Here is a 557,216-nt window from a genome sequence, read left to right as displayed (position 1 = left end):
AAGGGGTCTTAGAAGCTGGAGAGCAGTAAGGTCCATAGCGCCTGTGTGCTGGGCAGGGGAGGATGTGCCCTGGGAACCCTGCCACTAAGTGAGAAGGGGTAAAGTCTATAGGAAGTACCATGGCCAAAGCAAGTCAGTTCTGGGAGTACCTTGCACTCAGTGTGGCTGCAGGGAAAGCAGAGTCAGTGACCCCTACTTGTATCCAGCAAAGACTGGAGGAGGAGGCAAAGGATGGCAGCTTTGATTTCTCCAGGAGGCTATTATGTCTCTAGGGGTCTGGTGTGTGGCCACATAGTTATGCCTAAGCTGGGACAGGGGGAGACTGCCCTGGCCACAGCCTATGCTGGGCTACCCCTCCCTATGGAGGTGAGCAGACGAGGAGCTGCTGGGTGACATGGACCTTGAGGTCATCCTGACCCTGGGGTGCTTTGTTGTAGTTTTCTGAGCTTTTCTTTGACTATCGTGTGAGTATCCTCTAACACCAGGACAGTTGCGGGGGGTGGCAGTGGGGTAGACAGCAGTCATCCTATGTCACCAAAAGAGAAGCTGAGGCTTAGGTGGGGCTAAGACAACAGAGGCCAGATTCAAAAGGCTACTCTGAACCCTCATCCCTGGGAGAGTTGAGACCCCTGAAGGAGGGCCAAAGGTTGCAGGGGCAACACAGGAGTCCACACCAGGGCCACACACCAGATTTTAGCAGCACTTTTACTTTCATGTCTGAACTTCCTGGGTCCTCACAACAGCCCTGTGAGGTAGGTAGGGCAGGAAGGTTTCAGAGATCCCCATTTACGGATGAGGATGCTGAGGCACAGAGAGGTGAAATGACTTGCTCAAGATCACACAGTCAACAGTGTAAAGGGCCCAAAGCCTATATTCTTCCGGTCCTCTAAACGTTCCTGTATCCACTCCTCCATCCCCTCTGTGTCCCCTGCCCTCTCTGAACCCTCCTGGGGCCACAGAGGCCTTCAAGGCAGGCTGGCAGCTAGGATTTTTCAGGAACAGCCATTGGGGTGAGACTGGTCAACTCTAGGTAGGCACTAATCCTGTGGGACATGAGGCCAGCTCTCCCAGCCTCCCACTTCCCAGTTAGACAGAGGGCCCAGTAGTTCCAGAGCAAGTGTGGAGCTAGGCGTGGTCCATGAATGAATGGGGATAAAAGTGGGTATAAGCATATATGTCCTGCACTAAAGACAAAGCCCCCCCCACCCTTTGAGACATTCGTCTCAATTGCCTGCCCCTGTGCCTCCCTCATCCCACAGAGCCACAGTGAGCTTCTTCAGCAGCAAAAGGAGCCACAGACATTTGTCTCTGGCACTGTGCTGCTCCAGTGGACCTGTCCCATCAGGCATTCAGACCCCATCACGCAGACACAGTGCCTCCACAGCTTGGCTAGGACCCTGGGCCACACCCCCAATGACAAACAGCCGGGGCCCAGCCTGCAGACTAGAACAGGAGCAGCGGGCTGTGGGCATGGCAGGCAGGGCCTCCCAGCGCCGCCGTGCAAGGCTGAAGCCCTCCACGGAGCCCAGAGGGCATGGCTGGTTTCCTGCAGGAAAGAGACAGAAGTTGTAAATGGCACAGACTGCAAGGACTCCAGCTCTTTTGCTTGGGTTACTAGGGCCTTGCTACTCATCGCTCCCATTCATCATTCGTTCATTTCTTCGTATTTCTATTTGTCCGTTCATTCAGTGGTCACTTGACCTGTTTCTGTCTCCTAAACCTCTGCTGGTACAAAGCCCTCAGTCAGGTGCTGAGGGACACCCCAAGAGTTAGGCCGTGCAGACCACACCCTGCCTGCCTCACAGATTGGGAAAGGCAAGCTCACAAAGCCCTGATCCCTGGAGTACCTGGAGAAGGGCAGGAGGGAGTGCTCATGCTTGGGGTTACTCCCGCCTGTCTTGGACTCGCCTCCTATCCCTAGCCCCACAGATACTCACCAAGGCCCCCAATGGCCATGATGTGGCCCCCAAGGGAGCCAACCACAAAGTCGGCCCTCTTATCCCTCATGCGTAGGCTGCGGGGCAGCTTGGTCCAGGACCCTGCAGGAAAGGGGAGGTCAGATCAAGTCCCCCAACACACACTGTGCCCCTCCATCCCACGGAAAGTGGGAGGCCAGCCCAGGCCAGCCACTGCTCACCATGTTCCAGGTCGAACATCTCCACAGTGTTGACAAAATGTGGGCGGGAGTAGAAATTGTGGGGCCCAGGCTGCTGCAGGCCACCCAGGCTAAAGACGTTGCCTTCTGCCATGGCACAGCCGGCAAAGGCTCGGCGGCTGGGCAGGCTTGGGTGCCGGGTCCAGGTACAGGCCTCCAGATCAAAAGCCTCAAAAGCAGTCACTGGGAGCTTTCCCTGGCGGCCCCCTGCCAATGGAATTGGAGCACCTTGGAAGGAGCCTAGGAGGCCTGGCAGGCTCCTCCTTCACCAGGTTGCTAAGCTTTTACTGCTGCCCACCTTAGCTACCCATACCCAGCTGTGTGCACAACAGAGCATGAATCACCCACCCTGAAGATCCTCAGGCATTGGGGTTTGGTTTTCCAGCCTTAGTAGGGCCACCAGAGGTCAGAGCCTCCAAGCAAGCCTGGTTCACCCAAAACTTCTCTTGTTCTGCCATCCCAGACTAAGCCTGATCCCAGCCAACCTATGAAGATAGGTGCTTCTGCACTTCGAGCCCCTTTCCCACATCCTTCCCCCGCCCCCACCCCCAGGCCCTTACCCAGGACATAGATCTTGTTCCCGTGCAGGAAGGTGGAAGCCCCGTAGCAGGGTGTGGGCATGGAGGGTAGTGAAAGCCAGCAGTCCCGCCTGGGCTCATACACCCGAACTTGGGCCTGGGGGGCCGTGTCAGGACCCATTCCCCCCAGAGCATACACCATACCATCTGCATAGAAAAGAGCGATTCAGAGTGCACCTCAGCCTGGCCAGGGCACTCTACCCTGACAGCTGCACTGGTCAGGTCTGGGGGTGGGTGGGGACCCACTTCTGTGTAGTACGTCTCCCAAGCAGCAGAAACCCTCCTTACTTCCCAGAGTGGGGGCTGGGAGAGCTAGGATTCCTGCTCTGGCCAGGGCCCCTCCAAGTGAAGAGCAGGAGGCAGATGATCTAATTATAATCCATCTCTGTCTCCCTGGAGATGCTATGGCAACCAAATCTGGCATCTAAGCAGGACCGGTGGTCAGACCTGGAGGCCACAAGGTGGGGACTTCCCTAGGGGAAGGAAGGTGGAGGATGATTTAAGTCGGGGAGGGGCATATGGGGATCTGCTCAGCATAGAGCTCAGACTGGGGAGGGAACTCTGGAGATCAGCTGGGGGCTGGGAGAGGAGCTTAGGCTTGTAGGATGGAGGTGCTGGCTGCAAGCCTTCTGCCAAAGAGCCCTGCCAGCACCTCTATATCCTGCCCTTTTAGAGTAGGTTCTTGCCCTGTTACACCCTCAGGGTCAGCTGGGAGCATGTCTGGGGGGCCTTGGGGAACCGGGTCAGTCAGCTGAGGGCTTCCATGGCAACCATCCCCAGGCTAGCTTGGCCTTCCCATCTCAGGCTCCCTGGTAAGTGTGTATATGGGAGGAAGGTGGGGGGAATCTAAGCACTTACTGGGCTCTGAGCCAAGGCCCTGTTCCCATCCCCCTCCCCCAGACTATTTATAACCCTGAGAGTCATTGAACTACTCCTCCTTGTGTCTTAGGAGGAATGGTCAGGGAGGTGGTTGGTGCCTCCCATCATTCTGAGGGCCAGCCTGGGCTCGTTCTCCCACTTCACAGCTGGAAAAGGCAGTTAAGGCTGCTGTTAGCTCAGCTCAGAGCTAGGTAGGAGAGGGTCTTTACAAGAATCAAATCTATGTCCAGGGTACTCAGACAAAATTTACATCTTTTTTCCAATCTCTAAGAGTAAGGGACCAAGGAAAGGATGGAGGGTGTTGGAGCACCTCAGGGACCTCCTTAAGGCCACTCACCTCTCTCCACAGTTGCAACCCCCATGGCTGCCTGAGGGAGGGTGGCCCGACGCTCCCAGCGGCCCTCATCAGCCAAGAAGGCCTCCACAGCAGCTACAGGGCTCTGGCCCTCATCCACACCGCCCACCACTAGCACCTGCTTGCCCAGCACCACAGCAGCCGCACCAGCCCGGGCAGTGGGCAGGGGTGCCAGTGTGAGCCATGTATGCGAGGCCATGTCCAGTGTCTCAGCAGTGTCCAGGGGCAGTCCAGCCTGGCCACAGCCCCCCAACACTAGCAGGTGCCCATCCTGGTATGCCACTGTGCCATACACCCGGCAGGTGGGCATGGGTGGGAACACCTGCCAAGCAAAGGCCCGGCCACCTCCTGTAGCCATGGTGTTCACCTCCAGTGGTAGGCCATACTATCTGCTCAGGCTGTAGGCCTCACTGAGGGGCATGATGCGGCCTCATCTTGACTCTATCAGGACTACAGGGAGTGTCTGACCAATCCAGGGACCTTGCCTTCACCTGGAGGAGAGAGGGAAAACAAAGGGTCAGGGCCATTGACCAGTCCCTCGGGGTACAGTTGAGCAGTCTGTAGGTAAGGGCAGGACTGGCTCAGAATCACTGGTGGGAAGGCATGGGGGAGGACATACCCCTGTTGGCTAGCACACCACTGCTGAGGTGCCTCTGGGGTGGGAAAGAAGGCAGATTACCAGATACTCAGGCAAATTCCCCTCTTCCTATGGGGCATGAAGGATTCTCCTCCCACCCCCTGCCTTCACCTAACACCTCCACCCCAGCCAAATCTAGGTCTAGGTGGTAGGTAAGTAATCTAGGTCTAGGTGGTAGGTAAGTTGACTAGGATAAGACACTCCACCCTGGCCCCCTTCCCTTCCTTTCAACAATCCTCATTCTGGTGCTTTGCATGAATGGAGTCCTACTGTACCCTCCCCTTATTGGCTTCCAGTGGGTCTCCCACATGCTGCCAGGGATCAGACTCCAGGGTATACTTACAACCCTTTTGGGGGCCATTCCATAGAGATCATCCATTCCCACCAGCAAAAGGCCAAGATCAGGGCGTTTGGGACTAGGAGAGGAGGAGATGGACGCCAGGGCCCCACATTCCCCCTTCAGGTCTACTATCAGGGGGTTGTTCGTGCCAGGTTCCCAGAGGCCAGTCTCCTTGGTGTCCAGAAGTAGGGGAGGGAGGTTGATTTGGGGATCCCATGATCATAGGACTCTAGACTCCCATAGTCCAGGGCGTTTCCAGTAGGAATGAGCAGCTGGACTTCCACAGCAGATCCCCAAGTTCCTCAGCCTTTCCTTTCCCGTGGGGGCCACGCTCCTGGGACCCTTGGCGTGATGGCCTCCTGGCCCCAAACTTCCAGCTCGCGGGAGGCGGGGGGCGGGTCCAGGCGAGCGCGCTTGGGGCTCTGCGCCCAGCGCCCCAAACTTCCCCTGAGCGCGGCTCCTGCGGGACTCACCGGCCGGGGCTCCGGCGCCGCCGGGACGCGGGGTCCGCCGTTCCGGCTCCGTGCCGGCTCTGGCTGGGGCTGAGGCCAGCCTCCGCGGGGCTCCGGCGGGGCTCCGGCTCGGCTCGGCGCGGGGCGGGGCTGGACCGGGTCCGCCCCTCGTCCCCCCTCCCGACTGGGGAAAATCTCCCCCCGCCTTAACCCTGCACCTGCCGTGGCCAGAGCAGGGCGCGTCGACCCACAGTCACACGCAAACCGGTAAACAGACAAATGGACATGTGGACGCTGGGCCTGTCCAGGATTTAGAGTCCGACCTCGGGCGGGAGGAGAAATGAAGCAGCAGTGAGCAGCACAACACGTGTGTGGTGGGGAATCGTTCTGAGTGGGACCCAGCCTGGGGAACACCCGCGGGGGAAGGGGCGGAGGGCGGGCTAGCAGAACCAGCAGGCTTGGGGGACCGGCGCCCGCCCACCGGCACTAAGCTCAAAGAGCCCAAAGACCGGCTTCGCGGCGGCGCCCCCTGGAGGACGTTTGGGGCGTGGCCTGGGCCTTTGGTGGGGTCGGTGGCTGGGTCGCACTTCCCCAGGCACACAGCAGGGCGCTGAATAGGTCCTATGGTGGACAGTGAGGCTAGCAGGGGATGGAGGAGCACACAGTGCCGGCCTCAGTGCTTGACAGGCCCTTCCACAGGCCTGGGTGGGGAAAGTTCTTGTGGGGAGGGTAGCTCTGAGTAAGGGATGAACTTCAAGAATCAGAGGCCAGGCAGGTCTCTCTCTAGGGCCTGAGGCCTGGACTACTCTGGGGCCCAAGACATTTTGTGACTGTTCATAGCAAGTTGGTATGACAGAGGCCTATTTATTTCAGACCCAGACCCTGGCCCAGCCTATCTTCTGAGCATGCAGAGTATTGGCTAAATCTGTGAGCTGGGAGCCCATTCGTGCAGGTTGGTGGTCACCCAGAAGAAATCCTGTGGGTTTCTGGGCTTGCTACTATCTTGTCCCTCTTTCATGGACAGTGTGTGTCTCACTTTCCCCAGAAGCACATCTGGAGGTAAAGATAGCAGTATATATAGTTAATGTGGGAGATGAGGCCAAGAAGCACCAGCAGAGGAGTGGCAAAAAGAGAAAGCAGCCAATAAAGGGTGTGTCATCAAGCAAGTTACCACTGTTGGCAACTGGGACCAAATCTTGCTGGGTTCTCTCCCAGAGCAAAGGTTGCTTGAGGAATTCATTCTCAAATCTCCATCAGTCACGGGTTGAGAGCTGCTTGGGGGGGCGGGGGGGGGAGGCACTGAGTCCTTGGTTTGCCAGACTTCTGAAGCCTGCCCTGAATGTGGGCAGTGCCTTCTCCATGACTAGAGAGAGAGTCCAGCTCCTTTCACAGGCTGGCAGTTGGAGTTGGAAGGACTACATGGAAATGGTGGTATCAAGGCAGGTTTCAGAACCTGACTAGGTGGCTTCCATCCTCTCACTTCACTCTGCCTTTCACTTGCTCTTCACTTAGTGCACTTGTACCTTCCTCCACGGGGTGTTCACACTGCTCTGCAGAACCCTCACATTTCCCACTATTCCCTTTCCAGGCCCTTTCCCCTCTCCATTCCAGCAATTAAGTACTTAAAAGCCTCCTACTTTAAGACACATCCCAGTACCCCCAAGTCCCTCCAGCCTCCCCTTCCTCCCCTCCAATCACCTGCTACCTGCTACTTCATGTCCACTGCTCCCCCCAAATTGCTCTTGTCAAAGTCTCTATGGAACACCATATAGCTAAAACTACAGGTCCCTATGGTCTTCATCTCAACTGAAATCTTGCTGATGTCTTCAGAGTTTCATTCCTTGTGACCTTGGCACCTCTGCTCCTGCTTGTGCTGCTTCTCAGAGTCTTTTACAGGCTCTGGTTCCTCTTCTCCCTTGGAAGTGGCTCCTGAAGATCCAGCCCTGGCTTTTCTCTTTGTCACATAGACTCCCTCCTTGAGTGATCCCTCCCAGGCCCACCGGCCTCGCCCACAACTAGATATTCACCAGATCTCTGATCAGGTGGAAATGGGTCTAGGTCCCATCACTCAGGGCTGTAAAAGATGCCAAATGGAGAGCAAGAGCTGGATCCTGGGACAACCTTGTGGTCTCTGCCAACCTCATCCTGTCTGATCCCAGTTATGCCTACAGGGTCAGCATCCACCAAATTCCAGGTCAGGTCACACTTTTCTCTGATGAATGCTCCCAGAGTTCCATCTGGAACATACTGAGCACCAAGAGGCAGAAGGGTCAGCCTCCCCTCAGAGTGCTAGGTACCCATAACCCTGACCCCTAACCCCTACTATCCCTTCAGTTCTAATGTCTGCAAGGGATACAGCCTGGGGATGGATCTACCCTGCTAAGTCCTCCATTTTTCACTGAACTCTGGGATGGACATCACCAGAGAGGGATTCCCCTTTCCAGGACACACCTAAGTCCATGCCATCCCTGATGGCTGAGCTCTACCTCTTCATGGGACTTGTTTTTTTTTTTTTTTTTTTTACACAGTCCTGGAACCACCTACATACAGGGGGCCAACACTGCTGACTTTGGAGAAGCTGTGGAAGACAACTGGGGTAGAAGATGAGGCTGGATTGGTCCTGAGAGTAGCAGCTAATTCTCAACCATGGATGGGGCAGAGACGGGACTCACCCACAGTTGGAGACTGGGCATACCAAGGTGGGACTTCCTGATTGTACCAGGAGATCCTGGCCCTTGGGACCCCACCATTCTCCTCTTTCTAACAGAATGAAGAGTTAGAAGCACTGACCCCAAAGGAGCAGGAGTTTGCATTTACTGTTGCACACTTTGGCTATGCTTGAAGGCACTGAGGGCCTTACCATGAGTGCTGAGGCCTTAGGAAGCTCAGAGGTGCCAGCTGAGGCCTAGGGAGGGCGGGGGTGAGTGTTTCCCTTTAGGGGTGCCTAGACCCTTCTATGCCTAAGGATCCTGGGGTCATATGAGGAGGGAGAAAAGCTATTAACCAGTCCCTAAATGAAGCATCTTGTGACTGCCCACAGGCTTCCACCTACCCTCAGCTACTAAATTTGGCACCATTGTACATGTCAGGGTCCAAGAGTTGTGGCAGTATTTCTGCCTCATAGCTCAGGCTCTAACTGAAGTACGAATGTCCCCACTATCTCATCCATGAAACCAGAGTTTCCGTGCTGGCTCCCATCCTGGACTTGGGGGACCCCTGACTAAGATAGGCCTTTGGTCAGAGACTGACCTCTTAGACTCCTAGAGTTAATTTTGACCTGTGTCCTCTCATCTGGTGCTGCTTGGGCAATGGGCCCTGTAACCACCATGCCTCTGCTGGCCCCAGCAGTACAGGTAGAGAGACTGAGGTCCCAGTCTCCTAGGCAAAGGACAGGAATTCTGGGAGGCAGGACTTCCTGCCATTGACAGGGCTGGGGTTGGGCAAGGGTTCTCCCACCACACCCATGTACATGCTCTTAGGCAAGTACCCTCAGGCCCACATTGGTATGCTAGGACTCTCAGATTGTACATGCCCAGTTTTGGGCTGTGTGCATGCCAGCACCATCCTTTCACGTGGGCCTCATTGTCAGGAAGAGAGGCAGGGCTGCTGCCCTCAGAGGAGATACCCCTGCAACACTCCCAGCGAGGCAGGGGACATTCCTCTTTCCCTCAAGTCAGGAGCTTGGGACTAAGGCAGGGCTTGTCCACAGCCTCTGAGAGCACCTCTGCTCCTCAGACTACTGCACAGGACTGGATGGATTTAGAGCGGTCCCCGCAGCCACCTCCTCCAGGAAGCCTTCCTAGGTACCCACCTACCCCGTTCCCAGACTTTGGGGGAAACGGGGTCTCGGGGGGTCAAGGGTCACTAGGGCGGGCCAGGTCCCGGAAGCGGAAGCGCGGCGCGCTTCCGGTGCGCAGCGGGCGGCCATGTTGGAGCAGCGGAGGCGGCGCAGAGGCGCGTCCTGGGTCCCCGCGGCGGCGCCGGTAGGTTGGGGCCATGGGCCTAGCCGCGCCGCGGAGGGGCCGTCCGCGAGGCGACAGGGCGGATGGGCCGGGCGGTCGGCCCTTTCGGGACCCGCGCCCTCCACTAGCCCGGCCAAGATCCTCCCCCACCCCCACCCCCTGCTCAGCGACCCCACCCTGGGGCTGCGCGACCGGGTCGGGCTCGCCCCGCCCGCCCCGCGCGTTTCGCTGCCTTCAAGATCCCCGCTCCTACCCGCGGCTCAGGCCCCAGGGACGCGGACTCCCAGGCCAGTGGCCCTGATCTGCCCCCCAACCTGGTCCCCTTTGGATGAGGCCTCTCCTGTCTCCCATCTTTCATCAACTTCCCTGTCGGCCCCGGGGGCACGTGTGAAGGGAAGTCGGGGACCAGACTGCAGCCTCTGTTTCCGGAGCCTCTTGGAAAACCCAGAAGACCCCTCCCAAGAGTCTAGACCGACCTGGGCGGAAGAGCCCTCGGTTCACCCCTAATATCTGTGCCTGCGGGGAAACAGGCTCCTCCCTATTCTACAGTTCACAGCCCTGAAAACTACATCCCCTGGAAAGAAAAAAATAAAAGAAGTAAAGTCATGTGCAAGGATTGTGTTTGGAGAATGGCCTCTGGAGAGAGGAAGTGCCAGAGACACCTGAGGATCCAAGAATGTTTCCAAACAAAGAGCCCCAGGGCACTTCCTCCAGGGGATTCTGAAAACTTCCTCTGCACCATTAGGGCGGTGGGAAGAAGCTGCACAGACGCGCCTCCTGGCCCCAGGGACCTGCCTGATCCCAGCTGATCTTTTAATGCTGTGGTACAGCTGGGATCAGGCTCCCTCTGGGAGCCCTCAGTACCAGGTTAGGCATTAGACATTAGGCATTAGACATGACTGATGGCCTGTGGCTTCTTCAGAGAAGCCTGGGACAACTTGAGTGTTCCCAGACAGCTCCATCTGGGCTGTACTGAGGTCTGCAGCCCTCCAGACCCTAGTTAGGACAGCTCAGATTTCTAGTGTCCACCTTATTAGCCATCCTGTTGGAGCCTTTGGCTGTCAGACCTTGAGCTCTTGGTCTGGCTGCTTGACCCACAGGCAGCCTGGTTGCCCAGACATGTGTCATGAGTATCTGCTACTTATCTTTTTAGTTTCTGTTGAAGGAGAGTCTGACTCTTGCTTTGAGGTTAGTCTCCATGATTTGAGTCCTGGGAGTCAGGCTTCTGAGCCTGTCTGGGGACTCCAAAAGCAGAACTTCTGGTGGACAGGGAGGTTTACCCCTGAGCACCTGGATAACAGCAGCTGGAGGAACAGAGGTGGGCATTGACATTGAGTGTAGGTCTGGGCTCTTTGACTAGACTTAAAGGCTCATGTTGCCCTGCTCTCAGCTGGTTTCACAGCTAGACCGCCCAGCCCTGACCACAGACTCCAGTCACACACATTAAATGTGCCTTACTGTTTCTCATTTCTAAGACATTGTATTGGTTGTTCCCCTTTTTGCTCCATTTCCATCTGGTCCTTCCTATTCATCACTCATGTCCCACCTAGGTGTTGCCTCTCCTAGGAATCCTTCCCTGACCCACTGGAAGGCTGAGCTGGGTGTCAGTGTGCACTCCCAAGAACTTTCATGGTCTCTGTCTTGCTTTCTGTACAGGACTCCTTGAAGACGGACATTCACCTCTATTCCCAGGGTTGAGTCTAATACCAGGTTTCTGACCTCAGAAAATAGAGAATTGAGTTAAAATGGGCCAACCAAGCCCAAATCTTCCTAGGGACCCAATAGCATGTTAGATGGCTCTGATGAGCTTCTGGACATTTATCTCAAAACTGCCTTTGACCCATGTGAGTCCCTCCTGCCACCCTGATCCTCACCCTGCCACTATAGTAAGTCAGGAAACCAGGGCTTTGCCCCAAGCAGTGGCTCACTATGGCAAGAGCCCTGTGTATCCATAGTTGTTATTAAGGAGAGCACAGGCCCTGATGGACTTATCTACATGCCTTGTCCCTTATCCCAGTGCTCATCTTTTTTTTTTTTAAGTTTAGTTAATTATTTTAAGAGAGGAAACCAGCGGGGGAGGGGCAGAGAGAGGAAGACAGAAGATCCAAGCTGACTCTACGCTGACAATAGCCCAATGTAGGGCTTAAACTCATGAACCATGAGATCATGACTTGAGCCAAAGTCAGATGCTCAACTTACTGAGCCACAGGTGCCCCAATCTTTTTTTTTTAATTAATTAAATGATATATTTTCTTTTTTTTTTAATTTTTTTTTTTAACGTTTACTTATTTTTGAGACAGAGAGAGACAGAGCATGAATGGGGGAGGGTCAGAGAGAGAGGGAGACACAGAATCTGAAACAGGCTCCAGGTTCTGAGCGGTCAGCACAGAGCCCGATGCGGGGCTCGAACTCACGGACCTCGAGATCGTGACCTGAGCCGAAGTTGGCCGCTTAACTGACTGAGCCACCCGGGTGCCCCTAATGATATATCTTCTTTAAGTAATCTCTACACTCAACATGGGGCTTGAACTCACAACCCCGAAATCAAGAGTAACATGCTGTACCATCCCAAACGCCCTTCAGTGCCATTCTTACTGATTCTTTTCTTCTTGTCTTGGAGGTGCCAAGCGCTGATTTGCGGATACCCAGGCAGATCTGCAGTGCCTAATGCCATGAGCGTGGTGGTGCAGCATGTGGAGGAGAAAGCTGTGCACTCCTGGTCGCGGATCTCCACGGCAGGGAAGAAGGCCCTGGAGGAGGCGCTGCTTGTCTTTAACCCCATGAGTCAGGATCTCAGTGCCACAGAGGCCCAGCTTGTAGCCTTCCTGCAGGGCCTGCGGGATGATGGCTTCCAACCTACCATCCTGCGCAGCGGTGATGTCTATGGCTATAGTTCATGCACAGCTAACCCCCCAAGCCAGACGAAGCTGCAAGCTCGTGCCCCCACCCCAGCTGCCACATCACCTCCAGCCAGTGCTCCCCGAACTGCCATGCGACTGCCTGCAGGCCGGGCCACGCTGCTCCCTATGCCACTATCTGGAAGGCTGGCCAAAGCATCCACACCAGCCCTTGCCAAGCACGCTACCACCAACCTGCTGCTGAGCTCCCTGAAGCAGTCAAGTGCCAGCCGTGCCCGGGGTGCAGCAGTGGGCTTCCCTGCCCACCTCTATCCAGGTGTCTACCCTGCCATGCGGCTCTCTGTTGTCCTTGAGGCCCTGGTTCCACTAAAGACTCCCATGCCCTGCTTGGGTGCCAAGCACAAGGCACAGTCACTGCAGCTCTCACTTGCAGACTCTCCCCTGAAGCTGCGCAAAGGTCCAGGGAAGAGACCAGGGAACTCTCGGCCCAAAGCTCCCAAAAAAGGCACAAGCAAGGGCCCCAAATGTCTGACTCATAGAGGCCCCAGGGCCAGACCCCAACAAGGCACTATGCCCCGGAAAAAGACCTGCAAAGCTACTGGGTCCCTCAGTGGCCTACAAATGAAAAGTGGCTCTGCCCTGGGCACCAAAACATCCCAGGCCAAGGCAGCTCGAACACTGGCCAAAGCTGCCCAGGCCAAGGTGGCTCGAACACAGGCCAGAGCTGCCAAGGCCCGGGCAAAAGCCAAGGCAGCACAGATGAGGGCCAAGGCCAAGGCAGCACGGATCAGGGCCAAGGCCAAAGCAGCACGAATCAAGGCCAAAGCCAAGGCTATGCGGGCCAAGGCCAAGGCAGTGCGGGCTAAGGTCAAGGCAGTGGGATCTAAGGCCAAGGTAACTCAGACCCAGTCCAGGAGCAGAGGCAGGCCAAAAGGGTCTGTTCAGACCAGGACTGCAAGAAGGGGCCAGAAAAGCCACCCTGAGACTGTGGGGCAGAAGAGGAAAAGGGCTGAGGAGGCAAAGGATCTTCCTCCCCGGAAAAGAACACGACTTGGGTCCCGATCCCCTAAGGCATGGCTAGGGCCTGGAACAGCAAAGCTGCTGAAATTCCGGGCCATCAAGGTGGACAGGCGGTCCTCAGATGATGAGGTTCGGCAGCGGGCTCAGCGGATCCTCCGTGTGAACCTGTCCCCTGTAATACAGCTCCAGCCATTGCTGCCATACTCAGCACTCTGATTCCTTCATGTAGCAATGTTTGGGGAAACTGAGCCCAGTTGTCTGTGTGACCAGTGGCACAGTGTGCAATGCCCATGGATTCTACAACCCCAAGGACTCCGGGTGCCTCTCCAGGGCCCTGAGAGCCACCATTCTCCTTTCAGAAACTGGAGGATATGGGGTGGTATGGGCGGGTGGGAGGGGTGTTCTCATGGCGCGATGCACTGTGATTTGTTACTCTTCAAGTTGTACCTCCACTGTTCCATCTATCACGTTTTATACCTTTCCACCTTCCAGTCTCCCTGCCCACCCTTCATGGTCTTTTTTGTGTTTATAGCTGCTGGTAGGCCAGCTTGAGCATATAGGAGGAGTGGCCCCAGGAACAGGGCTGCCAAAGTGGGTCCTGGTAGCCCCGGACAAGTCCTGGATGTGAGTGAAAAGAGTAGCTCCCAGGCTTCTCTAGAGGTGCTAGCCTTTGTAGATGGGTGAGAAGCTGCCCCTGAGGGCAGGGGCAGAGCCACTCTATGCCTCCCTTAGGTCTGCACTGACCAGGTAGGCCCCCTGCAGGAGGACAGTAGGTGGCTCTGTGGGGAACTTTGCAACCAGCAGGTTTTTAGGCCAGGGAAAGGGGGTTTTGTGGTACTACTCCCCAGGGGCCATTGTCTCCTACCCTGCTCTGGCTGAAACTTTGGGGCTTTGCCTGAGCTTGTCTGGGGCGGGGCCAGGCCTAAATTAGCTATAGTATTTCTGCCTCTCCTTGTTCCAGCCTCATCTTCCCCAGTTGATAGCAAGGGGTTGGGAGTTGAGTCAGAGGCCAGGGCTCTGGGTCGTAGAGCCACAGAGTCTGTCCACTGACTGCAGAATTTTCGCCTTGGATGAGTTGGGTACTCTTTTAACTGAACCAGGAGAGTTTCCACACTGCTTCACCCCATCAGCAGTGCTTTCTGCCTGGGTCCCAAGCACTCTGTTTCCAGGTCCAGCCTTATGCCTCCCAACAGGGGCCTGTGTATTTCAGACATTTCCGCTCTTCATGCTTTGGAGAGGGGGCTGGGCCCCAAGCAAAACTAGGTCTCTGCCCATTTGCCACTCCTTTCCTGATTGCCCAGCCCAAAGGCAGTGCCTGGGGCTGGCAGGGACAGGGACACATTCCCCAGAGGCTCCTAGAGACCTACAGCCTTTCAGGGATAGAGGTGGGAGCCTCATTTGAATGAGAATTGGATCTTTTCTGTCTCTATGGGTTAGTCTGAATCCTGGCCCCACTAGTGCTAGCCATATTGGATGGCAGACCTGTAGAGAAATTCTGTTTGCTTCTTGGTACGCCCTCCCCACCTTTATTCTGCATCTGGTGGCTGCAATTAATAGGGTGTGACCTCCATTGGCTCCCAGGCTCTGGGGACCCCCTTTGCTCCCAGCCTCACCATGGCTTCACAGCCCTGCATGCTCCTTGTCTCTGGCAATCCTGCTTTTATCTACCATGTGAGTATGGGGCCACACCTAGCTCCTCAAGGGCAGCCCGCTGTTCATCCTCTCTCTCAGGTCTGATTTCAGCTCCCATGGCCCAGGACCCCCAGCCTGGCTAGGCCTCCTCTCCAGTCTGCAGCTCCTTTCAGTTCTGCTTCTGCCACCAGCGGGTGAGAGGTTGGCTTTCCCTGAGAGCCATCCAGAGCAGGAGAAAAAGTCTCCAGGCCTCTTACGGGGCAGAATGAGGTGGGGGGACCCTTAGGATCTCTGTTCAGATGCTGTCCTTCCCAGTCCAGGCTTCCAGAACAATTGAGGAGGTGTCAGACACACTTCCCCTACCTGAATGCTCAAGTGGCAGCTGCTACCCACCTACTGGCAATTTGATTGTTGGCCATGGCCAGAACTTTGTCCTCCTGTGGTCTCTGAGCCCTACTGCATTGTCAGTCACCTCCAGGTGGGGAGGAGGGTGAGGGCTCTGGAGATGGTATCTCTGAGTTTTCCTGGGCAGGTTTGGCTTTGTGGGGGTTCAGATCATTGCTGGGAGGGGGAGGCCTGTGCTGTGAAATTTGGGGCTTGGGGGCCAACCACGTACCTCTTGCAGGAATCTGAGAATTCCTTCTTTTGTGACATTTGGGATCAGGGAGGCCATGGCACTGAGAATGTGATTTGGAGTGGTCGTGGAAGAAACAAGACCTGATGGCCAGCAGAGAGAGGTGATGGTACCCGTGTGCCCATGTGTGCAGGTCTAAGGTCAGGGCTCAGTCACTCTGATTGGCCTTTGTGGTTACAGGTGTTGAGAACGTCACCATCCAGCTGGACCTAGAGAGTGCCTTCTACATTACCCACCTCATCATGACGTTTATCATGCCCCAGCCTAAAGGCTTGCTCTGTGCCTCCTGACCTCACAGCCACCAATGATGCTTCCCTCTGGTGACCCAAGGACCCCCTCTTGTCCTCAGACATTCTGCCTGGCAACTCTGCTTCTGGAGCATTCAGTGGACCATGGCCACTCGGCATGTATGCTGATACTTTGCCTACAGCTGCTCAGGCCTCTTTCCTGTGATCCCTCCCACCCCTGGCCACAGAAACAGGGCTGGTTTGTGACCAGCATTACTCCAACATTGAGCCTTCCGCTGAGGGCAAGGTCAACCTAGAGGAAGGGAGGTTGGGCCCTGGGGTGAAGCCAGAGGCTCAGGTTTGCTTCTTCCAGGTTATTTTCAAAGTTCTGCACCCAGCCATTTTAATGGAGAACCCAAACAATCCCAGGATTCAGGGTAATCCTGTCCACAGCCAATCCTGTGTTCCTTGCATGTCAGGACAGCCAGATAATGCAGGGAGGTGAGGTCCTGCTTGGGTGTGTACACCAGTGAGGTATGGTGGGAGGCAAGCCAGCTCCGTCCCCCAGCATTATTCCCTGGCTCTATCCCATCATGGTCCTCTATTATGGACCTAATATGGCCCCCCTTTCCTGTCCCATCATTGTTCCCCATACCTATGCCCAGTGTATAGGGACTGGCAGTTTCTATCTCTGCCCCATCACAAATTCTTTGTGGGACCCCTTTGTGGTTCCCATCACTACTTTCTATGCCAGCTATCAACAATGTACCCCATTTCTGCACCTGTCGCTGTACCTTATAACTGTCCCTTTTATGAGCCTCCATCACAGCCCCTATCCTGGTCCCCCTGACTCATCACCCTGATGAGTCCTCATCCTGATTCATCACCCTGGCCTTACTTGGTGTCTGGCGTCTCTGCAGCTGCCTCTAGGTGGCACCAGGGCGTCTCTGGGTTGTGACCTCTTTCTTGTAAAACAAGTCTTGAAAGACAAGACACATAACCATAACCCAGCAGGGCAACCCAGAGTCAGGCCAGGTGAGTACTAAAGCATGACATACCCCAACCTGGCTTTTTCTCTACTCTCCACCCACCTTGACTGGTTATTACCAACTACTTGCCCTGAGCCCCCATGCTAGGTTCCCAAGCAGGTCTTGCTTGCTCTTCTGATCAGGAGAGAGACACTCAGCAAAGGGAGGTATAAGAGGAAGCTTGGTTCAGTAACTGACTTAAGCTGTGGAGCAGAAAAGAGCCATGGACCCATCTGTCCCATGTGTACATTGAACAAGTGCCCATTGAGCTCCACTGTGTGCCAGACATCTGTCTTCTGAGCAGTGTTCAGTGGGGAGCAGATAAAGTGTCTTGGATCTGACATGAAAATGAGAAAAACTTGATAAATAAGCAAACTAATACCATATATGGTTTGGCTGGATGGTAAACTGATTTCTAGTTTTGATGATAGACTGGGGAATGGGATGGTTTACTGCAATGGGGAAGCAGTTTTCAACTAGTAATGCCAGGATGGGGTATCCAGGAAGAGGTGGGACTGTGCAGGTCTCACCTCAGGAGTGATGTCATGGTTGGAGCAGTGCAGAGGTAGAATTATCACCATTAGGCTGTGGTCATCCTAAGATGGTATGCCTAGAGGAGCAGGTATGTGGGAGTCCCACAGCATGAATGCTGGGGGAAGTGGCTGCAATGATGCAGAGAGAGAAGAAACCCTACCCCTATTCCATCCCAGCCATAGAGGGATAATGATCAGTGCACCTGAGGTCCCCAGTCCGTGTCTCCAGAACTCTTTCATGTGACAAATCTCCATGTGAACTCCAAATTGCACATGCTGGGTGATAGGCTGCTGGAGGAGCCTAAAGAGACACCCCTTCTACTACTATGTCCTTTAGGAGCTTGTGGCCAGAGGCAGCTGCCTATGCCATGGCCATGCCTCTGAGTGCAGGCCTACAGCTAAGGCCCCAGCCAACATGAAAGGCATGGTGAGCGCCATGAAAGAGGCATCCTGTGGCTGCTGGGGTGGGCAAGCTGGGGGACTGGGGCAGACTCATCTTGCTCTCCTCCCTGCCAGGTGCATGGCCTTTGCATCTGCCATCACCACACAGTTGGTACCCACTGTGAGCATTGGTAGGACCTATGCTAGTACCACCTATGGCATGCAGCAGAGCCTGGGCACCCCCACACCTGGCAGGATACGTGCCGTGTCCTCTGTGCCTGGCCATAATTGCCTAAGTCAGCCCGCTCCATATCCATCTTCCTTGTTCTGCCCCAGAATGCAAGTGTAATGGGCATGCCCACAGTTGTCATTTTGACATAGCCCTGTATCTGGCATCTGGCAATATGACTGGAGGCGTGTGTGATACATGTCAGCACAACACAGCTGGGTGCCACTGTGAACTCTGCCAGCCCTTCCACTGAGATCCCCAGGAAGAACCCCATTCTCTTCACTCTTGCAAACGTGAGCCTTCCAATCCCCAATCCCACCTCTGACCCTGATCCTTCAGCTCCATGGTGACCTCTGACCTAACTCTGTCCTCACTTCTGACCCATGATTCAGCCTGTGACTGTGACTCTATGGCTACTTTGGAAGGGGGGTTGTGTGATGCCCACACAGAAAGACCCGCAGCCTCCTCTCTGGGCAGTGTCACTGCAGAGTTCATGTCGGGCCAGTGCTGTGACTTCTGCCGGCCTGGTCACTGTGGCTTAAGCCCCACTCAGGCAGAAGGTTGTCAGTGTGAGTTATCCTGAGAGTAGACCCAACCCTCATGTCCTTGCTCTGCCCCCAATCACTGCTCTAATGACACATGCATGCACCTATCCCTGCAGGAATCCCAATAGCACCCTGCGAGCCCTGTGCCCTAGCCCGTAGACACTACCCCTGAGGCCAGGTCCCTGGCACTCATGCCTGTGATACCTCCAGCAGTGCCTGTCACTACAAACGCTTTGTCTCTGGATGGGACTGCAGACTTTATCTGGTAAGCCTTGCCCCACCTTCTGATTTGACCGTGATTTGGGGCACTAGGCTTCTAGCAGCTGACAAGTATAAGGCTGTATAATCAGTGTGACTCTAGACTGAGCCTTGCACATGGGTTGGTTCTACTCCTTGATCTGGTTACCAAGGTCAACACCACCTCAGCTAGCTGAACCAGCATATGCCCTCAGGTGGGAGATTTGGGAACATAAAAGGAAAAGCAATGAAGCAAGTTACAACATATTGTGCACTGGGTTTAAAGATGTTTCGCAACAAACATATTTGGAGGAAGACTCGGTCCAAGAAAGAATTCCATCCACTTCTTGCCTCTCCTTGAACATAAATCCTTTAACTTTTACTTTAGCCTCTGCAGTATCCTCATCTTACCTCTTATGAAGCTGTGCAGGAGTATACTGAGGTCTCCTCACCCCCTCTCAGCTATAGCCAGAGGAGCATTGAAGCCCTGTGCTCACTCCCCTTCCTCTTGCAACAGGCAGTCCCAGCATATGACCTCCTAGGCCCCAGATCTTCCTGTCCTTTCTCCACCTACTTGCTCTCTCTTACAGTCCGAGTTCTGGAGTCTGAGTGGTGACTCTTTGGGCTACGGGCCTTGTGACTATGCCTACAGCAATGGGTACAAGGTAGGGCCTGGGAGTTGGGATCAAGTGATAAGAGTCAGGAGTTGACTCTCCTTCCCTGCCCCCACGTTACTTCAGGTGTTCTGCTGGGGAGGGCCTCTGCCTGTGCCACCCCCACCTCCATGGCTGCCATGAATTCCCATCTGGGCACTTCTGTGTTGCCCTTGACCAAACCACTGCTGAAGCTGAACTTGGCCAGGGCTTCCAGCCAGCTGACCCCCTGTTGCCTATGAGTGTCCAGGAGGAGCAGGGGCAAGAGAAAACCAAAGCTTAGACTTGGTTTTCAGGGGAGGGAGGGAGTGTGTGGAGACGACTGGTTTGAACAAGAGGCTGGGCTGGGTTAGGAAGGTGAGGAAGTCTAGGTGGGAGCATCAGCATGGTCAGAGGTTTGGTGTCTTAGAGCCCATATTTTCAGGGCAGTGTGGGAGAGGAGAGAGCCAGAATGTTAGAGGACACTGACACTCAACTTGTCCCCAGAGAGCCCCCTTGCCTGCTCCTCCCCACTGTACAGTCTTGGGGGCCTCTCCTAGTTGGCTCTGGCCCCAACTTTGTAGACAGCATGACCCTCCGTGTGCCCACCATCCTGATGGCAAACCTATTACAGTAGCCAATTGCCCCAGGTGAGGAGTCTGAGAAATAGGTTGGGGTCATAGGACACTAGAGCCTTAGTAGGGATGGGATCCCTGGGATCTTCGGTTAATGGGAACCTAAGTCCTGGGGGTCCAGGTCTTGGGGTGGTCTGGGCCTGTGAGTTTGTGTCTTGTATCCAGGCCCTACCTGTTTCACCTCCTGGGACCAACGTCTAGCTCTGCTCCAGCTGCAGCTAGAAACTGTGGCCCAAGAGGTGGCCCCCCTACACAAGGGGATGCCTGGCTGGGTTGCCCAGGGCTAGGGTGGACACCTACAGGCCCTGGAGGCGGTACTCCACCAGGCACAGACTCTCCTGGAATCTTCTTCACCCATTCTGGGGACTCTGGAGCAACTAACAGAGTGGATAGCTGGATTCAGGCCAGGGGTCTTGGGTCAGTAAGGGGGAGGTCTCCAGCTAGCTTCTCAGGGTTGGGGATTCAGGGGGTCTCAGGTTGGCCTGTCTTGCGTCCTGGGTCTGGGAGTCAGGTGGGTTTTCCTGAGTGAGGAGTCATAAAGGAGAGTACATCTTCCTGCAGGAAGAAAGTGACTGCTTTGGCTCAGACACTGTGGGCCACAGGACACGTTGTGGCAGAAAGAGAGCCATGAGTTATGAGGCAGTGTGAACGTCTGGAAGAATTATCCTGGGAGCTAAACTGTGTCAAGGGCTTGCCTGGCCCAAGAGGGCAACAGGAGCCCAAGATGAGGCCTAATGAGCAGGTGAATGGGCAGCAGGTGAGGGTAGGGGCTAGGCTGGGGCAGAAGGAAGGGGCCAGGTGCTTTTGCTTATGTACCTGGGGAAACCCAGAAGGCTAATTGACCCTGCCTCAACTAGTGGAGTCCTGAGCCACCCCTCTACCCATCCCTGCCATCCCCTGCAGATGCTGAGGCCCAAGCCTCCTCAGCTGCCTGCTTTCCCAAGAGGCCCTGCTTGGAGCCCAGGTTGTGACCACATTTGGAGAATGAGACAGCATCCTAGGACAGGCCCAAGAGACCGGTGGTGGACAGAGCAGCTACTGTGGGGGATGGGCCATCCAGGGACAGGAGCAACTATGTGGGAGCTGAAACTGATGAAGCTGGTTGACAGGATCCAGATGTTGTGTCCATAGCTTCTGAGACTCCTAGTCAAAGTTGAAGTGGTGGGTGGAGATATGGATCACTATAGGGGGTTTCGCCAAGGCGAGGACTTTCTTCTAGCCAAAACCTGGGTGTAGGGCAATAGGGGATATCTGGGACATACAATTCTCACTGGATCATCTAGCTTGTTTACAGGAATGCAGGGGTTAGGGACCTGGACTGGCCTATGTTCCTGATACCCTGTGGTGTTGCCTCTTGCCCTGGGACCCTGCCACTACCCAGTGGGCTCTGGTTGCTTCCCATAACTCTTCCAATAGCCTTGATATAGCTGCCACAATCCTAGGGCAGCATTAACCAACTAGTACAGAGCCATTGGGGCCATGCATGGGAGCCAAGCGGGGAGTCATAGGGGTGCAGGAGATACATTCCACATCTGACTCACCCCTACGAGCTGCAGCAAATTCAGGCCACAGCAAGCTCCACAGGAATCCAGGCCTGGGAGACATCGTGTAAGGGGGTCCTGGGGTGTGGCCACCATAGTCCCTCTACAAGCAACTGTGCAGATCCTCCAGTGTTTCCTCTTGGGTACATGTCTGCTTGTTGTGTGTCTGTTCACAGCTGAGGGGAGGGGCAGGTGGGCATCTAGAACACTGTTGTGATACTCCTTCCAGAATGAGAAATATTCATAAGGGCTAACCAGGGGTCAGATGGGAGCACTAGTATGCTCCTAAATGTTTAACAGCTGGTTGGAGGTCAGAGGGAACTGATTTGTAGTGTTTATCAATTTGCATGGTGTGAGCAAAGCCACCATGGCTGATTTTAGTCTACCTACCACTTATCAGCTAATTCACAAAATTCCTGAAAATTTAATACTTCGCTCTTATTAGCCCCCAGCACATGTAGTCATGTCAGAGGCAGAGTCAGTGAGAGGTTAGAGTCAGGGTTTGTTGGGTCAGGAATCGAGTTCATATCCAAGATTCCTACTCCAGTTCCTACATATGAAGGTGCAGATGCTGTGAGTGTGCAGCTGGTGCATGGCATGGGCTGGCAGTGTCCCTCCCCTAAGGTGGGACAGTGAGCATTGCCCTCTTGCTGAGTCAGATCCAGAGTGCCCTCCCTGCACCAGACACCATAGGCCAGGAACTGCCCAGAGCTGAAGGTGTCCTCCATCAGGCACAGCAGACCTGGTGAAGGGCCAGGAGACTGGAGGCAGAGGTCAGAGGATGGGGAGGACAGGGATGTCCAACTGATCATCTGTCCCCTTCAGGGGTTGGGGTGGGGGACAGCTAGGGCCCAGGACCAAGCACTGGATGTTCAGCTGGCTGAGGTGGGAAGTCATACAAGGGCTGCAGAACAAGGACTGCAGTCAGCAAAACAGACACTCCAAGGCCTGGAGGCCTCATTACCCCCAGCTCCTTCACACCTCTTGTTCAGTGGCTGCTGTTTTCTCCATTCTCCCCCTGAGATGCTTGAACCACTATGATACCCTGGCATTACTAAATACACAGACCATGTGAGCACCCTACTTAGTTGCTACCCTGCTGTGACCTCCCTGTGATCTTTGACCTTTGCCCCAGGTGGCAGGGCACCTGGCCTGGATGATACTGGCAGTGGCAGTGGATGTGACCCCAGTCCTGGGGCCTCTGTCCAGTGCAGCTGTGGCTTTCAAGACCTACTGCCTTGTCAGCAGCAGGCTGAGAGGGCAGAAGAGCAAGCAGTACATGCCATGGGCATGGCTGGGGGCCTGGGCAAGGTGATATGGGTACACTGGACATTGAGGTGTCAGAGGTGGGATTTAGGCTGGGACTGGGCTATACTGGGCTGAGGCAGAGTCTCAGCCCCCTTCCGCCCCCGGGAACCTTGGGCAGCAATCTGTCTGAAATAGTAGGATCTAGGTGGGGTGGGTTTTCGGTTCAAGTCCTGCTCTAGGAGTTGCAGATGGCCCAGTTAGGCGTGGTAGAGTTGCAGAAGGGCACACATAGCCTGGTGGCCACAGGGCAAGATGCAGGAGAGTGGGTACAGCAGGTACAAGCTGAGCCCAAGAGCTGCTGAAGTGGGTGCCTAACAGCTAGAGTTGGCTAAAAGGTGCATGGCTGGTCCATGGTGGGGTGGGGGTATGGAGTGGGATCAGGGTCAGATGGACAGGTCAGAGTCAGAACAGGGATGGTGTAGGAGGGTCAGGGCTGGGTCCAGGTCAGGTCCAGATTCTTGTAGGGATCAGGGCTGGGGTCAAAGTTCACAACAGGGCTCAAATGTTGATTAGGGTTAGAGCTCACTTAGGGCTGGGGTCAGAGTTAAGGTCATGACAGAATTGAGGACCAGGGTCAGAGATTAGGGCCAAAGGTCAGAACCTGGTTCAGATAACCTGATCCTCAAGGTTGGAGCACCACCTGGTGCAGAATGAGCAGATACTGAGCAAGCAGGTGTCATCCTTGGGGCCCTGGAACAGAGTGCAGCAAAGCTGCTTGAACACATGTGGCTATGGGCAAACGCATGTGCCACCTGCTGACTGTGGTGTATGGAGCTAGTAAGACAGACTCCTGAATGATCCCAGCTAGTAACTCAGACTACCTGAATGATCCAGTTTGACCCAAGAATCTCCTGACCTTGAGGGACCAGGGACCCCACTGAGTGCCTACTGACCTCGAGTAACCCCCATGTGACTCCATGATATCCTCCAGTGATCTGTCCTTGAGAAACCAGAGATCACGTAAAACTCACAGAGGCCATCCAGTGCCTTTGACACTGATAGATCCTTTTCTGAGTGATCTAAAATTGAGTCACCTCTAATACCCCTAGCCCCTCAGGTTGATTACATGACCCTCAGGGTAACTGGAGACCACTACTTCAGAAAACTGGAGTAACCTCCTGAGACCCTGTAAGTCCATCAGATTGACTGCCCCCCTGCTCAGACTCTCCTTGAGAAGCCTGGTGATGCCCGTGAAGAACCTGCAGCTTTCCCCCCCAGTTCCACAGCTCTGGGTACTCTCCACTTGGCCCCAGACAGAGTGGGCACAGTTGTGGCAGCTCAGAGCCACAGGGGCCTGGCCGTATAGACCTGCGGAGTCCACGGTCCGCCTGTGGTCCCAGGGGCCTGGGTGGGGCACTCGCCGGCAGCTCGCATTCCAAGCCCGGGCTCTGGCCTCCTGGCAGGCCAGAAAGTGCGGAACGGATGAATAGCCATAAGAACTGGATTCACTCCCTGCCTCTGTTGTCAGCTGCCCAGCACCCATTTTCACACCGGGAAACTGAGACACCACTTCTTGTACATACTTGCAGTAGTGACTAAGGGAGGTGGAGCTTCCTGGAACAGTGACTTGGGCAAGGGGATGGCTTTTCTCCATCTCTCGTCCTACCTCCATCTTGTCCTGTGGCTCTGGCCAGGCCAGCCTAAAGCTTCCCACATCCCTAGAGAGAGGAGCTTGATGCCTCTGTGTGTGCTCTCTCACTTACCTGCTGATACTGGAACCCTGGAACTGAACAGCCTAGTTGATGGTGACTTCCACAGCACTCACAATGCTGGGGAGAAAGGCTGGGTTTTGTGGGCTGTTTGAAGTCTCAGAAGATCAGACTCCTTTTCTTTGCTCATGCCATGCCCCCTACTTGGTGCGCTCCCTAACTGTGGTGGCCTAAAACCAAACCCCCTGCCCCTTGGTCTGAACCAGACCAAGGGAGCACAATAAAGTTTTGCAGGTGAGCTGGACTATGTCTGGTTTCTAGAATGAGGATCATTACTGGAGAGGTGGGAGAGGAAATTCTGCACAGTGTTGTACTCCTGCCCAAGATCCGTTCCACGCTTTCTTTCTTGCCGTACTTCTCAACTTTGCTCAAAGTCGCAGGACTGTGCTAGTGGAGGGACTGCCGGAGGGAGGATTGAGTGGGGAATCAGCCAGGGATTTACGAGGGCAGGGTCTGCACGGGACCCCAAGGGAGGGGTAGGGTGGGCCTGGGCTACGGACCTCTCATCCCCCCTCATCTGGATTCCCCTCTTCTTCAGGATGGAGCGGGCCTCAGGGGTATCAGGGAGGGACCTGCGGGGACTGCCTGGGCCCTGGGAGCTTCGACTGGGCCTGCTGCTGAGTGGTGAGAGGGCCTAGTGAAGGCCTGGGGTTTGTGGGATGAGATGGTGGGTCCGGGGGGAGCTAGCCCTGGGGCTGCGGGGTGGGAGCGCAGCAGAACTGGCTGACCCACTGTTCCCAGCGCTGGCCACCGCCCTGGCCCAGGCCCTGGCCCCAGATGTGCCAGGCTGTTCGAGGGGAAGCTGCTACCCCGCCACAGGTGACCTGCTAGTGGGCCGTGCTGACAGACTGACTGCCTCATCCACCTGTGGCTTGCATGGCCCCCAGCCCTACTGCATCGTTAGTCACCTTCAGGTGAGGCTGGGGGTGGCTAGGCCAGGGGAGGGGATGCTGGCACTGGCTGAAGCACTGACCCTGACCTTGACTCTGACCCAAACCAGGATGAGAAGAAGTGCTTCCTGTGTGATTCTCGGCGCCCCTTCTCTGCTAGAGACAACCCAAACAGTCATCGCATCCAGAATGTAGTTACCAGCTTTGCACCACAGCGCCGGACAGCCTGGTGGCAGTCAGAGAATGGTGAGGCCGTGGGTAGGTCATGGGGTGAGTGGGGTTGCCCACTAGTAGTCTCAAGTCCCTGACTTCCGACTCCTGCCTCAGGTGTCCCCGTGGTCACCATCCAGCTGGACTTGGAGGCTGAGTTTCATTTCACACACCTCATTATGACCTTCAAGGTGCCCGCATGTCTGGGAGCCTGCTTGAATCACCCTGCTTGGCTCCCCATTACCCCTGAACAGATTCCCAGCAACTTAGCCCAGCCTCCCTGAGGTCACATGCTGTACTCTGGCTGCATGGGAGGCTCCTTCATGGCCCACACCTTCTGTTGCCTTCTGCCTCCAGGCCTTTGCACGCGCTGCCTCCCTGGGCCCCATGACCCCTGAGCCTCCCCATTAGAAGGGGCTACCCTCCCTGACTATTGCTTGGCTTCCAGCAGTCACCCCCCACCTGTCCATGAACTGCTTGAGGGCAAGCCCCAGCTGGGCAGGGCTCTTGATAGGCCTGGGCCTGAGGCCCACTGATCAGCCATGCCCCCCCACCCAGACATTTCGTCCTGCTGCCATGCTGGTGGAGCGCTCAGCAGACTTTGGACGCACCTGGCATGTGTACCGATATTTTTCCTATGACTGTGGGGCTGACTTTCCAGGAGTCCCACTGGCCCCCCCACGGCACTGGGATGACGTAGTCTGTGAGTCCCGCTACTCAGAGATTGAGCCATCCACTGAAGGCGAGGTGAGGGGTGGGATCTGACTTGGGGCAGGAAGAGGGGAGATGATGGGCCTGAGGCAGGGTCCAGTGCCTCTAATGACCCCATGTTCCTCCAGGTCATCTATCGTGTGCTGGATCCTGCCATCCCTATCCCAGACCCCTACAGCCCACGGATCCAGAGTGAGTGTTCTTCCCTTTGAGCCTGGCACAGTCCCAGCGTCCGGCCGGTGACTATTTGGGGCCTCAGTAGCTATTTTGGGTGCTTCTTAGGGCAGGTGCCAAGTCCAGTTTAGCTCACATAGCAATAGACAGGAGGTCTCCCAAGGTGACCTTAGCAGCTGCAGCCCCTGAGTGGGCATGGAGTAACAAGAGCCTGCCTGGCCAGCTGGCTCCCAATTCTTTCACCCAACTTAGACCTGCTGAAGATCACTAACCTACGGGTGAACCTGACACGGCTGCATACACTGGGGGACAACCTGCTTGACCCACGGCGGGAGATCCGTGAGAAATACTATTATGCCCTCTACGAGCTGGTTGTGCGTGGCAACTGCTTCTGTTACGGACACGCCTCACAGTGTGCACCCGCCCCAGGGGCACCAGTGCATGCTGAGGGCATGGTGAGGGGCTTTAACTGGTTGGAATAGGGCTGGGGGCAGGGGCGGGCATGGCTGGACAGTGCTGACCACCTGCTTGCCCACCTTCTAGGTTCATGGGGCCTGCATCTGCAAACATAACACTCGTGGCCTCAACTGTGAGCGGTGTCAAGATTTCTATCATGACCTGCCCTGGCGTCCGGCTGAAGATGGCCACAGTCATGCCTGCAGGAGTGAGTGAGATCCTGGCCCACATAGCCCCAGAACTCTGTTGTCTGGCTGTGCCATGAGTAAAACCTAGAGCTGGTTGGTCAAGCCCCTAACACCCAGACTGTATCCAAAGAGTATGCAGGCCTTCATGCCCTTAGGGATTCCCTTAACTCTCCTTCACAATCTGCTCTGGGCAGGGGGTCAGTATAATGCTGAGACCTTAAAGTACCTGAGCCCACAGCCACAAATTCTGGCCTGTGGCAGGGACCTGCTGTGTCACTGGGACCCTTACACCCCTTATCTTCAGGACATCGGCCCTCAAGTGACCTTTGTCCTGCCTTCCCCTCCCCCAAGAGTGTGAGTGCCATGGGCATGCCCACAGCTGCCACTTCGACATGGCCATATATCTGGCATCTGGCAACGTAAGTGGAGGTGTGTGTGATGGATGTCAGCACAACACAGCTGGGCGCCACTGTGAGCTCTGCCGACCCTTCTTCTACCGTGACCCAACCAAGGACCTGCGGGACCCTGCTGTGTGCCGCTGTGAGGCTGGGATTGGGCATGGGAGAGGGAAGGCTGAGTCTGGGGTAGGAACTGGGAAGCCAGACTGCTGTCCAGGTTGCAGGGGTTTGGGGGTGGGTGGGAGGGGGCGTGGGGTGAAACCAGGCTGGGAATCCAGGGTAAAGAGGCTTGGGAGATAAGTGGTGCTGGGCTAGTTGGAATAGGGTGACCCTGCACCTCTTTTTGCCCTCAGCCTGTGATTGTGACCCCATGGGTTCTCAAGATGGTGGTCGCTGTGATCCCCATGATGATCCTGCTCTGGGGCTGGTCTCGGGCCAGTGTCGCTGCAAAGAACATGTGGTGGGCTCTCGCTGCCAGCAATGCCGTGATGGCTTCTTTGGGCTCAGTGCCAGCGACCCTGCAGGCTGTCGGCGTATGTGCTTCCTGCCCTACCTCCTGTGCTAACCTTAACCCTTGATTTCTTACTTTTTACCCAATGAACACCAGCACTACCATGTTCCCCAGAGTGCTGATGGGTCTCCTTCCCCACAGGATGTCAGTGTGATGCACGGGGCACAGTGCCTGGGATCACCTCTTGTGACCCCAACAGTGGAACCTGTTTCTGCAAGCGTCTAGTGACTGGACGTGGCTGCAACCGCTGCTTGGTGCGACTGCAGGGGGCTGGGGTTCTGGGGTCCTGCACTTATTCTCAGAGCACAGGGTGAGGGGGTGGTGTCTATACTCCACTGGGGAGAGCTTAGGGTCTATTCCTAGCTGGGAGGCCAAGGGTGGGAGCCATGGTCTAGGGACCATGTTTTCTCCAAGGGGTGGTAGAGGCTGAGAGCTGTCATTGGATTCCCTGACGGGTGGGGGGGGGTCTGTTTCTGGCCCCCAGCAACTTCCTCTCCCCTAGCCTGGCCATTGGGGCCTGAGCCACGACCTGCTTGGCTGCCGTCCATGTGATTGCGACGTGGGTGGTGCCTCGGATCCCCAGTGAGTGCCATATAAGGGGTCTGGTGGGTGGGGGGGAGATCCTGGGCAGGGTAAGGGATCCTTCTTGAGTAAACATGGGCTTCCCAGGTGCAATGAGGCCACAGGTCAGTGCCGCTGTCGCCAGCACATGGTGGGGCGACGCTGTGAGCAGGTGCAGCCTGGCTACTTCCGGCCTTTCCTTGACCACCTAACTTGGGAGGCTGAGGACACCCGAGGACAGGTAGGGAGAAATGTTGGAGGGCAGGGCTTGTGCAGAGTTATGGGTGGTACTTTGTCTGGGGAGGGTGTCCAGCCTTGGACAGGGCCTCAGCTGAAGAGCTGGGGTTTGGGGACAGGTTGTGGTAGAAGAAATGGTGCCTTACCTAGGCACCCACCCCCCTGAGCTGCATCCCTCACAGGTGCTGAATGTGGTGGAGCGCCTGGTGACCCCTGGTGGGACTGTATCCTGGACAGGCCAGGGCTTTGTTAGACTGCAGGAAGGTCAGGCACTGGAGTTCCTGGTGACATCTGTGCCAAGAGCCATGGATTATGATCTGCTGCTGCGCTTGGAGCCCCAGGTCAGACTCTGTGAAACCTGACCCAGAGCTGAACCTCCAGGTGTGGTAGCATTTCCTTCATCATCCCGTTCCACCAGGTCCCTGAGCAATGGGCAGAGATGGAAGTGGCCGTGCAGCGCCCAGGGCCTGTGTCTGCCCATGGCCCGTGTGGGCACATGCTGCCCAAGGATGACCACATTCCAGGGACTCTGCAACCAGAAACTAGGTGAGGGCACTAATGTAGCATCTATAACAGTGGAGGGGTGCAGGCCAGCCCTAATTCTCTGAAGGGTACTTGGAAGCCCACGCTGCTCATTCATCTGTCCCTTGCTTCAAGTGCCTCCTCCTGAGAGCTGTTTGCCAGGTGCTGTTAGGCGTGGCAGAGGTCAGAGGAAGGAAGTAGAATAGGCCTGCTCTCTTAGGGGTCTAAATTCCAGAGGTCTGTGGCAAGAATTAATGGGAACTCATTTAGTGTCACTATAAGGAATGCCCACAGTGGGAAGGGATGGCATCAGAGCATTCTGAGCAGGGATGTGCCTGGTCTGATTATTGTTTTATTACATTCTGGGTAATATTTGTTTCATGTATCTGTTTTGTCACCTTCTTTTTTGATGCTTTTATTATGTAAATATTCAAACATACACAGAAGTAGAGAGAGCAGCATAAAAGGGGTCATACCCATTATAGACATTTTTACCAACTGCGACTTGTGTTTAACAAAGATCCCTCTACTTTCTGAGTGGAGAACAGACTGAAAGGGACCAAAGGGGAAGCTGGAAGATCTGCTGGAGACTATTGAGTTAGCTGAGTGACAGTGGTTTGGACAGAGGTTTAGCAGTTGATGTGGTGAGATGATGAAGGTTCCAGAGGGTTCTAGTGGCAGAGATGATGGGTTAGAAGTGTAGGAAAGGGAAAGTGGAAAGATGAGTCTAGAGTTTGGAGTTTGTTCATCTGGGTGGGTGTTGGGCTCTTTACTGAGATAGAGACATAGGGAGGAGCTGTTCTGAGTTGCTTAGACATGTGAGAGAAGGCCAGTGGATGGTTGGATTTCTATGTCTGCAATTACTCAAGTTGGAAATATAAGTTTGGGACTTGTCACTAAAGAGATAGGTCTAGATGAAATCACCAGAGAAAGGAAGGAGGACCAGAAGAAAGCTCTGGGTGTTAGAGGCCAGTAGAGAAGGAAGAGTTGGCAGTGGGGGGAAATCAGGAGTGTGGACAGGGTTCCAGAAGTGGAGAGAAGAGTGTCTTAGGAAGGAGGGTGCACTGCTCTCATCGCATGCTGCTGAATGCTGGAGCAGATGGGAACAGAGAAGAGGCTGCTGGGTTTGGCTACATGGAGGTTTATGGTGAGCTTGATACAGGCCATCTTGATGGCACGTTGGCATAAAAACTCCATTGGAGTGCGAGGCTGGAGTAGAGGCAGTGACCACAGTTCAATTTATTGGGGAGGAGAGCAAAGATAAAGCAACAGCTACGGGAGACTCAGGGATTAAGAGAAGATGTTTTCAAGGGGGAATAAAAGATGTTTGTAGGCTGATGGGAATGACCTAGGAAAGGCAGAGCCAGGTTGGAGGGAATGACATAGTCTTGGTGAAGAGAAGCAGAGGTTGGAGGTCAAGGTTGGAGGAAATGTGAGGAGGCCATTGAAGAAAAATTGGCAAGTATTTGTGCCAGGGAAATGCCATGGGGTTGCAAGACTGTAGGGAGCATTTTCAGAGATTGGTCTGCACAGGTATAGGAGTCCAGTGAGGCATGCTTGTGGAAATCTGTATACCAGCCCTAGCATCTTTCTTGGCCGATGGTTGGGTTGCTGTGTCCGGGGTGAGGAGGCCTAGGACGGTGGGTACAGGGACCCTGGGTGAACCCCATACCTGTCCTTGTCTCCCTCCAGGTATATGGTATTTCCAAGACCTGTCTGCCTTGAGCCTGGCATCTCCTATAAGCTGCATCTGAAGCTGGTGCGGACAGGGGGGAGTGCCCAGCCTGAGGCCCCCTACTCTAGACCCAGCCTGCTCATTGACTCGGTGAATAGTCCTCTCTCCCCACACTGACTAGGAAGGCAAGGTCTATGGGATGGGACCTGTAGTGGTGGTGGCTGGATAGGCGGGGCCTATGACAGAAGAGGCAGGCCCATGGTGGTGCTAAGTGCTCTGGCAGTGTCAGTATGGTCTTGGGTCTGGACCTCATTCTTCCTTGCTCATCTTTTCAGTTGGTGCTGCTTCCCCGTGTCCTCGTGCTGGAGATGTTTAGTGGGGGTGATGCTGCTGCCCTGGAGCGCCGTGCCACCTTTGAACACTACCGTTGTCACGAGGAGGGTCTGGTGCCCAGTAAGACCCTTCCCTCTGAGGCCTGTGTCCCCCTCCTCATCAGTCTGTCTGCCCTACTCTACAATGGTGCCTTGCGTAAGTGTCTGTGATGTGGGTCGGTGGGGCAGAGGTGTGGGGCCCCAGCCTGACTTGGCCCTATCCACCTCCCCCACAGCCTGTCAGTGTGACCCCCAGGGCTCACTGAGTTCTGAGTGTAATCCCCATGGTGGTCAGTGCCTGTGTAAACCTGCAGTGGTTGGGCGCCGCTGTGATCGCTGTGCCCCTGGTTTCTACGGCTTTGGCCCCACAGGTTGTCAAGGTACTTGCCTGCCTTTCTTTCCTCCTTTCCTTCTCTCTCCTCCCCACTACTATTCTCCCTCCTCCCTCCGACTCTGCTTCTTCCTTCCTCTAACTCTGCATTGGACCCCATGCTCTCAGCACCAGGACACTGGAAGTTCTCTTCCATTCCCTGACTTTCCCACCCTGACCCCACCTAGATTCCCTCAAATCCCCTCCGTGGCTCAGCCTCTGCCTTGCCCCCAGCCTGCCAGTGCAGCCCCGAGGGGGCACTCAGTGGCCTATGTGAAGGGACCAGTGGGCAATGCCCCTGCCGAACTGGTGCCTTTGGGCTTCGCTGCGATCGCTGCCAGCGTGGCCAGTGGGGATTCCCTAACTGCCAGCCATGTGTCTGCAATGGGCATGCAGATGAATGCGACACCCACACAGGCACTTGCCTGGGCTGCCGTGATCACACAGGGGGTGAGCACTGTGAAAGGTGAGCCTGGAGCAGCTGGGAGTGGGTTGGTGGGTGGGAATGCTGCTCAGGGATCACATATCTCTTCCTGCCCCTCCCTGAAGGTGCATTGCTGGCTTCTACGGGGACCCACGGCTACCACATGGGGGCCAGTGCCGGCCCTGTCCCTGCCCTGAAGGCCCTGGGAGCCGGCGGCACTTTGCTACTTCTTGCCATCGGGATGGGTACTCCCAGCAGATCATGTGCCACTGTAAGGCAGGCTACACAGGTAAGTAAGGTGCAGGCATGGGATCAGGGTGGGGCAGCTGAACTGAACACTCATGCCTTTCCGAACCGTGGGCAGGGCTGCGGTGCGAAGCTTGTGCCCCTGGGCACTTTGGGGACCCATCAAGGCCAGGTGGCCAGTGCCAGCCCTGTGAGTGCAGTGGGAACATTGACCCCACGGACCCTGATGCCTGTGACCCCCGCACGGGGCAATGCCTGCGCTGCTTATACCACACGGAGGGGCCACACTGTGCCCACTGCAAGCCTGGCTTCCATGGACAGGCCACCCGACAGAGCTGTCACCGTGAGTGTGGGATTGGGATGGCTGGGGCAGGGCTCTGCTGCTCAGGCTCTCCTTGATTATTGTGTTTGACTGGCACAGGCTGCACCTGCAACTTGCTGGGCACAGATCCCCAGCAGTGCCCGTCCACTGACCGGTGCCACTGTGACCCAAGCAGTGGGCAGTGCCCATGCCTCCCCAATGTCCAGGGCCCTAGCTGTGACCGCTGTGCCCCCAACTTCTGGAACCTTACCAGTGGCCATGGATGTCAGCCCTGTGCCTGCCACCCAAGCCGAGCCAGAGGCCCTACCTGCAATGAGGTATGGGATTCTCCTGTGGATCCCTGGGTGGATGGTGCCAGCTGTCTGTCTTAACTCTCCAGGGCTTAGCCTCTGATTGAGGCTCTGACCTCTGCCCTGTTCCCACTCTAGTTCACAGGGCAGTGCCACTGCCGTGCTGGCTTTGGTGGGCGAACCTGTTCTGAGTGCCAAGAGCTCCACTGGGGAGACCCTGGTTTGCAGTGCCGCGGTGAGAGCTGGCAGGGCTAGGGTAGATGGGGGACTTCTCAGGATGTCCCACTGCCACCCTAACTTCATGGTCTGCCCTTTTCTGCAGCCTGTGATTGTGACCCTCGTGGAATAGACACGCCTCAGTGTCACCGCTCCACGGGCCACTGTAGCTGCCGCCCAGGCGTGTCTGGCGTGCGCTGTGACCAGTGTGCCCGTGGCTTCTCAGGGGTCTTTCCTGCTTGCCACCCATGCCACACATGCTTCGGGGACTGGGACCGTGTGGTACAGGACTTGGCTGCCCGTACGCGGCGCCTGGAGCAGCGGGCACAGGAGCTGCAGCAGACGGGTGTGCTGGGTGCCTTTGAGAGCCGCTTCTGGCACATGCAGGAGAAGCTGGGGACTGTGCAGGGGATTGTGGGTACCCGCAACACCTCAGCTGCCTCCACTGCGCAACTTGTGGAGGCCACAGAGGAGCTACGGTGCGGATGGGTCTGAGGATATGTGGTGGGATGGGGCAGAGGCCCAGTGGCCTGAAGCTTCTCTAAACACCACTACCTACTGGCACAGGCGTGAAATTGGGGAGGCCACTGAGCACCTGACCCAGCTGGAGGCAGAACTGACTGATGTGCAGGATGAGAACTTCAATGCCAACCATGCACTGAGCAGTCTGGAGCGAGATGGGCTTGCACTGAATCTCACACTGCGGCAGCTGGACCAGCATTTGGACCTGCTCAAGCATTCAAACTTCCTGGGTGGGTTGTTGGCCAACTAGGCAGGTGGACCAGGGTTGAGTGATCTTTAGCTGACTGCCAGCCTTTGCCCAATATAGGTGCCTATGACAGCATCCGCCACGCCTACAGTCTGTCTGCAGAGGCGGAACGTCGTGCCAACACATCAGCCCTGACAGTGCCCAGTCCTGTGAGCAACTCAGCAGATACCCGGCACAGGACAGAGGTGCTAATAGGTGCCAAGAAGGAGGACTTCAACCGCAAGCACATGGCCAACCAGCAGGCACTAGGCGAGCTCTCAGCCCGTACCCAGTCCCTGAGCCTGACAGGCATCAATGAACTGGTGAGGCACAAGTGTGGGGTGGGACATGTGGGTGTGGCTGTTCCTTCCACAGGTCCCTGACTTGTTCTGTGCCTGGCAGGTGTGTGGGCCCCCAGGGGATGCACCCTGTGCAACAAGCCCTTGCGGGGGTGCTGGCTGCCTGGACGAGGATGGGCAACCCCGCTGTGGGGGCCTCAGCTGCAATGGGGCAGTAGCCATGGCGGACCTGGCACTGGGTCGGGCCCGGCACACGCAGGCAGAGCTGCAGCGGGCACTGGCAGAAGGTGGCGGCATCCTCAGCCAGGTGGCTGAGACCCGTCGGCAGGCAGGAGAGGCACAGCAGCGGGCCCAGGCAGCCCTGGACAAGGCTAATGCTTCCAGGGGACAGGTGGAGAAGGCCAACCAAGAACTTCGGGAACTTATCCAGAGTGTGAAGGACTTCCTCAGCCGTGAGCCTCCCGTGTGGCCCAGGCCATGTGGTTGTGTCACCTGTGTCTATGTTCATACTTGTGTCCCTGGGTCCATACTTGGGTCAGAGCCTGCACTGGACCTGTGCTTATGACCCCATGTCTAGCCCCTCAACCCTTGCCTATATGTGGTCCCCAAGTCCACGACCCCAAGTCTGTGCCCACTTACAGTTCCTGTCCTTGTAGTTAATCACTATGCCTAGTAGCAAACCCATATTCTGTGTGGGGTCCCTGAGTCCATACCCCAAAATTGTGTTCGATGCCAATACTGGAGAATCTGTGTCCCTAAGCCCTTGCCTGTGTCCCCATAGAGGAGGGGGCTGATCCTGATAGCATTGAGATGGTGGCCACACGAGTGCTAGAGCTCTCCATCCCAGCATCACCTGAGCAAATCCAGCACCTGGCAGGCGCAATTGCAGAGAGGGTCCAGAGCCTGGCGGATGTGGACACAATCCTGGCACGCACCGTGGGAGATGTACGTCGGGCAGAACAGCTATTGCAAGATGCACGGCGGGCAAGGTCTGACTGTGACCCTGGCCCCAATCCTTGACACCTGGTCCTGATATTTGCAGGCTCTGATTCCCTCTCTTCTTCAGGAGCCGGGCTGAGGGTGAGAAACAGAAGGCAGAAACAGTACAAGCAGCACTGGAGGAAGCCCAGAGGGCACAGGGAGCTGCTCAGGGTGCCATCCAAGGGGCGGTAGTTGACACACAGGACACTGAGCGGACACTGCATCAGGTGTGGTTTCTCTGGGACATCAGTGGGGCAAGATTATGGGCATGCACCATAGACCTGTTTAACCCTGGGTCCACCCATGACAGGTTCAGGAGAAGATGGCAGGTGCAGAGCAGGCACTGAGCTCTGCAGGCGAGCGGGCTCAGCAATTGGATGGTCTTCTGGAGGCTCTGAAATTGAAACGAGCAGGGAATAGCCTGGCAGCCTCTAGTGCGGAAGAAACAGCGGGCAGTGCCCAGGGTCGTGCCCGAGAGGCTGAGCAGGTGGGTTGAGGCAGAGCCAGCTGGTGGGGGTTGAAGTAGAGTCTGGGCGTCCACTGAGACACCCAGCTGACTTTGCCTTCTATATCCCCAGCTGCTGCAGGGCCCACTAGGCGACCAGTACCAAACAGTGAAGGCCTTGGCTGAGCGCAAGGCCCAGGGTGTGTTGGCTGCACAGGCACGGGCAGAGCAACTTCGGGATGAAGCTCGAGGCTTGTTGCAGGCTGCTCAGGACAAGCTGCAACGGCTACAAGGTGATGATTGGGGTGGGTGGGCGCCAGAGGTGTGGGACTTTGGGAGTAGGACCCTTCAGCTGAGACCTTCCCCTCCTAGAGCTGGAGGGCACCTATGAAGAGAACGAGCGGGCACTGGAAGGCAAAGCAGCCCAGCTGGATGGGCTGGAGGCCAGGATGCGTAGCGTGCTTCAAGCCATCAACTTGCAGGTTCAGATCTACAACACCTGCCAGTGACCCCTGCGCGACGCCTACTCCAGTCCCCAACCCCGCCCGTTACTGCATCTGCTTGAAACAGTTCCCAGCCCGACCAGGCCCCCAATAAACCGCTGTGATTACCCACTGTGTAGTCTGGACTCTGATTTGGGGAGGGCGGGGTCTCTGGGCGGAACCTCAGGATGGCACCAGCAGGGCCAGGGCGAGGCCAAAGCACCGGAGCCCCGCCTCCTCCGTTCGGGCCCGCCCCGGAGCTGCCCGTCGCCGCATGCCCACTCCCACCGGAAGTGCGTCACCAGCTAGGCTCTCAGCCACCCGCGGCCGTAACTAGAAGTCGAAACAAAACAAGCGGCTGAGGCGGCGGCGACGGGACGGGGGAGGGGCGCGCCGGAACCGGAACCGACCAGACGCCGGAACCGGAACCGAGAGCGGGTTGCCAGGGCCCTAAGAGGGCTGGCGGCGGCGGCCTCGCTCGGTGAGTGGGACGGGCCGCAACTCGCCTGTCTGGCAGGAGCCAGGGAGGCCGCGACGCGAGCCCCGGGCTGCCTGTTCAAGGTCATGTGCCGTGCCAGTCTCGACTCCTCGAACCCCGCGGCGTACCGGGCCCACCGATGCGGGCGGGGCCGTTACTCTACGCCCATGGTCGGCTTCCTGCCTCCAAGAGGGCTGGCGGCGAGCGAGGGTGGCTTCCTGGAGGAGGTGGTGGAGGGCGCAGGATTTGGAGGCTGGAGCTGAGTCGCAGCCCGGCCAGGGCGCTGGTCTGTAGTCTTTAACCCCGCGCAGCCGTGTAGGCCGACATGGTCTCTAGACACTCTTGTCTCGGTGTCGCCGCGAGAATGGGGAGGGACGGGACCTTAAGCTGGGGCCTGGTGCAAAGAGGTGGAGGGTGTCCACCCCTCGGCTCTGGATCTGTCGTCATTGAAGATCCAGCCCACCAGCCCCCCATAGAAGAACGTTCCTCTACCCCCGCCACACATACACGCTGGGGAACACAGAGTAGTCACTGCTCTGCTCCCGTCTCAGGCCAGGCTTGAAGCTGCCAGGGGTCCTGGATTCATTGTTCATCCCTACCCTTATCTCAATTTCGAGAACTTTATTTTGGATGGAAAAACCGCTCAGAATCTACTGGCGGGTTTGTGGGAAACTGGGTAGGAGGTCGCTAGCCCACTTCTCATGAGTGAGTGGATCTAGGAAGGAAGGGGATGCTGTCTGTTTCAGTCTCAAACTGGATACCCAGCCGGCTTTGGCTCTGGGGCAGGATTGCTGCTGAAAGGGTAGTGTGACAGCTGGATACCCTTTTCACCCCAGCTTTTGCAGTCCCCTCTCTGCTTGGGACAGCAGCTGGAGAGAAAAATCTCTTGGGATGTAGGAAGAAAACCTAAACAGCACATGGAAATAGTTTCAGAGGAAGGTGGGAGTTGGCAGGCAGCAGGTGGAGCCCCTTAACCCCAGGACCTTGCCTGTGCAGTGGTAGCACCTGAGTTGGGCCTGTCGTTAGCCACAGAGCCTGGTCCCCTTGCTGCTTGGTTGTCTTCTTTCTGCCTTCCTCCTTCACCTCCTACTTCTCGGGTGGTGACTAAGCAGCCAGCGAGAGTGAGGAAAAGTGAGCACCCTGCTCAGAGTGCCAGCCCTGTGGGCTGGAGCCATGGCTCCTTTCCAGATTGGTGGAGGAGCCTGGTTCCAGGCCATGGCTGCCTTGACCTGGCACCTTCTCAGTGAGGCTCCCATCTTTGTGGGTCTGTATGGCAGTCAACTAGGAGTCTCTGCCAGAAGTTGTTGTTGCCACTTGTATTGTTTATTTCCTTTTCAGAATAGTCCAAGAGTGTCCAGGGCCACATTAGGTGGTGAGATATTGCTCTGTAGGGTTAGTTGTATCCTGGGTTGCTGAGCTCTGGTTGTAACCAAGGAGCAAATTGTTGGGCCTTGGTAGTGATCACTGCTTCCTTCTCATTAGGCTGTCAGTTCCTTGTTGGAGAATTTGGCCACAAAGAGTTGCCAAGATAGCTGGGCCAGGAAGAAAGCGCCGTAGCCCTGACCCAGACGCCGTTGCCGACCCCGGGGCACTCTGGCTGTCGACCAAGCGGCTCAAGATGTCTGGTGGGGCCAGCACCACGGGCCCAAGGAGAGGTCCCCCAGGACTGGAGGAGGCCACCAGTAAGAAGAAGCAGAAGGATCGAGCAAACCAGGAGAGCAAGGATGGAGATCCTAGGAGAGGTGAAAGTGGCATTCCCAGAATGTTTGTGGTCTCCTCCTCCTGCCTTTTGAGCATACAGATTGGGGGTTGGGAGATGACAGTTCTTTCTGTGTTGGTCTGATACCAAGAGAAGAACCCACAGCAGGCTGGGTAGAGCCTCAGCTTTGAGGTCTGCATACTTGGCTGAGATACTGAAGATGGTGCTTGGTGGAGTGGTGGGGTCTTGAAGGCTGCCTCCCCATCATCATTTCCCTGTTCTTTTCTTTGTTGTCAGGGTCAGTGTCCTCTCGGGAGGAGCAGGCCAAAGAGGGTGAGTAATGAATTGGCCTTTTGGATGCTAGAGTGCTATGGGTGAGGAGGGCGCACTGGGGCTATAGCCTTCATCTGGAGCAGTCCTGTTAGGGCTGGGTCTGTGGCACCTGCTTGTCCCCATTGGGAGTTTATGGAGACCCTCACAGTCTTGTTGGTACTCCTCCTACAGAGTTGTTGCTTGATTGGAGGCAGAGTGCAGATGAGGTGATTGTCAAGCTGCGTGTGGGAGCGGGTCCCCTGCGGCTGGAGGAGGTGGATGCTGCTTTCACAGACACAGACTGCGTGGTGCGGCTTCCAGGTGTGCCCATCTGCCCTGAGCCCAGCAGTGTATTTGAATCCTCTGATATTCCCCACCACAGTTCACTGCCCTTATTCTATTTCCAGGTGGTCGGCAGTGGGGTGGTGTTTTCTATGCTGAGATAGAAAGTTCTTGCACCAAAGTACAAGCCCGCAAGGGTGGCCTCCTGCAGCTGGCACTGCCCAAGAAGGTGCCTCTGCTCACATGGCCCTCTCTTCTGGTAAGTTCCACAGCAGAGTAGGGTAGGGATACCCAGTGTGGTTGACAGGGTCTGACTGCTGTATCTTTGGTAGAAGAAACCTCTAGGGACCCAGGAGGCGTTGCCAGGGCTGCGGTGTCAGGAGAATGGGCAGGAGCCATCTCCCATTGCCCTGGAGCCAGGCCCTGAGCCCCGGCGGGGTAAACAGGAGGCCCGGAACCAGAAGAGGGCCCAGGGCCGTGGTGAGGTAGGCGCAGGGGCTGGCCCCGGGGCCCAGGCAGGGCCCAGCGCCAAGAGGGCTGTGCATCTCCGCAGAGGGCCAGATGGGGAAGGGTCCAGAGATGGGCCTGGACCCCGGGGCGATGCCCCCCCCTTCTTGGCTGAGACAGCCACCCAGGTGAGAGTGGGGTACCTGTGGGAGATGGGAGGGTAGGGAGATGGACTGCAGTGGGGGGCCACCTGCCAGACCTAGGGCTGATCCTGCCCACAATCTTGCCACAAATAGGCTGAGGCTGAGGAACAGCTCCGGGTACCACCGCTGAACCCCCAGACCTGCCTTTTGGGTTCAGAGGAGAATCTAGCACTCTTGGCAGGAGAGAAGACCGTGTCCCCCAGGAATGATCCAGTCTCCCCAGCCATGGCTCGGAGCAGAGATCCTGAGAAAGGTGACCGTTCCAAAGAGGAGATGGCAGAGGCAGCAGATGCTCTAACCTTGGTGGATGGTAAAGGTGGGGCTGGGGGTGGTAAGCAGAGCCCTAGGTTGGGTTGCAAGGTTGGTGGATGGATAGGGAATAGAACAGCCACGGGCTGGAACCTGTCCTGGGCGGTGCTGAGCTGTGGTTTCAATGTAGAGCCGGAGTCCATGGTGAACCTGGCATTTGTCAAGAATGACTCATATGAGAAGGGCCCGGATTCAGTGGTGGTGCATGTGTACGTGAAAGAAATCTGCAGGGACACTTCTCGAGTGCTTTTCCGCGAGCAAGATTTCACACTTATCTTCCAGACCAGGTGGGTGGGGTGGCAGGAGACTGGGCAGACAGTGCACTTCAGGCAGGACATTGTATCTCATGCTTTTCTTCCCACCCTTCCTCCTGCCCTGCCCCTGCTCTGCTTCTGCAGGGATGGAAACTTCCTGAGACTACACCCAGGCTGTGGGCCCCATACCATCTTCCGTTGGCAGGTGAAGCTCAGGTGGGTGGTTCCTGGCCCCAGCACTATGCCTGTCCCACCCTGGGCTCCGTCTCCCTGGCCCATTTAGCCCAATATCCACTCCACCTAAGTCCCTGAGCTCAGCCTTTCCCCACAGGAACCTGATTGAGCCTGAGCAGTGCACCTTTTGCTTCACGGCCTCTCGAATTGACATCTGCCTCCGAAAGCGGCAAAGTCAGCGCTGGGGGGGCCTGGAGGCCCCAGCTGCACGAGGTCTGCACACGAGCTCCCTTCATCGTCCAGCCCACATAACTCAGACCCTCATCCCCACCACATGCTGCTAACCACCAGCCCCCTCATTCCCCCTTTTTAAGGTGCAGTGGGTGGTGCAAAGGTTGCCGTGCCGACAGGTCCAACCCCTCTGGATTCAACCCCACCGGGAGGTGCCCCCCACCCTCTCACAGGCCAGGAGGAAGCTCGGGCTGTGGAGAAGGAAAAACCCAAGGCTCGATCTGAGGACACGGGGCTGGATGGTGTGGTGGCCCGCACCCCCATGGAGCATGTAGCCCCAAAGCCAGAGCCACACCTAGCCTCGGTGAGAATCCTGGGTGGGGAGGGCCAAGGTTAGAGGCTGCAGAACCTCAGGGCTGCTCGCTCATGCCCCTCCTTGCTTCCACAGCCCAAGCCCACATGTATGGTGCCTCCAATGCCCCACAGCCCTGTGAGTGGAGATAGTGTGGAGGAAGAGGAGGAGGAAGAGAAGAAGGTGTGTTTGCCTGGCTTCACTGGCCTTGTCAACCTAGGCAACACCTGCTTCATGAACAGTGTCATTCAATCTCTGTCCAATACTCGGGAGCTCCGGGACTTCTTCCACGGTGAGAGCAGGGCCTGGAGCCCAGGGCTGTGGCAGAGGGGAATCTTTTCCCTGCTCACACCTGTACTTGGCTGCTGTCCCTAGACCGCTCCTTTGAGGCCGAGATCAACTACAACAACCCACTGGGGACTGGTGGGCGTCTGGCCATTGGCTTTGCTGTGTTGCTCCGGGCACTGTGGAAGGGCACCCACCATGCCTTCCAGCCTTCCAAGTTGAAGGTGATCTGTGGCCATTCCTACCCCTGGCTAGAGTGGGTGGGGAAGGCTGACCAGCTGGGTACGGGGTGGGTGCTGGGTCTCCGTGCTCACACTTGGCCCCTGCATCCAGGCCATTGTGGCGAGCAAGGCCAGCCAGTTCACAGGCTATGCGCAGCATGATGCCCAGGAGTTCATGGCTTTCTTGCTGGATGGGCTGCATGAAGACTTGAATCGCATTCAGAACAAGCCCTACACAGAAACTGTGGATTCAGATGGGCGGCCCGATGAGGTCAGTCAGGGTTGGGGGCAGAGGTGGGCATATCTCATGCACATCCCAGTCCCCAGGGCTCCTTGATCCTCACCACTCTGCTCCTCAGGTGGTGGCTGAAGAAGCATGGCAGCGGCATAAGATGAGGAATGACTCTTTCATCGTAGACCTGTTTCAGGGCCAGTATAAGTCGAAGCTGGTGTGCCCTGTGTGTGCCAAGGTGTGAAGGGCTCCCCTGGAAAGAGGCTCCTAGCTTGGTCTAGCTAGCTTGGTCAAACTGGGGTTGGAGGCATGTGCATCTTTAGATGCTATTTGGGCAAGGAAGCTGACGGAGGCCTTCGGCTGCTTTGTGGGCTGCAGAAATCAGGCTGGGTAGGTTTCCTGACTGAGGTTAAAGGGGTGTTTGGGCGCCAAGACAGCGATAAGGTGGGGCAGGGGTATGGGTAGTATTGGGAAGATGTGGGGTACAAGTGAGGGGCAAATTGATAAGTGGTGAGGCTGGGCAGGGCCTCAATTGCCAGAAAGACCCTTCTAGTCTGTCTGGTGTTCTCAAACCTGAGAGTTTGCTGGTTGGCTCTGAGGCCCTGAGAGCCATCCGAGTGCCTGGATTGGGCTCCCTGGGTGTGAGCATCCTGTTCCCGACTCCCTGTGCAGCCACCTAGTGCCACTTGTGCATCCACAGGTCTCCATCACTTTTGACCCATTCCTCTACCTGCCAGTACCCTTGCCACAGAAGCAGAAGGTTCTCCCCGTCTTCTATTTTGCCCGGGAGCCGCACAGCAAACCCATCAAGGTGAGAAGTAAGCTCCTATTTCTGGGCAATCCCGAAGACCCCGGTCCACCTCCCCCAGGGTCTCTACTCTTGTCACCACAGTTTCTGGTGAGCATCAGCAAGGAGAACTCCAGTGCAAGTGAAGTGTTGGAATCCCTCTCTCAGAGTGTCCACGTGAAGCCTGAGAACCTGCGTCTAGCTGAGGTATATCTGTCTTTCCTCAAGCTCTTACACACATGGATCTGTGTATGTACTTAGGGTGTGCAGTCACATGTGGATGGTTGTTGGCATCCCTGTACATACACACAAATGTGCGTGTGGCTGCACAGTGGTGCGCTAGGGGGTGAGGCATGGGTGAAACCAGGCTTTTGGGCTGTGTAACAGAAGTCTGTAAGTTCCTAAGGTTCCCATCATCAGTGTTTACTCCCCCTTTGGGTGAGGGCCCTCAACTGCTTTTCTGTCTTCCAACAAGAAGCTGGAGCTGGAGGGCTGCCTTTCCCCCCAGCTGTTGTTCTCCCTCCATCCTGCTACTCCCTCGTATTATCCAAGATTTGTGTGCTAGTCTTCCCCTAAGTTTCCTAGCTTCCAGCCTGGAAGTGCTCTTTTCTTTGGGGATAGAAGTGGGAAGGAGCCTCCTCAAATGTGACCCCTCCACTGTAACAGCCATGTTGCAGTCTCAGCAGGACCCCACTAATTGATAGCAGGGTAGAGGCCTTCAGTGTGGTGAAGTGCTGGTTTCACCAGAGTACTGGTTGGGTTGATACTTTCCCTAGTCCTGACTTTCAGGCTCTCTGAAGCACCCGACTGCTTATTTTCTTAGGCACTGAGGCTGGTATCAGCAGAGGCATATGCTGCTTTGGGGCCACAATCCCCACTCTGCTGCCTAGACCCAGGTTCAGGTCCAAGCTTTCTTGTGCCCTGGGGCAGGGCTATAGAAAGGGCTTGTCCTCATATAGGATCTGTGTGTCCTCTGTCCCCAGGTGATTAAGAATCGTTTCCACCGTGTATTCCTGCCCTCCCACTCATTGGACACTGTGTCCCCATCTGACACGCTCCTCTGCTTTGAGCTGCTATCCCCAGAGTTGGCTAAGGAGCGGGTGGTGGTGCTAGAGGTGCAGCAGGTGAGTGAGGACCAACCCGATGGCACAAGGCCCTGTGGGAGGGGGCATTCTCAACCAGGCTGGCCTTGCTGAGCCAGACAACCCACCCTAGCGCCCCCAGGTGCCCAGCATCCCCATCTCCAAGTGTGCAGCCTGCCAGCGGAAGCAGCAGTCAGAGGACGAGAAGCTGAAGCGCTGTACCCGGTGCTACCGCGTGGGCTACTGCAACCAGTGAGGACCCCCGCGGTCCCCCCCCCCTTTCCCTCCTCTTCACATTTCATTTGCCACCCTATCTCCTCTCCTCTCATAGAGGCACATGTTTTAAGCCCTCCACCGATCACTCTACTCTGCCAGACTCTGGGGGAGGCGGGCCTGGCATACCCAGTTCCCAAGGCCAGAGGCTAGCCCCCTGTGGAGAGTTAAAAGAGGTGGGGCTAAGGCCCTATTCTTACTTCCTCCTTCTCTCCAGGCTCTGCCAGAAAACCCACTGGCCTGACCACAAGGGTCTCTGCCGCCCTGAGAACATTGGCTACCCATTTCTGGTCAGTGTACCTGCCTCACGTCTCACTTATGCTCGTCTTGCTCAGCTGCTAGAGGGCTATGCCCGGTAAGTGTCTAGTGGTTGGATGAGGGTGTGGTAGTTGGGGGAATAGAGATGCCAGGTAGGCTTGTCAGGATTCTTACTTGCCTTGCTGCCTGTTGCCAGGTATTCTGTGAGTGTATTCCAACCACCCTTCCAGCCTGGCCGCATGGCCTTGGAATCCCAGGGCACTGGCTGTACTACGTTGCTCTCTACTAGCTCCCTGGAGGCTGGGGACAGTGAGAGGGACCCGATTCAGCCGCCTGAGCTCCAGTTGGTGACCCCCGTGGCTGAGGGGGACACAGGGGTCCCTAGGACATGGGCGGCTCCTGATCGGGGCTCTGTGCCCAGCACCAGTGGAGTTTCTTCTGAGGTGCTGGCCAGTGGGCCTGTTGAAGTTGGCTCCTTGCCTGCTGGTGAGAGGATGTCTCGGCCCGAAGGTAAGAGTCTGGTGAAAGGCTCCGCAGCTGGGTAGGGGAGTTTAGTGGGAGCTTATTTAGGTCCTGGTAGGTAGGGGAGCTCTGATTATATGTTTTTTCACAGCTGCTGTGCCTGGATATCAGCACCCAAGTGAAGCCATAAATGCCCACACCCCTCAGTTCTTCATCTATAAAATTGACGCATCTAACCGAGAGCAGCGGCTGGAGGACAAAGGTGTCTGAGGCTATGGGTGGAAGCCATGGGTAGGCTGGGCTGGCCGTTCTCTACAGCTACATGACGCCTCTCCCTGCCCATCTCTAGGAGACACCCCCCTGGAGCTGGGTGAGGACTGCAGCCTGGCTCTAGTGTGGCGGAACAATGAGCGCCTGCAGGAATTTGTGTTGGTAGCCTCCAAAGAGCTGGAGTGTGCTGAGGATCCAGGCTCTGCTGGTGAGGCTGCCCGTGCTGGGCACTTTACTCTGGACCAGTGCCTGAACCTCTTCACTCGGCCTGAGGTGCTGGCGCCTGAGGAGGCTTGGTGAGGATGGGGTGGCAGGCAGGTGGTTGGGCAGGGTGGGGTGGAGATCTGCTGGTCTTAACCTCACCTGTGTCTGCTGTCAGGTACTGCCCACAGTGTAAACAACACAGAGAGGCCTCCAAGCAGCTGCTGCTGTGGCGCTTGCCCAACGTACTCATTGTGCAGCTCAAGCGCTTCTCCTTTCGGAGTTTCATTTGGCGTGACAAGATCAACGACCTGGTGGAGTTCCCTGTTCGGTAAGTGATGAGCCCTGGTGATGGTAGTCAGGTTATAGGGGGTACCATCCTGGGCACCTGTTGACTCTTTGACCTTTCTCTGGCTGGGACCACAGGAACCTGGACCTGAGCAAGTTTTGCATTGGTCAGAAAGAGGAACAGCTGCCTAGCTACGACCTGTACGCTGTCATCAACCACTACGGAGGCATGATTGGCGGCCACTACACTGCCTGTGCCCGCCTACCCAATGACCGCAGCAGCCAGCGCAGCGACGTGGGTGAGGGCACATGCAGCCAGCAGGATAGGTGGTAGGCGTGGGGGTGCAGGTTATGTTCACACTCTTCCCACTTCACTGTAGGGTGGCGCTTATTTGATGACAGCACGGTGACAACGGTAGACGAGAGCCAGGTCGTGACGCGTTATGCCTATGTACTCTTCTACCGCCGGCGGAACTCTCCTGTGGAGAGGCCCCCCAGGGCAGGTCACTCTGAGCACCACCCAGACCTAGGCCCTGCAGCCGAGGCTGCTGCCAGCCAGGTGAGGCGCTGGGGAGGCTTCATAGGCTAGTGAGCCCAATTCATAGACGGGAGGGGGTGGGGCACAGCCTCCTCTCTTCCAGCCATAGGCCCCTGGAGCTTTGGGATTTGTGATCTTCTTACATCAGAGTCCTAGTTAGAGGAATCCCCATGCTGTAGTGACACTTGTAAAAGGTGCATGCACAGCAGCACGTTGCTGTTGGCATGCATACAGGCACCCTCTTGGCACAGGCCTACGTAGCTGCTCTGAACCTCACTGGGTAGGATGCCATAAACAGACTGTACCCGACACTCACCCAGCTTTCCTCTGCACCCTCCTCACATGCCAGCCAGCCCACAGACTCTCATTTGTCATCACTCCCTTGTTCTGATGTGCACTCAGGACAGGGCCTGTCCAGACTGGCCATGGGCTAGGGTGGCCGCCACCCTCTGAGGTGAGCGTCAGTTCCTACTGAACCCTAGGGGTCTTCCGTCCCTTATTGACATGGGATGCCATAGGTCTGGTTGGTGGGCACTGCTGCATCTCTCTTTGGACTTGTTTCCTCCTTGCTTCCCTCTTCTCCCTTGAGCCCTCTCTGCTCAGATGCAGAGGAATCCCAGTAGAGGACAGTGGTCACAGTCTATCGGGACATGGGTGGGAGGGAGCCAGATTACTCAGGTTGACAGCTCTATCCTCCATGAGCTCCTCTGTGGGAACCCTGGGCTGAAAAACTGACTAGCTAACCATCCCCCTCCAATCTCCAGCTGCATGTCAATTGGGAAGCTTTTTGAGGGAGCCAAAATGTTGTCAAGATTCGCCTGCCCTGGTGCTCTGTCTAGACAACTCTGCAAATGGCCCATTTGGCTCCCACCTGCCCACCTCCCTGCTGCTTGACTTGGGATGTGTAAGGAGTTAGTGCCAGTAGTCTTGGGTGGGAGCATCATGGCCAGGGGACACTGGGTCCCTCCCTACCCTCCTGCCCCAGGTGCTGATGGCCATTTCCACACACTGTAGGCTTCCCGGATTTGGCAGGAGCTGGAGGCCGAGGAGGAACCGGTACCTGAGGGGCCTGTGCCCCTGGGTCCCTGGGGGCCCCAAGACTGGGTGGGCCCCCCACCACGTGGCCCTACCACACCAGATGAGGGCTGCCTCCGGTACTTTGTTCTGGGTACCGTGGCAGCTTTGGTGGCCCTCGTGCTCAACGTGTTCTATCCTCTGGTATCCCAGAGTCGCTGGAGATGAGCTCGACTGCAGGCAGCAGCTGTGAGCTGGCCCACCTGCCTGCCCATCAGGCAATGCCTGCCTCTGTGGTGGGGACCAACTCTGGGCTTGGGCCTCAGTGTGTGCGTCTGGTGGGTGAGGGTGGGGACTGTGGCTCCTGCCGGGACAGAGCATCTAGGGTGGGTATCCGTCCAGCTGTTTGTCCATTCATCCTGCTGCTCTGACCTGTGGCATGGGGCTTAGTCCTGCCCAAGCAGCTTCCTGTATTTCAAGTGTTAATAAAGCGAGACTGTTCAGGCCCGATCTCGTCTCTCTGTCTCAACGCCGCTGCTGTCTGCGCCTGCCTTGGGGCCCTCCCTTGGGTGCCGGGGCTCTGAGCCAGCACCCCCGGGATGCCAGGCAGCATACTGGGCAGCCCCCAACCCCTGTCCTCATATTCTGTTGCAGGGACTAGGCCCTGGCCAGGCCCCCGAGGTGGCCCCCACGCGGACAGCCCCTGAACGCTTCGCCCCCCCTGTGGACCGCCCAGCCCCCACCTACAGCAACATGGAGGAGGTCGATTAGCAGGTCCCTGGCTGGTGGGGGAGGTGGGGACTGGGTTTGGGGAATCTCCCACAGAGGGCCAGCTCTTTGCCGCTTCTCCTTCGATAACCCAGAGGACACTGGCTTCATCAGTGGGGGTTGGGGGTGTGATTGAGGTGGGAGCCTCACAGGTTGGGCCCTTTTGTCAGTTTGACCCTCCCAACCAGTGGACCTTGGCTTCTCCAGCCACTCCCAGTGCCGCGTGATTTGATTCTCAGTTGTACCTTCAATTCTTTCTGACTCGCACCATAAACGTTATATAATTTTATTCTAAAAATTGTAATTTTTTTTTTTTTGCATTTTGGAAGTGATTGCTGCTGTTTAAATATATTTTAAAAATAAATGATAAATAAGCAGACTTAGTGACTATGCACCAGGTGCTGTGGCCACCTCTCCCCATCGAGAGGGGAGGTGTGTGTGTGTGTGTGTGTGTGTGTGTGTGTGTGTGTGTGTGTGTGTGTACATACACATGTATGTATATAGGTAGGTGTATTAAAGACCCTGAAAGTGCTCTGGTCTGAGTAGAGATGGTGGGGTCCCACTGTAGCCCCTATGGGTCATGAAGCCCCGAGTGCCATCAGCTTTCTGGGGCCTACCTGCTGCCCTTTGATCCCACCAGTTCTGGGTCTCATATGGAGGCAGCTATAGTGGACATCACTGTCAATATCTTCTACCTAAAGGATGGGTGAATACCCCATGAGGCTCCAGAAGTTGAGGCAAAAGGTGCAGGCACTGGAGTAGCCTGGAGCTAACTGCCAGACACGTCAGGGAGGACTTGTTAGGGAACAGGAAGCACTGGGAGTATTGCCTTCCTCCTTTCCTAGTATCAGGTTTTTCTTTGCTGTAGCCTGAGCACCATCTGGATCTCTTAGTGGAAAACAGAGCAGGGGAAAAATGCTGTGGTGAGAGAGACCCTGCTCCACAAGGAGGATAGGCAGAGAGACCAGAGCTCATCTTGGCTGCTTTCATATGGAGGGAGGTTGCAGGGTCCTGGCGGGCCATTTCTTCCCTGGAGTCCCTGAGACCTTGGCTCCTGGCCATTGCCCCAGGCTGTTCACCCATAGTGGGTCTGCAGTCTTGTCCTAGTTTCAGAGCCCCTGTGACCTTGTGAGAAGCTTCCTTGACTCTCTTCATGGATAATGTTGCTTCTTCCTGTGTCCAATCGCTTGGAGGTAAGGATGGGTGTCTCCAGCTGGAGGAGATGGGGACCAGAGGTACTCATGAGGCGAGTGTTAAGATAAAGCCAGAAAGAGTATAAGGCAGGCAGCGGTGGTACAGCATCCTGGCAGCCCTGTAAGTCCATCCCTGTCCCAAGCCTCTGGGGCCAGTCATACAAGAAGGTTAGCATGTGGGCCTTGCTACTACCCTTTAGCCTTGGCTGGAGTTAGGGGGGGCAGTGAGCAGAGGGAGCTCTTGGAGAAAGCTACCCCCGTGACCAGTGTTGGCTTTTCTCTATGGGAACAACAGCACAAGGACCGTAGTGGGGTTGCTGGCTGGGGGGGTGGGGCTGGGGTTGGGAGCCTGGAGAGCTGGGTGTGAGAACCTGCGAAATGGTGGAATTGCAAGATGACTGCCATTGGCTGGCATACTGTGGGAGGGCCTGCTAGGTATGGGGTACAACAGGATTGTGCTGGGTCTTTACTGTGTGCAGCTCCAAGTGTCTAGCCACTGGGGGTCTGCCTGTACCGGATGCACTGATCAAGGGGCTCCGTCCATCCCTGACCTGCTGCTGTTGTGTCTGCCATATAACCTTTCTGTGGCATCTGCACTGTGGCTCTACTGCCTGTGTGCTGTCAGTTTATGCCCCGGGACCCTGCTTCTTCCCATGCCACAGCTGGGCCTTGCAGACTGTTGCCTGGCTTTTCTCCTTGTGATCATCTTTTTCTTGATTTTCTTTGAAGTGGTGCCAAGGGCTCATGCAAACTAGCCAGCCCCTGGGCTGGGCCATAAAATTTCATGATTCTGTCCTAAGTCCTAGGGCTCCAGAGGACTGGCTAGCCTGCCACTGCCTCTGGTGGCATTCTCGGTAGCACTGGTGGGGCTACCACTTCATCCTGTGACATGGAGCCACAAGGTCCACAGGGTACGCACCATGAGAGAACCAGAAAAGGGGTTAGTCCCTGACTCCATTGAGGGGGCCATCACCAGACCTGCAGGACTCAGTGATGGTGGTGATGGTGCTGTAATAAATCCTTTGGTGGCATCAAGTACAGAGGGGACAGTGGATGTGGCAGGCACTCTTCAGCATAGGCACCTTTGTAGTGGGCTAGGCACCTGTAGCTGTAGACTCAGCATAGGGCTGGTGTGGCTGAGGCTCCCCTTCTTGGTGCCTGTCTATGGCACCACTGTACTGCATCCCCTGCTCAATCCCCTACACCTAGTTGGCCTTGCCTGGGCTGAACATCAAGCTGGTGTCATGGGGAGCCAAGACACAGGACGAGACTTAGATATTGATAGAGTGTGTGGCACTGGGAAGAACCTGGATGTGGTCATCATGTGGGACCCAGATGTAGGCCCAGAAATGAAACTTGGTCATTAGTGGGATATAGCCACAAAGCAGGACACAGAATATGGATAGACTGCAGTCAGGATCCTGCCCAGTTCTTGAAGGTACACGAGTATTAGTGACACCAAAGCCTCAAAGAGCCTGAGTTCCAATCCCAAATTTGGGGATCTCTTCACCATGCTAGCAGCTCCAGTTCCACAAAGAAAACAGACTGTTCTGTTTTAGCCCCATTCTCAGCAGGTCCTAGAAGTCCAGTGAGAGACGGTGGCGAGACCCTCCCAAGCACAATAGGTATCCTCAAGACAGTATTTCATCTGCCCCACCCTATCCCAACTTCAGTAAAAGCCTTGTCAAACACTTGCAGATGGTTTTCAAGGTCTAACTTGCTGGTGGTTTTCGTGACATTTGCATGCTTTGATAAGGGGAGGGTAATTGTGACAGAAGATTTTAAAACCAAATCATTACAGAACATCTACGAGGTGCTTCCTGGCCCAAACCCCTCTCTCTCCTGACCAGGTGTGTCTAGGTGGGCGCCTGAAAAGTGCCAGACTTACAGAGCCCGCGCTTCATCTTGACTGGATTTCCCGGGCTTCATTTAGCTCAACTGTTTCCATGACAACTCCAAAGCTGTTAAGTCAGAAATGTGATAGGGACTCGCAGTTGCTCCCAACAACGGAACTAGGATGGTCCCAAGGTTCCCAGGGCTGAAGGAAAAAAATGGAAAAGCAAAGGGCCATGCCTGCTTCTACCTCCTGCTTCTGTGCTGAGCACCTTCCCTCCAGGTCGGCGGCAAATCTCCCTTAAAGTCCTATCGCCCTCTACCCCTTAACCTCCGCAAGAGACCGCGAGCGCAAAGACGGAAGTGAAGCGCCCGGAAAGGCGGGTTTGGGCCGGCTCTGCCTTTTAAAGGGCGCTGAAGACCCTGGCGAGCCCGCCCCCTCCCTTCAGGAAGGCTACCATTGGCTTTCCCTGGCGGCTTCGCTCTCTTATTGGTCAGTGGGCTAATGCCAACGTGCAGATTGGCCCCAAAGTTTTCTTTCGGTTTCCGGTGTGCCAGCGATGGCGGCCCTGGACTCCCTGTCGCTCTTCACCGGCCTTGGCCTGAGCGAGCACAAGGCCCGGGAGACGCTCAAGAACACGGCTCTGAGCGCGCAGCTGCGCGAGGCGGCGACCCAGGTGCGAGTCCCTCTGTCCTTGGCCCGGGCTGCCGACTGTGCCCCAAAGCTGGGCTGGGTCCCGATCCCGATCCTGACCTACCAAACTTGTCTAACTCAGGCTTTTCTTACTGGGCGTGGGGCTTCTCTCCTGAATCTCCTCGGACTCCCAGGCGCAGCAGACTCTGGGCTCCACCATCGACAAAGCCACCGGGACCCTGCTCTATGGCTTGGCATCCCGACTCAGGGATCCCCGGCGTCTCTCGTTTCTTGTGAGCTATGTAGCCAATAAGAAGATCCACACCGAGCTCCAGCTGAGCGGTGAGACCCCTGCCTGTCCTCCCACTTCCACCTCCAACTCCTCCCTTTAGCCAAGACCGCTGTCTGCCCTTTCTGTCAAGTGCCCCAGCATTCTCTAGATGCTTCATACTGCACTCCTCTCTAAACCCAGGCCCTGGCACTGAAGGATGGAGAGGGCCACCCCTGGTGAGACTGACTGGGGAATAGTGTAGGTCTGAGGGAAAGCCTCTTAACTGTGGTCTCAGGGCTTCTCTAGGGTGGTGGTGCAAGGCTTAACCTCTGAGGAGGCAAAATTGTGATTGGGGTTTCATTGGGGTAGGTAAGGCCTTGTCTACCTACTTCTTGGAGCTGTGATGTCACTCACTGATTCTTCTTTCTCAGCTGCCCTTGAGTATGTGCGAAGTCATCCCCTGGACCCCATCAACACCCAGGACTTTGAGCAGGAATGCGGTGTGGGTGTCATGGTGACCCCAGAGCAGATTGAGGAGGCTGTGAGTCTTTCCTTAGGCATTGGGTACCTCCTTAGTGCTGATCCTGGAAAGGAGTGGCTCATCTTCTTCACCCAGGCAGACCCAGGGTGAGACTGTGGGTGCCTAGTGCATTTCTGAAGAACGCTTTTCTGAACCACATTGGTTTGGCTTTCTTGCAGGTGGAGGCCGCCATAAATCGCCACCGGCCCCAACTCTTGGAGGAACGTTATCGTTTCAACATGGGACTGCTGATGGGTGAGTAGGGCCTGTGTCAGGGGACTATATTGTTCTCTCTGGTCATGCCTTCTTTTCTGGGTGTAAGTGAGAGAGAAGAGGGAGGAATAGAGCATCTTAAAAGTGGTCTGGTTGGGGGGTGGTGGTGTGCCTGGGTGGCTTAGTCAGTTGAGTGTCTGACTCTTGATTCCGGCTCTGGTCATGATGTCACAGTTTGTGAGCACAGAGCCTGCTTGGGATTCTCTCTCTCCTCTCTCTCTGCCCCTCTCCCCTCTCAAATAAACAAACATTAAAAACAAAACAAAAAACAGTGGTCTGGCTGGTCCCAGGCTCTGGTTCTTGAGGTCAACCAGGACCTTTTCAAGGAAGGAGGGTGGGAAGTGTCCTTCTTGGCCTTTCTGCAGCTCTTTGTGCCCATGTTTCTAGGAGAGGCTCGAGCTGTGCTCAAGTGGGCAGATGGCAAAATGATCAAGCACGAAGTAGACATGCAGGTGGGCAACTCCTTGAGCTGCAGCAGGCAAAGACCCTGCCATGGACAGTGCCTAAAGTCCACTGAGGGGTAATTGGGAGTGGGAGGGGAAGAGACACTGTCCATATTCTGATGGTGGATAGTAGAGCCTGGTGTGGAGGGGCAGCACCTTGGTGGGCAGTGAGAGTCTTGGGCCTCTGGATTGTGCCTAATTTGGGGTGAGTTTCTTTTCTCTGGACTTAAGTTGCCTTATATTGTAAATAGGGGTGATAAATTGCCTTATATTGTAATAGGGGTGCCTTCATCTCAGGATGATGGCATAGAATCACAAGAGGCTGATGGCTGAGGTAGATTGTTATCTTGATGCTGAGCCCACAGTTACTCTCTGTAAATGGCAGTTTTTGTTACCTGTTTTGCTACCAGTTTTTGGACTCTCAGGGGGGACGGAGCATTTGAGGCCAGCAAAACCATGTGAGGAGCAGAAGTGGGATGGGCTAGGTAGGTTTTTCAAGGCAGTGCTTGTAGGCAGGCCAGGAAGCCCTTAGGTGGGTGGGCAGGTTCCATCAGGTGCTTCTTGAAAGAGAACACTCCTGTTTCAGCCCTGACTCTGGTTTTTGCTCAGGTCCTTCACCTTCTGGGGCCCAAGACGGAGAATGATCTAGAGAAGAAGCCCAAGGTGGGGCTGAGTATGGTCCTGGGTCCCTGGGGATGAGGTGGGGTGGGCTGAGACTTTAGGCTGGGGAAGGGAGTATGTGACTCCAGTGATCCCAAGACCAGGAGAGACCCTGACCCAATTTCTGGGCTTCTTTCAGGTGTCAAAAGCTCGGCCAGAAGAAAAAGACCGGAGGACAGCAAAGGATGTGGTAGAGAATGGTGAGAGGCTTGAGGTTCCTGTCTGATTCAGCTCCCTGGACTTCTGGGCTTTCACCTGATGGGTCCTTACAGCCCAGTCTCCTCAGGCCATTAGCATACTCATCACCCTGCCTTCTGCTGCCAGACTGGAATTCCTGGTGTTTCCTTTGTTCCCATTACCCAGAGACTAGTATGAGGAGAACTGAGAAGTCTGGCTCTGTATCTCTTATCTCTGTGGTTAGGGAAAGAGGGGCCCGCTTGGTTCTATTCTGGTTGCAGGATGTAGGTAGCACTGAGAGGCAACTCCCTGAGCTGAATGGGATAGTTAGCTGTGTTTAGAGGATCAGAGGATTAAGTTTTCCTTGTTCTATTCTTCACAGGTGAGGCTGCTGGTCAGACCCTGTCTCTGATGGAGCAGCTCCGAGGGGAGGCACTTAAGTTCCACAAGCCTGGTGAGCAGGCAAATCAAAACCCTGGGGAGGGTGAGCAACTCTTACATCCAGAGTATGGAGCATTGGGCTGCAGCCCAGTCCTCAGGCTTATTCTGGCCCTGGCAGGTGAGAACTACAAAACCCCAGGCTATGTGACCACTCCACATACGATGGATCTACTGAAGCAGCACCTGGAGATCACTGGAGGACAGGTGTGTGGAAGTACTGCAGGAAAGTTAGTGCCATCAACACTTGCCAGAGGGCCTGGGCTGCTTTCATGCTGCCCCATCCAACCTATCACCAGAGCCTCCCTGGCAAGGGGCATCTGTTGCTTTATAGTAGTCTTGAGTTCTGGTTTAATTTCTCTGTTCCCATTTTCTTTATCTCAGGTACGTACCCGGTTCCCACCAGAACCTAATGGAATCCTGCACATAGGACATGCCAAAGCCATCAATTTCAACTTTGGCTATGCCAAGGTGAGTGTGTGGGAATCTGGCAATCAGGGTGACCACCTGCTGCTCCCTTGATTGGATACCAGAAAAGTGTCCTTGCCTTTCCTTCTGCTCCTATAATGTTCCCAGAGCAGACAAAGGCCATGGAGGAGAATCACATATGTGATAGGTACCTAGGAATCCATTGGGCTTATTGGGAAAAAGTTCTGGGTGAGACAGTGAGTTCAGCTTTGGGGAAATGCCCAGTGCAACCCCTCAGGCTAAGAAAGAGGCTGTTTGGTGTTGATGTAAGATTCCTTGTTTAAGGTATTTCGATACAGAGGATGAATGAAACTCCTGAAGGCATTTCAATTCTGACCTGGGAGAGCTCAGTTCAACGAGTTGGATTTTGGGAGCTGATGATGTGAGAATTCACATATTCTGTGACTCTCCTAGGCCAACAATGGGATCTGTTTTCTGCGCTTTGATGACACCAATCCTGAGAAGGAGGAAGCAAAGTTCTTCACTGCCATCTGCGACATGGTGGCCTGGCTGGGTATGGGCTGGGCAAGGCCTGGGAAGAAAGACCTGGTGGTCTTTCTTGGGCTATGGCTTGCCATTGGGTATCCCTGGTTGGATGTTCACATTGTGTCTTTTTCTGCCCCAGGTTATACACCTTACAAGGTGACATATGCCTCTGACTATTTTGACCAGCTGTATGCCTGGGCTGTGGAGCTCATCCATAGGTGAGGCCAGGTCCATGATGTAGAGCCAGGCAGGCTGCCCAGGACATAGCTATCTTGGGTGCTCACACCTTTTCCCCATAGGGGCCAGGCGTATGTGTGCCACCAGAGAGGAGAGGAGCTCAAAGGCCACAACTCCCTGCCCTCACCCTGGAGGGACCGTCCTATAGAGGAGTCACTGCTGCTCTTTGAGGTGGGATTTGGGGGGTGGGGGAAGCAGCTGGATCTTTGTGGGTCAGGATGCTGAGAAAGAGATGCCTCTGTGCTGAGAGGCAGCCTGAGGCCTTGCTCCTGTCAGGCAATGCGCAAGGGCAAGTTTGCAGAGGGTGAGGCCACACTGCGGATGAAGCTGGTGATGGAGGATGGCAAGATGGACCCTGTGGCCTATCGAGTCAAGTACACACCACACCATCGCACGGGGGATACCTGGTGGGTGTGAGCATGGGGTGGGGCTGTGGAGTTGTAGAGTGGGGTGGTGGGCCATGGGTAGGGCAGAGTGGGGTTGGATGGTGGGGCCCATTGCCTATGCCCTGCAGGTGCATCTATCCCACCTATGACTACACACACTGCCTCTGTGACTCCATCGAGCACATCACCCACTCACTCTGCACCAAGGAATTCCAGGCCCGGTGAGGGAGCTGGGCCCATGGGTGGGTAGGGCCAGTGGGATTCTAGTAGCCCTTCCTGTGGTCTCTGTCTGGTCTGAGGTGGCCAGACCTGACTCTACCTTCCCACCCCAGACGCTCTTCCTACTTCTGGCTGTGCAATGCATTGGATGTGTATTGCCCTGTTCAGTGGGAGTATGGCCGTCTCAACCTTCACTATGCTATTGTGTCTAAGAGGAAGATTCTCCAGCTTGTGGCAGCTGGTGCTGTGCGGTAGGTGTAATCGTTTGCCTCATTATACGTTGGCGGTACTAGTGGCATGTACTGCCAAAGGGCTTTTCACCACCTCCTTGCCCACAGGGATTGGGACGACCCACGGCTCTTCACACTCACAGCTTTACGTCGGCGGGGCTTCCCGCCTGAGGCCATCAACAACTTTTGTGCTCGGGTATAGCCCAGTGGGTTTGGTGGGCAGGTAGGGATTGAGGACAGCATTTGCGGTGTTGCTGACTGATGCTGATCTTTCCTGCTAGGTGGGGGTGACAGTGGCACAGACCACAATGGAACCCCATCTGCTAGAAGCCTGCGTGCGTGATGTGTTGAATGACACAGCCCCACGGGCCATGGCTGTGCTGGAACCATTACAGGTCATCATTACCAACTTTCCTGCTGCCAAGGTAGGTATGCCTCAATGTGTGCATGCGTGCGTGCGTGCGTGTGTGCGTGTATGTGTATTGGGGGTGGCGCACCTGGGTCTGGGCATGGGGGGGTCTCAGTGCCTAGTGTGACTCAGACACCTATCTCCTGCTATAGTCCTTAGACATCCAGGTGCCCAACTTCCCGGCTGATGAGACCAAGGGCTTCCATCAGGTTCCCTTTGGACCCATAGTCTTCATTGAAAGGACTGACTTCAAGGAGGTAAGTGGGTGTGGAGGGTACTGTTTGCTGCTAAGCCCCGTCCTGAGGTCCCTTTATCCTCTTCTGTCAGCCCACCTACTTCTTACTTCAGATGAGTCAGTCCCTGCCAGACATAGAGATGGGGGAGAAGCCTCTTGTACCTATTTGACCCATTCAGTCTCTTGTGTCTGCATCACTTCCTACCTCTAGGAGCCAGAACCAGGCTATAAGCGCCTGGCGTGGGGCCAACCTGTGGGCCTGAGGCATACAGGCTACGTCATCGAGCTGCAGCATGTTGTCAAGGTGAGAGCTGGCTGCAGTCTTCCTACCTCAGTGCTTGCTGCAGGGAGGATCTGGGTACGTGCAGCTTCCAGTCCTTTTAGTGGTTCCCAGGTCTAATTGCAGGCCCCTTGACTTCCAGGGTCCCAGTGGCTGTGTAGAGAGCCTGGAGGTAACCTGTAGACGGGCAGATGCTGGAGAAAAGCCCAAGGCCTTTATTCACTGGGTGTCACAGCCTCTGACATGTGAAATTCGCCTCTATGAGCGACTGTGAGTGAACAGAGCTGGGGTGCGGGCAGATACAAGATGGGCATTGCCTGCTGTGGCTACCCAGCTGGAGTCTGACCTTCATTCTGGCTGCAGATTTCAGCACAAGAACCCTGAAGATCCTGCTGAAGTGCCTGGTGGATTCTTAAGTGACCTGAACCCGGTAGGCTCCTGGGGTGTAAGGTGAGGGTGGTGGGTCTCCCTGGCTGGATGGCCACCTGAGTTCCCTGCCCACAGGCATCGCTACAAGTGGTGGAGGCAGCGTTAGTGGACTACTCTGTGGCCCTGGCAAAGCCCTTTGACAAGTTCCAGTTTGAGCGGCTTGGCTACTTCTCCGTGGATCCAGACAGCTGCCAGGGACAGGTGCTTTTTACCTGCTTGCCCTTTCTACAACAATGCACTTGTGGCAGCCATTTACTGTGGCATTTACTTTGCCAACATTCCCTTAGTTAACTGAGTTGGGGTTCATGTTTTACTGATGAGGAAATGGGTTCAGAGGTCCATGCACAAAATTTTGTATGGACTCTGGCTTTCTTACTCCTCAAGGTGTAGGGGTCAGCCATAGTGGTGGTTATAATCCTTATAAAATGGAGGCCCAGAGCCATCAGTCCCCTACTCACAATCATAAAGTTATTGAGAACCTGAGTGTTCTGACCCTCAGCTCCTCAGGGACGAGGTGAGGGTAGGGTCCAGTGAGGTCTGGGCCTTCTAGTCTGGTTCTGGCTCGGTTGTCATTCTTCCCCCTCTGCCATCCAGCTTGTCTTCAACCGGACTGTCACACTGAAGGAGGACCCAGGAAAGGTGTGAGCTGTAAGGAAGCCTCATGGACCTACCTCATCCTTCTGGAAGCTAGGGGTACCCAGACTCCATGTCAATAAAGAACAGCTAAATTCCCTGGAGTCTGTGTGTTATCTGTCTGCACTTCCAATCTCTAAGGACCTTAGAGATTTGCTGGGGGTAGGGAGGAGGTGCAATGCACACTGAGCAATACGGACAGCTCTGAAACCACTGTTGCATTTCTGGCGCTCAAGAGCAGGCGCCTGGGCCTGCCTGATTTGAAATCCTCTGCATCTGGTCTGAGGCACTGGCAGGATCTGGGTGTTGTTCCACTGTTAGGAACCTTGTGCTAGAGGGATCTGGAAGGTTTGTGTCTGCCTGTGTGCCTAGGCAGATGAAAACAGACTTGGTTCTCCATCCAGTCATTCAGCAAATAATTATCGAGTACCTACTATGTGCCAGGCACAATGAGACGAGGAAGACTTCTGTGGTTTGCCTTCTAAGATGACCACCTAGTTGGGGAGACAGAGGGTGGCTAGGCACTGCAAGAGAGATCTCCCTGGGGACTGCAAGGCTGGAGGAAATTCCTGACCCAAGTCTGTGCCTCAGACTACTCTCAAGAAGTGACTCCTTAGGGAACCCCTAAGGACCAAGATGTTTGCCAGGGCAGGAGAAACAAGTGCAAGGGCCCTGAGGCCCTTTAAAGGAACTCTACAGGAGAATGGTTGCCCTCTGGGGCAGTGTGGGCTACAAGTGAGGCCCACGTGTGCCTGCAGCTTTAACACCCTCCACATTTTCCCTGTATACAAACACAAGCCTACCCAAGGCCTGCTTTAAGGTGGACTGGGTTGCGGAAGGCTGGATTAGGATGACAGCAGATTGAAGAGGGGGTTCCCAAATGTTAAGGACTCCTGCTGGAGAGTGACTAAGGCCTTACCAGGTAGCATTACGGTATGGGGGCGCAGGGCCTAGATCTGGGGCTATGGGCGCTACCTTAAGCAAGAGACCGGGCCCCGCCCCACGTGGGGCTGCGCAACTGAAGGAGGCCTGGGATGGCTGCTGAAGGTTGGTCCAGAGAGCAAGCTTCTAGCCCCAACCAGCCCAGGCTCCAACTCCAGGCCAATCTCCGGCCCTGGCTCCGCCCAGCACGGAGGGGCGTCCGAGGGCGGGGCGCTCCGCCCTACACTCCAGGCTCTTCTTGCGGTTTCTGGGGCCCGAGGCCAGGCCTCTAGCTTCGGCAGAAGCGTTCCCTTTAAGTTTGGCCAGGAGGCAGCCTCAACTCTCGCGGGATCCGACGCTTCGGTTATCGCGAGAGGGGCATTCGGCACCCATTGGCTGTGAGGGTTGAATGTAAGATGGCGCCCAGGGAGCTGTGAGGGGAAAATCCTGTCGATCTTGGAGCGGCGACGGCGGAACCGGGGCCCCCAGTGGTGCGGTGGGGCCGGCGGGTAGAGCGGCGGCGGCGGCGGCGGCGACGACGACGTCGCCGGGTGAGGGCTGCAGTGGGGGCAGGGATGCGGCGAACCTGCGGGCCTGAGACAGCGGGCCCACCCCACACAACGGCGGGCGGGGGCGGGCGGGCCGCTGCCTCTGGGCCCAAGAGACCTCGGGGCGGCTCCGGAGTGGAGAATGTCCCTGGGCTCGCGCGCCCCCGCCCCTTGTGGGGTGTAAGAGAGGCAGGTCGGGGACTCGGGTGGGCGCGGCGCGCGAACGCGCACTGGTGCTCGGGCGCGCTCGGCCCTGTTTATACACGGGCGCGCGCGCGCTGTGCGGCCCTCCCGGTGCGCGTGGCCGCCGACGTGCGCGTTCCCGGTCCGGATATCTCGGCTCCTGGAGCTGCGGCCCTTAGGCAAGAGCGGCTTTCTGTGGCGCGCGCCCGCCCGCGACCCCCGGCTTCGGGACGCGCGCCCCGCTGTTGGGTGGCGGCTGCGCCGCCGCCGCGAGGACGCGCGGGACACCTCTGCTGTGTGGAGCGGCGGCGAGCTGGCGGGCGGCTCGCAGTGTGAGGAAGGTTGTGGGTTGGGCCCTTCCTGCTCTGGTGACGTCCCCGGACCGCCATGGCCTAGGCCTGGGGAGAAACCAACCGGCTTTGCAGTCTTGCGGTTCCGCTCCTCTAAGAGGCGGGCGAGATTGCTCGTTCTTCTGGAAGAATGCAGTGACTTGAGGCCAATGTGCGGGAAAGGTGCTGCCCTGTTTCTGAAACAGAGCCCTGTAGGTTTGTGAGGGCAGCGAGCCCCTTCGAGTTTCCTCACCTTGTTCTGGTGCTTTGTGCTGGAGAGGGAAGGTTAATCCTTTAAGGCCTTTCGGCGGTACTTGCTTTCTTGTCATTGGAAAGTAATTCTTCCATAAGCGCAATTCCTACACGTCACCTCTGTGCGCTCCGGAAGGGGATCCTCTTCTGTGGACGTGAAACTACCCGAGCTCTAAATGCCACTTTAAATCCTTAAATGCAACCTTTTCTTCTGTGTAGGTGGGAGGGGCTTACTTGTACTCTGTTAGACTAAGGGAGGGCCCCGCATTCGCGCAGCCAAAAAGTTGCCCAGGACAAAATTGGAACGACCTGAGAATCTGCTTTGCCTTCTTTTGTTATTACACAGTTCCCCAACAGAAATTTCTAAAATCTGTTCATGTATTACTACAAAAGTCACTTTTGATGTAGAATTTCGATCCTTTTCAGCTTTTTGTTTTGTTTTAGTTCCAGTGCTAGGGGAGTTCTAGGTTTGTTCTAGAGAAAAATGCACTTCTTTTTTCTAAAACAAGACATCAGTTTTACAGTCTTGCCTAATGAAGTTTAAGGAAAACGGAGCTAAGGGCAAGTAAAATTAGGAAATCTGATAATGATGGGGGTAGTTCTTTTTAATATACTGTATTTTAAGAACAAAGTTAAAATTTAAAAAGAGGCTGAGGATGGAAAGAACTTCTTTGTTCTATCTTCTTCAGAATGTTACAAGTCTTAAGAACTCAGGACAAGCAGCAGAAATACATGCAACATGGTGACTGGTGAGTTAAAATCATTCATATGCTGAAAATATGTGTGCAGTCTTTTTCCTAGTAATATTGAAACATTACAAGTCCTGCCAATCATTCTGGGTGCTGTCTGACAGAAACTGCTAAGTGCTGGAAAATTGAAGATGGGGGAGAACTGCATCTTTGAATCCAGTAACAGTTTACTCCTTGAACAGTTTACTCTCTTGAAGTGTAAGCCAGCGCAACTTTCAGGTTTTAGCATGAGGACACACCAGCTTTTCTAAGGAACTTAATTGATTGAAATAAAAGCAGTGAAGTTTAAGATGCACTTAAAATTTAACTATACCTTTTAGGCCTGCTTGTTCCGGAACATGTTTGTTTTTAACTATTAAATTTGAGATGTGTCTTTTAAGTTGGTATTTGTAGATAATATTTTTTTGTAAGCTCATTAACTTCAATTTGCCTATTAGGAGATGTCCTACTTCCAGCCTTCTGTGATGAATAGTTTGTGTACCTCTCAGGAACCTTTTGCCTTTCCACCTCCCCTTTCCAATTTTATGTTGCCATTTCACAGAAAAGATCAAATAATGGTTCATGTTTTTTGTGGATTTGAATTGCTCCAAAAAGGTAACCAAATGTCAGGGGCTCTAGGTGTCGTCTATCATGACAGCTTCAGAATCAAGGATCTCTTCCCTCAAGCTTGCATGGTTTTAATTTAATCAATTGTGTTTTGTCCTCCGTGTGCCATGCTTGCTTGTCTACTTTTTAAATGGCGACCCTTTATTGGCAGAGGTCTTTTATTTCTCAACCTTAGAATGAGATGTTACACAAACACCTGTTTTTTTGTGTTACTTTGTACTTAGTTGCCCTGATTTTGTTACAGATGTTTTAAGTCTTCTCCAGGCTTTGCTTAAATGCTTCATTTGTCACACTGGATTGTGATTTCTGGTTGTGGCTGCATGAAGAAATGATAGATTAACTTCTTGCTTTGCTGAAAAGGGGAAAAGAATGAACCTTTGATGTCACACTTGAGGCTAGAGCAAAATTGTAGGTAGAGCTTGTGGGCTGTATCAGAAAGCTTTTTTTGCTTTTTGAAATATCTATCAGTAAATTCAGATGATCTGTATAAAATTTAATGAAAAGTTATAAGGTGAACCACTGTGTAACTATCACCTCTTCAAGAAATAGAACAGTGCCAGCCCCCTGCACCCTTCATGGGTCCCTTCCTGGTCATAGCTTCTCAACCACTAGAGATAATTACAATTCTGACTTCTGTGATAATCACATTCTTTATTTTTCTTTTTATTTACCACCTTCATAGCCCTCAATGTAGTTTTATTTGCTTTTGAATTTTTGTAAGTGGAATCATGCTGTATTTTATGGTTTCCTTCTTTTAGCATTGTGAAATTTATCCATGTTGTGTGCAGCTGTAGTTCATTTATTCCTGTTTCTTTATAGTATTCAGCTGTGTGACTATACCATAATTTATTTATCTATCGATTCTACTATTGATAGACCTCTAGATTCCTTCCAGTTTGCAGCTGTTATAAACAATGAACATTCTTGTATAAGTACCTTTGTATATGTGTGTATCATATACCTAGGGGTAGATTGCTGAGTTATGTGGAAAGGATATTGTCAGCTTTATTAGTTAATGCAAATGGTTGTGCCAGTTTACAGCCCATTGATCTTTGGTGGGAATGTAAATTTATGTTTCTGGTTGAAAGTGTGTTGTCCAAAAATAGAACCATGGCAAAAATGCCCCTAAATCAGGGTCTCCTCTGGTAAAAGTATGGAACAGGTGAATGGCCCAATGAGGTAATAGCTATCACAAACCCTGTATTGGGTTAGTATCTTTAAGAATAGAGGTGTATCTCCCAATTGCTTCTTTGAAATGACTCTTTATGTTAATTAGAACAAATGTGACTGTAATTCCTTAAAGTAGAAATTGATTTCTTTTTTAATGTGAATGTGTTCTTCAAACCAGATTTAAAAAGCTATGAGGAGCTATTGCTAGAGTAGATGCGAACGAACCTTAAGAGGGGCCCGAGAACCTGACTGGGTAAACAGGAAGAGGCAGGGCTCTGAGGCAGCTCAGAGTTTCTTCTCTTAGTCCATCTCATATTCAAGACCCACTTTGTGGAGCTGCATGGGGAGCTGGGAAGAGGTATCAGAAATTTGAGGAGACCCAAGAAAGGATGATTCTGGTGAGTACTTAGGCCTTCCCTTAGAACATAAATTGAAAAAAATTCGCGAAGAGACCTATGAAAATGTAATAGATTGTTGCTTTGGAATAACCTTTGTTCATCATATCTTCTTGTGTTCTAGTGATAAAATAATAAAAGTAATGATCACTTTGATACATTGAGGGCCTAAATCTGTGTCAGGCACTGTACTAAGCTCCTACTAGAAGGTGGTGTAGGGGAACTACTAGTGATTAATGGGTGCAAACAAGTGAAAATTTCCTAGGCCTGTTGGTAAGGGATTTGCATATTGTTTTGCAAAGCAGCTATTCTTAAAAGTATTCAGAAGCAAATGCTTGTTTACAGACTCCCCTACACCAATGAGGTCCCAAGTGTTTTCCTCTCTTCCCTTTTCTAATGCCCAGAAATTGGGAGTACTCAACTCTCCCTCCAGCTTCGTGTTTTTCTGAAGTATTTTAATTATTCTGTTTATTTACTGCTCCCACCAAGCCTTTGACTTGGAGCTAATTAAGAATCTTGCTTCTTTGAAAGGAGTTTCATTAAGTTTATCCATTTCTGTATTACCAAGGCTCACCCTTGTGTTTCTTGTGAGCAGCATCTTGAAGAAGTTAACATTTTTCATTATTATGCAAACTTATGGTGCTTGATGATTTTGTTTTTTAAGAGTTTCAGATTTTGAGGGGAAAAGCACGCTATGATCAGCCAGAATTGTTGTGTTACTGTTATTGTGGTAAATCACTGTGTAAAAGTATTACTTTTTAATTTTCTTTTGGTTTAATATAAATTGTGGAAAATACAGGAGAGTATTCAACAGGAAGAAATTTAAGTCCTCTGATTCTACCACCAAGGCATAACTACTGTTAGCATTTAGATGCAGTTTTTTTGTTTCTTTTTCTCTCATATGGGTAAATAATACTGGTATATGTAAATAAAATTGTGTTGGTTCCTTTTTCACACATAATGTGCTTCTGTGTTGTTAAATTTAAACAAGCAAACATTATGTTCAGGGGGCAAGGAATCTTCCAGGTATTAACATCTTTTTTTTTTTTTTTTTTTTTTTTTTTTAAGCTACCATGTTAAAGATCTGTAGAATTACACTAAATCCTTAGGAGACTTTATATGAAATTTGGCATATAATAACAGTGGCATAGCAAGTCAGTGGGCAAAGGAATTTCAATAATTCAATAAATGATACAGGAAGGACAAGTTGTTTTTGGAAAAAATATAGTTAGACTTTTACCTATACAAAATAAATTCTAAATGGATCAAAGCATTTTATTAAAAAATTACACTGGAAATTAAAAAATTGTAGGTGAATAATGACCTGATTTTAATGGTAGGGAAGACTTTTTTGGAGCATAAAAAAAGAAGAAACCATCACCACTATTGAAAATGTGTTTAATTTCTCTCTCTCTCTCTCTCTCTCTTTTTTTTTTAACTCACTGATTAACCTAAAATATTTAAATATATTTCTGAAGCTTTCCCTCCACCGCGCCTTGTAAGCATCACTTTTGTGTCTGGTCAAATGCTGACTAAGTGTACTTTCATTATTGGGGTGTGTCAGTCTGGTGGATAGTGCCAAGTGAGCAGGTTAAAAGGACAAGAAATGAAGCCATGTGTGTTGTAGTCTGTATGAATGGGCAGATTGGAATGTTCTTCCAAATTGACCTTTTCTATTAAATTTTTAAGTTCTCCAGGGTGTTCCTGGATGGCTCAAGTCAGTAAATCATGCAACTCTTGATCTCTGGGTTGTTTGTTGAGTTCAAGCCCCACATTGGGTGTAGAGATTACTGAAAATAAAATCTTAAAAAAATTTTTTTTAAGTTCTCCATTGAATCCGTTATTGGTTAATATTTTTTAGCTACCTCTGATTTCAGTGGCTCTCAAGTGATTATGTGGATTTGTACAGAGTTGGTGAAGAACCTTCTAGGGGCTTAGTGAAAGAAAAAAGCAATGGGAATTGGGAAGCAATGGCTGCTTCTGCTTGAAGCTCCACTGACAGGCTCTAAGCTTGGAATGCTGCAGAGTGTGTTATACTTTGTAGTTTAAACTGCTTAAAATACAGAAGGTGTTTTTATCATAAATTATTTCAAATATTTTCACAAGGATACAGAATAGAATGAATACCTGTTAATGAGCTTTTATCAACAGTTTCTAAGTTTTATAGAATTTTACCTACTTCAGGCTGTTGGTGTTCTGTGTGTGTGTGTGTGTGTGTGTGTGTGTGTGTGTTTAATGAAAGCTTAAAGAATGAACTTTGAGGCTTTATAGAAGATACATTTCCAAGCTTTTATTCCAATTCTGGGAGCTGACTATTCATCTATTCATCTATCTTACTTGTCGTTACTGGAATAAATTTATAGCTGGATTAGATTTTCTTATAGTGACTTTTTTTTAAGGTAGTATTCTGGAAATACGGGATTTGTTTGGAGGAGAATGGTTTTATCATCTTTGGAACCTGGATTTTTTAAACAAATATGTCCTGAGTTTAATTTGGTATGAAATGCTGTGTTCTAAAAGATTGATTAATTACAAGCTGTATTCAACTTTGCTAAATGTTTGTCGAAAATAGAGGATGTGGTATGGGGGCGCCTGGGTGGCTCAGTCCGTTGAGCATTTGACTCTTGATTTTGGCTCAGGTTATGATCCCGGGGTTATGGAATCAAGCCCCGGGTCTGGCTGAGCATGAAGCCTGCTTTGGAGTCTCTCTCCCTTGCCCCTCTCCCCCGCTCGTGCTTGCTCTCTCAAATAAAAAAAATTTTCTTTAATTAAAAAATAGAGGACATGGCACTTTAATTTCTTAATCTTAGTGGGAGGTCTAGAGATACTCTAAAATTAGTAAGTCTACATATAAATAAAGGTTTAAAGGTATGAAAGTGAACATTGGCAAAAATAACAATGAGATTGGCAGGGGTTGGTGAGAGGAGGGTGATTTAAAAGCCCTAAACTTACCTTTCCTGAAGGACAGGTCAGTGTTTCAAATTGGTAGATCAACAAAGCATACTTAGGTGTTTTGTTTTTGGGTTTTTTTTCTATACTGTTTGATGAATATTTTTTCCTTAGAAAATGGATGTGTTACTTTTACTGCCCGCCCCCCCCCCCAAAGAAACAAAAATAAAAAAACTAGTTGTAATTCTACCCTGGAAACTGAAGAAAATTTGTTTCTAGGAAAAGAGTTAGTGTAGTCCTCCTTTATATTTAATATTAGACTTCAGATAAAGCTTAAGCATCCTCATTAGTGAAACTTGAAAGAGTGAAGGAAAATAAGTCACTAGGAAGTTTCTAGGGACTGCCTTTACCAAGCAATATTTGTGTGAAGGTTTTCTGATTCTATTAACTTATTTTGCAGTTTTTTTGGTTCTTAATTGTGTGTATTTCTTTTCTCCCAGATTTGAGACAAAATGTTTTGCCCCATGGTTACCCATATTTTTTTAAAAAATTGCTTTGACACAGTAGCGATCATTCCAGTGCAGACAGTCTTCAGAATTCGGTGTCAGTATTTTATGGGAATGTAATTGTTGAAAATAAATTTAGGGAAGTGTAAATTTCAATTGACCTCTGCCATTCTTCTGTAATGGAGGTAGAAAATTGAAATATGTACCAGCATGGTACAGAATCAGTTAATTGCTATTCATATAGCTCTTCTTTGTCCCTTTTTGAGCAGAAGGGTAGATGTGATGAGGTATTTAGAGTCACATGTGAATTTTGTGATGTTATTGGGTCTATACTATGAGAGATGCCTTCTTCAGAAGGAAATTCTAGTCATGATGCTCTTATCAGAAGGGAGATTTGACACATTCTGTGCCAGTGTGGTGAGTGATTGTGGGTCACCTACAGTGGAATGGCCTGCTCTGAATAGGTAACAGAAGGATGGGGTGTTTGGCCTTGGTGATGTTCTTATTCACTTGTATCATGGCCATTGTTGAGAGCTTAATTTTGAAGTCTTACAGCAGACCTCCTAATTTTCAACTCCCCTGCAGCAGAGAGAAAGAAGGGAGAACTGAGCAAGGCAAGTGGTCAAGAAGAGAAGTGGGAAAGGGACAAACGAGTTGTATTTCAGGAGATTAGAGGTCTTCAACAAAGATTTTAACTTTGCAGTCAGCTGGCCTGTGCTTGCTTTTCTTTGCACTCTATTGCCTTTGGGGTGTCCTGAGATGTAGAGGCTCTCCTCAGAGTAGTGGGTTAAGGTTTGATTTTAGGCAGGATAAGGTATATGTGCTGTTCTTTATTTATGGAGAAATATATTTGCAATGTATTATATGCATCGTTATAAAAGATTTACTGTTGTGTCAATGATGTAGGGAAAGCACCCAAATATAACTTGTATACTATATACTTAGAGTGTCCCACAGAAATGTTGCCAGTGTTAGTAACTTAATAGCAGTAAGGATCATATGTTTTCTCTGGTCTCACGCTTGTCTTGGGTATATAGGCCGTTTTCCCAGGGTGTATACTGACCATTTACCAGGAGAAGGCTTAACATTTATAATTGTAACTTACAGATGTTACAGGAACAGCTTAACATTTATAATCGTAAGTTATAGATGTTACAGGAACAAAGAGCCATAATCCTTCTTGTTCTACATTGAATTGCAAATGTAACATATACATATAAACGTACATATACATATGAAGCACCTACCATGTGTCAGCCATCTGAGAGGATCAGGACACAGTCTTGTGTGCCAGGAGTTTAGAGCCAGGTGGAAGAGATAAGATGATTACCCATATGCCTTATATCTGTAACATAAGGCAGAACATCTGGGCAGTGAAAGACTGATATTTCTAGTGTTGATGCCTTTCTAGTCTTCTAGCCTTTCTTTGATGGTTCAGGGAAACAAATAACTTTTCCATTTGCGATTGATAAGAGTCCTTTCTGGCAAAAACGTTCACTTGGTTTGTGTGACACTCATATCCTGCTGCTGCTTTTGTTCTGGAGGTGGTTCTGATCCAGAGGGGAGGGAATAATATGAAATCAGCAGTGGCAGGCAACTAATAGTCCGTAGATAGATTGCATGGTTGTCCCCCAGGTAGTTGAGAATTACTATCCACCCCTGCAGATTAATCCTTAGGGTAAATACCCTGATGAAAAATTTGCAGAATTGACTTCTGAGTTTTAGGAGTGACCTAGTTATTTAAAGCACTATTCAACTTTGCCCACTAATTTTAATATTAGTTAGCACTTATATAGTACTGTCTGTGTCAGGTACTTTTCTCAGAGTTTTATATTTAATCTTCATGTCAACTCTGTAAGGTAAATACTATTTTATTTATCCCCATTTTATACACAAAACCAAGGTTAACTAACTTGTCTAGTGTTTCAAAGCTAAAGAGAGATTGAGCTGAGATTTGAACCCAGGCAAGCTAGCTCCAAAATCCATGCTTCTGACAAGTAAGCTATGCTACAAAACAATGTGAGCAGTACATGGCAAGCTGGGATTTTTGGTGTTTCTGGTGGGAGATGAAGTATATATCCCCTTTTTCTCAGGTCTTGCTGTGGCTAAGTGGCATACATGTTTTTACTATAGGACATAGTTGGCGGTGGAAATTGAACATGTCACTAGGAATCCCTGCTCCTGGCTTCCTTGGTCGTCCTCTCTGTGATGATCACAATAGTTTTGCATGTGACTTTTATTGTCCAGTGCTTGGCTCTGCAGAGAAGATGGCATTGGCCTAGTGCTGGGTGGAGAGTGTGTTTTCAGCCTGTTTCATCCAGTACTGTGACGCATGCCTTTGTTTTTTGTTTTCAGTGTGATAGTTTAAGAAATGTTTATAGAAGCAATTTTTAAACATGGGTAACTTAAAAAAAATAATAAGGTGGTATAATAAATTACTGTATTTTGGATTCCTGTATACAGCTGCCCTGAATATTCTACTCTGATGCAAAAGTGATTGATTGCTGTGTGCATTTCAAAATACGAAAACAATAGCATAATTTTGACTTCTGACCCTTTATTTTTATTTCTAGGAACCCTAAGGACTCTGCAATATGAATAATTCTCTGGAGAACACCATTTCCTTTGAAGAGTACATCCGAGTAAAGGCGCGGTCTGTCCCGCAGCACAGGATGAAGGAATTTCTGGACTCACTAGCCTCTAAGGGGCCAGAAGCCCTTCAGGAGTTCCAGCAGACAGCTACCACTACCATGGTGTACCAACAGGGTGGGAACTGCATTTATACAGACAGCACCGAAGTGGCTGGGTCTTTACTTGAACTTGCCTGTCCAGTCACCACCAGTGTTCAGCCACAAACTCAACAAGAACAGCAGATTCAGGTTCAACAGCCACAGCAGGTTCAGGTAAAAGGGAGATGTTGAGGTGCATCCTATTTAGTAGATTTTATTTGCCATCAGGGTTTTGGTTAGTAGGAACATCACATCTATATACAGATATCTGAGGTTATTTTCACTAAGGGAATATTCTGTGTTTTTTTGAAACATTTTATTTAACACAATGGCTTTCATATATAGTACAGACTAAAAATATTTGCAGCTACCATAAACTGAAACGATCACAGATACTTGCCATTTGCTTTGGAGAATTAAACAGTACAGAAATTAGAGGTCTTCTGGGACTGGACTCGGATGTGACATAGCTGTGTGTAACTGAAGCTTCCCTTTTGTCTGTGTCACCCTGGGTAGATCAAGAACATAGGAGGGGCTTATCTTTTCTCATTACTTACAAGCATGACATTTGGAACTTATTTTAAAATGGGTGTGATCTGTTTTAGTGATCTTCCTTTAGTTGTATGGTTCCATGACTCAGGTCACTTGTAGATTTCCAGGTCTTCATTTACTGTTTATAATCCTCAGGAAATAATGCTAATTGATAATGAGCTTACAGAAAGAGGAGGAACTAATAAATTTGCCAAGATTTTAAAAGTGCCTCTTTAGGGGTTCCTCATATGAAACTAACAGTATGCTCCATTTACAAATGCTCCTTTCTTGCTATTGTCTCTTGTGGTTCTATTTCATTTTGCCCTCGATGCTTTTTCCACTAAGAATTGGAAAGGGAGTAGAATGTGACTGAGGGGCAAGAGGGTGGAGAGGTATATCTGGTGAGATAGAAGGCGCCTTTACTCCTTAGGGATGCAGACAGGTATATTGGAAGAACATGGGTCTGGAGTTGTATTCTTGGGTTTAGATCTGGCTTGACATGATGTAAATTTTTTCAGCCCTAGGTTTTTCATCTGTTAAATAGGGATAATACTGTTTAGTGAGACTGAATGAGATAATAGACCAGAAAACATCTGGCACACAGAGGAATGCAGTCATTGTTTATTCCATTCTTTGTAAGGAAGGAGGGCAGGGTACAGGAAAGGTAGATAAGAGAAGGCTGGCTTTTTGGTTTAAGAAATTATTCTGCTGTTATTTACAGCTTGGACTTCTTTTTTCATAAGATTAAATGGTTTGGGATGGGGCATCTGGCGGGTTCAGTTGGTAGAGCATGCGGAGCATGTGACTCTTGATCTTGGGATCATGAGTTCAAGCCCCACATGGATGTAGAACTTACTTTAAGAAAAAAAAAAAAAAAAAAAAGGAAGGGGGTACCTGGATGGCTCAGTTGGTTTAGTGTCTAACTCGATTTCAGCTCAAGTCACAATCTCACAGTTTGTGGGATCGAGCCCCAAATCAGGCTCTACACTTACATCATGGAGCCTGCTTGGGATTCTCCCTTGCCTTCACTTTCTCTGCCCCTCCCCTGCTCGCCCTCACTCTTCTCTCTCTCTCTCTCTCTCTCTCTCTCTCTCTCTCTCTCTCTCTCTGTCTCTCTCACTCTCTCACTCACTCACTCTCAAAATAAGTAAACATTTAAATAAAAAAAGGAGGGGGATAAAAATGGTTTGGGATTTGAGTTTAAAGTGTTTGAGACTTTGTTTTCAAGACGGCTGATTGAAGTCACCTGTTAACTTCATTGTCGTTCTCCAAAACCCCTGTAAATAAAAGAAGTGTAAATAATAATAAATCCATGAGATAGGTTCAATATGTTGGATTCATAAGAACACATATTTTCTTCATTCTAAGTAACTTAAAAAATACTTTCAAAAAAGTAGTGCTGGAAAAAACAAGTGCCATCAAAAAACCACTAAATCCGGGGTACCCGGGTGGCTCAGTTGGTTGAACATCCAGCTCTTTTTTTTTTTTTAATATGAAATTTATTGTCAAATTGATTTCCATACAACACCCAGTGCTCATCCCAACAGGTGCCCTCCTCCCATCCAAGTACTAACCAGGCCCGACCCTGCTTAGCTTCCGAGATCAGACGAGATCGGGCGTGTTCAGGGTGGTATGGCCGTAGACCCAACAGGTGCCCTCCTCAATGCCCATCACCCACTTTCCCCTCCCTCCCACCCCCCAGCGTCCGACTCTTGATTTCAGCTCATAATCCCAGGGTTGTGGGATCAAGCCCTGTGTCAGCATAGAGTCTGCTTAAGATTATCTCTCTCCTCCGCCTGTCTCCCCCGCTCGCACAAGTGCTGGCTCTCTCTCAAAAAAAAAAAATCACTAAATCTGAGAAATTGCTAAGAGAGAAAGCAAACAGAATCAGGCAACAGAAGAATTAATGTAAAAGAGAACTTTTAGGGAAGGTGGAATAGTTCTCAGGGTGCTCTAAGCCAAGAAGTTAAGGATACAAAGCAAAATTCTCCCCTGGGGCAACCTCAGTCTCCCACCAGTTGGGACTGACCAAGGGTGTAGAACACACATTTACATATGTATGTCTGCATATATTATGCGTATAGTTGACCCTTGAACAACATAGGTTTGAACTACACAGGTCCCCTTCTATACAAATTTTTTTTGAGAAATACAGTACAGTACTGAAAATTTATCTTATGATATTCTTAATGACATCTTTTTGTGTACTTTATTATAAGAATATATAATAGAAACAACATACAAAATATATGTTGACAGTTTTAGTTATCAGTAAGGTTTCTAATCAACAGGTTTTTAATAGTTAAGTTTCACAGGAGTCAAAAGTTTTATATGTTGATTTCTGATTGCAAAGGAGTTGGTGCCCCTAGCCCCTGCCATGTTCTTCAAGGGTCAGCTGTGATAGATACCAGGTATAGGATGAAGGTGGCTCTTCTAATAGGTGGGGAAAGGATATATTCCATTAGTGGAGTAAGGCAGTCTACTACTCTTCTTGGAAATAAAGTCAGATACCTCTCCTAATACAGACCAGATAGGTGAAAGAGTCAGATAAAAACAAAACAGTAAGACCATTAAAAGACAGTATAGAAAGTCTTTGGAATTCTAGATTGTGGAAAGCCTTCCTAAGGAAGAAAGTAAACTCTGAGATAGCTTTACCCAATCTTTTTTACCCTGAAGGAGTACTTGAAATAATTTTCAGGTCTCAGGGAACCCCTGCATAAATATAACTGTATTTGTGGGCACCTGGGTGGCTGAGTCATTAAGCATCTGATTTTGGCTCAAGTCGTGAGCTTATTGGTGAGTTTGAGTCCCCCATGGAGTGAGCTCACCCCCCCCCCCGTATCTGTCTCCGCCCGCCCCCCCCCCGCCCCTCACTCACTCTCCTCAAAAAAAAATTGCTGTATTTGTATATCTCACAGAATATTAGCTTGATCAGCAAGTTAGAGGCATAATAATTTTAATAATAACTATCAATGTTCTTTTGATATATTTTTTTGTGGATTTACATTTTGGCCAACTTATTAGGCTGTCTTTTCTTGGTGTGGTTCTCTTCCCCACATAGGTTATCAGATTTTTATTATTATTATTATTATTATTATTATTTTAATTTTATTTTTTATTTTTTAAAATTTACATCCAAAATAGCATATAGTGAAACAATGATTTCAGGAGTAGATTCCTTAATGTCCCTTATCCATTTAGCCCATCCCCCCTCCCATTAAAAAAATTTTTTTTAATGTTTATTTATCTTTGAGAGAGAGACAGAGTGTGCGTGGGGTAGGGGCAGAGAGAGAGGGAGACACAGAATCTGAAACAGGCTGCAAGCTGTCAGCACAGAGCCCAACGTGGGGCTCAAACTCACAAACTGTGTGTGAGATCATGACTAAGCCGAAGTTGGACACCCAACCAACTGAGCCACTCAGGTGCCCCTAGGTTATCAGATTTAATTCAAGTTATTAGCGTGTATGTCTTTTTAAAAAAGTTTCCTCCTTGAACATTTTTTGCCTTTTTCAAGTAGTCCATTTCTACCATCTAAATTGCTGAGATAAGGATTGTGGTATATGGTATGTATGTGCAAGAGTAGTTTTTTTCCCCTCTTTAAAATTAAAAATGACCTTTGAGCCAAGCATTCTTGGACCAAAGGGTAGTTAATCCTAGCTTACCTTTCTTGAGACTGATCTTTCTTTCCTTTTCATAAGTTTTAAATTAAAAACTCTTAAGGCAGTGGCATCTGGGTGGCTCAGTCGGTTAAGCAACCGACTTAGGCTCAGGTCATGATCTCACGGTTGGAGTTCAGGCCCCGCATAGGGCTCCATGCTGACAGCTCAGAGCCTGGAGCCTGCTTCAGATTCTGTGTCTCCCTCTCTCTGTCCCTCCCCCACCTCTCCAAAATAAATAAACGTGAAAAAAAATTGTTTAAAAATAATATATTTTCATTAATAACTGGTTTAAGCCAAATGGGGTTTAGTTTTTCTAAAAGTTGGCTTTGTAGATTAAATAAAATTAAATTGTATTACCTAATGTTACTTACATGAAAATTGACATTGTTATTCTAAAGCTGCCAAAATCATAAGCCAGATAATATTAATAAAAATATGAATGGGGCGCCTGGGTGGCTCGGTTGGTTAAGCATTCGACTTCGGTTCAGGTCATGATCTCATGGTCCATGAGTTCGAGCCCCACGTCGGGCTCTGTGCTGACCGCTCAGAGCCTGGAGCCTGTTTCAGATTCTGTGTCTCTCTCTCTCTCTGCCCCTCCCCTGTTGATGCTCTGTCTCTCTCTGTCTCAAAAATAAATAAACGTTAAAATTAAAAAAAAATATATGACTGACAATACAACTTTATATAAAATTTTGTAAAAACATTTTTTTCTGAGTGATATCAGAATCAAATATACCTTGCAGTTACAAAATTATTATACACACGTTGGTTTTTTGATATCTTATAGGTCTGTACTTAGTTTAAAAGCATAATTTTTGAAACTAAAAATAGCACATGAGGCATAAGGAGGTTAAGTCCTATTTCAGTAGCTAGTATTTGCACCCAAGCTGTTTTAACTTGAGACTGTGCTTCTTTCTAGTGTTTCTAACACACAAAGAACTCTTAGAAAGTAGAAAAAAATAATTAGTAAAAAAAATGAACAAAGGATATAAGACAATTCATAGAAGAAGAATACAAGTAGTGCTAATAAGCATATCAGAAGATGTTTCTTTAACATTTATTTTTTTGAGAGAGAAGGAGTGTGAGCCAGGGAGGGGCAGAGAGAGGGAGACACAGAATCCAAAGCAGGCTTCGGGCTCTGAACTGTCAGCACAGAACCCGATGTGGGGCCTAAACTCCTGAACCAAGAGATCATGACCTGAGCTAAAGTCAGCCACTCAACCGACTGAGCCACCCAGGTGCTCCAGGAAGTACAAATTTTAAAAGTGAAATACCAGGGGTGCCTGGGTGGCTCAGTCAGTTGAGTGTCCAACTCTTGATTTCGATGTAGGTCATGACCTCGTGGTTCATGAGATGGAGCCCTGCCTTGGGCTCTGTGCTGACAGTGCAGAGCCTGCTTGGGATTCTCTGCTCCTTCCCTGCTCATGGTCTCTCTCAAAGTAAAGCAGTAAACATTTTAAATAAATAATAAATGTGAAATGCCATATTTCATTTATTAGGTAGGGTAACATTTATAAAGATTTCACCCAGGGTGGCAAGGGTATGAGAGGATAAATTAGTGTAATTTTCTTGAAAGTGATTTTGGCAATACTTATAAAATTTTTTTTTTAAGTATGCATACCATTGGCTTTGCATTTGTGTTCACAGATACATGTGTATACAAGGATATTCACTGCTGCACTGCTTATAATAGTAGTAACACTAGAAACAAGTCACTAGATAAGGGAAATGGTGAATAATGGTACAATTGTAGTGTGTCCTGTGCAGTCAGAAGAATGAGGTAGATCTTTGCCTATTGACAGGGTAGGATGTGTAACAGATTGCTGAGTGTCAAAACCGGTTTAGTATCACTGATTTTTAACATGTAGAATGTCATGGTCCTTGAATAATAGTAGTAAAGTTCAAAACAGTAACTGGGCTGGGGAGTGGGTTGCTAAGGAGGATAACTTGAATTTTTTATTTTTTAGTTTATTTTTGAGAGAGAGAATGTGCTCATGTGTGCAGCTGAGGGGCAGAGAGAGAGAGAGAGAATCCCAAGCCGCCCTGCACTGTCCGCACATAGCCCAATGTAGGGCTCGAACCTGCGAACTGTGAGATCATTACCTGGGCCGAAATCAAGAATCGGATGCTTAACTGACTAAGCCACCCAGATGCCCTGAGAGCTTGAATTTTTCATTAAACATGAACTGCTTTTCTAATGAAAGAAAAGTGTTGTTTGAGAATATTTTGCTTTGAACTTGTATGTACAGAGCAATAGTTCTTAACCTTTTCTTCCCTATCCCAAACATCTTAATGTCTTTTTATTTGTAAAGCCCTTTACTCTAGATGCTTGGGTACAGTAGTGAGCCGACAGAAAGCTCCCTGTATACAGGAGCATACATTATAGCTGGAAGGAGATAGATGGTACGTAAGATAAGAAAAATCTTCTTATATAGTGATAATGCAGGGGAGTGAAAAAAAAGCAGATGGAGGTAACCAGGGTAAGCCCCAATGTGCTCTTGACATTTGAGTTAAGACCAAGGAGAGTTGGCAGATGAGCCACGTGATTATCTGAGGAAAGAGCATTCCAAATCCGAAAGCCCGAAGCCTGCTTATTTAAAAAATGGCAAAAAAAGCTGGTGTAACTAGAGTGCACTGAAAGAATGGATGAGGCTAGAGAGGTGACATGTGTATGTACTGAACAGACCTGCCTTTCTCAATTCACGGGTGAAAAGGCTCTTTGCCTCATAGTACAGTTGACTCATGAACAACATGGGGTTAGGGACGTTGATCCCTTGCACAGTTGAAAATCTTCTTATAATTTTTGACTCCCCCAAAACTTAATTGTTTACTGTGGACCCAGAAGCCTTACCGATAACCTTAGTAGTCAATTAATATGTATTTTATATGGTGTATGTATTATATACTGTATTCTTAAAATAAGCTAGAGAAAGTGTTATAAAGAAAACCATAAGGAAGAAAAAATACATTTTCAGTACTATAGTGCATTTATTGAAAAAAATCTGCATATAAGTGGACCCATGCTGTTCAAACCCAAGTTGTTCAAGGGTCAACTATATTGTGTCTCAACCTAATCCTTTTGATAATAAAAAATTATGTCAGGTGCCTGGGTGGTTCAGTCAGTTAAGTATCCAACTCTTGATTTCGGCTCAGGTCATGATCTCACAGTTGTGAGATCGAGCCTCACCGACAGGCTCCATGCTTGGCATTCTTACTTGAGATTCTCTCTCCCTCTCTGTCCCTGCTCCACTCTCTCAAAATAAACAGTAAGAAAAATTAAGTATATATTAATGATATTTAAAACAATTTACTGTCTTGAGAGCTCAGGCTGTTTTCTAGATTGCTTTTTTTTAAATTATGGCAAAATTAGATTGCCTTTTAAAAAACATATGTCATCACCTCAGAGAGTTGCCTTTATCCTCTGACTTAATCTGTGCAACACATACCTTGTTGTATGTATACAAAGTAATTACATTCTTAAAACAGTTTTAGTGGATTGGTGGGAGACAGAGGTACATGTTAATTAGAAGAGTAGCTATCTGAGTAAGTCTCACTGTGTTCCCTTACTACTAACACATTCACACTTCAGACTACCAAAAGTGTGGTTTTTCCCACATTTACCAATTCTCTGACACCAGCTGGCTGTCCTGTAATTCAGTCTGACGCTGTCTACTTGGAATTAGCATCAGGTCCCACAAGTTAAGGGATCAATTCCACAAGACTTCCCCCCAGCTCAGACACCAATCACATGTCCCAGGTTACTGTACTTCTCATTGATCATCTATCAGTTGGGGTTCTCCCTACCCCTCCTTAGGTTTCATAATTTGTTAGAACAACTGGCAGAACTCAGGGAAACATGTTTCCTGGAATATTATATAATAAATGATACAATAGAGGATACAAATGAACAGAATAAAGACATAGAGGGGCCTCTGTCCCTTTGGAGTTTGGGTGTACCACCCTCCTGGCATGTGAGTGTATTCATTGACACACAGTTCCCTGAACCCCCCATACTTTTGGGATTTTTCAACGTTTTTATTTTTTTTTTATTTTTGGGACAGAGAGAGACAGAGCATGAATGGGGGAGGGGCAGAGAGAGAGGGAGACACAGAACCGGAAACAGGCTCCAGGCTCTGAGCCATCAGCCCAGAGCCCGACGCGGGGCTCGAACTCACGGACCGCGAGATCGTGACCTGGCTGAAGTCGGACGCTCAACCGACTGCGCCACCCAGGCGCCCCAGGATTTTTATGGAGCCTACAGCACATGGGTATGATCCATTAGTAAATCAATTTCTAGCCCCTCTTCTTTACAGAGTGGAGCATGGGCTGAAATACCAAGCTCTGTTTTTATTTATTTAAAAAAGTTTTTTGGGGGGGGCACCTGGGTGGCTCAGGTCAAGATCTTACGGTCTGTGAGTTCGAGCCCTGCATCGGGCTCTGTGCTGACAAGCTCAGAGCCTGGAGCCTGTTTCAGATTCTGTGTCTCCCTCTCTCTCTGCCCCTCCCTAGCTATTGCTCTGTCTCTCTGTCAAAAATAAACATAAAAAATAATTAAAAAAAATTTTTTTTTCTTTAATGTTTTTATTTATTTTTGAGACAGAGGGAGACACAGAATCCAAAGCAGGCTCCAGGCTCTGAGCTGTCACCACAGCTCTGAGCTGAAGTTGGACGCTTAACCGACTGAGCCACCCAGGCGCCCCAACCAAACTTTGTTTTGTTTTATTTTTATTTTTTTTAACGTTTTATTTATTTTTGAGAGAGAGACAGACCATGAGTGGGCGAGGGGCAGAGAGAGGGAGACACAGAATCGAAAGTAGGCTCCAGGCTTTGAGCTGTCAGCACAGAGCCCAACATGGGGCTAGAACCGTGAACCGCGGTATCATGACCTGAGCTGAAGTCCGCCACTTAACCAACTGAGCCACCCAGGCGCCCCTGAAGGTATCAAACTTTAATCATGGTTTGGTCTTACCAGTGACCAGCCTCCATCCAGGAGCCCTCTAAGAGTTGAATGCATGAATACATCATTAGAATACATGATGCTCCTGGCACTTTTATTATCACTTAGGAAATTAACGAAGGTTTTAGGAGCTCCAGCCAGGAACCAGAGAGACCAAAATATGTATTTCTTATTACATAACAGTACCCTACATCTATTTAAGTTAAGGAAGTACCTTCTGAAGGCAAAAACAAGAGCTCCCATGTAAGAGCCTTGACAGTGTGTACAATACTAGAAAAGACCCCAATTTTCCTGTTCCTGGTAGGTTGGCCTGAGCTAGGTGACGGGGATTCATTTGGATCTTCCCTTTCAAGAGCCCTCTTGAGTTGGGTGCTTCCTAAAGCATCCACTTGAAGTTAAATGCATGTGCCAGAGAGAAGGCCTTCTGATGGTGAATCGCAGGTGTTGGGTTTCACTTAGCACCCATAGAATTGCTTGTTTCTTCTCTGCCCTTCTCAGTTCCTACAGGGCAGGAACTGAGGCTTCGTACAAGTCTGGTTGGTCAAACTGGCCTCACAAGTGAAGGATACTCTGGGGAAAGAGACCTCTCATCACTTGCTTCTTCTGGTGCTAGAAGTCAAGATCTCAAGGCTTCAGTGGCTCAAAGTGTAACTCTTCCCCGTTTGTCATTTCAACTTTTGTCCCTCTTCCTCTTTTTCTTCTTGTTGCACATTTCCTCCATGCTGGATGGTCCCTAACCCCTCATCGTAGTGTGAGCTACTGAGAATGAGGAAAGTTAATTAAGAGCCAGACTTAGACAGACGAATCTGGTCTGCCTCTGCTACTTTAGATGTGTGTCATCTTAGGCAAGTGATTTAACCACATAGAGTCCATTTCCTTATCTATATCATGAAAATAAAAAGAATTCATATTGTAGTTACTTTGAGGATTACATAAAATACTAGGTTATAAGCACATTGGCACATAGTAATCCTCGATAAATAAATAATAGTTGCTTTTGTTTTCTTCTTCCACTTCTCATTAATGCCATTCCTACCTGTGGCCCCCGTTGCCTTTTAGAGTTTTTAAAAGTATCCAAACATTTATAAATAAGATTCCCATGCTGTTGGTAATATGTCATTTTTATCCCTTTTTTCTTTTAATACATAAACTGTTACAAATGCAGTTCAAATCTCTGATACCCTTCTAAACAACCCCCTTTCCCAAGGTAAAAATACTATTTTAAAGTTTTCAACTTGATGTGATATTTTCTGTATCCATCTGGGTATTGGTTTTTAGTTACAAATATCAGACAGCATTCCCCCTCATCCCCCTCATTTATTCAGAAAAAATTGATTAAAGGATAGCTGTTAACTCAGGGAATTTACGGGAGGGCCAGAGAATGGGTCTTGGAGGCTGTGCATCCAGGAATAGGACTCAGGTCACATTGCAGGCCTATTCTGGCAGAGACCTTCTGCCATACCCCTGGGCCCAGGTCCTTGCCCTACCACAGTCTCTTATTGGGATCTATGCCATCCTGCTCCATTTCTGCCATATTCCTCCACTCTTACCAGAAAATGGAGGTTGTGGTTCCTGCTTCCTCATGTTGTTCCCCTCTGAGTCCAAATTGCATACAGTGTGTCTAATTTGGGAAGCTTTGGTCATATGCCTGCATTCTAGCTGCAGAAGAGGATGTTGGGACAGTGATTCTGGCTTCTGCCTTGAGAGGCAGTGCTCATAATATGATGTGTTCTCCAAACATGGTTTTGCAGCCAAAAACAAGACTACCGTCAGCTATTCTCTCACAGGCACTTTGTGGGCTGATTGGGATCCTGATTGGATTGGTGACCCATTTATTGCTGCCTTTTCTGCCCCTTCATATCCAGCCTTTTGCCCACAGTTAAATCTCTTCCCTACCATATTTCTAAGTTCATTTATATCATAAGAGTGTGGCAGGAGCACCTGGGTGGCCCAGTTGGTTAAGTGTCCGACTTCGGCTCGGGTCCTGATCTCACAGTTTGTGAGTTCAAGCCCCGCATCAGCCTCTGTGCTGACAGCTCAGAGCCTGGAGCCTGCCTCGGATTCTGTGTCTCCCTCTCTCTGCCCCTCCCCTGCTCATACTCTGTCTGTCTCTGTCTCTCTCTCCCTCTCTCTCAAAAATAAACATTAAAAACTTTAAAACATTAAAAAACATTTAAAAAAACAGAGTTTAGCAAATGTTTAATACTTGGGTAAAGACTACTAGTTTTCAGAAGAGTGTTATTTGAACAGTGAAATTCTATCAAGGTCCCTAAAGTTTTGCTAGACTAGTTGTTAAAAGGTTTGGTCCTAGGTGTACGATTCCTCACCTAGTCTGGTCTTCTGCCAGCACACTGAGCACTGTCCTTAACCATCCCTCCTCAGTAAGACTCAGAACATGAAATGGAATGTGAGCCACATACGTTGTTGTAAGTTTTCTAGTAGCCTCTCTCTTGTTTTTTTTGTTTTTTTTTTTTAAGTAATCCCTACACCCAGTGTGGGGTTTGAACTCGTAACCCTGAGATCAAGAGTAGCATGGTCTTCTGACTGCCAGGCACCCCTAGTAGCCTCTTTTCTAAAGGGAATACAAGAGGTGAAATTGATTTTTTTAATCACATTTTATTTAATCTAATATAGTTTTTCAACATGTGATCAGTATAATATTACTGATAAACTGTTTTGCCCTTCTTTGATACAAATCCTTGAAATCTGGTTATGTTTTGTACTTGTAGCACCTGATTTGTAGCACATCATAGTTTGAATATCTCAAGTGATTGGCAACTACATGTAACTAATGGGTATTGGACCAGTGGAGCTTCAGAGAAATGTACGAGAAGAATTATTCTTTCTTGTGGAAATAAAATTGTTCATGAGGGGACACCTGGGGGGCTCAGTCAGTTAAGCGACGGGCTCTGTGCTGCCAATCTGCTGACAGTGCAGAGCCTCCTTGGGTTTGTCTTCCTCTCTCTCTGCCCCTTCCCTGCTTGCTCTCTCAAAAATAAGTAAACTTAAAAAAAAAAAAAGTTTAAAATCGTTTATAAGGTGGAATTTGGAAATTGACCTGACACACTCACTGAGTTTATTCTCCTTTAAATATTTTTTTAATGTTTATTTTTTAGAGAGCAAGAGCATGTGCATGTGAGTGGGGTAGGGGCAAAGGGGGGGGCGTCGGGCAGAGGACCTGAAGTGTGCTCTGTGCTGACAGCAGAGAGCCCCAGGTGGGGCTGGAACTCATGAACTGCAAGATCATGACCTGAGCTGAAGTTGGATGCTTAACTGACTGAGCTACACAGGTGCCCCAGTTTATTCTTCTTTTTTTTTTTTCTTTTTCAAAGTATTTATTTTGAGAGAGCAAGCATGAGTGGGGGAGGAGCAGACAGAGAGGAAGAGAGAGAGAATCCTAAATATGTTCTGTGTTGTTAGCACAGAGCCTGATGCAGGGCTTGAACTCACAAACCGTGAGATCATGACCTGACCTGAAACCAAGACATGGACACTCAACCAATTTAGCCACCCAGGACCCCGATTCTCCTTTAAATGAAATCTTGGTTTTACATTTTAGCTGGAAAGAAAACAAAAAAAATCAAGAAATGGTATTAGATGTTTGTTTGTTTAGTTTCAGTGATTGGAAGAAAAGATTCCTAATTGAGGTAATACATGCATTACTTCATGGTTTCTCATTGTTTCTTGGTTGGAATACTTAGTCTTAATGTTGGGTTGAGCTCTGGATTACTTAGGTTCTAAACACTGAGGAAAAGGAAGATTAACCATCTACAAACTAATAACATTGACAAATGAGGTCCAATAAAATTTCTAGACTAGTGGTTATCAAACTTCAGGGTGCATTAGAATCACCTGAAAAGTTTCTTAAAATGGAAATGGCTGTTTCCCCCACCCCTCCCAACCCCTGAATTCTGCTTGAGTGTAGGACTGGAGTCAGTTCTGGGAATTTGCACTTTCCCCCCAATTTTATTGAGATATACTTGACATATAGCACTATATAAGTTTAAGTCTACAGCTTAATGATTTGACTTAAGTATATCACGAAATAAGTTTAGTTAACATCCATCATCTGATATAGATGAAAAGATAAATTTTTTTCTTTGTGATGAGAACTCTTAGGATTTACTCTACTAACTTTCCTCTGTATCATACAGCATTGTTAGCCACAGTCATCCATCCAATTGTTTATTATATCCCTAGCATATCTTATAACTTGGAGTTTGTACCTTTTGACCACATTCATCCTGTTCTTCCTGCTTTCTCCACTCACTGCTTTTGGTAACCACAAATCTGATCTCTTTTTTTTCCCCCATGGGTTTGTTCCTTTTTTGTTTGGATTTTGAGATTGTGTAGTATTTGCCTTTCTCTGACTTATTTCACTTAGCATAAAGCCCTAGAAAGTCCATCTATGTTGTCACAAATGGCAGAATTTCCTCCTTTCTTATGGCTGAGTAAAATCCCATTTTTTATATATTCCATAACTTTTTCATCCATCTGTTCAGACACTTCATTCATTGTCATGTCTTTGTTTATTGTAAATAATGCTCTAAACATGGGAGTGCAGATATCTCTTTGGCATAATGTTTTCATTTCCAGAGAATTTTCATTTCTAACAAATTTCCAGGTTGATGTTGAATGTGCTGCTCTGCAGACCACATTTAGACATACTTTCTGAAAAACTTAATTGATAGTATACTCAATGAAATAAAGAATCTAAGAAAAGTCACGAAAATAAAAGAAATGGTAGAACCAACTCAGAATTGAGATCTGATTGCAGTGTGGTAGCCATACAGAAGAGCCAGAAAGCAGTCTGTCCAGGTTGAAATAGAAAGTCAGAATGCTCAAGAAGAAAGTAGTAGTGCGGTACATATTATGTGGTCAAGAGCTCAGAAGTATAGTTATTTTAAGTGTCTCTTCTGATCAACTGGAAAAAAAAAAAGGCAATTAGAAACTCTGGAGAAGGTAGGGAGCCAAATGAGAAGGTTGAATAATTTAAAAAAAATTTTAGATTTGTTTATTTTTGAGAGAGAGAGAAAGAGAGAAGGAACATGAGAGGGGGAGGGCCAGAAAGAGGGGAGGCAGAGGATCTGAAGCAGGCTCCATACTGACACCAGAGAGCCCAATGTGGGGCTTGAACTCATACACCTTGAGTTTGTGACCTGAGCAGAGGATGGATGCTTAACCAACTGAGCCACCTAGGTGCCCCAATAAGGTTGAATAATTTAAATGTGAAGGGAACTAAAACATGGTGTGATTCATGAGGGATTGAGAGGTGAGAAACAGTGGTTTTTGAAACAATAAAACCAAATTCATGCCCCTAGTAATGTCCCCCCTCTCCTATTTGATATGTAACTTTTCTAAGATATGCTAGGCTTAGAGATGATAGTTTTCCTTTTTGTACCTCTTGAGAATCATCTTAAATCTAGGCTTAAGTTTAAAAATGCCTTTTTATTATATATATATATTTTTTTCTGTAGTTATCTGTAATTTTTTCGAGACAATTGATCTAAATATAATCTTGAAAATTACAGGTAAACCTGTTAAGAAACATAGAACAACTAGTGAATCACAATACCAACTTCTGAATGTCTTCCTTAGGTTTTTTTTCTTTTTCTCCTCCTCCTTCACTTCAGTTCTGTTTCCTCTTCTTTGAGTAAAATTTCATTTTTTTATTAAAAAAATAAAGTTATGTTTTTATATGAATAAAAATTGGAAGGGATGTAATAAAAATAACATTTAATTCTTATTGACCTTTGATAGTTATGATTGAAGGTTATAAACAAAATGTATGATTTCTTACTCAATATGTTGACATTGGTAAAGAAATGTCACAAAGTGCTATAACTCTTAGCTCTTACTCCTCTAATTTTAAATTCTAGCTACTTTGTATCTAAAATGGCATCAGATTACTTGCGCTGGTTTATTCTGGAGTGAGGAGTAGATCCTCCCCCCACCCCAGTTCTGATTCCATAGTATTTCCATAGTAATTGTGATAACTTGTTTCTGATTCTGTTGGAAGTTTGAATGTTGATAAATGGTTTCTTTAAAAAATCCATTAAAAGAGATACCGTAAAATTATGAAGCATATGAGCTATAATTTAGTGATAACCAGATTAAAATTTTTTCATTTTTAAGGAGGTAATAACAATTATAAAGTGTACTATGTAATTAACTCTATAGTAGTGGGGTTTTTTTTGTTTGTTTTTGAGAGAGAGGGTGCAAGTGAGTGAGAGGCAGAGAGAATCAGAAGCAGGGCTCACCCACCAAAGTGGGCTCGAGCTCACCCGATGTGAGACTCGAACTCACAAACCATGAGATCATGACTTGAGTGAAAGTCAGATGCTTAACATCTGAATCATGCAGGCGCCCTTATAGTAGTTTTTTTTGTTTTTGTTTTTTAATGTTCATTTTTGAAAGAGCACTAGCAGGGAGGGGCGGGGGGGGTGGAGACACAGAATCTGAAGCAGGCTCCAGGCTCTGAGCTGTCCACACAGAGCCCAACAATGGGGCTCAAACCCACAAACAGTGAGATCATGACCTGAGCTGAAGTCAGACACTTAACCCACTGAGCCTCCCAGGCACCCCTGTAGTAGTGGTTCTTAAAGGGTGGTTCAAGATTGGTCATCCCCAGTACCCTTGCAGGACTTCTTAAAATCAAAGCTGTTTTTATTAGAATACTGAGATATTACTTGCCTTTTTCATTCTCATTTTCTTATGAATGTACAGTGGAGTTTTTTAGATGCCACATGTGATGTATACACAACAGATGGAATGCAGAAGCAAATAGAATCCAGCTGTCTTCAATTAAGTCAGCCATTAAAGCAAGTTGCAAAAAATGTAAAAAATGCAACTCATAAAAAATTTTTTTGGCAAATACGTGCATACTTCAAAGATACTGCAAATTCAGTTCTAGACTACTGCAATAGAGTGAATATCACACTAAAGTGAGTCAAATGACTTGGTTTCTCAGTGCATATAGAAGTTGTTCAGACTAAACTGTAGTCTGTTAAGTATGTAACAGCATTATGTCTTAAAAAAAAGAGTATACATATCTTAATTTAAAAATACTTTATTGCTGGGGCACCTGAATGGCTCAGTCAGTAAGCATCCAACTCTTGGTTTCGACTCAGCTCGTGATCTCATGGTCTTGAGTTTGAGCCCTGTGTCGGGCTCTGTGCTGACAGCTAGGAGCCTGGAGCCTGCTTTGGATTCTGTGTCTCCCTCTCTCTCTGCCCCTCCCCTGCTCATGCTCATGCTCATGCTCTGTCTCTCTCTCTCTCTCTCTCTCTGTCAAAAATAATAAACATCTTTTTTAAAAAATTTAAGAACTATTGAATGACCACATGCATTGTCAGTGAGCAGTAATATTTTGAAAAGAACCTTTTTTTTGTGAGCAGTAGGTCTCAACACTGGGCTTAGAATTATTCAGTAAACCACGTTAAACAGATGTGCTATCATCCAGGCTTTGTTTTTCTATGTATAGAGTACAAACAAAGTAAACTTAGCATAAATCCTAAGGGCCTTAGCCCTAGGACCTTTGGAATAATAAGTGAACTTCAGTTTCACCATAAAGTTACCCAGCTGCATAAGCCCCTAACACAATGTCAGCCTATTCTTTGAGGCTTTGAAGCCAGGCATTGATTTCTCCTCTGCAGCTATGAAAGTCCTAGATGGCATCTTCAAATATAAGACTGTTTTATCTACATTGAAAATCTGTTGTTTCGTATAGCCACTTTCATTAATTACCTTAACTAGATCTTCTATATAATTTGCTGTAGCTTCTACATCAGCACTTGCTGTTTCACCTTACACTTTTACATTATGGAGACAGCTTAAACCTCATGAGCCAACCTCCGCTAGCTTCAGACTTATCTTCTGCAGGTTCCTCCCCTCTCTCTCAGCCTTTGTAGAATTGAAGAGAGTTGGGGTCTTGCTCTGAATTAGTCTTTGGCTGACTTAAACTTTCTCCTTTTAGGGGCGCCTGGGTGGCGCAGTCGGTTAAGCGTCCGACTTCAGCCAGGTCACGATCTCGCGGTCCGTGAGTTCGAGCCCCGCGTCGGGCTCTGGGCTGATGGCTCAGAGCCTGGAGCCTGTTTCCGATTCTGTGTCTCCCTCTCTCTCTGCCCCTCGCCCGTTCATGCCCTGTCTCTCTCTGTCCCAAAAATAAATAAACGTTGAAAAAAAAAAATTAAACTTTCTCCTTTTAGCAATAAAGTTGGTGTTCTCATCATTCATGTGTTCACTGGAGTAACACTTAATTTCCTTCAAGAAGTTTTCCTTTGCATTCACAGCTTCACTAACTGTTTGGCACAAGAGGCCTAGCTTTTGGCCTGCCTTGGCTTTTGACATACCTTTCTCACTAAGTTTAGTCATTTCTAGCTTTTGGAAATGACTCTTATTTTCACTTAAATACTTAGAAGCTGTTGTTTTTAATTGGCCTAATTTCAATATTATTTTGTCTCTGGAAATAAGGAGGCCTGTTGGTGGAGCTGTTAGAACATGCACATTTATCAATTAAGTTTGCGGTGGTCTTATATGGGCAAGGTTCATTGGTCCCCAATTATAACAAGTAACTTAGTAACATCAAAGATCTCAACAGATCACTATAAAAAATATAATGATAAAAGGGGCACCTGGGTGGCTCAGTTGGTTAAGTATCCAACTCTTGATTTCAGTCTGGGTCATGATCTCATAGTTTGAGTTCAAACCCCAGGTCAGGGCTTCGATTCTTTCCCTCTCTGCCCCTTCCCTGCTGGTGCTCTCTCTGTCTCAAATAAATAAACATTAAAAAAATAAAAACCTATATTGTGTGGGAGGAGCACAATAAACCTAGGTATGCCTTTTCATAGGCATGTGTTATTTATGTTAACAAGATTGGTTTGTGTGATATCCTAGTTGTTTTTTTTTTTTTTTTTAGTTTTTGGTTTTTTTTTTAAATGAGGTTTGCTACATCAAGGGACTTTTTTTTTTTTTAAGGTTTACTTATTAATTTTTGAGAGAGTGAGCCAGAGAGAGACAGACAGAATTCCAGGCAGGCACTGCACTGTCAGCACAGAGCCCAATGTGGCACTCAAACCCATGAACCACAAGATCATGACCTCAGCCAAAACCAAGAGCCAGATGCTTAAGCACCTAAGCCACCCAGGTGCCCTAGTTTTAATTTCTAATACAGTAGATATCAACATCTATATCCATGTAATCAAAAGCTAGTGGGGGTCCTCAATAATTTTTTGAGAGGATCCCAGGACCAAAAAAGCTTCTATAGTAATTGGTTTCATAGTTTCCTTTATGTCCTTGATGTAAAGCACTGGTTCTAAACATGGGCCTTCATCAGTCAACTGGAAAACTTGTTAAGATAGATTGCTAGGCTTGTTCCCCAGAGTTTCTGATTCAGTAGTTCTGAGGTGGGACCTGAGAATTTGTATTTCTAAAAGTGCCTGGGTACTGATGCTGTTGGCCTGGAAGCTATATTTTGAGACTCACTGGTGTAAAGAAATAATGCTTATCAGACTCTTGATTTCACGGTTGTGGGATCAAGCCCCACATTGGGCTCCATGCTGATAGCATGGAGCCTGCTTGGGATTCTAACTCTGCCTCTCCTCTGCTCACACCCTCTCTCTCGAAACAAAGTCTACAAAGAAGAAATAATGCTTATAAGGAAGGAAACCTCCTTTTTGAGCACCTACTGTATATTGGTAAATATTGTTTTATGCTCATTACAATTCTAGGGAGTTAGGTGTTCTCCCCCTTTATATTACATCTAAGGAGAATCACAGCTAGGAAAGTATACCAGCAATTCAAGTTCAAGTCTGACTTCAAGGTCTCTTATGCCCTTTACATAACCTCCTTGCTTATCTTTTTAATTAGTAATGGCTTTACTGAGATCTAATTCTCATATAATTCACCTATTTAAAGTATAAAATTCAGGGGCGTCTGGGTGGCTCAGTCAGTTGACCTTCCGACTTTGGCTCAGGTCATGATCTCACGGTTCGTGAGTTCGAGCCCCGCGTCAGGCTCTGTGCTGACAGCTCAGAGCCTGGGGCCTGCTTCAGATTGTGTGTCCCCCTCTGTCTCTGCCCCACCCCTGCTTGTGCTCTGTCTCTCTCTGTCTTTCAAAAATGAATAAACATAAAAATAATTAATTAAAAAAAATAAAGTATATAATTCAGCAGTTTTTAAATCTACCCACAGAGTTCTGCAACCAATTTTAGAACATTTTTATCAACCCAAAAAAGAAACCCTGTACCCATTACCCCTTTATATTTTCCCCAATCCTGTGCTCTTAGATAATCATTAGTCTTTGTGACTGACTTCCCTTAACATAATTTTTTTTTAATGTTTATTTGAGAGAGAGCAGGGGAGGGGCAGAGAGAGAGGGGGGTTGGGGAATCCCAAGCAGGCTTCACACTGTCAGCACAGAGCCTTACTCGGGTCTTGATTTCATGAACCATGAGATCATGACCTGAGCCAAAATCAAGAGTCGAATGCCTAACTGAGCCACCCAGGTGCCGCTAGCATAGTGTTTTCACTAGGTTTATCTAAGTTGTACCAAAGTTTCATTCATTCCTTTTTGTTGCTAAATAATACCCTGTTCTATGGAAATACCAAATATATTTTTAATTGATCAATTTATGAACATTTGGGTTGTTTCTGCTTTTTAGCTATTAGGAATAAGGCTACTCTAAACATTTGTATCTACATTTTTATGTGGACATAGTTTTCATTCCTCTTAGGTATATACCTAGGAGTGGAATTGCTGGGTCCTGTGGGTTTTTCATATCTTTGTCATAGGTATGTTTAACTTTTTGAGAAACTGCTAGACTGTTTTCCAAAGCAGCTGAACCAATTTTACACTCCTCCTGTCAGTATATGAGGATTCCAATTTTTTTACATCCCTGTCAACCCTTGTTATTGTCAGTCTTTTTTTTTTTAATCAAATATTTATTTATTGAGAATAAAAACTCTGTATGTATTATTTTCTTTTTTTATTATTTTTTAACTTTATCTTTTATTTTTTAAAATTTACATCCAAATTAGCATATAGTGCAACAATGATTGCAGGAGTAGATTCCTTAGTGCCCCTTACCCATTTAGCCCATTCCCCCTCCCACAACCCTTCCCATAACCCTCAGTTCTCCATATTTATGAGTCTCTTCTGTTTTGTCCCCTCCCTGTTTTTATATTATTTTTGTTTCCCTTCCCTTATGTTCATCTGTTTTGTCTCTTAAAGTCCTCATATGAGTGAAGTCATGATTTTTGTCTTTCTGTGACTAATTTCACTCAGCACAGTACCCTCCAGTTCCATCCACGTAGTTGCAAATGGCAAGATTTCATTCTTTTTGATTGCTGAGTAATACTCCATTGTATATATATACCACATCTTCTTTATCCATTCATCCATCGATGGCCATTTGGGCTCCATACTTTGGCTGTTGTTGATTGTGCTGCTATAAACATGAGGGTGCATGTGTCCCTTCAGAACAGCACACCTGTATCCCTTGGATAAAAACCTAGTAGTGCAATTGCTGGGTCGTAGGGTAGTTCTGTTTTTAGTTTTTTGAGGAACCTCCATACTGTTTTCCAGAGTGGCTGCGCCAGCTTGCATTCCCACCAACAATGCAAAAGAGATCCTCTTTCTCCACATCCTCGCCAACATCTGTTGTTGCCTGAGCTGTTAATGTTAGCTGTTCTGACAGGTGTAGGTGGTATCTCATTGTGGTTTTGATTTGTATTTCCCTGATGATAAATGATGTTGAGCATTTTTTCATGTGCCATTTCCATGGCCATCTGGATGTCGTCTTTGGAGAAGTGTCTATTCATGTTTTTTGCCCATTTCTTCACTGGATTATTTGTTTTTTGGGTGTTGAGTTTGAGAAGTTCTTTATAGATTTTAGATACTAACCCTTTATCTGATATGTCATTTGCAAATATCTTCTCCCATTCTGTCGGTTGCCTTTTAGTTTTGCTGATTGTTTCCTAAGCTGTGCAGAAGCTTTTTATTTTGATGAGGTCCCAGTAGTTCGGTCTTTTTTTAATTATAGCCATCTTAATGGCTTTCAAGTGGCATCTTATTGTGGTTCTGATTTGCATTTCCTTATAACTAATGATGTTGACCAACTTTTCATTGGCTTATTGTCCATTTGCATTTCTCTGGAGAAATGTTTGTTCAGATCCTTTTTAAATTTTTTGTGTATGAAATAATTAAGAGATGCAACTTCATTGTTTTCATATGGATAGCCAGTTGTCCTAGCACCATGCTTGATTATTTTTGTGATGTGTCTCCTTCTTTAAAAAAAAATTTTTTTAACGTTTTATTTATTTTTGAGACAGGGAGGGACAGAGCATGAACAGGGGAGGGTCAGAGAGAGGGGGAGACACAGAATCTGAAACAGGCTCCAGGCTCTGAGCTGTCAGCACAGAGCCTGACGCGGGGCTTGAACTCACGAACCGCGAGATCATGACCTGAGCCGAAGTCTGGCGCTTAACCGACTGAGCCACCCAGGCACCCCGATGTGTCTGCTTCTTTTATTAGATAGATAAAATCTCTCATCTGCCTTCCTTTCTACCTTCCTAGCAGTGTTTAGAGTTTAGATATGTGTGTCTGAAGGAAATATCTTTTTCTTTCTTTCTTTCTTTCTTTTTTTTAACTACAGGCTATACAAGGCATCTTTTCATGCTGCTTTGTATGCTGAGGTAACAGCAATAAGAAATGAACTGCATTATCGTCAGAAATCAGAAGGAGGACGTAGTAACCTTCCTTAGATTAAATTGTCAGGAATCTTGTGGGTTTGTTTAATGCTTCTTTTTTTTTTTTTTAATTTTTTTTTTTAACGTTTATTTATTTTTGAGACAGAGAGAGACAGAGCATGAATGGGGGAGGGTCACAGAGAGAGGGAGACACAGAATCTGAAACAGGCTCCAGGCTCTGAGCTGTCAGCACAGAGCCCGACGCGGGGCTCGAACCCACGGACCGTGAGATCATGACCTGAGCTGAAGTCGGACGCTTAACCGACAGAGCCACCCAGGCGCCCCATAATGCTTCTTTTTTGAAGATACCTTACTTAACGGGTGCCTGGTTGGCTCAGCCGCTTAAGCGTCCAACTTAGGCTCAGGTCATGATCTCGCAGTTCGTGAGTTCAAACTCTGCATCAGGCTCTATGTGGACAGCTCAGAGCCTGGAGCCTACTTCGGATTCTGTGTCTCCCTCTCTCTCTGCCCCTTCACCACTTGCACTCTCTCTCTCTCTCTCTTTCTCAGAAGTAAATAAACATTAAAAAAAAAGATATCTTAAGAAATTATTTATCAGTGCCTACATTTTAATAGCAATATTGGGAGATCTCTCCAAATTCAAGAGTTTTGTCTCTACTGTGTTTTCCACTAGTCTGTGGTGGGAGTAGTTTTGATCCTGGGTTGAGAATTGCATGCCTGTAAAATGTACTTGTCTTGCTGACCCTTTAGAACATTGGTCCCCACCAGACTGTTTTTTTAGTATATATTTTTTTGTTGTTTACTTATTTTTGAGAGAGTGCTAGTGAGGGAAGGGCAGAGAGAGAAGGAGACACAGAATCCGAAGCAGGCTCCAGGCTCTGAGCTGTCAGCAAAGACTCCAATGCAGGGCTTGAACCCATGAACCACGAGGTCATGATCTGAGCCAAAGCCCAATGCTTAACTGACTGAGCCACCCAGGTGCCCCTGTCCACACACTTTTTATTACTCACTCCATGGATAAACTGTTTTTGATCATACACCAAAATATATTTTTATAAACTATCTACTTGTACTATACCAATCTGCAAAAACAAAGGGGTGGGGTCACACCTTAAAACAATAATTAAAACATAAGCAGAAGTTCTGATATTTTCTTCAGAGATCCAAGTTGATAGTCTTACTTGCTCTGGTAGCTAATTGTTGCTCTGAATGCTGTGTGATGCTGGAGAATTATGCACATGGTTTTGGGGGTTATGGTCTCCAAAGAAGCCTTGGGTCTTCCAAAGAAGCCCCTTCTCCTCACATTACCTAGGGCCTCTCCCTGAGATCTCTTCCTTTTGGGGCTGAATTCTTAATGTTGCCTGGTTCACTCACTGGTGAATCTTGTCGCTGCAGGTACAGGTGCAGGTACAGCAGTCTCCGCAGCAGGTCTCGGCTCAGCAGCTCTCCCCGCAGCTCACCGTTCACCAGCCTGCTGAGCAGCCCATCCAGGTCCAGGTGCAGATCCAAGGCCAAGCACCACAGCCGGCAGCCCCCTCCATCCAGACCCCGTCTCTGCAGAGCCCCAGCCCCTCACAGCTGCAGGCAGCCCAGATCCAGGTGCAGCACGTGCAGGCGGCCCAGCAGATCCAGGCTGCAGAGATCCCAGAGGAGCACATCCCACATCAGCAGATCCAGGCTCAGCTGGTGGCCGGCCAGTCTCTTGCTGGGGGTCAGCAGATCCAAATCCAGACCGTGGGTGCCCTTTCCCCACCACCGTCTCAGCAGGGCTCACCCCGGGAAGGGGAGCGACGGGTTGGCACAGCCAGTGTCCTCCAGCCAGTGAAGAAACGCAAAGTGGACATGCCCATCACTGTGTCCTATGCCATCTCAGGGCAGCCGGTGGCTACTGTGCTGGCCATTCCACAGGGCCAGCAGCAGAGTTATGTGTCTTTGAGGCCAGACTTACTGACAGTAGACAGTGCCCACCTGTATAGTGCCACTGGGACCATTACTAGCCCTACAGGAGAAACCTGGACCATCCCTGTTTACTCTGCCCAGCCCCGTGGGGATCCTCAACAGCAGAGCATTACCCACATTGCCATTCCCCAGGAAGCCTACAATGCAGTTCATGTCAGTGGCTCACCCACGGCCCTGGCAGCTGTAAAGCTGGAGGATGACAAGGAGAAGATGGTGGGCACCACGTCTGTAGTGAAAAACTCACATGAAGAGGTAGTGCAGACCCTTGCAAACTCTCTCTTTCCAGCACAGTTCATGAATGGCAACATCCACATTCCAGTGGCTGTGCAGGCTGTGGCAGGCACATACCAGAATACAGCTCAGACTGTCCACATATGGGACCCCCAGCAGCAGCCACAACAACAAACCCCCCAGGAACAGACACCACCGCCACCACCGCAGCAGCAGCAGCAGCAGCAGCTCCAGGTTACTTGTTCAGTAAGTGAGACTTCTCTGTAGGGCAGCCTGCTGCCCTGGGGCCCAGGGCAACACAGAACTTTCCTGGTAACCTCCAGCACCTCTGGCTTATTTACTGCAACGATGTTGGTCTTGCAGTAATATATAATATTTATATTTTGGTTGAGGTTGGGGAGGGGGAATAGAAGCAGCAGGTGAAGCTATGCAATGAGCAGGAGTTCTGTCCTGGTAACTGGAGGTAGATGAAACGATCAATAACTGCTTTGGGGGGGTAGATGCTTCAGGTGCTTCTTTATAATCTCTTAAGAGTAAAGTTCAAGGTAAAGACTAACGGGACACACTAAGTGTTAATCTGCATTTAATAAGCTACTTTCTGCATTACAAACGAATGGATCTAGACTTTCATCCACTAGATGAAAACTAGTTTTCACTAGACTGTATGCACTAGACTGTAAACTCATCACAGCAGAGAGGCTGTGAAATTATTCCTTTTTAGTTATCATCTGTGGACACAATGTAGGTAAATTAGATGATCAAAAACACTTTCCAGAGGGCCTGTTAAAAGTGATAACCTTTGGGAGTGTCAGATGAGCCACCACTGCAATGTGATTTCCCAAAGGTATTTAACAATAGTCAAGCTTTGGTTAATTTTGTTATGGAAACTATATTGAAAAAAATTTTTAACTTTTATTTTGAAATAATTTTAGACTTACAGAAAAGTTACAATAATAGAACCCTGTTGAAATTTCAACTTTAAAATTGCTTGATTCTTTTATGTTTTCTAATTGTTAAATTTTTTTAAGGATACCACAGAGGTATGGATAAATTTATTCCTTAAGACTGTTAGTAAACTTTAGGGACTCTCGTCTCATGGGACTGCTGAAGGCAGTGTGTCTCAGGGACTCCTGGGAATGTATGCAAGGGAGCTGGAACAAACAGCGCCCATACTCAGAAACTCAGGCCATATGTAATTGGTTAAGCAAAGGCTGACCAAGTGGTTTCATAGATAATATATTAGGTGACTTTGCTAAGGACCTATTAAATATCCAGCTGTCAGGCCTAGAAGTTGAGCAAGACAGAGTCATTGCTTCAGGTAGCTTCCAGTCCAGTTTTGGAGTAAGAATGTATGATTTCTATTTTTTGAATATAACGCAGCATAATCAAGTGTGCTGTGTGCTCGACACACAAAAATAAACTTGGTATTCAGAAACTATCCTAGGTTAAAAAGTCAGCAGAGGCATCTTTGTGGAAAAAAGTGGTATTTGATCTCTAGTTTATAGGTTCAACTGACCAGAGTGAAGCAGCATGAATACAGAACCAGGGATGGACAGAAGGGACATGGCCTAGTGCAACATGAGAGGGGAACTATGGGAGAGGAGTTGGCATGGGAGGCAAAGGATTTATCTTCCCAAAGTGAAGAGTTGAGTTTGATCTGATCTTTGGTAGGAAATTTTTCCAGAATCCTAAAAGTTGTGATAACAAGAAGAGTCAAGTACAGATGTGTAGAATTAATTGCACGTAGAAGAGACCAGCCTGGAGTATTGTGATGTAGCTCTGCACTCAGCTATTGCTCACCAGTATGGAGGACATCAGGGCTCTCAGCTTTCTTGGGCCTCATGGTCCAGTTCGCAAGCCAATCCTCTTTAATTTAAAAGTCCTCTTACTTTGTACTTCTGGACCCTGTATCGGAAGATCTTTTCTGGAGTTCATTTTAGTAGGCCTGTATTCTTCAGGGGCAATGTTTCCTTTGGGAAAGTCTTAACAGGAATGTATATCAGGTATTAACCGGAAAAGGAAAAATTGAGAAGAATACCCATCATGCAGGAAAGATGAGTTCATCCATTTATACCACAGACATCCCTCTGCCTTCCTTATTAGGCTTAGTGCTATGTGCTGGGGAACAAATATGAATAGAGAGTCTCTGCCCTTGGAGTACTCACAGCCTGTGGGGAAGATAATTGTGATGTGAGTTGAACCCTAAGGAGAGCTGATGACAAAGTGTTGTGGTCCTTCACCTGCCATACCCTTTATGTAAGTTCTCTTATCACCCACTTTAAAACCAGGTTGATGGTGAAACTGCCCTCCCTTGAGCTCATATGCACCTCCATCTATTGCCCTGTTTCTCCACTGTGCTTTATTCCCAGAGTTCTCAAAAGCATTATCTGCGCAAGCCGACTCTCCCTTCTAAAAGGTTTTCTCTTCAGTTTTTGAGTCTGTTCTTGTTAAGGTTATTAGTGACCTCTTTTTGGCCAGATTTAAGAGGCATGTCTGTTTTTATCTCACAGCAACATATTAAACAACAGATCATACCTGTCTTCCTGGAATTCTCTTCTGGTGTGGTTTTTCCTCCTACCCCTACTGGTTCTTTTTCCTTCTCAGAAGAGTTTGCTGGTGGCTCTGTCTAAACCATACATGTAGATGTTCCTCAGAGCTCAGTACTGGCCTTCTTTTCTCCCTAAGGGATTTCTGTCCATGGCCATGGTTTTCAGCACCCTCTAGATGGCTGGTGCCATGAAGAGGATAGTCACTGACCCTGTCTGCCAGGCACTATTTCATTGTTACACATATTAACTCATTTAATTCTCCCATCAACTTCATGAGGTGTGTACCACTATTTTACAGAGGACGAAACTGAGACACAGATTAAACCAGTAAGATCAGAGCCAGGATTAGTATTTAGCAGAGTTGGGCTTTAGCCCTGGAATGACTGGCTCTGGAGCCCAGAGCCTGTGCTGCATTGACGCAGATCTTTATCCCTAGACCATGCCTTTCCCCTTAGAACCTTTTGCACACATCCAGCAGCCTATTTTTCATTTCCTTGGATTTACTGAGGATATCTCAGCTTTTCATTAGCATCACCTCTGCCACTGTCAAAACTTCTCTGGGCACCTGGCTGGCTCAGTCCGTAGAGCATGCAACTCTTGATCTTGGGGTTGAGTTTGAGCCCCACATTGGGTGTAGAGTTTACTTAAAGATACATACATACATACATACATACATACATACATGTACTGTTTAAAAAAAAAAAAAACTTTCCCTCTCAGAAAGTGGTACCATCCTCCACCCATTTGTTTAAACCAGAAACCCAAGAATCATCCTTGAGTCTCCTTTCCCTTACTCTCACAGCCAGTTTCTCAAGAAGCCACTTTGGTTCTGCCACCACACTTTTCAGAATTTCTTAAATTCTCTCCACTGTCACCATCCTAGTCCAGGCCACCAGTACCTTCGCTCTTCAATCCATTCTCCATAAATCAGCAAGAATAATTTTCTTAAAATGTAAGATTGTGTCACTTCTCAGCTTAAAACTCTCCAAGGACTCCATTATAAATAGGAAAACTCTACACCACAGTATATAAGGCCCCACTTACATCAGTAGTTTTCATCCTGGTTGGGATCACTACCACCCCTACCCACTGACATTTAGACAGATGTAGAAGTTTACTGTCAAGATGCTTGGGAATGTTACATTAGTGGGTGAAGGGCACCTGTCTAAAAACCAGAAGCAAAGTACTGCCCCACATGCCGTGGCACCCACCTACTTACCTATTCAGACTCCTACTAGATTTTGCAGCTTGGGTAGATGGTGTTGCCGTTGAACAAGGTAGGGAGGGAACTCTGAGGAGAATAGTTTCGGATGGGGAAGATGCTGAGTTCTCTCTGTAGATATTAGTTTGAGGTGGTTGGTTGTAAGATGTTCACTTGGAAACATAGTACCCCCTGGGTATATTAAGGGGATGTTTAGCTTGGAGGTGCATAGTTAGCAATCATTTCCACAAACATGGAAATCCAAACTGGAAAAGTGGTTAAGACTCACCAAGGAGATTGGTAGTTGGACTGGGAAGCGTGTCTACAGTGGAGTTCCTGGGTTGACAAACATTTAAGAACCTTGCACTGATACTGTTTTATCTCCTTGTTTAATTGAGCAGAGATAGGAAGGAGAGTTTTTATTTTTACTCATTGACAAGCAGATTAATGTGTCGTATATAAATTATTTTGCCTTCAGTTTGAATAATTTGACATTGCTTAGCCCTTTGGGTAGGCCCTGGCATGATGAATGGCTGAAAGGAATTTGTTTAGAATATAGACAAGTGAGTGAGACTCTAGAATCTATGCTTGGTATCTATGATGCTATCTATCCTGCCCAAAATGAGGATTGTGATTGAGGCTCATGGACATTTCTCTGCCCCTTTGTGTGCATGGCTTGGCTGTTAGACCATTGAGGATGGGATGGGATGACTTCCTTTGGAGGCAGGAAGGTAGAGTAGTGCCTCTTGTCTTCAAAAATGTCCTTAGGAAATAGAGCAGTATTATTGAGAAGGAATATGGTGGGGAGAAAACCAACCTTATATATAGCTAGAGAAGCCATATAGATCCTTCAGTGTTAACCCTCTCATCTTACAGTTGCAGGGGAGAGAACATAACTTGTTTGTTGTACTTTCCTTTTTCTTTTAAAAAGGATGATCTTCACCCATGACTGGATATGAGAATCACCTGGGAGCTTTTAAAAGTACTGGTGGCATACCCCCCCCTCAGACCAATTAAATCCTAATCTGCAAGGATAAGGCCCAGTCATGGGTATTTTCTAAAAGCAGCCCAGAAGTTTTTAAAGTGCACCCAAAAGTTTAATGGTCACTACTCTGGACACTTGGTATTCAAAGTGTGTTCTGCAAACCAGCTCCCTCACTTGGGAACTTGTTAGAAATGCAGAATCTCAGGTCCCACCTGAGACCTTTCAAATCAGAATCTGCACTTTAATAAAATCCTTAAGTGATTTGTTTGCACTTTATAGTTTGACAAGCTGTGCTTTGGGCCAGTAGTTCTGAGAAATGACTGAACTTTAGAATGGCCTTTTTATGTGAGAATGTTTTTGAAAGACTAATCTGTTTAAAAAGATTCTGGGGCCTCAAGGCTTGTATGCCTTGTCAACTGGTGCAGACCTATGGAAAAGCAGTTTGAGTGCCTTTACATTGGATTGGCTTTGGCAATGCAGCACTGGTTGCTTCTGGTAGGATCATTGGCTGTGCAAAAGCAGGTAGTGTCCCGTCACTGGCTGCTGGTCTTCTTTTCAGTAGTTTTGCAGGCCTGGGTGCTTATCATCTGTCTCAGGATCCAGGGAACATTTGGGTTTTCCTAGCCACCTCTGGAACCTTAGCTGACATTATGGGAATAAGATTCTGCCACTCTGGAAGACGTCTGTGGGCTTAATTGCAGGTCATTTTGCTGATGGTTGCCAAACTTGGAATTAGTGTGTTGAATAGACCCCAGAAGTATCCCCAGAAGTAGTAGTCATGACCCAGCTTGGACTCATGAAGAACTTAAAAACTTCCACCATTTTTAGCGTATTAAGAGAAGCAAGTGCAACATTTTCACATATTGTGACATTTTACTTAAAAAACAAAATAAAACAAAACAAAAAATGACATTGAACTTTCCAGAAGAAGAAATCCTTCATTATCATTACAGCCTTAAAAAGGTGGGTGGTATGTAACCCAAGAGCTTCTTATTACAGTTTAATTCTTGTGTATTGATGTTCTCTTTTCTTTCTGTATCTATTGGTAAAATCTCAAGAGGTAAAATGTTAGGTATCAATCTACTCCTGAAATCATTGTTGCACTATTGCTAACTAACTTGGATATAAATTTAAAAAATAAATGAATTCTTTAAAAAAATAATAAAAAATTTTAAAATGTTAAGTATCAACATTGGGGACCCCAAAACCTCATGTCCTACTCAGAACAGTGTGAAAAAAATCTCTTAGGAGCTTTAGGGTTTCTGTTGTTTGGCTCATCTTACAGCACAGATCTTCTTTGAAATTATGTTAAATGAAATATCAATGAAAACAAAGGTTACTGTAAATTAAAAAAAAAAAGATTCTGGGTGGAGCCCAGATACTGGTTTTTGTAATTCAGAGATTCAAAAGTCCAGCCAGAGCTGAGAGGCACTGCAGTAGCCTTGGCTGTCCCTGGGGTAAGGAGTAGAACTCCACAAAATTTTTTGGAAGTAGGACAAGTAGAAGAAAGTTGTTTTTTGTTTTTTTTGTTGTTGTTTTTAATAAAAAAAAAAAAAAAAACCACAGGTAACATTTTTCTAACAGTATTGTGGAAGGGCTTGATGGAAAACAATATTGACACATTTTGATGGTTTCTCTCTCATAGGCTCAGACTGTCCAGGTTGCTGAAGTTGAACCACAGTCACAGCCACAGCCTTCCCCAGAACTTCTGCTTCCAAATTCTCTGAAACCAGAAGAAGGGCTTGAAGTATGGAAAAACTGGGCCCAGACCAAGAATGCTGAGTTAGAGAAGGATGCTCAGAACAGACTGGCACCCATTGGGAGTGAGTGTTTGTGAAGGAGAGAGGAGGGTGGACTCTGTCTAAAATGCAGTGGTATGAAAGCAGCTGGAGGACAAAATGGCAGAAAAGTGGTGTCGCTTGGCTCTGGGGGTTAGGGATCACCATCTGAAATAGTATGCTAAATTCAAGACCAGCAACAAGCTGGTAATGAGCAGGATTTATGGTGTTTGCCCAAAACCAGACATTTTTGTACACATGGCTTTCTGGAGTCAACCTAGCAGATCTGGGCAGAGTAAATTCTGGAAGGAGATAGGACCAGTGAGTGTGCTCAAGGGCCTTCTTCCTTAGCAATATGTTCGTATTCTTCCTCTTAAAGTGTGGATTTTGGGGGGTTTTGTTTTTGCTTTCATGTCTTGGCCCTAATAACTTTGGGGGTATGTGTGGTGGGAAGGATTGTGGGAAGGAAAGCCTTGATGTAAACAGGGCATACAGGATTACTATCTTAGTGGGCCAATTCTGACCTTAGATACAGGTGACCATTTCCGTCTTAGCACCCTGATGATCAGTGTCTTCTCTGAGCCCTCCTTCTCGGGATCTGAGCAACCTGTGAAGAGATTACTGTTATCAAGATCCCCTCCCATTCACCTTTGGGGGTTACCTTTGGCTTGTGTTGCAGGGCGCCAACTGCTTCGATTCCAGGAAGATCTCATCTCTTCTGCTGTGGCTGAGTTGAATTATGGGCTCTGTCTAATGACAAGAGAAGCTCGAAATGGAGAAGGTGAACCCTATGATCCAGATGTGCTCTACTATATTTTCCTGTGTATTCAAAAGGTAGGAAACAACTTCGCAGGAACATGTTTGAGCTGTTCCCATTGGGTATTTGCTGGTTACTCAAATTAGTAAAATGATAAGCAAGTGATTATAGTGAAGTTTTCTTTCAACTATATAATAAGTTTTTAAATGTGCATCTTTTAAAATTGCAAAAGACCTAACATGTTCACTTCAAAAAAATAAAATAGACATATGTAATTCTGTCATCTAGAGAAATTTTTGTTAAAATGTTTGGTATATTAAAACTTTTTAATCACAAAGGATTTGTATATAACACTTTTCATTAAAAGTAAACACATGGTTTGCATAAAAGTAATTTATCCAAAATAAAATCTGGTGCTAACATTCAGCCCATTTTCTCATTGTTCCCTGCATTAACACAGAATAATTATTCGAGAGTCTAGCTAGAATATACAGCTGTAGTTGGGCTTTCAGGACATCTAACGTGAAACATAACAGGGAAACTTGTCTTAGAACTGGCAGTTTAAGAGAACAAAGGCGGATTTCTTAGTGTGTGAATGCTCTTGTGGAGAAACCCCACGGTATGATGCAAGCACTTGCTGGTTGGGACCACCCTGTTGCCTGGGCCTGAGAAAAGTCTGCCCCCCAGTTTGTTCCTCTTTCTTCCCAGTCACCCAGGGCACTGAGTGGATTGCTTTACATGCTCTGTTTCATTCCATGCTCTCCTTAGTCCTAGAAGGCTGGCACAGTCCTTTCCATTTACAAAGAAACTGAGCCCCAAAAGTTGAAATACTCAGATGAGTTATTTAACTTACACTGTAGCTAATAAGAGGCTGGCCCCAGAGCCTGTATTGTTTTTTTGCTATCACAAGACAGTGCCTTATCTGGGAGAAATAGTATTCACAAAATTTGCCCCTTTGACCCTACTCTCTAGAGTGTTGTGAGAGTCATTTCACATGATTTGAAGTGTGCTGTGGAAGCGTCACATGCTGGACATTTTTGACCTGTTGTGTTGGTTTGTTAAGGAAGCAGAAACAGGTAGGGAGTGGTAGTGATACAGTGTTTATTTACCCTGAAAGTTTTACTCAGGAGACTCCAACAACTTTTATTGTTTTTCTTTTAGTATCTTTTTGAAAATGGAAGGGTTGATGACATTTTCTCCGATCTTTATTATGTTCGATTCACGGAGTGGCTACATGAAGTTCTGAAAGATGTTCAGCCCCGAGTCACTCCACTTGGTAAGAGTCTTCCTAGTCCTTGGATGTCTTTCCCACCTGGGTTTATAAAAGATCAGCTGTTTTTGTGGCTGGCTATGACAGCATGTGGGTGAGGAGGCTATAAATCCTTGGCACCAGCATGAACTTCTGTACTGCTTGGCCTGATACTGAAGGGGCACTGCACATCAGACAGAGAAACCCCTGGTCCCAGTGTGGCCAGGACACGGGGGGCATGCAGAGCCTTGGGTTGTTACTCTTCTCTTTGTTTTAATTAAAATTTATTGGGGTGCCTGGGTGGCTCAGTCAGTTAAGTGTCTGATTTCGGCTCAGGTCATGATCTCATGGTTCGTGAGTTCGAGCCCTGTGGTGGGCTCGGTGCTCAGCCTGGAGCCTGCTTTGGATTCTGTGTCTCCCTCTCTCTCTGCCCTTCCCCTTCTCACGCATGCACTCACTCTCTCAAAAATAAATAAAACATTTAAAAAAATTTTATTGATTAAAATTAGAATCATTGCAAAACTTAAGAATTACGAACTCTTTCATATAGGTTGCTCATGTTACATACTGGAGATTTTTTTCCCATATGTTTGAACATATGTTCTACATATATAGAGCATAATTTTTGCTTTACTCATAAAACTCCTGAAAGAACAAGAGTCTTAGAGTAGAATGTCTGAGGTATTTGGGGTTTTATTTTTTAATAAATTTTTATCTTTTTAGAGCACTTTTAGGTTTACAGAAAAAATTAGCAGGAGGTAGAGAATTCCCATATACTCCCTCACACACTCTTCCCTGTATTATTTAATATTTTGTATTCATATGATGTATTTGCTATAATTGATGAGCCATTATTGACACACTACAGAAGTCTGTAGTTTACATTAGGGTTCACTCCTCCTGTTCTACATTCTGTGGGTTTCAACAAATGTATAATGGCATGTATCTACAGTTGCAGTATCATACAGAAGTTTCAGGGCCCTAAAATCCTCTGTGCTCCACCTATTTATCCCCTCTGTCCCCAAATCTCTGCAATCACTGATCTTTTCACTGTCTCCATAGTTTTGCCTTTTCCAGAATGTCATATAGTTGGAATAATTCAGTATGTAGCTATTTCAGATTTATTTCTTTGACTTAGCAATATGCATTTAATGTTCCTGTGTGTCTTTTTATGGCTTGATAGCTCATTTATTTTTACTTCTGAATAATATACCATTGTATGGATGTACCACACAATTTGTTTATCCATTCACCTATTGAAGGACATCTTTGTTGTTTCCAGATTTTGGCAATTACGAATAAAGCTGCTGTAAACATTGTGTGCAGGTTTTTGGTGAAAGAATAGAGAGCCCAGAGGTAGAGTCGCAGAAATATAACCAACTGATCTTTAACAAAAGAGTAAAGGCAGTTCAGTGGACAAAGAATAGTCTTTTCAACAAATGGTGCTGGAACAACGGGACATCCACATACCAAAAAATGAATCTAGATGGAGACCTTACACCTTTCATATAATTAACTGAAAATGGGTCATAGACCTAAATGTAAAACACAAAACTATAAAACTCCTAGAAGATAACATAGGAGAAAATCTAGGTGACCTTGGGTTTGGTAGTAACTTTTTGGATATACCACCAAAAAGTATAGTCCATGAAAGAAAATAATTGATAAGTTGGACTTCGTTAAAATTAAAGGTTTATGTTCTGTTAAAGACACTGTTAAGAGAATGAAAAGACAAGCCACAAACTGGGAGAAAATATTTGCAAAACTCATACCTGATAAAGAACTGGTATCCAAAATATACAAAGAACTCTTAACGCTCAACAATAAAAAACAACCTGGACCAAAAAAAAGGGAAAGATCTAAACAGATTCCTCACCAAAAAAGATAACACAGGTGGTAGATAAGTATATGAAGATGCTTATCATTAGATATCATCAGGAAACTGCAAATTAAAATGAGATACCACTATACACCCATTAGAATGGCTAAAATCACAAGCAGTGGCAGGCCCAATTGCTGGATAGGGAGGACAAGAATGCTCATTCGTTGCTGGTGGGAATGCAAAATGGTACAATCCCTTTATAAGCAGTTTGGCTTTTTTTTTTTTTTTTTTTTTTTTTTAAGTAAACATTTTCTGGAGTGCCTAGGTGGCTCAGTTGGTTAAGTGTCCAACTTCAGCTCAGGTCATGATCTCACGGTTCATGGGTTCAAGCCCTGCATCAGGCTGTTATTGGGATGGAGCCTGCTTCAGATCCTCTGTCCCCCTCTTCTCTGCTCTTCCTTTGCTCTCTGTCTCTGTCTCTCTCCGAAATAAACATGAGGGGTGCCTGGGTGGCTCAGTGGGTTAAGCATCTGACCTCATCCCAGGTCACAATCTCTCTGCTCATGGCTTCAAGTCCCGCATTAGGCTCTGTGCTGACAGCTCAGAGCCTGGAACCTGCTTCGGATTCCCTGTCTCCCTCCCTTTCTGCCCCTCCCCTATACTTACTCACTCTCTCTCTCTCTCAAAAGTAAAAAAAAAAAAATTTTTTTAAATAAACATAAAAATAAAAAAAAAAAAAGTAAACATTTTCTTACCTTATGATCTAGTAGTTGTCCTCCTTATTAGTATTTACCCAGATGAGTTGAAAAGTTTATATTCACATGAATATCTGAGTTTTAATCCTGGCTTTGCCAATTGTTTTTTATTTATTTTTATTTATTTACTTTTTGCATTAATCTAACAGGAATTTTAAAATGAAAACAAAATTGAGATAATTGACATAAAGCATTATGTTAGTTTTAGGTATACAACATAATGATTTGATATGTGTAGATCTTGCATAATGATCTAGTTTAGTTAACATCCATCACCACACAGTTACACGCTTAACCTTTAAAAAATAGGTATTTCATTTAGTTAACTTATTTATTTTATTTAGAGAGAGAGAAAGCGCATGAACTGGGTGGGGGCAGAGAGAGAGTGAAGAGAGAGAGAATCCCAATCAGGCTCCGTGCTGACAGAGCAGAGCCAGACACAGGGCTCAAACTCACAAATCATGAGATCATAACCTGAGCTGAAATTAAGTGCCAGATGCTTAACTGACTGAGCCACCCAGACACCCCTAAAAGAAAAATTCCTTTTCAAGCAAATAGTTTTTGCTTGCCTGTTATGTGCCAAGTAGCATTTCAGGTGTAGATGATATAATATTATAATGAATAAAATGGAACTTACAGTCTAATAGGGGGAAGACAGTGTATATGATTAAGTGACTTCAATCAAGCACAGGGGAATGGAAAGTTTTAAGGGCATTAGGAAAGAGTCCTTTCTGAGGGACTATCATTAGAACAGAAACCAAATAAGTGAATCACTCTACATGATGTGCAAATTTTCAAGCCAAGTGTGGCTGTGCAAACTTTGCTTTTTTTTTTTTTAAATGTTTATTTATTTTTGAGACAGAGACAGAGCATGAATGGGGGAGGGGCAGAGAGAGAGGGAGACACAGAATCGGAAGCAGGCTCCAGGCTCTGAGCCATCAGCCCAGAGCCCGACGCGGGGCTCGAACTCACGGACCGCGAGATCGTGACCTGAGCTGAAGTCGGATGCGTAACTGAGCCACCCAGGCGCCCCCAAACTTTGCTTTTTAAAAATTGCATTGTGGAAATTTTAAGCATATATAAAAGTAAACTTGAGATAAATGACACTCCCTTGTACCCATTGTCCATGGCAAATCTTGTGTCATAGGTACCCCATCTGTTTTTTTCCCTTCCCATATTATTTTGAAGTAACTCCTAGACACTTTATTCATAAATATTTTAGTATGTTTGACACATGATGCCTTTATTATACTGGGGGGGGATATAATTCCATAATGTCATAAAAATCTACCCTTTGTTCAAATTTCTAATGTCTCAAAAATGTCTTGACTTTGTTTTGAGCCAAGGTGCAAATAAGATCCGCACATTGAAATTGCTGGTATGTCTTTTAATATTTAGCTTTAATCTTTAGTTTTCCCCTTGATTCCTTAATTCTTTTTTTTTTTTTTTTTGCAATTTATTTATAGAAGAAAGTAGCCTTTTAAATTGTCAGTCTGATTACATCCCCATATTGTAGTTTAGTATAGTTTTCTGTTCCTTGTATTCACATAACTGTAAATGTTGCAGATAGTTGCAGATAAAGACTTCATTGATGGGGTTTTGAATTTTGTGTTTCCTTTTTGGAAGGAGACATCATAGATGGCCTATATACTTCCATCTGATACCCATAATATCTAGATCCATTCATTCATTAGGAGTTGCAAACAGTGGTATTCTGATGTTACTACTTCTTCGTTATTAGCTGAAATACAGAGCACAACTTTCTCCTGATCACTCTTTCAGTGCCTAGCAGTATAGATTATGGATTTTATAGTAGAGGCAGGATAAGGGCTTGTTTCTTCTCCTTTGTTTAGCAGTTTTTACAGTAATGAATTGGTTCACTGGTTTCATCCAGTGATGACCAATTCACTTTTTAAAGAATCCTTGTGAACTGATGGATTTAAACATATTTAGTATGGTTTACTCCATTACTCCATACTTCATCCAGTGATGACCAATTCACTTTTTAAAGAATCCTTGTGAACTGATGGATTTAAACATATTTAGTATAGTTTACTCCATTGCAGGTAATCTTTTTTGATGTGCAGATTGTTCTGTCTTTGGCCATTTGGAGCCTCTTTAAATTGGCTTTTAAGTTCTTTTGACATGGCCCTACTTCCTTGATTTCTGATTTTCCAGATATTCCATGCTCATCTTGGACATTTTCTGTTTTCTGCCTCAGTATAGAATTGGTCAGTTCAGCATAGAACCTGGTTCCTTTTAGTGGTAAATGGTATTTTAAGTAGCATAGGGGTGTTCATTGCTTCTGGGTTGGTCATTGTTTCTAGGCCTTTCAGGGGGGCAGAACTAAAAAAAAAAAAAAATCATTTTGATACCTGCAGTTCAGATTCAGAACTACAAGGCTTTTTATATGATGTCTCTGCATCTCCCTTCTCCCATGCCAGGAGTCCTGGTTTTTAGACACTAAAGTTCAGTTTAAGTTCTGTTAGGAAGTGGGTAAAGCTAGGGAAGAGACACTACCAGTTGGCAGAGTGAAGTGAACCCAAAGAAAATAGTGCATGCTAAGGTATGTGTGGGACCACTTTTAGCTCTGGCCTTCCCCAAACAGGGCTGTCTTGTGCCACTCATCTGCTTCAGATATTTTGAGGGCAGGGAATCTTATCGTATTGCCAGTGGGCCACAAAATAGAAGAGTAGAGATAGTGCTGCCAGAAAGAGATGGGAGTGCACTAATGGACTTAGAGGACCAGCTTTCGCAAGAGTAGAGAAGAGGAATGTGTTGGGCAGAATATTTCTTTCCCTGCTCCTAGGATGTGGCATCCTCACTGTCTGCTTGAAGAATTCCTGAAACTCCTGCAGGAGAATACTGTTTCACCAGGGCCTCAGTGCCTGGCACATAAACACTGGTACATTGACTGTTGAATGAACACATGATGGGGGCTTGGTGATCAACCTAAGTGTCATCTTCTGTTCACATAGACCTGGCTGCACAGGGCTTTTGATCAAACATTGGCCTTTGCCCCTGCCCAACCCTCAGTTTGCTTATGAACCAGCGTCTTAAAGTTAGACCTTCCCTGTGGGAGAACCCTGTAATAGTTCTGAATATCATTCTCCCCTTTATCCAGACAGGGAATGAGAATGAGCTTGCTTTTTAGAGGTGGAAAACACCCCTTGACACCTTTAAAAAAATATGATGAAAGCTCTATACCCTTTTTCTAGAGAAGTATGCATATATGCAGAGTTTGATTTATAGTTTTGGGTGTTACACTATGTTCTTTTGCCCAATTGTAATCTTGGATTAGAGGAAGAATTAACATCAGGTAAGAATCATATAGGGCACTGGTTCTCAGGAACTTGTTAGAAATGCACACTATGAGGTCCCATCCCAGAAACTTGGGCTGAAACCCAGGCATCTGTGTTTCAAGCTTCCAGGTGATTCTGCCATTCCCTAGGGAGATTTTTCTGGTAAACTTGTACTCCTGTGTGGTCCTTGTGCCTCCCACTTCCCATCCTGCACCTCTGAGGGCCCTTCTCCCATCGTCTTGTTGTAGCAGTACTCTATTCCTCCTAGGCTATGTCCTGCCCAGCCACGTGACTGAGGAGATGCTGTGGGAGTGCAAGCAGCTCGGGGCTCACTCCCCTTCCACCCTGCTGACCACCCTCATGTTCTTTAACACCAAGTAAGTGTTCTAGAAGCTCTATGCTTAGCCACTGCTGGCATCTGCCCAGTGAAGAGGGTGGAAACTATCCAGGTAGACTTAGGAATTCCTTTGACACATTTGAGAGCATCTGGGCTACTGAAAGCCTTCAGCCCCATTTGGCTACATTTGTGTGGTGACCAGTGAGGCAGACAGCCTTGCCAGACCCCTGCCATCAGTCTTGATGTGGTTCCTCCACTAGACAGTGTTTTTGGGTGTGGGCCTGCCCAGATCCTGGGAGTGTGTGCATCAGCTCCTCCGAGACACTGATGGCAGAGGCTGAGTCATGGTCTCCTCCTGGCACCCCTCCCTTTGCCTTGCTTTCACTTGTGGTGCAGATACTTCCTTTTGAAGACAGTGGACCAGCATATGAAGCTGGCCTTCTCCAAGGTTTTGCGACAGACAAAGAAGAACCCCTCTAATCCTAAGGATAAAAGCACGAGTATTCGGTACCTGAAGGCACTTGGGATACACCAGACTGGCCAGAAAGGTAGGGGCTACGGAAACAGGTGCAACTTGTCCTGCCCTGTCCTTGTGCCGGGGGACTAGTGATTAGTGTGAAGGTTGGGATTTGCTGGATAAGAATTCTCCATTCCCTTCTCCCCAGCCAGAAACTTCAAACTCTTCTAGAAGCAGAGATGCCCCAGAAATGATTGCTGCTTTTTCCTTTCATACTTTCCCTTCATGCCTCACACCATTTTTCCTCCCAATAAGTCTAGTTTGGGATGGCTAGAAGCCTAAGGTTCCTAATCTGGGCCTAAGCTAAAGCAGTCTGATGCCATGTCTCTGGTGTTGGGGGTGTGTTTTGTAGTTACAGATGACATGTATGCAGAACAGACGGAAAATCCAGAGAATCCACTGAGATGTCCCATCAAGCTCTACGATTTCTACCTCTTTAAATGGTGAGGAAGCTTTATGGTGGCTGGGGGACTGTGTGTGTGTGCATGCATGCACTGTACCTGTATACAAAGGCATTCTTTAGTCACGAACTAGAGTAAATACACACTTCCCAAAAGCTAAATATAGAAGCAACCTTACTGGTTTCCCAAAAACATGTGGAATGACCAGCATTGTAATTTTATATGGTCCCCTGTCTTGGAGAGGGGAATGAAGGTAGAGGGAGGAAAGTATAGAGAAGTGGCTTCCATCACATAGCATAGCCTAACATCTTCCTGTCCTTGACCTTTGTCACTAGCAACATCAATCTAGAGGGGATTCATTTTCTTTGCTTTTGCTGTCTTGCCCTTTCAGTTTGACATGTCATCTCTACAGCAATGCCAAAATGATATTTCTGTGCTATAGTTCTTTACATGTTACTTAGACTAAAACCTTCGGTGGTTTTAGTTTATTATATAAAGAAGAGTAATCTTAATGTTGCCAACAAGGCCTTTCGTATACTTCCCTTGCTCATCTCATGTCCATGTAGCTCTTGGCTCTCTAGCCATGCTGGCTTCTCTCCACTCAAGGACCTCATGCTCTCCCTACCCGCAGGCCTCAGCATAGAAATTTTCCCTGTTGATGGGGCGCCTGGGTGGCTCAGTTGGTAAAGTGTCCAACTTTGGCTCAGGTCATGATCTCGTGGTTTGTGAGTTCCAGCCCTACGTCGGGCTCTGTACTGACAGCTCAGAGCCTGGAACCTGCTTCAAATTCTGTGTCTTCCCCTCTCTCTGCCCCTCCCATGCTCATGCTCTGTGTCGGTCTCTCAATAATAAATAAACATTAAAAACATTTTTCCCTGTTGGGCAGGCCTTCCCCACCCCCTACGGGCCCCCATATTTGGCTAGTTGGCTCCTATCAATCCTCTTCTCAGCTTTATTAGGGAAGCATTTCCAGATTCCCTACCTGTTCTTTTGGGCTCTTTCCTTTGTAGCATTTATCACTGATTGTCATTTTGTGTGTATTTATCTAATTGTTGACTATCTCTCCTCTTACCTGTAAGCTCCATAAGGTGGGAAGTCTTGGATTTTGCTCATTTCTTGAACACCAGCTCCTAGTGCAGACCTGGCACACAGTGGCCCTTTGATAAATCTTGAGTGGATGGGTGAATGTAACTGTTTAGACAGTGACATGTGCTAATAAGTACAACAAAACATTGAAGGGGTAGAGTGTGAGCCTAAGTAAGGGTCCCAGCATCTTAGCCAAGCTGGGAAGGCAGATAGAGTCCCTTAGGTAAAATTGAGGAATTGTCAGTGGATTGGGTAGAGGCAAACAACATGAGGAAAGACTTGGAGATGACCTTGTAAGTGGTGAAATTGGTTCCAGGTGGGATATAGTTGGACTCAAGAAGATGAACCCCACATCCTTAGGTGTCACTCAGAGATATTCACAGCTGGCAGCATGTAAGGGAGGAGTGGAAGGGAGGTAGCCTATTACTGACATTTGCAGTAGCCCCAAAGGAGGTCCTAGAGGTAATATGTGTTGGCTGCATGGAATTCAGTAGCTATGATACCATACCTCCAAGAGCTGCTGTCTTCCCAACTTTTGCAGACAGCATCTGTCCAGTAGATTCCAATGTGGGAGGGTTGAGACTATTGTGGTTTTACCCAGCTTTTACTGATATATTTTTCAGCCCCCAGAGTGTGAAAGGCCGGAATGACACCTTTTATCTGACGCCCGAGCCAGTGGTGGCCCCCAATAGCCCAATCTGGTACTCGGTCCAGCCTATCAGCAGAGAACAGATGGGACAGATGCTGACTCGGATCCTGGTGATACGAGAAATTCAGGAGGCCATTGCAGTGGCCAACGCAAGCACCATGCACTGAGATGCCTAAGCCATGGTGCAAGGGAGATGATCCAGGAAAAAAAAATGGACAGACTTTCACACTAAAGAAGAGGCCTCCATTTTTTCTTTTTTTTATTGGTGTAGTTATGAAGCCTTTCAGACTGCTTCTGTTTAAAATGTAAAAGGAAACTTTGCCTCCTGTGCGTCTCCGTAAATCTGCGGCAGATTCCTCAGCCCGTGGGGGTGCTGGGTTTCCTGAAAAGCCAGATGTCCTAGAAAGTGGCTGGCTGGCTTTTTCTTTTTTTGTCTGGGGCCTGGGAAAAGGGCTTGGACTGTTAGGAGAAATGTGGCCCGTTCCCTTACTCTAGAAAGATGGAATTAGTGATGGATGGACCCTCCAGGGAATCTCCCCAGCTGGCTTCCACTCTGACTGGCAGACGTCGCTGACCACAGGGGAGCCACCGTCTTTTTCTTTCTTCATGCTCAGACATAAACTTAGCATCTTAATGGAAGGAAAATGAGGGGAACTTCAATTATGATTTATTAAAGACAATTTCTATTACACCCTCCTTTATGACAAGTGACATTTTAGATGTTAAAGTAAAAACTTTACCATGCCTTTTTTTTTTTTTTTTTTTTTTTGGCCTAGCATTGAGGCCTTAAACCTGAGGCTCCTGTGCCTGATGGAATTCTTGTAACATACACTTGTGTATCATATAAAGATACCACTCTGTTTCTCTTATGTATTCTTAATCTAGTTGTTTATTAAGAATGACAAGCACGTCTTTTCAACATGCTAGTGAACATCGCCTCTTTATTTGGGAGGATCCCGGCGGGCCAGTGGAAGCAAAGCCTTGCCTGCTAATTGAACGGGTCAAGGTCTTGTGGGAGGGAGCAGACACGGTAACACCCAACTACAAGGCTGCAAGCCCTAGCGCATGTTGCGCGCATGCGCTCCTTGGGTAGTCCCGCCCCGAAGTCGCGTAGGCTCCGCCTGGTCGCACTGCGTCCTGACGTCAGTGACGCGCAGGGCGCAATGACGATATCGGCGGGTTTATATTGGCGCGGCCCAGACGGCTGAGGCCTCTGCGGCGCGGTCTTCGGACACACGCGGCTTTGCCCGGTGCTGGCTATGGCCGACTACCTGATTAGCGGGGGCACGTCCTACGTGCCAGACGACGGGCTTACGGCACAGCAGCTGTTCAACTGCGGGGACGGCCTCACCTACAAGTGCGGGCCTAGCGGGCTCACCTGGGCGAGGAGAGGGGCGGCGCGCTGCGGTGGGAGGCCGGGTGGGGTTTTCCACTGAGCCCTCTGGGACTCGGGCGTGGGGACAGGTTGCGGAAAATCCCCCATCATCTCCGGCTCCACTTGGTAGATCTGAAGTGGGGCGGAATGGAGGAGGCATCTTGGCAGTGCTTGGGATTTCAGACTAGAAGCTCCATTCTGTCGGCACATGGAGTTGTCAGGATGCCAGGGTCGCTGTTGACAGCTAGGTGGCAGAAAAGGTCCCCTATCTACATCTCCACCTTGTGATTTGTCTTCTCTTAATGTGACACGGGCTAGGGCAGTGCCCTCTAGGCCCAAATGCCTTTTGATGTGATCAGTGGGGATGGAATCTTAAGCCGCCCTAAACCTGAGCCTTACTCCCAATTCATTCCCCTTCCCCATAGTGACTTTCTCATTCTCCCTGGGTACATCGACTTCACTGCAGACCAGGTGGTGAGTATCGCCAGAAACTGGGTCCTGAACATCAGGTTAGGTAAGGTACTCCTTTGCCTTGTCCTCTCAGCTACCAAACCAAATTGGGCTTGGGGGTAGATTCTGTAGAATAGTCTGATTGGCATGCATGTCATGCAGGGCACCTGATTTATGGGGATCTGGCACCACCCTGAGGCATATGAGGTGCTTTCCCACATTACTTGGCTGTATCTCCTCAGGACCTGACTTCTGCTCTGACCAAAAAGATTACTCTGAAGACCCCACTGGTTTCCTCACCCATGGACACAGTCACAGAGGCTGGCATGGCCATAGCAATGGCGGTGAGCATGACGGGATGTAGGGACAGAAGGAGGGGCCCCACATTGTTCCCCAAAGGCATATAGAGTCATGCTGCTCTTACTCTTTACTTTTTTCTTCTTTTTAAAGTTTATTTTTGAGAGAAAAAGAATGAGTGGGGAAGGGGCAGAGACAGGGGTCAGAGGATCCGAAGTGGGCTCCGTGCTGACAGCAGAGAGCCCTACGTGGTGCTCAAACCCATGAACCCGTGAGATCATGACTTGAGCTGAAGTCAAGATGCTTAACCAACTGAGCCACCCAGGAGCACCTCTTTGTCACTTTTTCACTATCTTCTGTTTATCGTGCAGCTTACAGGTGGTATTGGTTTCATCCACCACAACTGTACACCGGAGTTCCAAGCCAACGAAGTTCGGAAAGTGAAGGTCAGAAGGGCAAGGATAGTGGTCAAAAGCTCCTGGGAACTGCTTTGAGGTGGAGTGGGGGGTGGGAATGGGGGATATATTCTCCTGATCTTTTCCCCACTTTGGGGTTCAATTCTTGAGAAGACTATGAGACCCTGTGTCCTTAGTCAACAGAAGAGGACCAGGTGGACAGTACCTACAGCCCACCCGTGTTTCCTATTCCTGGGTTTGAGTTGTGATTCGGTCCTGTGGCACTGCCAGAGGGGGGAGTTGGCACAGACCCCGGGCTTCAAACTGGTAAAGGCCGTTCAGAAATATTCTTGCCATCCCTTCCAGAAATATGAGCAGGGATTCATCACAGACCCTGTGGTCCTCAGCCCCAAGGATCGAGTGCGGGATGTGTTTGAAGCCAAAGCCCGGCATGGTTTCTGTGGTATCCCGATCACTGACACAGGACGGATGGGAAGCCGCCTGGTTGGCATCATTTCCTCAAGGGACATTGATTTTCTCAAGGAGGAGGAGCACGACCGGTTTTTGGAAGAGGTAGGTGCTACTGACAAAGCAAAGCCAAGCTCTAGCAGCCAAGGCTTAAGACAAGGTTTCTGTTGCCTGAATGGCATCTCTGGGGGCCTTTGCAGTCCAGAAAAGATGAGTGCCCAGCCAGGTTTCTGATCCCTTCATGGGGTTCGTGCATCTCTTCCCCACCAGAGGCTCTGAATGGGCCCGAATGTTTGCCACCCCCAAGGTGCAGGCAGTACTCAAGGATCAATTTCGACCTCCTCTTCCAATTCTCTTGTCATTGCTCTGGCATGGCATTTCTTTCTCCACTATGTAACAGGAGGCTCTGTGTACCATGTTGTCCTTTCTACTGAATTTTCACCCCTGCCACTATATTGCTGCACAGACTGTTGGGTTCACTTGAGGAGGGTGGTTTGGGTGCAGGTGTGTGATCGTGGTGGTCTTTGGAACCTCCCTCCTGTATTAGGGCAGGGTCTGTTGGGAAGTCTGGTCTCTGGCCTTTTCTCATAGCTCCCCTCACTGCTAGATCATGACGAAGAGGGAAGACTTGGTGGTAGCTCCTGCAGGCATCACATTGAAAGAAGCAAATGAAATTTTGCAGCGCAGCAAGAAAGGTGAGTCCTAGAGGTGGAAGGGTTCTGGAACCAAAGACCAGGGTTCTGATTTATGTATTTGCCCTACCTCCAGGAAAGTTACCCATTGTAAATGAAGATGATGAACTGGTAGCCATCATTGCCCGGACAGACCTGAAGAAGAACCGGGATTACCCACTGGCCTCCAAAGATGCCAAGAAGCAGCTGCTCTGTGGAGCAGCCATTGGCACTCATGAAGATGACAAGTATCGGCTGGACTTGCTAGCCCAGGCTGGTGTGGATGTAGTGGTTTTGGTGAGTTGTCACATAGGCAGGGTAGGGTGGTAGGGGCAGCTGTAATACCAGTCTCACTGGGACTTTCTTTCTGTCCCAGGACTCTTCCCAGGGAAACTCAATCTTCCAGATCAACATGATCAAGTACATCAAAGAGAAATACCCCAGTCTCCAAGTTATTGGAGGCAATGGTGAGGCAAGACTGGGCACTGAAGGACGTGGGGCAAGAGGAGGGAAGCTAAGCTCCCACTTAGACCTTCACACAAGCTTTTCCCTGTTGTAGTGGTCACAGCTGCTCAGGCCAAGAATCTCATTGATGCTGGCGTAGATGCCCTGCGGGTGGGCATGGGCAGTGGCTCCATCTGCATCACCCAGGAAGGTAGGAAATGCTTCAGCAGGCCCTCAGAGACTCTGGCTTCAACAGGGCCCTTAGTCCCAGATGGCCTGAGCCAAGCGCTCTTGTGGGAACAATACGGAGTCCTCCAATAGGGGCAGCCCCAGGGCCAGATGGGCCCCTTGGATGGGTGACATGCTGGAAGACGAGCTCGTCATTCCTCACCTGCCACTCCCTCCCACCCCACCCCTCACCTAGCCTGGCCTCCTTGCTCCTGCTCTGCACCCTCTCTAAACTCTGGTCTGTTTGTTTTATTTAGTGGCTCCCAAGATCCCTCCAGACATAAAGTCCCACAGCCCCAAATGCCCTTCTACTGTCACGGGCTGCTATAGTAAGTCCAGCCCGGCCCACTGGCCCGGCCCAGCTGCCCACTGCCCGGCTGCTTGGTTGACTGTAGCTGTAGCTCCCGGGGTTTGTGGTGCTGATGGGTGGGCAGGGCAAACTGAATGACAGACCATGGTTTTGGGGGCTGCTGGAAAACACAGCTCCCTCCTCTTCCCGGGGTGCTCATAAGGCAGGATCTCCTTCCCAGGTAGGCCCTAGTCTGCCCACATTTCCTATAGTAGGCACAGCTCAAGAACCAACAAGCCACTCTTCCTTCTACACAACCACTCCCCTGATCTTGCCCGAGCTGCCAACTAGGCAGGAAGGGGTGGGCCTCTGGGTTACTAACTGCACGGTGACCCCCTACGTCCACTTGATACCAGGTGGGTGGGGCTTTTCCCGGCTGCTGACTGCATGTGCCTGAGGCTGCCCTGGGCCATGCACACATGCACGCGCACATGCAGGATTGAGTGGAGGCCATCACAGCTATTTGTACTGTTTAAGGCAGATGGGGCAGCAGCCATCCCAGACTTGACTCTCTCGGCCAAGCTGCAGTCTTGGTGCATCTGTAGCTGAGAGCTCCTGGGTGCTGAGTTATGGCCACAGGGCCCCTTGCCTGTTCCCATTAATTCCATCCACCCATATATTCCTCTCTCAATAGTGCTGGCCTGCGGGCGGCCCCAAGCAACAGCAGTATACAAGGTGTCAGAATATGCACGGCGCTTTGGTGTTCCTGTTATTGCTGATGGAGGAATCCAAAATGTGGGCCACATCGCTAAAGCCTTGGCCCTTGGGGCCTCCACAGGTGAGGCCCAGCACCCAGGGAGTTTGGTGGGATTCTTTCCCTAATGCCACTCAGAGTCTGCCCCCAGCACTCCCATCTGTCCATAGTTATGATGGGCTCCCTCCTGGCTGCTACTACTGAGGCCCCTGGCGAGTACTTCTTCTCTGATGGAATCCGGCTAAAGAAATATCGTGGTATGGGTTCTCTTGATGCCATGGACAAGCATCTCAGCAGCCAGAACCGATATTTCAGGTGGGACAGGAAAGTCAGTTATCCTGTGCTGACAGCTTTGTACTGGCAGCTTCATCTATGCTTTGACCTTGCTTGTGTTGTCCTGCCTCTCCCCACAGTGAAGCTGACAAAATCAAGGTGGCTCAGGGGGTGTCTGGGGCTGTGCAGGACAAAGGGTCCATCCACAAATTTGTCCCCTACCTGATCGCTGGCATCCAGCACTCCTGCCAAGACATTGGTGCCAAGAGTTTGACCCAAGTCCGGTAAGCTTGGGGAGTTGAACATGGGTAGAGGGGGTGGTTGAGGGCCAGCTACCCACATCCGACATCCGTCCCTCTTCAGAGCCATGATGTATTCTGGAGAACTCAAGTTTGAGAAGAGAACATCCTCAGCTCAAGTGGAAGGTGGTGTCCACAGCCTCCATTCGTAAGTGACCAGCCCTTTTGTACCCATCTACCTTCAGAGCAAAGGTTTTTGCTGTGCCTCCTTCCTCCTGCCGCACCTCACAGCTTGTTATTCTGCTTACAGGTATGAGAAGAGGCTTTTCTGAAAAGGGATACGGCATACCCCCTTGGTTTTTCAATAAAAGTTTGGGAAAAAAAAAAAAGTGCCTGATCTTTGAGGTCAACAAGCAGGTGTGGCTGTGCAGCTGCCACTATCACAGATGCACACAAACACAACACCCTCATTTGTGGGGAAAGCCTCAGACACTGAGGTCAGGATACTCCTTGGATCTGGAAGGAGGAACTAGTTCTTGATTCAAAAAGTCCCTCCTGAGGCAGCTCACAAGATGAGTCTGGCCAGCTCTGACTCACAAGAGTGCAGTCTCACATTATGGCTACTTAGGACAGGTCATGGAACAGTCCATGGGGGCTTTGGACTGGCACTCACAGGTGCTTGGCCACATGGGACCAGGTTGAGATCCACATATGTATTCTCTAACTTGAATCTCCAAGGGACCTTGTGGAGAAAGCACTGAGGTCCCCTCAAATCTGCATGTGAGCAAGTAGTTACATTTGCAGTTTGAAACAGGTGCCTATGCTGCCTCCTGCCTCTGAGGAGGTAAGTAGCCTAGATAAAAAGGTGATCCCTTGGTTTCTTTGCAACCCCCACCAAGAGCCCACTGAGCCAAGTAGCTCCTCACCAGCAGTAAACTAGAACAAAATGGAAGATGTGGATTAAATTATTAACTTGCTGGCAAGAAAGACAAGTGTTACAGTGCCAAAGGGGAGGGACTAGTGAAAGCGCTGGAAACCCGTGTGCACTGCAAAAGTGCCACGGCCCTCCTGGACAGGTTAGGTCAGTTCCTGGCGGTTCATTCTGCAGCTTGTGCCAAAGTTGTGAGCACAGTCCCTCCAGGTGGAGGGATAAGGGCAGCTCCTGTCACTCGGCCTTCATGACACAGGAAGTTGAAAGTGGCACAGGCATTGGGCTGCAAAGAGAAAGCCTGCATCAGCTTGGCTAGAGATAGGACTGGGCCCTGCTCAGCACTCCCAAGTGGCAGGACTTACCGTGTCCTGCACTTCCACCGCGATGCCCCGCTGCCTCATGGCTTGCAGCACCCCGGGCTGCAGTCGTTCAGTCCGGTCTCCGGTGCCCACCACAATGATCTCTAGGGAAAGATGGCCATGATTAGCTTATGGAGGGTCAGTGGGGAGGCTGGGGCGGGGTGGTTTGCTGGGGCTGGAAGCACCTCAGCCCTCCCCTTCTCCAGTACCTATTCGCGGCTCCAGCAACCAGAAGAGAGAGAAGCTTTCTTCAGTGATGTCCTGGTGAGTTCCTACCTGGGTTGGGAGGAGGCAAGTTAAGTACAAGTTCGCGCAGCTTTCCCCACAGAGCCCTTACCTGCTCCACAAAGGGGTAACGGAAAAGCCAAGTTTGCCAGTGACAGAATCAGGGGACAGGCCTGGGGCTCTGGACCTCTACTTCCTCACTGCTCACGTTCCACTGCACGACCGAGTGCGGGAGCAACGCGCAGGGCCCAAACACACGATTTCCGTTGACCATGAAGCCGAGGCTGCTGTAGCTGTCGATATACATGGATTGCGGGGACTCGCGTTGCAGCAGAGAGATGCGCGTCCGCTGATACAGCTCATCGTCCGCCGGCGTGAGCCGATGCCCTCGCCTTGGAACCCTGCGGGTGGGGTATGCTCAGGTTCTAGGGAGCCGTTTGGGGGGGGGGGGGAGTCGCCGGTCGTGGGGGGCGAGAGAGTCAGGGATGCTGGGTCTGGACTCACCACAGCAGCTCTGCGAGGTCACAGCGCAAGGCGGCTCGAGCTCGGCACAGGCCGCGAAGAGCGAACGAGGCAACCATGGCGGACCCGCGTGCAGGGAACCCGGCGCTAGGTCAGCGGAGTCGTGGCGAAGTTCTCCGCAGCGCGCTGACAGCGCCCTCTGCGTCCCGGAGGGCACCGCGCGAGTCGGCTGCCCCAGCGCGGGATTGTGAAGGAGCCGGCCCGGGAAAACTGTCCCAGGAGGGCCCGTCCCCTACCGCGGCTCCGGTGTCTGCACCTGCCGCCCGCCCCGCCCCAGGCCCCCACAGACCGTCCTGGGGGAGCCGGACACCTGGTGGCGTGGCCGGCCTCAGAGCGCTGCCTGGGCCCCCGCCGCCGCTTGGTCCCCGGCCCTCAGCTATTAACGCAGGCTCCCGGAGCCTGGGGCGGGGCTGCCGCGCACCTGGTCGAGTCCCTCACACCTGGCCAGGGCGTGGGGCCAGCATCCAAGCCCCTAATCCCAGGCTTTGGGGCGTCGGGTTCCGAGGGCGGAGCGGCCAGCTCAGGTTTCCCCCGCACTTCTGCGAATCACGCCCCTCCTCAACCGTCACCAGCGCGACCGTTGGCGTCGTCGCCGCGCGTCTCCCGGGGCGTGGCCACGCGTGGATTGGCTTCTCAGGAACGCGAGGGGGCGTGGCTGATTGGTTTCGCCTTAAAATGGCTCCAAATCTGCGGCCCCAGCAAGCGGAAGGGGACGCCGTGGTAGGGCGATTGTAGCTGTTCGGGTGGGAGCCACCGGGCCGAACGGAACCAGATATTGAACTAGACAGCTGCTGGAGCATCGCCCTGTCGTCGCTCACGCTGCTCGCGGCCCGAGAATTCCCCGACCCCCCGTCTTGAACCGAATCAGAGGGCCTACTGGCGCGAGAGTCGCTGGCGCCCGCGCGGGTTTCGGGCATCTTCGCGCCCCCACCGTGTCGTGGCCTCAAGGGAATGTTGACGCGTCTGCTACCCACGGGGCCGGGCGGGAGGGAGGTTCGGCATAGCGGAGGACGGTCGCAATGGCTTCCCGGGGGTCCTATCGCCGCCATTGGGTCCCCAGCGCTCCGGGCGCTGGCATAGTCACGGGACAAAGGGCCCGGGGTGCGGGGGTGTCCCTGAGGCGGGCGCGCGGCTTTACTTCCTCTCCGGCCCCACGGGTGAGCTTCCCTCTAGGCTGATCTCGAAGCCCTTCCCACCACCGTCTCCGCACTGGTGGCCTGGCTTCATGGGACCAACAGGAGTAATCTTACCCTGCGGATCTAATCCGGATCTGGACCGGTCCCAGGGGAGACCCCCACCAACCTTCCTATTGTTTGGGGGCCCAGGTGAGCGCCTCGTTCCCACTACACTCGGTTTTACCGCCCACTCGTAGGTCCGTCTCCTGGTACTGGGAATGGGGGTCCTGATCTGGCCCCAGGACAAGGGAACTACCCCCCCGCCCCGGGGTCATTCCCACCCGCCACGGCTGGACAGCGGGCAACGGAATCCCAAAAGCAGCTGTTGTCTCCAGAGCATTCCAGCTGCGCTTGGATTTCGTTCCCTGCTCTCCTGCCAGAGCAGCGTCCTGGCCTAGGTGGGGTGGGCCAGCCTCTGACCCCCATACATACTTATTGGGTCGCTCTGGTCTCCGACCCTGTCTCAAGTGCGCCCTCAGCCTGGAAGTGGTGGGCGTAGACGTCGGAGAGCCAGGTTTGTGGTCATCTCTGGAACCTGGAGTGGCATTGACAAGGGAGGGCGTTTCCAGGGCCTCTGGACAGGGCTGCGATCGCGGTGAGTCCCACAGGGCCACCGCAGCTTGCTAAAGATAGCCCTTCACTTCCTGGGGAAAACCCACCCCAACCGTCTTCGTGTACCGAGTAGCTGTAGTCCCCAGCTCCGCCTCCAGCCCCCAACCCTGTTAGTAGCTGCCCCAGGGTCATGCGCCTGCGGAATGGAAAGCGCTTTGGAATGACACGATCACTCCCGTTGAGTGGGCACCCAAGAAGCCATCGGGAATGTCGTGTCCGCCCAGTGCTCTTTCTGCGATCCCAGCAGGGCCTTGGAGCCCTGGCCCAGAAAGGGGTCTTGCCAAACTTTTGCTGCCCCTTTCTAGGGTTCTCTCCTTTCTGAGCCCTGGGCACTCTCACTGCTTCAGAGCAGAAATCATGGTTTTCCCAGCACTGTGTGCTGTGTCAGGTTCAATCTCCATTAAAGAAAATAGAAGAAAAGGGGATTTAAGTTACATTGAAGTGAAAACATTCAGGATCCCTGGTGGGACAGAGGAAAGAGCTTTGTCTCTCTAGTGGAATGGGATGCTCCAACTGGGAGCAGTCCTTTAGCTGGGGCTTCTCATGATCACATTGTTTATTTGGCTCAGAATGGCTCCTTGCCTAAACCAGGAAGCCGGAGGATCCCTGTTAAAGTACACAAGGTTAAAAGGAAAGCATTAAAGGCTGGTCATTTTGGGGGAGCCTGGGTGGCTCAGTCGGTTGGGCATCCGCCTTCGGCTCAGGTCATGAGATCTCTCTCGTCCTGAGTTCGAGCCCTGCACTGGGTTCTGTGCTGACAGCTCAGAGCCTGGAGCCTGCTTCGGATTCTGTATCTCCCTCTCTCTCTGCCCCTCCCCCACTCACTCTCTTGTCTCTGCTCAAAAATGAATAAACGTTAAAAAAAAAAGCTGGTAATTCTGGAAACTATCTTGATGGATCTAATTCCTCAAAAATCAAGAGAAGCAATTCTACGAGAGTAGGCATTTATCCGATGTAAAGACGACCCAAATCGCAAAGGAGGAAATACTTCTGAATAACCCGAAACCGCAGAACACGAATTCTTTTAAAAATGAGTTTTTAGGTGGTCGTGAAATGTTAGCTGGCTGTAATGTTAGCTGCTCTATCCCACTAAACTCATTTGGAGCTCCTGACGTTTGATCATGTGTCAAATGTGGGGAATGAAACGTTATCACAAATACACAGAGGTAAGACTTCGAGGGGAGAAACAGCGATCTGGGCCCCACCCAGTAGGGAGGATCCTTTCCCTGGTTGCTAATGCAGGTGGCGAAGACAGAACCCTAGGTCTAAGATGAACCCGGAGATTTCGGAGCCTAGGCCAGGCAGGGCAGACCGGCCACGCAGAGGGAGAGCTGGGGCCGAAGGTCGAAAGCGGCTATCACGGTTCCCTCTGGCGCACCTGTCAGCTCAGGGGCCGCCACCGGATACGCGCCCTGGCCTGTCGGTCCTCCCGGAAGTTCGACCTCCCGGGGTTTTGCTTCCGGTTCTGCTGGTTCCTTCCGGTCGCCATGGCGACGGGGCGCCTGGGGGTCGGAGAGACGCTAGGGGCCCTCAACACGGCCCTGGGGCCTGGCGACCCCGTGTGGTTCAAGGAGACGCGCGCCCGCCACCTGCGTGCCCGAGACTTCCTGGCGCCGCGGCCCGCATTACAAGCGCGCTTCGGGGACGGACAGGTGGGCGCGAGCGGCCGAGTGGGGACATGCGGCGGGGGGCAGCGCCGCAGCCCGCTCATCGCCCTTCCTCTCGCAGGTGCCCGAGCGTGTGGTCCGTGCAGTCGCCGGCCTGCAGGGCCCCGGCGTGGCCCCGGTGCTGCGCTGCGCGCCGACCCCCGCGGGTCTGGCGCTCCAGCTGCAGCGGCCCGCCGTCTTCGAGCGCGTGCTCGGCGCCGTGGCCGCCTATGTCGCGCCCGCCACGCCCGCCGCGCCGGGCCCGCGCGTCCTACTCCACTGCCCGGCGCTGCGCAGCGCCCCCGGCGCGCTCCGCCTGAGCCAGCTGCGCGCCGTGCTCGTGGCCGATCATTTGGCGCGAACTCTGCGCGCTCACGGGTGAGCGCGACGCGGGGCCAAAGAGGCGGGGGTAGGAAGCTGGGACGGAAGCAGCTGCGAGTGGGAAGTAGGGGGAGCTGCGCCGGGTGATAGGGCTGAGGCGGTCGCCCTCGCTTCGCAGGGAGAGTGTGCGCCTCGTCCCCGCCGTGCGAGACCCGCACATGCCGACCTTCCTGCAGCAACTGCGCGTGGACTGGCCCGCTGCTTCGGAGAGAGCCGCCACCGAAGCCCTGAGGAACCGCGCGCTTGCAGAGCTTAGCCCTGCCCAGGAGCGGGGAGCCCTGCCCCGCGGCGTCCTGGGCACAGTGTGCCTGAAGGAGCTGGTGCAAGAACGGGGACGCGCAGCTGGCTATGACCCCAACCTGGACAAGTGTCTGGGTAGGAGCTGGAGCCTCGCAGGGCTGGAGAGAAGGTGGGGACTCTATGCTCCTGGCTAGCCTCAACGCCCTCGTGTTCTCTGCAGTGACTGAGGATCTGCTCTCGGTGCTAGCCGAGCTGCAGGAGGCTGCGCGCTGCTGGCCAGGGGACAGCCCTCCATCCCTGGTTAGTGACTGACCCGACTCCGTAGGCTGACACTGGCCAGCCGAGTGGCCTGTGTTCGTTCGGTGACCGTCTTCCTACACACCGTAGGCTGCGGCCCCAGATGCTAACGCAGACCGCTGCATGGTTGTGCACGTGGTGAGCTGTGAGGAGGAGTTCCAGCAACAAAAGGTGGACCTGCTTTGGCGGAAGCTGGATGACCAGGCTCCGCTCACACAGGTAGGTTTAGTGGCTTCCTCCCCCCCCCCACCAACCTGACGGCCCTTGAAAACCCTCAAGCGTCCTGTTGGCCAGTGTGTCCATACGTGACACCTGATCCTGAGGGGGAGGTCAGGCTTGGTGAGTGGGTATTTGCCGCAGCTTGTGAGCATCCTGAGAGAAAGAAGGTGGGGTCCGGGGGCACATCCCAGAGAACACTGAAGAAACTGGACTGTGTCCTGGGGTGGGCTTGAAAGGCGGGGGGAGTCCAGGCACCAGATTTAGGCTTCTCGAAGGATTTGGTGTTGGAGGGTATCGCTGCCTAGCTGAGTGCCTGTTCTCTTCCCAACAGAAGCACCTGGTCTGTGGCCCGGTGAAAGTGGCTGGTGCACCCGGCACCCTCACTGCCCCTGAGTACTACGAGTGAGTGAGACTGGAAGGGAGGCCCCTGAGTCAGGGTAGTTGAGGTGGAGGGGAACTCCTCACCACCCCACCTGCCCCGCTCACTCTTCTCCTCATGCAGGCTCCGGCACGCCCAGGTGTGCAAGGCGTCAGCAGTGAAGCACGGCAGGGACCTGGCACAAGGTGCGTGCGCCCGGGAACCCCTAGCTGTGCTTTGCAGGAGGGGCGGCTTGTCTGCTTCCCTGCCTGTGGAGACTGACCGACTGCACTCCCTCAGACCCAGCCTGGACAGAGGTCTTCAGCGTTCTCTCCGTGGCGACCGTCAAGTTTGAGATGCTCAGCACAGCCCCGCACGGTCAGGTGAGCCTGGGTGACCTACAGGATCAGGGCTTGGACAGCATGTGTGGTGGCTGCAGCTGTGCCCCCATTCCTCAGCTTCTCCTGGCCCTGGCCGACAGCAGCATTTCCACAAAGGGCACCAAGAGCGGCACCTTCGTCATGTATAACTGTGCCCGTCTTGCCACACTGTTTGAAGGGTACAGGCACAGCATGGAACAAGGTCTGTACCCCACTTTTCCACCTGTGAGCAGTCTCGATTTCTCACTGCTACAGGATGAGGTGAGTGCCCTCCCCAGGTAGTTGGGCACCCACAGGAGGTTGGGACCTCATCTCCCAGCGCCCTTCTTCCTCCCAGGGTGAGTGGCTCCTGCTCTTCAATGGCATCCTCCCCTTCCCAGACCTGCTGAGCCAGACAGCAGCCCTGGCATGCACAGCCCCAGGGCTGCACACGACCGCACGCACAGAGACGGTGAGGCAGAGGAGACGGGGACAGACACTGCACACTCAATGCTTTATTCTGGGTTGGGCACAAGATCAGAGACCAGCCAGTGACTCAGTCTCTGTCTCTAGATGTGCAAGTTCCTGGTACAGCTCAGCATGGATTTCAGCTCCTACTATAACCGCATACACATCCTAGGAGTAAGTGCACAGCAAAACGGGGTGGGGGGTTGCGGGGGTGCAAGGGAAGCAAAGGACGAGACCAGCAGGCCCTTTCTCTCCAACAGGCGCCTCGACCACACCTGTTTGGTCAAATGTTTGCCCGTCTCCAGCTTCTGCGGGCCGTGCGTGAAGTGCTTCACACCGGCCTAGCCACGCTGGGCCTCCCTCCGCTGGACCATATCTAAGGCCACAGAGACCCCAATATCTAGGAATGTTTACAGAGTCATCACCTGAAAAGAAGATACACAGATTTTGTTAGGGACCTGAAACCAAAAATAAATTACTTCTACTATAAAGCCTGGTCCTATTATACGCAGTAGGGCATATTTTTGGTCTGCCCAGATGGCACCCTACTCACCTCCAGCTCCTGCTCTGACGTCAGGAACCCGCGGCTGCCGCCTCCTCCCCTCAAGGCACACTGGGCATGGGCACAGACAGTCACTCCTGTTCCACTCCCGTCTGCGAGCAGGCCCCATACCCAGCATGCCGGCCACCGCGGGACACTTCAATCATACCAGTTGTAAACCTCAAGCCCCTGGCCCCCAAGAGCACAGCGGTGGCCAAACTCAGGGCTCACAGGCCAGCAGTCCATGTCAGCCACATCTGGGACATGGTACACGGTACTGTTCATGAAGGTGGGCTCACCATGCCCCAGACGCCAGAAGGTCAGCCGTTGGTCGATGGAGGCTGAGACCATAAGGCTTGGGCTTAGGATCTTGAGGCCTGTCACATGGGCAGCATGTGCACAGGGGACAGAGTATTCCTCTAGCACATGCAACTGGGGCACCAGCTCAGCACCCCCAGCGGCCTCTTCCAGCTCTGGTGCCTCCACAGCCAGCACAAAGACATGGAGGGAGCCATCCTCACTGCCACTGGCCACAAGGTGGCCCTCACGTGTGGGCAAGGTGTGCAGGCTGTTGACACCACAGCTATGAGCCTGGAGGGTCAGGCAGGGGGTGCCCAGTCCTGGAGGAAGAAGATGGTTATCAGGGCCTCGCTGCCACATGGGTGAAGGCAAAGTGTGAGGTGGGGAGGGACAGCCATGGTTGTACACTGGCTACTCACGGTAGGGAAGCCCGGGGTCCGTTGGAGGCTCCAGGGCAGTGGAACCATGGTCTAGCACAGTAGTGAGATCCCAGAAGGCCAAGCTGCCATCAGTAGCTGCACTGCACAGGAACAGCCTCCTGGGAGCCAGGGGAGGGCAGCTAGGTCAGTGAGGGGGATGGAAAGCAACAGGAGCCCCCACCTGGCCCATGCAGGACCACCATGCAGCCTCTCTCACCGCCGCTGGTTGGGTGCCTCATGTGTAAAGGAATGGACCTTAAGGACACACCGCTTGTGGTGGAAGGTTTCAGCCAGGAGCTGCAACCGCCGCCCAGAGTCCTGCAAAAGAAAGAGCCTGGGGGGCGGAGAGTGGCCCAGCTCAGAACCCATTCTGGACAACCTTCCAGGCTTTGTCTCTTGGCCCTACTACCCCCCATGCCCATTCTCACCTCACTGCTCCATCACTGCAGGCTGCAGCCACAAGGGGGCCAAGGCCAGGCCTGTCGAGCTCACAGATAGCTAGGGACATATACCTGCCGAGACCAGACACAGGTCAGGGCAAACCTGGGAGCAGCTGTAAGGGGCTTGCCCTGCGTGACACCACCCTACACTCCCACCTAGCAGTGCACATTACCTGGTCTCTGGATCCACCTTGATCATCCGGTGCCGATTGCGCTGCCGGTCCCAGTACTCATCTAGCCGGTGGGACGAAAGGTGCATGACGTGGCAGGCGAGGCGGCTTGGGGTGCTGGGGTCTGGGGTGACCATGATGCTGAAGCAATGCATCTCAGCCCGGCCCCCCGCAGACACCACATGAGCAGTCAGGCCTGGCCGAGGATCCTGAGGGCCACCTGGGGTACCAATGCCCCACACAGCCAGCGCACGCACCGAGGAGATGTGATTACAGACAGCTGTAAGTGCATGGGCCGAGCCAGTGGCTGTGGGGAGCGCCAGGACACAGACAGTGGTGTCCTCGCTGCATGTGATCACAATGTCAGTCAGGCCAGGCCCCTCGCTGCCGGGCTCCAAGTAGTCAGGCTGCATGAAGCTGGGCATCTCAAATTCAGGTCCCAGAGTGATGGTGCCCACACGCTTTACACAAGTGATCTCACGGCCATGCAGGCTCTCCCGGAGGATCACGTGTGGCCTAGTACAGCCACCCAGAGCCCGGTACAGCATGACATCCCCATCCTTGAGGTAGGCAAAGGCCATAGCCGCCTCGGTATCAGAGAAGGCCCAGGAGCGGTGCCCTCCACCACAGTTAACGATGTGCAGCTTTTCATGGGATCGGGGACTCCACACCACAAACTCATTGGCATGGAAACCCAGGATGACCATACTCCCATCAGCCATCATACGGAGCCCAGCCACCCAGTTCATGCCTCGACAGGACTTCTGCCTTAGGACTGGCTGGAGTTGGCCACCTCGCACAAAGAGCTGGTAATAGGCGCCATCACGCCCTGTGGTATACACGTAGCCACCATGGCAGGTGACCGAGGTCACACCCTGCTTCCCGTGCAGAGAAGGGAGGGTGGACACAGGGCCCCACTCAGTTTCATCCCCACCACTGCCACTACCTGCTTCAAGTGCTCCAGTGACAGCTCCGGCCTTGCCCCCAATCCCAAGATCCTTGAGCAGAGCTGGTCTGGAGGGGAACAGCAACACAGAGCCCCGACGGTCCCCGCACACCAGGAAGTCACCAGGGGGTAAGAAGGCACTGCATGTGTGCCATCTCTGCTTGCTTGGAGGCAGTAGGTACCGGCAACGTTCCTTTACAAAGATGGCTTTGCCAGAGGGTGCGGCTGAGATTTCCAGGCAAGCCACCACACCACCAGGGCCCGATGCCAGCAACAGGAGCTCCTCATAGCCACGCAAGGCCCAGCTCAGACTATGCACCTTCCCACTGAACAGGGTCAGGTCCACAGCTGCTGTTGGAGTGTTGATGGGGACAACCTTGACACGACCCTCCCCATTGGCCATGGCACACAGTCCAAAGCCCTCAGGACCAGGGGCTGCCTCCAGGAGGCAGTAGGACTGGAAGCGTTTATCCTCCAGCAGCTGCTCCCAGCACTTGACCTCAAAGTCATAGAGGTACAGGACCCCTGTGTCAGTCACTGCCAGTAGTCGCCATGAGCCAGCCAGCGTCACAGCCTTGAGGGTACCTGGCCTGCTACGGGACTTGAAGCAGAGAGCTGAGACCCCCGAACCTGGGTACCCACGCCCTACCAAGTGCCACAGCCGGATGCCTGAGTCATCACCCCCAGTAACCACCCAGGCCTGCCTCTCATGGGCAGCTAAAGCCCTGATGCCACGACCCTGGTGGCCCCGAAAGGCCTGAAGGATCTCACCTTCGTGGCTCCATACCAAGCAGACACAGTCCTCTCCAGCACTGATAAGGTAATTCTCTAGTAGCTTGACCTGCCACACACGGGCACTGTGCCCAAAGCAGTGCCCAATATTCTGTACCCGACCCCCAGGCACCCGCAGGTCACCCACCTTCCAGATGCGGACACTTCGGTCTTCTGAAGCTGTGGCCAACAAGCCTTTACTTTCCAGGTACGACATGCTGAAGATGACACCCACATGCCCACTGACCCGTCGGTCAGGGGCCACAGGCTTATTATCTATTAAGGCAGCTGCTGGGTACCAGACAAGGAGCTGATTGGAAACAGCACCTGCCACTATGGTCAGCTCCTTCCAGGTGTCTCCGATCAGACAGGCTGAGGAGAGGGTGCACCTGTCTGTGCAGGGCACCTCCTGCAGCATGCACCCTACCACAGGGTCGTATAGCACTACTGAGTTATGGCCCAGGGCCAAGGCTATGTTCCCCTCAAGCCAACGTGCATCCCAGATCCAGTCAGACATGTTCCATAGGCCAGAGCGCCAGAGCTCCCGGAAGCGGCCCTGTCCCCAGCTAACTTTCACAACTCGGAGTCCCTTGCTCCCAAACACAGCCACCATAGCCTCCGAGTCAAGGTCTCCGTTTGGTTCTGGTCGCACCCGGAACCCATGGATAAGATAGTGGCCAAGCAGGTTCTGCACGCGCTTCATCATCCGCAGATGGCCACCAAAATCGAGGCTGTACACCAGGACATCTGGCCCCTCACCTAGACAGAGGCAGAGAGCCACATCAGAACCTCACCTCTGATAAGTCATGAAGAGACGAGGGCAGGGAAAACTCAGGCATGTAGCCTGCGAATGCATTAGAACACACGATCCCGCAGGCTTGAACCCTGGACAGTCCCCGGCCTCAGCTTCAGCTGGACTTTCAATGCTGGCATTCAGATACTCAGTTCAACCTGACTTCCTCAAACACAGGCTCTTCCTCGCCCCACCTAACTTCTCATCCTTCCATTGGAAGCCTGTCAGCCTTTCTCACAAATCCTCAGCCTCATCTGCCTCTACACGCCCTCTTCCGCCCCCCCAACCCACCCCTCCCCCAGGGCAGAGGCTGTCCCTAAAGGTGATCCTCCCACCTTGGGGCCACAGCAGAACGCCTCTGGATTTCCAGAAGCTTCTTCCTTGAAGCTCAGATGTGAGCATGTTCAACACTGATGAGAAGAACCAGGAGAGGCAGCCCCTACTTTGACAGCCAAGGTTCCCATGACCCTAAGCCACCTCCTGCCTGCCCTGCAGGCACTTCCCACTCTACTAGTTCACCTTCAAGTTCTCTCAACCATTGCCACCCTCTACTCAGCCCCAGCCCCAAAGCAGGAAGCTCACCACTTACTCCTCTAAACTTCCCACATCTTCTCATGTTCCGAGTGCTCATTTTCTAAAGATTTTGCAAATCCTCCCCACCACAGTGACTTTGGCCCAGGATATCACCTTAACCTGAGATGACATTAACAGTTCCTCATGATATTCTTAGCTTGCAATCTCCATTTTTCAACATTCAATAGACATGCACTGAGCATCAATTATAAACCAGACAAGGAACTAACTACATGCTGGAGTAGTGAGTAAGACAAGCACAGACCCAGACTCCTGCCCATCAGGCAGACAATAAACAGTATCACCCAAGTAAACTAACTGCATTGTTGTAACTCTGGTAAGTTCCAGGAAAGAACTATACACGTTGCTTTAAGAATATAAAAGAGGGAAATCTATTCCAGAGGATTTTCCCTCCAGAAGACATCTGGCAATATCTGGGGACACATTGGTTGTCACAACTGGGAGCTATGCTAACTGGCAACTAGGAGTAGAAGCCAGGGATGCTCCTAAACGTCCTGCAAAGCACAGACAGCCCCCCCCCCCCAAAAAAGGATCTGGGCCAAAATGTCAAAAGTGCTGATACTGAGAAACCCTGGTCTCCTCTAAACAGACTGGGTGAGGGGCACCTGGGTGGCTCAGTCGGTTGAGCATCTAACTTCAGCTCAGGTCATGATCACACAGTTGGTGAGTTTGAGCCCTGCATCAGGCTCTGTGCTGACAGCTCAGAGTATGGAGCCTGCTTCAGATCCTGTGTCTCCCTCTCTCTCTCTCTCTCTCTCTCTCTCTCTCTCTCTCTGCTCCTCCCCTGCGCTCTCTCTCAAAAATAAAATTAAAAAAATAATAATTAAGAAATAAACAGACTGGGTGTCAGGAGAGGCCACCTTGCGAACATAACATATAGACGGAGAGGAATCAATAAGCAGTGGTAACCAAAGGAAGAGCAAGCATGGGGGAGATGGGTGAACCTTTCTTGGCAGATAGAATAGCAAGTCTGATGACCCTGAGGTGAGCACAGTCGTGTGGTTGGAATAAGAAACAAAGAGCTCAAGGATAGGCTGGGAGAATGCTCCTGAGGGGGTCTAGGAGGCAAAGTTGCATGGCCTCAACTGACGGCAATATACAGACAGTGGCCACATGTATGAAGTCAAAATCAACCAGACTGGCTTGGGAGCTGAGGGAGATGCTCAGACTCAGGCACCTGACTGGCTGTTGTTCCCTCTGCTGAGCTGGAGCACCCAGTAGGAATATTTCAAATTGAAGGCACCTGTGCACTGGGGCCCGGAACTCATAAGCAAAGAGGGCTGGAAATTCAGATTATAGGTGCACATGGACAGAATTTGAGAATTGCAGCAATACAAAAGTCACTCTGGAAGTCACTGGAGTAGAGGAATTCACTTGAAGAGCTTTCTAACCTGCATTTCCCAGGTCATTTTCTTGCCTAAAACCCTTCATGGGGCCTCTCTCCACCACCACTATGAAGTCAGATCTAGGCTTAAAACAGCCTGGCCTCTGCTCCTTTCTCCAGCACTTGTCCCACCCCACCCCTGCTCAGCCTCACAGGAATTCTCTCTTTCTCCCGAAGTAACAAATTCTCAGCCTCAAAGCCTTTGGCATGTTTACCCTCTGCCAGAAACTCACCGCTTCCCTTCTCCTAGCTCATTGTTGTGGTTCTTTGGGTTTCTGCCTACCTATCTCTTCCTGCAGAAGCCTTAGGACTCTAACCCATCGTAGGCACCTTGAACTCCCAGAGTCCCCACCCTTCACCAGATCACAACTGGGCCATCCCTCCCCACACACACATACCCACCCCCTTAGGATAGTAAGCAGCTCACTCAAGACTTGCACAGAGCCCTGCCTCAGGACCCTTAAAAAACTCAGCAGCACCACCATCAATCACTAGTGTCCTCCAGTCAGTCCTCAATGCTCCCCAAGGGTCTGCTGCCTCAGGTCTCAGGGCTTTGATGGCCTATGCTTCTTGACCTGACCTTCCCCCGAGAAGCATCAACATCGGAATTCCTGGACGCAACCATCTCGGAAGGGGCCTTAGCGTCTGCCTCCCCAAGCATTGGCTCACTCAAAAAGGTCTCATCTCTAGTTTCCCGCCACTCAATCTGGTCCTCCCCACCTTCCACGGAGAAGCCTCACACAGCCCTGAGGCCACACCCCCGCCACCGGGTCCCGCCCTCAGGACCGCCCACCTTGGGGTCGGCTCATCCCAACCCCCCCCCCCTCCACTCCAGGAAGGGGCCACACACCGCTCGCCCTCCATGCTCCGCCTCCGAAATCACTGCGTTTCCCCGCACTTTCCCGCAGCCCCACCGCTCTTTCCACGTCGGCTGCAGACTATGAAGGGACTCAGTAGCCACATCGGTTTTTTTTTTTTGTCTCCAAGGCTCCTCCGGCTGGGTCTCCTGCCCGCCATCTCCTGGGCTCCCGCCCCCCTCGGTCGGGCTTCATCCAGCCGCCCGTCCTCCTCCTTGGGGGTATCCCTTTGTTCTCACGGTCCCGCCCCACGCGAGCGCACGGTTTCTTCTCCACTAGCATGCGCTTCAACCCAAACCTCACCCGCCAACAGCCGATCCCCCACGCACTCCAGACCCGTGACCGGGAGGAGTATGAGCTCGGAGGTTGCCCGCGGCCAAACGTAGTCCTCGTGAGCGTCCATGTCCGTCCTCCTGCTGCTGCGGCTGCCCTGGCCAAGAAGGGAGCTGAGCTCTCGCGAGACGAGCCTTCGAGCACGCAGCAGTGCTGATCTACAGCGGCCTTAGCAACAGGTAGCGGAGCCCAGGGTCGCCCGCTGCCGATGTCCAATCACGACCCTTCGCCTCACGCAATCCAGCCCGTCATTGGCGAGGCCGCCCTCGCCCCTCCCCCTGGCGTGACGCTCTCCAAGCGCAGCGGCGGGCTCGTACTGGCCCAATCTACCTCCCCCTCCCCCGGCCCGACCCGCTGCTTCGGGGGCCCAGCGGCTCAAAGCCGTGTGGTTTTATTTTAGGGGGCAGCATGGGTCTGTACACAATAAATAACACGAATGTAGGAACTGTGCCCTAGTCGCGGCTGGAGGCAGGAATGGGGCAAGACATCAGCCAGGCCTTTGGCCTGCATCTGGACAGGGGAAAGGCGGGTCTCACCCCCAACCCCCCCGTCTGGGGCGGCGGGCAGCCTGTGGCTGGGGGCTGGGGCCAACACTCCCCTCAGAGCTCCACACGCGCGTCGCGGTAGGCCCGATCCAGGGCCCACTCTGGCTGCGCATCAGTGCCACCTTCGCGGGCCAGGCGCGCCATCTCCTGCTGGAATAGCGCCTGCCGCGCCCTGCTGGGGTCCACATTGATCCAGTTGTTGGCGATCCACTTAGTGCCACGTGTGACCAGGCAGCCCCCATGCAGCGAGTAGTCGTCCACGTCGCCCACCCAACCTAGGAGAGGTGGATGGTGTGAGCAAGGGAGGCGACCGAAGGGACTCTAGGCTGAGCTAACCTGAGCTTGACCTTATACAGGCCAAGGGCATGACAAGGGTGGGCCCAGCTGTACACATCTTAGGTGGTAAAATCTGGCCCCAAGGTGTCCTTGGGGACTCAGCATCTCTTTCCAACCAATACCTTGACAATACTCTTTCTTGACAATACCACTGGTCTTCTGAAACCAGCTTTCTTACTGCCAGGCCTGTCCACAGCCTGGGTTGGTGGCAGACCTGTGTCCCCAGCCCCAGTGAGCTGGAAGGCTGGAGCATCAGGGAATCAATCACAGGGTTCAAGATAACCTAGGAGGCTGCACAGGTGCAGGCCACTGAAGTCACTAAGGATGATCTTTGGGAGGCACTAGGGGCAGAAAACCATTTGTAGGGGTGCTAGAAACATCCCACCAAGGTGGCAGTCTGGGCTGGATAAAGGGAAGTTTCCTTCAAGGCATGCTTGGCCTGGCTACAGGCCCTCACCTTGCCCGTCAGGCAGGTAGTTGTACCAGAAGACTGCTGTGCCCTGCCGGGGCTTGACCCGCAGGTTCCCCTTGTCACAGTGCCTCCGAGTGTCACGGAGATCAACGTCATCTTGAATCAGACTCTGTGGACAGCAGGATGGTAAAGTTTTCAAACTTGCCCCCACTGCCAAAAGCCAAGGCCAGGCAGCCGAAAGTGGCCAGAGGGAAACCAGTCAGATGTGCCCAGGGGTTCACTTGGGCCCCTCATCCCAGGTCTGGAAGATTATATACTATGATTGCCCAAGAACCTGCCATCCCACCAGAGTTAACAGCCTGGTTGGCCCTTACCATTTCATCGTAGGTTCTGTTGTCTGCTACAGGGAAGACAGTCTCGCCCCCACCGGTGACGTTGTTCAAATAAAACAGCACTGTCATGTAGCTGTAAGGCAGGGGGCCCGTTGAGCAGGTCCCCAGCTGTGGGCACTCCCAGGAGCTTACCTGTGGGCAGGATAAGCTGCCCAGGTTCCCAAGGGCCAGAGGGGCAGGCTGGGATCAGTGACAACACTGCAGGTCAGTGCCAAGACCCTAGCCTGTTACTCCTCCCACAAACCATCTCTTTCTGTGTGTCACAATGTTTTGTGTGGCCAAGATCACAGGTGCACTTAGCTAAATTACGTGGCTGGCTGGGAAAGGTAGGCTAGCAGAAGCAGCGTGACCATGCAGAAGGGCTGGTGGGGAGTACAAGGGGCTGACCCAGAGCAGCCACATGAAGAGAAGAGACCCGCCTCCCTGCCTTAGCAGAGGAGGGGGACAAAGCTTCAAAGGGAGAAGCTGAGGCCTCCAGCAATGGAGGCAGAATCAAGACCCAGGGGATAGGGGTTAAAAAAAAAGCCAGAAATCCAGCCTTTCCCCTTACCTCAGAGTTCTGGGGAAATTTTTCAGTGTCTGTGCATACCTTAGTCTGGCCACTGAGACAAGATGGCCACCCCTTTCCTGCCACTTGGTAAACAAACTAGGGCAAGAGATGGGGTATCCTCAACCAGGATGCTCCCATGTTCTCCTGGCCCTGGGGGCATGTCCATAGGGCAGAACTGTGTTTATGTCATGGGAGTGTCTGGTCTGGGAGTTGAAGGCCACCCCAGGTGGGAGGTACTTGCCGGCAGGAGGTCTCGAATGGTACAGACTCATTGGCTACCAACTTAGTATGGGAGCAGATGGTCTCTGGGTACACAGGTCCGCTGTCCACATGGGCATGGTAGTGGCCTCCCTCGCCATACCGTACAACCTGCAGCGGCTCGCTGAGCTCCACGATCTCAGGTGACAGGCGGGTGAGGCGTAGCACCCTGGTAGGCAGTAGGAATTCAGCTGGGTAATCTCATGCAAGGCAGCACCCTGAAGGAGCTGGACCCCCAGAATGCCACAAACTCTGCCCCTGCCCACCTCCCCTGGAAGCCCCTTAGGCCACCCTAGACTGGCCCTGTAAGAGCAGGAAGGGGTTACCCATGAACCCTTCTCCCTGGATGCCAGAGACCTCGCTGGGTGAGAAAGATGAGATTTCCACTAAGTTGCGGGGCAGGGGTGTGTGTGGGGGGGGTCACTCCCTCCAGGAAGGAGGTTCCTTATCTAAAACCCCTGGCTGCTCAGGGGCAGGGGGTCCTGTAGACGGAGATAAGAAGTCATTTTTCTAATTAGCAAAAAACAAATATTCCAATCTATCTCTAATCCCAAATGTCTATTATTTGCCCACAATTAGGGCTAATTTGCCTTTGTTAATTGCCTTTTTAATGGGTCCCAATCCTGGTCTAATGAATAGAACTTAATCCTGAGTTGGCTAATCAAGTCTGTCCTCTAGGCCCCAGCCAAGGACTTCTGTGAGGGCCCCACATGGCTTTCTCCTGCTCCAGGGCTCACCTCTGGCGGATGGAGCGCATGACGTGGTGGGCACCTTCACCCTGGTAGAGCCACGTGTGGTGGCTGTTCCGCACCAGCTCACTGGATGCTGCCTTGTGGCTCCTCATGTACTTGTGGAAGTCTCGAAGGTCCATGTCAGCGAACTCCTGCAGGCTCAGCACTCCTGCACAGGGCACCCACCATCATGCCCCCCAAGCCCATGTGAGGAAGCCACAGTGGCAGGCTTTACCATCCTACCTACCCCTGGCCTCAGGCACTGGGGGACCATGTGTACCTGTCCCCCAACCTGGACTCTTGGGTAAGATGAACCTTCTGTCACATCAGGCCCTATAGGAAGACCTAGGGAAATTCATTTCCTCAGTTTAAACCCTGATTTGGTCCCCCAAAGGACCTAACCCCTACTAGATTGGCCACAGCAGGGTGGTCAAAGGAAGCGTGAACCATATGGCCAGGACCTGAGGCCAAGCACTGCCCTTGGCTGGCCTCCAGCGTGGCTCTAAAGCACATGGTGGCTACCCTCTGGTCCTGTAGAGGGTGAAGAAAGACAGCAGTCAGTGCTGGGTTCTGTCCAGGGCCTTCCACGCTGTAGGGTTTAAGCTGGGGCTGGTCCCCAGGAGTTCCCTTATGACCTCAGGTCCCATCCTGAGTGGAAGATATCTATCTGGCCAGTCCTGTCTGCTGGGTTACCAGTCTACCTCAACAAAGAAAGCCAGGCCACTCTCCCAAGTAAGAACACTCTTTCCCTGTTCCTGTCCAACCCACAAAACAGGAAATCCACCCTTTGGGGGTTCTGGAAGAGTAGCTGACGTCTGCTCCATGTAATCCTGGCTAACTCAAGAAAGAAACCTTCTACTGTTTGACCCAGATATCTCTGAGGGTGAGGAACACTTAAGGCCTGTGGGCCTGTTACCGGCTCTGTACATAGGGATGGTAGCATCATGGTGCCCCTCCAGCCACAGGTCTTGGCCAGATCCTTCACTCTGGGTTCACCAGCCACAGGGCCATTCTTCCAAGTCCTGTTTCACTGTTGTATCTTCCCCATTCTGTCCAGAACTTGGGCATGTGAATGACGACTACACCTCAGAAATATCCTGAGGATTATTACCAAAGAGGGGGTGGCGCACTTGTATGACAGCTCCCCTACCCAAACCACCCCCAGAAGTTAGCATGACTCTAGGCAGGCAAGAGGAAAGCAAGCAAGATCTCAGACCAGAGAGGGTGGCTTCTGGGGAAGACCTCATGCTTGGCTGAAAAGAGGAAGATGGAGCAGGGTGAACAGCCAAGCTCAAGCTGGTCTCACTGCCCTGTTCCTGCTGTGCCCACTCTGCCCTCTGCCAGCCAAGCAAGCCCCCTCCTGTACCCCAGTCTCTGCCTGTTGAGGTCAAAATGGCCTCCAAGAATGTCCCTCTAGACTGTCATCAAGAGGAGTGGGATGACCCAGCCCAGGAGGGCAAGGCTGGATCCTCGCCTCATCATCTCTGGCTACTCTAGAAGGTGGGTATAGAGGCCACCTGGCTGTGGGGGCAGGAGGCTCACAGAGACAGAACTGTGGCGAGGTATGGGCTCACCATCACCATCAGGGTCAGCCTTGATCGCAGAGTACATCTCCTGAATGTTCTCTGGAGTCATCCACCGTCCATTTCCCAGGCGAGTCTGGGCCAGGACCTAAAGCACAAGATGGTCCCTCAGTGGAGTGGCCCCAATGATGGGGCCCCCAGAGCATAGACAGTCACCCAGTTCTTGCTGTAAAGGTTAAGGGTTCAGGTGATGGGGTATGGGTGAGGACACAGGGCAGAGCCTGAGGTCCCTGAGCTGAAGGGATGGTAGGCAGAAAGGCCCACAGGCATCTGGGGAGGAGGCCAGGGAGATAGTTAAGAGGCCTGCAGGCCATAGGCATTCCTGGCCCTGTTGGGACTGTGGCCTCCATGGGGAGCACCGTCAGCTGGTTGGGTGCAGAGTGAAGGACAGCACTGTATCCCACTCAGATACCCAAGGTGAGGTGGGGAGGCCAAAGCCTGAGTGCAAACAGAGAACAGACACCAAGGGGAGGGCTGGCCACAGCATGACCACTAAGCTCGTCAAAGAAACCCAGGCTCAGTGAGGCATTCTCTGTATAGGCAAGGGACCACATACCCTGCCAAGACCTCTGTCAGAAGCCTGGTGTGAGTGAGGGGCATGTAAAAGAGAGATGCAGACTTCTGGCTACCTCAGAGCTGCCACCCCTCCACCATGGGTTTTGTGGGGACCCCAGCCGTGGCAGCAAGGAATCCAGATCACAGATGGTGCACCACCCAGGAACTGTGGCAATAAATGTCATCACCCCCAGGGGGATTCTCCTGCCATCCTCTGGGGTTCCCAGGGCAGCCAGGGCCTCTCCAGGGAAGGAGGGGGCCTCTGGAACTGAGCATGCCCAAGATGATCTGAGGTGGCACCTGACTCTCAGGGCCAGGGCTGAGCACGCCACCAGAAAGACAATTCAGGGGGCTCCCACCCTGTGTCTATTCCAGACCCCAGGATCCCAACCTCGCGGAGCTGCAGGCGACCGTCATGGTTCTGGTCCAACAGCCGGAAGAGGTCCAGCTGGCTGACCTGCATTGTGCCCATTGCCTCCTCGTATTCTTCAGTGGGCAGAATCTGGCTGCGCTGTAGCCCCTTCATCTGGGCCAGGTGGATGATGAGCCGACACTCTTCATCACTCAGGAAGCCAGGGATTTCTGCCAGGAGAGGAGGTGGGTGAAGCCGAGGGCTGAGCCCAGGCAGTGATGCAACCAGTACCTTCTCTGCAGAGTTTCTAGGGTACTCTCTGTCCCCTGGTGGTCACCATGTCAGGACCTCACACACCCCTTTACCTCTACTCTGGACTCCGACCCCAAGATTGAGTTGTCTTGCAAGGGTTGGCCAGCATTTGGAACGTGGGGCTTCTTTCTTTGATGCTGAGAGAACACACGTCCCAGAGGAGTCTTGGAAAGCTCGCCTGAGCTAAGCTGGATAGGGACTAACCCACCTTGCAGTGGGACTGAAGGCCAGAGGGTTGACCTCCACTTCTTATTTGGTATATATTTAAAAGTGGATGATGGTGGCTGGGTTTTGCTTTCAATTTTGCTTTTCAGAATTGTTCAAATAAAAACAAAGTGTAAAACATGCAGTGCTGTAGGCCAGTCCTTGCCCTCTATTCCGCACAAGTCTTCTGCCCAGGGCTGAGATGCCCAGTGCTGGCACATCAGTGGTGGTGGTGGGGGGCACTCAGGTCTTTGACAGATGCTCTGGGAAGACGTTCTGGGTGTCCTTTGCTTTGGGAACAAGTGTACACTGAATGTCATGCCTCTAAGCCCGAGTAAAAGCCAGTCAGGCCTGGCTGGATGCCACCACACCAGCCTCACAAGCAGCTTGGATGAGCTGGAAAGTGAGCCTCACACCTGGGGGTCCCACACCCCAATGTCCCCATGCACTTTTAGGAGCTACATTCCCTCATTCCTGGGAAAGAAGACTTCCTTAGATGGGGACCAAGAGGCCACCAAGAGGTGGAGGCAGGGCCACACCATCACAGTGACCCCTCAGGACTGCAGCGTGGTCTACCACTTCTTTGGGTTACACTCCCAGCATGAAGTTCCGGTCATTGCCAAGAGGAAGGAAAATGGCTGCTCAGAGCCAGGACTAAAATGATTTTTAGTGGTTATCACAGCAGATCACATTTAGGTGGTATAGACTCTGTACCCTGTCCTAATCACATCGTCAACTCCTTAATCCCTATACTCATCCTAGAAAAAAGGGCCCCATCAGTTTGCCTTCCTATTCGTGACTCACGGCAAGTACAGAGACATCAGCAACTTGCTCAGGGCCACCCAGGCTGTTGCACTCCAAAGTCCATGCTCACAACCACATTCAGCTTCCATGGGTAGGTTACCCAGATGTGATGACGCTAAAGGCAGGACAAAAGCCCCCCACTCTGGCCTGCTTGACCCCTCAACCCAGTAAACCCAGAAAGGGTATGAGCCATCCACTGGAGGAGGCAGGGGTAGCACTGGACAATGGATGACACCAAACTGCTAGTCAACAGTCACCTCCTGATAGTTTAAACAATAAACAAACAAGAAAAGTAAACCAGAAAAAGAAAAGAAAACACAGGCCCAGGTTTCTTCAGTTTATTAAGTGCTGGTAATCCGTAGACCCAAAGGAGATGCCACCAACCTCTACAGTCCCCTGCAGTGTGCTAATCAAATGCAAATGGCTCAGGCCAGCACACTGGGGCCTAAGCAGATGGGTCCCAGCACCTAGGAGGCTGCACAAACACTGCCTCCTGGGGTGTGCGTGCAGCCCTATAAAGCCCTCAACCTCAACTCATTGAGACCAAGGCAGACAGAGCAGGTGATGGATCAAAGGCTGTGGCTGTTTGTGGCACTGGTGGTGCTGTGGGGTGACAGTGGGGTAGGGGCTCCCTGGGTCCCCACACGGTGCATGCCTATTCCCCAAGCCATGGCGCTGTGCCATGACATTGGCTACACAGAGATGCAGCTGCCCAACTTGCTGGATCATGACACGGCAACTGAGGCTATCCAGCAGTCAGTCAGCTGGTTGCCCCTGCTGGCCAGGGAGTGCCACCCTGATGCCCGCCTCTTCCTCTGCTCCCTTTTTGCCCCTGTGTGCCTTGACAGGTAGGGCAGGGGCTCCTAGGTGAGGGTGGGTGGGGGGCCTTTCCTCTGCCAGGGTCTGTTCACTAACCACTGCTGTATACCTATCCATGCTAGGTGCTGGTAGGGGTGGGGAGGGAAATGAAGATGAAGGATTGTTTTGTCAGGGTGTTCCTGGCACAGGGGAGCAGGTGCCTATGGGACAGAGGAGACATAGGTAAGGGACCATCGATGGTGAGCAACTCTGGACCCATGAATCCTCAAGGGCTCTTGAACATCAACAAGGTATGACAAGTGGGTAGGCTGTTTTTGGCTGGGGGGCGGGGCAGAAGCCCCTCTCCAGTGGGCGTGGAAACTCTGCCCAAGAGATCCCAGCAAGAGACGGAGCCACATCTCATCTGGGGGCCTTTTCTCCCAGAGTCCAGAGATGGAAAGGCTGATTCCTCTTCCCCAGCCTAACCTATCCCGTGAACGGCTCCCTCAGTTCCTTCTTTGCAGAGTGAGGGACCTTCCCAGAGCCTCAGGGTGACCACGCCAGTAGCAGCAAGAATGAGCTCTTTCAGAATCCAATGATCAGGCCTCCGCTCTTTGCCAACCCCAGCCTCGACCAGAAGCAGCAGTCTCCTGCAGGCCTTTCAGGACAAGAGGGAGGGCTCTGCTTTCTCCCTCCGAAATGGGGGAGTGAAGGCCCCGAGTGCAGGGTCCTTCGCATACAACCCTCTCCCCGGCAGTGGACTTCTGCCATGGCTGGAGGGGGGCGGGTTGCGCTGGAAAGCGGGATAGTGGCCCGAGCCACGCGAGCACCACGCGAGGACGGTGGGGGATGTAAGACCTAAACGCTGGGAAAAGGTTGCGGGGCTGAGGGCTGTTGCCAGGTGACCATGTGTCGTTGCCCAGCAACCGTGGAGTCACTGGCTGTACCGCTGCATGGAACGGGACAGGAGCTCCAGCCCAGGGGCCAGGAAGTCCTGAGCGCCCGGCCACCCGATACTTCCCCTCCCCCCACCTCCGCAGGCTCATCTACCCGTGCCGCAGCCTGTGTGAGGCCCTGCAGGCCAGCTGTGCGCCCATCATGGCCTGCTACGGCTACCCCTGGCCCGCCATCCTGCATTGCGGCCGCTTCCCCGCCGGGCACAGCCTCTGCGTCGCGGCTGTCTCCGTAGGCTCCCGCCTGGGCCGCCCACGTGAGTCCCCGCGCGGCCCCCAGGCCATGTCCACGGGCAGCGCCCCACCCTTCCAAGCCGCTCCCCGCAGGGCCAGGTACACGGGTCTCTCTGGTAGGGAAGACAGGGACTGGCCACAGCAGCAGGTCTCAGAAAGGGTGAAGATCGAGGGACCCATGGGAGGGCTCCCCCAGCCCGCGCTGACGGCCCTTTCCCCACTCTCGGCTGGCGGAGCCTCACTCGGCCCCTCCCCCCCCTCCCCCCAGTGCCGCGCGCCAGCTGCAGGGACTGCGAGTTGCAGGACGCCCGCTCATCCAACGAGGTTCTGGAAGCGCTCTGTGCCAGCGACTTTGGTGAGCCCATCCCTAGCGTCCAGTACTCCTTACACCCACCTTACAAGTGCCTCCATCCCAGCTCCAAGCTTGGGTAAGACAGATGAAAAGAGGGGACACTTAAATGCTATACCTGGTTAAAGCTACAAAATAAATGCCTTTAATAAGCTTGGCATTGCTAAAACAACACACCAAACAAATCTGCCTAGGAGAGTGGCCGCCAGGACTTCAGCCCTTCCTAGGATCCTGATTAAGGGTAGAGTATCACAAGAGGGTGTGGGTCACCAGGCGGTGGGGGGTGGGGGGTTATTCTTAGAAGCCCTGCACATCACCCCACTCCTCTGGTCCCATTCAGCAGTGAAGGTCAGGCTCTCCCGATGCAACGGCTCGTCCTTTGGCCTCTCAGACTGCAACCTGGACTCCGGGCTAAAGGTGCTGAAGGCAGGCCCACTGCCTGCTGTGGAACTGGCACCTATTCTGCGTCGCTGGCTGCAGCTGGATGCCACATGCATGCACAACCTCTTGCGAGGAAGGCATGCTGAGACCTACGTGCTAAGCGTGCTAAGCGGGGAGGTGCAGGGCCATCGATTGCTGGTAACCACAGCCTACGCCTGGAGCCAAGGTCACAGAAATCTGCAGTTGGCGGTGCGCAGGTGGCACCATCACCAGTGCCCAGAATAGGAGTTAATGCAGGAAGAGCCTGGGACTTTGTAGCCACAGCCTCAGCAGCAGCCATACAAACCATGTTCCGCCCTGGCTGGACATACATAAAACCCTCTATCTGCTGCCCTTCATGGATACTTATAGACCAGCCCCAGGAACAGCCCAAGCAGGGCATAAACCCTTCTGTGATCAATGCTAAAGGGACCCTTCCTGAGCTATAGTGCTCTGCCCAGACATGAAGGAGGCTGGCTCCCTGGCAGTTGTGTGTGCTGGGTAGGCAAGACCACCTTTCTGTCCCAGGCCTGGGATGACAGCCTGGCTAATGCCCACAAGCCCCAGCAGCCCAATCTATTTCAGGGCAGGTGCAAAGCCTCAGGCTTTGCTCATTCTGGGCAGGATGCTACTTGTCAAGCCACACACAGACTGCCTCAAGCTGTAGGCCCATGCAAAAGCACAGGGGGTGGAGAGAGGTCCATGCAGAAAATTGTATTAAGCTGCTTACAAATCTGAACTTATATGCACACAAAAAGTTCTTCTCCTATTTCTGGGCCTCCAGTGTTTGTCAAGAACACAGTGGTCTTAAGTAACTGCCTAATTGTTTTCCTGAACTGACTTGGAAATCCTATGATAAAGCAGTCATGGTTTTAAGATAAATTGTTTTGTGTACTGGTGTTAAGTTACTCATTTACCTTAAATAGTAAAAAAATGGGCTAAAGCTCTTGTTGGCCTTCTGAAAGTGCCCCCTGCTGCTCTTGAAGGGAGTGCCGAATCAGGGGGCACCTGCCAGGGTGGTGGCAAGTCACTCCAAGCAAGCAGATAGGTGCTGGTCTGGCTGAGTGCCCAGTAAATCCTTCCAGCCAGCCAATAAGGACCAGCAATAGACACGACTCTGGCTCCTGGCTACACAGCCAGCACAAATCAGGCCTCCTCTGCATGCAGCTCATCTTTAGGGGCAGAGGCATGAAAATGACAAATAAATACAGAAAATAGTCTCCAATGATGCCAAGTGCTGAGAAGAAAACCAAGCAGGCTGATGTAAGAGCATCTCAAAACCTCTTAAGACCAGTTTGAGGTCAAGGGAGGTATCTGAGGAGGGGATGTATGCGTAGAGGCCCAATGGAGCTGAAGCCATCCTCTTTGTGGGAAGAGCTAGATGTGAGCCTTCTGGTAGTGAGCATAGCACAAAGGCCCCAAGGCAGCATGAGCTTGGGGACAGCAGTGAGTGAGTGAGGGGGCAGCAGAAGATGAGGGTACCAAATGAAACTTAGAAGTGAAGTGGGAATCTTGGAGACTTTTAAGGAAGGGGGTGGTAAGATCGATCTGTTCAAACACAGAATGAGGGTGGGGTGGGATGGAAGGAGAAGTGAGCCACATGAAAGAAGGCAGTGTCCCCAGAGGGATGACAATGACTCAAAACTGGGACACCTCCCTTCTGAACGGAACAGGATGAAGTCCTCAGCTGACTTCCAGTGGTCCAAATCTTTGCAAAATGCCTACCACAGTCAAGCAGGTATTACGGCAAGAACTCAGGGTGGGGCCTTTGTGGCCAGGTCCTGCTTGCCCCATGTCTCTAGAGATAAAGGTGGGAAACGGGAAATGTCTCCCAAAGGGAGAGACTGGTGGTTGCATGGGGTCTTCCCCATGAAATGGTGGGGCTCCCTCCCATGCAGGTGGAGGCACCCTGGGGCAGAACCCAACCCCCTAGCCCCAGCTTACATTATGAACACCCACCCCTTGAACCCTGGCATCTTGGGTCCCTGAGGTTGAAGGTCACAGGTCTGGAGCCAAGAGCAGCAGGGCAGAAGTGACAGAACCCACAGCAGGCCCATTCTCCTTAGGCCCTCCTGCCTTTTTAGGGTGACAGTAGATGACTAAACAGGCACAGAAGACAGACACTCCTCCTTGAGATGAGGCTTCATTCTTTGGGTTCATCCAACACCACGCATTCAGGAACTCCCCCTCCTCTCACACCCTTTCCCCTGTGCTTTTCCTGCCTCACAAGAGGACTTCCTGTAATCACTAATCTCTTCTTCATGTGGCTCACCTCATTTCACCAAGGAGCAAGCCTCAGGGTAAAACCTGGGACACCGTCCACCAGCGGACTCAAAGGCAATGTAAGAGTTTGGGAGAAAATGGGGGCCACAGCCCTTTGTGATTTGCGGATACACAGACCCATCGGATGGCTTAACCAGAACCAGTTGACCTTCTGTCACATCTCTCCTGCTTCCTGCAATTTATGGGGTTTGGGTTTCTCATTCTCAGCTTTGTAAGGCTTCGATGCAACAGCTGCATGTTAGGGGGTGAGGGGTACGGTTATGGCCTCATGGCTCATCTGAATTAAGTGTCTACGTGTCCCAAGAAGGCTGATGGGAGACAGTACAACCCCTTCAGACGTGTCTGTTCATGGCAGTGTAGCAGTAAAAGGGTGAGTGTTGTTCCCTTTGCTCGGATCACCTTTTCCTGACAGCCACCTGCCTTGATCCCACAGCTCCTACAAGTCTGCAGGGAAGCCTACCTTGGCCTCCTTGGCCTCTATTAAGAGTTTCATTCAACCCCAGTTGAAATTCTGCCTTATTTGTCTGCAGTCGTGTATCACCATCTGACACGCCATATATACTTGCTTGTTTATTTACTGTCTTCTTTTTCAAATGTCAGCTTCAGATGTGTGTTGTTGTTGTTGTTTTCCTCCTATTTTGTTCAATGCTGTGTTCTCAGCCTTAAAATAGTGTTTGGCATAGACTTCATCGGTTATGCAGTAGTAATAATAACAGTAACAACCTTCTAGGGTCCTTCCCAGAACAGGACCGACATTACCTATTTCCCCTCACACAGCATGCATGTGAAATCATTCTCATAGGCCTAAGTATAATTCTCAACCAGGGCCCTCTGCCCCAGGGGTAATGGCATGTGCTCAGATGCTCTGCTTTGGTCCCCAGCCCCCTTCTTAAAGCCCCTTACCCACACCATCCCACAGCAGGCAGGAATGGCCCCAAGTCTGCGGTAAGTGTGTCACTGAGACTGAGTACCTAGGGTTGGGTGGGCAAACCTATCCTCGGCAAGGTCATGGTTCTGGGGAACCCCACCTTGTTGACACTGGTGGTCTTTGAAGGACTTCTGAATCTTCTCAGCCAGAATGTTGGCTTTAGAGTACAGGCCCTGGAGACAGGCTGCCTGGGTTCTAATCCTAGCTTCATCCCTGAACTAGCTGTATGAGCCTGACCAAGCAACCACAGCTCTCTGTGCTTCACTTTCTCACCCAGTAACCTGAGGGTGGGATCCACACTCATCTCATGGAGGGGGTGTAAGAATGAAATGAAACGATCACATGAAGCCTAGCACATAACCAGAGCTCAGAAAATGTGAGCTTATGATGCTGCTTCCAAATGAGGCCACCCTGGAAGGTTTTGCCTACAACTCCATCCTAAGAACCCCAAGGTGCTGGTAGCTAAGGCTGGTGGTCCAGGGGGGCAGGTTTGGGGGCACTGACATTCACATTGGACAGAGTGCTTTTCATCAGCCCACAGGGCCCACTTTGGGAGTGAGAGTCTTCCTCAGAGGCCCTGAGATCAGCTAGGACCTGGTTATTAGTCTCTCCCACGCTCCCCCATTCTAGAATATGACAGAATTAACGATGGCAGGGAGTGTCCAAAGACAGTTTCAATGAAATGTTTAGACAATGGCCTCAGGGTCACATTGCCCAGCCCTGTGATGGAAGGATCAGCTGTAGAGCAGGGGTCAGAGAGGGGAGTGTGGAAAGGTCACCCTGTACAACCCTATTATGGAGGTGGGGGCGGGTACTGCACTTTGGGAAACCTTTGGGTGGAAAAAGAGCTACTCTGAAGCAGCCATTTTCAAAACAGAAGTCACGTGGTCAAAACAAGCCTCCAGGCACCCCCAAACCGCAGCCCCTGGCCCTTCCCAGGAGCGCCCGGCGAACTTACCAAAGAGCAGCGGCTTGAGGCTGAGTGTTCGGATGAAGTGATCCCTGTCCGCGACCAGCTGGACTTTACGTTCGTGCCCCACCTAAGGGAAAGGGGCACTGCGGGCAGCTCGGGCCCCAGGCCGCAACGCCCGAGGAAAGTACAGGCGCCCGGGGCCCCGAGCGCGACGAGCGGGGTTCGCGCGGGGCAGACGCAGGGAGCAACGTGGAGGTCGTGGGCTGGGCGGCGGCTGTCACGGGCTCGGCCGTGCAGGGCCTGGAGCGTAGCGAGGCGGGGGTCCTCACCTTGATGCCCTCCAGCCGGGTGAGGGGACCCAGGGTTGGCGCGGTCCCGGGGCCCTGGGAGCGGCGCTGGGGCCCGGGGTCGCTGCTCTCGTCGCCGTTGCTGTAGTGCACGAAGAGCAGCAGCGCCAGCACGTTGCCCAGGTACAGGTGCACGAACACCATCAGCACCAGGAAGTAGGCGCGCGAGCAGATGCCGCGGGGCTTGCACAGCGGCCGGACCGGTGCGTCCTCGCAGTCGTCCAGCCCGGCCGCGGCCCCGGCCCGCTCGCGTTCAGGCGGTGCCCACTTCGGACTCGCGGCCTCTGGCCTCGGGGCCGCCGCCGCCGCCATGGCGCCCAGGTCGCGCGCACGTCCAGAGGAGGGGCCGCGGGGATGCCCGCGCCGTGCAGCGCCGTCGCCCGGACAACCGCCGCGGAGCCCGAGCGCGCCGCGGTCTCTAGGAGACAGTGCCCTGGGATGCTGCGCCAGCCATGACAGCCCCCGCCCGCCCCCGCGCCGCCCCCGCGCCGCCCTATTTCTCCCTGAGCCGTGCTCGGTCTCCTTTGCGCCCTGGACCCGGCCCACCTGGGAGTTTCTCTTCCCGGGCTGGATTATCGTCAGGAGGAGATAATCTCTTCCCAGGGTAGAAGCCGATCGCCCCCCACTCCCAATGGAGATGCGGACAAGAGCAGCACTGTTAAAGGAAACCCCATTAGAAGTTTCTCCGTCCCCTGGTTAAGATGCGCTTCCCTCTTTCTGGAAATGTATGGTCTGCGTTTTCTCATTCCGGGGAGTAGGGTGGCAGCGAGTAGACGGTGCCAAAAGATGACTCAGTAATGCGGCGGTTTGGGGGCGCCAAGGAGGCCGATGACTGCGCATGTGATGTCGTAGGATCCACAGATTTAGGCACTGATGCTTGCCAGCGTAGGAGGCCAAGAATGCCTTGGAGGTCCACTCTGTCAGTCTGCACCTCACACAGAAACATAGCAGTAAGGGCTTAAGAAGCTGCCTGATGATGGGGTGCCTAGGTGGCTCAGTGGGTTAAGCGGCTGACTCCCGATTTCGGCTCAGGTCATGATCTCATGATTGGTGGGATTGCATGGAGCCCTGCATTGGGCTCTGCCCTGACAGGGAGCCTGCTTGGGATTCTCTCTGCCCCTCCCCACACGCGTGCACCCTCTTTCTGTAAATAAATTAACTTAAAAAAAAAGAAGCTGCTTGATGCCACATACACGCGTAGACTGTGGCATCTGGTCTGGAGTGGTCAGAGAGGGCTTCTGAAGAAGTCCTGACACCAGGAAGCTCAAACCCTGAACAGTAAGTAACGTGCAGCAATGCAAGCAGGTACTCAGGTGCACAGGAACATTCCTTGCCTCAAACCTGGCACAGGTGAAGAAGGAGAAAGGGACTTTTCTATAATTGAGACACCATCACCTCAGAGGAAGATTAAACTCATTATCACCAGGTATGGAGGTGGGAGGACATACCAGGGCCCAAGTGCCAAAGCCTAGGCATTTTCATGTTCCCTGCTCTTCTAGGACTGGGTTATTCTCAGGCAGAGATGCACATGCCCCAGAACAGAAGCCGACATGCAGACAAGAGCAACACCACTGAGGCAAGTCCCACTAGTGGCTTCTCTCTACTCTGTTAATACACCCCCTCTCCCTATTTCCTTCTAGAAAAGTGGAGTCTGCATTTTCTGGTCTCTCCAGTAGAGCGGGCCGGGGGCTTGAGTGGCCACCTCTTTCTCTCAGAGATTTTACACACAACAGAAGGTTTCACCAGTGCTCAAGCACATGGGTGCATCTCGTCCAGCCACCCTCAGGGACCATTTTGTCAATCTCCTTAGGATACTACAGAGAAACACTGCTCAACCAAAGGAGACATTCTGGACATTTCTCAGAGGGGAAGAGGGCCAGGTGGTAATGGGAACTGTTACGGCTCAATGGCTCAGCCAAAGTTGGGATGCTGACCAAACACCACCACTGGTCGAGCATCCCGTTCCAGATGGAGTGGGAACTGACAGTTTTGTGGGTAACCAGGTAAGCCTGGACTCCCTGTGCGTGGAGGTGAAGACAGAGGCAGTGAGGGCCTGGCCCTGCTCCCTGAAACGAATTCTAAAAATAAGTAAATAAATACTAGAATGGTCACAAAAGAAATGTTTCTGATTCAAAAGGAAGAAAACTCTATTACCAACTTCAAAGTGTCCAGATTTCCTGCAGCTTGTCTTTACTCCAGTTAGGTCAGAAGTCTCTCAACTTCCACGTACACAGAACAATTGAAAACAAAATTTCCCCCCAATTGTATTAATCTTCTAAATTCTTTAATGTGAAAAACAACAACCGAGTCACAGTTTTACCAAGGATGTCATTATTTTCTGGTACCCATGAATGAACGTTGAGACCATTTCCTCTTTAGCCTTTTAATATCTATAATTAGATCACCTTAAAATCTTCATACTGCTCATTTTTTCTGAACCATTCTCCTATATTCCTATCTCCTGTCTCCTGTATCCAAGTGAGTTATGCCCACTGCCATGCACAGCTCCTTCTTTAACCCATCACCAGACAACAGAAGGCAAGCAAGCCTGTTGGAGCTCAGTGGATGGGGAAGGGGGATAGGAGAGGATGCTCATTGCTTATTTCTGCTCCACCTGCTGTTGGTTGTGGGAATTTCACAACCATGATATAAGCTAACTTCTTGGCCTTTTAAAACCCATGTTCCTTTTGGCACCTAAGGGCCATAAGGTCTCCCTCCCTCCCTTCCTCCTTTCTTTTTTATGTTATTTTCTGAGAGAGTGAGTGGGGGAGGGGCAGAGAGAGATGGAAACAGAATCCAAAGCAGGCTCCAGGCTCTGAGCTGCCAGCACTAAGCCTGATGTGGGGCTCAAACCCAAGAGCTGTGAGATCATGACCTGAGCCGAAGTTGGACGCTTAACAGACTGAACAACCCAGGTGCCCCTCTTTCTTTTTTTAAGTAGGTTCCAAACCCAATGTGAGGCCTGAACTCATGATGCTGAGATAAGCGTCGCATCCTCTACCGACTGAGCCAGCCGGGTGCCCCATTTTTAAATTTATTATTTTTAAAAGGACCATAAGGTTTCTCACTGCTCAGGCTGGCTCACCTTAAGAGGGTGGATGTCCTGGGGCGCCTGGGTGTCTCAGAGGACTAAATGGGCTATGTGCTCAGTAATCCTTAAGTGTGATTATCTTGTAGGGACAGAAACTGGCCTAACAAGCCAAAGCCAATAGCTGTGTCCTCAGTACCCAAAACAGGGCAGAGACAATGCTGATTGTTGCATGAACCCTGGAGACTTACGTGGAAAATCCCTCCTCTAGCCAGAATGTGTTATCTCTTGTTCTTTTAAGATCTCTAATGGTATAGTGATCAATTCCATCCGTGTCCCACATGTTCTGGAGGCTCTGAGCGGGTAAAACCCATGGATCTTTTGCACACCACTGTATGCCCAGTGCCGTGCATGGGGCGTGGAGCATCCGAGGCCCAGGGATGAGCAGCTGTGGCGTTCAGATTGGCAGGGTCTAGGGCCTCTCTGGCCTTGCCTGCCCTCTGCATGCTGCCCACAGCTTTGGAGCCTTCACCCCTGAGCTATCACTGAAATTGCTGCCACTCTTCCCACCACAAGCGTGGACCCACTCGATCAGAACCCAAACTCCATTTCCTGTCCTCAATCCTTGGGATTAAACTCTGTGCACTCAGGTTTCTGTCTAGGGTCCTCTCTTTGTAACACCAGAGCCCCTGTGAAGCCACAACACCCCTGCCATACTGTATAACCCTAGGCTTCCACATCTGCTTTGCAGGGACCCAGGGGGTCTTCTGGATGAGGGGCTCAGGGCCTCAGCAGCAGCTGCGGGGCATTCCCACTGGTAGTCTGCTACAATCCCAGGATCTGTGTGTGGTGGGGGGAATGGTATGACTTGCAACCCAGGGAGGGAGAGGAGAGCAAAAACTGCCAGGATATTCCACTTCCCTCTGGATGCCCTCTCGCCAGCAAGCCAGAGAAGGCAGAACAGAGGCCAGTGGGTTCTTCCCAGCTCTCTAGAGGACGGAGCTGATCAGCAGGAAGACCCCCATTTGGTGCTCACTGGCCAGAATCCCCTGGGGTATTGGCTCAGGTTACTTACATCCTTGGAAGAAAGACCCTACACAGTTTTATAATCAGAAACTTTCAGTTTATTTTGAATAAACCACTCAACATGGAGCAGATGACATTGCCTCAATTTTTTCTTTGAAGAAAACAAAGATATATGGTAAATTCATGAAAACACTGTGCCTTCCTTTATCTTCCATCCTTTGTAGGGCAGAAAAATTCTGCCTGATCTTTCTCATCTTCCTGATGATGTTAGCAAAGGACAGCTACTGGGGACACAAAAGGAAGCTCTCCACAGGTCAAGGGCTGCAGGCTACTGTCTGGGCACAGAACCTCCTACAGCTCTAGTGGTTGGGGGCCACAGCTGGGTACAAGTGCACTATGTGGCAGCCGTGCAGTCCAAACAATGCCCAGGGATGCCCAGGGTGTGACTTAAGGCGCAGAGCTGCAACACAGGTCCTGTGCCACGGTGGTGACACGGAAAGGACTTAGTAAGAGAGGTAAAGGCTCCAGACGCCAGGATCTTCCACATGTCAATGCAGCATTGACACCCACCCCGAGGTCCTGCAAGCAGGCATGTTCCTCCTTCAGTGAGCTCCCGACTGTTCCAATTCTGGGCTCATTTGCTGCCCTCCTAGCCTGTTTTCCCACTCCACCCCACAGTTCCTCCCTTGTAGGTGATAGAAAGAGACAGGACCTGACAGGAAGAGAGGGAGCCTGTAGCCAGCTGTGTACCCCATGATCCCAAGAGTCACAGCTGTCTTCTATCTTCAAGAGTGATTCAGTTTACAGCTAACATGATACCTGGGAAATTGCTGACCAAGGTGAAAATGTTTGAATATCAAAGAACTTCCAAAATAATATTCACAGATCTCCCAAGCAACTCTTCTAGGAGGTTAAGGAGGCCCTGTCGAGTATGGACAGCCTCAGAGGGGAGGCAGTGAACAAAGTCACAGAAACCCCAGGAATCACAAAAGTAACTTTTAAAAGGCCCATAGGACCAGGCTCAGGACAGGCAGGACACCACACAAACCACCTGTTCCTTTGTACTCTACTGTGCAAAAGCTGGCCTTCTCCCCTGACCAGCCCTTCTAGCATCATAGCTGAGACTACAAACCAAGGACTCTCCTGGCCTCAAGACTCCCAGACCCCAGAGATGGTGTCCTCCAACAGCTAAACCCAGGCAAGTGGGAGAGCACCCAACCCTCCAGAGCAGCCACAGAACACACTCCAGATAACATAAAAACCACGTGTGCAAACAAGGCCCCTGAGGCAGGAATACCAGTGCCCTTGGGAGGGCCATGCTGAACTCTGACCCTGAAGTTCACCAGAGAACAGTGTAGCAGGACAGTGTCAGGTTATGAATGGCCATCTGTGAACCTGGTTAGTTACACCACCAGAACACTGGCACAAAAGAAGGGACCAAGGTAAAACAAATTTGTTTGGGGGAATAATTCCCTTTAAAAGTAGATCTCTATCTTTAGGAGACAAAATGAAACAACTGTGCTGAACTCACATCCCCTGGTCTGGAGGGCCACAAGCTCACCTATGCTTTGCTGTGGGCTGGTCTCAGTAGCCAGACCCAGGTAAACCTGGAAGAAAGATGAGCTCACAGACACATAGTGCCATCAGACAATGACACCCTGTGACAAGGCCCTTTTCTGTATTATCTCCTCACTGCAAGGTGAGGCAGGTGCATCCAACCACTAAAAGGCCTCTAAGGACCAGGCAGAAGGCATGATGTGATTCTCTGCGCTCCGTGCCCATTACACAGGCCAACTCCATTCCCCACCATCTGCCACCCATGTTCTTCCCTTGGGACACCAGCTGTGGCCAGACACATGAGAATCCAAAAACAGAGACCCCTGGGGCCCTCTTACAGTAGACATTCTGAGGCAGTGGGGGCAGGCAGCAAATGTTATATTCTAAGTAAAATAGCTAGAGGGTAAAACACTCCATTGCCAATTTATTTTTAAAAAGGGTTCTGTGTAATTCTATGGTTTGCTTTTTTTTTTTTTTGTATAATTATACAACTTTTGAAAATTACATAAGTTGTAATGATCTAATACTATTAATAGTCATTCAGAAAAAACTTTCCCTCCCTCCCAACAACCATCCAGGGGGAATTAAAAGTCCTGAAAAGAGGCCAATTCAACATGACCTCTACCCTGGTAAAAACAAAAAGCAAAAAGATGAGAAGAAAACAGAAGTGGACTAAGAGGTGTGCGGCCAGTGTCTCTCAGGAGTGGGGCCCTGGCTGTTGCCTGGGGTCATGAAAGGCAGAGCCTGCAGCATGCAGTACGGCAGCCAGGAGGCCTCGCAGCCACATCTTCCTCACTCCAACACGCCCATGTCCCACCTAGGTGTCATGGAAATCCTTCAGCAGGGTTCTCCTCCGCTGCTCTGCTATGTGCATCTGGTTCTCTAAGTCCTGCAGCAGGAAAGCAAGATGGTGCTCACACGGCCGTCCCACGCAGGGAGCAGCCAAAGCCATGTCCACCATGTCAGGGGCTATGAGGAGTCAAAGGTTCTGCCCTCCCCACCCTTCTCAGCAGCAGCTTCTGGGCCGCATGCTAACAACCCTGTCACTTTTAACACGGCAGTCCTCCCTGGCCTGCAACAGAAGGGCCAACAAGAGGGCAGCACTTACCCCTCTGTCATAGCTGTCTGCGCGCTCCACTTTCCATGACAGGTTTTCGATCTCAGCCTCCAGCTGAGCCTGCTGGTATTCAAACTGTATGGGCAGAGCAGGAGGGTCAAAAGGAGAGGGGCTGCAGCCGGGGCGGGGCCTGCAGATGGAGGGGCAGACGCAGCACCTCAGGCTCGCAAGAGCTACCGACAACCCTGATACTGTCCTCAGCGAGCAGAGTTAGTTCCTGGAGCCAGAGCCAGAACCCGATCAAAAGGCTACCTGAGGAGCACAGCCAAGTGGCAAGGCTACACTCACCCTCTACCCCAAAAGACAGGGGGAAAATTTAAGCCATTGAAAAGAATGCTCCCAACATACAGGGAAACAGATGTTGCAGAAGCAAATCACAATGGATCTTCACAGACATGGCATTCACAGAATCTTTCAGTTTTTCAGCTCTTCAAGTCTTAAAAATACTCAAACCATCTGACTTAGTAATTGTATACCCGTTGTACAATTATACACAAAATGTTCCTCAATGTCTTATTTGTAATAATGAAAGTCAGAAACAATAAATGCCCAAATGATGGTATGACCATATAACAAATCATTTATCCTATTATTAAAACCGGTAGTTACCAGCCTGGTAAATAATGACAACTGCAACAATAAGCAGTTATAACAATTGAATGCGACATATATAATTAACATTAAATAGATAAAAATAATTCTAAAAGGCTGAAAAATGCTAACAGTGGCCATTTCCTTCTGGTGGGATTATGGATGATGCAAATGTTTTTCTATGTTTTCCAACATTTAAATAAATGTGAATTACTTTATAATTGGGGGAAATAACCCATATCTAAGATACAGAATTAAAGATGTAAAAGAGTCCACTATAATTCAGAGACGTGCATGCTGGAGATCCTCCCAGGCATGGGCGCTGGCCTTCCAAGTGACCACAGAACTTTTTAGCCAATTGCCCTATAAATATAGCTGTTCAGGGGCTTTGACATATCTACCTTACTATTACACAGAATGCCAGGGCATGCAGTCTATTTAAAGATCCCTAGAGGAGAAGTGAACTTCAAAAACTGACAGCTTTTAGGGGATGAATCACTGGAATCTACTCTTGAAATCATTATTGCACTATATGCTAACTAACGGATATAAATAAATAAAATAAAATAAAATAAAATAAAATAAAATAAAATAAAATAAAATAAAATATGTATTTAAAAAAACTGACAGTTTTGTTCTGCCCTCCCAATAGCTAGAGTCTGGTCCCCACTCTCCTGGAAAGTGCTAGTAGACAAGGGCACCTGTGAAGCTAAGAGGGCAGAGCAGAGGACTGCCTGGCCTTACCAATTTCTTCCTGGGTCCAGACTCCATGTAGTACGCGTATGGGTAAGTGTACTGCAGGGTGTATCGGCACTGCAATAGGAGAGAGAGAAGGCACCTGTGCCTGTGAACCTAACCCACATGCATCTCAGGCAGCTCCCACAATTCTTACCCTACCATGCGAGTTAGCCTGGCCCTGGCCCTGGCCCTGTAGGTGTGGGCCCAAAAGAAATGAGGCTGAGCTCAATCACGGATTAATTGGGAGATAACATGGGAAAAGCTGAAACAAAAATGGTCACAGAAGAACCCACAGTTCCTTTTTTAAACTCTGATTTATTACCAGCAGCTGCCTCAAAGGCTCTTCCCTCGAGTCGGACATCAGAGTCCACACACACAATCTCTTAGCTCCCTCTGAGTGATGTGTGGATGAGACAAAAGAAGAAAAGAGTTTGAGTTCTCCCTAAGGAGAACTAGAAAAGGGCTTGCAGTTCCTTCCCTGGGGTAGAGGCAGTGGAATCCTCTTCTTGGAAGTGCCCCCCACTGCCTGCAGCAGGCTGGGTCCTCAGGGGACACAGCCCAAGGAAACATGGGCCCATAAGCAGAAGTGTGCAGAGCTGTACACAGCGCTGCGTTCCCTTGCCCCATACAATGTTTCCCATCCTCAGAGGTTTGGGCCTAACAGGGACAGGCGCTGGACCAGGGATCAGAAGAGTGAGGCAGTACACACCTTAGCCAAGAGCTTGGCAGCATTCTGTAGGTACTGCCAGTCGATCCATGTCCCCAGATTATTCATGACCCTCTCCTGAATCTTTTCATGAATCCGCTGGTACGTCTGTGCCTCCAGCTGCAAGCTCTTGTTGTGGTTTTCCCACTACAGGATACAGAGAAAGGAGAAAAGAGCAGAAGTCCACACAGAAGTTCAGAATGGCTGACACCTTGGTTGGCACAGGATGGCCACAGCTTCATCTAACTTATGGGGACTGTGTGTCCTTGAGAGTGCAGGAGGAGGACTTCTTCAGTCCACACTACTAACCCTGTCTGCCTGCCAGATCACCCTACCCTCTAGGGCAATAGGGCTCCAACCCTGAAGACTAAACAAGGCTAGGTACCCATTGGTCTACTGTGCTTAGAAACCAAATGTGCCATGCTTGTGGGCTTCTGAAGAGTCTTCCTGGGAAGAACTGCCCTCTAAATCTGATTAAGATGATAGCGGATGGAAAAGACTGATGGTCCCCTCATTGTCCTTCAGCCATCATTCAAAGAGCTTGTTGGTCTTGGCTGCTCTCTGGAACCTGAAAGCCACATTTATGGAGGTATCACTCAGGTCCACTGAAGGAGCTCCATTCCCTGACTTCCGTGTGCACATACCAGTATACCAGTCACTGGGAATTCTACCTCAGAAGGCCAACTGGAAGAAGCCCAACCCTGACGAGCAGCTGCAGAAGATGCCTACCCTCTCAAAGTAAAACAAGTACTTCTTGAGGGCCTCCCTGGCCTGGGCTTGCTGGCTCTGGTTGACAATGTCGGGGTTCTCCTTGTACCGACTGCACTCATAGTACTCGCTGCCATGGGTCTTCCAATCTCCTAGACACATCCAGCAGAAGTCTGTGAAGGATGGAGAAAGAGGCATTTACACCCACAAGATAAGATCACATTCCTCCAAAGGCACAGGCAAAGCAGTAGGACAGACAGATCCTGTGAGGGGAGTGGGGTGGGGTTGTCACCTGACCAGAACTTCCCAAGGGTACCGTTTTCCAGATGGAATGTGCACATCTCCTCTCTGTCACATCCCACTGTCCCTGTAGCCTTTTCTTGTTGATATGAACAGTAGCCAGAGGAACCTCTCAGTTCCATGAGCACATAAGCTTGGTGCCTTTTTAACCCAACACAGGTAGATGCTGACTGTACAAGACCACTAGTAGGCTGTGTCAATGCCACTGAGAAGCAGAAACTTGTCCAATGAGGCCCATCTGTTCGTCCAGAACACATATTTCCCTCCTGACTACCTCCACCCTCGTAACACCCGTCCTAAGAAGATTTTGTACATGAAGCTGGGAATAAAGGCTTTCCCCTATTCTGTCATTATTTAAAAAAGAACATTTCTATAAAACCAACAGCTACCCAATAGTTCATATTCAGAATTATAAGTCTGCTTCTACACTAAGGAAGCAAAGAGGGAAAAATAAAGATCTACTATACATCCAACAATTACCATCTCATGGAGAGGAGCCAACCAGTCTGTCACATGGCCAAAACCTGATCTATAACCTATCTCTGCCAAAGACACCGACAGTGGGTAAACTCTGTTTTACCAGGATTCAAGTTGGCTCACTGACTTACCAAAAAGACCTCTTATAAAAACGTGGAGGAGCTAAAGCCAAACCCAGAGACCTAGAGGTTGTTCGCTTCCCTTCTCCTGGAAGCCCTCGCCAAATAGCAGCAAAACTGTGATCTCCTTAATCAGGTAGGTTGTGCTTGCTATGGTCGTAAATATTAGGGTTGCCCGTATAGGTGGTAGAACTATATAGCAAAGCAAAGGATGGTAGTAACTCTGGGTGGTAAGGGATGGGGAGACTATGGGAAGGGACACACAGGGAACTTCTTGAGTGTGAGGAATGTGATGGGGTGTTCACTTTGTCATTTCTCTTTAAACCGTATGCATGTCTTATGCACTGTTCTAAGTAGATGATACACGTCCCTCTCACTCAAATGCATAGGGTGGGATACCACTGAGGAAATATGCCACTACCAGTGGTCTATCTTCATTCTACACTTCAATCGCTATTTCCTTCTAATGCCTTGCCATGTTCACTCTGATTACAGTGGGCTCCTGGGAAAAATAGCATGAGATGAGACCCTTACAAAGAGAAACCCTCAGGGCCCCCTGGTCAGCATCAAAGCTGCTGTGTAGACTTGCCTGGTCATACTTTCTACTTGGATTTTATTTCTTTATTTGATCTTGCAGGAAGGAAAGCAAAACCAACAGGTCCTTCTATGCAAGCTACTCCTGATGGATGAAGAAGATCCGAAAGGCCAAATCAAAAGACCCTGTGGAAACTTTATAAAACCTTGAAGGAAGACTATTATGTTACTCCTTCCAATAAAACAGCTGCTCTAAAAGATATCTGTAAAGTAGCACAGATAAACCCCGAACTTACCTGCCTTGGCAAAAATAAAAAGAACACACTGAAATCTTCTTGGGTGACTGAGGATCATGAGGTTGTCAAAGAGTCATCCCAACCTTCACTTCTGACTATATGTGTGAGCGAGATGGCAGCAGGATTATAAGAGGCACCAGAAAGTAATAAGTCAAAAATCAAGAGCTGCTTTACGCTGGCGATTATAAGTGACCAAGGCTGCCCTTTGTTTTGTCACTTTACTACAAAAGCACTCACTAAACAAGCACTGGAGACCCATGCACAAGACTGTGCTGCTGGGCCTTGTGCACCACACCTAGGACTCACCGTGTTTACACTTGGAGCATTGCTGTCAGAGGGAAACAGAAGAGAACATGTTAAGGGCACGCTGACCAAAGGCTCCATGGCACATATGCAAAGGGTACAGGCTTCTGCTCACCATGTGATTGCAGCCTCCGTTCTTCTCAATGCAGATGTTACACTTTGGACACTGAGGAGACAGAAGGGCGCCATTAGGCTCACACACCACCAGGCTGGTTCTAAGACAAATTACACAAAGCTCTTGGCACCCGTGCCCAGCAGCTCATCGTGCGAGCCCTTCTGGGGAGGAGCATCTCACTTAAATGTGGCGGGTTGCTGAGGCTGGAACAGCAATTCAAGGAAATGAGGTCAGCACGTTTGGCTCTGAAACACTCCAAGCACTGGCTGAGCCCCACTAAGTCTTCCACCATCTGTCTCTGCCACGAGGCTGCTCAGATTAAGCACAAGCTGAGTCAGCACAATGTCTTCCTGCTTGGAAAGAATGCCAAGCAGCACAAGAGCTGCCACACCAGACCACGTCCTGGTCAGCTTGCCTGGACTTCTGCCTCAACGAGAGAGCAAGGAAACAACCTCTAAAGCTCACCTGCTCTCATTTGAGAGGTGCCACAACGTAGGCAGCAATGCAGAGACCAGTCTGACGCTCTGCTCTCCCATTGCCACGAAGTAGACTATGTTTAATGTCACAGTCACAGCTGTGTTGTGAGTGCAGCAACTCAGCACATGACTGGCATAGGGTAGGTGCCAAGTCACCCAGGGTTCAAGGGGCTGAGGGCCATGTTTTCCCATGGGAAGTTTCAGAATGAGAACTGGGCATGCCCAGGCTTGCACGAAAGCCTCGCTCTTTATTATGTGTTGCTATCAACCACCTCCTGCCCAAGGCTATTAAAGCCTGGGACGCATTAAAACAAAATCTGGTTTTCTTCTAATTAGTTCTTCTACTGGTCAAACTTTTCCAGGTAGGTCAGCATTTTATTAAAATAAATGCATCCAACGCATACTATGATAATCCGCTGCCAACTCTGCCAAGTCTGGGAAAGGGTCTGCAGACTTCAGCAAGGGCCCTGGGGCCCTGGGTGTTCCGCACTCAAAAAGCCAGCCAGCCTCCCAGGCGAGGACCTAGGCAGCATTAAGGAGGGCAGATCCATGACAGGTAAGATACAGTCCTTACGTCTTTAGTGTGAGCACTAATGTAGTTGGCTGTTTCGGAGTCATCTGCACACTTCGTGAGCCATTTCCGGATTGTGGCGCAGTCTGTGGGGGCGTGATACATCTGACGACACTTGAAACTTAAAACCAGAAAAGAAAGACATTCAAATAATTGTTAGGGCAGGGTCCTATGTTTTCAATTTTCCTTCTGTCCAAGCCAAAAGATACTGAATTAGAGCTTTTCAAAGAAGTAAAGTTATCTCTCAAGGCCTTTGGGATCTTTACTTACCCAGAATTATACTTAAAATATTGTATGAATTTCTCTTCAATCTAAGCACTTCTAAGATATACTCTCAATACACCCAAATAAAACGTTTCTGTCTTAAATTATCTTGTGTGGTGTCAACCCTCTTTGAAAGGATGTCAAATTCAGAGTTTACTCAAAGTGCACGGTAAGGTGCTCTGAGACAGATAACTTAGCTCAGATCCCAGGCAAAGCCGAGATCCACTTTCCGAGAGCTCTGACTTAGCTCCCAGCCAGATGCACACAGTATGCACATCTGTCAGAATGGGTGCTGCCTGCATGATACATCTGACGATGCCTGAAACTTAAAATCAGAAGAGAAAAACACTCCAACACTCACTGGGCTACAGTTCCGTGTTTTTAATTTCCCTTTATCCAAGCCAATACTATGTTGGGTAGTGAAGGCTCTCAGGCAAACAGTCTAACAAATGCCCCAGGGGAACAAGTTCATAACAAGTGACACAAATGATGGAGAGCAACTATGCTACTGGTTCTTAACCTTTGGTAAGCCACAGACTCCCTCAACAATGTCTTGAAAGGCAAGAACACGCGCGCGCGCGCGCGCGTGCACACACACACACACACACTTTCCATGTAGTTTCTCTGAAGCGCTACCATGGATCTTCTAGGGAGGCATGATTAGGGACAGACATAGATATGGACCTAAATTATGGCTCTGCCATCACCTTGCACACCTCCATTTCTTCCCCAAGAACATAAGGGTAACAGTATCAATTGTACAGAGCTGTGACAATGAAGTTGACGTGATGAGAATAGTGTCTTTCCCATGGTAAGCCTTCAGTACACGTTAGCTATTCCCATATCTATCGAATGGAATAAACTCCAAGAAGATGTAAATACTTTTATGAATTACAGTGTTTTAAAATTAACCTACGCAGGCCAACATGGAGAAAGATTCAGATGCTGAAGATTGTTGCTTTCAAATACAGGGATTTGGGATATGGGATTATCTGTGCAGGCAAATACACCCCCACATAGACACAATCTCTGTGCCATGAGTCTTAGCAGCATAAACCACAGCATAGTCTCCAAGAATCTGTGCCACTTTTTTGTCTCTGAGCACTGTCAAACATCCCATGGGACGTGAGATGCTGGGTACATACTTGGAGCACTGCCCAAGTGGAGCCCACTTGGAGCAGAGCTGCTGTTTAGGCTCTAAGACCCTGTCTTTCCCAGTCCCACCCTCACCCACAGCAACAGCAGTGGTGCTTTGGAGGAGGACAAGGCAGGAGCCCAGGGATGCTCAGCACTCACACTCACTCTTACCAGAAGACCTCGTTGCACCGATTGCACTGTACTCGGCGAGCTCTAGGCTCCTGTACCCGAATAACCATGGGGCAGTCTGCACCAGGGCACAGCTGGAGCTGGTAATGACTCTGTGAACACACCAAGGGGAAACAATGAGGACATCCCCTAGTCACTGCTTCCAAATCAGACCTCCCTGAGAGCTCAAACACCTTCTGTTCTTCCAGCTGATGACTTCCATCAAAGGGCTATAGGAATTCAGAAAGGATGCCACAAGGAACTGCATTAGGTAGATACTGAAGACCTCTAACGTTTAGCTAAAACTAGATAGCAAATCACTGGAATGACTTAAGGCTAGATTACAAAATGGAATACAGAATTGTGTCTGTGAGATGAAAGTGCACAGAGACCAGGTCTGGAAAGGAACACAGCCCAATCAGCTGTGCATCTGAAGGTATTATATTAAGTGAAGTAAGACGAAGAAAGACAAATACCGTATGATTTCACTTATAGGCAGAATCTAAAAAACAAAATGAACAAACACAAAACAAAAAGGGGAAGGGAGTTATGGGATGGGTAAAATGGGTGAAGGGGGTCAATTATATGGTGATGGATGGTTAACTAGACTTACCGTGGTGATCACTTTATAACATATACAAATACTGAATTATTACATCACACACCAATTTTCCCTAAAAACAAAAACTCTGAAAGGCTCGATGACCCTCACGCATGTACCAAAGGCAGCAAACAACACAAAGAACAAGGCACTGCTTATCCCACAGCACGTGCATAAGAAGACCGAGATGAGTCAATCCAGTAAGCTCAGGCACAAAAGACAAAGATGAAAACTGTGCTGCATGAAAGCAGCAAGTCTCAACTGGAAGCCCAATGGAGGGGATGGACTCCAAACGCTGGAATTCTGGACAGGTTTTTAAACTGCACAAGAAGCAATACCCCTTCTCTGTGCTAAATCACACAGGGAACCAAATGCAAGAGCAACTCCTGAGATCTCCATGACTCATGTTCATCCCCTGACATACAACAGCTTGTTAAGCAGCTGGGTAGAAGGTGAGCACGCCTGACCATTCTATCAGAGAAAATCAAGGTTCAGAGAGGTAAAATAATGGGTCAAAGCCTACACAGTGAGGAAGTAAGAGACGTGGGATTCACGTTATTGTCAGTCTGACTCCAGGGCGTATGTTCTTTCACTACCACTCTAGTGGTTTCTAAACTTTTAAAAAGCTGTGCAGCTCTTTCTTCAAATTACAGCATGTAGGAACGCCTGGATGGCTCAGTCAGTTAAGCGTTCAACTTCGGCTCAGGTCATGATCTCTCATGGTTTGTGATTTTGAGCCCAGCGTCAGGCTCTGTGCTGACAACTCAGAGATGGAGCCTGCTACGGATTCTGTGTCTCCCTCTCTCTCTGCTCCGTCCCCCACTCATATTCTGTCTCTCTCTCAAAAATAAATAAACATTAAAAAAAAAAAAATACAGCACCTAATGGCAGCTTAGTCTACGAAGTAACCGTGATGAGAATGGATGGGAAGTAGGTCCAGGAAGACAGAGGCACAACAGGGGCTGGGCATACCTCCACATAGTCCCTAAAGAGGTAGCGCCTGTATTTGTCTCTCAATTCTTCATTGGGCAGCAATGGAAACACGAAGTCCTCTGGTGTTCGCAGTGGGCAGTCCTGAGCCATGCAAGAGACTCCTGTTGAACAAAGGCAACACGATGGACAACTGCGTCGCAGAAGACACAACAAGAATATATTTCCCCACTGAGTTCAACCAACAAATTCAGATTCCATATAGGAAACCCCTGAAGCCACAGAATGTATTAAAAAAAGAGAAAAATTAATATATTTACAATGATGCAACTAAGATTTCTCTCAAATTACATATAAATCACAAATAAATAGCACCACTAAAAAGGCAGTATCATCTAAAAAATCCTACACAGTACTTTGGGCACCTGGCTGGCTCAGTTGGTAGAGCATGCCACTCTTGACCTCGAGGACGTGAGTTAAAGCCCCGACTGGGCACAGAACTTCATTAAAAAAAAAAAAAAAAAAAAAAAAAAAAAATCCTAGGGGCACCTGGGTGGCTCAGTTGGTTAAGTGTCTAACTTCAGATCATGACCTCATGGTTTGGGAGTTTGAACCCACTTTGGATCCTCTGTTTCCTCTCTCTGCCCAACTCCTCCCCTGCCCCTCCACTCATGTGCAAGTGCACGCTCTCTCAAAAATAAACATTAAAAAAAAATCCTATATGGTTCTTGGCTAACAATTTCATTTTGTGATGTTTAATATTATGTGCAAGTGATTTCTACCCAACACAATGAGATTCTGCAGACACCATTAATGTGATGCTAAGTTAGATCCAATATCAAGTCATACTCTAACAAATACTCCTAGAACCAATCACCAAATCTGAATTATGTTATCTAAATAGCAGCAATCTCTGAGTGTTTCTGAGTTATGGTTGCCACTTGGGCTATCAAGATAGGGTAGGCAGCTTAAGGACAGTTCTCCCAAAAAGTAGCCTTGCACTCACACTAATGTTTACATATATGCCCAAACAATAGCCTTAATCATCTCATTTTGTTCAGGACTGAGAAAAACCTTGCGACTATTCAACCTGTGTTTGGAAATGGAAACCAATGGTTCTGACAATAAAAACCTCAATCAGGCTCAGAAGAAAACACGCAGCTGACCTGAGTACCTAAAGGGGCAGAGTTGAAGATAAATACTTCATGCTAGCCTTTTACAAATTCTGTGGCAAACTCACCTACACCCACACCGTCCTTGACAAGTACTGAGCAGTGCTGCTCCCAGCAGCTACGGCAAAACTGGTGCTGACAGGCCAGAGAAAGTAGGTTTTCCTTCCGCACAAACTGCATACACACTGCGCAGTGGTGAGGAGGGTGGGCTGTGGGAACCTGGGGAGAGGCGGAACAGAATGAGTAAAGAGGAGCCTCTAGAGTCTGGGAGCCAAAGGGGTGCCTCACACAGCTAGGTCTTTGGGAAGTGATTCTGACCCTGCAACAAGTGTTAGAGCTCAACAAATGTGTGGGCTCTACAGGTCCCAAGAGTTCTGAACAGAAAGCATAGATGAGGAAGACTTCCTAAAGGAGATGGTGCCTGAGTGTTCACCCTGGACAATCTCTCGGATTCAGAGAGGCAGAGGAAGGCTGAATGGAAAACTTACAGTAGTTTGTAATGTCAGGCTGAAAAGCTCAGGATTTCCAAATTGCCAAGGTCCTTAGAGGTCATTCAGTTCAACTTCTGCTTTTAGAGGCTACTGGGTTCTTTTATAAACTGCCTCATTTGATGAACAGAGCTGTCCCTCAACAAATACTACAGAGGCTCTTAGAGGCTGAGCTGAGCGTGTAAAGCTTCTAATAGTCCCACTGCAGGTTTACTTGTCAAAGACAGTGCTTTCCCCATTATTAATGCCCAAAACACAAAATATTACAGCTTTTACTAAGTCACAACTCATCCTTAACATACTGCAGAGATGTCAAGTACAATTAATTTAGAGGATGAGGAAGGCTCCTACTAGGAAAGAAACCTTCTAGGATGTGGGCAAATAACCGCAAAGCTTGAACTCCAGAATCCATGCCATGCTACACAAACTGACAGACAAAAACAATGTGGGGACCCCTGGCCCAAGCCACAAATTGATGGAAAAGTCCACTACAGGTTTACATTAGGTTCTTGGTTAGCTCACTGGGAATACAAAAAACAACTTGAAGAAAAAGACCGTATTCTCATGTTTATCTAGTATGCTCCTAGAAATGTTCTCCCAAGAACTACCGAAGTTAAGTGGCAATTTGAGCCCCAATTCTTCCTCCTAAAGAGTGTTTCCAACATGGCCTTATTTATTTGAAAATATTTGCTAACTCCTAAATACATAGGAAATTGCCATGCACACTGTAAGATATAGTTCCTATCCTTAAAGCACACACAGTGTGGTAGGGGAGCTGAAAGGATGAGTGAGTCGGTACCTCACACACGCAAAGACTTCAAGGCATAACTAGAGGATTTTGGAGAGGAGAGATCGCGGGAGACAGGCTTTGTGAGAGAGAGCTCAATTTGGGTCTTTAACAAATGAGTTCCACTCCCACAGACAAAGATGGGGACAGGGTCTGAACATTCCAAGCTGGGGATAGCATGAGAAGAGTCAAAGAGGCGTGCAGTAAGCTTGGGAACACCAAAGAACCCAGCAGGAATGGAACGCAGGCTGTGTGTAAGTGTAAAGAGCAAGGTGAGGCTGGAGAGGGCCCCAGGACTGGCAATGATTTATTCTCCATCCATGAGGAAACTCTTCCAACTATAATGGAAATGGAAGATTTAGGCCCATGTTGGAACAAAAATCTCTGGCATGCTGTACCAGAAACAAAGCAAGATGGTTCTCAATAACACCTTAAGCCACAGCAAGAGCCATGTGTGTCAGGAGAACCCTTGCTCAAGTGGGAGACACTCACATGTTTCGAGGGACTGGGCTGAACTCGAGCCTCAACCAGCAGCTGAGCAGAATTAGACTTGTATCTGCAAAATACAAGCAGAAATAAAGGGAATCAGAAATGAAGATAAGCATTTTAACCTGTGAACAAAATCAGAAGACACCAACAAGTGCTGCAGTTGCACTAAAGTGTCTTTGTCTCTAATTACTGTCTGACAGAACCAAGCTTCCTTTTCCTTTGTATAAATACTTTTTCCTCTTTCAACTTTTTAGTTCTCAATTCGTATGAGAATAATAACCCTGCTTCAAAGATACGAAACTATAAGAAAAATACTTATGAAATACCATATCTGTTTTCAATCCCTTTCATGAAATATAAGCAAACAGCTCTGTGTCTTCAGAACAGGGAATGATATCTTAAGACATAGAAAATGCAGAAGTGCCTGGCTGGCTCAGTCAGTAAAGTATGCAACTCTTGATCTTGTTGGTTGTGGGTTCGAGCCCTGTGCTGTGTGTAGAGATTACTTAAAAATAAAATCTTCAAAAAATAAAATAAAAAAAGGGCACATGGGTGTCTCAGTTGGTTTAGCAGCCAGCTCTTGATTCCAGCTTAGGTTTCATAACACGGTTTGTGGGATCGAGCCCCAATTCAGGCTCTGCACTGACAGAGTGGAGCCTGCCTGGGATTCTCCCTCTCCCTCTCTTGGCCTCTCCCCTGCTCTTTCTTTCTCTTTCTAAAAAATAAACAAACATTAAAAAAAAAAAAGGGGGCACAGAAAAAAGTATACAGGGTTCCTGGCGGGCTCATCAGGGAGAAGCATGTGGCCCTTGATCTTGGGGCCATGAGTTCGAGCCCTACATTGGGTGTAGAGATTACTTAAATAAATAAAAACTTAATTAAAATTAAAAAAAAAAGCATAAAGGAAAACTCTGAAATATTATGTTAAAGAACGTCAGTTCAGGGTGCCTGGGTGGCTCAGTTGGTTAAGCATCTGACTTCGGCTCAGGTCATGATCTGGTGGTTCATGAGCTTGAGCCCCACACTGAGCTCTGAGCTGACAGTGCAGAGCCTGCTTGGGATTCTCAGCTTTCTGTCCCTGTCCCCACCCCTCTCTCTCAAAATAAATAAGTAAACTTAAAAAAAAAAGAAAAGGATATCAGTTCATCAGAACACACCATAAAGTGAAAAACCCGGCTATATAAATAAATAGAAGGTAACTCAATACATATATAACAGGCAAAAGACTGATATTCAGAATAAATAAAAGCAAATTTCCTACAAATCCATTTGAAAAGACAAAATAACAAAAAAAAAACAAAGACAGAACAAGCATTTCATAGGAAAAAAAAGTACAAACGGCCATGAACAAGAAAAGATGCTCAACCTCCATAATAATCTGGGATACTGAAATTAAAAACAATTAGATGCCATTTATACCCACCCACCAGATTGTAAAACTTCAAGGGTGACAGTATCAGGAACATTCGTACCACTGGTGGGCATATAACATGGTACAATCACTTTGGAAACATTTTGTCATTTAGCAAAGCTAAAGAAACACACACCCTATTGCCCAGTAACTCACTTCCTACACTCAACCCTAGAAAAATTATATGACACTAGTGGTCATACACACGAGTTTTCAGAGCTGCATTATTTATAACAACAAAAAACTAAAATTCACAATCACAAATGTTGACAGGAATATGGATAGGATGTCTTAAGATGCAACCTTATTAATTTAAAAAGTTTAAGAATACAGACAGCATGATTCCATGTCTGTAAAGTTCTAAAAACATCCAAAACTAAAGGATATATAATTTAAGAATAAATAAGAGGGGCGCCTGGGTGGCTCAGTCGGTTGAGCATCCGACTTCGGCTCAGGTCATGATCTCACGGTTTGTGAGTTCGAGCCCCGCGTTGGGCTCTGTGCTGACAGCTCAGAGCCTGGAGCCTGCTTTGGATTCTGTGTTTCCCTCTCTCTCTGACCCTCCCCCGTTCATGCTCTGTCTCAAAAATGAACATTAAAAAAAATAAAAAAAAAAAGAATAAATAAGAAAATGATCAATACTGAATTCAAGATACTGTTTGCTTCGGAGAAGGAAGGGGGTGTGGCTAAGCAGGAACTGCCACCAGAAGCTTCAGAATAAAATGTCCACTTCTTATTTGAATGGACACTTAAATGTGTTTGCTTAATCACTCTTTAAAACCTATACATTATCACGTGTGCACATACATTTTTGAAAAATTAATATTTCATAATCAAAATTTAATTCTTTTCTGGAATGAGGTATGAAATATATACATTTAAAAATAAAAACAGGGGCACCTGGGAGGCTCAGTCGGTTAAGCATTTGACTTTGGTCATGATCTCACCATTCCTGAGTTCGAGCCCCCGCATCAGGCTCTGTGCTGACAGCTCAGAGCCTGGAGTCTGCCTCAGATTCTGTGTTCCTCTCTCTACCCCTCCCCTGTTCGTGCTCTCTCTCTCTCAAAAATAAATATAAAAAAATAAAAATACAAAAAAATAAAAAATTTTTAAAAAAAGGGGCGCCTAGGTGGCTCAGTCAGTTAAGCATCAAACTTTGGCTTGGGTCGTGATCTCACGGCTCATGAGTTCGAGCCCTATACTGGGCTCTCTGCTGTCAAGGCAGAGCCCACTTTAGATCCTCTGTCTCCCTCTCTGTCTGACCCTCCCCAACTTGTTTTCACTCTCTCTAAAATAGATGTTAAAAAAATAAAAATAAAAACAGGTGCCTGGGTGGCTTAGTCAAGTGTCCGATTCTTGATTTTGGCTCAGGTCATGATCTCATGGTTGTGGGATCAAGCTCCGTGTCAGGTTCTGTGCTATCATCATAACATAAGAGAATCCCTGCTTGGAATTCTCTCTTTCCCTTTCTGCCCCTCCCTCACACACACTCTCCCTCAAGACAAATAAATTTTAAAAAGTAAAAATAAAAACAATTATCCTGTGGCAATGAAAGTGCCACACAAAACCCAGGAAAATGCATTACCCCAAAATCAGGAATCTGAGCAGGGAACAATGTCTCATGTAAGTGTGACTTCCTTATTTCACTTAGAATGCCTCCCTTCCACTGCTTTTATTCCTACTTCTCACGCTAGTAATCTTAATATCTGCAGCCATCTTGTCCTTTCCCAAGTTAGGCTACAGAGTCTGGGCAGTGACAGGTACCCCACTGCTGGAACCTACATGGTTCCAGAATTGTGAGTAGTAGAAACAGCACTGCAGACAATGGAAGTTCACACAGAAGTCTATCTAAATGTATTCGGCTCTTAAGGATAGAGAGTGAGAGTGAGAATGCAGTGGGTGGGATCAGGAGCACACTTGCTCCTTCCTGAGTGAGCTAAGCTGCTCCAGTGGGTACAGCCATCCCAGTTATGTTTAGCCTGGAAAAGGAAAGGTATGACCTTCCTTCCTCTGAAGATAAATGGATCACACCATTCAAAAAAAGACTCACTGTGGTGTGAAAGGGCAGGAGTGGCAACCAGTGATTCTCACCAGTGGCAGTTTTGTTCTCTAGGGGTTATTTGGCAGTATCTGCTGATCTTTTTGATTTCACGGACTGGGGGTGCTAATTTCAGTGTGCCAGATTATTATGAAGGTTGAGTATCTTTTCATGTTAATGGTCATTTGAGCTTTCTTTTCTGTGAAATGCTTGTTTGGTATTTTGCCCATTTTTTTTAAGTTTATTATTTTTTGGGGGGAGGGGGAGGAACAGAGAGAGAAAGGGGGGGGGGAGACAGAGAATCCCAAGCAGGCTCTGCACTGATAGGAGCAGTGGGGCTGAATGTGGGGCTCAGGTTCAAGCTCAAGAACTGTGAGATCCTGACCTAAGCCAAAACCAAGAGTTGGACACTTAACCAACTGAGCCACCTAGGCGCCCCTTGAACATTTTTTGTTATTTTGTCTTTTCAAGTGGATTCTGCCAAACCTCCTACAACTCACAAAACAGTGTCCCCATGACAAAGAGTTATCTATCCCAAAATGGCAGGAGTGCTGAGGATAAGAAACCCTAAGCTAGAAAGAAGCACATGCCTATGAAGGTGGGACACAGGGACTCGTCCCAGAGGGTGCAGGAGGAGGAGAAACCCCTCCTCCTAAGAACTTCCAGGATACCTCAAGACTTGAAGATCAGAGCCAAGAGCTCTGGTTCTGATGGTAAGCTGGCCTATCTTTTCTGAAGGTAATATTCAAAAGTATGTTGCATTCCTCACTTGATATATCCAAAAGAAACAAATGGAGATGTTGGCAAGTGTTATCTAGAAGGGCACTGATTACAAATTTAAAAAGGCATAAAAAAACTGAACTAACTTCACTGTCTACAACAGGAGTTAGGAAAAAGCATGGAACATCTATGTGATAAAATACTAAGCCAGCAATAAAACTGAGGTAGAAAAAAATATAATGCAAACATGGAAAAATATTCACCATATACAGAGACGAAAAAAGGATATACAATATGATCCAGTGTTTTAAATATATAATATGCACATTGCAAGGATATACTCCAAAACATAATCACCACTGGGTGGGTGGGCAGAGAAAGAAGCTATGGGCAATGCCATGTCTCTTCCTCCAAACACCTTACCTGTCCAGTATCTCTGCAACTTGCCAGTGGAAATTAACTAATATAAGTTTAGCAACTGAATGAGATACCTAAAAAGAAGAAAGAAAAAAAAAATCAAATTACAACTGTAGTTTCTTTCACAGAGCTCCACATTTTGAGAAGTGCATACACATTCATGTCTACAGCAGGCCCAGGCTTGACTTCCAAATTCTTCCTCTTGGTTCTCTGCTTCATCTTTTAAGTTCAGACTCTTATGATCTTAGTGATTTCCCAGATCTCTTTAACTTTTCTTTGTTTTCATTAATGACCCTTCCAAGAAATCAATCTGAATTGAATCTTAAGCAAAATCTCCCTGTCTACAGTTAACAATCCAGTGTTCAATTTAAGCAAAAAAGCTGTGTTCTCTAAAGTGGTCTATGTTCCCTCAAGCTGCTGTAGGAGGCCACACATGGGAAGTGCACCTCTAGTTAGGCCCATTACTTGCAGAAAATCTCTAGGCTTGGACTTCTTGTATAATTCCAGCAAAACAACACACACCTATATAAAATCTCCAAATTCCTGCCAACCAATGAGCCCTGATTGCAGGAAGATTTAAAAGCCTTGGGGCACCTGGGTGGCTCAGTCAGTTAAGTGTCTGGCTCTTGATTTCAGCTCAGGTCATGATCTCACTGTTCATGAGATTGAGCCCCACATCAAGCTCTGTGCTTACAAGTGCAGATTCTGCTTGGGATTCTCTCTCTCTACCTCTCTCTGCTCCTCCTGCATGTGCGCACGCGCACTCTCTCTCTCTCTCTCACTCTCTCAAAATAATAAACTGGGGAAAAAAAGTCTATGGGCAGTCTTTGTGGCCCCTACCTTTTAAAGCACACTTGTTATTTCCCAAAAATAAACAAACATTGAAAAAATAATAATTTAAAAAAAAAGGGTGCCTAGGTGGCTCAGTTGGTTAAGCGTCTGCCTTCGACTTAGGTCATGATCTCGCAGTTCATGAGTTTGAGCCCCACATCGGGCTCTGTGCTGACAGCTCAGAGCCTGGAGCCTTGTTTGGATTCTGTATCTCTCTCTCTGCCCCTCCCCTGCTCAGACTCTGTCTCTCCTTCAAAATAAACAAAAAAATTTAAAAAAAAATGTTTTTAAAGCACACTGGTTATGGCTGTCAAAGAGTCTCAGAAGGTGCTTTGAGCTAGCAATTCTACTTCTGTAAATTTTTCTGAAGAGATCATAGAGGACAGGTGTACCACAGTGTTTTACAAGAGTAAAAAATTAAAAATAAACTAAATGTCTAATAAAAAGGAACTAGGTAAATAATATATGACATATCCATGCAATGAACTATGCAGTCATTGAAAAGGATGTTACAGAAATAAGTTTGACATAGAAAGAAGTCCATATTTTAATATTAGGCTAAATAAGCCAGTAGTAAGATAGCATGTACATGTTATAGCCACAATATCCTGTTAATAGGGGAAGCAGACTAGTTACAAAAAGGAACAGCCTGAGGTTGTCAAGGGTAGGGTAGGGCCACAGAAGATGGGGTTGTGTTTGGAGGTCTAGATGAGGCTTCCCAGAGAGAGCACTGCAGAGCAGGAGGGTGCCACTAAATCAAGGAGAAACGAGAAGCACACTTGAGGCCAGGGAGCTAAGAGAACACACAGAACCTTAGTACTCTGTTCACTGGACTGAGTCTTTAAACTGGAGCTACCAAGGAACCGTAAGGTAGTACATGCTTGGTCCACAGATAAGAACTGCAGAGAGGGGAGACACAGTGACCAACTTGTAACCCCTGCTCCTAGAGCTCAAGTTACTCCTGAAAGGAGACAGATGCAACTTACTAAGCAAGGGCATATCCCAGTGCATAATCAGTATCAAAGGTTGTGCACTGAGTGAATGCCTTTCTGTCTTGCAGCCCAGGAACATCTGGAGAAAACCCAGGTTTCAAGACAGCACACTTCACTAAGGATGGGGGTCCCCACTTCTCTTCCATGCACGGGAAGAGGCATCAGACTCAGGCATGTTGCTGTAGTATTTTCTTGTTGAGGACCATGGAGACTTTAGGTCTAGGATTCCTGAATTATAACTGACATTTCTCCTCACTGTAGCCATAACAAAACTATTTATCCACAGCAAACCACTATCACAAAATGAAAACAGAGACAAAACATACAGTTTAAACTTAAATAATGGTTTTGAATGTAGCTCCTGGCTACAGCCTTTCTTAAAAACCTGACTGTGATACTGTTTTTGATGACCTCCTCACAGCCTTTTCTATCATCTCTTACCTAATGGAGCCCAGTCAGACCTACACCATCGTCTGTCCTGACTTCTAAATGTCTTGCCATGCTGTGGTATGAAACCATCTGGGAAACCCAGAGAAGTCCTGGCCATGTCTAACAGCCACCTCCCCTTTCTCACCATTGATGGCTTAGATGAAGCCTTTAAGCTGAGACAGGGGTCAGGCTGCCTCTCATCCACAGAATCCTGAACTTTACTGGACACAGGGGGACCACTCAATGACACCAATTATTAAATGATATCATGTCTGTAATCTGTGGATTTTCAAGATGGAATCCTTCAACCTTCCTTAAGAAACAGAATGTTAACACTCTACCTCGTCTGATCCCTTGATTTGAATAGCACTAACAGCAACAATAAAAAACCTCAGAATTAGCACACCAGGTACAGCCCACCTATGGAAAATCTGGCCCTCTGTTGAAACAGAAATTTTATTAATGACTGCAAATCCACTAATGACCAACTCAGAATATCCCAGCAGATTTGAGTTTTGGTGAGAACAGATTATGTGAAGAGAAGATACATCTAGCACTTTATGGAACTGACAGTGGAGTGATAGGAATCTATTCTTTCAGTGCCAACAGCCAAGAATACGTCAATATATACAAGATAGTAGGCACACACATGTCAGCTGTATGCACCCCCCACTAGCCTTCTGCAGGAAGTGCTACTGTGATCCCTAAGTCACAGATGGGGGTGTGAAAATGGCCCATATTGTGTCCACAGTGTATCATAGAAAATCAGGGATTCTTTCCCTCAATAATCCAATATAAACCTGAAGACACCCAGAGACAATTTAAGCAAAATGCAGTGTGACTGCACCTTGCCCTATAATGGACACCAGGGAATCTATAGGGAAGTCAGGTTCCAAAAGGCTCTCTGGCAAAAACAGCACAAGGGTAGAGGAAGAGGACCTAGAAGAATTTATGCTAAAAAAAGGAGTCTCAGCAGTGAGGCTACTTCATCCCTGATTTGGGATCACAAGAGAGAACTGACTGCACACACACCCCAGCAGTATCTCAGAGGAAGCAACCACAGGTGATTTGGGGGCAGAAAAGGATGTGTGTTGGGGGCAGGGGCACTATTTAAGCCATTTTCCACAAAAGGGCCAGGACAAACCTTGGGGAGGATATTAAAACATTAAAGAGTACAAACAGCTAAACTCTCGCAGGAAAGAACTCCCTGAGTTTTCATGCCATTACTGTCTAATGATCAAAGAGTTATTCAGAATCTATCAGAGTCAATACTTCACAACTGGGGAGTCTTCCATTCTTCTCTATTATTTTCAATCGTGGAGAACAGAATCTTCCAGCAGAATCAAGATGAACCCTTGCTACACTGTTTTGATCAAGAAATTAGCAACCTATTAGTACTATTGTCTGGACCCCTCCACTCCATAACCTTTAGGATTACCTTCCTGAAACCCTGACTGAAAAGTATTAAGACAGCTCTTACAGAGCTGTTACATTTTGCCAAGATCAGTTCCCACACTGCTTAAAACCCATCACTGCTTTCCAGTACTGACAAGACAAACCTGAAGCCCTCAGTGGAAGTCATCAGAACCATTGTGCCCTGGAGTCCAGCAACAGACCAAGTGATTCTAGCATCCCCATGCACTTTGCTAACTGTTCTCTGCCAAGAATGCCCTTTTCTGTAGCAAATATTTGGAAATTAAAGAACATACTTCTGAGCAGAACTGGTGTGTCAAATAAGAAATCACAAGAGAGGGGCACCTGGGTGGCTCAGTAGGTTGAGCATCGACTTCTGCTCAGGTCACGATCTCGTGATTGACGAGTTTGAGCCCCGCGTCGGGCTCTGTGCTGACAGCTCAGAGGCTGGAGCCTGCTTCGGATTCTGTGTCTCCCTCTCTCTCTGCCCCTCCCCTGCACATGCTCTGTCTCTCTCTGTCTCAAAAATAAATACATATTAAAAAAAAAATTTTTTTTTAAAGAAAGAAAAAAATAAATCACAAGAGAAATTAGAAAATGTTTTGAGGGGCGCCTGGGTGGCTCAGTTAAGTGTCCAACTTCAGCTCAGGTCATGATCTTACAGTTTGTGGGTTGAAGCCCTGTGTCATGCTAGGCGCTGACAGCTCCCATCTTGGAGCCTGCTTCAGATTCTGTGTCTCCCTCTATCTCTGCCCCTCTCCCGCTTGTGTGTGCTCCTCTCTCTCTCAAAAATAAACAAACACTAAAAGAAAGAAAGAAAGAAAGAAAGAAAGAAAGAAAGAAAGAAAGAAAGAAAGAAAGAAAGAAAATGAAAATGTCTTGAACTGAATAATGAAAATACCACAGAATTTGGTGAGATGCAGCTAACATGATGCCAGGGAGAAATTTACAACTGTAAATATTTATACTAGGAAAAAAAATCCTTAAGTCCCCCTTGAGAAACTAGAAAAAGATGATAAAACTTAAAGCAAGTGAAAAGAAAAAAATAATAAAGAAAAAAAAAAGAAATAAATGAAATCCAAACCAAATAATATTGAAAATTAACAGGAGTGTCTGGGTGGCTCAGTCAGTTACGCACCCGACTCTTGATTTCAGCTCAGGTCATGATCTCACAGTTTTTGAGTTCAATCAAGCCCTGTGCCAAGCTCTGTGTTGCCAGCGTGGAGGCTGCTTGGGATTTCCTCTCTCTCCCTCTCTCTGCCCCTCCCTTGCTCTCACTCTCTCAAAATAAATATTAAAAAACTTAAAAAAAAAAAAAAAAGAAAATTAACAAACCCCATTAGTTGATTCTTCAAAAAAACCAACAAGGGGTGCCTGGGTGGCTCAATGAGTTAAACACCCAATTCTTGATTTCAGCTCAGGTCATGATCTCACAGTTCATGAGTCCAAGCCTCACTCTGACAGGGCAGAGCCTGCTTGGGATTCCTCCCCCCACCCCCCCTCACTTGCATACTCTTTCTCTCAAAACAAATAAACTTAAAAAAATAGATCAATAAAATTGATAAAAACTTTAGCTAGATTAAGAAAAAGAGAATACAAATGACCAATAACGGGTGAAAAAGGGATAATAAATTTAAATCTTAGGTGAAACTGACAAGATTCTTGAAAAATACTTAGCAAAACTGACACAAAGTAGAGAAGATAAACAGAATAGCTCTTATATCTACTACAGACATTGACTTTATGATCAAAAATTTTCTCACAAAATTCCCATGCCCATAAGTTTTTACTGTTGAATTCTATCAACACCAATCTTACTTTTAGAAACTCAAGGAAGTTACACTTCTTCCAATTTATTTTATGAAGCTAACATAATAACCCTGATATAAAAATCTGACAAAAATATAACAGAAAGAAAATTACAGACCAGTATCCCTTATGAACATAAACACAAAAATCAATCCAAATATTTTAGCAAATTAAATCCAGCAATACAGAAAAAGGACAATATATGATAATGAAGTGAGGTTTATCCCAGGAATGGAAAGCTGATTTAACATGTGAAAACTATTGTAATTCATTGAATTAACAAAATAAAGGTGGAAAAAATGATCATTTCAGACACAGAAAACCCATCTGACAAAATTCATTCAAGATATAAATTTGTAGCAAATCAGGACAAAAAGTGAATTACCTGACAGGTGAGGGAGAAAAAGTGAACTGCCTGAATCTGATATAGGGCACCTATGAAAAACATTATACTGAATGCTAAGATCAAGAAAATGGCACAGATGACCATCCTGACCATTTAACATTATACTGGAGGCCCTAGCCAGGGCAATAAGGCAAAGAGAAAAGAAAAAAAAGACATTAAATAAAGATTGGAAAAAGAAGCAAATCTGTCTCTATTCTTAGATAAAATTGATTGTTTACTCCGAATATCCTAATATGCAAAAACTACTACTAGAATAAATGAATTATGAGATAACAAAACACAAAGTCAATATACAAAAATCAAATGTATTTCTATACAGCAGCAAACAAATGAAAACTAAAATTTTGAACAGGTGAAATGTATTTTAGTAATATATTTAGACCAATATATCTGAAATATTATTTCAACAGGTAATCCACAAAAAATTATTCAAGAACTATTTTATTTTACATCTTTTTTCTTTAAGTTTATTTATTTTGAGAGAGAGCTAGCGTGTGAGCATGCACGTGGGGGGGGGGGGGGCAGAGAAAGACAGAGACAGAATCCCAGTCAGGCTCCGTGTTGTCAGCACGGAGTCTAATATGGGGCTTGATCTCATGAACCATTAGATTAAGACTTGAGCTGAAATCAAGAGTCGGCCACCCAACCAACTGAGCCACCCAGGCGCCCCTTACATCCTTTTTTTCATATGAATCTTCAAAGTACACTTTTATTTTTAAATGTTTTATTTATTTATTCATTTTTTAGAAAGCATGAGCCGGGGAGGGGCAGAGAGAGAGAGGGGGACAGAGGATCTGAAGTGGGCTCTGCACTGAGAGCGATGAACTCGATATGGGGTTCAAATTTACAAACCGCGAGATTATGACCTGAGCCGATGTCAGACGCTCAACCGAGCCACACAAGTGCCCGAAAAGTACACTTATATTTTTAGAATCATAGCATATACCAATTCAAAATGGCCACATTTCAAATCTCAATGGCTACATGTGTTCATAGCCACCATACTGAACAACATAGCTACAGACTGAAGACAATCAAAATTAATCAAAATCAAAGCAGGGTTTTTTCGGGGGTGGGGGGCAAGAGGCACACATTAACAGTTGATCCTAAAATCCATGGAAATGGAAATGACCCAGAATATCCAAAGCAATCTTGAAAGAGAAGAGCAAAGTTGGAGGACTTATGCCATCTGACTCTAACACTTACTATAAAGCTATAGTAATCAAGGCAGGAGGGTACATACAGGCTTAAAAACAGACATAAAGATCAATGCAACAGAATAAAATTCAGAAGTAAACTCAGACATTTATGGTTAATTTTAAACAAAGGTGCTAAGGAATTCAAGAGAGGAAACATTCAACAGATGGTTCTGGAATAACTGAACATCATTATGCAAAAACAAAACAGAACTTGGACACTTCATATCACACAAAAATTAACTCAAACTAGTTCACAGATTTAAATGTAAAACTCAAAACTAAAAAACTTCTACAAGAAAATCTTTGCAACCTTGGCTTAGGCAAAGATTTCTTACATAAGACAATGAAAGCACATTGATAAACTGAACTTCATCAGAATTAAACTTTTACTCTTCAAAGACATTAAGAAAATGGAAGAGATAAGCCACAGAGGGAAAATAATTACAAATCATGTATCTGATAAAGGATTTAATTCAGAATCTATAAAGAACACATGCAACTCAAGAAGACAACCTAATTTTTAAAAATGGATGAAAGATTTGAACACTTCACCCCAAAAATGTATGAACAGTAAATAAGCAAAAGAAAAGATCTTCAATATCATTAGTCATAAGAGAAATGCAAATTAAAACCACAAGATACCACTTCACACTCACTAGAATGAATATAATCCAAATGACTGTCAATACCAAGAGCTAGCAAGAATGTGGAGAAACTGGAACCCCTACAGAATGCTGGCAGCAATGTAAAATAGCAGTCACCTCAGAAAACAGTTTGGCAGTTTCTTAAAACGTTAAACACACATATTACAACCTAACAATCCCACTCCCAGATATCTATCCAAGAAAAATGAAAGCATATGTCCATTTAAAGCCCTGGACATGAATGGTCATGGCAGCATATTTCAGAATAGCTTCAAACTGGAAACAACCCAATGTCCACAACTGATGAATGAATGAATGGATAAAAAAAATGTAATATATCCATACAACAGAAAATTCAGCAATAAAAAGGAAAGCACTACTGACATGTAATATGACATGGGTGAACCTCAAAAACATTATGCTCAGTGAAAGAAGCTGGACACAAAAGACTACATATTGTACAACTCCTTTGATATGAAATTTCTAAAAAAAAAGGTAAAACCATACATACAGAAAGATGATCACTAGTTGCCTGGGGCTGTGAGCAGGGACTGACTACTAACCAACACATGGGAACTTTCCAGATGATGAAAATATTCTATAACTCAGATTGTGGTGATGGTTACATAGTTGTATAAATTTACTAAAATTCTTCTAATGGTACACTTTACAATGGGTGAATTTAATGGAATGTAAATAATCCTTCAATAAAGCTGTATAAAAATAAAATTGGTCAATGGCTAGATATATAACAAAGCAAACGTAGCAAAAGGTTAGCAACTGTATAATCTTGATCACAGGTATATGGATGTCCACTATATAATTCCTTAAACTTCTTTGTATGTTTTAATTTTTCATAATAGAAGTCAGGACGGAAAAGTTTGCCAAATTTATTTAACATAATGGCAATAACTTGCATAAACAAATGTTACAATAAACAAAAGGCTGACCTTTAAGCTACTGCATTAGTCACTCTGACCTTTTGAAAAATCCTCCTTCAGAGTTTTAACATAGTTTTGACTAAAGGTTAACTGATCATACAGTGTGAATTTCAGCATAAATAGATACAACTTCCATACAGGTCTATAATGCTAGTTAACTTTATAATGCTCTCTGGCTCTCTCTCGACCTCCCAGACCAAGCTTTCTTAGCGTTCCACTAGATGCTCTGCTCCTAGTCTTTTGGCTCCTTAAATGTTGCTGTTCCACAAAGCACAGCTCTCAAGCCTGTCTTTGGGTTATCACAGTCATGTCTAAAAGCCTTGGTCAGTGTAAACATAAGCCCCAAAGATAAGAACTCTTATTTTTCCTGGGAGCTGGGGAAGGGATGTGACTGATCAAGGTGGGGAAGGGAGGGCAAGTAGTGGTATAAAGTTCATCAAAGACTGAAGGGTTCCCTCGAGTCTCTGGTGGCCCAGAGAAGGCTTTTACAGAGTTAAAGATAAGGTAAGAGCAGAAGCCAAGAGCAGCCTATCTTCCCTGCCCTTTTTCCCTCTTTCCCTGTATCCTCAAACCTGACCAGTTCCTAGGGTCAGGAGCCTCTAAGGAGCTTTCCTTCTAGACTGAAAAAAACTGTGGGATTGCCCTCTGTTGTCATTTACCCTAACCACTGCTCTGCACTGCCAATCCAATCTTGCTTGGTTTTGCATTCCATTTACAATCCTCAAACCCTCAAGTGGTTTCCATATCTTTATTCCAGAAAGCCCTTAGCTACATGCATGCCAGAAAGGACTTTACTGCTGGTCATCAATATATCCCAAAGGTTGCAGACAAAAACCTTCTGTCATCTTCTATAATCTATGTTTGGGACAGACGCTTAAAAGATATTTCCCTGATACAGGTCCTCAAAACATGTCCAGTAGTTACCACTTGTGCATAGATATCTAAAGGAGTAGACAGCTGCTGGGAGTCAAGTTCTCCTTTCTGTTTCTTATAAACAATATAGTAAGTGTGCTACACAATTCTATCCCTACTTCATAAGGAGGACTTGGGGGGTAGGGAGTGGGAACCAGTGGGAAATCCAGAATTTGGGCAATGATGCTAAGATTTTCTCACAGAGATGTAATAAAGTGTACAAGAATGCTTTAGCCTTTGTTGCCATCAAGGAGGTCCTCACTGGTTAACAGTAGTACACAAGTCCACAACCTCTGCATTTCAGTAGATATTCTGGAGACACTTTCTTCCATGTTCTAAGGGCTTCAGAGACTAGAGAAATGAAATAGTGTAAACATCAAACTGTCAGTTAGAGTGGAGAACACCTTGATAAAACCTCTGAATCTCGTGGCCTCCAACCCACTCATTACAAGGAGACAGCAGCAGGATTTCAAGACCTTAGATAAGGCAACAGCAGCAGCAATTTGGTTATCGGCTTATACTTCAGCAATTCTGACTTGCTGCCCCACCCTGTATTTCAAATTTACTGCTGTATATTTTCTCCGTTAGGTCCCTACGCAGAAAGCTGACTGTGGCAAAATGATTTTTTATATCACAGGTCCCTGAGCCTACCTCTTCTTAATCTCCTGACCACAAAGAACTTAAAATACCAGAGCTACTGAAGGAAATGGTAAGTACATACAACATTCTAGACCCTTTCTAACACAGCCAACATCCATCTTTGGGGAAAATGTTTTAAGACTTTCAGGAAATTTAACAGTTACTACTTGACATCCCAGAGCACTTGGATCGTATATGTTTATTATTCAAAAATAATGCATAAGATATGTTAATTTTATATAAGGATCAAGGCACGTAGTGAATAGCCTCTGCTCTTGACAACAGTTCTCCAAGGAAACCCACGAACATGGTCAGTTGCTTCTTCCTCTTTTTAGTCTCCTACAGTTGATTCAAGCTGTCCAGCCCTCAGGGACGAGTTAATAACACAGCTCGCAAACAGATTTTTTTCCCCCAGAAAAAAGAAATCCAGCAGCCCACCAAAACTGTCACCATCCCTTCCCACACTTACCAGTGCCATAGGGAGGATGCAGCTGATGGCAGTGAGCATCAACGGCCTGAAAAAATACAGGTGGTAGTTTCAATTTTTATTTAGAATTCTTACTTGCCAACTGCCTGAAATTTTTTAAGGCTACACGAATGGGTCTCCATGCCTCAGCCTGTGTTAAGCCACTTCGTAGTCCAATCACATTTGTTAACAAACACTAGTGGTCATTCACTAAACAGCAGAGATGAAGGAAAGGAGTGAATTGTGGGTGAGCTTCTGGGCCAGGATAGAAAGGGACATGATAAAGGAAAGCTAGCCTAAGGAGATCAAGATGGATGAATTCAGGTCTTGGAGGGTGGGGGGTGAGGTGAGAAGGTACTAAAGGAGTAAGAGGAAGAAACAAGGTTAAAGCACAGAGACAAAGGAGTAGGTGAACATCGGCCTACTAGAATGGGACAAAATCAGCAGCAGTGGTGGTGGCAGTGGGGTCCCAGCTACCTTAGGCGAGGCTCACCCCTACAATCAAATTTAAGTGGGTGGGCCTTCATTCTCCCAGACTTCACATCTACATATTCTCAGCTTCTAGAAGGTCAGCTCTCTGGCACCTGATCATAACTTGGCTTCCTTTCACTTTTTCTTTACAGGTCTCCACGGAGGGAGGGCACACTTGTAACTAAGGCACCCACATTATTCATGCTTTAAAAATCTGATTAAATGTGAAGATTTCTCTCCAGTCTAATCTTAACTCAGTGCTGTCTCTGATCATTAAAATACCAAAAAACCCAACAACCTCCCCAAATAAAGTTATTTACACAAAACACAATAAAGCAAAAATATGAAAGTCATCATCCTTGACCATAAGGATACTTTTTTATTATGAAAAATTCCAAGCATCTACAAAGTGAAGAATATGATGAGACCCATGCATCCATCACCCAGCTCCAACATCAACTCATGGCCAGGTCCACTCTATCTGTACCTCATCTATCCCCCACCAGCTACATTATCATGGAGTAAACCCAGCCAGACTATCTTTTAGGGTGTGCATTTTAATAGAAAACCTCTGGGAAGTACTTAGTACAAAAGACTGGTTGAGCCCCTACTAGAATTCTGTGTTTTCCAGGGGGTTCCATATAAGCAGGATGATCACCATTTTTACAAACCAAGGTCGTATCCAGTAACCAAAGCCAAAAAAAAAAAAAAAAAAAAAAGGGCAGACAGGAGCTGACATCCAACGAATTGCACATAGTAGGATTAAAATCCAAATCTTTTACCATGTTTCTGCAGCCAAAGCCCATCTTATCCAAAAATGATTTCAAATAATGCTCTTTCTCTTGTAGCTACTGCTACTGTGAGGAGGCAAGTAAGAGGTAATACCAAATACTATCTGGGCAGTACCATTCAGATCCCCCCTCTTCTCTACAGGATACCTCAGAGGCTAGCATATCTTACTGACAAAGCCACAAAGTCCAAGAGCATATTTCAAAGACAGAGCTACAGATTGCTGGCCTTAGCTATGCTCAAAACATATAATGCTATTTTTATAACCCTTCTGTTTATATAAAACTCCATCAAGGAGTGCCTGGGTGGCTCAGTCTGTTAAGTGTCTGACTCCTGAATTCGGCTCAGGTCATGATCCCAGGGTCGTGGGACCTGCCATGTCAGGCTCCATGCAGTGTGCGAAGCCTGTTTAAGATTCTCTCTCTGCTCCTCCCCCATGCTTGCAGCCATACATGCTCTCTCTAGAAAGAAAAAAAGGAAAGAAGAAAGGAAGAAAGAACAACTCTGCCAGAAAGGAAGCTCCTTGAGGACAGAGATTTATAACAATTTCCTTCTCTGCCATACCCAAGCACCTGGAACAATAGCAGTGCCAGTACTAGGTCCTACATGCTAACGCTTCCTTCTGTCACCTCATACCCACATTCTCCTCCAGAAGCCAGAGAGGAGGCACCAAGAGCTTTCAAGCCTTCATGGGCTTGAAAGAGGCAGGGAAAGGCCAAATATAGCTCCTCTGAGGAAGGTTAAAAACAAACAAACAAACAAACAAACAAACAAACAAACAAAACGTAAGGTCTTCTGAGAGTTGCAGAGGGTTCTGAAAGGCAGAGAGGCTCACAGGAGGTTTGAGGAGGCAAAAATCAAACATATAGGTTAGGGAGAGGGGCAACAGGAAGGAGTTCAGATTGGAGTCTGGAGAAGCTACTTTAAGTTTTTCAAAAGACCAAGATAATCAAAGTGGAACTTTTAGTGGATACACCAGAAAATATGAAACAAAAGTAGAAAAGGATTTATTTATATCTCCTCTCTCACCACTTTAAAAAAAGAGGTGGCAGAAACTAAAGGCAAAGAGATCTTAAAATTATTTTATGGTAGAGGTCAAACTATTTTTTCCCCATCTTTCAGCATCTGTCTAAAAGTTAAAACAACAGAAGACACTCAGAAAACACTTGTTTATTGGGAATCAACAAATTCTTAACCTACCCCAATCACCAATGAACAATGAACAAAATAAATCAAATGGTTCATAAAGAGCACTTTGATGAAAAGGATCAATACCCAACACCCCATCCCTCCCCAGCCTCCCAGTCTTCCAATACAGGAGAAATCTCTACCATTTCTTCTGGTTGTCACCAACCTCGCTAAGTGTGCCCACAATTCTCTAGCAGATTTAGTTTACTTATACCACTCCCTACCTTCCCCTTCCAAACCCCAACCTTTTTATATTTATATTACTATCAGTTCTATCAGTTACCTTTGTTAACTTTAAAATATTGTTTACAGGACCCAAATTGCATTTTCTTGTTTGTGCTTCCAATGTCACTGTCCTTGGGCCAAAGAAGGATATCCATACATTAGGCACAAATACATTATCTTTATTCAATCACCACCATTTACTTATACTTGTGCCATATATGTGTTTGCTTTATATTTGGCTTATAATTTTTTGCATGTAGTTTTTCTGCTTTGCATAGGGATTCTAGTTCCCTTGTCCCTTGTAAAGAGCCCTATGGTCTCTTTACCATATTCCAACTATCTTCCAGCTTTTTCATTTTATCTATTGCTTGAAATCTACCCATTCCTATTCTCGAATAAATTTTTCTTGGATCCCACCAAAACTGTTCAAATTTGGGCTGACTGCTTTCCAGGGTTGTTGTAGAAGTAACATGAAAATTTTCATTGGACAACTAGGTTATTAGTTCAACCATTTCTTGAATTCTTTACTTTCCTCTTTTTGATTTTCATCTGCAAGTAACCGCTTCAGAAAAGGTACAAGGAAAGGAAATTTTGGGAGTCCTCGCACTTCTGAAAACAAGCTTATTTTGCAATGACAGAACTCTAGGTTCAAAACGATTTTCCCTCAGGACTTGGAAGGAAGACTGCTGTTCCACTGTCTTCTGGTTGTCACTGTTGTTGATGACATATCTAATTCCCATTTTTTTCAGAAGACCCAGTGTATCTTCACGGAAACTTTCAGGTTTTCTATCTATTCTTTTCTGAAACTTCATAGTGACAATTGTAGCAGGTGGGCCTTTATCCTTCTGGGCAAAGGGTAGACCCTTTCAATAGGCTCCTCTCTGTAGATTCTGGATATTTTCTTCTTATACTTTGAAATATCCCTTCTTTTAATTTTTTGTCCTCATTTCCCAGAAATTCTGGTAGATGATAGATCTCTGGATTGATCCTCCATGTCTCTTTTTTTCTGCATACAATTTTTGCCTGTATTTTGGCTTTATATTGAGATTTTTCTCTTGATTTTATCTTCTGATCTACGGAATATATTTTAACTTGGCAAACCCATAATTCATCTCCACAAGCTTTTTTATTTCGACAGTTTCTTCCAGATGGCATCTCTGGTTGTTTCATGGATGCCACATCTTCTTGAATATCCTGGAGAATACTAAATAGTGCACTTTTATAAACAAGCAAAATCATCTAGTGGTCTGCTTCACCTAAGGTCAATTTTCCTGTTTCTCTTCTATTTTGCATGTTTTCCTCAAATGTCTGGTGATCCTTGGTTAGCTATTCACGGTAAAAAATGAAAGGTTGCCAGAAAAAGGAAAGAAGTCGTGATACATGCTACAACTTGGATGAACCTCTAAAACATCATGCTAAGTGAAAGCAACCAGACACAAAAGGTCACATATTGCATGATCCCATTTATATGACACATACAGAATAGGTCAATCCACAGAAACAAAAAGCAGATTAGTGGTTGCTGAGGGCTGGGGGGAGCAGAAAATAACTACTTAATGGATACCAAGTTTCCTTCTGGGTAATGAAAATGTTTCAGAAGTAGAGATTATGGTTGCACACTGTGAATGTACTAAAAGTCACTGAATTTGAATTTGAATGGTTAATTTTAGGGGTACCTGGGTGGTTCAGTTAAGCATCTGACTCTTGATTTCAGCTCAGATCACATCTGAGTTTGTGAGTTCAAGCCCCACTCTGTTAGTGCGGAACCTGCTTGGGATTCTCTCTCTCCCTCTCTGCCCCTCCCCCACTCATGTTTTCTTAAAATTAAAATAACATAAGATAAAATGAAATGAAATATAAAATGGTTAATTTTACATGAATATTAAATTTAAAAAGGGGGGTGGTCAGGAAAGCAAATCCTAATTCTGTGTACACAGACAGAATGTGTCAACTGACAGGCTTTTCTTTAAGGGTGCTTAATCAGAGGCAGCTAATACACAAGACTCAAGAACCTCCAAACTGACCAATAAGGTCATCCAACCTCACACTCTAAGGGCCCTATTTCTCCCCAGGTTATTCTATTTCTTAAAAATAGGCAGATTATTTTGTCCTGAAACTAAGTGGGGGCAGGGCTGACTGTCCTACACAGAAACTTTTAATTAATTAATCCCCTCATTCCCAGCTCACTTATCTCTTCCAGCCTTTGTCAGTCAAATGAGAGCTCACAGTCTCTTCAAAGATCTGCTGGACAAATTGGCTCCTGTGTGCAATGTCCCCACATACCACCCCTCAACCTGTTATGAGTTTATAACTCATAACAAATGCCTTTGTTATGCATTTTGCATAACAAAATGCCTTTACTTTCATTTTCCTGATATTTCAAAAGAGAAAACCACCCCTAAATTTACATCATGCTCTTCATAATCCTTCTCCCTTCCCCCCCAACTCTATAGGCAACCACTGATTTACTTTCCTTCACAATGAGTTTGCATTTTCTAAAACTTTATATGATCAGAATCATAAAATATTTACTCTTTTTACCCCCTGGGTTTCCCTCATGCAGCATACTTTTTTGGGATTTATCAATGATGAACCATTCACTCTTTTTATACCACAGAGAAGAAGTATGTTGTTCTATGGGAATGCCACTATTTGTTCATTCATCTGTTTGTGGATATTTGAGTTGTTTCCAGTTTTTGGCTACTGCACATAAAACTGCTACAGACATTTGAATACCAAACAAACAAAAACAAACGGAGGGGGTACAAAGGTATGTGAGGGCAGTGAGCCATCTTGCAGCAGACGTCAATGTTAAAACACTGGCAAAAAAGATGACATAGTCTACGTCATAAAATTGAAAACTTTTAAAACATTCACATTGTGTTTATGATTGCAGATATTATTAGTCATTTTTGTAGCTACTCATTATCAACATGGAGATAAGAACACACTTTTATCTTGATAACTGATGGCATAAGAAGTACGTTTAGACATCAAAAATATTACAGGTAACCTATCCAACTTGCCAGTATAGTTGGGTGTCTTTACCCTACTCCCACTCTAGTTATGAAATCAGTACACTCTGAACACTGGACACATCCTTTCAGCAGCCAAAGAAAGGACACAACTCTTTCCTCATCACTTCAATAACCTGAATTGTTTCACAATTTTTTTGTACTTCCACATGAATTCTCCACATCAATATAATATGTAATACCTCACTTTGTGTCTGAAGATTCTGTTTTATTACACCTGCATGAAGTTCAGGCTTTTGAATCAGAATTGACAGAACTAATTCCGAGATGCACCCCAAGCTGGGAACCATACATCTACTAGGTATATATGATCTCTGCTTAGAATTCACCTGGCTTCATGGAAGTCCTCTAACAAGCATGCCTTCTATCTACCAATGGGAGCACACAGAAGTAGAGCTTTGGGGTTAAATCCTCAACTTTTGCATTTATTGACCTGCTTAGACAGATCAACAACAAGCAACTCTCAAAGAATTTAAGCCCTGGCTTACAATTTCTAATCACCATAAGTACATAGCAAGAAACGTGCACAGTGGTAGAGAGACAGGATATCCAACTCTGCCTGGGGATCAAGGAGGGCTTCGTGGGAGAAGGGAGTCAAGGGTAAATTCTCAGCTTCCAGCTTGGTGGATGGTGGTATCATGAATTAAGACAGAGAATCCAGGAAGCTAAGTTTGATGGCATTAAAGTTATTTCTTGTAAAAGAAGGCAAGGCTATCTACCAACTCTGGAAAATGATGGTGAGAGCCTAAAATAACGGATAAAAGAAATGAGAGTGAGTAGAGCGTGTACCAGGAAAGAAACTGCTAGTGAAAAAGAGCAACTTTCCCAGATAGAGACCACTCTTTGTTTATGATTATAAGAACAGCTCTGTTCTCTTAAAATCTCCAAACCAACTTTTGTTCGTCCTCCCTGTATTTTTCTCTATTTATGGTTGATAACTTGTGGTTTTCACAGTAAAACCATTTCATGTGTATACAGGTTTGTGACAGTTCAAAGAAAAGGGAACAAAACATAAGCTTCAAATCTGACAATTCATGTCAATTTGAGTAATCAAGCCACAGGGCAGACACATTTTAGGAAGAGCAAGATGAAAAGCTTCCTGTATCTCACTCTGTACCTTTCTCAAATCTTTCCTACAGGTCTTCCCTCTTTTGGGCAGAGAAATCTAATCATTCAAATTTTTCCTAGAGCAGTAGGGGCAAAGACAAAATTTTTAAAGCTGGCGGGGGGCTGGGGGTGGGACAAAGCACAAGTAAGGAGATACCCCAATAATAAGAACCCTAAAATCAACTGAGCACTTCATTAAGTAGTGCTGTCAATGCAGGCCCAAGACCAACACTGCAGTCAAACAGAAAGGTAGGAATAACAGGCTATATTCCCCTACATTCTTTTCCTGGTCCCAATTCAAAATTCATTTTGTGTTATTTTTACTTTTCTTATCAGTGGGCTCCTGGAGAAGAGAACCAGAGGTTCTGGATGAAGGCAAAAGAATCCAAAGTACATGATCTAACTACCACACGCATACTCAGAGGCATCATCGGCAATATGTCACCCAGAACCTTCCTCAATGTGGCTTTTACCCTATGACTCAAAACACACAATCCTAAGAATATGTTCTGAGGAACCATAGCAAATATGTGAAAGTAACATTCCCATTTTTCTGCGCTTGCCCTGCCTCCACCATGACATCTGTTTGAACATTCATGTTCGAATATTCACGTGCCAGGCACTTTATGTGCATTATCTCATTTAATACTGTGAAGGAGGTATTATCATTATTTTACAGATGAGAAAACTGAAGCTTAAAGATGTTGAGGAACTTACCCAAGGTCACATTATATTAAATGGCAGAAAAGGGAACAGAGCCCAACCATCTGACCACCAGCCCAGGCTCTTGCCAAGGCCCAACAGACACAAAGGCCACATTCACAAAAATGTTCACAGCAGTATAACCAGTTCACAAGAACTGTCACACATATAAGTATTCACCTAAATGCCCATCAGGAAAAGTCTGAGCAAATTATGGCTCAATATGATGGTGTGATATTTACCCGTTAAAAGTAATTTATGAGGATGAAGTAAAAACAAGGGGAAATACTTAAAATACAGGCATACCTCATTTTACTGTCCTTCGCAGATACTGCATTTTTTTACAAATTGAAGGTTTGTGGCAACCATGGGTCAGGCAAGTCTATCGGCACCATTTTTCCAACAGTATTTGCTCACTTCGTGTCTCTGTGTCACTTTTTGGTAACTCTTGCAGTATTTTAAACTTTTTCATTATTATTATATTTGTTATGGTGATCTGTGATTACAACTTGCTGAAAACTCAGGTAATAGCATTTTTTAGCCATAAAATACTTAAGGTTTTTACATTGTTTTATAGACATAACGCTATTGCACTTTATAGTACAGTGTACACATAATTTTTATATGCGCTGGGAAACCACAAAACTCATTTGACTTGCTTTGTTGTGATGTTTGCTTTATTGCAGCAGTCTGGAACCAAACCTGCAATATCTGAGGCATGCCTGTATACAAGAAAAGAGCAGAAGAATATCATTCCAGTGCCTGGCAGATAGTAAGTGCTCAATAAATATTGGTTGAATGAATGAACTGAAAGCACAGTAATATTACACACGAATATGGACAAGGTCTGAAGGATACTAAGCACGGAAGAAAACTTTTATTATAGATTAATGGAATTACGAAGGATATTTTTTCTTAAATACTGTAGTAACACCTCAACAATATAAGGTTAAATATAAATAAATAAATAGTTCAGGATTAGAACACAAGTGTGGTGTTAAAATCACCCCTTGATTACACATGGTTCCTATGACAGTGTGAAAGCACAAGAAAAAGACTAGAATGAAAGCTGGCCTTGAATCTGATTAAAGGCTTCTCTTCTGGAAGACGGTGAACCTGCTGTATGTGGTGCCAGGTGCACAGTGAGGACACAAAGTCAATGACGACAATAACCTTTCTAAACTGGCAAGACAGGAACAATTGTAGCACTAGTTGTACTTAGGCAATTCTCAATGTCACTCTGGACATTTCTCATCACCCTTTTAAAATAAATTTATACATCAGTAAAACACACATCAGACTTCCACACTAAAGCATCATGAAGTATGTCAACACGCCCACTAATAACCAACTATTTGAAACACAGGAATTGAATCTAGATTCTATTGAGATGCAGGCATGCAAAGAAACCTGACATCAGGTCATAAAAATAGAAATCAGACGGCTGCTCAGCACACACTCAGTGTTACCAAGCCCAGCTTGAGGATACTTTCCCCTGAGAAGTAATAAAAAAACAATTACCATTAACTAATATGTAAATAAAAATAAAATGGTCCAAAATCCAGCTATATCAGGATATTAAAAAGTTGGTTAAGTAAAATGAAAGTCTTTTTTTAGATATACAAAAACTTGATGCCACTTAAGAGAAAGGTTAAATATAAGGTATTTTGTGTTAAGAACATCAACTGCTCATGTTACAAGTGAGAAATGCGTAGAAACCAGGTTGTTTTGAACACGAGACTATAAAGACTTCTGCACTTGGGAGTCAGAAGCCCTGAAAACCAATTATGATTCATCCACAAAAGGGAAAAATGATCCAGAAGAATCATAAGAGATTTTCCAGCCACATTTTGCTGAATATCTAACACTAGATTTTAAAACAAATTCAAGAGTGGCAGGATAAAGATTTCTACATAACATTTTCCCAGCTCCACTGCAGTTAATACAGCAATTCATAAAGCAAGAACTGTAGTAAAAACACTCACAACCAGCCTATTTCTCCAATCCTATCCGGGGAACGAACACCAGGCTTAAGAAGTAAATAGTGCAGTCCAGCACTGAAGAAGTTTAAAAATTCTGTTCCTTTCCTCCAAATAGTAAAGACACCTCAGGCTGCATTTATGATCCTCCATGTGTTATTCTCTTTTACCTATAGTTCTTAGTCTCCCACTCTAGCACAGAAGGTAACTTTTCCACCCAATTCATTGACCCATGGAGCTTGGACTTGTGTTACCTGCACTGCCCTTCTACTCCACTTTCAAGGTTCTCCAGTCACAAGTTCAGACAGCTCATTGTTGCTCCATAGACTAGATCTAGCCCAAAGTGACTATTTCTTCTCCCTTCTTATGCAATTGGGTGGGGCCTTGAACAACATAACAACACTTGTCTCCCGCCCACACCCCTAATGTGCTACTGAGAGAAGGAGCGCACCATGCAGGAGATTCCCCTGGCCCATCACCAATGAAAGCCAGCCTAGACTGTCTGGGGTTCTCCCATGGCTGAGCTCCTTCCTGAGCAGCCAACAGCAAATGCCTCAGGATTTTCACAGAACAGTACTAACAGGATTCACTGAATGACAAAATTCCTCTTGGCTAACTAGTGCACATTTTGCAATAAAAATGTCTGTTATTACTAGAAAAGACCTCTCTCATCTATAACAATAACAATCAAATAATCTTTGTGTGAGTTTCATATAAAAATAAATAGTGTTTTAAAAAGTTAACTGTTTTCCTTAAAGACTCATACCTACGTAACTGACTACAAATATTTGTCAAAGATTTTTCCTCTCCTACAACATAGTACCTCACCTGGCAATCATCTAATCTCTAATGACTACAGTTGACACTTGAACATGGGCTTGAACTGGGCAAATACACTTACATGCAAATTTTTTACACTACAGTACTATAAATGTCTTTTCCCTATGATTTTCTTAGTAACATTCTCTTTTCTCTAGCTTACTTTATTGTAAGAATACAGTACACAATACACATAACATACAAAACGTGTGTTAATTGACTGTTTATGTCATTGGTAAGGCTTCCAGTCAACAGTAAACTATTAGTATTAAGATTGGGGGAGTCAAAGTTATATATATGTCGATTTTTGGCAGTGTGGGGGTTGGCATCCCTAATCCCTGCATTGTTCAAGGGTCAACTGTATTCTATCTGTAAGATGACAGCTCATTCTAAAAACAATGCTTCTAGTTTTGCTATTATTTGAACACCAGTAGCTGCCCCCCCCCCCCCATAACAGATAAGCATTTTCTCTGTTGTCTATCCTTAGCCCTTAATCTGACTTCCTGGGAAGTTTCCTTTCTCAATTAATGATCTTACTCATGGATCTGTCTCACAACACATATAGGAAGTTACCCTGACACCAGGGGCCCTCATGACACCAAAAGCCCAGACTGGAATTTTAATATTTAAGAGAGGTCAAATCTCAAAAGGCAATAATAAAGTTACTTTTATGCTGAAGAATGGCTCATCCATTGGCAACTAACAATACACAACAAAGTGAAATAAACACAAGTATCAGTGAAAAAGTCAAGCCAGTCCTCAAACTTAGCTTTCATTCATAGACAACTGTTCATATGGCAGAGTTTTAAACCACATATGTGTCATATTTTCTACTAGTCAAACACCTAAATCAATAAAATAATTAAGTATCTCAATATGTCATGGAGTTGTGCAAACACCATGATCAATGGGGAACACCAGCAGTGATTTGGATGATCACCACTGAGCTCCACTCTCTGATACACATGCAACAGGGGAGCTAGAATAGCCAAAGCAGCAATAAACACCATTCTGTAAATGCAGCACTTAAATTATCCCCTCCTGCCTCATGATATATTATATAGAAAAATAAAATATCACAAAAATAAAAACATTAGTTTTTAGCCAGTCTGAAAAAGAAAGATTGTGTGTGATTTCCTCTTTACTCTTAATTTAGCTGTTTTTGCCTAGCCTCTTTGGTCAAATTCACAAACTACTTAAAACACCACTAAGTCCCTTTATATGTAGCCAAACCACCAAAGAACCCAGACCCTTGCTGCCCAGCCCCAGAAAGAAAATGGGTTATTAACATGCTGTTCAGTGAGGTCTAGGGAGGGAGGAAAAAAAATCTATCTTCTACTGAGATCTAAATTTTCATGGGCTATTTTCTTCTTTGCCCCATTTTCTCTTTAACCCTTTCCTTGTGTTTCAACATTCTTCCATCTTTTTTTACTCCTTCATCTCTACACCAAGTACTTTTTGCTTCCTCTTTTCATGATCTTTAACTTTGTTTTCCTTAAAGACTCATACCTACATAATCGACTACAAGTATTTGTCAGAGATTTTTCCTCTCCTATAATACCTTACCTGGCAATCTAATCTCTAATGACTATAGTTGACACTTGAACAACATGGCCATAATGCCTTTTCATGACAACAGAGAAGGATGTACAGTAGAGGGACTAGGGAACCTAGTTCATACCAACAGCATCAGCTATTGTCATCAACAGTTGACAAAACCCACAGTATCCAAGAAATCACAGTATCCAAGAAATTATTCAACACCTACTATGGATGAAACACTGAGACAGGAATGACAGGGAAGAAAAGGAATAAAGCAGTTTCTGCCCTCTAAGAAGTGACAATCTAGTTGGAGAGATCATGCAAAAATATGCAAAAAGGTTAAACAAGATAAAGCAGTCAGAAGACTGCAGTATGTGCTCTAATATACATGGGTTGTGATGTTTGGGCCCTGAGACCAAAGGAGAGTACAACCACTATGTTGTAGGGGTCTCAAGAAGGCTTGCTCAGGAAAAGTATAATCTAGACTGAAGGACCTCTGAGGGTATAAAAAGTGAAGAAGGAAAGGGAGGGCTTTCTATGGGAGGAAGACTTTCCAGGGGGCTGACCCTGTATCAGCTTAATAAGAAGAAAGAATGTAAAATGGTAAATGTTACATGTATTTTACCACAATTTAAAAAAAAGGAGGACACGTGCCTGGGTCCCTCACCTCTCTCCAAAAGGGTAGGAAAATCAGCACAGATTGCTTGACAAACAGAATTCTTATGCATAGATGGAACATCCTGATGAACTTAGTCAACTGATAATCTCCAGCACATAGCCACACACCTGATGATACCTTTTCTATTTAAATGCCAACGCTGTGTATAACCTAACAATATGGTTAAAGAAACGAGTTGATCAGATAGAGAGAGGTGTGCATTGTGAGGAAGAGACCTGATGCTTCTTTTTCTACCAGGGAAATGTCCTCTGGAAACAGAGGTCCCAGCAGCTTTGCTAAAGTTATGGTGTAGAAATCCCAAATCCAGATGTTCCAATGGGTCTCCATTCTTCAGAGCTTTCTGCTGAGCACAAGAAGTCTCCAATCCTTCCAAAAGTGAGTCACAAAAAAAGTTTTAGATTTCAACTTCCAACTAGCTGGTAATAAAGCCCTGACTATCTAAATCCAAGATATTAGTTAGCCTTTGCTGACTACCTGGAAAAAAAAAAAAAATCCCTAAACTAGTAGATAAAGCAGCTTTTACAAAAATAACACAGCACATCTTAGTTACTTCCATTTAAATACCAACAAGACAATTATTTGGTTGAAATCATGCCAATGTGTCCTTGACCTTCAATTTGAGCAGAAAACAAGATCCATATAACAGTTTCTGAAGGAAGGTCAGCGAAAACAATGAAATAAGAGAAATGTCCCCACTTTCACATAATGGCCAACATTAAAGGAGAAAGAAAACATGCTGGGAAATTGTCTAAATGACATAAAGATATTCATAGCACACAGTGTTCTATGTGAGTGTACTATGTACTAGTCTAATATTACATAGCACAAAATGTGCATGGTAAGAACAATAACTAGCCTGGGGCGCAAGATTGAAAAGCATGCTAGTTTAAGTGTTAAAAATAAGATTCTTGCTGGAATAACCAACTCTTTAAATTTTCCATATAAAACCCCAAAATCAGTGAAACACAAGCTAAAATTTCTTTCAACATCAGACATTAGTTTATGATACAACGGAGCTCAATTAGCACAGAGGCACTGATTATTCAGGGCATACCCTGGGTACCTCTCAAGACATCTGCCAGTCATTCATACATAGTCATGTAGAGGATGACAATCCTGAGGCTAATCATATCTTACCTCATAAAGTTTCATAAAACTCACTTTCTGAAACCAGTGTTAATCTATGCAATTCTGCTTCAATGTACTTCCAGTCTATCCTGAATCTACCCCACCCTTCCTTTTTAATTCTTAGTAATTTGGGAATTTGAAAACCTTAGATACACATATATTAGAAAACAAAGTGAAGCATCAAATGTGTCCAACTAATGCAGCATACACCTAAATTTGGTTTCACTACAGGGCCATTCATTTGATCAATACAGAGGAGACATCAGTTAGCAACAGCTCATATTTAGATTTAACTGGGGGCATTACACCTGGAACTGACAATACTGCTCACCTTTAGGACAGAGGCTAAGCTGGTCATGTGCTCATTGAGGGCACCCTCGGACTCCTTGTAGGTCAAGCAGGTGAACTGGTACTCCTCAGGATCAAAGGCATCGGCTCCCTGCTGCTCAACATCGCTGGCTACTCCCACGTAATAGTCCTCTATGTCCCCAGGGTCTTCATCCTCTTCTTCTTCCTCACAATTTGGGTCATAGTCCTCTTCATTGCTGTCAGACCCCTGGCTATTCATGTCCACAGACATCTTAGCATCCAGCCAAGTTGCAGATCAGGAAAGCAGTTTTTTTCCCCTCCCCCCAAACTTTACCACTTTCTCAAATGCATTAGTGTTTTTTGTCTTCTAAGGAAGGAAAAGAAAAAAATAAGTGTTACTTTCACTATAAGTTATAACAGTAACCATTCAAAAATCAAAATGTCATAGGCTGGCCCTACCCCCCATTATGGCCTATTCCAACTCTGGTCTCATACAGGAAACTTCACCATCATCTCCCTGCCCAAGCTTATCGAAGGCAAACTCTTTCCTTGAAGGGCAGAAGCAGCTAATGATGGTAACTTCACAAGAAGGGCCTCACATGGAAAAGTAAATAAGGAAGGCCATCTGCTCCATGTCAAGGGGTCAAATTCCCATGGATTTATCCTTCTTGTGGGAGTCCTTAAGAAAGAGGCACTGGGCGCCTAGATGGCTCAGTCAGTTGGGCATCTGACTCTTGATTTCAGCTCAGATCATGATCTCATGGTTTGTGAGATGGAGCCCCACACTGAGCTCTGCGCTGACAGCGAGGAGCCTGCTTGGGATTCCCTCTCTCCCTCGCTCTCTCTCAAAATAAACAAACTTAAAAAAAAAAAAAAGGCACATCTCCACAGGTGAAGCAACCTAAAGGCTGAACTACCAAAGTTTAAAATCTCTTTGCTAATTACACCCCACTAAGCGGTGACACATAAAGTACACAAATGACATAGTTCCTTCCCTCTGTAATGTCTAGGAAAAAAATACCACTGTTCCACAGACATTGCTCTCAGATATCTGAAAAACAGGTGCATAGTTAGTTAAGAAAAAATAAAAGGCACAAAGCTCTTCAACATCCTCCTCTAGTCTGCAGAGTTAACTGATTTTTCAGTTTTAAAGGATTCTACTGATCCTTTCTTTCTTTTTTTTTTTTTTTAAGTAATCTCTACACCCAGTGTGGGGCATGAACTCACAACCCCGAGATCAAGAGTCACATGCTCCACTGACTAAGCCAGTGAGGCACCCCTCTACTGATTCTTTTTTTTTTTAATTTTTTTTTAACGTTTATTTATTTTTGAGACAGAGAGAGACAGAGCATGAACAGGGAAGGATTAGAGAGAGAGGGAGACATAGAATCTGAAACAGGCTCCAGGCTCTGAGCGGTCAGCACAGAGCCTGACGCGGGGCTCGAACTCACAGACCGTGAGATCATGACCCGAGCCGAAGTCGGACACTTAACCGACTGAGCCACCCAAGCGCCCCTCTACTGATTCTTTAAAAGGGGTACTTTGAGGCAAAGAAATTGATCCAATAGTGAAGGAAAACTACAAATTGAAGGAAAACTACACATATTCTGCCCTGACCGAATGAAGGGTAGGAAAAACCAAAATCTATTTAAGATGAAGAAAAAGAGTTCAAATGAAACAAGTTATTAAAAAAAAAAACCTCAGAGGTCAAAATGTTACTCAATTACAAATGAAAAGAGAATACTAGTTGAGAAAGCAAAACAATCACAAGTCCTAACTTCACCTCAGAGAAGATTTTGGTAAAAACCCATTAACTTTTCTGCATAAGTACCGTTCCAAGTGATCATCTGCAAGAAACAGTATTAAACAGTGATTTAAATCTAAAAACTAATAGGACTTTAAAATGCAAGAGCATCTGGATTGAATGGTATGTAAATAACTTCCATAACCAAATCTGGATTAAATGCAAAAGTATATATGAAGTCTATCTGACCATAAATAATACAAAGATAAAAATTAAAACACATTAAAATGAACGTGTACTGACTCTGTAACCAGTCTAAAGGACTACAGAGCCACCTTTTAATGATATTATAAAAATAGCAGGGAATTGAAGTTTGACATGCTAACCACAAATGCCCAGTTTTTTTTTAAATCACATTAATAAAAGGGAATTTGCAGTTTGACTTCTAACAAACTGTTAGGTATAGAATGACCTAATTACAAATAAACTATGGTATTTTTCCTTTAGAAAAAAAAAGTTAATCTTTAAATTAAAAATACCTGTAATTCTTGAAGATCTTTCAAGATGTCACCCCAAATATTCTATGTCATATAACTTCCATCTAAAATGAAAAGACACAACTCTATTTAAATTTTTTAAGTTGGCACCCTGGTTTTGCAAATTTATTATTTTTTTTAAAAGCAAAGACATTTAAAAGGATATGCAGCAAGAGACCAGAGTAACTATGAAATTATTTTCTTGTAAGTCCCACAGAAACCTGTATGTCATTATACTGAAAAGAGTTACATGGCCTTCTAAAAAAGAAAGTATTCAAAGTAAACAGCTGATAATAATTTAACCTGGAGTACTGGTGATGTAAATAGATACCCAATCCCTCTCCTCAGTTTGGAAACCCACCACCTTGCTCCTATGGCTCAGATTTCCTAAATTACTAGCACAATTTCAATCCTAAAGGTTACACAGAAGTTAGCAAACTGCAACTGGCTTAAAATGAGACTTAGTATAAAGTCACTTCCATGGTGATAATCTAATACAGAATATCGCCAATATTTCAGACCTCCCTTTACTCATGAAAAAGTTATTGTGAAATAAAGTGTCCCCAATAGGATGTCAAGTAGGCTATATTAACATCCATTTGCTGCCTCTCTTCTGACATGCTCAAAGGCCATCCGACCTTCTCAGATACAGATCTCACTACCCAAAACTAAGTACTATTACGTGCTTACTCAATAAGAAATCTTATGTCTATTTCTTTATCCTTTAGGATTTCCTAGAAAACCAGAATTTATAACTTCAAAAAAATACTTCTAACACAGGTAAATATAAACTAAATGAAAATTAAAGTCCAATGATTATGTAAAATTATTTCTAAAATAGAAAACTGGGGCACCTGGGTGGCTCAGTCGGTTAAGTGCTGACTTGGGCTCAGATCATGGTCTCATGGTTCATGAGTTTGAGCCCGGTAAGGCTCTGTGCTGACAGCTCAGGGCTTGGAGCCTGTGTCAGGTTCTGTGTCTCCCTCTCTCTCTGCCCCCCCCCCCACTTGTGCTCTGCCTCTCAAAAATTAATAAACATTAAAAAAAATTTTTTTAATAGAGAACTGATTTTTTAAATATCTTTTAACCTGTATTTTTATGCAAGATACTGCTTCTTGGGCGAATAAACTCTATAAATATTGTTCCCATCTACAAAATTTCACTACCAATATTAGTTCTCATTTAATGACAGCCAATTTCAGGTTTGACTCATTCTCATTAAATCTTCACAATCCTACAAGGTGACTATCATCCACTTCTTACAAATGAGGAAGCTACAGTTCAAAAAAGTTAAGTAACTTGTCCAGATCACACTGCTGCAACCAGTATTACCCAGAGACAATACTTCCACAAGATTCATGACCTATGAGGATTCATAAATCTCCATCACCCTCCCAGAAAACCTAATACTATCTACCTGCAGAATCACAACAAAAGGCCATGCTTTCCACTTTCTCTGGATTTCTCCCCAGGATTGGAGCTTAGAGGTTTGCCCATAGGCTTCTCACCAACTAAATACTCAAGAAGCAGGGTAAACTTTCAGACTCCCCTCCAAAAAAGAGAAAGCCATTTCATACTTAGTAGGTGTTCTAGGTTTAGATTTAAACACTTAATCTTTTCAAAGTTAAATATCCCTAATTCTACTTAAAAGAGAGCTGACATTGCTCAAAGGGTCCAGAATGTTATTGTCTTATTAACAGAACTGATACCAACGCTTTAACTTCCTTTAGATGTTAGCTATTATCCCTACACCCTAGACAGAGGAGTAATAGAAATTACTTCTCCTCCAGAGCCAAAGTCACGTGTTCAAAAGACGTGACACCCTCCCTGGGCTAAAGGACCCAAACTGAAGACTTCTCTCTCAGTTTAAAGTTGACAAGAACAAAACACTTTTTGGCGAGTCCGACGATGTTTACTCCAGACATAATATTTGGCTCTGAATCGTCATTTACTAAGGTTACATCTCCAAAGAAAACTACTTAGCACTTTTAAAATATGAACCAGCAACTTAGTTTCAAAACTCCACACTACACCATCCTAAGATGGTTGGCACTAGCCCCATGTGGTTATTAAAATTTAACTTAAAAATTAAATAAAACCTAAAAGTTGGGTTTTCAGTAGCACTAGCCACAAGTCAAATGCTCAACAGCCACATGTGGCTAGGGACTATCCTACTTAGCAGCAGAAGTATAGAATATGTCCATTGTGGCAGAAAGTTCTACGGGACAGAGCAACAATCAGTACAGAGGTGAAGTCATCATTCGAAAACACGGCTGCCTCTCCCGCGGCTAGCACAGCAGCGTCCGGCGAGACGGCAGCTCAGCTCTTGGGCCGAATGTCGGTACCGAGGCGCCGGGACAGCCTCGAGGACACGGAGCCCACGCGCCAGTGGACCCTTCGCAGGCGGGCGTTAACTAACCGTGCGAATGGCACTGCGAAGGCTCCGAAAGATGACTGGAGTTGGAAGCCCCAGAGGCGGCGCGTTTCCCCGGCGCGCCCGGTAGGGAGGGCCCAGATGCGCCGGCGCCAGTCGGTCAGAGGCGCTGGCCTCCGACCTCTCCACCAGCTGAGAAGACGGCGGGAGGAGAAAAAACTGAGAGACGCCAGGCGCCCGCCCGCCCCGGCCGTAGCCTTCAGCCGCCCCTCCGCGGGCGGCGCTGGGAGCTGAGACGGTGAACAGGCGGCCGGGGGGCACGGGGGCCTCGCGGACGGCGACGAAGGCGGAGCCCCGGCCGGGCCAGGGAGGCGCGCGGGGAGCCCACCCCCCCTCCCCGGCGCGCCGGGGTAAACAAGGCCGCGACCTCCGCCGCACACTTACCGGGAGCCGCAGCCCGCGGCCGCTGAGCCCGGGCAGGCCAGACCGGGTCTGACGGGCCAGACGGATCGGACACTGTAGCAGAAGCGACAGCGGAGGCGACGGGCCGACGCCGGTCAAGGCCCGCGCTCCTTCCTCCCGCGGAGCCGTCTCCGCAGCTCCGGAAGTGCTCAGTACGGTTGCGTCACTTCCGGCCCGGGGTCGACCCGCGGTCGCTGAGGTCGCGACTGGCGCTGGGTATTAGCGTCCCTTGGCTGGCGCTTCGCTACACCCCAGCACTCAGATCCCGAGTGTGAGCGGGGTACGGCCGGCTCAGAAGGCTGAGGGAGGCCTCGGGGGAGAGGGGTCGGCTTATTGGAGAGTGGTCAAGGCATCTCTTCCGGCTTTCACCAGCGCCGCCCGCCAGGATATTTAACCAGCGTTTTTCTGATGGACTCCTCGCTTCACTGTTTGTATTCGAGTGTAGCGCACAGAAGACATAATGACGTCCGTGGAGTGGATAAAGGACTGTTGTTTCCCGGCCCCTATCTGGTGGAAAGAGAACTGGGCCTTCGGGTCAGCGCGCTGGGACGGCAATTTCTGCCTACACTCTCAGGCTGCCGCCTGGTGGCCCCCGAGCCGCAGAGACCATCCGGGCTCGGCTTTTCCTTTTTACTCTTCCGCCCAGTTCTCCAGCTTCCCATTCACCGTACAAGAGTGAATAGAAATTTTGTTTCTTAAATTCCACATTGCCTTGCTGCACGGTTTCTTCAAACAGTATAGGAAGTATGTGCTATCTTGTCTCCCCGTAACTTCTAGGACCTGTTGCCAAGTATTGTGGGTAGATAGAGCCACTGAGGCTCACTCAAGTTGCTGCTGGACAAGTGGAAATGCGGGTGTGAAGCGGGTGATGTTAGGGAACATCGTGGCTGTTGAAGTCCTCATAATCCAAACTATTTCCACCCATACACAAATCGTGTATGTACTGATATTCAAGATAACTATGCGTAACGAGTTCTTTAGTTCTTGATTTTTTTTTCTTAGTTCTTCTTGCATATATCCTTGTATCGCTTTTTTTTTTTTTTTTTTTTTTTTTTTTTTTTTTTTGAGAGAGAGAGAGAGAGAGCTTGAGCAGGGAAGGGGGTAGAGGGAGAGAAAGAATGTCATGCAGGCTCCACACTCAAGGTGGAGCCCAACGCAGGGTTCGGTTTCATGACCTTGGGATCATGATCCTAGCTGAAATCAAGAGTCGGCTGCTCAACCGACTCAGCCACCCAGGCGCCCCTCCTGTATTTCTTATACATGGTTTTCAGCTTCCAGTTTAACTCAGAGCATGTACTTAAATAAGGTGCAGCCAAGTTCTAGAAAGCCTCACACCCCTTCCCCCCCCCCCAAAAAAGAAACAACTACTTGAAAGCCCAAATTAATTTGGAGTGAAACCTAGTAGCAATGAGTAACAATTGTAGGATTATGAATTTTATATGCATTAGCAACATAAAAGTCTACTAAAATCCATTTATTTCATTTGTTTTGACAAAACATGCCTTTAAATTAGCAAAGAAACTAAGATATATTTTGTGCAAATGAAATCTCAGTTTCATAGCTGGGTTCTCACTTTGGGTTACTGGTAATAAATGCTCTCCAGCAATTAAAAGGAAACAGTCTTTCTGTAGCATTATTGGATTTACAAAATAAAATTTGTTCATGTGTCAAATACATGGGTGCACATACAATATATTGGAATCCTATGTGTTATCCTTATTTGTTCACGTGTCTTTCCCTGCTAAAAGTGAGTTTCTTAAGGGCACAGATCGAACCTTATTTTCAATATTACTTTATTAAGTAAACATTTATTGGGCTGATGATAATATTTTTAACTAGTGGAAATTTCTTTCCAGGAAATAGAGATTTAAGAATTAAGCCAAAACATAAAAACAGGGAGGGGGACAAAACCGAAAATACGGAGAACAAACTGAGGGTTACTGGAGGGGTAGTGGGAGGGGGGAATGGGATAAATGGGTAAGGGGCACTAAGGAATCTACTCCTGAAATCATTGTTCCACTATATGCTAACTAATTTGGATGTAAATTTAAAAAAAAATAAAAAAACAAGTTAATAAAAATAAATAAATAAATAAACATTTTTTAAAAAGAAGCCAAAACATTTAAGGATATGCATAAAAGTATGTGCACAGATATGTGCTTTGGAATGGTGATTCAAATAGAAAATGTTTGCAGGATCCAAAATGTCCCAAAGTAAGAGTTTGTTAAATTATGGTAAGATATATACAATAAAACCATTAACTATGATGCTGTACTAAGACGTCTATTGACAAGGAAGGGTATTTTTGATATACTCTTAAGTGATAAGAATAAGAAATGAGATGTGTACAATATTACATTTTCAAAATATATATGCATGTAAAATGTATAAAGTCTCATGATTTCTGTGGTACAGGAATCCAGACAGGCCAAGGTGAGAGTGGATTATCTCTCCTCCTCAATATCTAGGGCCTTAGCTGGAATGTTTGAAGGCTAGGAGCTGGAATCATGGGAAGAATTATTTACTAATACATCCAATGGTTTTTGGTGGCTGTCAACTGGGGGCTTAGCTGGGGCTGTTAGCCAGAACACATATACACATGACCTCTCCATGTGGTCTGGTTTCCCTGGTAACATGATAGCTAGGTTCCAAAGACAAGTGTCTTAAGAAAAATAGAGCCAGGTGGAAGCTATATTTCTTTTTATGACTTTGCCTTTGAAGTCACACAGCTTTCCTTCTACCACATATTATTGGTCTAAGCAGTTACAAATGTTCTCTGAGGTTCAAGGGAAGAAAATGAAGCCCCACCCTTGAGGGAGGAATACCAACATTGTATCACATTGTAAGAAAAGCATGTGGAATAGGATATATGTTGGTGTGGCCATCTTTGGAAAATATAATCTATCACATCACATATTACATCTATATACCTTACACATGTAGCTTTCATCTTTGCCTTTATTGATTTGAGTTCTGCAACTAATATATTGATACATTAAAGTGTAAAATTAATACAAAAATGTTTATAGCAATGTGAATATTCCCATTAACTCTGTTCCATTCTCTTTACCCTATCTGGGGTTATTACCACTGTCCGAATCCTTTCTATTCATCTACCTACATATCTATATTCACAGCTATACACACACATTTACCGCCCCCCCCCCCCCCGCCCCACACCCCGTTGGTAACAGACTATTATAAAATTCTTCTTTTTTCACTTAGTGGAAGGTGCTATTATTGTCCCCAATTCCACAAATGAGCAAACTAAGACACAGAAAGTTGTGGTAATTGCTCAAAATTATAAAGCTAGGAAGTCGCCAAGCTGAGATACTAAACTGGGCCATGTGGCTCCAGAGCCTACCCTCTTTCCACAGTGCTGGATCCCTTCTCAGTATTTTCTAGTATAAATGTATTATCATCTGTTTGACCATGCCCCCTTTGCAGGGCATCAGTTTCCAATTTTTCACCATTACAAATAGTACTACATTGAACACCCTCGGATGTACTTTTTGCATAGATGTAAAAAGTTTGGAGTTGTATTTCTAGAAATGGAATTGGTGTATCAACTGGTATCTTCATCTCACATTGTGATAGATACTGCCAAATCACCTTTAAAAAATGCCTTTAAAGGGCACCTGGGTGGCTCAGTTGGTTAAGCATCTGACTTCAGCTCACGTCATGATCTCACAGTTTGTGAGTTTGAGCCCCACATCGGGCCCTGTGCTGACAGCTCAGAGCCTGGAGCCTGCTTTAGATTCTGTGTCTCCCTCTCTCTCTGCCCCTCTCACGCTCTGTCTCTGTCTCTCTCTCTCTCTCTCTCTCTTAGAAAAAAAAAAAACAAAAAACTTTTCTTTAATGCCTTTGATTCTTTGAGGCCAGCTGAAGGCCAGGCACCATGTTGTCAGATAAATGGTGAGGAAAGGAGATCACAGTTGCTGTAGTTTAGGAGCTTTGGTCTAGTAAGAGATGCAGAAATTAGAGGAATAGTAAAATAAGTATGAAATTGCTGTGAAGAGTACTGCACAGGAGATTCACTACATCTTCATCCTCTGCTCCATCTACACTCATTCTCTAGCAAACTCATCTAACCTCTGCCCAAGGACCTTCAGTACACTGATAACTTACAGATTTTTCTTTCTAGCTCTACCCAATTCCCTAACCTCCACGTTCAATATATTCAAGTGTCCATTCAATATGCCCATTTGGAGGTCATATTGGCAATGTCCCAAACAAAACTCAATTTTATCCCCAAACTGGTTATTCCTCCAATGTGTCCCAGCTCAATAATGCCACTATTTCTCACTGTTTACTCAGGCCAAAAATTCACAAGTCTTCTATGACTCTTCTTTCCCTTTCAAATACTGCATTCAGTCTGTAAATGTTATATCTCCATAGTATGTCCTGATTTGGCATTTCTGCTGCTCTAGTACAAACCATCATGTGTCCCTAGATGTGAGCAATTAACTAGTCTCCATATTTCTACCCTTTTGCTATGATATCTGTTCTCTACATTATCTAAAAAGATCTTCTTAGGGGCACTTGGGTGGCTCAGTAGGTTGACTAGATTTCGACTCAGGTCATGAAATCACAGTTTGTGAGTCCGAGCCCTACGTCCAGCTCCACAATGGAAGTGCAGAGTCTGCCTGGAATCCTTTCTCTCTCCCTCTCTCCCTGCCCCTCCTGCACTCTCTTTGTCAAGATTAATAAATAAACTTAAAAAAATTAAAAGTTTGTTTTTGAGAGAGAGAGAGCAGAGGAGGGGGCAAAGAGAGAAGGAGAGAGAGGGGATCCCAAGCAGACTCCTCACTGACAGCACAGAGCCTGATGAGACAGATGCTTAACTGACTGAGCCACCCAGGAACCCTTTTTTTTTCAAAAATTTCTTAGCCAAGGAGCACCTTGATGGCTCGGTCAGTTAAGCGCCCGACTCTTGGTTTCAGCTCAGGTCATGATCTCATGGTTTGTGAGTTCAAAACCCACATCAGGCTCTGAGCTGACAACAGGGAGCCTGTTTGGGATCCTCTCTCTTCCTCTCTCTCTGTCCCTCCCCTGATTACTCTGTCTCTCAAAAATAAATAAATACATTTTTAAAAAAATGTTAAGCAGTAATCATGACCAAAAGCATGTTTACCTTTGTTCCTGTCATTAATAGGAAAGGTTCCAATATTTTACCTTTAAATATTTTTAGTTACTAGGCTCCTGTTTTTAAATATCTTTTTTTTTTAAAGTAGACTCCACACCCAACATGGGGCTTGAACTCAGAACCCTGATATCAAGATTGTATGCTCTACCAACTGAACCAGCCAGGTACCCCTCTTTTATTATTTTTTAAGGTAGTTACTTTTTTATCTATTGCAAGAGAATTTACTTAAGATTGTAAGTTTATAATCTTATGTGCTTTTCCTTTTTTTTTAAGTTTATTTATTTATTTTTTAGGAATCTCTATCCCCACCATGGGGCTTGTACTCATGACCCCGAGATCAATAGTTGCACATTCCTCTGATTGAGCCAGCCAGGCACCCCACTTTTTATTTTGTTTTTGGTAAAGAATGATACTGAATACTACTATTGCTGGTCGGACTTTCTGGAAACAAATGCTGAGATGGAGTTGGGAGAGCAAGGTATTTATTAGGGACCAACATATGTAAAGGGAAGGGGCAGGAAGCAGAATTAGGTAGAGGCAAAAGTTAAACTGTGTTGCAGTCCCAGCGAAGCTGCCACCTATGTAGCAGAGATCACTGGAATGAAGAGTGCCTATCAGAGTATCTCATACTAGGCCAGACTGGCCAGGCATTTATATGCTTTTACATACTTGGATTTATATGCTTGCTCAATCACTGCATATGGCCTGTCTTGGGAAGTGTATGACCAGAGAGGAGGCAGTTATCTGAAGCTAAGGTATATCCTGAAGGACTGAGAGCTAGAGGCTATCTGCTACTGTATGTTCCACAGGTAGGCAGCCAGGCCTTCCTTGAAGAAGGCTCTAGGTGGTACAATTCCATGTCTACCACAAATATTACATGGTTCTTACCATTTATTGAGATGATCATAGGATTACCATCCTTACTACGTTAGTGTTATGATCACATTATGAGGTTCACAGATGAAAAGAAAATTAACTTTTTTTTTTTAAAGCAGGCTCCATAGGGGCGCCTGGGTGGCTCAGTCGGTTAAGCGGCTGACTTCAGCTCAGGTCATGATCTCGCTGTCTGTGGGTTCGAGCCCCGCGTCGGGCTCTGGGCTGACGGCTCAGAGCCTGGAGCCTGCTTCCGATTCTGTGTCTCCCTCTCTCTCTGCCCCTCCCCCGTTCATGTTCTGTCTCTCTCTGTCTCAAAAATAAATAAACGTTAAAAAAAAAATTTAAAGCCAACATGGGGCTTGAACCCATGGCCCTGAGATCAAGTGTTCATGCTCCACCCAATGAACCAGCCAGGTGCCCCATGATTCACTGATTTTAAACCATTTTTAGTCATAATACCTAATCCATTTAAAACCTTGTGGAATTGATTTGCTAATGTTTTACTTTTAATATTTTTGTTATTCATGCATTAAGCAATAGTAGTTTCTGGTTTCCTTTTTGTGTGTGAGTGCTATCTTTGTCTGATTTTGGCAACCGGGTTATGTTAGCCTCTAAAATATAGAAATAAGTATCCATGAGAGCAACCATATACAGAAACCTGTTGGATATGGCCCAGGTACCACCTCACATGTGAATCTGTGGAAAATCAAATAGCCATATTCTGGGTTAGGAGATTATAGGGAATGCATTGCAAAGCAGAACACTGTTTTTTTAGCCTTGCTGAAAACCGCAGGCTTGGCTTCACTTATCTAGTTAATGTATATCTAGGGGGCACTCACTTAGCTTATCTAGTTAATGTATATCTAAGGGTTAGGTCCTGCCTATACTCATAAATTCCTTAGATTATGTTATCTCATGGAATATTTTATCCTGTCTTGTTTTTCTGCATGCTTTCTTTATGTTCTTACTGGCACATAGCCCACTGATATATTGCACAATGTTTCCCTAAATGTATGCTCAATAAATACGGGAGCTTGCAAGCAGCTTGGGGAGACTTCTTTTAGCTTCCCTTTCACCTCTCTTGACTTGCATAGAGTCTTAAGTAATCCTTTCTGCCATCCTCGGCTTTGCTGGACAAAGCTGAAAGCCAAATGCACATGAATCTTCTAGCATTTTTGTATCAGATTCTTATTTTTAATTTAACATCAATGATTATTAAGATAACTATAAGTTTTGCAAGTGTTTTTGCTTACCATGTTTTCTTTCTTCGATTTATTTGTCTGGCTGTTGTATTTTCTTGAGTAATTCTTTCAGAGAAGGCATGTGGGTAGGAAACTGTCCCAAGTTTTTCTTTTCTTCATTGAAAGCATGCTTGTTGCTTCCTCTCACTTGAATGTTAGTTTGGCTGGGTATAAGATTCTAGGTTCAAAATTATTTTACCTCAGAAGTTGGAGCTTATTTTCTGCTGCTTGCAGTCAGTGTAGTGAATGAAGAACCTATGTTTTTATTCTTATTCCTTGCTTGATAGCCTCTTTTTCCCACTCTGAAAGCCTTTAAGATTCTTTTCCCTTTTGTTCTAAAATTTTATTATTCATCTTGCTTGGTATTCATTGGCCCTTTTCAGTGGAAAGATGTGAGTTTCCAACTGAGATATTTTCTTCTTTATTCTTTGGTTATATATTTCTCCCCTTACTCAGTCCTTTCCTATTGTAACTACTATTAGAGAGGTGGGAACTTCTTTTTTTTTATGTTTTTCTTTGTTTTTGAGAGAGAGAGAGAGAGAGAGAGAGAGAGCTCAAGCCAGGGAGGGGCAGAGAGAGGGAGACACAGAATCCAAAGCAGGATCCAGGCTCTGAGCTGTCAGCACAGAGCCTGATGTAGGGCTTGAACCCACAAACCATGGCAGCATGACCTGAGCTGAAATCAAGAGTTGGACGCTTAATCAACTGAGCCACCCAGGCTCTCTGTGAGGTGGGAACTTTGGAACTTGTCTTCTGTACCGCAATTTCCCTTATTTTTCAGTTTGTCTTTTTTTCCACCTTGCTTTTTAAAGAGATTTATCAGTTTGATTATCCAACTAAGTGGTCATACTTTAATTCAACTCACCTGTGAAGTATTTTTTTAAGTTTTATTTATTTATTTTGAAAGAGAGAGAGAGCATGAACATGAGTGGGGGAGTGGCAGAGAGAGAGGGAATGAGAGAGAATCTCAAGCAGGCTCCATGCTGCCAGCACAGAGACTGACACTGGGCCCAAACTCACAAACCACGAGATCATGACCTGAGCCAAAACCAAGAGTCAGACACTTAACCGATTGAGCCATCCAGGTGCCCCTGTGAAGTATCTTTAAATTCAAGATTTCTTGTGGGTTCTTTTTTCCTAGATGCCATTTACCTTTTTTTTTTTTTTCAATTTTTTGTTAACATTTATTTACTTTTGAGACAGAGAGAGACAGAGCATGAATGGGGGAGGGTCAAAGAGAGAGGGAGACACAGAATCTGAAACAGGCTCCAGGCTCTGAGCTGTCAGCACAGAGCCCGACGCGGGGCTCGAACTCACGGACCGCGAGATCATGACCTGAGCCGAAGTCGGCCGCTTAACCGACTGAGCCACCCAGGCGCCCCGATGCCATTTACCTTTAAGTGTATTCAGTTTGAGATCCCTGTGGGCAGTATGGTTGGAGCCCGTGATAAGAAGAGAGAAGGGAGAGATTTCAGCCCAGACTTAGAATCTGAGGCCAAGAAAAAAGAAAGAAAAGAAAAAAGGACCAAAGAAGGGACATTAGGAAAATTAGTCCATATTTGATTTCCACAGTCTAGGATAGGAAAGGGCTTCTCATCTGAGGTCCAAGGATGGCTTCAAGTTCTTATGAAATTGAAAGCAAACCTGGAGGTGCATATGTATATGTGCATTTTTCTGGGGAGAGGGCACCAGAGATTCTCCACTGTGAAAATGGCTAAAAACCACTGGTTGGATACTGTCTTGCATATGGAAGCGACTTGGTATACATCTCTTGCATCTGCTTGTTATTGAGGAGGAAGGGGAAGGACACTATGTGCTGAAGGGGAAAGTGTGTGTAAAGGCCTGGAGCGAGGGTGGGAGGCAGTTAAATAACAGGTTTCTGTGGTAAACCAGGAGACACTCAGTTTGCTCAGAGGTGAAGATACAATCTAGAGAAAAACAAGGTTGGGGAAGTAAGCTACCATGAGATCATGAAAAGCTTTGAGTGCCCAGAGAATACTACTTGTATTCTATTTTATTTTTTCATGTTTATTTGTTTTGAGAGAGAGAGAGAGAGCATGAACTGGGGGGTTGGAGGGCAGAGAGAGAGGGAGAGAGAGGGGATCCCAAGCAGGCTTCACACCACCATGCAGAGCCCAATGCAGGGCTCAAACTCACGAACCGTGAGATCCCGACCTGAGCCGAAGTTGGACGCTCAACCTACTGGGCCACCCAGGGGCCCTTACTTGTATTTTATTCTGGTGCGTTGAGGATGGGGTGCCTGGGTGGCTCAGTGAGGAACTCAGGATGATTTTTGGCCAGAAAATGGCACAGATTAAATTTCATGTAAGTTTTCTAGTTGTGGGTAAGGCTGACCAGATGAGTAGGCAGGAAGACTATTTGTTTAGTGGATTATCAGTTACTCTTTGAGGATTTAATAGGACCTGGTGGGCTTGAGTAGTGTCCATTCTGAGGTCTGTCATGGAGGTGCTCAAGTTTACCAGGAGGGCTGTTCTATATCAAACACCATCTTTCCTAGAAGCTACTCTGAGTGCAGGTTAACTCTAATTTAGCTTCTCTTCTGTAGCCAGAATGATACAAACAGTAAATGAGAGAAACAAGGCCCCATTACTAAACACTGAATCTTGGACCTTCTGCTCAGTAAAACTCCTGAGGTCAATCTAGTGATTAGCACAGAGTTTTGCAAGCCAGAGGGGCTCAGTAAACATGTGGCTTGGATCCTCTCCTGGTTAAAATTCCCTCACGATCTGTGGGAAACAAAGACAGTGATGTTCACTGGCGAAGAAAGTCAGGAAGAAATCTCAGGTCTCAGGAGCTGACAACCTGCTTTTCACTCGAGCTCTCTCCTACCTGCCCTTTCTTGTTCTAATGTCTGAGAGTCTTCTCCTCAGCCATACTGAAGCCCTCTGAGGACATAAACCCACTTCTAACTTACTCAACAACATCATCCTTTTAGGTACCTACTGTATGTCAGGCATTATGCTACCTTACTTTACAATTGGCCTATAAGCTCCTTGCTTAGTTTTAAGTTTTCTTCTATCTCGAAGATTCTTTAAAATATTTTTAACATTTATTTATTTTTGAGAGACAGAGAGAGGCAGAGCATGAACGGGGAGGGGGAGAGAGAGAGATACAGAATCTGAAGCAGGTTCCAGGCTCTGAGCTGTTTGTTAGCACAGAGCCCGACGCGGGGCTTGAACTCACGAACTGCAAGACCATGACCTGAACTGAAGTTGGACACTCAATCGACAGAGCTACCCAGGTGCCCCTGTTTTAAAAAAAAAAATTCTTTTTTAACACTATCTCGAAGATTCTTAACAATGGGTGCTTCTCCAACTCAGTCAAAAAGCTTTAAATATGTTTATGCCAGGACTTAATTCCAGACATTCAGAGTCGGAGCCCTGAAGATCCCAGGGATTTAGAAGAAGCTTGCTGGGTGATGCCACACACACCAGATAACCACACCTAGCACCTTAGGGACCATGTCTTATCAGCGGCACTTTCTTTCTCTTTTATTATTATTTTTTTAATGATGACCCATTTTTGAGAGAGGAGAGAGAGACAGAGCATGAATGGGGGAGGGGCAGAGAGAGAGGGAGACAAGAATCCGAAGCAGGATCCAGGCTCTGAGCCGTCAGCACAGAGCCCAACGCGGGGCTCGAACCCACAAGATCATGACCTGAGCCAAAATTAGATGGTTAAATGACTGAGCCACCCAGGCGCCCCTCTTTCTCTTTCCTTGATATTTTCCTCAGCCTCAGTCCCATCTTAAACACTGAAATCTAAACCTTCCTTTAACCCTTTGTTCTTTTTGTTTCCCTGCCAAACTCCTTGAACCAGTAATTAACTGAGTCTTACTTAGTGCCTCTACCTTTTTGCTGCCTGTTCAGTAGTCAATCCGCCAGGTCGACAATCCTAGCAAGCTTCTTCTAAAGGTCACCAATGACTAATAGTTAAACCTAAGGAGCATTTAATATTCCTTAGTTTGACCCGGCATTTGATCCTTTCATCCCTTTTACTCAGAGGCGTGATTCTCTTTTGGGTTTCCTCTAAAACTATGGTAACAACTTCTGCTTTGGGGGCTCCTCCTAATATGCCATCCCATTTCCCCATGGGATAGTCTTCCAGGGGTTGCATATACATCTTTATGTTGAAACCTTTCTGGTTTCTGTTTCTGGCCTTCACCTTTCTCCTAGTTCTCAAGCTGTATACCTAATACTGACCAGATGTATCCACGGATGTGACACGGGCACCGCAATTGCAGTGTGTCTGAAACCCGGAGTTGCTGCAGGTTTCTGGTAATATTAGCTTCTGGGTTCTAACTCCTTTCCCGTCCTTTTATGACTCCTGCCTCAGTTTATGCCTTCACTCCCTTTTGCCTGGGTTGCTGTATTCTCTCTTGTCTGGTCTCCCTGCTTCCAGTCTCTCCCAACACAAGTTCATCCATCCAAAACAGACTTTCTAAAACAAATCTGATCATGTCACCACTGTGCTTAAAACTCTTTCATGGCTCCCCATCCCCTCTTAGAAAAAGGGTATGGTGCAGAGTAGACAGGCTTTGGGGCCTTGCCCTAGCATCCTTGCCCTCCACTCCCCTATAGGACTTCTGAACCAGCCAGGCTCAGAGCCTGTTACTCATCCTTCTGCCCCCAGCACATATGGCTCATCTTTCCCACTCCAGGCTTCCCTGTGGTCTGGCAATACCTACAAAGGGGGAATATTATCAGGTCAGCTTGGCAGTGAGGTACCTGCTACAGAGTAGGGGCATGTCTATTGTTCACAACTTGTTTGTTTAAGTTTTATTTATTTAATCTCTATACCCAACAAAGGCTCGAACTCATGACACCAAGATCAAGAGTCACATGCTCTTCTGACTGAGCCAGCCAGGCACTCCTGTTCAAATTTTTAATTTGAAAATTTTCAAACATACAGAAATGATGAAAGAATAAAATAGTGAATACCTGGATACCACCCACCTAGAGTCAATGATGTAAAAACGTTAGCATTGTTCTTAACTCCTTTCTCACATACCTTATATTCTATTCATTAACAATTCCTTTAGGGTCTTCTTTCAGAATATATCCAAAATCCAAATACTTCTCACCACCTCCTTTTCTGTGCATTGATCCAAACCAGCACCTCTGACCATGACCTTTAGCTTCCTCAAGCCTCCCTGCTTCCTCCTTGCTCTTTACAGTCTATTCCCAGCCAGCAGTCAGAGAGATCCTGTTAAGTCATTTGTCAGACTATGTCACTCCCTTGCTCAAAACCCCAGAATGTCTTTATTATTATTATTGTTTAATGTTTATTTATTTTTGAGAGAGAGACAGAGTGAGAGTGGGGGAGGGACAGAGAGGGAGACACAGAATCCAAAGTAGGCTTCAGGTTCTGAGCTGTCAGCACAGAGCCCAAAACGGGGCTCGAACCCACAAACCAGGAGATCATGACCTGAGTCCAAGTAGGACGTTTAACCGACTGAGCCACCTAGGCACCCCCAGAATGGCTTCTGTCTACCATCTCCTTCAGAGTAGAAGTTGACGTCCTCAGAGCGGCACACAAAGCCTGTTGAATGTGCCACCAATATCTCCACGTCTTCATCTGCTACTCCTCTTCCTCACTCTGCTGTAGCCACAAAGGCCTTTCTCTATGTGGTTCTCCAAAGAGGCCAGGCACAGCCCATCTCAGGGCTTTTGTATTTTCTTTTCCTTTGCTTGTTAGGTCCCTCACCCTCCATTCTCCCCACCCCCATGTCTTTGGGCAGGACTCACTTCCTCACATTCTCAGTGAAACCCTCCCGTACCTACTTAAAATTGCATATTACTTGCCCCCTCACTCCCATACTCTCTAACCCTCTTTCCGGGTTTTTCTCCATAGCAATTATCACCACTTGATACACTATGCAGCTTTCACTTATTTATCTTCGTCATGGTCTATAAGCTCCACAAAGACAGGGATCCGTGTGCTGGGCTACTAGCTGCGCCTCCAGCACGTGGAAGGGTGCCTGGCACTAAGCCGAGCGCGGTCGGCTTCTGCGGAGTAACGCGACGCGTAGAGGAGAAAACATTGAAGTCTGGGAAGACTTTCGGGAGGGGTAAAGCTAACCGTCTGCGCTTCCAACCTAGCCCTGAAGGGGTCAGGGCCAGCTCTGTACCTCAAACCACGCCTACAGAGGGGCGGGACATCGGCCGGAAGCCGCCCCCCAGCGGAAGACGGACTGGGCAGTTTAGGCTGCCCCAGGCTCCTGCCCCGCCCGCGCGAAAGTGGGTGAAAGGTTGGCGGTGCCAGCGCTGCGGCTGGTGCAGTGGAGCAGGGCAGGCCCGGAACAGACTGACACAGTGCCGGCCAGACGGACGGACCATGGCAGACGAGGCGAAGCCTATCAGCCCACTCAAGAACCTGCTGGCCGGCGGCTTTGGCGGCATGTGCCTGGTGTTTGTGGGGCACCCGCTGGACACCGTCAAGGTGCGAGGAGACTGGGGCGCGCGCGGGCTGGAGGGAGGAGGCTCCGGCCAGGCGCAGAAAGCAGCGTCTCCCACGAGGCGCAGCCCGGGGCAGAAGCGGGGCCTGTGGGAGCTTCCGTGAGAAGTCCAGGGAATCTCCCTTTCGTTATTTTTGGGGGTCGCAGAGAAGCTGTTCTTCGCTCCTCAAAGAGTCATACAGCGCAGAGGGAGCAGACTCTAACCGTCCACCAAGGGCTCTGATTTAAAGTTCTCGGTCCGGCATTGCGCCACCTCTTTGGGGATAGGAAAGAAAAAGCACCTGCCCAAAGCTCTGATTGCAGCAAACCTTACAACATTACCAGCAGGATTGAAACAGGTCACCTGTTAAAGCCCTCCTCAGAAAGAGAGCTAGACAGAGGTACAATTATTCTAGAGATGTCTTTTGACACATTCCTATGGGGCCAAAGTGCCCCCATCATTTCCTTCTCACTTTCCCACCCCAGAGAGGAGGTTGGCCATCTTCAGCCTATCACCTCACATAAGCCTGATAGGCCTCCGGTGGGAAGTGATCATATCCTCAGGGATAAGCTCCTTCCAAGAAAAGCAGGTGACTGACTTCGCCCAGGGCCGCGTTGATCCTGACAACTCCAGGTGAGGAAGCCATGGTCAAACTGAGGCTTTGGGAAGGAGGAAACTCATTAGGGCTTGTTCGCTGGTCTTCCTCACATCTTGCTTCAGTTCTTTCCCCTGCAGCACATTCAGCAAGACCTGCCTGGAGACCAAAGTCCATGCCCTGTGACTTAGCATTCAGAACTTTATCCTAGTTTTCTACGCTTATTTCTGGACACACATTTGGAGGAAATTGACAGATCGTGTCCAGGGTGGGCCTGTGGGGAGCCAACATGAGTCTTACAGGGTGGGAAGTCTGTGTAGGGGACTTAAGACTAGTATGAGAGAATTGTCTGGCCTCTCTTCCTATACTTGATCCATGTAGCCAGATATCTTGTAAGTTCGAGGCATTTGGGACCTCTCTTAAAACAAAACCCTCACTTGCTGCCTTATACAAGTATTGCTCTTACTTCTGTATCCTCTTGCCCTTCTTCCCCACAGATGTTACTCTCAGGAAGGGCTCAGTGATCTCTGTACTAAAGTGTAAATGACTGAAAATGTTCCCTGGCATTTTTAATAGCCAAAAAGCCGCTTTTTAGCTTAAAACCACAAATTGCTGATTGCAGTCCTTTTGACCTCAGAGAGGCACATGGGTTCCAGTCAAAGCCTGGCCTAGGGGCACCTTCAGAGGTCCAAGGTGACTAGCTGTTGCCTAAGAAGGCAAGAACTGCAGCACTTCAGAGTTGGAGCTTGGAAAGGCTGTGTGGTAGGTGGTAAAGGGCTGGCTGAGTTCTGACTGGAGAAGTGGAGAACCCAGACATTCTGGGCAGGGGAAGAGCAGAAGTGAAGGCAGATACTGGCTTGGCAGTGGGAATCAGGCTGTAAAATAAGATCAGCCATGGAGTACTTTAATGTTCTTGCTGGCTTGGATGGTTGACGTCATGATGGAACAGGTGTGAAATCTATACAGAATCACAGAAAGGTATCACTCAGAAGTTTTGATCCATCTCTCCCTCCTTACCGAGCTAGGGAGGTTGTGCCTGATTATGGAGGATCTGAAAGCCAATAAAAGGGATTTCAGATGTCAAGCAGTTCTGTTTTACATTTCTACTATTCTGTCCTATAAACTCCTCAGACTTGCATGGACTCTCCATTGCCTAGAAAGTGATTTCCTTATTGTGACATGTAAGGCCCTAACAAATATAAGAATAAGAGATTCTAAAGAAACAGAGGAAGAGCAGGGCGAAAATGGTGTTTTGAAAAGGTTAGTATGATAGCACCATGAGAAGGACTTGGAAGCAGAAGGACTCTGAGCAGGAAAAACAGCCAGGAAGTAGACTGCAGAAGTAACTGGATGTATCAGTTATCTATCGCATTATAACAACTTACCCTAAAATTTAGTGATACGAAACAATAACATTCATTAACTCTCATAGTCTTTCTGAGGCAGGGTTTTGGGAGCAGCTTAGGTGGATACTCTGGCTTAGGGTTGTTTGTGAGGTTGCAGATGTTGGCTGGCATCCAGGATGAATAAAGAACTCTTGCAACTCAATAAAAAGACAAATAGCCCAATTGAAAAATGGGCAAAGGACTTAATGAATAAATATTAGACAAGCTTATAGAGACAGTAGATAAGTGATTGCAAGGGGCTTAGAGGAGCAAGGAATAGAGAGTAACTAGTAATGGTGTGGAGTTTCTTTTTGTGGTGATGAAAATGTTCTAAGTTGATTGTAATGAAGGTTGCACAACTCAAAATACTAAAAACCATTGAACTGTGCACTTTAAAAGGGTGAATTTTATGGTATGGAAATTATATCTTAAAAAGCTGTTGAGAAAAAGTACTGAACCAGGGTGCCTGGCTGACTCAATCGCTAGAGCATATGACTCTTGATTTTTGGGTCTTGAGTTTGAACACCATGTTGGGTGTAGAGATTACTTAAATTGCTTAAATTACCCAAAGACAGTGCCCTCCCCCCCCCCCCAAAAAAAAGATGTTGTATGGGACTACACTCATCTTAAGGATTGGCTTCCACGTGGTTCATTCCATGCTGGCAAGTTGGTGCTGGCTCTTGTCAGGAGACCTTCTTTCTTCCATACATGGCCTCTCTAAGCTACTTGAGTGTCCTTATAACATGGTGACTGACTTCCCCCAAAGCAGATAACCTGAGATAGAGCCAGGCAGAAGCTGGCCTTTTTGTCACCTAGCCTTGGAAGTCATATAGCCTCAATACCACCATACTCTACTTGATAGAAGTAAGTTGGCTGAGTCTGGCCCACATTCAAGGGGAGTGAATTAGGACTTAAATTTGAAGGGGAAAGAGCATCAAGGAATTAGTGGACATAATTGAAAACCACTATACTGGGTAAGAATGGGTTAGGACTTGGCCTAGGAAAGGACTCAGACAGAGGAAGAAATTAGGATTCTGGAAGCATCTTGAAGGACCACTCCAATAGACTTGGTGCCCATGTCAGTAAGAGTAGGGAGAGCAATAGGAAGTAGTCAGAGGTGATGCTATGGTTTCAAATCCTGAGGTAGCTAGGTCGCTCTGGCACAACTGGAACATTCATCAGGAAGGTGAGATTCCAGAGGTGATTTGAGTAGGGAGATCTTTACTTGGAAGTTGGAAGTATAGCCCTAAAGATGGGAGAGAAGGTCTGGAGATGGCCAAGTGATAGTCATCACTGAGTAGCAGCTGAAGCCCTGCAATCTGAGTTTTCTGAATGGGATCATGGACCACATGGGTAGGGTGCTAAGCCTGAAGAATGCCCGGAGTAGAAAAGGAGACAAAGGAGGGAGTTCTAAGAAGGGAGGTTTCAAGAAGAGACATTTTGAAGCACTGTATATATCAAAAGGTCAAGAAGGATGAGGATCAGCAGAAGTGGGATTAAATCCACCTTACTCCAGGGGTGCCTGGGTGGCTCAGTTGGTTAAGCGGTTGGTTAACCAGGGGTGCCTGGGTGGCTCAGTTGGTTAACTCTTGATTTTGGCTCAGGTCATGCTCTCATGGTTCGTGAATTTGAGCCCCATGTCAGGCTCACACTGGCAGTGCAGATCCTGCTTAGGATTCTATCTCTCCTCTTTCTGCCCCTCCCCAGCTTGCACTCTCCTTCTCTCTCAAAATAAATTTACAAATTTTTAAATACATTTAAAAAATCCACCTTACTCCAGAATGCTTTTGTGGAGTGCCTTACCTAACCACCAGCATGCCACCACAAATAGGAAGCTGGTCATAACTATTGGCATATCACTTGAACTCTGTAAACCCAGCCTTCTTATCTGTAAACTGGGAATACCTATCCCATTGGGTCATTGTGGGATCCATTAGGTAAGAAATAAGTGGTGGAAGTGACTAGATGAAGGGAAAAAAAGGCATGCTACTAATGACATGTGAGTACAGAGTTTGAATAAATTGGAGGAAAGAGAAGTCTGAATGTAGCAGGTTAAGCAAGTGCCAAAGACATGTACACAGGCACAACTATTCTCTGTTCAGAGTTTGGCAAGCAGTTCTGTTTCTGGGAGATGATTGTGTTTTAACTTCTGGTTTCAGGTCCGACTGCAGACACAGCCCCCAAGTTTGCCTGGACAGCCACCCATGTATTCTGGGACCTTTGACTGTTTCCGGAAGACACTTGTTAGAGAGGTATGGTATCTAGGTGTTGGGCATTCCTCTTACTCAGAGGACCACATTCACAGAGTTGGTTTGTTGCTTCCCTGGGGGGATAGGGTGTCTTTCTGTTGGAGGGCTAGCCCACAGCTGCGGCTCTCTCACTGTGCCATCCCATGCCCTCCTGTTGTTGCTCTGGACTCTTTGATGGTTCCAGCTGCTGTTTTATATGGATGACTAAAGCTAACAAAATGGTTTTCTCATTTGCAAGGCAGAATTCAGGGTGCTTAGGTGTCACCCAGATAAAGAAGGGAGACTGCTAAGTGATGGATTAAGCCTTGGGGGAGAAGTTGTCCCCAGGGTTCCCACAGGATCCATGCCCAAGATGGTGCTGCCTTTTTTTCTTTAAGGCATTCTTTCTTTCATCTGTGCTTCCCAGAGCTGAGTCTCATCGGTGTCCCATTGAGGCTTTAGGCTTTGGATCTGCCCCATATCCTCTGCGCTGGTGGAAGGAAGGCAGGGTTTACATGCCTCTTGGTCAAGGAACACTGAGCATCTGTTAGGTGGCTTGGCAGTGTGCTGGGTCATGGGGGCCTGGTGAGAATGGCTTGTACAAACTCAACTCCCTGCAGGGTTGAATAGGTTTCCTTCGTCCATATGCATGCACATCCTTGGTTTTTGCTGTGCTAAACTGACCTCTCTGCTTTCTGAAACTGCCAGAGGTCTTGGCTCTGCTGCGTGGAAGTGGGTGGGCCAGGATGGTGGAAGGAAGGCTAGCCAGGAGGCAAGGGCTTAGTTAGGCCCTTAGGACTTGGACTTGCTTTTCAGCCCCGGCAGGGAGCTGTAGGCTTTGGAACGACTTTGTCACATGCTGCTTTTGTAGATCCTCCTCAGAACCTTCTCTTCCGCCTTCACTCTTTACTGTTTTCTGCCTTTGCACTTTGTCCTCAGACAGTCTGCTTACAGGTTGTGACAATGTTAGACCTTTGCAGGACCCAGGAGTGCCGACTGGTACAGTTGTGCCCCTTTAGTTCAGGAAAGAAGATTGGTTGTGAGTGCCCAGGATCTGCAGAGAGACAGGTTCTCCAGCCTGTGTCCGTGGACTCTCCAGGTGTGGAGCACCACCCTATTTCTCCTGCGGTTCTATCTTAAGCAGCAACTATAGGGGCACCTGGGTGGCACAGTTGGTTGAGCGTCCGACTTCGGCTCAGGTCATGATCTCGCGGTTCGTGAGTTTGAGCCCCACGTTGGACTCTGTGCTGACAGCTTGGAGCCTGGAGCCTGCTTCGGTTTCTGTCTGTCTGTCTGTCTCCCTCTCTCTCTGCCCCTTCCCCACTTGTGCTTTGTCTCTCGCTGGCTCTCAAAAATGAATAAACGTTAAAAAAAAAAATGTAAAAGTGGGAATGCAAGCTGGTGCAGCCACTCTGGAAAATAGTATGGAGGTTCCTCAAAAAACTAAAAATAGGGGCGCCTGGGTGGCGCAGTCGGTTAAGCGTCCGACTTCAGCCAGGTCACGATCTCACGGTCCGGGAGTTCGAGCCCCGCGTCAGGCTCTGGGCTGATGGCTCGGAGCCTGGAGCCTGCTTCCGATTCTGTGTCTCCCTCTCTCTCTGCCCCTCCCCCGTTCATGCTCTGTCTCTCTCTGTCCCAAAAATAAATAAACGTTGAAAAAAAAAATTAAAAAAAAAAAAAAAAACAAACTAAAAACAGAATTACCCTATGACCCAGCAATTGCACTATTAGGCATTTATCCAAGGGATATAGGTGTGCTGTTTCGAAGGGACACCTGCACCCCCATGTTTATAGCAACACTATCAACAATAACCAAAGTATGGAAAGAGCCCAAATGTCCATCGATGGATGAACGGATAAAGAAGATGTGGTATATATATACAATGGAGTATTACTCAGCAATCAAGAAGAATGAAATCTTGCCATTTGCAACTACATGGATGGAACTGGAGGGTATTATGCTAAGTGAAGTTAGTCAGAGAAAGACAAAAATCATATGACTTCACTCATATGAGGACTTTAAGAGACAAAACAGATGAACATAAGGGAAGGGAAACAAAAATAATGTAAAAACAGGGAGGGGGACAAAACAAGAGACTCATGGAGAACAAACAGGGTTACAGGAGGGGTTGTGGGGGGGGGGGATGGGGTAAATGGGTAAGGGGCACTAAAGAATCTACTCCTGAAATCATTGTTGCGCTATATGCTAATTTGGATATAAATTTTTAAAAATACAAAATTAAATTTAAAAAGTGTAAAACAAAATGAGCAACTATAACATTTGTTTTTAAAATTATTCTTTATTTTGTATTAAAGTGATACAAGCACTTGGGTTTGTTACTGAAAGGCTTGTAACAAAGTAGCAAAATGATTTATCCACCTCTTCTCCAGAGGTAATTTTTTTCAGCTTTTCCAGTTGTTTATGCTGTTTCTACCTAAAAAAATATACATTTACAACTATATTTAATACACTTTTTATATGTGTTAGCTACCTATTTGTGGTAGATGATTTTAAGTCTCACATTTCTTTTTTAATGCTTTTTAAAAAATATTTATTAAACTTTTTTTTAATGTTTATTTATTTTTGAGAGAGAGAGAGCACAAGTGGAAGAGGGGCAGCAAGAGAGGGAAACACAGAATCTGAAGCAGGCTCCAGGCTCTGAGCTGTCAGCACAGAGCCCTATGCGGGGCCCAAACTCACAAACCGCGAGATCATGACCTGAGCTGAAGTCAGATGCTTGACAGACTAAGCCACCCAGGTGCCCCTATTTATCTATTTTGAGAGAGAGGAAAAAGCACACACATGCGCACACACAGGGGAGTGGCTGAGAGAGAGAACCCCAAGCAGGCCCCGCGCTGTCAGCACAAAGCCCAATGTAGGGCTTGAACTCAAACCGTGAGATTGTGACCTGAGCCTAAACCAAGAGTTACACTTAACCAACTGAGCCACCCAGGTGCCCCTAGTCTTACATTTCTTTATGCCCTTTCTGCCCTGCCTGTATAGTTTTATCATATGTTGTGGTTTAATTCAATTTACTGTTTTCATGATTACAACTTTATATATTTTTTTCCTCTTAAGTAATATAGTATGATGCGCATTTTATTTCTTGTGTGACTTTTTGTTTTTCTTGAGGTTAGGTAAAATAATTGTGTCAGTTTCTTTTGCTTGTGTTTCTTTGAATTGCTGTCTTGGTTATCTTGTACCTAAGAAAGCTCTGTGGAGTACCTTTCTGTTTGGTTTTCCACACTGCCTAAACAGTTGTAATCTGTTCTTCCACTGTGAGTTGTTTTGCTTTGTTTTTTTTGTTTTTTGTTTTTTTTGGGAAACTTCCCTTCTGGGGTCCTCTATCCTCATACTCTTGTGTGGACTGGCTTCTTTCCAGGCCCACAGTACCCAACGCCATCCCAGAAGCCTCCTTTACCTCTCTTGGGCTCAACCCTTGGTCTCCTGGGTCCCAAATCTTTTTCCCTGGTTACGAACCTCATTTGGTTGGGATATCTGTTTGTCTGTTTATTGGCTACTGGCATAGTTGATTTTATCACAAACTACATGAGTGAAAATTGATGTGCAGTCTTACTATTGTTTCTAATAATAAAAACCCTATATCTTAGTACTTGGAAAATACAAAAATTTCTTAATTACCTGTCATCTCACTCTGAGGAAGTCAGATCACATTATACATCTTATCTTCTAGCCTGCCTTTTTAGTGGTCTCTAAGTAGACTTAATAGCATCTTCTCATGTTACAGTATGATTTAATGGCCGTGTGATAGTCCATTTATGGAATTCCCATCATTTGTCTTGTTAATCTCCTATTTGGGAGTTTTTTGGATTATTCCAAAATTTTGGGAGCTTATAAATGCCTAATGTCATTCTCTTTTTACATCTCTGAGTATTTTCTTAGAATAAACTTCTAGACACAGAATTTCCTGATGAAAGGGCATGCTGCATATTGCCAGATTGCTTTCCAGAATAAAAGCTGTTTCTGGTTTCTTCAGCAGTGTATAAAAGGACAACTATTTCTGGGGGTTTCTTCCTTTTGTTTTTTTTTTTTAAGTTTATTTATTTTGAGAGAGAGAGAGAAAGAGATGCAGGAGGAGAGAGAGAGAATGCCAAGCAGGCTCTGCACCATCAGCACAGAACCCAAGGCAGGACTCAAACTCATGAACTGTGACATCATGACCTGAGCTGAAACCAAGAATTGGACACTTAATCGACTGAGCCACCCAGGCTCCCAGGGGTTTTTCTTCCTTTTGAAAGTTCTCTTCACACGGAGAAGAGGTGAAGGAAGGAAGCCACAGTTTAGAGGACACAGTACGTTACTGTTTCAGCGGTATAAAGGGTACTTGTGTCTATAAACAGCTTCTGTTTCTGTGATTCCTTGCAGGGCATCACGGGGCTATATCGGGGCATGGCTGCCCCCATCATTGGGGTCACCCCCATGTTCGCTGTGTGCTTCTTTGGGTTTGGTTTGGGGAAGAAACTGCAACAGAAATGCCCAGAGGATGTGCTCAGGTGAGTACTTACAGGTCTGGAGCACTTGAAGCTGTTCCGCCTGGTGGTGTGACATGGGTCAAAGTGAAAAATCTTGGCAGATAGGGAGTGGCTGTCCCTCTGGACCCCTAACACTGGCTCCTGGTTGCTCCACATGAGGGAGGTACTTGAGCTTCTTTTGCCCTGTGAACCAAAGGGAAAAAGAAAACAACCCCAAATCCTCCCCCATCGTCCCTACCAGGTTGTCATAATATCTTCTATGAAGTAGTATCACTTACTGTGGATATTAGTAATATCAACCCCATAGCATTGAGAGGTCTGAATGTGAAAAAGTATGTAAAATGCCATGAACAGTCCCCAGTGCTACAGCAATGACAACAGCCGCCTTGTCTTCCATCCCCTGCTTGGGAAAAGGGAAGGACCCTTAACCAACTGAGTCACCCAGGTGTTTCTCAATTTTTTTTTTTTTTTTTTTTTTAGTGTTTATTTGTTTTTGAGAGAGAGAGAGTGTGTGTGTATGAGCAGGGGAGGGGCAGAGAGAGAGGGAGACACAGAATCCAAAGCAGGCTCCAGGCTCTGAGCTGTTAGCACAGAGCCCGCCGCAGGGCTTGAACTCATGAACCAGGAGATAATGACCTTAGCCGAAGTTGGACACTTAACTGATTGAGCCACCCAGGTGCCTCTCAATTTTTTTTTAATTAAACCTTTTTAAATTTTTAATTGAAGTATAGTTGACACATAATATTAGTTTCAAGTATATAATGTAGTGATTCAACAATTACATACATTATGAAATGCTCACACGGTAAGTGTAGTTCCCATCTGTCACCATACAAAGTTATTACATAGTGACTATATTCACTATGATGTACTTTTCATCAGACCAGCTTCTTGGCATGCAGGGGGATTCAGAATGGAAACATGGGATGATAAGATGTCCTCAGTCTGAGACTTGCAGGGTGACAACAACTCCTGGGAAGGGCTGCAGGCAGCACAGATCCCACAGAGGCTGGCCAGGCCTAGGTCCAAGAGTTTGAGGGAGGAAGCCCAGGGTGCTGTGTGGTTGTTTTCTGTCACTACTTCAGGCCACAGCATGCTGAGTAAGGGTCTAGGACGTAGATGAGATGCTTATAATGTGAAACTATTTCTGGAGTCCTTGTGACCCTCTGAATGTGACAAGCTTCTATAAATAGCCACAGGTGGCCACAAATGTGAATGTGTATGGGGTCCTTTTGAAGTTGTGTTTGGCTGTTAGTAGTCCAAATGTCCCAGGGACACATGTCTTCTCTGAGAAGCTGGTATTCTAGCTCATGTACCAGCTCATAGTTATACTGGGGCCATGCACTAAAACCCCCAGTGGGGTCATTGTTAGTACTTAGACCTGTGGGTTGTATTCCCTGTACAATCACATCAGCATACAAAGAAATACCCTTCCTGCTTGAGCAAAGGTTGAGACACTGAGGACCCCACTCGTATAATCTTGCCATGTTTTAAATTCTGGACATCAGCCCTGCCATGTTTCCCCTCCCTGCAGTGGTATTTGAGGATAGTATGGAAATGAGCATTACCAGGATCTTGGAGTGGATCCCCAAGAAGCTTCAGACTCACAGATACCAGCATAGGGTGGGGGTGGGGAGTGGCAGAATGGGCCAGGCAGTCATAGAGTGTCTAAAGAGTTCTCTGGGCACACACAGAGAACCCATTCAGAGAAAAGTCCTTATTCCCAAGAGATGGGGATGTGCCTGGCCTGGAGTATGGGCATCCTGCAAAGTACAGAGCATGTTGGTCTCCTGAGGAGAACTTCAGTTGCTGAGAGGGCTCCTCTTGGAGACAGCAGTGTGAACTGTGTCTGTGAAGGAGGCCGTGCATGAAAGCAAGTCTCTTGACTGTTCGACATCCAACCTGTGTGCTAGGTCTGCATGCCTGAGGTATATGTGTGGGCCCTGCCTGGAGTGAGAATATAAAACAACAACAACAAAAACAGGGCTGTTGAAACTTATGCCCTACCTAGAGGGAAGGACTGCAGTAGATGTCTCTCTACCCCGTTTGACATCTGTTCTCCAGGTCTTGGGCTCTTGTTGAGTGGGACCCGGCTGAAGGCTCAACTGTCAGAGGTTGGGGTCAGGAGGGGCCTGAGGCTCTGGCAAGTAACTGAAGATTTTTAGTAACCTTTCTTAAATTGTGGAGGCTCTGTTGAGATGTTAATTATAGCTTTGTGCTCCATTGCCTCTTGGTGACCCTTGTATTACTAATAGAAAAGGAGATGCCAGAGGTAGCACAGACAGCTGTGTGCTATAGATACCTGGAGCCTCACCTCCAAATACTTCGTGTGGTTTATTCTGTAGGGGCCAGGGTGAGGATCCATCTCTCTGGCCGCTGAGGGATCATTCCCTGCCCAGAGGGCTACAGAACTCATCATGCCTCTCTGGGTACCATCCCTGTCTGGGCCTTTTTCAGCATCTTAACAGCATACTCTTTGCAATTGGCCTGGGTGCCCTTCATCCTGTGGAAATGGCCACAACTGTCCCCCCAGCCTTGATGCTGTCTCGCTTGAGTCTTGGCTTAAAATGTTCTCGGGCCCTTGCTGATCCAGAGGAAGTGAGATTGGAGGGAAACTGGGGTTGACTGAGACCCAAATCTTGAGTTGGAGGCTTTTTTCCACAACAACCCTGAGTTTTACAAATGGGGAGTCAAGGCTCAGTGAAGCCTAAAAACTAATCTGTAGTCATTGTGCATGACAGGCCCAGGCAGGGAACTATGTCTCACTATAAAGCTTCTGTGGGTGAGGCCAACCGAGTGTGCAGGTGGCCTTCTTGACCAAGCTCATATTACTCTTGGTACTGAGACCTCTGCCCTGGAAAATTTGACCTCAGAATACACCTAGAACTTTGCTTTTGTGCAAAATATGGTTTATTTCTGCTGGGCTTCTGCCTAGTCCAAGTGCTTATTTTTTCTTACAAAGTCATCCTTCGTGCTGGGATTGCTGCTGTCCTAGGTGGTTAGTCACAGGGGTTGCCTCTGGTTTTTGTTTTCAATACAGCTACCCCCAAATATTTGCAGCTGGGATGTTATCTGGTGTATTCACCACGGGAATTATGACCCCTGGAGAACGGATCAAGTGCTTGCTTCAGGTAAGAGTATGAGCTGATGTGGGGGAATGTGATCTGGGGGGGAGGCAGCTAGCTTTTTCCATTCAGTATGCAATTTTGTGTGGATGTTTATGTCCTTTCACCCTTTATAAAGGCTTCAGGTCAGGTGTGCAAAACAGTTTCGAGGTTTTCAAGAGCATGGAAGCAATCGTAGTAGAATCGAGAACCAGGACACTGTAACAAACCAACCAAAATGTCACACCTGTGATGTGTCATTCTAGACTTATCCACTCTTATTAACAGTACTTCAGGAACTCTGAAAGGTGAACCGTGTTTCTTCAGAGGTGGAAGGGAGGCTACTTCTGCCTGTGTATCTTATGTCTCTACCAGTTGCCCAAAGACTCAGAGCCCTTTGAGTACCTGGCTCATTGACAGCCAAGGGTGTGAATTGGTCTCCTGCCTTACCACACAGGCTTCTTTTAAAACAAAGAAGTTACTGCTGTTTTCTTCTAATAGCTGAAGTAATTTAACACATAATTCTTGCTAGAAAATTTTGATAATGCAGAGAAGCACAAAGAAAAAAATGTATTTATCACCCATGATACCACCCCACTGAGGTAACCACTGGTATGTTTTTGTGTGAATTCTTCTAGCCTTTTTGGTAAACATGTATGTTAGGAAATGTTAACTTTTGAAATAAAATTGAGGTCACATAATGCATTAGTTTTATAACCAGCTTTTTTCACTTGATGTATCCTAATTTTCTGTGGTTGTTTTTTCTCAAGCATCATGTTCTGTATCTTATTTCATTACATGGCTGTCATTTACCCAATAATTCCTTATCTGGGGGCATGACAAATTATATACGATAGCGAAGATCTTTATAACTAAGTTTTTGTGTGTATATCTGATTCTTTTCTTTTCTTTTCTTTTTTTTAATGTTTATTTATTTTTGAGAGAGAGAGCAGGGGAGGAGCAGAGTGAGAGGGAGACAGAGGATCTGAAGCAGGCCCCTGCTGTCAGCACAGAGCCCAGTGTGGGACTCCAACCCACTAACTGTGAGATCTTGACCTGAGCCAAAGTAGGAAGCTCAACTGACTGAGCCACCCAGGCACCCCATGTATACCTGATTATTTTCTTAGAATAAATGTCCAGACATGAAATTAGTATGTTTAAATGTGTGTACATTTATTTTTTTATCTATTTATTTGTTTAAACTTTGTTTATTTTGAGGTGGGGGGACAGGGAGAGAGCTAGAGAGACAAAGAGAATCCCAAGCAGTCTCCATACTGTCAGCATAGAGCTCAATATGGGGCTTGATCCCATGAACCATGAAATCATGACCTGAGCCAAGATCAAGAGTCGGACGCTTAACCAACTCAGCCACCCAGGCACCCCCTAAAGGTGTATACTTTAAAAAGTTTTTAAAACATATTACCAAATGGCCCTCCTATAAAGGCCTATCCCTTTCTATTCTCAGTCAATAATACAGGAGCACCCACTGACCAGGAAACTCTGCAGCATCTAATTTACAATCTCTGCCAGTCTGATGGGTGAAAAATTTGCATTGTTTTAATTTTTTCATGTTTTTATTTTTTTAAATGGTCGTTTTTGAGAGAGCACAAGTGGGAAGGGGCAGAGAGAGAGGGACAGAGGATCTGAGGTGGGCTCTGCATTGACAGGCAGCCTGATGTGGGGCTCTGACTCACGAACCACAAGATCATGACCTGAACTGAAGTCGGTCACTCAACCAACTGAGCCACCAGGAACCCCAATTTTTCTTGCTTTTAAATGATAGTGAGGTTAATTACTCTGATGAATATTAGTTGTTTGTATTGTTTCTTTATGAAGTACCTATTTTTCTTTGCTCATTTGTTTGTTTTTTTGGCTTATAAAAGCTTTGGACGTGTTAAGGTTGTTAATTACTTACTGTATGTGGCAAGTCTTTTACATGGTTTGCATTTGTCATTTAATTTTGTGTATTTTTTTGAGCTTTTAACAGTGCAAGCTTTATTCCAATTTTGTGTATTTTTTAATTAAGCTTTTTATTTTGAGATAATTATAGATGTATGTGCACTTGTAAAAAATAATGTAAAGGGAAAAATAATAATACAGAGAGATCACATGTACCCTTTATCCAGTTTTCCCATAAAGGTAACATCTTGTAAAACCCTAGAACAATATTACATCCAGAATATTGATATTGATATGGTAAAGATACAGAATATTTCCATCATTGCCATGGCCACATCCATTTTCCTTCTCCCACTCTAGTTCTTAACTGGCCCAGCAACCACGAGTCTATACTCCATTTCTATAATTTTATAATTTCAAGAATGTTATATAAATGGAATCATACTATAGTAAAGTTCTCAAGTAAACTTTTTGGATTGGCTTTAACAAATTTTTTTTGTAATTATGAATTCTTTTTTGGGGGAGGGGGAGGGACACACCGGGGGTGGGGAGGGGTGGGGCACAGACAGGATCTGAAGCAGGCTCTGCACTGACTGACAGCAACAAGTCCAACGTGGGACTTGAACTCACAAACTGAAATGATGACCTGGGCCAAAGTCGGATGCTTAATTGACTGAGCCACCCCGGCGCCCCTGGATTGGCATTTTTAACTCAACATAATTTTCTGGAGATTCACCAGATTGTTGCATGTATGAATTATTCATTTCTCTTTAATAGTCCATGGTGTGTTTAACTTCTCATCCATTGAAGGACATCTGGGTTGTTTCCAGTTTGGAGCTGTTATGAATAAAGATGGTATAAACATTTGTATTCAGAGGTTTTGCTGAGAAAATAAGTTTTCATTTCTCTGGGATAAATGCCCAGGAGTACAATTGTTGAGTCATATGGTAGTTGCATGTTTAGGGTTTTTTTGTTTTTTTTTTTAAAGAGAGAGAACAAACATGGGAGAGGGGCAAAGGAAGAGAGAGAGAAAGAGAGAGAGAGAGAGAGAGAGAGAGAGAGAGAGAGAATCTTAAGCAGGCTTCTCGCTCAGCACAGAGCCCAATGTGGGGCTCGATCACGCAATCCTGGGATCATGACCTGAGCCAAAATTAAGAGGCGGAAGCTCAACCACTGAACCGTCTAAGCCACCCAGGTGCCCCTTTACTGTTGAGTTTTTAGAGTCCTTTATTCTAGATACTAGTGGTTTAAACTAATAAGAACAAATACTATGCTTGATCTTAGCCAAAATGCCAAGAAGTGATAGATAGATACCAGTGGTTTGACAGATACATGGTTTGCAAATAATTTTCTCTCAGTTTATAGTTTGGCTTTTCATCCTCTTAACAGAGTATCTTGAGCAAACATTTTCTTTTTAATGTTTATTTTGTGCTCCCTCTCTGTGTGGGGAAGGGGCAGAGAGAGGGGGAGAGAGAGAATCCCAAGCAGGCTCAGAGCCCGGTGCAAGGCTCGAACTCATGAACCATAAGATCATGACCTGAGTCAAAACCAAGAGTCAGATGCTCAACTGACTGAGCCATCCAGGAACCCCTTGAGCAAACATTTTTAATTTTAATAAAGTTGGGTTTGTTAATTTTTCTTTTATGGATTGGACTTTAGGTATTTGAGGCATTGGGTCTCTTTACCTAGCCTGAGATCCCAGATTTTCTTCTGTGCTTTTTTCTAAGTATTCTATTTTTTTTTTTTAATTTTTTTTTTCAACGTTTATTTATTTTTGGGACAGAGAGAGACAGAGCATGAACGGGGGAGGGGCAGAGAGAGAGGGAGGCACAGAATCGGAAACAGGCTCCAAGCCATCAGCCCAGAGCCTGACGCGGGGCTCAAACCCACGGACTGCGAGATCGTGACCTGGCTGAAGTCGGACGCTTAACCGACTGCGCCACCCAGGCGCCCCTTTTTTTTTTTTTTTTTTAGAAACAAAAGAGAGAGACAAAGCAGGAGAAGGGCAGGGTCAGAGAGGGAAGGAGACACAGAATCCAAAGCAGGCTCCAGGCTCTGAGCTATAAGCACAGAGCCTGATGCGGGGCTCGAACTCATGAACTGAGATCATGACCTGAGCCGAAGTCAGACGCTTAACTGCCTGAGCTACCCAGGTGTCCCTAAGAATTCTGTTTATAGTTTAACATTTTACATTTAAGTATGTGACCCCATTTTGAATGAATTTGTATATAATGTACAAAAATTTGCCTATGGCTGTCCAATTGCATCAGTGCCACTTGTTGAAAAGACTTATCTTACTTCACTGAATTGTTTACATTATGTTAAAAATCAACTCAGCATAGCAGCACCTGGGTGGGCTCATGCAGTTAAGCCTCTGACTCTTGGTTTCAGCTCAGGTCATGATCTCATGGTTCACAAGTTTGAGCCCTACATCAGGCTCTGCGCTGACAGTGTGGAGCCTTCTTGGAATCCTTTGTTTTCTCTCTCTCTGCCCTTCCCCTGCTCATGCTCTCCCTCTCTCTCTCTCAAATAAATAATAAACTTAAAAAAGAATCAACTGGGCATATTTGTGTGGATCTACTGCTTTGTTCTCTATTTCCTTCCATTGATCTATATGTCTATCCTTTTACTAATACTACACAGTCTTTTTTTTTTTTTAAATTTTTTTTTTTCCACGTTTATTTATTTTTGGGACAGAGAGAGACAGAGTATGAACGGGGGAGGGGCAGAGAGAGGGAGACACAGAATCGGAAACAGGCTCCAGGCTCTGAGCCATCAGCCCAGAGCCCGACGCGGGGCTCGAACTCACGGACCGTGAGATCGTGACCTGGCTGAAGTCGGACGCTTAACCGACTGCGCCACCCAGGCGCCCCTACACAGTCTTGATTAATATAGGCATGTACTAAGTCTTGAAATTGAGTAGACTGATCCCTCCCACTTTATTCTTAAAAAAAAAAAAAAAAAACAACCCTTATTCTAGCTATTCTAATTGCTTTGTATTTCCATATAAACTTTAGGGTAATATAGAAAATTGAGAAAAATTTTGCTGAGATATATGTTAAATCTATAGGTCAATTTGGATGAAATTGATACTGTTTTGAGTCTTCCAATCCATGGACATGGTATGTCTCTCCATTTATTTAGAACTTTAATTTCTTTCATCAGTACTGTGTACTTTTAAGTATCTAAATCCTGTACATGTTTCTTTAAATTTATATTTAAGTCTTCTCTCTTTTTTTGACTTTCAAAAATGGCATTGTAGGGGTGCCTGGCTGGCTCAGTTGGTAGAGCATGTGACTCTTGATCTCAGGGTTGTGAGTTCAAGCCCAAGTGTTAGGTACAGAGATTAAAAATAAAATATTTTTAAAAATGGCATTGGGAATGGTACTGTAAGTTTAATTTTGTTATCTACATGTTCTTAGCTAGCTCACAGAAACACAATTGATTTTTATATGTTAATCTTATGTCCTGTGACCTTCCTGAATCCCTTATTAGTTCTAGGATTATTTTTTTTATACAATCTGTGAGATTTTCTATGTAGAAAGTCATGCCATTTGCAAATAGAGAGTTTTATTTCTTCATTTCTGATATGTTTAACTTTTATTTCCTTATTTCACTGGCTAGAACTTCCAGTACTATGTTGAATGACGAGAATGGACATTTTTGCCTTCTTCCCAATCTTACAGGGAAGTATTCACTATTTCATTGTTAAATATGTTAGATATACTTTTTTTTTGTAGATGTTCTTTATGAAGTTAAGGAAGTTACCTTCTTTTACCCTTTTTTCTGAGAATTTTATCATGAATGGATATTGACTTTTGTCAAATACTTTTTTTATTTATGCATGGATTGATGTGATCATGTGAGTTTTCTTTAACTTGTTAATATGGTAGATTAGATCAATTAATTTTCAAATATTGAACCAACTTTGCATTGCTAGAATAAACCCACCAAGTTGACATGGTGTATAATTCTTTTTATATGTTGCTGACTTCTATTTGCTTATGTTTTGTTAAAGATTTTTGCATGTACAATCATGAAAGATATAGATCTGTCATATTTTTTTTCCCTGTATTGTTTTATCTGGTTTTGATATTAGGATAATACTAATTTCATGAAATGAATTGGGAAGTGCTCCCTTTTCTGTTTTCTTTTAAATTTTTTTTTTTTTTCAACGTTTATTTATTTTTGGGACAGAGAGAGAAAGAGCATGAACGGGGGAGGGGCAGAGAGAGAGGGAGACACAGAATCGGAAACAGGCTCCAGGCTCTGAGCCATCAGCCCAGAGCCCGACGTGGGGCTCGAACTCACGGACCGCGAGATCGTGACCTGGCTGAAGTTGGACGCTTAACCGACTGCGCCACCCAGGCGCCCCGTCCCTTTTCTGTTTTCTAAGAGAGATTGTAGAATTGGTGTTAATTCTTTAAACCTTTGTTAGGATTTTATAATGAATTATGGATTTGGGAGAGAAGAGTTTTAAAATTATGAATTCAATTTTCTTAATAGTTACAAGGCTATTCAAATTATTTCATGTTGGGCAAATTGTGGTAGTTTATGTTTTTGTTTTCTCATCTATGTTGTTAAATTGTATGTAGAGTCGTTTGTAGTATTCCCTTATTATCCTTTTGATGTCTACAGGGTCTGTGGTGGTATCTTCTGTTTTATTCCTGATATTAGTAATTTGTGACTTCTCTCTCTTTTTGTCAGCCTCACTAGAGGTTTGTTAATTTTTTTGATCCTTTCAAGAAAATAGTTTTTTGTTGTACTGATTTCCTCTATTTTTCTGTTTTCAATTTCATTGGTTTCTGCTTGTATCTTTATTATTTACTTCCTTTTGCTTGTTGTAGGTTTAGTTTGCTTTTCTTTGTTTTTGTTTTACAAATGTTTATTTTTGAAAGAGAGAGCATGAGCAGGGGAGGGGCAGAGAAGGAGCAGGGGGACCGAGGATGTGAAGCAGGCTCTGCGCTGACAGTGGAGAGCCCAATGCAGGGCTTGAACTCACAAACTGTGAGATCATGACCTGAGCCACAGTTGGAACACTTAGCTGACTGAGCCATCCAGGTGCCCCTTAGGGAGGTTTTTGAGGTGAGAGCTTATTAGATTGTTGATTTGAGCCTTTTTCTCCTTTCTAATGTATGCAGTCAGTGCTATAGGGTTTCATTTCAGCAGCACTTTAGCTATGTCTTACAAACTTATTTATATATATAAGTTTATTTATTTAAGTAATCTCTATATCCAACATGGGACTCACACCCACAACCCTGACTGAGATCAGCACTCACGTGCTTTTCTGGCTGAGACAGCCAGGCATCCCAAAGTTAGATATATTTTAATCAGTCAGTTTAGTGTGTTTTCTAATTTCCTTTGAGACTTCCTTTTTGAATTATTATTATTTCCTAATGTTTATTTATTTTTGAGAGAGACAGAGACAGAGTGTGAGCTGGGGAGGGGCAGAGAGAGAGGGAGACACAGAATCTGAAGCAGGCTCCAGGCTCCAAGCTGTCAGCACAGAGCCCGACACAGGGCTCAAACCCACAGACTTTGAGATCATGACCTGAGCTGAAGTCAGACGCTTAACCCACTGAGCCACCCAGGCACCCCCTTTTTGAATTGTTTAGAAGAGTGTTGTTTGGTTTACAGTGTTGGAGATTATTGATTTCTAGTTTTTAGTCCATTGTGATCAGAGAACGTATTCTGTATTATTTAAAACCTTTAGGGGTGCCTGTGTGGCTCAGTTGGTTAAGCATCTGACTCTTGATTTTGGCTCAGGTCATAATCTCACAGTTCGTGAATTTGCGCCCCATGTTGGGCTTTGCACTGACAGCATGGAGCCTGGTTGGGATTCTCTCTCTCTTTGCCTCTCTTTCTCTCTCAAAATAAATGAGTAAATAAATGCAAACAAAAATTTTAAATCTTTTAAATTTCTTGAGGTTTGTTTTATGTCCTTGGCTTATGTCCATGGGCACTTGAAAGAATGTGTAATCTGTTGTCATTTGGTGGAGTGTTCTATAAATGTCGATTAGATCCTCTTGGTTGATAGTATTGAGTTCTTCTTTATCCTTGGTGATTTTCAGTCTTTTTGTTCTACCAATTTGTTGATAGAGGGAGTTGAAATCTCCAACTGTAATTGTGGGTTTGTTTGTTTCTCCTTTCAATTCTATCAGTTTTGCTATACATAGTTTGTAGGTTTTTTTTGTTTGGTACATACACATTTTGAATTGCTGTGTCTTCTTGGTAGATTAGCCTTTTTATCTCTATCCCATAATTTTGCTTACTGTGTTCTTCCTTCCTTCCCTGATGTTTCAGAGTTCCTTCTTTCATTGTTTCTTTTCTGTGTAGAGAACTTCCCATTCTTTTGGGGCAGCTATTCTTTTGGGGTAGGTCATCTTTTGTTGACATTCTCTCAGTTTTCCTTCATCGAAGAATGCCTGATTTCCCCTTTATTCCTGAAGGATATTTTTGCTAGACATTGGATTCTGGGTTGACAATTCTTTTCTTTCAGTACCTGAAAGATACTGTGCCATTTGTTTCTATCATACTGGTTTCTGCTGTCATTCAAATTGTTTAGCTAAAGCGTCATTTTCCTCTGGCTGCTCTTAAGATTTTTTTTCTCTGTCATTAGATTTCAGAAGATAATTTGTGATGTGTCATTGCATGGATTTATTTGGGTTTATTTTGTTTAGTATTTGCTTAGCTTGTTGAATCTATATGTTTATGTTTTGCCACATTGGGAACATTTTGGGAACTTCTTAGTAGTTATTTCTTCGAATACATTTTCAGTCCCATCCTATTTTCTCCTCTCCTTCTGGGACCCTGAGGCCACAAATATTAGATTGTTTTATTATAGTCACACAGATCCTTGAGTTCCGTTCAGTCTGTTTTAGTCTGTTTTATTTCTGTTGTTCAGATTGGGTTTTCCATTGTTTTATTTTCCAGTTCACTGATTTTTTTCTCTCTTCTGTTCTGCTCTGGAGCAAGCCATCCATTGAACTTTTTATTTCAGTTGTGTTTTTCTTTTCTTTTTCAGTTGTATTATTTATTTATTTATTTATTTATTTATTTATCTATCTATCTATTTAATTATTTATTTATTTTCCAGTTCACTGATTTTTTTCTCTCTTCTGTTCTGCTCTGGAGCAAGCCATCCATTGAACTTTTTATTTCAGTTGTGTTTTTCTTTTCTTTTTCAGTTGTATTATTTATTTATTTATTTATTTATTTATCTATCTATCTATTTAATTATTTATTTATTTATTTATTTATTTATTTATTTTCTTCTTATTATTTTAAAAATTTTTTTTTTTCAACGTTTATTTATTTTTGGGACAGAGAGAGACAGAGCATGAACGGGGGAGGGGCAGAGAGAGGGAGACACAGAATCAGAAACAGGCTCCAGGCTCTGAGCCATCAGCCCAGAGCCCGACGCGGGGCTCGAACTCACGGACCGCGAGATCGTGACCTGGCTGAAGTCGGACGCCTAACCGACTGCGCCACCCAGGCGCCCCTTTTCTTATTATTTTTAAAGAGGCACCATGCCCAGCTTGGAGCCCAATGTGGGGCCTGAACTCACAACCCTGAGATCAAGACCTGACCTGAGATCAACAGTTGGATTCCTGGGGTGCTTGGGTGGCTCAGTTGGTTGAGTGTGTGACTCTTGATTTTGGCTCAGGTCATGATCTCATGGTTTTGTGGGTTTGAGCCTCGCATCAGGCTCTGCACTGACTATGCAGAGCCTGCTCAGGATTCTCCTTCTCCCTCTGCCCCTCCACCACTCGTGCTGTCTCTGTCTGTCTCAAAATAAATAAACTTAAAAAAAAAAAAAAAAAGAGTTGGACTCCTAACCAACTGAGCCACCCAGGTACCCCTCCATTTTTCAATTATACAGTTTCCATTTAGTTCTTCTTTATATCTTCTATTTCTGTGCTGTGGCTTTCTATATTTTCATCTGTTTCAAGCATATTTATAATTACTTACTGAAGGATTTTTTTTTCCCCATGGCTGCTTTAAAATCTTTGGCAGATGGGGTGCCTGAGTGGCTCAGTGGGTTAAGCATCCAACTTCAGCTCAGGTCACCATCTCACAGTTTGTGAGTTTGAGCCCCACGTCAGGCTCTGGGCTGACAGCTCAGAGCCTGGAGCCTGCTTCAGATTCTATATCTCCCTCTCTCTCTGCCCCTCCCCTGCTCACACTCTGTCTCTCACATTGTCTCAAAAATAAATAAACATCAGGGCGCCTGGGTGGCTCAGTCAGTTGGGCGTCTGACTTCGGCTCAGGTCATGATCTCGCGGTCCGTGAGTTCGAGCCCCGCATCAGGCTCTGGGCTGACAGCTCAGAGCCTGGAGCCTGTTTCGGATTCTGTGTCTTCCTCTCTCTCTGACCCTCCCCCGCTCATGCTCTGTCTCTCTCTGTCTCAAAAATAAATAAATGTTAAAAATAAATAAATAAATAAACATTAAAAAATTAAAAAAAATAAAATAAAATCTTTGGCAGATTAAAAAAAACAAAAACAAAGAAACAAAACAAATCTTTCTTTGTCAGATAATAATAATGGCTCTGTTACCTTGGTATTGTCATCTGTTGTTTGTCTTTTTCCTTTCAGTTTGAGATCTACCAGGTTTGGGGCATGATGAATGATTTTCAGTTGGGACCTGGATATTTATGTATTACGTTGCAACTGTGGATCTTATTTAAACTTTATCTTTTAGCTGGCTTTCTCTGACTTTTTATCAGGAAAGGGAAAGATGCTGCTTTGTTACTACCAGGTGGGGGTAGAAGTCTAGGTTCCCCACTCAGCCTCTGTTGGCATCGCAGGGTGGGGTACTTCTTTTTACTGCTGGGTGGGTGTGGGAGTTCCAACATCTCCACTGACCCCATAGAAGGGTGCTGTTACTGGCTGGCAGGGATGAAAGTCCTAGTTCCCTACTTGGCCTTCTCTGACTCCACCCTGACAGCATGTTGTTACAGCCCTACAAGGGTGGAAGTCTAAGCTCCCCACTTGGTCTTTGATGGTGTGGATGGGAGTGAGGCCCATATTTTGTTTTTTGTTTCCTATGGTGAATGGCTGGGAGTAAAGTGTTTATTGCCTAAAAAATTTTTGTCTTTCTAGGCTATCCCTTTCCTGGTCCTTTGTGTAGAGAACACAGGCTTTTCTTGAGGCTTTTTTTTTTTTTTTTGGTTTATGTTTGTTTGGGTTCCTGGATTGCCAGTTTCCTCAGCTTCAAGTCGGAGACATATCAAAAAGAAAATCCAAAGAACTCACCACCATGTCATTACTCAAGTTCGAAGGTCCCTAGCCAGTCTTCCTTTTTCTTCAAACTTTCAGACTCTTCTCATGTTTGTTTTAAAAATAATGTCTAGGGGCGCCTGGGTGGCTCAGTCGGTTAAGCGTCCGACTTTGGCTCAGGTAATGATCTTGTGGTTCATGGGTTCGAGTCCCTTGTCAGGCTCTGTGCTGACAGCTTAGAGCCTAGAACCTGCTTTGTGGATTCTGTGTCTCCCTGTCACTCTGCCCGTCCCCTACTCGTACTCTGTCTCTCTGTCTCTCTCTCTCTCTCTCAAAAATAAATAAAAAACATGAAAAAAGATTTTTAAATAACGTCTAGGATTTTTGGCAGCTCTTTCTGCGCATGGGTTCTGTCCCCATGCTTTAATTAAACCACCTTTTCTGCACTGAAAAAATAAATAAAATAAAAATAACATCTAGGGTTTTTTGTTGTTGTTGCACTTTAGCAGGAAGAATAGGGAAAAGTACTTCCTAGAAACAAAGTCTGTATATTGATTTTAACTAAGGAAATGTTTATTTTCAGTAACCGTGTTCATTAGTCTTTTCCATCACAGCTTCTTCCTTTTCCAATGTGCCTGAAGTCCTTTCCTGCTCCTAGATGAGACAATCTCTATCTGTATTCTTCTCTTGCACTCCTCTGCCTGCTGGGTGACTACTTTATACCTCTCCTCTCTTCTCAAATCTCCACTCTCTCAGCACATAACTTGGCTTTCTATTTCACTGAGAAAACTGAAACTACCAGAAGAAGACTTCACCAGATGCCCTCCACCACCTCCATCCACCTTTTGGCACCTGTTACTACATCCACGGCTGCTCAGCTTGTTTCCACCGATGGTGGCCCATGCCTTTGCTTGATCTTATCTCCTCTTACCCATCCATAGACCTCACTTCAACAGTTCTTCTTTCTTTTCCTTCAACATTAATTTTTGCACTCCACTAGATTGTTCTCATTAGCAGTAAAAGTATAAACATGCTTGTATTTTCACCTTGAAAATACTCTATTTCCCACATCAATTTCTGTGCTTCATGTCTTTGCTCCCCCTTATGTCAAAACTCTTTGAGAAGTTTTTGGGTTTTTTTGTTTGTATTTTTTAGTCATTGTCTCTAGCTCCTTTTCTCTAATTGTTAAACCCACTTTAGTCTGGCTTTTACCTCACAACTCCAACAAAATAGTTTTGTCAAGGTCACCAGTGAGCTTTGCACTAAATCCAGTGTTCAGTTCTTGGCCCTCGTCTTTCTTGATCCATCATTAGAATTTGACTCAGCTGATTCCCTCCTCTTATTAAAGAGAGCTATCTTCACTTGGCTTCTCTTCTGATTTTCCTCTGACCTACTTGGCTGGTCTTCTTGGTCTCCTTTGTTGATTCATCATCATCTTGATCTTTTAATGTTCATGCTCCACAGAGCTTATTCTTATTACATACATTTCCTTGATGATTTCTTCTTTTCTTTTTTTTTTTTTTTTTATAAAAAATTTTTTTTTTTTCAACGTTTATTTATTTTTGGGACAGAGAGAGACAGAGCATGAACGGGCGAGGGGCAGAGAGAGAGGGAGACACAGAATCGGAAACAGGCTCCAGGCTCTGAGCCATCAGCCCAGAGCCCGACGCGGGGCTCGAACTCACGGACCGCGAGATCGTGACCTGGCTGAAGTCGGACGCTTAACCGACTGCGCCACCCAGGCGCCCCGATGATTTCTTCTTTTCTCATGATTTTTCAACACCATATATATGCTGATGATTCTTTGGTTTGTATTTCCAACTCAGCCTTTTCCTCAACTCCAGACTAGTTTATCCAACATTTCCATTTGGACACTAATAGGCACCTTAGAGTCACTGTGTGCAAAAACGAACTCCTGGTCTTTCCCAATAACTGCTCCACCTACAACCTTCTGCAACTCAATTGTGGCAACACCATCCTTCTAGTTGTTCAGCTCTAAAGCCCAGGAGTCATGCTAGGTTCCTCTCCTTCTCACTGTATATATCCCATCTGTTGAATAGTTCAAGTTTGCTTTCAACAGATGCCAAGTCTATCCCTTCTCATCCCTCCATTTGCAGTCACATTGCCCCAGGTCACCTTCATCACTAAACAGAAGATTCTGGTAGTAATATGTCAATTCCATACCGATCCTCTTTGGCCTCCCAGGTCACTGTGAGTCAGCTCCAGTGTCCTCTGGTCACATGGGTCTCCTTGCTATTCCTCAGACATTCCAGGCCTACATGTGCCCAGATCATTTGGGGAAGTTGTATTTTAAAAAGCCATTGATACTTGATTGACATTGTTTTAAATTTATTATTTTTAGAAAAATTGATCTTTCTAATAAACCAGAAATTATGACTTTTTATTAATTTCTTCTTTTATGTCCCCCAGAGATATTTTAGAGTTTTATTTATGCAAATCCTATTACTGCTTGATATGCATCTATTTTATTGCTATTTTGTTATTTTTAGAAAAATTTTTAATGTTTATTTATTTTTGAGAGAGAGACAAAACATAAGTGGGGCAGGGGCAGAGAGAGGGGGAGACACAGAATCCAAAGCAGGCTCCAGGCTCCGAGCTGTCAGCACAGAGCCTGATGTGGGGCTTGAACTCACGAGCCGTGAGATCATGACCTGAGCCGAAATTGGACGCTCAATCGACTGAGCCACCCAGGTGCCCCTAAGGGAGGGAGAATCTTAAGCAGGTGTCACATTCAGCACAGAACCTGATGTGGGGCTTGATCCCATGACCCTGGGATCATGACCTGAGCCGAAATCAAGAGTTCAGCGCTCAACTGACTGAGTCACCCTGATGCCCCTTTATTGCTATTTTGAATGGAATTATTTTCCATTATTTTCAACTTGTTATTGCTGGTGTGTAAGAAAATTATTAGACTTGGGATATGTGTCGGTTGAGTGTCTGACTTTGGCACAGGTCTTGATCTCATGGTTCGTGAGTTCAAGCCCTGCATCAGGCTCAGGCTTGCTACTGTCAGTGTGGAGCCTGCTTTGGATCCTCTGTCCCTCTCTGCCCCTCCCCTGCTCGTGCACACTCATAGGCACACGTTCTCTCTCCCTCTCTTCCTCTCAAAAGTAAATAAACGTCCGACTTCGGCTCAGGTCATGATCTCGCGGTCCGTGAGTTCGAGCCCCGCGTCGGGCTCTGTGCTGACAGCTCAGAGCCTGGAGCCTGTTTCAGATTCTGTGTCTCCCTCTCTCTGTGCCCCTCCCCTGTTCATGCTCTGTCTCTCTCTGTCTCAAAAATAAATGAACGTTAAAAAAAATTTTTTTTTTTAAAAAGTAAATAAACGTAAAAAAAGACAAAGAAAGTTATTGGACTTCTATATTTATTTTGTAAGTGTTTCTCCTTGGGACTGTTAAAGCCGAACTCTCCAGCTTTAATTATTCTTTGGTTGATGCCTCTGTGTGTTGATTCCCTTTGACTCTGTACTTCCTATGGATCTTGCATGGGGATCTTTCTCTCGGATCTTTTCTGGGATTACCCCAGCCTGCCTTTCTCATGCTCTTGACTCTTAGGCTCTGGATCCCTGAAGCTGGGATGGGGGCCTCTCCTTGGCCTTCCCCTGGCTCTGCATAGGACTTCTATCCCAGGACTTAGAACTCTGAATGCCATTTCCTGTTCACCTTTCCTTAACCAGGCTTCCTGATCAGTGAGGGCTTGGAATGGGTTTGGTATTCAGTGGGTATTTGTTGGAGGAATAAGTGAATGACTGAAGTATTTGTCTCCTTTCTAGACCTTCCAACTAGCTTTATTGGGAATGCTCTTGGATTTGAGGGTTCCTCCACTTATTTTCCAATTCTTCTGTTGATTTTTTTTTCTTGTCAGTATATGCATACTTTGTGATATTTTTATTTAGCTTTATTTCCTAGTGACTTCCACCAATATTCTATTTTCCAAATAACCGTCAGTTTGACAGTGAAGTGTTTCTTGGTCTAATGCCTAATGACCACATCCACACTCACCTTGTAATCTTCTGTAACATGCTGAGTCTATTGACTTCGATGTTGCTGCCGCTGACTTTGATGACTTTTCCCTCCCTTTCAGATTCAGGCTTCTTCAGGGGAAACCAAATACACTGGGGCTTTGGACTGTGCAAAGAAGCTGTATCAGGAGTCTGGGATCCGAGGCATTTACAAAGGGACAGTGCTCACCCTCATGCGAGGTAACCTTTTAGGTTCTCCACCTGAGGTCACCTTGGTTGGGGGCTCGTCTGAGGTGCATTTGCCACAGAGGGTCTTACCTGGGTCCCCAGATTAGCTTTGGCACCATGCAAACCACACTTATGGCTGAGAAGGCTGGCATGGTGTGCCCTGGTTTTAGGCAGTCTCACCCCAGCCAGCATGGACACAAATGAGGATGGGGGCAGGGGGAACCAACAACCTTCTGGCAGGCTGGCCCTCAAGGATGTATTAAGACAGTGGCAGTTACAGGGGACTGGAAAGTAGGTAGAAATCATGGCTGGAGGGATGAGTGGGAGGAAAGAATGACTTAAGGACACTGGGGCTCACCATGGTTTCGAGACGCATGTTCTGCTGGGGTGGCAGTAGGAAAGGCAGACACAGCCTCATCCTTGTCCTAACATGGTAGCTTGGAGGAAGGCCAGAGACTAGCAGTGCTTGTAACTTGGAGTGGGCATGTCAGTGGGGACTACTCAGAAGGGGCTTTGAAGATGAAATGTTGTCATGCATGTTTGTGCTCACTCACACTAGTGGCATCTAATTACTGCACAGGAGTTAATGCAGATAAGAAGTGCTGCTGAGGACCTTCCCAAGGAGCCTTGAAGGGGCCAGTGCCAAGCTTGACTCTTCTAAATTCAAGAAATCTGTGAGGATTTTATATCATTTAATTCACCTCTTTCTTGCTGCTAACAGATGTTCCAGCCAGTGGGATGTATTTCATGACATATGAGTGGCTGAAAAATATCTTCACTCCAGAGGGAAAGAGGTAAGGAGAACAGAAGAACTTAGAAGCCACTTTGCTCAGTCATGGGTTGGTTGCCCTTTACTGTGAATGGGTCTGATGGCAGAGTGGGGCTTGCTCCTGGTTCCATATCCACTTAACTCTCCTTGCTGCTGAGACCCATCTAATACCGCTAACTCTGTACCTCACCTACTGGAGCAAGTATATAAAACAAGTTCATGAAACTTCCTCCAAGGAGTGGCAGCTGCCATGTCACAGGAGCCCTGGCCTTGGACCTCCTCCCTCTGGCCAGTTTCTCCCTCTCTCTCACTGCCCCATCTGCCATAGGAGGGATGGTCTAGACGCCACTCTCATAGCCTTTGTCTGACTGCGGTTGGTATTCTGCGGTTGGTATTCTGCAGTGTCAGTGAGCTCAGTGTGCCTCGGATCCTGGTGGCTGGGGGCATCGCTGGGATCTTCAACTGGGCTGTGGCAATCCCCCCGGACGTGCTCAAGTCCCGCTTCCAGACTGGTTAGTGGAGGGTAGTGGGGTAGATGAGGGTGGAGTGGGTCCCAGCACTGGCTGCCCCTGGGGTGCAGAGCTCTTAGGGCCCTGAAGATACTCACTCTCCACAGCAGCACCCAGCATCTGTCTGATCAACATTTTCCCTTGTAGTCATTTGTGTTCTAGGAACCCTAGACTCACTTCCTGTTGGCCAAAACACAAAATAAGTGAGGTAAGCAGTCAAATCAACTCTTCTGCCTTCACATGAGCAGAGGATTATTTCATTCTTTATTCTTCTCCACTCCCTTAGCATCAGTAATCCAGACAGTGTGTCTGTTTCTCCCAAAGTGAACTGTGTTGTCTGTGGACTTGTCCCAGATGACCTGCAAGGTGTCTTCTTCCTGATGCTGTGACCCTGCAGGAAGACTTGACTACAAAATTGTCCCCACGTGGGTCATCATGGTTAGGTCAGGAAGCTTCCTAAAGCCTTAACAGTTGGATTTCACCCACAGCACCTCCTGGAAAATATCCTAACGGTTTCAGAGATGTGCTGAGAGAGCTGATCCGGGATGAAGGAGTCACATCTTTGTATAAGGGATTCAATGCAGTGATGATCCGAGCCTTTCCAGCCAACGCGGTGAGTGGCAGACAGGGGCTGTACTTTCCCTTTGGAGCTTAGAGCAGGGTCCAAAGTCTAGGTGGGTTGACTTTTGCTTGCTCCTAGGATTAGATTGGGAGCTCAGTTTTCCCCAAATCCTACCCTCAGCCAGAGCCTCCTTATTTGCTTCCTTTCCTGAAGCTTCAGGAGGGTTTGTCTTTGGGATTCTCTGAGGGGAGGGGCTTTGATTTCCGACTTGGCCATCAGAAGTGGGCAATTGTGAAACATGGATGTTCTTCCCCTCTCAGGAATGAGAAAGCACAGCTTGATTCCCTGACCTGGGGTAGGAATGAAGTTAGGGAGGGTCCTGATGAAGTTAGGGAGTAGTTCTGGTCCTGACAGGGTTAGCTGTGGTCTCTGTGATAGTCACAACGCCTGCTGGTTTTTCTCTTCCTTCCAACCCCTTCTCAGGCCTGTTTCCTTGGCTTTGAAGTTGCCATGAAGTTCCTTAACTGGGCCACTCCCAACTTGTGAGGCTGAAGGCTGCTCGAGGCTTCTGGATGATGGAAGCTATCACCGAGGAAGAAGCAGTGGGCAGGACTAGTCAGTCCTGAAGGGCAAAAGGAGGGGAATGGTGGGATTAGAGCTGTGTGCATGGACTTGTTGAGACCATTGCCTTAATGACATCCTCTACCTGGTATAACTTGGTCTGCCACTTTGAGACTTGAATTTACTCTTGTCAGTTTAAGGGATCTCAAGAGGATTTGGAGGTGGAGTAAGTAGCTTTCAGACCAGATACGACCTGTGGTCAGAGAGCTGTCTACTGGTTGACTACAGGCCCTATTATACCCAAAATACTCCTCGAGAAAGAGGGAATCTCAGCGTCTCACTGGAGGCACTGTGCATGTTTTCAACCGGCTGACCAGGAGCTGGGGTGTTCTTCAATCCCTACCAAGGAACACACACCAGGTTTCCAGGGTATCATATAATCCTGGCCTGCATGTGAGGATGTGGACTTGAGGCCCACATCTCTCTGTCCAAGTGGAGTGAACAAATGTGCCTAGGGGCAGATAGCCTGTTAACAGTTTGATTTTTTTTTTTTTTTAATGCATTCAGGTAATCAAAACTTAAACTAAGTAGCCCAATTTCCCAAGAGTAGATGGAGAGCTTTCCCTCCTACAGAGTGAGGAGGGTTTGGAATCAACAGTCCGAGCCCTGCTGAGATAAGTGACAAAACCTAGGGTGTAGAAAAGGCCATTTTTGCACACTCTTTCCTCATGAGAGCGCCCTCTTTTAACAGGAAACAATAAATATTGTTTCTAATTTTTGCATTGTGTGAAATTTTCTTTTGATTTGGGTCATTTCAACAGGTAGCCTGTAGCCTTGACTGAGGCTGTCAGGGATCTGGTATCTGTCCTTGGTGGCTTCAGGCAGGGGCTTCAGCAGGAGAAAGAGGAAGAAGTTTTGGCTAGCCCAGCCTTCCCTGATGTCCGAACAGCAGCTGCTTGATGGGGAAGGGTGTGGGGGTACCAGGTGACTTGATTGCTAATTGTTCCCACAGTTCTCAGTACAAGCCTGCAGCCCTTCTCTTCATTCTTTTATCTCTCTGCCCTCAGCCACATGGCTGTCTGAGCTAACAGAGAGTTGATTGTTCTAAAAGCCAAAATCAATCTTGACTCTTCATATGGTTATTGGGGTCACTGTGATCTGATGTCACCAAATGGGCCTTGCTAATTAGACAAATTGATGCCTAGGTGCATCCAGAGGAGGTGAAGGAGACAAATTAGTTTGTCCTTGTCTGGTGGATGGCAAGGCTACAGGAGCTGGGCTTCTCTGGCATTGTCTCATCTGGCAGTTACAGTTACAGTTCTGCTGGCACTTCCCACCTTACTGCAGCTGCACAGAGATCCTTGGACTTTGGCTTTAAAGCCATCACTCTGCATAAAGGGGTGAGGGGGTAGGGACCCACCCCCATCTGGGAGTGGATATGGCCAGTTGGGCAGGAAGCTGAAGATTTGGGGGTTTAAGGAAGGACACTTTCTTCCAGGGAACATATTTTGGATGACCAGATAGGAATTATGGTCAAGTAAAACAAAACAAATAACATTTAGAGATGAAAATTGTGTGCCCTCTGCTTGGGAAGATTAATTCAGTGTTACACCTGCCCCCTCATTCTGCAGGATGTCTTTGATTTCTCACTGGTTTGGAGATGGCCACATATGTGTTTCCTGAAGCTCTTCTCGGGAGCACCCTGTCCTTGAGACAGTGCTGCAACCTCAGCCTTTGCCTGGAAGCCCATGTGAGTGCATTTACGTTCCAGCCAAATGACAGTCATTCCCATGGCTCAGGATCACTTTTACAGTCTGTGCTTCTGGATAATTTGCCCTTTGAAACAACTTCCATTTTAAAATGGAATGTTTTGGTTCCTTGATGTTAGTGGTGGTAGATTCTTTTACTCCTTTGGTTGTTCAGTAGGTGTTAAGTCAAATAGGGAAGCCCCAGGAGGCATATTTGTGAAGGGAGCAGAACAGATGGTGAGTAACTCCCTCCTGACTGGCACTTCCTTTTTATGATGCACTTTGAAATGCCACCTGTTCCTGATATATCTTTTCTCTCCCTGATGGGGATAGGTGGGGGAAGAGGTTAGGGCCCTCCTCAGCAATTTCTCTGTCACAGTCTTAAGGTAGAAGTGAGACGCAAGTGTTAAAACAACCAACTGATGATAACAGCCTCACCCAGGCACAAAGCAGAGTATAAGTGGGTCAAAGGTGAGAGGCAGATGGTGGGATGTTGCAACAAGCCTATTAGAAGCAACACTAGTGGGGCATCTGGGTGGCTCAGTCGGTTGAATGTCCAACTCTTGATCCCAGGGCTGTGGGATCAAGCACTGCATTGGGCTCTGCCCTGAGCATAGAGCCTGCTTAAGTTTCTCTCTCTCTGCCTCTCTCCCCCACTTGTGTGCTCTCTCACTCTCTCTCTCTCAAAAAAAAAAAAAAAAAAAAAAAAAAAGCAACAGTAATGCCATTTCTGCTGTAAGGTCATATTATCTCAACACATAATTCTTTCCCTACAGTTCTTTTGAGTCTGGAACCCCCTATGCCCTTTCTAACCTTTTCATTGGTTTGGTCTTATTTCTTTATCCCCATGTAACTCAATGTTTAGTGGGCAAGAATTTTTACCCCCACTTTCAGATGTGGAAGCTATGGCTCAGACAGGATAAACTGATCTGTCAAGATCATTGGCAAATTGATAATAGAGGACAGGTAATAGAGTGAGGTCTGGGTATCCACAGGCCTGAAGAAAGGTTTGTGATGCTATCAGAGGCTGTCCTGGGGCTGCTTGACCCAAGCTCCAGGAGGCCTGTCTGTGCCACAGGGTCAAAGCCCAGGCATCTGACCTGTGAGTCAGGCCACAGATAGCACACAGTCCCTACAGGCACTGGGAAAGCCCCAGGGCCAGATGTTCCCTGAGGGCTCTCTTTTCTGCTTTCTCTGCTCTGGTGAGCATGTAGGCCTGTGACTCTCCAGCCAGGCTCTCCCTTGCTTTCCAGGTTCAGTCCTTGCCCTGACGGGTCTCTGAGGCAGATCCAAGGTCCACTACAGAGACTGACACTTTCTGGGGACACAGTGTCCTGGGAGGGGGTGGCTCACAGGTACAGAAACACATGCCTTGGGATTTAACTGCTTCCTGGGGCATGGATGCTTGTTAAAATAGACCAGACTTTCTGGACCAAAGGCAGTGGCCCCATGAAGGAGGCATTATAGAGGCTGAAGGACAGCTTGGGTGATGACAGACAAAACATAACCTATTTCCCCAATTATTCCTGTCAACGAGGATCATAAACGCTTTTAAGGCAAAATAGAAACTGATGGTGGTAGATACTAAATGAGCTGGGATGACTGACTGGACCAGTGGGGCTGATGTGCAGAGGTGATCAGGTGACCAATGGGTCCCTGGAGACAAGTAGGGGAATGGAGTGGCTTAGAGATCCCCTTTGGGCAGAGAAGAGGGAGGTGTTGTTGCTGGGGCTGAGTCTCCTCCCCCACCCCCAGTAGGCAGAAGGTATCAGAGGGCAGAGGAGTATAAGCTGGGAGGTCTGAGCCAAGAGCAGCCTTCCAGAGGAGTCTGGGAGAGTTTGGGTGTATCCCTTCTTCCTGGAAAGAGAAAAAAAACAAAAACAAAAAACAACAAACTTTAAAATAATAAACCTATCAGGGTACCTGGGTGGCTCAGTTGGTTAAGCATCTGACTCTTGATCTCAGCTCGGGTCTTGATCACACGGTTGTGAGTTCAATCAAGATTACATGAAATCCACTGTTTCGTTGGACATAATAGTTGGTGCCCCACCCATGTTCATTTTCACCAGACCCACTACTATGGGGCTAACCATGTACCCCACCTGTATTACTGTGTATCCATAGTTGTAAAATCTCTGATAATTGGCCCCATTGTGTTCATGTCTGCCTGTGGTTGTTGGTGTGGCAGTCTGTGCAAGATTTGACTGCCTGCTGGGTAGTGACTCCTAGGACTGGCTTGGAGCTGAGTGCCTGTCATGTCAGTGCTCTGGGAACTCCTCTTCTCTACCACAGTCTCTGTATTTCTCTTGCTTTTGAGAGTCTGTGTTTTTGGCCTTTTCACCCACCATCACACTGTTGGCAGCTGTTTCCCGGTTACTGGCTGCCTGTGGGTCTGGTTGCCACAGTAACCTCCAATGGTGCAGCTGGACAGGCTTGAACAAAGGCAGTCCTAGGAGGTAAGGGTAGAAGATGTGGGATTCGGGGCCCTAGTATTCTTTCTCTAGGGAACCCTTCTTTGGCCAGCTCAGCTAGGCATTCATGAAGGCCCTTGAGACTCCACTTACTACAGAAGGGCTTCTTGGAAGGTGCAGGGATGGATCCCTGCTCTTGGACCAGGTGTTAGGGGAGGGGAGCCAAGTAGGGCCTCGAGGCTGGCTGGCTGTCCTTCCTCTCTCTCAGGCTGGTTTGGAACAGCTATGGGTTTCCTGCTTTCTGTTGCTGTCGTTCCTTCCAGTTCCAAAGATGCCCTTTGAATGTCCCGTTTGCTGGATAGATGGTGAAGCTTTGGTGCATCTGAGAGCAAACCGACCTGCTCCTGGCAGAGGCTGATGGAAGTTCCTTGGTGTAACTGGGAGAGCCTACCCACACCCAGCTCTGTCATCAGCCCTGGAGTAGCCTTCCTCTATCTTATTTTGTAATTGAGGTCAGAGTCCTAACTGTACAGGCACCTGTCCCCCTTTAAAACATATAAAACCTGAAGAATGAGCAAACTAGGGAGTGGAGTTATGAATTCGCCTTTCCAAAGGGTTGGTTGTAGGATTGTTTGAAGCAGGCAGATCCTCAGGTGTGGTGGTGCAGTGGAGTCACACCCAGGTTTTCTGGGTATGTTCTGACTCCTGGAAAACTTGGAAGGGTCGGTTTACTCAAGAGCAGAGAAGAGTTGGGGAACCCTGCCCCTTTAGCTTCTTACTGCCTATCCTTAGTGCAGTGTTCATATGCTGAGATCAGAAACACAGCTTTGAAGAAAAGTATCCTAGTTCTGAGACGGGTCAGGAGAACAGTTTCACTGGCTTTGCTTGGTGTGTGGAAACCATTCATTCATTCATTCATTCAATCTCTAAAGAGTGTGCAGTAAGGACCAGCAGGAAACAAGTTGGATACTATCCCTCCTCTCACAAAGTAGAGGGTCCAAGACTCTTTCTAGGGGTCCAGGAACATAACCAGGGAGACATTGCTATTTGGAATCACAGGCCTACCTGGCCTAGAGCGTGGGTGGCTTCTATACCAGTGGGGATCAGTTGCTCTTATTTCCAGAAGCTCAGTTCCCAGCAGCACTGAGCTCCTGGGTGTGTGCCAAGCCAATATGAGAGGTCTTAGTGCTGATTTTAATTAATACTAGGTAATTACCAGGTGGAGCTTAACCATCCTAAATGCCTTTGAGGTTCCCAAGCCTACAGCTAGTCACTTTCTGGCTGGGCCCAGCAACGAGAGGCAGGACTCTGTCCTATGCCTACCCAGCCTTTTGTCAGCATTGTGACCCAGGGCAGTCACCTTTTTCTATTCCCTTCCAATCTGGTGTGGGTGAAGGGGGCAACTTGGGAAATAGCCTAGCCTCTCCAATTCACCTATGCCCCCTCCCTAGGGGCAAAGGATAACAGTGCCTTGTGGTCTGCTCAACACCATCAGTGTGAGTCCAGGGTGGAGTGTGGGAAGAGAAGAGGTGCGCAGGCCTAGTCCTGGGAATCTTGGTGGGAATGCTCAAGAGGAGGAACAGGCATAGAGGTTGTTCCTGCCCTGGGCCTTATTCCAGTTTCTCCAAGTTTGGCTTAGTGACTCTTCCAGGCTTATTTCTCTGCCTGTGGCTCCCAAATTACTGTATCACTGAAACTCCTACTATCTACAAGGCCTTCCCCGTTTGACATTTTGCAGATCTCTTGCCAGACTTCCGAGGGTCTTGTGGTCATGCCACCATTCCACCCAGTGACCAGGGTGGTCCTAACTTTTTACCAGGCCTCCGAGTCAGCTTGAATGTCACCTCCTAAAGTGGGCCCTCTTGCTCTCCACCACAACTGGAACCACACTGAGGTTTTAATGTATGTGCCTGCGTCTGGCTCTCTGGCTGTAGGCTGTGTCCGTGGAGCCTACCAGGTGTTGGCAAACAGGAGGCTCTTAGCGAGTGTTGAAACAATACATGAAAGGTCTTAGGGACTAGGTGAAAAGCACTGACGACTCCCTTTGGCGGGTAGACCACTCATTACCGCGACTCGATCTCGACCTCGGACGGCTCTGAGCCAGGGTGCTGCCCAGCGGCGCACGCGCACTGAGGGCCGGCGGGCGGCGGGGGCGCGCACGCCCGCGGCCGCGTGCGTCACAACCCGGGCTCCTGCCCCGCCCGTCCCGCCTGCCCGCCTGTCGGTCCCCGAGGCGGCGGCGGCTGCCCAGTGACAGCGGCGGCGGCGCCAGGCCAGCCGTAGTAGCGTAGGGTCGTGCGGCCTGGAGACGCACACCCGGCAGAAGGGCGGCGCGAGGAAGGCCGGAGCCGGGTCGCGCGGGAGGAGACCTTGCGGGCACCAGGCGAGAGGCCGGCGTGAGGGAGCGCGGAGCTAGTGGCCGCCGGCGGCCCGGACCCGCCTGTCTTCGCGGCCGCCGCCGGCATGAGCCACATCCAGATCCCGCCGGGGCTCACGGAGCTGCTGCAGGGCTACACGGTGGAGGTGCTGCGGCAGCAGCCGCCCGACCTCGTCGACTTCGCGGTGGACTACTTCACCCGCCTGCGCGAGGCCCGCTTGCAAGCCGCCAGCCCGCCCGCTGCCCCTCCTTCCGGCTCCCAGGCTCTAGAGCCCGGCCCTGGCCTGGTCACCGACGCGAAGGCGGAGAGCGAGTCGGAGGACGACGAGGACTTGGATGGTAGGCGGCGGGCTGGGCCGACGTTCGCGGTGGGGGGACGGAGGGGGCGGTGCAGGGGTCTCCAGCGATCTAGAGGGGCCGCGGGGGCCGAGCACACTGGGCTGGGACCTTGGAGCTCTCCAGCAGAGTTTGCCCGGGTTTCCCGAGCCGCGGGCGTGAGCCCCGCGTGCTCCACTTCCCAGCTGCGCTCCACGGTCCTCTGAGCCCCGAGCGCACCGAGTGAGTTGTCAGATTCAGCCTGGGAGCAAATGTGCGCGCCTTCGGCCCGCGTGGTGGCGCGGAGCCCACGTCGGCCTCGCCTCTACTGGGGGACACTTCGCCCGGTTTCGTGCTGAAGACAAGGACGCTCACATCCACCGACTCACTCGTGTTCAATAACCGGGATGGTAACTTTGGAAATCATTCGTTTTGTGAAAAGTTATGGTGAAAACTAAGCATAGACAAAAGTAGACAGATAAAGGGTGAAATGAACCCCTGTATGCCACTATCCACATTCAACAGTTTAAATATCTGTCACAAATGTTTCATTTCTACTTTTTTTTTTTTTTTTTCTTTGCTGAAGTATTTTCAAGCAAATACCAGTCGGGTCATTTCGCCTCTGCATAACTGGACACGCATTTCTTAAAATATTCTTAGTATTTCTTAAAATTTCTGAAAATATTTATTAAAATATATGTAGTATATATTTAAACTTGAGTAAAACGATTGGATCACATTTGGTGAGGGTAAACGATAATTATCTTGTTTAGCATATAGGGTGTAGGAAAAAAGACAACTCTTTTCTATATCTGGTTTAAGCAAGGCTGTCAAAAAGCAATTCCATTTTCCGTGGTTGCTTTAACCTAAGCTTGGTCAGTTTAACAGTAGAATAATCCTAGTTTTGAACCGCCAAAATTTAACAAAACAATGAAAACAGAGACCAAGCTAGAGACTTTAGTGTTATTAGAGCATACTGGAAAAAAACAAAACAAAACAAAACTAGTTCTGAGTTGAATCCACATTCAGGTCACACTAACGAGTTAATTATCGGTCATTGCTGTTGGAGGTCGTAAGCTTCAGTGTTGTGGACAACTTCCCATAGTTTATTCACCATTAAGGGTAGAAATGGTTCTTCTGTGTTTCTTTGACATTGCATATTAAATTATGAGGTTTTTGCCTAAAGTCTTGAAATCAAGTTGTTATTTTCCAAATCTCCTGCACAGATTTGCTTTGTGGTCTAAGAGAAGTGGTCAGACCTGTTTGATTTCAAATTCACTTTAAAATGGGGACAGTGACAATGATCTCCCAGGGATAAATGTGTCTTTAAAAGTTTTATTTCAGGAGTGTCTGCTATGTTTGTTTCATTGACACATATATAAATCACAAAGCTGTAACCTGCTTTGTGAAATTTTTATGTATACACGTTAGTATTTTAGAAATTAGTCCCAGATGAGTGAAACAGTTTACAAGTTTTGTGTTATCTTTGTCATCTTTGATATCTTTTTAAAAATTGAGTTGACTTAAATCTTTGTGACTCTGTGCTTTATTTTACTAACATGTAAATATTTGTTATTTATATTTCTAAAGTGGCTGTGCTACGTATAATTATAGAAATCAACACAAGGTGAACTTTTATTTACAGATAATAGACTAAAAATACATTGCACACAATGAGATACCACTTCACACCCATGAGGATGGGTATTATGAAAAAAAATAGCAAGTGTTGATGAGAATGTAGAGAAGTGGGAGCCCTTGTTCATTACTGGCGGGAATGTAAAATGATCTGGCTGTTGTGGAAAACAGTTTGGTGGTTCCTCAAAAAGTTAAACATAGAATTACTGTATGATCGAGCAATTTCACTGCTCTGTATATATCCAAGGAAATTGAAAGCAGGGAGCCAAACATATAGTTACATGCCAGTGTTCACTGCAGCATTATTCACAATATCCAAAAGGTAGAAACAACCCCTGTCCTATTAGAAGATGAATGGATAAGTAAATTGTGGTATATACATACAATGAAATACTATTCATCCTTTAATAAGAATGAAATTCTGATACATGCTACAACATGGATGAACCTTGGAAACATTATGCTACTGCAATATGCCAGACACAAAAAGACAAATATTTTATGATTCCACTTATATGAGTTACCTAAAATAGGTGAATTCAGAGAGATATAAAGTAGAATACAGGTTAACTGGCAGCTGGAGGTTGCTGGTAATGGAGTGTTATTGTTTAATGGGTGTTGAGTTTCTGTTCGGGATGATAAAGTTCTGAAATTGGATAGGGGTGATGGTTGCACAACACTGTGAATGTACTTAGTGCTGTGAGTTGTACACTTAAATGTGTAAAATGGTAAATTTTATGCTATGTATATTTTACCACAATTTTTTAAATGTTTATTTTGAGAGAGAGTGAGCTAGCAGGGGAGGGGCAGAGAGAGAGAGGGAGAGAGAGAGAATCCTGAGCAGGCTCCGCACTGTCAGTGCAGAGCCCTACTTGGGGCTCTGTCCCACCAACTGTGAGCTCATGACTTGAGCCAAAATCAAGAGCCAGATGCTTAACCGACTGAGCCACCCAGGTGCCCCTACCACAATTTTTAAAAAGACAAGAAAAGAAATACATATCCAGTGATTAGGAACATTAGGGCAATAAGCCTATAATACTTAAAATAAGAAATAGGATATGTAGTGTTAGATATGTATATAACAAAGAGATTTTGTTTAGTATGGCTAACCACCAATTCAGTTTATAAAATTATATGCTATTTGAAACACTCTTTTAATAACAGTTTTGATATCAAATAGCACATTAAGTATGAAGTATTATAATGAATATTTAACTCTTGGGAAAACCTGAAGAGTTCGGATTTATTTTTTAATTTTTTAAAAATTTATTTATTTATTTTGAGAGAGAGACAGAGCAAGCGCGTGCGTGTGCACGCCTGGGGGAGGGGCAGAGAAAGAAGGAGAGAGAATCCCAAGCAGGCTCCAGTGCTACCAGCACAGAGCCTGATGTGGGGCCTGAACCCACAAAACTGTGAGATCATGACCTGAACAGAAACCAAGAGTTGGATGTTTAATCGACTGAGCCCTCCAGGTGCCCCAAGAGTTTAGATTTATTAATATGTTTCTGTAACTGCATCCTCATGAGGACAATAATTGGTATCCAGACTTGGTTCACTTCTATAATTATCATAAAACATACACCTGTGGGTCTCCCAGCATATATATATATATATATATATATATATATATATATATATATACATACATACACACACACACATATTAATATTATATTGTATTATATCATATCATATTAGTAGTATATTTATGTGTTATATATATATTTGGTAACAGCTTTGTGGAATATAATTCACATACTATATAATTCACCCATTTAAAGTGTATAGTTCAGTGGTTTTATTATATTCAGAGATATGTGCAACTATCACCACAGTTAGTTTTAGAACAGTTTTTGTCACCCCAAAAAGAACCCCATACACTTTAGCCATCAACTGCCAACACCTCCATTCCCCTCTCATCTGCTTTCTGTCTCTATAGATTTGCCTATCCTGGACATTTCATATGAATGGCAAAAGACCATATACTGCATGATTCCATTCATATGAAATATCCAGGATAGGCAAATCTATAGAGACAGAAAGCAGATGAGAGGGGAATGGAGGTGTTGGCAGTTGATGGCTAAAGTGTATGGGGTTCTTTTTGGGGTGACAAAAACTGTTCCAAGACTTCTTTCACATGGCATAATGTTTTTAAAGTTCATCAGTGTTGTTGCATAAATTAATGTGTCACTCCTTTTTATTACTGAATGTTCTATTGTATGGATATACCACATTATTTTATCCATCAGTTGATGGGCATTTAGGTTGTTTTCACTTTTTAGCTTTTATGAATAATGTTGCTATGAATATTTCATGTGTACAAGTTTTCGTGTGGACGCATGTTTTTCTCTTTGAGATGTATACCTTGGAGTAGAATTGTTTGATCATATGGTAACTCTTTGTTTAACCTTTTGAGGAACTGCCAGATTGTTTTCCAAAGTGGCTGCACCATTTTACATTCTAACCAGCAGTGTATTAAGGGTTCTAATTCCTTCATGTCCTTGTTAACACTTATAGTCTTCTTTATAATTAAAAAATTTTTTTTGTGTGTTTATTTACTTTTCAGAGACAGAGTGTGAGCAGGGGAGGGTCAGAGAGAGAGGGAGACACAGAATCCAAAGCAGGCTTCAGGCTCTGAGCTGTCTGCACGGAGCCCGACATGGGGCTCGAACCCACGAACTGTGAGATCATGACCTGAGCCGAAGTCAGGCCTAACTGACTGAGCCACCCAGGTGCCCCTACAGTCTTCTTTATAACAGCCATCCACATGGATGGAAAGTAGTACCTCATTGTAGTTTTGCTTTGCAGTTCCTTAAGTGATGTTGAGCATCTTTTCAAATGGTTCTTGGTCATTTGTGTATCTTTTTTTTGAGAAATGTCTATTCAGGTCCTTTGTCCATTTTTTAATTGTTTTTTTTTTTTTAATTTTTGAGTTGTGAGAGGTCTTTATGTATTGTAAACAAGTCCTTTATCAGATGTACGACTTACAAATATTTTCTCTCATTTAGTGAGTTGTTTTTTCAATTTTTTTTTTTTAATTTTTTTTTTTAACATTTATTTATTTTTGAGACAGAGAGAGACAGAGCATGAGTGGGGATGGGGCAGAGAGAGAGGGAGACACAGGATCTGAAACAGGCTCCAGGCTCTGAGAGGTCAGCACAGAGCCCGACGCGGGGCTCGAACTCACGGACCGTGAGATCATGACCTGAGCCGAAGTCGGACGCTTAACCGACCAAGCCACCCAGGCACCCCGTTTTTTCAATTTTTGATATTGTTTTGAAGCAGAAAAGTTTTTTATTTTGATGAAGTCTAATGTATCATTTTCTTTTTTGTTTTTTTTTTGTTTGTTTGTTTTTGTTTTTTTTTTTCAACGTTTATTTATTTTTGGGACAGAGAGAGACAGAGCATGAACGGGGGAGGGGCAGAGAGAGAAGGAGACACAGAATCAGAAACAGGCTCCAGGCTCTGAGCCATCAGCCCAGAGCCTGACGCGGGGCTCGAACTCACGGACCGCGAGATCGTGACCTGGCTGAAGTCGGACGCTTAACCGACTGCGCCACCCAGGCGCCCCTCATTTTCTTTTTTGTTTGTGATTTAGGTGTCATATTTAAGAAACCATGACCAAAAGCAAGATCATGAAAATTAACCTCTGTTTTCTTTTAAGAGTTTTATAGTTTTAGCTCTTACATTTAGGTATTGGTACATTTTGAGTAATTTTTTGTGGACAGTGTCAGGTACTTCATTCTTTTGCATGTGGTTATCCAGGTGTTCCAACACCATTCATTAAAAGATGGTTTTTCCCCCATTTAATTGTCTTCGTACTTTTGTTGAAAGTCAATTGACTGTGGTATGTCATTGTTTCTAACTCCATTCTGTTCTACTGATCTGTGTATCTGTCATATCCCACTACTACACTGATTGGTAAGATTTGTAGTAATTTTGGAATCAGCAAGTGTTAGTTCTCCAACTCTGCTCTTTTTCAAAATTGTTTTGGCTTTTGTAGTTCCTTGAATTTCTATATGAATTTTAGAATTAGCCTGTCAATTTCTGTAAGGAAAGCAACTGGGATTTTGATAGAGATTGCATTGAATTTGTAGATTAATTTGGAAAGTATTGCCATCTTAACATTATTAGGTCATCTAAATCTATGAATATGGGATGTCTTTCCATTTGTTTAGACCCTCTTTAATTTTTAAAGATAACAATGTTTTGTAGTTTTCAGAGTATAGGTTTTGCACTTCTTTTGTTAAATTTATTCCTAAGTAATTCATTCCTTTTGATGTTATTGTAAATGGAATTGTTTTCTAAATTTCATTTTCACATTGCTCATTGCAAGTGTGTACAAATAGTTAATCTTTAAAAATAGTGACCTTGTTTCTTGCAACCTTGCTGGGCTTGTTTTCTAGTTCTAGTAGTTTTTTTAGTGGATTTTTTAGGATTTTTCCCCAGCATTTTTACTGTACAGCATAGACCACATAACATAGGAGTTGGTCCAAACAACATTAGCAGAACTTTTTTGGAATTGCTTAATAATAATATTCCCGCAGTTCACATATCTGGATCTCTCAGCAGGATTTTGACACTGTTGAACCACCCTCTCTTGAAATTCTTTTCCTCTTGGCAGCTGTGTCTTCATTCACCCGGCTCTCCATCCACCACTTGGCCTCTCTGCCCTCTAAATGATGGCTTATGATCTCCAGAATTTAGTTTGTTAACTTTTTTGCCTCAGTGAACAATTCTTTTCCTGAGCATTTTTACTGCCTTGAACCTGGATCTTCAAAATCAAAACTTTTCTGCTCATACACATACCTATTTATGCTTTTTTTTTTTGAGCGGGGGGGGGGGTGGAGGGTGGAAGGTGGGGGGGGAGGGGACAGGGACAGAGAGAGGGGCAACATGGAATCCAAAGCACACTCCAGGCTCTGAACTGTAAGCACAGAGCCTGATGAGGGGCCCAAACTCACAAACCATGAGATCATGACCTGAGCCAAAGTAGGACACCTAACTGACTGAGCCACCTAGGCACCCCTTTCTTGTCTTATTCTTTATTTTTAATAGGGTTATAGGCATTTAAAAATTTCTCTACTGTGTTGTCATAATGAATTTTTTTATTGTGATAGACTATACATAAAATTTATTATTTTACCATTTTAAAGTATAAAATTCAGGGGCATTGAATACATTCATTATTTTGTGCAACCAACACCACTATTTTGTTCTTCTTTTTAAAATTTTTTTTTTCTTTCAACGTTTATTTATTTTTGGGACAGAGAGAGACAGAGCATGAACGGGGGAGGGGCAGAGAGAGAGGGAGACACAGAATCGGAAACAGGCTCCAGCCTCTGAGCCATCAGCCCAGAGCCCGACGCGGGGCTCGAACTCACGGACCGCGAGATCGTGACCTGGCTGAAGTCGGACGTTTAACCGACTGCGCCACCCAGGCGCCCCTGTTCTTCTTTTTAAAGGTTGTTTTTGATGAAGCTTCTGGGTGGCTCAGTTGGTTAAGCTAAATCCGACTTTGGCTCATGTCATGATCTCATGGTCCGTGAGTTCAAGTCCCATGTCAGGCTCTGTGCTGACAGCTCAGAGCCTGGAGCCTGCTTCAGATTCTGTGTCTCCCTTGCTCTCTGACCCTCCCCCGCTCATGCTCTGTCTCCCTCTTTCTCTCAAAAAATAAATAAACATTAAAAAATAATAATAAGTAAAAGTGTTTTGGGGGAGCACCTGGGTGGCTCAGTTGGTGCCAACTCTTGATGTTAGCTCAGGTGTTGGTCTCCGAGTTGTGAGTTAAAGTCTCATGTTGGGCTCCATGGGTGGGAACCTACTTAAAAGAAAAAAAAAAAGATTATTTTAGGTTTTTGAGGCTCCTGGCAATTCAATATGAATTTTGTGATCAGTTTTTCCATTTCTGTCAAAAAGCCTGTTTTCTGGGGCACCTGGTGGCTAAGTTCAGTTAAGCATCTGGCTCTTGATTTTAGCTCAGGTTATGATCCCAAGGTCATGGGATTGAGCCCTATGTTGGATTCCATGCTGAGCATGGAGCCTACTTGGGATTCTCTGTCTCCCTCTCTCTCTCTCTCTCTGCCCCTCCCCACCCCCTTTTGCAAAATAAATAAACGTTTTTAAAAAAGAGGCCTGTTTTTTTATTTAATCATCAGAATGTTGATTGTTAGTATATACAGCTACAGCTGTTTTTTTTGTGTGTTGTTTTGTACCCTGAAACCTGTGGATTTTTTAGAGTTTTCTGTATATAAGGTCATGTAATCTGTGAATAGTTTTGTTTGTTCCCTTTCATTTTGATTGCCTTTTATTTATTTTTCTTGCCTAATTGCTCTGGCTAGGACTTTCAGTACTATGCTGAATAGACGTGAATCGACAAGGCATCCTTGTCTTCTTCCTGATCTAGCGGGAAATTTTTCAGTCTTTTACCATTGAGTAAGATGTTAGTTGTGTTTTTTTGTTTGTTTGTTTTTGTTTTTAATAAATGCTGTTCACCATGTTGAGGAAATTCCCTTTAATTCCTGGTTGTTGAGTGATTTTTTTCATGAAAGGGTATTGAATTTTGTTAGATGTTTTTGTGCTTCAGTTGAGATGATGTAGCTTTTTCCTTTCTTCTTTTAATGTTGTATACTACACTGATTTTTGTATGTTGAACCACCCTTGCATTTTTGGGATAAATCCCACTGGGTCACATTTTAAGGTATAATCCTTTTGATATACTGCTGGATGTAGTTTGCTGGTATTTTGTTGTCATAATGATTTCTTGCTGCATTTTGTAAATTAAGTGAATATATTATACTCTACTTAATTATTCTCCTTTTAGGTTGCCTCCAGATGTTTGCTTGCATGAACTTTTTTATGTATATGGGTTTTGATAATTTATTAAAGTAATTAATTTAAGCATTGGCATTGATGACTTCATCCTCAGTTCCTGGCTCAGATGGAAGTAATCTGTTTAACAATCTCAGAAGGACTGTGCAGGTCAGTGAGTTGCTTGTGGATCCTCATCTGAAAAAGATCCCAAGTCTTACTACCATCACCACAAGGAGTTTTCTAAGTAGTGATTCTCAGAGTCTTGTTAGGCATCTGAACTGTTCCATCCATTTTGAGGTTCTTTTCTTTTGCTTCAAGTCAGCACATAACCTTCTCAGAGGTTTTACATTGTGGCTGGTTAGGGTAACTGTAGTTTGGTGAATCACTACCTCTGTTCCTGGGGTGATTATTCTGTTATATTTAAGAGCCAGGGCTGCAGCTCAGCTTCCTGACAGAATTGTTCCTCTGGGAGAGCCAACAGCAGTGAGTCAAGAGCAGGAGCCAGCACCCCAAGCTCCACTGCAGCTGTGACCATGTCTTCCTCAAAGATTGCATAAGCCTTTTTAAAATTTTTGGCTTATTCCCCTAGAATAGATTGATAGAAATATAATTATTAGGTCAAAATGTACTTTTTTTGGTCATTTAATAAGTATAGTCATATGCTTTTCAGAAGGATTGTTCCAATCAGTATACACAGTCATCAGCAACATATGTGAATACCAAATTTGCTGTGCCATTGATAGCACAAGGTATTAAAATTCTTTAAAAAGTACTAATTTGGAGAAATTTTTTCTCAATGTTTTAATTTCAGTTTTACTCATTGTAGGAAGGTTGAATGTTCATCTTCACCTAATGTTTGCTCATGTTTCATGTAGGGCTGTATACTTCAGATACTTACTTTAACTGAATTGGTAAGAATTACTCCTTGCTTGTGTTTTAGTTTTTTTTAAGTAATCTCTACCCCCAGTGTGGAGCTCAAACTCAGGACCCCAAGATCAAGGGTCACACGCTCTACTGACTGAGCCAGCCAGGTGCCCTGACTCATAGCTTTTGGAAGGTGAGAGAGAGAGGAGAGTCAAGATTTACTCCTCCTCACACCATATCTGGGGTGAACCTGGTATTACTTTGGAATACCAGAGGGATGGTGCTGTTAATAAAGATACTAGATAAAGAAAAGCTGTTGTTTCTGTTCTTATAGCACTTCTGACACTACCTGGAGTTAGTGCAGACCTCACAAGTTAAAGGCTCAGTCCCACAAGATGGCCCCCATACTTCAGATGCTAATCACAAGTCCTGGCCTCCTATACTTCTAACAGACCATCTATAAATTTGGGGGTTTCCATGACCCCCTCCTGGAGTTTGATAATTTGCTAGAATGGCTCACACAACTTAGGAAAATGCTTTACTTACTGTTACCAGTTTATTATAAAGCATACAAGTCAGGAACAACCAAATGGAAGAGATACATAAGGCAAGGTATATGGGAAGGGGCACAGAGCTTCTGTGCCCTCTCTGAGCATACCACCCTTCCAGCACCTCAGTGTGTTCAACCTGGAAGCTCTGAACCCATTTATTTAGGTTTTCTGGAAGTTCTGTTATGTAGGCATGGTTGCTTAAATCGTTGGTCATTGGTGATGAGCTCAATTCAAAGCCCTTCTCCCCTCCCTCTTGGTCTAGGGACTGAAAGTTCCAATCACCTGGTTGGTTCCTCTAGTAACTAGTCATCTCATTAGCATAAGCTTAGGTGTGGTTGAAAGGGCCTTATTATGAATAACCAAAGACATTCCTCTCAATCACTTAGGAAATTCCAAGGGTTTTAGGGGCTCTGTGCAAGGAACCAGGGCCAAAGACCAAGTAAATATTATTATATCACAGTATCACACTGGGAAATTTCAAAATTAATCTTTCTCCCTCCCCTCTTCTCTCTCCTCTCCTCTTCCTTCCTTTCCTCTCAAGGGGAAGACAGAGTTGGACCTACTGCATGAATTTGAAAGGCTTGCAGGATGGCCTGGTAGAAATAGCCAGCAGGCCTGAGTTCCTGGGTGGCTCAGTCAGTTGAGCATCGACTCTTGATCTTGGCTCAGATCATGATCTTCAGTTTGTGAGTTGGAGCGCCCATCAGGCTCTTCATTGACAGTGTGGAGCCTGCTTGGAATTCTCTCCCTCTCTCTCTGCCCCTACCCCACTCGTGCTCTCTCTTAAAATAAATGAATAAACTTAAAAAAAAGAAAAGAAAAGAAATAGCCAGCAGGATGGTAATCACAGGCTTGGAACTGGAAGACAGGTCAAGGCTAGATGAGAGGTGTGAGGAGCCATCAGTGTGATATGGGAGTGGATGAGGCTGTCCTATCCAGTTTGAAGAGAATAAGGCTGTGACAGTGATGAAGTTTTGGAGGTGATGATGGAGTTCATGGGGTCTGGAGCAGACTGCCAAGAAAGAATTTTTGAAGACGTCTTTGGTGCAAAAAGGTAATCTTACTAAAGCATGGGGACAGGACCATGGGCAGAAAGAGCTGCACTGTAAGTGGCGGGTGGTGGTGACTGTTTTATGGAGTCTGGGGAGATTAAGTCAAGAGGGAGTTTCCAAAGAGACTTTCACATGCTAAAAACTTACTGGAGGCTCAGCTATTGTCAAGTTAAGGTTGTTTTTCCCTCTAGCAAAGCATTAACATTAAGACAGTAGGGAGTTCCTGGACTTTAGGCTGTTGATGGGATTGCCTTTTTTGGGTAAACTGGTGGACTCCCTTATCAGTTTAACCATTTGTTTTTTGTCCTTTCTTGTTTTGGGGTAGCCGGGAGTGTCCAAAGTATAGGACACCTGTCCCACTGGGAGGGGGGATGGTGCTAGCTTGTGTTTTGCCCTCAGCCTGCCTCATCAACATGCTCCCTCAGCCACACTGATCCTGGGACCTCTGACAGACATTCTGGTTTTTTGTTTGTTTTTTGAGAGAGAGGGCACAAGTGAGAGAGGGAGAGAAGGAGAATCCCACCAGGGGCAGAGAGAGAGAGAGAGAGAGAAGCAGGGCTCACCTGGGACTCATGTTTTGTGCTCATCACCCGAAGTGGGGCTGTGCTCATCCAAAGTGGGGCTCATGTTCACCCGATGTGGGACTCGTGACCTAAGCCGAAGTTGATGCTTAGTGACTGAGCCACTCAGGCACCCCTAACATTCTGTGTTTAAAAAGTATGGGTAAATGCCAAGATTTAAGACAAGATTTAGGATGAGAATGAGACCCTCATGTGGATGTAGTTTCTCCACATCCTCTTATTTTTTTATTTATTTGCTTGTTTATTTATTTGTTTATAAGTTTTTAAATGTTTATTTTTTTTTTAATTTTTTTTTTCAACGTTTATTTATTTTTGGGACAGAGAGAGACAGAGCATGAACGGGCGAGGGGCAGAGAGAGAGGGAGACACAGAATCAGAAACAGGCTCCAGGCTCTGAGCCATCAGCCCAGAGCCTGACGCGGGGCTCGAACTCACGGACCGCGAGATCGTGACCTGGCTGAAGTCGGACGCTTAACCGACTGCGCCACCCAGGCGCCCCTAAATGTTTATTTTTGAAAGAGAGAGAGAGAATGAGCACGAGCTGGGGAGGGGCAGAGAGAAAGGGAGACACAGAATCCAAAGCAGGCTCCAGGCTCTGAGCTGTCAGCACAGAACCTGATGCAGGGCTGGAACTCACAAACTGAGCCACCCAGGGGCCCCATTATTGTCTTTTTAAACAAATAATTTGAGGGGCTCCTGGGTGGCTCAGTGGGTTGAGTATCCGACTTAGGCTCAGGTCATGACCTCATGGTTTGTGAGTTCAAGCCTCGCGTGGGGCTCTGCGCTGACAGCTGAAGGCCTGGAGCCTGCTTCTGATTCTGTGTCTCCCTCCCCTCAGCTCCTCCCCTGCTCGCACTCTGTCTCTCTCTCAAAATAAATAAAGATTAAAAAAATAATTAAAATAATTTGAGTGAAATTCATGTAACATAAAATTCATCATTTATTTATTTTTTAAATATTTATTTAGTTTTGGGGGAGCGCAAGCAGGGAGGGGCAGAGAGAGGGAGACAGAGGATCCAAAGTGGGCTCTGTGCTGACAGGCGAACAGCAGTGAGCCTGATATGGGGCTTGAACTCAGAACTGCAAGATCGTGACCTGAGCCGAAGTCAAGACACTCAACTGACTGAGTCATCCAGGTGGCCCCCTTATTTATTTATTTTTAAATGTTTATTTATTCTTTTTTTTTTTTTTTTTTAAATTTTTTTTTCAATGTTTTTATTTATTTTTGGGACAGAGAGAGACAAAGCATGAACGGGGGAGGTGCAGAGAGAGAGGGAGACGCAGAATCGGAAACAGGCTCCAGGCTCTGAGCCATCAGTCCCGAGCCTGACGCGGGGCTCGAACTCACGGACCGCGAGATCGTGACCTGGCTGAAGTCGGACGCTTAACCGACTGCGCCACCCAGGCGCCCCAAATGTTTATTTATTCTGAAAGAGAGAGAGAACGAGTAGGAGAGGGGCAGAGAAGGAGAGAGAGAGAGAGAGAGAGAGAGAGAGAGAGAGAATCCCAAGTAGGCTCTGAGCTGTCAGCACAGAGCCCAATGCGGGGCTCACTCTCACGAGCTAGGAGATTATGACCTGAGCTGAAATCAAGAGCCGGATGATTAACCACCTGAGCCACCCAAATGCCCCAAAGTTCATCAATTTACAGTGAACAATTCATTAGCGTTTAATACACTTAACTATATTGTATAATAACCACCTCTGTCTTGTTCTGAAACATTTCTATCACTCCTAAGTAAGTGATAATCCTCCATTAAACAGTTTGTACCCATTTCCTCCTCCTGCCTCCTCCCACCCCTGACAGCCACCAGTCTGCATTCTGTTTCTGTAGGTTTGTCTATTTTGGACATTTCATATAAATGGAGTCATACAATATGTGATCTTTTATGTCTGCCCCTTCCTCTTGGCATTGTGTTTTCAAGGTTCATCTGTATTGTAGCATGTATCAATCAATACTTCATTCTTTTTTATTGCTGACTAGTATTCCATTATGTGTATGTACTGTAATTCACTTATCTGTTAATTGGTTGATGGACATTTGGGCATTTTCTACCATTTGGCTATTGTGAATAGTGCTGCTATTGCATACCTGTGCATTTCCTTGTTTGAGTACCTGTTTTTAGTTCTTTTGGGTATATACCCATGAGTAGAATTGTGGGCTCATATAACAATCTGTGTTTAGCTTTTGGAGGAGATGCCAAACTCTCTTCTACGGTGGCTTAACCATTTTACCTTCTTGCCAGTGTACTTGGATTTCAATTTCTCCATGTCATTGCCACACTTGTCTTTTTGATTATTGTCATCCTAGTGGGTGTGAAATGTATCTTATGGTTTTCATTTGCATTTCCCTAATGACTAAAAATGTTGAACATCTTTTATGTGCTTGTCCATTTGTATATTTTCTTTGGAAAAATGTCTATTCAGCTCCTTTGTCCGTTTTTAAATTGGGTTGTCTTTGTTGTTGAGATGTACGAGTTTTTTACATATTTCAGATACCAGTGTCTTACCCAATATGTAATTTGCAAATGTTTTTCCCTATTTTGTGAGTTGTCTTTTTACATTCTTGAAGAACACAAGTTTTAAATTCTGATAAAGTTCAATTTGTCTATTTTTTTTCTTTTGTTGCTATGCTTTGAGTGTCATACCCAGTCTGCTTTTTATGGATCCCTACCCCAAAAGAGCACCTTGTCCTCTCTAGTCCATTTTCCAGCTAGTAGCCAGAGATACTTTTTTTAATGGAGATCAGATCATATCATTCTTCAGTTTAAATCCCCTCATTGCAAATGGAATGAAATCTACATATCTTCCCTGGTCTACACAATCCTGCAGGATTTTGTCCCAGTCTTTCTCTCTACCTTTTCTCTCTAGCCCTACCCGTCCTTGCTTGCTAAGCTTATTTCTACATTTGCCTCACTCTCCCTAATTACTGTATGATTGCTGTGGGCCCTTCCTGAATCTTTCTTTCCTGGCTCTGACAAGCTGGCTCCTCTTCTCTTAGGATTCAGCTTCAGAGAGGCTTTTCAAATTGTCCTGCTTAGAGTGGGTCCTTTTGTTGTTGAGATTAATAGCACCCCAGGTAGTTACATTAGAACTCTAGTAATGATCTAGAATTCTCCTTTGCTTTTTGTTGTTTCTCTATCAGTAGAACAGAAGCTCCTTGAGGATGGGAAGCTGTCTTATTCTTTGTCTCCAGTGCTTAGCTTACACTTGGTCCATAATGGATACTTAATGAGTGAGTTTCTGACAGCTGATTTTGGAGACTGGCATCACAGAGTACACTGGGGGAGCACAGATATGGGAGCAGCAGAAGGGACTGGTCAGTCAGTGGTGTTGGAAGCAGTGGAGAGGTCAGCAGAGGTAAGGCTGGTGTTGAAGTGGTTGCACTCAGCTGTAATTCTCAGGGTGTTACGTGCTGGTCACAGCCTGTGCTGTGGTTGGACTGGCCCTTGTGCTTATTATAATTGCAAGACACCCTTCAGCAATAACCATCAGGAAACTTTGAAGAAATAAAGGTTTATTATTTACAGGATGTGGAAATTACACAGCACACGTGGAGCCACACAGCGAGGACGTTGAGGGTGGTTAGCCGGGGAGGGGTGGGGGGAGAGTGCACATGCCTGGGAGTGAGAGCAGGAGCTCACACAGGCCCAGGATTCTGCTTTTATTGGGAGTTGAGGGTAGGGGCCTAGGGTTTTCCGGCTCACTCTTTATTGGGGAATTTAAAACATAGAAGGAGAAAAAACAAGTGTTCCAAATCATTTATCAGAATCAACCAAGATCTCTAAAACAAAGGAGCCTCAGTGAGGGAAGGCAGCCTGGCTTTTTATCTAATTAAGTGGCTGGCAATGTGTTTATTCAAGATAGCCCTCTTGAAGTAGATGCCTCTTTGAAGTGAATGCCTAATCAGTGTTTAAGTCAGTCGCTTGCGTTAACAAAAAAGAACAAAAAAACTGCATACACTGCACAGGGATAGAGGCTCCAAGTGGAGTTGTGGTGGAAGAGGTCTGGTGGCAGCAACACTGGGAGTGTGTGTGACAGCAGATGGCTGCAGAAGATGCACATAAGGAATGGGGAGTCCATTTTGAAGAAGTGAAGAAAGAACCAGTGATAGCTTGAAAGAGAGGTGGGTGTGAAGGAAGGTTTTTGTTATTGGTAAGACATAGTCCCCCCTAGCATGTTCCTGTCAGAGGAAAGGAGCCAGTGAAGGCAGCTGATGCAAGAAGGCCTTAAGGCTGGGTGGGTGAGAACAGAAACTGGGGACATCTATTCAGAGAGTGGAAAGGAATGTTATTTGCCTTTATTTAATTTAAAAGATAATTTAAGATTTTACTTAAAGGCCTTGTCTTTTACTAGTTGAATCTCATAGAGGTGAATGTTTAAGAAGGGAAAATTATCTCTTGAAACGTGTTGTTATTGATTTTTCTAAGCTTATCTGTCTGTTGGCTATTTTTAATACCATGGATCCATGAAAGAGAAATAAATGCATTTAAAAAAAATGTTTATATATTTTGAGAGAGCTTGTTCCGCTCGTGCACGAGAGTGAGCAGGGGAGGGGCAGAGAGAAAGAGAGGTAGAAGGATCCCAAGCAGGTGCTGCACTTCCAGCACAGAGCCTGATGTGGGGCTCAAACTCACGAACTGTGGGATCATGACCTGAGCCAAAATCAAGAGCTGGACGCTTAACTGACCAAGGTCAGTTAACTACCCAGGTGCTTCTGCATTTTTTTTTTTTTTAAAGATTGCTATAATGCAGACTTTATTTGGGGGAGGTTCTTTTTAAAAAATAACAACTTCTTCATACAAAATCTTTTAACTGGAAATTAATGAAAAGACAGCTTACTGGAACTTAGTTCTTTTTATTTTTTTAATAAAATTAAAAAAAAATTAATGTTTATTTACTCTTTGAAAGAGAGACAGAGTGCCAGCAGGAGAGAGGCAGAGAGACATAGAATCCGAAGCAGGCTTCAGGCTCTGAGATGTCAGCACAGAGCCCAACGTGGGGCTCGAACTCACGAACCATGAGATTGTGACCTGAGCCGAAGTCAGACACTTAACTGACTGAGCCACCCAGGTGCCCTTATAAATTAAAAAAAAAAATTTTTTTTTAATGTTTATTTATTTTGAGGGAGAGAGAGACAGAGTGTGAGCAGGGGAGGGGCACTGAGTCGAAGTTGGATGCTTAACCAACTGAACCACCTAGGCGCCCTTTGAACTTCTTTCAAGTCTCACAACTTTTCACTATCTGATGAGAAATGATGAGCTATTGGGAATTTTCCATATGTTGCTCTTATAAACTTCTTACTGTGTTAAAAAAATGAAAGAAACTAAAAGGTCACTATTATGATGAAAATACTTAGGAAGCAATTATGATAATGAGGAAATCACTAACTAACTTTCACATTGTGGTTTCTGGAAATAGCCAGATATTTTAAATCCGCAGTGAGGTGATTGAATTATCCTTGGATTAGTTTTTTTTAATGGAGATACTTGAGAATACTGAATTTTAAGTGTTTTTTTTTTTAAGCCCTGCTTCTAATACTTACTGTTAAAATATTCTCAGTTTTAGAAAAAGAATGATGTCCCTCAGTGATCTGCTCACACACTGTTTTTATTTTAGAAAAGAACAGTTTATAGTTTCCAGTTAGAGAAGTGAGCTACACAGTACTATGAATCACACACTGCTCCTCTGCCTAGTTTTCCTCTTTGAGAGATACGTTAAGTCCTGTTTTTGTCACATGGTAATGAACATATCTGTGACTCTGGTGAGGCTCCTGTGGCCTGTATTCCCTGTGAGGCAGGTGAGGGTGGGGCGTGGCACTCAGCAGCTTCCTGGGTGTGAGAATGTGGGGTTACTGCTCCTTAGGAACCCACTTCGTTTGTGCGTCTAAAAGATGTGTGGCCTTCTTCCTTCTTCCAAGCTTTTAGTCAAACTGAGAAACCTACTGCTCTTTTTGAAAGCAGCTATGAGAATGAATTGTGTGGAAGAAATAATTTTCCAAATACCGTACAAGAGAAAAAGCAGCCTCTTTTTGCATGGTGGCCCTTACTAAGGAAATAGGATTATTAAAAAAATAATTAGAGGACACTTATTCACAGAACACAAAAGATTTACGCTAGCATTAATACAAAAAACTGAGCTTTAGTGGGCTCCTGGGTGGCTCAGTCGGTTAAGTGTGCGACTTCGGCTCAGGTCATGATCTCATGGTTTGTGAGTTCGAGCCCCATGTGGCACTCAGTGCTGACAGCTCGGAGCCTGTAGCCTGCTTCGGATTCTGTGTCTCCTCTCTCTCTGCCCTCACGCTCTCTCTCTCTCTCCCTCTCTCTCTCAAAAATAAATAAATAAACATTAAATAAAAAAACCTCAGCTTTAAAGTATTTTTAGTAATCTACGGGCAGCTTTGAAATGTCCTCATTTGAAGAACCAAATGCATTTGAGGACACCAGTGTGTAATATGTAGGTAAGGACAGGTTGGGCATATGTGCCCATTCTGGAGACTGTGAGGAGCTTGTTTTCATCACCTGTAGCACAGAATAGCCTTAGTTTACAGTTCTGGTGAAGGATGAGATATTATTTCAAGATTAAATATTTCCTCAGTAAAAATGGATCAAGGCTTCCCCTTCAAATAAAAAGCAACTTGAGGGAAATAATAGGGGAAACATTTTGCTCATTAAATCTTTTTGTAATAATTTTGGATGATGTGGCTCCAGACTAAAATAGGTGTTAGCACAGCTATTTTGTCTCTAGAAATATGTGGTCGGCTAGGACTGTTCTTGTATATCGTATCTTCAAAATAAGTTTTTCTCATGTCATTTTTCCTCTTAGCTGTAAAACTTAGTTTATGATTCTTTGGAGTTAAAAAAAAAGGGGGGGGGAGTGTTCACAGCCCAGTAACTAAAACTTTTAGCTTCTATTATTTATTTTGCATTTAGGGTTCCACTTAAATGAATTAAAATAAAAAAAATAGATGCCTCGAGTTTTTCTCAGTCCAAGCCCTAATACCTGCCTGGGAGGTTGTTAGAAACAGTTTTAAGATGTGATACCCCCACAAGATACTATGTGTGAAGACAATGATTAATGATGTTCAAATTTGGACAAAAAGTTTTTGGCTAAACCAGTGGCTGGAGAATTACTGTTCAGTTTGCAATGTTACAATTAAAGCATTTCCATTTTTTGAGACATCCAGTATTTTTATTTTTATTAAAAAATTTTTTTTAATGTTTATCTTTGAGAGAGAGAGAGAGAGAGCGTGCATGAGCACGAGCCGGGGAGGGGCAGAGAGAGAGGGAGACACAGACACAGAATCCCAAGCAGTCTCCAGGCTCTCTGCTGTCAGCACAGAGCCCGATGCGGGGCTCGAACTCAGGAACTGCACGATCATGATCTGAGCCGAAATCGGACGCTTAACCGACCAATCCACCCAGGTGCCCCAAGACATCCAGTATTTTTAAAGAAAAGTAAAATTATGATTAGAGGAAGATTTGTTTCATACCATAAATAGGCATACTTGTCACCTTTTGCCACAGTCTTGATGGCTCCTTTGGGAAAAATTATTGAGGCTCTTTTGTTTGGTGATTCCATTATTATTATTTTTTTTTGTTTTGTTTTGTTTTTTTTTAATTTTTTTTTTCAACGTTTATTTATTTTTGGGACAGAGAGAGACAGAGCATGAACGGGGGAGGGGCAGAGAGAGAGGGAGACACAGAATCGGAAACAGGCTCCAGGCTCTGAGCCATCAGCCCAGAGCCCGACGCGGGGCTCGAACTCACGGAGCGCGAGATCGTGACCTGGCTGAAGTCGGACGCTTAACCGACTGCGCCACCCAGGCGCCCCTCCATTATTATTAACAAGGAGGTGATTTGTCTTGCCATTACCAGGCCAACTCTCAACTACACAAAAGAGAAAGAGAAGCCCGATCTGGTTGGTGATGTTATAGAGTTTTGTTGCAATCACTAGATAACTCTTGGAATATAGTTAAATTTAACATATAAAAAAATTTTTTTTAATGGTGTGTAGTCTACTAGATGAGTGGTATCTGAAAGGCTAATAAATGAGAATGGGATTTAATGCTCCTAAAATGAGTGAGCATCTGTGGTCTTAGATATCTTTACATTTGTCTTTATTTTTGTAAGTTGGCGAGAGAATTTTAGCAGTTTGTTTTTGTTGTATAATAAAGAATGTGCTTGGCCTTTGTGCCTTCCAAAATTCTTAGACTTTCCCAAGGGATGGAGTGTCTTTCTTATTCATGAGTTCCTTGGATCACACCTGAGTTAATGTTAATGCGATAATTCAGAATGGGGCCTGGTTACCAGAAGGACCAGCCATATAGTTAGAGGATTGGGACATTGAGCCAGTCTGACCTCTGGGGAAAAGTGGGGCTGGGGATTGAGTTTAAAATCATGTGGCCCAGGATTCAATCATGAATATGGAATAAAACCCTGAAAAAAACCTTTGAACTCTAAAGCTTAGTGGAGCTTCCTTTTTGGTGAACACGTTTATATTCTAGGAGGGTGATGTGCCCTGATTCCAGAGGGCATGGAAAACTCTGTGTTCAGGACTCTTCCAGACCTTATCCTGTATATTTCTTCATTTGGCTAGCCCTGATTTGTATCCTTTATAATAAAATTGTAAGTATAGTGCTTTCTGGGGTCCTGTGAGTTGTTCTAACAAATCATACCTGAGTTGTGGGAACCTCTGAATTTGTAGCCAGTAGGTCAGAAATATGATTGTCCTGGCGACTCCCAAAGTGTAGTTGCATCTGAGGCAGGGGCAGTCTTGTTAGGGACCATGTTCTTTAACTGTGGATTTTGATGCTACTCTGAGTGGTTAGCATCAGAATTGTATTGAAATCCACCAATTGGTGTCAGAATAGTTTTATATTCCTTCTACAATTCTACTTAAATTGGTGGCCATATGTGAGTTGGTGCGAGGATATATACATCAGAAAGGAGATTTGGCTTTTAGTCCTTTTCAGCCTGGATGATAGGAATAATTCATTCAGTCCATTTATATTTAGTGTCTACGTGTGCCAAGGTTGTGCTAGACAAAAAGTGGCAGGGAAGTCCCTGTCTCCACTCTTAGGAGATTTTAGTGTGATGTAGTAGACATATGGGGTTTTTGTGTGTTATGGTAGAGAAGGAGTGCTCAGCCCTTGAAATGGAGCTGTCTTCTTTGAGTTTTGGACAATGGCATTGGGTTAAAGATGGATCTTTTTAGTCAGTGGGCACTTTAGGAGCAGAGAGATATCACATCTACTAGTACACATGAGGCAGGGGTTGTGTCTGGCAATGGTTATTTCAGAATAAGTGACTGTGTTTAGTGGCTGGATGTGTTAGGGCAGTGTTTTGTAAACTGTGTAAGTGAACCATCTGTATCAGAATCACCCTGCCCACAGAACTGCTGATTTTCTTTTTTGTTTTTTTTTTTATGACGGAAAATGTTAATAATTGACAATAGCAAGAAGAATAGTGTAATAAACCCATCTACTCATCACCCAACTTCATGGTACTGATACCATGGCAACCAGCTCTGATTTATAGTGCTTGCTAGTTTCCCTTGGGGAATATTTACCCATGTATTTACCGTGCCAATTTCAAGTTCCCAACACAATTTCATTGAACAAAGAGTTGGGGAAAGATTCTTTTTTTTTTTTCTTTCTTTTTTTTTTTTTCTTCAAATTTTTAAATGTTTATTTATTTTTGAGAGACAGAGAGAGACAGAGTGCAGAGAGAGAGGGAGATACAGAATCCAAAGCAGGCTCCAGGCTCTGAGCTGTCAGCACAGAGCCCGATGCAGGGCTCAAACTCAACGAACCATGAAATTATGACCTGAGCTGAAGCTGGACACTTAACCAGCTGAGCCACCCAGGAGCCCCTAGCTGAGGAAAGATTCTTGGAAGCAGTTCTCCTGATCTGGTGTGAGCTTGCACTAGTTTTGAGTCATTCCTACTTAAACCACCTTCCTCCCAGATAATTAAATAAAATTATAGGAATAATTTTATCCATAAATATTTAACCTTATATCTTTAAGGACTAGTTTTAAAAATACACCCATAAAGTTTTTATTACCTCTAAAATAATGAACAATATTTCCTTAGTATCAAATAGTCAATCTGCATTCAAACTTCAGTCTCCAAATGAGGTCCATAGGTTACATTTGGCTGCATTATCTCTTAAGTCTCTTTTAAGCTATAGGATCTCTCTTTCTCCACTCCCCCATTCTCACTCTCTTTTTTTTTTCTTTTGAAGCTTATTTGTACAAGGAAGTTTATTTTGTAGATATTTTTCAGTCTGGTGTTTACTGATTGCATCCCCATGAAGTTTGCATCACAGTTCCTCTCTCCCATTTTTTTCTCTAAATTCATAATTAGTACTAGAGCAGTGGTTCTAAAAGTGAGGTTCTAGGATCAGCAACATCAGCTTCAACTGGGAAACTTGTTAGAAATACAGATTCTTGGTCTTACTCTGTTGAATCAGAAACCCTGAGAATGGGGGCCTGCAATCTGTATTTTAACAAGATCTTCATAATGATTTTGATGTACCCTAAAGTTTGAGAGCCATTGTTGTGTAGGCTTGATCAGATTCAGGTTTGTTCCCCACCTGCTACCTCCCACCACCTCCACCAACTATTTCATAGCTTCTGATGTGTTTTCCATTAGAATGCACATAAGGCAGGGTGCCTGGGTGGCTTAGTCAGGTAAGTTTCTTGACTTTTGTTTTTGGCTTGGGTCATGATCTTACAGTTTATGGGTTCCAGCCCTGCATCAGCCTCTGCACTGACAGTGCAGAGCCTGCTTGGGATTCTCTCTCTCTCTCTCTCTCTCTCTCTCTCTCTCCCCTCTCTCTCTACCCCTACTCTACTTAGTCTCTCTCAACATAAATAAATAAACTTAAAAAAAATTAAAAAAAAAAAAGAAGGGACATAAGGCTAACTGGTCTCTCATTTATGATGCTGATGAGCATGTTGACCATTGCCTGGATTGTATGCATTAATTCACTCAAGTTTCAGATGGCATTAATTCTGTCATTCTTTCTTCACGGCATACTGGAATGTTTCTGTAAAGAAAAACTTCCTCTCATTAACTTTGGTCACTCTGCAAAATAGTTTGTTCAGGAAAGACCGGATAAATGCAGAGTCTTTTCTTCTATTTACCTGTTTTCAGAATAATAAATTGATTCTCTGGCATCCTCCAAAGATGACCAATGAAGTCTTTGGCAAAATACCATATAAACTCAATTATTTTAATTGTATTTGGTGTTTTAGTCCATTGCTATATGTTCTTATTTGATGCTCATCCCATTTTTTGTGTAGTGGAAACCTCTTTAAGTATATTTGTTTTGCGGGGGGGGGGGGGCACGTGTGCGCTAGCACACAAGCAGAGGAGGGGCAGAGAGAGAGGGAGAGAGAGAATCCCAAGCAGGGTCCAAGCTGCCAGCGCAGAGCCCAATGTGGGGCTCAAACTCACGAACTGCTAGATCATGACCTGAGCCAAAACCAGGAGTCAGGTGCTTAACCTACTGAGCCACCCAGGTGCCCCAATCTTAGCAGTTTTTTATAGCATCTGTGATTTCTGGTAGAAAATTTCCCAGTCTTGTTACATGTTTAGCTCCAGACCAGCAATCAGCAATTTCTTCAAGGAGCCTTGTTTCCTTTTAGGCAAAAATGGTGGAGACCATAATCTGGATGGTAGAGATACTCATTGCTACTGGGTTTAGTTATATAGTTATATTTCCAATTCAAATTCAGGACTATACTGCTTTTACTTAACCTAATGTATATCCTTTCTCTAATGCCAGAAAATCCCCGTGTTCAGTAACATAATTACTCATTTTCTTAATCCCATAATGCACATGAAACAGTCTCAGAATCATAAGGCTGGAAGTAACGATGTTTGAAACAAACTGTTGAAGATTTTGTTGAGTTCTTATTATCTTTAGGATATATCCCACTAGGGTATCAAGTTCAAGTCTCTTGAAATAGTTATTTTTATGGTTTTTCTCTCAATTCAATACACAGTTAGTTTGCTTTATGTTTTGGGGATTGCTTTTTCAAATTCAAAGTTAAATCTGCAAAAAAAAGGTATATTCAGAGAAGTCTGGCTTCTACCCTTAAAGCCTCCACTTGATTCCCTCCCTCCTCTGTAGTAATGGTTTTCAACCTTGGGAGGTTTGTTTGTTTGTTTTTGTTTTTTTGGTGTTTATTTATTTTGAGAGAGAGGGCAAATGTGCGAGCGGGGGGGGGGGGGGGGGGAGGGCAGTGAGTTTGGAGTGAGAGAATCCCAAACAGGCTCTATGCTGTCAGCCCAATATGGGGCTCAGTCTCACAAACCATGAGATCATGACCTGAGCTTAAATCAAGAGCTGGACACTTAACCTGAGCCATTCAGGGTGCCTCAAGCTTGGGTGCAATCAATTCGTTATTTGGGGAGAGGAATTGAAGGAGAGTGAGACCAAGCATCAGTAATTTTTATATGATTCCAGGTGATTCTCATGGATAGCCAAAGTTAAGAGCTACTGACATTTAATTTTTTTAATGATATATTGTTCCATTAAAATGTGTGCACACACATGTGCACATATGAAAATAGATCTATTTTGATTCCTTCTTTTTCTTTCTTTTTTTACTTTGAGTATAGTTGGCATACCATGTTACATTAGTTTCAGGTATGCAACAGTGCTTCCACAAGGTTATGTATTATGCTGTGCTCACAAGTAAAGCTACCATCTGTCCCCATAAAATGCTATTACAGTATCATTGACTATATTTCTTATGCTATCTATGCCCTTTATTCCCATGACTTATTCATGCCATGTCTGGAAGCCTCTATCCCTTCACCCATTTTGCCCTTCCCTCCCCACTGGCAACCATCAGTTTGTTCTCTATATTTATAGGTCTGGTTTTGCTTTTTGTTCGTTTATTCACTCGTATTTTTGGATTCCACATATGAGTGAAATCATATGGCATTTACCTTTATCAATCTGGTTTATTTCGCGGGACACCTGGGTGGCTCAGTTGATTAAGTGTCCGTCTCTTGGTTTTGGTTCAGGTCATGATCACATAGTTTCGTGAGTTTGACCCCTGTGTTGGGTTCTGTGCTGGCAGTGTGGAGTCTGCTTGGGATTCTGTCTCTCTCTCTCTCTGACCCTCACCAGCTTGTGGTGTCTTTGTCTCTCTCAAAATAAATAAACTTAAAAAAATCTGACTTATTTTGCTTAGCATAATATTGTTTAGGTCCATCCATATTGCCACAAATGGCACAATCTCATCCTTTTTATGGCTGCATAATATTCCACTATATATATTTATACACACACCCCACATCTTCCTTATCCATTCATCTATTAATGGACACTTAGGTTGCTTTTATATCTTGGCTATTGTATATAATTTTGCAGTAAACGTAGCATTGCACAGATCTTTTTTGGGGGGGAGGGGGCAATAGGTAGGCTTCACATCTAGCATAGAGCCCATCATGGAGCTGGAACTCATGACCTTGAGATCAAGACCTGAGCTGAGATTGAGTCAGATGCTTAACTGACTGAGCCTCCCATGTGCCCCACATATATCTTTTTGAATTAGTGTTTACTTTTTTTTTTCTTTTTTTTTTTTGGTAAACACTCAGGAGTGGAAATATTGGATCATATGGTATTTTTATTTTGAATTTTTTGAGAAACTTCCATACCTTTTTCCCTTCTTTCTGAAACACAGGGAAGTATACTGCTGTACTCTTCACTGAACAACATGACCCAGAGGGAAGTTGTGACACACTGTGCAGTTTAACAAGCTCCTCAGTTATCTTGCCACCTGCTAAAGCTGGAGGGAGAATGCCAGCGTAATAGATGTTATAGGACTTAAAAAAAGAAAAGTGACAATTGAGTAATTTTTATTCTAAAATGTATTTTTAGGGGCGCCTGGGTGGCTCAGTCGGTTAAGCGTCCGACTTCGGCTCGGGTCACGATCTCACGATCCGTGAGTTCGAGCCCCGCGTCGGGCTCTGTGCTGACAGCTCAGAGCCTGGAGCCCGTTTCAGATTCTGTGTCTCCCTCTCTCTCTGCCCCTCCCCTGTTCATGCTCTGTCTCTCTCTGTCTCAAAAATAAATAAACGTTAAAAAAAAAATTCAAAATGTATTTTTAAAGTACAAAACTAGAAATTCTAAACACATTTATATAATTATAAAAGTTAAGAATACTGGGACATCATGAACACATACATGTGTGACTTGGAATCTACAGCTTACATTGCATGATTAAGATTTACTAACTAGCATGATATGTGATTTCCATTTAATTGCTAGTCTGTGACATTTGTTTTGTGTTCTTATAACTTGTGAAATTTTGTTTATAAGAAAATTAAAATGGCTTAATTTTTAATGTTTTTTAAATTGATTTATTATTTTTTTGAAGTAGACCTCATGCTTAATTGTAGGGCTTGAACTCATGACCCTGAGATCAAGAGTTGCGTGCCCTACCAACTGAGCCAGCCAGGGGCCCCAATTTGGTTTTTATTTGACCATAAAGTTTGTTTGTTTTTTAAATATTTTTGAGAGAGACACACACAGAGCACAAGCTAGGAGGGGCAGAGAGAGAGGGAGACGCAGAATCTGAAGCAGGACCCAGGCTCTGAGCTGTTGGCACAGAGCCTGATGTGGGGCTCGAACTCATAAACCGTGAGATCATGACCTGAGCCGAAGTTGGATGCTTAATCAACTGGTCCAACCAGGCACCCCATTCATTTATTTTTGCCTCAGTTACTGAGGCCATGTTTTCCTCTCTATTCCAGTCCAAGAACTCAGTAGATATTGTGAGTGCCAAGTGATGTTCTTTTAGTTTAAAACAGTCTTTGGCCACACAAGTTTGGAAAATGCTGCTGTGGTTTGGTGACCCATTAATAAAGCTTTATAGGGGCGCCTGGGTGGCTCAGTCAGTTAAGTGGCCAACTCGATTTCAGCTCAGGTTGTGATCTCAAGGTTTGTGAGTTTGAACCCCACATCGGGCTCTGTGCTGACAGTGCAGTGTCTGCTTGAGATTCTCTCTCTGCTCCTCCTCTGCACTCTCTCTCTCAAAAAATAAACTTAAAAAAAAAAAAAGCTTTATAAATGGGAGGGACACCATCATGTTTGTACCCTAGGCAAGCAGTGTGAAGAGCTGGTTTGAAGCAGAGCCAGAGTGGATGCTGGGAGACCCCCTTATAATCCATTATAATGATACAAATGAATAGTGATTAGGGCCTGAACTGAGCCAAGTGAAAGAGTTAGTGTTACGGGTTAGCAGGAATGTTATATAAAAAAAAAAAAAAAAAAAAAAGGATGTTTTCCTTAGTTGAGTCACCACTTCTAAAATTTGTTATTCTGTTTTTCAGGTCCAGAAAATAGATGCTTTAAATATGCCCATATATGATCAGTCCCTTTATGACTGACTCATGTTAATTAAATTCACTGGAAACTGACTTACACTAAATCAGGCAGACCTTGTTTATACCCTTGCTGTGTCACAGCACTGACCTTTAGTATTTTCATTCTTTTTTTTTCCTTAAGTTTATTTATTTTGAGAGAGAGGGAAAGTACAAGCTGGGGAGGGACAGAGAGAGACAGAGGGAGAGAATCCCAAGCAGGCTCCACGCTGTCAGTATGAAGCCCAACGTGGGGCTTGATTTCACAAACTGTGAGATCATGACCTGAGCCAAAATCAAAAGGCAGACGCTTAACCAACTGAGCCACCCAGGTGCTCCTTCAGTATTTTCATTCTTAAAAGGGGAATCCTTGACTATTCATCAATCGTGGTGAACATTAAAGATAATGTATACTATATACTTATCATAGTGACTGGTATGATAACTATAATTGGTTGGGCAATCTTTTCTGTTGATCTTAGAACTCATATCCTTGAAAACCAGGGAATGTGCACATATTAAAATCTTTGGTTGGACGATCAATAAGAACTTTTTATTTTTTTATTTTTTTATTATTTTTATTATTTTTTTTCAACATTTATTTATTTTTGGGACAGAGAGAGAGACAGAGCATGAACGGGGGAGGGGCAGAGAGAGAGGGAGACACAGAATCGGAAACAGGCTCCAGGTTCTGAGCCATCAGCCCAGAGCCTGACGCGGGGCTCGAACTCCCGGACCGCGAGATCGTGACCTGGCTGAAGTCGGACGCTTAACCGACTGCGCCACCCAGGCGCCCCAATAAGAACTTTTAAAAAAATATTTATTTATTTTTGAGAGGGGAGGAGGGGCAGAGAGAGAGACAGAGAATCCCAAGCAGGCTCTGCGTTGACAGTGGGGCTCGAGCTCACGAACCATGCAATCATGACCTGAGCTGAAATCAAGAGTTGGATGCTTAACTGACTGAGTCACCCAGATGCCCCACTACTAGCCTTTTATCAGCCAGTTCAAGGGTTTCCTTTTCTGCACACCAGCAACCCTATAAGGTAGGTTCTATTACTATCCTGATCTTTAAAAATGTTTTTTTTTTTTAATATTTATTTTTGAGACAGAGGGAGACAGAGCATGAACGGGGGAGGGGCCGAGAGAGAGGGAGACACAGAATCAGAAGCAGGCTCCAGGCTCTGAGCCATGAGCCCAGACCCTGACGCAGGGCTCAAATTCACGGACCGCGAGATCGTGACCTGAGCTGAAGTCGGACGCTTAACCGACTGAGCCACCCAGGCGCCCCTATCCTGATCTTTTAGATGAGGAAATTGAGGCACAAGGGTTAAGTAATTCATCCAAGGTCACGCTGCCAGTAAGTGACATAACACCGGGATTTGAACTCAAGTGGCAAGACTCAGACTCTATGCTCATAACCTCTTCATCTTACTGCTTTCTAGGAACTCAGTTAAGTACTTGCTATATGAATCAGGTGTTCACAATGCTCATCTGTACATGTGGGGTTCAAAGAAAACAGGTTTTTCCTTTTAGGACAATATTTCCAGCAAGGCAGAAAGCAATTTCAAAGTGTTAACTTTTCTCTATTCCTGTTACCATTGTCTTGGTTTCACCCTTCCTCTCTTGTCAGGACTATTATTGTAGGCCCATTGCTGGTCTTCCCACTGTGTGTCTTATTCCCTTGGTGTCTTGTTCCTTGGTTACTACTGGAATCATCTTTCTAAGATGCATATATGACCCTGTTACTCCCCTGCAGAAGACCCTCCTTTGGCTGTCCAGTGCCTATAATCAGTCAGAGAATGAGCAATTTAAAAAAGCATGAGCAGTTTTTCTGTCCTTGCTCCACTTGGCTTGGGACAGGTTCCCATTCTGGAACAAGTCATTGTGCTGGGGCAGTGGAAACACTATGATTTTCCCAGCTTGGATCATCTACCCTGTCCTGTGGCCTATTTGGAAATGAGAGTGGGGGGCAGGGTTGATGTGAAGCCCCACAAGGACTTGAAATATTGGCGAGGCCACTCCTAAGTGGTAAGTCCAGATACCTAGATAGAAAGAGGAAGGGGTACTAAGTGATGCCATGGGGGTGAAGGTGGGCTTACAGTTAAACCCTGTTGCAGCCTTCAACTCCTCCTCTGCGTTCTGGCTTTAGTTGGGTACACGCTCATTTTGCTGGGCAATGGGCTACAGAAGAGAAGAGCATTCATGCCTGCAGGAGCTTATCATGGGATGGGGGTAGCAAACAGGCAACGTGATGTGATGATCCCTCTCCAGGAGAAAGCTGGGGAATTCTAATATACGGTATATTGCTGTGGTTCCATAATTAAACAATGGTGGATTTTTTCCCCAAAAAAACATAAACAGGCATTGTATTTAATGACAGCTCTGCTTTTAGTGAGTTGTCTAATTTAGATAAGTTATATCCTGGCTTAACCACTTCCTAGCTGTGTGACTTTCTGTTTGAGGGCACTTCTCTTAGTCTCAGTCTCCTCAGCTACAAAATGGGATGGTAATACGGTTGTTGAGACAATTACATTCGCTGATGCATTTCAGATTCTTGGCACAGTACTTGCACATAGTGGAACTAAAAAAATTGTAACTAAAAAAAAATGTATGAACAGGGTACACACGGTGAAATAGTAGCTGTGAAAAATGTGAAACTGAGTTCCAGTTTTTAAAAGATCTACAATTTTGAAAAAATACAAAACAAAACTATGATATCTCTAGCATTTTACCGTCATAGCACCTTCATACATAGGGTCATTGAGTCCCTTCTCAGGTCATTTGTGGTGAGTAAATACTGTTCTCATTGAATTTGTGAGAATACCAAGGCCTCAGAGAGGTTAAGTTCTGAACTTTAGAATGCAGACCTGTTTTTGACTTCAAATCTTATTATGCCTCTTATATTTGTCTTGTTCTGCAAAGTCTTGTTAAATATTAAGAATAAATGACTGATATTGCAAAATGACAGATTAAAGGATGGTGGTACAGCTTTTGTCATGAAAATATGGCAGATATTCCTTGTGTAAAGAATTTGATAGGCTTAGATCTTTGGCTTTCACTTTTCTTAACAGGTTAGGCTGATATCTGTTGGAAAGGATGCCTGGGGTGTGGTAAAGGTGGAAATGAATGTTGGCATATGAAGGAAAATGAATAAAGAAGCCTGACTTGCATCTTTACACCTTTGCATTGGGGCTGAGGGTAGACGAGACAGAGTCTGTGTTCGGTGGTACCTCTTGGATGCAGTGTGTGTTAATGTTTATGGAATAATCAGTGCCTTTGGGAGTAGAAAATGACTTACTCCCCCTCTTCTAAACTGCAACATTTATGTACTTGGAGGATTAAGAATCTTCCAGTTTCAAGGTACTTGGGTGGCTTAGTTGGTTAAGCATCCACCTTCAGCTCAGGTCACGATCTTGTGGTTCGTGAGTTCGAGCCCCACATTGGGCTGTTTACTGTCAGCTCAGAGCCCGCTTTGTCTCCCTCTCTCTCTGCTGCCCCCCCCAACAATAAGTAAACATTAAAAAAAAAAAAAAGAATCTTCTAGTTTCTTAGTAGCATAGCATCTCTAAATGCCAGTGCTTTCAAAAGAAACAAAAATCTGAAATGGAATATATAATATTCAATCTTTCATGTAAATATGCCAACATTTCTGAATATCAAAAGGCTTTAGAACTGGAGAGTTGAAACCACCCATTTTATTCATATCCTAAAAGACATGTTGAAATTCATGATTAAATATTTACAAAATTCAAAGCTTGAAATTAGAAAATAAAAATGGACTAGCTGTTTGCTACTAGAGAGAGCTATGCTTTGAATTGCTGGAGAGCTACTCTGATTTAAGGGCTTCATAAGCTTTGAACTACTCTGATTCTATGATATGTTATCAATTTTTAGCAATGGTTCTCCACTTTGGTGCACATCAGATTTATCTCCTAGAACTTTATGGAAATACAAATAGAATAAAGCATTGAAGAATGTTTAAAATTAGCAAAAAGCTCAAACTTAGTTCAAAATTCAAAATACATCTTTTTTCTTAAAGGTCTTTGTGGGTGACGGACCTCCTGCTGTTTTTGTTTGTTTACATTTTTTTTTTTTATTTTTGAAAGAGAGAGAGAGCATAAGCAGGGAGGGGCAGAGAGAGAGGGAGACACAGAATCCGAAGCAGGCTCCAGGCTCCAAGCTGTCAGCACAGAGCCCGATGTGGGGCTTGAACTTGTGAACCATGAGATCATGACCTGAGCCAAAGTCAGACACTTAACTGACTGAACCACCCAGGTGCCCCCTGAATTTTTTTTTTTTTTTAAGAGAGAGAAAGTATGCACACACAAGTAGAGGAGAGGCACAGGGAGAGGGAGAGAGAGAATCCCAACCAGGCGCAGGGCTTGATCCCAGGAATCTTGAGATTATGACCTGAGCCGAAATCAAGAGTCAGATGCTCAACTGACTGAACCACCCAGGTGCCCCCAAAATACATCTTTCTTTTCTTTTCTTTTCTTTTCTTTCTTTTTTTTTTTTTTTTTAAAGCTTATTTATTTATCTTGAGAGACAGAGACAGAGATAGTGTGTGTCGGGGAGGGGCAGAGAGGGAGAGAGAGAATCTGAAGCAGGCTCCACACTGACAGTGCATGACGGCTGATGTGGGGCTGGAACTGAAACTCAGGAACCGTGAGAGGATGACCTGGACTAAAGTCAGACGCTTAACCAACTGAGCCACCCAGGTACCCTAAAATACATCTTTCTTAAGAGAAGCTGAAAACTACAAACTTGTTAACTTTTTAGGTGGATAGAAAGGATTATAAAGCCCATTGAATATCCTATTCAGTGACCTTTCACTGTTAAAATTCTTGATAACTTCCCTCCTTTGCCTTATCTGGGTTTACTTAGAACATTTAACATGGCTCACAGCAGCTACCTAAGTCACATAAAACTTTCTGGAAATTGCAGTTTTGTCAATCCCAAGGAAGAACTAAGGCTCTGTTGCCCAAATCTCTACTCAAGTGGACTCTGTCTTCTATATCCAAAAGCTGGAAGAGGTACTCCTATCCTCTCCAATGAGTATCACACCCCAGTCTTTGTCTCTTATCTTTAGTTCTTTGTGCTTTAATATGTACTGAGTGTTATGTCTAAGTTGATTACTGTGCTAACACAAGATTAGACTAGGTTTTTTTCTGTCTGTAGAAATCAGTTGTGTTCACAAGTTCTCAGAATCTAAAAAATCTGAGCATATTTCAGAGCTAAATTTTCATTTTTTCATTTTTATTATTTTTAAATGTTTATTCATTTTTGAGAGAGAGAGCATGAGTGGGGGAGGGCAGAGAGAGAGCCAGAGACATAGAATTCAAAGCAGGCTCCCCGTTCTGAGCTGTCAGCACAGAGCCCCATGTTGGGCTCAAGCTCACAAACTGTGAGATCATGACCTGAGCCAAAGTGAGACACTTAACTGACTGAGCCACCCATGCTAAATTTTTAAAAGTTTAAACAGAGCACAAGTCTTCAAGTAAAATAGTAAAACCTTTTTCTGTTCATAGTTCCAGTAATGCCAAATGAGAAAAGGGTATGATAAATTATTTTTTTTCCTATTAATATACCTCAGAACCTACTGAGTCCGTGCCTTATTTATTGTATGACAGGATGTGTTTGTTTGTCACCACATCTAGATTATAAACTCCACGAGGACAGGTGATTTGTTTGGCTCTCCACCCTAATCCCAGTGCCTAGTGTAAGTAGGACTCCATAAATATTTATTGAATGAAAAAGGATGATTTTTTTTTCCTGCTTTTCTCTGGACTCTTTCATTTCCTCCCCATGTTCCTTGTATTTAATATTAATATGATTCAATGTTTTTTTTAATGAGTTTTATTGATAACGTATGCTGTAAAAGTCATTCATTTTAAGCACACAAGTCAACTATTTTTAGTAAATTCACAGAGTTGTACAGTCATTACCACAATTTTAGAACTTTTTATTATCCCCAAAGTCCCTTGTGCCCATTTGCAGTCACTTCCCTTTCCCATCCCAGTCCCAGGCAATCAGTAATGTACTTCTGTCCTTCTGGTTTTACCCTTTTTGGGCATTTCATATAAATAGAATCATACAGTATGTGGTCTTTTGAGCCTGGCTTCCTTTACTTAGCATACTTTTTAAAAATCAAGAAATTCACATAACATGTAGTTAACTATTTTAAAGTGTACACTTCAGTGGCATTTAGCATATAGTACATTCACAGTGTTAATGCAACCACCATTCCTCTGGTTTCAAAATTTTTCCGTTGCCCCAAAAGAACGTCCTGTACCTAGTAATCACTCCTCATGTTCCCCTTCTCCCATTCCCTGGCAACCATCAGTCTGCTTTCTTCTCCATGGACATATGGATTTACCTTTTTTGAATAATTTGTATTCAGAATATGAATCATACAATATTGGAGCTTTTGTGTCTGTCTCCTTTCACTATGTTCTCAAAGTTCATCCAAGTTGTACCATGTGTCACTACTTTATTCCTTTTTACGGCTGATTAATATTCCACTGCATATTCTACTGCAGTTTATCTGTTCATCTGTTGATGGACATTGGGCTATTTCTACCTTTTGGCTATTGTGAATAGTACTTCTGTGAACATTCATAAACAAATATCTGTTTGAGTACCTGTTTTCAATTCCTTTTGCGTATATACCTAAGAGTGGAAATGCTGGGTCATTTGATTATTCAAATATACCTTTTTGAGGAACCACCAGTTTGCCACAGTGACCACACTATTTTACATTCCCATCAGGGGTGTTCAAAGGTTTCTGTTTCTCTGCATCCTTGCCAACATTCATTTACCAGTTTTTGGATTAAAGCCATCTTGGTGGGTATGAGGTGGTGTCTCATTGTGGTTTGATTGGCATTTCATTAATGACCAGTAGTGTTGTTGAACATCTTTTCATGTGCTTGTTGCCTCTTTGTCTTTTTTTTTTTTTTTTTTGGAGAATCATCTATTCAAGTCCTTTGCCCATTAAAAAAAATTGTTGTTGCAGTATGTAGTTGACATATAGTATATAGTTCTACTATAGTATGGTATAGTAATTTGACAATTCTACATAATGTGCAGTATGTAGTTGCCATCTGTCACCATACAAAGTTATTACAATATTATTGACTATATTCCCTATGCTGTACTTTCCTCCCTGTGACTTATTTTATAACTAGAAGTTCTTACCTTTTAATTCCCTTCACCTATTTCAGTCATCCTCCTACCTGTCCCTCCTCTGGCAACCACCAGTTTGTTCTCTGTATGAGTCTGTTTCTGTTTTTGTTTTTATTATTTCTTTGTTTGTTCACTTCAATTGGGTTGTTAGTTTTGTTGTTGAGTCATGAAAGTTCTATGTATATTCTGGATATTAAAACCTTACTAGATATATGATTAGCAAATATTTTCTCCCATTCTATATGTTGTCTTTTCACTCTGATGTCTTTTGATGCCCAAAGTTTTGGTGTCAAATACAAGAATCTGTTGGCAAATCCAAGATCATGAATATTTACTCCTATTTTTTTCTATTTATAGTTTTAGCTCTTATATTTAGGTCATTGATCCATTTTGAATTAAACATTTTTTTAATTTTTAAAATTTATTTTAAAGAGAGCCTCCAGGGGTCAGGGGTTGAAGAGCAGGCTCCACGCTCAGTGTAAAGCCTAACATGGGCCTTGATCCCACAACTCTGGGATCATGACATGAGCCAAAGTCAAGAGTTGAATGCTCAACTAACTGACCTACCAGGCACCCCCATTCTGAGTTAATTTTTGTATGTGGAGTTAGGTAGGGTTCTGGTTTCATTCTTTGGATATCCTGTTGTCTCAGCACTATTTGCTGAAGAGACTGTTTTTCCCATTGAATGTTGTTGGCACTGTGGTTGAAAATCATTTGGCCATAGATGTTTGAATTTATTGCTGGACTCTAAATTCTGTTCCATGGGTCTATATGTCTGTACTCATGCTTGTAGTACAGTGTTTGGGTTACTGTAGCTTTGTAGTAAGTTTTTTTAAAAAAATTTTTTTAATGTTCATTTTTGAGCGAGAGAGTGTGAGCGGGAGAAGGCAGAGAGAGAGGGAGACACAGAATCTGAAGCAGGCTTCAGGCTCCAAGCTGTCAGCACAGAGCCCGATGCAGGGCTCGAACTCACAAACTGTGAGATCGTGACCTGAGCCGAAGTCAGACGCCCCCAACCGACTGAGCCACCCAGGTGCCCCTGTAGTAAATTTTGAAACTGGAAAGTCTGAGTCTTCCTTTGTTTTTCTTTTTCGATATTATTTTGGCTATTTGGAGCCTTTACAGTTCCATGTGAATTTGAGAATCACCTTTTCCATTTCTACAAAAGAGGCCATCGGAATTTTGATAGAGATTGTGTTGAATCTGTAGATCACTTTAGAGAGTATTGCCATCTTAATATTAAGTCTTTTAATCTATGAACATGGGATGTCTTCCATTTAGTTAGGTTTACTTTAATTTTTATGGGGTTTTGTTTGTTTTGTTTTGTTTCTGTGTTGTATATTTCTGTAACATTAGGGTTGCTTAAATGAATCTGTATTTCTTTTGTAGGTAGAAAGAAACAAAGGGGTTACATGGGTGGCTCAGTCAGTTGAGCATCCGACTCTTGGTTTCAGCTCAGGTCATGATCCCAGTGTTAGGGGATTGGGCCCTGTGTCAGACTCCATGCTGAGCATAGAGCCTGCTTAAGATTCGTTCTCTCTCTCTCTCTCTCTCTCTGTCTCCCTGCCCCTCTCCCCTGCTTGTGCTCACTCTCTCTAAAAAAGGAAAACATTTAATTTAAAAAAAAGAGAAAACCAAAGATAATTAAAAAGTAAATCCAGTGTAGTTAGCATATAGTATTATATTAGTTTCAGGTATATTTCTTTCAGTGATGTTTTGTAGTTCTCAGTGTATACATCTTTCATTTCCTGTTACATTTATTCCTAGGTATTCTTTTTGGTGCTATTTATTTTTAAATGTTTATTTATTTTGAGAGGGAGGAGGGGAAGAGAGGGAGGGAGAGAGAGAATCCTAAGCAGGCTCCGTACTGTCAGCACAAAGCCCCACATAGGGCTCAGTCTCGCCACCGCAGGGTCAAGAGTTGCATACTCTACTGATTGAGCCTGCCAGGTGCCCCAGAATTGTTTTCTTAATATCCTTTTTGGATTGTTCATTACTAATATATAGAAACACACTTGATTTTTGTTTGTCGATCTTATACCCTGTAACTTTGCTGAATTCATTTGTTAGTAGTTTTTAAATGGATTCTTTGGAATTTTTCTGTACAGAGAATCACATTATCTACAATAGAGACATCGCTAAATAGCAGTGGCGAAAGTAGGCATCCTTGTCTTGATCTGGATCTTAGAAGAAGAGCTTTCAGTTTTGCACCATTGAGTATGATGGTAGCTGTGGATTTTTTTTATAAATACTCTTTTTCATGTTAATGAATTTCCATTCCTATTTTCTGATTTTTTTTATCATGAACAACTGCTGAACTTAATTAAATGTTTTTTGCATCTATTAAGATGATCGTGCAGTTTTTTCCTTCATTCTATTAATGTGGCACATTACATTTATAGTCTTATGATGAACTACTCTTGCACTCCTTTTTTTTTTTTTTTAAACTCTTGCACTCCTGCAATAGATCCTACTTGGTCATGGTGTATAATCTTTTTAATATGTTGTTGGATTCAGTTGGATTTGCTAGTTTGGGGTTACTTTTTTTTTTTTTTTTTTTTTTTTTTAGGATTTTTCATCTATATCCATAAGTGTTACTGATCTGAAGTTTTCTTTTCTTGTGGTATCTTTGTCTAGCTTTGCTATCAGAACATTGCTGGCGTGATAATTTTGTATTAGGAAATGTTCCCTCCTCTGCAATTTTTGGAAGAGTTTCAGAAGAATCAGTCCATGTTCTAAGTGAATGAAAGTATGACAAATGACATTCAATTTTGTTTTTACTGTCATTATTGAGCTTGCATATGAGTTTTTAATTTTTCTGGCATTTATCACTAAGTTTTATTTTGAATTTTGTGGTTAAAATTTTTTTTTTTTTTGTTTACTTAAGTAATCTCTATATCCATTGTGGGGCCCGAACTCATGACCCCAAGATCAGGAGCTGCACGCTTTCTGACTGAGCTAGCCAGGCGCCCTGAATTTTGTGATCTTTTGTACTCTCTGCATAGACATTTACTTCATATTTCTTACCTGTTTAAATCGCTGCCCTGAACTTCCTTTGCATTTCTATAAACCTCGATTTTAGTAATCATTTTATGTAATTGATTTTTGATTACTGCTTAATAAGTTACTTTTTTTCTTGAGAAAGAGAGAGCACATGCACTCACTCTCCCACAAGCAGAAGAGGGGCAGAGAGAAAGGGAGAGAGAGAATCTTAAGCAGGCTCCATGCCCAGCACAGAGCCCCAGGCTCCATCTTATGACTCTGAGATCATGCCTGAGCTGAAATCAAGAGTTGGACTCTTGGAGCACCTGGGTGGCTCAGTCAGTTAGGTGTCTGACTCTTGATTTCAGCTCAGGTCATGATCTCGGTTGTGAGGTGGAGTCCCACATCAGGTTCCATGGTGGGGGTGGAGCCTGCTTAAGATTTTCTCTTTCCCACTGCCCCTCCCCCCCAAATAAATCAATAAATAAAAAATTAAAAAAAAAAGTAGTTGGATGCTTAACTGATTGAGTCACGCAGGCACCCTTCCGTTACATTTTTAATACTAATTCCTTACTAAATGTTTAGGTCATCTTTCAGTATGTTAACAAACACAAATATAAAGTTAGCAGTAAATGAGCTCATTGTATATTCTTTTGAGAGGGTCACAGATCTCAGCTAGGAAAAAAAAAAGTATTTTTTTTTTAAGTTTATTTCTTTATTTTGGGGGGGGAGGGTAGCGAAGGAGAGAGATCCCAAGCAGGCTCTGCTTTGGCAGTACAGGGCCTGATGTGGGGCTTGAACTCACAAATCGTGAGATCATGACCTGAACTGAAACCGAAAGTTGTACACTTAACCAACTGAGCCACCCAGGTGCCCCTATGAAATTTTTTAAAGAGATACTACGCTAAGTTCTGATTCTCAATACTGTTTTCGGTGTTCACTAACAAAGAGCTCGTGGTTCATAGTTCTGTTTCGTTTCATACTTTACATTAAAATAATCTATTTCTGGGGCGCCTGGGTGGCACAGTCGGTTAAGCGTCCGACTTCAGCCAGGTCACAATCTCGCGGTGCGTGAGTTCGAGCCCCGCGTCAGGCTCTGGGCTGATGGCTCAGAGCCTGGAGCCTGTTTCCGATTCTGTGTCTCCCTCTCTCTCTGCCCCTCCTCCGTTCATCCTCTGTCTCTCTCTGTCCCAAAAATAAATAAATAAACGTTGAAAAAAAAATAATCTATTTCTTCTAGCAGTATATATTGTTATTTTTAAACTTAGAAATCATATAAAAGCATAAACAAAATGTAGATTGTCCCTGATTCTACCACCCAAAGAAAGCCATCATTAATATTTTGGTGGTTTTATTTTTTATTCATGCATAGGTAAAAACATGCATGTAAAAGCTGACATCATATAGCATATTCAGGCAGCTTTTACTCTTTTCCGCCTATAATGAGCATTTTTTCCTTGTTATTAAATTGTCTCCAAAAGCATGATTTTTTAAAAAGTAATTTCTACACCTAACATGGGGTTTGAATTCACAACCCAAGATCAAGAGTCACATGCTCTACTGACTGAGCCAGCCAGGTACCCCTCCAAAAACATGATTTTTGAAAGCTCTGTAATCAGTCATGGATCTGCTTAACCATTCTTTTGCCGATAAACATATTTTCTAATATTCCAGATATCCACGTTTTCATTCAGAACTCATTTTTTAACTTCTTTTGAAATAATTTCAGAAAAGTTGGAAATAGAAGAGAGAATTCTCATATTCACATCCCCCAAATGTTAACATTTTACCACATTTGCTTTGTCATATTATTTCTGTTATGCACACACATTGTTTTATTGTTTTTGTTTTTTGAATTATAATAGTAGGGCTGGGACTAGCATGAGGAGAATGAGGCATTTACCTTGGGCACAAAATTTGAATGGGTGCCAAAAAACTCAGGAATCAAGATAGATTTTTAAAAATTTTTTTTAACGTTTTATTTATTTTTGAGACAGGGAGAGACAGAGCATGAACAGGGGAGGGTCAGAGAGAGGGAGACACAGAATCCGAAACAGGCTCCAGGCTCCCAGCCGTCAGCACAGAGCCCGACGCGGGGCTCAAACTCACAGACCGCAAGATCATGACCTGAGCCGAAGTCGGCCGCTCAACCGACTGAGCCACCCAGGCGCCCCTCAAGATAGGTATTTTAATATAATATTGAAATAAACATTAAGAGGGGTGCCTGGGCGGCTCAGTCGGTTAAGCGTCTGACTTTGGCTCAGGTAATGATCTCATGGTTTATGAGTTTGAGCCCCATGTCGGGCTCTGTGCTGACAGCTCAGAGCCTAGAGCCTCCTTCAGTTTCTGTGTCTCGCTCTCTCTCTGCCCCTCTCCTGCTCATGTTCTATCTCTCAGAAATAAACATTAAAAAAAAAACAACTAAAAAACGAAGAGGTCGTATTCTCTTACATAATCACAATACAATGATCAAAATCTAGGAAATAACTTTGATATAATGCTAGTACCTAATATCTCATCTATAGATATTCAGTTTTTATCAGCTGTCCCCATAGTGTTCTCTATAACAAAAAACAAAACAAAACAAAACTTTTTTCTGATTCAGGATCCTATTATCCAAAATCAAATGTTGTCATGTCTCCTTAATCTCTTTTGAACTAAACAGTCTTTATCTTTCATGACTTCTGAAGAGTGTTGGCCACATATTTTATAGAATATCCTTTGATTTGGGTTTATCTGTCATTTCTTCTTGACTAAATTCAGGTTATACATTTTTAGTAAGAATACTACAGAGATACTGCTGTGTCCTCAGTGCATTACATCAGGAGACACAAGGTGTCTCTTTTGTCCTATTACTGGTGTTGTCAGCTTTAATCACTTGGCTAAGGATGTATCTGGCCAGGTTACTCCATCATAAAGTTACCATTTTTTTCTAATTAGTTGATATCTTGTGGGGAGATGCTTTGAAACTATAAAGATCCTATTTCTCCTGGTACTTTTTACCAACTAGTTTTAGTATCCATTGATGATTCTTGCCTCAGTTATTTATTATGATGCTTGCCAAATGGTAATTAAAAAAAATTTTCCATCACTCTTTTCTCATTTACTGGTCAGAATTTTACTCTAAGAAAGAATTTTCCCTTCTTTCTTATGTATTTATTTATTGTATTATTAATATATATCAGTATGGACTCATGGATTCTTCTATGAGTTATATTCCATTACTATCATTATTTATCTTATTAAATACAGGGTTTTGTTTTGTTCTCTTGCTCAGGTCATAGTCTACTGTACATTGGCAGGGCTGGGTCTCTGCTCCCCACACATTCAGAGACCCAGGCTCCTTAATCCTCTAGAATATCTGGGGAATTAATTAAGCCCTAATGCCCTAAGACATCTATTACATGTCATGAGTTAATTTCTCTGTGATTCTGGAAATGGTACTAATGCTATGCCATCCTTGGGAGAACTGAGGAATTAGTCACTCAAATCATTGTATGAAGGGCTTAATTCTCTCAGGAAACTCTGGTTGGGAGGGGCTTCTCTGGAAATTGAGTCTTCTGCTGACTCCTCTGCAACTAGTTGAAATAGAAAGAAAGAGAATGTAGAGGTTCCCATGGGAGGATTTTGAGGGGTCAAGCTGGAGTTGGTGACATCAATCACCAGTGTTAACTTGGCCAGAACAGTTCAATATTGTCCCTAACTGCCAGAGAGGCCAAGAAACGTAGTCTAGCTGTGTGTCCAGTAGGAAAAGAAGACAGGATTTGGTGAACCCAGAGTAATCTCTGATATGCTTCCTTTGACTCTGCTTCCCATTTCTATAGTTTATAGTAATCAGACGCCACATGTCTATTTCTTGTTTGTTTCTCCCATTAGAATGTAAATTCTATTGATTAAGGAATTTTATTTATATACCTCCTGATACAGTAGCTGGCACATAATAGGCAACATCTTGAATTAATTATCTCAAATACTACTGTATAATGTTCCAACATTAGAGTGTTCTTGCTATCTTTAGTCCAACAAAACAGAAGGAAAGGATATCTTGGGAAGGCTCATAATAGCAGAGGCAATGAGATATTTATCCCTGCTTTGTTGACGTGAGAAAAGTTGCAGTGCATTCCAGAGCAGTGATATTTAGCCTGTGGGTTGTAATTCATTACTGAGTTTTGAAATCAATTTAGAATGCAGTGACCATCATTGGGTGTTTTGTTTTTGTTTTTGTTTTTAATTTTTTTTAATGTTTATTTATTTTTGAGAGAGAGAGAGACAGAGTGAGTGGGGAGGGGCAGAGAGTGAAGGAGACAGAATCCGAAGCAGGCTCTAGGCTCAGAGCCCGATGCGGGGCTTGAACCCAGGAACTGCAAGATCATGACCTGAGCTGAAGTCGTACACTCAACCAACTGAGCCACCCAGGCGCCCCGGGTTTTTGTTTTGTGTTGTTTTTTGTTTTTAATGTTTATTTATTTATTTTGAGAGAGAGAGATCCACATGTGTGCAAGAAGGGGAGGGGAAGAGGGAGAGAGAGAATCCCAAGCAGGCTCAATGCTGTCAGCACAGAGCCTGATGCCAGGTTCAGTCTCATGACCCAAAGAAATCATGATCTCAGCCAAAATCAAGAGTCAGACGCTTAACCGATTCAGCGATCCAGGCGCCCCACCAGCATTGTTTAAAAAAAAAAAAAAAATCAAATAGAAAATATTAGAGTTTATTGCATGTAATAAAATTACTTTTTTTTTTTTTTTTTTGAGAGAGAGAGCATGTGCAGGGAAGGGGCAGAGGGAGAGGGAGAGAGAATCTTAAGTAGGCTCCACACTGAGCATGGAGCCAATCACAGGGCTTAGTCTCATGACCATGAGATCATGACCTGAGCCAAAAATCAAGAGTCAGATGCTTAACCGACTGAGCCACCCAGGGCACCCCTAAGGTTACCTATTTTCAGTTATTATTGTATGTATATATGAATACTGGGTTGCCATATTAAATGGCATTAAATGTGTTTTTTAATTGTGGTAAAAATACGTAGAATGTATAATTTATTATTTTAAATATTTTTTTTTAATTTTTTTTTCAACGTTTATTTATTTTTGGGACAGAGAGAGACAGAGCATTAATGGGGGAGGGGCAGAGAGAGAGAGGGAGACACAGAATCGGAAACAGGCTCCAGGCTCCGAGCCATCAGCCCAGAGCCCGATGCGGGGCTCGAACTCACGGACCGCGAGATCGTGACCTGGCTGAAGTCGGACGCTCAACCGACTGCGCCACCCAGGCGCCCCTTATTTTAAATATTTTTAAGCATACAGTTCAGTAGCGTTAAGTATATTTACATTGTTTTGAAACAGATCTCCAGAACTTTTTCATGTTACAAATCTCAAACTCTGTACCCATTAAACAACTCCCTTTCTCACCTTCCCTGCTCTCCCAGTTCCAGGTAACCACCATTATCCTATCTGTTACCATATATTAGATGTGTTTTTTACTATCCAAAATATGTTTGAGAAATATTGGTCTAGGACATCAGCTACATAGTGTCTACTCCAGCTCAAACAGCTGTGTGTCTATTGTATGTCAGGCCACTGTGCTAAGTGCTGGAGATTCCAAGATGAGGTAGACATGGCCTCTGCTTTTGAGATGCTCCCATTCTACCTGGGGACAAAGACCAACAAAGCAAGCATTGTTTGCCGGGCAGAGAAGACAGTAATATTTTATAGGCCAAGTTAAAGGAGAAACAAAGCCACAGAAACCTCAGAATACAAAACCTGTAGCTTGGTGAGGCAGAAAGTGGCAGGCATTAAGATCAGGGAAGTGAAACAGGAGATTGTGAAAAGTCCTTGAAAGAAATATTTTGGATGATTTTCAAAGAGGCAAGTTATCAGAGATTTTATTTATTGAGGGAATGATGTGGTTAGTAGTCTGTATTTGGAAGATTGGAGCTGTATGGAAGTTCTCTGGCGTATTCTCTGGGGGTATTTTTTTTTTTTTTAAATGTTTATTTTTAAGAGACAGTGCAAGCAGGGGAGAGGGGGACAAACAATCCAAAGCAAGCTTCAGGCTCTGAGCTGTTAGCATAGAGCCCAATGAAGGGCTGGAATTCATGAATGGTGAGATCATGGCCTAAGTCAAAGGCTTAACTGACTGAGCCGCCCAGGCACCCCTGGGGTATTTTTTTAAAGTTGAGGCTAGAGGAAGCATAAAGAGCGGACACAAATTTCAGGAGCAGACTAAATCTTGAAGCCCAAGATTGAATGTGTGTGGGGTGGGGGAAGGGTGATGTGGTGAGGCAGAGGGAGGAGGTACAGATAGGCTTCAATGGTGATGGTGACCAGGAGACCTAGTACAGATTTGGCCTTGGTTATTCAAGTGCAAACCTCCAGAGTCAATGAGAAATGGGTCTGGAGCTCAGGAACAAAGCAGGAATAACAAATGGATTTGAGACATGTATGAGGAGGGGGAGGAGGAGATCACCATTCTACTGAGATTGGTGATGTAGAATCAGATCTGATTCCGTTGGGCTTCAGGTTTATCAGGTGTGTTTTAAAAGTTGTCTTTGCCATTTTGCTCTGGAGTTTTAACTAGCGTGCATAGTAATTCTAGCCATGGAGGAATGGAAAGAAACGGTAGCAGGACATAAACTATGAACCAATTGACAATTGAACAACTACTGATTTTTATCATGGCGAGTTATGTTTACTTGTTAGGTGGTGGGTTTTGTCATATCTTCTCATCCTGCTGGATATGTAATAACATTTTTCAAGGCAAACGAATATGTCCAGGACAAGCCTTTGTGATGATGAATATGCCTATGCAGATGTCTTCACTCATAAACATAAATTTTAAGTTATTCTCTATGATTAAAGCCACTTTCTGCTTGTTGACAGATAATCTTTTGAAAAACAGAGATCTAAGACCAGCAAGAGAACAATGATTGTGAAGTCCAGATTGGCTTTTACTGATCATGGACTTGAGAATTGATTGTGACATCAGGTCACAGAGGAGCAGAGATTATTTTCTAAAGTTGTTAGTGAATGCAATCCTGTTAGCTCTTCAAAAATAAGGATTTTTAGCAGTAGTAAAAGAGTTTACATCAGCCATTAAGAATCATATCAGAGCCATGATGAGATACTTTATACCCACTTGTTACTATAATAAAACATACATAATAACAAGTGTTGGCTAGGATGTGGAAAAATTGGAACCCTCATGCACTGCTAGTGGGAATGTCGAATGGTGCAGCAGCTTTGGAAATAGTCTAGCAGGTTCTCAAAAGGTTAAACATAGAGTTACCATATGACCCAGCAATTCTACTCCTATGTATATACCCAAGAGAAATGAAAACATATATCCACATAAATATGTACACACGAACCATGAGATCACGACCTGAGCCAAAGTCAGATGCTTAACAGACTGAGGCACCCAGGCACCCTGACAAAGAGAACAGTTTTTTTTGTTGTTGTTTTTTAATTTTTTTTTTCAACGTTTATTTATTTTTGGGACAGAGAGAGACAGAGCATGAACGGGGGAGGGGCAGAGAGAGAGTGAGACAGAATCGGAAACAGGCTCCAGGCTCTGAGCCATCAGCCCAGAGCCCGACGCGGGGCTCGAACTCACGGACCGCGAGATCGTGACCTGGCTGAAGTCGGACGCTTAACTGACTGCGCCACCCAGGCGCCCCAAGAGAACAGTTTTAAAAAGAACTGTTCATGCTGATCTTAGAAAAGTACTCAATTTTTTCGACCTGGTTTGTCAATAAATTTCGATAGTTTGAAAGTATTATTTTTTGATAAACTGAGGTATTCTCAGAAATTATTCAATTAGGTAAAAAAATTATTCAATTAGGACTCTAGATACACATTTTTTTAAATTAATTTATTTATTTTGAGAGAGAGAGAGAGATAGGGAGGGAGGAGCAGAGAGAGAGGGAGAGAAAGAATTCCAAGCAGGCTCCACACTGTCTGTGCAGAGCCCAGTGCAGGTCTCCATCCCATGAACTGTGAGATCACAGCCTGAGCCAAAATCAAGAGTCAAGACACTTAACTGACTGAGCCACCCAGGCGCTCTAGGACTCGAGATACACATTTCTGTTTTTTAATTAAAAAAAAAATTAATGTTTATTTATTTTTGAGAGGGGAGAGAGAAAGAGAGCATGAGTTGAGGAGTGGCAGTGAGAGAGAGACACACAGAATCTGAAGCAGACTCCAGACTCTGAGCTGTCTGCACAGAGCCCGATGCAGGGCTAAAACTCCTGAACTGTGAGATCATGACCTGAGCCAAAGTCGGACACTTAACTGACTGAGCCATCCAGGCATCCCTAGATACACATTTCTAATGGTGGCTTTTAACTTCATTTGAAAAGACATTTTAGGCATTTCAAGAAAGAAGGTACTTTCACAAAGTTGCATGGATGTGAGTGTTAGCCAGTTATCCTGCTAGCATCCTCTGGGTGATTCTTGATGTTAACCTTCTACAGTTACTTGTGTGGCAGGCTGAGAGCATGGGCTGTGAAGCTAAGACTGTCTGCCACCAAGCCTGGTTCCACCTTTGTTAGTAGAGTGAGTTATTTAGCCATTCTGGTCTTTGATTCTTTATCTTTTAAGCATGACCTTGTAAGGTTTGTGTGAGAATTAAGTGACTTCATACCTATAAAGCATTTAGGCCAGACCCTGGCTCATATATGTTAGAAACTGTTACTCCATCTCCACGATTTCAGGCATTCTTTGTCATCTTGATGGGCCGAATTTGCTTTTGTTTCTGTATTTATTAGGAGGATTAGGTTTGTAAGTGGCAGAAAATCTGAACTAATAGCACTTAAAGAAAGCCTGAGGTGTAGCAGCCCAGGGCCAGTAGGACAGGAAGCTTTAAGAAGTTGCCAGGAATCCAGATCATCCTATCTTGCTACTCTGCGAGCCTATTCCTACTCTTCCAGAGTTAAAAGTCAAAAGATAATTAAAACTGAAATTGGATGAGCAAGGCAATTGTTATTTGGAAATTTAAAGTAAATCTCAGGAGAAATACCCAAAAAGTTGATGTGGTTGCCTCTGAGGAGCAGGAATTAGGAGTAGGGAGAGATGGATTGGAGGATGGCTGTGTTTGCTGATGTTGTTTTCTTAGTTATAGCTTATAGTACTATTTATCTTTTAGATTTGTGGTATGTAATAGTTTGAAGACAAAATTGTTAGAAAATTAGAATCCTCTACTGTGCAGCTTTTTTTCACATAACAGTGTCTCTTGAAGGTCTCCCTGTCAGCTCATATAGGTCTCTTGCATCCATTTTAATGGCTACACAGAGGTGCATACTCTTGCTATAGCAACATTTCATTTCCTTCATTTCTTTTTTTAGCCCATTTCTTTCTTTCTTTCTTTTTTTCCTCCTGGCTGCTACATACAATACTAATTCCTAGAAGTGGAATTGTTGTTAACTCAAAGGCAGTTCGCATTTAAAATTTTGACAGAAACTGCCAAATCGCCTTCCAGAATTCTAAGATCACTCTGATAACTGTGTGGGGAATAGACTGAAGTGGAGCAGGATTGGCAGTGGGAAGATAAGTTCGGAGGCCTGTTGCAGGTCATCCAGGCAAGAAATGGTATACTTCAGGCTAGGGTAACAGTGGAGCTGCAGCAAAGTAGATTGATATAAGAAATAAACTGAGAGGGAAAACAGATGGAGTTGTTAATGCGGTAGATGTGAGTAGTGAAAGAAGGGAAAGAGTCAGTGATGATTCAGGTGGAGCAGTAACATCAGTTAGAGTCGCTATCAGTGTGAGATGAATCCTGTTTGTCATGGCCAGACCAGAGGACTTCATAGATACTGTACCACTCTGACATTTTATGATTGGGGGATCTTTGACAGCACCCTTATTTATGGATCGAATGATATCCATATTGAATGGAGAAATAGAGAAAAAGTGAAGGAAGAATAACAGCATTCTTCCCCTTCCCTGATCCACAGAGAAAGCAGAATTTGTGAGTGTGAAATCATGGTGGATTTTTTTCTGTCTTCTCTTTTCCTTCTTCCATGTATGTATGTAAGTAAATCATTTCTATACCCAACGTGGGGCTCAAATTCACAACCCTAGGATTAAGAGTCACGTGCTCTTTCTGAGCCAGCCAGGCGCCCCTCCTTACCTTTAAAAAATATATATTGTTACTATTATGTTTTTTTAGTGTGAGCCAACAATGAGCTCTCTAGTTTATTGACTGATTGGGTCTCAGAACCCTAAGCAGATTGCCCAGCACTTTCCTTGCCTTACTCCCCTGATACCCTGCTTCTCCCTCATCTGTGTTTCTAGTCACCCTGGGACAGTCACACTCCGCTGAAAACTTTCTTGCCTTTGGAGCTTTCCTCAGGCTGTTTCATCTGCTCAGAGGTGCACTTTGATCCCCTGGCCTATGAGGGCCTGGCACAACTGCCACCCGTTGGTGGCAGTCCTTCCTGGCACTCCCCTTTTTGTGATTCACCACTCTTATTGGCCTGCTCTCACAGCTGCTTTGCATGCCACTTTTGAGTTTTACTCTGCTGTGCTGTTATACTGGTCCCCCAAACACAAGGCCCTCATTAATATCCTACTCTCATCGCCTACCTCTGTACACAGTTGGTGCTGCTAACATCCTGCCAGCCCAGCTTTTAAGTTCAGTGTACCTGCTGTTTGCCTTTCCAACAGTCGTAGAATGTTGTGTCCTTCTGAGCTTTGCCCTGCCTTAGTTGTGCTGATTATGTTCTCCAGGTTTTTATGCTCTTTCCTGCTACATTCATAGTGAAAAGTCTTTTATCTTGTTGAATTACATGTTTGAATTTATTTTTTTAAATTATTTTAATGTTTTTTCTTTTTTTTTTTTTAATTTTTTTTTTCAACGTTTATTTATTTTTGGGACAGAGAGAGACAGAGCATGAACGGGGGAGGGGCAGAGAGAGAGGGAGACACAGAACCGGAAACAGGCTCCAGGCTCTGAGCCATCAGCCCAGAGCCCGACGCGGGGCTCGAACTCACGGACCGCGAGATCGTGACCTGGCTGAAGTCGGACGCTTAACCGACTGCGCCACCCAGGCGCCCCTAATGTTTTTTCTTTTTGAGAGAGAGAGAGAGAGAGAGAGAGAGCAAGCACGCAAGCAGGGGAGGGGCAGAGAGAGAGGGAGACACAGAATTTGAAGCAGGCTCCAGGCTCTGAGCTGTCAGCACAGAACTTGATGCAGGGCTAGAACCCACAAACCATTATATCATGACCTGAGCTGAAGTAGGTGGCTTAACTGACTGAGCCGCCCAGGAAGCTCCACATGTTTGAATTTAAAACAGGAGACACTTTTGGAAATGTTTTCAATTTCTCTAGCATGTTCTTAATGTTATTCTTCACATATAATAGTCTACCTGTTCCAGGAGAACCATGTTTTAATTTTCAAGGCATGTCAGCATTTAGTAGTTCCTTTCATCAGGAATGATGAACTTTAACTTCCACCAAGATAGCATTTTTAGTGTTTTTGAGGCCATGTTTTCAGACCAGGTAATCTACATTTTAAGTCTTTTTATCCCCTATCAGTATGTGTTTTTAATGAAAATTGAAGAACATTTTAGGCAGTGTTTTCCGTTGGAGGATTTTCTTATACCTGCTATGCTAGTTGAATATTCATCTGATCCACATAAAGTCTGATGGGCTGTTTTGAGCTAAGTAGTGGTGAAATTAGAACAAGGTGGTCTCTTTGACTGCTATAGTTATTAACATTCTCTGGATGCCTTGGCAGTGTATCTTGCTCCAACAGCAGCTGTTTCTTCTGGTCCTATAAAACCTTGGAAGACATGTACTAATTTAAAAATAAATTGTACATCGGTTTATCAGGCAGCATGCTCATCCACTCATTCATTCAAGCTAAATGCCTTAAGACTCTTGTTTTTAGTTACATTTTCCACTACAAGTCAACTTTTCCTTTTTTATACTTTTGTACTCTTTTGTAGCAACAGAATGCTTCAGAAATTTAAAAAATCGTTTTGTCTTTTTTGCATGATTTATGAAAATAGTGATTTTAAGTCTGCATTTAAAACTTTTAGGGGTGCCTGGATGGCTCAGTTAGTTAAACGTCCAACTTTGGCTCAGGTCACGATCTCACGGTTTGTGAGTTTGAGCCCCACATTGGGCTCTCTGCTGTCAGTGCAAAGCCTGCTTCAGGTCCTCTGTCCTCTTCTCTTTCTGCCTGTTCCCCGCTTGTTCTCTCTCTCCCTCTCTCTCCCAAAAATAAATATTCAAAAAAAATTAAAATTTTAGTTCCATATATTATGAAACAATGAATTTCAGCACATTATTTAATTTACTTTAAAAAACTATGCATGCCCTTTTGATTTTAGCCGTTCTGACAAGTATAAGGTGATATTTCATTGTGGCTTTTATTTGCATTTCCCTGACAGTGTTGTTGAGCATCTTTTCATGTGTCTTGGCTATCTGTATGTCTTTGGAAAAACATCTATTCAAGTCCTCTGCTCATTTAAAATTTTTTATTTTAATTTTAGTTTTTATTCAAATATAATTAACATAGTATTACATTAGTTTCAAGTTTACATTATAATGATACAACCATTCTATAAATTACTCAGTGTTCATCACAATAAGTGTACTTTTTTTTCTTTCTTTTTTTTTTTTAATTTTTTTTTTCAACGTTTATTTTATTTTTGGGACAGAGAGAGACAGAGCATGAATGGGGGAGGGGCAGAGAGAGAGGGAGACACAGAATCGGAAACAGGCTCCAGGCTCTGAGCCATCAGCCCAGAGCCTGACGCGGGGCTTGAACTCACGGACCGCAAGATCGTGACCTGGCTGAAGTCGGACGCTTAACCGACTGCGCCACCCAGGCGCCCCTGTACTTTTTTTTTTTAATGTTGTTTTTGAGGGAGGCACACACACAGCGTGAGCTGGAGACGGGCAGAGAGAAAGGGAGACACAGAGTCCAAAGCAGGCTCCAGGCTCTGAGCTGTCAGCACAGAGCCCAATGTGGGGCTCAAATTCATGAACCATGAGATTATGACCTGAGTCGAAGTCGGACACTTAACCGACTGAGCCCCCAGGCACCCCACAGTCAGTGTACTCTTAATCCACTTCACCTATTTTACTCATCCCCCTTCCTACTTCCCCTCTGGCCACCACCAATTTGTTCTCTGTATATGAGTGTTTTTTGGTCTGTTTTTTCCTTTGTTCATTTTTCTTATTTCCTAAATTCCACATATGAGTGAAATCATACAGTAATTGTCTCTCATTTTTTTTTTGAAAGATTGTATTTTTAAATAATCTCTACACCTCCCATGGGGCTCAAACCCACAACCCTGAGATCAAGAGTCACACGATCTTCACCGACTGAGCCAGCCAGGTGTCCTGTCTTAATTTGGGTTTTTGGTTTTGGTTTTTTTGTTTTGTTTTGGGTTGGGTTGGGTTTTTTTGGTGTTGAATTGTGTAAGTTCTTTATATTTTGAATATTAAAAAAATTTTTTTTGGGGGGCGCCTGGGTGGCTCAGTCGGTTAAGTGTCCGACTTAGGCTCAGGTCATGATCTCACGGTCCGTGAGTTCGAGCCCCGTGTCGGGCTCTGTGCTGACAGCTCAGAGCCTGGAGCCTGTTTTGGATTCTGTGTTTCCCTCTCTCTCTGCCCCTCCTCCGTTCACACTCTGTCTCTCTCTGTCTCAAAAATAAATAAAACATTAAAAAAAATTAAAAAAAAATTTTTGTAACATTTATTTATTATTGAGAGACAGAGACAGAGTATGAGCATGGGAGGGGCAGAGAGGAGGAGACACAGAATTTGAAGCAGGCTCCAGGCTTTGAGCTGTCAGCACAGAGCCCAGTGCGGGGCTCAAACTCACAAACTGTGAGATCATGGCCTGAGCCGAAGTCGGACGCTTAACCAACTGAGCCACCCCGGCTCCCCTATGTTTTGATATATTAGATATATCATTTGCAAATATCTTCTCCTATTCAGTAGGTTGCTGTTTTGTTTTGTTGATGGTTTCCTTTGCTGTGTAGGAGATTTTATTTTGATGTAGTCTCAATAATATATTTTTGCTTTTTTTCCTTTGTCTCAAGAGATATATCTAGAAAAATGTTGCCATGGCTGATGTCAGAAATTACTGCCTTTGTTCTCTTCGAAGATTTTTACGGTTTCACATCTCACATTTAGATCTTTAATCTATTTTGGCTTTATTTTTGTGTATGGTGTTAGAAAGTAGTCCAGCTTCACTCTTTTGCATGTAGCTGTCCAGTTTTCCCAGCACCATTTATTAAAGAGAAGCTGTCTTTTCCCCATTATGTATTATTGCCTTCTTTGTCATAGATGAATTGGCCATTTAAGCGAGGGTTTATTTCTGGGCTCTCTTCTGTTCAGTTGATCTATGTATCTCTTTTTGTGCCAATACCATACTGTTTTGATTGCTACAGCCTTGTAGTATATCTTGAGATCTGGTATTGTGATACCTCCAGCTTTGTTTTTCTTCCTCAAGATTGCTTTGGCTATTTGGGGCCATAAAAGATGAGATCTTGCCATTTGTGACTACATGGATGGACCTAGGGTATTATCTAAGTGAAAAAAGTCAGACTGAGAAAGACAGTACCATATGATTTCATTCATATGTGGAATCTAAAAAACAAATGAATAAACAAAAAGCAGAATTAGACCTATAAATCCAGAGACAGTTGCCAGAAGTGGGATGAGGAGATGGACAAGGTGGTGAAGCGGAGGGGGAGATACAGGCTTCCACTTATGGAATGAATAAGTCATGGTAATAAAAAGCACAGCATAGGGAATATACTCAATGATATTCTAATAGCATTGAATGGTGACAGATGGTAGGCTACACTTATGAGCATAGCATAATGTATAGAGAAGTTGAATTACTATGTTGTATACCTGAAACTAATGTAACAGGTCAACAATATTCAAATAAAAAAAATTAAATAAGGGGTGCCTGGGTGGCTTAGTTAAGCATCTGACTCTTGGTTTCGGTTTAGGTCATGATCTCATGGTTTATGAGATCAAGCCCCACATCAGGCTCCACACAGCACAGAACCTGGTTGGGATTCTCTCTCCCTCTCTCTCTCTGTCCCTCCCCCACTCATGCTCATGCTCTCTCAAAATAAATAAACATTAGACAAAATAAAATAAGTACATGTACAGATAAACTGTAAACATAAGTTTTATATAAATTTAACATAAATATACATATACTTTAATAGAGATGATAGAAATTTAAAAATTCAAAAGAAAAAAAGACTATGCATGCATTTAATTTACTTTGAATTGGTTATACAGAAACATGATTTGACAACAGAATAAAAATGAAATGATAAAAAATGAAAGTCTATCATGTTTGATTTGAGGGGCTACATTGAGATTAATTTTTAAATATTTATTAGAAAAAATTGCAACCCTACTGAAAAATTGAAAGAGCAAGTGAACTCCTAGATTGACTGCTTGTTAATGTTTTGCCATGCTTTGCTTTCTCTCTTACTTCCTCTTTATATACACATGCACACGTGTACACACACATATACATTATAATGTCATTTTTTGCTTTACACGTATTTACATTTTTAAAAATTGTAGACAGATACACAGAACCTAAATTTACCTTTTTTTTTTTTTAAATTTGAGAGAGAAGGGCAAGTGCAAGCAGGGGAGAGGGACAGAAAAAGAGAGAATCTTAAGCAGGTTCCACACTCAGCACAGAGCCCGGCACGGGGCGCAACCCTGGTACCACAACCCTGGTACCATAACCCAAGCCAAAATCCAGAGTCAGTCGCTCAAATGACTGAGCTACCCAGGTGCCCCCAAATTTACCTTTTTAAAGTAATTCACTGCCATTAAGTACATTCATAACAATCACCACCATCTATCTCTAGACATCTTTGGGTATTGCAAAACTGAAACTCTGTACCCATTAAATAATAACTCCTCCCTCTCCCCTCCCCCTTAGCAACTGCTATTCTCGCTATTCCTATGAATTTGACTATTCTAGGTACCTCATATAAGTGGAATCATACAAGATTTGTCTTTTTTGTAACTGACTTTATTTAGCATAATGTCTTCAAGATTCATTCGTAGAATCTTATAGCAAGTTTCAGAATTTCCTTCCTTTTAAAGGCTGAATAATATCCCATTGTATGTATACCACATTTTGTTTATCTTTTCATCCATTGATGGATACTTGGGTTGCTTCCACCTTTTGGCTATGTATGTGGGTGTACTATAATATCTCTTTGAGACCCTGCTTTCAGTTCTTTTGGATACATACCCAGAAGTAGAATTGCTGGATCATATGGTAATTCGTTTTTAATCTTTGAGGAGCAGCCATACTGTTTTACACAGCAGCTGCACCATTTCACATTGTGGCCAAGAATGCAAAAGGATTCCAATTTCTTCACATTCTTGCCGCCCTTATTATCTGTTCTTGTTTTGTTTTGTTTTGTTTTGTTTTTTAATGTTTATTTATTTTTGAGAGAGACAGAGCATGAGCAGGAAAGGGGCAGAGGGAGAGGGAGAACAGAATCCGAAGCAGGCTCCAGGCTCCAAGCTCTGAGTTGTGAGCACAGAGCCTGGGACACTGGCCTCAAACTCCCAAACCACGAGATCATGACCTGAGCGGAAGTCAGACTCTTAGCCGACTGAGCCACCCAGGCACCCCTGCTCTTGTTTTTTTTTTGTTTGTTTGTTTGCTTTTTTTTTTTTTAAATAGTAGCCATCTTTAGGGGTGCCTGGGTTCCAGCCTTCCCCTCAGTCTCTGTGCTGACAGCTCAGACCCTGGAGCCTGCTTTGGATTCGGTGTCTCTCTCTCTCTCTTTCTCTCCCCCCACACCTTTCCCACTTTCTCTCTCTCTCTCTCTCTCTCTCTCTCAAAATTAAATAAGTATTTTTTAAAAAGTGTTTAATAGTAGCCATCTTTAAAAGGTGTGAATTGGTATCTCATTGTGATTTTCATTTGCATTTCTCTATTGATTAGTAGTATTGAGTATCTTTTCATGTGGTTATCTGTCATTTGTATATATTGGTTTTTGTTGTTTTTGTTGAGTGGTAGGAATTCTTTATTCTGGATGTAATAGATACATTATTTGGAAATACTTTCTCCCATTCCATGGGTTGCCATTTCACTTCATTGTGTCTTTTTTTTAAATTTATTTATTTTGGGAGAGAGCATGCAAGCTCGAGAGCTGGGGTGGGGAGGGGCAGAGAGAAAAAATCCCAAGCAGGCTCTACACTCTGTCAGCACAGAGTCTGAAGCAGGGCTTGAACTCAAAAACCATGAAATGAGCTGAAATCAAGAGACGCTTAACTGACTGAACCACCCATGTACTCCTGTTGTATCTTTTGATACACAGAAGTTTTTCATTTTGAAGTAGTCCAGTTTATTAATTTCTTTTTTTGTACCTATGCTTTTGATGTTATATCCAAGAAAACATCGCTAAATCCAGTGTCATAAAGATTTTCCTGTGTTTTCATCTAAGAGTTTTATAATTTTAGTTTTATGTCTTTGGTCCATTTTGAGTTCATTTTTATATATGGTGAAAAAGGTAATAGTCCAGCTTCATTTTTTTTTGCAGGTGGAGATCCAATTTTCCCAACACCATTTGTTGAAAAGACTGTCCTTTCCCCCTTGGGTGATTTTGGCACTTTTATTGAAAATCAATTCACCACATATATGAAGGGTTTAGTTCTGGGTTCTCTATTCCATGGGTCTGGTCTATATTTCTATCCCTATGACAATACCATATTGTTTTGATTACTGTAGCTTTGTAGTAAGTTTTGAAATCAAGTATGAGTCCTCCAACTTTATCTTTTTCAAGAATAGTTGGGTATTTGGGATCCTTTGAGATTCTACATGAATTTTAGGATGGATTTTATCATTCCTATAAAAAAAAAAGCCACCATTGGAATTTTAATAGAGATTGCATTGAATCTGTATATTACTTTGGATAGTATTGTCATCTTAACAATATTATGTCTTTTAGTCCTTTAATATGGGATGGCTTTCCATTTATTTCTGTCTTTATTTCTCAGGCTTCATTTAGGTACAATGGACAAATATTTAAAGATATTTAGGGGCGCCTGGGTGGCTCAGTCAGTTAAGCGTCTGACTTTGGCTCAGGCCATGACCTCGCGGTCCATGGGTTCGAGCCCCGCGTCAGGCTCTGTGCTGACCGCTCAGAGCCTGGAGCCTGTTTTGGGTTCTGTGTCTCCCTCTGTCTCTGACCCTCCCCCGTTCATGCTCTGTCTCTCTCTGTCTCAAAAGTAAATAAACGTTAAAAAAATTTTTTTAAGATACTTAAAGTGTACAACATGATGATTTGATATATAATGCAAAAGGTTTATTTATGTCTCCTCTAATTTCTTTTAGTAATGTTTTGTAGTTTTCAGTGTACAAATCTTTCACCTCCTTGGTTAAATTCATTCCTAAATATTTTATTCTTTTTGATGCTGTTATGAATGGAGTTTTAAAAATATTTTCTTTTTGGATTGTTCATTGCAGTTGTATAGAAATACAATTTTGGGTGTTGATTTTTCTTAACATTTATTTTTGGGAGAGAGAGAGAAAAAAAGAGAGAGGGACAGAGCATGCACATGTGTGACCAGGGGAGGGATAGAGAGGGAGAGGGAGGATCTGAAGTGGGCTCTGTGTGGACAGCAGAGAGCCTGATGTGGGCCTTGAACTCACGAACTGTGAGATCATGACCTGAGCCAGTGGGAGGTTTAACCAACTGAGTCACCCAAGCACCTCTTGCATGTTGATTTTATATCCTGCAACTTTGCTGTATTCATTTATTAAGTCTAACTTTTTTTGTGTGTGTGGATTCTTCAAGGTTTTCTACATAGAAGATCATGTCATTCCACAAGCAGATAATTTTACTTTTTCCTTTCTAATTTGGATGCCTTTTATTTCTTTTTATTTCCTAATTGCTATGGCCAGAGCTTTCAGTAATATGTTGAATAGAAATGGCAAAAGCAGGCATCCTGTCTTGTTCCTGATCTTAGGGAGAAACCTTCAGTCTTTTACCATTGAGTTGGTGTTAGCTGTGGGTTTTTCATATGTGCATTTTTCATGTTGAGGAAATTCCCTTATATTCTCCTTTATTTTTTACATGAAAGAGTGTCATTTTGTCAAATGCTTGTTCTGCATCATTGAGATGCTGATGTAGTTGCCCCTCCCCACCTCTTCATTCCATTAATGTGGTGTATTTTGCTTGACATTCTTTATTTTGAGCCACCCTTGCATTCCTGGGATAATCCCACTTGGTCATGGTGTATAATCACTTTAATATGTTGCTAGGTACTATTTTTTGAGGATTTTGAGGATTTTTTTATGTCTATATTCATAATGAATATTTTGTTTACTTGCAATGCCTTTGTCTGTCTTTAGTATCAAGGTAATGCTGGCCTTACAAAATGAGTTAAGGGGGCACCTGGGTGGCTCAGTTGGTTGAGCATCCGACTTTTGATTTCAGCTCAGGTCATGATCTCAGGGTTGTGAGATTGAGCCCTTTGTCAGGCTCTGTGCTGAGCTTGGAGCCTGCTTAGGATTCTCTCTCTCTCTCTCTCTCTCTCTCTCTCTCTCTCTCTGTCTCCCTCTCTCCCTCTCTCCCTCCCTCTCTCCCTCTCCCTCTCCCTCTCCCTCTCTCCCTCCCCCCAACATGTTTGTTCTTTCTCTATCTAAAATAAAATAAAAAATAAAATGAAAAGTTTTTTAAAAACTGAAAAAAATAAAATGAGTTAGGAAGTATTCCCTTATCTTTGATTTTTTTGGATGAGTATAACAGGGGTTGATGTTAATTCTTTAAATGTTTAGTAGAATGTACAATGAAGACATCTAGTCTTGGGCTTTTCTCTGTTCAGGGATTTTGTTTGTTTGTTTGTTTGTTTGTTTTTTTAGAGAAGGAGAACAAGTGAGCAGGGGAAGGAACAGAGGGAGAGGGAGGGAGGGAAGGAGGGAGAGACAGAGACAGAGACAGAGAATCTTAAGTAGGTTCTACACTCCGAGCCCCATACAGGGCTTGAACTCATGAACTCATGACCTGAGCCAAACAAAATTAAGAGTCTGATCCTCAACCAACTGAGTCATCCAGGCGCCCCTGTCAGGAGATTTTTGATTACCAGTTTCATCCCCCTATTTGTTACAGATTGTTGGGATTTTTCTATTCCTTTTGTGTAAGTTTTGGAAGTTTGTGTATTTCTAGAAATTTGTCTATTTCCTCTATTTCATCTAGGTTATTCAGTTTGTTGGCATACTATTTTCAGAGTATCATAATCCTTTTTATTTCTGTGTATTCCATTGTAGTATCCCCACTTTAATTTTAGTAATTTAACTCTTCTTTTTTCTTAGTTAGTCTAAGTCAATCAGCAGCTTATTGATTTTGTTGATCTTTTCAAAGAATCAACTTTCAGTTTCACTGATTTTTTTCCTATGCTTTATTTTAGTTTCTCTCCACTCTGAATTTCCTTATTTCTGCTGCTTTAGGGTTCAGTTTGCCCTTTTTTCCCCTACTTCCTTAAGGTATACAATTAGCTTATTAATTTGAGATTTTTCTTCTTTTTCTTTTTAAAAATTTTTTAAAAATGTTTATTTATTTTTGAGAGGGAGAGAGAGAGACAGAGTGCAAGCGGGGGAGGGCAGAGAGAGAGGGAGACACAGAATCTGAAGCAGGCTCCAGGCTCCAAGCTGTCAGCACAGAGCCCGACGCGGGGCTCGAACCCACAAACCACGGGATCATGACCTGAGCTGAAGTTGGACGCTTAACCGACTGAGCCACCCAGCCACTCCTCTTCTTTTTGAACATAAGCATTTATAGCTACAAATTTCCCTCTTCGCACTACTTTTAGTACACCCATAAGTTTTAGTGTATTGTTTTTGTTTTCATTTATCTCCAGATATTTTCTGATTTTCCTTGCGATTTATATCTGTACATTTACATCAGTATTATTGTAGTAAGTTGTTGGTAGTGATGTTTTACAATTTCCAGCACTTTTAGATGTTATGTACCCAGAGAAGTTGCCTTGCATCATAGTTTTTAAAAATTTCAATGTGTTATTTTTTTTCCTAGAAATTCCAAATTTTTTTCAATCCTCCTTGCTTTGTTTTGGTTGTATCTTATTCCTTTATTTATGCTTTGATTCCCATTTTTGTCTTTGTTTTAAACATTCTGTTCTGATTTTATAGTAGTTCCATAATTTTATTTATTTATTTTTTTTTTCAACGTTTATTTATTTTTGGGACAGAGAGAGAGACAGAGCATGAACGGGGGAGGGCCAGAGAGAGAGGGAGACACAGAATGGGAAACAGGCTCCAGGCTCTGAGCCATCAGCCCAGAGCCCGACGCGGGGCTCGAACTCACGGACCGCGAGATCGTGACCTGGCTGAAGTCGGACGCTTAACCGACTGCGCCACCCAGGCGCCCCAGTAGTTCCATAATTTTAATATCTAATCCTTTTTTGAGATACTCCCTGATAGCACCCATGCCAAATTGTTTCATTGTATGTTTTATAATTTTAGGTTATATACTGATGTTTAGTGGGGTTTTAATTATGGAAGTCCCATGAGGCCTGGATTGAGAGTGTAAGCTCTTACACATTTCATCTAATCTATTTGAGTGACAGGAACGTGTGATTTAAGTAATTGAAGGAAACTCTCCCACACATCTCAAGCTAGAGTGCACGTTTCATGAAACCAGGAGTCTTTGTTTTATCTACTACTGTCTCCCAAATTGTCTACTAACAGTGCTTGTCATGTACTAGGTACCCTACCTATATCTGTTGAACTGAATTTACCATCTTTCTTTGCTGGTGGGTGGATTAATTTTGACAAATCCACAGTTTCACTGAGGAAGTGGGAAAGGACTATCATAGGTACTTTCTATCAATAATGGCTCGGGTTTTCTTTTGAAATTTTACCTGTTTGTTCCAATAACATAACTTTTACCCCAAGCTATACAAAAGATAATTCTTGTTCTGTTGTGGTGAATAAGCATTTGTCTCTTTCCTGAGTCTATTTTTGTTGAGGCCTCATATTAGTTGAGTTTGGCTCTCTGAGCCACCTTCAATTTATTTTTCACTAATCTTCAAATTTCTCCTTTTATGGAGGGTGAGAAGGGATATTTACATAATTTTTTAAATTAAGATAATCAGATTAAGCTCTGAAAGTTAAAAAAAAAAAAAAAACAAAACCCACCTTGGGGAACTTGGCTGGCTCGGTTGGTAAAGCATGTGACTCTTGATCTTGGGGTCATGAGTTCTAGTCCCGCATTGGGTGGAGTTTCCTTTAAAAAAAATCTTAAAAAACAAACAAAAAAAACCCCTACATAATTCAAATGATATAGTTTAGTACTGAGAATTTAGATAACCACCAAACATAAGGAATGATAGGTAAAAAGCAGGAAAAATTAGCAAAGAGAAAATTTGTGTTTATTTTTCAACCTAAAGACATGTGGTACATTTTTCTGATTAATACACTGACCATGGGCAGGAGAAAACCTACCCATATTGAGTGAGAATATAACTTAACAGCTAATTTCTTTTTCACTTTAGTGTAAAACTTATTAAATTGTTTTGAAATGAAATTTAAATGCTATTATCTGGCAGTCTTGGGATTATCTTTGAAGAATATTAAAGAAGAAAATTTAACTTTTTAATATCATTACCAATAAATTTAGTAGACTTTTAAAAATTTTTAACATTTTATTTATTTTTGTGAGACAGAGAGAGAGCATGAGCAGGGGAGGGACAGAGAGAGAGGGAGACACAGAATCCAAAGCAGGATCCAGGCTCTGATCTGTCAGCACAGAGCCCGACATGGGGCTTGAACTGATGAACTGTGAGATCATGACCTGAGCTGGTCAGATGCTTAACCGACTGAGCCACCCAGGTGCCCCAGTAGGCTTCTTATTCATTTGATATGATACAAATTATTATTTTTAAGAAAATTTTTAAGTTTACTTATTTACTTTGAAAGAGAGAGAGGGAGAGAGAGACAATCCCAAGCCGTCTCCACACTGCCAGTGTGGAGCCAGATGTGGGACTCGAATTCATGAACCATGAGATCATGGCCTGAGCTGAAATCCAGAGTTGGATGCTTAACCGACTGAGCCACCCAGGTGCCCCAATATGATACAAATTAGATGAACATGAATGTAAACAAATAAATTTGCCACCTTGAGTACATTGAAGTTATAATGAGCTTGTTTTCAAAAAGATAAATTCTTCTTTATATTGCCTTTATATAATCATGTTGAACTACTCTCTGTGGTTGATTATAGAAGAGTATGAATTGACCCAACATTTGGTATTAAAGTTCTTTTAGTTCTATTGTTAAAGGTGGGGTCATGTGACATAATGATGCCTGAACATTGCTTCTTCTTTGTTTTGCAGTCCCAATTCCTGGCAGATTTGATCGGCGAGTATCAGGTATGTTTTCTCTTTCATAACATACTGCCAAAATGCTGTTTTAAGATGGGATTGTTTTAAATAAAAATAAACTGATCTTGTAAATAAAAAGATAAGTTAGCAGCATTACAGAACATTATAAAAATTACCTGCAATTCCTCCATTCTGTTTCAAGTTCTGAGTATATATGTACATATTAGTTTGTCTCATTTATGTCATTAGTATTTTTCCATGTTCATAATTATGACTTCTGAAAACTACTTTTTTTGTCAACACTTGCATATAGCTCATTGCAACAAGTGTACTTCTTAATCCGTATCACCTGTTTAACCCATCCCCCCACCCACTTACCCTCTGGTAATCATAAGTTTGTTCTCTATGGTTAAGAGTCTGTTTCTTGGTTTGCCTCCCTCTCTCTCTCTCTCTCTCTTTTTTTTAACAACGATTTGCTCATTTGTTTTGTTAAATTCCACATGTTAAATTCCAATGTAAGTGAATTCATATGGTTCTTAGTCTTTCTGTGACTGACTGATTTCACTTAGCTCCATCCATGTCATTGCAAATGGCAAGATTCCATTCTTTTTTATGGTTGAGTAATATTCCATTGTATATAAACACCTCATCTTCCTTATCCATTCATCAATTGATGGACACTTGGGCCATTCACATAATTTCGCTATTGTAGATAATGCTGCTATAAACATTGGGGTGCATGTATCCCTATGAATTAGTATTTTTAAAAAAAAAATTTTTTTAACACTTATTTGAGAGGCAGAGTACAAGTGGGGCAGAGGAAGAGAGATGAATTAGTATTTTTGTATTCTTTGGGTAAGTACCTAGTAGTGTGGTTGCTGGATTCTAGGGTAGTCCTGTTTTTAACTTTTTTTTTTTAATGTTTATTTTTGAGAGAGAGAGAGACAGAGACAGAGTGTGATCTGGGGAGGAACAGAGAGCAAAAGGGAGACAAAGAGTATGAAGCAGGCTCCAGGCTCTGAGCTGTCAGCACAGACTCATGGACCTCAAGATCATCATGACCTGAGCTGAAGTCAGGCGCCTAACCAACCGAGCCACCCAGGCGTGCCTATTTTTAACTTTTTGAGGAACTTCCATACTGTGTTCCAGAGTGGCTGCACCATTCTCATTCCCATCAACAGTGTAAGAGGGCTCCCCTTTCTCTACATCCTTGCCAATGCCTTTTGTTTCTTGTGTTGTTGATTTTAGCCATTCTGACAGGTGTGAGGTGATACATCATTGTAGTTTTGATTTGTATTTCCCTGATGATAAACGATATTGAGCATCTTTTCATGTGTCTGTTGGCCATCTGGATGTCTTCTTTGGAAAAATGTCTATTCATAAAAACTACTTTTTGTATTGCTATTTCTCTGGTATTCTAGATTATGCTGTATTAACTTCTTGCATACACTGTTGAACCACTAAAATTATTTCCTCAGTTATAGTGCTGAGTAGCACTCTCTGGTCGGAGACTTGAGCATTGCCTGGGTTTTTCTGTGTATTGCTTTCCAGAGGCATTCTACAGAATAGACTGCAGGGAGAAAGAACACCCTACAAAGGCCTCTCTTCTGCCACCGTCTCACTGATATAGGTGGTGCCTACTACTTTAATTTAGATGTAAAATAGTACCTCAGATTGTTTTATTTGGCACTCCTTTGATTATTAACAAAAATGAGTGTTTTCCAAATATGAGAAATGTGTTTTTATTTTCTCCTATGGGACTAGTTTGGTAGTATTTTTCTCTTTTATCTATTATGATCGCGATTATTTTTTTGTAAGTTTGAGCAAATTTCTGTCATCATTTTTAACCTTTTGAAAGTTTCAATGCAACATTTCCCAAGTTGGTTGTGCTGCTTATTTTAATTTTGCTATTTTTTATTGACTTGGATTTTAATATGTGACTGGTACCATGAACACTGCCTAGCACATAGCAAGCACTCACTAAATATTTATTGAATATATATATCTTCTTTTTTTTCGTGATTTTTCTGAAGCTAAGAAGAGTCCTCCTTTTTTTTATAGAACTGATAAATATATTTTCTGCAAGTTTCCTTATAAGTAAAATGTTTGAGTTTTGGATACATTTAGAGTTTCTATGATTGTATAGTAGGGAGGTTAATGTGTTTTAGAATTACTATGTGAGCTGTATGTATCACATCATTTTTTTTTTTAATGTTTATTTTTGAGAGAGAGACAGAGTGCAAGTTGGGGGAAGGGCAGAGAGAGAGAGAGAGAGAGAGAGAGAGAGAGAGAGAGAGAGAGAAGAGAGAGAGATGCAGAATCTGAAGCAGGCTCCAGGCTCTGAGCTGTCTACACGGAGCCTGACACAGGGCTCCAACTCCTGAACTGTGGGATTATGACCTGAGCCGAAGGCGGATGCTTAACTGACTGAGCCACCCAGGTGTTCCTCATTCTTTTTTTTTTTTATGTTTATTTATTTATTTTGAGAAAGAAAGAGAGTGTGTATGCTCACATTTGAGCGGGGCAGGGCAGAGAAAGAAAGAGACAGAGAGACAGAGAGACAGAGAGAGAGTTAGGGAGAGAGAATCCCAAGCAGGTTCTGTGCTGTCAGTGCAGAGCCTGACTTGGGGCTCATTTTCACAAACCCTGAGATCATGACCTGAGCCTAAGTCAAGAGTCAGACGCTCAACCAACTGAGCCCCCCAGGCACCCCTCACATCATTCTTTCATATCTCTTCATTCTTGGGAAGGTTTCTTGATTTTAAACTATCATATGACCTAATTTCTAGTAACACTTGGAATCCCTTTTCTATCCCTCAATCCTTTTCTTTGAGAAAATCTGCTCATTTATGTTTCAGAAAGCCTTTGGTAAGTTGTACACCAAAGTCTGTTGAAAGGAGATAGAAAAAAATATGTTCTTATGTGTAGAGAGACAGCTACAGAGAAGAAATAGAGTGGCAGTTAAGGTTGGTGTGAGATCTATATGCACTATTATCTCCCATTTCTGTTTATCCTTGCCCTATACCCCTTTTTCCCCAGACAATTAGTGATATCTCTTGACATGTGTAAGACAGATCTTGGAGATGAGAGAGTACAGTGACATCTTCTGCAGAGGTCGCAAGTGGTGTTAGTTCATGAATTGCTGCTTGGGCTTTCTGTCAGTGTTGTTCAGGCCTTGAACTCTGTGGAGAACCCAGACAAGTACATGATATTATCCCTCCTCCTTAGAGTTTACAGTCTTATTGAAGATTTAAAACTTTTAATTAATTAATTTATTTTTTTATTTTTATTTTTATTTTTTTAACGTTTATTTATTTTTGAGACAGAGAGAGACAGAGCATGAACGGGGGAGGGTCAGAGAGAAGGAGACACAGAATCTGAAACAGGCTTCAGGCTCTGAGCTGTCAGCACAGAGCCCGACGCGGGGCTCAAACTCACGGACCGCGAGATCATGACCTGAGCCGAAGTCGGCCGCTTAACCGACTGAGCCACCCAGGCGCCCCTAAAACTTTTTAATATTGGGGCGCCTGGGTGGCTCAGTTGGTTAAGCGACCAACTTCAGCTCGGGTCATGATCTCGCAGTTTGTGAGTTCGAGCCCCACATCGGGCTCTGTGTTGACAGCTCAGAGCCTGGAGCCTACTTCAGATTCTGTGTTTCCCCCTCTCTCTACCCCTCCCCTGCTCATACTCTGTGTCTCTCTGTGTCTCAATAATAAATAAATGTTAAAAAAAATTAAAAAAACTTTTTTTTTTTAAATTTTTTTTTCCAACGTTTATTTATTTTTAAGACAGAGAGAGACAGAGCATGAACGGGGGAGGGGCAGAGAGAGAGGGAGACACAGAATCGGAAACAGGCTCCAGGCTCTGAGCCATCAGCCCAGAGCCTGACGCGGGGCTCGAACTCCCGGACCGCGAGATCGTGACCTGGCTGAAGTCGGACGCTTAACCGACTGCGCCACCCAGGCGCCCCTAAAAAAACTTTTTAATATTATTCAAATGTTAAGTGAAAGTAAAAGATTCTTAGAAGAATCAAAATGATTATGCAGGAGAGAAAATAGCCTGTAGGAATAACTAACATTTTTTTAGTGCAGACTGTGTGGTAGGTGCACATTTTAAGATCTCTCTAATTGCCTTCCTTATGTCCTTGAACATAATCCTCACATTAGTACTATGAGGTACACGCCATGATTATCCCCAGTGGACAGATGCAGAAACTGAGGACAAAGCAGAGGTTAAGTCACTCGAACAGTCAAGGTGATAATGTACCCAAAGGTAGCACTGTCCTGAGTACTTTCTAAGAACCCTTCCTTGTACCCTCTGACCCTCTCAGTCAGTTTTCATCTAAATCCCCTAAAATCTCAGCCTATTCTTGGAGTGTATTATTTTCCTGATCTAGCTGAAGCTTGGCTTGCCCTACAGGCTTCTCAGATGATGGTTCTTCTCTTCCATTTTCCTTGTAACATTGATGATAGATGGGTGAATGTTTCTGTTGTTCCTTATTGCTTCCAAACCATTCTCTCTCCCTCCTCCCTAAAACCCTCGCCTTCAAACCTCACGTTATTATATTCTGTCAGTCGCTTCTCTTCCTTGCTTTAGTTATCTAATAATCCATGGGCTGTTTCTTCTTATTTCCATCTAGATAATTCTTCAAATCTTGCCCTCCATTTCTTCACCTCTTGTCTTCCACCCTACTTCAACCACTCACCCCCGTGGTCATACTCTGGAACGACGGGCATCACAACTCCTCATACTCAGTGATCCCAGTCTCCCTCTGCCTGCTGTTGCCTGGGCTCTTTTGCTGCCCTGCTCCACCGCTGACAACTTGATCTTGCTTCATTTTTACTGTTCCTCACTTCCTCTTTTACTAACCTTAAATTCCTTGCTCAGTGATTATAACCACTCTGTGGCACATATCCTCAGTTTCCTTTTTCTTTTTTCCTTGCTTGTCTAAAACACATTCTGGTTAATCCCAACTGTCCTCTTAGGCTGTATGTGCACCACAGCTGTACTTGATTGAGGGAAAATACACAGGCCCGTTGGCTGACCTTACTTTGAGTACCTGATCATTAACTTCTAGTAGGCTTTAGATGCCAGCATTCATACTGTGTCTCCATACTTCTTTCACTCTGCTCTCCTAGATAAGCATTTCTTACCTTCTCTCTCCCCAAACCTGTACCTCCTCCCAAATTCTCATTCCTGGCAGATGATTTTGTTCTCTTAACTAAGGAAATAAAAGCAACAGAAGATAGTTTCCATAGACTCCTACCACATCTGTCCTTCCTTACTTGCATTTGAGTCCAGTGTCCACCTATACATTAGATCTCATCCCTTCATCCTTCCAGCAGTTACTGCCTTTCTCCTGCATAATCTGCATCCTTCAACTGGATTATTATTCTCAGCAAAAAAAATGTAGCATTGACTTCCCTTTCGTAAAAAATAAAATACGACTTTTTTAAACCACTCTTTACTCTCCAGCCACCACTTTTTTTGTCTATCTTTATAGCAGATTCCTTGAAGGAGTTGTCCATATTTGCTGTATCTAGTTTTTCTTCTTCTATTCTCTCTTGAGGCCAGTCTAATCAGACTTTTGCTCCCAAATCTCCTCAAAACCATCTTTGTGGATTATTTATATCCTTTAGACTGTCACTTGAAAGACTTCTTCTCACTTAGGTCTTTAGTAAGGTTCAGTACACACACACACACCCTATCTCCCTTCCTTTATTTTCTCCTTACTGTTCCTCTCCTTCTCTCTCTCTCTCTCTCTCTCTCTCTCTCTCTCTCTCTCTCTCTCTCTCATTTATCCTATTATCTAGCTCCCTATGCCAGAAGGTAAGCTCCAATCAGAGAATTTTTGTCTGTTTTGTTCATTGATGCATATAGTTAACACTTAGAACAATGTCAGTAAATGTGGATGGATGGATAGAAGGAAGGAACAAAAGAACAGGTTAGAAATCCAGAGGAGAGGGGCACCTGGGTGGCTCAGTCGGTTGGGCGTCTGACTTCAGCTCAGGTCATGATCTCACAGCTGTGGGTTTGAGCCCCACATCGGGCTTTGTGCTGACAGCTCAGAGCCTGGAGCCTGCTTCACATTCTGTGTCTCCATCCCTCTCTGGCCCTCCCCTGCTCACACTCTGTCTCTCTCTCTCTCTCTCTCTCTCTCTCTCTCTCAAAAAGTAAATAAACATAAAAAATTAAAAAAAAAAAGGGAAAAAAATCCAGAGGAGAAATTACTGTGGGCAGAAGTAAAATCAAGAGACACTTCTTTGAAGGAGGCAGAAATTGCACTGGAGGTTGTAAAACATGGCTACTGTCTGGCTAGTACCAAGAAGGATGCATTCTAGGTAAAAGGATGTCTTAAGACTCAAAGGGGATGAACTAGATCTTGCTGCTCTGGCTGTAGGTGCGGAGATAAAAGAAGTTTGGCGAGGGAGGTAGGGAATGGGGCTCCTTATGTGATCCATAGAGTTTAGCAATAACTAGTTGTGTGAAGACATGTGCTGTGTCAGAGATTGCAGAAGACTTCCAACGATAACTCAGTGTGTCTGACCGAATAATAATTTGGAATGTAAAGCAGCATAAAGAGACCTAGCAGTTACTGAGTATGTCCTGTGAGCCCAGCCCTGTGTTTTAAATATATCTCCTCCTATTATTAACCTTTTACATGGTTTTAGTATCATTATCCCATCTCCTCTTACCACTGAAGAGACAGACCAAAGATCTAGGATATAGGGAAATAGTGGATAGTGGTGGGTAGGGCCAAGCTCAGACCCCAGTGCATGTTCAGAGGTGAGGTCTTTCCCTGCTTGATGCTGCGTCTCCATTGCAAAGCATTTGGGATTGAAAGCTATGCCTTCCAAGTTTAAGTTCTAGCACAGCAGTCCTTTTACATCATGTGATAAATTCATCAAATGAAGAGAGTTCATAAATTCTTTAAAAGCGGCTTTCTTGAAATAGTCCTAAAATAGTATTAACTGTCTTTGAGTTTGAAATGTTAGTCTGATTCTGTTAATTAAAAAAATGTCATCCCCAGAAAACCCTTTCATTTATTAAACACATGTTGAAGCTTCCAAGCATTTTAATCAGAAATTTGTGTGTTGGCATCATGCCACGTTTAGGCAGGGAGCATCTGATGAACGTGCCCAGTCAGTAGAGTCTGCTGAGAATCTGGTGCCATGGTAGTCACTCATGTCTGTGTGATAGGTGCTTTTCCTTCACCAGGTGTCTCTGCCTTTTCAGGCTTACGTACTTACAGTGGAATACTGATTTTTGTCTTAATATCCTTTCACAGTATTCAGGATTTTTTTCCACCAATAGCTATCTTCAGCTGAAATATCACCAAACATTACTTAAGATAACTTACAAATCCAGTGTTAAGTACTGAATTGTGTCCCCCTCAAATTCTTATGTTGAAGCCTAACCCCCCAGTATGACTGTATGTGGAAATAGGGCCTTTGAAAAAAAAGAGGCAGTTAAGGTTAAGTAAGGTGTTAAGGGTGGAGTCCTAATCCAGTAGGACTGATTCCTTATAAGAAGAGGAAGTAGGGTAGCTATTTTTGGTTAAGCATCTGACTCTTGATCTCAGCTCATGTCTTGATCTCAGGGTCTGAGTTGGAGCCCTTAGTTGGGCATGGAGCCTACTTAAAAAAAGAGAGAGAGAGAGAGAGAGGAAAAGACACCATGAGTGTACCATAGAGACAAAGGACTCAGCAAGAAGGCAGCCATCCACAAGCCAAGTGAAGAGGCCCCAGGAGAAAAACAATGTGCCAATACCTTGATCTTGAACTTCCATCCTTCATAACTGTGAGGAAATAGATTTCTGTTCTTTAAGCCACTCAGACTGGTATTTTGTAATGGCAGCCCAAGCTGACTAATACGCACAGGCTGAGTTAATTCTTCATGGGAGCTCGCAGGACAGCATAGGGTCTCAGGCTGTGACCAGGATCTGGCTCATTTCTTTGTAGAAATGAAAGGGTTTTCTTTCACCAGCACATTTAATGATTCACCTTTCTGGAGGGACCTGGCTAGCTCAGTCAGTGGAGCGTGTGACTTTTTGATCTCAGGGTCATAAGTCCAAGCCCCACATTGGGTCTAGAGATTACTTAAAAGTAAAATATTTTTAAAAATGATTCACATACTGGATGAAGGAAGCATCAGTTAAAATTTGGAAGAAGAAATTGTGCTGGATAGTCTCTGGTCACTTTGTACAGTTTCATGTTGCTAACCAGTGACATCTGCTGGAGAACTGTGGCAAAACAAATTCTCGTGAACAAGGGATTGTACTACTCTTTCAGTCTTCATTTTCAGTAGGTCTTGAGCATCTCATGACACTCAGTGTAGTTCTTGAGGCTTCAGAGGGGATCACACAGACTCTGGGCTTCTCCCAGGTCACTTGTGCACTGAAACAAGCTCCCTGATGTGTATAAACACAAGGGGCAACAATCACATAGACACTTAAAAATGGATTCTTTATATAGAAGATGAGAAAAATGATCTGGGATCAAGACCAGGAAGAAGTAGAGAGGTTGGGTGGAAACAGGGAAAAGGCCAAGGGAGGTAAGTCTGAAGTTCAAAAGAAAAGGGAAAAAAATCAAAACCAGTTTTGAAAAATAAAAGCATAATACTTTTCCACAAATTGAAACATCGATAATTTTACTGGGAATAACTACTTTTGTTTAAATCATACTTCTGTACCTTAAGACTTTAAAACTGTAATATTTGCTGCATCACTTACGTTAATGTCTAAAAATATAAAAGGAAGCTAAGTTGCTGAAGTACTTCCCTTCAAAATCAGAGGAAAAGCAAGCCTGGAAATGGGCTAGTCCGAGACTGTATCATTATCAGTAAAATGCTGTCAGTCTCATCATTGAAGGCTTACTATTTTAAACTTTTTAAATGAAAATTTTCATACATATGCAGAAATAGAGAAAGTTTGTATAATAATACCTATTTACCCATCTGTCTCCAAATTGAAAGTTTTTAAATGCATTTTTCTAAGAAGACATTTTGAGTTCCCGGACCAAGGAATTGGAATAGATCGAATAACGATCAGATATGAGAGTATTTCTGGGGCGCCTGGGTGGCGCAGTCGGTTAAGCGTCCGACTTCAGCCAGGTCACGATCTCGCGGTCTGTGAGTTCGAGCCCCGCGTCAGGCTCTGGGCTGATGGCTCGGAGCCTGGAGCCTGTTTCCGATTCTGTGTCTCCCTCTCTCTCTGCCCCTCCCCCGTTCATGCTCTGTCTCTCTCTGTCCCAAAAATAAATAAAAAAACGTTAAAAAAAAAAAAGATATGAGAGTATTTCTGAAGTCAAATTTGATGTATTCATTGGATAAAAGGTGAACGAAGGAAGCCCTGATAAGTTACAGATTTCTAGTTTAGAAAACTGGGCTGTTAATGACAACATTAATCAAGAGCACAGAGAACCAAGAGGCTTGCAGTTTAACATGGTGTCTGCCCTCAGTGCAGCTTCCTCAGATTTCCTACTGAGATACCTGTGAAGAAGCAAAAAGTGGCAGCAGTAGCATCTAGGAACTCAGGAAGCGGTGTGTCTTAATCTTTAGGACAGATCTGAGATAAATGTACACTGACCTCATCTTGTGGAATCAGGAATGGCTGGGAAAAGGCATTTATCTACCTCCCATTGTCGCTTACCTGGCTCAGCTACCCAAAGCCTCTGCCAGCTAGGAACTCAGGAGACCTCCCTGCAGAGCATCACTTGATGCTGTTTTAGGGACTAGAATGGTATTTGTCCTCTTACTCCCTTCTAACTCCCTGATTTTTCTCTGTGTAAGGATATTGGGTCCCTGTTGGACAGGCAGAATATTGATGGCATTACAGTACAAGAGGTGTGGTCCACACTAGAGTACTATAGGCCAGGCAGGGAAGGGAGTCCTGTCTACAGGACATACCATTTCTCAGGTATTCCATGAGTTCAGAGAATCAATGGGAAGGGGAAGCTGGGATGCGGCTAGACCAAGGCTGCAGTGAGTAAATGTGTTTAAGAAACCAGGAGTTAAATTTAGAGCAGTGTCACTTTGTCCCCTAGTTGTTAGCATTGAGTAGAGGGACCAAGAACCATTTGGATTCCTTGCGTGTTAATTTCCTGGTTTACTCTTCTCTTGTTTCCCTTTGGAAAAATAGATAAGTAAAAAAACATTTTGTGTATATATTCATATTTACATATTTATTTCTCCCCATTCTTAGCTCTCCTTTCTCATAAAAGTCCTTTCTTATGGAAGGCATAGCATACTATATATATTCCTCACCTTGCTTTTTTCCCCTAGAACTCATTATTAGCCCATGGAGATCTTCCTTATTCTTTCTTTTTTCTTTTCTTTTTCTTTTCTTTTCTCTTTTCTTTTCTTTTCTTTTCTTTTCTTTTCTTTCTTTTTCTTTCTGAGAGAGAGAGAGAGAGAGAGAGAGAGCGAGCGAGCCAGCAGGTATGGGGAGGAGGGGGAGAGAGAGAGAAAGAGAATCTTAAGCAGACTCCACACCCAGCAGAGAGCCCAACAGAGAGCCAGACGATGTGCGGGCTTGACTCAGGACCCTGAGATCATGACCTGAGCTGAAATCAAGAGTTGGATGCTTAACTGACTGAGCCACCCAGGTGCCCCCCTCATTCTTCCTTATAGTTGTATTATTCAAATAGGTAGTTATATCATTTCTGATATTTTGCTATTATAAACAAATGTTCAGTGAATATTTTCTAAATCTTTGAATTGCAATAAAGACAAGTCTTGCAGGAAGCCGGCACAAACACAGGTTACCTATAAAAAAAAATCAAGTTGGGGGGCCCTGAGTGGCTCAGTCGGTTGAGCGTCTGACTTCGGCTCAGGTCATGATCTCACGGTCTATGAGTTCAAGCCCTGCGTTGGGCTCTGTGCTGACAGCTCAGAGCCTGGAGCCTGCTTTGGATTCTGTGTCTCCCTCTCTCTCTGCCCCTCCCCTGCTCATGCTCTGTCTCTCTCTCTCTCTGTCAAAAATAAATAAACATTAAAAAAAATTAAAAAACAAAATCAAGTTGGTTTTTAGATAATATTGTACCCAGAACAGAGACTGATACATAGTATCATGTTTTGTTTGAAATTCATTCTTATTTTTAAAGTCATTCATGTACATGATGATGCTGAGCAATTTTTTTTAATGTTTATTTTTGAGAGAGAGAGTGTGTGCAAGGCAGGGGAGGGGCAAAGAGAGAGGAAGACAGAGGATCTGAAGTGGGCTCTGTGCTGACAGCAGAGAGCCATCGTCAGGTTCCAACTCAACAAACGGTGAGATTATGACCTGAGCTGAAGTTGGACGCTCAACCGACTGAGCCATCCAGCCGCCCCAGTGATGTTGAGCAATTTTAATTGATTCTTTTTGTAATTTATCCATATCCGTGTGTGTGTGTGTGTGTGTGTGTGTGTGTGTGTGTGTGTGTTTTACAGGTCCTTTATTTTATTTTTTAATTAAAACAATTTTTTTTATGTTTATTTAGTTTTTGAGAGAGACAGAGCATGAGTGGCGGAGGGGCAGAGAGAGGGAGACACAGAGTTGGAAGCAGGTTCCAGGCTCTGAGCTGTTAGCACAGAGTCCAACGTGGGGCTTATTTTTTAATTTAAATCCGAGTTAGTTAACATATGGTGTAATAATGGTTTCAGGAATATAATTTAGTGATTCATCACTTACATAACACCCAGTGCTCATCCCAACAAGTGCCCTCCTAAGACCCATCATCCATTTAGGTTTGCCTCCCTCTCTGTTTTTATCTTATTTTTCCTTCCCTTCCCCTATGTTCATCTGTTTTGTTTCTTAAATTCCACATACGAGGGAAATCATATAGTATTTGTGTATGATAATTCCATAGTATCACATGGATATGTGTTTATGTTGCATATATTGTACTTTGTGGTTTTCCACCCTTGCTTTAAAATTCAGTAAAGATAGCACCTCCTTACTTGTCCTTGCCATTACCATAGGATTTAGTATGTGATACATTTTATCAACTCTCTTCTATTTGGGACTACCAATCCCTAGGAAGCTGGCATTTTAGCACCTGATAGAATGCCTGGCATTAGTAGGTACTTAATATATTTGTTAATTGAAGAAAAGTCTTTTAAAAATTACTACAGCTTTAGAAAACAGTGAATAAAAGGAAACTATGTTCACCTTCTATTTTTCCCGTAAAAGCTTACATCTGTTTTATTCATTTTTCTCTTTATTTTTTTTCCTCTCCAAATTTAGTCTGTGCTGAGACCTATAACCCTGATGAGGAAGAGGAAGATACTGATCCAAGGGTAAGACACTAATGCAAAGGTATTAGGTAGAATTGTTTTATTCCCCACTCACTCTTCTCCTCCTCTATATGCCAAATCTAATCATACTGATAATTAAAATAAGTACAAATTAAAATCTCAACAAGATGCTATTTTTTTTATTTACCAGACTGAAAAATATTAAGAAGAATGAAAACAAGAGTAGTTGGGGTTGTGGTAAGAAGGGGTGCCTAGCTGTAGCTGTCAGAGCCTTAACTATAGTCAAGCCAACTGACTCAGCAGTTACCTGAAGGAGAACTCATCCTTAACAAACAACTGGATCCTTCCTGAGATCCTTCCTGAGGACGTACAAACAGGGATCATTGAGGTGTTGTAATAGTAAAAAATGGAAACAACTTAAATGACCCAAACTAGAGGATTACGAGGGGCTAAATTATGGTACTCAAATCAAGAGATTCTTCAGCCATTGGAAATGATGGTACAGGACCAAGTTTAATGGCATGGAATGTTGTTTATATGAGGTATATTTTCTAAAATAAAAAAATAACTTAAAAAAATATATTTATCTGGGGCCCTTGGTTGGTTCAGTCAGAAGAGAATGCAACTCTTGATCTCGGGGTTGTGAGTTTGAGCCCCGTGTTGGGTGTAGAGATTACTAAAAAAAAGTAAATAAACTTTAAAATACATATGTATACACACACATATATATTTATTTATCTATCCATCTATCCATCTTTGTATTTATTAATACAAAGAATTATCTCTGGAAGGATATATCCCAAATGTTAACAGTGGTTATGGCAGGACTACGGTACACTTTTGGTCTTTTCTTAAAAACTCAGATTTTTAAACTTTTATATAATTACAAAATTATTTTTATAAAAGCAAATATGAACCACCATTTTTCAAAGATTGATGTTATAAAATAAGCTTTAATGATCTTTCAAGTGTACCTTAAAATGAGCAGTCCATGAAAGATTTCTGCAGTATTCTAATAATAAAACGCTATTCCCATTGTATGACTATAATAGATATGTAGATTTTGAAAAAATTTATTCTGGTTATTGTAAAAATTTTTGATGACTTAAAAGTTAAAACAGTTTTTTTTACTAACTTTTTAATATCACAAATTTAAAATACTTAATACTTTTGACATTTTGTTATTTCTCATCAGATTAAGCAGCATAGTTTTTTTTAGGGTGAAGACAGGACTTAGGTCTCTGAATTATAACAGCTATACTAGGCACTGATTATTTCTTTTTAGTTAAATAAACATTTATTGACTATCAGTAATAATGATAAAAGTTTTTGAGCACCTACTAAATGCCAGGTACTGTTTTAAATACTGCATGGATGAACTTGTTTAATCCTTCCAACAACACTGATTTAGTAGATAACACCACCACCACTACTAAATTGTTGATGTTTGAACTGCAGCATTTATAGCCATTGTTTATTTGCCGTCTCCACTTAGATTTCAGTAGGCAACTCAGACTTAAGGTGAGCTCCTGATCATTTCCCTTTAAACATTTTTCTCCACCCACAGTCTTCCCCCATCTCAATTTATGGCAGCTCTATCCTCCCAAGAGGGCTCAGGCCCAAAACTTGAGGGTCACCCTCAGCTCCTCTTATTTTTTCATACCTACATTCAGTTTTTCAGAAAATCCAATGGGCTCAGGCTTCAAAACGTATCCAGAATTCCACTACTTCTCAACACCTCCATGGTTACCACCTTGGTCCTAACCACTGCCATCTTGGCACTGGAATAATTGCACTAGTTTCCTGGCTTCCACTCTTCCCTCAAGGCTGTTCTGCAGTCAGTAGCCGGTATGAACCTTTAAAAACATGAGTCAGATCTCTTTCACCTCTCAGTCAGAAGCTTCAAATTGCCTCCATTTGGCTAGGGAAAAGTTCTAGTTCTGTGACTTATAATGCCCTCTGTGATTTGGGCATCACTCTCACCCAGCCCCCCAACTTGGTCTCTTCCTGATTTTTCCCCCTCGCTCTGCATCAGTCACACCCATCTCCTGGTTATTTCTCAAACATGCTCTTTACCTGCCACAAGGCCTTGTTTTCATTTACTGTTCCTCTGCTTGCAGTGCTCTTCCCACAGAGATGTCCACATGGCTCACTCCCTGAAGTTATCCTCATTTCCTTGAGATCTTTACACAGATGTTACCTTCTCAGTGAGGCTTTATCTGCCCCCTCCACACACACACTTTTTATCACCCTTCTCTACCTTGTTTTTCTCCTTAGCTCTCTTATTTTTCTCCTGTCACTCTCTAACATGTTTTACATATTTATTGGATGAGAGCTGGTGTTTTTATCTGTGTGTTGGCTGTGTCCCCAGAAGTGGAACAGTGCCTGGCACCCAGTAGATGCTTAATATTTGTTGAATGAACAAGTCTATAGCCCTCTGCTTTACAGATGAGGACACTGAGGCTCCCGGGGGGTAACTGACTTGCTGCCAGTTACACAGTCAGTGAGTGGCTCCAGGGTGAGTGCTCTTCACCCCCATCACATTGCCCCTCCATGATCAGGGCCCCGCTTGGTATTTGTATAGAATTAAAGTTACAGTAAATGTGCTCTTAATTTTTCCCACTTAGGAGAAAGAAATGTACTGATGTGTGAATAAAGTCAGATTTTAAATTGGAATAAAAATATTTCCCTGGTTTTATTTGGATTGGCAGGTGATTCATCCTAAAACTGATCAACAGAGATGCAGACTTCAGGAAGCTTGCAAAGATATTCTCCTTTTCAAAAATCTTGATCAGGTAACATTGGTTTTTAAAAATATTTTTGTATTTTGGCTTTTCTCCTATTTGTCATTTAAACAGTTTTTCTGTGGGGGTGCTTGGGTGGCTCAATCAGTTAGGCATCTGACGCTTGATCTCAGGTTGGGTCTTGACCTCAGGGTTGTAAGTTTTGTGCTGGGTGTGGAACCTACTTAAAAAAAAAGTTTTTGTGGGGCGCCTGGGTGGCGCAGTCGGTTAAGTGTCCGACTTCAGCCAGGTCACGATCTCACGGTCCGTGAGTTCGAGCCCCGCGTCAGGCTCTGGGCTGATGGCTCGGAGCCTGGAGCCTGTTTCCGATTCTGTGTCTCCCTCTCTCTCTGCCCCTCCCCCATTCATGCTCTGTCTCTCTCTGTCCCAAAAATAAATAAACGTTGAAAAAAAAAATTAAAAAAAAAAAAAAGTTTTTGTAATCTTAGCCTCAGCCATATGAGGTATAAAACTTTAGATTCATCCTCCTTACAATGTTTGCATTGTGTTGACTTCCATAACTCATCATAATGAGCTTTTCAGATGACTTCTAGTATTTCTCTGAATTGCTTTGGTACTTCCTCAAAGACAGTATCCTTCAAGGACCATGCTCTTTGGCCATGTTGAAAGGAAATGTTCAGGTTTATATGACCCTGGCTGAAAGCATTTGGAGGGTCTGAATTTATGCTGCAGAGTAATTTATCCAAAGTTGCTAGTATGGAGTTCTCTTCTCTGGTAGCAATTAACCCACTGGAAGTGTGTGACTTCTTCTCAGACCTTGAATGTGGGGCACCTCTTGTGATTACTTCTCAGCAAAGAACTCAGGCGTGGGGAGTGGTGTGTGTCCTCAGGGCTCTGGCGTAGGACCTATGCTTGAACCTGTCTTCCCTCCCTTGATGGAGATAGAGAGCAGGAGCTTTATTAGTCTCAGGCGGAATAAAACAAGGCCCATGACCTCAAGGAAAGGCTGGTTGTGAGAAATACTGGTCTGTGTCACTTATTTTCCCTAGAAGATCCATCTGTATCAAGGGAAAGAGGACTTGCTTCTTTATCTACTGAACAAAATCCCTTTTAATGTTCTAAGGGAAGTTGCTGTGTCAGTCTAATATTCAGAGTTTTCTTAGTGTTGAAGAATACCATTATACCATTTTATTTTACCATTTTAATGTTGAAAAATGGTAACAAAAATTTCAGATTTAGTTATATTTTTCTGGCATTTTTGTCATGAAAATATTCAAATACAAGTTGAAAGACTTTTATGGAACACACATTTATCTACTGCTTTGATTCTAACATTAACATTTTACTATGCTTGCTGCATTGTATACCATATACCCATCTTTCAGCAAAGGGGTCAGTAAACTTTTTCTTAAAGAACTAGGTAGTAAATATGTCTGTCATAACTACTCAACTCTGTTATTATAGCAGGAAAGCAGCCATAGACAATACATAAATGAAAGGATGTGGCTGTGTTCCAATAAAACAATATTCACAAAAACAGTCACCTGGGTGATTCAGTCCATTAAGTATCCGACTTCAGCTCAGGTCATGATCTTGCAGTTTGTGAGTTTGAGCCCCATGTTGGGCTCTGTGCTGACAGTGCAGAGCCTGCTTGGAATTCTCTCTCTCTCCCTGCCTCTCTCTGCCCCTCCTCAGCTTGTGCTCTCTCTCTCTCTCAAAATAAATAAATGAATTAAAAAACAAAACAAAACACACATTATTTACAAAAACAGGCAGCTGTTGCTGGCCCCTGCATTAACCCATCTTACTTTTTTGGGTTAATTTCATAGTAAGTTGCAGATATCATTATACCTTCCTTTAAACACTTTGGCATGAACTAGAGTTCAATATTTGTTTGTAAGTTTTTTATATACAGTTTGCATACAATGAAATCCTTAAGTTTTGGGGCCCCTGGTGGCTTGGTAGGTTGAGTGTCCAACTCTTGATTTTGACTCAGGTCGTGATCTCACAGTTCATGGGATCGAGCCCTGTGTGAGGCTCTGAGCTGACACCACAAAGCCTGCTTGGGGTTCTATCTCTCCCTCTCTTTCTGTCCTTCCCCTGATACCATGTACGAGCACATGTGCACGCTCTCTCGCTTTCAAATACAACATTTTTTTAAAAATGCATGAGTTTTGGGGCGCCTGGGTGGCTCAGTTGGTTGGGCTTCTGACTTCAGCTCAGGTCATGATCTCATGGGTTTGAGCCCCATGTCAGGCTCTGTGCTGACAGCTTGGAGCCTGGAGCCATCTTTGGATTCTGTGTCTCCCTCTCTCTCTGCCCCTTCCCCGTCACACTCTGTCTTTCTCTCTCTCTCTCAAAAATAAATAAAGATTAAAAAATTTTTTTAAAGTGCATGAATTTTGGGGTGCCTAGGTGGCTCAGTGGGTTAAGCATCTGACTTCGGCTCAGGTCATGATCTCATGGTTTGTGAGTTGGAGCCCCGTGTTGGGCTCTGTGCTGACAGCTCAGAGCCTGGAGCCTGCTTCAGATTCTGTGTCTCCCTTTCTCTCTGCCCCTCCCCTACTCACCCACTGTGTCTCTCTCAAAAATAAATAAACATTAAAAAAAATTTTTTTTTTAAAGCATGAGTTTTATGTACATTCTCTGAAGTTTGATAAATGTTGTACACTTAGGTAACCCAAACTCCCTAACAAGTTATGGAAGATGGCTACCACCCCAAAAGATTCCCTCATGCCCCCTCATGATCAATTCTTGCCCCTTCCTTTCAGAGGCAACTACTATTTTGATTTATTCTACAGTAAATTAATTTTGTCTCTCATAGGATTTCATATGAATGGAATCCTACAGTATGCACTCTTGTGTATGAGACTTCTTTCACTCAGTTTTCAAGGTTCATTCCTGTTGCATAGATCAATAGTTCATTCCTTTTCCTTTTTCACCTTTTATTTTGAACTAGTTTTAGACTGACAAAAAAGTTGCAAAGATAGTACAGAGTTCCATATACCTTTCATCCAGATTCCCCCAGTATTAACATCTTACATCCCCATAGGACAACTATCAAAACCAGGAAATTAACATTCTTACAATACTGTTCGTTAAACTAGAAACCTTATTCAGATTTCACCAATTTGGTTTTTTCTAGTTAAGGATCCAATCCAGAAAGTCACATTGCATTTAGTTCTTAACTTCTTTTCAGTCTGCCATGGTTTTCAGTCCTTTCTGGTCTTTCATGATCTGGACACTTTGAAGACTACTGGTTTGTTATTTTGTAGAATGTACCTCAAATTTGGATTTCTCTGATGTTTCCTCATGACTAGAGTAGGTACACACATTCTTAGCCAGCCTGCAACAGAAATTATATTGTGTTCTTCCCTGAACATAGTATCAAGGGGTCACTGATATCAGTATGTGTTATTGCTGGTGATGTTAGTTCATTCCTTGTTTGTTGCTAAGTAGTATTCCACTATATGAAAATACTAGTTTGCTTATCCATTTTTCTGTTGATGGATACCTAGTCTCTTTTGTTGTTGTTTTGTTTTGTTTTTAAGTCTCTTTCTTGTTGTTAGCTCTTATGAATAATGCTATGGATATTTTGTACAAGTCTTTTTTTGAATGTTTTCCCCCCCATTTCTCTTCAGTAAAATACCTGAGGGAAAAATTGCTGAGTCATAGGGTAGGTATGTTTGATTTTATAAAAACGTGCCATAACTTTTTCAAAGTGGTTTTACCGTTGTGTATTCCTTCAGCAATATAGGAGATTCCCGATTATTCCATATTCTTACCAACACTTGTTACTGTCTATCTTTCAAAATTATAGCCATTGTGGTGAGTATATTTGTTTCAGTTTTTTTTTTTTAAAGTTTATTTATTTATTTCGGAAGAGTGGTAGGGGCAGAGAGAGGAAGGAGAGAACCCCAAGCTGACAGCACAGAGCCCCATGTGGGGCTCAGTCTCACAAACTGTGAGATCATGACCTGAGCTGAAATCAAGAGTTGGACACTTAAACAATTGAGCCACCCAGGCACCCTTATTTCAGTTTTTAAAAATTTATTTCCTGGGGCTCCTGGCTGGCTCAGTCAATAGAGCATGCGACTCTTGATCTCAGGGTCGTGAGTCCAAGCCCCGTATCGGATATAAAGCATTCTTTAAAAAATAAAAATAAAAATAAAAATAAATAAATAAAATAAAAATTTATTTCCTGGGGCACCTGGGTGGCTCAGTCAGTTAAGCATCTGACTCTTGATTTTGGCTTGGGTCATGATCTCACAGTTTATGAGTTTGAGCCCCATGTTGGGCTCTGTGCTGACAGCAGAGTCTGCTTGGGATTCTCTGTCTCCCTCTCTCTCTGCCCCTCCCTGGCTTGTTCTTTCCCCTCCCTCCCTCCCTCTCTCTCTCCCTCCCCAAAATAAATAAACATTAAAAAAAAATTATTTTCCAAATTTCTTGTTTGAAATTTTCAAATTTACAGGAAAGTCAAAAGAATAGCTCCATGAACACTCATGTACCCTTCCCCAGTTGTTAACATTTTGCCACATTTCTTGCTTTTGTATATGTACACACACGTAAGTATATATGAGCTTCTTTTTTTTGTTCAGCGCTATTTATGAATATATTTAAGACGTCTTGACTCTTAGCCACTAAATACTTTATAAGATGTATTTTCTAAGAACAAGGATATTTTCCTGCATTAGCACAGTACCACTATTACCATTGGTTCAGTATTGTTATTTAACATCCAGGCCATATTCGGATTTTCCCAGTAAAATTTTCTATAGCTTTTTTGTTTTATTTTTCAATCCTGAATCACATGTTGCTTTTGGTTGCCCTGGTGTCATTTTAGTCATCTCTAACCTAGAATTCTCCCCTTATACCTTATTGTCATGACACTGATGTTTTTGAAGAGTCCAGGCCAGAGTAAAGTTACTCAAACTGAGAGGCTGCCAGTGGACAGCCCACAGGCCAGTTACAGCTAGGTGTGTTTGGTACATATTATACCTGAAAATTTGAATTGTTACCTGTATTTAAACATGAGACTTCTGGCAACACTGGGCTCACATTCCACGTGAATGTGGAATGTACAGGAATAGCACTTCCTTTTTAGTATTTGTCAGCTTTTACAGTATTCAACACACATGGGACTGTGGAACTAAAGACATGCTTTTAGTGATACTCAGTTATTTTAGGCAGCACAGTCACACTGACAGAACACTAAATGACACGGAATTCTGCAGCCGTACAATTTTTCCTTGTCAGGTCTTCAGTCTACATTCCTCCAAAGATAAAGTCTTTCTTTGAGCTGAAACTGATATTCTTTAGTGCCCACTGACAGTCACTGATCTCCCTCCCTGACAAAGGGATGCTGCCCCTAGACTGAGACCACTGTTTTGTTAGAATTTAATAGCCGTGTTTTGTTGTCATTATACTTATCAGTATAGTTACCTTCTGGTTATAGTTATTGGTGAGTAAGCAATTGTACGTGTTGTATATAAATGATTGAAGCAATAATAGCTGTCCAAGAACAGATGTCAATTTTGGAGTACCTGTTGTGCGATAAATAGTTCCTTTAGGTTTTTCTTTTTTAGTCATAAAAATCAATGAGCTAGAAACTATTAAACCCTTTTTAAAATATGGATTAACTGAGGCTTGGAGAGGTTAAGTGATGTGTGTGGCTAGTCAGAGCACTTGTGCTGCTCTGTGAGGTAATTTCTAAGTCCATCTCAGCCCTTTAGATTTGATGATCCTGTTAAGATCAACACCTACAGGAAGATGGCATCACATGGCTTTACAGATGACATAGTAGAGCTATCAAGGCACCTGACAGTCATGTGGGCATGGCTGGGAGAATGGGCACCAATGATTTATATACCTATTTTTGCATAAATTATGAAATGTTTTTTCAAAGCAGTACTGCCTCAGAAAACTTGGCAACTGTGCTGTGTTCATGGAGATACAAAGCTGAATGGTCACAGGAAAAACATTTGTTTCAGACAGCTTTTAGGTTTTTGCTTGAATATGGGAGCAGTCTGATATGTGTACTTCCACTGTGTAGTCACAAACTGAGATGAGCATAGTCATTTTTTTCCCCTAGCAAATGTAAAAGCCATATTTTCTCTTTGTGTGTATCCCCTGCAGGAACAACTTTCTCAAGTCCTTGATGCCATGTTTGAAAGGACAGTCAAAGTTGATGAGCATGTCATTGACCAAGGAGATGATGGAGACAACTTTTATGTCATAGAACGGTAGGAGATGGAGCTTTGCAGTCGTGTGGCTACAGTTATTAAGATTCATGATTCAGGGCAAGTGCTTTACCCTATGCTTTTTTGTTCATCCCAGAGAGGAGTTAGGACCAGGTGTACAAGCTTCTCAAAGTTTGTGCCTCTTGTCCACAGCCTGCCCCCTCTATCTACTGCTGTCCTTAGTCCTCAGTACAACCCATATTGGGTTGCCATTATCAACATTAAAAAGTCTCTTTTACAATTAAGCAAGATGTTCTCTATAAACATGTTATTTGCCAGTGTTCAAGTGAATTGATTTCATAAAGAAGCCATTTTGCGGGGCGCCTGGGTGGCTCGGTCGGTTGAGCGGCTGACTTCGGCTCAGGTCATGATCTCGCAGTCCGTGAGCTCGAGCCCCGCGTCGGGCTCTGTGCTGACAGCTCAGAGCCTGGAGCCTGTTTCAGATTCTGTGTCTCCCTCTCTCTGACCCTCCCCGTTCATGCTCTATCTCTCTTTGTCTCAAAAATAAATTAAAAAAAAAATTTTTTTTTAAAGTCAACACATATTTAAAAAAAAAAAAAAAGGCCATTTTGCTATATTGTCACTTGGATCTTTCAGTCCCAGCCTAATTTTACACGTGAATACACTGCCTCACCCTTCATGTCCCTGGCCCCTTCTGGCTCTGTTCCATGTATAAGACATATTGGGAGACATGAAATATATGGATTTGATCTGCTGGCCTTAGTGTGTCATAAGCTCTTGAGCTGTTAATACCATCTCGGCAGCTCCTTGGGACCCCCTCTCAGACCTGACAGGAACCACCCTCTTCAGATTATCTCCTATAGAATGCCTAGAAATGGTTATCACCAGGTAAAAGGGTCTCTTTAAGGAATTTGCTATATGTTGTTAGTTCTCTTGCAGAAACATTGATACGTTTAAGTTTGCCTCAGTGATGTATTGAGAGCACCTGTTTGTCTAAATGTTTGTCAGTTCTGAGTATTATTCTCTAGCAGTCATTAGTAGTCAATAGATAGAAAATTGTACCTTTTGGTTTCTTTATTTTAATCAATTCTATATCCTGGTTTTCAACAAACTACAAAAGGAATCCCATATAATCATTTTAATCCCTTCAGCAAAAGCATTTGACAAAATGCAACACGTTTTCATGATAAAAACTCTCAGCAAACTAGGAATAGATGTGGTTTTTCATCAGTCAGATTAAAGGAATTTATTTTAAAGCCTATAGCCAACATCATTGTTAATGGTGAAAGATCGACTGTGTTCCCCTTAAGATCAAGAACAAGACAGGGATATCTGCTCTTATTTCTATTCAGTATTGTACTGTAGGTTCTAGCCAATGCAATAAGACAATGAAAAAGAAGAAAAAGAGGGAGGAAGGAAGGGCATATAGATTGGAAAAGGAAAAGTAAAGCTGTCTTTGTTTGCTGATATCATGATCCTCCCTAGAAAATCCCAAGCTACAAAAAGGCTACTAGAATGCTACAAAAAAGCTACTAGAACTGATAAGTGAGTTTATCAAGGTCACAGAATACAAAGTCAAAATGCAAAACTCTTTTGTATTTCTGTATACTAGTAAAAATCTGTTGGAAATCTCCTGTCTTAATCGTTTGTACCTTCTATTCATGTGCCACCTGCCAGGTTCTTAAGTTTATTATTAGAAGTAATAAATGAAATTATTTCTTGTTATGCTTCCAGGGGAACCTATGATATTTTAGTAACAAAAGATAATCAAACTCGCTCAGTTGGTCAGTATGACAACCGTGGCAGTTTTGGAGAACTTGCTCTGATGTACAACACCCCGAGAGCTGCTACCATCGTTGCCACTTCAGAAGGCTCCCTTTGGGGACTGGTGAGTTAGAGAAGTGATTCCTCTTGTATGGCACAGTATTGATTCCCCTTACTTCTGGTTTTCTGTCCTTGGGCTGTTGGTTCACACTATATTTTATAGCCAGTTCTCTAAAAGACATTATGAAAGGTCTTACACCAATGTGTTTTTCCATTTCTCCAAAGTGACTTGTCAACAAACCATTTACTCCAGATTACAGGGAAAAGACAGTCTTATGACCTTGCAGTCATGTCAGCTCTTATTACACTTTCTGTTCATGTTTTTATTAGGAAGAGAGCGAGGGGAAGGATAACTCTCTATACAAGAGGCAGCCTAGAAAAAGAATTGTCATGGAAAGCTCTGCCAACAGTGTTTTCCATCTCTAGGAGTCACTTTTCTCTATGGCCCGCCACCCACTTGTGCATTGGTGTATGCAATATCCAATAGGTTTAGGTGACTAGAAAGTCTGGCTGCCATATTCTGGGAAAGAGAACTGTCCTAGAATGTCTACGGCACAGCCCTACTATGATCCCTGTCCTGTATTGTCCATAGTCCACCTTGCTTCCTTCAGCATCATAAAGCCTTCAAAACCTATAACTCACTTCCTTCTTTTTTTTTTGAATGTCTGTTTATTTATTTTGAGAGAGAGAGAGAGCATGCACAAGCAAGTGGGAGAGGGGCAGAGAAAGAGAATCCCAAGCAGGCTCTGCACTGTCAGTGCAGAGACCCATGCAGGGCTCAATCTCACGAACCGTGAGATCGTGATCTGAGCCGAAATCAAGAGTCGGATGCTCAACGAACTGAGCCAACCAAGCACCCCATAACTCACTACCTCCTTAAACATAATAATTACCCTCTTGTACAAATTCCAAATTTTAAATATCACTTTTAAGGTATTGACATCTGTGATAATTTGCTTACGTTTACTTTACAAGCAGAATTAAATGTATACCATAGCATTATCAACATAGTTCTCAAATGAAATCACCTACTAAAGACATAATAGAGCACCTTTCTGTGATATACTGATGTAGAACTAAGGATGTTCTGAGAGGAGTGTCTGGGTGGCTTGGTCAGTTGAGTGTCTGACTTTGGATCACACAGTTCGTGGGTTTAAGCCCCATGTTGGGCTCTGTGCTGACAGCCTAGAGCCTGGAGCTTGCTTTGGATTCTTCGTCTCCTTCTCTCTCTGCCCCTCCCCCTCTTGTGCTCTATCTCTCTCTGTCTCTCAAAGGTAAATACATGTTTTAAAAAAAAAAAAAAAAAGAATGTTCTGAGAGATGAAAGATACAACAGCTTCAGAAGAGATCACACACTTGGGGGCCCAGTGATTGAAAAATCCAAGGGTAAATCATAGATCAATAAGTAATGGGGGAAAATAAACTGAGTTTTAAAATGCATTGATGTCCAAGCCAAGTACTGGTCCAGGCCAAGGTGGAATAGTCCCATTCCTCAGTAGTCTTCTCTCTTAAAACTAAAAAAAGTCCAGATATCATATAACAAACAAACTTAGGAAGACCCTGGAAGATGGAAAGAAGGTAGAATGGGTAGAGATCGTGGGATTTAAGAACAAGAGAGTGAGTTTCTTGGGTTTTCTTTATTGCTTCCCATATATATCCCAGGTGGCGTTGTGGAAAAGCCTTCAACCTAGATCCACCAACAAGTACATACAAAAACAACCCCAAGAAAAGCCTGATCGCTTTAGCTAAAGGAGCAGGAAAAGAGCAGCCTAGCAGAACAGATAATACCACCCTGCTCCAGCCAAATACCAAATACTGGTATTTGGAAAAACTGCTTCTACCTCTCCACAGTGTCACTGGCACCAGCAGCAAGCTGAACTTACAGGCTTACCCATCAGCAGAGAGGCAAAATGAGGTGATATGTGGTGTCACTGGTTGGCACTCCACTTTCCCTGCCAGGGTGTGTCAATGGGACCCAGAGGGGAGATGAACATTCACTCCCACATGTACATGCACACTGTACCTAAACAGTGCTGCAAAATAAGATTCAATCAGATACATAGCTTCACAGCATAGTACACCAAATGTCCAGGATATAATAGAAAATCACTTGTTATACAAAGAACAAAGAAATTCTCAACCTGAATGAGAAAAGGCAATCAACAGGTGCCAACACCAAGATGACAAAAATATCGGAATTAGCTGATGATAATTTTAAAGCAGTTGTCATATAACCAATTATATAAGCTATCAACAAGCAATTATGAACACACTTGAAAAAAAAACAGAGAAAAAATTAGAAGGTGTCAGGGTGCCTGGGTGGCTCATTTGCTTAAGCATCCAACTCTTGATTTTGGCTCAGGTCATGATCTCGCAGTTCGTGGGTTTGAGCCCTGCATCTACAATGACAGCTCAGAGCCTGCTTGGGATTTTCTCTCTCTCCTTCTCTCTTTCCCTTCCTCTCTCTCTCTCTCTCTAAGTAAATAAATAAACTTAAAAAAATAAAATGTCTCAGTGGAGAAATAGAAGATAGAAAGAGAATCCAAAAGGGAAACTTTAGAACTAGAAAATACATTAACCAAAATAAAAACTCACTGGATGGGCTCAATAACAGAATGAATATGGGGGAGGAAAGTATCCATGAACTTGAAGATAGAAAAATAGAAATCACCCAGTCTGGACAACAGAAAGAAAATAGACTTAAATGAAATGAACAGAGTGTGTGGGACAGTAACAAAAGATACAATGTTTGAATTAATACAATCCCTGAAGGAGAGGAGAAAGAGTATGGAACTAAAAAATTATTCAACTAAATAATAATTGAAAACTTCCCAAATTTGGTGAAAGATAATAAACCTGCAAATTCAAGAAAATGAGTGAATTCCAAATTGTATAAACCCAAAGAAATCTATGCCAAGACACAACTTAATCAAACTTCAGAAAACTAGACAAAAAAATTTCTTAATCTTTATTTATTTTTGAGAAAGAGAGAGAGATTGGGAGGGGTGGAGAGGGAGGGAGATAGACCATCTGAAGTGGGCTCTGTGTTGACAGCAGAGAGCCTGATGCAGGACTTGAACTCACAAACCATGAGATCATGACCCAGATGCTTAACCAACTGAGCCACCCAGGCGCCCCTAGACAGAAAAAATTTTGAAAGAGAGAAGAAATTCATTAACTATAAGGGAACAACAATTTGAATGATACCAGATTTCCTAGCCACGAAGGCCAGAAGGGAGTGGCAGAGCATTTTTCAAGTGCTGAAAAAAGAGAACTGTCAACTCAGAATGCTGTACCTAGTGAGAATATTCTTCAGGAAGGAAGATATCCTTGGGTAGAAGGAAACTAAGACTTTGTCACCAGCAGGCCTACCTTAAAAAAATGGCTAAAGGTGGGCGCCTGGGTGGCTCAGTTGGTTAAGCATCGGACTCTTGTTTTTGGCTCATGTCATGATCTCACAGTTCATGAGTTCAAGCCCTGTGTTGGGTTCTGTGCTGACAGTGCAGAGCCTACTTGGGATTCTCTCTCTCTCCCTCTCTCTCTGCCCCTCCCCTGCTTGTGTTTGCTTTCTCTCTCTCTCTCTCAAAATAAATAAATAAACTTTAAAAAAAGGGGGGTGCTAAAGGAAGTTATTCATAGAGAAGGGAAGTGATACAAGAAGGAAATTTGGAACATGAAGAAAGAACAACAGAAGAAGTAGACTATGGGGAGATATAAAAGACTGTCCTTCCCTTGAGTTTTCTAAATTATCTTAGATGCTTAAAGCAAAGTTTTTGTCTGATGTGGTTCTCTGTGTACGTAAAGGAAATATTTAAGACAATTATACTCAAAAGGAGGGGGGAGGGTAAAGAGATCCAAATGGAAGTAAAGCTTCTACACTTTACTCAAACTACTAAAATGTTGACATAAGTAAACCATAATAAGTTACATATATAAGTATAATGCCTAGAGCAACTGCTAAAATACTATGTGCAAACAGATGTACTCAAAAGCTCTATAAATCATACCACCTTACACCTGTCAGAATGGCTAACATTAACAACTCAGGCAACAACAGATATTGGCGAGGATGCGGAGAAAGAGGATCTCTTTTGCATTGTTGGTGGCAATGCAAGCTGGTGCTGCCACTCTGGAAAACAGTATGGAGGTTCCTCAAAAAACTAAAAATAGAACTACCCTACGACCACTATTAGGTATTTACCCACGGGATACAGGTGTGCTGTTTCGAAGGGACACATGCATCCCCATGTTTATAGCAGCACTATCAACAATAGCCAAAGTATGGAAAGAGCCCAAATGTCCATCGATGGATGAATGGATAAAGAAGATGTGGTATATATATACAATGGAGTATTACTTGGCAATCAAAAAGAATGAAATCTTGCCATTTGCAACTACGTGGATGGAACTGGAGGGTATTATGCTAAGTGAAATTAGTCATTCAGAGAAAGACAAAAATCATATGACTTCACTCATATGAGGACTTTAAGAGAGAAAACAAATGAACATAATGGAAGGGAAACAAAAACAATATAAAAGTGGGGGGACAAAACAGAAGAGACTCATAAATATGGAGAACAAACTGAGGGTTACTGGAGTGGCTGTGGGAGGGGGGATGGGCTAAATGGGTAAGGGGCATTAAGGAAGCTACCCCTGAAATCATTGTTGCACTATATGCTAACTAATGTGGATGTAAATTTTAAAAAATAAAAAATAAAATAAAAAGTTCTATAAATCAAATTCTAAAAAGTGTTCAGGTAACCCACAAGAATAACAGGAAAATGATACAGAGGAACAAAAAACAAAAATAAAACAGGGGAACAGCAGAAAACATATAGTAAAGTGGTAGACTTAAGCCCTAATGTATGAATAATTACTGTAAATATAATGCTCTAAGTATATCAGTTAAATGACAGAGACAAGTCTGCATGAAACTCACTCAAATAAATGATGTAAGTATATTGCAAGTAAAAGGATAGAAATATATATATACACACACACCATGCAAACATTAACCAGAATAAAGCAGGAGTAATTATATTAATATCAGATAAAATAGACTTCACGGCAAAGAAAGTTACTGGGGACAAAGATTACATAAACATTACATAATAACGAAAGGTTTAATCTGCCAAGAAGACATAGCAATCCTAACTATGTATACACCAAACAACAGAGCTTCAAAATACATGAAGCAAAACCTGAAGTAAGAATTGAAAGAAGAGGGGCGCCTGGGTGGCTCAGTCGGTTAAGCGTCCGACTTCAGCTCAGGTCACAATCTCACACTGCGTGAGTTCGAGCCCTGCGTCGGGCTCTGGGCTGATGGCTCAGAGCCTGGAGCCTGCTTCCGATTCTGTGTCTCCCTCTCTCTCTGACCCTCCCCCGTTCATGCTCTGTCTCAAAAATAAATAAACATTAAAAAAAATTTTAAAAAAAAGAATTGAAAGAAGAAATAGGCAAATCCACAATTAGTCTGCTGAAGTGCAGACTTCAACACCTCTGTCTCCAAAGGTGGTGGAACAACTAGACAGAAAATCAGGAAGGATGTGGAAGAACTTAACGGTATCGTCAACCAAAAAGATCTAATTGAAATCTATAGGACACTCCATACAACAACAGTAGAATACACATTCTTTTCAATCAAGCCTATGGAACATTCACCAAGACAGACCATATCCTGGCATATAAAATAAAACTTGACAAATTTAAAAGTTGAAATCAGACAGCATATTCTCTAACCACACTGGAAGAAATCCAGGAATTAATAACAGATAACCAGAAAATCTCCAACACTTGGAAATTAAATAACACATTCCCAAATAACCTCTGGGTCAAAGAGAAAGTCTCAATAGAAAAAAAAATATTTTTTAACAAATTGAACTGTAAAAGCACCTGCCTCATGGTTGGGGTATGAGAATTCAGCAGGGGCATAAGACAGGCGGCCTTGGTGCCGCATAAGGTAGGGGCTGCAGAATGGGGACACCTGCTCTCCATGATCGTGGTGCTGCTTATCACCATTCTCGTCCTGAAGCTTCCTCTCCTGACATCTCTGCCTTGTCTTTCTACTTTCTAGCCTTATCCTTTGCAGTCTTTTCTTTTGCTTCTGTCTTAAGTGGCCTAACAATATGCCCTTCTGAACCTGGGTGGCTCAGTTGGTTAAGCATCTGACTTATCTCAGGTCGTGATCTCATGGTTCATGAGTTTGAGCCCAGCATCCCGCTGTCTGCTGTCAGCGTGGAGCTTGCTTCAGATCCTCTGTCCCCCTCTCTGTCTGCCCCTCCCTCCCCTGCTGGTTCTCCCTCTTTCTCTCTCTCTCTCAAAAATAAACTTAAATATATATATATGCCCTTCTGGCCTCTGCTTTTCTCCTTCTTTGTTCACGTACTTAATAGCCCAAGCCCTCTCAAAAGCTTTAAACCACCTCCAGGATAGTGACTCCCAGAACGTCCTCTACAGCCTGATTTCTTACTTGTAACTTGTAAGGCCTTGGAAATGCCTTCTGAGGCCAAAGCAGGGGGGTATTGTCACTTGAGTTTCTCAAGTTGGATTCTACTTTCTTTCCCTTACTGGGGGCAGCCGCCACCATGACCACTACACTTAGTCCCTGCTCCCACTTTGTTTTGCTAGAGTAAAAGTCGATAGAAACCGTCTTAGGGAACACTTGCAGTCACAGGAGAGGGCGGCATTCCTTCTCTTTTTTAAACTTCAGGCTCTTTGCTGGACTCTGAACACTTGCTGCCTGCTGGAGCCACTATTTCACAGTTCAAGTTTCCTCTTCACAGCTCCATTGGAAGTTCCCAGAAAGCTGGCTTGGTGTCTGGTGCTTTTTCATGCCCTCTGCAGCCACGGGAGCTGGCCTTGCACAGCAGAAGGATGGAAGTACACATAGAAAGGGTTGGAACACAAACAAGTCACTGTGAGAGCTATCAGTTGTTTTCTCTTCAGCTAGAAAGAGTTTGCTATTGCAATTGTAGCAATCTTTGTGACTTTATAGGTAGGTGTTTTAAATACTGGATTTTTCTGACAATGCCTACTCAAAGAGAAGGAAGAGAATTTTATAATTTCCATTTTCTCACTTCTGATTGCTTGTTCTCTTTCCATAGCACTCATGCCTAGATTGGCCCAGAAAACATGTAGAAACTGAAGTCTAAAGATAGTAGAGTAATATTCCACAGTATGACAGTAATATTTTAAATGATACATCCCTAACCTTGGTCTTTAAAAAAGTAGTGGCAAATGATGCAACCCATTAGAACAATCCGAGATTGAATGGCTCTTTTCAAGCAGACAGATGGAGAAGAAATGGAGCAGAATTTGGCTATATACTGGAGAGCAGACATGACTTGTACAGCAGTTGAGAGGGAGGGTTGCAGTCCGCCATAGCTCATGCTAGGAGTATAAGGCCTGTCTGTGCCCTCAGAGGTGCGTATTATTTCCATTTTAGGATATGGCAGTCCTAGCCAGGGAAGCCATGGGGCTGGGGTTAGAGGTTTGCAGGGCTTGGGCACCAGGTTGAACAGAGTTTCAACTCTCAGGGGGCTGCATGCCTCTAACACTTGGGGGGGGATGTAAGGGAGGGGGTGTCATGCCTGTGACTGCGTGATCCCCAACATGGCTGTATCTGGTTGGTGTACTTCAGTCTGGCTGCGCATCAGAAACCCTAGGGTCTGTTGTGGCCCAGCATCTTTCCAGGGGAGCCTTCCCTCTCCTTCCTACTCCACCCCAGCCCAGGGGACACATGAGTCCAGCCTGGCCAGGCACAGTGCAAACTGCCCAGCCATATGATTAGTTAGTTCATCTAGGGCAGGGGACCCAGCGTGAGCCAAGGAGAGTCAGGCCAAAATCTGATTGAAACCTCTAGGGAAGAGAAATGCCTGCATTCCCCAGGCCTGGGAGTTGGGGGGTGTGGGTCTAGAACTCCTGGGGGCTGTGTGGTCAGCACCTTCTGCACAATGGGTGCATGAGGAGGAAAGCAGGCAGGCAGCAAGAGATGCAGGACTTTTTAATTAGTTCTGTGCACAAGTACATTCCCTCTAATCTGAGCCAGTTTTACGGTGACAATGGCCTGATACTCACAGATAGACAATGTTCTGAGCAGCAAAGCTGTGAACTCATGTGTAGGCCCTGCAGAGGGAGAGGAGAATCATAAAGCAGCAGATCTAGGGTGGACCTGGGCATCTATATTTTTAAAAGGCTCCTGGGTGATCTCAACTCCGTTGTCTTCTGTGTGGTGTCTCCACCCCACTACCACCCCATCATAGAGAATACTAAAATAGAAAACCTACAGTTAAACATGTCCTAACCCCCTTGCTGTGTTTCATTCTGCTGGCCTTTAGGATTTCATTATGTACTCTGAAAGAAAAAAAAATCTTTCCACTCCCGACAGCCTGAGGTGGACAAAAGGTACAATTAACTTAGATACAAGAAACCTAAAACTAAGCAATTAACCTTCTCCTGACTGTGTGTCCCTCCCTACACACATATACACGTATCTGAGAGGAGCCTGGCTATAGCTCTGGTTAGCTGTCTCCATGACTTGCTGGGGTCGAGTGACCTTTCACATTCCTGCCTCCCCTCTCTCTCCATTAATTTAAATCCTCCCCTTACTCTAGGTCTCCCCAAAATTTATATTTTTGCAACAAGACTATCTTTGATTACTCCAGCCTAACTGTGACTAGGGACACTCTCCCTCCTGAGAATTCTCATGACACTAACTCTTGTCTTTATAGTTCACCTAGCACATTTCATATGCTGTCTTGGACTGTAGCTTTTTTATTCCCAATATTTTATATTGTCTCCCCATTGAGATTGTAAAGTCTTTCAGGGCAAGAGCCCTCAGATTGTTTTATCTCCTTTTTCTAAAGGTGCATCTTTTCACATCGAACAATGACTGTGAGCTTACAAGTATTCGATTGGGAGTTTTGTATTTTGTATTCTATTTATGACCCATAGGTGGCACTCATGGAGTACCAGATAGCAAGCAATGATGTGTGGGACATCTGTCTGACACAACAAGCTACAAGTCTTTTTCTTCCAGCGTTGACTCAGATTAAAATGTCATCAAACACTCAGTTGGCCCGGTACATTCCATGGTCCTCTGATATTTGCTGTCACCCAGTTAATTAAACCATCCATAGATGTTCTCTTACAGAGGCATTTACCAGAATTTTCATGTTCTTTCTTGTAGGACCGTGTGACTTTTAGAAGAATCATAGTGAAAAACAATGCAAAAAAGAGAAGGATGTTTGAATCATTTATTGAATCTGTGCCCCTCCTTAAATCACTAGAGGTAAAGTGTATGAATAAGAGTCTGTTTATGGAGATTTAAGATTTAAAACTAATCTATTAAGCTTTCAAATTGTACTATTCTAACCCATTTCTGTGTTGTATAGATATTATTTGTGACTTTCAATTGAGGTCTTTTCCTTAGAGTTTGTGGGTATGTCCATTGTTCCAGGTGTCAGAACGAATGAAGATTGTGGATGTAATAGGAGAGAAGATCTATAAGGACGGAGAGCGCATAATCACACAGGTGAGTGGGGCCCTGTGCAGCTCCTTTCCTGAGAGAGTCAACCCTCCTGAAGGACTAGTGCAACCCTTGTCCTCTCACTTTGGGAGCTCATGTTGCCATCTACTAGGGCACACTTCCTGCAGAGTCCTCTGAAGCCCGTTGATGTTCCTCTCACGGACATATGCACATCTCTTGCCTCCATTCACCTTTCTGTGGCTTCTGGTGTTTGTTCTTTTGGACATAGTTCTCTTTTGACCCTGAGTAAACTTCATCCATTGGTGTTAAAGTCTGGAGAAAGTTGAAGGGTTGTGCCCTTTACCTTCTATGTTTGGCACAAAGGTGCCCTCTTAGCCAGTCCAACACAAGCCAGCCTTCAGTCCTCAGTAATTGATCAGATTTGTAAGTTGTCTTTAATGTTTCCTTTGTGCCTTTCTCTCTTGTGACTCTTGGATGCTGTGAGGATCATCACACAGTGACCTGGATCATTGTGACGAATACTGTGTAATAATTTTCTTTGTCTGCTATGATGATGTTTTTAATTATGTGTAAAGACTTCTCCAGGTGTAAACTTCTGCCTGTGGTTTGGTAAGAGCACTGGGAAGATACCTGGTTGGCCTGGGTTGGATAGTGTTCCCCATTATGAAGCCAGAGCTGGGGCTCGGAGGAGGAAAGACAGATTGGTGAAGCCTAAATCCTGAGCCCACCCCTGTACCAGGCTTATTAATCACAGCAGGCGAGAGAGAAACTCCCAGAGAAAAAGGACTAACAAAAAAACTATATGGCCTTTTGAAATGCCTTTGTTTTTTAGGACTCCTGCTGTTAATAATTCCTTCAATTAGAAATTAGTTTGATTCTCTAAACACTTATTACAATATACAAGTAGGACCAGATATAAACACTATAATGAAGGAATGTGTAAATGACAGTGAGAATGTAGGAAAGGAAGTATTCTGTAATGTTTTGTAGGGGAAATGCCATTTGGGCTGGGCTTAATAAGTGCAGCTTCAGCAGTTGAGGTCAGGGAAAGGTCTTTCAGGGCAAGAGAACAATATGAACAAGGCCTGTGGGTGTGAGCTGTGTTCCAGGACAGGTGTCCTGGTATGGTAAGAATGTAGCACTGAGTTGCAGGAATGGGACCTGTTGACTAGTCACATTTGCTTCTGAACCTGAGATGCTTTAATTTACTCCCAAAGGGCCTTCATGTCATCCTGAAAGCCCCAGGCCTTCAGGAGGTATGTCAGCAGGTTTTTAGAAGGTATGTCAAGAGGTATGAGAAGCTACAGTGTTTTCTGGAGTGTCTGTGCTCTTGAAGATGAGAGTGCTAGATGGTGCCGAATGGGCACAAATTAAGATGACCTCAGCTTATTATAGACCCCTTTTGACAGTGTCCCTAGACAGGGGTTTCCAGGTGAGGTCCCAAGAACAGCAGCATCAGTGTCATCTGGGAACTTGATAGGAATCATTAGAAATGAAGTTCTTGGGCCCCACCCCAGACCTACTGAATTAGAAACTGTGCTTTATGTTGTTCTGTTTGTTTTGGCAGCTTTGTTACAGTGTATTTTATATACAATAAAATCACCAAATTTAAGTGTACAATTCTAGAGTTTTGTAGCCATCCCTGCAATCATAGTACAGGGCATTTCCATCACCCCAAGAGGTTTCCTCACTTATATTTGTAGTCAATCCCCTGCTCCACCCCCTTATTCCTGGAAGCTACTGATTTGCTTTTCAACACTACAGAAGTTCCTTTTCTAGAATTTCGTATAAATGCAATCATAATGTGGTCTTTTGTGTCTGATTTCTTAGCACAATGTTTTTGAGATTTTTTTCATGTTGTATGTGTCAGCAGATAGTTTATTTTTATTGCTAAGTAGTATTCCACTGTACGGATATACCGTAATTTATCTTTCCATTCACCAGTTGAGGGAATTGGAGGTCTTTCCAGTTTGGGGCAATCATGAATAGAGCTGCAGTGGACACTTTTATACAAGTCTTTGTGTGGATATATGTTTTTATGGAATTGGTAAGCCATATGGTAAAAGCATATTTAACAACCTGCCAAACCGTTTTTAAAATGCCTCTACCACTTTGCATCCTCCCAGCACTGTACCAGAATTCCAGTTGCTATGCATCCTCATCAACATTTAGTATCAACAGTCTTTTTACTTTTAGCCATTCTAGTGGGTATGAAGCGGTGTCTCATTTTGGTTTTAATTTGCATTTGCCGCATCTTTTCCTGTGACTGCTTGCCATCCTTATGTTTTCTTTGGTGAAGTTTTTGTAAATTTTTTGCCCTGTTTACAATTAGGTGATTTGGCTTCTTATTATTAAGTCGTAAGAGTTCTTTATGTGTTCTAAGTACAAATCGTTTATCAGACAGATGATTGGCAAATATTTCTTCCAAGCTGTGGCAGTGCCTTGTCTCTTAATTTTCTTAATGGCAGTTTTTAAAAAGCAAAAGTTTTTAATTTTGAAGAGTCTAGTTTGTAGTTTTTTTTTTCTCTTGCAATTCATTCTTCTTGTGTCCTATTTTAAAAGAATCTTTGCAAGGTCAATAAAATTTTCTCATAATGTTTACCTTTAGGCCACCATTCAATAAATATCATGTGAGACAGATGTAATTTAAAATTTTTTTAGCAGCCAAGTTTTTTTCAAAAGGTGAACTTAATTTTAATAATATGACATATTTAACTTAATATCTTTAAATAATACCATTTCAGCATCTAAGTGATATAAAAATTTAATGATGAAATATTTTATATTCTTTTTTTTCTCAGTCTTCAAAATTCAATGTATATTTTGTACTTACAGCACACCTAAATCTATAGAAGCCGTATTTCAAGTGCTCCATAGCCACATGCTACTATGTTGAGCAGAGTGGTTATAGATATCTCCTAGTTTTAACTCCTACATTTAGATCTGTGATCCATTTTGAGTTAATTTTTATACTGTTGTAAGGGTTTTACAAGGTTTTGCATGTGGATGTCCAATTGTTCCAGTACCATTTGTTGGAAAGATTATCCTATCTTGTTGCCTTGACACTTGTACTGAAAACTATTTGGCCGTATATTTTTGGGTCTATTTCTGGTCTCTGTTCCATTGATCTACATGTCTGTCTCTGTGCCAATACTGCACTGTCTTGATTATAAAAACTTTTTATACTAAGTCTTAAAATCAGATAGTTTAAGCCCTCCAAAATTTTTGTTCTTTTTCATAATTATTTTGGCTCCTCAATGCTCTTTGCATTTCTGTATATATTTTAGAACCAGCTTAATACTTTCTACCAATGAGATTTTTCAGGGGGGATTATGTTGAAACTATAGATCAATTTGGGGAGAAATTGACATTGTAACAATAGTGAGTGTTTTGTGTCAGTCTCAGGCCATCAGTAGTGATGCTGTCAGCTAGGAATGCTTGGGGCACTCACCTCTTCCTGTACCACTTCTCAAAAGTCCCCACAGACATTTCTCCAGAGCCAGTGTTGTGTCTGGACTGGCCCTTGTGGTTCTTGTTATGACTGCAAGGCTTAGCAACAACCATGAAGGAACTTTGAAAAAACAAAGTTTATTACTCACAGATCCTGGAGGGTATATGGCACACCCAGGGCCACACAGTGAGGTCACAGGGTGGGGGTGGGGGACCTGGAATTCTGTCTTTATTGGGGATGAGGGTGGGCTGCCCAGGGTTTGGCAGGTTCACTCTTTATTGGCAAATTTAAAACATAAGAGCAGGAATTAGGGTTGTGGGAAGAGAAAAGTGGGGTCCCTCAAGTGGTCAGTTTTCTGCATTTCTCAGGGCTTTCTAAAAGAGAAACTTCATGGGGCACCTGGATGGTTCAGTCAGTTAAGCGTCCAACTGTTTATTTCAGCACAGATCATGATCTCATGGTTTGTGAGTTCAAGCCCTGCATCAGGTTCTGTGCTGACAGCACAGAGCCTGCTTGGGATTCTCTCTGCCCCTCCCCAGCTTGCGCGCCCGCGCTCACGCAGGCGCGCGCTCTCTCTCTCTCTCTCTCAAAATAAATAAATAAACATTTAAAATAAAAGAGAGACTTCATAGGTGGGGCAGCCTGGCTCTTTATTTAGTGTGGCTGGCAATATGTTTATTCAAGGTAGGTGTCTTTGAAATGGTTGCCTCAATAATCAAAAGCTTGGTGTCAGTCACTTACATTCTAATCAAAAAAGCTTACTGTCAGTGGTTCATGAACTTAGTATATCTCTATGTAGGTCATTTTTTTTTTTTAATGTCTATTTTTGAAAGAGAGAGCAAGCACGAGGGAGACAGAGGATCCACTGTGAGCTCTGTGCTGACAGTAGAGAGCCCAATGTGGGGCTTGAATCCATGAACTATAAGATTATAACCTAGCTGAAGTCGGACGCTTAACCGACTGAGCCACCCAGGTGCCCCTAGGTTACCTTTTACTTTTTCTCTGTAGTATTTTATACTTTTCAAGTCGTACACATCTTTGTTAAATTTATACCTGGATATTTTACACTTTTTACGATATTGTAAGTGGTTTTCCTTTCTTCAGTTTCTAATTATTTATTGCTAGTATATAAAAATACACTTGAAGGGGTGCCTGGGTGGCTCAGTCGGTTAAGTGACCAACTCTTAACTTCAGCTCAGGTCATGATCTCATGGTTCGTGAGTTTGAGCCCCCATCAGGATTCGCGCTGTTAGTGCAGAGTCTGCTTGGGATTCTCTCCCTCTCTGCCCCTCCCCTGCTTTCTCTCTCTCTCTCTCTCAAAAATAAATAAATAAACTTAAAGAAATTAAAAAAAAAAACTTGGTGAAATGTTTGAAAAGCATTTTCAAAGGTTTTTGAGAGAGAGGAAGGATATCACTATGAGAATTGTGTTCTCAGAGTATAGTTCTGGCATCAGTGAAAAATGAATTGGCTTCAGCTTCATTGAGTAATCAAGGAAATGCAAATTAAAAGCCACAATGAGAACTATTTTTTTTTGAATTTTTAATGTTTATTTATTTTTGAGAGAGAGACAGAGTGAGAGCAGGGGAGGGGCAGAGAGAGAGGGAGACACAGAATCTAAAGCAGGCTCTAGGCTCTGAGCTGTCAGCACAGAGCCCGATATGGGGCTCAAACTCACAAACAGTGAGATCATGACCTGAGCCAAAGTTGGATGCTTAACCAACTGAGCCACCCAGGCTCCCCAGTGAGAACTATTTTCATACCTATTAGTTTGGCAAAAGGTAAGAATCTGATAATTCCAAGATGTAGCAGGAAGTTTTATTCACAGTGAATAGGAGAATAACTTAGCTGAACCCCTTTTGAGAGAAGTTTATCCTTATTCTATAAAGCTGAATTTATTCTATAATCCAGAAATTTACTTTTTAGATGTTTTCAGAGAAATACCCTCACACCTCAGAAGCTGCTCTGCCCTTCCTATTCACAGACCTCCACTATGTCTCTATGCTGACTTTTATCATAGTCATATATTTGCTTTGCTTTATAATTTTTACCACCTGTGTATAAACAATATGGCTAAGTCTTGCTGTCTTTTTCTTTAATTTCTAAATTGGAATTAAAATGTATGTATTCTTTTATTTGTACCTTCTTTTGCTCAACATTCACCCACATTGTTGTGTGCAGCTGTAGTTTGTTGGTTTTCATTGCTGTATAGTATTCCAGCATGTAAATAAACTATTTGCCTTCCCACTGCTGATGGAGATTAGGTGTGTTTCTAGTTTTTAGCTGTTATTAACAAGACTTCAGTGATTACATTGATTTGATTTTCAAATCTTAAAGCAGCCTTGTGTTGCTGAGATAAGATAAACTGACTTGGCCATTGTGTAGTATCCATTTCATATGTTGATGAATCCAATTTGTTAATATTTTGTTTAAGATTTTCATGGGGCGCCTGGGTGGCTCAGTCGGTTAAGCGTCCGACTTCAGCCAGGTCACTATCTCGCGGTCCGTGAGTTCGAGCCCCGCGTCGGGCTCTGGGCTGATGGCTCGGAGCCTGGAGCCTGCTTCCGATTCTGTGTCTCCCTCTCTCTCTGCCCCTGCCCCGTTCATGCTCTGTCTCTCTCTGTCTCAAAAATAAATAAAACGTTAAAAAAAATTAAAAAAAAAAAAGATTTTCTGGCTGTGTTCCCAAGTGAGGCTGATACGTAATTTTCCTTTCTTACAGCAGCCTCGTCAGATTTTGATATCAGGGTGTTAGAATCGTATGGGATTCTATTCTCTTACTATTATCTGAGGAGTTTGTATAAGACTAGAATTCCTTGGATATCTTAAGGAACTTAGTGATGTTTCTTTTGTGGGAAGATTTTTTTTTAACTTATTTCAGAGAGAGAGAGAGAGAGGCAGAGAGAGAGGGAGAGTGATAATCCCAAGTGGGCTCCATACTGATGGTGTGGAGCCCAGTACAGGGCTTGAACTCACAGAACCATGAGATCGTGACCTGAGCCAAAACCAAGAGTCAGACGCTTAACCAACTGAGCCACCCAGGTGCCCTGTGGGAAGATTTTGAACACAAATTAAGTTGTTAATTGTTAAACTATTTAGGTTTTCTATTCTTCAGTGTGTTTTGGTAAGACCTATTTTGCTAGGGATTTATTCATTTTATCTAAAATTCAATGTTTTTGGCACAAAGTAGGTCAGAATGTTCCTGTAACACCTTTTAAGTATCTACAACATCTAGAATGATCCCATCTTAATTCCTGATATTGCCTTCTCTTTCTTTTTATTGTTCAGTCTTGCAAGGGGCTTACTAATTCTTTCAGTCTGTTTTAAGAACCACTTTTTTGCCTTTTATTAATCTGGTTGAATGTTTTCTATTTCATTACTTTCTGTCTTTATCTCATTTCCTTTCTTCGACTTCGTTTTGCTATTTTTTCCCCAGTTCTCTTGAATTGGTTGCTTAGCTTTTCACTTTCTAGCCTGTCTTCTTTTTCCAATATGGGCATTTTAGTATTTTTTAAGTTTATTTATTTATTTTGAAAGAGAGAGCACAAGAGGGGCAGAGAGAAAGGGAGAGAGAGAGAATCCCAGGCAGGCTCCAGGCGGCCAGCACAGAGCCCAATGCAGGTTCTCGAACCCACAAACCATAAGATCATGGCCTGAGCTGAAACCAAGAGAAGTTTCCCTACATCCCTGAAGATCAGTGATGGTCATCAGCATTTAGAGATTGCTGCCCTAAGCCCCCTTGGACAGTTGTGCTTGGATGCTGTGACTCTTCAGCACCAGCATGCCACCAGCTTCTTCCTACAGCCCAGCTTTCTTCACAGGTCATTATGTCTGAGGGTGGGTGCCTTGCTAATGCAGGTGTCCAGCAAGGGCCCAGATACTGTGGAAAGAACAGAAGCCACTGCTTATTGCAGGGGCTGGTGGGAGGCTAGTGTGCATCTCTGCCTGTCTCTAGGTGTTCTCTAGACCACATATGCTGTCAGGGAGGCCCCTGGCCAGCTGCCCACTTCAGAGTTTTCTTTTATTTCATCCTTTCAAGTTCATCAACACAAATTTTTATCTCTGGGTTTTTTTTTTATGTTATGTTTATATACTTTGTAGTGTTTTCATAATTTGCTCATTTATCCTAATTGATGGAATGTTTTACCTGTTCTCTGGATGATATGGACAGAAGTTGGTTTGTACTTTATAAAAAGTATGTTTCAGGGGGGTGGGAGGGAGGGGCGGGTGGGTGATGGGTATTGAGGAGGGCACCTTTTGGGATGAGCACTGGGTGTTGTATGGAAACCAATTTGTCAATAAACTTCATAAAAAAAAAAAAAAAAAAGTATGTTTCATGTATTCAGCATTGAAGTACCATTTTGTTGGGGTGCCTGGGTGGCTCAGTCGGTTAAGCGTCTGACTTCGCTCAGGTCATGATCTGGAGGTTCGTGGATTAGAGCCCTGTGTTGAGCTCTGTGCTGACAGCTCAGAGCCTGGAGCCTGCTTCGGATCCTGTGTCTCCCTCTCTCTCTGCCATTCCCCAGCTTGTGCTCACTCTCTCTCTCTCTCAAAAATAAACATTAAAAAAAAAAAGGAAGTACCATACCATGTCCTGAATTAGAGTTTCGGTCATTCTTAGGATGGGATATGAATCCTATATCATCATTTGTGAAAAAAAGACATTTATTTAATATAAAGCCCAGTGAATTTTAGCATATGGATGATAACATAGTCAGTGCCTGCCACATAGACATTCAGAAGCTGTTTATTGAAACACCTGATATGTTCACAAAAAATATAAAATAGGAGGGCACCTGGGTGGCTCAGTTTGCTTGAGCGTCTGACTTCGTCTCAGGTTATGATCTCGCCATTTTCAAGTTCAAGTCCCACATTAGGCTCTCTGCTGACAGCTCAGAATCCAAAGGCTGTTTCGGATTCTGTGTCTTCCTCTCTTTCTCTGCCCCTCCCCCGTCGCACTCTGTGTGTGTGTCTCTCTCAAAAATAAATGAACGTTAAGAAAAAAATGTTTTAATAAAAAAATTATAAAAATGTAAAATAGCAGTACCTGGATGGCTCAGTCAGTTAAGTGTCTGACTTTGGCTCAAGTCATGATCTTGTAGTTCATGAGTTTGAGCCCCACATTGGCCTCTGTGCTGACAGTGAGGACCCTGCTTGGGATTATGTCTCTCTCCCTGTCTCTCTTGTGGTCCCCCTCTCTCTCAAAATAAATAAATAAACTTTTTAAAAAATGTAAAATATAGTCCGGCTTCTTTACCCCTAAATATACAATGGAATGTTCTTTCTGTGAGATGTATACTCAGATGCTATTAGCAGACTTAACAATTTGAAAAGCAGGGACATTCTTCCATTGAGCTCCTGTTTTTTGCTACTGGGGTAGTCATCTCATTCTGCTCTGTCTCCCCTAAAAACTGAGAGGCATCCTGCAAAGTCTGAACAGCCAGCTTGCATGCACTATCTATCACTGGACCTGAGGGAGGCAGGAAATATCTCTTCTGGCCCATCTCTGTCTCAGCCTAACCAGGCTGTTTCATGAGGCTGGAAATGCAAACAGTACCCCTCAGATGCCTCAAAAATAGACCATTTTCAGTTGATCGTATCATTATTCATGGTTTCATTTTTAATTTTTTCTTCTTTTTTTTTAATTTTTTTAACATTTATTTATTTTTGAGACAGAGAGAGACAGAGCATGAACAGGGGAGGGGCAAAGAGAGAGGGAGACACAGAATCTGAAACAGGCTTCAGGCTCTGAGCTGTCAGCCCAGAGCCCGACGCGGGGCTTGAACTCACGGACCATGAGATCATGACCTGGGCTGAAGTCGGACGCATAACCGACCAAGCCACCCAGGCGCCCCTTAATTTTTTCTTCTTAAATTGTTTGTGAACTATGATAATCCTTTCAGGTGATGTATTAGCAAATTAGTAAAATTAAAAGGCTCAAGGGCGCCTTGGTGGCTCAGTTGGTTAAGCATCCGACTTCGGCTCGGGTCATGTTCTCATGGTTCGTGGGTTCGAGCCCCGCTTTGGGCTCTGTACTGACAACTCAGAGCCTGGAGCCTGCTTCAGATTCTGTGTCTCCCTCTCTCTGCCCCTCCCCTGCTTGCTCTCCCTCCGTCTCTCAAAAATAATAAACATTAAAAAAAAAATTAAAAAAAGAGGATCAGAGATGGTCCTTCCTCTGGTCCAGAGAAAGAGAAGAGCTTTTACCTAGGCAAGCCTCATTGTTCCTCGTGGTCTGGATAATATTTCTTCCCATTTCCTCTCAACCTTGAATCCACCAGCTATTCCTCTACCTCCTATGACAGTTATTTATCTTCTGAGCTTCTGAGGAAACTCATCTGTAAAATGGGGTAGTAATAGTACCAATTGTATTGACTTCTTGGGCAATTGCATGAAGCAGTCAGTGCACATGTGGTACTCACCAGAGTGCCTGCTGGGAGTGAGCTCTGTTAGCAGAGCACAGCATTGTTAGCAGATTCTCTTTTATTTGAGCTCCCCTGTTCATCAGGCTCATTCTTCACACCCTGTAGACATGCCTGAGTCTTTCTTCAGGATACACTCACATTCCTCCACTCACTGTTTTCGCTCCAGCTACCAGCTTCTCATCCCTTTCACAGCCAGGCATATTAGAAGTGTGGTCTCACAGTGTGGACCAGAGGAAGCCAGACATGATAGGCCATGTAAGATTCCATTTATATGAAGTTCAGGAACAGCCTTACTTTCCTTAACAGGAATTAAGAAAAACTGCAAGGAGAGAAGTCAGATACGGTCACCTAATAGTCGGAGCAATGGTAGTTTTGACTCGATAAGGACCCTTTTGGAGGCCAGAAAGGTTTTCTGTTTTGATCCAGGAGGTGGTCACACAGGTGCATAAATGTGTACAAATTCATCAGGCTGAAGCCTTGAAAAATTAGCACTGTAAATTATGGCTGTTACACATCTATCTAAACAAAAAGAGCTCAGGTACCACCCTTCACCACCTGTCACTTTTGTGGCTCATCCCTACCACTCACCACCCTCTTCTTGGTCACCAGAATGTTTCTGCACATTTGAATCTTTTCTTTTTAATTTTTTTTTAACCTTTATTTATATTTGAGACAGAGAGAGACAGAGCATGAACGGGGGAGGGTCAGAGAGAGGGAGACACAGAATCTGAAACGGGCTCCAGGCTCTGAGCTGTCAGCACAGAGCCCGACGCGGGGCTTGAACTCACGGACCACAAGATCACGACCTGAGCTGAAGTCGGAAGCTTAACTGACTGAGCCACCCAGGCACCCCGCACACATTTGAATCTTTATCTTGACCTCCAACAGCACTGAACACTGATAATCCCATCTTCCTTTGTGAAACTCCCTTCTTGGACCTAGAAGCAACCTCCTGGTGACCCAACCTCTGGCTTCCCCTTAGTTTCCTTCATCAACTCTCAGGGAGCTATTTGGGTAACACTAGAACTTCATGTTGATTTAGCTCTGCTGGGTACAGGGTACCTACCCAACACGGCAGCACAGAAACCCACAGACAGCCCTTTTTAAAGCTGTGCTTTTTACTCACATAAAGCAATGATTATTATCTAATGAACTGGGACTAGATTAACTACTCAAGAATGGCAGCCTCAGCTGTAAGATGTCCACTTGGAGATCTGTGCAGTGGCCAACGACACTTAAGTCTTAGGAAAATTCAGAAGAAGTATAGACTCTACTGAAGACATAAGACCCACATGGAATGAGAACACAGGACTAGTATTGAATTATCCAGTGTAGATGGTTGTTGCCCCAAACGTTAAGAGGACGGGGTCAGATACTGAAGTTGGCCTGAAATCCTCTTCTCAGTGTCTGCTTGCCTCTCTCCCCTCATTCCAGCCTTTGCTCAGATCTCACCCTCAGATGAAACTCTGCTGTATACTGTAGCCATCTCCTTCTCTAGCACTCCAGATCCCACATTGCTCCCTCCCTGTAGTATTTAATTGCCTTCCAACACAACAGTATAATTTGCTGATTCATTATGTTGATTGTTTACAGTTTGTTTACCATATTAGACTGTAATTTCCACAAGGGTAGGGATATTTGTTTTGCCCACTGATATGTCTCACATGCCTAGAACAGTGCCTTGGCACATAGTAAGTACTTAATTACTTGTTGAATTACCTGAATGACTGGTTCAGCCAAGTGGTTTAAAATCCAAACAAGTGAAAGAAAAGCCTGAGGCTTATAAGGTTGACATCAACCCACATCACAGTACCTCCCTCCCCAAGGTAGGGCTTTCTTCAGATCCACACTGTCCTCTGGAGGGCTGCATTATCCATGAGTCCCATGCCCAGAGGTAGCCAGGAGTCACCTTGATACTGTCTGTGGCAGCCTTGGTGACTGGTCCCAGTCACAGGTTTCAATAGCAGACTAACATGAGCAGCAAAGATAGTGATGCTGTGCGCAGTTGGCAGCCTGGGCATATTTGTGGAGAGAAATGTGAATATTCCATGTTAGGAAGTGAGAGATGTGTCAGTCATAGTTGGACTGAAGTCCCTGGTGACCAGGATCCTCTCATTTTGTTCTGAATTTGTTAGGCACTGATTAATTTGTAGAGTTGCAAATTAAATACAAATTGGAGTTTGAGCAATGAGAAAATTATCTATTTCTGTGTCCTGTGCCAATATATAGCTCTGATGACCTCCTCTCCCTTTCCAGGGTGAAAAGGCTGATAGCTTCTATATTATAGAGTCCGGCGAGGTGAGCATCCTGATCAGAAGCAAGGTGAGTCTGTGTGTGACGAGGCAAGTTATGCCAGGTGCGTGCACAGAAAGTAGCTGTTTGCTGTAAATGGGAAGTGTGTCTAGTATCTAGTGTCATTGTTATATGAGGCATGTGACTGGCAAAGACCCGTGTTTAAGTCCCTCCAGTGATAGGGATTTAGTGTATTTCTCTTTGTTCCTATTGCCTTTGCATCTGTTACATAATTAATGATATGAGAAATAATGGCTACAGATCCATAAGAAAAAAGATAAATACCCCTAGTAGAAAGTGGGGGAATTATAAAGACATACATGTGGGTGTTGAATATGAAAAAATCTTCCTTTCTAGAGCACTGGAAGGGGAGGTCTGTAGGACCATTGTTATTATACCATTTCATGGATAGGAAGACCTAAAATGACCAATAGATAGGAGGAGTAATCCTTATCATAAATCCGTCATCACCAGATTTCTCTGTTCAAATTTTTTTTAAGAATATAGAATATTTAGGGGCACCTGGGTGTGGTTCAGTTGGTTAAATATCCAACTCTTGATTTTGGCTCAGGTCATGATCTCACAGTTGGTGAGATCAAGCCACGCATCAGGCTCTCAGCACCAAGCCTGCTTGGGATTCTCTCTCTCGCTGCCCCTCCACAGCTTACACTCTTTCTCTCATAAAAAATAAACATTTTTTGGGGCGCCTGGGTGGCGCAGTCGGTTAAGCGTCCGACTTCAGCCAGGTCACGATCTCGCGGTCCGTGAGTTCGAGCCCCGCGTCGGGCTCTGGGCTGATGGCTCAGAGCCTGGAGCCTGTTTCCGATTCTGTGTCTCCCTCTCTCTCTGCCCCTCCCCCGTTCATGCTCTGTCTCTCTCTGTCCCAAAAATAAATAAACGTTGAAAAAAAAAAATTTTTTTTTAAAAAATAAACATTTTTTAAAAGAATATAGAATTTGTTAAAATAGTTAAATATAATACTGACCTAATATGAAGTCTCTTATAGAATATCTTTAGTAAAGGTTATATAGAGAAGGATAAATATGATTACTCCCTGTAAGGTGGCTTGATTCGTGATTAAAAATGGATCTGCTGGGGGCGCCTGGGTGGTTCAGTCGGTTAAGCGTCTGACTTCGGCTCAGGTCATGATCTCACGGTCCATGAGTTCGAGCCCCGCATCGGGCTCTGTGCTGACAGCTCAGAGCCTGGAGCCTGTTTCAGATTCTGTGTCTCCCTCTCTCTCTGACCCTCTCCTGTTCATGCTGTCTCTCTCTGTCTCAAAGGTAAATAAACGTTAAAAAAATTAAAAAAAAAAATGGATCTGCTGTTTCACATGAAACAATAGGTTGAAACATCTATGTTCTTTTACTTATTGTTTTTGGACTAGTGATACATGTTTGCATATTTCTCAAATACTCATTGACACCTCCTGATCACAGCCTAGTGGTGTTGGGTGTGTGGGACCAGCAGCACTGTGGCCCTGGGGGTTGGGAGAGCTTGTCAGGAATGCAATCTTAGACTCTGCCCCAGACCTACTGAATCAGAATCTGCATTGTAACAAAACCCTCAGGGGGCTGGTGTTCACATGACCATGTGGTAAATGCTACTCTGGAGAAGCGACTAGGTGGGCACAAACATGTCTGCAGCCCCAGAGAATGCTACAGAAATTGGAAGTGGAGTGTTGGCTCCAATGGAGCAGATCAACTGCAGAGCAAACAGGTCAGGGCAGTAGTGTGCAAGGAGGATTATTTGCCTATAACTTAAAGTAGCTCTTAAAGATTGAGACTAATTCTTATAAATAAACTCTAAATAATCTTTTTACTTAAACAAATTATTGCTTAGCTTGGCAAATGGATTTGTAAAAAAAAAAAAAAAAAAGCAAAACCAAACAAAAAACCTCTAGATATTAAATATAATATAGTACATTATTTTCAGTAATTTGATAAGCATAAATTACAACCTGCTCGATTTCTTAATACAAAGTTAAACCACTAAATTTCCAGGTTGAACATTATAAAAAATTATTTTTAGTTACTCAGCTCCTCTAAAAAAATGTGTGGTGGTAGGGGGGGAAACCCCTAACTTAAACTGTTTTTTTTTTTTATTTACTTTTTTAAATTTACGTCCAAGTCTTTAAACTATTTTTTTTTCATTTTTCTTAATCTTTATTCACTTTTGAGAGAGACAGAGCATGAGCGGGGGAGGGGCACAGAGAGAGGGGGGCACAGAATCCGAAGCAGGCTCCAGGCTCTGAGCACTCAGCACAGAGCCCAAGGCGGGGCTCGAACCCACGAACCATGAGATTATGACCTGAGCCAAAGTCAGATGCTCACCTGACTGAGCCCTCACCCAGGTGCCCCTAAACTATTTTTAAGTTTGTTTTTGAGAAAGAGAGTGTGCATGTGTGCATGAGGGAGGAGCAGAGAGAGAGAGGAGAGAGAGAATCCCAGGCAGGCTTGTTAGTGCTGAGTCCAGTGCCAGGCTGTACATGAACCTCAACTTGGGGCGTGAACTCAGGAACCGAACCATGAGATCATGACTTGAGCTGAAATCAAGAGCTGGACACTTAACTGACTGAGCCACCCAGGTGCCTTGGGAACCACTAACTTAAGATGTAGACAGTACCTAAAAAGAAAATTTGTCACTGTGAAGTATTGGCCAAGAAAGACATGATCTCAAATCAAGAAGTAGCCTAGGATTGTGACTTTACCTAAGAGAAACATTGACATCATTTAGAAGGAATTTGCAAATGACCTGTCTTTTCCCCTGTGCCTCAGAAGTCAGCATCTACCAAAAAGAGAGCATTCATATACATATATGTATGTATAATAAATAAAAATACATAATAAATATATTTATGTTAATATATAATATACTGATGTTATATAATCGTGTAGTATATCTTAATATTATATATTATATATATATAATTATATATATATATATATAAAAATTTTATATATATATATATAAATCTTCCAAAGAAAATGGTCTGCTCTTTACCTCTTGATATTTATCCATTACCTCTGAAAGGTTGTTAGGAATTGGATGAAGCCCGAGGTAAAAGCCAGCTCCTCTAATTAAACCAGAGACTAATTAGCCCATGCAGTTTACATGGTGCAGTTAGCGTCTCTGCAGAGTGAGTGTCTAAATAATTGTGTTAAGTGTACTGAGACAGGACTGCAAGTGTGTGTGACTGGACATGTCCAGCTGTGATTCTGGAATCAGTCTAGGTCATGTTTTCCACCTGCCCTAGACTAAAGCAAACAAGGATGGTGGGAACCAGGAGGTCGAGATTGCCCGTTGCCATAAGGGGCAGTACTTTGGAGAGCTTGCACTGGTCACCAACAAACCCAGAGCTGCTTCAGCTTATGCAGTGGGAGACGTCAAATGCTTAGGTAAGAAAAATAAATTCTTTATGCATAATACTTTTTTTTTCTAACATGCGGTATTTTTTTTCCCAGCAGCAAGCCTTGACTCCACCAGTTCTCTCACACATCCAGGCATGAACAGCTTGTGGGACCAACTAGAAATGGGTATATATCCTTTAGCAATACAGCAGTATAGCCTGTGAAAAGAGCAGAAATGGAGGCAGGTGTCCAGGATTCTGTAGGGATCAAGAGAAAGGTGTTGCCAGGCTCTGCAAAGTCACAAACCGAGATGACACAGTCAGGCTGTACTCAACGTAGAAACATCCCTCCTTTTTCCAAGTGCCCAGGATCCCACAGTCTTATCCCCTGTAACATGAATGGGTATATTTTTTTTTTAATTTTTTTTTTCAGCGTTTATTTATTTTTGGGACAGAGAGAGACAGAGCATGAACGGGGGAGGGGCAGAGAGAGAGGGAGACACAGAATCGGAAACAGGCTCCAGGCTCCGAGCCATCAGCCCAGAGCCTGACGCGGAGCTCGAACTCACGGACCGCGAGATCGTGACCTGGCTGAAGTCGGATGCTTAACCGACTGCGCCACCCAGGCGCCCCTGAATGGGTATATTTAATAAAAAGTTTGCGGGGTGCCTCGGTGGCTCAGTTGGTTAAGCATCCGACTTCAGCTCGGGTCATGATCTCACAGTTCATGAGTTTGAGCCCCGCGTCGGGCTCTGTGCTGACAGCTCAGAGCCTGGAGCCTGCTTCAGATTCTGTGTCTCCCTCTCTCTCCCTGCCCCCCCGCTGCTCACGCTCTGTCTCTCTCTGTCTCAAAAATAAATGAAAAACATTTTAAAAAATTAAAAAGAAAAAAAGTTTGCATGTGGGAAATGACTTTGAATTAATGATGTAGAGAATTCATTCTCTCGTGCACCTCTTTTTAACAATGCAGTTATGGACGTGCAAGCATTTGAGAGGCTTCTGGGGCCGTGTATGGACATCATGAAGAGAAACATCTCACACTACGAGGAACAACTGGTGAAGATGTTTGGCTCCAGCATGGATTTGATTGATCCTGGGCAGTAGGTGTGCCACACCACAGAGCCTTCTCAGTGTGACACCAAAACCTTCTGGTCAGCCACAGAACACACACAGAAGACAGACACAACAGAACTGTTCCTGCTGTTGCCACCGCCACTGCCATTGCTATGGCCGTGGGCATTTAGAAAACTTGAAAGTCAGCACTAAAAGATGGGCAGAGGTTCGACCCATACCTCCTCCACTTTGCTTCTGAAAGCCCATTATTAGACCACTTGTAATGATTATTCCAACCCAGTTGTCACACCTTTGGTTCAAAACGGCATGTCTCTCCAACAATTTAAGTGCCTGATACAAAGTCCAAAGTGTAATCATCTTCCTTTCCTCTCTGGCTGCTACTGTTGCTGTTGGAAGTCACCACAGGTCTGCACAAACCTGTGTATAACTGTAGACACCCACCCCCGACCTTTCTCAAGGGAGGAAATGTTGTAGCCCTCGATCTTCTCCTTTGTCCTTTGAGAAAGTCCACACGTTTGTTCACAATTGTAGCCTTTGGTTTTACAGTAGAAAATGGCAGCTGGTAGGACCGAGGTCTGTGGTCCTGTGGCATTGTACTGTCTGCTGACAGCTATACCCGTGACAGCTGTCTCCAAACTCACAGTGCTGTTTAGGAAAGGGCCCTGCCCAGGGCCCAGCAGGTCAGTGCACCAGGGCACACCGATTGGTCATGAGGACCTGTGTTAGAGCAGAAAATTTGGGTTCAGCACATTCTTCGCGTAGCAGAGAGCCAGGGAAGGTTTTCTGGGTTGGGGTGTTTTGTTCTGTTTTAGTAGGTTTTGTTTTGTTTTATTTATCTCTGTGCAGTTTGCATGAGTGAATCACTATGCATTTCTAAGGAGCCAGGGTCTGGACGTGCCATCACTTTATCTGACCCAAATACTTCCCTGGGCGACTCCTGCCATCTTGTTCCCAGTTGTCCCTACCAACTAATGGCAGTGTGCCAGCAAGAGGTTGTACTACTACAAAGAGAGCCCTTTCCTTCTACTACGGTGTTATCACATAGCTTTGCTGTTGAACTATCAATTTTAAACTCTTTAAAGAAGAAGCAGCTATTTTTTTTTTTGAAATAAAAAAAATTATTTCTGTGTTTAGGGAATTCTTATTAGACCTATTCGCGTGTATCAGTTTGTCAGCTGACTCAGGCATTCATCCTGAAGATCAACGCTTTGTTTTTAAAAATCAGAATTACTCACAATTTCATAGAATTACTGTAAAAACCTTTCTAATTAAGGTGTTGGGATATTTGGGGTTCCAATTATTAACCCCAGGGGAAAGTAATTTAGCTTATTTTAAAACTTTTTTAGCCTTTTAATTCTATCAGGTAGAATGCTGATGAATTATCCTAATTAAATATATTTCAGAATGGATTTTTTTTTCCTTCACAATGACTTAGAATCAAGAAACTACAAGAGATCCTAAGAGTAGTGTGAAGGCTGCATAGAGATAATTTGAATGTTGTAGCCAAGTTTATATTAAATCAAGAGGCCCTTCCCAATATGATTTATTTTTTAAATTTGTGTCACTCAATAGATCCCTAAGAGATCACATGCTGGGGCTTGAGTCATTCCTGTTATAGATAGTGATGGAGCCCACATGTCACTTCCATTGTCCACATAAGCCAGGCTCTCTGCTTTTGCCATGGACAGTGTGGTGGAGAGATTTCCGGAAGGGTGACCTACCGCAACTTTGGTAATTCTCCCTTTTTCTTGCATTCTGTGATGTGAAAGCAAAAGGACTCTTTTCACACTGCCCTAGGTAGCCTGCATCGCAGGTCTCAGAATCGTGAGAGGTTGTAACTAATACCCCAAAACAGGCAGCTAGCACTGGGAAAGCCCATGTGGTTTTTCCCACGATTTTCCAAGGTTGTTCTTCTCCAGGGTGTTGCTTTATTATCAAGTAAGTTAGGAAAGCAGATCTTGCACTTTAGCAGACAGGAATCACCCCTGTTTATTGCAAAAGTGGCAGGTACATTGAGCTTTAGGAGCGTCACAGAGGTCTGGCCCCAACTATGTAAGGACACTGTTTAAATACTGAGCAGATGCCCTCTTTGTACCCCCCATGCCAGCTTTAGTTAGGGCTGGCTGTGAGCTTAGTGCCAGAGTCACTCCTGCAGGCTGCTAGGCATGGGCCTTTTCAGCCTGCCTCCTTGCACATCCCAGTTCAGTCTTCCTCTTCACAGAAGCCTCTTTGATACCCCCAACTCACTGATGGTTGCTGTTTTACAGAGTAAAATCCACCAGTCTTAAGTCCTCCTGCTCTAACTACAGATTGATATATAGATCATGAGTCCAAACCCTCACTGCATCCAGGGCCCTTTGGGGGTTTGGCTTGAGGAAGACCTTAAAAGGACCAGGGTGAGTGAAATAGGATACAACCATTACCAAGGTGCCAGGAGTCTGACAGTGTCCCAGTTCTCTTTGCAGCATGGAGATTCAAAGGTGGCAGACCAAGCTCAGCTGAGGGCTCCAGTGTCCACATTATGTCAGGCAAGCCCTGAACTGTTGGGTGAGCCTCAAGGGGCGGAGCATATTAGGAAGAGATCCCTGTGTTAATTGTTTTATATTGTTCTCTTCCATGGGTTAGAGCTTCATGCCCTCTTTCCTGGATTTTAGCTATTGTTTGGGATGGTAAAGAATATTCCTGAGAGCCTTGAGGTCCAACCTACAGTGTTATCCTTCCTTCTGGCCTCAGTTTATCACACCCACTCTCTTCTTTTGGCTGTATTCTCTGAAGAAAGGGTTGACGTGGGCTATCCTCTTAGTTGATAGTCTTTATATATAAGTGCTATAGATTCTCAAGTGAGAGTGCAGTTTTTCTTTGAGCAGTTTAATGAGTGAATTCAGCAGCAAAGTGGCAAGAAATGGCTCTGTAGCCAGGAGGGGTCATGTTCATCCCCTTATTGCCCAGATTCTCTGCTCACAATGGTAGTCAGTGAGAAGTGCCACTGGTGCCCAGCAGCACCCTGGGCACACAAAATTTCCATGTCATGTCGCAGTGTAGAAACAATCTTCTCTCATTTCAAAAAAGTGAAAGCATTTTTGCACAGAGAAGAAGGGAAAAGACCCATGAACGTCATCTTTTAATTTTTGTTTTCAGTGGGCTAATGTTGAAATTTTTGTTCTTGACACGTACTTGTAAACCATTCTTGACAAGATACAAGTTGTTTGGTTTTTCACTACAATTACCTCTTGTTCCTCCTGTCTTGACTGCTGACGTTCCTCAATGATTCTAATGTCTATTTTATGGGAAGCAGCCTTCCCCTGTGGGTTTCCTTTTACACACTGCAGGGCTATCTTTATACGTAAAAAAAAAAAAAAAAAAACTGTCACTAACCTCATGGGGGATTTGCAGAAAACCATTTAGCCCACCTTGAGCAAAAGGTAGATTCCTCATTGTTTTCTTAAGCTCATTGTAATAAAAGAAATCTAATTCAGCATTATTGTGCTACCTCAAAGGTAAAATGTTTTAAGGTCTTTTTTTTGGTCCTGAGTTCTACACATAGTGTTTGAAATGTCTGTCAATTGGAATTGTTTTTAAATCATTGGGGACAATCTTATTTTAACTGTTTTACACTTACATTTTAATCTCAGAAGAATGAGTGATTAGAAAGTGATCAATTCTTGCTCTGTAGTATTGAACATATAATTAAATCATTGTTTGCCATAAACAAGGTTGGGTTTTTTTTAAAAGGAAACTCTAGGGCTCGGCTTTGCTCTTGGTTAATAAAGGCTGACAAATCATGTCTGACTTTCTGGTGCAGCCCTGTGTTGTTTGTCCTCTCATTTCAGGGTTCCAGGCCATAATAGTACCCATCTGGCAGATACATTGTTGAGATTGGGATGTGAGCTCTTGAAAATTAGAGAGGAGACCTGGGAATATGTATTAGGGTTCTCCAATAAGGATTTTGTGTGTGTGTGTGTGTGTGTGTGTGTGTGTGTGTGTGTGTGTAAAGAGATTTATTATAAGGAATTGACTCATGCAATTATGGAGGCAGGCAGGTCTCATGATCTGCATGATGAGCTGGCAAACTATAGACCAAGGAGAGCTGATGATTAAATTCTAGTCTGAATCTGAAAGGTTAAGAACCATAAGAGTTGATAGTGTAGTTCCTTTCCAGAGGCTGGCAGGCTCAAGATTCAGGAAGAGCTAATGCCCCAGTTTGAAGACAGGCAGGAAAATTCTCTTGAGTGTCAGGCAATGTGCGTTACTTAATCTACTGATTTAAATGTTAATTTCATCCCAAAGCACCCTTACAGAAACTCCCAGAACAATGGTTGACCAAATATCTAGGCACCCCATGGCCCAGTCAACTTGACACATAAAATTAACTATGACAGCATGGTATTTGAGTTGTTGAAGATGGTGTGGAAGGGCATCCAGTATATCCCTTGCAGGGAAGATAAACTCACCAATGAGGCTCAGCGGAAAACTCCTGTCTGACAGTGTTACTTCTACCATTTCCTTCTCGGTAACGTGGCTGTAACAAGAACTAGTGATGATTCTGTGATAACTCAGTGTGCCTGCAGTTTCTTTCCAAGTGACCAAAAGAAGCTGTTCTACGATAAAATCGTGTTCCAGTTTGATCTTGCCTTGACCTGGTGGTACACAAGTGTCAAGTAGTGGGTGAACATACAAAATATCCCCTTGGGGCTCAAGAAACTAGTAGTTGAACTCTCTCAAAGCCAAAATGGCCTTTAAAATTAAATGGTTTGGCCTTTGTGGTTTTAGTGGTGGTGTTGCTATGAACAGTTATTAAGCGCCAGGACAATGTTAAGATCATATTGTTCACAGTCTCAGAGTACATGTCACTTGAGGACTTTGCTTTCTTGAATGTTCTAACATGAAGCTCTGAATTTGCCCCATCAAAGGTACCTGAATATATCCTCGGTGATCTTAGTGCATTCATTTTATAACAGAATTAAAACAGTTTACTTATATTGTGATTAAGGAATCTGTGGTTGTCTCATAAGGCATCATGTTAAGTATAAATTTTGCTTCCTTTACCCATCTCCTCTACAGACAAATGCTCCGTCACAGATGACAGCACAGATACTGTTACCTGGTTATATGGGGGATATGCAGATAAAATGCAGGGTGTTGACCAGGAACATACTGAATAATAACCACTTGTGAATTTAGATGAGTATTACCCAAGTTCTAAATGAGAGTGTTAGAAATTCGGTCTGAACTCAGTTTATTTATTCATTGAGCACATTTTGGTGACCTGCTGTGGACATTCCTGACACTGTGTTTAAACTCCAGGAATTAGCAAGAACAATGATAGTAAGATTCACCAAGGCATTCTGGACCTTTCTTCCACTGATGATGGAGCCCATGTTTCTAGACTCACAGGCAGCAGCCCGGATCTCCTATTTCAAGGATGATCATGTTCCCAATACCTTATTGCTTCCCTTGGTCATGCTGTTTTTCTCCTTCAGGGCTGCCATTGCCTCTTCGTAAAGTGAGTGCCAAGCATGCACTACCCCTCACTGCTCTAGCCCACATCACACCATTCTGGTTACACAAGCATCTGAGGCACAGTAAAAGGAGAAAGACTAGATTTGAGATTTGAAGGAGACTCCCTCCAGGTAGGGACTCCTCAGAAATTGTCACCGTCATCCTAGTCATCCTAAACATCATGGTGAAACTTGGCCAGAGATGCCTTTTGGGTCTAGGTTGCATTTTGTAATGTCATGTGCTAAAAAATCAAACTTTTCTGAAATTTGTTTCTACTGTGTGACATTTCTACCCCTTTTTCTTTGAGTTCTTCCCAACCAGAATCCTTGCTCCTGTGAGAACTTCTTTCTCTTCTATCAAACCAGTTATCTGGCTTGTCTTTAAGTGCATAAGTCAAGCAGTGCCCAACCCATTTGTAGACTAGAGGGCAGGAGGCTGCCCAGGCTGGAGTGTGAAACCAAAGGAGCTACCCACAGACACTAGGAAAGCCAGGACCTGACCCCACCAATCAGTCCATCCTGATAGGCAGAAGGGTGGGCATTTGCCGGTCAGCTGTTGGGGAAGGAGGTCTAAATAGTACCAGCCAAATCTCCATGGCCTTCTTGGCCATCGCCCTACCACTTCCTCCCTGTGCAGAATTGCACTGAGCCAAGGGTCCAAAGTCACTGTGTGCTCTGCAGAAAGCCAGATCCAGCAATCTCCTTTCTGGCCAGGTCCTCAGGCCCCCAGAATGAGGAAGCAGGGATTTGCAGCTGGTTATTTTTCTGGCAAACTGGTAAAAAGGAAAAGCTTAAGTCTAGACCCACCAGACAAGCAAACCAGCACTTTCCAGCATAACATCCAAGCATAGCTAGCCTGGACATTTTCACTTTGAAAGTGAAAGGCCTAGGCTCGAGGGGACATCTGCAGCACACTCTCCCATGCCTGCCATGAGCCCAGCCTGGGCAGCTGGAGGAGTGGGGGACCTGATGCCGAGGCTCGGATCTGTAGGACAATCAGGGCGGAGGCCTTTGGGGCAGATGTGCATCAATCCCAAGCAAGATGGAATCGCACATGAGCCACGTTGGACTCCTGGCGTCCTGTCCCAGAGCTGGCCCACAGCCCCATGCCGAGGAAGCAAAATGAGGCCACATACAGACTCATATGACCCAGATGAGGGGCTGTTGAAGCTTCCAGCTCTGGAAGCCAGAGTGCTCTCCTAACCAGGACAGAGCTGGGAGACAGAAAGCACATGACCCCCAGCCCCCCAACTCAGGGCACTGACCCTTCAGAACTCAAGATGGCTCCACTGGACTGGCAGCTCCAGGCTAAGGCTGGTCAGATGAGGAGTTGGAGACCCTCCAGCACCTTGGCTTCCTCCTCTGTAAAGAAGGAAGCAGGCTATTGGAGGGCATCCACTCCACTGCCCTTGGCTTTGCCTACATGCCTTGGCCCAGTGGAATTCCAGTCCAGCCCCTCACCTGCCTGGGCTGGGCCTAGGCCCAACCACAGTAGGGGGCTGGGGTTCAGTGGCTGGTATGGTCTCTCCCTTGTGATCACTTTAAGCTGGGCATCTCTGGCTCACAGCAAAAAGCAGGCCCACTCCCTGACAGAGAACTGGCCTCACAACTGAAAACCTATGTGAGTTATTCTCATACCTGAAAAATGGGTAAAGCTAGTTTTATATCCCAGGAGGGCTAGCCTTGCGCCTGGGAACTGGTCATGGGCCAGGTTTACAAAGTGAAGGCAAAGGTACATTAAGAGTGCCAGAGTAGGGCTCACTGAGACCAGGCGGCCTTCCAGCACAATGGGAATTTCCAGTGTCCTTTGTGGCTCTTCGCAGCCTGGACATGGTGAGGACGAGGTGTGTGTCCAGGACAATGTGCTAGGAGCTGCCTCCATCTTGGTCCTGTGGGAGCCTTTTCTTGGTAATTTTCCTGCCTTTTGTTCCATAACAACAACAACAAAATCGGGAGTGATTTGCAGCCAGCCCCTCCCCAACTGGCATACTTCCCAGAGCTATGGATGCAGGGGAGGAGGTAGGGTTGTGGGGGACCTGAGTCCTGCCCCTGCCCTGGTGGGAACATCATGTTCTGAACTGGGCTCGGAGCTGCCTGTACAACCCTCTGACACTGGGGACCTTGGGAGCCCTGGGCCCCGGGGGGTGGAGTTGATGGAGAATGGCCAGCTTGATTTAAGGAACAGGCAGGGAAGGGTGTCTGATAGATAGCTGACCCCAGAACAGCTCTACCCACACACTCCCTCCCGACCCTTTCCCTGGCCATGGCCCTGGCCCCGGCCCTGGCCCCAGCAGAGAGGAGCCCTCCCTTCCTCAATCCCAGGCCAGGGCTGTGTGGGAAGAACAAAGTGGTCCCCAACTGGGATCTCTAGCACAGAAAGGCTGCCTCCATCTTCTGGTCCAACTCTCACTCCTCCACTTTTGGACAACTTCTTTCACCCTGGCAGATCCCTGCCTGGGGCCCAGCTACTTGCACCCCAGAGACAAGGTCTCTGCTCAGCAACCTCCGCCACGCTTCATCTCCAGGCCCCTTGCAGTGCTCGCTGCCTGGCCCTTGGCTCATCCTCTAACCTTTTGTGCCCCTGCCCCCTCAGCAATGGCCTCACCTCATCTTTAAAGAACACAGAAACGATGGGTCAGAAGCCCCGGGCTCCTCCTCCATTCCCCATGTGCCCCCCTAGCTCCTGCCCCACTGTTCTCTTTTCATGGCAAAAGACTTGAGACTTCCCTGTAGTCGCCTCCTCACCTCCTGTTCTGGCCACAGTACAGCACCGCAGTCCCCAGAGATTTACAAGAGCGGAGCCAAAGCACATGCTGGCTCCCCAGAGTCTTAGCTGAAGTCACCAAAATGGACTCCTCCCTCGTGCTTCAAGGACCGACCACCTTCTCAGGAACATCCAGTTCTCCTGGTTTTCTTCTCACCTCTGTTGCCAGCTTTAACTCAGACTACAGTTAAATGTTGAGTGTTCCAGGGGCGCCTGGGTGGCTCAGTCGGTTAAGCGTCTGACTTCGGCTCAGGTCATGAACTCACGGTTCGTGGGTTTAAGCCCCGCGTTGGGCTCTGTGCTGACAGCTCGGAGCCTGGAGCCTGCTTTGGATTCTGTGTCTCCTTCTCTCTCTGTGCCTCCCCTGCTCTCACTCTGTCTCTCTCTCACTCTCTCAAAAATAAAAATTAAAAAAAAAAATTTTTTTTTTAAATGTTGAGTGTCCCAGGGAGGGCTCCACTCCACTCCCCACCCTGGGACCCTTCAGCATTTTGTTAGAAGCAGCGTGGCTTTGGGTGTTATCTCCATGCTGCTCAACCCCAGGTTTATACCTCCACCTGGGACACTGTGCTGAGCTGAGTGTCCAGTGGTCTGGGCTGGGATCCCTCCCCTGGGCTCCTCACTCTCCACCCACTGGGAACCTTCTGCAGTGTTTGCTTTGCTTTGCCTTTTTTTTTTTTTTTTTAATTTAAAAAATTTTCAAAGTGTGGAATATAACTAATACCGAAAGGTGCATAAAACAAAGACATTCCGCTCAACGATTTCTCACAGGCCAAACACTCCTGGCGCCCTGCAGTGTCCCTGCGGCTCTTCAGTCATTCCTCCCTGCTCTGTCTTGGCTTAATATGAGGTGGTCATTACCTCGATTTTCTTGATCCTTAACCACTTAAACATGCCTCTCTAAAAAAACACTTTCTTGGGGCACCTGGCTGGCTCAGTCAGTGGAGCATGTGACTTTTGATTTCCAGGTGGGGGGTTCAAGCCCCACATTGGGTGTAGAGCTTACTTAAAAAACAACAACAAATAAATAGCCACTTTCTTCATATGGTGATATAAACACCTATAATTAAATGCATAAGGGAGAACCCATCCTAACTGCTGGGTCTTAGCACAGTCTTTATCCTTTATCCCTTGAACAACACGGAGGTTAGGGGGCACCAACCCTCTGCACAGTCAAAAAAACCCCATGTATAACTTTTGACTCCTCAAAAATTTAATAGCCTACTCTGTGCTGACAGCTCAGAGCCCAGAGCCTGCTTCGGATTCTGTGTCTCCTTCTCTCTGCCCCTTCCCCGCTTGTGTTCTCTCTCTCTCTCTCTCTCTCTCTCTCTCTCAAAAATAAACATTAAAAATGTTTTTTAATTTAATAGCCTACTGTTGACCAGAAGCCTTACCAATAACATGAACGGTTGATCGACACATTTTGTATGTTATATGTATTATGTACTCCATTCTTACAATAAAGTAAGCTAGAGGAAAGAAAATCATAAGAGAAAATACATATGCAGTACTGTACTGTATTTATGGGAAAAATATGCAAATAAATGGAGTCCAAACCTGTGATGTACATGGGTCAACTTACACTGACATAGAGTGGTTTGCCTTTGTTGTGTACATTAGGCCATTTTGTACCCACTTTTCTGCATCTTTCTTTTCTCATTCATCTCAACTTGTTTCAAGCCCTCCAATTCAAGTGGTGTTATTCCAATTCCTTCTTTTTGATGATGACATAAAACCTGTCCCCAAGGGACACCTGGGTGACTCAGTCGGTTGAGCATCCATCTCTTGATTTTGGCTCAGGTCATGTTCCCGGGGTTATGGGATCGAGCCCTGTGTTGGGCTCCACGCTAAGCATGGAGCCTGCTTAAGGTCCTTTCTCTCTCTCCCTCTGCCCCTCTTCCCCTCTCCCCCTCTCGTGCCTTTCTCTCAAAAACAAAACAAAACAAAACAAAACAAAAACAAAAACAAAAAAAACAAAACAGGGGTGCCTGAGTGGCTCAGTTGGCATCTGACTTTGGGTCAGATCATGATCTCATGGTTTGAGCCCCACGCCAAGCTCTGTGCTGACAGCTCACAGCCTGGAGCCTGCTTTGGATTCTGTGTCTCCCTCTCTCTCTGGCCCTCCCCCGCTCGCACTCTGTGTCTCTCTCTCAAAAATAAAAAATTAAAAACATTTAAAAAATTAAAAACAAAAACAAAAACAAAACTCTGTCCCCAGACTTTTTGGTACTTCTCCAGTGAAAGGTGGAGTCTAATTTCCCTCTCCTTGAACATATATCCCAGACTTAGTGACTTTGCTTCTAATGAATAAAATGAGGCAGAAAAGACACTGCGACTTCTGAGTCTAGGTTAGAAAGGGGATACAGCTTCCACCTGGCTTCTTCTCTCTTGGGACAACCATCCTTGGAATCTAGCCACCAAGTTGTGAGGAGGCCCAGGGCACATGGAGGCCACGCGTGGGCATTTCAGGTCTCAGCTCAAGCCTCAGCTGACAGCTACACCTAGAGTGAGGAGCTTTGGATGATTTCAGCCCCAGCTTTCAAGCTGCCCAAACGGATGCAGCAGAGAACAGTTTCTGCTGAATCTTGCTCAAACGGCAGATTTGTGAGCAAAATAAATGTAACTGTTTTAAGCCACTAAAGCTGGGTAATTTGTTACATAGCATAGTAGCCAGAACAGTGTGAAGGCACCAAAATGTTCCTAACCATGGCCTTGTGGATGGGCCATCACTTTGCAATTTTTTCCCACTACACATGATGTAGCAATAAATATCCCTGACCATATAGCCCACATCTCAGTGCTTTTATTTCTCTAAGTGAGAGTCCAAAGTTTGCGACTATAGGGTTTAAAGGCGTTTGCATTTTTATTTTACTGGGGTTTGCAAAATTGCTTTCCAAAAAGGTTGTAACCAGTCTTTGTCAATAATGTTGGGACAAATCCTTTTCCTTACATCCTGGAAAGCAAGAGTTGGTGCAGTTCTTTTTAACTTTTGCTAGTTTACTAAATATAAAGTGACTTACCTTGTTTCTCTTCTTAAAAAAAAATTAATAGCCAGGGTGCCTGGGTGGCTCAGTCAGTTAAGCGTCTGACTCTTGATTTTGACTCAGGTCATGATCTCACCGTTCATGAAATCAAGCCCCACATGGGGCTGTGTGCTGACAGCGCAGAGCCTGCTTGGGATTCTTTCTCTCCCTCTTTTTCTGCCCCTCCCCAGCTCTCGTGTGTGTGTGTGTGTGTGCACGCGCTCTCCCATTCTCTCTCAAAATAAATAAACATTTAAAAAAAATTAATAGCCTTGGGGTGCCTGGGTGGCACAGTCGATTCCTGATCTCTGCTCAGGTCATGATTTCGAGGTTCGTGAGTTTGAGCCTGTATTGGGCTCTGCACTGATGGTGCAGAGCCTGCTTGGGATTCCGTTTCTTCTTCTCTCTGCCTTTCTACCACTTGTGCTCTCTCTCTCTCTCCAAATAAATAAATGAACATTAAAAAATGTTAAATTTAATAGCCTTTTCTTAAAGGAGTGGTTTCAGGTTCATAGCAAAATTGAGCAGAAAGTACAGAGTTCCCATATATCACCTCTTTGCCCCAACACACAGCCTTGCTCACCATCAGCATCCCACATCAGTGTGGTATGATTGTTAGAATCAATGAACCAATATTGACCTGTTATCAACCGAAGTCCAGAGTTTACATAGAGTTCATTCTTTTTGTTGTACATTCTATGGGTTTTGACAAATGGATAATGACATGAGCCCACCATTATAGTATTATACAGAACAGTTTCACTGCCCTAAAAAATCCTCCGTGTTCCACCCATTTATTCATCTCTCCCTCTCCCTCAAATGCCTGGCAACCACTGATCTTTTTATTCTCTCCATAGTTTTGCCATTGTTACATTTTAACTTTGATTTGTATTCCTTGCCTTCTGATGAACTTGACTATTTTTTCATGTTTTGAGGTTCTTTTGGTTGCCTCCCAATACCCTTTTTCTCCTTTATCTTTGCTAATAAATCCAAATTGTGTCCCGGGGCACCTGGGTGGCTCAGTCAGTTAAGCATCCAACTTCAGCTCAGGTCATGATCTCACAGCTTGTGAGTTTGAGCCCCACGTCAGGCTCTGTGCTGACAGCTCAGAGCCTGGAGCCTGGTTCAGATTCTGTGTCTCCATCTCTCTCCGCCTCTCTCTCTCTCTCTTTCTCTCAAAAATAAACATGAAGCAAAAATTAAAGGGGCACCTGGTTGGCTCAGTCGGTTAAGCATCTGACTTCAGCTCAGGTCATGATCTCATAGCTGTTGAGTTCGAGCCCTGGGTCAGGCTCTGTGCTAACAGCTCGGAGCCTGGAGCTTGCTTTGGATTCTGTGTCTCTCTCTCTCTCTCTGCCCCTCCCTCGCTCATGCTCTGCCTCTCTCTCTCTCTCAAAAATAAATAAACATTTTAAAAACTTTAAAAAAAAGGGTAAAAAAAAATCCAAATTTTGTCCAAAGTGGCAAGTGTCCAGTTTCAAGTGATGGATGAATCCTGACCCCGTTCCCCGACCTCTAAGACTCTTAATACAATTTTCTGTAGGAAATTTCCCATCTAGTACAATTCCTATACTTTTCATAATAAATTATTCCTAAATATTTCATAGCTCTGTTATTGTTAATTGAATATTTTCCTCATTCTTATTGATTTCTAGGGGCTTATTTGTAGGAAATTTTTGACATATTTTTCTTGTATTTATTACCTTAACATTTTCTCTTATTAATTGTAGTAGTTTTCAAAGAAGTCCTTTTGATTTTCTAGATTTCCAATCATGACATTATGCAATCATGAATGTTTGCTCATTCCATAATTCCTTTATGCTTATCATTTTTTACTTTACGATTTTATCTTTCTATTCAATTGAACTATATGAAACTACCAACTACCTACTACTTTCCTCTTTTCTCTCTCTCTTTTAAGATGTCATTCAGGGCGCCTGGGTGGCGCAGTCGGTTAAGCGTCCGACTTCAGCCAGGTCACGATCTCGCGGTCCGTGAGTTCGAGCCCCGCGTCGGGCTCTGGGCTGATGGCTCAGAGCCTGGAGCCTGTTTCCGATTCTGTGTCTCCCTCTCTCTCTGCCCTTCCCCCGTTCATGCTCTGTCTCTCTCTGTCCCAAAAATAAATAAACGTTGAAAAAAAAAAAAAGATGTCATTCATTCCATTTTTTCTCTTGGTAATTTGGAAACTTCACTACTTTTTCCGTTACATTAATGGCTACCTTCTCCCTCCAGGCATGAGGACTGACCCTTCAGGATAATTTACCTGTTACGGGGGAAAGTTTAAGGCCAGTTGGCCCTTCCTCCTTGGTAGGTAACTTGTTCTATCTATCTGTGAGCTTGTACAATGTTCTCTTTCTCCTTGGAGTTTAAGAATTCACTATAGTCTTTCCTTTTCCATACTGCCTGGGAATGAGGCCAGTACCTCCCATCTGCAGACACAGCTTTTTCTTCAAGTCAGAAAAGTTTTCTTCTATCATTTATTTGGTTTGTGCCTCTATTTCAGCCATCCCTTTTTCTCCTTCTAGAACTCTTGTTTGCACAATAGGACACCTGGATTTGGCTTCCAGATCTCTTGTCTGTGGTCTGTTCCTTCATGCCTTTGAGCTTTCCATTGAACTTTGAGCTGTTTCTTCCATTAGATCCAACCACTTTCTTCATATTCCTCCAACATACCAAACTTGTTCTTTCCTTGGGGATCTTTGCACTTGTTATGCTATCTTCCTGGAATGGCTTCTCTTTCCCTGCTCAGCCAGGCCTCCAGGTTCATCTTAGCTCAGATGTCCCCTTCTCAGATATACCTTTCCTGCTGCATTGGACATAAACACCATACTCTGGACATCAGCTTGGTTCCTTTTCTTCATTATTCACACTGCCCATAATGAAGCTGGGTTTTTATTTGTTTGGCTGTTGTTGTTGTTTTTACTATTGGATCCATCCTTTACTTCCCCACACTCCTCACTGTGGGGCAAGGACTCTATAAATCCTTCAAATTCTTGCCGTGTCCCTTCTTCTCATGTACCTAGTGTCTAGCCCAGGTCACCCCTTGGTAAACACTTATGGAAGAAATATAAGAGTGAATTAATGCGGGGCTGCCCCAGGGAGACTCTACTCTGTCCAGCCTCAACCCCACACATAGGAACATTGGAATGGGAGAGTGGGTCATCAGAGGAAGGTGGGACAGTGCTTATCTGTGAGGGCTTGAATGACTGGTGCCTGTTGGGCTTTTTTTATTCTGTGACGATAGGCAGGGAACAGGAGCAAACGCTGGGTTGGGCTTCCTAGCAACCCTGCTGAGTGTGGGGACCTTTGGGCCTGACCCAGGCAGGGCTAGCCTTGATCTGGGGTACTCTCACCCTGCCCCAACCTCCCTCCTGCTGCCCCATTTTAATTTTTTCCCATAGCCCTTATCGTTTAATACCACGTGCCATTCTTATTCAGTCAGCCAACAGGTACTTCTGGAGCTTCCTTGGTATTTGAGGTGCTCAGGATATATCCGTGACTAAAACAGAGAGATTCTTACTTCACAGTGCTCTTGTTCTAGTGGAGGAAACCACGCTTCCTATAAAGGATAATAAATGCTTCCATAAAAAAGGTAACTGCTATGGAAAAGAGTGGAGCAGCGTAAGGGGATAAAGGTGATCTCACGTGCTGGTTGAAAGGTGCCTGTTGCAGTCTGAAATGAGGGACTTCGAGGGCATTTGGGTACAGTCCTGTGGAAATCTGCAGAAAGCATTCCAGGTATGGGAACACCTGGAGCCCAGCTCCTGAGCCAGGGGAGTGCATGGAGTGTGATATGTGAGAAATCGAGCTGCTGAGCAGCAGAGCCGGAGATGAACAGGGGAGATGCAGCCACAGAGGTAATGGGGGATCATAAGGCCCCTGACAGCTCTGACTTTTCCTTGGGCAGGTGCTACTGCAGGGCTCTGAACAGGTCAAGAGGGATTCTGATTTATGCATTTACAGGCTGGTGTGTGGAGAATGGACTGCAGGTGGCAAGAGCAGCAGCAGGAGACTGGAAGGTGGCCGTGACATTGCCCTAGAGAGAGAGATGGTGGTGGTTTGGGCTGGGTGGAAGCCATGGACCTGGCAAGAAGTGCTCTCATCCTGGGTAGATGATGCATGGAAGGAATAGGACTTCTTGAATGTAAGTGGAAAGAAAGTAGTTAAGAGGTACTATGAGGCCTTTGGTCTGAGCAATAGAAAGGACTAAGCAGTCATCACTTTGAGCTGGGGGAAGTGAGGTAGAGTGTGTTTGGGGGATGAGCCAGAGCTAGGGTGGCACAAGTTGAATTTGAGATGCCAAGTAGAAGTCAGAGTGCAGATGCAGAGTCTACAGCTGGGCATTGAGTGTGGCCCTCAGGGTCTGGACTAGACATACACTTTTGGGAGTGATGGACATGGAGGTGGAATTTGAAGCCATGAACCTGGATAAGATTATGACAGAAATAATGTAGACAGAGAGAGGAGGCAAAGAGGAGGAACCAGTGAGGTGAGAGGAAACCACAAGGGCATGGAGCCCTGAAACTCACAGGTAAAGTGTTTCCAAGCAAAGAGAGATCAGCTGGTCACAGGAAGTCATTCTTGCCCATTCCTATAAAGGCAGCCACCCGCCACCCCCCCCCCCACCTTTGAACCATTTTGGTTCAATGCTATATTTCCAGCACAGTGTATAGGTATTCAGTACCTATCTGTTGAATAAATAAGCATATGCATGAATCCACACCTCTGCAACCCCCCAGTGCACGTACAGCATGGGGCTGCAACGTTGGCCTCATTTACAAAAAAGTGGAGATCAGGTAGGAGGCTCTGACCACTCTCAGTAGCACCTCCCTCCCCCCTCGAATTTGCCAGCTACACTGACATGCACTCAGGTGGGAGCTCTTCTGGCCAACCCATACGAGCCAGGACAAATGAGCCTCAGACAAGTCATGCAGTGTGGAGGTTGGTAGGGCCTATGTTGGCAATGGGTCATCTGCCAGTCCCCAGAGGACTCTACAGTCATTCCTCTGTCCACCCCTCTGCATCCAGTCATCCATCCACCTGTGCATATAACCTTCCTTTACTCACCGTCTACAGTCACTCTATTGCCCATCTTTCCATCCAACCACATCCAGTCCTGTGTCCCGCCGTATGCTAGGGTGAAGAACTTCGCAGTTTGTTGCAGACTGCGTCAGTATTAGTCTTGGAAAGCCCACATCCCGGGAAACCCTTGGACTCTGGAAAAATGGGACACTTGGTTGAGCCATCCGTTCACCCAAGCATCCCTAGCACCCCACATGCCCCAAACCCATCTGTCCACCCTACCACCCACCTGACCTCCCCCTTGAAAGCAGGCAAGGCTCCGCCCCATCCCTGGCCCCGCTCCTCGCCCCGCCCCTCCCGGAAGCCGCTGCCTCGGATCCCGGCGCCCTAGCAACAGCGCTTTTCGCGCTGCCCAGTCCGCGAGCTGGGCTTCCGGTGTGAGCCAATAGCGAGGGGCTCCGGGAGCGAGGCGCGGTGGGCGGGGCTCGGCGCGGCCGCCGCCATCTTGATGGGAGAGAAACAATAGGACGGAAGCACCGCTGGACGGGCCGAGGCCGCAGGTAACGCCCGCCTTGTCCGGCCTAAGGCTCTGCCGCCCTGGTAGATTTGGTGGAGGATGTCTCCGGGCCGTTCGGGGGCGAAGTCTCTGGTCATTAGGAGTGTCTCCGAGTTATTTGGGGAGGGGCTCTCCCGCGATCTTGGGGGCGGAGGGGATCTCTCAGGGTCTTTGTGGGGCCGGATATCCCCCGGTCATTTGAGAGAGGCGTTGTTTCTTCAGGTTACTGGGGGGAGACTGTCTCCCCTGATTTTGAGGGACAGAGTCTTCTCTGGTCATTGAGGGGTCTCCCAGGTATTTTGGCGGTGCAGGATCTACCCCGGTCGTTGAGGAGGTTTTCTCAGACCTTTGTGGGGGAACGATCTCCTGGGTCATTGCTTCCCAGGACAGCGGCGTCCGTGGTGTCCCGGGTTATTGGGGGTGGGGGGGTTCTCCTTGAGTCTGCGGGTGGAGGAGTCAGCCCACCGCCTCAGGTGCCGTTTACCTGGGGCCGGCAGATGTGCAGCCATTTTGAGTGTTGAGTGCCAGTTGGGGCCTGTCAGCTGGTGTACGGTGAGGAAATCTGCCCACCTTGTTATCCAAAAAAGTCCCAGAATGGATCAGAGGACGCCTTCTTTAATAGTGATAAGCGTCGCCGTGGGTGGAGCTTTCATTTCTTTCACATTGGCTTAAAGACTGCTTTTGTCTCTTGCATTCTAAGGGTTTGTATCATTTTCCTCAGTTTCCTATGTTAAGAAAGCTGCACTAGCAGACAAATGAGGCCAAACGTTGTGAAAACAAAATATGGAAAACAGAAAACCCGGTGCTCTTACGTACCAGGGAAACAGAACTAGTTACTGCTTGGAATGAAACATTTTGGTAGTTGCACGTAACCCAAGAATAAAATAATAGTTGGAAGAATGAAAGAATAGTTTGAAGAAAAAGTACTGAAACTTTTCAAAAGTGGCTAACAGAAATGTTCCAGTTCACCAGCTTTATGATTTTTTTTATAAAGCACCATGATTACAGTAATTTTGATGAATTCTAGTATTTAAAGTATTTGCATTTTTAGTAGGGTTACATTTAAGTGACCTCAGATGCTTATTTACATAGGTTGCTGCTGTGGAGCTCGTATAATTGCATCCTGTAGCCTGGTGTTAAGTATGTGAAGAGAAGTTTCAGGGTGGTGGTGTTACTGTTTTAAGTTTAGCCACTATCAGAATTAGAAACCGAGCAAAATGAATACTTTATCATATTTGACATGAAAGGCCAGTTGATGGCTTAGTGACTTTTTCTTTGGAGAAAAAGTCAGTTGAACTGTTAACTGTTACTCCAATTGGTTTATTTGCCTTGTGACTTTATTTATTTATTTTTAATTTTTTTAACATTTATTTATTTTTGAGACAGAGAGAGATGGAGCATGAACGGGGGAGGGTCAGAGAGAGGGAGACACAGAATCCGAAACAGGCTCCGGGCTCTGAGCTGTCAGCACAGGGGCCCAATGCGGGGCTCGAACTCACGGACCACGAGATCGTGACCTGAGCCGAAGTCGGTGCTCAACCGACTGAGCCACCCAGGCGCCCCTGCCTTGTGACTTTAGAATTCACAGGAATTGTTAGAAAGAAATCAAATGCATGAGAGCCAGCACTAGAGTTGAGATAATTGTAAAAACCAGGTCAGCAGATGTAATAGAACTTCTGTGCTTCACCATTTCGTAAGTGACAGACCGGTACAACTGTATACTATCCTGGGGTCTGTTGGGCAGCGGAATGTGGGAGGAAGGAGCAACCGTTGACTGGTGAACCTTAGCCAGTCTCCCTTGCAGAGGGGTGCCAGAGCCTTCTGTAGGCACCAGAGATGTCACTGGTATCTAGGCAACAGGGATGAGCCTGAGCCTCCCTGAGGCCAGCTTACTGAGGTGAAAATTTTCCATTGTTGGGATCATAAAGAAGATGCTCTGGGGAAGAATTTTCCCTTTAGGTGAAGTTATTGTACCTAGTGAGATAATCACCCTAACAAATTGAGCACTTTGTTTTACAGTGGATGGTAAGCAGATGATTTCTCTTGTGTGATTACGTTTTTGTTTTTTAAATAAATTATATTTTTTGCCTACTTGAATACCAAGTAATAAAAGTAGCAAGTGGTATTAGTATTTTGCAATATACTCTGGGAGCAAGAAAAGGTCCTGTTTCCACAAAATTGAATTTATAGTCCACCTCAGAGTTTGGAGGAAGAGACAGTCTCCTAAGCTTATGAACAGTTGGTTTGGTCTGTCATCCATCACTGGCTTCTGTAGTTACCAACTCCTAGTCCATCTTGTTCCACGTCACTCTGCCTGTCACTCCCCACCTTAAAAAAAAGCTGACTTTTTTTAGGTGGCATACCCCTAGAACATATTTTATCCATAAGTATTTCATTGTGTATCACTAAGAGACAAAGAGCTACCCATGCTATCTACAATGCCATTTTTTCTGCCTAAAAACCAATGACAGTACATTATTTTTTTCACCCAAATATCTGGTTGTGGTCAAATGTCCCTGATTTTCCCATAATTTTTTTTTTTACAGTTGATTTATTCATATCAGGACCCAAATAAGATATGCACATTGCATTTGATTGAAGTGTCTCTTTTGTTTCTTAATTTTATATATGCTCATTCTGTTTTCCTTATAGTTATTTTGTTATTGTTGTTTTTTTTAATTTTTTTAACATTTATTTATTTTTAAGACAGCGAGCAGGGGAAGGGGCAGAGAGAGATGGAGACACAGAATCAGAAGCAGGCTCCAGGCTCCGAGCTGTCAGCACAGAGCCCGACAGGGGCTCGAACCCACGAACTGTGAGATCATGACCTGAGCTGAAGTCGGATGCTCAACCGACTGAGCCACCTAGGTGCCCCTCCTTGTAATTGTTTGGTTGAAGCAATTGTCATTTATCTTTTAGGATTTCCCATACGCTGGCTTTTGCTGATCACACCCTGTGCTTGAGACCTTTTCACTATGGTGGCTTGGTTTGAAGGGATTCTTCGTGTAGATCTTTTCAGCGAAGTTGGGAAGGCTTTGCCAAAGCTCATTCAGAACTGAGCCGCAGACCGTGAACTCTGAGGGCTGTCAGGGACCTAAAGGGCCACACAGTGCAAGACCCTCCTCCTCTCTCTCTGTCGTGTGGTCCAAAGGGTATGTATGAGACCTAGATTTCCCATGTGAAACTGGGAGGAGATTCTTAACCCATGGCTTCCAGGGAGGGGGTAGATGTTCTGCCTCTTTGTCTCTTTACAGACCTTCTCTCACACTGCTCAGGCAGTTCTCGCCTATAGGGGCCCTGACCCAGTGCTCTTCTTTCTTTGCACATTACTCTTAGAATGCCTTCTGTCTTCCCTTTGTAGGCTATTCCCAAATCTGTTTTCAAATTAGGTTCACTCAAGCTGCAAATCCATTGCTCCAACTATCTGCTGAACATTTTTTCTTGGGTATTTGACCATCCCCTTATATTTAAGTGTCTGCAGTTCAACTCCGTGAATTCATGAACAAAAACATCCTTGTTCTGAAGTGGGAAGGCTCAATATTGGACTCATTCCTCTAATTTGATTCCCTGTATCAGGAGTTCTGAAGATAGAGTCCACAGTTGCTCACATCCCAGACTGTATGTGAGTTCAGTGAGGATGTGCATTTTTCAGGAGAGAGGCCCACACATCTCAGATTCTTGAGGGGGCCAGTAACCCCCTAAAGGGTTAAGAACAGTGTGGTACACCTAGTCATCTACCAAATCCTGTTTCTCTACTTTCGCCACCCCCTTCCTTCTTTAATTCCCCTGTGTGGGCTGGCCACCAGCCTCCCTAGGTACATTGGAGAAGGCAGGAGAATCTGTGCCCTGCTGAGTGCCACTGAATGTGGGGAGGTCATTCCAGGTGGGACAGGTGTCTGGAGAAGGCAGCTCTGATGTTTTGGGAGCCCCAGAACCTGGGGGTTCTCAGGACTCTTTCCTACTCCCTGCCCCTGGGATGACGGAGGAGAGACCCTTGAGGGAAGGAAGCTTAGGCTGGGAAAGGCTGGAAAGATCAGCTTGGTCTTGATCCTTATGTCCTCCTAGAGGTTGAAGCTTTACTAGGGGTACTCCTGCTATCATCTTCTTCTAGCAAACTCTCAGGCTCAGGACTGTGAAGGCGGTGTTGTCTCCTTCTCTTTCACCTTTGGTTTTGACATCTTAAGATAACCAGATACTAAGTTCATGAGCCCACAAAGTTACCTGAAACATGTCTATGGTGTAAAAGTAACAGAGTAGCTTGAGAGCTTTCTAAGCACACATAGTTTTTCTTTAAAGGCTTATTTTTCTCCTCTCAAACCTCCTTTTTCACACATGCTTCTTTTTTTATGTTTACTTATTTATTATGAGAGAGAGAGCATGAGTGGAGGAGGGGCAGAGAGGGAGAGAGAGAATACCAAGCAGGCTCTGCACTGCCCGTGCAGAGCCCGACATGGGGTTCAATCCTACAAACTGGGAGATCATGACCTGAGCCAGAATCAAGAGTCGGACACTTAACTGACTGAGACACCCAGGTGCCCTTTCACATGTGCTTCTAATGTGTATAAGAATTCTATTTTGTTTACTCCTTAAGTAAGAATGCAGACAGTAGACCCCAATAGATGCTGGTTCTTCTGCCACCGTCCCTCTGCCTATGTCACTGCAGTAGTGACCTGTGAAACCAGGTTTTCCCTTTTCTCTCTGCCAGTTTAATTTCCCACAATCCTTGGTGGCTCACAGACATTACAGGGCAGAGTGAAACTGGGTGCAACCTCTATGCTTTGTCCCAGCAATTCTACTTCTAGGAATTTTCCTACAGAAATACTTCCACAAGAGTGCAAAGACAGCTAGCTACAAGGACACTCATTGAATTATTATTGTAATAAATAAATTAGTGTCAGTGGGGAAGTTAAAAAATGCATTATGATTATGTGTAAATATTATGCTGTCTTTGAAAGGAATTCTGTATGGACAGATACATGGCTAAGGCATATAGTTTAATGGGGAAGAATAGCAAAACAACAAATGTTGAATGATCCTACTTGTGTGAGAAACTGGAGTAGTCAGAATCATAGAGACAGTTGAATGGTGGTTGCCAGGGGCTTGAAGGAAGGGAGACTGGACAGTTAATTGTTTAATGGGTACAGAGTTTTAGTTTGGGAAGATAAAAAGTTTTGGAGATGGGTGGTGGTGATGGTTGTATAAAATGTGAGTATACTTGGTGCCACTGAACTGTACCCCCCAAACAGTTTAAAAGGGTGAATTTTAGGGGTGCCTGGGTGGCTCAGTCGGTTAAGTGTCTGACTTAGGCTCAAATTCTGATCTCACAGTCGTGAGTTCAAGCCCTACGTCGAGCTCTGTGCTGACAGCCTGGAACCTGCTTCAGATTCTGTGTCTTCTTCTCTCTCCCCTGCTTGGATTCTGTCTCTCTCTCTCTCTCAAAAATAATAAACATTTAAAAAAAATTTTTTTAAGGGGAATGTTCCATTGTTTCACACATTTCATCACAGTTTTTAAAAAGGTGAGAGAAACAGCCAATTTTACTGGGGGAGATGGGGGGAAGCAAAGTAATACATAAACAGCCTGATCCTGTTTATGTAAAGAATAGAAAAATGCATGGAAGAAAATCTGCAGGATGAAGAGACTAATAATGGTGGTCATTTTATCACATTTACAACCAGTTAAAAATCTTTATTTTTTTAAAGGCTAAACAGGATATCCTTTGGCACTCCATTCCTCTGCCTGGCGTTGAAGCCTCCTCTCTTTGCACTCCTTCCATGAGCACAGGCTTAGTATATGCCCTTATCGCCTCGTACTGTCAAGTCCCTCCTGTGACCTCCATTTCCCAGTGGACTCTGGAGGAACTGTAGGGCAGTGGGTAGAGAACAGCCCACGTTTGGGGAATGCACTGCATATGAGCCAGGCAGGAGGCTAGATGTTTTACTCTTGTTCCCACCTCAGAGCACCTCTGTAAAACTGTACCATGCCTGGTGTACAGATAAAGACAGGCACCAAGAAGAGGTAACGCACCGTTTTTACCCCAATATAAAGCAGGCCTTAACTTTGCCAGGAGAATTTTTTGAGGGGCGCCTGGGTGGCTCAGTCAGTTAAGCATCCGACTCTTGGTTTTGGGTCAGGTCATGATCTCATGGTTAGTGAGTCTGATCCCCGAATTGGGCTCTGTGTTGACAGTGCGGAGCCTGCTTGGGATTCATTCTGTCTGTCTGTCTGTCTGTCTCTCTCTCTCTCAAAACAAATAAACTTGAGAAAATAAAAATAAAAGAATTTTTTGTATAAACTTAGAGTACTTGGAAAGTTGGCCTCCCTACAATATTTATTGTTTTTAATTACACATACACATTTAGTTATTATCTAAACAAAATGTATTCCTTTAGAAGTTCTACTTTTTACCCACATATTTCATGAATTCTGTTCCAGCTTGTCTGTGTGCATCTTTGCCATTCTCAGAGCCACATTTGGAGGTGCTCTCCTCCTTTTTCAAAAAAATTTTTAATGTTTATTTTTTTTTTTTTTTTTTTTTAAATTTTTTTTTTCAACGTTTATTTATTTTTGGGACAGAGAGAGACAGAGCATGAACGGGGGAGGGGCAGACAGAGAGGGAGACACAGAATCGGAAGCAGGTTCCAGGCTCTGAGCCATCAGCCCAGAGCCCGACGCGGGGCTCGAACTCACGGACCGCGAGATCGTGACCTGGCTGAAGTCGGACGCTTAACCGACTGCGCCACCCAGGTGCCCCTAATGTTTATTTTTGAGAGAGGCAGACAGAGTGTAAGCAGGGGAGGGGCAGAGAGAGAGACAGAGAGAGAGAGAGAGAGAGACATAGAATCCGAAGCAGGCTCTAGGCTCTGAACTGTCAGCACAGAGCCCAACGCAGGGCTCAGACTCATAAACCAAACCGTGAGATCATGACCTGAGCTAAAGTTGGACGCTTAACCGCCTGAACCACCCAAGCGCCCTAGAGGTGCTCTCCTCTTGAACATTTCCTTCTCACTTCTTAGTGGTAAAGATGTGACATTGTTACCGGAACCGCTACCCTGAACTGGTTGTGATTTCTTGGGTGTGATCCTGCTACTGTGTTGATATATGTATATTTTTCTAAGTAACAGTATTACATACCATATAATGCATCCCAAAAGGAATGCTGTATCCTTCATCCTCAGTGTAGCTCCCCTCCCTACTGGCTCGCTCTTTCTCTCTCTCTCTCTCTCTTTTTTTTCTTTTTAATGCTTATTTATTTATTTATTTATTTATTATTTTTTTTAAATTCTTATTTATTTTTGAGAGAGCATGAACAGGGGAGGGGCAGAAAGAGAGGGAGACAAGAGGATTTGAAGCAGGTTGTATGCTGAGAGCAGAGAGCCCGATGTAGGGCTCAAACTCACAAACTGTGAGATCATGACCTGAGCCAAAGTCAGACGCCACCCAGGTGCCCCCTCACTGGCTCTTCAGTCTTCCTGAAAGTCTTCTTACCTTGGCCTGTTTTAAAGGGCACCACTGCACTGGGTTAAGCTCTGGGGATGGAGGGAGGAAGCAAGCTCTTCCTGGTGTTGGTTGTGATGATATACCCCACAGGTACTTGCCTTGGGATCAGGGAGGCTGTAGCACATTACCATTTTGCCATTTTACATGGGAGGTTGGAGGGGAGATGAGGACATCTTTTTACCCAGAAAGTTTGTTGGACCTGACCATAGTCCACATCTGGCTCAAGTGCACTTTGGGTTCATTTTTCTGTTTACAGACATTTTCTCCAATCTTTTTCAAGGTTGTGTATTTGTTTTTAATGTAAATTTGCATAAGTAGGGTTCTCTTCTAAGTGAAATTACACTAATTCAATTTTACAAGTAAGGATTAAGCTATGGTGACACATGAGCATTATCATTATATGCTGGCTAAAAGTTAATATTCTAGTAACAAAAAGTTTTTGTACTTAATGCCTCTGAGATGCCACTTAGTTAAGATTGAAATGGTTGGGAGGACAAAAGCTCCTAAATGTGGTCTTCAGGTCAGAACAGACAGCAAAACAAGCATGTGGTTAAACAGAAGTCATGCCTTGGTTTGATTTTAAATGTTCATGAAATGTAGCTGTTGGTGAAGATACATAGCACCTACAGCATCCTGCCCACAAAAAAATAGAAGTAACAGCTCCAGCAGCTGCTCATGGGACCCTCACTATGCTAAGTCTTTCACCTGTGTTCTTTTTGTTCCTGGGGTAATCTCATCCCACTCTGAACTGAAGGATTTGAGGCTTTGGGTTGTTTTTGAAACCCTTGTGACTTGGAGATGGAGCTCTAGTACCTGCTGTCATAAACTCCTTAGGACAGCCGGAATCAGTCTGGGCCTCTTGGGCTGCTTCTGCTTGCTTTCTGTTGTAGAGAATTCACAAAACTTTCTTTGCACTGCTGGGTTTGTTTGCTTGTTTTAACTCATTCTTGTGAATGTATTTAACTGAAAGTCATAATTGATCAAAATGGGAGGTTATTTAGTTTTGTTCTGTGTATCCATCCATTTATCTTACTTCAGACACTAATACATGTTTTAGAAATTGAGTGTCCAATCCCAGGCCAAGGAAGATTAAAACTTTTCTTTTAAGGAGATAAGATGTGTTAGAGACAAAGAAGCAGAACACCTGGCTAGTGTTGCTATTTCTGCTCCAGACTTTTCTATCCCTAGCTGCACACTCAGAAATGAGGGGCCCCATGGGTTGTGTGAGCTCTGTCTTACTCTTTTGGGGAATGTAAAAATCTTGCATCCCCCTTCAAAGCTTGTTTTATAAGAATAGTAGATTATTTTTGTTTAACAAGTATAAAACTCATGCTAGATATGAATTTTTACTGTAACCCTCCTCCCTACCTTTTTTATCTGGGATTGAGATCCCAGGTCTATACAACTTTGGTATCTTTGCTAAGGCTGCAGCAACTTTTGTCTTGGGATTAACCTAGCTCCACGCCTGCCTTCTTTCACTCTGATGCCCATTTGTTTAAAATGTGCTTGAAACTTGGTGTCTGTGGACTGCACCTTTAGCTCATTCCTCCCCTTTTCATGAGCAACAAGTGATGCTCTATCTCTGGAGTTCTCAGTTTAGCTTCTTTTACAGGGTGCTCTGTGGAGGTGTGTGAACCCAGCACCTGTTGGTTCTCATGCTAAACAGAATCATACTGTTTCCTTGAGAGACTGTCTATAGAGTTACCCAACAAAGGAAGAGGAAAGGTGGATATAGAATACATGACCAAAGAATGTATGTATATTTTTTAAAGTTTGTTTGCATATGTATGTATGTTTATTTTTTGAGAGAGAGACACGGAGTGTGAGCAGGGGAGGGGCAGAGAGAGAGGGAGACAGAATCCGAAGCAGGTGAGCTTGTGAGATCATGACCTGAGCCAAAGTCATGTGCTTAACTGACTGAGCCACCCAGGCGCCCCTAAAGTTTATTTATTTTGAGAGAGAGTGAGAGAGAGAGCACCAGCATGGGAGGGGCAGAGAGAGAGGGAGAAAGAGAATCCCATGCAGGTTCTGCACTGTCAGTGCAGAGCCCGATGTGGGGCTTGATCTCATGAACCACTGTGAGATCATGACCTGAGCCGAAATCAAGAGTTGGCCGCTTAACCTACTGAGCCACCCAGGTATCCCAAAGAATGTATATTTGTATGAGCTTGAACAACCTGACAGGAAAAACATACAGTACTCTTAAACCACTTAATTGCACACTGCTGAGATTATGGTCTCCTAAATGAGTTCTTAATGAACATTTTCAAGTTTTCTGCTATTATGAATAGAGGTTTTACATGTAAGGCAGTGAAAGATGTCCTTCCATGAACAGTATATCTTCTCTGTGGTGAGTGCTTCTGGAGGAGAGATAGTGGAGTTGGTTGCCAACTCCCTGCTGAGGGTCTGGGTTTCTCTTCATCTATGTTCTTATTGGAGAGTATGGGAACACAAGTGTCTTTTCCCCAGGTCCTTTGAGCTGCCCCTGCCCCTGCCCCTTGTAGTATCTATGCTTGGCTTTATGGGACAAACACAGCAACACCTTCACAGAGTTGCATGCTTGAGGACCTTAGGGTTGATTGGGATGCTGCACCTACCTTGAGAGCCCAGGGGAAGACTGTAAGCACCAGATGCAGAATCCTGGGGCATTTGGAAGTGTGGACCTTGCAGAGGTGCCAGGTGGGAGCTGACAGACTCTGGGCCCTGAAACACTGATGGATGTGGCCAGCAGGTCTAGGGCAGGTGAAGGCTAGGAAAGGAGGAAACAGGCTGCCCTCTTCCAGGAATGATTCATTTCACTCTCAGAAGAGTGTGTGTGTGTGGTTTTTTGTTTTTATAGAGAGAGCATGTGTGTACAGGGGGGACAGAGGGAGAGAGAGAGAGAATCTCTCCATGCCCAGCCCAGCACACAGAGTTGATGCAGGGCTTGATCCCACAACTGTGAGATGAGCCGAAATCAAGAGTCGGATGTTTGACTGAGCCAGCCAGGCACCCCAAAAGAGTGTTTTTATTTTGAAAATACTGGAGGTTCTTTGTATAGAACCAAAGAAAGGGAACACACTGGCAAGATGTCAAAAGTGAAAGTGCCCCATTGGTCTTCCCTCCCAGTCCTCAAATGTGCTCTTGAGTGACTGAAGTCACTGCCCTTCTCACAAGCTGGCTGATTCCAAAGAAGTCAGTGTATGATTTGCTTCAGAACTGTGGATGTGGTTGAACTTGATTTCCTCAAAGTTTCTTAGTATTTTGCTATGATTTATTTTGGAAAGAAATCTCAGGACTTATGGAGGATGACTGGCAAATGGCTCTATGTTAGGACAAAGTGCTGTGACCTGTGCCAGTGTCAGGAATTTTTTCATGCCCGTATCTCATTCTTTTTCTGGATGGTCGTGGAGGAACACTGAGTATACTGAGTGGTTTGTGATAAAAGCTGCCAGATTGGTGCTTTGAGCCTGGGACACTTTGCAAACCCTTGAGGAAAGTATTAACTAAGTGAGGTTTTGCAAGGACCTGGAGCAAATTGTGCCCCCTGGACATAGAGGACCTGGTGCAGTGCAGGATACACTTTGGTCCCTCCATCAGCAGGTATAGCACTCAGGGTGTCGGCCTAGGCATGTCAGGGATGCCTGGGTTCTGTGGCTGCTCACGAGGACTGAATCATTTTTGGCTCCCTGTGTTTTAGAGGATGAGCTCGTGTGTCATCTGGTTAGGGAACCAGCTGAGGGATGAGTAGGGGTAAACATCAACAACATGCAGAGAACATATAATCTTGCCTGAAGCCAATGGACCATTATTTGTCAGCACAAGAGAGAACTGTGACTCAAGGTAGGAAAGTCCCTCATGGATTGAGCCCTCACAGCAATTTTGGCTGCAGTCTGAGTCAGCCATTTCTGTGTGTTTCTGTTGTGTGTATTTTTTAGGGGGTGGTGGGAGTCATAGACTGCACCAAGGAGGAGGAGACTAGAAATGAGAATTGCCCTTGAAAGAGGAGTAATGGGCTTCTTTCTAAGGAGGACTGAGAATTCTTGGTGTATGTATGAAATACATTTATTTAAAAGAAAATGTGATTCTCAGATAAAGAAGACATATGACACCTTAGAATCAATAATTTCAGTTTCCTTGAAGGAGTCGTGCTATGCTTTTAGCTAAAAAAAGCTTTTTAAGTTGCTAAAACTTTGTAATTCTATCAGTGTAACTCTGATGAACATATTTCTAGGTAGGCTGAAAGTTCCTTCTCATCCCCTTCCATTTTGGGACCCTCTAGTCTTTCCAGAAATCTAATTTAACAAGGCAGAGAGATGGGGTAATGTGTCATGCTGGTGGTTCTAGAGAGGAGAAGCATCTGAGAGGCTGCTGCTTCCCTTACAGAAAAGCTTGTCTGGATTTTTGGAACAGAATCTGGTGTTTTTATTTGTTCCTCAGCATTGGGGGAAGGATCTGTGTTATTATGGCTTTAATGAAACAGTTCCATGTACAACTTACAGCTTTTCACTTATTAGAACTAGAATAAAGGGGCACCTGGGTGGTTCAGTCAGTTGTGCGTCTGACTTCAGCTCGGGTCATGATCTCACGGTTCGTGAGTTCGAGCCCCGTGTCAGGCTCTGTGCTCAACAGCTCAGAGTCTGGAGCCTGCTTTGGATTCTGTGTCTCCCTTTCTCTCTACCCCTTCCCCACTTGCTCACTCACTCTCTCTCTCTCAACAATAAATAAACATTAAAAAAAATTTTTTTTTAACTAGAATAAAATGCTAACGAGGGAGAAAATGAACACCTAGTCTTGGACCACAGGCATCTGTGTCAAGTTGATGCAGAGATTGTGTCTTGTCTCTGGCCCTGCTGCTTCAGTGGAGCCAGTGCCTACTATGGCATTGGGAGGATGGGGGGAGGCGGGGCAGACAGACACCTTGCCAGCCCGCCAGCCAGGCTGCAGCTCCTTTAAGGTTAGGACTAGGATTCCAGCCATTCTTAGCAGTGACTCTTTCATCTCAGGTACCTGGTTTTTGTGGTGACGTATACCTGTTATGGTGACCTCAGTACCTGGCACCTCAGTATGCCCATCATGGCCATGTCTACTCCAGAGGGCTGTTGTAAGAGCAAGGGTGTTACAGAACAGACTAAGTGCTCCAAAATGGGAGCTCTGGTCTCTAGCATGTTTGTATCACGTTGTCATTGAAGTTTGAGGAGTTGGTTACTTCCTTTTCTGATCTTCCAACACCTTGTATACACCTTAGGGTATGTGGGGGTTGTTAACATATGGTCCATCTCCCAGGGTCTTCATCATGGAGTGGAGCTCTGAGCATGCAGTGTGGGCTAGGGCAGTGTTGGATGAGCTTAAAACCTTCAAGAGCTAAACAACTATCTGGGTTTTCCTATTTTAGTCTTAGTGATTTCTTTTCTTTTTTCACCTCTAATATTTTTCCTCCCTGTTGTAAAGATAATATATGCTCTGAGTTTGAGACTATTTCAAGAAGTTTGGGACATTTAGAAAACTGAAAAGAAAGGAATAACATCTTATTACTTGGTACAAGGCAGATCCAGGTTTTGTGCTGTCTGAAGTTTATATAATGTAATATGAATATATATATAATTTATTTATATAAATATATAATTATAACTGCCATCTTTAAACAAAAGAATTTACAATTATGAAACCAAGTAGGTAGGAAAGTGAGGATCTGTTTAGATTGAAAAAAAATCAGAAGATACACATTTCAAAATCAGACAAATACTACAACTGCAGTACTTTTCCCCCTACATTTTGAGGCAGCATTTTGATTACCTCTTCTGTGACAACAGTGTTATAATGTTTCTATAGAAAGGGCATACAGTTGCTCCCCTAGGTTGATGCTCATCTGCTTTCTCTTGTTGACAACTTAGAACAGTTTCTTTCAGCTTCACAACTCATCCTATGCCATGTAAATTTTTAGAACGTTGTCAAATTTGGGAAACCTGTATCAAGTTTTTTTCACACCTGAGCTGGGAGACTTGGAGGCATTCAACTTTTTTTTTAAGTTGCCATTTTTAGGTGCACCTGGGTGGTTCAGTCTGTTAAGCCTCTGACTCTTGGTTTTGGCTCAGGTCATGATCTTACAGTTTTGTGAGTTTGAGCCCTGTGTTGGGTCTGTGCTGAGTGTGTGGAACCTGCTTGGGATTCTCCCTCTCTCCCTGCCTCTCTCCAATTCGTGCTGTCTCTCTCTCTGTCTTCCTCTCTCTCTCTCTGAAAAATAAATGTTAAAAGAAATAAAGTTGTCTTTTTTTAACATTTATTTATTTTGAGAGAGTGTGAGCAGGGGAGGGGCAGAGAGAGGAGAGAGGGAATCTCAAGCAGGGTTTTGCGCTGTCAGTGCAGAGCCCGATGCAGGGCTGGAACTCACAAACCATGAGATCATGACCTGCACCAGAATTAAGAGTTGGATGTTCAGCTGACTGAGCTACCCAGGTGTCCCAAGGCATACAGCATTTTTAATGCAGTGGCAGTGACGAAAGGGCCTTGGAAGGGGGTGGGACAGCCATGACCTCTGTGAGTAGCTGGTACTTTTTTAAATTTTTGTGTGTATGTGGTAAAATATACTTTACGTAAAATTTACCATTTTAACGATTTTTATTGTATGATTCAGTAGCATAGCTGGTACTTTTTGACAGTCTTTTTCTCTATAATTCTTTGGACATAGTTGAGACAATATAGATTATACAATTTTTATATCTTGCTTTCATTTAAAAGAGTATATCATAAGCATTTTTTCTCAGATTGTTTAAAAATTGTAAAATTGATAAACTTTTTATAATATCTCGATAGTTCATCATGCACTCTTCTGTTACTTGACATGGAAGTGAGTGCAATCACAATGGGGTATAAGAGATACCTTGATCTCTGTGGTGCAGCGGTGGGAGTTTTCCTGAGGTTGGTAGTTTGATGCCCTGTACTCAGATGGGTCAATCTGGTCAGCCTCTATCCTTGCCTCCCACAAGGCACATGTTGACAGCTTTCCTCTTACTTCCTGGCTTTATTTTGCTAAAACTCCTTTTTGTGTATTCATTTTGTTATCAGGGGTTGTGCCTCATCTGGTACCCAGCTTCCCCAGAAGTCCAGGTCATGCAGGGAATGATTTTCCTTCTGCATTGTCTTGCTGAGATAACTTACTTAAATAAAGCTGGATGGCAGACCCACCAGTGTTGCTGAAAGAGGCCTTCAGCAGAGACTCAGCACCAACCCATGGCCATTCTTTGCTTTGCCTGCAAAAGATGGGGATGATCATCTTGTAGTGATAACTTTGCAAAGTAAAAGGTTTGAGTCTTTGGGATGTGAACTTTGAACCAACACAGAATTTCTGATTGCTAGTTAGTATATTTGTTTTAAACTATGATAGAATTTTAATCTTCTTGAGGCCACATTTTTAAAGTTTATTCTTCAGTGACCATTCTTTCCCTGCCTGATTTTCTACAAGAGATAATTTTCCAGAAAGTTGATTGTCATTACATTAAGAGCTTAAGCTTTGTTTACATGAAATGTTTCCACATCACCAGGTCCCACATGAGTGTTAGGTGCAGAGTCCTTCATTTATTTATTTATTTTTTTAATTTTTTTTTTTCAACGTTTATTTATTTTTGGGACAGAGAGAGACAGAGCATGAACGGGGGAGGGTCAGAGAGAGAGGGAGACACAGAATCGGAAACAGGCTCCAGGCTCTGAGCCATCAGCCCAGAGCCTGACGCGCGGCTCGAACTCACGGACCGCGAGATCGTGACCTGGCTGAAGTCGGACGTTTAACCGACTGCGCCACCCAGGCGCCCCTTTTTTTTTTTTTTTTAATTTTTTTTTTCAACGTTTATTTATTTTTGGGACAGAGAGACAGAGCATGAACGGGGGAGGGTCAGAGAGAGAGGGAGACACAGAATCGGAAACAGGCAGAGTCCTTCATTTATATTCCTCAGTTATTGTAGACTTGATAGATGGGGAATTATAAATGCAAAATTAATACCAGTCGGTGCTCAGAATACATTTTTTAAGTGTGTTGCATGCCTCATTTTAATAATTGTACCCACTGTATGTATGATTGGTTTGGGTTTGGATAATTGCAGTGGTTGCCTTTTGAGTTCTCTGTGTGACAGATGTTCATGACGCAGTAGTGGTTTTTAGGCACATCCTGTGAAGTGCCTACTCTGTTCGTGTTCTTCTGGACTGTGGAGATTCAGCAGTGAACGGAGTGGTTAGAAATCTCTGATTTTATGGACCTTTGTTTTTTGGTGGGGTCAGGGTCAGGGATAACAAAAAATAAACAAGACAAATAATTAAAACATAGTATGTTACATAGTGATAGGTACTAAAGAGAAATAAAGCAGGGTTGTATAAGGGAGTGTGGACAGGGAGATATGTTACTTTCAGATGGGGTAGCTAATAAGGAAGGCCTCATTAAAGAAGTCATTTTGGGGCGCCTGGGTGGCTTAGTCGTTTGAGCGTCCAGCTTCAGCTCAGGTCATGATCTCACGGTCCATGGGTTCAAGCCCCGCGTCGGGCTCTGTGCTGACAGCTCAGAGCCTGGAGCCTGCTTCGGATTCTGTGTCTCCCTCTCTCTCTGACCCTCCCCCATTCATGCTCTGTCTCTCTCTGTCTCAAAAATAAATAAAACATTAAAAAAAAATTTTTAAAGAAGTCACATTTGTATGAAGAGCTGAGGAGGTAAGAGAGTAAGCCAAGGGGGTACCCAGGGGAAAAGTGTACAAAGCAGAGGGAATGGCAAGTGCAAAGGCTCTGAGGTGGGTGTATTCCAGGCATGTTTGAGAAATAACAAGGAAGCTAGTATAAGAGGAGCCGACTTGATGCTGATTTTTCTTTCCTTCTGGGTGTTTTACAATAAAGGCTTATTAAGGGCCTTCATGCTTCTGTTTTGCTTGATTGTAAAGGATGTTTTGCTTTGACTTTATAAGAATTAAAAAAGATAACCATGCAATTGGTTGTAGTCTGTGAGTAGGGGCGCCTGGGTGGTTCAGTCGGTTAAGAGTCCAATTCGTTTTTTTGTTTTTTTTTTTTACAATTTTTAAATTTTAACTTGTTTTATTTTTTATTTTTTAAAATTTACATCCAAATTAGTTAGCATATAGTGCAACAATGATTTCAGGAGTAGATTCCTTAGTGCCCCTTACCCATTTATCCCATCCCCCCTCCCACAACCCCTCCCGTAACTCTGTTTGTTCTGCATATTTATGAATCTCTTCTGTTTTGTCCCCCTCCCTGTTTTTATATTATTGTTTCCCTTCCCTTCTGTTCATCTGTTTTGTCTCTTAAAGTCTTCATATGGGTGAAGTAATATGATTTTTGTCTTTTTCTGACTAATTTCACTTACCATAATACCCTCCAGTTCCATCCACGTAGTTGCAAATGGCAAGATTTCATTATTTTTTTTGATTGCCAAGTAATACTCCATTGTATATATATACCACATCTTCTTTATCCATTCATCCATCGATGGACAAAGCGTCCAATTCTTTTTTTTTTTTTTTTTTTTAATTTTTTTTTTTTTTTCAACGTTTTTATTTATTTTTGGGACAGAGAGAGACAGAGCATGAACGGGGGAGGGGCAGAGAGAGAGGGAGACACAGAATCGGAAACAGGCTCCAGGCTCTGAGCCATCAGCCCAGAGCCTGACGCGGGGCTCGAACTCACAGACCGCGAGATCGTGACCTGGCTGAAGTCGGACGCTTAACCGACTGCGCCACCCAGGCGCCCCGAAAGCGTCCAATTCTTGATTTCAGCTCAGGTCATGAGCCCCAAGTCGATTTTCTGTCTCTGCCCCTCCCCACAGCTTGCGCACGCATGCTCATACTCTCTCAAAATAAATAAACTTAAAAAAAAAAATCTGCCAGTATTAAGAGCCTGATAAAAATTAGGCTTTCAAAGTGAGCAAATGGCTTTAGGATTAGCATTGGGTGTCATGGATTTACAAGGGGAAATTTGGCTATCTCTGAAAGTCTGTACCATCTGGCAATGCCTTCACAGAAAGGGAGGCGTCCGCACTTTGACCAAGATGGTGACCCAGGCTGACCTTGGCAGGAGTGACTCAAAAGATGCTCAGTGTAAGGCAAATGACCCGAGTGAGAACAGATGGGAAGGTAAATTTCATCCAGTGCATTTGCATGTAGAAACTATTTAAAAGCTAATACGATCTTTTTAAATACAATTTTTTTCTGATTATTAAAATAATATATACTTATGAAAATTTGGTAAATTAAAAAGTATAAGAAAAAATTTAATCCCTTTATTGAAGTGTAAATTATATACAATAAGATTCATCAATTTTAAGTCTAATTTTATGAGTTTTGACAAATTTATGCAGTCATATAATTACTGCCCCAGTCATAGCTAAAACACTGTCATTACCCCTAAAACTTCTCTTGGTCCCCTTTGCAGTAAATCCTATTCTCCTTCTGCAACTGCCTATCTACTTTCTATAGTTCTGCTTTTTCTAGAATTCTGTATAAATGGAATCTTATAGCACATAGTCTTTTCTGATTGGCTTTTTTTCACTTCTGATGCTTTTATGATGAATCTTTGTTGTTGCATGTATCAGTATATTCACTTTTATTACTGAATAATCTTGCATTATATGGATATACCACAGTTTGTTTATTCATTCACCCATTTGATGGATGTTTGGGTTTCCACCTTTTGGCTGCTGTAAATAGTGCCTCTATGATCATTCATGTATAAGCCTATGTGGACATTTGTTTTAATTTCTCTTAGGCATATGCATATGTAGGATTGTTGGGTCATATAATAAGTATATGTTGAACTTTCTAAGAAACCGCCAAATGTTTTCTGAAGCGGCTGTTACCTTTTTGCATTCCTACCAGCAGTGTTTAAGAGTTCAGTGACTGACCCTGGTGGTGGAATCATGGGTTATGTGCAGATGCCGTATGGTGGCGGCTGTGGGGCTCAGGGAGAGCAGGTGTAGATGGTGAGTGTTGATTTTCCACCATCAGGCCAGTGTGCCTCACAACATTCCCTATCACTGTCCAACCCTGGGGCTTTTCTTGAGGCAAATAAGTGGCCCCAGCAGACTCCATTTGTAGCCTCATTAAACTAAATTCTAGATGTGTGAGCTAACGGCTCAGGGCTTTTCATGAGTCATGGTTGTTTTATTTGCAATATTTTAGAAGCTAAGATTATTAAGGTGTTGTTTCCAGTAAATTCTTCAACCAGTTTGACAGATTTAGGGAGATGGACTGTGGAGGAAATCTGTGTCCTGTCCTAGGATGAATTATGTTGTTTTCCTTACCTGTTCAGAGTTCATGGGCCAATGTGAGGCAATGTGGAAAATAAAATAGATGCTAAATCTGAAGGCAGTATTTTGTTTTCCACCCCCCCCCCCCTTGGTACAGGGTCCACACATTGCATGGACATCTCAGTAACCATTAATACTCTACGATTCTTGGGAAACTGGGCCTTAGACTTTGGATGTTTAAAAACCATTGAGAGAACCCTCTGCTCAAACCACATGTGGAACAGAGAAAGAGCAGGTGAAAAAGCGGGTGTTTTGGGTACTTTTCTTCCTTCTGGCCAGGTTGAGGCCACTAATACGCTGCTCTGTAATCCTTGGGAAGTTTGATTTCTTCAATTTCCCACAGAGATAGGGCCTATAAGGGAAGCTAGACTGGAAGCTCCACTTCTTTGTCTGCACCCCAAATGTAAGAAATATGTAGTACAGTGAAGCCATACATATGTTCATATTGAGAGATTGAACATAATTGAAATAAAACAATCACAAAACAGGACTTACATTATTATGTGCAATACAATGATACTTTCTGTTTTTTAAGATTATTTATTTATTTTGAGAGAGAAAGGGAGAGAGGAGCGAGTGGGGGAGAGGCAGGCAGAGAGAGAGAGAGAGAGAGAGAGAGAGAGAGAGAGAGAGAGAGAGAGAGAGAGAGAGAGAATGAATCCCAAGAAGCCTCCGCACTTCAGTGCAGAGCCCGATGCAGGACTCAAACTCATGAACTATGAGATCATGACCTGAGTTGAAGTCAGACACTTAACTGACTGAGCCACCCAGGTGCCCCTATTTTTTTTCTATATGATTAAAACAAACTAGTATTCACTAATTGCATTACACCACCCACAGAGTAGAGATCTACTTCAGGCCTCTCTTCTCCATTTTAGAAACCAGAAAACTGGAACTCAGAGGGAGCCAGGGACTTGGAGTCTTTCTCTAAGCAATCGAGTGGCAGAAGTGGGACTGGAACCCGGCTTCACCTCATTACAGGATAATCACTTGTCTCCCTAACATCACCTCACATTTGGCAGTTTCCTCTGTCATCAGCTTGCCTCAGGCAAGGGTTGGCCTTCTTTTTCTTGCATCTCTACCCAAGATGATGATTACTCTCCAGTGAGCAATGTCCTACGGACTGCCAGAGTTGGGTGCTGCAGGGAGGGTGGCAAGGTGCCATGTCATACCCAGCAGCTAATGAATACACTGAGGACCTGGGAGTAGATGGAGACATTCACCTGGCCTTTTGGCCTCTAGCCACACTCCTGCACCATACTAGAGAGTGCTATGAAGGACCGGCTTTTGTTTTTGAGCTTTGGTGTGGAGGTGGGTAAAAGATGCCTGGAGAGAGATATTTTTCTATTTAATTGAGTAAATTTAAGGAATCTTGGACAGAGTTGGAAAGGGATTTGCATTGGTGTTAGCATTACTGACAACGAAAGCAGTTTATACTCGTATGAAACGTTTGGATTGTTTCTAAAGCCTGGACCATGAGGAGCATCTTGTGCAATAACAATTTAATAATTATGGTACCTGGTTCGTGCTTGGGTACTTACTGGCAGACCGACTGTGAGTCAGTACAGTAGCTTTCCTTTGGTATTGCTCGTACTCCTGAGGTCTTTTCAGTGGGTTATTATGAACTGGTCTGTGTAAACCTGGAGAAAGGGCTTGTGTGGCCAAGTATACCAGAGCTCCACCTTCTGGAGAGAGTCTGGAATGTCTGGAATGTACTCATTCTTTGAACTGATTGTCACAGAACCCTTCCCAGCACTTGCCCTCCTGAGGGCTTCTGTGATGCTGAGGTGGTGCCAGGAGAGGAATCAGGACCTTTGATTTTCATCTCTTTGCATTTGGCACCCACAGTCAGTTCTCTCTAAAAAGAGATTAATACCAGTTGAAACTCTTAAAGAGAACTTTATAAATATATAGGAAATAATACAAATATAAATATAAAACATAGGGGCGCATCTGGGTGGCTCAGTCGGTTGAACATCCAACTCTTGACTTCGGCTCAGGTCATGATCAGATCATGAGGTTGAGTCGTACATGGGGCTCTGCGTTAACAGTGTGGAGCCTGCTTGGGATTCTCTCTCTTCTCTCTCTGCTCATCCCCCACTTTTGCGTGCACGTGCGCGCTCTCTCTCTCTCTCTCTCAAAATAGTAAATAAACTTAAAAAATAAAAAATATAAGTACATGGTGAAGGCACTCTCACAACAGGCTAAGTGTCCCATGGATGTAGGAGTACTGTATGAAGGTACTAATGCCAGAGACCCTGGGCACTAGAGGTGGCCCTATGATGGCATCCAAAAGATTGAGGTTCATTTGGGAGCTTATTGTCCCTGGCCCTTCCCTCACCTCCCCAAAGCAGTGTCATTGTTTGCAACAGAGAGAATAGTGTCTTCCTCACAGAAGGTATCTCAAGGACCAAATGAGGTAAGTTCCTGTGATGAGCCAACAACATTTAATAGGTGCTTTACTCACCTTAGAGGACAGTGGACCCATCTTTAGCAGACCTATTCTTACCCAGCATGTCAGCTGGGGTAATGGAAACTGGAAGAGCTGCCATTAAAAACCCTGTATGGGGGTGCCTGGGTGGCTCAGTCAGTTGAGTGATCGACTTCGGCTCAGGTCATGATCTCACAGTTTGTGAGTTCAAGCCCCACGTCAGGCCTGGAGCCTGCTTCCGATTCTGGGTCTCCCTCTCCCTTTGCCCCTCCCCCTCTCATGCTCTGTCTCTCTCTGTCTCAGAAATAAACATAAAAGAAAAAAAAAAGTAAAAAAAAAAAACAAAACCCTGTATGTTTGATGAAATGGCCTACATGCTGTTAAGTAGTGGTAGTAGCAACCATGTAGTCTGTAAATTATAGACAGGAAACAGAACTAGCATGACATGCCTTGAAGTGGTTAACAATTGTGTAGAGGTTGCTTTGCTAAGATCTGGGGTGTTTAGTGATGCAAAGTCAGGTCTAAGGCCTAAACCTCAGAGTGGATGAGAGCCCTGATTACGGTAGGAGCACAGCTTTGGTTTAAAGGTGTGCCCCAGCTTTTGGAGATCAGGATAGAACTGATAAAAATAGTCAGTGACCTAGAACACCGTGTATCTTTTTAAATGGAGTTAGCCAGCCTTGATCAGTTGTTTTTAGATACAGACGTTAATCATTAAAGCTAGGCCCAAGCTCCACTGCTAATAAGGTTAATGGGGCTTGTCTTTGGCCTTGGGGTGGGGGTGGGGGGTGGACACCCTGGGGGAGTAGATCTTACTAGATGGTGACTAAGCAGGTTTTCCTTTTAACTGCATTTTATAAAAGTACAATTAACGACTAAGAGTAAACCCTAATGTAAACTATGATGATGTGTCAATGTGGGTTCATCATCATTTGTAACAAACGTACCACTATGGTGGGAGATATTGGTAATGGGGAAGGCAACACATGTGTGGGAGCATGTGGTTATGTGTGCAGTCAGTGTATCTTCCTCTCATTTTTGCTGTGGGCCTAAAACTACTCTAAAAAATAAAGTTAAAAATATATATGCATGGAGTTAATCTTATTAGAAAATGGTAAGATTTAATCTGAATTATTAGGCTTGAAATGGGACTTTACCTTATGTGGCTTTGCGTTTTTCCCGCCCATCTAACGCCGCTGTCGTGGTGGGAGGGCACTGGCTGTGTGGGTACACCTGGAGCCAGTCGCTGCCTGTCGGCATCTGGCCCCGCCCCGCGGGAGCTCTGGCTGTTTGTTTCTGCGGGAGAAGGCGGGAGAAGGCGGAGCCGGGGTGGGCGGCGTGGGTGGGGCCCGGCGAGAGCACAGGCTGCTTGTCTTTCCGCTGGAGGAAGGCTAGTGGCTCTAAGGCGGTTCCCAGGCCGCTTCCAATGCCAGTGTCTCTCTTTGCTTCCGGCAGAGCGTCCTGGCCCGCGCGACTGAGGAGTCAAAGCGAGACAGACGGACGCAGGGACAGACGACGGACGGAGGACTCGCTGGCCGCTGGACCCCGCCGCCTCCCCCTTCTTCCTGCCGCCTGCGTCTGGAGGATGAGCCCAGCCTTCAGGGCCATGGACGTGGAGCCCCGCACCAAGGGCGTCCTGCTGGAGCCTTTTGTCCACCAGGTCGGGGGGCACTCATGCGTGCTCCGCTTCAATGAGACGACCCTATGCAAGCCCCTGGTTCCGAGGGAGCACCAGTTCTACGAGACCCTCCCAGCTGAGATGCGCAAATTCACTCCCCAGTACAAAGGTGAGCCCCCGCTGCCATAGGGGTCTCCGCTGGCGAGGAGATGCAAGGCGGCACTTCGCAGCCGGGGAAGGCGCGGGCAGCTATCCCGGGAGCCCTCCCCTCCTTCCTCCCCACTCTGTGTTTTCCCTTCTCCTCTTGGCCCTCAGCCCAGCACCTCACACCCTCAGTTTGCAAGCCCTGGTAAGATTGCTTAATTCTGTTTTGTTTTGTGGATTTGTTTTGAGTTTATTTTTGGTGGAAGTGTAGTTGTGTTTTATGTTCAGGTATCTCTTGATCACAGTACCCCATAGGAGTCCCCCCACCCCCGCCCATGGGAGACAGCGGGGGAAGACTTTGGGAGGATTTTTCCCAGAATGCTTGCCGCCTGCTTTTTGTCCTCCAGGAAACCAGAAGCCCTGGTGATTAGGTAGGCTGGGAGCAGGGTTGAGTCAGATGGAATGCAGGAGTGGGAGGCCTGTGCTGATTAGCTGAAACCCTTTGCTATTACGGAATGTCCCTGAAATTGCAATGTTATGGCAACTCTTTGATTCACATGTGGTGACTCTCTCTTTCTTTTTATAATGCATTTTTGGGGGGACAGCATTAGCCATCATCATGGTGTGGACTTTCCTGGGAATGGGGGATATTTTGTAAATCAAAGAACCCATTAAGGAAATTAAATTTACATTGCCTGGTTGTACAAAAGACTCTTGAACAACTTAGGTTCTTCTGGGACTGTTGAAACATGCTCTTTGAAGACAGAATGTACTGGGCGCCTCTCTCTGTACTCTGTGAATATGCATGTGTGTTGTGGTTGGGGGTGGGGGAGTTGAAGGCCCTCACTTGGTCCTTCTCTGTTGTTTTTTCCAGGACAAAGCCAAAGGCCCCTTGTTAGCTGGCCACCCTTGTCCCCCTTTTCCCCCTGGTTGTTTCCCCGTGGCCACAGGGAAGTGTGGTCCCCTGAATTCCCTACCCAGGCTCCTCTGCTCCTCTGCGCCCAAAGACAGGGACCACCTCAGAAGTGTCATCTCTCTCTGAGCACGCATTCCCCTGCAGCAAGCGAGCAAGCGGGCGGGCAGCAAGGACTGAGCAAATTGAGTGATCCCAGGCCAGAGAGGCCTGGGAGGAAAGGTGTTCAGCCAGTCGGTTGTAAGGCGCTCGTCGGCACCTGCTGAAACGCTCCCACCTGACAGCCCCCTCCTCAAAGACTGTCTAATTACACATGGCAGGTTCTAGAGACTCAAGGGGGAGAGCTGCTTTCAAGGCCACCATGCGTCTGTGCTCCCGGCCCAACCTTATTTGCCTTGTGTTCATTTTGTTCTTTTGTGACTGCAAAGACCAATAAAGTAACATGTTTGAGGACAAAAGGCTTGGGGTGCCCACCCGTGTGGGGGTGCTGCAAGAAGCCTTTGCTAGGGTGTCTGTTGTGCTGTGTGGTTTGTTTTGTTTGCTCCTTTATTATTTTGTTTTGCTTGCCCAGTCTTCCCTTACCCTTGGACCCTTCTTACCCTTCAGGGCAAACCTTTGTTCCCAGTGTTCAGGCTCTGCTTTAAAGCAAGTCTCAGGCCGCCGGAGTTTCTGTTTAGGGCATCAAAAATTCCCGTAAGATATAAAGAGCAAATGTTTTTACGTCTCTTTTAGGATTAGAAGAATTACATAAAATTTAATAAACATTTTCAATAATGGAAAAATGTGTCTTGTAATTCTTTGGCTCTTGCCTTGTTGAGTGCATCAGAGAGGAAGACTCTCGGCCATGTTTGCTCCCTAATCGCTTGTCTTGTATGGTGTCATCTTTTCTAGCTGTTTTGATATTTGTTAGGTTTGCAGATGAGTTTGGGGCCTCTGGCAACATAGAGACTAAGGAACAGGGTAAGAAAAAACCAAATGTTACAATCATGTTATTTATAACACATCATCTTTGGAATTAAAAGTTCTTTCTGCTCCTCACCCCCCTTCCAGGTGTGGTATCAGTTCGCTTTGAAGAAGATGAAGACAGGAACTTGTGTTTAATAGCATATCCATTAAAAGGGGACCACGGAATTGTGGACAGTGTAGACAATTCAGACTGTGAACCAAAAAGTAAGCTTCTGAGGTGGACAAACAAAAAACATCACGTCCTAGAGACAGAAAAGAGCCCCAAGGACTGGGTGAGACAGCACCGGAAAGAGGAGAAGATGAAAAGGTGGGTATAAACTGAGAGGGGAACCCTGGACTCTATGGGAGGGGAGGTGTCATGGGATCTTAGTTATAGTCCGGTCGTCTGGAGCTAGAGACTCAAACGATGGTGCCTTGTCACTCAGTGGCCAGTTCCCACATGGCAGCTTCTTTGTAATGATTCTGGGTTAGGTCATGCCATTTTGGGTAAACAGCTACAGTGGCAGCTGTAAAAGAGTTTTAGTCACTCATTGCTCCTGCAGCTGCCCTGTGCCAGGCCCTGTGCTACATCCTGGGGATGTCGCAGTGGCCAGGGTAGGAACTATCCCATCACCTCAAGTTGCTCATTGATGGTGGGAGACAAAATGGTCAGTTGGGCATCCCCGGAATGTAGGATCCACTGACACAGAGCCTTCCAAGAGCCGGTTCTTGGCAGAACTGGTAAAAATATAAATAATATATAAAAATTGAGAAGTGTTTATAATGTGGCTAAGTAGGTTGGCTTATTCCCATGGGATTTCAGTTCAGCTTTTCCCAGTCTCCAGCATTTGGAATCAGGGAACTTGGATGTAGCAGAAGCCAGGGGACAGTACTGCCTAGAAAAAAAGGGCAGTGAAGGCTGCTTGGGGGTGGGGGGGTGTGCAGTGGTGGAGGCAGAGGCTGTTCTTGCATCTTAGGTTCTCTTGCTATAGAAAAAACAGTGATCTGGCCCTTTAATTTTTTCAAAGTCAACTTTCTTGAGGTATAATCCACTTAGAATAAAATGTATCCATTTGAAGTGTTCAATGTGTACACTAAAACCACCACCACATCAAGATCTCAAACTTCCCGTCACTCCAAAAGTTTCTTCATGCCTCTTTGGCCCTGAATTCTGATAAGATGTTGTGATTTATTGGCTCCTTGTCTCTTTACAGCCATAAGTTAGAAGAAGAATTTGAGTGGCTAAAGAAATCTGAAGTCTTGTACTACAGCGTAGAGAAAAAGGGGAATGTCAGTTCCCAGCTTAAACACTATAACCCCTGGAGCATGAAGTGTCACCAGCAACAGTTACAGAGAATGAAGGAGAATGCAAAACATCGGAACCAATACAGTATCCTTTGCTCACAGGGTATCTTTGCCTTGGGGATAGGGGAGGGTAAGTGAGATCCTAGGAGCTCAGAGAGGTTGGGTTTATTTTCTAGTCATGGTTGTGCCAGGGCACCCTTTGTGGTAACCATAGGCAAATAGCACTCCCTCAGGAACAAGGGCTGGTCTGGGAATACAGGTGAGGGCCACCTCATGGAGGAACCAACCTGCATCAGGGAGGCTTTAGCCTAGAGTGCAAGGGGCTGGTTTGTGTTTTCAGACTCCTACAGAAGTCCCCAGATAGTGCTTCCTGCCAAGAATGGGAGTGGCAGGTGGGTGCTTACCTTTCAATCCTGGTTCAGCAGACTGGCACATGAATAAAGCATGGGGCTTCCCCCCCACCCCCCAGCTTTTTTTTTTACTTAGTGATTTCTTTTTAATTTAATTGATTTATTTAGTTTTTAAAGTTAGTTTATTTTGAGAGTGAGTGTATGTGCATGCATGAGCAGGGAAGGGGCAAAGAGAGTTCCCAAGCAGGCTCTGTGCTGTTAGCACAGGACTCTATTCCAGGAACCGTGAGATCATGACCTGAGCTGAAACACAGGTGCCCCTTCTTTCTTTTTTTAATCTTGAGGGGGTAGTTCCTCAGAATTGAGTATGTTTTATTTTTTTTTTTTTAACTTTTTACTAGGGAAAATTTTACACATATTAAACATAGAATAATACTTTGAACTTATAAGTACCAGTCACCCAGTTTCGGTGATTAACCTACTTATGTCAGTCTTGGGCTGTGACTGTCTCTTATACCCAGCATCCCCCAGCCGAGCTGTTTCTTTCTCCCTTTCCCTTTTTCCCTTTCCCCCTTTCTCCCTTTCCCTTTCTCTTTTCCTTTCTCCCTTTCCCTTTCTTCCTCTCCTCTCCTGTCCTCTCCCCTCCCCTCTTTTCCTTTCTTCCAGAGGGAGGGAAGGAAAGGAGAGAAAATCCTAAGCAGGCCCCCGTGCTGTAAGCATGGAGCCCAGTGTGGGTTTTGAACCCATGAACCATGAGGTCATGACCTGAGCTGAAACTAAGAGTCAAATACTCAACTGACTAGCCACCCAGGTGCCCCCAACCGAGCTCTTTCTGAAGTGTCTCCTGTGTCATTGCATCCATACACATCTCATCATGCATCTTTAAGAGATAGGGGTTTTCTTTTAATTAAGTTAGAAAACGAGAACGAGTGGGGAAGGGGCAGAGAGAGAGAGAGAGAGAGAGAGAGAGAGAGAGAGAGAGGATCCCAAGCAGGCTCTACACTGTCAGCTCAGAGTCCGATGCGAGCTCAAACTCAAGAACTGTGAGATGATGACCTGAACCGAGATCAGGGGTTGGACGCTTAACTGACTGAGCCACCCAGGCGCCCCAAGACAAGGGAATTTTTAAGATGTGAGCTCCTTAAAACTGGACAGTAGTGGGGCGCCTGGGTGGCGCAGTCGGTTGAGCGTCCGACTTCAGCCAGGTCACGATCTCGCGGTCCGTGAGTTCGAGCCCCGCGTCAGGCTCTGGGCTGATGGCTCGGAGCCTGGAGCCTGTTTCTGATTCTGTGTCTCCCTCTCTCTCTGCCCCTCCCCCGTTCATGCTCTGTCTCTCTCTGTCCCAAAAATAAATAAACGTTGAAAAAAAAAAAATTAAAAAAAAAAAAAACTGGACAGTAGTGCCTTATTGTCAAGCATCTAGTTTGTGTCCACATTTTCCTAATTGTCTCATAAATATGTTTTTATTGACGGTTGGTTTGAATGGAGAGCCAAGTGAAGTCCACACATTTTTGGTTGAAACGTTTAAGTCTTTTTAAATACCCTTTTTATTTTTTCATCTTGGAAATTTCTTGTCAAAGAAACTAGGTCTTCTAAACTTTCCCACCATCTGAATTTTACTGATTACATCCCTGTGGTCTTTTACATGTTACTCTTTTCTCTTTGTTTCCATTAGGTTTTGATAATTTGATCTAGAGGCTTGGTCAGATTTAGGTTCAGTTTTGGGGTAGGTGGGAGCTAGGATCCCTTGGAAATGGTAGTGGCCATCAGGAGGTGCAGTATTTGTCTGTCTTGCCTGTGTTGCTATTGCCTTAGATCCATTTTTTCATTAGGCACTTTTCTAATTTTGTCATTCCTTCTTAGCTGGAATCTGTAAAGATAAACTTTTTCTCATCAATTATATGCTTATACTGAGGTATAGTTTATATAGGAAAGGTAGATTATTTACTGATTATTTGGAATAATGGGTGGGTTTTTTAACATCCATTCAAAATGCCAGTGGGTTTTTCAGCATTATTATGAACCTGTGAATTTAGACATATTTGATGCGGTTTTAGTCCGTTGCAGTTTTATCTTTACTGATGCACAGATTCTTCCATGTTTTGTTTTGCCTTTTAAAATAGGCTCTTGAGAAGCACCTGGGTGGCTCAGTTGGTAAGCGTCCAACTTCGGCTCAGGTCATGATCTCATGGCTGGAGAGTTCAACCCCCGCGTCAGGCTCTGTGCTGACAGCTCAGAGCCTGGAGCCTGCTTTGAATTCTGTGTCTCCCTCTCTCTCTGCCCCTCCCCTACTCATGCTCTGTCTCTCAAAAATAAATAAACATTTAAAAAAATTTTTTTTCGTACTTTAAAATAGGCTCTCGAGTCCTTCTGACACAATCATAGTAGTCTGTGACGACTCTCTTACTTTCTGGTATGAAAAGATGGCCCAGGGTCATGTATATTTCCTACTCCAGATGTGAGTTCAGTCATTCCTCTGAGGCAGGAGTTACAAACCTGCTCAGTAGAGGGCCAGATAGTAAATGTTTCTGGCTTCACAGGCTGAAGCTGCCACACCTCTGCCACTGTAGCTTGAAAGTAGTCCTAGATAATCATGTAAATGAATGAGCATGACTATACCCCAATGAAACTGTTTATGATCACCAAGATTTGCATATCATTTAATTTTCCATGTGTCATGAAGTATTATGCATATTTTTTGACAACTTAAAATTTTAAGAACGATTTCTAGTTCATAGGCTGTACAACAAGTAGCCATAGTTCACCAATCCCTGCCCTAGGAAAACTGGTCTGGACACTAAGGGTGCTCACACAACTATCTGGTCATTGTTTCTAGACCTTTTCAGTGCCACACAGCTGGGAAATACACTTATTTTATTTAAAAAAAAAAAAGGTTTTTTTAATGTTTATTCACCCTTGAGAGAGACAGAGACAGAATGCAAGTGGGTTAGGGGCAGAGAGAGAGGGAGACACAGAATCCAAAGCAGGCTCCAGGCTCTGAGCTGTCAGCACAGAGCCTGACGCAAGGCTCGAACTCACAAGCTGTGCAATCATGACTTGAACCGAAGTCGGATGCTCAACTGACTGAGCCACCCAGGCGCCCCCGCATTTATTTTAAAGAGAAAATTTTTCATGAGTTTATGCAGATATTTCCAGTTCACATAGAAGGTTATGGGATTTATTTATTTGATGTTCTGTTTGAAACTTAGGACAGTGTGAAACCCTGTTCCTATACCTTGTTGAGTTGTGGCAGTGCCGTATGTATGTCGCCCAGGCCTATGTTGAGTGCGGGTGCAGGCGGTCCTCATGCCAGTTCCCTGACAAGAATTCAGTTCTTTGATTTTAGCTCTCTAGTCAGCCTTGGGCTCCCTACATGGGGGATAGCAGGACTGATGGGGCCTTCTGTGGACCTGGGCTTTTCTGAGGCACTGTGTGCAGGCATTGTGCCCTGGAGTGCCAAAGCCCCCATGCAGCAGCACCTTTTCTTTAGAGGGAGGATTGTCCTTAACCACTCAGAATTCATCTTACTGGAAAATCTGACTTCCCGTTATGAGGTGCCTTGTGTCCTGGACCTCAAGATGGGTACCCGCCAGCATGGTGATGATGCTTCAGAGGAGAAGGCAGCCAACCAGATCCGCAAGTGCCAGCAGAGCACATCTGCTGTCATCGGTGTCCGTGTGTGTGGCATGCAGGTGAGGGGAGTGCTGGTGCATACCACGGGCTGGCTAGGGCATCCAGTAGCTTCTACTCTCCACCGTGGGCATAGTCCTGCTGTTTTCTCAAGATTTCAGCATGGCTGAGTGAGTCTGTTGCTTTCTGGTTAGAAAAAAAAAGCATGCATGCCTCGGTGAACTGTCTGGGGCTGAGCTGGTTGACTGAGTCCAGAGTCTCTGGACAGGAGTGGGAATGAAGGCAAGATGGTTAGGCCTTCTCCACCAACTGATATGCTAAGCAGGGGTCTGAGGACAGAACCAGGTCAGAGGGCTGCATCCTGAGTGGTGGTAGATCAGAAAGGGTATTGCCTTGTATGACTGGTGTACTTAACAGGTTAAAGGATCTGATCCAGGGGTGTCCTATTGCTGCTGTTCCCCAGGGTCCAGGCTCTGAGACAGCTGTCAGCACCTAACCTGCTGGTCTCTTCCCACAGGTGTACCAGGCAGGGAGTGGGCAGCTTATGTTCATGAACAAGTACCACGGACGAAAGCTGTCAGTGCAGGGCTTCAAGGAGGCACTTTTCCAATTTTTCCACAATGGTCGGTATCTGCGCCGTGAACTCCTAGGCCCTGTGCTTAAGAAGCTGGCTGAGCTCAAAGCCATTTTGGAGCGACAGGAGTCCTACCGCTTCTACTCAAGCTCCCTATTGGTCATCTATGATGGCAAAGAATGGCCTGAGGTGGCCCTGGACTCAGATGCTGAGGACTTGGAGGACCTGTCTGAGGAGTCAGCTGACGAGTCTGCAGGTGCCTATGCCTACAAGCCCATCGGCACCAGCTCAGTGGACGTGCGCATGATCGACTTTGCACACACCACCTGCAGGCTGTATGGCGAGGACAGCGTGGTACATGAGGGCCAGGATGCTGGCTATATCTTCGGGCTCCAGAGCCTCATAGACATTGTCACAGAGATAAGCGAGGAAAGTGGGGAGTGAGTTTGCTGGCTGCACCAGCACCTGAGAGACTCTCTGTGTCCCAGGCACAGCTGTGCTGCGTCGGGGAGGAGGCCAGTATGGCCAGGCGTTGGCCCCTGCAGCCTGGAGCTGATGTGCAGAGGCCTCTGTGAGTCCCAGCCTGAGCCAGCCCCAATCGCGTTCGGAGTCTTTTATTTATTTTATTTCTTCAACATTCCACATTTGATGATGCAGATACCTCTTTCTTCCCTGAGTGTAAATGTTCTAATACAAATCTTTTTGTTAATTGTACACAGTGCTGCTGTCGTTCTTAAGTAGGGGCAGGCAGCCAGACCCCATCCCAGCCCTCATAATCCTGACACGTTCTGTGTCCTCCACCTTAGCCCAGGAATATTCTCCTTGCCACTGCCCCCACCTCACGGGCCCTGAGGTCACCCAAAGAGGACCTCCACACATATAACCTTAGGTTCCTTTTGGGTCTGTGCTGGCCTAGTGTCCCAGCATCCCCTAAGAACTACGTGACCCTTGATACAGGTCTTTTCCTGTCCTCCATGCAACTTAAGCCAAAGTTGGGCAGCAGGTGTGCCAGACCTTGGATCCATCTCCTGGACCACTGGCAGCAGCTAATTGGCTGGTCATTGTGATGTCAGATGTCCTGGAGCCAAACCAAGGCCTCAGGTAGCTGCCAGGCTCTGGTCTTTTGGCGATGGTGGGCTCCATGGTAGAAGGTCCCAGCAGGATGAGGGGGTGGGGGTCCCAGTGAGAAAGGGTGTTCCAGGCAGGGGGGTCCTCTTAACCAAACCTCTTGTCACCACTGCAACCCACAACTATGCCAATCTCCTGTCCTAAGCAGCTGTAGCCAGGGCGGCCCCGAAGAGAGCTACTTCTGTGCTAGGAGGGTTACTGGGAGGTGTGGCAGGAGGTCTTGAACTGCAGAACCAGACACCAGGGAGAAGGGCAGACCCAGTGCCAAGAAGGTAGGGTCTTGATGTCCAGTTCTATCAGCCCCACACTCCTTTCTGAAGCCCACTGTGCCTCTGTGTACTATGTCCCCAAATGCCAACTGCATGTACTGGCCTGGCTGTGCCCATACCCGCTACACCCTGGGCCCAGGCTTCTGGTGGGAAATGTGGCTGGACAGGAATGGGAGGCCCCCAGGACCCTTAGGGCCTCTCCCCTGGGTCCCTCCCTCCCTCAGGACATCAAGGACCAGTCCAGGCTAATTGGAGGTGTGCAGGGTCAAACCAGCTCTTAAAGCTACCTAGCACCCCCCTCCCCACCCTTACCAGCTCTTCTATCTGCTCACAAGGGAGCATCAGACATAAGATGGTTTGGAGTTGTTAAGTGCTATAAAGACAATAGAGCAATATGACAGCGACTGGGAGAGTAATGACCTTATGCTGTGAGGGAGGGAATTAGGTCCCAGGCAGAGGAAACCCTATGGAAAGACCCACATTAGAGGGGTAGAGAGAAGCTATTGAAGGGGGGGGTGGGGGGCGCGGGAGAGGGGGGTGGGCATCCAGGACGTGAGAAACTGGGACTGGGGAATGGCCGACCTGGTTTCGGTGTGGCTGGAGTAGGGACTCCTCAGAGAGGGGTCATGAGGCCTGGGACACCAAGGAGACGGACCCCCCACAGGCGCCTCCAAGTGTTGAATCAGCGAGATCCAACAATGGGACTACGCTCGCGGAGTCGCCGTCCCTACTGTTAGTAGGTCAGGACCCACTCCCCCGGGATGGCAGGGACGCATGCGACTAGAGCGTAGGACACAGGCTCTGCCAAAGGAGGAAGGACGGCCGCACACCGGGTTTGAGTGGAGGGCCAGGACGGAGACTCTGGGGTGGGGCGCCCGGGAGGGTGCGGAGCCAGTGGTCGGGGGTAGGGGTGTGTGGTCTAGGAGTCGGAGGTACCGGGACCGGACTGGAGGCCGACTGGAGGTGGACTCGAGCAGCACCGGGTCGCGCCGCTTGGAGCCGCCAGGGGGCGCCGCGATCCGCGCGGGGGCTGCCCCCCTCCCGAGGCGGGGCTGCGGCTGGCGGGCGGGCGGGCGCGCGCACGCGTCGTGTGTCACGGGGCGGGGCGGGGCGATCGCGGTTCTCCGGGCCTGCCGTCCTGGTTCCGCAGCCCCCGCCACCTCCACTGCCCCGGCGCGGCCCGGCCCGGCCCCATGTATCGCGCGCTCTACGCGTTCCGCTCGGCGGAGCCCAACGCGCTGGCGTTCGCCGCGGGCGAGACCTTCCTGGTGCTGGAGCGCAGCAGCGCGCACTGGTGGCTGGCGGCGCGGGCGCGCAGTGGCGAGACCGGCTACGTGCCGCCCGCCTACCTGCGCCGCCTGCAGGTGAGTGTGCCCCTCCCCAGCCCGGCCTCACCGGTCCTTAGACTGGGCCCCATCGCAGGCTCTCGGGACCGACCCCGGAGCCCCAGGCCCGCCAAAACTTCCCGCAGATAGGGAGTTTGAGCACCAGACCCTGAGACCCCAGACCCACGAGAACTGGGACCCCAGGAGCCCGCACTCCCAGAAAACGCCAAGCCCTTGACAGCCAACTCTGAGGACTCCGGACCTGCAAGCCTAACTCTGGGACTGAGACTCCTTGGATCCCAGACCTATTGAGACTCATTGTCTGAACCCCCATCTAAGTAGAATTCAAGACTCAGTCCTGAGAATCCAGTACCACTGAATTCTGACCAGTTCCTCAGATCCCTGAGACCCCAGATTTGTAATTGGCCCTTTCACTGGATCCCCTGGATCCTACCCTCAGACCCCCAGCTGGAGCCACTGCCTCCACCACTAAGACCCCAGACCACCCTGGACACCACCTGTTTCCCCACCGTCCTCCATCCTCACTTCCCCACTGAGGCCCTGGAGCCTAGATGATACTCGTATCTCCTAGATGACCCACTAAGGGTGGGACCTGAGTGTCTTTCACCCTCCTGTACTCAGCCACCCCTAAGCTCTTCTTCAGACTGACCCCAACCCTCTTGGAACCAAAGATCTCAGCCCTTGCTGACACTCCCTGGCACTACTCTCCCCACCCCCACCCCTCCATTACAAGCCATGTTCAGGCCCTGACTTAACAGACTAATTTTCTCTGAAAGTGAAAAGCTCCTTCCCTCTGTGTCCCCAGCCTGGGGTGGGGGCTGCTCCCATTGTAAGGAAGTGAGATCTCTTCATGGCTTCCCCTGGTCTGACTATGACCCTATTTCCTTCCAGTGGAGGCTGCGTCTCCAGTTCCTGTTTCCCCAAGAATAGTCCTGCTGTGGGGGCTGGGGTGCAATGTCTCTAGCTGGTCTATTCTGACCTCAGGGGAAAGGAGGGCCTGGAGCCTCCAGGCCTGGCCTGTGCCAGACACCCCCGCCCCATCCTAGTCCTTATCCTTTTGGAAACATCCTGTCCCAGCCTGGTTCAGGACAGAAATAACAGGATAAATTTGGAGATGTCATCTGGTCTTGCCAGAGGGGATGGGCCCTGGACCCTCAGCTTGTTTCCATCTAGGAGTGCCTGGGGTATGAGTGGGGCCCTGGACACAGAGGCTGCCAGCTCTATCGTGAATGTGTCAGACCCAGCCCCTCTGGGGCTGGGGGCTTGTTGGAGGCCTCTTCTCGAAGAGCCTGTGAGGCTCCTCTCCAGGGCCAGTGGGGCTTGGTGTTTGGGGACAGCAGAGAGGCCACGGTTTCTCTCATAGTTTCTTTCTGCATACCTCCCTCTGCTTCAGTCTCCCTAACTCTGTCTGTCATTACGACTCTCTCCCTTCCTCTGTCTCCAGCTTTCAATTTCTTTCTGCGTTGTCTCCCTCTGCCTGTCTCGCTCTCTCTCCCTCCCTCCCTCCCTCTCTTTCTATCTCTTCCTTATTTTCTATGTGTATGTATTTCTTTTTCTGTTCCCCTTTCTGTCTGCTGTCTCTCTGCATTCTGGCACACCCCATGGTACCTGGAGGGCTTTGCTGACCTCTGCATCCATCTGTCTGTCCCCCTCAGGGAAGCTCCTTAGACCCTCTCTGGAGTGACGTCACCTCAGTTCTGAGACTTCCATGTAGCCTGATGGACCATCGTGGACAGGGAAGGGGTGAAAGTGGCTGGTCCCACAGCTGCCACCCCTTACTCTTCACACCATGCCAGGCAGGCTGGGTAGATTGGACCCCTGAGTTGCTGGGTCTGCAGCATGGAATCTGGGACAGGGACCAGGCCCCTCTCCCATGTCCGTCCTTTGCCACAAACAAAACTGCCGCTTCCCAGGGCAGGTCTGGAAGATTCCTTGGAACAGCTGAGGGGGATGAGGGCTAGAAGCAGGGGTGGAGAGAGGAGATCCCTTTGGCCCATCCCCAGCTGGTCCCTCAGGCCCATCCCAGGGCCTGCAGAAGGCTCTACGAGGACAGGGCTATTCTGGAGTGTGACCTTGGCTTTGCGAAGGATCAACAAGATCCAGAGTGATTTGTTAAGGGTTCCAGACACTAGAGGCTCCCTGCTTGGCATTTCAGCCTGGGCTCTGAGCCAAACCTGGGGAGAGACTAGGTGTGTACTGCTGCCCTCAAGCTGGGGGTCCCTGGGCTGTTTTTGCTCTGGACCCCTGATTTTCAGAGACAGCTGAGAGCCTCACTGTGGGGTCTGAGTGGGGCCCCAGGATGTAAAGCAGCGGCATGAGGCCACCCCATGCCCCAGCTCCCTGAGTGACACCGTTTGAGAACCTTATTTGATATTCTGGTTCAACTTCTGTGTTCATGTCTACCATTCCAGCCTTTAGCTATAATGGTCCTCTGTCTGCCCCGGTTGCATCCCGGGCTGGGTCTGGGCTCAGTACCCTCACTTGGCCCCCAGGTCTAACTGCCCATCCTTGCCCTCCCCCCCAGGGCCTGGAGCAAGATGTCCTCCAAGCCATTGACCGGGCCATTGAGGCTGTGCACAATGCAGCCATGCGGGATGGTGGCAAGTACAGCCTGGAGCAGCGTGGAGTCCTTCAGTGAGTGTGGGTGAGGGGAAGAGGGCACCGCCTCCACCCCATTACCCTAATGAGCACAGTTGGGTGGGGGTCCTTCAGTGGATACTGGGGTTGTGTGTAAGGCAGAGCTGGGGTAATGCAGAGTAGGGTGGGGCATGAGGGAGGTGGCAGGAGCCCAAGCTTTGGGGGGCCCAGGACCCATGGGGAGCATGTAAGGACTTTGGGAGTTTAAGGTAACTCGCCCAGTAAGCTCCTTGTCCCTCCATCAGGAAGCTGATCCACCACCGGAAAGAGACTCTGTCCCGCAGAGGCCCCTCAGCCTCCAGCCCTGCAGCTATGACCCCATCCACCAGTGACCACCATCTGGACACTGCTGCTGCCAGGCAGCCCAATGGGACGTGTCGAGCTGGGTTTGAGCGGCAGCACAGCCTCCCTAGTTCCGAGTATCTCGGGGCGGACGGAGGCCTCTACCAGGTATGTGGAGAGGACATCCTGGCCGAGGGAGGTGGGTGGAGCTTAGGCTTGGTCCAGAGGTTCCAAGGGTCCAGTCGGGTCAGTGATGCAGAGCCGTAGCCCGCCTGTGCCAAGAGCTCAGGGCCTTAGCCAGGCCGGTACCCCAGATGGCAGCGTGTCCTCCCAGATCCCGCTTCTGTCCTCTCAGATCCCACCACAGCCTCGCCGAGCAGCACCCGCCATGCCACCTCCACCTGTGAAGCGCCGAGACCGTGAGGCCCTGGTGGCCTCAGGCAGTGGTGAGAGGCGGGATTGGGGCAATTGGGGAAGTACCCTGTGGTGGAATGATTGCTTTGCCTGTGTCAGAAAGTTGGGGGCTCTGGGCTTGGAGGGGTGGGTCTAGCAGAGAAACCAGGCCCTGTGTTGGGAGGGCGGGGCTCAGGGCCTGGAGGGGTAGGGGACCCAGGGGGCTGTCCCAGCACAGCATCCGCTCTCTGCCCACAGGCGGCCGCAACACCACGCCCTCCGGGGGCAGTTCTGTGTCCAGCGGCTCCTCAGTCAGCAGCACCTCCCTTGACACGCTCTGTACCGGCTCTAGCTCGTCTGAGCTGGGCCCCAGCTGCTCACCCACGCCCCCACCTGTGCCCCGCCGAGGCACTCACACAACTGTGTCCCAAGCTCAGCCCCCTCCCTCCAAGGTGCCAGCCCCTGAGCCCCCTACAGAGGAGGTGGCAGTTGATACAACCTCAGCCCCTGATGAGCTGGAGGCCCTGGGTGCGCTGAACCTGGGGACTACAGAGGAGAAGGTGGTGGCCGAGACTGCTGTGCCCAAGACCATCGGGGCAGAGCTGATGGAGCTCGTGCGGAGAAACACCGGCCTGAGCCACGAGCTATGCCGTGTGGCTATTGGCGTCGTGGTGGGTCACATCCAGGCCTCTGTGCCGGCCAGCTCGCCTATCATGGAGCAGGTCCTCCTCTCGCTGGTAGAGGGCAAGGTGAGGGTGGGCGGCAGGGCCAGGGGCCTCCCCATCCTCGGGCCGCCCTGCCTCCCCTGCCCCATTCCCACTCTCATGCTTGTGTCCAGCCTTGACTCGACAGGTGTTTATTGAGCTCTAGCCTGGCCTTCATTGTGCTGGGTGCTGGGGACATTTGAGCTGATCCTTGGAGGAGAAAGGGAGGAAGAGCATTCCAGGCAGAGGCTCAGCCTGGACCAAGGCCATGAGGCAGGACCGAGCTTGGCTCACAGGAGGAGGTGGAACAAGGCCAGCATGGCTGTAATACAGGGAGTGAGGGAACAGGTGGTATGGGAGAGGTGAGACCCGGGGCAGGTGATAGATGAGACCGGATGCAGGTGGGCAAGAGTCATCTCTGGCTGCAGGGGAGGAGTGGACATAGAGCATGAGAGAAGGCAGTACCTCGCTGGCCTTGGCAGTAGAAAGGAGTGGGTGCTTTGAGAGCTGTGACAGAGGCCTCAGTACTGACTCAGGTGTGAGTCAGGTGTGTGGGCATTGTAGGGTGGGTGGGATCTTTTGCCAGGGTTGGGGCACTGGTCAGGAAGCGGGATTGGAGGGCGACGAGCCATCTCCATCTGGGGACCAGATGGGCCCAAGGTCCCTCCTTAGGGCCCCATGACCTAGCAGCTCTGGTGTGGGGTGGAGGGAGCAGCAGGTCAGTGGACTTGTCTGTGTTGAGTACGGTGGGTACTGCCAGGCTGGAAACATTTGGGGGAGACGGGGGAGGTGGGGAGATGACCAGGCCTGGTGCCACTTCATGTGGATTCGGAGGGTAGCATCTCAGTCACACTCAGGCAGTGATACAGTCGGTGGCCTTCCTCGAGGAAAATGTTTCTACAGGGCTGGGATGAGCGGCAGGTTGTTGGAAGGCACCCACAGATGTGTCTCAGGCAGAATCTGAGCCCAGCAGGTTATCAAGACTGGGGGCAGTGGACTTGCTTGCAGAGGGGGTGTAGAATTGGGCTGGTGCCCTTGGGAGCTTTGATGTTGAGGTGTGGGCCACAGGAGCAGGGTCCTTAGTGGGATCTCGAGGTGGGGCAGAGGGGAGGAAGGAAGAGAACCAGGGGCTGGTCCCCTCGCAGGTTCTGGGAGGACACTGACTAGGAGCAGCCCTGAGAGATGAGGCTGGGAACCCTTTCCCAATGTCGGCCTGGAACCCACACCTGTGACATTCTCAGGGTCTGGGTTGACTTCTAAACCTTGGGGGCTTCCTGGAGATGGTGAGGGACAAGGAATGTGCTGAGCCATTCCTCTCTCCCCCCAGGACCTGAGCACTGCCCTGCCCTCAGGGCAAGTCTGCCATGACCAGCAGCGGCTGGAGGTGATCTTTGCAGACCTGGCTCGGCGCAAGGACGATGCCCAGCAGCGCAGCTGGGCCCTGTACGAGGATGAAGGGGTCATCCGCTGCTACCTGGAGGAGCTGCTGCATATTCTGGTGCGGGGTGGGGGCCCACGGGTGTCTCCCCCCGACCCTGCACTGTCCCCTCCAGTGCTCAGGAGCCTCCCCTGCGTGTACTCAGCTTGCTTATGTGTGGCCACACGGCTCACACTGACTGATTGTGTCATGCTTCCTCCTCTCCACAGACGGATGCAGACCCCGAAGTTTGCAAGAAAATGTGCAAGAGAAATGAGTTCGAGTCTGTCCTGGCCTTGGTGGCCTACTACCAAATGGTGTGTGCAAGACAGAGGGGCGGGGGCGTGGAGGCACCCGGGTAGAGGTGGGGGTTCCGGGCACTGAGTGCACAGGGTCTCCTGCCAGGAGCACCGGGTGTCCCTGCGGCTGCTGCTCCTCAAGTGCTTTGGCGCCATGTGCAGCCTGGATGCAGCCATCATCTCCACACTCGTGTCGTCTGTGCTGCCTGTGGAGCTGGCACGGGACATGCAGACAGACACGCAGGGTGAGGCGAGGGGGAGCTTCCTGCCGTGTGGGGGGTTCCCACCATCTGTAGGGGCTCTCACCGCCTGCCTTGCCCCCCAGATCACCAGAAACTCTGTTACTCCGCCCTCATCCTGGCCATGGTCTTCTCCATGGGGGAGGCAGTGCCATATGCGCACTATGGTAAGTGAGCAGGTCACTGACCAGCTGACCACTGGGAGCCCCACTGCACGTACCTGACAGGGATCGGGTGTCCCCAGAGCTGACGGAGACCCAGGGGGCTGGGTGGTGTGCACAGACGGGAAGGGCTGACTCCATGCACCCCCCTCCCAGAGCACCTGGGCACACCCTTTGCCCAGTTCCTGCTGAGCATCGTCGAGGATGGGCTGCCCCTGGACACCACAGAACAGCTGCCCGATCTCTGCATGAACCTGCTTCTGGCTCTCAACTTGCACCTGCCAGGTGGGAATGGGGCCCAGCGGGAGGTGGCCGACCAGCTGGGGGTTCTGGCTGGGTACCTGTGCGCTGATCTACCGACACCCATGTCCTTCCTCAGCCCCTGACCAGAACGTCATCATGACCGCCCTGAGCAAACACTCCAACGTCAAGATCTTCTCCGAGAAGCTTCTCTTGCTCCTGAACAGAGGAGGTGAGGGTGCAAGGAATCTGTGTGGTGCTGCTTCGCTGTCCTGGGACTCCATGATCCCCAATAACTCCCTGCAGTGGCTCTGGCCCTCCCACAGTGACAGCCCTGACCCCTCTTCTCTTCCCCCTGCTTCCTAGATGACCCCGTGCGCATCTTCAAACATGAGCCGCAGCCGCCACACTCCATCCTCAAGTTCCTGCAGGACGTGTTCGCCAGCCCCGCCACGGCTGCCATCTTCTACCACACAGACATGATGGCACTCATTGACATCACCGTGCGCCACATCGCGGACCTGTCGCCCGGAGACAAGGTACCTAGAGGTGGCTGCAGTGGGGATGGGGGGTGTGTAGAAACCGAAACAAAATGGACTGGAGACAGGACACTGACGGAGACTGGGGACGGGGCACAGCTGGAGCCAGGCCAGTGTGGAGGCCACTCAGTAAGCCATGGCAGGTGTGCCCAGACCCAGAGGAGCCCCAGTGAGCTGATCTGGGCCAGACTGTCTGGACAGAGCTGGGGTGGGGAGGGCAGCGGGGTCAGGCGGGAGGAGGTGGCATTTACACAAGGCCTCAGAGGCTGCAGCAGGAGCTTCTGATCTCAGAAGAGGAGAAGTGACCTGATGGACACCCCGAACGGAGTGTGGACTGTATGAGCCCAGGGGAGGAGGAGGTCTGTGAGGAAGCAGCCGCAGCTGTCAGGGCAGCCCAGCCGTGGCCTCCTGGGAAGAGGTCAGATTTGTGGGTATGGGAAGTGGGTCCCAGGGCTTACCACTGGACTTGTGTTGAGCAATCAAGTGGATGAAGTGTGATTACTGAGGTGGGGAAACACTCTTTGGGGGGGAAATGGAGTTGCATTTTGATGTGTCAGGTTTGAGAAGATACCTGTTAGACAGCCAGGTACAGAGCACATTCAGGAGCAGTGGAGCCGAGTTGGGACACTGGAGAGAGACACTGGGGAGTTGCCTGTGCACCAGTGTGACAGGAAGCCTGTTTCAGGGCCACCACCTAGAGTGTGAGGAGGAGGGGTCAGAGGGCAGCTCAGGCCTCGGCCCAGGGCACAGTGAGGACAAGTAGGGAGGAGCCCAGGAGGAAACCCTGGAGAGAGCAGGAGCCCAAAGCAAGGTTCGGAGGAGGAGGGAAATGAGCTGTCTCCACAGTTAAGAGCCTGAGTAAGACGGAGGCTGCGAATTGGCCACTGGAATTGCCCCCACAGAGTCCCCAAGTGACTGACAAGCAGCGTCCGTGGAGTGGAGGGGAAAAAAATGGAACGTTTAAGAGAGAATTTGAAGTTGGAGGGGAGTGAGGGGGAAATTGGAAGCCGTAAATGGGGACAACCCCTGTAGTTCTTCTGTGAAGGGAGCAGAAAAGAGGGGGTCCGCCTGAGGGAGATGTGGAGTCGTCAGGAAGTGTTCTAGAGGTAGGAGATGCTGGTGCAGGTCTCTGGGCCAGAGGGAATAATCCAGCAAGCATCAAGAAATGGCTGACGGGAGAGTGGGCCACCACAGAAGTCAAGTAGATCAGGCAGTGGCAGAGGGCCCAGGGCTGTGGAGGGACACCCCTCACCCTAAAGGGAGCCAAGGCAGCTTATTCTGGCAGAGACAGGTGAGATGTCGGTGCTGCGAGGGGAAGACAAGGGCTTTCTGAAAGATTGCTTGTTTTCTCCATGAAGCACAAGGCCAGCTGTCCAGGCACTTTGGGGTCTGGAAAGCCTAGAAGAGGTGGGCCGTGGTTCTTAAGGGCGTGTGAACATAGCAGAGAAAAGTGGCAGGAGCCAAGGCAGTGCTGCGTGTCCGTCTGAGGCTTGTGGTAGGGAAGGAAGCTGAGGCCTGCACACGGCTCTGTGGCTGTCTAGGGCTTAGACACTGGGCAGTGATTTGCAGGTGCTGTGGTCTGACCAGGCTGGGGGGTTACAGGGTGGTGCTGCCTAGAGAAGGGATTGAGTCCTCTAACCATAGGGAAAGAGGGAAATAGGGGATGGTGAGGGGGGCAGACGGAGGAAAAGCATTGGGATCGTGTCAGTGGATTGGGGGTCTGTGGGGAAAAGGAGCAGCTGGGGTGTCAGACTAGAGGGCGTGTTAGAGCTGGACTCTGGCATGTGTGGAAGGTAGGACGGTGGCCAGGTCCTAGGAGTGGGTTGGGTATGAGGTGTGCCGACAGAGGGGAGAGAGCGGTGTCACAGAAGACAGCTGTGTTACTGGCCTGTGCATTTAGATGGACGGCTGTGCGCTTTAGTCAGAGAAAGAACATGAGAAAGCCTTCAGTTTTGGGAAGATGGAGCTGGCGGTTTCCCCTTGCCGCCTTTCTGAGCCAGGACTCCTGGGGGGTGGCCACGTTCTGGGACGCCTGTGTCTGGAATGGTCCATTCATTCACTTACTCAGCAACTGTTGAAGGCCAGTTCATGTGGCAGGCACATTGTGGGCGCTGGGGATGCAGCCCTGATCTTCGGTGCCGTGAGGCGGTCCGCAGCCCTGGGGTCCACGTGGCAGCCTGTTCCTGTCTGGTGGCAGTGGCAGTGCCTCCCAGGGTCCCTGAGCTCACCTGCTCCTCCCACAGCTTCGCGTAGAGTACCTCTCCCTGATGCACGCCGTCATCCGCACCACACCCTACCTGCAGCACCGCCACCGGCTGCCCGACCTGCAGGCCACACTGCGCCGCATCCTGACTGAAGAGGAAGCCTCGCCCCAGGGCCAGATGGACCGCATGATTGTCCGAGAGATGTGCAAGGAATTCCCGGTGCTGGGCGAGGACCCCAGCTAGCGCCTTCCTCCCCTCCCTTCCCTGCAGCCCCGGTCAGGGTGCAGGGGACGCGGAGGCTTGGCCCTAAGCATGTTTTGCACAGACGGTGTGGGGGAGGTGGTGGTGGAAGGGACCTGAGCAGGGCCCCCACCTGAAGTAGAGCCAGTGCCAGGGGCCAAGTGTGGGATTGGGGACCACGCTCTGGGAGCTATGCTGGGGCAGAGGGCCTGTGTGAGCTAAAGCCCCTCCATCTCCCGGTAGGCTGCCTCTTCAGCATGCCCCCTCCCCCCCCCCAGCACAAACACACACTCAGAGTCCCGCTGCTGCTCCGGGCTGGGCTAGAGCCGCCATCCCTGTCCTGCCTCGTCTGGGTCCTGGGCCTCAGCAAGCCATGTCTTTGGGGTGAGGGGAGCCACCTTCCGCCAGCTGTTCTTTGCCTTAGCTTTGCAGTGAGTGCTTCTCCTGTGCTCCCCGCTCCCCGTGGGGGTCGCTTTCCCTTGCTCCCACCCCCAGGGGTCTTGGCCAAGCTCCTGCTTTAAAGCAGAATCTTAGAGACAGGCCATCTATTCTGGAGCCTCACAGAATAGGGTGATGGCACTCAGAAAGCCAATGACAGAATATTTTCTCTGTAAAAATGTAGACTGAAAAGCCATGTGTATTTTCCCGTGTGCTGCAGCTCACCTTCGGAAATAAATCACAGGCATCCAGAAACAGGCTCCCCTGTATGATCCTGGGTTGTTGTGGGAGAGGATGGGCAGGGACGCTGGGGCCTCAGGACCTTGTCACTTGCTTGCCCTGATCTCTCCAGTGTAAGGAGGGGGTGGTCCCTGATAGGTCTGTCCATCAAAGTTCCTTGAGCCCTGTTCCAGCTTCTCTCCCTGAGTTCCTGCTTCTGGGCCAAGCCGAGTGCCCCGTGGTCCGTTTGTGGGCGACTGCCCTCCCAGACTTCACTTACATCTTTCTTTGCTTTGAATGCTGACTCTCTCCCCTGTTGAAAGCCTCTCCTTCATAGCTGCTCTCAAATGAAGCAGGCCCCACCCCAGCCTCAGCCTCCCTCCCTGCCTGTCCAGCTCTGTTCCCTTTCTCATTTGTCAGTGGGTCCAACAAGAGCCCCTCATTTTGCAGCCTCAGCAGAGATTTGGCCATTACTGTAGGGCAAGGAGAGTATCTTAACAGCTGTGGGGTTTAGTTGGCACTACTGTTTGAGGAGAATTAGGGACCGTTTGGCAAAAACTTCATTTTCCTTGTGGGCTCCCAAGTTAACAAAGGTTCTCGCCATAAATGGGGGGAGGAGAGTCAGGAACCCACAGACAGACATCAGTCAGAAGTGGTTTTCATCAGTTCTCTTTGGTTTTTGACCCAGGACGATCCTCATAAGACCCTTCCACGTGTCCAGAGTTCCCGATACTGTGACTTCCAGTCATAACTTTTCCTTTTTCATTGGGGGGCTGAAGGCAGAAGGCTGTTCTGTTATTTTCTCAACAGGACTGTCTAATCCAGCAAGAAGCACAGAGAGGTTAGGGGTGGGGTCCCCTGAAAACAGGTCCTCAGGAAGCTGAGGCAGGAATATTTGACAGGGAACTAAGCACTCATGGCTGATGAGATGTCCTTCCTTAACTGCTGACTCGGGTTAAACGCACAGGCTCCCCTGCTGGACCTGAAGAGAGGCTGACAAAATGCCCCCCAGTAAAGCTGTGTGGCACAGTCTGATCGTTCTTCATCCCAGAGCCATTCTGCCTTTCCCTTCACATCCAGAGTCAGTGACACTGACTTCCGGCCATGACTTCTTCCTCACTGAAGTGCTGAGAGAACCATGATTCTCCTCCTGAGATAGTGTAATTGAGTGAAAAGCACAGGTCCTGTGACAGCCCCCATGCCTTGCTCTGTTCCCTGTTTTGCGCACACACGGACACTGGAAGGGCAGGGCTGTGCTGTGCCATCTGTCCCCGTGCTGGCACCTATGATGAGCAAAGTAGGGCCCCATGGCATGAGGATCAGAAGGCCCTGCCGGTTTCTGTATGATTGTCCAAGAGACCCTGGCACGTGTTTGTAAGGGATGCGAGAGCCCCAGGTGACAAAGTTACATACTGGCCTCTGGCAGCAAACAGATGCTGTGAGAGGGTGCAGACCTCCAGGACCCACTCAGCAGATACCCTGATGGTGCTCTCACAACACAAAATTAGAACCACAGAGGGAAATATGATTAGCCAGAGAGTTCCTCAGTGAGGAAACTCTTTGAGAAAACACCCCTTTGGCTGCTTGGAAGGATGGTAAATGTGGGATATGGTGAGCAAAAGAAAGGGCAGAGGGAGACAACTAAGCCACTCGGGTGGGTGTTTGGGTGGGGCTGAGGGAAAAAACTCAAGAAATTTTGAGGGGCAATGAGGGCTGGGGGGTTGGGCTGACCTCTGGTGTAGAAACGGGTACCTAATGGTGCTGGCACACACACATCAGGCAACTCCAGAGTGAGGGAGTGGGTAAAGATCACATGCCTGCTCAGTCCCCCAAAGATACAGAGGCTCTGAGTAGTTGAAAACAATGTTTTCTTTTTTTCTCTCTTTTAAAGAAATATTTTGTTTATTTTTGAGAGAGTGAGACAGAGTGTGAGCGGGGGAGGGCCAGAGAGGGAGACACAGAATCTGAAGCAGGCTCCAGGCTCTGTGCTGTCAGCACAGAGCCCAGCGCGGGGCTCGAACCACGAACCGTGAGAACATGACCTGAGCTGAAGTCAGACGCTTAACCGACTGAGCCACCCAGGTGCCCCTTTTGTTCTCTCTTTTTGAACTCATGACCAAGACCAAGAGTCACATGTTCTTCTGACTGAGCCAGCCAAGTACCCCATTTTTTCTCTGTTTTTATGGAAGAATAACATAGCCATGAAAAATACACCAAACAAAGAATAGAGCTGAGTGAATGATGACAGAGAATGCTGCTATCACCACCACCCAAGTCAAGAAATAGAGTATCACCAGTCCCTAAGGCCCACTTTGGTGCCCCCTCTTTTAAAAAATTTTTTCATGTTTGTTTGAAAGAGAGAGACAGAGCACAAGAAGGGGAGGGGCAGAGAGTGACTCCCAAGAAGGCTCTACGCTGTCAGCGCAGAGCCCGATGTGGGGCTCCATCCCGCAAACTGTGAGATCATGACCTGAGCTGAAATCAAGAGCCGGACACTTTAACCAACTGAGCTGCTCAGGCGTCCCTGTGTGCCCCCTCTTAATCACTGATTCCTCCTTCCTCTCCAGACCTTCTCCCTAGAGGCAATTACAGCTCAGCTTTGCCTATTTTTGAACTTTACACAGATGGAATCATACAGTATAAACTCTTCTGTCTGGCTTCTTCACCATTAAGTTTCTGAAATTCTTCTGTGCGATAGTATCGGTTCCAGTGTGTTCACCCCCAATGTTGTATGGGATATACCCTCATTTATTCACTGCTGATGACCTTTCAGTTTCCAGTTTTTGGCAATTGTGAATAGCACTCTCAGGGACATCGTTACACAGGTTTTCTTGTTGCACATATGCATTATACTGGGGAATATGTTTTCATGAGCGGAACTGCAGGGTCACAAGCCAATGCTCCAAATAGTTTTTGCAAAGTAGCTGTACCAGTGTATGCTCCTCCAGTAGCGCGACTTCCAGCTTCTCCACCTCTTTCCCCAAATTGGGTGTTGTCAGCCATTTCTTTTTGTTTGCTTTTAGTCATTCTGGTACACTATGGTAGTATTTTTAAATTTGTATTTCCCTGGGGGCGCCTGGGTGGCGCAGTCGGTTAAGCGTCCGACTTCAGCCAGGTCACGATCTTGCGGTCCATGAGTTCGAGCCCTGCGTCGGGCTCTGGGCTGATGGCTCAGAGCCTGGAGCCTGTTTCCGATTCTGTGTCTCCCTCTCTCTCTGCCCCTCCCCCGTTCATGCTCTGTCTCTCTCTGTCCCAAAAATAAATAAACGTTGAAAAAAAAATTTTTTTAAAGTTGTATTTCCCTAATGGCTAAAGAGGTTGAACACTTTTTCATTAGTTTAGTGGTTCTTTGGATCACTTGTGAAGTGCGTGTTCAAATCTCTGGCCTGCTCATCTGCTGGGTTGTCTATTTTTTTGTTGATTTGTAGTATGTATGTGGCATCTGAGTCCTTGGGTTATCTATTTTGCAAAATCTTCTCCCATCCTTAACATAGTCTTTTGATGAAAGTACATTCTTAGTTATAATGTAATCCAGTTTCTCAGGATTTTCTTTGTGCTTAGTGCATTTTGTGTCCTGTTAATAAATATTTGCTTAAAGTCATGAAGATATTCTGTATTGTCTTCTCAAAGCTGTGTTCTCTTTCTTTCATATTCAGATGTCAAATCTATTTGGAATTATGTATGTAGTATGAAGTAGGGGTCTCATTTAATTTTTTTCTACACAGATATCCAACTGACCCTGCACCATTTTTTGAAAAGCCCAGGGGCACCTGGGTGGCTCAGTCTGTTAAGCATCGACTTCAGCTCAGGGCATGATCTCACGGTCCGTGAGTTCGAGCCCCACATCAGGCTCTGTGCTGACCGCTCAGAGCCTGGAGCCTGCTTCAGATTCTGTGTCTCCCTCTCTCTGCTCCTCCCCCACTCATGCTCAGTCTCTCTCAAAAATAAAAAAAAAAATAAACATAAAAAAATTTTTTTAAAGGCCGTCATTTCCTCATGTTGATTCTCTTTTTTTTTTAAGTTTATTTAGTTTTGAGAGTGGGGGTAGGGGCAGAGAAAGAGAGAATCCCAAGCAGGCTCTGAGCTGTCAGCAGGGAACCCAACATGGTGATCGATCTCACGAACCATGAGATCATGATCTGAGCCGAAATCAAGAGGTGGATGCCCAACTGACTGAGCCACCCAAGGCACCCCTTCTCACGTTGACTCTTAAAAGCCACCCTTGGGGGCTCCTGGGTGGCTCAGTCGGTTGAGCATCCTACCCTTGATTTCAGCTTAGGTCATGATCTCAGGGTCATGGTATTGAGCCCCTCATAAAGCTCCATACTAAGCTACTTAAAACTGTCTCTCTTTCTCTCTCCCCTCTCCCTTACTTGCTCACTCAAAAAAAAAAAAAAAAAAGCCACCTCATCAAAATTCAAGGCTTCCCACATCTTTAGGCTTATCTCTGGATTATGTTCCAGGAGTCTATTCCTGTACTGGCACCATAGTCTTGGTTTCCTGTAGCTTTCTTATACCCAGTAGAGGAAAAACTGTCCTCCTACTTTGGTTTTCAAGGCTGTCTTGGGTGGGGTGCCTGGCTGGTTTAGTCAGTAGAGCTTGTAACTCTTGATTTCTGGGTTGTGGGTTCGAGCCCCATGTGGGTGTAGAGATTATTTTAAAAAATAATAATAAAACCTAAAAAAAAAAAAAAAAGACTATGGGGTGCCTGGGTGGCTCAGTCACTGACTCTTGGTTTCAGCTCAGATCATGATTTCATGGTTTTGCGGGTTCAAGCCCCGCATCAGGCTCTGTGCTGGCAGCTCAGAGCCTGCTTGGGATTCTCTCTGTCTCCCTCTCTCTCTACCTCTCTCCCACTTGCACTGTCTCTGTCCCTACCAAAATAAATAAATAAACTAAAAAAAAAAAAAAAGACTGTCTTGGGTATTCCTGGCCCTCATTTTAGAACCTAGTTTATTAGTTTACACACACACACACACGAATGCACACAGACAAAACCAACTGGGGTTTTATTGGAGTTGTATTGAAACCATATGTCAATGTCAATTTTGGAAGAAATGGCATCTTTACAATATTGAATCTTCCAATTTTTGAACATAGTTTTTCATCCATTTATGTATTTATTTCTTTCAATATCATGTGTGTGTTGCACATTTTTTAAATTTATTTTTTATTTTTTTACATTTATTTATTTTTGAGAGACAGAAAGAGAGAAAGAGCACAACTGGGGGAGGGGCAGAGAGAGAGGGAGACACAGAATTGGAAGCAGGCTCCAGGCTCTGAGCCATCAGCACAGAGCCCGACGCAGGGCTCGAACTCATGAACCGTGAGATCATGACCTGAACTGGTCGGACGCTCAACCGACTGAGCCACCCAGGTGCCCCGCACATTTTTTTTTTTAAATATTCATTTATTTGGAGAGCAAGCGGAGGGAGGAGGGGCACAGAGAAAGGAGAGAGAATCCTTTGCTGACAGCATGAAGCTTGATGCAGGGCTCCATTTCACAAACGGTGAGATCATGACATGAGTGGAAGAGTAGGCCACTCAACTGACTGAGCCACCCTGATGCCCTGTTGCACAATTTTCATTAGCTTTATTCCTGGCATTTTGTTACTTGATGCTTTTGTAAATGGCATATCAAATTTTCTTAAACTGTTGCTGATATGTAGAAATTACAGCTTATTTATTTATATAGAGATTTAATTTTTAAGTAATCTCTACACCTAACATGGTGCTCAAGCTTACAACCTCAAGACCAAGAGTTGCATGCTCCACCAACTGAGCCAGCCACGTGCTCCAACAATTGATTTTTATGTATTGACCTTGTATTCAATGTCTTTGCTAACTAAACTCACTCTAATAACTTACCTATGGTTCTTTAAAAATTTTTACATACACAATCCTATTGCTTGTGCTTGTTTTATTTTTTCCTTTCCAATCCTCATACCTTTTTATTTTTCCTGCCTTACAGCACTGGCTAGGCCCTCCCCTCCCATATAATATTGAGACTTGTGGTCATGAATGTAAAATGTTTTCCTCCAGTAATGTTCTGCTGCTCCAGAACATTGTTGGAAGGGAGGATCTATCATCAATACTTAGTTTCTGTCTTTACAGGGGACATTAGAAGCTGCCGCTGGAGCGGGGCTGGGGTGCGGGTGGGGGATGGGACACAGAGGTGAGTGCACATGGGGAGGAGGAGCCACAAAGAGAGGATAACAGTGGAGGCAGGAACATTAGGGAGTGACAGGGCTGGCCACCGCAGTTACACCGCAAGTCAAGTGTATTAAGGAGAGGTCTAGGTCTTGCTTTTTACAGGAGCACCAGCTGAAGCCACTGCTAGCCCTAATGAAGACAGCAGAGCTCGATTTCCCTCTGCCATGGTTCCTTTACCCCTCTGCACAGTGCCCACTTAGCCTCCAAGACCTAGGATGGCTCCTCCTTCCCCTGTAGGTGCAGACTTCCTCTTGGTTATTCGAGGCTCTGCTCAGGCATTTTCTCCAGCAGGAAGCCGTCCCAGATCGCTAAGTTGCCTGAGGCAGCTCCCCAGGGACCCTAGTACTCTTCCCCCTAGCATGCCTCCTGCTTCCCTCCTTTGTTGGTGTAAAGTTTCGTGCCCTGCACTCGCTAGATTGTGGACCCGGAGGGCTACTGTACAGCCAAATCCTTGTCCCTGACCCCGCCCCTCCAGGCCCTCCACCGACTGGACCCCGATCCAACCCAGTTCCGCCTCAGCGGCTCAGCAGTGCTCCATCCTCACGCCCATAGGAACCGAGACCGTATATCCGGCATGAAGTTCCGACCTTAGGGCGTCCTCAGATTCTGGAGCCCACCTGCCAGCTTTCCACAGCTAGGTAGGGCGCTCAGGAGGTGGGACCCACGGGAACCCCCCCTCCCGGAAGCGAAGAAGTCGAGGGGCCGAAGAATGTGCCGCCTGATTGGTCGATGGTGATGTCATATGTACCGTTGGAGTGGGCTGCAGGCCTGAGCCAGGAGTTTTGCTTTAGTTCCTAACTGGAGCCGCGCCCCTTGGAACGTTCTGGGATCCCGCCCTAAACCCCTCCTTGGTCTGGGGACGCCCGCGCCCTTTATCCATGACGCTGCAGGGCGTTGCCGCTGCTGCCTTTGCAGGCCAGGGGGCAGAGAGCCTCCGGGATTATCTCTCCGGGCTACCTTGGAATCCACAGAGCCCTCCCCTAAGACAATGAGTCCGCCGTCGGGGGGCGGAGCCTCCCATTGTGCCAATAGTTCTCTCCCAACCCGGTGTCGTATTCTGTGACGTCTATTCCGCCTTATCTGCCCATTGGCCATCCGGAACCGACTTGCTCCTGGAGTTGCTCAGCTCTGGGAGAACTGTATTGAACCGTGGGAGGAGGATTGAGGTTCCGTTAGTCCCTTCAAGGGGTTAAGGGACGCAGTCGTGGAGGGCGAGGGGCGGGGATCCGAGGAAGCCGTGGCTGCAGTTATACAAGGCAACGCCGGGCTCCACGTGGCATCCCAGAGCTTTCGAGACCCGCGGCCTGGAGGAGGGTGTTTCCTCCAGTAGAGGGGCCCCCAGCGCAGGAGACTGCTGGGTTCCAGCAAGGCAGGGAAGAGTTTGTTCTCTATTCACGCCTGGGCGGGTCATCTCCAGTCCTTGCTCTGCAGAGACACTCCAAACAGATGGTCGCGACATGTTTCACGAGTTAAAACTCAGTGGTCGAACAGTTCAAGCTATCAACTTTAGGTCTGGCGTCCCAGGTCCCCATCCAGTCAACCTCCCCTGCGTCCCCGGGATTCCACATGGTACCCCTGCCAAGAGTCATGAGAACGCTCTCTCCGCAACATTGGCACCAATTTTCATACCAAACTCCAGGACAGTGTCCGGAACTAGTGCTCAGGAAGGGGAACAAAAGACCTGCAAACAGAAGAAAGAATAAGAGATGGAGCTGAGACCGCGCCTAGAAGAAGGAAGGCGGGTGAGGGGGGTGTCCCAAAGCAAGGAAGGGGCGGCGAACCTTCCAACCCTTATTCAGCACCGCGGGCAGCAGTTAAGCTTTGCCCTTAATAAAGATGGCGACAACAGCTTCAGCATACAGATTTGCCATGCGCAACGGGCTGTACCACAGGATTTGGGGCTTCGGGGCTGAGGTGGAACGAACCATTGCTGAAGCCGGGAGCCATGTTGGAGCGGCGGGAGGCGGCAGCCGCGTCGGGGATGCTGTGGTGGGGGCGGCAAAAGCCGGGGCCGCACGCCAAAGGGGCTCTGGCTGCGAAGTAGATGGTGCCCAGAGGGCGAAGGCGGTGCGGAGCGACAGGCCGAGAGGCGGGGGACCGGGGCGGCGGCAGGGGCCCGGGAGGGGGCCCGAGCGGCGGGGCGGGCCCAAGGCCCGGACCGGGGCGAGGGGCGGTGGAGGCCGTGTGGGGAGGCGGGGGGTGATGGCGAGGCGGCCGCCTTGGTGGGGTCTCAGGGGGCCGACGACCCCACTACTCCTGCTCCTTCTCCTCCTCTCTTTGTTCCCTCTCAGCCGAGAGGAGCTGGGGGTCGACGGGGGCCAAGGCTGGGACCCAGGGGTAGCTGCCGCTACGGGGCCAGGGGCGCGGACCGGCGGCGGAGCCTTAGCTCTTTGTCCCGAGACGCCCGGGGTCCAAGAGGATGAAGACCCTGGCCTGGGAGTCAGGGAGCCTGTCTTCTTGGGGCTCCGAGGGGGAAGGCAAAGCGCCCAGAGTGGTAGAGGGCTCCCTGAGCAGCCGGACGCGGGGTTGGGAGCGAAATATGGGGTCCAGGCTTTAGACAGACGCGGGCAAGGAACAGGACAGGGACCAGGGGCTCTATTATGCTGGCGCCCAGAGGTCTCCTCTTGCGGGCGGACAGGACCCTTGCGAAAAGATAGTCAGTCTCCAGAGGCTCTGCCCCCAGGGGTCCCGAGCCTGAGGAACAGCTCTCCCTTCCCTTTGGACCTTCTGGTTCGGCCCCGTGGTTACAAGCCAGTGTTCTCCCAGAGGAATCCTGGAAGAGGCACCCCCAAAAAAGTGGGAACCACGCGCTGCTGCGGGGAATTGTGGGCACCGAGGCGTAGGGGTCAGAGCGAGAGAACTGCGACATCTCGAGCGGTGAGGACAGCCCCCCAACCGGACTGTCCCCCCAGGGCTATAGGATGTGGCCCTGGGCTGGATTCAGCACCGCTCATAGAGAGGACAGCTCCCGAGTCTGTTTCAGCACTGCGCGAATCTCGGACAGCTCCCGAGCCGACGCCCGAGCGCATGCGCTCGCGTGGTCTCTTCCGCCGCCGCTTCCTCCCGCAGCGCCCCGGGCCGCGCCCCCCGGGGATCCGGGCTCAGTCGGGAATCTGGAGAATACCCACAGCGAGCAGGATCCGCCCCCGTCGCGCCGCGAACCGCCACCCGCAGTTTCCGCAGTACAACTATCAGGCGCTAGTGCCCGAGAACGAGGCGGCTGGCACCGCGGTGCTACGCGTAGTGGCGCAGGACCCGGACGCAGGCGAGGCCGGGCGCCTAGTTTACTCGCTGGCTGCGCTTATGAACAGCCGCTCTCTGGAGCTGTTCAGCATTGACCCACTAAGCGGCCTCATTCGCACAGAGGCTGCTCTGGACCGCGAGAGCATGGAGCGGCACTACCTGCGCGTGACGGCGCAGGACCACGGCTCGCCGCGCCTCTCGGCCACTACCATGGTGGCCGTTACAGTGACCGATCGCAACGACCACGCGCCAGTGTTTGAGCAGGCGCAATACCGGGAGACGCTTCGCGAGAACGTGGAGGAGGGCTACCCCATTCTTCAGTTGCGTGCCACAGACGGCGACGCGCCCCCCAACGCCAACTTGCGTTACCGCTTCGTGGGGCCGCCAGCTGCGCGCGCCGCTGCTGCCGCCGCCTTCGAGATTGATCCGCGGTCTGGCCTCATAAGCACCAGCGGTCGCGTAGACCGCGAACACATGGAAAGCTACGAGCTGGTGGTGGAGGCCAGCGACCAGGGCCAGGAACCTGGGCCGCGCTCTGCCACTGTGCGTGTGCACATAACTGTGCTGGACGAGAACGACAACGCGCCCCAATTCAGCGAGAAGCGCTACGTGGCGCAAGTGCGCGAGGACGTGCGCCCCCACACGGTGGTACTACGCGTCACAGCCACCGACCGGGACAAGGATGCCAATGGACTGGTGCACTACAACATCATCAGCGGCAACAGTCGTGGTCATTTTGCGATCGACAGCCTCACGGGCGAGATCCAGGTGGTGGCACCTCTGGACTTTGAGGCAGAGCGAGAGTATGCCTTGCGCATCCGGGCGCAGGATGCAGGCCGGCCACCACTGTCCAACAACACAGGCCTGGCCAGTATCCAGGTAGTGGACATCAATGACCATACTCCTATCTTTGTCAGCACACCTTTCCAGGTCTCTGTACTGGAAAACGCACCCCTGGGCCATTCGGTAATCCACATTCAGGCAGTGGATGCGGACCATGGGGAGAATGCCAGATTAGAGTACTCCCTAACTGGTGTGGCACCTGATATGCCCTTTGTGATAAACAGTGCCACTGGCTGGGTCTCTGTGAGTGGTCCCCTGGATCGTGAGTCTGTGGAGCATTATTTCTTTGGTGTGGAGGCGCGAGACCATGGCACACCTCCACTCTCAGCCTCAGCCAGTGTCACGGTGACTGTGCTAGATGTTAATGACAATCGGCCTGAGTTTACGATGAAGGAGTACCACCTACGGCTGAATGAAGATGCAGCTGTGGGCACTACTGTGGTCAGTGTGACCGCTGTAGATCGTGATGCCAACAGTGCCATCAGCTACCAGATCACAGGTGGTAACACCCGGAATCGGTTTGCTATCAGCACCCAGGGGGGTGTAGGTCTGGTGACACTGGCTCTGCCATTGGACTACAAGCAGGAACGCTACTTCAAGCTAGTGCTAACTGCTTCTGACCGTGCGCTTCATGATCACTGCTATGTGCACATCAATATCACAGATGCCAACACTCACCGGCCTGTATTTCAAAGTGCCCACTACTCAGTGAGTGTGAATGAGGATCGGCCAGTGGGTAGCACTGTGGTGGTTATCAGTGCCTCTGATGATGATGTGGGTGAGAATGCTCGCATCACCTATCTCCTGGAGGACAACCTGCCCCAGTTCCGCATTGATGCAGATTCAGGGGCCATTACACTACAGGCTCCACTGGACTATGAGGACCAGGTGACCTACACACTGGCTATTACAGCTCGGGACAATGGCATCCCACAGAAGGCAGACACCACTTATGTGGAGGTGATGGTCAATGATGTCAATGATAATGCTCCACAGTTTGTGGCTTCCCACTACACGGGATTGGTATCTGAGGATGCCCCACCTTTCACCAGTGTCCTGCAGATCTCAGCCACTGACCGAGATGCTCATGCCAATGGCAGGGTCCAGTACACTTTCCAGAATGGGGAAGATGGTGATGGAGATTTTACCATTGAGCCAACCTCTGGCATTGTCCGCACAGTGAGGCGGCTGGATCGGGAGGCAGTACCAGTGTATGAACTTACTGCCTATGCAGTGGACCGAGGTGTACCCCCACTGAGGACTCCGGTCAGCATCCAGGTGACGGTGCAGGATGTAAATGACAATGCCCCTGTCTTCCCAGCTGAGGAGTTTGAGGTGCGAGTGAAGGAGAACAGCATTGTGGGCTCAGTGGTGGCTCAGATCACTGCGGTAGACCCTGATGAAGGCCCCAATGCACATATAATGTACCAGATTGTGGAGGGGAACATCCCTGAGCTGTTCCAAATGGACATCTTCTCTGGAGAGTTGACGGCACTCATTGACCTGGACTATGAGGCTCGCCAGGAATATGTGATTGTGGTGCAGGCCACGTCTGCCCCTCTGGTCAGTCGAGCCACTGTGCATGTCCGCCTGGTTGACCAGAATGACAACAGCCCTGTGCTCAACAACTTCCAGATCCTCTTCAACAACTATGTATCCAACCGCTCAGACACCTTTCCCTCAGGAGTTATTGGGCGCATCCCAGCTTATGACCCTGATGTCTCTGACCACCTCTTCTACTCTTTTGAGCGGGGCAATGAGTTGCAGCTGCTGGTGGTCAACCAGACCAGTGGGGAGCTTCGACTCAGCCGCAAGCTAGACAACAACCGCCCACTGGTGGCCTCCATGTTGGTGACTGTCACAGGTGAGGGGTGGGGGGCAAGCAAGTGACCCAGTGACCCCAACCTTCAGGGCCTCAGGGGCACCTGAAACCAAAGAAGGATTTCCAAGCCTTCCAAGAATCCCTTAAATGCTGGGTTCCTGCACCCCCACAGGATCTGCCATAGGCTTTACAGGTTAGGTTCATAGCCTGCTTAGGGTCTTGGACAGTCTGCACAGAACCTCAAAGATTCTAGGGCATATAGCAAATCCCATAAAGACCGTATGAACTGTCTACTACACTAGGGATAGTGTCCCCATCCCCAAAAGCCTGCAGGTCCTGGCTTAATGCTCTGGAAGCCACAGGGAAAAGCCAGCATGGGCCAGTCAGCTCACACCTGTTCAGATGAAGCATTACTTTGGGTCCAGCTTGACCTTTACCCCATACGTACAGGGAAGGTGGGCCAATAGTTTAATGGTCATGAACAGCAGCTTACTCTGGCAGCTTCAGACAGAGAGTGGGCCCATACTGGCCTGACGGCTATCCGAGGGACTGACTGAGGACCTGCCCTTTGGGAAAATGTCCAGAGGCCCACGTGCCTCTTTTCTACCTCTACAGCCCCAGATTTTCACAAACACTCCCTCATAGGAGGGTGCAGGTGGGAGAGGCTCTTGCAATCGTGCCTACTGCGGCAGAGGTTGGGAGAGAGGCTTCAACTGCTGTTCACTTCCCAATTCTGGAGCATGGACTCCTCACACTGCCAAAGAAGGCACAGACTTCATTTATCCCTAAGTTCACTCAACAACCAATCCTTATTGTCCATCCAGTGTGTACTAGGGTTTGGGGACAAGGTATATAAGCACCTCATTCTCATTTTGAGAGGTGACCACTGAGATCACAGGACCCAGGTCTGGGATGACGGGCAGCTTTCTGATCCAAGAATTCTGAGGGGGCAGGTGGGTGGTGGTCAGGGTTCAAGACCTTCCTGGAGAGAGAGAGAGTTTGCTGAGCCAGGATTCTGGGGGATGGGGTTGAGTGGTCACAGGGCCAGGGGCCCTTCTAGTGCCACGGAAAAGCAGTTTGCTGACCAGAGATAGGGGATGGGTAAGCATTAATCTAGAAGTCTGTTTGTTTCTTTGAGGGGATGTTGTGCTGGTTATGCAATGCTGGGGGGTAGGGGTGGGTGGTCAGTGGCCCTGGCTCCTTTTTATGTTCTGAGTGAGGGTGGCTGCTGGCCATGATAACTTGGGGGAAGGTGAGTTATTATTTAGGGACTCTCTTGTGTGCTGTTAGAGGAATGGCTTACTGACCCAAGGGCTGACTCAGGTTTCTCCTGGTGTTGGAGGGAGGGGAGAGGAAGCAGCAACTTGGTACCCTGATGCTGAGGGAGTTGGTGGTCACAAGCCCCAGACCCCTTGTGTCTGGCAGGGTCAGCCTCTGACTCACAGGTGCTGGGAGTCTAGGCATTCACTGGCCCCAGCTCTCTGAGTCCCGGGAAAGGGCAGCCGCTGACCCCAGACTGACCACTGCCTCTACCCCCACCCGCAGACGGGCTGCATAGCGTGACGGCGCAGTGTGTGCTACGCGTGGTCATCATCACGGAGGAGTTGCTGGCCAACAGCTTGACCGTGCGCCTTGAGAACATGTGGCAGGAGCGTTTCCTGTCACCGCTTCTGGGCCACTTTCTGGAAGGCGTGGCCGCGGTGCTTGCCACACCCGCCGAGGACGTCTTCATCTTCAACATCCAGAATGACACGGACGTGGGGGGCACCGTGCTCAATGTGAGCTTCTCGGCGCTGGCGCCGCGCGGGGCCGGGGCAGGGGCTGCGGGTCCCTGGTTCAGCTCTGAGGAACTGCAAGAGCAGTTGTACGTGCGCCGCTCTGCCCTTGCCGCGCGCTCGCTCCTAGACGTGTTGCCCTTCGACGACAACGTGTGCCTACGCGAGCCCTGTGAGAACTACATGAAGTGCGTGTCCGTGCTGCGCTTCGACTCGTCTGCTCCCTTCCTGGCCTCGGCCTCCACGCTCTTCAGACCCATCCAGCCCATCGCAGGCCTGCGCTGCCGCTGCCCGCCCGGCTTCACGGGAGACTTCTGCGAGACGGAGCTCGACCTCTGCTACTCCAACCCGTGCCGGAACGGCGGCGCCTGCGCGCGGCGGGAGGGTGGCTATACCTGCGTGTGCCGCCCGCGCTTCACAGGTGGGCGGGCCGCGGGCCTGGAGGCGCCACGGGCAGAGCGTGAGGGCGGGACTACAGTGAAAGCGAGGATGGGGAATCTGTCTTGAGTCTCCCGGGGTCGGGTGCGGCGCCGCGGAGCGCGAAGCCGTGGAACCCGGCCCTGGGAGAACCTAAAGCCCTGAAGAAATGGAGGCCTTAGGCGGGCTGAGACTACGGTGGGGGCGTGGCCTGGGGCGTGGGGGCGTGACTAGAGCTGCTGGGAGCGTGGGGCGGGGCCAGACCGCTAGGAGGCGTGTCCGCCCCCAGGGAGTTCGCCCTTTCTGTGGGCTGGGAGGCTTTGGAGGGGCGGGGCCCCCTGGAGCCGCGGGTGACCTCCTCCAACCTTGGTTTGACTCCTAGGAGAAGACTGCGAGCTGGACACGGAGGCCGGACGCTGCGTCCCCGGCGTCTGCCGCAACGGAGGCACGTGTGCCGACGGGCCCGACGGCGGCTTCCGCTGCCAGTGCCCGGCGGGTGGCGCCTTCGAGGGCCCGCGCTGCGAGGTGGCGGCGCGCTCCTTCCCTCCCAGTTCGTTCGTCATGTTCCGCGGTCTGCGGCAGCGCTTCCACCTCACGCTGTCCCTCTCGTAGGTGCCCGCCCGGTATCTCTGCGCGCCTCCACGCCGTCCCCACTCCCTCTGTGACCCTGAGTCAGATTCCCGGCTGCCCCATCCTGACGTCCCACAGGACATCTCCCCTCCCCGGGTGTCCTGCCTGGGTGTCTCGGAGCATCACTGTCCCTGACATCACTGCATTGTCCCTGACGTCACTGCATTGTCCCTGACGTCACCGCACCCGCTCTCCTCCTTTCCTGCTTCACCCTAGCCTGGCTGGCGCCCCGTAAAACTTCTTGTCGCAGGGATGGTGGGTGTGAGGAGGTGTCCCGCTCGTGACTTGCCCTGTCCACCCCACCCAGGTTCGCAACAGTGCAGCCCAGTGGACTACTCTTCTACAACGGGCGCCTGAACGAGAAACACGACTTCCTGGCCCTGGAGCTTGTGGCCGGGCAAGTGCGGCTTACATATTCCACGGGTGGGTGCTCCCGTGGATGTATATGTGGGGGAGTGGGTACATGAGTAGGTGAGATGGCTGGGGGGTATAAGCCTCGAGTCCCCTCAGGTTTGCCTCACTGCACACCTAAACATGTACCTCCATGTCAAACAGACATCAGTGAGGATCTTACCCCCTTAGCCATTCCCTGGGAGAAAGTCCATCTCTCCAAGTGGTGTGTGCTTCTCCTATCTTCCAAGGTACTCTGGTCCAGCCAGTATGGTCACCAGTGGATGGGACTGATCTGATGTATCCCTGGCCATCCTGGGAGTAACTGTACCTGAGTAGGGATGGGGAGGGAAAGGTAACTAGGCAGCTCCAGACAACCTTCCACATGTATCCCCTGCACAGGTGAGTCCAATACAGTGGTCAGCCCTACAGTTCCAGGGGGCCTGAGTGACGGGCAGTGGCACACAGTGCATCTGAGATACTACAACAAGGTGGGCACCACCCTTGGCATGGCAGTATGAGGGGAGCTGGGATGCCAGGTTCTGCCCCTTAGGGGTCAATCCTGGAGGTCCTGTTGAGTGGTGTGCCTGGGTTTCTAGCCCCGGACAGATGCCCTGGGGGGTGCTCAGGGCCCCTCCAAGGATAAAGTGGCTGTGCTGAGCGTGGATGACTGCGACGTGGCTGTGGCTCTGCAGTTTGGTGCTGAGATTGGCAACTACTCATGTGCAGCTGCTGGCATGCAAACAAGCTCCAAGAAGTGAGACCCCAGCCCCTGATTCCCATGCCTTCTGCCTGCCAAAGCCCACGCCAACCCTGACCCCATGCCTGTCTCCAACCTGCCACCCCATCCTTCCCCAAATCACAAATCCTCTCTCCACTATGACACAAATCCTCTCCCCTACCTCACTGTAGCCCCATCTCTTTATTCTACCCCTGCCTCCCTGCTCCCACACACGGTCCCCAAGCACCCAGTTCTTCAGTATCCACTGCCCCCTTCCTAATGCCCCACATCCTCTTAGATTCTTCGCCAACCACCCAAATGCCTCACTGTTTCATCCTAGCCTTCAGCCCCTCCCCTTCACCTTTCCCTAGACCATCTGCCCATCATGAGCTCTCCTTTGCACCCCCACAACTAAAGTTAGGCCCCAGCTTCTTCCCTGGCCTTACCTTCCCCCCTAAATCACCTTTACCCTCTGAGTCCTACTCCCACCCCACCCCCACTTCTGTGGCCCTCAGGAGCAACCCTACCTTGGCCTCTGTCCCAACAATGATGAGGACCCCTGATCCTCAGGTCCCTGGACCTGACGGGCCCTCTGCTCCTGGGGGGTGTCCCCAACCTCCCCGAGAACTTCCCCGTGTCGCACAAGGAGTTCATTGGATGCATGCGGGATCTGTACATTGATGGCCGCCGAATGGACATGGCAGCCTTCGTTGCAAACAATGGCACCATGGCAGGTAGGCCATGTCCCCACATTAGGGAGGGGGAAGAGGGCTATGTGGAGTGATTCCAAATCTGACCTCATCCTTGTTTCCTTTGCTGGCAAGCATTGTGCTATAGCTTAACCCTTAGGGCCTGTCTCCTTCCAACTCCATCTTGAGAGAATCTGGGGCTAAAATCATGGCCACTTTGGCCCCTCTGGACCCCTGTGTCCTGTCTAATACTTGTGCCCCCTGCCCCCCACGTTCTCACATCTGCCATGTGCCTTCCTCTCCCAGGCTGCCAGGCCAAGCTGCACTTTTGCGACTCGGGTCCTTGTAAGAACAGCGGCTTCTGCTCAGAACGCTGGGGTGGCTTCAGCTGCGACTGCCCTGTGGGCTTCGGTGGCAAAGACTGTAGGCTCAGTGAGTGGGCATCATGGGGCAAGAGGGTCCTGCAGGGTAAGGTCTTTTCCTCAGGTGGGACCTGTGATCTTCTTCCTTTTATCCCCCCAGCCATGGCCCATCCCCATCATTTCCGTGGCAATGGGACGCTGAGCTGGGACTTTGGAAATGACATGACTGTGTCTGTGCCGTGGTACCTGGGGCTGGCATTTCGGACACGGGCGACTCAGGGGGTCCTGATGCAAGTGCAGGCTGGGCCACACAGCACACTCCTGTGTCAGGTGTGTCTGTCCTCCTGGCCCCTCCCTAGACCCTCAACTCTCAACCTCTAATGCCACCAGCAACATTCCTGGTCTGTTACAACCTAGTCCTGCCAGGTGTACTGACCATACTTGACCCTGCTCTGGACCCTGGCCCTTGATCCTCTTCCCCACCATAATATCCTCTGCAGGTGCAGGGCCCCAGCATATCTTTTTTGTGCTAGCTGCACCAATCCATAATCCCTGATCTTGACCTCTGAGTCCCCTAACTTCACTCTCAGGGACATGGTGTCCCTATGGCACAATGCCCTGTGTGCCAGATATAGCCTTAGCCCTGCAGTTCTGATGTCTGAACCCCCTGATCTCACCTCTTGACTCTCCAAGCCCCAGCCCAACTTGGGGCCCTGACCCCAGGGCTGTGCTTCTCTATCTGCAGCTGGATCGGGGGTTGCTGTCGGTGACAGTGACCAGGGGCTCGGGCCGTGCTGCCCACCTCCTTCTGGACCAGGTGACTGTCAGTGATGGCCGGTGGCACGATCTGCGGTTGGAATTGCAGGAGGAGCCAGGTGGCCGGCGGGGCCACCATGTCCTCATGGTCTCACTGGACTATAGCCTCTTCCAGGTCTGATCTCTGACTCTTGGGTAGTCCGTTAGTCTCCCAACCAGACCCACCTCATTTGACCCCTCTCTAGTCCAGATCCCCTCAACTGTCTCCACTGTACATCACTCTCCCTGCAGTCCCTTCCTCATGCCCTTGCTTTGAGCCCACCCTGCCAGCCAGGCCTGCTCAGGTTAGAGAGGCTATCCAGATTTCTGGCCTGGTCTTGGGGTACCTCTGCAGCCAGTACATTCCCTAACTCTTGGGAACCCCTTCTGGCCTCTGCCCTGATCTCCCTGTCTCAAAGCTCTGAAATTTCAGGGTCTATTCTGGGTCCAGGAAAGAGAGGCCTGTCTGAGCCCAGCTCTTTACTGAAACCTTGCTATTATCCATCCCCCACACTCCAGCAGGTCCTCCGCACTCAGGGGCAGCACATGCCCAGACCATTCTCCTGGTTCAGAGGGACAGAGGATGGTCATGCAGGGCTAGGACAAGGCCAAGACTGACTCTAGGGTAGGGCAGGGATCCATCAGGTGCCCCCACACCCCCAGTGCTGACTGTATCCCTCCCCCAGGACACCATGGCAGTGGGGAGTGAACTGCAGGGCCTGAAGGTAAAGCGACTCCATGTGGGAGGCCTGCCCCCCAGCAGTGAAGAGGAGGTTCCTCAGGGTCTGGTTGGCTGTATCCAGGTGGGGGTCAGCACGGGAACATGATTTGGGCCATTAGGGTGCATGGTCAGTGGTCAGGAGCACCTTGGGACTTGAAAAGCTGCATTCACATAGGGGTTGGCATGGGGAGGAGATGTGACCCAGAGCCATCAGAGATAGGCCTTTCTGTGCTGTTGGCGGTGAGGGTCTAGCTTACATTATCAAGGGTCATTAGAGGTCTGTGTCAGGGACAGCACGATTAGGGGTCCCATGGGGGGCTGAGTTGGGGATATTGGGGTCAGGGTCTGGGCTTTTTGGGGGGTTTGAGGGAGACTGCATGTCAGGTGGCTGGCTCTGTAGGGGCTGAGATGCTTTGACATGGGGCTCACACCTTGCTGGCTGTGTCCATAGGGGGTATGGCTCGGCCCCACGCCCTCAGGATCCCCAGCCCTGCTTCCTCCTAGCCACCGAGTGAACGTGGAACCTGGTTGTATAGTGACCAACGCCTGTGCATCTGGACCCTGCCCACCCCACGCTGACTGCCGAGACCTCTGGCAGACCTTTTCTTGTACCTGCTGGCCAGGTGTGAATTGGGGGTGGGGCAGGGTGGATTTGGGTAGGAACTGGGGGCTCATGGTAAAGACTGGGATCACTGGAAGGACAGGTACCTGCTTCCTCCCATGCTCTGTGGCCAGTGTCCTGAGCTCGCTGACCCAACCTGCAGGTTACTATGGCCCAGGGTGTGTGGACGCCTGCCTCTTGAATCCCTGTCAGAACCAGGGGTCATGCCGCCACCTTCCAGGAGCTCCCCATGGCTATACCTGTGATTGTGCAGGTGGCTATTTCGGGCACCACTGTGAGCACAGGTGAGGGGCTGGAGACTGAGATGATGGAAAGACCTGGGGTGGGGGGAGGGAGTTGTCACTGAGATATCTCGGAGGCATCTCACATCTCACCTGGCTGTCTACCTCCAGGATGGACCAGCAGTGCCCACGGGGCTGGTGGGGGAGCCCAACCTGTGGCCCTTGCAACTGTGACGTTCACAAGGGCTTTGACCCCAACTGTAACAAGACAAATGGGCAGTGTCACTGCAAGGTATGCCTGGCCCCTGACCCCTGACCTTTTAACTTTTCTCTAGCCATGATTTGTGATTCTTATCGAGCTTGCTGATCTCTGCCACCTGATTTAGGCCCTAGCCTCTTACCCCTGTCCTGTCATCTAACTGCCACCTCTAGTCCTTGATGTCTGATTCCTCCCTTACATTTCATTTGAAGCCCAATCTTCCTTCTGGCCTGTGAGTACTGTTCTCTTGACCCTTTGCCCTTGATTCCACTCATTCCTCAAGCCCTGACCTGAGACCCCTACCTTAAGCCCCGATCTCTGACCTCAGGCCCCTGATCCATTCTCGAATAGGAGTTCCACTACCGACCACGGGGCAGCGACTCATGCCTCCCATGTGACTGCTACCCTGTGGGCTCCACCTCGCGTTCATGTGCACCCCACAGCGGGCAGTGCCCCTGTCGCCCAGGAGCCCTTGGCCGCCAGTGCAACAGCTGTGACAGTCCTTTTGCGGAGGTGACAGCCAGTGGCTGCCGAGGTGAGCAGGCTCCACGCAGCTCCACATATAGAGGGCTGGCTCTGGCATGCTGCCACCAAGCTTTCTGGCGTGTTTGACTCCTTGGGTAGGGTTCTGGGAAGTGTTTCCTGAAGGAGACCACTGATACCTAGACGCCCCCCACGTTTGTCCCAGATACTTTGATGACTTGTTACAGAACCTGACAGGCCAGCTCCTGTAAGGCCAGAGAGGGAGTGCTGGGTAGTGGGTCTGATGTGGGTGGTAAAGGAGTAGTGGGTGTGGCTATCATTTTCCCCAGTCCCTGGCTGCCTGGTTCAGTGCTTCCTCTCTCTTTAGTGCTCTATGATGCCTGCCCCAAGTCCCTGAGATCTGGCGTGTGGTGGCCCCAGACCAAGTTTGGCATGATGGCCTCAGTGCCCTGTCCTCGAGGGGCCCTGGGTGAGTACCTGGGGGGCAGGGGCATCATTGAGGGTGGGAGTAGGTCTGTCCTCCGACTGCTGGAGCCACTTCTTTTCCTGAGTTGGGTGGCATTGCTCCTGCAAAGAAGTGGGAGTGGGGTAGGGGTCCATGTGGGCTCCTCAATACCTCCTAGGGGGTCTGGGTCCCTCCCCACCCCCTCATTGAGCCTCCATCTGTTTCTCTTGGCTTCTGGGCAGGATTGCGGGGTGCAGGTAAGGGGTACATGTTTGCTCAGGTGTGCTGCGCCCCCCCACCCCACTGCCAGAGCTTTTGCAGACCCCTCCCGCTGCCTGAAATCCCTGCGGACCCATCCCCACTGCCTGAGGTCTCTAAAAGCTACTCTCAGCTGCTTGAAGTTCCTGGAGGCCCCTTCCCACTGTCTGAGGATGCTGGAGGCCCTTTTCTGATGCTTGAGGTCCTCAGAGGCCCCTCCCCACTGCCTGAGGACCCTGCAGACCCCTCCCCACTTCCTAAGATCCTTGCAGACCCCCTCCTCAGTTCCTGAGGTCCCTTCAGGCCTTTTCCTATGTCGAAAGTCACGAAAAACGCCCTCCTCTCTGTTTGAGGACCCTATAGACTCCTCCCTGCTGCCTGAGGGCCCCTCCCCACTGCCTGAGGTCCTTGCAGAACCCTCCCTGCTGCTTGAGGTCTCCACAGTGGCTGGACAGAGATCATCTCTGTATGCATGCTCATGTGTGTGTCTTTCTGTGCCTGTGCACGTGTCTGTGTGTCTGTCTTGGGGGGGTTCTGTGTTCAAGTTAGGGTCCCTCTTGCTGGTGGCTATGAGCTCTCTTAAGACCCAGGTCAATTCTCATTCAACCCCCATCCCCATCTCACAGACAAGGGCAAGAGGGCAGCAGAGTCCACCACTGGGACAGTTGAAGCTAGTGTGAGAACTTTCACCCCACCCTCACTTTGGTCACACAATACTCCTGGAAACCTTGGTCTGTGTGTGCATACATGGAGAGAGCATGTGTGTCTGTGTGTTTGTCCTGATCCACACGTCCGTGTATGTGCAGACGTGGGCACTGGTCTGTGTGTTTGCTTGCCCTGGGCCACATGTCTGTGAATGTGCTCTGGCCCGTGTGTGTGTGTGTGTGTGTGTGTGTGTGTGTGTGTGTATGTGTGTAAGAGAGAGAGAGAGACAGAGAGAGCGCGCACCTTTCTGCTCTGCTTTATGTAATCAGTGGTTCTGAATGGCTCACAGGCCCCCTGAGACTGATAGGCAGCTGGGACCTGCTTGGGCTGGGAGCTTGTCCAGCCACAGATGCCTACTATTCTGGTCTCTGCTTCAGAGCTCCCCCTGGGTTGGGAGAGGGTGCTGTGCTCATCAGATCAGTGAAGGTGTTCTGGCCCCAGGCCTGACCATGGTTCACCTGTCCCTAGGTGCTGCTGTGAGGCTGTGTGATGAGGACCAGGGTTGGCTGGAGCCTGACCTCTTCAACTGTACCTCCCCTGCCTTTCGAGAACTCAACCTGCTGGTGAGACTGCCCAGACCTGACCCTGCACTCAAGACCTGCGCTAGCCCTGGCCCTGGCCTCAGCTTCCCCAGGCCTGGGCTGGGGCTGAGACATCATACCCCAGCCTTTGACCTCCTGGGCTTTTTCTGGTTGCCCTTTAATCTGGCCAAACCCTTCTTCCTGTGAAGCTTTTGAGAAAGGCCTAAGGGACCACAGAGCGACCATCCCCATCTTTGTCCTGGCAGCTGGATGGCCTAGAGCTGAATAAGACAGCACTGGATACTGTGGAGGCCAAGAAGCTGGCCCAAAGGCTGCGGGAGGTGACTGGCCACACCGACCACTACTTTAGTCAAGATGTCCGAGTCACTGCCCGACTGCTGGCCCACCTGCTGGCCTTTGAGAGTCACCAGCAGGGCTTTGGGCTGACAGCCACACAGGATGCCCACTTCAATGAGGTGGGGCTATTTCCTGTGCTCCCCATCTCCTGGACCCCTGCTCAGGCCCCTCCTGACCCTGGGGAAGTAAAGGCCCTGGGCTCTCCCTCTTCCCTTGTCCTCTCCCAACCCACCCCCTTGCCGGCTGGGGCGTGTCTGAGCACCCAGCCATAACCCTCAGACCTGCCTTGTCTCCCCTCACATGTCCTCACCTGGCTGAGCCCACTTTCATCTCCCTGATTCTAGAATCTGCTGTGGGCTGGCTCTGCACTGCTTGCCCCAGAGACCGGGGACCTGTGGGCAGCGCTGGGGCAGCGGGCCCCTGGGGGTTCCCCAGGCAGCGCAGGGCTGGTGCAGCATCTGGAGGAGTATGCAGCCACGCTTGCAAGGAATATGGAGCTCACATATCTGAATCCCGTGGGGCTGGTGACGCCCAACATCAGTATGTGGCGAGTGGCATGGGGGGGAGGCAGGAAGGAGGCTGTGAAAGGGCAAGGACCTGGAAATCTGAGGGGCTGGGGGCTATTGATGTCAACATTAGTAGCGGGAGGCTGTGCCACCTCCCTCAGTGCTTTGCAGGGACGGGCTCTGTGCTGGTAGCAATGAAGTGAGGGATTGTGGGACTTGGGTATAAGATGCAGATAGGAGGGTGTGGGGCCTTCTGCATGGGGAGGAGATCCTTGTTGGGTCTCACCCCTCTTCCTCCTGGGCAGTGCTCAGCATCGACCGCATGGAGCACCCCAGTCCCACCCGGGGAACCCGTCGCTACCCTCGTTACCACAGCAACCTTTTCCGGGGCCAGGATGCCTGGGATCCTCACACACACGTGCTGCTGCCTCCCCAGTCCCCACGGCCATCCTCACCTGAAGGTGAGATCCCTTGGGTGACCCCTGGCCCGGGTCCTGTTTCCCTATCCCACCTCTTTCACCAGATAGCATATTGCCCTCCTGCCAGTTCTCCCCTTGTCAGACCCACGCCATGTCAGACCCCTGTGTGAGACCCCCCCATGTCAGCCCCCCACACTGCTCTTGCCTCGCCGGACTCTCTCCCTCACCACAGATGATCTCTCCCACGCCTTGATATTCAGGATCCAGCCCTGGAGAGCCCATATCCCCTTCATGGGTTCCTGCTTTCTCCATCTCCCAGACCTGGACCTACAGGGAAGAGATTCCCATGCTTGACGCTGCGATGGGTTGGTTCAGAGCTGGGTTTGTGGGTGCTTGGGGTCAGAGGTCACTGACAGTGGTTCTTCCCCCTCCCCTGGCAGTTCTGTCCACAAGCAGCAGCAGCATGGAAAACTACACCTCCTCAAGTGTGGGCCCCCCTCTGGTCCCCCCGGAGCCCGAGCCTGAGCCTGGGATCTCCATTGTCATCCTCCTCGTTTACCGCACCTTGGGGGGGCTGCTCCCTGCCCAGTTCCAGGCCGAGCGCCGGGGCGCCAGGTACCACGGGGGGCATTACTTCCAGGCCTCTCACCCCTGAGTTGCCTGTAAGCTTCTACCCAGTCTAGCACCCATTTTTTCGGGGGCAAATGAGCAAGTTCACAGTCATCCTGAGACAGCTCCCATGTGCAGCTCCAGGGAGCCTTGTCTGTGCTGGCTTCTAGGTGAATCCTGTTCTGTGGAGTTGTGCAGGGTTGCAGACAGGCACAGAGCCACAGGTGGGGACAGTCTCATAAAGGAGAGGTACATGTGCCGGGTACAGACAGGCAGACTGGCTAACAGAGGCAGGCAAAGACAGGCTGACCAATCGATGGAGGTCAGATCGGGGTGGCAGGGACGGCAGTTTGAGGTAGACAGTCTGAAGCTGCTCAGGCCATAGACCCCAGTGTAGACAGTGAGTCTGAAGTCTCTCGGCTGCGGAGAACCTGCCATTTCCACAGAACCATGACAGCTTAGCTATGCCATTGGACTCAGGGTCTTGAATCAGCCCAGTGGGAGGCTGAGGGGGTTCCCCAAAATAGCATCCACTCTGGGGCATCCCGACTCTCAGTCAGCCATGCCGATGGCATGAAGACCAAGTTGTAGGCAGTCAGAGCTTGGGGAAGTCAGCAGGGTCTGAGCCCAGGTGGGGTGTCTCCTCAGGCTCCCCCAGAACCCTGTTATGAACTCCCCGGTGGTCAGTGTGGCTGTGTTCCATGGACGCAACTTCCTAAGGGGTGTCCTAGAGTCCCCGATCAGCTTGGAATTCCGCCTGCTACAGACAGCGAATCGGAGCAAGGCGATCTGCGTGCAGTGGGACCCGCCTGGCCCGTGAGGATCTCCGCTCCGGAAACCCTTGGTCCCCTGTTGGCCCCCGGGGAGCCCAGCCTGCCCCTGGGGCCCCTACCAATGTCCCTAGGCACCCAGGCCAATGAGGAATGTGGCTCCTCAGCTTCAGGCCCCCTGCCCCTCCCCACTGTCTGTCACAACCCCTCGCCAGGCCACGGGGCACTTTCCCAAGGGGATGATAGGTCTAACTGCCCTGTGGCTGCAGGGCGGACCAGCATGGCATGTGGACGGCACGGGACTGTGAGCTGGTACACAGGAATGGGTCTCATGCTCGATGTCGCTGCAGCCGGACAGGCACCTTTGGAGTTCTCATGGATGCTTCGCCCCGTGAGGTGGGACTGTGTTCAGAGTCCTGAGGACGTGGGCAGGCCAAAGGGCAGGGGTGACCAACACCCCCAGTGACCATCCTTGTCTCCACAGCGGCTGGAGGGTGACCTGGAGCTGCTGGCGGTGTTCACGCATGTGGTCATGGCAGTGTCTGTGGCCGCGCTGCTTCTGACCGCAGCGGTCCTGCTGAGCCTGCGCAGCCTCAAGTCCAACATGCGTGCGATCCATGCCAATGTGGCGGCTGCCTTGGGCGTGGCAGAGCTCCTCTTCCTGCTGGGGATCCACAGGACCCACAACCAGGTGCAGGGTCAGGGCCAGGGGACCTGTGTCTCGATGGCCTTACCTGGCTCAGGAAGTCCTGGAGCCAAAGCTCAGGGTCAGGGGTCAGGGATGCTCAGGTTGGGGCCCGGGTTTGGGGCACGATGCTGGGTCAAGGTGCTGTGGTTTAGGGGTCAGAAGCGGGGTGAGGCAGGAGTGGCGCTGACGCCCCCCAACCCTGCCTTCAGCTGGTGTGCACTGCGGTCGCCATCCTCCTGCACTACTTCTTCCTCAGCACCTTCGCGTGGCTCCTTGTGCAGGGGCTGCACCTCTACCGCATGCAGGTTGAGCCCCGCAATGTGGACCGCGGCGCCATGCGCTTCTACCACGCCCTGGGCTGGGGCGTCCCTGCCGTGCTGCTGGGTGAGGGCTCTGCTCCCTGGCCCATCCGGGCCTGCGACCCCTGGCTTGTACCTATCATGTGGCCTGACTCCTGCCCCCGCCCCCAGTCCCGATCATTACCCCAACCTCCATCCCTGCCCCCCACCACGCCATGTGCTCAGCAGGGAGCCTGCTGTGCCCCCACCCCTGGCATGAGAAGGTCAGCTGCTCTAGAACATACCCCTTCAGTCCTTCCTGTCCTCCCCTACAGGCCTTGCTGTCGGCCTGGATCCCGAGGGCTATGGGAACCCTGACTTCTGCTGGATCTCGGTCCACGAACCCCTCATGTGGAGCTTCGCAGGCCCTGTCATCCTGGTCATCGTGGTGAGTGTGCTGTACCTGGTGCCACCCACGCGCTCTGCAGCAGGTGCGGCGGTGTTGGTGGAGGGGTGCCGGGTGGCAGTTGGCAGGTTTCCAGGCCTCGGCCTCAATTTCTGTTCTCCACTCGACTGGCACAGAGATGGGAAGTGTGGGGTCAGAAACTTGGCTGCCTCTCTCTGCGGATCTCTATTTCCCTTTCTCAGTCCCTCTCTGGTTCCCTATCTCGGACATTTTCTGAGCCAAAGTGCCTCTCTGTTTCTGATCTCCCTGTGTGTGTGTGTGTGTGTGTGTGTGTGTGTGTGTGTGTGTGTGCGCGCGCGCCTGTGTGCATGTGCGTTTCTCACTGCTTCTGCCTCTCTGTGTCTTCGTCTCTCTCTGTCCCTGTCCCTCTCTCACTGTCTTTCTCTCTGTCCTGCCCCTGCTCCACATGTCTGGCCATGGGTCCAGATGAATGGGACCATGCTTCTCCTCACTGCCCGCACATCCTGCTCCACTGGGCAGAGGGAGGCCAAGAAGACCTCTGTGCTGTGAGTTGTCTGGCTGGGGGAAGCGGGGGATTCTTAGAATGGCAGTCCCTTCCTTGGCAGGCTGAGCTCCAGATTCTGGGTGGGGAGATGAAGTCCTACCTGCCCTGGCCAGCCCCTCTCTGGTGCCCTCGTCATACTCTGCCCCACACATGCTCTGCCCTGCTGTCTCCCCTGAGTCTCCCTTGGTCTGGGTGGCTCACTGTGCCCCCTGCCCCCGTGTCCCACCTATCCCCCACGTTTCTCTCATAGCCCGCCCCTACTTCCCACATATTTTTCCCATGTCCCCTCATGGCTCCCTGACTATCCTCCTGGTTCTTTTGGTGACCTCCCGTCTCCCCTAGTGTCCTCTGGGGACCGCCATGTTCCTTTGTGACTTCCTGTCCTTCCATGACCCCTGTGTGTCCCCCGCATGAGCCTTGCATGACGCATGCTTGTCCCCTTGTGTCCTTCCCTGTTCCGCAGCAGGAGCCTTCGCAGCTGCTTTCTGCTGCTTCTCCTGGTCAGTGCCTCCTGGCTCTTCGGCCTCTTGGCAGTCAACCACAGTGTCCTGGCCTTCCACTACCTCCATGCTGCGCTCTGTGGGCTCCAGGTAACTGGCACCCCTCCCCACCTCCGGCCTGGTGGGGCTTCAGCAGGGTGGCCCAAACCCTGGGCAGGCCATCGAGCCCAGTCTAGAGCTGACTCCTCTGGATGACTGATGCCGGGTAGGGTGCCCGTACTGGACTTCCTTCCCCAGCACTGTGGCTCCTGGCCACTTGCTGGTCCACACAGACCTCCACTGACTTAGTCACTTGGGCCACTCTGACGCCTCCGAGATTCTCGCTGACTCCCTTACTGGGTCACCCCTGGACCCCTCACTCCCTCACACTGACTTGCAACGACTGATCCCCCTTGCTGACCCACAGTGACTTATATGAGCCTCGACTGACCCCCTGCTGGCCCTCCTCTGACCTGTGACTCATTTCTGATCTCTCACTGACTTTTGGTAACCCCTCGTTGACCCCATGCTGACCCTTACTGACACAGGGCCTGGCAGTGCTGCTGCTCTTCTGTGTCCTGAATGCAGATGCCCGGGCTGCCTGGACACCAGCCTGTCTGGCTAGAAAGGCAGCGCCCGAGGAGGCAAGGCCAGCGCCTGGCACGGTGAGGGGCTCTCAGGGCTGGGGAGTCAGGCCGGGGGCCCCGAGAGGCCAGGGTTGGAGGCCTCTCCAGAGCTGGCTCACACTCCTGTCTGCACCCACCTCCTGTAGGGGCACGGGGCTTACAACAACACGGCCCTCTTTGAAGAGAGTGGCCTCATCCGCATCACCCTGGGTGCCTCCACTGTCTCCTCAGTGAGCAGTGCTCGCTCTGGCCGGACCCAGGACCAAGACAGCCAGCGGGGCCGCGGCTACCTCAGGTGAGCAGAGCAGCCTTCTTGGGAGGAGGACATATAGCTCAGACCAGTCCCACTTGACCAGAGGGTGGCATTGCTGGTCCTGGGATGATGGTTCTACCCATCTTGGCACCTGGTTCCCCGCTACTGCTTCTGCCCTAGATGCCTCTTGCCACATACCCAGGGGTGCTTTCAGAGCCATTCCACAGCAGTTGGCTATGTGCTCACAGCCACCCCAGCCTCCAAAGCACCCCATCACATCCCTCTTTGATGGGAGGGGGCGGTTCCTGCATTTCCAGGGACAATGTCCTGGTTCGACATGGCTCAGCTGCTGACCACACTGACCACAGCCTCCAGGCTCATGCTGGCCCCACTGACCTGGATGTGGCCATGTTCCATCGAGATGCTGGTGGAGGTAGGGGCCAGGGCCGGGGCGGGGGAAGGGAGGCAGAGGATCTCCCCACCATTTCCCTTTCTTGAGAGCAGCAGCTGACTGCAGTGGGGCGAGCTCCCCGCAGGTCACTGCCCCAGGAGGCACCTGGTTCTCCTGCCAAGTCCCAGCCCTTCTGTACTGACCCCCACTTCAGACTCTACCTAGGTCCCCAGCCCCAGCTCCCTGCTGTAGCTAACCCAAGACCCTCAGCTCCAGGCTCTTTCTTGACCCCCAAGTTCCTCATCTCCCTGAGCCATTGATGTGCCTTCCTCCTTCTGATCTTCCCAACTCTAGCTGCAGACTCTGACTCTGACAGCGACCTGTCCTTGGAGGAGGAGAGAAGTCTGTCCATTCCATCCTCAGAAAGCGAGGACAATGGTCGGACACGGGGGCGTTTCCAGCGTCCACTCCGCCGGGCAGCCCAGAGTGAGAGGCTCCTCACTCACCCCAAAGGTGAGGGGGTATCTCTGACCCCATGGGTGACCAAGGGACACCCCATATTCCACTTGGGTGTGACCCAGGGACGCTGACATCCCCTGAAGATTCCTGGGACCAGCCTATTGGGAACCTGGGGTCATCATTAGGCCCCTGCACACCTCTCCCTATCTTCCTAGTGGTTCTGCTGGCTAGAGGTCCAGGAACAGCCTGGGCAACAAGGTCAAGGTCAGAGTCAGGGATGTTACAGGGTGACATGTCATTCTTCCAGCCCCTCTTCTTCCATGAGGGTTGGGGTTCAGCCTGGTTTTTTCTTCCAGGATTTTTCTTGACCCCTCAGCCATCAAGTCCCCCTACCCCTACTCTCTGTCCACCTCCAGAGTGGCAGGCTCACCAGTAACCCTCTCCATGGGTCCATTGATTTCTGAGAAACACTCTCTTATTCCTACCTCTGCTCAATCAGTACAGCCAGAGTTTCAGGAGTCATTAGGGTCAGGGTTAGGGGGGTGGTCACTGAGTCTGGATCACAGGGGTCATGAATCAATGGGGTCAATTCAGAGGCTCCTGTAACCTGCTCTGGCTCCACAGACGTGGATGGCAATGACCTTCTGTCCTACTGGCCAGCCCTGGGGGAATGTGAGGCCACTCCCTGTGCTCTGCAGACCTGGGGCTCCGAAAGGCGCCTGGGGCTGGACACCAGCAAGGACGCAGCCAACAACAACCAGCCGGACCTGGCCCTGACTAGTGGAGACGAAACCTCCCTGGGCCGGGCCCAGCGCCAGAGGAAAGGTACGACCCCTGACTTTGTCCTGTATTTCAGGGACCCCAGAGACTGCTTCTACCCCAGCCCAGGGGATTCTTGCCCCTTTGAGCCTCACCTGCATTGCCAGGACCTGGGGGTTGCTCCTCCTCTGATCTCAAGGGGAGGTCTGCCCCTACTCCTGTACCTTGGAGACTGACGCTGTCCCGACCCAGCGGATGACTGCCTTCCCACTCTAAGCCCTATCCTGCTGCCGCAGTGCGATCCCCAGGGGCTACCTCTGCCAAAGGGTTTCTGTCTCCAACCCTTTGTCACAGGGATCCCAGGGGCAGCTGCATCCCTAGACCCAGGGAGTGTCTGCCACCCCCTGCCCCACATACTTACTTTACTCCCATTTGTTCCTCACACAGGCATCCTGAAGAACCGATTGCAGTACCCACTGGTGCCACAGACCCGGGGTGCCCCTGAGCTGTCCTGGTGCCGTGCAGCCACCTTGGGCCACCGTGCTGTGCCAGCTGCCTCCTATGGTCGTATCTATGCTGGAGGGGCCACAGGCAGCCTTTCGCAGCCAGCCAGCCGCTACTCCTCTCGGGAACAGCTGGACCTGCTCCTCCGGCGGCAACTCAGCCGTGAGCGACTGGAGGAGGCCCCTGCCCCTATGCTTCATCCCCTGAGTCGGCCAGGTTCCCAAGAACGCCTGGATGCCGCGCCAGGCCGCCTGGAGCCCAGGGACCGGGGCAGCACCCTACCACGGAGGCAGCCACCGAGGGACTACCCTGGTGCCAGGGCCGGCCGCTTCGGGTCACGGGATGCTCTGGACCTAAGGGCGCCCTGCGAGTGGTTGAGCACACTGCCCCTGCCCCACAGTGCCCGGAACCTTGACCCACAGCCCCCGCCTCTGCCCCTGTCTCCCCAGCGGCAACTCTCAAGGGATCCCCTCTTGCCATCCCGGCCCCTGGATTCTCTGTCCAGGAGATCGAACTCAGGGGAGCAGCTGGACCGTGTGCCTAGCCAGCACCCCTCACGAGAAGGCCTCGGGCCACCCCCGCAGCTGCTCAGAGTTAGGGAGGACCCAGCCAGTGGCCCTAGCCATGGCCCCTCTACAGAGCAGCTGGACATTCTCTCCTCTATCCTTGCCTCCTTCAACTCCTCGGCTCTCTCCTCCTCTGTGCAGTCCTCAAGCACGCCCTCGGGCCCTCACACCACTGCCACGCCTTCTGCCGCAGCCTCTGCGCTTGGGCCCTCCACACCACGCTCTGCCACATCCCACAGCATCTCAGAGCTATCTCCAGACTCAGAGTAAGCAGGCTCTAGCCACTTGCCCTTACCCTCATCAGCTTAAGGCAACCTCCTGTGTACCCTGGCCTGTGTTCTGCCACAAAATGGGGTGTGGGTTGGCCCTGGCTTAGCACAGCCAGGGTGCCATGGGCTGGGGGCAGAAATCTGGCGGGGAATGGTGGTGTGATTAGCCGGAACTTACGGGGTGTATGATTGGTGCCAGCCACCCTCCCCTGTACCTCCTGGGCGAAGGAAGAGAGATAGGTGCCTTCCGGAGGGCTTGAACAAGAGGAGGGGGTGAGAGCAGGTGCCAAGGCTTGGCAGTAGGAGGTAACCTGGTATGTGGAAGGGGCAAGGAGGAGAGGAAGAGTCATTGCCTGAGAGGCTTTGTTTAGGAGGTGGTATGGGATAAGGAGGGGCCAGAAGTGGTGCCAGGATATGGGCATCTTCTATTCCAGGCTGAAGAGCTAACTTTGAAAGTAAGTCATTTATCCATTGATTGATCGACTGATTTAGTCAATGTTAGGTTCCTCGTGCCTGTGGGCACCGTGAGGTGGAGCACGTAGGAACTGAGCTGGGACCTGGTGCGTTTCAGGTGCCTATGGGGCATCTGTGGGGTAGGGAAAAGCAGTCGTACCTGGGAAGCAGCTGGATACACAGGAGCCAGAGGAGTGGGGAGGAAACAAGGGCTGCGAGGCTTTGGAAACCAAGAGGAGGAGAGTTGAATTTTGAGAAGGAGGAACAGCTAGGTCAGGCTCTGTGGAGGGCTGCAGGGCGAAAGGAGGCTTTGGGGAGAAGGGGACCCCAGGTGTGGGACAGGAGGCCAATAGAAGAACCCAGGCAGAGTCCGAGGAAGAGAAAGGAAGGAGGAGCAGGGGACTTGGGGCCTGGTGCCAGGGACTCTGGAAGGGTGCTGGGGGAGGGTTGAGGGAGAGCTATGAGTATTGCCTGGACCCAACTGCAGCCCAACTTTGGGGTCTGACTGGTGGGGGTCGGGGGTGGGCCTGGGGGGCTGAGCAGGGGTTTGGGTTCAGGAATCACACTTGACTTCTCCGAGTCTCTGTTTCCATATCTGTAAAATGTGTCTGTAGTAACAAACTTTCTGAGATGTGGAGATTTTTTGAGACAAAAATCTGTCAAGTGCTTAATGTAGTATTTGTACATAGTAGGTGCTCGCTGAATGCCTAGAGAGAAGATAGGAGGCCGCGGGGCCTTGCTGATGAGTCTTGGGTGCAGAAGGGGTAAAGGGGCTTGAGAACCCTGAAATGGGTGTAAGGGGGCTGGGGACTGAGAGGCAAAGGTGATGGGGTTGGGGGAAGATGGTGGGGGCCCAGGCTGTGGTGGAAGCCCAGAGCCCCCTGACTGAATTCTCTCAGCAACCACCTCTGACTACCGCATTCAACTCTGCAGAGTTCCCAGAAGCGAGGGGCACTCCTGAGGGGCAGACTCACGGACCAGGAATGGCTGAGGGCAATGGAAGATTAGAGCTAACAGAAGAGACTCCAGGAGTCAGGGGCTGATCCCCAGGCAGCCTCCTGCCCGCCCCCCAGCTCTCCCTGTTGCTGCAGTGCTGAGGCTCCTTGCTCTCTCTGTGAGCAAATCCCGCCATGCGTGTAACAGGTGCAGGGGGAAGAACTGAAAGGAGGACTTTTATACGTTTTGTACCTTTGTAACCAGAGAGATATGCTTATGTTATTTTTCAGCTTTTCTGTCTCCTGGGGTTCTGAGGCTGGGCTGGGAGGGGAAGGGGACAGAGGGTAGAGTTTGGCCCCATTTGGGTCCCTGGCAAACCATATGCTCTTTCCTCTCATCTTACTGGGGCGGATTCAGCCAGGAAGGGCAAGTAGCCTCCCACCCATTGATCTGAATATTGTTAGGGCCCAAAGTACAGAGCTGATCTTTGCTTTTTCTTGGATGCCCCAAGGGCCAAACTTCAGGGACAAGGGGTTGGTCTTGGAAACAGGGGTCCTCTGACCTCCTCACAGGGCTTGCTCACGCTGCCCCTCCCCGTGGATGTGTGTGTTTATTATGTGGAGTCCCTGCCACTTACTGCCTTATGACCTAGGACTGATGCTGTGGGGTGCTGGTGGAGCAGCAGATGTCATGTTTACAGAGCAAGGCTTCCCTTTCTCTCCTGGGGAGGGGCTCAGGCCTCTGTTCAGACATTCCTGCAGAGGGTGGACTAGGGGGTCATTTGCCAGCCCCTACCCCTGCTATGAGCAAAAGTTGTCCATGGTGCCATTTGATGCCCTGACCCTGCCCTGTGCTAGAATTTCTTCCGAGGGGTAGGGTAGGAGTGGGGGCAAGGGGAGCAAAAACAAGGGAATTGAAGACACAGAATGTAGGTGCCACTGCCTCCCATGTTTACAGGACCCTCCCTGGCCCTTGGCACCTGGGCTGCAGTAACTAGTTCCATCCTACTCTATTTTCTTCTATAGGGAAAAATGACTGTTAGGACCCTGTTCACAAAACTCTCTTTTATTACTTTGTCTGATGTCCAGAACTGGGGACTTTTAGATTTTGTTACTTTGTTTACAGGTCAAGATTTAAAACATTTTACAAGTTTGTTTACAACTGAAAACTTTGAACTTTTACACTTTGTTTACAGTTGAGAATGTGTTTTTCCCCCTTTGTTTACAAGTGAAAGATAGAGAAGATGGGAGAGGGGCTTGAGGACCCTGGACCTGGCCATCTTGAGGAGTTTCTAGCCTCTACCTCTCCCAGGCCAAAGGCCAGCCCTGAGCCCCCTGTTGAACAGCAGACCCAGAAATCCTCCAGAGCGGGCATCCTTTTACCGCTACGAACAATGGGTTGTGCAGGGTTGTAGGGGGTTCTGTGCAGACACCCCCCTGCCCCTTCCCCGCACATACTCTTGGGAGGCAGTTTCCAAGGAGAATAAAAGTTCTTCTTCACTGACTGGTGCCAAATCCGCCAGCCAGGACCCCAGCTCTCCTCACCCAGCAGAATGACCCCAGCCCTGGAAGGGTTAAGGGGCCCACTGTGGGGAGAGGGGGTCGTCCTTGCTATGTCCTAGGTTCTATAGATGTCCCTCGGTGGGGGTCCCCTGCTCCAGCCCAGTGACCCTTTCCCTGTCTGTGTAAATTGTTCCGTGAAGCCGCGCTCTGTTTTGGGAATAAACTTCTATAGAAAATGGTTGTTGCCTCTTTCTGTTTGGGGGTGGGGGTGTAGGGTAGGAAGGTGGCTATGAATGATTCAGGCCAGGTTGACCTTTGGGAGAAATCTGAGCTCTGCACCCCCCTCAATATTCAGTTATTTTTAGCACATTTCGTCTGACATTTGGACCAGGTTCCCATCTCTTTCACCCCTAATTCTGGCCTGGCGCCTTGTGATCGGGGCCTGAAGTACGAGCACAGGTGCTGGGAGTAAGGTGCCAGGGAAACTCCTCTCTCTCAAGGTGGCAGCATGATGACTTGGTCTTCATGGTGTGCAATTGTAACCTCGAATTTGCCCTGGCTAGGGGCCCAGTCAACCCTAAGAACTGCCCTTGCTAACCCCTCAGCCCATTAACAGCACTGACCCCCACCAGCCTCTAGGACTTGGACCTGGCTGGGACATCGCGTTCCTTCTCCGCTCAGGCAGAAATCTTTGGACAGAAACCGAGATGCCAGGCTGTGCTCTGTATGGAGGAAGGGAAACTCTCAGTCTCATTCTGGGTCTGGGTGTCCAGAGTTGAAGGGCAGCCTAGGGCACCTTCGGTGTCAGACATTGCCTGATCTTAAGAGGAGAGACTGAAGGTGGCGCCCGCAGAGACCTGATACCTCAAGGAGAGCTATGGCTCTGGCCACCAGTAGCGCCCACAGGCAGCCCATTGGCGGGTTTCTCGCCCCATCCCGCGGGGTCCTTCCACGAGAAGTCAAGACTTGGTATTCGCCTTTGTCGTACTCAGGGACCTGGGGCCGCGGCTATGGCCAGCTCCGCGCAGGTCTTTAGTCCCAGTTCTGCAGTTCTACCAGGTTTAGACAGGAGATTAAAAGTGAGCCAGGAGGGGCAGTACTAACCAGGCCGCAGGGGAGGAAGGGGTTAAATCTTCCGCCTTGGGGCTCGCCCAGCCTGAAGCTTGTCACTTAGGCCCCGCCCGACCACTCTGATTCGTCCAAGCCTTCCCTGTCCTATCCGGGGATTGGCCCCTCGGAGAGCGCCGAAGGTCCTCATCCCGGCCCCGCCTCCCGAGCCTCAGCGGCCTCCGGCCCCAGTTCCTGCAGCAGCCGGCGATTGGCAGGCCGCTGGCCATGGGGCTGTCGGAAGCGTTGGGGTGAGTGCAGGGCGTGGCGCTGGTTCCCCGTGTCTGTGTCCGCGAGCCGCCGCGTGGTCTCGGTGCAGAAGCCGGCTTGGGTTAGCTCCGAAGGCGTACCGCCAAGTCCGGAGCAGGCATCTGCCTGCAACGCCTGTGTTTGCCGCTTTGCCGATTTTCTGCAGGCAGCTATCCCCTGAAGCGAGGGATGGGGGCGGGAACTGGCGCGACCCTCTCTCCTGAGGACTGTGCGGGAAGCCACTCGAACGCCGCCCGCGAGCTGGCTTCGGGCCGCGGGAGGCGGCTGAGTGTGGAGAGACCCGGCCCAGGAGGTGCGCCGATGGGCGCGTTGGGGCGGGAGGTCGTCGTTGCACGGAGTCCATAACGGTGTCCTGAACCCACCTAGCTGTACAACTGATCCCGGATACTGGGATACGGCTGGAAGGGCTGCGGTGCCCTCCCAGAGGGAGGGGCCAATGATCTAGGCCCCGCCCTCCAAACACGCGCTCTGATGGGTGGTGGGGAGCGCTTTAAGAAGACCTGCGTGACTCACGGAGGAGGGGCAAGGGGGCTCAAAGATCTCTGTGAGACTGCGGTGCCAAGAGTCTGTGAGGATCTTCCTTGTGCGCACTCTACTCCCTTCTCCAAGCAGGACATCCAGGTTAGAGGCTCTTCCCAGGCGAGTTCCTACCCCTCCGGTGGGATCCTACCCCTAGGTCAGAGCTCACAGATCAGAACTTCCCTGAAAATTTTCCCAGCTGGGGAGTTTCCCCTCAGGGAAGATTCCTGCGCAGCGGAGATCTATTCTCAGGTGAAAGCTTTCACCCATTCCAGGTGGGAGCCTCCCCCAGGTAAGAGCTTCTCTTAGGTGAGAGTACCTTCCACATGAGAACTTTACTGGTAGGTGAAAACTTTCCCCACTGAGAAAGCTTCCTCCTCAGTATGAACTACCCCGCCCCCCCCCCCTTAAGAATTCCCTCGCCTCCAGATCTCCTATTCCTAGAGGAGATCCACCTCCCGCTTCAGGTGGGAGCCTGGGTAGATAAGAGATTCTCCCAAGACAGAACATACCTGGCTGATGAAAACTTTCCTGTCAGTTGAGAGCTTTCCCCTACGTGAGATCTCACCTGGGAACGGGAGTTCTTGAGGGGGGGATCTTCCCACTTTGAGTGGGAGCTTGCCTTTCCAGGTGACACCCCTTTCTCCAGGTGAGAACCATTCCCTGGCTTTGTGAGATTAAGCCTGAGTTTGTCCACAACCTGGACCCCGGGGCTGGAGGCCCAGGGGCAATCTTAGCCTCAGCACCTTCCTTCCCTTAGAGGGGAGCCCCTCTAAAGAAGAGCCTGCCTGAAGAGCTGGAACCCTGGTTGCTGGATCCCTTCCTTGTGTGTGCTCTCAGATGGCCAGCACGGAGCTCATGGAGCAGCTGGATAAGGACTCAGAGACTAAACAGGGATTGGCTGGGGGATGGGCTGGGGGGAGGGGAACAGTCAGCCTGGGACCTGGACCTGGCAGAGCGCTCACAGCTGTCCCTGGGTTGGAAATATGGATTGTGTTCATCCTGATGTGTTTTTGTAGGGAACTTTGGCCCAGTGAGAGACTTGTGCTAGACAAAGTTCAGGGATTGCCACTGGCTGGGCGTGGGGCCAGCTGGGAGCTGGACCTACCTAGATCTTGAGGATGACTCTCTGACTCCAGGTGGAAGTGTGAGGGAGGTTGGACCAGGGTTACACTCACTATGACTCTGGTCTTGCCACCCCAGTCAGAGGGACACAGAGGCACTGTTGCCTGTGACGCAGGCCATGGAGCTGAGGAAGCGAAACTACTACGTGGAACGGCCACTGCTGAATCAGGAACAGCTGGAGGAGCTGGGATGCTTGACCTCAGCCACCGAGACCCACCAGTGGCGAACCTGGTTTCAGTAAGGCTGAGGGTGGGGGCTGGGGGCACCGACAGGACTTAGGTAGACTGTGTTCCCAATGCCTACCATTGTGTCCTCAGGTGCTCCTACACTCGGGCCCGAGCCCTTCTCCTCCAACACCTCCCAGTTTTGGCGTGGCTACCCCGGTATCCCGTGCGTGACTGGCTCCTAGGTGACCTGTTGGCTGGCCTGAGTGTGGCCATTATGCAGCTACCACAGGGTGAGCCATACCTGACCCAAAGGCTGTACCCTCAGTCTTTGGGGGGTGATCTGCAGCCCTTCAAGGCCCTGGCCCGGAAGCCCTGTGGTCTTGTGCCCACCCACCACCCACCCCCATCTGAAGCTTTGAGCCCTGCCCCTGGAACTATGGACCATGACCTAGGGCTGGGATTCCCTCATCCTTTTCAAGGCCCAGTCTTCCAAGCCTACATTGCTACCATTTCGCCTCCAGGCCTGGCCTATGCCCTCCTTGCTGGACTGCCCCCCGTGTTTGGCCTCTACAGCTCTTTCTATCCTGTGTTTATCTACTTTCTGTTTGGCACTTCCCGGCACATCTCCGTGGGTGAGTGGAGCCAGGCTCAGCCTTGCAGGAGGATGTCCATGTTCCCCCATGGAGGACAGGATGAGGGCAGGCTGAGGAGGGCAAGGGAACTTAGGGAAGGGGACAGCATTGGTGTTGGGCTACTGGGAGACTGGCCCAAGGTCATTCCCAGGCAGGACTAGGCCTCTGACTGTGGGGCCACAGATTCAGGATAGCTTCTGGCTCCGGGAGGATGTGTGTGAGGCATTGCAAGGGGCCCAGAACTTGGCAGAGGCCTGACTAGCCTGAGGCAGGCCGTCCCCCTTTCCTCATTTCACCTTCCACGAGGGGAATGATTCTGAGCCGATGGACATGAGTGGAACAGCGCAGATGATGCAGGGCCAACGTTTCTAGCCACCCTCAAGAGCCCCTGAGCTCTGGGTTCATACATGACCACCAGCATTGCCTCTGTTTGTATGGCATAGTCTGAAGATACTTGTCTAGAGCTGAATGTCTCCTGGCCTCTGCCTTAAGGACAGGGCTCCTGGTTAGGGCAGTGCCCTCTTCCCTTCAGACCTGCCCTGACCTGTCCCTGCAGGTACCTTTGCTGTCATGTCTGTAATGGTGGGCAGTGTGACGGAATCCCTGGCCCCGGATGAGGACTTCCTGCAGGCTGAGAATGCTACAGTCGATGAGGAGGCCAGAGATGCTGCCCGGGTGCAACTGGCCGCCACACTCAGTGTCTTGGTCGGCCTCTTCCAGGTGCGGAGCAGTCAGGAGTATGTGTTTCCCACCCCCACTGCTGCCAACCCCATCCCCACCCTCACCTGCCAGTTCCCCTGAGTCTGACCATCGCTGCCCTTCTCACTATTGCTGTTCACTCATGCCCCTTGGATTCCACCTGCCCCGGGCTGTGCTCTAACTGCCCTGAGGGCCTTTGTCTTCCCTGACTGTCCTTGGCCACCCCACAGGTGGGGCTGGGCCTGGTCCACTTCGGCTTCGTGGTCACCTACCTGTCAGAGCCTCTGGTCCGCGGCTATACCACAGCCGCGTCCATACAGGTCTTCGTCTCGCAGCTCAAGTATGTGTTTGGCCTCCAACTGAGCAGCCGCTCTGGGCCGCTGTCCCTCATCTATGTGAGTGAGGGTGGGAGGAGGGACATGTAGGGTGTGCTCCACCATCTGGAGTGCTGGCTGTGACCCTGCCTCCCCTCAGACAGTTCTGGAGGTCTGCTGGAAGCTGCCCCAGAGCGTGGTTGGCACTGTGGTCACCGCATTGGTGGCAGGAGTGGTGCTGGTGCTGGTGAAACTGCTGAATGACAAACTGCAGCGACATCTGCCCCTGCCGCTCCCTGGGGAACTGCTCACGGTTCGGATTCTTCGGGGCAGGGGGGAAGGGCAAGGGAGGATATGTCCCTGCCAGCAGGTACCCTCGGGGATTTAAAGACCAGCCAGAGTGGGCACCAGGGAGAGTTCCTGGGGAGTGGCTGGAACCACAGCAGAAAGGTCCCATGTTGGTGCCTTCCAGTCCCCAAACAGCACCTTACCCGGTCGTCCACTTCTCCCCATCTCCTGAAGGCTTTGCTTCAGGCCCCCTTCTTCCCTGCCAAAGTAGTTTCTCTACACTCTGACTGTCCTCTCCCCCCAGCTCATCGGAGCCACAGGCATCTCCTATGGCGTGGGTCTGAAGCGCAGATTTGGGGTGGATGTCGTGGGCAACATTCCTGCAGGGTGAGCTCTGGCCCCTGTCGGGTTAGGGAGGGGTGGGCGGCCAGGGTTAGCACCCTCCTTTGGCCTCACAGATGCCCTTTGCAGGCTGGTGCCCCCAGTGGCCCCCAACCCCCAGCTGTTCGCCAGTCTTGTGGGCTATGCCTTCACCATCGCCGTGGTTGGTTTCGCCATTGCCATCTCACTGGGGAAGATCTTCGCCCTGAGGCACGGCTACCGGGTGGACAGCAACCAGGTCTGGCGGCAGGATATGGGGGCAGCTGGGTAAACACAGATGCCAGGGCCTGGGGGGTGGGGGTGGGGCAGTGTGTGGTATAGCAGGTGGGACAGGGGGAAATAGCAAACAAGGGGCGCCTGGGTGGATCGGTCAGTCGGTTAAGCATCCGACTTTGGCTCAGGTCATGATCACACGGTTTGTGGGTTTGAGCCCCATGTTGGGCTCTGTGCTGACAGCCTGGAGCCTGCTTCAGATTCTGTGTTTCTCTCTGCCCCTCCCCTGCTCATGCTCTGTCTCTGTCTCTGTCTCTCAAAAATAAATAAACATTAAAAAGAAAGAAAAGAAACAGCAAACAAATGTGCTGGGGCCACGCAGGGGACTGGGACAGTAGCCAGGGCATTCGGGACAGTAGCCAAGTCTGGAGGCTGTTGAATGAGGATGGAGGTTGGGGACACCTGGGCCTAGATACAGTGGTACGGTGACCAGACGTGACACACCCGCACTTCCCTCCACCAGGAGCTGGTGGCTCTCGGCCTCAGTAACCTCGTCGGGGGCATCTTCCGGTGCTTCCCTGTGAGCTGCTCCATGTCCCGCAGCCTGGTACAGGAGAGCACCGGGGGCAACACACAGGTGGGCTTCGGGTGCGGGTGTGCATCTGTGCGCACGCACACCGCTCTGGCTGGGCGGTCCTGCCTGCTCCTCCCTGCACCCTACTCCCCTACCCTCCACCCCACCCCACCCCCCTGCTCACTCCCACCCTGCAGGTGGCTGGGGCTGTCTCCTCCCTCTTCATCCTCATTATCATCGTCAAACTTGGGGAACTCTTCCAAGACCTGCCCAAGGTGAGCCGCCTCCTCCCCACAGCCAGGCTTGAGGGACCTGGCCAGGCCAGGGGCTCAAATCAGTCAGGTCCTAGGTGAGGGGCAGGGACACAAGCTCATGCCCTGTTTTTCAAGGTTGAGCTCTTTGGGGTGGGATTTGGAGTTAAGGATCAGGGATTGGAACCCTTCCGAGTGAGATCCAAGTTGCTCAGTTCAGGGGGCAGGTGGCGGCTGGCGTCGTGCGGGGCTCAGGCCCGGGTGGTCAGGGTTGTCAGCACCTGGGCGCCTCTCGGAAGTCCCTGGTGACACTCCCCTCACCCAGGCAGTCCTGGCAGCCGTCATTATCGTGAACCTGAAGGGCATGTTGAAGCAGTTCACCGACATATGTTCCCTCTGGAAGGCAAATCGAGTGGATCTGGTGAGAGGCCTGTGAGCCCATGGGTGGGGGTGGGGACCTACAGCAGGGCCCCCTCTAGAGTCTGTTGACCGCTGCCCTTTTGCTTCTAGCTCATCTGGCTGGTGACCTTTGTGGCCACCATCCTGCTGAACCTGGACCTTGGCCTGGCCGTTGCAGTGGTCTTCTCCCTGCTGCTTGTGGTGTTCCGTACGCAGCTGTGAGTCTCCCCTCTGGGTCCCCCCATCCCAGCTCGTGAGGGAGCAAGGCCCACACTTTCTCCCCACCGCTTTCCTGCATCTCGGGGGTCACCCAGGCTCCCTGGTACCCCCTCGCTGCCCCTTCCTCACATGGTCTCCTTCACAGGCCCCGCTACTCTGTCTTGGGGCAGGTACCAGACACGGATATTTACCGAGATGTGGCTGAGTACTCAGAGGTGGGTGGCAGGGGCTGAGCAGGAGGCCTGGGGGTGGGACAGAGGCTGAATGGGCCTTTGTTAGTCTTGTCTGCACCTGGCAAAGACCCTGGGGACTGAGGGTACTTTGGTCCTTGGAGCTTCAGGGGAGGAGTTCTAGTCTGCCACCCTCCTCAGAGCTAGGAAGGGACAGAGGAGGAGTGGATAGAGGGGCCATGGGAGCCTGAGGAGAGGGGTCTGTCTTATCCTGTGGAGCAGCTCTAGGACAGGAATGCTGGTGGGGCAGGAGCCTGGGGCATCAGGGTGAAGGAGAGGCTGTTTCTGATCTGATCAGCAGAGTTTCTACATCTCTATCATTCGTTTACCTCCTGAGAAGTTTCATGCTTAATAGTAGGGGCAGTGGAATAAAACAAGCCCATTCCTGCTGACTTGGAGACTTGGAGTCTGAGTACAGTATAATCAGGCAGAGGGAGGAGTGGTCAGGAGGGGGAGCAGCTCAGCTGGATGGAAAGGGAGGTGGGGGCACATTGTGCAGGCCCAAGTGCTGAGCAGAGACCTGGACTGTGTCCTGGGTGGAATGGGAGCTGGGGAGGGTCTCTCTGTGTACATGCAGAAAACAGACCACAGCGTGGGGGGTGGAGACCCAAGAGGAGGCCTAAGAGCCTAGCCTGGGTTTTAACAGAAGGGAGGGGAGATGGGAAGGGAAGGTTCAGGGTGCCCTGGAGGAAGCTTTGACGGGCTTGGCTGAGGGTCTGGGTGGTGGGGGTGAGGGGTAGGGAGCAGGATGAGGTGTTAGGGTTATATAGCCAAACCTGTGGCCCAAGGTCTGGGAGGGCAGGGGCTTGGTGATGGGGGGCCCTTGGGCCATACAGGAGAGGAAAGCAGGAGAGCAAGATACAACCAGGAGAGCAGAGGGCTCAGCCACCCCCAACCCTGACCCATCCCTAGGCCAGGGAGGTCCCAGGCGTGAAGATCTTCCGCTCCTCAGCCACCATGTACTTTGCTAATGCTGAGCTCTACAGCGATGCACTGAAGCAGAGGGTGAGGCCTGGGGTCCCCAGGGTGAGTGTCATAGGGTCCCTTACCTCCCCAGAATGTCTGCATCCCTTCTGACATTTCTCTCTAGTGCGGTGTGGATGTTGACCACCTCATCTCCCGGAAGAAGAAGCTGGTCAAGAAGCAGGAGCAAAAGCTGAAGCGACTGAAGAAGCTCCAGAAACAGGCAGGGGCCTCTCTGAGCCAGGGACTCCTGGCCTCCTGACTTCTTAACCTCATTCATTCCCCTCTTCTCCCTGATGCCCCCAGGACCCCTGCTTTGCTCCCCTGGTGGGTCAGTGCTCTGGGTGGAGTTTTGTTTTCTCCCACATCCTAAGCCAGTAACAAGCGTGGACCACCACAATCCTTTTCCAGTCTGGCTGTTCCTGGAGCTGGTCAGAACCCCACCACCTTCAGTCTGGCAGCCCTGGGTCCCAAGCTTCAGTTCCTGGCCTGCCTACCTGCCCAAAGCCTGGGGGTGGTACCAGACTTGCCTGGCTTGGCTGTCAGATGACAGCTGGGACAGCTTTTTATGGCCCCTCTCTTCCCCTGACCTAGACTGCCGCCTCCAAGGACACTTCTGTTTCTATCGAAGTCCACTCCAGCACCAGAGACATGGAGAGCAACAACGTGGAGGACTCCAAGGCCGAGGGAGAGGGGTCAGCCATGAGCTGCAGAGATGGGGGTGCCCATGCATGTCCTGAGAGGAAGGCCACGGACCTACCAGCTGTGGGTTTTAAGTGGTTGTGCCAGTGGCAGGGGGGTGGGTGGTGGATCAGATGCCCTATGGGGAGAGGTCTAGTGATCTGCCATAGATTCTGCTTGTGGCTCTCTGGTCTGCCATCGGAAGACCTTGAATTTGTAGAGTTCACAAGACCCCACAGTCTGTGCTCATGGGTAAAGGGAAAGGATTGGGAGTGGGGGAAAAATTTGGGATCAAAAGGGATGCCAGGCTCAACTAGAGACCCAGATGGTATGCCAGGGTGTCTGCGTTTGCACATGTGTCCCTGGGCCCCCTCCCTGCTCCGCCCTGGCTGACTGAGGGTAGGCTACAATTGCCCAGCACCCTCCCTTCTTAAGCCTCCCTAGTAAGCCTGGGTGCGGGAGGTAACAGAGCAGTATATGCAAGTCTGTATGTGCTCCTGAGTCTGGGCGTCCTCTCCTGTGTGTCCTCATGTGTCCCTCTTGCCTTTGCATACAAGAGACTCCCCACATCCTGGTTCTCCAGTGTCCCCTGAATGTCCCAATATATGTGGGTGTTTACATGCGTGCTCCCACATCTGACCCTATGTGTCCTTGTATGTCTGTGTGCTCCTTGACATCACCCCTTCATGGGCAGCCTTTGCAGTGTGTCCGGTTTGCCAGCAGGTGAGCACAGGGAATGAGCTAGAAGGTATGGCAGCCAGCGGTCAAGAAGGTGCTAAGGCCCCAGATGTGACCACACTGAAAGCCCTGGGCCTGCCTCAGCCGCACTTCCACAGCCTCATCCTGGATCTGGGAGCCCTCTCTTTTGTGGATACTGTGTGCCTCAAGAGCCTGAAGAATGTAAGGGGCTGGGGGCTGGGGACACTCCTAAGAAGAGCCCTGGGAGAGGACAAGTCCCCCTCAAGCCTCCCGACCCCATAACTAGATCCAAGAGCCCTCTGAGCTCCCCCTCAAAACTCCTTCCCACCCCAGCCTCCCTCTTCGGAACCCACAAGGCTCCCTCTGAGTCTGGCCCCCTTTTCTGCTGCAGATTTTCCGTGACTTCCGAGAGATCGAGGTGGAGGTGTACATGGCCGCCTGCCACAGTGCGTGGGGTGGGGACATGAGCGGTCTGGGAGGGGAGTGGGCTCTTCCAGCCAAGGAGTTAAGGTCTCTGAAACTGGAGGTCAGAGGTGTCTTGAGGGGGCAGGGGTCAAGGATCAAGAGTGACTGGAGGTTTAGATGTAGCCTCAGGGGTAGAGGTCAGGGACGAAATGGGTCAGGGTATTCGGGGGACTGGGGTTGGGGTTCCTGGTGGTTCTATGAGTCAGGGGAGACCTATTCCTTGCCTACAGCCCCTGTGGTTGCCCAGCTTGAGGCTGGGCACTTCTTCGATGCATCGATCACTAAGCAGCATCTCTTTGCCTCTGTCCACGATGCTGTCCTCTTTGCCCTCCAACACCCGAGGTCCAGCCCTGCCAGCCCTGTTTTGGTGAGCTGGCCTCTGTCTTGCTGAGCTTTTTGTCTGTCTACTGCTTGTCCCTACCCTGACCCCCAGCTTCAGGAAGTCCACCCTTCCTGGATGGATCTGCCCCTGGTGGACCCATTGCTGCCCCTTCCTGCCTTTAGCTGAAGCTGCTCCTGGGAGCAGGGGTTGCTGTCCTGGGGGAAGGGGCTGATATGTGTCCTTTGGAAACTGACCAGAGCCTCCCCTCCTCTGCCTCCTCAGATGACCAAACTCTGACCATGCTGCCACCCTGCCTGAGACTGCTCCCCTCTGAATGTTGTAACTTGTGAGAACGACCCCCCCCAACCCTGGGCTGCCTCCAGATGTCCCCCAGGAGTCCCCTCCGTATAAACACACACACATACACACAACTCAGGGATGGAGGTTCTGGGACTCCAAGTTCAGTGCTATAGGCCTGGGACGGGGCACTGGAGTCAGACTGGCACTGGCTGGGTTGGGGGAAGATGTATGATTTTAGCCCCAGAAATAAAGATTTATTTGCCTAACACCAGGCTCTGCTGTGCCTTGGTGGGGGCTTGATGGGGTGGGCAGCCATCTACAGCCCTGGCTCCTGACCTTTCTTATGCCCCAACGTGGGGACTGGAGTCAGAAGTTGGGGGGGAAGGTTTGGGGAGGGCAGAGTCAGGTGAGACAGCAGACAGCCACCAGAGGGAAAGTTATGGGGCCCAGGGTGGGGGTACCCCAGGTCCAAGTTCCCCAGCTGCTCTCAACCCTTGGCACCTATGTCTTCATCTGGAAGATAGTTGGAATCAGAGCTTCTTCTCAGGAATGATCCCAATGAGGTGCAGCCCCCGGAGGGTGTGAGTGAACCGGGGGGGGGGGGGCGGCGGGGAAGCATGGTGTTCACAGGTGCTGCTGGTCTGTGTTGAGAAGAATGTGCAGGATTGTCCACTTGGGAAAATGCCTGTTCATAATCATTACATCACCTGGGCTCTGCAGGCCATGGTCAACCAAGAAACGTGCTCATTTCTACCATAAAATGCCAGCATCTAGGCATGTTCCCTAGTGGGCAGCAGTGGGCCTTTAGGCCAGCTGAGCTCTGAGTGATGGCGGGGTGGGGCGGCTAGAATCTTTCTGGGCCTGTGTCTTGGCAGTATAGTGAAATGATGATTATACCCGCTTCCTGGGTTGCTCAGTGAATATTAAATGAGTCAGTGCCACAAAACGCTTACAGCAATGCTGGGCTCGAGTCACCTGCTCAAAAGCACATGAACACTGCTGTCCCCCAGGTACTGACCAGGTGCTCAGCTCTGTGCTGGACAAGTGGACAGAGGCTGACCCCTCCTTCAAGTCACTGAAGCGCCCCTTGTCCAGCTCAGTTTTTATCGTGTTCTGCATCAGCACCCTGTTCTGTGTTCATGAATCCTCCTCCCTGCCCCAGCCCCCAGAATCACAGCCCAGGAAGTCAGAGCTTTTTATCTGCTTTGTCACACGTATCCCAGCACCAGGAATGGTGCCTGGCGTGCTTGGCAAATATTGGGTGAGTGAAGCTTATGTGTCTGAGTGGAGGGCAGACCTCAAATAAGAAACTGCAGAGAGTTAGAACTTCTTTGAAGAAAAAAAAAACAGGGTCACACGACAGAGAAGGGACTGTGTTGCCCAGTATGCTCATGGGAGGGAAGCTAAGGGAGCAGATGACACAGACTGAAACACCAGCCATGAGAAATGGAGGACCGTGTCCTGGCATAAGGAACAGCACTTGTTTTGGGGAACACCGGAGAGGCCTGCCTGAGTCTGGAGGGAGGCCACAGCACACAGGACCTCACAGGCCAGAGAGAACCTTCAGGCTTTGTTCAGAGCCTGTAGGGGCCCCACAGTTTTGAGGGCTCACCCTACTGTGATTTGGACTGTGGGGTAGGCTGGGCTTTGGGGACCAGCAAGCGGCTCTGTGCCAGACAGCAGCCTTAGGGACCATGGGGTGTTAGAATTTGAGGGACTGAATGTTAGGTGAGGAAGGAAGCAGGGAGGAGGCTGGGGGAAGGAGGTGTTCTTCAGTCCTGGGCTGGCTAAGAGATCGGCACCCAGGCCTCAAGCGTACCGCCTATCTTGGCCCTGGAAGCCCCCCTTCCCCACCCTGCTGTGTTTTCTGGCCAGTCTGCCCCTCAGGAAAGGCCATGGACCCAGCTGGAACCTGCTGCCTGCCCCTGGGGGAGGGGTGTTTGTCTGTTGCCAGGCACCCAGGTTCCACCCGGGGACTTGGCACAGCCATGCTGCTCACACCGTTCGCCCTGCTACTGCTGTCCCTGCTGGCGATGCCAGCCCCCTCCCATGCCTGGTCACGGCCCCTGTGGTACCAGGTGGGGCTGGACCTACAGCCCTGGGGGTGTCATCCGAACACCTTGGAAGTCTGTGGGGGCAGTCTGGGCTGTCCTGGCCACTGGATGGGCCTGGGGATGAACCGCATCTACCCTGTGGCTGGGGTCACACTCACCACCACCATGATGCTGATGGTCAGCCGTGCGGTGCTACAGCGGTGGCGCTCCCAGGGCACTAAGTCTGAGGTGAGCACAGCACTGCTCTGTTCTCCCAGCTTCCTGCCTCCACTCAGACCCAGTGAGATCACGTCCTCTACCCAACCCTCCCCCAGTCAACCTACCCATGCCTGTGCCCCTCCCCCACCGATCACACTCTCTGGTCCCTACATCTGTCCACACCCATCAACCCCTGACCACTCCCAGTACTCTGTCCCCATCTGTCCCTCCGCCCCTTAATATCCTTATTCCTCATCCAGCCCCCTTGGCCCCCACGACCACCCCAGCCCATGGCAGACCCTCGGTGACCCTCCACCACCATCTGCCTTCCTATGCCCTTCTCCCTGGCCCCATCGCTGCCCCTCACTGCACCCTGATCCCATCCCTCTGCTCTCACTCTTGCCTCTTGGTCCTATCCTCAGCACCCGCAGGTGACCACTAGCCCCTCCGGACCCTGGAAACGGCGGAATCCGATCTCAGACCGCGCCCTGCTCATTGGGGTCCTGCACATGCTGGATGCCCTCCTGGTCCATATTGACTGCCACCTGCGGCATATAACCACCAAACAGAAGACCCCAATAAAGGGGTCTCCCACCCAGAGTGGGTGACCCAACATATGTCTCTCTTTGCCTGGTGGCCAGTCGGGGTGGGGGTGGCCTGAGGCCCTGGGCCAGGCTCAGGCCTGTGTGTGTGTCGTCTCCAAGCTCGCCTGGACCCTGTGTCTCCTTTTTATTTTTGCAGTCGGCAGACTTGAGGCCTCTGTGCCCAGGATGGGTGGGCATGTGGGGCTGACTCACACTCCTCCATTGCCCCCACTGACAGCCCCCTCTTCCTTAAGGTCTCACTCATAAATACATCTCCTTCTCCAGGGCTCCTTAGGGGCCCTGGTGTGGTGGGACAAGACTTGACCATCAGGGAAGACTTGGCTGGTCCATGGAGGGCTGCCCAGAGGAGGTAACAACCTGACTGTGTCAGTGAGGACACCCAGTTGGGGATGAGGGGGGTCGGGAGGTGGAGGGTGAGCCTCGGCCACCTTCATCTTTATGGCGGCCTCAACCGTGCTCTGGCACCCGAGTGGTCCTTGCTCTAAGGCCCCTGAAAGTGGAGTGAGGGCTGAACATCACCCCTTCTCTTCCTTCTACTGAGGACAATCCAGGTTGTGTGGGTACTGAGGCCTATGCATGTTTATCTGTTTTAGAAAAAGAATATAAAATTACGAATTCAAAAATAGAAATAAGTGCATTAAAATGAGGAAAAAATGGTGAGAGATTATAAATGTTAAAAAGCTGACACTACAGGGGCTCCTGGGTGGCTTATTCTGTTAAGCGTCCGACTCTTGATCTCAACTCAGGTCTTGATCTCAGGGTTGTGAGTTCAAGCCCCACTTTGGGCTCCACAATGGGCATGAAGCCTACTTAAGAAAAAAAAAAAGTGATGCTGCAATGCAAAATCCAGACCAATAATGTGTTTGTAGCGACTTCCTAACACATTAATACTTGTACTCCTATACTTTCTGGCTGCTGACTCTGATAACCTCTATATAGGATGAAGATTTTGTAGTACAGAGGGGACATATCCTCTATACACAGAAAATAGATGAATTCAGTCTTCCTTCTAACATGGTTGATTGTTGAAATTTGTGTTTTAATTATTGATAGTTTAGAAAATCCCTCTCCTAAACTATTATTGATGATGTCACATAAATTGTCTGGATGTTTTTCAAATTTGGAAAACTGCCATCAACTTGCTTTCATACAGAAGCTCTATATTTTGGAAGAATTTCCCAAAGGTAGGCTCTGGCTCCACATACATTTCAAAACTTGTTTTCTCTCCATGGCTCACAATTCTTCTAGCACCGGGCACTCTGGGGCAGGTGCTAAATGCAATAGGATCCTGCATTTCTGTCCTGACCAGAAGCTCTGTCTGACCTGGCAGGAGGTTCCTGGAAGCCTCATATACCAGGACAGAAATGACAAGCTGAATGCACACCCGAGTGAAGCAACCACATTAGGTCCCTCTAAACCCCGGCCAAGTGTGTCCCCTTGGTAGACTTGGAGGTGTGCTACCCTGGTCCCCTTTCAGGGAAGCCCGCTGCTGCCAGTCATCAAGAAGGGTCTCAGCTGCAGGCGGCCTCGTCACAGCTAGTTTTTGCCCTTGGCACAACCCTTTCCCTCTCTCCCTCAGATGCTGATCTCGACTCCCTGGTAAATGTCCTAATCTCCCTCTGGGGAGTCTGCTTCCTAGAGAACCCAACCTGGGACAATCCCCAACCCACCCTCCTCTTGGCTGAACCCCCCACATGTTATAACTTCTCCAGTATCCCCGTAAGAGGTGAGGTAGGATGGAGGGATTGACTAGAAAAGGACAGAGGTTCTAACTACATGCAGTTAGAGTATCTTCATTTCGTGAGTTTAAAAAAGACTTGCCTCTATGGACACACTCCTGGGGCTCCTCCCAAGGTCTGGAAGAGAAGGGCATTGAAGCCTGAGATTCATCAGCCTCTTGTTAGGCCCACTTCTACATTCTACAAGGTTCAGTAAGCACCTACCATTTGCTAGTCTATTGTGGATACCAGGATCCACTGATGTACAGAACAGAACCAGCTCCTCTCTTACTCAAATGGGAGGGTGGTGGTGGTGGTGGTGGTGGTGGTGAAACTAACTCAATAAAAGCCATGACTCTGCAGAGAGATGTGCTGGCCTAGTCAGGGCAGTGGGCAACAGGCGGGTGGGGGCATGGAGCAAAGGTGGGCTGACTGCTGACACTTGAAAAGTGAGGTGACTAAAGTAGGGGACAGTGCTCCAGTCAGAATGACAGGTCCTTGTGGAGGGTGTGGGGGTGGACCTTGGCCTGGTCCAGGAACTATAAGATGGTCAGAATTTCAGTGGAAAGAAGGAGCCCTGGAGATGAGGAAGGGGCAGGCTGGGGAGGGACAGGGTTTGGTACCTCCTGGTGAGGATATGGTGGGCAGAATAGTGGCCCCTCAAGATGCCCAAGGAATCTGTGGATATGTTATAGTACCTGGCAAAAAGAACTTGGCAGATGGAATTAAAGATCTTTCTGGATTATTTTGCTAGGCCCAATGGAATCACATGAGCCCTTAAAAGTGATGAAGAGGGCAGGAGAGTTGGTTAGATTTAAATTGTGAGAGGTACTTGATCCTCTGTTTCTGGTTTTGAAGATGGGGGAAGGGATCTCCCACCATCCAAAAATCCAAGGAATTCAGGCGAGATCTGGAAGCTGGAGATAACTCTCTGGTGACAGCCAGCAAGAAAACAGGAACCTCAGACCTACAACCACTAGGATCTAAATTCTACCAACAACCCAAATGATCAAGGACACAAATTGTCTCCTAGAACCTCCAGAAATGAACATAGCCCTGCTGATGCCTTAATTTCAGCCAAATGAGATACATGTTGGACTTTGAGCCTATAGAATGGTGAGATAATAAATTTGTGTTCTGAGCCATTGAGTCTGAGGTAATTTGTCATGCTGGCAATAGAAAACTAATACAGATATTGATATCGAGAGCAAGGTACTACTGTAACAAAGTCCAGAAACATGGAAATGGCTTTGGAATTGAGCAGTGAACAAAAGGTGGAAGAATGTCAAGGAGCATAATGGAAAAAGCCAAGACAGCCTTAAACCGTTAGCAGAAATCTTGACTTTGAGAATGCTGCCAGTGAGGGTTCAGAAGGAAATGAGGAACATGTTATTGGAAACCAGGAGGTTTCCTTTCCTCCTTTTCTCCTTTCTGGGAGGAAAGCTTAGTGGAGTTGTGTCCACCAGTTTGGTGAAAGGCAGAACTTGTGAATGATGAAAGTGGACATTAAGTAGAGGAGATTTCCAAGGAAACTGTTGAAAATTCAGCCTCTGCTCTTTTTGCTATTTATGGTAAAATGCAAGAGGAGGGAGAAAGATTGAGAGAAAAATGGCCAAAACAGAACCAGGCCCTGATACTGGAAATTCTCAGCCAACTGTCCAAAAAAACACTTTCCCCCAAATTATTGGAGTTGATATAATTCTTTTTTTGTAATCAATTTTTTTAATGTTTTATTTTTTGAGAGACAGAAAGAGACACAGTGAGAGCAGGAGAGTGGCAGAGAAAGAGGGAGACATAGAATCTAAAGTGGGCTCCAGGCTCTGAGCTATCAGCACAGAGCCCCACGCGGGGCTCGAACCCACAAATGCAAGATCATGACCTGAGCCAAAGTCAGATTCTCAACCGACTGAGCCACCCAGGCACCCCTATATAATTCCAATCAAATTAGGCTTTTCTTTTAGATGGAATATTCTTTTTACAAATCATTTAGAACAGGGTGTGACATCACAAAAGATGGCAGAGTAGGACTCTCCAGGAATCCTTTTCTCCACCAAAATAACTATCAAGCTAGCAGAAACTGCAGCAGCTATTTTTGGAACTCAGAAGTCTAGTTGAACACTTGCAGCATCCAAGGGAGAACTTGATGAAGAATTCAATTCAATGAATTTCCCTGTTTCAACCCCCACAGGCTGAAGCAGCTTCCCAGCTGCAGGGAATTTAAGTAGACCTCACCCCCCACCCCCATCCCCACCTTTCCTTTGGGAGCAAGACGTTTAAGGAAATCTTTGTCAGGTCACTGGCTGATTGCAGAAATAATAAATTCGAAACTTCAATTACTACACACAACAAGGAATATACACTTCGTAAAAGTAGTATGGAAAGGTCATGATGGCTCCACTCCTCAACAAGCTGAAATCAGCAATCCCTGAAGAGAGAATTCGATCTCCAGAATTATCATATGTAACACTCAGAACGTCCAGTTCTCAACAAACATTACAAAATATGCTAAGAAATGGGAAAGTGAGGCCCATTTGCAGAGGAAAAAAGGAACCTGACAGGAAACATCCCTAAGTACGCCCAGGCAATGGAATTATTAGTGAAAGGACACTATAGACAAATAGCAAAAGAAAACCAGAAAAATAATGTCTGCCTAAAATTAGAATATCAGTAAAAACGAAAATTTTAAGGGGCACCTGGGTGGCTCAGTTGGTTGGGTGTCCAACTTCAGCTCAGGTCATGATCTCATGGCTCGTGAGTTTGAGCCCCATGTCGGGTTCTGTGCTGACAGCTCAGAGCCTGGAGGCTGCTTAGGATTCTGTGGCTCCCCCTCTCTCTCTGCCCCTCCCCTGCTCATGCTCTGTCTCTCTCTCTCTCTCTCTCTCTCTCTCCTTCAAAAATAAATAAACATTAAAAAAATCAAATAGGAAAAAAACCCACAAAATTGTAAGTGGATCTAAAAATTCTGGAGCTGAAGACTAGAATAACCGAAATGGAAAACTCACGAGAAGGGTTCAGCAACAGATTGGAGCAGACAGAAGAAAGGGTCAGTGAGCTTAAAAGTAAGATGACTGAGGGGCGCCTGGGTGGCTCAGTCGGTTGGGCGTCCAACTTTGGCTCAGGTCATGATCTCGTGGTCCGTAAGTTCGAGCCCCGCATCGGGCTCTGGGCTGACCGCTCAGAGCCTGGAGCCTGTTTTGGATTCTGTGTCTCCCTCTCTCTCTGACCCTCACCTGCTCATGCTCTGTCTCTATGTGTCTCAAAAATAAATAAATGTTAAAAAAAATTAAAAAAAAAGTAAGATGACTGAAATTATCCAGTCTGAGAATCGGAAAGAAAAAGGATGAAGAAAAAATGTGCAGCTCTTGAGGAACCTGTAGGACACTATCAAGCAGAAAAATATATGTATTGCGGAAGTTTCAGGCAGAGTAGAAAGAGAGAAAGGGGCAGAAAAAAATTTTTGAATAATGGCCACCCCCTTCCCCTCATATCTGATGAAAGGCACATCCAAAAAGTTTGGTCTGGTGGTATGGGGCTTAGCATAAATGACTATTTTGGATCTCTTGTTTTTAACAACATATGTTGTATGATCCCACCAATGTGAGATACTTAAAATAGGCAAGTTTATACAGAAAAAAAGCAGAATCAAGATTATCAGGGGCTGGAAGAAGAAGGAAATGGTCAGTTATTTTCTGTTTAGGATGCTGAAAAAGTTCTGGAAATAGTGGTGACGATTGCACAACATTTTGGATGTAATTAATGCCACTGAGTTGTATACTTAGTAGTTAAGATACTAAATTTTATGTATATGTTAGGACAATGTAAATCTAAAAAAAATTTTTTTAATATGAAAAAAATTTTTTAAATAGGAAAAAATCCAGAATAAACTGGCGAGTATATCAAACAAATATTGAGTGAGAAGAGTAAGTTGAGTGTCAGAGCCTTCTCAGGCAGCCCACACAGACCTGGTTACGTGTTTGAGAATTTCTGGGGTGGGTAATAAAGGAGATATGGATAGAGATGGATAGAAAAAGAAGGTCTGGTCAAGAAATGTTGTTAGAGGGGCACCTGGTTGGCTCAGTTGGTAAAGCATGAGACTCTTGATCTCAGGGTCATGAGTTCAAGCCCCACGTTGGGCATAGAGATCACTTAGTAATAATAGAAATGCTGTTAGAAAGTTCAGTTTGCAACTCAGGGAGAAAAAGGATATTTTGACTCCATCTCATTCCATATACCAAGTAAATTCCAAAGAACAGTGAATCATCAAAGACTCTTGCCAAGTTATTGCAATGGCTGCTGCTTGTACTTGACTTTTCAGTAAACATTTCCTTTTTGACCAACATCTTGAAACACATCCTTCCCCAGACTCCTACATCACACTTCCTGGTTGTATCATTGCCTTTCCCTTCTCACGCTAGGGTAGCAGTGGGGATGGGGGACGGGGATGTAGAAGACTGGATATAGAAATTATTTGGAACAGAATTTACTAAAGGATTAAGTGGGAAATTTGAGAGAGGAATCAACATGGCTCCTAGATTTTTTTAAAAGTTTATTTACTTATTTTGATAGAGAACAAAGGAGAGAGAATCTCAAGCAGGCTCTGTGCTATCAGTGCAGTGGCTCCTGGTTGTTGTTTTTGTTGTTGTTAAGAGAGACAGCAGGGAAGAGGGGCAGGAGAAAGAGCATCTTTTTTTTTTAACATTTATTTATTTTTGAGAGACAGAGGCAGAGTGCAAGTAGGGGAGGGGCAAAGAGAGAGGGAAACACAGAATCTGAAGCAGGCTCCAGGCTCTGAGCTGGCAGCACAGAGCCTGACTTGGGGCTCAAATCCGTGAACCGTAAGATCATGACCTGAGCCAAAGTTGGACATTTAACCTACTGAGCCACCCAGGTACTCTGGGAGAGAGAGAATCTTTATTTATTTATTTATTTATTTTTAAACGTTTATTTATTTTTGAGACAGAGAGAGACAGAGCATGAATGGGGGAGGGTCAGAGAGAGAGAGGGAGACACAGAATCTGAAACAGACTCCAGGCTCTGAGCTGTCAGCACAGAGCCTGATGCGGGGCTTGAACCCACAAACCACGAGATCATGACCTGAGCCGAAGTCAGATGCTTAACCAACTGAGCCACCCAGGCGCCCCTGGGAGAGAGAATCTTAAGCAGGCTCCATGCTGAGCATGGAGCCCAATATAGGGCTTGATCCCATGACCCTTGGATCATGACCCGAGCCCAAATCAGATAGATGCTCCACCAACGGAGTCACCCAGGCACCCCAGTGGCTCCAAGATTTTTAACCTGAGCAACTGGGTTAATGGAGGTGTCATTTACAGAGATGAAAGCAATTATAGGAGGAATAGGTTTGGGAGGGAGAGTGAAGAGTTCAGTGTTAGCCATGTTTAATTCTCCAGGGGAGATAGTGAATTATGGGAATATAGGAGCCATTGTATGTACAGACAGAACTGAAGCCATGAGGCTGGATGAGATGACCAGAAAGCAGTCTTGATCAGGAAGGGAAGAGGTAGCCAGAACTGAGCCCTGGGCTCTCACTCTGTTAGATTGGGAGGTGAGGAAGAACCAGCCAAGGTTCTTGGATTGTCCAGGGAGGAGTGTCCAGGGAGGTAGGACAAGAACAGCGGAGTACGGGAACCTGAAGGTGGAGAAAGGATGAGGGTCTCATGAGGAAAAAGTGTCCAATTACATTGAAGGAGGCCACTAGGGCTCCCTGGTTGCCATGACAGATGTGGTTTTTGAGGAGTGATGTGGGCATTGGACTGGAGTGGATTTGGGAGAGAATGGGAGGAGAAGAATTGCATGCAGGGAACTCTTTGGGGGAGCTCTGCCAGAAGGGTATAGGATGTGGTGGTCACTGGAGGAGGTTGTCATAGGCAAGAGAAGCCTAAGGAGATGTGGTAACTAAATGTGATGTGGGTAACTAAATGTAATGTGGTATCCTGGATGGAATCCTAGAATGAGGTGGGGGTGGGAGATAGAAACTAAGGTAATTTGAATAAACTATAGACTTTAGTTAGTAATAGTGTACTGATATTGGTTCATTAATCACAATCAATGTACCTTAATAATGTCAGGTGTTAATAATATAGGAAACTGTGCACATGTGTATAAGGGGGATATATATGGGAATTCTCAACTATCTGCTCAACTTTTCTGTAAATACAAAACTTAAAACTAAAGTTTTAAAAAAGTGGAAAGATGGACTAATTAGAAGATTCTATTTCATTTTATTTTTCACGTCTAAATCAGTGCTTCACACACTGAAGCATCTTTTGTCTGCTTTTTGTAAAAGACAGTTATAATTTACATTTGACATTTTTTGAAAGATCGCAAAGACAAAACAATAAAGCACGTATCAATCATGTAGAGTTCAGAATTATGCTCTTTCAAAAGTAACTTTTTTTGTAGAAACTAAAAATTCTGCATTAAAATAACATAAGTGTATTCTCCTTCCCCTCAATCCATTTTCCAGAAGTCATTCGGCTGAAAGTTTCGAGGGAGTTCCTCCAGAATTTTTTCTATGAGGTCTACTAGAAAAGGCACATCACTTCGTGTGTGTGTTTTTTCAAACAAGGAATCCTATTTCACAAATTGGTCTCTATACTTTTCCTTTTTCTTAGCAATATATTGGGTTTTTGTTTTGTTTTTTAGAGAGAAGGGATTTTTTAAAATGTTTTTTATTTATTTTTGGGAGACAGAGAGAGAGAGAGAGCCGGGGAGGGGCAGAGGAAGGGGGAGACACAGAATTCACGCTCCAGGCTCTGAGCTGTCAGCATAGAGCCCGACGCGGGGCTCGAATTCGTGAACCAGGAGGTCATGACCTGAGCCAAAGTCGGACGGCGAACCGACTGAGCCATCACCCATGCGCCCCTTAGCAACATCTTGTTAACTTCCTTCGATGTCAGGCATCTGAATCTGCTTCACCCTTTAAAGAGAAAACCGCAATCAGAAGCTACCTCATAGTCCCAGGAGCCCTCGCTGGTGCTTTACCCCGGGGCGGGGGCTCCCATTCTCAGACACGCGGCGGCTGCAGCCCTACACAGCGCTGCAACTCCCGAGTACACAGTGGATTCGGGACGCCCGCGGTTCGTGAGAAATATCGCGCATTCTGCCTCCCACGGGTGAAAGGGGAAGAGGAACTGGACTGCGAACGGATCCGCGCAGGCCAGGTGGGTTGATGTGCGCAGGTACCGGTGGACACCGGGACAGAGCCACCGACTAGCCGCATGTGAATATCCATGGTCTCCGCTAGGAGGCGGCCGAGCGCCATATTTGCGGTAGTGCGCCTGCGCCTCGGACGCCGCTGCGTCCACTCTACGCAAGCGTGGCGCGACCTGGCGCTGACTGGAGCTCGAAGATGGCGGCTTCCGCAGTTTGCCGGGCGGCCAGCGCCGGGACTCGAGTGCTGCTTCGCACCCACCGCTCGGTGAGGCGACAGCGAGAGCGCAAGGCCGCGGAGCGCGGGGCTTCGGAACCCGAACGGGGAGTGGACTGTTAGCGGCGACGGGTCGAGATTGGGGAGGTTCCGGGGTCAGGGCCATGGGAAGGTCACGGCGCTGAGCGGGGATAGGAGTCTCGCGGCTGACCGGAGGTCTGGGGACGGGGTTCCCACTGCTGGCCTGGGAGCCGAGGAGCGATCCCGCAACCCAGCCCTAAGTCTCGGTTGTCCCTTTCCAGCAGCCGGCCCTGCTGAGGTCGCCTGCCTTGAGGACCACCGCCACCTTCGCTCAAGCTCTCCAGAGCGTGCCAGAGACACAGGTCAGCTTGCTGGACAACGGGCTGAGAGTGGCCTCCGAGCAGTCCTCCCAGCCTACCTGCACGGTGAGCGGGGCCCCCTCTTGGGAGGTCGCCTCCATACTGCTCCTGGCGTCTTTTCTCAGGACAGGGTGTGACCTTGGGCTCGAGTCCTCTGTGGTTTGGGTCAGACTTCTCTCCGCCGCTGGATTGATTCTGCTACCTTAATCCCGACCCCAGCTAGGCTTGACTTCTTGGGCCATTCCTTACTATAACACTCATTTAGCATATGATGCCTGCCAAGCAGGAGGCCAAGTTCCTTTCCAGCGTTTTCCTTTCCTTAAGCAGCGCATACGAGAGAAGTGATCCTGTTTTCATTTTACAGTGAGGAAAATGGGTTTCAGAGACCTAAGGTGACTGCTAAACTCATGGCCCAAAGTCATGATCTCCTGGCTAGACCACTCACGCACTTGCGAAAGGAATGCATTTGAAGATTCCAAAGAAATGGATGACTTTCCAAAAAATACAAATTTTCAAAATTGACTTAAGGAGAGAAATCTTGGCTAGATACAGTATATGAATAGGTGAGAAGATTCTCAAGATGTAATCCTCTTCTCTGGACCCCACACTCCAGGGTTAAGTGGTTTTATTGGTAAATTCTTTTAGTTTTTCAGGAACAGATAATGTCTTTTGTTATAAGTTGTTACTAAATACAGTAAAAGATCATGGGCAGCTTCCTTATATGACACTTCTATGAACTGATCTGTTAAGACAGTTTGGGAGATGGGGCACCTGGATGGCTCAGTTGGTTAAGCGTCTGACTCTTGGTTTTTGGCTCAGGTCAGGATCTCAAGGTTTGTGCATTCAAGTCCTGCCATTGGGCCCTGCACTGACCACGCAGAATCTGTTTGGGATTCTCTCTCTCTGTCCCTCCTCTGTTCACACTCTCTCCCTCTCTCAAAATAAGTAAATAAACTTAAAAAAAAAAAGTTTGGGAGAGAATGCTGTATTTCATGGACTCTGAGATGCTCTAGATTGTAAGGGGCACCACTGTGCTCCAAATGTCAGAGAAAGATCGCTGTCAGTTATAATCCAAAGATACAGGTTGTTAGGCGAACTCTACTTCCTAAGATGTTAGTTATGAAATAGATGTCAGTGTAAGAATTTACAACATATGTGTATCAGCATCTCTTAGGAAAGTAAATATGAAATTTTTAAATCAACTGTGAAGGAAAATTAAAAGACTAGAACTATGTGACCTATGTGAGGTGCATGGTGTGGCGTGTGTTTCATAGCACACCAGGAGACTATTAAGAAAATCATGCGAGGGGCCCCTGGGTGGCTCAGTCGGTTAAGCGTCCAACTTCTGCTCGGTGATGATCTTGAGGTTCGCGAATTTGAGCCCCGTGTCAGACTCTGTGCTGACAGCACAGAGCCTGGAGCCTGCTTTGGATTCTGTGTCTCCCTCTCTCAGCTCCTCCCCCGCTCACACCCTGTCTCTCTTTCTCTCAAAAATAAATAAACATTAACAAAAAAATTTTTTTTTCTTAATTATGGGATTCTCTCATTGGGTGCCAAGGAGACACTGTGCAATGTTAGGTATCCAGGTCTGATTAAAACTTTTTTTAATAATTGTGAGCGAAGTCTACTTGCTTAATAGGATAAAACATTCAGCGTCTAAACCAACAGCCTCCTTCCTTAATGGGGAAATGACAGAATCACCAGAACAAAGGTAGGGTATAATTTTTAGAAAAGAGAAAATAAATTGTTGTTTGCAAATGATGTGTTGCTTGCCTAGAAAAAATTAAAAAATCAACTGAAAAGCAAGACAGAATATAAAAAGTTCATATTGGTAATGGAGCCGAGTGAATGTGCACAGTTAGAAACTTCCTTGGAGTAGGTCCTTTTTCAGCCAGTGCCTGTGCCCAGGGCATAGCTGCATCTCCAAGCACAGGGGGCCTACTGAGACAGCTCTCCCCCACTCTGGAACCATGAGCCCTGTCCTGGGGCTTCTGCTGAGTCACCCAGAGTAGGGTGTGAGTGGAGTCTGGGGTGGTTTGTGTGTTACCTTTGTTGGTGGCTTCTCGTCCAGGTCGGGGTATGGATTGATGTTGGCAGCCGTTACGAGACTGAGAAGAACAACGGGGCAGGTTACTTTCTGGAGCATCTGGCTTTCAAGGTGAGGCTCCTGAAGTCCTGCATCACCCCTGGGCTTACAGCTGCCTATTGTCCCTCCTGAGGATGCAGGTCAGCAAAGCCAACCTCTTCAGTTATGGGCTTCAGCTAAGGGGGCGATCTCTGGCTGGCCTTTCTGGAAGGAACCATGAGGGCTTGGCCTCTCCTGAGTGAGCACTTACCTGGTCAGCCCCTGCACAAGGCTCCTAGAGCCAGAAAAAAACCCGGGGAGCTGCAGGAACCCCACTCCTCACAGAGAGGCCAGGCCTTTGTTATGTGCGCACGCTGGTGTGGAATCGAACACGTAGATAGATAACGTGCGTTTTAACAAATTCACAGACACAGGCAAGTATGTGTTCTTGTGAAATGTTCTGCTCTGGCAGAATATCCAGACATCTCTTGTTTGTAGAAGTAAATACTGAGCTTTCTTGAAGGTGGGGACAGTCACCACCCTCAGCCCCTAAGCCAGCCCATGTTGGTATGGAGTCTGAGTTTTTTGAATGAATGAAAAAATGGAGAAGGAGATATGGATCGGTAGGGGTGTGGAGCAGGACCGGGTAGGTAGCTTAGCCAGCAGCAGCATCACAGATGTGTATGTAGATCTCAACATGCGTGTGTGTGTGCCCGTGGACAGCAACACCCACACATACATAGGGGACTGGGGTCGAGTCCCACAGAGGTGTCCACTAGCACATACACAGTCATATCAATGGCATGGGGGTAGAGTGGGTAATGGCAGTGTCATCTAAACATTGATGTGACATAATCTGGCTATGACTGTCAGTAAGGTGATTGGTAAGATCAGGCTGCTACGGGGCTCTGGATTTCAGGCAGCACTTGCACTGACCATGCCCTTCTCTCCTGGCCCCTGGCTGTCTCCATTCTGTTGGCCCATGATACTGTGGCCTGCTCGGCACTTGGTGAGGACAGACTGTAGACTGTACATCCCCATAGTCTTTGATGAGGAAGGTGCCTGTAGACCACTGGTCCTGCTGGGACTTTAGCCTTTGAAGATAGGGGTCCTCAGTTCCTATGTGGCTCCTGATGGTCGTCTTGATATCTGGTTCCAGGGAACAAAAAATCGGCCTGGCAATGCCTTGGAGAAGGAGGTGGAGAGCATGGGGGCCCATCTCAATGCCTACAGCACCCGGGAGCACACAGCATACTACATCAAGGCGCTATCCAAGGACCTGCCAAAAGGTAACATCTGGAGGATGGGGCAGGGACGGGGATAGGACTTCAGGGGTACAGAGGACAGGCCCCCAGGAACTTGGCCTGGCTGAAGAGTGGGGTTACCATGACAGCAGATCCTTGCCGCAGGGCATGCAGGCATGCCAGGCCTGGGGGTTTTGTGCTGTTACTGGCCTGCAGTGGCCCCATCTGCCCTTTGGTTCCCAAACCTGCCCTTCTCACGTCCAGCTGTGGAGCTCCTGGCCGACATTGTGCAGAACTGTGCCCTAGAAGACTCCCAGATTGAGAAGGAGCGTGATGTGATCCTACAGGAGCTGCAGGAGAATGATGCATGTATGCGGGACGTGGTCTTTGACTACCTGCACGCCACAGCATTCCAGGGCACACCTCTAGCCCAGGCTGTGGAGGGGCCCAGTGGGAATGTCAGGTGAGGGTTGGCTGGGCCTGTGCTGGAATGTGTTCAAGCCCCGTCCACACGAGTTTGGTTTTAGTTGCCCTTTGCTATTATACGTTCTTAATTTGCACAACTGGAAATGTTTTCTCTGTGCCCTGTGGTCCTTGCAGGGCTTTTTAAATACCTGTACGGTCTTTACTCACATTGCGGGCTTCTTTGTAGGGTATGATTCTGTGCGTGTCCTGAAATCCTGAGGGAGGGAGCGTTGGGAATCTGTGTGGCTCCTTGTTCCCGGGTGGGATAAGCACTGATACCGCCCCTTGAGAACCTCACAGCATCAGCTCAGCCCCTCCTCAGAGAGGAAGGACTGAGCCTGACCTAAAGGCAGACGTGAAGCGGGGCCCCAGAGGACTGGTCGACAGAGATGAGAAAGGGGATTGAGGGCTGTGCTAGGGCTTGCTCCCCGGAGTAGCCATGTCTTCCCTTGTCTATCTCCTCAGCACTGTTTTGTGAGACCCAGACTGCTGTGGTTTGGGAGAGGCATTAAGCCATTGGCCATATGTTTTGCAGGAAGCTATCTCGTGCAGACCTGACCGAGTATGTCAGCAGGCATTACAAGGCCCCTCGCATGGTGCTCGCAGCAGCCGGAGGTGAGTGATGGGCTCACTGAAGCCCTGTGGTAATGGGTGCGTGGGCACCAGCCTTGCTTACTGGAGCCCAGGTCTCTTGGTTCCGACCACAAGGGATCTTCCACTCCTGGGCACCCTGTTCCTGTCTTGTTCTTGTGGAGAGTGATCTCTCTCCCATGCTCTCTGAGGTGGGATGGCATTCTGCCCTACCACCACCACTGGGGCCTGCCACATAGGGATGCTGCTCCCCCTCATTAGTACAGGCCTTTCTCAGCCCCACCTGTGTTAGGAGATCCAGTTTGCAGGCTGGTGGGAGATACTAGCCCCAGGTTTGTTCCTTGTAGCTTTGCTAGTGGGCAGGCCAGACACTGGGGTGTGACAACACATTCAATGACAAACCGGGAAGTGCCTTCAAGGGGAGGCGCCCAGTGGCAGGGGGACTGAAATGGAGGACCCAGAGTTGGAGGTTAGGGGGTGCTCTTGGAACACATTATTGTTGGAACTGAGGTCTAAGGAATGGGGGGGTCATTCAGGTGAGGAGTAGGGAGCCTGAGCAGAGGGGCAGGGCGGTGTCATGGCCTGACGCTTGGCTGCCACATGGGGGGCCAAAGCAGAGGCAGGCCAGCCAAGGAGGGGCTGTGGCATGTTTCTGGTGGGAGGCAGCAGGAGCAAGGGAGGGAGGTGGATGGACTCAGGATAGTTCTATCGATGGAAATGTGCAGGAGGTCTGGCCGTGGTGGGGAGGGTGGGATTAAGGATGTTTCTCTAGCTTGTGGTCTTGGCAGCTGGATGGGTGAAAAGGACTGATGAAAAGAGCATGATTGGTGGCTTCAGGGCCTGGGAACCTGGGAACCAAGAGCAGTGTAAGCTAGTGACATGTGAGATTGTGTTGAGTCCAGTGGGGTCCGGGCACCTCCTGGTCGAGATGCTAGAGCAGCAGAGGCCTCCTCTTGTCAAGGCGAGGATGTGAAGTCTGCAGGGGTCCTGAGGGCCTGAAATTACAATGTTGTTTATAAACGTACCCGGAGCTGGTCACGGCCCTGCAGTAGCACCTCTTTGTGTCCTCTCATTTGCCACCGCCCACAGGGCAGCAGCCCCCATCGGCTTGAGGAAGGGCCAGAGGGGCAAAGCAGGACAGGTGGCCTTGTGCCCAGGGAGCCCCCATCTCGTCCTTGATGTGGGTGAGAACGCATCACATGAGGACCCACCTTCAGGCGCAGCATGTAGCTGCTTCCCTGTGGTTGAGGTGACGGATGCTGTTCGACCCTGAGGTGCTTGCCCTGCCCGTGAGGCGGAGTCTGTCTGTGGCGGATTCTCTTCCCTCACCCTGTCCTGATGTCCTGTTTTCCTTCTGCCGTCTCCCAGCAAGATGGGACGTGGGGTCCTCCCCCTGTGCGTGAGTCCCCTGACTGGTAACCATGCTCTCTGTCTCGGCAGGGGTGGAGCACCGGCAGCTGGTAGATCTCGCCCAGAAGCACTTCAGCGGCGTCTCTGAGACATACACAGAGGACGCTGTGCCCACTCTCGCTCCATGCCGCTTCACTGGCAGCGAGGTGGGTGGCCTTGTGGGCAGGGGTAGTGTTCTCAGCTGGGGCCTCTGGAAGGATGCTTGCGTACAAGGTTATCTTCATGACTCCAAAGGTGCCTCAGGAGTGGTGAACGGGTCCTGTGGCTGCTGCCTCACAAGCACACACGTTCACGCGCGCATGGGCATGCTTCACCCACACCCTGTACCTTTTCTCGTCGCCCGGACGTTGTGGCCGTCCCTCAGTCTCGCCATGTACTGTTTCAGATCCGCCACCGCGACGATGCTCTGCCATTGGCCCATGTGGCTATTGCGGTAGAGGGGCCTGGCTGGGCCAACCCGGACAACGTGGCCCTCCAAGTAGCCAGTGCCATCATTGGCCACTATGACTGCACTTATGGTGGTGGCACGGTGAGTGCCAGGGCGGGCACGGGACTTTGTCCTCAAGGAACAGAGGGTGTCAGGCCGTGGGCTCCTGTACTGGGGTTCAGGGTGTGGACCACAGGCAGGAGGGTGGGTGCTGATGGTCCTTGCCCCGGTAGCACCTGTCCAGCCCACTGGCTGCAGTCGCCGTGGCCAACAAGCTGTGCCAGAGTTTCCAGACCTTCAATATCTGCTATGCAGACACTGGGTTGCTGGGTGCACACTTTGTCTGCGATCGCATGAAAATCGATGACATGATGTTCTTCCTGCAAGGCCAGTGGTGAGTGTCAGCCTAGTACTGCTGGGTGCAGGAGGGGCCTTTGAGGACAGTGAGGGGCTAGGAGACAGCACGGTCTCTTGGGATGACCATCCCATCCCCTGCCCTTTTAGGATGCGCCTGTGCACCAGTGCCACAGAGAGTGAGGTGCTCCGGGGCAAAAACATCCTCCGAAATGCCCTGGTGTCTCATCTGGACGGTGAGTGCAGCAGCCCTGTGGGGAGGGGGTGGAGCGCATCCTGGCAGGGACAGCCCCAGTGTAGCCACCATTCCCAACTAAGATGGGAAAGGCAAACTTTGAAGGCCATGCCATACCCCACTCCCACCCCCAGGGGCTTGGCATGTCAGATACAGGTGTGGGTGGGCCAGGTCAACAACAGCCCATCGCTACGGTAGCAGATGGCTGTAGAAGTGAGGGTTGGGATCTGGAGTCTGAGCACAGTCTCAGTGTCAGCCTGGAGCCAGAGCTTCACTGTGTGCCTGTTGTCCGGGACTGGACCGGGTGGACCTGGAAGCCTCCCCTGACCTTGCAGGCACCACTCCTGTGTGTGAGGACATCGGACGTAGTCTCCTGACCTATGGCCGCCGCATTCCCCTGGCCGAGTGGGAAAGCCGGATTGCGGTAACGAGGGCTCCTGGGAGATGTTCTGGAGTCTAGACCTGGCAGGCTCCCCAAAGGGCGGGGAGTTGAGGCCTGACGGTGCAGATTGCTTCCGTAGGCTTCCCTGATGTCCTAGGCAGCGTCACCAGCAGGGGTGGCATAAGTGGAGGGCAGGGCAGAGGCACTAATGGCTGAGGAGATGGGTGGGGCCCGTGGCAGTCTATAGGAGGAGGGCCCTGCCGCCTTTCCCCTTTGGGTAAGGGGGCAGTGCCATGGTTCATATGGAAGATCTTGGTCGGCTGGGTAGTGTTGACTGGCTGAGGTGGTCCCAGGAGCCTGCCTGTCAGTTGGCGTGCTCTGTCTCACCCTGTAGGAAGTGGATGCCAGTGTGGTACGTGAGGTCTGCTCCAAGTACTTCTATGATCAGTGTCCAGCAGTGGCTGGATTTGGTGAGTGGCCTAGAGGGCCTGTTCTTTATCCTTCTCAGGTCTCCTCTTAGGCTCCCCTTCTGCCTCTGCTCCCCCACCCCCTAGCCTATCCTGGCAGCAGCAAACTGAGGCCCCTGAGAGGCTCTGCCCAATAGCCTGGCTGCCAGGGAGTTCTTGCTCAGAAAACCTGTCCCAGCAGCTCCCTGACTCCCTGCCAAGGTGCCTCCATCAATACCCCACACCCGCCAGGTAACGGACACCTCCATGTATGGGGTGGGGCTCCAAGAGCCAGGGAGCATGAAGGGACAGGCTCAGCACCCCTGGGGGAATGTGCTTTTCCTTTTTTCCACTCAGAGCCTGTCTTGTGCTGCTCCGGGCAGCCCTGGATCGGGTGCGGCACAGGGCCAGGTGTCCCTGTGCAGGCCAGGCACCCCACCCTGACGCCCCACCCTATCCCTACAGGCCCCATTGAGCAGCTCCCAGACTACAACCGGATCCGTAGCGGCATGTTCTGGCTGCGTTTCTAGGCTGGAAGGCTGTGCAGGCAAGAGGGCGGGGCCGGGGTTCATGGTCTACCTCCCGCCCCCTAACATACCACCTCAGCTCTTCAGACCTGTGTGCGGATTACCTTACCTCCAATAAAAGCCTGTGTTGAGAACTGTGTTGTTCTTCTCTTCACATTGCCATGGAGTCCACTGGGCAGTGGATGGGGGAGCAGGGACTTCCCTCCAGTTGTGTATCCCCCAGATCCTTCCATCTTCTCACATGCTGATGTATCCTCAGCCAGGGGCAAGCGTGGGGGCCACAGCACAGAAGCCGGAAGCCTTTGATGCCTGCAGGAGTTGAAGCCAGATGTTTCCACTTAGCCACATGGGGTATGCTCCTGACTAGTCTGTCCCAAGAGTAGGGTGTGGGAACCCATGCTTTTGCCCTGGTAGAGGTCCCAGCTTGGGAACTCTGGTGGCTCAGAAGGGAAGTGCTTTGATGTGGGCCTTGTGCAATCGCCTTCTGGCAGTCCCTGGTTCCCTGGATGGACCAGGAAGGGCTAAGGACTGTCCCTGAGGAAGCCTCCTTCATAGGTTTACTCTGGATTCTGGGAGGAGGATAGCCTGGGGCATAGTGTTCCTATTTGATTTCTAACTGTTGCCTGGACAGGCAGGGCAAGAATCCTTTGCCTCGATTTGCCGCTGACTCAGGCTCCGAGAATAGCCCTGAGCTCAGTGGGGCCTGAGCCCCCCTCCCTTGACTAGATCTGTCCCAGGCAAGTCCTGAGCTGCTGGCCTGATGATCCCCTTCCCATCTCCCTGAGGCAGCCAGGACCTGGTGGAGCTCTCAGCTATCTAGTCCCCCCAGCCACCACCTTCAGGCCCTGGTCCCACAAAGCAGGTGGGCAGGTAGGCCCTTCTTCCTGTGTCCCCAGCCCTTCTGCCGTCAAGTTCCCTGGGAGCCCAGGAGGGAAGTGGAAATGAGAGGCTGGATTCTCCTACGAGAAGTGCTGCTGGCAGTCAGTTGGGAGCAGGGTCCTGGGACAAGGGTTGTTGAGAAGTGGGCTCTTCAAAAGTCACCCAGCCTCCCAGTCCTGTAGTGGCCAAAACAACTCTTGAATCACTCTTGCCCTGCCCCAGTGCTTTCCCTCCCCCCCCCCCCCCCCCCCGCATCTCTTTGTTGCCACCAGTTGTCAATTAGGAAATAACTTTCAAGCGCCTTCTAGAGCCCAGAGCTGGATCCAGGATTCAGGTTATCCTCCTGCTTTGTGCGATTGGCTCAAGAGAACCTGCTGGACAGCACAGAACTCTGACAGACCCACCCTGGGTGCTTACAGATGCAACACACCCGGTCTGGGAAACAGCAAATGCTTAATCTTGGTCTAAAGTTTGAGCTCCTGGAATGTGGGGCTTGATTTCTAAGCCCAGGCATGGTCTTCAAAGGCTCCAGGTGTGCTGGACACACAAGAGAGCCCAAGCGCCTGGAAGTGATCTGGTCCTAATGGGTCTTGCACACCAAGCCAGGGAATTTGCTCTTTATTCTGGAGGCATGTTGGAGGAGGTGCATTGGAGGTTACTGGGAAGAGAAGTGACTTGGGCAGCCTGAGACTTAGCACAAGGACTCTCAGGCTGGATTTCTGTGGCACACTAGCTACAGTGTGGTAGAGCAGTGGTCACAGCTGTAGGAAGAGCTGGAGCGAGCTTCAGGGGACAAGCAGGACAGCAGCCCCAAAGGGGCCGGGGTACCCCAGAGGAGGGGTACCATGGAAGATGATAACCTGCCTAGCTTTGGTCACAGTTCTGATGAGAAATTTGGAGGTGTCCGGACAGTGGGATGTGTGGGGCTGGAATCCTGAAATAAAGCCCCTGTTAGAGATGTGGTGCCACCTGGCAGAGGTAGTGACTGAAGCCAGAGAAGCAAATGTCTGGGGGATGTGAGAAGAAGGACAGAACTCTGGGGCCCCACTACCCAGATGGAAGGAGCTGAGCTCAGGAGCTGTGCCCTAGTGTGTGTGCCTGTTGGGAGGTTGGAGCCAGCGGTCTCAGAGGGTCACATTTGCTCATGGGCCTCCTGGGAGCTCGTTTCACACCCATCCCCACCTGTGCTCAAACCTCCCTAACAGCCTCTCTCAGCACCGTTTGAAAGATCCTCATGCAGCAGGCAGCCCTTCCTTTCAGGGGCACATCATGGTCCTGATACCTTCTCAGCCGGGTGTCCAGTCTCCCTAAAGGCTAGACCGTGTGTGTGACCATACTGTATGTGTCCTCTGCTGTACAAGAGGAGCTAAGGGTCTTGGAGACTGTAGGGAGATTGTGTCTGGTTCTCTGCTGCACTCACCTACTGGATAGCTTCAAGGGGTGTGGGTCCTGGGACATAGCTGAGGAGACCATGAGCTTGGAAAAAGGTTCTGGGCCCCATAGGTCACAGCACTGTATCCCATGAGGGGGAGGGTTCAGTAATAAAAGGGGTCATTCTGTAGCTTCAGTCTTACGGGCAGTAGGGAAACGGACAGCATGATGGTCTTCATTGCCTCCAGCTCTGGCCATACCAGAGACCCCAGGCTGTGAAGGAGCCCAGGGAAGATGAAGTGCTGTCCCCATCTCTCCCCACTCACTCTGTTGATTCCCAGGAGAGGGCTGGGGCCAGGCAGTCAGAAGGGGCCCGGTGGCAGTGATGAGTATAGACCTACTTTGTGGGCTTCTCAGAATTCTCTAGGACTGGCAGGAAAACAAACAAAAAATGGGGCCTGCTGTTCTTGGGACTATCTCTGCCTTGGTGTCACTCCCCTATAAGACACGCATGTACAAAGATTCACCTCCTCTGGGTAGTATTTGTGACCTGGAGATGCGTTCAAGGGGACTGTCTACAGCCACAGAAGCCAGTCGAGGGAGATGGGTGGGAACTCAGGCTGGTTAAGGGGAGAGCTGTGGGGCAAGGGTAGTTATAAACGTGGCAGCCACAGGTGGCCCCTGAGGGCAGTGAGGAAAGGAGGGAGGGCCCACAGTGGCCTCTGGGCCTGGTGGGGTTAATGGGTGGAAGAAGGTCTTTGGGAAGAACAGAGTGAAGGAGGAGACTCTGGCAGGCCAGAATGAGAACATGTAGTTAGGGGGACTTAGAGCAGGACAGGGCCACCAGTGGGGGTGTAGGCAGGAAGGCGTGGATTCCTGAGAGCTGAGCTGTCACTGTGGGTGGTCCCACCCTGCACATATGGACAATCCCGGTCCCTACAGGCACAGCTGGATGGCATCTGCCTGGGACTGGTTTAGGGCATGGTAGGGGGTGTGGGGTACTGGGGTAGACACGTATGCATATGCATGACACAGAATCTCTCCTCCTGGCTTCCCCCTCCCAAGGTGGGGGTGAAGGGGTGGGGTGGGCATTTTTCAGATGCAGACCAGTGGTGCCTTGGTTTCCCTGGGATGAGCCCAGAGCACCTCATTCCCTGGGGGCTGTTCTGGCTGTCAAGGGGTTTGGGGTGGGGCACAGGAGATCCAACAGACAGAGGGATGGCTGAATCACAGGAGTGGCCGGCGGGACTCATGGCCTGAAGGCTTGTCTGGGCACCCCCATAGGGTGCGGGGTGAGTCATCTCCAGCTGCAGCCTCCCCCCACCACCATCCTGCTGTCTCCTCTGTCCCCAGGAACCTATTTGAATTCCAGCCTCCAGCAGTCATGTCACTAGTCACTCTGACCTTAAAGCAGCCAAGACTTCTGACCCTAGACAGAGTTGGAGAGGTTTCCCTCAGCATTTGTCAAGAACCTTCCCGGGGAGTCCCGGAAGCCACAGGAGGTGGGGGGCTTTACACTTAAGTAGACTCAGATCCTCTGTCGGGCAGGGGAGGTGGGGGCGGCGTCCTTTGGGACGCAGGGTGGGGGGCGGGCCCCCTGGGACCCCGCCCGCAGCTCCGCCCCCCGGGATCAGGGACTTTTTCTCTGCCGTGGCGGCGGGACCGCAGCAACGGCTGGCGGCGGGAGCCGGCGGACAGACAGACCGGCAGGCAAGACCCGGGTTAGGGTTGGGGGAGCGCTGGGCTCGGACTTGCCACAGCCGCGGGCCGAGGGACAGAGCCGGGGGCCTGGCTGACCGACTCCCCCACCCAGGATGAGGCTGCCGCTCCTGGTGGCCGCGCTCTGCGCCGGGATCCTGGCAGGGGCGCTCCGAGTGCGGGCCCAGCAGAGGGAGAGAGGTGGGCACCGCCGGGAAGGACGCCGTCCAAGCCGCTGCACCCTGTCACTTGTGGCTTTCATCCGGGACCCCCCCCACCACCACGACCCTCCCCGCATCTCTGCTAACTCTCCCCCCACTTCCCAAACCCTCCGCTGCAACCCCGTGCTGGCTCTCCCAAACGGCATCCTATTCTAATGGGTCTCAAACTCTGGCTCCCCAGATGTGCACTGGGTCGCCTACTCTCTGTCACTCCACCCTGGCCCCTTGAGGCCAACCCCAGCCCCCAGATCCACACCTGCGTCCGTGGCTCTCCCTTCTCTAAACACACCAGTCCTCCATGGAGAGTCTGCTCTGGGCCCCTCCGTGCCACCCTCCAAGTCTCCTAGGCCCAAGGCGGCCTGCGCCGGTTGGCTTAGCTGATGAGGCCTACTCCATCCTCCCCAGCCCCTAGTGCGGAGGGACCATAGCGCAGGGAGGGGTGGGTGGGCTCCAAGAAAAAAGCATGATGGCTCCTCCCTGCCCCAGTGACCTGCACTCGCCTTTATGCTGCTGACATCGTGTTCCTACTTGATGGCTCTTCGTCTATCGGCCGTGGCAACTTCCGTGAAGTGCGTGGTTTCCTGGAGGGACTGGTGCTTCCATTCTCTGGGGCAGCCAGTGCACAAGGTGTGCGCTTTGCTGCTGTGCAGTATAGCGACGATCCACGGTGAGTGGTAGCCCCTGGAGCTGGGAACCCAGAGATCTGGCCAAGACTCTTCCCCCCAGAAGCAGAGAGCCCCGAAACCCCTAGGCCAGGTTTTCAGGAACCCAGAGACACCCTCCCCGCCCCCCCCCCCGCCCCGCCCCTGGCCAGGACATCCTGTGGAGACAGAGGCAGGGATCTCCCAGGTAGAGTCCTCACACCTGAGACACCTCCAGTCTATTGTCCTGCCAAAGACGAGGCTGTCTTTTCTAATCTGGAGATGGAGAGCCCAGGGGCCTCAAATGCCCCCTGCCTACTGAACTCTCCATGTTCCAGCCCTCTGCCTCTCCCCTCACACAGGGCCTCCCTGTCTGGCCAACATCCACCTCCCTACGACTAGACCCTTCCTCCCACAATTACTTAATTAACTAGACATCCTGCTTCCCGAGGCAGCGAGCCCCAAGAGCTCCAGCCACCAGCAGAGCACAGAGGGGTATCAGAGGAGTTTGTTAACTTAATGGCTTCAGAGGTGGAGGGCAGGAGTCACAGAACCAAGAGGACCCTCAAGGGGGCCTGATATTCACAGGCCTCACCCAGAGGCCTCTTAGAGGCCAGGGCCAGAGAAGGTCTGTTGCCACCTGTTGCCACCTTCCCTCCCCTGTTGCAGGACGGAGTTTGGCCTCGATGCACTTGGCTCAGGCTCAGGGGGCGAGGTGATCCGAGCCATCCGTGAGCTCAGCTACAAGGGGGGCAACACGCGCACGGGGGCTGCAATTCTCCACGTGGCTGACCACATTTTCCTGCCCCAGCTGGCCCGACCTGGTGTCCCCAAGGTGATCTCCCACCCTACCATTCCCCCCACCAAGTTAGCTGCCTGAGGCAGCACTGATTTACCCCCGGCACCTGCCCCAGGTCTGCATCCTCATCACAGATGGGAAGTCGCAGGACCTGGTGGATACGGCTGCCCAGCGGCTGAAGGGGCAGGGGGTCAAGCTGTTTGCTGTGGGTGAGTACCCATCTGGGGTGACAAGTGGGCTATGGCAGGGGCCAGTCAGAGGGCATGTGGACAGCTGAGCTCTGATTGGGCATCACCTCAGGCATCAAGAATGCCGACCCCGAGGAGCTGAAGCGAGTTGCCTCACAGCCGACCAGTGATTTCTTCTTCTTCGTCAACGACTTCAGTATCTTGAGGACACTGCTGCCCCTTGTTTCCCGGAGAGTGTGCACAACTGCTGGTGGTGTACCTGTGACCTTGCCCAGTGAGTTCCTGCCCCCACTTGTGCCCTGACCTAGACCTCTGACCTCCCTCCCCAAACCTGAGGGTGCTGCTTCCATTCCCTGTGCTCCTGACACCAAGCTGGGGGTTCTGTCCTCTGATCCTGCCCTTGAGGTGCTGATCTGACCTTATGTGCCCCCGACCCTTGACCCCAACGCTACACTTTAAGTCTGACCCCTGATCCTCCTGCCTGATTGCCTGACTCCTCACCCTTCCCAGCTGATGACTTGACATCGGGGCCACGAGACCTGGTGCTGTCCGAAGCAGGCAGTCAATCCTTGAGAGTACGGTGGACGGCGGCCAGTGGCCCTGTGACTGGCTACAAGGTCCAGTACGCTCCTCTGACAGGGCTGGGACAGCCACTGCCAGGCGAGCGGCGGGAGGTAAGGATGTCAGGAGTGGTAGGTGGAGGGCTGGGGACTTGGCTGGGCAAGGAAAAGTGACCTCTGGCCTTGGGCAGGTGAGCATCCCAGCTGGTGAGACCAGCACACAGCTGCAGGGTCTCCGGCCACTGACTGAGTACCAAGTGACCGTGGTAGCCCTCTACGCCAACAGCATCGGGGAGGCTGTGAGCGGGACAGCTCGGACCAGTGAGCAATTCTGCTAACCTCTGACCCCGTTCATCTAATTGCCCAGTAACCCCTTCCCACTCCTGACTCCACTAATCCCTGCTGGACCTTCCCCCAGCTGCCCTGGAGGGGCCAGAGCTGACCATCCAGAATACCACTGCCCACAGCCTCCTGGTGGCCTGGCGGAGTGTGCCAGGTGCCACTGGCTACCGTGTGACATGGCGGGTCCTCAGTGGTGAGTGAGAAGTGTGGGCTGAGGGGGATCTTGGCACGTCAGACAGGGTTGTAGGGTCCTAAGTCTGCAAGGCGCGCTGATCCCTTGGTGCCCGCCCCGACCCCCCCGCCCGTGCAGGTGGTGTCACACAGCAGCAGGAGCTGGGCCCTGGGCAGGGGTCAGTGTTGCTGCGTGACCTGGAGCCTGGCACGGACTACGAGGTGACTGTGAGCACCCTGCTTGGCCGTAGCATAGGATCTGCCGCCTCCCTGACTGCCCGTACTGGTGAGAAGGCTGGGTGCTTTCTTTACGCTGGGTAGGCAGACAGGCAGGGCACAGAGGCCACTGACATCCCCTGTGCCCTGGGCAGACGCTTCCGTTGAACAGACCCTGCGCCCAGTCATCCTGGGGCCCACATCCATTCTCCTTTCCTGGAACTTGGTGCCTGAGGCCCGCGGCTACCGGCTAGAATGGCGGCGTGAGAGTGGTCAGTGCAGGGGAGAGGGGCGGGCAGGCAGGGTCAGGCTCGGCTTCAGCCAGCCTGATGCCATCGTCTTGCAGGCTTGGGGGTGCCACAGAAGGTGGTACTGCCCTCTGATGTGACCCGCTACCAGCTGGATGGGCTGCAACCAGGCACTGAGTATCGCCTCACGCTCTATACTCTGCTGGAGGGCCGCGAGGTAGCCACGCCTGCAACTGTGGTCCCCACCGGTGAGGGCTCCGTGGGCCTTGCCAAGTGAGAGGGGAAGGTACAGGGGCCCGGGGCAGCCTTTAATGCTGTGCTCTCCAACAGGGCCAGAGCTGCCCGTGGGCCCTGTGACGGACTTGAAGGCAACCGAGCTTCCTGGGCAGCGGGTGCGAGTATCCTGGAGCCCAGTCCCCGGTGCCACCGAGTACCGCATCACTGTGCGCAGCACACAGGGTGAGGTGGACACAGCCACACCTGGACACACGTTAAAGTTCCAGCTTTTGCGGTCTGACTACACCTTCACCCCAACACATTGCACCTCTGGGTTTCCACAGCCTGCTCCTGTCTCCTTGTCCGACTATCCCCCAAGGTGGAACTGAGCCCAGGCCTGTCACGGTGTCTTTCTGCTCCCAGCCCTGCCTCAGCCCATCTTCTCACCCGGATCTGTCTCCACTCCCTGCCCTGCATCCCTGCCTGCAGCTTTGGCCCTTCTCCACAATCCCAAACTCAATCCCTGCCCTTCTGTTACTCTAGCTGGAACCACTGTCCACACTGACCTCTCATCCCCTGTCCCCATCCAGTACTGACCCCCATCACCCCACATCACTGTCTATCAATGACCTGTCAACTCATATCACTATCCACTGATTTCTGTCATCCTACATTCCATGTCCCTGTCCACTGACTCCTATCATCCTGTATCTCCGTTCATCACTGGTGCATTATCCTGTGTCATTGTCCATCACTGACCGCCATCATCCCACATCCCTGTGTCTCACGGACCCCTGCCCACCTACTCTGCCTTCTCTCTTAGGGGTTGAGCGGACCCTCGTGCTTCCTGGGAGTCAAACAGCCTTTGACTTGGATGATGTCCGGGCTGGCCTAAGCTACACTGTGCGGGTGTCTGCCCGAGTGGGCAGCCGTGAGGGCGGTGCCAGCACTCTCACTGTCCGCCGGGGTGAGCACACAGGAGGGTTGTGGGGGGACAGCTCCTTGATTCACTCTGGTCCCGGTCTTGACCCCTGACCTCTGCCTTTAACCCCCAGAACCGGAAACCCCACTTGCCATCCCAGGGCTACGAGTTGTGGCATCAGATGCAACACGGGTGAGGGTGGCCTGGGGACCTGTTCCTGGAGCCAGTGGATTTCGGATTAGCTGGAGGACAGACAGTGGTCAGTGTGGGGTGTGTGGGAGGGCTGTGGAGAGGGACAACTAGGGTTTGGGGGATTGAGGGGGCAGGCAAGAGCCATGCCAACACTTCCCTCTGACCCTAGGTCCGGAATCCAGCCAGACATTGCCCCCAGAATCCACTGCCACAGATATCATGGGGCTACGGCCTGGAACCTCCTACCAGGTGGCTGTGTCAGCACTGCGAGGGAGAGAGGAGGGTCCCCCTGTGGTCATCGTGGCTCGCACTGGTCAGGGCCTGACCCAGCCCCTTGACTGGCTATCTCCAGTGCCCCTTCAGACCCCCCTGCCCCCCTTTGCAGATCCTTGTTTCGCTCCAGAACAGCCTCCCTCTTCAGATTCCCACTGCCTTCTCCCTCAGAGTCCTGCTTTCTCCTTCGGCCTCCCTTGCCGCCTCTTAAGCCCCCATCTTCTTCAGATTCCTCTGCCTCTCCTCAAAGATCCCACTCTCTTTGCCCTCAGATTTTCACCACCTCATCTCTCAGGCTCCCGCTGCTTTTTCTGCTCCACCTTGCTCTCCTCTTAGGCTTAAACTTTTCCCTTTGTCAGACCCCCTCCCTGCCTCCTCAGACCTCCATCAGAACCCTATTATCTTCTCTGTCAGACCCTCTTCTCTTTGATTCCTATCACCTGCCACCTCAGATTCCCACTATCTCCTCTGTCAGATCCCCAGTTCTTCCCCCATCTGGCCCATTAACTACCCCTTCCATCGGATCCCTGCCTCCTTTTAGATTCTCACAGCCTTCTATTAGATAGTTCCCCAAAACCTCCTCCATCAGACCCTCCACTGCCTCCTCCATTGGACTTCCCATTGCCTCTCCCCACAGACCCACTAGGCCCAGTGAGGACTGTTCATGTGACGCAGACCAGCAGCTCATCTGTCACCATCTCCTGGAACAGGGTTCCTGGTGCCACGGGATACAGGGTCTCCTGGCACTCAGGCCATGGTGGGGACCAGGGGTTTTGGAGGGGACCAGAAGTTTTAGAGGGTCATGGGGGACAGGTCTGGGTGGAATAGGGGCTGGGGGGTTTTATTAAAGGTCCAGGTGGGGAATTGGGGGGCAGAGTCTAGCTAGCCCTGGAGCTGCGTCCATCCTCACTCCCAGGCCCAGAGAAATCCCAGTTGGTTTCTGGAGAGGCCACAGTGGCTGAGCTGGATGGGCTGGAGCCAGATACGGAGTACACGGTGCATGTGTGGCCTCATGTGGCCGGTGTGGATGGGACACCCGCCTCTGTGGTTGTGAGGACAGGTGAGTGGGCCTTGGCCAGCTCGAAATCATATCTCACTGGCTACCCCGCCCCAGTTGACCACTCCATCACTGCTCAGTGAGTTCTCCACATTGACACTTAGTCCACCCTCAGCGACCTCCTGGTTGCCCCACACTGCCCACTCTGGGGCCTCATCCCTCTCAGAGGTTGCCTACACTGACCGGTCCATACTAACCTCACACTGACCTTCAGACCTTCCTGCGTTGACCATGTTTGCACTCCCACCCTGTTCTCTGCCAGCCATCCAGTGGCCCCTGACCCCTTCCCCTGCCTTTGCCCTCAGACCCTGCGCCCGTGGGCAGTGTGTCGAAGCTGCAGATCCTCAATGCCTCCAGTGATGTTCTGCGGGTCACCTGGGTCGGGGTCACTGGAGCCACAGCCTACAGACTGGCCTGGGGCCGGAGCGAGGGTATGGTTCCCTGACCCTGCCCTTGTCCTTCCTGGCTGGGACTGCCCTCTCTGGTAAACCACCCCCACCCCGACCGTTGCCCCATGCTTGCCTGGCCAGGTGGCCCCACAAGACAGCAGATGCTCCCAGGAAACACGGACTCCGCCGTAATACGGGGCCTCGAAGGCGGAGTCAGCTACTCGGTGCGAGTGACTGCTCTTGTGGGGGACCGTGAGGGAGCACCGGTCTCCATTGTCGTCACCACGCGTAGGCGGAGCTTGGGCTGGGGCGAGGCTGGGATTGGCCTCCACGGTTTGGGGGCGGGGTTTGTGCTCTGCGGGTTAAAGGGGGAAGGAAGGATGAAGCCTGGGATGGGCAAAGGGGTCGGTTGGGATTGGCTTAGGAGCCAGTTGGGGGGCGGAGCCTCCCTGAGTTCCTTGCTTTCCCTGTAGCGCCTGAGGCTCCGCCAGCCCTGGAGACCCTTCGCGTAGTGCAGCGAGGCGAGCACTCGCTGAGTCTGCGCTGGCAGCCGGTGCCGGGGGCACACGGCTTCCGTCTGCGTTGGCGACCCGAGGGTGAGAGGTTTCCCTCGGTAGGGGGTCAGGGACCGATGGGGGCGGGGCTGGTGGCGGGGTAGGAGAGGTAGGTCAATGAGTGGGCCACGTCTGTCAGTGTCAGTGGGGGGATGTGCTGTGCGCTGGGATCAGTCATGCGGGGTCAGTAAAGAGAACAGAGTGAGCGAGAATGAGGAAGATCGGTTAGGAGGGTGGATCTGGTTAGCAGGGTCAGTCAGTGAGGTGGGCGAGATCATTAATGCCCGTCTGTAGCATCTTCCCACATGCCTTGGGTCCCCACTTCCATGCCTGCCCCAGGTGGCCAGGAACAGTCCCGGGTCTTGGGGCCCGGTATCAGCAGCTATGAACTGGATGGGCTGGAATCAGCAACCCCATACCGAGTGTGGCTGAGCGTTTTGGGGTCAGCTGGAGAAGGGCCCCCCACAGAAGTGATTGCACGCACTGGTGAGCCCAGAGTCCACTCTTCCCTGGTGTGATGTTTCCCCCACTGATAACCCGCACTGGTTTCCTGCACCCCATGGCCCTGAGTGACTCCTCCTGTAGCCCCTTACCACTCCTGTACCTGGGGTGACCCCAGCATGATCTCCCTTGACACTTCCTTTGCTAAGATGATCCTGCCCCAGAACCTCTTCAGATGATCTCTCTCTTCTGGGTTCTCAGGACATAGACTCTGATCCCTGGTTTTTGATTCCTTCTTCAGAGTCACCCCGGGTGCCAAGCACTGAACTGCGTGTGGTGGACACTTCAATTGACTCAGTGACTCTGGCCTGGACCCCAGTGTCTGGAGTATCCAGCTATATTCTGTCCTGGCAGCCGCTCAGACGCCCTGGCCAAGGTGAAGGGGAGGCCAGGATTGGGGTGGGCTGGCAGTTGGGGCTCTGTGGAAGACCTCCTGTTTAAACAGGTTTTATCTTTTGCAGACATCCCTGGGGCCTCACAGACACTTCCAGGGATCTCGAACTCCCAGCAGGTGACAGGGCTAGAACCTGGCATCTCCTATACCTTCTCGTTGACACCGATCCGGGAGGGTATACGGGGTTCTGAGGCCTCTGTCACACAGAACCCAGGTAAGGTGGGCACAGTGGGAGGGGCTTAAGGGGGTAGCTAGATGGGCCAGCTGCTTCAGTAACTCAGCCCCTTTCCTGCAGTGTGTCCCCATGGCCAGATGGATGTGGTGTTCCTGCTGCACACCACTCAGGACAATGCTCATCGTGCAGAGGCCGTAAAGCGAGCCCTGGAGCGTCTGGTGTCTGCGCTTGGGCCTCTTGGGCCACAGGCAATCCAGGTTTGGCCCCGGAGACAAACAGACCCCTTCCTATCCCAGCCCTTCCCCATCCCACGCTTCACAGCAGCTACCATTTCCCTCCTCCACCACTGGTCCAATCTGTCTCCCAGCCCTTTCCAGGCTCCAGATCTCCTCATCTGTTGGTTGGCTGCCTATACTGCCATCACTGCTGACCCCCTAGTGTTCAGGTTTAGTCCCATTCCCTGAGCTCTATATCCCGCCCCCCCTCCCAGCCCCGATAGGCTCTGCCATCCTTGCTTTGCCATCTTCCCCAGGCTCTGTGTTCCCCCACCCCAGGTTGGCCTCCTGTCCTACAGTCATCGGCCCTCCCCACTGTTCCCACTGAATAGCTCCTATGATCCTAACATCATCCTGCAGAAGATCCGCAGCATCCCTTACATGGACCCAAGTGGGAACAACCTGGGTAAGGACTGCATTGTACATGGACTCTTGGGGCCTACCTGTTGGGAGATGGGTGACCTGGGTTCTGACATGTTCTTTCTCCCAGGCACAGCTGTGGTTACTGCTCACAGACACCTATTAGCACCAGATGCTCCTGGGCGCCGCCAGCATGTACCAGGGGTAATGGTTTTGCTAGTAGATGAGCCCTTGAGAGGTGACATCTTCAACCCTATCCGTGAGGCCCAGGCTGCTGGTGAGGAGGAGGGCTGGTGGGGATGGGGCCTGGGAGTCGGGCTGGCTCCAGCAGGGTTGTCATGCAGGCTGCTGGACCCCTCCTTAGGGCTCAGAGTGATGATACTGGGCCAGGCTGGAGCTGACCCGGAACAGTTGCGTCGCTTGGTGCCAGGCATGGACCCTGTCCAGACTTTCTTTGCTGTGGATGACGGTCCAAGCTTGGACCGGGCAGTCAGTGGTTTGGCAACATCCCTGTGTCAGACAGCCTTGGCCACTCAGGTTTGCAAGGGGCCTCTGGGGGAGGGGTGACTGGTGGGGGAGAGGGAGCTGGAGACTCTTGGGACAATTGCCTAGCCTCAAGAAGACCTTATGTCCACAGCCACAGCCAGAGCCTTGCACATTGCATTGTCCAAAGGTAAGTGTCCAGGGTTGAGAGGGTGGGCGAGGGCCACACCCGGGGCTAGCCACTCTGACCCTCATGTAATGTATCTTTCCCCAGGGTCAGAAAGGGGAACGTGGAGAGATGGTGAGTGACCCTAGTTGGGGGCAGAGAATGGTTGGGGGTCAGTGTGGCTGGGGGAGGTTGGTGGCACAGGGCTCACTGATCACCCTTCCTAGGGCCTGAAAGGACAAGCCGGGCCTCCTGGCCCCCCCGGCCTCCCGGTGAGTGCCTCCCCACGCCTGTCCTCTGCCCCCTGACCAGAGTACTGCTTCCTTACCTGCTCTCTCCTCTCAGGGCAGGGCTGGTGCTCCTGGACCCCCAGGGCCTCCTGGAAGTACCGTTGCAAAGGGTGAGAGGGTGAGTGGAAATCATTGGGGTTCCCCGAAGACACTCCTCCAAGTGTTCTCAGGGTTTTTAGAAGACAGAAGTAGAGAGCAGGGCTAGAACCGCAAGGGTGTTAGAAGTCTAGGTGGACATTTAAACCACGCCAGAGACTCTGGGGCAGGGCCTACAGTAGAGCAGCCAGTGGGGTTTTGAGGCTCCCCCCGAGAGCCTGGGTGTAAGTTCTAAATCCCAGAGGCAGAGAAGGCCCCTCCACCTCATCATTGCCCTGGTACCTGGGATGAGTCCCCATTTAGCTCAGAAGGGCTGCTTCTCTGCCCCACTGCTCCACCCCAGAAACACTCAGGGGCCTGTGGGGTGGGAATCTAGATAAAGAATAGTCTCGGCTCCTCCGGCAAACCAAGGGCACGGAGGGAGGGTCCCTTCCTGCCCTGACCTCTTTGACTCCTTAGGGCTTTCCTGGGGCAGATGGGCCTCCAGGCAGCCCTGGCCGCCCTGGGACTCCTGGAACCCCTGGCTCCAAGGTAAGCAAGCCTTGCCCTTGCAGGTCACTTGGTAGGACTCTTTGCTTGAGTGGGTGAGTAGGTGGTCTGACTGCCCTGACTTCTTCCATTTACAGGGCTCCCCAGGGTGGCCTGGCCCTCGTGGAGATCCAGTGAGTTGCTTTCCCTTCTTTGCTCACCCAGTGTCTTCCCGAAGTTCTTTCTGGAGGGTGGGGACCCGTTGGGGATGGGCAGTGTGGATGCGCTTGAGCCCAAGCATCACCCTTTGCTCTATTTTGTCCTCAGGGAGAGCGAGGACCTCGAGGCCCAAAGGGGGAGCCGGTAGGTGAAGGGGGAAGGGAGGGAGCCAGGATGTCCCAGGGAGGAGCAGGCTGGATGCTATGCGGGGCCTGTGGCATGATAAGGAATACCTGGGTACCTCTGGGAACTTCTCCCGCCTCAAGGCTCCCATGCCCTGAATCCTGCCCTTTGCTTTCTGTCCTGCAGGGAGATCCTGGGCGAGTCATTGGAGGCGAAGGCCCAGGGCTTCCTGGGCAGAAAGGGGACCCTGGACCTCCAGTAAGTTCTAGGATGTGTGGGGGCAAGAGGTGTGTGGTGGGGAACCAGCAGGAGGCAGGGTAGGAGTAAGGGTCAGTGGGGTTGTACTTTATACTTTGTCTCCTCCATTAGGGCCTCCCTGGATCCCGTGGCCCACTGGGGGACCCAGGACCCCGTGGTCCCCCAGGACTTCCTGGAACGACTGTGAAGGTGACAACATGATCCCTTTATGGTCTCATGACCTCAATGTGATCCAGTGACCTGGTGACCCCATTTGAACCCATATAACGCCTACTGGTTGCTCTGACCCCATATGACCTCTTAGCCCCCCCATGACTCCTCAGTTCCTCCGTGACCTTTGTAATCCAATTTGTCCCCATGACCTTCATTTCTCCTGGTATATTTGGGAGTGGAGGTGTGGTCCAGGGTCATGGAGTCATGATCTGTCTTCCAGGGTGACAAAGGCGATCGTGGGGAGCGGGTAAGTGAGGGGCAAGGTGTCCTGGGGGTGGCTTGGAGTCTGATTCCCATTGGCTGGCTCCTGAGCTACTGTTCTCTCTCAGGGCCCCCCGGGACCAGGTGATGGTGGCACTGTTCCAGGGGAGCCTGGGCTGCCGGTGAGGGAGCCTTGAGGCTCTGCTGGGGAACTTGGGGGCCATCTCAGGGGTGTGGATACTGAGGCTGAGGCTCTTCTGGGGGCAGTGGGTGGGTGCTGGGCCTCATAGTTTGGGGCTCACGTTTTCACTCACTTTCTCCTAGGGTCTTCCTGGAGGCCCTGGACCCCAAGGCCCGGTTGGCCCCTCTGGAGAGAAAGGAGAAAAGGTGGGAGGCCTGACCTCTTGGTGTGCCCATTCTAGGGCGGAGGCTGAGGGAGGTAGGGTCTTCTACTCATCTGTTTCTCCTTCAGGGTGACTGTGAGGATGGAGCCCCAGGCCTCCCAGGACAACCTGGGAGCCCGGGTGAGCGGGTGAGTGTAGGGGCAAGGGTTCTGAGGGGTGGGCACAGCTCCCTCAGCTTCCCACCCTCTATCCTGTGCTTATGCCCAAACTCAAGTCTCCAAACCCCTTCTAGGGCCCACGAGGACCTCCTGGGGACATTGGCCCCAAAGTAAGTGCTATTTTGGGAGGTCAGGTGTGGGGTGTGACCACTGGGACAATTCTAGGGCTGGGGGCTGGGGGAGGATCAGGAGATGAGGGCTCTCAGCAGGTCAGAGGTTGTAGTTTCGGAGGCAGGATAGCTAGAGTTTGAGACGCCTTCTCTAGGGTTTGACAGTCAAGGCGCCTCTCCTATCTCTCTCCCCTTAGGGTGACCGAGGACTGAAAGGGGCTGTGGGTGAGATTGGCGAGAAGGTAAGTGCAGCCTAGGGGTTTCTCAGGGCCCCAGAGTGTCTGTGGCCAGACTCAGCTCTGACCCATTCTGTTCCCTCAGGGTGAACGTGGACCCCCCGGCCCAGTGGGACCGCAGGTGAGCCCTCTGACCTGATGCCTGTGTCCAGCTGACCTGCGCTCTGTGCCCCTTCCTGGTTCTGACTTCTCAACCTTGATGCCCCCTGCCCCTGGCCCTCCACCTCTCCTCGCATGACTCTTGCTGATGCAGGCTCCAACCCTTAACCCCCGGGACCTGCCTTTTACTTCCTGACCCTGCTGAACTGACCTTGACTTCCACTGACCTGAACTCTGTCACCCCTCAGTTTGACCCCTGCTGCCTAAATCCTGACCTTTTGTGCCCTCTCTTCAGCATCCCCATAATTTCTAGCCCTTGCTTGCTACTATCTCCCTGCCCATCCCCCTGGATCAGCATTTCTGCTCTTCTGTCCCAGGGGCTGCCTGGAGTGGCTGGACGTCCAGGAGCTGAGGGGCCCGAAGTGAGTCCGTGACTATGGTAGGACGGGGAGAGGGGTTTTCAAGTGTTCCTCCTGCTCTGGCTTCACACCTTTTCCACATGCAGGGGCCGCCAGGACCCACCGGCCGCAGAGGAGAGAAGGTGAGTCATTGCCTGGGGGTCAGTCCCTCCCACCCCCTGCACTTGGGATTGTGGCAGGTGGGACACCAGGACCTGGAGTTCCTAGATGGGTCTCTGACTCATCCCTGCCCCCATCCTTTTTCCACAGGGGGAGCCTGGTCGCCCTGGGGACCCTGCAGTGGTGAGCAAAGGGAGGATGGGGCTCTGAGCACAGCGTGGCTCCCTGAGCACTGGCCTGCCTGTAGACCAGTATTCTAGGCTGAAACCCCATAACCTTGGGACCATGGGAAGGCTAAGAGTTCTGTGACTCTCCTGATGCCACAATGCATCTCCCGACTCTTGGCTGTAACCTGTGACCCTGTGACCATCATACAGGTCATGAACTCTGTGTAACCCCTGCCCTGCTCCCAGCGGTGACTCTGTGACCTCTGGACAGAGACTGAGCTCTATGACTTCTAGTTCCATATTGCCTCATCCCCAGTCAATCACATAGTACTGTGATCCCCAGGCAGGGCCAAGTGTGTCTGTCCTGTTTGTTTTCAGGGACCTGATGGTGCTGGGGCCAAAGGAGAGAAGGTAATTCTGGCGAGAGTGAAATGGAGGCTGATCCAGGATTGAGGTCAAGGTCATGGGGTCTGCCTTTAGGCTTTCCTGGAGGCCCCTGGAAGTCATAGGGTTGTGGCATGATTGCTGGATTGTGGGGTCATGGAACCCGGGGCTGATGCTGATGGTTGATGGTCTTTGTTACTTCCAGGGAGATGTGGGGCCCACGGGGCCTAGAGGAGCTACAGGAGTCAAAGGGGAGCGGGTGAGTGAAGGGACAGTGTCTAAGGGGGTAGGGCAGGTGAGGGTTGTTCTCCCTGACTTCTGATCCTTTCGCCACAGGGCCCGCCTGGCTTGGTTCTTCAAGGAGACCCTGGCCCCAAAGGAGACCCTGGAGACCGGGTGAATAAATGTGGGGCTGGGGAGTGTGGCAGGAGATGAGGTAGTACCTGGGAGCCCCAACTAAGTCCTGTACTCCCCCCTACACACCCTGCAGGGTCCCATTGGCCTGACAGGCAGAGCAGGACCCCCAGTGAGTACCTATGACCTTGGGTAACCTCAAGGTTTCTGGGGTTACCACCCCTCAGGGACTGGCTGCTATGTGCATCCTGCCTCACCCCACTTTTGCCTCCTCCACAGGGTGACTCAGGACCTCCTGGAGAGAAGGGAGACCCTGGGCGGCCTGGCCCCCCAGGACTCGTCGGCCCCCGAGGACGAGATGTAAGAAAGCTCGAGCTGGGGGAGTCTTGGGGGGTAGGAGAGTAGAATGTTGCTGTCATCGCGGGGGATCTTGGGACCAGGACTGATTCTCATGTCTCTCAGGGTGAAGTTGGAGAGAAAGGTGACGAAGGTCCCCCGGTAAGACTCCTTCCCACTCTGATTTCTGACCCGGTACCCTTGCATTGTGATCCCACTGGACTGGGGGCTCCCCCAGGTCATCGAATCCATTCCCTTGCCTACTGTCTATCTGGTGCCCAGACCCTTCTCTGCCCCTGCTCCTTGAGTCAGTTTGAGCCCAAGCCACCTGCTCAGTGTGGCTTTCTCTCCATCACCAGGGTGACCCAGGTTTGCCTGGAAAAGCTGGCGAACGTGGCCTTCGGGTGAGGCTGGCAGGGAGAAGTAAGGGGGTGCATATTGTGATGGGAAATTCAGGCATGGTTTTGGGGGTGATGGGGAACCTGAACAGTATGGGGGGTCATGGGAAACCTGCAGAATGCCACAAGGGCCTGTCTCAGACCAGCTGCTCTTCTCAGGGGGCACCTGGAGCTCGGGGACCTGTGGGTGAGAAGGGAGACCAAGGAGATCCTGGAGAGGATGGACGAAACGTGAGTCCTAACCCTGACCCCTAACCCCAACTTCAGCCATCCAGTTCCCAGCCCCCGCTCCTGCCATCCCAACCCTGCAATGATAAACGCTCACAATCCCCTGTGACCCCTTCGTCACAACCCCCAAAGGCCACCAGGATCCCCATGAGTCTTTAGTTTGCTTCCAAAGCTTCCTGAAATTGCTGCCTATCTTGAGTGACCCCCTGACTTTCTACAGGGCAGCCCTGGACCATCTGGACCCAAGGGTGACCGTGGGGAGCCGGTGAGTAATGCCAGTGTTCTGAGCTTGGAGGGATGGGAGTTTCCAGTGCTTGGTCTGGTCAGTGTGTACATAAGGGACCTGGAGGTCAAGGTGGGGAGTATTGATGGCTGTCTCCAGGCCTGACCTGCCTTCTGGGTGTTGGCATTGGGGTGCTTCAGGGAATCGGGGAGCAGAGTTGAGTCTGGGATGAACAGCCATGCCCTGTGATCTTGGGGCTCCTATTGATCATAATCATTTCCTTTCCCAGGGTCTCCCGGGACCCCCTGCACGGCTGGTAAGGGCTTAGCTGGGTGTGGTCCTCTATCCTGTCCCTCACCTGCCCCTGTTGGCGCCACATGGTATCCCTTCATCCCTTCCACTGCCCCCTGTTCCCCTCATGGCCTCCTGATAGCTCCATTGATCCCATAGCCCCTCACTAGCCCCAATTCTCCTTGTTGAACCATTCACTGACTATCCCCCCCCCCCACAGGTAGACATGGGAGTTGGAGCTGGAGAGAAGGTATCAGGGTCTGTGGATGGAGTGAAGCTCTGAGCACAGGGAAGCCCCCTGGTGCCTCCATGATGGGCATGCCTGCAGCCCTAGGGCCGTTCCTTCAACCAGCTTGTCTCTGCCACAGGGAGAGCCGGGGGACCGTGGACAGGAGGGTCCTCGAGGACCCAAGGGTGACCCAGGCCCCCCTGGAGCTGCTGGGGAGAGGGTGAGTGTGGTTGGTCCCATGAGGAGGTGTGGGTCTGGGAAAGCCTGGTCTGATTTCTTCCTTCCCCTATCCTCAGGGCATCAGTGGACTCCGGGGGCCCCCAGGCCCTCAGGTGAGTGATACTCTTTGCCCCAGCAGCCTCAGTCCTCCTCTTACCCTCACCTCTTATCTGACCTTGTTCCCTCCAGGGGGACCCAGGTGTCCGAGGCCCAACAGGAGAGAAGGTGAGAGGGCATGGAGGTTTTTAGCCGCGAGCCAGGCTCTTAGGTCCATCTTATCCTTTGAGGCCTCTTACTTCTCTATTTTCCTCAGGGTGACCGGGGTTCACCTGGCCTGGATGGCCGCAGTGGGCTGGATGGTAAACCAGGAGCCCCTGGCCCCCCTGGGCTGCATGTGAGTCATGATGGTCATGGTCTGGTCACACCTTTCCCTTTCCTCTTCTTATGACCCTAGCCTCACCTGGGTCTTCTTGGTCTTGATGAACTCGGGAGCTAGGTGGGGTATCTGTGTCTTCTCCTAGAACCTTCCTGGGTGGGGGATGTTAGTGCCTTGCAGGCCTGAGTTCACAGGAACTAGTGGTGTTGTTGGTGGGTGGTGCTCCTGACCCCGTGATCACTGCAGACTCCCTGACTTTGAGTCTCTCCTCAGGGTGCTGCAGGCAAAGCTGGAGACCCAGGGAGAGACGTAAGTGAGGGGAGATCTGGTTTTGTTTTTTTTTTTTTAACATTTATTCATTTTTGAGAGTGAGAGAGACAGAGCATGAGAAGGGGAGGGGCAGAGAGAGAGGGAGACACAGAATCAGAAGCAGGCTTCAGGCTCCGAGCTGTCAGCACAGGGCCCGATGCCAGGCTTGAACTCACGGACTGCGAGATCATGACCTGAGCCGAAGTCGGACGCTCAACCGACTGAGCCACCCAGGCACCCCAGTGAGGGGAGATCTTAGGCCGGAGGGTGGCTCAGGTCCAGCATAAATTGCCCGGGGTCATCATTTCACAGTACCACTGGGAATAGGAGCAGTTGGTCCAGCTCTGTCCTTGGGAGGGGTCTCAGTCCCTGGCAGGCAGGTTTTAGCAGGGTCCAGCTTTCTGACCTTCTTGGCCTCGCCTTGGGGGCCTTATTAGGTCCCCCAAGTCCTGTAGGTTATTCCCTTGGGAGTTTTAGTAGGGGTGGGGGCCCTAACCAATGGAGTCTCTGCCTCAGGGGATTTCAGTGAAACCGCCAAATTTTGGGGGTCTCTACACTCAAGGAGGATCTTAATGGGGTCCTCCCCAGTCCATGGGTGTGCTCCAGGGGCTCTCAGTGGCTCTTTCAACCCTAGCAAAGACTTTTTCCAGGGCCTTCCAGGCCTCCGAGGAGAACACGGACCCCCTGGCCCGTCTGGCCCCCCTGGAGCCCAGGTGAGACTGAGTTTTCATGGTACCCATTTTTTTAAAGTTTATTTACATATGTATGTATATACGTATGTACGTATGTATGTATATAATCTCTACACCCAATGTGGGGCTCGAACTCATGATCCTGAGATCAAGAGCCTCATGCTCTACAAACTGAGCCAGCCAGGCCCCCCTCATGGTACCCTTTTGCCCCGTTACTGCCCTCACCCGATCCCTGACTTAATGTTCTGTTCCCACAGGGAAAGCCAGGAGAGGATGGCAAGCCTGGCCTGAATGGGAAAAATGTGAGTTTCTAGAGCAGACGCAGGGACACCTACTGAGAAATGTCAGCACGTGTACCCAGACCAGATATGTAGCTGCACGTGGGACACACAGGCAGACACTTGCTGAGGTGTGTCAACACCCATGTACCTAGCCCAGACCTACATACAGATACATACTGAAATCCACGTCACGTGCACATCAGGCAGCCTCGCAGTGAGTTATGTGGGCATGCTGATTTGTGCCCAGATGGACTGACACCTGCTAAAATAACCCACAGCCACGGGATCAGGTGAAGAGCCACAGACACAGATTGAGAGGGGCACACATACTCGCATGAAGCCACATTGACGGATACTTGGAGACTTGTTGACACAGACACTTCCACCCAGACCAGATATGTGCTAAGACATGGGACCAGGGCCACATGTGGACCTGTGCTGAAACATAATGAGACACACATCCAAGGCTCTGGCATGTGACACGTACATTCATATCCGCAGTCACTCACCTACATATGGCCACACATGTTGACTTGTACACAGATATTGAGACATAGAGACAATTCTCAAGGCACCAGAGACATGTAGACACATGTCCGCCCTGTGTATACATGTACATGCCCATATGTAGATATGAGTCACAATGTGCAGACCGACAGACACCTACTAAGTGCCACCTATGAGGACATAAGGCCCATGCATGGATACACATGCTAACACACACACACACACACACACACACACACACATGCGCATAGATGTGGTATTACATCTAGAAAGCCAGAGAACATGTGCAGTTACATGTAGAAGTGAGCAGAACCACACAGGCATGCCCTCAGATGTATAAAGGCTCATTCAGATGGTCATAGGCTGTGCTCCAAGACACAGAGGCTTGGAGTCATAGACACAGACATACAATCATCTGAGACCAGCCAAGCCAGTGTCTTGCAGCCAGACACCAGTGAATTTTGGGGCTGATGTGAATCTTGTGCCCACAGGGGGAACCTGGGGACCCTGGAGAAGATGGAAGGAAGGTAAGACCCCTCGCTTGGAGTCTGTTCTGCCCTCAGAATAGGGCCCTATCTAAAGTACCCTTGTCCTCCACAGGGAGAGAAGGGAGATTCAGGCACCCCCGGGAGAGAAGTGAGTGCTGGAGCCTACTGCAACCTGACCCATGACCCTGTGATATCTGTGATATATGGTTCCACTCTTTTCTGGGGCCTCAGGGTCCTGATCCTGGCTGCATCCCCCACAGGGCCATGAGGGTCCCAAGGGTGAGCGTGGAGCTCCTGGTAGCCCTGGACTCCAGGGTCCCCCAGGCCTCCCTGGGCAGGTGGGCCCTTCTGGCCAGGTGAGTATCCAGGAGGGTCGTTCTAGGACTTGGGAGCGTCGGGGGCCATTATGTTCCCACTGGATACCATCCTGGGATACCATGATCCTATGTGACCTCTTTGTGTTCTATCATATCTCAGGGTTTTCCTGGGGTTCCAGGAAACACAGGCCCCAAGGTGAGTGTGCATGTGGTGGGTAGGGGGTACGGTGAGGGGCTAGTAGGGTTGAGGCATTTCCCCCCACCTCTCTTTGTGATCACTCTTTGTTCTCAGGGTGACCGTGGGGAGAGTGGACCCAAAGGGGAACAGGTGAGGTCCCCACCTTTCTCACATGCCCAGGTAGCCATAGCTCCCACATGGTGCATGCACACTTCCCCCAGAAACTGGGTCCAGCAACTTGTCTCTTGGTGTCTCCAGGGCCTTCCGGGAGAACGTGGCCTGAGAGGAGAACCTGGGAGCGTGGGGGTGAGTGAAGCTTAGGACCTGGTCCTCGACTCTTATTTGCATGCCTAAAGGAGCCACCTCTATCCTCTTCCCCTTGCCCTGTGGCCCCATGGGTTCTGTCCTGTGTGTTCAGTCTCCTGTCCTATTGGGATTCCCGTAGTCTACACTGGGGGGACCAGGCAATGGGGGCATGCCAGGGAGGGGCTTCCAGGGCCTTGAGCCACCTCAACCAGCGCTAAAGTGTCCTGTGGGCAAGAGGCCTGGAGAAGAGAGTATGGAAGCTGTTTCTGGGAGCAGCGTGGGGCTTCTCTGAGGGTAGCCCCTCACCCAGCTTGTGTCCCCAGAATGTGGAGCGGTTGCTGGAAACGATTGGCATCAAGGTAGGTTGTTTGGGGTCTGGGAGTGGGGGTGGATGGAGGCCCCAGGGGGCAAGGAGTGCCCACATGGCCTGGCGAGGGCCTGGGTGGCTGCAGGAACGGTCCCTGTTTCCCCAACCCCTTGTTATCACTCAGACATCTGCCCTGCGAGAGATCGTGGAGACCTGGGATGAGAGCTCCGGCAGCTTCCTGCCCTTGCCTGACCGGCGCCGTGGTCCTAAGGGGGACCCAGGCGAGCGGGGCCCTCCAGGCAAGGAGGTGAGTGTCGATCACTCAGTGGGGATGTCCTGTGGACGGTGTCACCCACCTCTAGCAACATTCACTCTTCTGTTCCTCCAGGGACCCATTGGCTTTTCTGGAGAACGTGGGCTGAAGGGAGATCGTGGAGACCCTGGCCCTCAGGGGCCACCAGGCCTGGCTCTTGGGGAAAGGGGCCCCCCTGGACCTCCCGGCCTTGCCGGGGAGCCTGGAAAGCCTGGTATTCCTGGGCTCCCAGGCCGGGCTGGGGACGCAGGGGAGGCAGGAAGGCCAGGAGAGAGGGTGAGCTGGGCTAGCCAGGAAGGCTGGGGATGTGGGGCCAGGAGGGGCTGGGCTCCCCGTGGACGTGGCCCCCACCCTGCTATTTGCACCTCAGGGAGAACGAGGAGAGAAAGGAGAACGTGGGGAACAGGTGAGCTGAGAGAGGCTACAGGGGGCGGGACTTCCTGGGTGTTGTGCTGGGGAAGCCACACCATTTCCTTCTTCTCCACAGGGCAGAGACGGCCCTCCTGGCCTCCCTGGACCTCCTGGCCCTCCTGGCCCCAAGGTGATCAGCCAGCCCTGCCCTGGGCCTGTGACTGTTGTTATCAGGAGGGCACCATTAACCTAGGCCCCAGAAACTCCATATGGTGTCTCTAACCCATAATCCTGTGGGATCCTTTAATCCGGGGTGACCCCTCCATGCCTCTGTGATAGACACATTTCTCTCCTATGACCTGGTGTTTGTAGGTGGCTGTGGATGAGCTAGGTCCTGGACTCTCTGGAGTGCAAGGACCCCCTGGACTCAAAGGCACTAAGGTCAGTGTGTGCGATCAACAGGGGGGCCACTCCCTGCCATGGCACCAGGGTCCAGCTTGACATGTCATCCCTACAGGGGGATCCAGGCAGTGATGGCGACCGAGGCCCCAAGGGAGACAGGGTGAGGCCTGCTAACCCACCATGCTTCCCTCTCCTTTAGGGGGGCACGTGAGCAGTGGTGTGTCTATGGGCACATAGCAGTGACTGGGGGCTCAGGACATGCCATTCTGCTTGCAGGGTGTGCCAGGCATCAAGGGAGACCGGGGAGAGCCTGGACAGAGGGGTCTTGATGGCAGCCCGGTGAGTCTGTGCCACAGGTCACCCATGTGCCTGCACGGGGCTCTTACAGTGTTGTCTGGACTGGAGTCTGCACTGCCTGGGACTGTCTGGGGTGGCTGGGATGTGGGAACAAAGAGGATCCATGTGGTCTTAAACCTGTTCTCTTCAGGGTCTACCAGGAGAGCGTGGTGTGGCTGGGCCTGAAGGGAAGCCGGTAAGTGGTGGCAGGAACATCCTGGCCCAGGCTCCTGGGAACAGCTGCCCTCTGCTGGGAGCTGACTGCTCTGTGCACATGTCACCAGTGACAAGGATGTTGTGCCTGCGTGCCAGGGTGTGAGTGCAGGTGTGTGTGTGTGTGTGTGGTGTGGTGTGGTGTGTAGGCCAGGATGTGTTATCCCTGAGGGTATGGGGTGATCTATGCCTGAGGGGTGGCAGCCTGCATGTGGGCTCCCTAGACAGAGGCCTCTGCAGGTTGGAAATAGGCCCACATGAGGCCCGGATTGAGGCTCAGCAGCCCCCCTTCTCTATCCAGGGTTTGCAAGGTCCAAGGGGGACCCCTGGCCCAGTGGTGAGTATCAGAATCCTCACCCCTCCTGCCCCCATCCTGCCCCATGCCACAAGGGTCAGTACTGCCTTAGTTTCTCTGGTGGGGTGGGACTGGCTCCGCCTCACCAGACTCCTTCTCTCTCCAACAGGGTGGCCACGGAGACCCTGGACCTCCTGGTGCCCCGGTGAGTAACAGGAGAGCACTGCCTGGTGGGGGTGGGATGGGCACTAATCCCCACTGGTGAGCCAGGCCTTGTTTGTGTTAATCCCCGAGCCCCGGCAGATGACTCTGACTCCCGTCCCCTGCTCTTGATACTTTTTTCTAGGGCCTTGCTGGCTCCACAGGACCCCAGGGTCCTTCTGGCCTGAAGGTGAGTATAGGTGTGTGCAGGCGTGTGGCTAAAAGGCAGAGGAGGCTCCTCTGAGCCATGTCCACACCAGGATAGCCCCTGCCACCCCCCTGGGTTGTCATCACCCTGCGATGGGGCTAAGCACCAAGGTGCCCCATCCATGTGGGCTTTTCTTATGGGCAGAGGGCTGAGGAGCCTCTTGTCTTTTTGTGGGGTCATAAGGTCTCTGGGTTTTTGGCAGGGGGAGCCTGGAGAGACAGGACCACCAGGACGGGTGAGTGGCCCAGCTCAGGGGTTAGAGTCACAGGGAGCCACGTGGGATTGGAGCTGCCCTGAACTGTTTCTTCCCCCAGGGCCTGCCCGGACCCACCGGGGCTGTGGGACTTCCTGGCCCTCCTGGCCCTTCAGGCCTCGTGGTAAGTGAGGTCCCTGCAGGGACACCGTGTCCTGCCCCCTGGGTCCCACGTTCCCCCATGTTCCCCTCACATCTGACTTGTCTCCTTCAGGGTCCTCAAGGGGCACCGGGTCTGCCTGGACAAGTGGTGAGTCCTGGGGGTCAAGACTGAACTCCAGGGGGTCAGGAGTCAGTGGGCAGGCCCATGACAGAGCTCCTCCCTTTCAGGGGGAGACAGGGAAGCCGGGAGCCCCAGGTCGTGATGGTGCCAGTGGCAAAGATGGAGACAGAGGAGCTCCTGGTGTGCCGGTGTGTATTCTTTTTTTTTTTTTTTTTCAACGTTTATTTATTTTTGGGACAGAGATAGACAGAGCATGAACGGGGGAGGGGCAGAGAGAGAGGGAGACACAGAATCGGAAACAGGCTCCAGGCTCTGAGCCATCAGCCCAGAGCCCGACGCGGGGCTCGAACTCACGGACCGCGAGATCGTGACCTGGCTGAAGTCGGACGCTTAACCGACTGCGCCACCCAGGCGCCCCGTGCCGGTGTGTATTCTGGGAGAGCTTTCTCCAAGCCTGTGATGGGGCCGTGTGCCTGGTCCTGGGCCTAGAGAGTAGGGAGAGCAGCGGCAGCAGGCCCAGGGTGGTAGGGAGGCACTGAGTCCTTCCCATTGCCCTGTCACAGGGGTCGCCAGGTCTGCCCGGCCCTGTTGGACCTAAAGGAGAGCCTGGACCCATGGGGGCTCCTGGACAGGTGATCCTGACCCTGACCCCGACCCTCTGTACCAGCTCCTCTGCCTCACCATCCAGGCCGGCGGGGTGGGGCTGGGGAGAAGGCGGGGGGGCTAGGTAACTCACTGGGCATTCCCCACAGGCTGTGGTCGGGCCCCCTGGAGCAAAGGGAGAGAAGGTGAGTGTGCAGAAGGCCTGGGGGGAGGGACTGAGGGGGGCCAGGGCATCCCACTGACCCTTCTCCCTCATCAGGGAGCCCCCGGAGGCCTTGCTGGAGACCTGGTGGGAGAGCCGGTGAGTGTGGAGCTTCCGACAGCATAGTTCACCCATCTTCATGACTCTGGGCTTTCATAATACATGTTACATTGGACCCTGCACCTCCTTCCTTGGGTGTCATCTTTCTGTGCCCCTAATGCCCACGTTGCTTCCTGTCCCCTGTCTCTACAGGGAGCCAAAGGTGATCGAGGACTGCCAGGGCCTCGGGGCGAGAAGGTGAAGCAGACCCAGCCCAAGGGCCTAAGCACTGTGTAGAGGGGGGCCAGGCTGGGTGGCTAGATCCCCTTACTACCCTTTCTGTGCAGGGTGAAGCTGGCCGTGCAGGGGAGCCTGGAGACCCTGGGGAAGATGTGAGTCTGGGGTCTGGGCAAGTCAGCTGGGAGTGAGGAGTGCAGGTGTGGACATGAGGGACCATTCCCAGGCCTGTGCACCCTCCAGCATTCAGGATCCTGCTCCAGGGAGTACACAGGGATCCAGCCTCTTGGCTTCCTCACTCCTGGGTGGGGGCGGGGGTGTGTCTTTGCTTCCTTGTGCCTCTCCTAGGTCTTCTGCTCCTCACTGTGTCTGAACACACATGTGTGTGTCCCTGTCTGATGCCCTAGGTCTCCTGTTAACGTACCCCTTTCCCCTGCCACCTCTGCGTTCCATGTATCTGAATACATGCTTGTGGGCCTGTCTTAGCTCCCCAGGATGGGGCAACATTTGTGTGCTCCTGGGAGCTCCTGTGTGTCTGTGCTCACACCGGAGGTCCCTACGCCTGTGCTTCTGTGTGGGCTCCCCGTGTCTGTAGCCACGCCTAAACTCCCACATATCTGTGGTCACCTCTGGGCTCCTGTGAGCCAATCCTTGCTTACGTGTCTGAGTTCCACATGTGAGCTACCCTGGGAATATTCTTGGGCCGTGTCTAAGCTCTGGGTTCATGTTCCTCCCGTCTCAAGTACTGTTTACTTTGCTTTTTTAGGGTCAAAAAGGGGCTCCTGGACTCAAGGGTAATAAGGTATGTGTACCCTAAAGCATCCCTGCTGGGGGTCATGTTCCTGGGACTCGGAGAGCTGATCTGACCCCTCTTTCCCTTGAAGGGTGACCCAGGAATCGGGGTCCAGGGCCCCCTTGGGCCAGCTGGTCCTCCAGGTCTGAAGGTTAGTCGATGCCCCATCACCAGTGGTGTGCAGCAGGCAGGGAGGTGCCTGGAAGTGGGAAGAAGGCATTCTGGGCCTGGTTCTGGGAAGGAGTCCTGTTGGGGCCATTCCTCCCTTTGCTATCTCTGTTCCAGGGAGATGCGGGCCCCCCTGGGCCCCCTGGTGCTCCTGGTGTTGTCGGATTCCCCGGTCAGACAGGCCTTCGTGGAGAGATGGGTCAGCCAGGCCCCAGTGGAGAGCGGGTAAGCATGCTGGGAGCAGCATGCAGGGACTTGGTGACTTCAGGACTTCTGAATTTGGTAGTGGGTGAGGAGAAGGGGGCCCAGGCCCTGCCTCAGGGGCTCCAGTCTTGGAGGGGCCATAGGGGAGGAAGGTCTCCAAGTCATTCTCTGCCTCTTTTGCTTTATTGTTCCCGTAGGGTCTGGCAGGTCTCCCGGGGAGAGAGGGAGCCCCAGGTCCCTTGGGGCCACCTGGACCACCAGGGTCAGCGGTGAGTAGAAGTGCTCTCTGTCCCGGGTATCTGATTCCTGTGTGTTGGAGTCTGTCCAGGTGGGAACTGGGACACACTGTGTGGCTGGGTATGTGTGTGTGCTTTTGAGGGCATGGGACACTCACCTTACTCTGCCCACAGGGAGTGCCCGGGCCCTCTGGACTCAAAGGAGACAAGGTAGATGGGACAATGCTGCTGGCTCTCCTGTATCCATCACTCCCTCCACCCTCCACTGACCTCCCTTGACCCTCTGTCCCCCAACTGATTCCCCTCTCATATCCCTGGTGTCCTGTTGATCTCCAGGGAGACCCTGGAGCAGGGCTGCCCGGGGCCCGAGGCGAGCGTGGGGAACCTGGTGTCCGGGTATGTACTTCCTGCTCTGCAGCCATGGCTCCCTTTACCACAGCTCTTGCCTCTCATTTCCAACTTCTGAGTCAATGAACTCAATGTCACCATCCAGGGTGAAGACGGCCGTCCCGGCCAGGAGGGACCCCGAGGACTCACGGTGGGTCCCCTTGGGGAAAGCACCAGTGATGTGACTTCATTCCCCTGCCTGTGCCCTCTGTGCTGTTGGGACACACTCTGTAGACTTCTGGTTCTTTTTATGTACTCTCTGGTTCTTCATGTCTCCCATTCCCCTTGGACCCTTGGTGGTCCCCTACCCCCTGAGCGGTCTCCCCACTAATGCCCCCAAGTTTATTTAGCTCACTGTTGTCTTCTCATACAGGGGCCTCCGGGCAGCCGGGGGGAACGTGGGGAGAAGGTAAGGACATGGGGAAAAGGCCCCAGGGTGGGTGGGGGTGGAGCCAGATTTTGTAATTCAGGACTTGGGACTCCTCAGTTTGGAGAGATTCACACTCTTCCACCCAATAGGGTGACACTGGAACTACAGGGCTAAAGGGTGACAAGGTGAGTGTGGGCATGCCGGAGGGCAGAGGCAGGGGCTAAGTGTGGTCCTGCGTCCTCTGATTGCCCTCTGTCCACTCAGGGTGATGCAGCCATGGCTGTGGGGCCTCCAGGGCCACGGGGTGCCAAAGGGGACATGGTGAGTAGGTCTGGCTCACGTACAGAGTGGGTCTATCTTGGGTGTGGGAGGAGCTCCCATGGGGGCTGGGCCAGGGAATCTGAGAGCTCAAACCCTCAGATGGTGAGAGACCACCAGCCCCTGACCCTCACTTCTGACCCCTGACCCAGGGCGAACGAGGGCCTCGGGGCATAGATGGTGACAAAGGACCTCGAGGAGACACTGGGAACCCTGGAGAGAAGGTACAGAGAAGAGGGTGGGGTACTCTATATAAGGTCAGGAGAGGGTTTCTGTGGGCTGTGGGGGCTCTATTGAGGGTCTGTGAGGAAAAAAGGGGAGGATGGGGGCTTTCTGGGGGTTAGAAGGAGGGGGTTCAGTAGGCTGTGGCAACTCTGTGGAGTGGCTGAGAGGATGGGGGCTCTACAGTGGGCTCAAGGACCTCCATGTGAGGTTGCCAGGGAGCTCTGTGGAATGTAGCTCGAAGAGAGGCCCTCTGGGAACAGACAAGGGGCTTCTTAGGTGTCAGGAGTACTCCAGGTTGGTTCAGGAGCCCCATGGTAGGAAGAAGGGGCAGGGATCTGAGGGCCTGGGATGAGAAATGAGCCACACTGAGGATGATGGGTGGGAGCGAGCGCTGCCCCACCTGGCAGGTTCCAGTCATACTTCAAGCCTCCAGACTGGTGTGGTCCTGATTATGTCCCTCTCCTGGTTACACCCACAGGGCACCAAGGGAGAGCCTGGTGACAAGGGCTCAACCGGGTTGCTGGGAGCTCGTGGACTCACAGGACCCAAGGTCAGCCCTGCCCCAGGCACAGACCCCAAACCACCCGTCACACACATCTGTCTCATGGGTGTCCTCTGAACGTTGGAGGGTTTCCAGCCTCCCTCACTGTTGGCCATGTGGCCATGTGATTACATGGGATTTGTGTGCAGCCTGGGAGTCACTGAGTGGCACGGGGGACAGTCACACTGAAAGGTGGCCCTCCCCCATCTGTGTTTCCTACAGGGTGAACCTGGTGCTGCAGGGATCCCAGGTGACCCGGTAAGATGCCCCTGCTCCCTCAGAGACCCCCTGCCCCACAGGGCCCCATATCCCTGTGGTGGCCTTTGACCTTATAGTGATCCAGTGGTCTCATGGTGTCCTCATGCTGCCCAGTGCCCCCACCTTCACAGTAACTGCTATGATGTTTCCACCCGCATGGTGACCTCTGCCCATGGAAAATCCTGCCCTTCCATTGGCTCTGGCCTCCGATAGTGACTCTCACCCCTGTGGTGTTTCCTGTTCCTTTCATCCAGAGTGATTCCCCTGGATCCCTCCTGACCTCTCTTGACTCCATATTGACCCCTCTCTCTACCAGGGATCACCAGGAAAGGATGGAACCCCTGGTATCCGAGGCGACAAAGGAGATATTGGCTTCATGGGTCCCCGGGGCCTCAAGGTGGGAAGGGGCTGGGCTTTTTTCCTGGTCAGGAAGGCCTGATGTTGGAGGGCAAGGTATCTGGGGTCAAAGGTCAGGTATCTGGGGTCAGATGTTGGGGTATATGGGATTGAATGTGTGGCATTAGATTAGGGGTTGACAGGTCAGAGATTAGAGTGTCTGAGGCCAGTTTGGAGAGTGGTTACATGGTCTGGTCAAGGGGTTAGGTGTCTGGAAGTCACTTTTCCATTTCTTTTCCCCCCCAGGGTGAACGAGGGATAAAGGGGGCCTGTGGCCTTGATGGAGAGAAGGGAGATAAGGTACAGAGGTGAAGGGAACATGGGCGTCTGTGGGGCCTGGGGCCTGTCTGACCCTTCTACCTGATTGATCCCTGCAGGGAGAAGCTGGTCCCCCTGGCCGCCCTGGGCTGGCAGGACGCAAGGGAGATGTGGTGAGTGTGGGGCACCCAGAATGGGGAGAGGATGGGTGGGCCAAGGCCCAGCTCATGTTTTCTCTTCTCCAGGGGGAGCCGGGCATGCCGGGCCAGTCGGGGACCCCTGGAAAGGAGGGCCTGATTGGTCCCAAGGTATGGGCCCTCTCGACAGTGGACAAAAGGGGGTCAAAATGGGGCAGGGAAGGTCATGGTAGGGTCGTGGGGGTTTCATGTCAAGAGGGTTGTAGAAAGTTGGGACACTGGGGGGTAGAGTATGATTGGTTTTGAGGTTTCAGGGTGAGTTGGGGTCACAGTGGGGACTTTGGATTAAGGGATGAGAAGAGGAGCAGTGGGGAGAGGTGCATCAGGGCTAAGAGGTCAGTAGGGGAGGCTGGTGTGTGTATATAAAGGAAATAGGTGGAAGCAGGGCAAGGGGTATTACAGTCAGGTCAGGGTCATGAGGATCACAGCAGATTGAAGGTCCTGGGATGGTAGGGTCACAGGTGCTTGGGTCATGGAAGATTGTGGCCATTGGACCAAGGGGCTCATGGCAGTTGAACTGAGGACATCAAGACAGATGGTCTCTCGTGCTTCTTTCTGTTCCCAGGGTGATCGAGGCTTTGATGGGCAGCCAGGATCCAAGGGTGACCAGGGTGAGAAAGGGGAGCGGGTAAGTGGAGACCAAGGTCAAGCCAAAGGGACTGTACTTTCTGGAAGTGGGTCCATCTTTGGGGGCTTTGATCACTGACTCTGACCTGTCTCTCCACAGGGGCCCCCAGGAATTGGGGGCTTCCCAGGTCCCAGGGGCAATGATGGCTCTAGTGGCCCCCCTGGGCCACCTGGCAGTGTTGGTCCCAAAGGCCCTGAAGGACTTCAGGGCCAGAAGGTAAACAGCTCTGACCCTGACTCCTGATCCCTGAACCTCCCTGACCCTTCCAATATCACTGACCTCTGACCCTGCAACCCATCGCCAATACGCCTGAGCCTATGATCTCAACTTTCCTTCCTTCTGACCTCCACTGACTCTGACTGCTCACTCATCCTTGTGTCTGACAGGGTGAGCGAGGTCCCCCTGGAGAGAGAGTGGTGGGTGCCCCTGGGGCCCCTGGGGCCCCTGGAGAGAGAGGGGAGCAGGTAAGTGGGGATTCCTGGGGTTGGGGTCAGAGACTGGGGTGACCTCTGGTGTCCCTAAGATCAGAGGTCACAGTCTGGTCCCATCTGTTGCACACAGGGGCGGCCAGGGCCTGCTGGCCCCCGCGGGGAAAAGGGAGAAGCTGCGTTAACAGTAAGTGTAGGCCTTCGTGGGCTGGGCCCCTGACTCAGTGCTGTCCCCCTGTGATCCCTGCATCATATGCCCTTTGTCCCTCCCGTGATCCCTGGGTTCTTCATGATCCTTGTGGTCTTGTGCTCCCAGGAGGATGACATTCGGGGCTTTGTGCGTCAGGAGATGAGTCAGCATTGTGGTGAGTGGGGCCCAGCCCAGAGCCTCTTGGGTCTCATTCCCATTCTACTCCAGCACCCCTAGACAGGGGCAGGTGGGGTCCCCAGAACTTATGGGGGACCAGCAGTCACAGAGATGGGTGGAGATGGATAGATACACAGGAGGGCATGTATGCTCAGGACAGACATACTATGAGGACTTTCCCCAAACGGTGACACGCAGCAAATGTGGGTGGACACACAGTGTTCCTAGAAGCCCAGTGTGGCCGTGTGTGGAGGGGTGGAGGCGGGAGCAGCCCAGTGGGGCTCTGATGGCCCTGAGGGGTATCAGAGAGTGAAGCTCCGTCTCCTCCTGTCTCTGCTTCCGTTCCCTCTCCATGCCTGTCTGTTTCTGACGCTCCCTCTCTTGCCCTTTGTTGGCCTGTTCCCAACTTCTCTTTCGTCCTTTGTCTGTTTCTCCTCTGCCTTTCTTCCTCTTTCTTCCTTCCTCTTTCTCTGCTTCCCACCCTCTCTCTCTTTCTGTCCTGTCGGTCTCTCTGTCACTCTCTCCTGCTGTCTTTCTCTGCCCCGCTGTGTGTGTCCCTCTGTCTCTCTCTTTCTCTGCCCCTTTCCATCGTTGTCTCTTTCTCTCTGTTCTTTTCTCTCTCCCTGCCCTTCTCTGCCCCCTCCAGCCTGCCAGGGCCAGTTTATTGCATCTGGATCACGTGAGTAGTTTTCTGGTATTTTCTGCTCCTGGGACTTTCCTCATGCCAGGTCCCACTGTGTCCATTACCTGGGTTTGCTCAGCAGGGACTTGGCTGGGGTGGCTGCCATCATGACCCCAAGGCCCTGTGCCCCTGCTCCTTGCTCCAGGACCCCTCCCTAGTTATGCTGCAGACACTGCCAGCCCCCAGCTCCACCCTGTGCCTGTGCTCCGGGTCTCTCATGCAGAGGAGGAAGGTGAGGACAGGGGAACCATGGGGCATGTGTGGTGGGGCACAGACACATGCGGGGTTGCTCATGCATGCAGGGCACATGCCATGTGTATAGGGGCGACATGGAGGGCACAGCATGAACACTGGGCACACACGTGGGAGACCGGCGCTACCCGCCCCACTCCCAGGGCCGGGGTTGGGCAGCATGAACGTGGCCCAGCAGCAGCCTCACTCATAGCACCCCACCCTGTGTGCAGGCGAGGTGCCCCCAGAGGACGATGAATATGAATATTCTGAGTATTCTGTGGAGGAATACCAGGACCCTGAAGTTCTTCAGGATGGTGATGGTGAGAAGGGGGGTTGGCCCAGAGGGACTCAGGGAGGGACAGTAGTGACCCCTGCTGACCTCTCACTGACCCTCAGTCCCTGACTGCCGCCACCCCTGCTGACCTCCTGACCCCCGTTGGCCCTAGACCCCTGCTTGCTTCCACTGGATGAGGGCTCCTGCACTGCCTACACCCTGCGCTGGTACCATCGAGCTGTGGCGGGTGGCACAGATGCCTGTCACCCCTTTGTCTATGGCGGCTGTGGAGGGAATGCGAATCGTTTTGGGACCCGTGAGGCCTGTGAGCGCCGCTGCATGCCCCGCATGGTCCAGAGCCAGGGAACAGGTATGGGCCTACCCCTCCGCCCCGAGAGGGACCTGGACACTGAGCCTACCCAGATCAGGTCTTGGTCGGGGTCCCACGTCAGGACCCCCCTCAGACTGGGAGGCCTGGGACAGACCTCCCCAGACCAAGTTGCTGAACAGAGAACCCTAGCTGTGGAGTCCCCTCCATGCTCCCTCCTCAAGGGTCTGAGTGAGGATCCCCTCTCTGAGGTCAGAGCCTCACTCTTGTGCTCCCAGCTGCCCCACTGACCATCTGCGCACTGCCTCTCCGTGGCCTACATGCTGGGTGAGGCCAGATGCCTGAAGTCAGCTCCCAACCTGTTCCACCCAGGTGCTGCCCGAAGCTGAGGCCCAGATGATGAGCTGAAGTCCAGCATCCCCTGGTGGACTCCTGTCCCTCCCCTTGGTGCTACAGGCCTGAGTGCATGTGAGCGTGCATGAGCGTGTCCGTTATTTCAGTGACTTGGTCCCGTGGGTCTAGCCTTCCCCCCTGTGGACAAACCCCCATTGTGGCTCCTGCCTCCCTGGTAGGTGACTCAGTGTGGGGGTGGCTGTGGGCAGTGAGCGGATGTGACTGCATCTGACCCGCCCCTTGACCCAAGCCTGTGATGACATGGTGCTGATTCTGGGGGGCATTAAAGCTGCTGTTTTAAAAGGCCCCTGTTGTGACTGTTTGGGGAGATGGGGATGGCAGGGGGTCCGGTTTTCCCTGGGAGGTCAGTGCTCTCCTGCACGGGTGCAGAGTCCCTCTGTCCAGCCCTGGTCACTGTTCTGTGACTCTCAGTGTCCAACTTGTCCCCAAAAAGGAGTAGACAGAGTGGAGGCTGAGGACACGTCCTCACTGCCCCCCCAGGAGGGGATGAGTCAGAGGTGGGGGGCTGCTTCATGCCGGAGCCGTGCCCAGCTCCTACCTCAGGGGCTGAGAGAGATAAATGGGCCCAGAAGGGGGCAGAGGCCCGACCACAGCACAGCACCGCCTGGTCCCAGCCGTGGGCAGCCCCAGCGGCCCCACCTTGCTCCAGAAGAGGCTGCTGCTGGTAGGACTGGGATGGCTCTGGGTGGGATGGGCAGGGCCTTGGGGGCTGAGTAGATCCGGGTATGGGTTATTGGAGGTCTCCGGACGTGGAGTCTCTGGCTGCTTCTCTACCTTGAGGACCCCATTCCTGCCCTTCTTTGCCCACGATCTGCTGCAAGCTCCCTCAGACCTGAGGCTCCCCTTTTGTCCCTCTGTGTTCTCTCCATGCCTTGGTATCCTTATTTTCATCATGCTGTCTGTCTCTGGGGTGGCTCCAGCCTCTTTGTCTTCCAGTCTCCCTCTTTTGCTCTGCCTCCATGTCCTCCCTCTTGTCTTTTTCCCTCTTCTCCCTCCCTTCCCCAACTGTATCCATATCTACATCTAGATCCAGACCTAGCTGTGCTCTCTGTCTCTTTCACTCTCCTTCTTGCTCTCTCTGTCTCCCTGGCCCCTGCTCTGTCTGCTTGTCTTGTGCTTTCATCTCTGTCTCTCTTATCTCCGTCCCATGCCTGGTCTCTCTAATCTCTACCTCTCTGTCTCCTTCCCTTGGTCTCCCTCTCTCTGTCTGTCTACTTTCCCCGTCTGCATCTGTCCATGAGCCACGGCTGCCCAGAACCCCTGCCCTGAGCCTCTTTTCTCCTCGCAGCCTGACCACGCGATGACCAGGTGGGCTCTGCTGGTGCTGATGATCCTGACGTCGGGCAGGGCCCTGCTTGTCCCCATGACCCCTATTCCAGCCTTCCAGCTCCTCCCTCAGAACCCTCCCCAAGCCACTCCCCGCCCTGTGGCCTCAGAGAGCCTCTCAGCCAGCACCGTGGGCCCCTCCACTGCTTGGGGCCACCCCAGCCCTGGCCCCCGCCCAGGCCCCCGCATCACTCTCTCACTGGATGTCCCCATTGGCCTCCTGCGGATCTTACTGGAGCAAGCCCGAGCCAGAGCTGTGAGGGAGCAGGCCGCTGCCAACGCTCGCATCCTGGCCCGTGTTGGCCGCCGCTGAGCCTGAGGGCGGGGGTCACCCTGAATTAGGAGACCTGGAAGGCAGCAGCAGAGCAGGACGCACTACATCTGGGCACAGTGCGCCTGGCCACAGCCCCGTGCAGTCACTGCCATGTGGTGTCATATCACAGCTGAGTGCCTCACAGAGCCACAGTTTGTTTGGACAGCCCGGACATTGCCATATCGGGTGACTGCCAAATGGAGTCTTGCCATACCTGGAGCCCCACAGACTTACAATATGTCTGGACAGCTTGGACACTACTGTGGAATGTGACTACCGTGTGGAGTCTTGCCATGTCTGGGTGCCCCACAGTCAAAGAGCAAGAATCTGGACACTGCCAATGGGGCCACTCTTGTGCCAGTTTTAGGAACCTCAACATAGGAGCCCAGTATTGCATCTCAGACCCATCCACCTAAGACCAGACCTGCAGGTCTTCCCTGCCCCCAACAGGTCACCACACAGGGGAGTGCAGGCTGAGGGTCACATGCATGTTTTGTGCTTCATGACGCAGCACCCACCCCAGAAGAATGGGGCCGTCACAGGCATCTCCAGGCATGGGTGACCGTACGTGGAAAGTCTGTGGTTGTGACAGCCTTGCCTTGTGGTAGGTGTACGTGTGATCGGTGGGTGCATCTCTGCTGTGGGTGTGTGGGGGTGAGGGGAGGGCATGCGAGGGGGCTGGGAAGAACAGATACTTGTCCCCCCCAAACCCACATGAAGCACACTCAACACACAGCCAGGCACTGTCCTACCCACAGCCCTGCACACCTGGCCTCGGCCCTTGGACACACATGACTCAGGAGAGAGGAGGCTCGGGCTGCTGGGGCTCCGGTCCAGCCCCATACCTCCTTTGTTGAATTGTCCCAAGCAAACTAAAATGTGCTCACCTTTCCAAGCTTGATGCCACCAAGCTTCTTGCAAACATTGAGTGACGGTGCACTTGAAGGTTCTAGCACGCAGGAAGAGCTCAATAAATGTAGTGACTGGAGAATGGGATGAGTGAGAATCACAGTCATGTGCACCCAGGCAAGGACAGTCAAGGGTTTGGTCATAGCTGACTATGTTGCCCCTCTGCCCACTCCCCTCCACCCCTGCCCCATTTCACCCACCCGGTTCCTTGGTGTAGAAGGAGTAGGTTTTGCCTAATCTCACACCCCCAGCTCCATTGCTGGGCTGGAGATGGGGCTGACCTTCTGAGCAGTGTGGACAGGCTTGCCTGCAGATGGGGCAGATACCCTGGGTACTGTAGACAGCTCCAGCTGGAGACGAGGGCAGACACTGGGCAGTATGGACCGCTCTGCCTGGAGAGAGAGGCCACACGGGCAGGAGTTTGGCTGCCTGGGGTGGGGGCACTGTTGATCTCTCAAGTTGTGAGCAGCCTCGGGGGGCGGGCCCAGGGCGTGGCCGGGGAGGCGGGGCCACGGGGCACACCGAAGCTCCCTCACGAACCCGGAGGGCGGGGCTGCCTGGCTTCAGGCTGCAGGGGGGCAACGGGCCCGGGGCCAGTTCGCTTTCAGTATGGACAGAGGCACGGAGGGAGGCAGCGCCCTGACGGACCCCGGGTCAGGGAGCAGTAGGCGGGGTAGGCACCGGCGGCGGGGAGAGGGTGGGGGGATTGGGGAAAGACCAGGGCGCAGTGGGGGTGGTGCTGGAAGGGGTGCGAGAGTGTTGGGTGTCTCTCTAGCTGTAGGGGTGTTCTGAGGGGGCATCAGCCTGTCGGTGGCAAGGAGGAGGGGGAACCCTGTTGCCGTGCAGGGGAGTGGAGGGGCTGGGCCAAGGGGGAACTATAAATAGCTTCTTCCTGCAGCCCAGGGAGAGGGACAGCCAGCTGGAGCTGCCTGAGGCCCTCCCGCTCTACCCTTTGCTGGCCTCCCAGGGGGTCAGGTTTGTCCAGGTCCCCCTCAGGGGTCACACATCAGTTTGGGGAGGCCCAGAAGCTCATTTGGGAAATTTTTCGTATGAAGTGGCTTTAGCCCTTAAACCAGGATTTCTAGGGCACCTACTGTGTGCCTTGTGTGGGTCCTGAGCTGTTCTAAGCACCTACTGTGTGCTCTATCCGGTCATGAACCTCTCTAGCCCTTACTGTGTGCCTTGGCTGGCAATGAGTCACTCTGAGTGCCTACTGTGTGCCTTGTGCCAAACTGCAATCAGCGAGTGCCGACCACAGTTCACAGGCTGCTTGGTCACATGGCTCCATACCCACAAGCTGGAACCTCACACCGTCTGTGAGCTCTGGGCCCAGGGAGGCACTGGGGATGATCCTGGGCTTGAACTGGCTGGACGAAGCTGGAATTCCTGGGAATCTTCCAGTGGCACAGAGGGAAGAGGAGGAGGGAAATAAAGGGGAAAGGAGGCAGTAGAGAGCAGCGGGCTGTGCAGCCTTCCTGTCTGTGTAGGCCTGGGTGCAGGGCTTGCTAGTGTGTGTGCACGTGTGGCTCTGTGTTCATGCTTCCGTGCACTGGCATGTGGGGCTGTGTGGCATTCACTGAGGTCCCTGGGCCTTTATGCTGCAAACGGTGGCTTGACGGTCTGGCCAGGACTGACCAACAGATACAGGTTTGGGGAAGAGTTTGAGCAGCAACAACTGAGGATCGAGGACTTCAGCCAACCTATAGCTTGTAGCCTGGGACGCTGGAGAGAGGTCTAGTGGTCAGTGCAGAGGGCACCACGGGAGCCAGCCAGGACCAGGCCAGGCAGGTTCATAGAGGAGGGGGGAGACTGAGCAGGACACATTCACACATGAGTGCACGCCGACATCCCAGCACACTTTCCACCCCGTCACTTTGGGATGGCTCCAAGGAAGGAAAAGCCATGAAGGCCAGCTGTTCTCTTGGAAATCTACTGATGCTGTAGGAGCAGAAAGCCAAGAGAGCATTTCAATGGAAGGAACAAGCCAGAGCCCAGGGGTAGGGGTAGGAAATGTGGTGATATGGAAGGTGTGGGAGGTGAGGTTTTAAAGGGCTGGGAGTTCATCTCAGTCTGTCCTGCACTGTGGGCTGGCTCTGTGACGCCGGACCCTGCTCTCCTCCCTCAGTTTCCTACCTGAGAAATGGGCGGGGAGACGAGGAGCATTCTTAGAGCAGAGGTAGACTTTGACCTTGGGGAGGGGCCCCAGGCTCCTCCTGCTGGTGACCTGTGGCCTCCCACTGGATGTTGGGACTTGGGAAGGTGTGTCTGGGTCAGCCCAGGGTCAGACTGTTTGGGGAAGAGTGGGAGGTACAGTCATTGCTCTTCCTGAGAAGTCAGGCTCAGACTGGCCTTGGGGACAGCTTCCTCGAAATGGCCCTGGCATCCTGCCCTGCCCTACCCCCTACCCCCTACCCCCAGCTTTTGACTAGCATCCCAGGAGGGGTAAGGAGGAGAATGGCAGGCAGAGGAGGTGCTGGGTGTCTGTGGGTGCTAGAGTATGTAGCCTTTGCAGTGAATGCTGGGGGTTGGATAGGGTGTGGGTGGGTGGTGACAAGGTCTCTGAGGTCGAGGTGACCCCAGGATGGCCTTGGCAATGGCTTGGAGACAGACCGGAAGATTGGCTGTGCCAGGAACCAGTGAGTGGCTTTGGAGAAGTAGGAAGCAGGTGGGTGGTCACAAGGGGCATCAGGAGCCACATATGAGTGTGTTCAGAGCTGCCCTGGTGTGAGGTGGAAGGAGGTGGGAGGTGGACGCTGCAGAGAGAGGATGAAAGAGGAAGTGCTCAAGTCTGTCTGGGGCAGGGCATTCCTCTGGGGGTAGGCAGCTAAAGCTGGTTTCAGGAAGGATCTAGGTGGGCTTCCACCTCCCCATCCATCTCCTGTGAAGTGGGCAAGGCATCTGTATCAGAGTTATCTTAAGGGTCCTTGCCAGGCTCTGAAGTGCTGGGTGGAGACAAGTGGGTGGCAGGGAGGTCAGAGGGAGGGGATGCTGCTCCCCTGATGCACTGGGCGGAGCCTTGTTCTCCATGTCCCTAGCACCTGGCTCCTGGCTGGGCACACTTTGGGCAGAGAGAACCTGAGAGTGCCATGATCCTGTCTGGGGGTTTTGTGGAGGACATCGCTAGAGGGCAGTGTGACCCAGGTTTGAGCAGTGTCAGTGGGGGTCCCGGGACAGAAAGTGTACAAAACTTTGAGAAATTGGGCTGAAGAGACAAAGGAAAGTGACACAGGGTTCCTGAACTTCTGGATTTCTCCCTTGCCCCCCGCTTCCACTGCATTCTTTTTTTTTTTTTTAATTTTTTTTTCAACGTTTTTTTTTTTTATTTATTTTTGGGACAGAGAGAGACAGAGCATGAACGGGGGAGGGGCAGAGAGAGAGGGAGACACAGAATCGGAAACAGGCTCCAGGCTCTGAGCCATCAGCCCAGAGCCCGACGCGGGGCTCAAACTCACAGACCGCGAGATCGTGACCTGGCTGAAGTCGGACGCTTAACCGACTGCGCCACCCAGGCGCCCCTCCACTGCATTCTTAGAGACGGGAGGGAGATAAATAATATAAATGATATCACTGATGTGCTTTAAAATGGATTTCTCAGACACTGACACATTTAATAAATGCCAGAATCTTGTAGGTTGATGATGCCCGCATTCTGTTTTCCTGATGGAGAGACAGAGATTCATTTAAAAAATATGTAGATTTACAATTTAAAATTTAATTGGTAGAGATGAAATCCTGGCAGGAGAAGTAAGATACTGCCAGGGAGCTTGGTTAAAAGGTCCTGCTCATGTGTTCCAGGTGGGCCAGAGTTTTAGCCTGAGCTTCCCACTAGCCAAGGTAAAAAGAGGAAACATAATCAATTTTGAGATTTGTCCCGTGCCCCTGTCCATGAGGTAAAGAAACTTTTTCAGCGCGGTTGAGTCGGTCGCTTCAGTGGGCGAGGTTAGAGTCCTGGGGCTTGAGAGAGGGTCGAGAGAGGACCGGACGCAGGGCTGGCGGGCGTGGCAGTTGACAACTGGGATTACGCAGGAGTCACCAGACAGGTCCCGAACAACTGAGACTTGAGGGTCAAGCAGGCCCTGCTCCCGGGCATGCAAATCCCTTCCTCCTAGGGAACCTGAGGTCAAGGGTAGCAGTGAGCAGAACCCGGGTGCTGGGGGGGGAGGGGGGGAGGGGGAGGGGGCAATCTATGCAGGCGAGGCCGTGGGTGAGACTAATACTAATGCGTATCTGAGTGTACGGTTGGGTGTGCCGGGCTAGAGCCTCTGCACATCCCGGGCTAGAAGCTGTGGGGAGCTGGGCATGCGCGTCCTCGATCCCGGCGTGACTGGCGAGCCTGCTGGGTCCAAAACCGGCTGGCAGTCGAGCTGGGCATGCGTGGTCGGAGGCCAGCCCCCTTCTGTTGGGGGTAGGGCCTATTTGTTCTGGGGAGGGGCCTGGAGGAGTTGGATTGGCGTCTGCACAGCTCGAGGAGGGGCGGGGCCGAGGGGCGGGGCCTCGAGTGGCCCGAGGTGGCCTGGCTGCTGGGTCGCGGTCCGCGCAGTCCGACTCATCCCATCCCGGGTATGGCGTCCCCACGGGAATTGACTCAGAACCCCTTGAAGAAGATCTGGATGCCCTACAGCAATGGGCGACCCGCTCTGCATGCCTGCCAGCGCGGTGGTGAGGCGGGGTCCTTGGGGAAGGGGAGGGCGGCGCATCGGGATGCGTGGATAGGGCGGCCTGGGCAGTGGTCTCCCATGGAGAGGGGGCCAAGGACAGGTGGGAAACCGGGGACAGATGGGGCTGCCGTGACTGGTGGTAGAGGAGCAGGAACAGGCCGGGAGCCGGGCACAGGTGTGGCAGAGCACCGGGAAGAGACATGTATATGGCCGCGTCTACGCTCGCTAGGGGCTAGGTCTGGCCGCCATCACCTCTGGCAGGTACTCACTAGGTCAGGGCAGGGGAGGATTCGGAGCTTCGTCCTGCCCTCTCTGCAAGCCAGAGAGTGTAGACCGGTTCTGAGCTGTGTTGGCCTTATGGAAATCATTTGGCCTCTCTGAGCCCAGAAGTTTCAAACGCCCAAGGGTGGTGGGCCATTCCTCCAGTGGGAGGAAGGGTGCTCCTTGGACTTAACTACCCACTTCTGGGCCTAAAACTGAGCTTTGAGAAGAATTTCAGGGAAGTGCAGTTGTGTTGAGAATGGAGAAGGTGAGAACACTGTCCCATATGGACCTGTCTTTGTGTTCATGGCTGTATATGCATCCAGATGGGGTTGTGGGCGAATGGTAAGGTTGGAAGAGAAAACATCCAGGAGACATGCTGAAATCTGTGGAATTGTTAATGAATTGTTACGGCGGGGCCTGCCTTTCCTGGGATCCCGGTGTTTAATCCACTTTACTTGACTTTTTATTTGTCCTTACGTGAGTCTGCAACCGCTTATTGCCAAGAAAAACAAAGATTTTTTTTTATAACCGAAACATTATAATGAATTTGCAAATTGGCAAGGACCTCAGAGAACATCTAGTCCAACTCGTGGTACAGATATAGAAATGGAGATCAGGAGATTGTGTGTTGTGCTAGGATCTCCTTGTACACCTTGATGTTTGCTTGGGCATAATAAGGGAGGGGAGAGTGCCCCGTGCTTGTTTTGCTTTGGGCCAGCCTGGGGGCTCTTTGACCAAGATGTGAGTCCTGTAGGTGGGCTGTGTGTATCTCTTACTGTACTGGGTCCTGGTAGGGGGTGGTCATGGTTTTGACCAGAATTCTGGTGGGTCATGGCTCTAATCATGATGTAGGTCCTGGTAGGAGGCTGAGGTGGTGGTCAGCCTCTTAGCCCAGGGGCCATGGCTTTCCAGTCAGTACTCAGTCTGACTGGCTATGGCTCAGTACTGAGTCTATGGCTACACCCTAGACATCCTTTCTTCCAGACTTTTCTGGAGGGACCGAGGCCAAGGCCTCTTGCTCTTGTGCTTCTAGCCAGTCTGCATTAGGCTGTCTTGTCCTAACAAGGGGGTGGCTGCTGTTACTACATAAAGGCGAAGGAATCACAACCTGGGCTTTTGGAGGCAGGAACACTCCAGCCACATGGTAGCTCAGCTGTGTGACCTTGGGCACGGAGCTGACTCTCTCGGCCATGGGTTCCTCATCTGTGGGATGGAGGCAGCCATCTCCCTACTCCCAGAAGCTGCCAGGAGCCCCCTTAGGAGGAGGCACTTGATAAGAGGCAGCAGGTGGCTCTGCCATTTCATCACCACTTTGCTTCTCTGTGTGTCAGAGTCAGGAATTGAAGCATCAGCCCTGAGCCAGCCCCCATTCCAGGTGGCAAAGATGCTGCGACCCGTTGGGGAGGGGTCTGTGTTTCTCCACGCTCCAAGGATGCGATGAAAATGTGGCTCTGGTCTGAGCAGAGGAACTTGTGCCATGGCACTGTCTCAGGGTGTTGCAGCGGGTGGGATTCTGGACTGTCCCAGAACAGGAGAGCTTCCTGGAGGAGGAGGCACCCAAGAAGCCAAAGATGAGACCTGCAGATTGTGTGGTGGTTTGGTCCCCAAGCAAGGGTCCCTGAATTCACAGCAGGGAGTAAGCCAGGAGTGAACATGGAACCTGTCTGGGCAGCACCTCCAGTCCCTAGAGACTGTTCATGCGGCATTGTACCCTCTACATGGTGGACTTATAACTTGATGGAAGACCACAGGAGGCCCCCCTCTGAGGGAGGGGGATGGGTAGAAGTTGACTTATCACAGGGCTTTGTGGAGAAGAGGATATAGGGCCTACGGCTGATCTGTGCTGTGTAGTGGGTTGGCTTTGGTGTATGGTCCCTGGCTCCTGAGGGCACCAGAGGCTGGTTGGCTGTGCTTCCTCCACCCCCACTCCCCATTAGCAATTCTTCTTCCTTCGGAAAAATTCAGAGCTACACATGAAGGCCTGGAAGTTGTTACCTTCTTCATCATTGACCCCTCAGCTCAGACTTGGAGGAGTTCTGGGGGCAGGTGGGGCAGGGGATGAAGAAAGGAATCAAAACATGGCAGAAAGGACAGTACTTTTGATAGATTTTATTTTATTTTATTTTATTTTTTAAGAGAGAGCACGAGCGTGCACACATAAGTGGGGAAGGGGCAGAGAGGCGTGCCCAGCATGGAGCCCGATTGGGGGGAGGGGGGCTCAATCTCATGGACTGTGAGATCATGACCTGAGCTTAAATCAAGCGTTGGATGCTTAACTGACTGAGCTACCCAAGTGCCCCTATGATAGCTTTTATTAACAAAAAGGTAACAAGACTTTTCTTTTTTTTTTTTTAATGTTTATTTATTTTTGAGAGAGAGAGAGAGAGACAGAGCACGAGCGGGGGAGGGGCAGAGAGCGAAGGAGACACAGAATCCCAAGCAGGTTCCAGGGTCTGAGCTGTCAGCACAGAGCCAGACATGGGGCTCGAGCTCACAAACCATGAGATCATGACCTGAGCCTAAGTCGGACGCTGAACTGACTGAGCCACCCAGGTACCCCAGGTAGCAAGACTTCTGGGCTGAGGACACGATTGGTGCAGGCACGGGACGATAGGAAAGATGACTTTCTGTCCCCTCTGAACAGGACAGTGATGCCAGGCTGCTTTATTTTAAAGAGTACTCCCTTCCCCAGCCTGCCTCAAGGAAGTAGGAGCACGTGCAGTTCAGGAATCAGTTCTGGAACCCACTCAGGACTTGTGGCTGCCCCTGAGGTGACACCGCCAGAAAGTCATCCCTGTGTTGCACTAGGCTTATGTCGGGCCTTTTGACTCCTGGGGCTCCTAAGGCCTTAAGCAAATTTATAGGAAAAGAAATCAGCGAGGTAAGTCGAATTGACATGTCTGCAGATTTCCCTCTGCACCTGCCTCGTGTTCTAAACGGTGCGTTCTGTTGTCTGGTTGCTCGGGACTGAGGTTCTTGAGGGCCCAGAGCTGCAGTTCCAGCTGTGCACCCAGCTCACCTGGCGCATATGCTCTCTGTTCAGGCGCGGTAGTGGGTTCCCTCTTGTGGGCCTCAGTTTGCAGATTCTCTACTGCTAGCACTTGCTTATGTTTTGCTGTTGTAAGCAGAGCTATTGTGAATACACTTGTACCTTGATCTTTCTTTGGGTCATTTCCTTGGGAGCTTATCTTGAGGAACAGAGATGGTAGGTAATTTATTGCTCTTATTCTGCACCCAGCCCTGGTTTACTGCCCTGCCTGCCCGCCATGGCTGCGCATGGGGTCAGGGGATGCTGTTACCAAACACTGGGAGAGGAGGCCGGGAGTTTCTCTGGGATGGGAGATGTGAAGACAGATCCTGAGGTGGTGGGAGAGCCCTTCAGGGAGCAATGGGAAGGAGTGGAGCAGGCTGGCTGCAGGTTTCCCCCATAGTTAGTAGCTGATTCACTGCTCTTTGGTTGCTTGAGAGCCTGGCCAGCAATTGTGCAAACAGCACAGGCCATCGTGTCGCTGGGCCTCAGGATGCAGGGTCTTGCTTAACTTGCTTTTCTCTCTCCTTAGCCAATGCTGAGGTTTTTCTGCAAGCTCACTCTTGCTCACTGTCATCCTGTGTTCCATGGGATCCTCTCCTTCTCTCCCCTGAGGCTCACAGTTTGGGTCACATTTGCCCAATGGTCATGTGCAGGAGCGATGGAGCCCCGACTGGCAAACAAAGCCCTTTACTTCTCTGCAGGGCCTGCCTGGAGACAGACAGGTGCTTCTGTGCCCTAAGTCTGAAGGGCAGTCTGTGCTAAGGTGCACTTGTGTCCTTAGCCAGGTGTGCTGCCAGGGCTGGGCAGAGGGCACAGGTTCCCAGACCTGCTCTGGCTTTCACATGGAATAGTGCTAGACCTCACTGAGGGATTGTCATCCCATTTTACAGGTGAGGACACCAAGCCTCAAAGTTGCCAGTAATTGTCAGAGTCAGTATAGGAACCCAGACCTGTCTGACTCCTGACCCCTAGACAGGGCTGCCCCTAGGGCCTCTGCACTCCAGCTCCAGTGAGGGAGACAACTTGAGGGGTGGGGCCCAGTGATCTGTCCAAGGACTACCAGGTGAAGGCACTTGCAGAGCATGGGGCAGTGACAGGTCCCCACACGGGCCCTCTGTCTGTCTGCTGTGGTTTCACATGGCCCAGGTGCTGAGGACAATGAAAGGAAAGCTTCCTCAGGTTTCTGAGGTGAGGCTACACTGAAAGCTGAGACGGGTCACGTGAGGCTGGTGGTGTCTGTCCTAGTGGACCAGGGTTTGGGGGTGCTGTGTCCAGACCTGTCCCTGCCTCCAGCCTTGGCAACTTCTCTGGCTGCCACACTGACCCGGTGACACGTGGGATGGTGGGGGGTGGGCTATCAGAGGGTCAGTCCTTGTGGACATTGGTCTCAGCCCCTCATGGCTCTCACCCCAGGGGATTTCGAGAAGCCGCCCCTCCCCCCAGCCTGCGCCCATAATTTTTGAGCATCAGTCCTGTGCCAGACCCCATGGTCCTGAATGGCTCAGATACTGCAAGGCTGCTCTTGTGTCAAGTCATCAAATGCAGGGGGCGGACTCGTGGGTGAGGTGACCAGGACTGAGGGAGAGAGAGGGTGCCAAGGCAGTGCAGAGGTGTCTTGGAGGAAGGGTTCACTGAAGAAGCAGCTTTTGAGCTGGGCTTTGTACGATGAGGCAGGCAGGAAGGGTAAGCAGTGGGAATGCGCTAGTGGGAACGCTGAGTGACTGCTAGGCTGGGGTGCGGATTCCTGGGTGACAGGTGGCGCGTTGAATACCCTCTGGGCTTTGGCTCTGTCCTGCATGTTCATTCAGGGGTGTGGCACATCCAGCTTTATATCCACAGTGCACATCTGGATAAGGGGCTGGTGAGATTCTGCTGTATCCGCTGGAGCCCAGACAGGCCTGGGCAGTGGGGCCATGCCTTTGGTGGCTCGAGACCAGGGTATGAGGCCAGAAGGCCTGGAGGGCACATCTGAAGTCCTGTGCCAGGAGCAGAGGGAGGAGCACACTGGGAGGGGTCCCAGCTCTTGTCTGACACCAGCTCCTTGCCTTTCAGTTTGCATGACCAACTGCCCAACGCTCATTGTCATGGTAGGCCTGCCTGCCAGGGGCAAGACCTACATCTCCAAGAAGCTGACTCGCTACCTGAACTGGATTGGTGTGCCAACGCGCGGTGAGACTTGGCCTCGGCTTCCAAGGGGGCCTTGGGGCTTTGTGAGGGGGAGGGGAGAGGAGGAGAGAAGGCTGGTCTGGGATGTGTCAAGGGCAAGAGCTGGGGCTGCTGCTGTGTGAAAGATGAACGTTTCTTTCCCCCAGAATTCAACGTTGGCCAGTACCGCCGGGACATGGTCAAGACATACAAGTCTTTTGAGTTTTTCCTTCCAGACAACGAAGAGGGCCTGAAAATCAGGAAGTGAGTGTATGTATGTGTGTGTGATGTGTATGTGTGATTGTGTGTGTTTATGGAGAAGGCCCTGGAGCCCAGGTGCCGATCATGACTAAGCTGCTCCTGAGCCCTGGCCTTGCCCTGCCCCCACTGGGCTGTGATAGGGCTGGTCTCCTGACCATCTCAGGATGTGGTGGAGCTGAGGATGTGTTGGATTTGGGGACAGTGGGAGAGGGTGTGTGGCCTCTTGGTAGGTGGCCCTGCCCTGGGGTTCATGAACTCTTAGTAAGGACATCCTGTGGGAGGGGAAGAGGGGGCTTCAGGGAGATGCAAGGGGCTTAGCCAGGGCCAGTCAAGGGCTGGCTGCATAGAAGCCTCCCAGCTTGCTTACCCCAGGCCTTCCATGGGGATGACCTCTAGTAGGGAGGGAGGCCCGAGTAGGTGCAGGGACACAGGCCTCAGGGATGGGGCAGAGTGGGAGCGGGACTACCTCCAGGCAGCTTCTCACAAAGCCAGAAGGATCAGCCCAGAACCGTGGCCTTCCTTCCCTTGCCCCAGAATAAACTGTATACTTGGAGGATGTTTGGCATGTGCTTGGCATGTTCTTGGCATGTGTAGGGTAGGCCGTGGCTTTGCTTTCATGTGGCTCAAACTTCACACTCTTTCTCTTATTCACGAGATGGGAATTTGCATGTGACACTCAGACTTGAACCGAGAACACCAGCTGGTGGTCTGAGGAGCTATGCTGCATTCTTTTCGGCAGATGTCAGCTGAGGGTTCAAGAAGCTTCCTTGCCCTTGCTCTGGACCCAGCCATTGTGGTAGGGCATTTAGCAGAGGTCTGCCCAGCTGTAGTGACCTCTCCAAATCAAGTACGGGTCCAGGCCAGAAGCTACTGAGTTGTTGCCCAGGCCTGGATTCTAGGCTGCCTGCTCTGTCTCTGGCCACCAGGGGGCAAGAGCTCTTCTCTGTGGCGCTTGGCCCCTCCCCAGGGTTTGCTCTTGGGTCAGTGGGGCTGGGCCAGGCTGCTGCACCAAGAAGGTGGGGGAATCTGACATTTCAGGCCTGTGGCCGAATTGTGGGTCAAACATGAGACTGGACCCTTTGGTGACCCTGACAATAGGGAGGGGAGTGATATTTGAACTCCTGCTGTGTGTTGGGTGCATGCTGCCCATTATCACCGCCCCTTCCCATTTTACAGATGAGGAAACTGAGGCTCAGGTGTCTCATATAAGATAATAAGTTACTTCAAAGAGCCCAGACTTGAATCTAAGCCCATATACCACTAAAAACTGTTGTGTCCATCTTCTAGTATTACCCAATTAGTAGGTCAGAGATCGTATCAAATGCAGATTCTACAGCATCCTCAAGCCGTGGGCACTGACTAGCTTGCCTGATCTTTCCTTCAGTGGGTGCTGGCACCTTACTCTCCCAGATGTGGAGACCAGGTTTGAAAGTGATGGTATTTTAGGATCACGCAGGGTTTGAATTTGAAGCCAGGCCTGTCTGAATCCAAAATATTTGCGGGAACAATAAGAGAGCTGGCACTCCTAGGGCTCACCGGTAATTCTGCTCAGGCTGCCAGTCGAAGGTAGGCGTATTGGGATTAACTGAGATGGGGAAACCCAGCCTCGGAGTGGTTGGGGAGCTAGTCCAGAGTCACCCAGCTGGAACAGAGGCCACAGCGGTAGCAGCTGGGGGCAGGTTCACATGAGCCTCTCTGCAGGCACACCCTCTGCCTATTCCTAGAAACCCTCCCTTCTGGATCTAAAGCCTGGGTCTGTGCTACCGGACCATTTCCCAATAACCAGCCCCGAACGTCCCACAGCTAACTGGCAAAATAGAAGAATCAGACTTTTTAAAGTGGGAAGCCTGAGAAGAGAAGACTGTATTTCCCAGAGGCCTAGGTTCTTGTATATCGTCGAGGTCCCTGGAGTTTTACAGCATTGATGTCTGTCCCAAACACTGGGCACAGTGGTCTCCTACTACACACGAGCCCATATGGCGGCCGTGGGCGCATGCACATTTGTCTGACAATTCAGTTCAGCTCTTTTTTTTTTTTTTTAATTTTTTTAATGTTTTTATTTATTTTTGAGAGAGAGAGAGAGAGAGAGAGGGAGACACAGAATCCAAAGACAGGCACCAGGCTCCAAGCTGTCGGCACAGAGCCCAATGTGGGGTTCAAACTTGCGAACCATGAGATCATGACCTGAGCCAAAGTCAGACGCTCAACTGACTGAGCCCCCAGGCGCCCCAATTCAGTTCAGTTCTAACACTATCTATCTGGAGTTAGCATCAGTCTGCATAGGTTAAGGGCTCAGTCCCACAGAGTGCCCCCACTTTACACTCACACCCCCATCCTCTCAGGCTCCCAGGCTGTTCCTCCCACATTTCCACTGGAGCCCTGAGATGTACGTGGTGCTGCCTTAGCCAGAGCAGCCCACAGATCTCAGCCCAGAGCATGGTGCTGAATGCAGGTGGCCAGAAATGGCTCCGGCAATGCCAACTTCCCAGACTCTCAGAATTCAGGTTTTTGGGCGTGCAAAAGCTTTTTGAAGTGTTAACTAAAAGACCCACTGGGGCACAGAAAGGTCACAAGGAGGCATAGGAACAGAGCTCCTCCCAGTGACCTGGACTCAGCTCTGCCACCAGTTTCCCCATGACCCCAGCAGGCTGCCTCCTGCTCCGCTTGGCCCGTGCCTCCATGCACCGGCACAGTGGCCCGGCCCGGTGGAGGCCCTGACAGCACAGCCCTTTGATGCACTGGGGGTTTACGTGCAAAATCAGAAGATCAAACAAATGGAAGAAGATCTAATTTTATTCTTACATCAGAAAAGATAAAAAGAAAGAAAGAAAAAGAGAAAGAAAGAAAGAAAGAAAGAAAGAAAGAAAAAGAAAGATTAAAATGATTTATCTAGCTGCAGACCTTGTGGGAGAAACGGATAAAATTAGGAAGATCCTTATATATAGCAGTATATTTAGCCGCAGTAAACCAAGAGGCTGAGGTGTTCTGAAGGCAGTATAACCAATGGTCAGTCATGGGGAAAGTTTCACCTTCCACGGGGCCAGTGGACATGGTGCAAGAGGCAGAGACACAGCGTCCTCCTCCAGGAAGGATAGTATCACATGTTTTCTCTCCCAGGAAAGAAAATTGAATATTAAACATAATGTTGCCCTGGGGACCAGCGGTAGTGTCTTTTGTCTCCCCACCGCCAGCCCCCAACAGTCACATACGAGGAAATGTCTGGTTTTGAAAGTGCTTATTTTGATATCAGGGGAAATGCATGACACTTGGAAGTCATACATATGGCAAAATGGCAGCCTGGATTTGCGCCCAATGAGATGAGAAGAGAAAGCACAGAAAAGTGGTATTTTAAAAACTATTCCCAGTGGCCAGGAACACGTAGCCTTTCACTTACAGGAGCAGAGTTCACAAAAGCGCTGAAAATTACCCGAAGGAAAGAGAAACCTTGAGAAGAGAAGGGACCCCAGGGACTGTGCCCTCTCTGGTCTGGGGTAGAACATATCCCTGACCTGTTGCCCTCCTGCAGCCAGGGTCGGGTGCTGGGCTGACCCTGTGTTTTTTCTTCTGAAGGCAGTGTGCCCTGGCGGCCCTCCGTGATGTCCGGCGGTTCCTTAGTGAGGAGGGGGGACATGTGGCGGTGAGTGTAACACCCTGGTGACTTCTGGGAGTGACATGTGGGAGTCTATATACATCTAGCCCTTTGCTCATCAGGAATCCAGAAGGGAAGTCAGGGTGTGTGTGGCCCCAGCTGCCCCTGGGCTCTAGCCCTTGGGCGGAAATCTACAGCCACCATGTAAGAGGAAGCTAGAGGCTGGATGTGTGCTGGGAATTTCCCTCTGGGCTTGTGGTTGCATTTGATCCTGTAGGACTTCCTTTTGAATACTCACATTATTGGCCACCGCATGTGGTAGATCATGTTACCAAGTCTTTAGCAAATGTGATTTCTCCTGGGGTGGGGAGAATCCTGGCCCGTATTTAGTGGCTGTTCTGGGAGCCAGCCAAATCCTAAGTAATGGAATTCCCCTGTGTGTTGGCCCCTCCTGTCAGGTGGATGGGTGGGACACAGTTGAGCAAGGGTGTCTGTTGGAAAGGGCCCTACCCTAACCCTATGCAGTCAAACACAGGGGCTGCTTTTTCCTTCCCTTTTCCTCTCGGAGATGTGCCTCCCACAGCTCTTCATCCTCCAGCTCCATCTGGATCAGTTGCCTTCTCAGTCTGTGGTACCCTGGGAATTCCCTTCTCCTGACTCCCGAGTAGAATGCCCTGCTCTCGGACCCTGTGTCTTCTCTTTCCTTGTTTACTGACTTGTTTTGTTGGAGCACATCCTCCAGTAGCTTCCTGAGAAAGGTACTTAGGAAGTACATCACATGAGACCTTGCATGTCTGGTAATGTCTTGTTTTATCCTTATAGTTGATGGTTGGGTGTAGGTGGGAGGTATTTTTCCTTTAGAATTTCCACAACATTGCTCTGTTGCGTTATGGCTTCTAGAATGGCTGTGGAAAAGTCAGATGGCATTCTGATTTGTTGATCTTCCTAACAGTTTCATCTCTTGGAGGGAACTGGAGATGCTCATGGCCTTTTCTCTGGGGAGAACTTTAGGGCCTTGCCCTGGGTCCTCTCCTCCACGCTGGGTCCTGGGGTGACTTTTCCAATGGGAAACTCTTCTTTAACAGATCAGGAAATTGTTGTCTATTGATTACTTTGATAAACCACCCGACCACCTTCTGACAGTGATTTGCCATTCCACTCCCATTTTCTGAGCTGTTTTTTCTAGAACTCCTGGTGGCTTCTTGCTAGGCTTGGGCCCTAATTTTATCTTTTTTCTCCTTATTTTCTATGTCTGTCATTTTTGTTCTATTTTCAGGGACTTTCTCAACAAGTACTTTATCTTATGAGCATTGGGTTGAATTTTAAAAAATCATATGATCATATTTTAATTTCTAAATTCTAAATTTCTTATTCTCCTAGTGTTCCAGTTTTTTATAACTCTGTCTTGTGGTTACTATAATATTTTGTATCTCTCTTTAAATAACAAGTGTAAGTTTTCTTACATTCCTTTATATTCTATACCCCGTCTTCTTTTGCTGAAAGTTCTTTTTATTCTTTTTTTATCTAGTCTGTTTTTCATGTTAGAGGTTTTGCTGGAGCATCCAGTGAGCCCTGATTGAGTGCCCTTTTAAAAAAAGTCCTGCTCTCGGGCGCCTGGGTGGCTCAGTCAGTTAAGCATCCGACTTCGGCTCAGGTCCTGATCTCACAGTTCATGAGTTCGAGCCCCGCATCAGGTTCTGTGCTGACAGCTCAGAGCCTGGAGCCTGCTTCAGATTCTGTGTCTCCCTCTCTCTCTGCCCCTCCCCTGCTCATGCTCTGTCTCTCTCTCTCAAAAAGAAATAAGTATTAAAAAAAAATTTTTTTTAAGTCCTGTTCTAAAAGCTGCTTGGACATGCATATAAGTGGGTTACCCCTGAGGGTGTGTGGACAGGCCCCAGGCAGTTCATAAGGAGTTCCAGGTGGGTCAGCCTGGCTGGATGTGGTGGGGAGAAGGCCTAGGGCTCCACCTGGTCTTTGCTGCACCACCAGGCAGTCCTCCCTCTTCCTCTGCACACATGTCTCTTTGCTCAGAGACACCTGTGTCCCGATTCCGACTATCCTGGTTCTGTACAAGTGGGTGTGCTCTGGTGGGTGAGGGCTTGTATTTGGTTTTCTCCATTTCTTGTGAGTCATTCACCCAAATTTTGTTAACATCTCCTCTCCTGTTCTCTTTACTCTTCTTTTCCCATTTTAGTAGAGTCTGAGGATGGCACGGAAATAAACAGGGGTTCTGCTCTCCATGTGTAACTGGTTTTACAGGAAGCATGAACTGAGTCAAGCGTAAACTGAGTGCCTGCTGCATGCGGGGCAGTGCTGAGTGTGTCCTTTGTGCCAAGGGTTTGCTGCCCTGCCAGGAGCAGAGCCACCCACTCCTTCCCGCTTCCTTGAAGTGTGTTCCTCAAGGAAGGGGAGTACCAACCCAGCCCTTGCAGATCTAAAGAACACTGGCCAGGAGGGTGGCCTGGGCAACAGAAGGTCCCTGTGAGAAATCCGGTCCCTGTACTGCAGCTGTTGGCTGACTTCCCCTCTTCTCCAGGCCAGAGGCTGAGTTAACCCTAGTTTGGTCCTAGGTTTTTGATGCAACGAATACCACCCGAGAACGGAGAGCGACCATCTTTAATTTTGGAGAACAGAATGGCTACAAGGTGAGGCCTCTTTGGTTTACCTTCTTGGTTGGGCTGTGGCATATTCGGACCCTCTGGAGCCCCTTTCATAGCCTGGTGACATGTGCTGGGCATCAGGCAGGTGGGTTCCAGAGTCGATTTGGGATAAAAGCGTTGCTATTTTCTCTCCACCTGGAATTTTCTGTTTGGGGAGGTGGGTGTCTTGATGGGAGAATCCTGGATAGGGTGGCATCTTCTTTGGTCTGGGGCTTCTTGACCCTTCCCTCAAATGCAGAAATCCCTTGGGTCAGCGTGGCCCTCAGTGGGGTAGGGGCTCCCTGGAGCCAGGCCCAGGGCCCTGAGAGTGTCTGGTTCCTTTTCTCCTGCCTGCCCTGGTCCTTGCTGCAGACCTTTTTTGTGGAGTCCATCTGTGTGGATCCTGAGGTCATAGCCGCTAACATCGTGGTGAGTGGTGTATCTGACCTTGTGGGGCAATAGTACAACTGAGGTAGCATGGGACAGTGAGGTCCTCTCCAGGTCTGGGCTGGTGCCTGGGCCAGCCTTAATTTGGTCTTCTTGAACACTGGGGGTGGGGTGATCATAGATGCCCAAGGACCACTTGTGTGGAGGGCCATGTAGCTGGGGGCATTCATTCTTGCTCCCTCCTCTTCCCTTCCCTTCCCCTCCCTTTCCCCCTCATAATTCCCTGGATAGTGGGAGAGGAGCTTCAGCCTCTGGAGGTAGAGAGTGTGGTAGGAGGTGGTTATATTTGGAAAGAGAAAGAGATTTGATCTCTCTCCTACCCCCTGTTTTACAAGGAATGAATATCTGGGGTTGGGAGGATGGTTCAGATGGCCTCACCTCCCCCAGTGCCACAAAAATGAGGGACTCTGATCTTAGGGTGCCCACTAATACTCTGTGGCACTGGTGTGGGAACTAAGACCAGGGAACTGTTGAGCTCTTCCTAACGGGACCAGTCTTCTGGGATTGGCCTCCAGCCTCATGCCCGAAGCCTTGGCCTTGGCCTCTGGCCCTGCCTCCCCCTTCCCCCTGCCCAGCATTCTCCTTGGTCTCTGGCCCTGCCTGGCCTCCAGCCCTGATGTGATGTCTGTGCTTGGTCCGGCAGCAAGTGAAACTCGGCAGCCCCGATTATGTGAACCATGATAGTGATAAGGCCACGGAGGATTTCATGAGGCGCATTGAATGCTATGAGAATTCATATGAGTCATTGGATGAGGACCTGGACAGGTGAGTGAGGAGAGCACTATGTCCTGCAGCTATGATGGGTGGGTGGTGGGGATCCCCCTGAGCTGCCTCCTTGGGACTCCCTGTGGTGGTGGCTGATGGGCCACTCCAACAGGCAGAGATGGTCTGGCCTTGTTTCTTTCCTTCAGGCAGAAATTGAGGACCAGAAGTGACTTGCGAACCCCATTACCTTATTGGAGCTCTGCAAGTCAGAATTTTCTGTTATTCCATACAGTTCTCGATCTCAGGGTTGTAAGTTCAAGCCCTGTGGTGGGTGTAGAGCTTACTTAAAAAAAAGAGAGAAGGAAAGAAAGAAAAGGAAGGAAGGAAGGAAGGAAGGAAGGTAGAAAAGAAGGAAGAAAAGAATTTTTGCTATTCTGTTATAAAATCAAGCCTGATTTCTGTGCAGCGGATCTTCCTGCCAGGCATTTGCAAACATTACATGCTGCCCTTTAAGTGCGCGGTCTGCATTTTGAGCAGGCAGGAAGGAATGCCCAGATGCTGCCTACAAACAGCTGGCAGTGGCCCGTGCTGATTAATTCCACTGCCTCTTTCTGAAATGGCAGACCCAGCAGGCACTAGGAATTAGTGTCAGGTGGGGAGGGGCCTTTAGGCCCACAAGGGGCATTCAGCTGAGGCTCTTACAGTAGGAAACTTTTTCTGTAAAGGGTCAGGTAGCAAATATTTTAGGCTTTGGGGGCATACAGTCTCTGTTGAGCTATTTAACTCTGCCATTGTGGTGCAAAGGAAACAGACAATGTGTCAATAAATGGCTGTGGTCCAATAAAACTTTATTTACAATAACAGGTCGTAGGCTGAATTTGACTTATTGGCCATAGTTCATCGGTTTCTGTCTAACAGCAAAAGTGGGGGCAGTGGTTAAGTAAGTGACAGTGTGGCCCCTTGGTAAAGTGTTGTATAGTCACAGATCATACCGACAATGCATGGGAAGATGTCAGTTATGTAGCATTAAGTGAAAGACTGGAATATAAACTTGGGCGTGGGTCACTTATAATGACATGAGAACATCTGATGTATTCAAACTAAGGAGAACAAGCCACTATAAGAGGGATGGTTTCTAGGGTTCTTTGCAGAGCACTGGCTGAGTCTCCTTGGCCAGCCTAACTCAGTTGCACTAAACAACACTCATTGCCTGGGCCCCCTCTGTGGTTTTTCGTGTTTCTCCAGTCACTCCAGCTCAGCGGTTTTCCTCATGGTTCTGTGATGTGACCGTGCGAGACGCTTAACTGGAGCAGCTCCTGTTGGATTCCTCAGTTAACGTGCTGCTGTTTTTTGGCTTTTCAATTTTTTTTTTTGACATGTATTTATTTTTGAGAGAGAGACAGAGCACAAATGGGGGAGGGGCAGAGAGAGAGGGAGACAGAGAATCCAAAGTGGGGTCTAGGCCCTGAGCTGTCAGCACAGAGCCCCGACGCAGGGCTGGAACTCATGAACCATGAGATCATGGCCTGAGCGGAAGGCGGACGCTTAAGCGACTGCGTTGCTGCTATTTTTATTGGTGTCCATGTAACAACCCTAAACCTAAAGCCAGGCTCCCGGGCCAGACAGTGAGAGCTCAGATGAGAGCATGCAGGGAGCTCCTGGGCCAGTCCAGAGCACGATGCCTGAGAAACCCCACCTTTCCTCCTGGTGCCTCCCCAACACCCAGCAAACATATCAGCAGAGAATGTTCTCCCAGCTGCAGCACTTCCCAGCCAGAACGAGGGAAGTGGCCAAGCTGGGTTTCAACAGGAGGGCTCACTGGGGGAGGGAACGGCAGGTGCAGGGGTGGTTGGCCAGGGGAGTGGAGGAGGAGTGCTTGCCAGCTTCTTTCAGGTCAGTCCTGGAAAAAACTATCTCTTATTCACCTTACAGACTGTGCGTTGAGAGCTCAGAGGTAGGCAAGCGGGGCCCGGGGGACACAGAGCAGTGGCGAGAGTCACAATGTGTATGACTGACCCTGTGCTTTGGATGTCACCTTTTGGAAACACGACAAGTGTTGAGCACCTCTCACAGGGTTTGTCTGGATGTCACACGTGTTGTGTTGCTCCCTCCTCACCCCCATCACTTACACACCAGCTGACGGTCCTGTGTGTTGTAACCTGAAGCCTCGTGGTCGGGAAGGCACCACTCTGCGGCCAGTTCCTGTGGCTGGCGGGACGGACCCTCGAGGGCCCTAGTAGCACTCACAGGGCTCTCTCTACCTTCTCTCTGGAAAGGGATCTGTCCTACATCAAGATCATGGACGTGGGACAGAGCTACGTGGTGAACCGTGTGGCTGACCACATCCAGAGCCGTATTGTATATTACCTCATGAACATCCATGTGACCCCCCGCTCCATCTACCTCTGCCGACATGGAGAGAGTGAGCTCAACCTCAAGGGCCGGATTGGCGGGGACCCAGGACTGTCCCCTCGGGGCAGGGAGGTCAGTGTGTGTGTGGGGGGGGGCGGGTAGGTGGGTATGTACATGCTCCCATATTAGGTTGGTGGTGCTCCAGCTCTTGTAGCTAATGTGTCATCAAGGTGGATGACCTTCATTCAGTCTGGAATGTTCCTGTCATTTAGGGAAAGTCACCAAGCACCAAGCTTGGATTTCTGGCTTCCGTGCAAGTTGTCACCAGTTGAGCCCCTTTCTCTGGAAAGGCATGCCATTTTGGGAGTGATCCAAATTCCTACAGTGCAGCTGATGGCTGCACCACAGTCTAGGGGAGATATTGAGGCCACAGTTGGGGGTTATAAGGACTAGGACACATGGTCAGGAGGTGGGCAATGGCAGGGGACGTAATGATCCACAACGGGAACTACACAGACGGTTCTGGAAAGAATGCATAAGAACAGCACTTAAGGACATGGGTATTCTTAAGAGATTAGTTCTCTGTGTTCTTGGAGGCTGGGCACAATGCCATGTGCCCTGTGGCTTCATGGTCCTTGGAGGGCAGCCTGGAATCTGTGAGTCTGAATTTGCTTATGATGCATTTCAGTTTGCCAAGAGTCTGGCCCAGTTCATCAGTGATCAGAACATCAAGGACTTGAAGGTCTGGACGAGCCAGATGAAGAGGACAATCCAGACAGCTGAGGCCCTGGGTGTGCCTTATGAACAGTGGAAGGTCCTCAACGAGATTGATGCGGTAATCCCCATCTCTCTCTTCCGTTGCCCGGGTCTCCTGGACATGGCTGCGCTCAGCCAGGGTGACAGTGTTGAGGGTCAGGGAGAGCTTTCTCCTTAACTTTTCTTCATTTCTTAGGGTTTTGATTCCTCCCTCCCTCCCTCTTTCCTTCCTTCCCTTCTTTTCAACTATCTAGACCAACTAGGATTTATTTTGATGTTCTAACATAGGCCTTAAATCTGATTTTTCCCCAGTTAACTCACTTACCTGTAACCATCTGTTTATCCTTGTCCTGTTGATTTATTTCACCTACTTTTACATTAGGTATGATTTACCTATCTGTTCACATACCAATAGCACACTATTTTAATTATGACAGTTTTTACTAGGTTTCTTGGCCATTTGAATATCTTTTGTGAGGTCTTCTGCTCTTCTTCTCCCCCTATAGGATTGTCTGCCTTTTTCTTATTAACTTTTAGGCGTTCTTCATGTATTTTGGATACAGTGCCTACCTGGTGATTTTTGATTGGGAGCTGGACATTTTGGATGGACAGTGTTGGAGATAAGTTAGGCTCAAGTTAACGTTCTCTCTCTCTAGAAGATACACTTTTACTTGGGGCAGGCAGTTGGGGTGGGTTACCTTAGTCTGCTCAGGAATAGAGCAGTTTCAAAGCTGCTTTTTAAAAAAATTTTATTTATTTATTTTTGAGAGAGATAGTGTGTGTGTGTGTGTGTGTGTGTGTGTGTGTGTGTGCGCGCGCGCACAAGCAGGAGAGGGACAGAGAGAGAGGGAGACATAGAGAATCCTAGGCAGGCTCCACACTGTCAGTGTGGAACCCGACCTGGGGCTTGAACTCACAAACTGTGAGATCATGACCAGAGCCAAAATCAAGAGTGGGACACTTAACTGACTGAGCCACCCAGGCACCCCCAAAGCTGTATTTTGATCTTTGTGGAGGCCACTCAATTCCCAGGTCTTCCTCCTTCTCCTATAATATAGCCTTTAAGGTTCTGATGGAAAGACTTGTGGGCCCAACCTTTTTTTTTTGTCCCTTCAGCCCAAGATTGCTGCCAGTTCTGCCAGGCTTGTGTCCACTCAGTCCCTATACTTCCTGCTTGGCTTCTCCTCCTCCCCACTATCCCTGGTTTTATTGAGATATAATTGGCATATAACATTGTAGTAGTTTTAGAGGTACAACATGATGATTTGGTATATGTGTATGTTTCAAGGTGATTACTAAAATAAGTTAACATCTGTCATCTCCCATAGTTACACATTTTTTTCTTGTGATGATAACTTTTAAGATCTAATCTGTCAGCAACTTACAAATAGACAATAGACTATTGTTAACTATAGTCACCGTGATGTACATTATATTCCCCAAGACTTAATTATCTTATCACTGGAAGTTTGTACCTTTTGACTACCTTCACCCATCTCCCCCACCCCCAGCTTCTCATCCTTTTAACTGCCACTTTCTTTTCTTTTTTTTAAATTTTAAAAAATGTTTTATTATTTATTTTTGAGAGAGAGAGAGACAGAGTGTGAGTGGGGGAGAAACAGAGAGAGAGGGAGATACAGAATCTGAAGCAGGCTCCAGGCTCTGAGCTGTCGGCATTGAGCCTGATGGCAGGGCTTGAACCCACGAACCTCGAGATCATGACCTGAGGCAAAGCCGGACGCTTAACCGACCAAGCCACCCAGGCGCCCCTAACTGCCATTTTCAAAGCAACAAAATGATGCCGTTAGCAGGTTTGCCTCTTTGGGCTTCCCTGTTCTCCAAGACCTTGGCCCCTCATGGCCCCTCTGCCTGGAGCTCTATGATAATATCAAACAAATATAAATTTTTTTCTATCTGGGTTTTCTAGTTGCTCTCCCTGGAGGGTTGGTCTAAACAAGCTAATCCACTATTGCCTGAAGTGCAAGTTGGTAATGAGATCAGAGTTGAATGGTAGAAGGGTCACCCCAGTGGGTGTAGAGAATGGTTTTGTTGTTGGGGTGAGGTAAAGGGGACAAGCTGGAGAAGCGAGACCGGTTAAAGGTGCTTACGGTGGCCTGGTTAGGTGATGACATCTGGACCTTGGCTGGCAGCAGTGCAAGAGAGAGAAGTGAATGGATTTGCAGGATGTTTATTCAGTTATTCACATATTTATGCGGGCCTACCCTGTGGTAAGAACTGGGACAGGTGCTGGGGACTGACATGTGGTGAAGTGATAGAAGCGATAACTGATGGGGCGCCTGGGTGGCTCAGTCGGTTGAGTGTCTGACCTCGGCTCAGGTCATGATCTCACAGTTCGTGAGTTTGAGCTCCGCAACAGACTCTCTGCTGTCAGCACAGAGCTCACTTTGATCCTCTGTCCCCCTCTGTCTCTGGTCCTTCCACGCTCACTCTCTTTCTCTCAAAAATAAACATTGTTAACAACAACAAAAAGTGATAACTGAGTGGTGAGGTGAGAAGAAGACAGGCATCCAGGACAGTTCCGGGTTCCCAGCCACTGGGAAGGGTTCTGGGTCACACGAGGACAGGAGCTGTGCCTACTTTGTTCACTACAGGGTAGGTGCTCAAAAAATATGTACTGAGTGAAAGGAGAAAATTTGGGGGAGAATTAGCGGGTGATCTCTTTAAAAGAGTAAGCACTTTTTGTAACCTATCTGGGAGCTCCCTTAACCATTTTGTAGGCTTCCATCACTGGTGGCTGCCGGGAGTCCTGGGAGGCCCACAGCCATCGCTGTCTTTGTCCCCCTGATGCAGCTTAGGTGCCAGTGTCTGCCCTCCAGGGACACGGATGTGGCTCCAACATTGGGTTTTGCAGAGAAGCCCTGGGCCACCCCAGTTTTTTTTCCATTGTAGTTAATCTGATTATTTTCTTAGATGCTGGTGGATTCTCTTCTTTTTCTTTCGAATTTTGAGACTGTTCCAATATCTGTGTGATCTGTTCATCATCTTTCTATGTTTATCTTTGTTCTTTTCGTGGGTTCTGGTAAACAGCCCTGGGCTAGTCTTCTATTTCAACATTGGGATTTTTTTTCTTAGTTCAATACACAATTCACGGCCTTATTTTTCCTTTTTAACAAATACCAGCTTTATAGGGGTGCCTGGGTGAGTTTGAGCCCCACATTGGGCTCCAAGCTGACAGCACAAAGCCTGCTTGGGGTTCTCTCACTCCCTCTCTCTGCCCCTCCCGTGCTCATGTTCTCTCTCTCTCTCTCAAATAAATAAAACTAAAAAGAAAATTAAAAAAAAAAATACAAGCTTTATAGAGAATTAATTCACATACCATACTGTACATCTACTTAAAGTAGTTCAGTGATTTTTAGTGTATTCACCCAGTTGTGCAACCATCACCAATTGCAATCAATTTCAACATTCATTACTCCGAAAAGTAACCCTGACCCCCTGTCCCTCCATTTTCTTCCAACTCCTCCCTTCAGACCTAGACTATCACTCATCTATTTTGTGTCTCTGTGGACTGGCCTTGTGGGGATATTTCATGTAAATATGTGGCCTCTCTCTCTCATAAATAAACATTAAAAAAATTAAAAATTAAAAATAAGTAAAATGTTTTACTCATTTTTTGAGAGATAGAGGGTGAAGGTGAGCGGGGGAGGGGCAGAGAGAGAGGGAGACACAGAATCCAAAGCAGGCTCCAGGCTCTGCACTGGGGTGGCACGGGACGGGGGGTTTGAACTCGCTAACCGAGAGATCACGACCTGAGCTGTAGTCAGATGCTTAACTGACTGAGCCACCCAAGCACCCCCAGAATTGCTCTTAATGCCTGTATTTTTACCAAGAGTCTCATGGTTGCCAACAATCCTTGGCGTTCCTTAACTTCCAGCTGAGTCATCCCAATCTCTGTCCTCACATGGCCTTCTTGCCTATGTGTGTGTCTCTGTGTCTTCACATGGTCTTCTTGAAAGGACATTAGTTAAGTGCATTGAGACCCACCCTGGTGACCTCATCTATTTGGTTACATCTGCACAAGCCCTATTTCTAAGTAAGATCACACTGTCTGGCACCAGGAGTTAGGCCTTCAGCATATCTTTCAGTGGGGACACATTCGACTCAACAACAAAAGCCGGTTTGTCTTTCTAGGAATTTTCTTATTTCATGCAAGTTATCTAATTTGTTGGCACAGAGTTGTTGGTTAATAGTCCTTCAGAGCTTTTTTTTCTTTCTGTAAGCTTGATAGTAATGTTCTTCTTTCATTCCCGATTGTAGTAATTTGAGCTTTTTCTCTTGTCATTCTAGCTAAAGGCTTGTGAATTCTTTTGATCTTTTCAAAGAACCAATTTCTTTCTTTCTTTCTTTTTTAATTTTTTAATGTTTATTTATTTCTGAGACAGAGAGAGACAGAGCATGAGTGGGGGAGGGGCAGAGAGAGAGGGAGACACAGAATCCAAAACAGGCTCCAGGCTCTGAGCTGTCAGCACAGACCCCGACGCGAGGCTCGAACTCACAAACTGTGAGATCATGACCTGAGCCGAAATTGGACGCTCAACCGACTGAGCCACCCAGGCGCCCCATCAAAGAACCAATTTCTAATTTCATTGCTTTTCTCCATCTTCTGTTTTCTAGTTGATTAATTTCTGCTCTGGTCTTTTTAAAAAAAATGTTTATTTATTTTGAAAGAGAGAGCGAGAGTAGAGAAGAGGCAGGGAGAGAGAGAGAGAGAGAGAGAGAGAGAGAGAAACCCCAAGCAGACTCCAAGCTGCCAGTGTGGAGCCCAGTATGGGGCTTGAACTCAAACCATGAGATCATGACCTGAGCTGAATGAATGTTTAGCCAGCTGAGCCACCGGGCGCCCTGCTGTGATCTTTGTTACTTCCTTCCTTCTGCTTGCTTTGGGTTTACTTTGCTCTTCCTTTTTCCAGTATCTTTAGATGGGAGATCAGATTATTGATTTGAGATCTTTCTTCTTTTTAAAAAAAAAAAAGCTTATTTATTTTGAGAGAGAGCAGGGGAGGGGCAGAGAGAGGGGGGGTGAGAGAAAATCCCAAGCAGGCTCAGTGCTGTCAGCATGGAGCCCAACATGGGGCTCAATCCCACAAAGAGTGAGATCATGACCTGAGCTGAAATCAAGAGATTGATGTTCAACCGACTGAGCCACCCAGGTACCTCAAGATCTTTCTTCTTTTTTGATACAGACATTTACTTTTTATTTTTAAATGTTTACTTATTATTTGGAGAGAGAGACAAAGAGCGCACGCATGCAAAAGGGGAGGGGGCGGAGAAGGAGAGAGAATCCCAAGCAGACTCCATGCTCAGTGCAGAGCCCCATGTAGGGCTTGATCCCATGACTGCAAGATCACGACCTGAGCTAATATCAAGAGTTGGACGCTCAATCTACTGAGCCACCCAGGCACCCCTTGATACAGACGTTTACAACTGTAAATTTTCCTCTTGGTCCGTACTTTTTTATTAATTTTATTTTATTTTATTTTTTTAATTTTTTTAACGTTTATTCATTTTTGAGACAGAGAGAGACAGAGCATGAATGGGGGAGGGTCAGAGAGAGAGGGAGACACAGAATCTGAAACAGGCTCCAGGCTCTGAGCTGTCAGCACAGAGCCTGACGCGGGGCTCGAACTCACAGACCGCGAGATCATGACCTGAGCCAAAGTCGGACGCCCAACCGACTGAGCCACCCAGGCGCCCCGGTCTGTACTTTTTTAATAGACAACTTAGAACAAAGGCAGAGATCAGCAGCTCTTTTTTTTTTTTTTTTTAATGTTTATTTATTTTTGAGAGAGAGAAAAAGCACAAGTGAGGGGAGGGACAGAGAGAGGAGACACAGAATCTGAAGCAGGCTCCAGGCCCCAAGTGGTCAGCACAGAGCCCATCTCGAGTCTCGAACCCATGAACTATGAGATCATGACCTGAGCTGAAGTTGGACACTCAACTGACTAAGCCACTCAGGCGCCCCTCAGTAGCTTTTTATTAGGGCATTTTATTGCTTCCTCTCTCAGTACCCTTAAATCACACTTTGGTGTTCTCAATCAGTGTTCTTCTTTGATGGATTTTTAAAAAATAGCATTTGTAGGGGTGCCTGGGTGGCTCAGTCAGTTAAGCGTCTGACTTCAGCTCAGGTCATGATCTCACGGTTAGCCCCATGTCAGGCTCTGTGCTGACAGCTTGGAGCCTGGAGCCTGCTTCGGATTCTGTTTCCTTCACTCTCTGCCCCTCCCCCACTCACACTCTGTCTCTCTCTCTCTCAAAAATAAACATTAAAAGAAAAATAGCATTTGTATAAGGTAATCTATGCTACGTGTGAGTGTGTGTGTATCCTGAAGAGACACAAGTGAAATCTTGCTTTATAGCTTGTACAACAATCCATATTTAGAGTATCTCTATAGCACAGAAAACAAAAGACACAAGAAAAGACACATAGTTAACATTCTGTGTTATTTATTTATTTTATTTCAATGTTTATTTTTTTATTTTAATTTATTTTAATGTTTATTTATTTTTGAGAGAGACAGAGACAGAGACAGAACATGAGTTGGGGAGGGACAGAGAGAGACAGAGACACAGAATCTGAAGCAGGCTCCAGGCTCTGAGCTGTCAGCACAGAGCCTGATGTGGGGCTCGAACTCACTAGCCATGAGATCATGACCTGAGCCGAAGTCTGACGCTCAGCTGACTGAGCCACCTAAGCATCCCTCTGTATTTATTTTTATGGCATAAACTGGATGGATGGAAAAGACTGTCCTGGAAGCTCTTTACAAACCAGAAGCTGCCCCCTTTGCTCAGTGGTCCCACGGACCTAGTCTTCCCAGATGCATTCTAAGTTCTGGGCTGGGAGGGCCCCCATGACCCAGGAAATACCCTGTAAACCTGATCCCCTCTGCCTGCCCTCCCCCCGACACAGGGCTGATCCCCGGGCCTGGCATGGGAGGTGTGATGACCGCGGTGTCTCCCTAGGGCGTCTGTGAGGAAATGACTTACGAGGAAATTCAGGATCATTATCCACTGGAGTTTGCCCTGCGGGACCAGGACAAGTACCGGTACCGGTACCCCAAGGGGGAGGTAGGTGGGATTTGGGGGCTTAGCCACCTGCCGTCTGCCCCAGGACCACTGGGGGGTGCTCTGTGGAGGCTGTGTGGGCGGTAGGTGGGGTCTGACCTCAGAGCTTGGCCAGGCTGGGTGTGCATGTCATCTCCATCACCTCCCAGCCATGGGGTCCAGGCCACGCAGTCCCTGCCCGCCTTGGACAGTGGATGGACAGTGCTGCACGGGACTCCCACCTCTGAGACTCTGGATCCCTGCTTCCCAGTGTTCCCTACCTTTGCCTTTTTCCCTTCCCCGGGGTATCACAGGGATTGTGTCCTCCCTGTGACTCCAGACACAGGCCCCCGAATGCAGACATAGGGAGACCTTTCCCAGTTGAGTCGTGACCACTACAAGCCATGTGCTCTTGTCTCCTTCCCTCAGGCTGGCTCCTGCTTCAGCCCAGGCCCCAGGTCAGAAATAGGTGGCCTTTGACTCCAGTATCTCCTACTTCCAGGAGGTGGCCTAGGGCGGTGGTCAAATAAAGATACCACTACAGACACACAAGTGTATGCACACTTACACGTACACATGCGGAAGTCCCCATCCCCACCCCAGAGTCCAGACTCTGGGGCCCCTTTGCTGTACTGTCTTCGGGAAAAGCACAGCTCTGGGTAGCATTACTTTTTTCCTGTTGTACTATGAGGCAGAGCTCAGATTTAAAACTAACCCAGATAACAGTAAAAAGGAGTAAAGCAGCTGGCTGTTCAGACTTGAGAATACAGGAAAATAGCAGTTACCAAAAGGACTGATCTAGGATTCCTCCAGAACTACAAGGCATTGCTCTCAGTCAGAGCATGGAGGCACATTCAGCTCCCAGCTGGAGACATTTGTTTTGCTGGTTGTGTGCAAAGAGGGCTCTGTCTCCTGGTGGAAATCTCTAAACCTCATGGCTGAGGGATTGGTCTAAGGTGTCCCTTGTCAGCTACCTCCCAGCACCCAGGGGAGGCACAGGGCAGGGAGACTGCCAGGATCATTGTTCCTGGCCCCTTAGGCATGCGGACAGGTCTTGTTCCAGGAAGTTTTGGGAGCCTTTATTGCCCCTGCCCCCACAGCTATTTCTGTGCACTCCATCTACTGTGGGCTGGAAGGGCACAGTGCCTCCTACCAGTCCTCAGTTGCCAGCATGTGAGTTCCAGCAGTGGAGGGTTCAGCCAAGGGCCCTGTAGGTGAGCACAGAGGTGGCCCCTTAGGATGGCAGCCTGAGGCCCAGCCCTGCCCTCTAGTCCTCCGGGGACCTGGCCTGGGGTGGAGGATGCAGTCCCTTTCCCAGGCTGCCCATCTTTCTCCCCTCCCAGCTCCCCTCTCAAACTGGACATCTCACTGTCCTAGAGGGTCCCCAGGGGCCAGGCTGGAGGATACCAGGCTGCAACCTCCCAGAATGGTGAGCATCCTAGGAGCAAGGAGGTAGCTGGTACCCAGGATGTCTCCATCACTTACCCCTGGAGCAGGGCCTGAGGGACCCTTCCCACTTGCACTTGCAGTCTTACGAGGACCTAGTCCAGCGGCTCGAGCCTGTCATCATGGAGCTGGAGAGGCAAGAGAATGTGCTGGTCATCTGCCACCAGGCTGTGATGCGCTGCCTCCTGGCCTACTTCCTGGATAAGGCCGCAGGTGCGGGCCGGGCCCCCAGGGAGGTGGGATGTGTGTATGTGAGAGAGACAGTGGGACTGTCGTGTGGGCGTCCCTGGCATGCCAGCCCTCCCCATCTGTGTCCACAGAACAGCTGCCCTACCTCAAGTGTCCACTGCACACCGTTCTGAAGCTGACCCCTGTGGCTTACGGTAAGGAAGCTTCTTGCACACTGACCTGGTTGCCAGATGCTGGCTTTCCACAGGGTTCCACAATTTTGCTTTAGATCCCTTGAAAATTCCTTTAGGGACTCATTCTTCCTCTGCCCATTCCACTACCTTTCCCAACTTACCTTTTTTTTTTTTTAAGGAAGCTCTATACCCAGTGTGGGGCTCAAACTCACAACCCAGAGATCAAGAGTCACATGCTCTACCAACTGAGCCAGTCAGAGAGGCACCCCTCCCAATTTATAATTTTTAGTTGTTGTTTTTTTATTTTCTGTTTGTTTGTTTGTTTTTAACTTCTGTGGCCACTGGTGCCTTTCCAGTGATCCTCAACCATCACCCACCCACATGAGGGGCTTTTCTACTGGTTTTTCTGAAACCCCCGTAAAGCCCCAAAGCCTCCAGGACCTGGGCCTTAAAATATTCTGGGTGCAGGGCCCGAGCTCCTGGGTCTCAGCTCCTCACTTTCAACACAGGCCATGAGGCACCCCTCAGGTGGTCGTGTCCTCCGGAGAATGACCGTAAAGCCTAGTGGCAGCTGATGTCATTCCCGTGTGTGCTCATCCCCTCGTCCCCCATTGCACTGAACACCTGGCCTATCGGGCTTGTGTTTGTAGTGTGCTTGGGCTGTAAGTGGTTTGGCGGCTCTGAAGACTCACAGAATGACTCCATGCCGGAGCTCAGGCCCGCCACTCCTTAGACTGCCCTCCGCCCCGCCAGCGGGCAGCTTGGGTCCTCAGTGTAGCCCTGCCTGGGTGTTTGGGCTCCTCACCAAGGCTGCGCTGTGGCACGTGATAAATGTGGGCCTGACTGGGTACCTCATCCTTCCTCACATGCTCTGCAGAGCTGCCTAAGGTGAGAGGACCAGGACGAGGCAGAGGATGGCTGTCTAGTCTATCATACCCCAGGCCTCGACCTGAGAGATGTTTCTACCCTCTGTGGCTCCAGCGGCCTTCCAGGAGGGGAAATGGATTTCCATCTTCCCTTTGGCAGGTTGTAAAGTGGAGTCGATATTCCTGAACGTGATGGCTGTGAATACGCACCGGGACAGGCCTCAGGTAGCAACGGGGTCACTGCTGTGGGGGCGAGCATATTCCTGGGGGTATCCAGGCATAGCATCTTCAAGGCCCAGAGCCAACTGGGGTGCCTGCCAGAGTGAGCTGGAGTTCTCTGCCAAAGCTGCTGTCTTATCACCAGGGTGAGGTCATGGCTCTGGGCTAGGCCTTCCTGAGGATGCTGGCCTGGGGGTGGAGAAATCCCTGGAGCTGGGTCCCCAGGCTAGGCAGTGCCTGAGTCTGGGTGTGGTGGCTTCTTCCCAGCAGCCCTACCATAGCGGTCTGAGCCAGGGGGTGGGGGATCCCAGCTGGGAAAGAAGCAAGAGGCCCTACTAGGGGGCATGTGGGGATCCTTCCATGTTCCCCTACAAGCTCAGGCCTCACGAGCATCTTTTCCAACTTGAGCACACCTTTAACAATTAAAATGGTATTGTGCTTTGTTGCAGAAAGGGCTGTGCAGGTACTGAGAGGGTGTTGGCACTAGACAGAGACTGTCATGCAGAAGAGCAGTTCACTATCCTGTGTTCCCCCAGTGCCTTGTTTAAGATAGAAGCTCCTCAAAGTTTTGCCCAGAACCACTTTCTATGTCCACGTGAGGTCTCTCTTTCACTGAGGCCAAGGGCCGGAGTCGCCCTTCTGGACCTCATTCACAAGGTCTACTGCAGCAAGAAGGCCCCTGGGGCCTCTGTTGTGCCTGCTGCCACCTACAGTGGAGCATGGGGGGCTCTGGGTCCCTATCAAAGGTGCAAGCCTTGGGCTGCTCACCTGCCACCCCTTGACCTTGAACCCCACTGGCAGAGATATGTGCATGTTCTTAAGACTGCTGCCCATCACCGGGACCATCTACCATGTAGGCCACTTCTCTATTTGTCCTGAGAGTCTGCCCCAGGCCTAGCCTGGCACCCACAGGTCACAGGAGAAGGAATGTCCTAACAGGCACCCTTTGTGCGGAAGAAAGCCCAGAAGGTACTGGGCCCCAGTACTGACTGACAGGGTGATGGTTAGTGATGGTAAGAGAAGCCCCTGGAGCCAGCAGTCATTGGGGGCTGATGCCCGCATCAACGGGACAGGAGCCAGCATGACCATGGGGTAGGTGGCAGCCACCTTGCCCACCTCTGCGTGGTGGCTTCTGAGAGGCAAACTTCTGCTGGCCATAGGTTCCTGGCTGGTTTCCTTTCAGGTGGCGGGATCCCTGGGTCCTAGCCCATTCTTGGGAATGTGATGGGAAAGGGGGCCCTCGGGAAGCCTGCCCCACCCACCATGAGAATTGCACCTGCCCCTCCAATTCCAGTGGCTGGTTCAGGGCACGCACAGGTGTGCCCGTGGGGGCAGTGTCTTCCTCCCTGCAGATCCGGGCACATCACATCACATGGGGCTGTGGCCCAACGTGACCTGCTTCAGCAGGTGATGGTTGCGAGGGCCCCCAATCAAGAAGATGGGCCACCAGGATTTGGGGGTCCCATAGGACCATCTCAGGAAGCTGAGGAAGGTGTCAGGCTCTCAATCCCTTAGGCCTCAGCCCAGCAAGCTGTGGAAGGAAGTGGACTTTGTGGTTTGACAGGGCCCATCTGTAGCCGAGGGCTTCAGGAGGTCCAGAGTGCCCCACCCCAGGTCTGAGAGGACAAAGCACGCCACAGACTACGAGATGTCCACAAGCTGCTGGGGCTACATCTGACACCTGTCCACCGACACTTAGAGCCAGGAGGAGGTCGCCCCCAGGAGCCGGTTCCCTTCCCTGCCCCCCACTGACGAGGATGCAAGCCAGCTGTTTCCTCCTGGTTGACTCAGGCCTGGGGCAGGAGGTGGAGATGGCCTTACTCTGGGTGATGCCCGGCCTGTGTCCAAGGAGCAAGCAGGAACTGGGGGCATCTTCCACCCCTGCCTTTGAACCCTTGTGTTCGTCCGCCCACCATATGTTGAGAGGCTCTTGGGCCCTTGCTCTTAGGGAAATTTGGGGAACGGAGTCCTGCAGCCAGGGCTCCTGGGGGGTGAGTGTGTGAACCCAGAGGTGCACAGTGATGAGGAAAGTAGGCAGCAGGACAGTGGGTGTCTGTCTATTCTCACCGCAGCGTGAATCTTCTGTGTTGTTTGTTTTGCAGAATGTAGATATCTCGAGGCCTCCAGAGGAAGCCCTCGTCACGGTCCCTGCTCACCAGTGACCATGTCTCATCCACTGCGACCCCCAGGCAGGTACTGATCTCTGCAGATGAGATCATTACAGGCCCCTGCTCCATGTGACAGTTTCTATGCTGGATCATCCTCAACGCCACACCTGGTTGGTGGCACCCAGAGCCCCCGCACCAGCCCACCTGCTTCCTTGTTAATGGCGACAGGGTTATACGTGGTGCCTGACCTGCTGCTAAGAATCATTTGGCCAGACTGCGTCTGCCCTGGGGTGGTGAGAGGTTTCCTAGCAACCCGGTCCTTCTGTTGCAGCTGTGAGGTGTCCTCTCACCGGTCGGTTGGCTTTGTGAAGTGTGAAACCCTAAACATGTGAACAGAAAGCACTTGCTGTGACGATCCCACCACGGCCGAGCTGTCTGAGTGGACCGGGGGCCCCCTGCAGGGGCTCCGCCGTCTCCTCTGTGGCCACTTCCTGAGCCTGAGGCAAGGTCTTCATGGCAGCCTGAGCTCCACTGCCTTGGGTGAGAAAGAGCCCTTCCCATCCTGCCCTGCCAGGACCCGTAGAGCCACCAAGGCAGGTACCTCCACTGGCTAGGCCACTTGTATGAGCAGTGTGCTCACTTCACCACGACATGATGTACAGAACACACAGGGAACACAGCCTTTGTGGTCACCGCTTCTCAATTGCGCACACACTGGAACATTGGCGAGAGCTGATGGCCAAGGCCACCCCTGCCCACCTGCTGCACAGTGAAAGCACGTAAAGACAGGGTGGTTGTGTGAGTTCTTCCCAGTGTACACCCAGGTGCTTGAGGGAGGGGCTGCTGTCCCCCTACCCTCCTGGCCCTGCCTGCTAGGCTACCTCTTGCCTGTTGCCGCCTGTGTCCACACGGGAGTGTACCCCGGTGGCCGAGACATGCATTTGCTGTGAACGATTCAGAGAAAAAAAAGCCTGTCCTGGCATTCATTGACCTCTGCCCGTGGGACTGAGCCGGGGAAAGGGCGGACTCCTGAGGCACCCTGTCCAGGGGAGGATTTGCTCAGCCATATCGTAGCTTTTGATTCACGTGTATGGGAGCCTGGCAGAAAACGACCTCAGAAGGCTACCATCTGTCACGCCCCTGAGTTCTTTTGAGCCCAGAGAGGCAGGCTGGGCAGTGGGTTTGGGCTCCATTTTATAGCTGAGCAGGAGACCTGTCCAGCAAGTCGCAAGGCTGGGTGAGGAGGTGTCTGGACCTGTAGTTGGACGCCCCACCGTCCACAGGACCCAGGATCCCGAGCCCACCTTGCACCCGGAACCTTCCTTGGCAGAACAACCCACCTTTCCCAGCCTTCCGGGGCTTTGCAGGCTGCAGGTGCCACCTGTCCCTGAGGGAAGTTCATGTCCCTGCCCCAGCTGGCGGTCTGTCAGCCTTGGGTGCTGCAGTGGCTGTGGACAGACACGGTGGAGGGCTGGGGCAAGATCTTCTGGACTTACCTCCTGCCAGAGCCCCAAGCCCTAGACTCAGGACCAGGGGACCATGCCACTGCCTTTGGGACATGAGGACCACAGCCTTTGTTTCTGTGTCCCCAGAGTCTTGGGTGACTCGGTCACTTGGACACACTCACTTTTTGGCCATAATGGGTCTCTTTTGTTGGTGGCACCTACGTCTGGATGTCCCCACTTCGCCAGGACCTCGAACTGGCTGAGGCATGACCAGAGAGGCCTTTTCTCTGTGCCCAGAGGGCAGTCAGGAGCTGCCGGGCCCAAAGTGTCACAGGGCCTGGGATAAGGCAGAAGGAAGCCTGGGGGCATGGTGTGGGTTGGGGCCTTTCCTCTCTGCCTCTGCCCTGGAGTGGTCTCTGCATGGTTAGCAACCCACTGGGTTGGCCACTGGTTCTATCCATGATGGTGGATGTGCTTGTGTTGAAGACACTTTCCCGTTCTTTTCAGAATGGAGGTTGTTGGATCTCAGCCACACATTACACTGTGTCTAGCATTCTTTGCAATAAATACTTTTTCTAAAAAAATTGGGCACCTGACTGGCTCAGTTGGTAGAGTGTGCAGCTGTATCTCGGGGCCGTGAGTTCGAGCCCCATGTTGGGCCTAGAGCTTACTTTAAAAAAAAATAAAATATATAAGAATCTAAGGTTGTATCTTGTGACCATCTCTCCATTTGTGAGGTATTTCCGGCTGGCTCTGCACACTCCCATGTTGTAGTCTCTCGTAGGTCTGTGTTGGGGTCCTTGGTCCAGCTCCCACCTCCATGCCTACCCCTCTCTGGAGAGGAAACTGTCTTGCCCTGGAGTGTGCCCTGGGCCTGGTGCACATGGGCAGGGACAGGGCCGAGTTTTCTCTGGGCCAACCTAGGGTTCTGGGTGCTCATCCCTGAGCAGGAAGCAGATGTG

The 557,216-nt window shown here is 48.1% G+C and overlaps 23 protein-coding genes, 1 long non-coding RNA gene and 2 pseudogenes across 57 annotated transcripts; 19 read left to right on the top strand and 7 right to left on the bottom strand.

Moving 5' to 3' along the window:
• Window positions 1-1,349: 1,349 nt before the first annotated feature.
• KLHDC8B (kelch domain containing 8B) lies at window positions 1,350-4,325 on the bottom strand. The gene is made up of 5 exons (XM_047094576.1): window positions 3,950-4,325; window positions 2,716-2,880; window positions 2,138-2,362; window positions 1,938-2,039; window positions 1,350-1,546 (listed from the first exon to the last, which is right to left on the bottom strand). The coding sequence occupies exons 1-5, from the start codon at window positions 4,323-4,325 to the stop codon at window positions 1,350-1,352; spliced, it is 1,065 nt and encodes a 354-aa protein (XP_046950532.1).
• Window positions 4,326-9,307: 4,982 nt separating this feature from the next.
• CCDC71 (coiled-coil domain containing 71) lies at window positions 9,308-13,730 on the top strand. The gene is made up of 2 exons (XM_047096586.1): window positions 9,308-9,379; window positions 11,979-13,730. The coding sequence occupies exon 2, from the start codon at window positions 12,031-12,033 to the stop codon at window positions 13,450-13,452; it is 1,422 nt and encodes a 473-aa protein (XP_046952542.1). The 5' UTR covers window positions 9,308-9,379; window positions 11,979-12,030; the 3' UTR covers window positions 13,453-13,730.
• An 11,316-nt stretch (window positions 13,731-25,046) lies between these two features.
• On the top strand, window positions 25,047-36,359 carry LAMB2 (laminin subunit beta 2). Its single transcript, XM_047096585.1, has 32 exons — window positions 25,047-25,131; window positions 25,249-25,421; window positions 25,508-25,643; window positions 25,725-25,798; window positions 26,166-26,354; window positions 26,447-26,510; window positions 26,745-26,947; window positions 27,036-27,156; window positions 27,488-27,676; window positions 27,888-28,067; window positions 28,187-28,299; window positions 28,548-28,627; window positions 28,715-28,847; window positions 29,026-29,184; window positions 29,262-29,389; window positions 31,058-31,190; window positions 31,376-31,568; window positions 31,648-31,791; window positions 32,016-32,247; window positions 32,331-32,494; window positions 32,570-32,794; window positions 32,873-33,090; window positions 33,202-33,298; window positions 33,386-33,758; window positions 33,847-34,031; window positions 34,109-34,350; window positions 34,430-34,778; window positions 35,108-35,315; window positions 35,393-35,534; window positions 35,618-35,794; window positions 35,886-36,045; window positions 36,125-36,359. The coding sequence occupies exons 1-32, from the start codon at window positions 25,047-25,049 to the stop codon at window positions 36,259-36,261; spliced, it is 5,406 nt and encodes a 1,801-aa protein (XP_046952541.1). The 3' UTR covers window positions 36,262-36,359.
• A 252-nt stretch (window positions 36,360-36,611) lies between these two features.
• Window positions 36,612-47,952, top strand: USP19 (ubiquitin specific peptidase 19). 17 transcript variants are annotated; one of them, XM_047095429.1, is made up of 27 exons: window positions 36,612-36,715; window positions 38,195-38,454; window positions 38,709-38,744; window positions 38,916-39,044; window positions 39,131-39,264; window positions 39,338-39,640; window positions 39,749-39,965; window positions 40,095-40,251; window positions 40,363-40,434; window positions 40,550-40,665; window positions 40,767-40,987; window positions 41,072-41,267; window positions 41,351-41,484; window positions 41,594-41,752; window positions 41,841-41,951; window positions 42,414-42,524; window positions 42,606-42,707; window positions 43,484-43,624; window positions 43,716-43,834; window positions 44,073-44,210; window positions 44,310-44,623; window positions 44,727-44,837; window positions 44,925-45,141; window positions 45,225-45,377; window positions 45,473-45,633; window positions 45,715-45,893; window positions 47,541-47,952. In XM_047095429.1, the coding sequence occupies exons 2-27, from the start codon at window positions 38,331-38,333 to the stop codon at window positions 47,655-47,657; spliced, it is 3,972 nt and encodes a 1,323-aa protein (XP_046951385.1). In that variant the 5' UTR covers window positions 36,612-36,715; window positions 38,195-38,330; the 3' UTR covers window positions 47,658-47,952. The 17 variants fall into 17 exon arrangements, with proteins under 17 accessions (XP_046951385.1, XP_046951384.1, XP_046951375.1 ...); XM_047095428.1 differs by lacking the exon at window positions 47,541-47,952 and adding an exon at window positions 46,887-47,394 and having other exon boundaries at window positions 39,749-39,971; XM_047095419.1 differs by lacking the exons at window positions 36,612-36,715; window positions 47,541-47,952 and adding exons at window positions 36,732-36,795; window positions 46,887-47,394 and having other exon boundaries at window positions 39,341-39,640; window positions 40,773-40,987.
• Window positions 47,953-51,210: 3,258 nt separating this feature from the next.
• Window positions 51,211-58,212, top strand: QARS1 (glutaminyl-tRNA synthetase 1). Its single transcript, XM_047096361.1, has 24 exons — window positions 51,211-51,357; window positions 51,509-51,656; window positions 52,017-52,126; window positions 52,285-52,360; window positions 52,766-52,830; window positions 53,431-53,484; window positions 53,621-53,681; window positions 54,041-54,112; window positions 54,218-54,303; window positions 54,481-54,567; window positions 54,979-55,078; window positions 55,190-55,268; window positions 55,350-55,458; window positions 55,564-55,694; window positions 55,802-55,894; window positions 56,006-56,143; window positions 56,231-56,318; window positions 56,404-56,547; window positions 56,684-56,788; window positions 56,978-57,070; window positions 57,189-57,316; window positions 57,410-57,476; window positions 57,551-57,676; window positions 58,070-58,212. Exons 1-24 carry the CDS (start codon window positions 51,241-51,243, stop codon window positions 58,118-58,120), a joined length of 2,328 nt encoding a protein of 775 aa, XP_046952317.1. The 5' UTR covers window positions 51,211-51,240; the 3' UTR covers window positions 58,121-58,212.
• A 1,213-nt stretch (window positions 58,213-59,425) lies between these two features.
• Window positions 59,426-111,739, top strand: QRICH1 (glutamine rich 1). 6 transcript variants are annotated; one of them, XM_047094598.1, is made up of 12 exons: window positions 59,426-59,580; window positions 61,031-61,090; window positions 63,045-63,264; window positions 69,230-69,559; window positions 92,636-93,676; window positions 99,811-99,988; window positions 100,623-100,777; window positions 101,862-101,976; window positions 108,097-108,205; window positions 108,562-108,713; window positions 109,035-109,125; window positions 110,793-111,739. In XM_047094598.1, the coding sequence occupies exons 4-12, from the start codon at window positions 69,251-69,253 to the stop codon at window positions 110,983-110,985; spliced, it is 2,343 nt and encodes a 780-aa protein (XP_046950554.1). In that variant the 5' UTR covers window positions 59,426-59,580; window positions 61,031-61,090; window positions 63,045-63,264; window positions 69,230-69,250; the 3' UTR covers window positions 110,986-111,739. The 6 variants fall into 6 exon arrangements, with proteins under 6 accessions (XP_046950554.1, XP_046950557.1, XP_046950552.1 ...); XM_047094597.1 differs by lacking the exon at window positions 59,426-59,580 and adding an exon at window positions 60,000-60,301; XM_047094599.1 differs by lacking the exon at window positions 59,426-59,580 and adding an exon at window positions 60,000-60,305.
• On the bottom strand, window positions 71,433-71,560 carry LOC124525179 (uncharacterized; annotated as a pseudogene).
• Window positions 111,740-111,982: 243 nt separating the features above from the next.
• On the top strand, window positions 111,983-117,090 carry IMPDH2 (inosine monophosphate dehydrogenase 2). Its single transcript, XM_047094602.1, has 14 exons — window positions 111,983-112,175; window positions 112,619-112,667; window positions 112,886-112,987; window positions 113,312-113,386; window positions 113,702-113,908; window positions 114,411-114,498; window positions 114,572-114,771; window positions 114,851-114,941; window positions 115,034-115,129; window positions 116,130-116,273; window positions 116,360-116,504; window positions 116,603-116,746; window positions 116,826-116,909; window positions 117,012-117,090. The coding sequence occupies exons 1-14, from the start codon at window positions 112,078-112,080 to the stop codon at window positions 117,031-117,033; spliced, it is 1,545 nt and encodes a 514-aa protein (XP_046950558.1). The 5' UTR covers window positions 111,983-112,077; the 3' UTR covers window positions 117,034-117,090.
• A 558-nt stretch (window positions 117,091-117,648) lies between these two features.
• NDUFAF3 (NADH:ubiquinone oxidoreductase complex assembly factor 3) lies at window positions 117,649-119,862 on the bottom strand. Of its 2 annotated transcripts, none has more exons than XM_047094604.1 (5): window positions 118,721-119,862; window positions 118,425-118,617; window positions 118,201-118,267; window positions 117,995-118,095; window positions 117,649-117,915 (listed from the first exon to the last, which is right to left on the bottom strand). In XM_047094604.1, exons 1-5 carry the CDS (start codon window positions 118,795-118,797, stop codon window positions 117,799-117,801), a joined length of 555 nt encoding a protein of 184 aa, XP_046950560.1. In that variant the 5' UTR covers window positions 118,798-119,862; the 3' UTR covers window positions 117,649-117,798. The 2 variants fall into 2 exon arrangements, with proteins under 2 accessions (XP_046950560.1, XP_046950559.1); XM_047094603.1 differs by having other exon boundaries at window positions 118,404-118,617; window positions 118,721-119,855.
• Window positions 119,863-121,998: 2,136 nt separating this feature from the next.
• DALRD3 (DALR anticodon binding domain containing 3) lies at window positions 121,999-124,984 on the top strand. 2 transcript variants are annotated; one of them, XM_047095171.1, is made up of 12 exons: window positions 121,999-122,177; window positions 122,254-122,549; window positions 122,671-122,927; window positions 123,013-123,092; window positions 123,180-123,308; window positions 123,640-123,710; window positions 123,811-123,872; window positions 123,967-124,049; window positions 124,125-124,307; window positions 124,384-124,497; window positions 124,599-124,667; window positions 124,754-124,984. In XM_047095171.1, exons 1-12 carry the CDS (start codon window positions 122,013-122,015, stop codon window positions 124,871-124,873), a joined length of 1,629 nt encoding a protein of 542 aa, XP_046951127.1. In that variant the 5' UTR covers window positions 121,999-122,012; the 3' UTR covers window positions 124,874-124,984. The 2 variants fall into 2 exon arrangements, with proteins under 2 accessions (XP_046951127.1, XP_046951126.1); XM_047095170.1 differs by having other exon boundaries at window positions 123,967-124,307.
• On the bottom strand, window positions 124,521-132,199 carry WDR6 (WD repeat domain 6). The gene is made up of 7 exons (XM_047095169.1): window positions 132,012-132,199; window positions 126,367-128,839; window positions 126,182-126,265; window positions 125,971-126,087; window positions 125,754-125,872; window positions 125,047-125,654; window positions 124,521-124,918 (listed from the first exon to the last, which is right to left on the bottom strand). Exons 1-6 carry the CDS (start codon window positions 132,109-132,111, stop codon window positions 125,194-125,196), a joined length of 3,354 nt encoding a protein of 1,117 aa, XP_046951125.1. The 5' UTR covers window positions 132,112-132,199; the 3' UTR covers window positions 124,521-124,918; window positions 125,047-125,193.
• A 196-nt stretch (window positions 132,200-132,395) lies between these two features.
• P4HTM (prolyl 4-hydroxylase, transmembrane) lies at window positions 132,396-146,701 on the bottom strand. The gene is made up of 9 exons (XM_047095172.1): window positions 146,283-146,701; window positions 145,999-146,080; window positions 137,795-137,985; window positions 136,840-136,936; window positions 135,272-135,434; window positions 134,518-134,703; window positions 133,709-133,799; window positions 133,380-133,503; window positions 132,396-132,861 (listed from the first exon to the last, which is right to left on the bottom strand). The coding sequence occupies exons 1-9, from the start codon at window positions 146,610-146,612 to the stop codon at window positions 132,641-132,643; spliced, it is 1,485 nt and encodes a 494-aa protein (XP_046951128.1). The 5' UTR covers window positions 146,613-146,701; the 3' UTR covers window positions 132,396-132,640.
• Window positions 146,702-150,429: 3,728 nt separating this feature from the next.
• Window positions 150,430-199,478, bottom strand: ARIH2 (ariadne RBR E3 ubiquitin protein ligase 2). Of its 3 annotated transcripts, XM_047094870.1 has the most exons (16): window positions 199,337-199,476; window positions 196,522-196,583; window positions 194,261-194,605; window positions 169,591-169,658; window positions 165,002-165,065; window positions 163,303-163,453; window positions 162,105-162,226; window positions 160,535-160,644; window positions 158,966-159,083; window positions 157,916-157,966; window positions 157,804-157,825; window positions 155,793-155,944; window positions 155,067-155,210; window positions 154,364-154,432; window positions 153,020-153,103; window positions 150,430-152,800 (listed from the first exon to the last, which is right to left on the bottom strand). In XM_047094870.1, exons 3-16 carry the CDS (start codon window positions 194,507-194,509, stop codon window positions 152,729-152,731), a joined length of 1,476 nt encoding a protein of 491 aa, XP_046950826.1. In that variant the 5' UTR covers window positions 194,510-194,605; window positions 196,522-196,583; window positions 199,337-199,476; the 3' UTR covers window positions 150,430-152,728. The 3 variants fall into 3 exon arrangements, with proteins under 3 accessions (XP_046950826.1, XP_046950828.1, XP_046950827.1); XM_047094872.1 differs by lacking the exons at window positions 196,522-196,583; window positions 199,337-199,476 and adding an exon at window positions 180,269-180,314 and having other exon boundaries at window positions 194,261-194,349; XM_047094871.1 differs by lacking the exon at window positions 150,430-152,800 and having other exon boundaries at window positions 153,087-153,158; window positions 199,337-199,478.
• A 13,376-nt stretch (window positions 199,479-212,854) lies between these two features.
• SLC25A20 (solute carrier family 25 member 20) lies at window positions 212,855-243,392 on the top strand. Of its 3 annotated transcripts, XM_047096731.1 has the most exons (10): window positions 213,015-213,079; window positions 213,561-213,708; window positions 217,215-217,307; window positions 221,671-221,798; window positions 224,818-224,908; window positions 240,108-240,225; window positions 240,935-241,007; window positions 241,385-241,494; window positions 241,980-242,104; window positions 242,537-243,392. In XM_047096731.1, exons 3-10 carry the CDS (start codon window positions 217,260-217,262, stop codon window positions 242,597-242,599), a joined length of 756 nt encoding a protein of 251 aa, XP_046952687.1. In that variant the 5' UTR covers window positions 213,015-213,079; window positions 213,561-213,708; window positions 217,215-217,259; the 3' UTR covers window positions 242,600-243,392. The 3 variants fall into 3 exon arrangements, with proteins under 3 accessions (XP_046952685.1, XP_046952686.1, XP_046952687.1); XM_047096729.1 differs by lacking the exon at window positions 213,561-213,708 and having other exon boundaries at window positions 212,855-213,079; XM_047096730.1 differs by lacking the exons at window positions 213,561-213,708; window positions 242,537-243,392 and adding an exon at window positions 241,639-241,699 and having other exon boundaries at window positions 212,855-213,079; window positions 241,980-242,064.
• On the bottom strand, window positions 227,989-228,084 carry LOC124525274 (uncharacterized; annotated as a pseudogene).
• Window positions 243,393-249,013: 5,621 nt separating the features above from the next.
• On the top strand, window positions 249,014-362,745 carry PRKAR2A (protein kinase cAMP-dependent type II regulatory subunit alpha). The gene is made up of 11 exons (XM_047095049.1): window positions 249,014-249,489; window positions 309,889-309,924; window positions 322,100-322,152; window positions 324,822-324,905; window positions 330,990-331,096; window positions 332,789-332,942; window positions 342,066-342,167; window positions 342,336-342,410; window positions 354,498-354,563; window positions 357,790-357,931; window positions 358,853-362,745. The coding sequence occupies exons 1-11, from the start codon at window positions 249,237-249,239 to the stop codon at window positions 358,984-358,986; spliced, it is 1,206 nt and encodes a 401-aa protein (XP_046951005.1). The 5' UTR covers window positions 249,014-249,236; the 3' UTR covers window positions 358,987-362,745.
• A 13,007-nt stretch (window positions 362,746-375,752) lies between these two features.
• IP6K2 (inositol hexakisphosphate kinase 2) lies at window positions 375,753-407,218 on the top strand. 2 transcript variants are annotated; one of them, XM_047095463.1, is made up of 6 exons: window positions 375,753-375,823; window positions 398,481-398,812; window positions 400,751-400,973; window positions 401,860-402,035; window positions 405,817-405,992; window positions 406,448-407,218. In XM_047095463.1, exons 2-6 carry the CDS (start codon window positions 398,611-398,613, stop codon window positions 406,946-406,948), a joined length of 1,278 nt encoding a protein of 425 aa, XP_046951419.1. In that variant the 5' UTR covers window positions 375,753-375,823; window positions 398,481-398,610; the 3' UTR covers window positions 406,949-407,218. The 2 variants fall into 2 exon arrangements, with proteins under 2 accessions (XP_046951419.1, XP_046951418.1); XM_047095462.1 differs by lacking the exon at window positions 375,753-375,823 and adding an exon at window positions 378,840-378,971.
• LOC124523644 (uncharacterized) lies at window positions 398,835-400,209 on the top strand. Its single transcript, XR_006965058.1, has 2 exons — window positions 398,835-399,218; window positions 399,662-400,209. It is a non-coding gene; the product is annotated as an uncharacterized LOC124523644 (long non-coding RNA).
• Window positions 407,219-409,062: 1,844 nt separating the features above from the next.
• On the top strand, window positions 409,063-419,295 carry NCKIPSD (NCK interacting protein with SH3 domain). The gene is made up of 13 exons (XM_047097214.1): window positions 409,063-409,265; window positions 411,772-411,881; window positions 412,130-412,334; window positions 412,522-412,612; window positions 412,818-413,308; window positions 414,591-414,761; window positions 414,911-414,997; window positions 415,086-415,224; window positions 415,305-415,385; window positions 415,536-415,664; window positions 415,759-415,851; window positions 415,986-416,158; window positions 418,402-419,295. Exons 1-13 carry the CDS (start codon window positions 409,095-409,097, stop codon window positions 418,603-418,605), a joined length of 2,145 nt encoding a protein of 714 aa, XP_046953170.1. The 5' UTR covers window positions 409,063-409,094; the 3' UTR covers window positions 418,606-419,295.
• An 8,379-nt stretch (window positions 419,296-427,674) lies between these two features.
• CELSR3 (cadherin EGF LAG seven-pass G-type receptor 3) lies at window positions 427,675-451,762 on the top strand. Its single transcript, XM_047096548.1, has 35 exons — window positions 427,675-431,422; window positions 432,926-433,576; window positions 433,955-434,180; window positions 434,510-434,625; window positions 434,995-435,083; window positions 435,192-435,349; window positions 435,884-436,047; window positions 436,309-436,434; window positions 436,525-436,694; window positions 437,110-437,295; window positions 437,846-437,962; window positions 438,332-438,503; window positions 438,645-438,786; window positions 438,895-439,015; window positions 439,334-439,517; window positions 439,833-439,934; window positions 441,342-441,436; window positions 441,661-441,870; window positions 442,096-442,291; window positions 442,563-442,718; window positions 443,117-443,291; window positions 443,934-444,101; window positions 444,325-444,451; window positions 444,540-444,746; window positions 444,953-445,127; window positions 445,357-445,469; window positions 445,914-445,993; window positions 446,459-446,582; window positions 447,020-447,136; window positions 447,244-447,392; window positions 447,668-447,783; window positions 448,102-448,254; window positions 448,825-449,025; window positions 449,407-450,295; window positions 451,685-451,762. Exons 1-35 carry the CDS (start codon window positions 427,675-427,677, stop codon window positions 451,710-451,712), a joined length of 9,951 nt encoding a protein of 3,316 aa, XP_046952504.1. The 3' UTR covers window positions 451,713-451,762.
• A 2,728-nt stretch (window positions 451,763-454,490) lies between these two features.
• Window positions 454,491-464,273, top strand: SLC26A6 (solute carrier family 26 member 6). Of its 3 annotated transcripts, none has more exons than XM_047096549.1 (21): window positions 454,491-454,547; window positions 456,289-456,447; window positions 456,528-456,667; window positions 456,899-457,009; window positions 457,566-457,729; window positions 457,939-458,103; window positions 458,183-458,335; window positions 458,615-458,697; window positions 458,782-458,929; window positions 459,428-459,541; window positions 459,676-459,753; window positions 460,055-460,150; window positions 460,240-460,346; window positions 460,493-460,562; window positions 461,490-461,582; window positions 461,668-461,763; window positions 462,135-462,305; window positions 462,945-463,121; window positions 463,312-463,366; window positions 463,616-463,752; window positions 463,990-464,273. In XM_047096549.1, exons 1-21 carry the CDS (start codon window positions 454,525-454,527, stop codon window positions 464,002-464,004), a joined length of 2,355 nt encoding a protein of 784 aa, XP_046952505.1. In that variant the 5' UTR covers window positions 454,491-454,524; the 3' UTR covers window positions 464,005-464,273. The 3 variants fall into 3 exon arrangements, with proteins under 3 accessions (XP_046952505.1, XP_046952507.1, XP_046952506.1); XM_047096550.1 differs by lacking the exon at window positions 454,491-454,547 and adding an exon at window positions 454,571-455,187; XM_047096551.1 differs by lacking the exon at window positions 461,490-461,582.
• Window positions 464,274-464,458: 185 nt separating this feature from the next.
• TMEM89 (transmembrane protein 89) lies at window positions 464,459-466,872 on the top strand. The gene is made up of 2 exons (XM_047096638.1): window positions 464,459-466,289; window positions 466,682-466,872. Exons 1-2 carry the CDS (start codon window positions 465,729-465,731, stop codon window positions 466,865-466,867), a joined length of 747 nt encoding a protein of 248 aa, XP_046952594.1. The 5' UTR covers window positions 464,459-465,728; the 3' UTR covers window positions 466,868-466,872.
• Window positions 466,873-475,921: 9,049 nt separating this feature from the next.
• LOC124524327 (cytochrome b-c1 complex subunit 1, mitochondrial) lies at window positions 475,922-484,629 on the top strand. 2 transcript variants are annotated; one of them, XM_047096535.1, is made up of 13 exons: window positions 475,922-476,020; window positions 476,275-476,415; window positions 478,421-478,507; window positions 479,574-479,703; window positions 479,923-480,121; window positions 480,659-480,738; window positions 482,155-482,270; window positions 482,510-482,653; window positions 482,785-482,945; window positions 483,056-483,141; window positions 483,476-483,564; window positions 483,917-483,992; window positions 484,434-484,629. In XM_047096535.1, the coding sequence occupies exons 1-13, from the start codon at window positions 475,952-475,954 to the stop codon at window positions 484,496-484,498; spliced, it is 1,443 nt and encodes a 480-aa protein (XP_046952491.1). In that variant the 5' UTR covers window positions 475,922-475,951; the 3' UTR covers window positions 484,499-484,629. The 2 variants fall into 2 exon arrangements, with proteins under 2 accessions (XP_046952491.1, XP_046952490.1); XM_047096534.1 differs by having other exon boundaries at window positions 476,272-476,415.
• Window positions 484,630-488,559: 3,930 nt separating this feature from the next.
• Window positions 488,560-519,630, top strand: COL7A1 (collagen type VII alpha 1 chain). Its single transcript, XM_047096705.1, has 118 exons — window positions 488,560-488,644; window positions 489,151-489,331; window positions 489,975-490,140; window positions 490,220-490,313; window positions 490,405-490,566; window positions 490,803-490,966; window positions 491,044-491,173; window positions 491,271-491,387; window positions 491,505-491,651; window positions 491,737-491,853; window positions 491,928-492,077; window positions 492,160-492,288; window positions 492,869-493,012; window positions 493,101-493,226; window positions 493,329-493,472; window positions 494,070-494,189; window positions 494,349-494,492; window positions 494,795-494,920; window positions 495,020-495,166; window positions 495,352-495,474; window positions 495,772-495,918; window positions 496,175-496,309; window positions 496,395-496,541; window positions 496,623-496,759; window positions 497,057-497,183; window positions 497,268-497,414; window positions 497,502-497,674; window positions 497,775-497,810; window positions 497,895-497,921; window positions 498,014-498,058; window positions 498,132-498,194; window positions 498,632-498,703; window positions 498,799-498,834; window positions 498,968-499,003; window positions 499,169-499,240; window positions 499,352-499,429; window positions 499,674-499,700; window positions 499,783-499,836; window positions 499,979-500,041; window positions 500,127-500,186; window positions 500,291-500,326; window positions 500,524-500,568; window positions 500,648-500,683; window positions 501,039-501,083; window positions 501,167-501,202; window positions 501,330-501,362; window positions 501,725-501,757; window positions 501,936-501,989; window positions 502,067-502,126; window positions 502,221-502,256; window positions 502,364-502,444; window positions 502,547-502,582; window positions 502,780-502,824; window positions 502,978-503,049; window positions 503,267-503,311; window positions 503,559-503,585; window positions 503,781-503,810; window positions 503,929-504,009; window positions 504,086-504,121; window positions 504,198-504,233; window positions 504,322-504,402; window positions 504,658-504,693; window positions 505,344-505,406; window positions 505,643-505,687; window positions 506,665-506,700; window positions 506,774-506,809; window positions 506,922-507,017; window positions 507,139-507,174; window positions 507,271-507,306; window positions 507,415-507,462; window positions 507,786-507,821; window positions 507,954-508,076; window positions 508,158-508,358; window positions 508,453-508,488; window positions 508,570-508,623; window positions 508,806-508,874; window positions 508,951-508,995; window positions 509,112-509,174; window positions 509,323-509,367; window positions 509,686-509,721; window positions 509,849-509,884; window positions 510,026-510,070; window positions 510,291-510,323; window positions 510,403-510,465; window positions 510,556-510,591; window positions 510,672-510,752; window positions 511,128-511,196; window positions 511,317-511,352; window positions 511,427-511,468; window positions 511,622-511,666; window positions 511,756-511,800; window positions 512,412-512,447; window positions 512,530-512,589; window positions 512,724-512,831; window positions 513,008-513,079; window positions 513,221-513,256; window positions 513,383-513,442; window positions 513,540-513,584; window positions 513,807-513,842; window positions 513,953-513,988; window positions 514,068-514,124; window positions 514,274-514,345; window positions 514,825-514,896; window positions 515,110-515,145; window positions 515,462-515,542; window positions 515,788-515,841; window positions 515,919-515,972; window positions 516,045-516,107; window positions 516,562-516,624; window positions 516,724-516,840; window positions 517,011-517,088; window positions 517,186-517,239; window positions 517,369-517,417; window positions 518,066-518,098; window positions 518,247-518,333; window positions 518,566-518,655; window positions 518,782-518,979; window positions 519,310-519,630. The coding sequence occupies exons 1-118, from the start codon at window positions 488,560-488,562 to the stop codon at window positions 519,324-519,326; spliced, it is 8,817 nt and encodes a 2,938-aa protein (XP_046952661.1). The 3' UTR covers window positions 519,327-519,630.
• A 939-nt stretch (window positions 519,631-520,569) lies between these two features.
• UCN2 (urocortin 2) lies at window positions 520,570-521,013 on the top strand. The gene has a single exon (XM_047094932.1). It carries the CDS (start codon window positions 520,652-520,654, stop codon window positions 520,988-520,990), a length of 339 nt encoding a protein of 112 aa, XP_046950888.1. The 5' UTR covers window positions 520,570-520,651; the 3' UTR covers window positions 520,991-521,013.
• A 1,466-nt stretch (window positions 521,014-522,479) lies between these two features.
• On the top strand, window positions 522,480-556,883 carry PFKFB4 (6-phosphofructo-2-kinase/fructose-2,6-biphosphatase 4). Of its 3 annotated transcripts, XM_047096630.1 has the most exons (15): window positions 526,433-526,558; window positions 531,905-532,021; window positions 532,165-532,261; window positions 535,829-535,895; window positions 538,418-538,492; window positions 538,859-538,915; window positions 539,577-539,698; window positions 541,915-542,122; window positions 542,679-542,825; window positions 549,728-549,832; window positions 551,338-551,467; window positions 551,575-551,637; window positions 552,643-552,707; window positions 554,804-554,894; window positions 555,141-556,883. In XM_047096630.1, exons 1-14 carry the CDS (start codon window positions 526,462-526,464, stop codon window positions 554,861-554,863), a joined length of 1,410 nt encoding a protein of 469 aa, XP_046952586.1. In that variant the 5' UTR covers window positions 526,433-526,461; the 3' UTR covers window positions 554,864-554,894; window positions 555,141-556,883. The 3 variants fall into 3 exon arrangements, with proteins under 3 accessions (XP_046952587.1, XP_046952586.1, XP_046952585.1); XM_047096631.1 differs by lacking the exon at window positions 526,433-526,558 and adding an exon at window positions 522,480-522,572 and having other exon boundaries at window positions 554,804-556,883; XM_047096629.1 differs by having other exon boundaries at window positions 554,804-556,883.
• Window positions 556,884-557,216: the final 333 nt, after the last annotated feature.

The sequence above is a fragment of the Lynx rufus genome, unplaced genomic scaffold (assembly GCF_022079265.1).
Source record: "Lynx rufus isolate CCGP_SWC_20201006 ecotype Redwood Valley unplaced genomic scaffold, mLynRuf1.p SCAF_4, whole genome shotgun sequence".
NCBI classification, from domain to species: domain Eukaryota; kingdom Metazoa; phylum Chordata; class Mammalia; order Carnivora; family Felidae; genus Lynx; species Lynx rufus.
This window is presented reverse-complemented; position numbering and strand designations above follow the sequence as displayed.

Bases quoted from the DNA above. Each gene is read 5' to 3' on its own strand.
- KLHDC8B (XM_047094576.1), bottom strand. From the start codon at position 4,325: ATGGCTACAGGAGGTGGCCGGGCCTTTGCTTGGCAGGTGTTCCCACCC. The intron at 2,881-3,949 runs GTGAGTGGCCTT...TTTTCTATGCAG, and splicing joins GGTTGCAACTGTGGAGAGAG to ATGGTATGGTGTATGCTCTG. The intron at 2,040-2,137 runs GTGAGCAGTGGC...CCTTTCCTGCAG, and splicing joins GATGTTCGACCTGGAACATG to GGTCCTGGACCAAGCTGCCC.
- CCDC71 (XM_047096586.1), top strand. From the start codon at position 12,031: ATGAGCGTGGTGGTGCAGCATGTGGAGGAGAAAGCTGTGCACTCCTGG.
- LAMB2 (XM_047096585.1), top strand. From the start codon at position 25,047: ATGGAGCGGGCCTCAGGGGTATCAGGGAGGGACCTGCGGGGACTGCCT. The intron at 25,132-25,248 runs GTGAGAGGGCCT...CACTGTTCCCAG, and splicing joins ACTGGGCCTGCTGCTGAGTG to CGCTGGCCACCGCCCTGGCC. The intron at 28,628-28,714 runs GTGAGTGCCATA...TGGGCTTCCCAG, and splicing joins GGTGGTGCCTCGGATCCCCA to GTGCAATGAGGCCACAGGTC.
- USP19 (XM_047095428.1), top strand. From the start codon at position 38,331: ATGTCTGGTGGGGCCAGCACCACGGGCCCAAGGAGAGGTCCCCCAGGA. The intron at 40,666-40,766 runs GTCTGCACACGA...CCCCTTTTTAAG, and splicing joins GGAGGCCCCAGCTGCACGAG to GTGCAGTGGGTGGTGCAAAG. The intron at 45,894-46,886 runs GTGAGGCGCTGG...CACACACTGTAG, and splicing joins CCGAGGCTGCTGCCAGCCAG to GCTTCCCGGATTTGGCAGGA.
- QARS1 (XM_047096361.1), top strand. From the start codon at position 51,241: ATGGCGGCCCTGGACTCCCTGTCGCTCTTCACCGGCCTTGGCCTGAGC. The intron at 51,657-52,016 runs GTGAGACCCCTG...CTTCTTTCTCAG, and splicing joins CACCGAGCTCCAGCTGAGCG to CTGCCCTTGAGTATGTGCGA. The intron at 52,127-52,284 runs GTGAGTCTTTCC...GCTTTCTTGCAG, and splicing joins CAGAGCAGATTGAGGAGGCT to GTGGAGGCCGCCATAAATCG.
- QRICH1 (XM_047094596.1), top strand. From the start codon at position 69,251: ATGAATAATTCTCTGGAGAACACCATTTCCTTTGAAGAGTACATCCGA. The intron at 69,560-92,635 runs GTAAAAGGGAGA...TTGTCGCTGCAG, and splicing joins AACAGCCACAGCAGGTTCAG to GTACAGGTGCAGGTACAGCA. The intron at 108,206-108,561 runs GTAAGTGTTCTA...CTTGTGGTGCAG, and splicing joins CTCATGTTCTTTAACACCAA to ATACTTCCTTTTGAAGACAG.
- IMPDH2 (XM_047094602.1), top strand. From the start codon at position 112,078: ATGGCCGACTACCTGATTAGCGGGGGCACGTCCTACGTGCCAGACGAC. The intron at 112,988-113,311 runs GTGAGCATGACG...TTTATCGTGCAG, and splicing joins GCATGGCCATAGCAATGGCG to CTTACAGGTGGTATTGGTTT. The intron at 113,909-114,410 runs GTAGGTGCTACT...CCTCACTGCTAG, and splicing joins ACGACCGGTTTTTGGAAGAG to ATCATGACGAAGAGGGAAGA.
- NDUFAF3 (XM_047094603.1), bottom strand. From the start codon at position 118,797: ATGGTTGCCTCGTTCGCTCTTCGCGGCCTGTGCCGAGCTCGAGCCGCC. The intron at 118,618-118,720 runs GTGAGTCCAGAC...CCCCACCCGCAG, and splicing joins GACCTCGCAGAGCTGCTGTG to GGTTCCAAGGCGAGGGCATC. The intron at 118,096-118,200 runs GTACTGGAGAAG...ATCTTTCCCTAG, and splicing joins GTTGCTGGAGCCGCGAATAG to AGATCATTGTGGTGGGCACC.
- DALRD3 (XM_047095170.1), top strand. From the start codon at position 122,013: ATGGCGACGGGGCGCCTGGGGGTCGGAGAGACGCTAGGGGCCCTCAAC. The intron at 123,711-123,810 runs GTGAGTGAGACT...CTCCTCATGCAG, and splicing joins ACTGCCCCTGAGTACTACGA to GCTCCGGCACGCCCAGGTGT. The intron at 124,498-124,598 runs GTGAGGCAGAGG...CTCTGTCTCTAG, and splicing joins CGACCGCACGCACAGAGACG to ATGTGCAAGTTCCTGGTACA.
- WDR6 (XM_047095169.1), bottom strand. From the start codon at position 132,111: ATGGACGCTCACGAGGACTACGTTTGGCCGCGGGCAACCTCCGAGCTC. The intron at 125,873-125,970 runs GTGAGAGAGGCT...CCTGGCTCCCAG, and splicing joins GAGGCACCCAACCAGCGGCG to GAGGCTGTTCCTGTGCAGTG. The intron at 125,655-125,753 runs GTGAGTAGCCAG...TTCTTCCTCCAG, and splicing joins GGACCCCGGGCTTCCCTACC to GACTGGGCACCCCCTGCCTG.
- P4HTM (XM_047095172.1), bottom strand. From the start codon at position 146,612: ATGGCGGCGGCGGCGGCCCCGAGGCCAGAGGCCGCGAGTCCGAAGTGG. The intron at 133,504-133,708 runs GTAAGGGCCAAC...TGCTGTCCACAG, and splicing joins ACAGAACCTACGATGAAATG to AGTCTGATTCAAGATGACGT. The intron at 132,862-133,379 runs GTGAGGGCCTGT...CACCTCTCCTAG, and splicing joins CTACCTGCCTGACGGGCAAG to GTTGGGTGGGCGACGTGGAC.
- ARIH2 (XM_047094870.1), bottom strand. From the start codon at position 194,509: ATGTCTGTGGACATGAATAGCCAGGGGTCTGACAGCAATGAAGAGGAC. The intron at 169,659-194,260 runs GTGAGCAGTATT...TCTTCTTTTTAG, and splicing joins GCTTAGCCTCTGTCCTAAAG to GTATCTCATTCAGTTGCTAA. The intron at 159,084-160,534 runs GTAAGAGTGAGT...TCTGGTTTTAAG, and splicing joins CGGTGCAACGAGGTCTTCTG to TTTCAAGTGTCGTCAGATGT.
- SLC25A20 (XM_047096729.1), top strand. From the start codon at position 212,975: ATGGCAGACGAGGCGAAGCCTATCAGCCCACTCAAGAACCTGCTGGCC. The intron at 240,226-240,934 runs GTAACCTTTTAG...TGCTGCTAACAG, and splicing joins AGTGCTCACCCTCATGCGAG to ATGTTCCAGCCAGTGGGATG. The intron at 241,008-241,384 runs GTAAGGAGAACA...GGTATTCTGCAG, and splicing joins TTCACTCCAGAGGGAAAGAG to TGTCAGTGAGCTCAGTGTGC.
- PRKAR2A (XM_047095049.1), top strand. From the start codon at position 249,237: ATGAGCCACATCCAGATCCCGCCGGGGCTCACGGAGCTGCTGCAGGGC. The intron at 332,943-342,065 runs GTGAGTTAGAGA...TCTTTCTTGTAG, and splicing joins AAGGCTCCCTTTGGGGACTG to GACCGTGTGACTTTTAGAAG. The intron at 342,168-342,335 runs GTAAAGTGTATG...CCATTGTTCCAG, and splicing joins CCCTCCTTAAATCACTAGAG to GTGTCAGAACGAATGAAGAT.
- IP6K2 (XM_047095463.1), top strand. From the start codon at position 398,611: ATGAGCCCAGCCTTCAGGGCCATGGACGTGGAGCCCCGCACCAAGGGC. The intron at 398,813-400,750 runs GTGAGCCCCCGC...CCCCCCTTCCAG, and splicing joins ATTCACTCCCCAGTACAAAG to GTGTGGTATCAGTTCGCTTT. The intron at 402,036-405,816 runs GTATCCTTTGCT...TTAACCACTCAG, and splicing joins AAAACATCGGAACCAATACA to AATTCATCTTACTGGAAAAT.
- NCKIPSD (XM_047097214.1), top strand. From the start codon at position 409,095: ATGTATCGCGCGCTCTACGCGTTCCGCTCGGCGGAGCCCAACGCGCTG. The intron at 415,225-415,304 runs GTGAGGCGAGGG...CTTGCCCCCCAG, and splicing joins CATGCAGACAGACACGCAGG to ATCACCAGAAACTCTGTTAC. The intron at 415,386-415,535 runs GTAAGTGAGCAG...CCCCCCTCCCAG, and splicing joins AGTGCCATATGCGCACTATG to AGCACCTGGGCACACCCTTT.
- CELSR3 (XM_047096548.1), top strand. From the start codon at position 427,675: ATGGCGAGGCGGCCGCCTTGGTGGGGTCTCAGGGGGCCGACGACCCCA. The intron at 441,871-442,095 runs GTGGGGCTATTT...CCCTGATTCTAG, and splicing joins AGGATGCCCACTTCAATGAG to AATCTGCTGTGGGCTGGCTC. The intron at 448,255-448,824 runs GTGAGGGGGTAT...CTGGCTCCACAG, and splicing joins GCTCCTCACTCACCCCAAAG to ACGTGGATGGCAATGACCTT.
- SLC26A6 (XM_047096549.1), top strand. From the start codon at position 454,525: ATGGGGCTGTCGGAAGCGTTGGG. The intron at 458,104-458,182 runs GTGAGTGAGGGT...GCCTCCCCTCAG, and splicing joins GGCCGCTGTCCCTCATCTAT to ACAGTTCTGGAGGTCTGCTG. The intron at 460,563-461,489 runs GTGGGTGGCAGG...ACCCATCCCTAG, and splicing joins ATGTGGCTGAGTACTCAGAG to GCCAGGGAGGTCCCAGGCGT.
- TMEM89 (XM_047096638.1), top strand. From the start codon at position 465,729: ATGTTAGGTGAGGAAGGAAGCAGGGAGGAGGCTGGGGGAAGGAGGTGT. The intron at 466,290-466,681 runs GTGAGCACAGCA...TCCTATCCTCAG, and splicing joins CCCAGGGCACTAAGTCTGAG to CACCCGCAGGTGACCACTAG.
- LOC124524327 (XM_047096534.1), top strand. From the start codon at position 475,952: ATGGCGGCTTCCGCAGTTTGCCGGGCGGCCAGCGCCGGGACTCGAGTG. The intron at 476,021-476,271 runs GTGAGGCGACAG...GTCCCTTTCCAG, and splicing joins TGCTTCGCACCCACCGCTCG to CAGCCGGCCCTGCTGAGGTC. The intron at 478,508-479,573 runs GTGAGGCTCCTG...ATCTGGTTCCAG, and splicing joins TGGAGCATCTGGCTTTCAAG to GGAACAAAAAATCGGCCTGG.
- COL7A1 (XM_047096705.1), top strand. From the start codon at position 488,560: ATGAGGCTGCCGCTCCTGGTGGCCGCGCTCTGCGCCGGGATCCTGGCA. The intron at 507,307-507,414 runs GTGAGGTCCCCA...TGGTGTCTCCAG, and splicing joins GTGGACCCAAAGGGGAACAG to GGCCTTCCGGGAGAACGTGG. The intron at 510,592-510,671 runs GTGAGTCCTGGG...CCTCCCTTTCAG, and splicing joins CGGGTCTGCCTGGACAAGTG to GGGGAGACAGGGAAGCCGGG.
- UCN2 (XM_047094932.1), top strand. From the start codon at position 520,652: ATGACCAGGTGGGCTCTGCTGGTGCTGATGATCCTGACGTCGGGCAGG.
- PFKFB4 (XM_047096630.1), top strand. From the start codon at position 526,462: ATGGCGTCCCCACGGGAATTGACTCAGAACCCCTTGAAGAAGATCTGG. The intron at 532,022-532,164 runs GTGAGACTTGGC...TCTTTCCCCCAG, and splicing joins GATTGGTGTGCCAACGCGCG to AATTCAACGTTGGCCAGTAC. The intron at 551,638-552,642 runs GTAAGGAAGCTT...TCCCTTTGGCAG, and splicing joins GCTGACCCCTGTGGCTTACG to GTTGTAAAGTGGAGTCGATA.